The sequence below is a fragment of the Trachypithecus francoisi genome, unplaced genomic scaffold (assembly GCF_009764315.1).
Source record: "Trachypithecus francoisi isolate TF-2019V2 unplaced genomic scaffold, Tfra_2.0 Lachesis_group21, whole genome shotgun sequence".
Classification (NCBI taxonomy): domain Eukaryota; kingdom Metazoa; phylum Chordata; class Mammalia; order Primates; family Cercopithecidae; genus Trachypithecus; species Trachypithecus francoisi.
The window spans coordinates 38,163,940-38,740,655 of record NW_022681467.1 but is presented as its reverse complement, the minus strand read 5'-3'; the positions used below and the strand labels follow the sequence as shown (position 1 = coordinate 38,740,655).

The window sequence follows — 576,716 nt, the reverse complement described above, 5'->3', positions numbered from 1 at the left end:
AGGATGTAATTAAGTCCACAGCAGTCACCACACTGTTTATTGGACATCTGCTGTGTGCATTATCTATTGAATACTCACCACAACCTTCAAGGTAGATGTTATGTTGCCCACGTTTTATAGATGAGAGAAATGAATTCTGCGAAGGGTCTGCTCTAGTGAGTTATGGAGCTGGGATTATACTTTGTCAGTCTGTCTGCCATGTTATGCTTCTCACTGACACTGTGCAACTGTTTTAGAAGTCTGCAGAGCAAGAGCATTCCCAATGTCAGTGACAGGAACAATCATGGAAAGTTCCATCTATTTAGCTCCAACTCTGTGCCTGGCACTGTGCTAAGCATTTTAATATGTCTCACCACATTTAAACCATATCATTACCTTGCAAGGAAGGCAGGTGTTATTTCTGTTTTGCAGGTGGGTATGGGAGTTCAGCGAGGTTAAATAGCTTGCCTGGGGTCGTAGTTGGTTAAGTGGCAATATTGGGTTTGGAACCTGGGTATAGCCTGGACTCTTAGCTGCTTTATTATGTTGATTGACTGGATCACACATACCCCAAGATTGTTGTCTGGGACCTCACGGGGTGATGTTGTAGCTGGTGGCACTGGGGGTTCGGGAAGCAGAATAAGTTTGGGGACAGAAATGGGTTCCATCTGAACATGGCGAAGTTAAGGAAATTCATCAGAATCTTGCTGAAAGCCCTATTGTCTGCTGGGAGCTGCATTCGAGGTAATGAAGGGACAGGGCAAGACTCCAAATGTTGACATTTTTAGAGCCTCATTCTGTGATCCAGCATGAGCCATTCAATTAATAAGTCTTAGAATTTGCTTGGAAATGATGATCATCTTTCTTCTATTGCCTCACTACAGAGCATTAGAGATGAAGATAACTTCTGGAATTTGTGAAAGTGCTAGAAAAGTTAAAAAGTTCTATTACCATGACAAGTGCATGTGATGTTTAAAGCATCTGCTCTCTATGCATTGCTTTGTGATATTTGTTTTCCACAGGATATTAGATGAGAGATAGAAGTTAAAATCTTATTGCAGTGGATGCTATTTCCTAAGAGGAGTTGAAAATGAATCCAGAACAGGATTTTCACATTATATCAGTGTTTTTTTGATATTTTTTCATTATTACTAACCTAAGGAATCTTTTTAGTTGTTATTATTATTACTGATATCCCCTCCCCATGAAAGGAAATAAAATAAGATTTTGTTGTGCAGGGTTGAGCTTTGGAGGATCACAAACCACTATAATATCTGAGATTATTTGGCTCTCCATCCTAAGAACAATTTTCACCCCCTTGGGGGTGATATTGCCTCCACTGAGGATGCAGGATTTATATAAAGCATGGTAAGGTCAAAGAATAAAGTGTCCAAAGTGGGGTTTTATGGCAGGGTGGAAATTCCTTCTCATGGCTGTAGTTAGCTTTTAGTGTCATCTGAAAAGGGTCTCAGCCTCTCAGCAAGTTTCCTAAAATTTGTCTCTTGCATCCCTTATAACAGAATGTCTTTGGGAAAGAGATTTATCTCAGCCAGGGGCTTTATCAAGAGTGTAGGTTCCTATTGTACTTACACTCTTGGGGTCTCTAACCTCACAGAGCCAGTTGTCTGACCAAAAATCCCCACCCAGGATTTTGGAGGAAGGTGGGACCTGGTGGTTTTGGGTCGGGGAGTTGGAGCCATGGGGGTAGACTCTGTCCTCTGCATTGGCTGGTGGACCAGGTGACAAGGGGTGAGTGCTCACCACCGCCAGTGGGGACGGGGGATGTGAGAGCATCTGGGGGCACGTGCATGGATTTTTGGGGTGTGTGATTTGGCAGATGGCACGAGTTGGGTTGGCAGGTAGTAAACGGGCTTCCTGGTCATGGAAGCCTGACATTCATCTCTGGTCTTTTCCTTCACCTACTTAATCTCATCTCTTTCCCTCCAGATCTACCTTGCCATCAATTATAATGTTCCACTTGCCTTCATTCCTTCTTTCTAAATTATTTTCTCATTTTTCTCTCTGTGTCTTAGTTTTACATCCCCCAAAGCACACTTTGAGCTAAGGGTTTGGGTTTAAGTGATTCATTCTGGAGGTGATCCCAAGAAACCACAGCTGGAGAGAGGGATTGTGAGACAAGGAAGTGAGGAAAAGCCCACAAAGAGGGTTAACCAGGGGCTCCTGCCATAGGCACCAGCGTGCAGTTCTGCTTGGACCTCCTGAGAGACTGTGTCATACACACTCATAGTTGCCCACCGAGGGATAAGGAAGTAGGGATGATTCTCCACCAGCTGTCACTTCCAGCCTGCTCTGTACCCACAGCCACAAATTGCCATCACTCTGGAGATGCAGGTTGCCCCTGGTGGTGGCAGGAGCTTTCTGCAGGCACTGGGCTTTGGGGAGCCCCAAAGGGAAATGGGTGGATCACTGACGCTGTCTGTCATACTCTGTTCTCTCTCTCTGACTCTTTACATCTTAATGTTGAAATAAAGTAAATACTTTGGTGGATTTATTGAAAATACACTTATGTCTCCTATTCCCAATGTAAAAATTAGGTCAGCTGAATATTTTATTTTCCAAAACTAGTTATACACATTTAAAAAGATGTCTGGGGTCTCCTCATAGGAAGTGTGTGTGTGTGTGTGTGTGTGAGAGAGAGAGAGAGAGAGAGAAAGAGAGAGAGAGAGAGAGAGGTCCGGTGAAAAGCTGGTCTTATGTCAAATGTAAATACATGAGATATATGCTATGGTCTGAATATGTGCCCCCATATTCGTGTGTTTAGACTTAATCAGCAATGTCATGATATGAGGTGGTGAAGCTCTACCCTCATGACTGGATTAGTGCCCTTCTGAAAGTGCTCAAGGGAATTAGCTAGGCCTCCATGCCCTTTTGCCCTTCTGTCCCTTCCGCCATGTAAGGACACCTAGATGGTGCCATCTATGATGAATGGGTCTTTGCCAGAAGCTGAACCTTGATCTTGGACTTCCCAGCCTCCAGAACTGTGAGAAATGAATTTCTATTGTGCATAAATTATCCAGTCTCAGGCATTCTGTTATAGCAGCACAAATGGATGAAGAAAATCAGTAATCTAAGACATGCAACCGACACTCTTGATTATTTTTGCCCTCTCCAGGGAATTGCCCCTACTACCATGACTGCAGGTGGCTGTCCCCCAGAGTCAGCCACATGCCAGCAGCTGAATGGAATAATCAGACCTGGAACTCTTAGCCTCTCCCACATTGTGCCATCTCCCTCCCACCACTTGTAACACCTGAGCATCTGTGGATTATGTAGATTATGAACTCCATCTTCTGACCTTCTCTCCAAATATTAGACAAAATATTTGACAAGAGTAACATGATGCTAGCTATGCTGTATTGAGAATTTACTACCTGTACTGTGGTATTTCACTGTATTACCTCATTTAATCGTTAGAGCTATGAGGTATGCGTTAAAATCTTCATTGTACAGTTTAGGAGACTCAGGCTAAGAAAGGCTACATAGGTAGTGTTGCCTCAGAGCATTGAAGTAGGGGTGGGAGCTGGGATTTGAACCCATATCCTCAGACTCCAGTTCAAGTTCCTGCCCATAATACTTTGCTGATTCCCAGCATATGAGCTAAAGGTGATCAAAAGCTTGCTATTATGGTTTTCATTGCAAAGAGTCTTTTACATATATTATCTCATGGAGTCTCCCCCCAGCACATCCTGTAAGGTCTGTATTTTATTTCCATATTATTGTTAAGAAAACTGACGTTCCGAGTACTTGAATGATCTTTGTATGCTTCAGAGGTAATGCTATGTAAATCAGCTTTAAGCTTGGTAATGAGTGTGTGTTTGTGTGGCATCAAAGCATCCTGCTAAAAAGGAAAAGGTAGCCACATGTTTTGTTTCTTTGTACCAGAAATTTCTTAAACATGCATATTATCTGAATTTGTGGAAAAATTATTCAGATAATTGGTGGAATCTTTTGCTTTGCCTGGGAATTTTTGTATTGTATTTTTTTTTAACACCTTAACTACTATTAATGCCATCCCAACACACGCCCCCACACATGTGCACAAGAGTGATAGACATGTTTATGTGTATTTGCGTGGGAAATGCCACCTTCATATCGTAGCCTAGGCTCTTCCACCTGGACACCTTCCCTCTTTGTGCTGTTATGCCTGTCTAGGTGTCCCCCAGTGCTTTTGTATCGTTCTGCCATTGTCTGGTTGTGTGTCTCTTTTCCCCATTAGGCTGTGAGGTCCATCATGGCAGGGCCTGGAGATGAGAGCCGTTTATGTCCTTGACCTCTAACACAGAGTTGGAAATGAAAGAGACGTTTTATGATAGTTAAGGAATGAAAATTGTGTCTGGATACAGCCCTGAGGCTTGAGGGAATCCTTCAGGTTCTATTTCAAGGCCTAATGTTTTGATGATATTTGAACTTGCCTCCTTAGTGACTATTCTTTTAATTCATAAACAGATTTGACTGTTCCCTGAGTTAAAGGCAGCCCCTATACTGACTGAGTGCAGTGATTTTACATTGTGTCTATTTCCTTCCTTCCTTCCTTCCTTCCTTCCTTCCTTCCTTTCTCTCTTTCTTTCTTTCTCTTTCTTTTCTTTCCTTCCCTCCTTCTTTCTTTCTCTCTCTCTCTTTCTCTCTGTTCTTTTTTTTTTTTTTCTTTTAAATTGAGACAGAGTCACTCTGTTGCCCAGGCTGGAGTGTAGTGATGCGATCTCAGTTCACTGCAACCCCTGCCTCTCGGGTTCAAGTGATTCTCCTGCCTCAGCCTCCAGAGTAGCGGGGATTACAGGCATGTGTCATGACGCCCAGCTAATTTTTGTACTTTTAGTAGTGACGGGGTTTTACCCTGGTTGGCCAGGCTGGTCTTGAGCTCCTGACCTCAAGTCATCCACCCGCCTCAGCTTCCCAAAGTGCTGGGATTACTGGCATGAGCCACTGTGCCCGACACATTGTGTCTATATTCTTGAATTTATAAAGAGGGGTTGTCCTTGCACAGGTAAACCTCTCTCTATGTAATACACATTGTCCTTCCTTGTAAGATTAATACAATGAATGCATGGATATTGATTGAGTCCCTACTATGTGCAGGTACTATGTGAGGTCTGTGAGAGCTCCCAAAGCAAGTGCACCCTGGTTCCTGAGGTACTCACTGGGCTAATAGAAGAGAAGTCCCAAGACCAGAAATAATGACCATGTGAGGAAGAATCAAGTGTTACGGGGATACAGAGAGGGTTGGCATCTCCTGTGGCTGCTGCAGGCTGTGATGGGAGCATCAGAGAGTGTCCTGGATGAAGAGCTGTTAAGGATGGGCCTGAAAGACCGGCAGGATTGGACGCACAAGAATGGAGATGAGGATTTTAGACAGAAGCAGAGACCCAGAGGTGCTTTGGGCAGTGCGGGGCTGGGACGTGCCATTTGTAAAGGTGGAAATTGGAAGGTAGGGATGGAATACTTGTGTGGGTAAACTTGTGGATATCTTTGAAGAGGTAGGGCTGTCCGGGGGAAACAAGTTGTCCTATCAATATACCTTTCTGATGCCTGCAAGAAGTAAGCTCAGAGCAAGGAGGAAAAAGGCCTTGAGGAGCATTAGCCCAGAGTACACAGACTTGTGTGTGGGGTCCATCCCTCTTCCCAACTTGCTGTGCGTTCTTCAGAAAATTGCTTCCCTTCTCCTGTCCATGCTTCTTTGATCTGTGGCTAATGGAACACCATTCCTGACTTACTTATTACACAGGGTGCCATGACATTCAAAGCAGATGGTGGATCTGAAATTATTTTGTGAACTATGAGATTCCACATAATATAGGAAATCATTATTATTCTTTTCTGAACCTGGGGAATAGGAGGAAGATTTAATCATATTCCCCTGCTCATAATATAAAGATACATTATTATTATGGTGAGATGTCCAGGGTGTGTGTATGTGTGTCTTGGGGGTGGAGGTAAGAATGCTGTCACACTGCCATCACCCGAGGTAGACGTAGCACAAAGAAGGGGTTTGGACTGGCTGATTCAGGGATCTTTTGCAAGCCTGGTATAAATCCTGCATATGCCAGAGTCCAGACCAGTGTGGGATACTGCAGGGCTGAAAATTTGTGGGCGGCAAGAGAAATACCTGTCAGAATGATTCAGGGCAGTTCCCACTACAGAGAGGTGAAAGGAATCAAAATATGAAACCACTTAAAAGTTTCTGAATGCGAGATATGCAATTATTGAGTGTCTAATGTGCCACTAAACCCAGGGTCCTGGAGTGTGAATGCTTAAAACATGGCCTTTGTAGACAGTCACTGTGCTTAGCATTTATTCTGGAGGTAATTTTTTGCTTTAATGTATAATTTGGTTTGCTTCAAACCATGGGGTCACTTTCCAACAGTATTGCATCAATTCTTTGTCCTGGTAAGGACACATTCCATCAGGTCAGGGACACATGCTGGTTCTTCAGTGAAATCTTTGAAGATCCTAAGGAAGCCCTCAAAAAAAAAAAAAAAAAAAGAAGAAGACAAAAAAGAGTCATCACCTTTTGAAGAGAGGGCTGGCTTATGAGGGAGAGCTTCTTATTTAGCAAATACTTGGTTACCTAGTACTTTTAGGGGATTGGGTAATATTCTACGTACTCTGTTAATATGAATATTCCTAATGTACAAAATGATCCAGGGAGGTTCAGTTATATCCATTTTATAGATGAGGAAACCGAGGCAGAAGGTTTGAGTAACGTGGCCAAGGTCTTTCAGCTGAGACCAGAACCTAGGCTGTCTGGCTCTAAGGTCTGTGCGTTCAGCCAATACGCTGTGCTGCTTCTTCATGGCTTTAAGCAAAAAGAGTCTTAGCTGCAAATTAAATATTTGATGTTGGTAACCATGAGTCTGTGATAAAGTTTCAAATTTCAGCTTGTCATCAGTCCCCTTGGGGCTTCCTTCCATCTCTGGGGCTGGCTGGGCTGGCTGGCTCTGCTTCTCTGTTCAGAATTCTGAAGGGACTTTGGTGTTCTGGCCTTCCTCATGTGGCTTCGGGGAATGGAAACTGGTGAGGGAGACTGCCAAAGCATAGCCTGGGGGTCATCTTCGGAAGCCTCCCTGCTTGCTTTGTACAGCCTGGGCACTGTGCTGTACTTGCATCTTGCATGCATATTAATGTAAGCGGATTTTCACGTAACAAGAGAAGTTTTGGGGCTGTCAAAGCCACACAGAAGATACTTAAGATCATAAAGACCCCTGTGCTGTTTCCTCTAAGAAGCCGTGGCTGGAGTTCAGCTGTCCTGTCACTGTGCCCTCTGGGCTTAGGTGTCTCCATCTTCCAAGAATATGGAAAAAATGATTCCTATGTTCCTTTAGGCTCTCAAATTCTGAGAGTCAGGAGAGTGCAGTGTCTGTCACTGTGGAAGAGCCTGGCTGCCCAGGTTTGAATCCCAGTACCATCCATGACCAGCTGTGTGACCTTGAGCAAGTTTCTCAGCATCTCTGTGCCTCAGCTTCTGCAACTGTGAACTGGGAACCATCATGGCATTTTATCACAGTATCATTCTAAGGATTGAAAGAGTAAACAGTGCCTAGCATAGAATGAGTGCCTTGTGTTAGCTCATTAATGTTCTGTGGCCATTAGCTTCACTTTCCTATATCATCATCAACTTTGTTGTTGTAATGGCCACCATTTTGGTGGGGCTTGTGGGGCAGGTACTCACAGTGACTCTGGAAGGTCCATCTGGTTTAACCCATTTTTTGAGTAGGGAAAAAAAGGGTTAGGGAGGTTAGGCAACCTTCCTGAGATTACACTGCTGAGAAATGACAGAGCTGGGATTTGAGCATGAGTTTTTCTGATCCTGTAGCTCAGGCCCCTCGCCACTGTCCAAGTGTTGCATACTTCTACTTCCTGGCTCCCTTACTATGCATTGCTTGGAAACAGGGACTGCCCAGTCCCAAGTGTGGTTGAATTATGCCTTTGCAGAGGCCAATGCTTATCAGCAACTTAAATAAAACTGGTTTGGCCTTGTGTTCCGTGTGCTCCTCTGCGGGTCGATTTATGGTCGCTGAGGCCTTCTGGTGCTCAGAAGCTTTGGCTTTTTAATTTAATCTCCTCCAAACTTACCTCGGGCCTTCATCCTTGCAGTCCTGCCTGTGTGCTGGGCCAGAGGGAGTTGGAACCCACACCATTGGATTTATGCGGTCTGGAAGTGGAGCCTAGGGCCTCCAACCTCCTCAGCTGGCAGCCTGCCACCCGCACCCCAGAGGGATCAGGGGCCTCCTCTGTCCCCACATAAGAACTGTGATGAGCTTCCCTGCTCCCTGCTATGCACTGGATTCCAGCCCTCTCCAGCCAGCCTCTTGGGGGTAGGGGCGGTGAGGGATTGTCTGGCCTTCTCAGTGCATCTGGATCTGGAAGGGCCCTGTTTAGTATTCCAGGCAGGCATGCTGGGCTTCTGGCCTTACACAGGCAGAGCTGTGGATGGGGGGCGGGAGCCTGCTGGGCTGGGGAGCTGGCCAGGAGTGGAGGAAGCCCCTCTGTCAGGAGCCCCAGGAGGAGGAGGGGCCCAGCTGCTGAATGGCGCACAGAGCTCCTGCGTGAGGATTAGGCCTCACTTGCCAGCAGGCTCTTCCCAAAGCCAACTCCCCAAGGATGTTTCTGTGCTGTCACTCAGGGGATCACCAGCCCTTCCTCACGTGCTGGGCTCTCTTAAGAAAGGAGCCTGTGAGCCTAGAGGTTCTGATACTGTTAAGGAGAGAAGGCAAATGATCCCATCCCTGCCTGAAGTCAGAAGTTTTCAATCTAAAGAGCCCAATAGGGTTGGAGAGAGAGGAAAAGAGGAGGGAGAGGGAGAAAAGGAAAATGGAGGGACAGAGAGAGTGAGGGAGCAAGGCGGGGAGAGAGAGAGAGAAGAGAGACGGGAGAGAAAGAGGGAGAGAGGGAGCGAGAGAAGGTGGGTGGGGGAGAGAAAGAGGGAGAGAGGGAGAGAGAGAAGGAGAGAGAGAGAGAAGAGAGATGGAAGAGAGAGGGAGAGAGGAGGTGGGTTGGAGGAGAGAAAAGGGGGGAGGAGACAGGTGGGGAGAGAGAGGGGGAGAGAGAGAGAGGGAGGGTGGAAAGAGAGAAGGAGAGAGAGAAGAGATGAGAGAGGGGGAGAGAGGGAGAGAGAGAAGCTGGTTGGAGGAGAGAAAGGGGGAGGAGAGGTGGGGGAGAAAGAGGGGAAAAGAGAGAGAGAGGGAGGGTGGAAAGAGAAGGAGAGAGAGAAGAGACAAGAGAGAGGGAGAAAGAAGGTGGGTGGGGAAGAGAGACAGGGAGGAGAGAGGTGTGGGAGAGAGAAAAAAGAGGGAGAGAGTGGAGAGGAGAGAGAGAAGAGAGACGGGAGAGAAAGAGGGAGAGAGGGAGCGAGAGAAGGTGGGTGGGGGAGAGAAAGAGGGGGAGGAGAGAGGTGGGGGAGAGAGGGGAAAAGAGAGAGAGGGAGGGTGGAAAGAGAGAAGGAGAGAGAGAAGAGAGATGGAAGAGAGAGGGAGAGAGAGAAGGAGGGTGGGGAGAGAAGGAGGGGGAGAGAGAGGAAAAGAGAGGGAGAAGGTAGAGAGAGAAGGAAAGGGAGAAAAGAGCAGAGAGAGAGGAAGAAACAGAGAGAGGAAGCAGGGAGAGGGGAGAGAGGGGAGAGAGAAAGAGAAGAGAGGTGGGAGATAGGGAGAGAAATCTGTGGGGGAGAGAGAGAGAAGAGATGAAAAGAGAGGAGAGAACAAGGGAGGAGAAAGGTAGGGTGAGAGATAGCTGGCGGGGCTGGGAAAATTTGCGGGGTGAGTGGGAGGCCATGCAGACATGTCCAGCCACATGGGGGCTTCTGGTTTGAGTGTCCAGAAACACAAGCGTTGTGGGCCCTAGGCCTTGGGTGTGACCGCAGGTGCTGAATTCGGATCCCCGTCTGGCCACTAACTCTGGTGAGTCACTTAATCTCCACGTTCTTTAGTTCTCAACTGTAAAACTGAAAAATAATAATAATGATTTACCTCTCAGTGCTGGTGGGAGAAATTACTAATGGCAGGTGACAGGGTGAAAGTACACGGTATCACTGGGTGTGAAACTACTTGATGACAGGCCACCCTGCAAGTGGCACTCAGGAACCAGAGTCTGGGGTACACCAACCCAGCTGCCAGATGGAAATGGGCTTTGTCTCTCCCAAGGCAGAGGTGGCTGGTGTGAAAGCTGTCTCCAAGGCTCCCAAATTGGCATGACATTCAATATCCAAAATGCAGAAAGAGCTCGCCAGACACTGGCCCTGCTCTTTTTGGTGGCTGGAGGCCTTTGCACACCCCTGTTTCCCTTGCTGCGCATGCCTTTCCCCCTGAATACCTGATCATCCCTCAAAGTTCAGCTTAAGCATCCGCTTCTCCTAGAAATCTACCGTGGTAACCTGCCTCATCTCCTTCCATACTCTGTGTGCAACGCCTTTCCACAGCTCGTCTGTAATCCTTCATCCATTTATTAGCACTCATTATGTGCGGGACACTGTTCTGAATGCTGGAGATGCAGCCATGTGTGGACAGATGAGGCCCCGTGAAGCTCCCGTAGTCGCAGGGAAGCCAAGCAGTAAACACCTAAGGTGATAAATAAAGAGAAGAGGCCAGGTGCGGTGGCTCACGCCTGTAATCCCAACACTTTGGGAGGCTGAGGTGGGCGGATCGCCTGAGGTCAGGAGTTCGAGACCAGCCTGACCAACATGGAGAAACCTCATCTCTGCTAAAAATACAAAATTAGCCGGGTGTGGTGGTGCATGCCTGTAATCCCAGCTACTCAGGAGGCTGAGGCAGGAGAATCACTTGAAACTGGGAGGCGGAGGTTGTGGTGAGCTGAGATCATGCCATTGCACTCCAGCCTGGACAACAAGAATGAAACTCCATCTCAAAAAAAAAAAGAGGCTGTGGCTCACACCTGTAATCCCAGCACTTTGGGAGGCTGAAGTGGGTGGATCACAAGGTCAAGAGATGGAGATCATCCTGAACAACATGGTGAAAACCCTGTCTTTACTAAAAATACAAAAATTAGCTGGGCGTGGTGGTGCATGCCTGTAGTCCCAACTACTTGGGAAGCTGAAGCAGGAGAAAGCTTGAACCCAGGAGACAGAGGTTGCAGTGAGCTGAGATTGCACCACTGTACTCCAGCATAGCAACAGAGCAAGACTCCATCTCAAAAAGAAAAGAAAAAAAAGTAAAGAGAAAAAAGAGAATTGTGGGGAAGTGTCTGAAGGAAAGGAACAGGATAGCGGGAGAGAATGATGGCGACACGGCTCATTTTTAATGGGGACCTTTGGGGAGGGTTTCCCTGAAGAAGTGGAATTTAGGCTGAATCTTGAAGGATGAGAAGGAGGAGGGCTTGTGGGAACCCCAGAAAACAGCATTCAAGGAAGAGGGAACAGCATTCAAGGAAGAGGGAACAGCATTCAAGGAAGAGGGAACAGCATTCAAGCACAGGGGCCCAGACATGGAAGAGTAGCTAGGTGTGTTCAAGGACCTGAGAGGATTATTGTCATAGCTGGTACATACTGGGTCGGGGGAAGAGTGGGACAGGGGCCAGATCACCTGCATCTCCAGGGCCATGGTTAGGGGTTTCAATTTCATTCCATAAGTCCAATGGGAAGCCAGTGGAGCATTGGAGCAGGGAAGTGACATGAAGTGATAACTTGCTGAGGATCATTCTGGCTGCTCTTGGAAAATAGATCAGAGGGATCTGGAAGAAATTGGAAGAGTGGGCCCAGAATGGACTTAACAGACTGAGCTGTTGTGTATGTGCATGTGTGTGAGCATAAACCTGTGTATTCACAAGGCTTCATGTTGGTAAGTTCTAGACACTGGATTTTCTCAAATTCTTTTCCCTTCTGGGAAAACATTCCTGTTTGCAAAAGCTGAACAAGTTATTGGGAGATTTGGAAGAAGGGAGTAGAAACAGTCCAAGATACACCTGAAACTTTCTTGGATGTTTGGAAGACTTTGAAGATATGCACATTGTGAAGCTGAAGTAAACTTTTGGGTGTTTAACACCCACCTGCCCTGATGCCTGAAAAGAGATTTATGCATTTTATGAGGTGGAAAAGGTACTGAAGTTTAGAGTTCATAAGCATGTAATATAAATGGGATGTCCATCAATCTCTCCTTCTTGATATAGCCCCTGACTTAAGGTTTTCTTTTAATGTTTGTTTTTGTGTAAACGATACTTGCTTGTTATGTAAGGTTTGAAAAGTGACCATCTAATAATGAACCTTCCTTGGGATTCTGTCAACCAAGGGCACCCACTATTAGCACTTGATATCTCTTTTTTCTCTATATTTAATTATTTAAATGTACAGTGTAATTGTATGTGTGCTAAATTGTCTAAGCTTGTCTTCCCACACAACATTATAAAGCATTCGCTCATTGTATCAGTCAGTATGGGCTAGGTTAGGCAGCAGTAACAAATAATCCCCAGATCTCAGAGCCTTTACACAAGGAAGGTTTTATTTCTCATCACTCTCATGTCTATTACAGTGAACTGGCGCCTCCGCTGTGGGTCCTCTTTACTTGGCAACCCATGAAAATGGAACAACTAGTATCTGTTATGTTGCTGGAAAGGAAGAAGAAGGAGGAAAGAAAACTCTGGAGTGTCTTGCATCAAAATTCACATGTTTTAACATGGAAGTGAGATATCACTTTCACTTCAGTTTATTGGGCAGAACTAGTCACATGGTTGCACCCAACCACACAGGGGCCAAAAAGTGTGATTCCATCTTATGCTTGGGAAGCTGAGAGCCAAAAACATTTAGTGAGCAGTGCTAATGTCTACATAGTATTTGTGTCTCTCCTTAACACAGTTACCATTACAAAATATTAAATGTATGTGGAAAATACAGTTCTAAATACTACAATGCATATTTCTCATTTTATATCCTGGGACTTTTCTATATCTGGCATCTGGGAAGCCTCCTGCACAGACATTCTGATGTAATGAACATCTGGAAATGCCAGACGCGTGGGGCAGCCCTTGATCAATAGGGGATGGAAACCAATGAATACATATTCTCATCTTCTTTCTTCTAGGCAGATAATTCTCAGAGTGGGATGGAGTCTCGTTTGTCCCCCGTGGGGATCCGCTGTGTGCTGCACTCCTGGATTGATTTTTCTCTACTTTGCTGTTCCACGCTTCCCAGTTCGCCGTACTGTCACTTGGAATCACTTCCCCAAATACACCACCTTCCCATGTGTCCTTGTCATATGCTTAGTTTTTTGAGAAAACCCAGGCAAGACAGGCCTGGATGTCTCTGCAGCAAGAATCGTACCCCTCAAAAGTCCTAGGAACCATGGTGAGATGAATTTGCTTTCTTGAGCACTCCGTCACTTGCTAGACTCAGGGCATGTTATATTTGATTTTGCTGGCTTCTGACCTTATTGTACAGCTTCTTATATTCTAATTGTCATTTGTTTTTCTTGTGAGTGGAGGAAGCGGATGTCTTCTTCACTGAATCACGAATATCTCATGGTTGTTCAATTGCACACTTTGTGAAGTGCTCTCCTACCTTCCTCCTGGGTCCACAACCTCACCATCATCTTGGGGCTGCTCTTCTTGCTGTCCTAGCATTCTTCTATTTCTAGAATCCCTACCTTCTTTTATTCTTGTATTCCTTTTCCTTTTGTCTCAGTCTATTCCTAATTAATATTTCATAAAATAATATGTGGAAAACTTTTTGTTCTTAAAGGCTGAAAAAAAATCTCTTTTTCATCCTCACACTCTGTGTGTGTGTGTGTGTGTGTGAGAGAGAGAGAGAGAGAGAGAGAGAGAGAGAGAGAGAGACTCTAGAAAGCTAGAGTCAAAATAATTTTCTCCTTGACATTTCAAAGTACATCCAGTTGACTTCTAACATTCAGTATTGCTAATTAGCTCAGTACTTAAAATCCCTATTCCTTCATGGATTACCTGTTTTGTCTGCATGCCACTTCTCTCAACACACATACACCAGAAGATTTCAGGGTTTTTTTTTTTTTTTTTTTGAGATGGAATCTCTGTCGCCCAGGCTGGAGTGCAGTGGCGCCATCTCAGCTCACTGCAACCTCCGCTTTTCAGGTTCAAGTGATCCTCCTGCCTCAGCCTCCCCAGTAGCTGGGACTACAGGCGCCCGCCACCACATGGGCTAATTATTTTTGTATTTTTAGTAGAGATGGGGCTTCACCATGTTGGCCAGGGTGGTCTTGAACTCCTGACCTCAAGTGATCCGCCTGCCTTGGCCTCCCAAAGTTCTGGGATTACAAGTGTGAGCCACCATGCCCAGCCAGGATTTTGTTAAAGGTATTTTTCATTTGTCCTGTTTGGCACTTGATGGACACTTAGTATTTTCTTGCTTTCTTCAATTCTGTGGTGTATATACTTTTGGTAATTATTTCCTCCTCTTTATTTTCTCTATTATCTCTCTAGAGCATCTAGTAGGTGGATATTTGTTTCGTGGTATGGCCTTTCATGTGTCTGTTATTTTGTCTGTGTTTTCTAAATATTTCTCCTTGCTCTATATCCTAGAAAATTGCTTTAATTTTTTATTTCAGCTTTTCTATTGATATTTTTTTCCTTTGGCATTCATTTTAGCAGGCATGTTCTTAATTTCTGTAAATTTGTTACCTCTGAGTTTTAATTGCTTTTGAAAAATAGTCACCTGTTCTTGTTCTATGTGTGTAAAATCTCCTTCAGTATCTTGGAATATAGTATTAAGGATTCTGTGAAAGTTCTTGTTTGTTTCTGGATTCTGTATTTTCCCTGGAGTCAGTTTTATGGGTTCAGCTCTCTTCTTTCTTTGGTATTGTTTGCCTTCACCAGGATTAATGATTGGATTGTTTATTCATTTTAGGAATGTAGAACTAGGTGGTGGCACAGATTGCTGAGTAGTTTTGTTTGTCCACAGGCAGGTGAGTTGATTGGCAGATTTCACCTGGACATTTGTGGAACAAAAGCAGGCAAGCTGTGCTGCTCCTCATGCTAAGCCAAAGAGGAGCATATTTTGGGGGTGATAATCCCCACTCTGGAAACGTAAGCACCTTCTTGGAAGATTGTTAAGGATCCTTAGAGGTTGTATTTCCTGTTTCAGCCTGGGAAAATTCATTTGCTGCTCTTGGGGGAAGAGGTGAGAGGTGATTGGTGAGTACACTCGGGGAGGCCAGCCCGTGGACTCTTCCTGCAGACACTCTTCACCATTGGTGCCCTTCCTCCAACTCCTGGTATCTGTATCCACCCACGCTGGTGCTTCCATGGTGGGAAACAGCTTCTTCCTCCTCACCATTCCAGCTCCCTCTCCATCTCCATTTGCCCTGGTTCTGCTACCAGCACCACCTCACCTGGCTTCTGTTTTATCAGTTCACAGTGATTTTATGATATTGTCCCACTTGTAGTTATTTACTGTGATATCAGTGAGTTTTGGGAAGAAGTGGGAGGTGAACAAACGTCTTCAGCTGGTCTTCACAAGCTGTTCATTGGAATCATGATTTGAAACCTGCAGTTTATATTAGCAATGCCTCATTGTTGGAAGTTTAATTGTTTTCTGATTTTCTCCTCTCAAACCATGAGGAGCCTCTGTATGTATGAGTGACTTATTATTATTTCTTGGGGATTGATTGCCAGAAGTTGAATGAGGTTAAATATAATGATAAAGAGAAGAGTTCACACCCTTAGTGTAGCATTTAGTAACTGGTGGTTTTGAGTAAGTTGCTTAGTATCTCTGAGCCTCAGTTCCTCATTTATTAGTTGGGGATAATAATAGTCTTATTCATAAGATTGGGTGCATGGGTTGAAATCAATAAATAAGTAAGGCATATTCTATGGTATTTGGCCCTCAAATAAGCTTTCAATGAGTAACAGCCGCTATTATTATTATTATCCATTATTTTATCCTCACAGCAGGGAGGGATTAATAACTCTATTTTATGAGTGAGAAGACCAGACTTAAGAGAATTTGTCACTTTCTCCAGCCGTTGCTCCCTTCTCCCTGCCTAGCTACTTGCATAAAAGTCAGGATCTAGAATCTAGAATCTCTAGATTCCAGGATTGCTCTAGAATCTGGACAGATTCAGAGTGAGAAGTTCTTCCCTGGATGACGAAAGTTCCAGACTTAATTTATTATTCAGAGGTGAACATTTTTCCATGACAGATGTTCTGAAAGTCTCTCAAATCCACTGGTAACAAGCAAGGTGTGGAGACCACAAAAGATGGGCCTGGCAGAGTGTGCTGGAAGATGGGTTGGGCAGAGGGTTTGAGCACATGGGTCATCAAGCTCTGTCTGGGTGACCCTGCTGGGGAATCTCTAGGGCAGTCGAGTCAGAGTTAAAGGGCCAAAAGTGGGAATTTGAATTCAGAACCATCTCAACCTAGAGTCTGTACTTTTCTGATGGTGTGTGGAATTTGAGTGATTCCTAGCAGTGAACTTGGTGTAGCCACGCAGGGCACTCAGTAAATATTTGTACAGTGAACAGGTGCAGGAGTGGATTCACGATGATGTTGGAAAGGAAGACTCACTTTTGGAAGCTCAACTTTTGGAATGCTTTCAGAGCCAGTTTTCAACACACACACACCCCAAAGCAAAGCCAAGCCTAACACAATATAACATTTTGGGGGTCTTTTTTTGAGAAATTTTCTCAGTGAGGTTGTTTTGCTTTTGAACTAAGATGGTATTATTCACGTTGACTACTGATCCGATTGCAGTTCAGTCAAGTTTAACCAATAGGTTTAAATTTTTTTAATTGGCACATAATAACTGTACATATTTATGGAGCACATAGTGATGTTTCAGTACAATGTGTAGAGGTCAGATCCAGGTAATTAGCATATCCATCATTTCAACCATTGATCATTTCTTTGTGTTGGGAATGTTCTGTATCCTCCTTCTAACTCTTTGAAACCAGATATTTTATTGTTAAGTACAGCCATCTTACAGCAGTATGGAGTAGAACTTATTACTCTTATCTAGCTATAATTTTGTATCCTTTAACAAATCTCGCTCCCATCCCTTCTTTCCCTTCCCAGCCTTCAGTGTCCTCTGTGTTGTGCCCCCACTGAGTACCCTGCCCTGTGCTTGGGCCACAGAGCTCCATGGGCCGGAGTTTGTGTCCTGGAGTAAAAGCTCATGGGTTAGAGCTTTTCTTTTAAAACCATTGCCCTCCCTTTTGAAAGATGAAGATTCGTCCCCCTTTTAATATATGAAGAAGATATTGGGTGGCTCAGAGGCCCCTGAAAAGAACAATGTGAGCCTGGTACGGTAGCTCACGCCTGTAATCCTAGCACTTTGGGAGGCCGAGGCAGGCAGATCACTTGAGGTCATGAGTTCGAGACCAACCTGGCCAACATAGTGAAATGCTGTCTCTTCTAAAAATGCAAAAACGAGCTGGGCATGGTGGCACACGCCTGTATTCCCAGCCTCTTGAGAGGCTGATATGGGAGGATCACTTGAACCTGAGAGGTGGAGGTTGCAGTGAGCCAAGATTGTACCACTGCATTCAGCCTGGGCGACCCTGTTTCCAAAAAAAAAAAAAAAAGGACAATGTGAACAATGATAAAGAACCTGGTGGGTGTGAGGCCACTAGCACCATTTTGAAGTCTCAGTTCAATGTTAGTTAACAAACAAAATCAATGCAATGACATGGATAGCTCTTAAAAGATTAAGTGAAAGAAGCCAGACTCAAAAGCTACAGACTGTATGATTCCATTTCTATGACATTCTGGAAAAGAAAAAACTATAGAGACAGAAATTAGATTCATAATTCTGGAAAAGACAAAACTATACAGACAGAAATTAGATTCATGGTTGTCAGAGACTGGGGACATGGGGAGGGGTTCTCTGCAAAGGGGCATGAATTTAGGAAAGTGATGGGAACATTTTATATATTGATTATGGTGGTGCCCACACAATTGTATATGTTTGTCAAGATTCATAGAACTGTGCATCTATAAAGGGTGAATTTTGCTGTATCCAATAAACCTGGAATAAATTAAAATAAAACCAGTGACATTCCTTAATAGGCACATCTCTTGTACCCAGTTCTGCTGGCATTTACCTACATTTACTATTAGAAGAGCAATTCTTCCCCCCCAACCCCTGGTTATAGCAGTAGGATTAGTAAGCTCTAAGCTTGCTAATTTTTATTGAATAACTTTGTATGGATATGACAACACAGAGTCGTCCTTATTCACAGATTTAAAGTGTTTCTAGGCATTTTTGAATCCTCAAAGGAAGATTATGTTCAAAATGGTTTTAAGGTTGGATGTACTTTATTATTTTTCGGCCTTTTGAAAATTAGTAATTCACGCTTGGTGGCTTGGATGACTCCCTATTACTGAGTGCAAATTATTCATCAGGCCAAAATACACAGTCCCCTCTAGTTAAAGGTGTTGCTTTGGCTCTTGATGTTAAAGTCATTTCTGAAGTAATTCAACACAGTATGTATGATCTTTAGCATAAAACGATGGCATATGATGTGCAGTTAAGTAATTCTTTTGTAAAATGTTGCATTCTTAAAAGGATGTAGGGTGGGCTTACATGTGCAGTGTCATGGTGTAGAAGAAACATGACTCTGATTGGGACTTTTTAGTTTTTTCTGTTTTGGATGAGTTGAGTGAGGGCACTCTTGCCTCATTCTATTTGGCCTTCAGTTGCCTGAGGCATCTATTTACAGCGGGTTGGGTGGCCCTTGTATACCTGTCTAGACAGAGGTGAGAAGTTTGGTGGTGGCAGAGAATAAAGATCAGGGAGGGAGTATTTGAGAGGGAAAATGAGTGCAGGGAAGGGAAGCTCTTCCCTTGGTCTTGCCCTCTAGATGCTTGTCTTGGGCCATCGTGTAATTCCTCCACCTCTGGTTCCGTGTTCAATAACACCCAGAGCTGGTAAGTGACTGTTTCCTTGAAATGTCCTTCATCTTTCAGCTGTGGGGTGTGGGGAAGACAACTGTTTTCCAAACTCCTACAGGCCCTTCTGTGTGTTTGTCCCTTAGGATCCTTAGTGCTCTGTACTTTGGGTAGAGTGTTTCTTCTTAGCTTGTAAACTCTAGGGGACACAGCAAGATGCCTGATAGGGTTTGGCTGTATCCCCACCCAAATCTCATCTTGAATTATAGCTCCCGTAATTCTCACATGTCATGGAAGGATGCCGTGGAATGTAATTGAATCATGGAGAAGGGTTTTTCCTGTGCTGTTCTTGTGATGGTGAATAAGTCTCATGAGAACTTATATAAGGGGAGTTCCCCTGCACATGCTCTCTCTTGCCTGCCAGCATGTAAGATGTGACTGCTCCTCATTCACCTTCTGCCATGACTGTGAGGCCTCCCAAGCCAGGTGGAACTGTGAGTCAATTAAACCTCTTTCCTTTATAAATTACCCAGTCTTGGGCATGTCTTTGTTAGGAGCTGAGAACAGACTAATATAATGCCTTACACATAGTTGGGGCTCAGATAATACTTGTTGAATGAATGTATTTCAGCAAGATTCCCAGATTATATGCTAATAGAGTAACATGTAAACAGTTTTGTGTAATGGGGTGGCTTTGTCATCACTAGCCAAACACAAAACTACTTGAATGTCACACACTTTGTAGAGTTTGGTGTAGGAGCCAAGGATGGTTGTAAAGGAATGAGATGTTTCTGGATAGTCTTGATGCTGGTCCAGGAAGCTCTGTGGGAGGAATGTGGTGACAGCTGTACATCCATGCCTCCTGCCTGCTTTGAGGAAGGGCCCTGGAAGCTCTGCAGTTCTTCTCTGGAGTTTAATAAAACCAACAGTTACCCTGCAAGTCAATCTGGAGGCAAGTAATTTGTTCAGTAATTCAACAAAGTATATAAGATCTTTAGCAGAAGGGAACCTCTGGTACCTAATCGTCACTATTGGGAAATGTGAATGTAGTTAAAGTAAGATTATATTAGCTGTAAAACACCTCATGGTATTTTATTACTTTATTAAAATGAATTTGTTTATAAAAACAAATACCCGTTGCTTATCAAAGAGAAAAATACAGAAAGGTAGAAAGAAGAAACACCCATAATCCTGTCATCCAGAGACAGCCATATTTAATATTTTGTTGTATTTCCTTCTAATATTTTTATTCTTTTTTCTACCTTAAGATAGGGTATATACATAAATTTCATATACTTACCTACATGCTTATTTTTTTCTGATTATAAAAATAGTAAGTATACCTAGTAGAATGGATGTAATAACAAGAAGAACAATAACAAATGATGGTTAAAAGCATGTAATGGCAAATGATACGGTTTGACTCTGTGTCCCCTCCAGATCTCATTTGGAATTGTCATCCCCACATGTTGAGGGAGGGACCTGGTGGCCCGTGATTGGATCATGGGGATGGTTTTCCCCATGCTGTTCTCATGATGATGAGTGAGTTCTCACAAGATCTGATGCTTTAGAAGTGTTTGGCAGTTTCCCCATTGCTTGCTGTCTCTCCTACCATCATGTGAAGAAGGTTCTTGCTTCTCCTTTGCTTTCTGCCATGATTGTAAGTTTCCTGAACCCTTCCCATCTATGCAGAACTGTGAGTCAATTAAACCCCTTTCCTTTATAAATTACCCCATCTCAAGTATGTCTTCATAGCAATGCGAAAATGGACTAATACAGCAAAGATATGGAGAAACTGGAACTCTCACATAGGGCTGGTGAGGATGTACAATGGCATGGGCACATTGGAAAAATAGTTTGGCAATTTCTTAGAAGAGTTAAATATAAATTTACCATATTACTCAACAATTTTACTCCTGGGCATCTACCCAAGAGTAATGAAAACCTACGTCCACAGGAAGACACAGGTACACAACAGTGGAAACAATTCAAATGTCCATCAGCTGGAAAACGAATAAGCGAAACATGGCACATCATTCCAGTGCAATACAATTCAGTAAGGAAATGAAATGGATAGTGACACATGTAGCCACATGTATGAACCTCAGAAACATTATGCTAAGTGAAATAAGTCAGAAAAGACCACATCTTGTATGTTTCCACGTATAGGTCATTTCCAGAAAAGGTGAAATCATAGAAACAGAAGGTAGATTACTGATTGCCTAGGGTAGGGGTGGGAACAGAGATGACTGTGAACAGGCATGAAGGATCTTTTTGGGGTGATGGAGATATTCTAAAAACTGTATTGTGGTGATGGTGTGATTGTTGTACAACTCTGTCAATAATAATCGTTAAATTATACATTTAAGGCCGGGTGTGGTGGCTCATGCCTGTAATCTCAGCACTTTGGGAGGCCAAGATGGCCTGCCCAACATGGTAAAACCCCATCTCTACTAAAAATACAAAAATGAGTGAGGAATGGTGGTGCATGCCTATAATCCCAGTTACTTGGGAGACTGAGGCAGGAGAATCACTTGAACCCAGGAGGCAGAGGTTGCAGTGAGCTAAGATTGTGACACTGCATTACAGCCTGGGCCACAGAGTGAGACCCTGTCTCAAAAAAAAAATTATACATTTGAAGTGGGTGAATCTTATGGTATATAAATTATACCTCCAAAAGGCATTCAAAATAATAGCATTCATAGAATCACTATTCTAAATAACTCACAATGGGCAATAAACAAAAAATAATAAGAAATGAGGATAATTTGTTGCTGAAACACCAGAGGTTCAGTCTAGCTCCTACTGCTTGCTGCACAGAAAGCCCACCAGTGAGACAACAAGTATTGGCAGGGAAGAAGGCTTTATTCGGGTGCTGCAGCTGAGGAGATGGAAGATCAGTCTCAAATCCATCTCCCTGACCGACTAAAGTTAGGTGTTCATATAGCAGGAAAGAAATCTGACTATGTGTGGAAAAATAGGAATTAGGGAAAGGTGAAGAAGAAGAGCTGGTCAGCAGGAAGCAGGTGGTCGGTTAGGCCATTGTGATGAGTGCGGGGTCTGGCATCTCATTGTCCAGATGTTATCTGATGAGTTTCAGCTCCTTGATACTATCTGGGAGGCCTGATAGGTGGTTCCTGAGAGAGGAACTCAGATTAGACAAATGTAATTTTGTTAATTTTAAGACTTGGGGGGTCCATTTCTATGTTTATTCAGAAAAAACCTATAAGCATTAGTTTCATGGCACAATTGGGCTGGTTTTAAATTCTGGTTTGAATCAGCATGATAAACAAAGCATTGTCTGCTGGTCTCTTCCACTGCTCAGGGTTCTGGAGATGTCTGAAAAAACCGGGGGAGGGAGTGACCCACAACCAACCTGGAACTAAATTTCCAGACAATGCTGACATGAGAAATGAAGTTTGTGTGTGTGAGTGTGTATAAAAGATCACAGGTAGAGGAAAGCAGTCCAAGGGTTGTGTCTTGCTGTGGGGAGGATATAGTCATGAATAGTCTTTGGATAGTAAAGGAATAAACAAGTATAAACATAGGCCTTACTTAAGCTCAGGGCAACCATGGAAATCATAAAAATATAATTTGTTAAGCTAAAACTAAGAAAATAATATATTCAGTGACAGATCAGAAAGTAAAAGGAAAAAAGCATAGTAAATAGAAAACACAAAATAGGGTGAGGAAATTAAACCTGCAGTATCAGTAGTTATAGAATAAATGGTCAATCTCACTGATTAAGATACATATACTCTTAGATTGCGTTACAGAAAAGATCCAGCAATATGTGATTTTAAGACAGTCACATAAACAAAAACACGGGTTGGAAATAAAGGGATAAAATGGCATTCTAGGAAAATAACCACAATAACACCAGGCTAGCAGTTTCAATACTGGATGAAGTAGAATTTAAGGTGAACATCAAAAAAGATGAAAAGTGATTTTTTCTAGGAATGCCACAATACCACAATATTCCAGGAAGATATAATGGTGATGACAAAAATATAACCAACAACATAGCCTCGAACTATATAAAGTAATAATTGGAAGAATTATAGTGGTAAATAGATAATCTACCATTGTAGATAGAGATTTGAATATAATTTTCTTGGAAACAGATCAAACAGGCAAAAAAGACAAGGATTTGAAAAACATGGTTAACAATCTTACACTCGGAAAACACTAAATGCATGTTATTTTGGGGCACACATGGTATTTTCACAAAAATTGATTATATTCTAGGTCAGAAAGTCAGTCTCAGACTAAGAACTGATATCATTCAGACCATATTCTCCGACTCAATGAAGGATTAAAATAATAAGGTAGAGTAAAAATCAATAAAAGGGGAATGGAAAAATAATAATGATTAGAGTAACCAAATGTTCTTTGAAAAAATTAGGAAGATGGATTTGCCTCTAGTGAGACTGATCAAGGAATAAAAAGAGAGAAGGTGCATATGAAATAGTCATAGCTATAGAAACAATGTAGCTATTGTAGGAGAATTGGTTGAGCAACTGTATATAAACAAATGTATAGCTGTGAAATGTGAAATGTGAAAACTCTTATGAAATGAATAGATTTATAGAAAAAATATGAAATTCCAAAGTTGGCCAATTGATAAATGGAAAACTTGACTAGAACAATCACTGCTGAAGAAATGGAAATGATGACAAAAACTTCCTCCTCCTCCCAAAATCATTAGGGCCATGCAGTTTTATATGACTAGATAATCCCTGCCTTGTTCAAATTGCTCCAGAGATTTATAAAAAGGAGAAAGCTGCTCTTATTATTTTCTGAAGTGTAATACCAAATTTATATCCTCAATATCAAAACCGAATGAGGATAGTACCAAAGAAGACAATGACAAGCCAGCTTCAGCTAAAAGTTAAATAATATGTTAACATTCTAAATCTAACATTGTATTAAAATAGCATACATCATTGGATTTATCCCTGAAGTGCAAGGATGGGTGTATTAGGGTAACACTGGTTGCTCTAACAAATAAGCACTTGTATACAACAGAAGTTTATTTCTTGCTCATGGAATGGTGCCGTGGTTGGCAGGTGATCCATGTGGTGACTCAAGGACTCAGGCTCCCTGCATCTTGTGGTTTGACTTCTCACTAAGGCCCCATGTCCTGCATTTCTAGCTAGCAGAAAAATAGAGCGTGAGAATCTCTACCTGCTTTGTAAGAGCTCTGGACCTGCACATGATATATCACTTCTGTTCATGTCCTATTGGTGATAACTAGTTGCATGGCCACATCTACATGCAAGAAGAGCTGGTGAGTGTAGCTACAGGCTGGGCAGCCATTTCCCAGTGAAAATACCACACTGTGGGAGGAAGAGCACTAGTGTTTTTGATGGACAGCTAATGTCTGCTATAAATGTAACCTCTGAAATCATTACATTAACAGACAAAAGGAGAATAACCATACAGTGATCTCAATGGGTGTAGTAGAGGCAGCTATTATGATAAAAGCCCAGAGAAAAATAAAAATAGGTTGTATATCAGTCAGCTTTTGCTACATTATGCTGTAGCAGTAACTCCAAAATGTCAGTGGCTTATGATAACAAAGGTTGATTTCCTGTACATGTTGCATGTTGGCTGTAGGTTGGCTGTGTTTCTGCTCTCCGTAGTCATCACTGCAGGAGCCAGGCTGGAGGAGCAGCCCCTGTCTGGGATGTGGTGATACAGTAGCAGATGGAAAAAATCAATAGAAGCACCATGTGACAGCTCTAAGTGTCAGCTTGGACGTGGGCATATGTCATCTCCTTTCATAGTTCATTGGTCAAAGCAAGTCACATGGCCAAGTCTGATGTCAGTTTAGTGGCTCTGTACTTTGCCCAATGTGAGGGGCCCCATGGAGGTAGGCCTGGTAGAGAGAGGCAGCAAATTGGGAACAATAATACAATATTATGGAAGGAAATGTTCTCAATCTAATAAAGGCTTTTCTCCAAAAGCCTGCTGCAAACATTATGGTTAGTTAATAAATTTTAGAAGCATTTTCTTTTAAGGTTAGAAAGAAATAGGAATACACATGATGATTGCTACTACTCTACACTAAAGCTTCTGGCTAATGCATTAAAGCAGATAGAAAGTTATAAGGATTGGAAGGGAAAAGAAAATGGTTTATTTGCATATAGCATCATTTACTTAGAGTAAAAAATAATTAACAGACCAACTCTTAGCAGTAGAGGGTTCAACAAATTTGTTGGATAATATAAACATATGAAAATTAATAACTTTCTTTTGTATGACAATAATAAATTAAGAATATATAATAGAAGATGTTTATTCACAATAGCAACCACTGTAATACATCTAGGATTTAAGCTAACCAAAACTGTATGCAGTTTGCCTGGAGAAACTCTAAAGGGTATGAAAGAAGGCAGAGAGATATACCATGTTTATGGATAGGAAGGAAGACTTAATGTTGTAGGTATGGCATTCATTCCAAATTAGCCTATATATTTAACATACGTACAATAACATCACAGCATTTCCAGAGGGAGTTGGTTGAAGACATCCTAACATTTGTATAGAAGGAAAATATTCGTGAGTAACTACTTAAACAAAAAAGAACAATGGATGAAAGTGGGAATTTTTCCTACAGCCTGCAATGTGGGTGTAGCATCCTGAGAGTTGGCTGAAGGTGAGGCAGAAGAACAGAAGTGGTACTTACCATAATTGGTTCCAGATTAATGGTAGAGGACAGGGAGAGAGAAAAAGAGAAAGCAAGAGAGGCAGAGAGGGTGTTGAAGTCAGGGAGAGAGAGAGAGAGAGAAAGAGAGGGAGAGAGAAAAAAGAAAAAGAAAGGAAAGAAAAGAAAAAGAAAGGAAGGTTGTGAGTAAACAACTAGATAGAGATGGTGGTCGTGCTTAAAAAGTGACTCTCAATTTCTTTTTTTTTTTTTTTTCTTTTTTATTTTTATTATACTTTAAGTTCTAGGGTACATGTGCATAACGTTTATATCATGTATAACTCCCCAATGCAATCCCTCCCTCCTCCCCCCTCCCCATGATAGGCCCCAGTGTGTGATGTTCCCCTTCCCGAGTCCAAGTGATCTCATTGTTCAGTTCCCACCTATGAGTGAGAACATGCGGTGTTTGGTTTTCTCTTCTTGTGATAGTTTGCTAAGAATGATGGTTTCCAGCTGCATCCATGTCCCTACAAAGGACGCAAACTCATCCTTTTTGATGGCTGCATAGTATTCCATGGTGTATATGTGCCACATTTTCTTAATCCAGTCTGTCACAGATGGACATTTGGGTTGATTCCAAGTCTTTGCTATTGTGAATAGTGCCGCAATAAACATACGTGTGCATGTGTCTTTGTAGTAGAGTAATTTATAATCCTTTGGGTATATACCCAGTAGTGGGATGGCTGGGTCATATGGTACATCTAGTTCTAGATCCTTGAGGAATCGCCATACTGTTTTCCATAATGGTTGAACTAGTTTACAATCCCACCAACAGTGTAAAAGTGTTCCTATTTCTCCACATCCTCTCCAACATCTATTGTTTCCTGACTTCTTAATGATTGCCATTCTAACTGGTGTGAGATGGTATCTCATTGTGGTTTTGATTTGCATTTCTCTGATGGCGAGTGATGACGAGCATTTTTTCATGTGTCTGTTGGCTGTATGGATGTCTTCTTTTGAGAAATGTCTGTTCATATCCTTTCCCCACTTTTTGATGGGGTTGTTTGTTTTTTTCTTGTATATTTGTTTGAGTTCTTTGTAGATTCTGGATATTAGCCCTTTGTCAGATGAGTAGGTTGCAAAAATTTTCTCCCATTCTGTAGGTTGCCTGTTCACTCTGATGGTAGTTTCTTTTGCTGTGCAAAAGCTCTTTAGTTTAATGAGATCCCATTTGTCAATTTTGGCTTTTGCTGCCGTTGCTTTTGGTGTTTTAGACATGAAGTCCTTGCCCATGCCTATGTCCTGAATGGTACTACCTAGATTTTCTTCTAGGGTTTTTATGGTATTAGGTCTAACATTTAAGTCTCTAATCCATCTTGAATTAATTTTCGTATAAGGGGTAAGGAAAGGATCCAGTTTCAGCTTTCTACTTGTGGCTAGCCAATTTTCCCAGCACCATTTATTAAATAGGGAATCCTTTCCCCATTTCTTGTTTTTGTCAGGTTTGTCAAAGATCAGATAGCTGTAGATGTGTGGTATTATTTCTGAGGACTCTGTTCTGTTCCACTGGTCTATTTCTCTGTTGTGGTACCAGTACCATGCTGTTTTGGTTACTGTAGCCTTGTAGTATAGTTTGAAGTCAGGTAGCGTGACGCCTCCAGCTTTGTCCTTTTGACCTAGGATTGTCTTGGCAATGCGGGCTCTTTTTTGGTTCCATATGAACTTTAAAGCCGTTTTTTCCAATTCTGTGAAGAAACTCATTGGTAGCTTGATGGGGATGGCATTGAATCTATAAATCACCTTGGGCAGTATGGCCATTTTCACGATATTGATTCTTCCTATCCATGAGCATGGTATGTTCTTCCATTTGTTTGTGTCCTCTTTGATTTCACTGAGCAGTGGTTTGTAGTTCTCCTTGAAGAGGTCCTTTACATCCCTTGTAAGCTGGATTCCTAGGTATTTTATTCTCTTTGAAGCAATTGTGAATGGAAGTTCATTCCTGACTTGGCTCTCTGCTTGTCTGTTACTGGTGTATAAGAATGCTTGTGATTTTTGCACATTAATTTTGTATCCTGAGACTTTGCTGAAGTTGCTTATCAGCTTAAGGAGATTTTGGGCTGAGACGATGGGTTTTTCTAAATATACAATCATGTCATCTGCAAACAGGGACAATTTGACTTCTTCTTTTCCTAACTGGATACCCTTGATTTCTTTCTCTTGCCTGATTGCCCTAGCCAGAACTTCCAACACTATGTTGAATAGGAGTGGTGAGAGAGGGCATCCCTGTCTTGTGCCAGTTTTCAAAGGGAATTTTTCCAGTTTTTGCCCATTCAGTATGATATTAGCTGTGGGTTTGTCGTAAATAGCTCTTATTATTTTGAGGTACGTTCCCTCAATACCGAATTTATTGAGCGTTTTTAGCATAAAGGGCTGTTGAATTTTGTCAAAAGCCTTTTCTGCATCTATTGAGATAATCATGTGGTTCTTGTCTTTGGTTCTGTTTATATGCTGGATTACGTTTATTGATTTGCGAATGTTGAACCAGCCTTGCATCCCAGGGATGAAGCCCACTTGATCATGGTGGATAAGCTTTTTGATGTGCTGCTGAATCCGGTTTGCCAGTATTTTATTGAGAATTTTTGCATCGATGTTCATCAGGGATATTGGTCTAAAATTCTCTTTTTTTGTTGTGTCTCTGCCAGGCTTTGGTATCAGGATGATGTTGGCCTCATAAAATGAGTTAGGGAGGATTCCCTCTTTTTCTATTGATTGGAATAGTTTCAGAAGGAATGGTACCAGCTCCTCCTTGTACCTCTGGTAGAATTCAGCTGTGAATCCATCTGGTCCTGGACTTTTTTTCGTGGGTAGGCTATTAATTGTTGCCTCAATTTCAGAGCCTGTTATTGGTCTATTCAGGGATTCAACTTCTTCCTGGTTCAGTCTTGGGAGAGTGTAAGTGTCCAGGAAATTATCCATTTCTTCTAGATTTTCTAGTCGATTTGCGTAGAGGCATTTATAGTATTCTCTGATGGTTGTTTGTATTTCTGTGGGGTCGGTGGTGATATCCCCTTTATCATTTTTTATTGTGTCTATTTGATTCCTCTCTCTTTTCTTCTTTATTAGTGACTCTCAATTTCTAGGGAAGATCTGTGTTCAAAGTATACAAAAATGGCACAAAGTGAAAAATGGGTCCAGAACAGAACTTCAGAGCACTCTGCAATGATGGAAATATGATGTGGGGGAAGCAGAGTGGCATGTGTATTTATGTGTGTCTGGTGCTAGCAGCAGGATGGTGAGAGAGCAGCCGGCAAGAAGAGCAGCTTCCTTAGATCATTTGGAAGCAGAGTTTATTTCCTGATTTTTGGCTCTGCCTTTTCTCTGCCACTCAAACTTTATTGGGAAATGGATTCTCTTGCCAGAAAAGTATGATTAATATTGCAACTGGTTGAGGGCTTAACAACAGATTGATGGTTACATTTTTAAAGGGGCAGCCTGCTGACAGTGTATGCCGCCATGGCATGTTGTGTTGATCATCTCTAAGTGGAAAGGGTTTGTTAGAGTTACATTTTTGTTGCTTTCCCTATGGCATTTGTTGTTTCCCAGACCTCCCTGCCACCTTGCATTTGTGATTTCATTTTAGAGAGTGAGTGTGCATGAAACAGGAGCTATCAAACCAAAATATATGTGCCTAGTAATGTCTATAAGTAATGCAGTGATCACTCCTGGACACAGTTTTCTGGGTTCCAGGGATGAGAGGAGAATATTAGAGAAAAAAAAATCACCTGGATGCCCAAACTGGGCTGTGGTGGGTCACCAATATCTATTCATAGATATCTATTCCTCATATTCACAGGCACCAGACTCATGTATTCAGGGCTGGCTGAGTGGTCAGCTTCAAGGAGACTGCTTCCCTGACGAAGTTCACAAGACACTGATGCCAAAACCAGATGCTGAACTTATTAATTCATAGTGACAAATATAACTGTTAAGAAGGCTAAGATTATTGCTTGTTCATTCGTTTGTTCAAGGATTGATTGGTCATTTACTCTCTACCAGGAAGTGTACTGAGCAATAGACACAGTTTCTGCTATGATGAAGCTTATAACCAAGTTGGAGAGAGATACATTAAGTAACTACAAAAGCAAAGGTAAAATTACAATGGCATTGAGTGCTGTGATGAAGAACATGCTGGGAGCATCTAATGGGGTATCTCATATACTCAGGGAGGGTGTCCCTGAAGAAATGATGTTTCCACTTGATATAGGAGGATGGTATAATCATTAATTAGGACAAATAGTGAGGGTTGTGGACAGGGAGGAGTGGTCTAGAGAACAACATGAGCAAAGTTCCTGAGGTCTACTGCTCTGTAAATGATCATCTTCATAAATTGTTCCACAGCACAAGCCAGCAGGGATTAGAATGGTGCTTGATGAGCATGGACTCCACAAAAGGAGTTACTGGGAGATGGGATCCTTTAGTATCCTTTTTCCCTCTGCATATACCCAGGGATGACTGGGAAAGGTAACTGAAGCCAGTGTGTTTTTAGATTATGTGCATGGGATGTGCCTGGCTTTTTCTACTCTCTCTGGAACTCAGACCTCCTAATGGCTTCTGGACCCTCTGAAAGCTGAGCTCTTAGCTTTAATAAGGGGCTGTCTTTTGCACATTTAGGGGCTTTGGCTGAAGTGAGTGTCATGATCTGTACCTGGTGGGTATTTGCAACAAAATTTTGATCCACAACACTATACTCCAGGTCACCCAGACTCCCTATGTTGACAGTGTGTGGAATGCGGTGTGGTATATGCATAAGGATGTGGACATTGCCATTTCCACTTGGATTCAGCTTCATCCTTTGTCACTTCATGAGCTGTGCAGCCTGTTTTCAGATTGACAAGTGGGGGACCTAATGAGACCTGCCTTGTTGAGAAGATTGAGATAATGCACATGAAGCCTTTGGCATAATCCTTAGGAGATTATGCAGTTTGTAGTGTTGGGTGTCATGATTGCCACAATCTTACACTCTTTTTCTTCATGACCCAAATCTGTTTATTCATCAAATTGCACTGAATGCTACCATTAATTGAGTGGAGGTGAAATAAAAAAGTGGGCTGGGGCCAGATCACATTGGTCCTTTTAGCCATGCTTGATATTCTGAACCTTCTTCTTTGGCAATGAGGACCCGTTCATGTTTTCTGAGCAGGGACTGGTGTGATCCCATTTGTAGTTTAGAACCAGTACTCTAGAGACACTTGGGAGGCAGGACAAGAAGTCCCATTGGGAGCTGGTTGGAAATCCAGGTGAGATGTACGAAAGACCTGAGTGAAGGGTATGACTTCAGGAGGGGAGGGAAGGGAAGAGGAAAGAATGGTGTTTAGAAGTGCTTAAATAGAGACCCAGGGACCTTTGGTTGTAGGAGGTAAGGGAAAGAGAGGAATCAAAGCTCTCCTGAAAGCCTTTACCTTGGGTGACCCTGTGGACAGCAGCACCATCATGGGATAAGGACCAGAGGACAGTGGGTAGAGGTGGGGGTAATAGGTGCTGTGGACTTTTGCTTCCTCTTTGCTCCAACTAGTAGGTAGCCTCCGAGTTCCGGATTTGAGAACATGTTGCTTGGAATCTTTTTTGGGGAACTGAGAAGGCTCTTGGGAATATTTTTTCTCTCCTCCAATTAAGGACCACATATCTACAGTAAAAGGTCAGTTGAAGACCACATCAAAGTAAAAAGCAGGTTCATTAGAGTTCTTCTTTTCCTGAAGTATTTTTTTTTTTTGGTTTCATTTGGCTTGCATTAAAAATAAAGGAAGAGAAGATCAAATCCTATTAAATGTATTCCATGGTAGTATTTTATTTTAGTTTCATGTTATACATAATTAAGGTGACTTACAGTGTTCCAGATGAATCACAGAATTTAGTGTTAGACTCCAGGAGTCTTAGCAGTGGACACTAGGAATCATGAGAAACTGGGAAGATAGAGATTTTGTTGGAAAAATGAGAAGAAAAGACACATGAAAGAAAAAGGCACTATCCGCCCACACAACAGGGGAAACAATTTAGTTATACTGTGGTCACTATTAGGTTTAAAAAAAAAATCCCAAACCAATAATCGTTATCTTCTTCCAATTATAGTAGTGGAAATGATTTTTAAATAGAAGATTTAAGATTCTTGACAGACATACATGTTTAGAAAATTAGATAAAATTAAGCCTCTGGCCAGGGGTTCTTTAACTCTGTAATACATAGAATTCTGGAGTTTTGGCAAGCCAAAAAGAAGTTTCAACCCTGTAAAACCCAGGAACTCACATTGCCTGCTTTGAGTGGGAGCATATAGCTCTCATTACCACTTTATGCAAAAGCTTTAGAAATTCTAACTGTGCTCACACCTGTTCTGTTAGCAGTTTAGGTTCTTCACATTTATGTTTGTTCCAAATTCTAAGACATGCTCTCCATTTCAGATTTTATTTGCTGTTAGTTCTTCCATCAGTCCATGCAGATTTAGCCTACAACATAGCTGTAGATTAGTCAGGGAAATGGTCTAAGTTGCCTATCCAAAGTCAGGAAGGATTTATTCTGCTTTCACCTTTAAATGGAGGAGTTCATGTTAAATGAGAATGATGTCTAGTTGGGCAACACATTTCACTTGAGGTACTGCTGGGGCCCATATGTGCAGGAATCCCAGCTCCATCCTCAAGATGCAACAACAACCTGTGGGATGGAACCTGACGAATGCTTATTAGAGCATAGCCTGGCTGCATAATGAATCACAGTAGAAGAAATGCAACTGCCATCTAGCCCTTGCCAGTGCATGCTGCCTTCCAGCGCTCTGCAGAGCTCTCAAGGGCTGGGTGTGCATCTCCGCAGGAGAGGACTCTTCACAGTGCCAGGTAGTTGGAGAAAGATAAAGCAGGCCATATGCACTTGAAATGCCGCCTTCTAAACTCAGTGTGTTCTTTCAGCTTGGGGACGCTCAATACTTTTGTGAGAAATCCCACCAGGACTCATAGTTCTTAAAACTTTCTTTTAATTAGACAGTGGTCTTTTGATGCAGATACATCTCCGCTGTCTAGTGACAGAAAGCAGGTCAATGGCCTGGAGAAAAGCAAGCACTGTTTACGAAGGGCTGGATGTTTATGTTCTGCATCCATGCAGAGATCTCTCCAGAGGCTCTGTCTGGGGAATGAGCCTATGCAAAAGCTCTGGGAAGGGGAATAATGAGATGTGTGCTTTCAAAGTTGAAGTAAGCACATCAGCACATTCTTTCTGGAAAGCTTTGGCTCTATGGGCAGAACCTCAAGAGTGTGGATATATTTCTTCCAAAATGTTGGAGGAGTAAAAGGAAGACCGATATCCTTCCATTTTCTCATGGTCTTGACAGTGCCCTGTTTGACCCATGAACCTAAACATCTAGCTACTCGATTAAAAGAACTCTTGAAATGCCAAGACCCAATTAGAAATCTAGTTCAACTCTCTCTTTTTACAGATGGAGGAACTAAGTTCTAGAAAGTTCCAAGAGTGACTTCACTAAGGTTCTGTGGGAGTGTGGAAAGCAGACTGACATTAGGACCAAATTTAGGCTCTGCCACTGAATAAATGTGTGACTTTGAGCAAGTCACATAACTTCTCAGAACCTAAATAAATGTTTGAATAAATGCACGAGCAAACTTCATGGTGTGTGCCAAGGATTACATGAGGACTTATTCAACGTTACTTTCCATCCTGCAGAGTCGAATTAAATGATGGACATATGGAAGCTTGGGAGCCCGGTACAGATTGCCAACAAGTAGATCAGTTTCATTTTAATGAAATGGAATGCTCAGATTGTTGGAGATCCAGACATTAAGGAAACTGATCTTTTTACACTGAAAAAGAACATATCATTAATAGACGTTATAAAATTTTGTTTTTGCTTTTATTTAAGTCTGACATCAAGTAATAAGTGTATGTTGGCAGATTTTATTAAAAGAATTGGTTAAGTCAATTATATTATAGTCATCTACTGCACAGTTTTTCAACCTTTTTTGATTACCTCCCCCTTAAGGAGCCTTTTAGACATTTTTACCTCCTAATTGCCACTCGGCCCATAACATGTATTTAATACCACAGAGATACTATATGTTTGTATACAAAGCACAGGTGGGCCAGCCTTGGTGGCTCACACGTGTAATCGTAGCACTTTGGGAGACTGATGTGAGAGGATCCCTTGAGCCCAGGAGTTCGAGACCAGCCTGGGTAACATAGTGAGACCCTGTCTCTACAAAAACATTTAAAAAAATTAGCTGGGCCTGGTGGCGTATGCCTATAGTTTTAGCTACTGGGAGGCTGAGGTGGGAGAGTCTCTTCAGCCCAGGAGTTCAAGGTTACAGTGGGCTATAATTCTGCCATGCACTCCAGCCTGGGCAACAGAGACCCTGGCTCTGCTTGGATCAGGTATCTCTCCCTTCCCACCAGCCAAACAACTGTAACCTGGAGGGTAGCCAGGATTTCCAAGGAGACATCTTTGCATAAAGTGGTAATTATATATGTAATATGGATGTGTAAGGTTGGTGCAAAGCAATGAAGGTTTTTACCATTGAAAGTAATGGCAAAAACAGCCATTACTTTTGCACCAACCTAATGTATTTATATTATATATATATAAAATAAAACACTTGTGCTATATCACACACATATATGTGTGTGTGTGTATATATATATATATTCCTGTGCTTTCTACATAAAGAGTAAGCTATATTTTGCCACTCACTTCCCCCTAAAGATTTGAGAATGCATGATTAGAATAACAGCCCAGAAGGGTCTGAAAGGCAAATTTACCAAGATACTGGAGCACATTGAAGTAAGAGACAGACGCATGTAAACAGTTTTGAAAATATGGGAAGGCATGTACACATACACAGAATGTGATCTGCAGTATAACACATCCGTTGTATATTTAACCGTTAAAACATGGAGGAAGAGAGTCTATCTCTAGGTAGCTGATTGCATTTTTGCCTTTATGTTATTTTGTATTTTTCCTTCATGAGCGTGTATTCCCCTTATGATAAGACAGCTATTATTTTGCAATGTAAGCAAGTCCTCTTTGACCCTGTCCCTTTTGTGGACTTGCAAGGGACTTTAGTTGGTGGCCACAAGGCTGCTTGGAAGTCTTTTTGTGCTTGCAGATAGATGGTTTTTTATTCCTCTTGACTTCTTCAAATCGACTTCTGTCTTGATCTTATGGTAAGGGACCACACCTGGACCACTCTTTGAGCTTGGTGGAAACATAAAAGGATGTGAGCTTAAGAAGATGCAAATTCCAGAATTACGTACTAATTAAGTTCTTGGACACAAATCACTTCACACACTCCACTTAGAGGATTTGTTTAATTGACTGAGGAAATAGTTTGAAGGGGAAGAGCATTTCTTTTCATTAGTGTTCAAATGAAGTGCAAATTATAGAACTTGGGCTCCATATTTTCTAAAGATAGAAGCTTTGGAGAAAGGAAGAAAAATTAGGAATGGAACTTAGTTTAAAATCAGAAACAAATGCAGTTTGGTAGAAAAGTTTGGGCAATTTTCTACATGGATAATTTGCAAGCAGCTAGCACTGGGTTGGAAATGAGTTTTTTTTTCTTTTTTTCCAGAGCTAAGGTTTGCAGCCAGATTTTATTTTGTGTTTGTTTTATTTCATATTCAGCTTGATTCTTTAATAAAAAATGTCTCTCTGGGCTAAGAAGACAATGAGAATATTTGAACCAAGTGTTAGAGGCCTGCAAACCTACTTTGAGGAATTAGATGTTAAATAAGTAAAGATGGCACTTGCAATTACATGGACTGGAATAAAATTACAAGCGTTATTAATCTGCAGGCTTCAGGGCTTAGGATGGCTATCAGGTGAACCAGCAACCAATTTCTCTTGCATATTATATCTTTGCACCATTATAGCCAATGCATGACTATGATGTCTATAAGGCCATTATATTAATTTGTTGCAGGGATTGTTTCTTGGCTTCTTAATTGCATGAATTTTGCCTTTGAGTCTCAGAAGTGTTGGCCACTTTCAACAGACAGGGTTGGTGCAGTTCGGTTCGACAGTAGACATTGATGAGTGCCAGCTATGTGCCAGGCTGTGAGGATACAAATATGGGAAAGGCAAGTGCTGATTTCATGAGGCTCACAGTCTAGAGAGCTAGATCATATGTCTAGAATGGCCCATATAGACCAGGCAGTATGCCTGAGGTAGGTTGGGTGAAAACCATAGCGACTGACTGTTAAAGTGAGGCAGCAGCTCTTCCAGGCCAAGTGCATTGCCTCCCTGTGGGAAAGAAGCCATTTTCAAGAGGTGCTGGAAAGAGCAGATTTTTTTTTGAAAATGTGAACTTTCCTGTCTTTTTTTTTTTGAGATGGAGTTTTGCTCTTGTTGCCCAGGCTGGAGTGCAATGGCGCGATCTTGGCTCACTGCAATCTCCACCTCCTAGGTTCAAGCGATTCTCCTGACTCAGCCTCCTGAGTAGCTGGGATTACAGGCACGTGCCACCATGCCCAACTAATTTTGTATTTTTAGTAGAGACGAGGTTTCTCCATGTTGGTCAGGCTGATCTTGAACTCCCAACCTCAGGTGATCCACCCACCTTGGCTCCCCAAAGTGCCGGGATTGCAGGCATGAGCCACTGCGCCTGGCCTGAACTTTCCTGTCTTGAACTGGGTTCCCTGAAGCAGAACTGGAAGGGGGGGGCCCTTGTAAATGCAGTTTAACTGAGGCTGCATTCTGAGGCTGCAGTTCTCAAACTCGAGCATCCATGAGAAGCACCTGGAGAGCTTATTCAACCACAAATGGCTGGGCCCCATCCCCAGAGTTTCCAATCCAGAAAGCCTGTAGTGGGGCTTGAGATTTGCATATCTAATGAGCTCCAGGTGATGCTAATGTTGTTCGTGTAGGGACGACATTTTGAGAGCCCTGCTCTAAGGAGAAAGTAGGGAAGGAGGCAACACAACCAGGGATAAGAGCTCTGCAAGGATGTGGCCTTGGCTGGTGTCCAGCTTCAGCCTGATCCCTCAAGGAGCCCTGGACTGCAAACTGCACCAGATTTGGTTCCTCCTTGCCTTACCTTTGTCATCACCATACCCTTGCGTCGGTTAGTCATCGGCCACTGCTCTGTGACAGAGGTAAGTAGCCCTGGTTTGGTTGAGGGCAGTTCTTTGGAGGAGGAGGAAGCTGTGAGCCCACAGCGTCTGGGGATGGTCATCTGCTGGTGAAGACAACCAGCAGCATGCACTGCATCTTGAAAGTTTGGAGAGTTAGGAACAGATTCAGATGTTTTAAAAAAAACCCACAAAGGAAGCATTCTGGGCCATTGAAATACATCTGTAGGTCAGATTTGGCTCATAGGCTGCCTGTCTGTGATTTTTGGGCAAAAGCATTTTCTAAAAGGGCATATTAGGGGGCTGGTGGATTTATCACCCAAAGTTAGCTTGAAGCACTTGCCTTATAGGAGCCCACTGGCTTGGTTTTCCAGGACATCTTTCCTGGCAAAATAGGATGCTTTTCCAATTGATATTGTATAAATCACAGGAAGGCTGTCCAAAGCCTTCTCAACTGGAGTAACCACTGTGCAGCTGTCATACATGACTAACCCATTATTACGGCTCCCGAGAAGCTGAGGGACTCCCACCTCATTTCCGGGGAAGCCCATTTCACACCTGAATTGCTCTTATATAAAAAAGCTGACTCAATCCTCATTATAAACTAGCCTTTGCTAAAAGATACCCCACTGCTTCTTGTCAAGCAACGCCCCCCTCCCCAAAAGGTCTCTTCCTTGTCATAACAGAAATAAGAATTCCTCCTCCATGGTGCTTACCTCTTTGGTTTAATATTATAAAGGAGACCAGGGATGAATGAATATAATGGGGTTATATTATTTATTATAGCCTTTTTGGATTCCCACTTAAGGTAATAATGGCAAGTCAGATTCATTCTGTTTCTAAGGAATTAATTTGCTGTTATATTCTGAATGTCATCATTTTGATGTTAATGTAACATTGTAGAAGGTTTGTTATTGCAAACGGAGATGGTTATAGCACTGACCAATTGGTAGCTGCCGGTGTCGGAAGACCTCGGGTAATGGTAACATCAAGCCATGGCTATGAAGTGTCCCAGCTGGATGAGCACGTTAACCGAGGGACCCAAGCATATGCTGGGTGTGCTAGTGTTAGAGACATCCTGTCTGAATTTTGGGAAGGGAGCTCAGCCTTTGGACCTAGGACCATGGTTGGGACCGAACATGTATTGGATGCTGCCTGTGCCGTCCTTCTTCTTTTTTTTTTTTTTTTTTTTTTTTTTTTGAGACGGAGTCTCGCTCTGTCGCCCGGGCTGGAGTGCAGTGGCCGGATCTCAGCTCACTGCAAGCTCCGCCTCCGGGGTTTACGCCATTCTCCTGCCTCAGCCTCCCGAGTAGCTGGGACTACAGGCGCCCGCTACCTCGCCCGGCTAGTTTTTTGTATTTTTTAGTAGAGACGGGGTTTCACCGTGTTAGCCAGGATGGTCTCGATCTCCTGACCTCGTGATCCGCCCGTCTCGGCCTCCCAAAGTGCTGGGATTACAGGCTTGAGCCACCGTGCCCGGCCTACCTGTGCCGTCCTTCTAAGCTTGGGGCTGAGGGTCAGAGGAGAGCAGAGCTCGTCAGAGGAGAGCAGAGCTCATATTTTTGGAATCTTATTTGCTTTGGGTTCTAGACTGCATGCATTTATCTGCATGCATGACCTCACTTGTCCAGCAACCTAAGCTGCTCAGAAGAAAAGATGAGAACCAGGTAGTAGGTTTTGAACTCTACTGCTACCCTGCAACTCCAGTGACCTTTCGTCAGGTTTTCTTCCTCTGTCTCCTACTCCATGCCTTTGGAGCATTTGGTGCCACTGACTGTACCCTTTTCATGGCTATCTTTTCACCTGGCTTCCTTCTGACCCTCTTCCTATACCTTCTTTGATATTACTTCAGGCTGTGCTTTATCCCATTGCCCTGTAGATACTGGGATTTTCTAACATGTCCAATTCTTTCTCCTTCTCTCATGGCAATACTGCCTCCCTAAGTATGATTCCTGCATCACTGGCTCTGTCCTTGATCTTGCTTTTAAATCTCAGTCCCACACTGATAACAACCCAGTTGTCCTACAGGTGTACAAACTCAGTGTGTCCCAAACTGAGCTCCCCTTTCCTAATTGAATTTTTAAATCAATCAATCTCAATCTCTTTCTCTCTCTCTCTCTGCCTCTCTCCCCCACCCCTCTCTCTCTCCCCACCTCTGCTTCCTTCCCTCCCTCCTTCCTCCCTCCCTTCCCCCTTCCCTCCTCCCTTCCCTCTTCCCTCCCTCCTCCCTTCCCTCTTCCCTCCTCCCTTCCCTCCTCCCTTCACCCTTTCCTCCTCCCTTTCCCCTTCCCTCCTCCCTTCCCCCTTCCCTTCTTCCTTCCCTCCTCCCTTCCCCTTTCCTTTCCTCCCTTCCCCTTTCCTCCCTTCCCCTTTCCTCCCTTCCCCTTCCTCCCTCCTTCCCCTTTCCTCCCTTCCCCTTTCCTCCCTTCCCCTTTCCTCCCTTCCCCTTTCCTCCCTTCCCCTTTCCTCCCTTCCCCTTTCTCCCTTCCCCTTCCTCCCTTCCCTCCTCCTTCCCCTTTCCTCCCTTCCCCCTTCCCCTTCCTCCCTTCCCCTTCCTCCCTTCCCCTTTCCTCCCTTCCCCTTTCCTCCCTCCTTCCCCTTTCCTCCCTTCCCCTTTCCTCCCTTCCCTGTTCCCTCCCTCCTTCCTTCTTCCCTTCCCTCCTTCCTTCTTCCCTTCCCTCCTTCCTTCTTCCCTTCCCTCCTTCCTTCTTCCCTTCCCTCCTTCCTTCTTCCCTTCCCTCCTCCCTCCCCTTTCCTCCCTTCCCTTCCTTCCTTCTCTCCCTCCTGAATTTAGCTTCTGAAGTTAGCTTCCCTCCTCCCTTCTTCCTAAAGTTAGCTTCTGAGCAGCTTGCCTGCCTGCCTTCTTCCCTCCCTCCCCACTTCCCCTTCCCCCATTCCCATCCCCGCTTCCTTCCTCCCTTTCCTCCCCTTCCTTCCACCCCTCCCCTCCCCTCATCACCCAGGCTGGAGTGCAGTGGCATGATTATGGCTCACTGCAGCCTAGAAATCCTGATACAAGCGTTCCTCTTGCCTCAGCCTCTTGAGTAGCTGGGCCTACAGGTGGGTGCCACCATACCCAGCTATTTTTTTTAAGTTTTGTGTAGAGATGGGGATCTCCCTATGTTGCCCAGGCTGGTCTTGAACTCCTGGGCTCAGGCGATCCTCCTGCCTCACGAAGTGCTGGGATTACAGACGTGAGCCAATGTGCCTTGCCCTTTGTTTCCAATTTGTTGCCACCCTCTTCCCAGTTACCCAAGAGTCATCCGAGGACTTCCCTTCCTGTAAGCGTTACTTGGTTCTTACCTGAAAAGACATCTCAGATCATATCACTCCTCTGCTCCAAAATCTCCAGAGACTGACTCCTTTCTTTCAAAAAATTACATATTTTTGAGATAAAAATGTATTGAGGTTAAATTCACATAATATAGAATAACCATCCTAAAGTGAGCAATTTAGTGGCATTTGGTGCATTCACAGTGTTCTATAACCACCACCTTGATGTAGTTCCAAAACCTTTTATTACCCTAAAAGGAAATCCTGTAGCCATTAAACAGTCACTCTCCAACCCCCACTCCCCATTCCCTGGCAACCACGCATCTGCTTTCTGTCTCTGTGGATTTACCTATTCTGGATATTTCATATACATGAAATTACACAGTATGTGATTTTTGTGTGTCTGGCTTCTCTCACCTAACATGTTTCCAAGGCTCATCCATGTTGTAGCATGTGTCAGTACTTCCTTTTGATGGCAGAATAATGTTTCATATGGATATGTCACAATTTATGCATTCACCCATTGACCCACATTTGGGTGGAAACCTTTTGGCTATAGCAAATAATGCTACTATGAACATACGTTTGAAAGAAAACTGATGCCTTGTTCCTGCAGAACAGGGCTCAGCAAACATTTCTATAAAGGGCCAGAGAGTAAATATTTTAGGCATTGTGGGCCATAGGGTCTCTGTCATAATTAATCAACTCTGCCATTATAGCACAAAAAGTGCCAGAGAAAATATGTGAAAAACCGAGCTTGGCTATGGGCTGTGTTCCAACAAAACTTTATTTACAAAAAAAGAGGGTGGGTTAGATTTGGCCCATCAAGTTTGCTGAGCCCTGCTGTAGAACAAAGATGAAGCTGCTCTCCCAGGAATTCAGAGTTCGCCTTGATGGTGCCACCCTCCCTACCCTTCCACCACTCCATGCCCCACAGTTCAGGTTGGAACACAGTCGAGGTGACCTAAGGTGAGGTAGGTGGAGAACAAGGGAGAATGGCTGGATGGGGGGGAAGTGCAATTTGGTTGGAATACACGGGAATGTAGCCAGAAATAACTGTTTGTCTCCCGTACTTCTTCAGATGAGGCCTGAGGGGTTTCTAGGCTTTCTCAGATTCAGAAAAACATACTGAGTTATTCCTGCACCAGTGTTAGGGAGTCTGAGAAATGCTTATCACTGGGAGCCTCTGCAATGTTCTTGGGTTAATCTCATTTTAAAAGACAGAAGGAAAGAAGTTCATTGTCTGGAACATATCCTCTAGAAGATTGTAATTCACAGAGCTTGCAGAGAAGTGCTCCCGTAGGTGACAGAAAGGCCTCCAGGGACAAATGAAGACACATTTATGGATGAAAACTGAGCCAAGTCCTTCTTGCGTGAGCAGGAAGCCATCTGGGTGACACAGACTGTGGTGGGTGTGTGAGAGCCTTTGTCCTTGTACCTCATACAGGCACCTGCCACGTGTACGTAAATTTGGAAGGAGAGAGAGAGTTGGGAAGAACAAAATGCCAGGGTGGAAGACATGGTTTCTGGAAATCTTTTGTCTGAGAGAATAAACTGGCTGGTAGCTATTTTTTTTTAAGGCCTAGACTTTTGCAGATATAGGGGTATACACACAGCTGACATGGTGGACTGGGAGTGATAGAGTCAGGGACAAGAGTTCCAGTCCTGGTTCTCCTGCTTTCTAGATGTGCAACTTGCAAATTGCTCTAACTCTGTGGACACCTTTGTTTTCCCACCTGTGAAGTGAGAGGTCTGCCTACTCTGAGCTCTTTGACTGTGTGGGAAACCAGGAGTCAGCCTGGTTCAGCCAGCGTGAATCTGTGAGGCAACACCACCTTGTCTTCCCTCTTAGACCTTTCCTGGTCTGTTTCATGTACTTGTGAGCCTCTCCTTTCAGATAGCTTGCTGTCAACTTGCGTGAGGTCCCACCTTACCTGAACCTCTGGTGTACCTCCTCTGATTCGTTGTGCTCAGGTAGCAGATCTCCTTTGCATAGTTATGGGAAATTTCATTTTCCTACCAACAGATCTCTGGATCAAGTCCTTACAAGCTGGCTAACTGCCTTCTGTGAGACATTCCCCTCCCCTACGGGGTCACATACAATGGTGTGGTCACCAAAATCCATTTCCTCTTTCCTTTTAAGCCCTAGTGAGAATACTTTACTAGGCCCTCTTGTCATTAGGTGTGGGCCTGTTTTGAGTTCTGGCCAATGAAATGTGAATGAAAGTAATGTACAAATACCACTTTCAGGCCTGGCTGCTTGTAAATCCTTACTAATGTGATTTGAATTCTCCTCCCTTGACTCTGAGGCCACAGAGTTTGGTGGAATTATAGGATCCCGGGTCTGTGAATCTATATTGGACTGTTGCATGCAAGCAAAGAAAACATTCATTGTTTTAAGCCTCCAAAACATGAAGATGTTTGCTATAGCAGTTATCCTGTGTGTGCTTGGGGCAGGAGATGCAAAGGGGAAGGAGATGGTTTCTTCTTTTGGAGTTTCCTTCAGTTTAGAGTGTGGGTTGGAAGAGAGGAAGTTTTGACTGGATGGAAGGATCATCTTCACTGATGAGGGCAAGCCATGTCCACAAGAGAGGAAAGGGCAAACGTAAAGACAGGAGGGGTCAGGGTAATATAAGCTAGCTCCAGAATCATGACTGAGTCTAGAAATAAGCTCTGTTTTCTCAACCAAGGGCTGGGATTTATTGGCCTGTTGGATCTTGTCACCTTCCATTAACCTTTTGTTTGGGAGACAGTGGAAAAAGCTGTACTCAGAACCTCATGATAAGCAGGTGGTGGGTAATTGAAGTGTTACCATAGGTGGCTTGAGACATGTGGGCTTCCTGCTTGACATCAGCCAGCTCCTGTCAGCTCTTTACTTCCAGGAGACTTACTTGAACTTGATGTTTGTTGAGAGGAGGGTATGAGGACACTCAGTTCACAGCTTAAAGCAGCAGTTCTCAGGCTGACTTGTGAGATTTCATCTAAAAGTATTTGTCTTGCATAAGCTAGGTGCTAACATTCTTTTGTTGTTGTTGCTGTTTTTTCATTTGAAATCATTTAATGGAGTTTTTGAGAGGATGACCGTAGAGGAAGGTATGCTAGTCAAGACAGGCTAACTCTTATAGCAACCTCAACATTTCATTGTCTTAATATAATAAAGATTTGTTTTCTCCATCTCTCCAGTGTGGCTGGCAGAGGACTGTACTCTTTAGTCATTCAGGGCTAAAGATTTTCCATCTTGTGGCTCTGTCTTCCTATAGGTCTGTGAAATTCAACTGGTAATGGGAAACTAGAGGGTGGAGGATTGGGTAGGAGGTTTTCATGGGCCAGGCCTAAGAATTGCCATTATCGTATAAAGTCTACCTTTCATCTGCTAGAATTCAGGTGTAAATTTAGGAATTAACTGCAAGGGATCCTGGAAAATGTAGTCTCATTGTGTTCCCAAGAAGAGGAAATGGGGTAGGATGAATAGGTAGTAGTCTGTGCCATAGAAAGGAATATATTTTTTTTTTTTTGAAGAAAAGTTGTTTGGGTCTCATGGAAAGTCTATGGGTCAATATAAGGAAAGTCAAATCATAAAATAAAAGTACCATGCTATTAGCAAATTTTATTTCCTGAAGAGTCCAAGTAGGATTGTAAGCTAGCTTTTACTCTCTGACACCTGTGAACTCATGTTGAGTTCATCAGCTGATGCACTTGGTTTCATGTGAACTCAGAATGGAGCCTAACACCTGGGAACTTGCAGAGCTGCTTTTTGGGTTGAGGAGCTGTATTTCACTGGTTCCTGTCTAGGTAATGACTGCTTCCTCTTTTCTTTGGAGCTTCCATAAGTCTTTAGAAGGCTCTCAATTCTGTAGCACTCACTGTGAAGCCAGAACATTTAGGGATTTCTGCCAAAAGGGAGATGACTCATGACACTGAGTTGATTTGTCCTAAGACCAAGAGCACACTGGAATGCAACCAGCATGGCATTTAGCAGGAGAAGTTGGCTTTTTGTTTGGACATTCTATCAGAGGAGCGCCAATACTGGTATACCTTTTAATGAAGATGGGTCCTACTCTCGGGGATGGTCATCCTCTTTGACCCAGTGCGCAGCTTCACGAGGGACACACATCACATGGAGTGGTGAGGGAGGAAGGGGACACTCGTGTAGCCAGCCAGATCAGCTGAATCAATCCTGGCAGTCAACGGGATGACAAATGTTGCAGCCAGATTGCCCTCACATCCCGAAGTTGGCTCTTTGGATGATTAACAGTGGAACAAGGATGTTCCCCAAATGAAGGATGGTTGGAGGAATTTACTGAAAGATGGGTTGACTAACACCTTTGCAACTTTGAGGCCACTTCTGCCTAGTCCCTTTCATTCATTTTCACATACGATTTGCCATTATTGTTTAATTTTTTGTGACCTCACTCTGAGTTTTAGTTCTACCAAGAACCTAGAAAGTTTCTAATTCACCTTTGCTTGAACTTTGGATAAATTATTTATAAGCCTAAATAGAGCTGAACAGTTTTCCACAAAGCAATTTTCTGAGTGTGGAGGTAAGTGACCAAAAACAAAGATAGGAGCTTACAGATTTTAGCTTGAAAACGACCTAAACCAGATTGCTATACATTTGAAATTTGCCATGCTGACCCCATACCATATCCCTTGAGAAAGACACTCTTAGGAAAAAGTAATACAAAGGGATTAGAGAGTCCAGAATTCTTTATTTCCCCCTAATGACCTTATTAGAGAAATTACACCCTGTGTAACAATATAGCAGAAAACTCCTATGGAGTTACCTAGGCAGAAAATCTGATTCCTTGGAAAGAAAATAGTAACTGTCAGCCATGTTCAGGTTTGAATTAATCCAAGATCTCATGGCCCGTATTCATATATAAACATGAATTCTTTAATCTACATACATTTGGTATTCATTCTTGATTATCTCTTCTAGCATAGCATTAAAGTGATTGCATGCTGCAAAAGAGTATGTGTTGGTTTTCAGGGAAAGCTAATAGTAAGGAACATTTAGCAGTTCAAGATCTCCCAGTGAAGTGAAGTAGAGAATTGAAGCTGTTACTCAGATTATTATTTCTCATTATTATTAATTAACAGTAATAATAGAAGCTGCTATTTATTGAAAGCCTGCTTTCCCCCCAGGTGTTTGGCATGTATTATCTCCAACCCTGACAACAGCCTGAAACTAAGGCTCAGATCTGTTAAGTGGCTTGCCCTAGGTCACCCAGCCAGGAAAATACAAAGCGAGATTCAAAGCTAGAGCTATTGGCTCAGAAGGCTTTTCTTTGTTTTTGCATAAACATATCAGCTTTAGTCACATCCAATAAAATGTACACATTTTAAGTGCAGAGTTTGGGTTTTGACAAATGTGCATACCCAGCAAATCACCACCCTCATCAAAGCATAGAACATTTTCATTACCTAGAAATGTCTCTCCTTCCTCTTTGCAGTCCTTCCTTCCACCCTAAGCCCCAGGCAACCAGTGACCTGATTTTGGTCACTATAGATTAAATTGATCTTTTCTAGAAATGGAAACATGCAGTATATACTCTTCTGTGTTCATCTTCTTTTGCTCAGCATAATGTTTTTAAGCTTCACCCATTGTTGTATCAATCAATTGTTCCTTCAAAACTCCACTGTCACGTTTTAAATTGAGCTCCTGCTTTGTAAGGCAAGAGTTGTTCTGCCTGAGTCACAGCAATTCCATTATAATGATGGGTGGGATAAAGGTGTGGAGATCAGATTTGCAGATGGGATTTAATGGGGTCTGAAAAGACCCTGGGGTACAGAGTTACCTTGAAATTCTGTTGGCTCAGATCTGTAAAATGGGAAGGATATAGACTTCTTTGATTTATTGTGGAGGCTAAAGGAGTGAAAACATGTTGTCTCTGGAACAGTGCTAGACATGGAGTAAGTGCTCAGTAGATACTGGAAATTATTATGCACCAAACCACAGCCATGAGCTCCAGATGGTGGACACCAATTCACAGCAGTAGAGCTGCCCAGAGCCCATTCGTTGAGGACACGTACTTAAAAGATGACATCTACAGGCCCATCTGGGCTCACGGTCCAAGGAGATTTTGAGGAATTAAAGGTGACGAGTACAGTGAAGGACTTAAAGGTGTTCAACATGAGGCCGAGCACATTTGATAGTCAAGACCTTTGAGTTCTATTATGAGGAGGCAGTGGGCAGATGTCATCCACCTGGCCTCTTGGGCAGGAGTGTCAGGGACCAGGATTCAGGCACAAAGAAGGAAGCACTTTCAGAACTGGCTGTGCCACCCTACGGTTGAGTGGATGCTTTCAGGAGGAACGAGAGTAGGGACGGAAAGGAGTTAAGAGGAATTCATTTTGATTCAGGAATTTCAGAAATACATGTGGAGTGCTTATTGTGAGCCTCATGCTGAAGTAGGTACACTATCTGTCTATCTATCCATCCATCCATCCGCCCATCGGCCCATCCACCCACCCACCCTCCTACCTTCCTACCTACCTACCTACCTACCTACCTACCTACCTATTGACCGACCGACCTACCTACCTACCTACCTACCTACCTACCTACAGATCTGGCTATCTAGATACCTGGCTATCTAGATACGTAGCTATCTATTTAAAATTTTTTATTGAGGTATAATTTAAATACTGTAAAGTACATAGATCTTAAATGTATGGGTTATAAAGTTTTGGCTAATGCAAGCACTCCTGTAACACCTGTAATCTTACAAAATACAGAACCTATCTGTCACCCCAGAAAGTACCCTTGTGCCCTTTAGTTCTCCTCCTCCCAAACAAGTCTGATTCTTACTAGGCACATTTTACTGATTGTAGAACGTCATATGAATGGTCCTACCGTGTGCAACATTTTGTGTTGCGCTTCTGGAGGAAGGGCTCCCTGGAGGAGAACACAGAGGTCCTTGTTAAGTGCTAAATGCATGCTGGGCACTGTGCTAGCCACATTTGTATAAATTATTTCATTCAATCTTCACAATAACCATGCAAAGTATGTGTTGTTGTTCCTGTATTGCAGATAATAAAGCTGAATTAAAAATATTAACTTGCTCATGGTCACATAGATGAAAAGTGACTGCTATAGACTGAATGTTTATGTTCCCATACAATTTGTTTATTGACATCTAACACCTGATGTGTGTTATTTGGAGATGGGGCTTTTGGGAAGTGATTATGCCAGGAAGGAAAGCTCTTATAAATTAGTGCAGTTATAAAATGGACTGCAGAAAGCCCCTGTGTCCCTCCCACCATGTGAGGACACAGCAAGAGGAAGACCATCCATGTTCCGGGACGCAGGTCCTCACCAGACAGAATTTTTTGTAGCCTTGAATTTGGACTTCCCAGGCTCCAGAACAGTGAGAAATAAATTTCTGTTGTTTATAAGTGTCACAGCAGCTCAAATGGACTATGATAAAAGTTGGTACTGAGAAATGGGAGTGCTCCTGTGTCAAACACCTAAAAATGTGGAACAGGCTTTGGAACTGGATAATGAGGCTGGAAGAGTTTTGAGGTACGTGCTAGAAAAAGCCTACATTGCTTTGAACAGACATAATAAAAACAAAAATAAAATAATTTATTTTTTTTTAAGACAGAATCTCACTCTGTCTCAAAATACATTGTACTCCCATGCTGGAGTGCAATGGCACAATCTTAGCTCACTGCAACTTCCACCGCCTGGGTTCAAGCAATTCTCATGCCTCAGCCTCCCAAGTAGCTGGGATTATAGGTGTGTGCCACCATGCCTGGGTAATTTTTGTATTTTTAGTAGAGGGGTTTCACCATGTTGACCAGGCTGGTCTTGAACTCCTGACATCAGGTGATCTGCCCACCTCAGTCTCCCGAAATGCTGGGATTACAGGCATGAGCCACTGGGCCTGGCTGTTGAATAGACTGTTAAAGGTGATTCTGGTGAGGGCTCAGAAGAGGAGGAAAGCTCAAGAGAAAGCCTCTGCCTCCTGAGAGAATACTTAAGTAATGCTGAGTAGAATGTTGGTAGACATATGGATGGTACAGGCCATTCTGCTGAGGTCTCAGATGGAGTTGAGAGCCATGTTGCTGGGCAGTGGAGAAAAGACAATCTCTGATCAAGTGGCAAAGCATTTAGCTGAATTGTCTTCATGTTCTAGTGTTTTGTGGAAGGTAAAACTTGTGAATGATAAAATTGGATATTTAGCTGAAGCTCTTTCTAAGCAAAATGTTGAAGGTATGCCTTGGCTCCTCCTCACTGCTCATAGTAAAATGCAGGAAGAGAGAAATGACTAAAAAATGAAATTGATAAGCAAAAAGGAATCAGAACTTAAAGATAGGAAAAATTCTCAGCCTATACATATTGAAAAAAAGAACATTGAGGCTATGTCCAAGCAACTGTTTGATAAGGAGATTAGTATGAATCAGCAGTCTTAACGGAAGCCAGGAGGTATTCTCCAAGACGGTGAAAGAATGACCCCAAAGTTGATTCTGAGATCGTCAGACCTGCCCCTGCCATCACAGACTCAGAGTGCAAGGGCTGGGGGCAGGGTGTAGACTGGTTTCAAAGGAAGAGCTGCCAGTGGCTGCAGGACCTTGACATGCCCTACCTGGTGCCACCTCACATTGAAGACTGCTCCCACACTCTGATGCTATACTCATTGGTCACCCCAGGTGGTCTCCAGTGGGCCCCAGTGCAGCTTGGGCCCCAGTGGCTGCAAAGAAGATAGCAGAGCCTGAATTCAAATTTGAATCTGTTCCCTCTGTAAGACTGAAAAAAAAATAAGGTTTTCTTAGTCTTGGTGTATTGCATTTCACATTATATTATGTTGTACTGAAAACTGCAGCACCTTCTCAAAAGATAAGAGGAGCCACTGATCACAGTCTAATAATTGGAGCATGGAGAGATGTGGAACACAATTTCCCTTGGTTATTCCTAGTTTCCATGTCACTGATGGCCACTTTGTTATTTTGCATGAAGTGTTTATTGCTTAATGACCTATTGTTCACATTACGATACCATTTCTGAGCAATTAGAGGAGTTACAGAGGCCTGGGCCTATGGTGTGGGGCCATGTTAAAATTTGGAATCCATTTGTTCAATGTCATTTTCCATGTTGGGGCAGATTTTCTCTTGCTTTCCATTCTCTTTTCTCTCTCTCTTCCTCTCTCCTTCCTTCTTTCTCTGGATCTCTTTCTCCCTTCTCTCTTTCCCTCTCTCTTCATTGTTCTCTCTCCCCACTCACTTTCTCTTCCTCCCTCTCTCTTGCCCTCTTTCACCCGATCTCTCTCACTACTTTCTTCATATCTCTGTCTCTCTCTCTCTCATTTCTCTCTCTCGTGTGTCTGCACTTTTTTTCTCCCCTCTTACCTTTTTTATTTTGTAAGATAAAGCAACTACCAGGGATCTAAGTTGTTGAGAAGCATATGGCACTAAGAAAAGGTCACTGGGGTCTCTGGAAGCCCTGATGGTTTTTGTACCTGACCTGCTCCCCTCCAGCTGTGTGCACAAGGGCAAGGCATGGAAACCTCTGCACACCATTGCCTCTCTGTAAAGTGTGAGTGATACTTCCTTCCTTGCCTGTTCCCCTTCTTGTTTTTTGTTCATCTCACACATATATGTTGGGTGCTTTCTGTGTACTAGGCACTAGGTTAGGCATTGAGTGGGGAACAAAACTGACTTGGCTCCTGACCTCCAGGCATTTATAGTCTAGAAGGAAGACAAAGAATAAACAAATAATCATGTGACTAATGGCAAGGGTCCTGTGAGTAGCCCCTGAACTCTCTGCAGTTATCATATTCATGTTGCCTGATCTGGAAGTACAAGGTATATTTCACGACTCAGAACCTGGTGGTCCAGGGCCTTTGCTATCACTTTAAAAAATTCCACATTTTTATTTTGAAATAGTTTCAGATGTACAAGAAGTTGCAAACATAGTACAGAATTCCTTGTACCATTCACCCAGCTTTCTCTAAAGATAATATTTTACCTAATCATAGCAATATTGTCAAAACTAGGAAATCGTGAACTTTGAGATCAACCTTATTCAGACTTCACTAGTTTTCACATGCACTTTCTTTTTTAGTTTTTTTCTTCCCTTTCATTCCCTTTTCCTTTTTCCTTTCCTTTCAATCCTCCTTTTCCTTCCTCCCTTCCCTTCCCCTCACCTCCCTCCCTCCTTCTCTCCCCTCCCTCCCCTCCCTCCCTTCCCCTCACCTCCCTTCCCCTCACCTCCCTCCCCTCCCTTCCCCTCACCTCCCTTCCCCTCACCTCCCTCCCTCCCCTCACCTCCCTCCCTCCTTCTCTCCCCTCCCTTCTTTCCTCCCTTCCCCTCTCCTTCTTCCTTCTCTCCTTCTCCCCTTCCCCCTCCCCTTCCCCCTCCCTCCCTCCCTCCCCTCCCTTCCTTCCTTCCTTCCTTCCTTCCTTCCTTCCTTCCTTCCTTCCTTCCTTCCTTTCCCCTCTCCCCTCCCCTCCCTCTTTCCTTCCCTCCCCACCCCCTACCCCTGTGAACTTTGATCATGTGTGTAGATTCAAGTGACTATCCCCACAGTCAGGAGGAGAACTGACCCATGACCACAAATAAACTCTGCTGTGTTACTATTTAACAGACACACTCTTCCCCACCCCAGCCCCTGGCAACTACTGATCTGTTTTCTATCACTACAATTTTGTCATTTCAAGAATGTTATATAAATGAAATCAGACAGTATGTAGCCCCTTGAGATTGGCCTTTTTTCCCTCAGCACAATGCCCTGGAGATTCATCAAAGTTGTTGCATGCATCAATAGTTCATTTGCCATCGCTTTTGAGATAAAAGGAAGTAGGAATAAGGACACTTGAGGAAAAATTTCCTTTGCAAAAATACTTTGTTTTCAAGGCTAACCTTTACTTGGGTTTTGTTCCCTCTCAGAAAGCTGGAACAATCTGTTTGACTCTGATGAGCAAGTTGGCCAATTGGTAAATTATCATTTTTATTATTTGATTTGTTAATGTTTTCCCAATGTTATAACAAGGTTCTTTTCATGGGCTCTCAGTTTTGCTTTGGGCTCAATGTACCTGAAGATCTTTTCGACTATAAAGTTGTTCCTGGTATTTGTTAGGTTAATAGCAGGTGCTGTAATGAATAACACCCCCCCAAAAATTTTAGTAGCTTCACGCAATAAAATTTTATATCTTGCTCCAGCAGCAGACCATATGTGTATGCCTCATCTTTAAAAGACTTTGTTCCCTCAGGTGATTTGGAGATCTAGGTTCACTATCTCCTATGATCTTCAAGTTCCCTGTACCCAGCCATTAGAGAGCGCAAGGCATGGAGAAACTCTGGGTTTGAGGTTTGCATGCATCATGCCCAGAAGCGGCATCATGCATCATACATAGTTCCATCCCCATTTCATTGGCTAGGATGCATTCCTATGGCTGGACTCAGCTGCAAGGCAGTGGGATGGGAGTGGGTGGAAGGATGGGAAGATGTAGTTCCTGGTAGGTAGCCACATCCTAGAGCCAGCACTATGCCATGAAAGAGGGAAACCACAATTTTTTGGTGGATGGCTGTCTCTGCCTCCATTCCCATTACAGCACCCATTTCAGGTTGACAATATCCATGATAGTACAATGAATGGGACCCAAGAGCTCAGGTTTTGGATTTGACTCTTTTTGTTCATCCAAGACAAATCATTTCCTCTCTTTGGTCCTCAGTTTTCTTTTAGATAATTAGTGGGTTAAACTAGATAATTAGTGGGTTAAATTAGACAGTTCCAAAGATTTCTGTCTAATATAATAGTTCTACATTGTGCTAAGTTTACTGGTTTCAGACACATGGAAACATCTCTCTGAGGTCTTGGCTGAAGGTGAATTCAGTAAGTCTGGGCTGGTCTGTTCAACCGACCCCCCAGTTTACTGTTACTCATTCATTTTTAACCTAGAGGCTAAGGGAAACCTAAGCATCTTGGTGATCACACAGCACAACTGCTGGTGTAAATGGCAGGGTTTTGACAGTTTAGTCAGGAGAGCAGTAAATTCAGCTCCTGATAAATAATTTACTTTGAGAACCAGGAAGCTGGTCTCACTGTCTTGCCTAGCTTGCTGATTGAGGAATGCAGACAATTCTGGTCATGCCAGGAAGGAAAGAAATAAAATTTATCCTCCTAATTCCCTCGACTGTCTACTCTTTGTGCTTCCACTAACGTTTCAGAGAAAACCACAGATTTCTGTTTGCTAGAGCAGTGGATACCTCATTTCCAGTTTGCTTTGTCTCTGCCCAGCCCACAATCACTTGAAGCTCTACCTGTCAGAGTCCCAGGAAAGACTTAATATTGGTGAACAGCATGCTGATGGATGCTGTTAATACCCAGGGTGAAAGGGGAGGAGAAGATAAAGCCCAAATGTCTCCTCGACAGTTTTCCCACCCCCTTAGTTGACAGGAACTGAAGGAGGCCAAGCCAAACTTACATGCTTCCAAGTCAGGCTTCATTTTGAGTCGTACGTATCATTTCTTTCATGTTTCTGAAGTTGATTCCTGCATGCCTGGGGACCAGAGTAGCTCAGCAATGAATTTAGTTCTCTGTTGTTTGGGTTTTCAGGGGTCGGTGCAACTTGGATGCTCATTAAGATTACTGAGCCTCATCATTTTTAATGTTAGGCCCAAGGTAATATTTAATGAGGCTGAAAAGTATATTAATAAAATTGCTTGTAGTAATTAGTGGGAAATTATAATGGTAGGGTGATGGGGAGATTTGAGAAATCAGGAGTGATCAAGACCAATCTCAAATGTCACTACTTATTATTTTTTGCTTTCAATCATCACGAACAGCATCTTTGCATTTTCATCTTTGAAAAGAAATTCTTTGATTGGGCTCATGCATATTGCTATTATTTCATGCGATTTTGTTCTCTGCCAAGTATCATAGAGAGTTAGAACTAGACGGGTCTTTAGAATAATCTGTAAACCTTCATGCAGTCTCTGCTGCTTCTCCCTGCTCCTCCATAGCACTGAAGGCAAATGGATTATCTGAGATTTTGCCTTTATGTGACTTACCTGAAAAGAGGTGCTTTCAGGGACTACAGAGTCCACATGAACTTCTCCGAACATGAGTTCAGAAAGAAAAGATCAGTGTGCTCAGGATTCCAGAAAATAGAAATGAAGGCAAAAGCCTAAAAGCTCAGATTTGGGAGGCAGAGATCAGGGACCAAGGTTTTTTTTTTTGTTTTTTGTTTTTTCTTCTTTTTTTGGAGACAGGGTTTCACTCTGTTGCACAGAGTGAAGTATAGTGGTACAGTCATGGCCCACTGCCGCCTTGACCTTCTGGGCTCAAACCATCCTCTGTCCTCAGCCTCCCAAGTAGCTGGGACTATATGCAGATGCCACTATGCCTAATGTTTGTATTTTTTTGTAGAGATGAAATTTCACTGTGTTGCCCAGGCTGGTCTTGAACTCCTGGATTCAAGCCATCTGCTCACCTCTGCCTCTCAAAATGCTGGGATTACAGGTGTGAGCCCTTGTGCCTGGCTGGGAACCAAGGTTTTAAAATCAAGGTCCGAAAACCTTAGTAATGTCTCCAGTTTGATGCTTCTGTTAACTCTTCTCTACCAGTCCCTATTTTGTTTCTCAAGTAGATTGGAGGTAAAGCTTCTAAAATGAACAAGACTCTAGGAAGGCAGGACTTCTTACTCTTACCCTGATTGGGACTTGAGCTGAGGCTTCTTGCGGTTTCTTTTATTGTTGCTATTGTTTTCAACTCTGGAGTTTTATTTTGTCCCTTATGAGACTGGGGGAGTCTGCAGGGGGGAAAAAAAGCTTAAGGAGGCCAAGATGTTTTCAATATCTGAGACAATAGTCGTTTGTGGATTGATAATCAGGTGCCTAAGATATTTAGAAATATGTGTTAATTTCTGAGAAATATGTATTGAACTTCTTCCCCCATTTCTTTTGTTCCTTTCTCCATCATTTTCTTTGGGAAAATGTGCAAGGCAGGCTCGGTGCTAATTCCTGGGGATATAGTGGTGAGCAGATACAGCTCCTGGTTTTTAGCAGTGATTAAGCAGTCCTCAAACACTGTGGAGAGCAGTCACCAGGGTGGTGGCCAGCTCAGTATTGGAGAAGGACTGAACTATCTGGAAGACAGAGCAGTATTTCTAGGCAGGAAAGACGAAGGCAGGAATCCAGGCGGAGCACAAACAGAGGCAGGAACACAAGTGGGTAGTGAAGAGTGCAGGATCCAGGGAACTTCATCATGCTGGATGGCTCCATGTCTGTTATGTGAATGATGGGTGCTGGTGCCTGGGAGTTTGTGTGTGATGGGGATTACTTTAATTCAGTGGATGACGGTGGATGGAGCTGCCACTCATGGGTTGTAATCAGCCCAGCCAGATTTGTGTTTAGAGGAACCACCCTGGCAGCTGGTGCATAGGGTAGGTTGGAGGGGAAAGCCCGGGGCAAGGGACCAAAGAGGAGTCTGCTGCCACGATCCAGGTACGAGCACTGATGCTGGCATCCAGAACAGTGGCCCTGGGGACAGAATGGAGGGGGTGGCTGTGAGATCACAGAGGATGGGTGGGTGATGGGGAAGAGGGAGAAGGAACACAAGAAGATGACTTTCAGGCCAAGGAAATACATGTAAATAGAATTAAGTCATATGTGTTTTGGGACTAGTTTCTTTCATTTAGCATGTTTTCAAGGCTCACCCATGTTGTAGCGTGTATTAGTACTTCACTCCTTTTTTTATGTCTGAGGCATATTCCATCATATGGATATGCCATATCCACCTTTGCCTATTGTGAACAATGCTGCTATGAACGTTTCAGGTACAGTTTTTTTGTTTGAACACCTTTACATTTTCACATCTTTGGGGTCTATACCTAAGAATGTAACTGCCAGGTTATCTGGTAATTCAGTGTTGAACGTAGCAAAGAAATGCCAGAAGAGGCAACTTTGTGGAGATGGAAAGTGTGTTAGTGGTTACTTAAAGTTGGAAGCATCTGGGGAGATTGAAGGACGATTAGTAAAGGATATGGTTTCTTTTTGTGGTCATGAAAATGCTCTATAATTGACTGTGGTGATGGTTGCATAGATCTGTGATTACACCAGAAACTATTGAGTTGTACATTTTAAATGGTGAATCATATGGCATCTGAATTATATCTCAAAAAACCTATTTTTTAAAAGGGAAATAGACCTCATCTTCTTTGAAGTCCTTCACAAAGCATTAATAAACTTGTAGATTCAAATGCAAACACACCCATTGAAGTTCAGAATTATGCAATTATTTGCACACTTTTTGGTGCACAAACAAGATTGAATGATCCCTGAGGGCAGGGGCCACACCTAGCTTTGTGCTGTGTCTCCAGCCCTTGCATGGTGCATGGCACACACCAAATACCCAATAAACATCTGTTGAGTAAGTGAACTGCTTTTGTAGTCCAGATAACTGGCTTTTTATAGACAGCACGTGGTTTTGTTTTACAGAATAGCCAGGTGGACTCAGTAAACATGATTCTTTGTTCATTTATGCTAAATTTTGAATCATTACCCTTGTTGTGTTGCTGTGTTTCCTGCCAAGTCTACCACTATAAAGGCAATCGCTTTTACCTCATGCCAGTAAGGGAGGCTGAGCTGCCAAAGACTGGGCTGTCTTCGTGGACATGGGGAATCCCATGACGAGAGCCCAAGATTCTTCTATTACGTGTGCTGTGTTCAGCTCATCTTTTATTATTTTGTTTCCATGAGGCCATTAGTTCAAGTATCAAAAGTACTTCCAGGAATTTTTCATTCATTCACATTTATCCTTTAACATGTAAAATCAAAATTACCTTTAAAAGTTGAGCTTTGTAAAAGTTTGCTACATTTTCAAGTAATTTTTTTTTTTTTAACTAATTGTTTTCATCTTGGTTCCCCTGGAGGCATATAGTTTCAATTTGGTGAAAAAAGTTATTAGTGAAATAGGATTTTATTTATCTACCTTGCTATATATTTTTTCCTTTAACTATTTACTTGCTTAAAGCTTGCTGAATTTTAGAGTAAAATAATGTCTTTGATGAGATTCTTTTCCTAGAGAGATACAGCTGCAGTTCAGTAAGAGTTGCAGTTGAAATACAGGAATTTGATTTATAAAATAATGTAGTAGTTTTTTTTTGTTTGTTTTGTTTTTTACAGTTACAGAGTGTGGCTGGAAGGACCGTAAGTGACCAAGATCTGGGGCGGCTTCCTGAAATGGGTGGATTGGAGCAGAGTTTTAAAGAGATGATTTGGCCAAATGTTGGTGTCTTACTCTTACAACTGAATGATTTCGTTTTGTCTAAGAACATTTTGATGGCAGTTTAAGTTTCTACAAATATTCTGTAGTTATTACAGATTCACATCTGCTCAGGACAAGAGAACTGAAACTAAGGGAAGGGAAAGAGCATTGATTGAAATGCACAGAATGCAGGGGCTCGCCGTTTTACTTAACTGCAACTTATTTAATCTTTGTAGCTAACTTACCAGGCTTTGGACAGGACCTTTGTGGCAAGAGATGCAATTCAAACTGGAGTTAGTAAAAGAAGGGCAATATTATTGGCTCATATATGTAGGAAGTTTAAGGAGTGGCCCGGATTTCAGATATAGCTGGATCCAAGAGCTCAAAGACTGTCACTGGAACATGCAAACATGCTTTCAGCCTGTCTTCACCTCTCCATTTCTTGGTTCTATTATACTTTGCTTTCTCTCTATTGAGCTCATTTTCTAGAATGTTCTATATATTCAGATGCTGTAGATTTCTGTCACTTGTAGAATTTGTCATTCCAGAGAATAGAGCCACTTCCTTCTGATAGTCTCAAAAAACTGCCCTGGGAGGATTCAGATTGAGGGAGGTTGGGTCACTTTCTCATTTTAGAACCTATCAGTGCCCCCAGGAGATGGGATTGGGTTTGATTGGTCAAGCTTCAGGCCTGTGCTCCTGATAGTGGGAATGGAGGACAGAGATCAGGCCCATCTGTATCCCATGGGATGAGTTCCTCACCAAAGAGGGAGGTTCTGTTATCAGGAAAGGGGTGAATGGAAAGTTTGCTATGCACCCCAACATTTGGGTTATAATAGTCACATCATTCCCATGTTTCAGATGAGGCACAGAGAAGTGAAGTGGCCTGCCCAAGGTTATTCATCTGTGAAGAGGTAGACCCAGGATCAGAGCTTATGTTTACCCCGTGTCAAAGGTTAGGTCATTACTGGTTTTCTGTAATGGATTTGAACCTTGTGGTATGAGCAGAAATCCACTGACCCAGGGCTGGGTCTGTCAATGAGCAGAGATGTAGAATGAGGGGAGCTGGTGGTAGATGGCCTGTGAATGCCCTGCCTGTCTGTCTGTGGCCTTGCTCAGCACCAATCTGGGCCTTTAGTAGCTAAGCTGGCCAGACCTTTGTCCTTACCGTGCTCTCTCCCTGGAACTCCCTTCCCATCTTCTTGTCCAGCTAAAATTCTACCTAAACCAAGTGAACTAGCCCAATACCATCACCACCAATTGTGTGTCCCAATGCCACAGCCCTCCCTAAAGGCAGCGCCATGCTCTTGTCTCTCCCTGTTTTCCAATAGGGTCAGTGCAGTGCCTGCCCCATAGTAAGAGCTGAATGAACCAGCCTTGTTACAAGCTGCATCTTCCTTTCCTTGGTAACCTGTGTGGTGACCTGGAGCTCAAAGACCACACTGAGGATGCTTGTGGTCAGCTGCCCAGCACTCCCACTGACAGCCTCCCCTTCCTCCCCTTTGAAAGGGGTACCATAAAACACTGGAAGGATTGGCTGAAATAATCCATGTAAACTGCTTAACATAAAGCTGATGGTACCCCAGTAGCTCAGGAAATATTAGCAATTGTTCTTATTGATAGCCACTGGCTCAGGGAGAGCCCATGATTAGTCTAATCTCTATAGTCAGGTAGTGGCAAAGCAGGTCCTTGAGCCTAGGTCTTCTCGCTCCTATCTCATTTAGGATACATGAACAGGGCAGGAATGAACAGGCCTCATGCTGCTACCTAAAGCATATTTAGAGCTGAAAGAGGATGCCAGTTGCCCCCAGGAAAGCTTATTTGCCAGGGTGATTTCCCCAGGAAATACTTGGGCAGGAGGACTGAAAGCCTCATGTCAATGGTATCATTTAGGGTTTAAACACAAAGCCAGTCTGCCCTTGTCTGTCTGGTCACACAGGCTCGGCAGGAATTGAGTTGTACACAAGGAGTGGATTCTCCAAAGCCTTGGGTCTACCTGCGTCTGAGATGTTGGGATTCAAGATGATAATCAGGTTTTATACTTTTTTTTCCTGTTATTTATACTCCTTTTTACCGTCTTCTTACTTCTTGGGAAATACATTGAAAAGATAGTATTTTTCAGATGTTGAAGTAGAGAGATGACTTTGTGTTTTGAGCTTTCAAAGTAAGTGTGTGTCTACGTATGTATGCATGTTTGTATGTATGTTTTACCTGGCCTTTTATGAATTCAAGAGATCATACATTAGATACATAAATTGGATCTGCTTTATCCAAAGGATATACACTCTTTCGTATTAAAAGTACTGACAGAATGCTGCTACTGTTTGAATTTGAATGTTAACCTCCACAATCTGCTCTACCACTGTGGACCTGGATCTAGAATAATGGGGCTGAGAGGTGATTGGTCTTCTTTTCTTCTGTTCCTGGGATTGAAGGAGAGAGATGGGGAACAGGGTAACAGCTTCTGAGGCAGAACCAGCTGCTGAGTATTCAAGCCTCGTTTCCTTCTCTTGTTTAGCTATCAGGTATCCCTGCTGACGGCTTCATCTGACACCCCTGCTGCTCTTGGGAGTCAGGCCAAGGGTGTTGTGGGGAAGAGCAGGGCAGATGTGTTACCTGTGATGGAGGGTGGATGGGCAGAGGCAAGCAGGTGTCTTCATGAGGGTCACTTGCAGGAAGACTGCTGTTGGTCAGCCACCTCTCTCCCCCTACAGGCCCAAGGACAGGACAGGGCTTCTCTCCATGTCATAAACTTTGTCACTTTGTTAATCCTATTTGCCTCTCTGTTGTGGAGCAGATGGCAAACATACATTAGAAATTCACTATCGCCAGAAAAATAAAAGAAGAAACATTTTTTCCCCAGGAGAATTTAGAAAAAAAATGGCCAATATTCTTAGACTTCTCTATAAGGGTCACCAACACCCATCATTTCTCTCTCCTTAGCCTCTCTCAAATATCTGCTGTTTCCCACCCCCTGGGCCACTGCCTGGGGCCAAGCCCTCATCTGCTCATGCCTGCTTAGATATCTATCAACCATCTTTCTAGGTGGGCTCCCTGAACCTGTTTCTGTATCGCCAAATCTGGGTTGCCATGGGGCCATGTCTAAGGTTCCACGACTGGTTGTGCCACACCGTTGTGCACCCCCTTCCCTGGCTCCCTAGGACCCATAGTTAGCCTGCCAGAAGGCAACTTAATAACCACTGGACCCCTGACAGTCTCCCCAGCCAGGGCTCCTGGACTGTCTATCCACCAACCCCTGGCACCAGACTCTTCCATATATCTGCATTTCTCAGGCATGGTCCATCCTCCTGAGTGACCCCTTCCTCTCTTTTTCATCTCTCTGGAAGCCCTTTTCTCCTGGACCCCACCCCCTCTGCCCAGCCAACTCCCAGGAGTTCTTTGGCTCCTTCTGGAAGTGGATCTTTATGCATTCTCTGCTTCCAGGCTGAGCAGAGACCCCACCTCTGTACTACCAGGTTCTCTTCAATGGCTTTGCCAAACGATCCATGCAGTTGATTACTTGCCCGTTTTGCCCACTACCAAGGTGAGATCCTTGCAGGAAGGCTGTGCCTCATTTGCCTTTGTAACCCTGAGACAAGGCTGCAGTGTGTCATGGTGGTAATGAGACAGTGCTGAGTTCAAATTCCACTTAAATTGGTGTGACTTTGGGTAATTTTGTTTAACTTTTCTCAGCCTCTGTTCTGCAGTAGGGACAAAAGAGCCCCTATTTTATGGAGTTCTGTGGGGGATTAATTGAGGTAATTATTGTAGAGCTCTACCTGACACAGATTGAGTGAGCTGAATAAAATGTTAGCTGCTGTTATCATCATTGTCATCATCATCATCATCATTAGTATGATTAGCATCATTACTAGGTCCTGGAAAATGTTAAATACTAAATAAGTTGTTGAATATAATGACTAAATGAATGAGCGATATGAGTTATTTAGTTGAATTCCTACTTTATTGGAAATGGAGTTAATAGAAAGCATTAGTTTTCTTATGTCTCTTTTCTCCCTGAACTTTATTTTCCTGCCCCCCAAGAGTGAATGTCTCTCAGACATTAGCAAAACACTTTACTTGCTTAAGCCACCCAAGAACCAAGAACGCTTGAAAGAGAGCCACTTTGCCCAATACGCTAATAGCTGAAGTCAGGATTCACCTCCCTGCTGGTTGAGTGACACTCCATTTCCCCCTCTTAAAAGAACTAAATGGCCTATATTTCTTTTTTAAATTAAAGTGAATGAAAATGAATTTCAAAACTCCCCTGGAGATGACTGGAGACACACTGGGATGTCAAATAAAAAAGTTGGGAGTTGCTGAGCTCAAGCGCAGCACTGTGGGTTCTCAAGAAAGATGAAACATGAGAAGCATCAGGCGTGGAGGAGGATGGGGGAGAAAGGCAGAGGGCGAATGGGGAAAACAGATTATGAGGCATAGATCTGAGGGGAAGAGGGAGGAGGGAGGGGAAGGGAAGGTGATATTGAAAAGAAACTGTGGCATTGAATGATCTTTAACTTGATGAAAAGAAGCAAAACCAGTCCAAGACATGCTGAATAATTGCCCAAGAATTATTCTTGGCCGCCCTATGGAGGATTTCTCATCCTGCAAAAATATTGAAAGCAGGAGGGAAATTATTCTTTGGAGCTCTCAGAAATTTCTCAGTTCTCTGACTTTGCTAACAAGATTTGAACCCATTATCCTTGTCTCACTGTGAGCCATCATCAATAGCAGAGCTTGTATCTCCCGAGGGATTGCCTACTGGGTTCATTTTAGTTGAACAAGTGTTCATTGCAACCCAGGTTGTCTTTAGGGCCAGTCTCAGAACTGTGCAGGACGCTGGTGTTGGGACGACTGGTTCCTTGGGTCCAGGGAGATTCTTAGTGAGATGAGGTGAAGCCCCGGGAGAACAGCATGCGGATGTGCCCCCACCGCAGCCCCACCGCCCAAGCCATCTTAGCCTAGGGAGGAAGTTTTCAGTAGTTTTTTTTTTCTTCTTCTTCTTTTGAGACAGTCTTGCTCTGTCACCCAGACTCACTGCAAGCTCCGCCTCCCAGGTTCATGCCATTCTCCTGCCTCAGCCTCCTGAGTAGCTGGGACTACAGGCGCGCACCAACATGCCCGGCTAATTTTTTGTATTTTTAGTAGAGCTGTGGTTTCACGGTGTTAGCCAGGATGGTCTCGATCCCCTGACCTCATGATCTGCCCACCTCAGCCTCCCAAAATGCTGGGATTACAGGCGCAAGCCACCGTTCCGGGCCTCAGTAGCCTTTTTAGGCCTTGGATGGGACAGATGTGACAGCTGCATTAGTATGGGCCCCTGAGTGCTTCTCTGAGTTCCCACCACTGCTAGCCTTCTTCATTGCCAACTGCAGTGATTGTCTTAATTCATAAAACAGAACACGTTACCCTCATGGCTCTCTGTTGCATCTGGCTTCCTTTTGCATTTGGAATAAAATCTTAGTGTGGTCTGCGAGATGCTGCATGATACTACCCCTACTCACCTCTTATCCCCTCCCCTGTGTGCACCCATTTCTTGGCCTTTGCACTCACTCTTCCATCTCTTTGGAATGCCCATTCCTGAACTCTGCGTGGCTTAGTCCTTGTGAGTTTCCAAGTTTTTTGGCTCAATAGACATTTCTTAGCTATAGAATCTAAATTTGCCTCCCTTGCCTCCTTTCATCCCTTTTTCCCTTTGTCATCTGTAATTGCTGTTTGGAATCATTATTTGTATTCTTATGCTTGTCCTTCTTCTCCCAGGAGGTTATAAATTCAAAACGGTAGGGATTGTCCTGGTGTGGTGGTTCACACTTGTAATTCTGGCATGTTGGGAGGCTGAGGCGGGAAGATTGATTGAGCCCGAGAGTTCGAGACCAGCCTAGGCAACATAGTGAGACACTGTCTTTACAAAAAAAAAAAAAAAAAAAAGAAAAATTAGCTGGACATGGTGGTGCATGCCTGTAGTCCCAGCTTCTTGGGAGGCTGAGGTAGGAGGATCACTTGAGCCCAGGAGGTTGAAGTAAGAGTGAGCCGAGATAACACTGCTGGACTCCAGCCTAGGTGACAGAGCGAGATTGTGACTCAAAAAAAGAAAAGAGAAAAAAAGAGTTTGTGTCTATCTTGCTTGGTGCTTTGCCCCAGTGCCTGGCACAAAGTAGTTGCTCAATAAACAAATCAAGATTGGGTTATTGTATCTGATCTGCCCATGGAGGCTGTGTCAGTACCAAATAGCGCTAACGAAATTAACTGAAGGGAGGAATTTTAGGGAGAAGAGGTATTTTGGAAGGAGTGCTACTAACTCAGGGGACCTGGGCCAAATCCTCTGCCCCCTTGGACTTGGGTGCTCTGTTTCTAAAAGAAATTATCCTCAAGGATACTCCCTCCTGGGTCTCAACATTTATTTGGGTGTAAAACTCTGAAACATAATAATCTCTTGATTGACAGCTCTCTGGCCCAAGCCTGGCCCAGAAATGTTTTCCTGAGGAGACGTTCCTTCCTGCCTTCCCGTCTTACAGTGACATTTTAAGGCTTAATTAGAGGTTGTTACCCCATCTTAAGTAGTCATATGCCAGACCTGCCAAATAACCTTAATGTGGAGTGCAGGGATAGGAGAGTGGAATAACAATTTGATTTTGAGTAGTTAAAAGCAAAAAGCCTTTACACTGCAGCTGCTCACTTCCTTGCTTTAACAAGTTAAATGAATTCTGTATGAAACTTTTAATCTGTTCAATAATATTTTATTGAGTTGTCTGCACCGTGCACTATACTTGCTGTCTACTACTTAGGATGAGAAGAACCCTGTGCTGAGTGTCTTATGCACCTTGCTGCATTTAATCCTCCTGACAATGCTTGGAGGTGGGTGCTATCAGTGTCCCTGTTTTACAGGTGGAGTAGCACAGGCTTGAACGGGCTGCTTCAGTAACAAGGCCATGTGGCAGGGAGGTGCTGAGGCCAAACTTGAATCCATGCCATCCATGTTGGCAATTCTGAAAAGAGGGAGCTGTCCCTTTTTCAATCCCCTTTATAGTACATTATGAAATCTGTTCCTGAGGACTTTATAATGTACTTGATCACAGCAGGAGTGACACATTGGAAAGGATTAGTAGCTATGCAGCCCACTCTCCACTGTGCAAGTCTTCCTGGAGAGTGGGAAACTGTAATCTTCCCTGGCCAGTCTCCCTCGCAGACACTGTCACCAGCAGCCTTCGAGGCTGCCCTAAGCCCCATGTATGCAGGTGTCCACTCCTGGTCAACTGCCCTCTGGTGAGACTCGCCTTCTCTCTTCTCTCAGCCCCTGCCCGCCTGTGGATTTGCCCTTCTGCTGGGCTTCCTGGCTGGATTTGTTTTCTGGTCTCCTGCCAGGACCTAAGGCTGGCAGGGGCTCCAAATTCTGCCTAGGCCTAATCATTTTCTCATGCTGGCAGCTGGATTGTTGCTGCTCTCCAGGGTCCTGCTCCATCTGCCTTGGACCACTCGAACCACAATGATGCCATCTCACAGACACTTCTCCTGGGTGTCTGTCCATTGAACAAGCTCTGGGACTCCCTTAGGCCAGCATCACAAGAGACCAGACTTGGGCATGTCAGCCATTCTCTGTGGTGGGGCAAGCAGACAGAGGAAGAAGAAAGAAGCTCTGAATCTGAGAAGTCTTACCCACTTCTGGGTAACACATCACAAAACTAGGAAGTAGGGAAGTCTTACCCACTTCCCAACCTTGTGATGTGAAAGCACTTTATTAAAAGATCATCTTCTTGGCTGGGCGCGGTGGCTCAAGCGTGTAATCCCAGCACTTTGGGAGGCCGAGATGGGCGGATCACAAGGTCAGGATATCCAGACCATCCTGGCGAACACGGTGAAACCCCGTCTCTACTAAAAAATACAAAAAAACTAGCTGGGCGAGGTGGCGGGTGCCTGTAGTCCCAGCTACTGGGGAGGCTGAGGCAGGAGAATGGCGTAAACCCAGGAGGCGGAGCTTGCAGTGAGCTGAGATCCGGCCACTGCACTCCAGCCTAGGCGACAGAGCGAGACTCCGTCTCAAAAAAAAAAAAAAAAAAAATCATCATCTTCACATTATTCAGGCTGATGACTCACTGGGTGACCCTGAAAAGGTCATATTCTTGCCTCAGGCCTCAGTTTACCCATTTTTATGTTTTTTATTTTATTTTAGAGACGGAGTCTTGCTCTGTGGCCCGGGCTGGAGCGCAGTGGCGCAATCTCGGCTCACTGCAAGCTCCGCCTCCCAGGTTTACACCTTTCTCCTGCCTCAGTCTCCCGAGTAGCTGGGGTTACAGGCGCCTGCCACCACACCCGGCTACTTTTTTGTATTTTTAGTAGAGACGGGGTTTCACCTTGTTAGCTAGGATGGTCTCGATCTCCCGACCTCGTGATCCACCCACCTGGGCCTCCCAAAGTGCTGGGATTACAGGCGTGAGCCACCGGGCCCAGCCAGTTTACCCATTTGTTAAATAGGAAGGCTGGACTGGATAATTTTACAAGTCTGTGTCCTGGGGTCTCTGTGCGTGTTCCCGGGTCTGTCCTTGAACTTTAACCCACTTCTATGCAAAGGAATGAAGTGGATTAGGATTGTGAACCTCAGAGGCAGGAAGGCTCAAGGCGAGGTTGGCTGCTTGTAGGCTGTGTAACCTTGGGAAACTGAGTTATGCTCTCTGAGACCTGATTTCTTCATTTGTGAAACAGAGTCAACACTCAAATCTTCCTTAAAGGTTATGAGGATTGAACAGGATAATTCAGACAAATTATTTAGCTTATATCTAGCACACAATAAAATCTGAGTTAATACTAAGTATTGCTTATTTTTTTCTCTTTCCTGCTTTTCTTAATTCCTGACCCTCTTGTCTTTCTGTCTTTCATTTTTTCTCAGGATATGGAGCTCTTCACTCTTCTACCTTTTGTACTGAAATTAATCAGTACAATTAACCCATCAAAGGATGTTCCCAGTGCTTCCCTGAGGGCTGAGGGAGGGCGTCCTTTGCTAGCCTCTCACACCCCTGCCAGATACAGTGTATTTGCAATCAACACTTCACCTTGCAGGGGACCAGATTCCTGGCATCTGGCGCACCTCGCTCTGGCAAAAGAAGGCTTCCTTTTCATTAAGACCAGAGTCCTGGAGGCCAGAGGCATGATATGTTTATCTCATCCAGTGCTTACAGGTTGTCTGTATCCTTTCTGTGATTCAGATGGGCCACATGTGACCATGGACCATTGCACAGTACACTGGGCAATAGGATACTTGGCACTGAAAATTGATAATTCTACATATGGATGGTAACATGGTTGGAGTACAGGCAAAGTAGGAGGAGAATAGCAAAGATGTGGCACAAAACCACAGTTAAGATGATCTGAGATGATAGAAGTTCAAATTGGAAGGAGAAAGTGGCATAAACCATTAGGGCTTGGGATAGAGGAAATCTTGGAAAGATGGTGGGTGGGAGGAGAGATGGCGGGTGGGAGGAGAGATGGTGGGTGGGAGGATGGGTGGAAGAATGCCCTTCTCACTACCTGGGTCCAAGGCAACTTACCTTGTGTGGCTGCTCTTGTGCTTGACCGAGAGGCAGATTGAGCTCTGTTCTGAGGCAGCTGAGAGTTATAAAACCTCTGCTTGTGAAAGATTCTAAGGTCACCAAGTGGGGGCTCTTCTGGAGGCAGTGATTTGTGGGAACAGAGTTTTGCAGTTATGCCCCTTTCTCTTTCCCTCCTGCAGCCGGGATCTGCTATCCGCAGGAGCCCATTTTTCATTTTCAAGCCAGAGCTGACTGTTGGCTCTGGGCAGGACAAGTTTGGCTTTAGGAGATGATGTATAGTGTCTAAGTGTGCTGCCTGGTTAGTAAATTATCCCCTGGATCACTGGACGATGAGACATTTTAAATTGCAGCCTACAGGCTTCACAGAGCCTCTGCATTCTGAATTTGCAAAGGGATTTGGCCCTGAATAAACAATGTACCTACTATGTGCTGGAGCAGTGGCACCACTGGTCTTTAGGAATGTCTGTACCTAAGCAGGGGAAGGGAGGAAAATAGCCCATAATGAGCACCCGCTGTGCACCAGGCCTTTAACATGTCTTGTTCCATTTAATCATCACCACAGTTCAATGGAGCAGCTATTATACAAATGGGGAAATTGAGGCTCAGGGAGGGTGAAGGACTTTCTGAACTTCAGATTCTGGTACATGTCAGTCTTCGAACTTGAGTTCAGTCATGCAAAAATCAGTTCTCTTTCAATTTGAGTGACAGCCATTTAGACCAAGGGTCAGTAAACATTTTCTGTAAAGTGACAGGTTGTAAATATTTTAGGTCTGGTGGGACATATTTCTGCCTCATGTACTCAATTTTGCCACAGTAACATGAAAGCTATTGATAATACCCAAATAAGCTTAGCTATGTTCCAATAAAACTTTATTTACAAAAATGCTAGTGGGCCATATTTGGCCCGTGGACTGCAGCTTCCCAACACTTATCACAGAATATTTGGCATGACAGTAAACACCACATTTGCTCACCATAGGACACCTAGGTTTACTTTCCAGCCGAAAATGATTCTTGGAAGAGGTAGCCCTTGTACGATGATCTAAGGAAAGTAGGTGGCATGTTATGGCCTTTGCCCAAGGCTGGCAAGGCTCTTTTAGGTGCTTTCCTGCAACTCGATGTTGCTGACTTTGGGAAGACAGGGCAGACTTGTCCCTGTTGTCCACATGCAGGAGTCCTGTGATGTAGATGGAATTAAATGAAAGGAGATAAGATTAGCATAATTTGCTGCTCTATTGTCACCTTCATAAATTTTAAAAAGCCAATTCTAAAGCTAATTCTAACAACATTTAAGAACATTATTTGTAATTTTAAAAGTAAATTTGTATTCCCTGAATTTATACCACACAATACATTAAAAAGTACTGTAGCCCGGTGTGTACGGCTGTGGTTAGCTACACAGAAAGCTCTGGGTTCAGATCCCAGCCCTGGCGCATTCTAGCTGCAGGTCTGAAGCAAGTCATTTAAGCTCTCTGAGTCTTAGTTTTTTTAACTCGTAAGTGATTGGAGACATGTTCTCAAACTTTAGCTATATTAGAATCACATGGAAGGCTTGTTAACCACAGATTGCTGGGCTCTATGCCTAGAGTTTCTGATTTAGTAGGTCCGGGGTGAATCCAAGTAATTGATTTTTCACACGCTCCCAGGTGATGCAGATGCTGCTGGTCTGGGTGCCACACTTTGGGAAACACTGGGCAAAAGAATACTAAATGTTCCAGGTTCAAATTATTTCCCAACAGACAGTCTTTGAATGAGGAATGGAGTGGAGGCAGGAAGCAGGGAATTCCCACTGTATCCTCAGTAATCACGAGTGGGCATATGGAGACACAGCTTTTGAAGCAAAGGAAAATCAGCCATGGCTACCCAGGCATGGCCTCAGGCAGGTCTAGCTCTCAACAATCTTATTCGCAATGCTTTCTCTGGAAGAGTTGCTAAGGAAAGGAGACACAGACGGGGGCTTCCTCTTTGGTCCTCTCCTGACAGGAGGAGGAAGTGTTAGCAGGTGATTCTATCTTTCAGGACCAAGGACAGCGAGGGAGATCTGTTATTCCTGTGAAAGCAGAATAAAGGGTTGTGAGGGGGTGCAGGTATGTGCAGGTAAAATGCTTTGGCCGGGCGCGGTGGCTCAAGCCTGTAATCCCAGCACTTTGGGAGGCCGAGACGGGCGGATCACGAGGTCAGGAGATCGAGACCATCCTGGCTAACACGGTGAAACCCCGTCTCTACTAAAAAATGCAAAAAACTAGCCGGGCGAGGTGGCGGGCGCCTGTAGTTCCAGCTGCTCAGGAGGCTGAGGCAGGAGAATGGTGTGAACCCGGGAGGCGGAGCTTGCAGTGAGCTGAGATCCGGCCACTGCACTCCAGCACGGGCGACAGAGTGAGACTCCGTCTCAAAAAAAAAAAAAAAAAATGCTTTATAACACGGAGTCTGGCATATGCCAAACAGCTAGTAAGTATTGACTGTTACAATTTTGTGTATTTTAAAAATATTTATTGTTTTCTAAGTATATGTAGTGAATAATTTTCTGTCCGTCCTCCCCAGTTCTGGTCTCTATTGGCGACCATATTGGCCATGTGAGGTATATCTTTTAGGTATTTTATGATTGATAGTCATAATTCTAAATATTGACAAACAGCTATCTGAAAGAGTTGTGGTTTTTATTCTCCATTCCCAGCACTGGTTTTCATCAGTCTTTTTTATCTTCTTATTGCATAGATGAGAATTTTTTGATTAGCCTTCAGTTATTAGTGAGGTAGAAAAATATTTTCAAGTGTTACTTGATGTTTTGCATTAATTTTCCTTCCTGTGCTTTAGTTGCTCATACTCTACACATTTTTCTTTTGGGTGATTTTCTTCTTCTCCTTCCTTGTTTCTTCTTTTTTACTCCTTTTTCTGAGACCAGATATTGCTCTGTTGCCCAGGCTGGAGTGCAATGGTGCTATCTCAGCTCACTGCAACCTCTGCCTCCCAGGCTCAAGAAGTTTTCCTGCCTCAGCCTCCTGAGTAGCTGGGTAAACAGGCGCATGCCACCGCACCTGGCTAATTTGTGTGTGTGTGTGTGTTTTGTAGAGATAGGGTTTTGTCATTTTGCCCAGGCTGGTCTTGAACTCTTGGGCTTAGGTGATCTGCCCACCTTAGCCTACTGAAGTGCTGGGATTGCAGGCATGAGCCACAGAGCCCAGCCTGGTTTTCTTCTTTTTTATTTGTGAATGGTCTTTGGATGCCAGAACTATTAGTTCTTTCTTTATCTTATATGTTGCAGTAGTTTTTTTCTCAGGTGGTGGTCTTCTTTTTACTTGATTATGGGTTTTTATTTTTGGTCACAAGAAGTTTTTTATTTGTTTTTAAGTTTTTATGTGATGAAATTTATCAGTATTTTATTGATTTTTTTTTCAGTTTGGTTTTAACATAGATGATACTTTTTATTACTACATTGGAACATCCTATTTAAGAAATGTGTGACGAATACAGAAATGTATATTAAAATGTTCAATTTAAAGCTGATTATAAAATGTACTTTGTAATTTTGTTTAGAAATTGATATTCACAATATACTTCATTGATAAATAAGTAATCTTTTAAAACAAAGCAGTATAACCTTCCTTATAGTAAAAAAAAATCTTCAGACAATGTATTCAGAAGGTGTGGAAATACACCATTTCTACTGTAATATTATGTATACTTTTCTGGAAAATTTGCAGTTTGCAAATTCTTTTTGTTTAAAATTATACTTTAAGTTCTAGGGTATGTGTGTACAACGTGCAGGTTTGTTGCATATGTATACATGTGCCATGTTGGTGTGCTGCACCCATCAACTCATTTACATTAGGTGTATCTCCTAACGACAGGCCCTGGTGTGTGATGTTCCCCACCCTGTGTCCAAGTGTTTATGCAGCCAACAGACAGATGAAAAAATGCTCATTATCACTGGCCACCAGAGAAATGCAAATCAAAACCACAATGAGATACCATCTCACACCAGTTAGAATGGCGATCATTAAAAAGTCAGGAAACAACAGGTGCTGGAGAGGATGTGGAGAAATAGGAACACTTTTACACTGTTGGTGGGACTGTAAACTAGTTCAACCATCGTGGAAGACAGTGTGGCGATTCCTCAAGGGTCTAGAACTACAAATACCATTTGACCCAGCCATCCCATTACTGAGTATATACCCAAAGGATTATAAATCATGCTGCTATAAAGACACATGCACACTTATGTTTACTGTGGCACTATTCACAATAGCAAAAACTTGGAACCAACCTGAATGTCCGTCAATGATAGACTGGAATAAGAAAACGTGGCACATATACACAGTGGAATACTATGCAGCCATAAAAAAGATGAGTTCGTGTCATTTGTAGGAACATGGATGAAGCTGGAAACCATCATTCTGAGCAAACTATCGCAAGGACAGAAAACCAAACACAGTATGTTTCCATTCATAGCTGGGAATTGAACAGTATTTTATTGATTTTTCATCTTCATGTCTTCATCAGAAAGGCCTTCCTCACTCTCATGAAATACACTTTCTTTTTTTTCTGGTACTTTTATGGTTCTTCTTTCCTTCCCTCCCTTCTTCCTTTCCTCTCTTTCTTTTTTAAATTTAAATCCTTAACATATCAGGCCCTTATTGTGGTGTAAGGCGTGAGATAGAGATCGTGTTTTATTATCATTTTATTTCAAGATGATAGCTAGTTGTCCTAATACCTCTTACTGAATAATTCATATGTTTTCTACTTACAGGACATGCAACCAGAATAATATGTATTTTTGGGTCTAATTAGCTTTCATTTATTTCTTTCTATCCGTACAGCGATACTATCTTGGTTTACTACGGTAGCTGTGATATGTTTTCATATTGGAGAGGATTGTTCCCCCAGCACTCTAAGATCTCAAACGTTTCCCAGGCATTTTTACATTTTTATTCTCCCAGAAAAATTTTAGAATGATTTTGTCAGGTGCTCCCCTGAAATCTTGTTTGAACTTTGGTTGGCTCTGTATTGGATTTATAGATTAAGTTAGAGACCTCAGGCATTTTCACAATGTTGATTTCTCTTATCTAAGTACAAGATACCTCCTGGCATTTACTCAAATCGCTTGTGTTATGCCCTTTGGTGGACTTCAAGAGTTTTCTTTTTTAAGGTCTTGCATATTTCTTGTTTATTTTTTGTTTATCTTTATTTCTTTTGTATATGGGTTAAATGTTTCTGTTATATTTTCTAATTGGCTATTGCTCATATAAATAGATGTGGTTTTAGGCACATATTTTATATCTGGCTCCCATACTAAAAATCTTATTTCCAACAGTTTTTATGCCCTTGGGTTTGAAGGTAGACAATAATATCATCTACGCATAATGATACTTCTGTCTTCTCTGTTTTAATACTTATAGCTCTTTTATTTTTATTGCTGTGCTTGTGCTATAAAATCCAGAATGAAGTTAAATAATAGCAGATATCCTTTTTTTCTGATTTAATTATAATGCTTCTGAAATTTTATTAAGTATGACTATTTTTTCACATAAATATTCTTAATCATTTTGAGGAACTCACATGCTATTTCTAGGTTATTTTTATATGAGGAACAAATGTTGAGATTGTCATGTGGTTTTACTCCATTGACCTATTATTTTTACAAATTGTATAACTAAATTTCTAAATATTAAACCATTGTTGTAATTAACTTTAATTGGCTATGGTTTTTATCCCTTTAATATAGTGCTAGATTTGATTTACTAGTATTTTATACAGCTCCTTAATCCCTTGTCTGAAACCCTTTGGGCAAAATGTGTTTGTAATTCATATTTTATTAGATTTTAGGGAGGTAATATGATGTGTATATTGTGAATGTTATGTAATAGCCCCAGTGGAGTCTGAGGGAGTACTCCTTAATCAAACATGTTAATATTTGTGCAACCAAACATATGACTTCAAAGTGAAGTCAGATAAATAATGCTATAAATAGGCTCAGGTCAGGTGTATCCACAAAAGCAGTTTAGCTCAGATTTTTTTTACTGTCTTAAGATGGGTTTCCCAGCAGCAGACCCCGAGACAAGGGTTCATATGAGAATGATTGATTCAGAAGTGTTCCCAGGATACACAGATGGAAGAGAAGGAAACCAACAAGGGTATGATACTACGCAAAGTCTCCCAGAAGGTGACTCTAGCTCACTTGCACAAGGGAGTTCTGGAAACAGTATAGATGACTCTTTAGGGCTGTCTCTATTGGGACAAGGAAGCGGGAGATTTTACATTCCTGTATGCCTCCGACATAGGTGCACCCAATGAGGGTTATGTGGAAGGGAGGCGAGTGTGGGTTGCCACCAGATGACTTGTGAAACAAACAAACAAAACAGGTTTCAGAACTTGTTGACTTTCACAGTTCTGGGTACCAGATTGTAGAGTTGTATTTGATTTTACCTTTAACATCCCAGAGTGAAGCTGTTTTGTTCTCTGCTTTGTCCCACTTTAGCTTGGTAGCAGGGTTTTACTGGTGGCTTAAAGGGCATGAGGTCCCTCTCTCTTGTTGTGGCTGTAGATCAGTTTATGAAGCATCAAAATTATCAGTTCCCTGAAGGCTTTTCAGAAGTAGCCTGCAAAGTCACCTGTCATTGCACCGTTTTTGAAGGCAAATTTGATGTATATTTAAGTTTTAAAATAATGGTTATTTATGTAGTCAAATCAGTTTTGATTTTATATTTTCCTGTAAAATAGTGCATTTCTAGGAGATGTGGTTTTCTAGCATAGTTTCACCTAGTAGTCTTTCATAAAATTTGCATATGTTTCATAACTCACCATAAATGCAATTACTTATCTTTTTCCTTTACAGTGAGCTAAAGCAGAGATTTTGCTTAATTCATTGTTGTGTCACCAGTTTTTGCCACTTTACAGGTGATCAATGAATACTTGCAGAATGAAAGAAGAATTGAATTTGGCATATTCACCTCGTCAATTTCTAATGTTGTTTGTTTATCTTTTTCCCTCTTGCCAAAGATATATGTATTTTATGGTTTTTTGAAAAGAACCAGCTATTATATGGATCAGTCCTATCATTTAGAAAAATTTGAATTTATTAAACATTCTTTTTAGTTTATTCATTTTCTTGCATTTCTATATATTTTAAACTTATAAGTTCATTGGTCATTTTTAAAATTCTAATTCTAACTTAATTGGAAAAGTCAAGGTATGTAGATTTGTTTGAATACAGCTTTAACTGCAACCTGAAAGTCTTAAATGGTATTTTTTCTCCATTTTCCTAACTAGTCTGTAATTACATTTTACTTCTTCCTTAATGAAATAGGTTATCATGTTGTTTTAAGGTTTTTGAATGGGGTTGAGTTTTTAAATATCTAACCTTTATAGCTAACATCAGTTTTTATTCTATTGTGAGCTGTAGAATTTAATCTTTGGAATTTATGGGTTTTTTTTTTTTGGTAAATTCTTAAAAACAAAATTAAATTTTCTCTTTCTTTCTTCTCTTCTGCCTCCACCCTACATCCCACAAAACCTTATGACAAATTTGATGAGTTATTCCTCCAATTATCGAGACTGAATAGTATGGACTAGGTTGCATTTTTCTCCTTTTTTGGGAAGGCAATGTAAAAATAAAGCTGGGCATAGTGGTGCATGTGTGCAGTCCCAGCTACTTTAGAGGCTGCAGCAGGAGGAGCAGCCCAGGAGTTAAAGGTTGTCGTATGCCATGATCCCACCTGTGAATAATCACTGAACTGCAGCTGGGGCAGTGAGACACAGTGAGATGCCAGGATACACAGTGAGGGAAATACATAGCAAAACAAAAATTTTTTTTAAAGCAACAAGTGATTTACATGACCAGCTCATTCAGTTTCATAATACATACAACTCAGTCTTGTTGCTTTTTCTTTGCTGACTCCGAAGGAAGCATTCCAGAAGGAGTTTTTTTCTCCAGCTGCATTTGCCTTTGTCCTTAGGTTTGGACCCCTCACTGATGCTTGGACAGACTCCCCAGTGCTCCCCGGTGCCCAGGGGAATGAGTGTTACTGGTGTGTGATTGCTGGTCCAGGAATGTTATCCACTGTACGTTTATGGTTCAGGGCAGACTCCTTTCCATCCTCACCTTGCAGACAGAAGCATAAATATCAGTCTTGGACATTATGGTGATGACATGTACATTTTCAACAATGGTGCTTTATCTGGAATTTTCCTCAACTAGGTGGCCTGCTGTAAGTGTGGAAAAAAATTGACACAGGAGAGTAATTAACCTTGCTCAGTGGACTCCAAATTCTGTTTTCCTAAACTGTTGGGAACTTCTTTGCACTTAATCTTTGAGCTTTGACATCCAAGCACACCTTAGGACTTGCCAGGTCTCAGTAGTTACCTTTGTTCATCTGGTTTTTGAAAACAAATTTCCTCTCTTCCTTCCACAAAGGATTATGGAATACCCACAGTGTTGAAAGGCAAAAACAAGGATGAATCAGACAGAACTCTTGTCCTTTAGAACAGAGGCCGGAAAATGACAGCCTGGCAGGGAAATGCAGCCCGTGACCACGTCCAACTTACCCCTTGTTTTTGTAAATGAAGTTTTATTGTCTTTTGTGCTATAGTAGCAGAGTTGAGCAGTTGCTGGCCACAAATTCTAAAATATTTACTCTCTGGTCCTTTACAGAAGCATTTTGCTGACCTCTGCTACAGAGAGTTGAGGTCTAGGCAGAGAGAAAACACAGACCTCCAGACAGCAAAATGTCCAAGTGCTCTTGGTAAAGCCTGGATCCACTTCCTGGGTGGTTTCGAGGCAGAAGTGTTCTTGCAGACCCTCGAGTGTGTTCATGGCTTGGTGTGCTGGGCCAGCTTCCTTTGGTCTGGATTGCTGAGGGGCTGGGGCACTATGAGGGGCCTGTTCTCACTTCCGTGAGGTTTCAGAGTTGCAGTTGGGTGCCCAAGCCCAGCCAACCAGAAAGTAGTTTATTCTGCTTGTGACTCCTCTACAAATCACACTGGAGGTGGGTAGAATTGGTGGGTGAGTCCCCTAATCCCAGCATTATTACTAATAAGTGTTGAAGCATACTTAGAGATTGGACATGCTGAGGAGAAGGCTGGGGTGGGGATTGAGGTAGGGGTGAAGGCAGGTGTTGTGAGGACAGACAGGGACTCCCCTCCCCAGCAGGTAATCCTAGCTAAGCACAGACAAAACCCAGTTCTGGAGTGCTGAAGTGGGGAATTCCTTGGGTTTGGTCAACAGGAGGGATGGAGCATTAGTGTTTCTTGGCCTTTTTCATTCTACTATGAATTTACTTGCCTCTAACATCTGTGCTCACAGTTTTGAAATAGTAGGTTGGTGCAAAAGTAATTGCAGTTTTTGCTATTACTTTTATGGCAAAAACTGCAATTACTTTTGCACCAGCCTAATATTAGGATTAGGGTTATTTCTCCTTTCAGTTTCTGAACCCTGAGGCCGTTTAATTTTTTTTTTTTTTTTTTTTGTTAGTGAAGACATTGTCTCTCAGCTTTTTAAAATTCCACCTCCTGGAGGATTGTAGGGGTTTGGAGAGTCCTGACTTCTTCTGCAGTAGCCACATCAGGCGTTCCTGTGTTCCCCAACCTATAACACACACCAGGCAGGTAACAGCAGTAGCAGTTGTGACTAGGACTCAGCTTCTGGTTTGTTTCACCCATCCCTGCCTCTACAAGATGCATCAAAGGGAGGGGGTTTCCTTCTTTCCTTCCAGGTGCATTTTGGTTCTGAACTTGATGCCAAAGTCTGGGCTCTTGTACTGAGAGGCTGTTGTGACCTGGCTGCCTGAGGAAATCACTTTTGTGTCACCCCCATCTGGGACTTGCTTGGATGGTTCTTTCTGTGGGTCAGGAAAGACAGGTTTCTTCTAGAATGGAACGCACAAGCAGGAAAGAGCACGAGCTCCAGGGCAGAGGCCCCCGGACCTCTCAGAGCTTCTCTGGCTGTATGACTGGGGCAAATGAGTTACTTGTCAGAGCTCAGTCTTCCTCTTTATAAAATGGGGCCAGTACCCTCTACCCAATATTGGAATCATGAAGGTGAAGGCATAGTGTGGCGAGAGGCAGCAGGGTGATCAGGAGCAAAAGCTCTAGGGCCGCAGTTGGACATTCCAGGTTCTAATCCCAGCTCCACCGCTTGCTGCATGACCTTGAGAGCTACTTAAGGTCACTGAGCTCAGTGTTTTTCTGTAGAGCAGGGACACTCTCCCTCCTTCCTGATGACCTTAGCATCTGCCTCCACCTTCCCATCTTCTCTGTGCTTCATCTGCTGAGCTCCTTGCAGATTTGGGGGTAAAATTACCTTATTAATCTTTCTTTTGTAAATACATCTGTGAAAGAAGGAGATCTTGCATTTACTCATCTTTTCATTATTATGATAATAGCTTTCAACTTATAACTAATTAGCATTGCTCCTTCCTAACCTGGACTTTATTATGAGAAGCCAGGAAGGAGTCCAGAAGCAGATGCACAGTGGGTGGGAGCCCGTGAGTGGATGATGCGGGAGTTCGGTGTGGCAGCTTCTGAAGGTGCGAGCTCCCAAATGCCCTCACTTATGGGTCCTGGTGGTGGAGAGGGTGGTTTCCATCCCCTACAGACTGGGACTCAAGTGGGGCTGACCATCTCTCAGCAGGAGGTGGGCAGGTGCAACTGAACACATGGAGGGAGGAAGCAGCCAGGGAGAGAGGTATCTGGAAGCCACACCTTGAGACTATCAGGAGAGAGACCCAGAGATGTAGTAAAGAGGAAGGCTCAAGGGGTCCTAAGTCTTGTCTTCACATCTACTGACATGTGGCCCTGGACTTGTTCTTTAGGTCCCCAAAGAGAGATCCAAGAGAAATGGGCAGTGGTCACAAAAAGGCAAATTTGGATACAATGTAAAAGATGTGTCCTCTATTGTGACATTCTTAGGTATCAAAATAGTTGTCTTCTTTGGGAGGTCTCAGGTGCCGCACACACCACACAGACATACACACTGCTAGAGACATTCAAATTAATTCAAGTTTAAGGACACGATGGCTTGGCATAAATTTTATAGATGGAAATTTGGACCAGAGAGCCGCCAAGACCTCTGCAATTCTGTATCACGCATCGCGCGTTTGTATCTGGGAGGTGTCTGGAAAGGGAGTTGGATATCTAGCTGCTGCTATTTTGCTTTTACTTATAGTATTGTTGTGGAATAAAGTCTTCACTTTTTACTGGCAGGGTAATGTAGGCCATTCTCCTGAACCAAGAAGACTTGAAAATGTAGGAGGGATGGGAAGGAAATGCCGTAATGACATGCACAGATCTGCTTTGATCTCAGGCCTGACGCTCTGTGGGGGGCTAAGATAAGAGATTCCAATTCCCCTGTGGACTCTTCTGGAACTACAGAGGCATTAGCTTTCCTCTGTTTATCAAGTGAACATAAACAGGTACAAAAATGGTTTCCCTTCTCCCTTCTGAATTAATTATATATATTTCCCCCTCAGATTAATTAGGTTTATTTGCCACTGTTTTTTTTAAAATTATTTTATTTTAATGAAAAGATTTGGGACAGTGGGTGAGGGGCATAGAGAAAATGTAGATAATCACTGAGGCTGTTTTGCTCCCCCAGGACCTCAAAGCAGCCCTTATCAGCACTATTCAATAGAATTTTCTGTGATGGTGGAAATATTCTTAGACATGGCCTACTCAATATGTTACCCGCTATAGCCACTGGCCACATGTGACCACTGACCACTAGAAATGTAGACAGTGCACCTGGGGAACTGATGTTTAAATTTTGCTTCACTCTGTATTGATGCAGGTCCAGGAAGAAAGAACAAAATTCTGGATCAGCCACATACGTGTTATGTGACCTCAGACAAGGGACTCAGGTTTCTGTGCTTTAGTTTTCTTAAGTGTAAAATGGGAGTGATAATGGGGTGATGTGGGTGATAGTGCCTGGTACTCGTAGTATTCATGCATGATGCCTGTGATGATTTTTGGCCATTCTGCCCCAAATCTCTGGTCACCTATTTCCAAGTCTTCACTGAGCTTCCTTTCAAGCCAAGTTCTGCTTTGACTGGGGCAGCGAAGAAGGTCAAGGAGAACCTTTGTGGTTGGGGAGTAGAGTTACCTAATGCAGAAACCCCTGAGCAGCAGGATTTCAGAGTACTGATGAGGCTCAGACCCTAGGTGTTTTTGAGAACCCATGAAAGGGCATTGGAGGTCTTCCTCTCCAGAGAGAGTCCCTTAGATTGTCCTTTTGGTTGGTCTTCCCTGTAGTGTGGCTCCTGTACAGAGAGATTCATACCTTTTGAAGATAAACACCAAAATGTATGAGGAGAATGTAGACTCTGAGTCAGACACTGCTGAAGTTAAATTTCAGTCTGATTCCATGATCACTTGGGCAGATAATGTAACCTCACTGAACCTCCATGTTCTTGTCTGTAAGAATAAAACCTATTAGAAAGTGTTGTGCCAGTGTCTTAGTCCCTTCAGCATTCTGTAACGAAATAAACCTTAGACTAGGTAATTTTTAAGCAATAGAATTTTATTGCTTACAGTTCTGGAGGCTGGGAAATCCAAGATCAAGGCTCCAGCAGATTCAATATCTGGTGAGGGCTTGCTCTCTGCCTCAGAGATGTTGTCTTGTTGCTGTGTCTTCGCTTGGTGGAAGGCAAGTTGTTGTTCCTTGAGAGGGTGTGTAGTGGATGCCAATAGCTGCCTCTCAGACTCAGATTCCCTGTTCAGCACCCAGGCACTCATTGCCCCGGCTGCTGAGAGTGTTTACTGCCACCGACAGCTTAGCAGAGTCTTGTCCTGGTAATGTCCTTCTGTGGAAAGGAGGTTCCTTGCCCAAGATTACACCTCTTTCTGGGGCTAACGCATATCCAAAGCCTGGTTGATGTTAGAGTATGACGGTCTGATACTCTTGCCTCAGTTCAGGACAACTCTGATGGGCCATCCAAAGTTCAGAGCTCCCTGAGTGATCAGCCAAGGACTGTGCTGCAACTACATCACAGCTGGACTTCTTCCTCTGCTCCATCCTGCATCCTTCACTCCTTGCCAGGTGATGGTCTCAGGAGCTCTCCTCAGTAAACCTCTTTCTTGCATCTCATCTTCTTTTCAGAGTCTGTTTCTTAGGGAAGCTGATCTAAGATGGATTTGGGCTTTTCCCTTTCTCCACTGGAGATTTGCTGTTGTAAATGTTGTAATCTCATGTTACCCAGAGTGAACTTCATTTTTTATGATTCCCGAACCCAGCCACATCACTTGCTACACACCCCACCTCCTGTGGCAGGAAGACCACCTCATTCCCTTGCTTTAGAAGTCTCCATTTGTTCCTCCATAACCTCCACGGCTAAGTCAAACCTCCTTGGCATGGCCTTTCAGGTATTCTCAACTTGATTCCAGTGGAGTTATCCAAAATCATTTTATCTAAGTCTTCATCTCTCCATCTTAAGCTCCATCCTCACTGAACAGTAGAGGTATATTCACAACATTGCTTATGCCATTTTTTTTTTTTGGCCTGAAATGTCCTTTCCCCCTTTTCGGCTAGTGGAATGCCATTTTCTTTCTTCCTTGCCAACCAAACTCCTGATCTTTTTCTTAAATTTGAATCCAATATCATTCAGTCAACCTTATTTGTTTTTGGAGCATCATATATGATGGGTATTTTGATAAAGGCATCCACAACTCCTGGTAGAGAAGACAGAGCAACAGCTTCCTTCAAGCTGCTGATGCATCTTGTTGTAAAACTTGCCACAATGTATCAAAATGTATTTGTGCAACATCTGGGTCTTCCCATTATGTATGTCTTTTATTTGCATTCCCCGCCCAACCCAGTACCTGTCACATAGTAGGTGCTCAATTTATAAAGCATTCTCAATTTTTAGTAGGTGCTTAATTACTGGAAGAATAAAAGAGAAAAAGGAAGAAGATATTTTAGTTAGGATAGGCTAGATTATGCTTCAGTAATAACCTCCAAAAGTAAATGTTCCCCATTCAGTAAACTATAACCACAAAATTCATTTTTCATCTCTGCTACAAATCAGGTCGGCTGTGGCCATACCCTACATGGCCTTTAATCTGGTACTTAGGCTGATGCAACAGCCTCTATCTAGGAAATAGGTGGTCTGTGGAACAGAGCAAAGACCGAAGAGAACTATGAGCTAGATTTTAAATTCCTGGAAATGACACATGACTATCTACATTTAATGGACCAAAGCAAATCACGTAGCCACTCTTAAGCTCAATAAAGTGAGGGTGTATGTTCTTGCATTAGGAAGGATGCCAGAAATCATAAGGCTAAGCCTTTGACCACTGGACCAGTGATATATAATCTTCCTCCAAGGAGAAGCGTTCCAAATCACATGGCTAAGACTAATATCAATGGCATGGGGAGATAGAAAGCTTGGTCAGTATGAACAGTAATACAAATTACCATAGACTGTATGACTATATACAAGTGATACCCCAACCTAACTGCCCAGGAGTCTTTTGGAGCCAGTTTGTAGGATGCATGGCCATTGAAGTAGGAGAATGAAGTGCTACATGATACATCTGATTTGTTTCTGGAAGCTGCCATTTGTGGGTGTGAGGCCATGTTCTCTGCTGCCGAAGCTGGTGATGAAAGCCGAAGCACTTCCAATCACAATTGCCTGTTGGTGGCCTGTATGCATGACTTAACTGTATCTCACAAGCAGCCGGCAGACCATGGCAATGCTTGATGGACGGCTGTTCTGTGTAATTTTGGGGCTTGTAACTTGTTTGGAGCTGTCAGGGCCAGACAGCGTGACTATTGTACCATCATGGCTTTGAAAAATGCCCTTTTAAAGACTTGTTCCAATCAGTCACAAGATGGAATAAATTGTGGAAAGAGCAGAGAATCCTAGTGACAAGATAGATATCATGGTTAGGAGAGGAAATTCAAAGCTTGTACCTCTGGGCAGACAGCTGAGAGGAGGCAGATGGATGACTTGGCCATTCTCCTCTTTTTCCTGCCCTGACTTGAAGATGCACAGCCTTCTTTCTGGGTAATGGACTCAAAGGGGTGATACATAAAGAATTGACTATAAGAGGCCTGACTCTTCCTTCCTGACCCTGTGTCTCTAGACCCTTCCATTCCTTTGCTGCCTTCCTGTTGTTCCATTTCATTTATTCCCTCTGGCCGTGGCCCTGATTTCAGTTCTCCTCTTGCTCTCAGATTTGGCATTTACTGGAGGTTTTCTCAACTTAGCTCTTGCTGCTCCTAGGCATTTGGATCAGATTTGATTCACTCTGTCTTCAGCCCCTAGGGATCTGTATCTTGCCTTAGGCTATCAGATGCCCAGGACAAAGGAAGTAGCACTTAGCAGCTCCATTGGTGGCCCAGTACCCCTGGATGGCATTTTACTTTTAGGGATGCTTTGTGACCTCTGCTTGTCTCCCTGAAATAGCTGAACCCCGGGGAGAAGACCAAAGTGCTTATGTCATTTTAAAAGGGGATCTATTTCATAATAGCATTCAGTTCCCTAAGATGAGGATAAACCAGGGGTAAGGATAGTGCAGGATGTCAGAGGCTTCTAGAACTAGGGTGAGGAAGAGAGAGTATTTTACCTGTGACACTTCAGGGAAGTTGGGAAGTGGAGGTGGGAACCAAGTTTGTTACTAGGAAAATAATGCTATGCATCAAGTTCAAAGGGCAAAGCAAGAATAAAAGGGACACTCCAAGTAGGTGTGCCTGTGTCTTGCAGTTCTGGAAGAGCCTCTCTTCATGTAGGGGAGAGCAGCTCATAACAGAGTCCATGCAGGGGACAATAGGGTATGCCCTCTGTTCTCCATTAGGCTTAATGGGTTGTGCAGGAACAGGTATGATAATTTAAAGGACTTAGCAGTGACTCTTCTGCCTTATGATTTGATATTCTTGCTGTCCTTTTATGTTTCATTAAAAACAAAGACCTTCAGAAAATTCTGGTCTGTATCAGGGAAGGGTCTTTCGCTTCCTTTCAACAGAGAAATCAGTGTTTCTTAAGGTGGTGGGCAGTGCTGGGATAGAAATGCTGTTGGGGCTGCATGTCACTCTTTGGAAGTTCAGAAAGGGAGCAGAACTGGCTCTGGGATTTATTCCAGAAGGTGTCTTGTCACTCATCTCTTGACCAGAAATTGGCAACTTAAATGCTGCTGGTGCTGTGTAGGTAATAGAAGCGAGTTACACATGTAGGTAGTGTTTTCATTTGTGAGGGGCTGCCATAACAAATTACCATACCATGAGTGTCCTCAACAACAGAAATGTATTTTCTCACAGTTCTGGGGGCTAGAGAAATTGAAGATTGAGGTGCTGGCAGGTTTGTTTTCTCCTGAGGCCTCTCTCCTTTGCTTGCAGATGGCCACCTTCTGTGTCCTCACGTGGTCTTTGTTCTGTGCCACACGTCCCTGCTGTCTCTCTCTCTGTCCAAATTTCCTCTTCTCATAAGGACACCAGTCAGGTTGAATTAGAGCCCACCCTAAATGTCTAACTTTTTTTTTTTTTTTTTTTTGAGATGGAGTCTCGCCTTGTCATGCAGGCTGGAGTACAATGGCACGATCTTGGCTCACTGCAACCTCTGCCTCCTGGGTTCAAATGATTCTCCTGCCTCAGCCTCCCGAGTAGCTGAGATTATGGGTGCATGCCACCACGCCTAGCTAATTTTTGTATTTTTAGTAGAGATGGGGTTTCACCATGTTGGCCAGGCTGGTCTTGAACTCCTGACCTGAAGATCCACCCACCTCCACCTCCCAAAGTGCTGGGATTACAGATGTGAGCCACCATGCCTGGCTGTAACTGTCTAATTTAATCAGCTTTTTAAAGACCTTCTCTGCAACAGCTTGGAGTTTCCTTAAAAACTAAAACTAGAGCTACCATATATGATCTAGCGATCCCACTGCTAGGTATTTACCCAAAAGAAAGGAATTCAGTATATTGAAGAGATATCTACACTCCTGTGTTTATTGACGCACTATTCACAATAGCCAAGATTTGGAAGCAACCGAGTGTCCATCAACTGATGAATGGATAAAGAAATTGTGGTACATAAACACCATGGAGTACTATTCAGCCATAAAAAGAATGAGATCCCATCATCTGCAACAGCATGGATGGAACTGGAGGTCATTATGTTCAGTGAAATAGCCCAGGCACAGAAAGACAAACTTAACATGCTCTCACTTATTTGTGGGAGCTAAACATTAAAACAATAGAGAATAGAAGGATGGTTACCAGAAGCTGGGAAGGGAAGTGAGTGTGTGGAGGGGGTAGTGGGAATTATTAATGGACACAAAAAATAGAATGAATAAGACCTACTATGTGATAGTACAACAGGGTGACTACAACCAATAATTTAATTTTACATTTAAAATAACTAAGAGAATATAATTGGATTCTTTGTAACACAAAGGCTAAATGCTTGAGGCAGTAGATACCCCACTTAAGATTATGATTATTATGGTTATTATGATTTTTACGCATTGCATGTCTGTATCAATGTCTCATGTTCCCCAGAAATATATACACCTACTATGTACCCTCAAAAATTAAAAATTAGAAAACTTCTATCTCTAGGCTGGGCTTTGGTGGCTCACACCTGTAATCCCAGCACTTTGGGAGGTCGAGGCAGGCAGACCATGAGGTCAGGAGTTCGAGAGCAGCCTGGCAAACATGGTGAGATCCTGTCTCTACTAAAAATGCAAAAATGAGCTGGGTGTGGTGGTATGCACCTGTAATCCCAGCTACTTGGGAGGCTGAGGCAGGACAATTACTTGAATCTGGGAGGCGGAGGTTGCAATGAGCTGAGGTCGCACCACTGCACTGCAGTCTGGGTGACAGAGCAAGACTCCGTCTCGAGAAAAAACAAAACAATAATGTCTCTAAATATAGTGTCATTGTGAGGCACTAGGGGGATAGGGATTTAGCATATGAATTTTGGAAGGGGGCCACAATTCATCCCAGAACAGTTAGGCAGGACATAACTGCACTGAAGACTGAAACACCCAAGTTAGTGATGTCTCCTCTTCTAGTCAGGCACCTATTGTGTGCATTATGCCACCTGTTGGCATCCCTCCTAGAAGGCCAGTGTAGCATCTTCCTAAGCAAGGGCGCCGGAGAGGTGACAAGTCTGAGATCCCAGTCGAAGGATGAAATACTGAAGTTCTGGGGATGGATCACCTCATAGAAGATTAGGATGGACATGAGACTTATCAATAGAATTTGAATTCTGCCAGGAGAAATATTTTGTGTGTATGTGTTTCTGAGAGATATTCCACGACTGATAGGTGAGAAGTCCTGGGAAGCAAAGTTTAACTCAACCTAAGACAGGAACCTTTGAATGATTAGAGATCTCTAAAAATACTGTGAATTATTCTAAAAGGTGGGAAACTCTGGGGCACAGGATGCATTGGCAAGAGGCTACAGAAACCTGAGTCATGATTTTTCTAGGAGATTCCTGCTTTACCCAGGAAATTAGGCTAGATGTTGAGAACGTGTCCTCCAACCCTCAGGATCCTTCCATTTATAGGTGCTTTGTAAACTGTTAAGTGCCACACAAGCCAAAGTGCTGCTAATGCTTTTACCATCAGTGTAAAAGGATGGACTGCATTCTGGAAGTTGGTTTCCCTGACTTACTGAAATTTGTGATGCCGTTGTATTTCCTACATTGAAATTGCCTTCAAATAGTTGTTAGGAGACATTGTGTGTATGTGTTTGTGCATACACAGCTGTGCACAAGCCAAGTAAAACTTATCTCTAATACTTCTTTTAATCGTTAAACATTTGGAAGGTATCTAGTTAGTATCAGGCATGGTGAGCTAAAGATAAATTCCACAGGAGGCTCATTGTCTGGTGGGAGGGCAGGTCATCCTGTAAGTGGATACAGACACCAACAAAGCTTCTGGGACCACAGAAAGGCCATGACTGTGTTTCTGTCAGTCAAGGAAGGTGTTGGAAAGACGGTAGTGTATGAATGATCTTTTGAGACATTTAAAATTTTCAGGATGGCAAGAGGAGCCGGGAGCAGCATGGTCAAGAGACCATGGTCAAGAGACAAGGAAGTCTATGATACATTTTGGGTAGCCAAAGCAGCCCAGTGAGGCTACAGAGTTGGTTCTCCCAGGGGTGGGTTGGACATGGAAGCTGGAGCCATTGGCAGCTGTGAGGTTGTGATGACCCTAACATGTGTTGGCCTGAGAAATGGCATTGGGGATGATCTTGGAAGAGTCTCATTCCCAGCTCTTGGGATCTAACACTGGACATTGTGCAGGCCCAATGGTATAGTGGCCAAGTCAGCATTTCTACTCAAGTCTATATTTTTATTAATACTATTTCTTTTTTTTTTTTTTTTTTGAGACGGAGTCTTGCTCTGTGCCCCAGGCTGGAGTGCAGTGGCACGAACTCGGCTCACTGCAAGCTCCGCCCCCGCCAGGTTCACGCCATTCTCCTGCCTCAGCCTCCCGAGTAGCTGGGACTACAGGCACCCGCCACCTCGCCCGGCTCGTTTTTTGTGTTTTTTAGTAGAGACGGGGTTTCACCGTGTCAGCCAGGATGGTCTCGATCTCCTGACCTCGTGATCCACCCGTCTCAGCCTCCCAAAGTGCTGGGATTACAGGCTTGAGCCACCACGCCCGGCCAGATGTTGCTTCTTAAGCTCATAGGCCTTTTACTCTTTACATTGGGTCACATGTCAATTCTAATCCCAGTGACAACATGGTGTTGTCACTGAAATTACCAATTATGGTTTTTAAAGGCATACATTATTTTATCCCTTTTATATAAAATCATAAGGTCAAAAAAATGAGAACTGATGTAAATCACATTTTGGATCTGTGAATAGTAATTGCAGCATCTTTTTTAAAAATAAATATTTGTTTCTTGCCTATAGAATTATACAGGGTTTTTCCTTTTCATTTTGCTTTTGACTTTGGCACTGGTGATTTTAAGTTTTAGTGCAGATACAAAGCTGTATATTACTGTAAACTCATTTACTTTTATACCATATTGCTATTCCTCTGTATCAGAAGTAAATTTACCTGCTGACAATAGTCACAAGCTTTTTAATTCCTTTAAAAAAAAAAAGTTTTCCTGTTCAACAAAACAACATGTACATAAACATCTTCTGTCTCCAGAATACCAAGACTGATAACACGTTTTTCTAAATGAAATTTAGAAATTAAATTTCAATGACAGTGAGACTTGCTTCCAACCAGGACAAACTAACTGATACCAATTTACCCTCCTGAGAAAACAGTTCTAAAATTTGGCAATAATATATTAAGCAACCATTTCAGGAACGGAACTGACAGCCTGCTGAGAGAAGGGAAATACACAAAATTGGTTCCACCTTTGTCCTAGCTTTATGCCCAAGAGCACTCTTTTACAGAAAGGTAGAGTCCAGGCACAGATGTAGACAAGCTGAGCTTGAGAGAGACTAGAGTTTGGAGACTGGAGTTTGCATCTGCAGAGATGTAACCATACCAGATCAGTCTGGATCAACTTTTATGCAACAAAGTTGTGAGTTGTTTTTCAGTTGCCATGGACCCCCAGGTTGAAGGTCCAATTACTGGAACATGCCCCGTTGAACCAAGTGTGTGACCACAGGGAGGAAGCTAAGTGTTCGGACTGAGGAGTGGGGACTGAATTAAGCAGCACGCACTGCATGGCAAGATCCAGGATCCAATCAGATGGAGCTCTAGTGTGACCCCATGGCAAGATCCAGGCACATCATCACTTCCTAGCATCACCTCATTGCATGATCCAATCAGGTCACATCTCATCATCCTATGCTTAGAAAACCTGACCTAAACTCCAGCTTGGGGAGACAGATTTGAGTGCTTCCTCTTGTCTCCTTACTAGCTGAATCACAGAAAAGCTTTTGTTTTCTCAAAAGCTGGTGCCATGGTATTGGTTTGTATGTGCATGAGACAGTGAGATCATTCATTGCCTGGTAACAGAAACAGCAGGATTTGTAAAACAGTGTAGTGAAAGCACAGTCCCAGTGGCCCAGAAGTCTGCGTGCAGGTTCACATCAGGTTTTTGGCTAAGAGCAAGACCATGTGTGTTTGAAGAGCAAGACTCCACCATGCCTAAGAGAGACAACTGCTGTGGAGCAAAGGGCAGAATGGAGAGCCCCACGCTGGGGAAGTGCAAACAGATGTTAGAGTTCCTACCAACCAGGGTGCAAAAATGTCACTGTGAATATTTGCCACTCAAGAGAGACCCCCAAAATCCACAGCTTGCAATGTAGGACTACGCCCTACATCAAAAGCTATGACCAAGGACATGAGACAAAACTGAAGCAAGCTCTAAAATCAAGCCTGGCAGGGTCAAGAGGATTTACTGATAACTTCCTGCCAAAGAAAAAAATGTAACACCCTTGAAAGGAAGATAGAACAATCTAGAGAAGGAACAATCCTAAATGTGTATATACCTACCAACAAAGCTTGGAAATACAAAAACAGAAAATGGACAGAACAAAAGGGACAAATAGATAAAGCCAAAACATAGGTGCAATTGTTTTTAAATTATTACCATATCATAAAGTACACAGAATTTAGATATTCAGTTGAATGAACTTTGATAATTATGTTACCCACCCATGTGACTGCCACATACACACAGATACAAAATATGGACCATATCTGTCACCCTCAAAATTTCTTAATGTCTCTTTCCAATCAAATAACTACCCCAAACTCATGCTACTACTTTCTGATTTCTTTACCACATCATTTTTATCTCTTATTGGACTTCATGTAAATAGAATCACACAGTATGTACTTTTTTTGCATAACATCGTGTTTTTATGACTCAAATATGTTTTTGCACATATTCATCATTCCTTACTTTTATTGCTGTATAGTTTCCCATGTATGAGTATATCATAATTTGTTGACCTGTTTTTTTAATACACATTTGGGTTGTATCCAGTTTTTGCCTATTTTGAAAAAGGCTGCTATAAACAGCCTTTCGCAAGTCTGTGAAAATGTTTTCATGTCTCTTGAAAAAATACCTAATAATTGAATTGCTGGGTCACCGGTGGTCTATATTTAACTTTATAAAGAACTGCCAAATATTTCTCCAAAGTGGTTGCATTACTTTAATCTTCCATAAGAAATGTATGAGAATTTCAGTAGCTTCACATCTTCATGAACATTGGTGTTGAGATAGCAATATAGACCAAATATTTGTATTCTAATAAATGTGAAATAGTATCTCATTTTCATTTTCTTAATGAGAAATAATACTTTATTATGTGATTAATGGCCAATCATATATTACCCGTTGTAAAGTGTTTATTAATTTTCTAATTTTTAAAATTTGTTTTTTTCATGTTATTGAGTTTAAAGTGTTCCTTGTATATTTTTATACAAGTCTTTTGTCAAATGCATGAATTCATGTGTTATGAATATTTTTCTAGTTTGTGGATTTCATATTTGTTTTATATTTTATATTTATTTTCTTAATGGAGTCTTTTGGCAAAATTCATTTTTTCAATTATTTCATGGAAAGTTTGTGATTTTTATGCATCATCCAAGAAATCTTTAACATCCCAAAAGTCACAAAGATATTGCTTTTGAGTAAATAAGCCACCTTAAATGAATTGTTGTATAAGGATTGAGATAGGGTCAAGGTCTCTTTTCGCCATTGATAACCAGATGTTCCAGTAATATTTTCAAGAAAGATTTCTCAATTAACTTGCACCTGGATCGAAAACCAATTGGATACCCCCCCCAACACAGAGTTATTTCTGGACTTCCTTTTCTGTTTCATTGATCTATTAATCTATCCTTATGTATACAGGAATATTTGTGTACAAATATATAGGAATATGTGTATACACATATATTTTTCTGGACTCTATTATTTTCTATTAATCTATTAGTCTTCACACACATTGACGCCACACTGTTATCTCATAGATTTATAGTAAGTCTTGAAACCAAGTACTCTAAGTCCTCCAACTTTGGCTTTTTCTTTCATTTTGGTTTGGTTTGGGTTGTTCTAGGTGGTTTGCATTTTATGTATATTTTAGAATTATCTTATTTGTTTCTTCAAAATAACATTTGAATTTTAATAGGAATTAATTTGATCTATAGATCAGTTTGGGTATAATGAACAACTTAATGTCCAATCCATTAACATGGTATATATATTTATTAGGATTTATTTAACTTCTCTCAGCTGAGTTTTATAGTTTCCCATATAAAGTTACTAAATTTTTTCATTAGGTCTACTCCTTAGTATTTGTTTTAAATACTATTATAAATAATAGTAACTTTTAATCTAATTTTCAAATTCCTTGTTGAAAGTACATAGACATACAATTTATATATTAATATTGTATCCCTAACCTTAGTAAATGCACCCTTTTAGTTTTAATTATTTTTCTTGTAAATGTCATAGAATTTTTTTAATAACCACAATCATTTTATCTGCAAATTATGCAGTTTAATTTAAGAAGTTTTACTTCTTCTTTTCTAGTCTGTATTCCTTTAACGTTTTATTATCTTATTGGTGTGGAGTTGTAGTAAAAGTTGAACAGAAACAGTGAGAATTTTTTTCCAAAATTTAAAGGAAATTGGTTAATGTTTCAATATGAAACATGATATTAGTCATAGTTGTTTTTTTGTTTTTTTTTTGTTTTTTTTTGTTTTTGTTTTTTTTTTTTGAGACAGAGTCTCACTTTGTCACCTAGGCTGGAGTGCAGTGGCACTATCTTGGCTCACTGCAACCTCCACCTCCCAGGTTGAAACAATTCTCTGCCTCAGCCTCCCGAGTAGCTGGGAATTACAGGCACCCACCACCACACCCGGCTAATTTTTTGCATTTTTAGTAGACATAGGGTTTCACCATCTTGGCCAGACTGATATTGAACTCCTGACCTCGTGATCCACCCACCTCTGCCTCCCAAAGTGCTGGGATTATAGGTATGAGCCACCTGAGTGCACGCTCGTCTGAGTGTGTGCTCCCCTGAGTGCGCACTCCCCTGAGTGTGCGCTCCCCTGTGTGCGATCCCCTGAGAGTGCGCTCGTCTGAGTGTGCGCTCCCCTGAGTGTGTGATCGTCTGAGTGCGTGCTCCTCTGAGTGTGAGCTCCTCTGCGTGCTCCCCTGAGTGCGGGCTCATCTGAGTGCTCGCTCCCCTGAGTGCACTCTCGTCTGAGTGCGCACTCCCCTGAGTGTGCACTCCCCTGAGCGCGTGCTCCCGAGTGTGCACTCCCCTGAGCGTGCGCTCATCTGAGTGTGTGCTCCCCTGAGTGCCCGCTCCCCTGAGTGTGCGCTCGTCTGAGTGCACGCTCCCCTGAGTGTGCGCTCCCCTTAGTGTGCGCTCCTCTGAGTGTGATCTCCTCTGAGTTCGTGCTCCTCTGAGTGCGGGCTCATCTGAGCGCTTGCTCCCCTGAGTGTGCCCTCCCCTGAGCGTGCGCTTGTCTGAGTGCGCCCTCCTCTGAGTGTGCGCTCATCTGAGTGTGCACTCGTTTGTGTGAGCTCCTCTGAGTGTGCTCTCGTCTGAGTGTGAGCTCGTCTGTGTGCTCATTTAAGCGTGAGCTTCTCTGTGAACTCATCTGAGTGAGCACTCCTCTGAGTGCGCGCTCCCGAGAGTGCGCACTCCCCTGAGTGTGCGCTTCCCTGAGTGTGCCCTCCCCTGAGTGTGCACTCATCTGAGTGTGCACTCCCCCTGAGCGAGCGCTCGTCTGAGTGCGCGCTCCTCTGAGTGCGCGCTCCTCTGAGTGCGCGCTCCTCTGAGTGCGGGCTCATCTGAGTGCTCGCTCCCCTGAGTGTGCGCTCCCCTGAGTGTGCGCACCCCTGAGTGTGCGCTCCCCTGAGTGCGCTCTTGTCTGAGCATGCGCTCCCGAGTGAGTGCTCGTCTGCACGCTCCCCGGAGTGCGCGCTCCCCTGAGTGTGCGCTCGTCTGAGTGTGCGATCCTGAGTGTGAGAAGCTGAGTGTGCGCTCCCGAGTGTGTGCTTGTCTGAGTGTGCACTCCCCTGAGTGTGTGCTCGTCTGAGTGTGCACTCCCCTGAGTGTGTGCTCGTCTGAGTGTGTGCTCCCCTGCGTGTGAGCTCCTCTAAGTGTGTGCTCCTCTGAGTGCGGGCTCATATGAGTGCTCGCTCCCCTGAGTGCATGCTCGTCTGAGTGTGCGCTCCCCAGAGTGTGCGCTCCCCTGAGAGTGCACTCGTCTGAGTGCACGCTTCCCTGAGTGCGCGCTCCCGAGTGTGTGCTACTGAGTGCGATCTCCTCTGAGTGCGCGCTCCTCTGAGTGCTCGCTCCTGAGTGCATGCTCGTCTGAGTGTGCGCTCCCCTGAGTGTGCACTCCCCTGAGAGTGCACTCGTCTGTGTGTGCGCTCCCGCGTGTGCGCTCGTCTGAGTGCGTGCTCCTCTGAGTGTGAACTCCTCTGTGCGCTCCTCTGAGTGCGGGCTCGAGTGCGCGCTCCCCTGAGTGTGCGCTCCCCTTAGAGTGCGCTCCTTGAGTGTGAGCTCCTCTGAGTGCGTGCTCCCTGAGTGCGGGCTCTTAGTGCTCGCTCCCCTGAGTGCACGCTCGTCTGAGTGTGCGCTGCCCTGAGTGTGTACTTACCTGAGCATGCGCTTGTCTGACTGCGCGCTCCTCTGTGCGCTCATCTGAGTGTTCACTCGTTTGTGTGAGCTCCTGAGTGTGCTCCTGTCTGAGTGTGTGCTCGTCTGAGTGTGAGCTCCTCTGAGTGTGTGCTCCTGAGTGTGAGCTCGTCTGCGTGCTCGTTTGAGCGTGAGCTTCTCTGTGAACTCGTCTGAGTGCGCACTCCCCTGAGTGTGCACTTCCCTGAGTGTGCGCTCCCGAGTGTGCACTCGTCTGAGTGTGCACTTCCCTGAGCATGCGCTCATCAGAGTGTGCGCTCCCCTGAGTGTGCACTCCCCTGAGTGTGCGCTCCCTTGAGTGTGCGCTCTCCTGAGTGTGCGCTCCCCTGAGTGTGCGCTCTCCTGAGTGTGCGCTCCCCTGAGTGTGCGCTTGTCTGAGTGTGCGATCCCGAGTGTTAGCTCCTCTCAGTGTGAGCTCCCAAGTGTGTGCTTGTCTGAGTGTGTGCTCCCCTGAGTGTGAGCTCCTCTGAGTGCGGGCTCATCTGAGTGCTCGCTCCCCTGAGTGCACGCTTGTCTGAGTGTGTGCTTCCCTGAGTGTGCACTCCCCCGAGTGTGCCCTCCCCTGAGCGTGCGCTCCCCCGAGTGTGCGCTCCCGTGAGCGTGCGCTCCCCCAAGTGTGCACTCGTCTGAGCGTGCGCACCGCCGAGTGTGCGCTCCCCTTAGTGTGCGCTCCTCTGAGTATGATCTCCTCTGCGTGCTCCTCTGAGTGTGGGCTCATCTGAGTGCTCACTCCCCTGAGTGCACGCTCGTCTGAGTGTGTGCTTCCCTGAGTGTGCACTCCCCCGAGTGTGCCCTCCCCTGAGCGTGCGCTCCCCCGAGTGTGCGCTCCTGTGAGCGTGCGCTCCCCCAAGTGTGCACTCGTCTGAGCGTGCGCACCGCCGAGTGTGCGCTCCCCTTAGTGTGCGCTCCTCTGAGTATGATCTCCTCTGATTGCGTGCTCCTCTGAGTGTGGGCTCATCTGAGTGCTCACTCCCCTGAGTGCACGCTCGTCTGATTGCGCACTCCCCTGAGTACGCCCTCCCCTGAGTGCGCCCTCCCCTGAGTGCGCCCTCCCCTGAGTGTGCCCTCCCCTGTGTGCGCACTCCGAGTGTGCCCTCCCCTGAGCGTGCGCTTGTCTGAGTTCGTGCTCCTCTGAGTGTGTGCTCATCTGAGTGTGCACTCGTTTGTGTGAGCTCCTCTGAGTGTGCTCTCATCTGAGTTTGTGCTCATCTGAGTGTGAGCTCGTCTGTGTGCTCGTTTGAGTATGAGCTTCTCTGTGAACTCGTCTGAGTGCGCCTTCGTCTGCGTGCTCCCGAGTGCGCACTCCCCTGAGTGTTCGCTTCTGAGTGTGAGCTCCCCTGAGTGTGCGCTCGTCTGAGTGTGCACTTCCGAGTGCGCGCTCGTCTGAGTGTGCACTCTCCTGAGCGAGCGCTCGTCTGAGTGTGTGCTCCGCTGAGTGTGAGCTCCTCTGAGTGTGAGCTCCTCTGAGCGGGCTCATCTGAGTGCTCGCTCCCCTGAGTGCACACTCGTCTGAGTGTGCACTCCCCTGAGTGTGCACTCCCCTGAGTGTGCGCTCCCCTGAGTGTGCGCTCATCTGAGTGTGCGCTCCCCTGAGTGTGCACTCCCCTGAGTGCGCTCTCGTCTGAGCACGCGCTCCCGAGTGTGCGCTCGTCTGAGTGCGCACTCCCCTGAGTGTGCACTCCCCTGAGTGTGCGCTCCCCTGAGTGTGCGCTCCCCTGAGTGTGCACTCCCCGAGTGCGCTCTGTGCGCGCTCCCGAGTGTGCTGTCGAGTGCGCACTCCCCGAGTGTGCACTCCTGAGTGTGCCTCCTGAGTGTGCGCTCTGAGTGTGCCTCCTGAGTGTGCGCTCCCCTGAGTGCGCTCTCATCTGAGCACGCGCTCCCGAGTAGGCGCTCATCTGAGTGTGCGCTCCCGAGTGTGTGCTCGTCTGAGTGTGCGATCCCGAGTGTTAGCTCCTCTCAGTGTGAGCTCCCAAGTGTGCGCTTGTCTGAGTGTGTGCTCCTCTGAGTGTGAGCTCCTCTGAGTGCGGGCTCATCTGAGTGCTCGCTCCCCTGAATGCACGCTCGTCTGAGTGTGCGCTTCCCCGAGTGTGCACTCCCCCGAGTGTGCACTCCCCTGAGCGTGCGCTCCCCCGAGTGTGCGCTCCCCTGAGCGTGCGCTCCCCCGAGTGTGCACTCGTCTGAGTGTGCGCACCCCCGAGTGTGCATTCCCCTTAGTGCGCGCTCCTCTGAGTATGATCTCCTCTGAGTGCGTGCTCCTCTGAGTGCGGGCTCATCTGAGTGCTCACTCCCCTGAGTGCACGCTCGTCTGAGTGCGCACTCCCCTGAGTGCACACTCCCCTGAGTGCGCCCTCCCCTGAGTGCGCCCTCCCGAGTGCGCCCTCCCCTGAGTGTGCCCTCCCCTGTGTGCGCACTCCCGAGTGAGCCCTCCCCTGAGTGTGCCCTCCCCTGAGCGTGCGCTTGTCTGAGTTCGTGCTCCTCTGAGTGTGCTCTCATCTGAGTTTGTGCTCATCTGAGTGTGAGCTCGTCTGTGTGCTCGTTTGAGTATGAGCTTCTCTGTGAACTCGTCTGAGTGCGCTCTCGTCTGAGTGCGTGCTCCCGAGTGCGCACTCCCCTGAGTGTTCGCTTCCCTGAGTGTGAGCTCCCCTGAGTGTGCGCTCGTCTGAGTGTGCACTTCCCTGAGTGCGCGCTCGTCTGAGTGTGCACTCTCCTGAGTGAGCGCTCGTCTGAGTGTGTGCTCCGCTGAGTGTGAGCTCCTCTGAGTGTGAGCTCCTCTGAGCGGGCTCATCTGAGTGCTCGCTCCCCTGAGTGCACACTCGTCTGAGTGTGCACTCCCCTGAGTGTGCACTCCCGTGAGTGTGCGCTCCCCTGAGTGTGCGCTCATCTGAGTGTGCACTCCCCTGAGTGCGCTCTCGTCTGAGCACGCGCTCCCGAGTGTGCGCTCGTCTGAGTGCGCACTCCCCTGAGTGCGCACTCCCCGAGTGTGCGCTCCCCCGAGTGTGCGCTCCCCTGAGTGTGCGCTCCCCTGAGTGTGCGCTCCCCTGAGTGCACTCTCGTCTGAGCACGCACTCCCGAGTGTGCGCTCGTCTGAGTGCGCACTCCCCTGAGTGTGCGCTCCCCTGAGTGTGCCCTCCCCTGAGTGTGCGCTCCCCTGAGTGTGCACTCCCCTGAGTGTGCGCTCCCCTGAGTGTGCACTCCCCTGAGTGTGCGCTCCCCTGAGTGTGCACTCCCGAGTGCGCTCTCATCTGAGCACGCGCTCCTGAGTAGGCGCTCGTCTGAGCGTGCGCTCCCGAGTGTGTGCTCGTCTGAGTGTGCGTTCCCGAGTGTTAGCTCCTCTCAGTGTGAGCTCCCAAGTGTGCGCTTGTCTGAGTGTGTGCTCCCCTGAGTGTGAGCTCCTCTGAGTGCGGGCTCATCTGAGTGCTCGCTCCCGTGAATGCACGCTCGTCTGAGTGTGCGCTTCCCCGAGTGTGCACTCCCCCGAGTGTGCACTCCCCTGAGCGTGCGCTCCCCTGAGCGTGCGCTCCCCCGAGTGTGCGCTCCCCTGAGCGTGCGCTCCCCCGAGTGTGCGCTCCCCTGAGCGTGCGCTCCCCCGAGTGTGCACTCGTCTGAGCGTGCGCACCCCCGAGTGTGCATTCCCCTTAGTGCGCGCTCCTCTGAGTATGATCTTTAAGTGCGTGCTCCTCTGAGTGCGGGCTCATCTCAGTGCTCACTCCCCTGAGTGCACGCTCGTCTGAGTGCGCACTCCCCTGAGTGCACACTCCCCTGAGTGCGCCCTCCCCTGATTGCGCCCTCCCCTGAGTGTGCCCTCCTCTGTGTGCGCACTCCCGAGTGTGCCCTCCCCTGAGTGTGCCCTCCCCTGAGCGTGCGCTTGTCTGAGTTCGTGCTCCTCTGAGTGTGTGCTCATCTGAGTGTGCACTCGTTTGTGTGAGCTCCTCTGAGTGTGCTCTCATCTGAGCGTGTGCTCATCTGAGTGTGAGCTCGTCTGTGTGCTCGTTTGAGTATGAGCTTTTCTGTGAACTCGTCTGAGTGCGCTCTCGTCTGAGTGCGTGCTCCCGAGTGCGCACTCCCCTGAGTGTTCGCTTCCCTGAGTGTGAGCTCCCCTGAGTGTGCGCTCGTCTGAGTGTGCACTTCCCTGAGTGCGCGCTCGTCTGAGTGTGCACTCTCCTGAGCGAGCGCTCGTCTGAGTGTGTGCTCCGCTGAGTGTGAGCTCCTCTGAGTGTGAGCTCCTCTGAGCGGGCTCATCTGAGTGCTCGCTCCCCTGAGTGCACACTTGTCTGAATGTGCACTCCCCTGAGTGTGCGCTCCCCTGAGTGTGCGCTCATCTGTTTGTGCACTCCCCTGAGTGCGCTCTCGTCTGAGCACGCGCGCCCGGGTGTGCGCTCGTCTGAGTGCGCACTCCCCTGAGTGTGCACTCCCCTGAGTGTGCGCTCCCCTGAGTGTGCGCTCCCCTGAGTGTGCGCTCCCCTGAGTGCGCTCTCGTCTGAGCACGCGTTCCCGAGTGTGCGCTCGTCGGAGTGCGCACTCCCGTGTGTGCACTTCCCTGAGTGTGCCCTCCCCTGAGTGTGCCCTCTCGAGTGTGCACTCCCCTGAGTGTGCGCTCCCCTGAGTGTGCACTCCCCTGAGTGCGCTCTCGTCTGAGCACGCGCTCCTGAGTGTGCGCTCCTCTGAGTGCGCGCTCCCCTGAGTGTGCGCTCGTCTGTGCGCTCCCCTGAGTGTGTGCTTGTCTGAGTGTGCGATCCCGAGTGTGAGCTCCTGAGTGTGCGCTCCCGAGTGTGTGCTTGTGAGTGTGCGCTCCCCTGAGTGTGTGCTCATCTGTGTCTCCCCTGAGTGTGAGCTCCTCTAAGTGTGTGCTCCTCTGAATGCACGCTCCTCTGAGTGCGGGCTCATCTGAGGGCTCGCTCCCCTGGGTGCATGCTCGTCTGAGTGTGCCCTGCCTTGAGTGTGCACTCCCCTGAGCATGCGCTTGTCTGAGTGCGCGCTCCTCTGAGTGTGCGCTTATCTGAGTGTTCACTCGTTTGTGTGAGCTCCTCTGAGTGTGCTCTCGTCTGAGTGTGTGCTCGTCTGAGTGTGAGCTCCTCTGAGTGTGTGCTCCTCTGTGAGCTCGTCTGCATGCTCGTTTGAGCGTGAGCTTCTCTGTGAACTCGTCTGAGTGTGCTCTCTGAGTGTGCACTCCCCTGAGTGTGCGCTTCCCTGAGTGTGCGCTCCCGAGTGTGCACTCGTCTGAGTGTGCACTTCCCTGAGCATGCACTTGTCTGAGTGTGCGCTCCCCTGAGTGTGCACTCCCGAGTGTGCGCTCTCCTGAGTGTGCGCTCCCCTGAGTGCGCCCTCGTCTGAGCACGCGCTCCCGAGTAGGCGCTCGTCTGAGTGCGCGCTCCCCTGAGTGTGCGCTCGTCTGAGTGTGCGATCCCGAGTGTTAGCTCCTCTCAGTGTGCGCTCCCAAGTGTGCGCTTGTCTGAGTGTGTGCTCCCCTGAGTGTGAGCTCCTCTGAGTGCGGGTTTATCTGAGTGCTCGCTCCCCTGAGTGCACGCTCGTCTGAGCGTGCGCTTCCCCGAGTGTGCACTCCCCCGAGTGTGCGCTCCCCTGAGCGTGCGCTTCCCCGAGTGTGCGCTCGTCTGAGCGTGCGCTCCGCTGAGTGTGCGCTCCCCTTAGTGCATGCTCCTCTGAGTATGATCTCCTCTGAGTGCATGCTCCTCTGAGTGCGGGCTCATCTGAGTGCTCACTCCCCTGAGTGCAAGCTCGTCTGAGTGCGGACTCCCCTGAGTGCGCACTCCCCTGAGTGTGCCCTCCCCTGAGTGTGCCTTCCCCTGAGCGTGCACTTGTCTGAGTTCGCGCTCCTCTGAGTGTGTGTTCATCTGAGTGTGCACTCGTTTGTGTGAGCTCCTCTGAGTGTGCTCTCATCTGAGTGTGTGCTCATCTGAGTGTGAGCTCGTCTGTGTGCTCGTTTGAGTATGAGCTTCTCAGATGAGTGTGTGCTCATCTGAGTGTGAACTCGTCTGAGTGCGCTCTCGTCTGAGTGCGTGCTCCCGAGTGCGCACTCCCGAGTGTTCGCTTCCCTGAGTGTGAGCTCCCCTGAGTGTGCGCTCGTCTGAGTGTGCACTTCCCTGAGTGCGCGCTCGTCTGAGTGTGCACTCCCCTGAGCGAGCACTCGTCTGAGTGTGTGCTCCGCTGAGTGTGAGCTCCTCTGAGTGTGCGCTCCTCTGAGCGGGCTCATCTGAGTGCTCGCTCCCCTGAGTGCACGCTCGTCTGAGTGTGCGCTCCCCTGAGTGTGCACTCCCGAGTGTGCACTCCCCTGAGTGCGCTCTCGTCTGAGCGCGCTCCCGAGTGCGCGCTCGTCTGAGTGCATGCTCCCCTGAGTGTGCGCTCGTCTGTGCGCTCCCGAGTGTGAGCTCCTGAGTGTGCGCTCCCGAGTGTGTGCTTGTCTGAGTGTGCGCTCCCGTGTGCTCATCTGAGTGTGTGCTCCCCTGAGTGTGAGCTCCTCTAAGTGTGTGCTCCTCTGAATGCACGCTCCTCTGAGTGCGATCTCCTCTGAGTGCACGCTCCTCTGAGTGCGGGCTCATCTGAGGGCTCGCTCCCCTGAGTGCATGCTCGTCTGAGTGCACGCTCCCCTGAGTGGGAGTTGATCTACAGGTAACTCATCTGGTTTTCTTTTTTCCCTTATTTGTGATTTTACAAGGGAATTGGCAGTGTTTCCTCTTTAAAATATTTGGTTACTCAAATAGCTAAATCATAAATTCCACGAAGACACAAGGAGTATCTTGTTTGCGTTTTTCCCCAGCAGCTAGCACAGTAGCTTAATAGTAGTTTAATAGTTTCTCAGTTAAACAAATGAAAGATAATAAATCAATAAATGAATGAACAAATAAAGTAAATAATGCAAAATTGTCTTCAGGAATTAATAAAGTTGTTCAGAGCTTTTTTTTTTTTTTTTTTTTTTTTTTACTTCTGCTGAGTTCCTTTTTTCTTCATAGTACTTCTTACAGTTTGAAGAGACATGTTTATATGATTATCTGATTGTGGCATGCCTCCCCCACTAGCCTGTCTTGTTTACAATGGTAATCCCAACTCCTAACACAGACCTGGCACCCATAAGCACGCAGTAAATACTGATGAAGGAAGGAATGCCTCCTGTTGGGGTAGCTCAATTAATTGGTAGACATCAAAGCTCTACTTTCAGACTCTATGCCCATTTTCTACAATAGAAAATCCTGCAATAAGAAAGCAAATCTATTTGATAATATTTACTGACTATCCACTATACTGATGGCATAATCCCCAAGATTTTCAGTTGTCCTTTATACAAGGGAGGTTTTCAGACATAGTTTAATCTTCCTTTCTCTGCATAAGCACTATTTGCAGAGCCGCATTTGTATCTCCCAACAGGATGTTTCAAAATAGGTCATATTTTATATATTCTAAAATAAATGCCATTACAAGTTGAATAATTTTAAATGTCCTGTTTCTCACCAGAGAAATGGGCTCCAATTATTGGGTCAACTGTTCTGTCTTACTTTTGGAGGCAGAACTTGTAATATTGGAAATCAAAAGTATCTGGTTAGCTATCTCATTTTTCAGGATAAAGTTGTCTTTGATTTGTGGTCCATAGTGAGCCAAAATATATTTGATATATAAACTTACACTTTGTCAGTATAACTTTTGGGCCTCTTTTTATGCCCCAAGGGAAAACACCTCAAGAAACTCCCCAATACAAGCTAGTACCTTTTTTATATATTTTCCTCTCCCCTCTCAAAGATGAGACAATTAGAAACTGAACATGAAGGAGTTGCATATAAATGTAAAATTAATACAATGCAAAGCAATAGTAGCAGTCATAAGAGCTAACAATTATTAAAAGTCTATCATATTCCTAGCATTGTTATAACTTCCTATTCCTTGTAGCTTATCCTCAGAACACTGAAAATACATGTAAGTCCCATTTGAATAATGTTATCAAGATCACATAAGTATCAAGGAGGCACATCTAGTATTTGAACCCAAGTTCATAAGAATACAAGATTTTTCAGCCTCAGCACTATGACACTTGGGGATAAATGTGTTTTGGAAAGCTGTCCTGTGCCTCTATCCACTAAATATCAGTAGCAGCTTACTCTCAGTGTGACAAACAAAAATGATTCCGGATATTGTGAAATGTCCCAATGGGTACACAACCCCCCCCACATCCTCCTATCTCTTACCTAACTCAAAACACGAATTCCTCCACCCCTACTTTCCATCCTCATTGAAAACCACTAGAATTCAATGCCCAACTTCTTTATTCTCTACCATATGCCTCCACTATGAAGGGGAAATCACCCCACATGAGACACATCCACTGACAGGCAGCAGAGCCGAGATGCCAGGCAATCCAGGGGCATTAGGCATCCCTGGGAATAAATGATGAAAGCAAACAAAGCTGTATTTACCAGGATGTTTGTCTTAGGGGGAACCTCAGTGTGGGGGCCAGAGGCAGTTTAATGAGACATGGGGTAAAGGGTGAGGCCAAGGGGTGATCTCCAATAACAGGACACAGCCTCTAAAGCTACCTTTTATGGGGAGAGGTTAGGGCAGGTAAAGGGCTTGGTTGAGAGAGAGATGCAGATTTGGGCCAGAGCTGAACTGTGCTGGAGGTGAGAGGAGGCTGTGGCCTCTAGGCCCTTGCTCAGGCAGTTCTCTGCCTCTTCTTTAAATAAACATTGAACAGATATTTAATGAACATCAGTGTGAGGAGATGCCAAGCAACGAGCCAGCCTGGGGTGCCTACCTGTCTTCAGTTCCATTCAGGAAGGGAGGCAACACGATTGAAGATTAACATGGACTTTCTTCAGGCTTGTGTGAGAAGGAAATCTTGGCAGCATGGGCCACCTATTTGGCCTCGGAGGGGAGCATCTTTTGTTGTGCCTATCAGAGGGAATGAACACTTGGTTTTCAGTCACATGGAGCTGACACTTACAACCTGCATACAGCTGGTGCCAGAGCAGCATGAGCATGCAGCTGACAAACATTGAGGAGAATGCTTCAGGTCACACAGAGTCATGATACAAAATAGGTCGAAGTTTTTCAAGTTACAGAGGCTGAGCAATCCACCTTGTTTGGGGAGTTGGCTTACTTCAGAGGTGTAGAGCCATTTTCTGTTATGGCTGGGACTGGTCCTGTAGATTCGATGTTACACACATCTTTATAATCATCCAGCACAGAAGTACTTCTCAGTATGAAGAAGCTCTTAACATCAAGGTCAATGTATATATCTTTTCTCCTTTTGGAAGAGATAGGCTGGTAGGTTGGAGGGACCCACCCTTGCTATGAGGACCTTTGCCTCTGCAACCATTTTGCCTTGGCTGGGCACCCTTAGTGTCCTCAGGCATCTGGGAGTTACAATTGCATCCCTTTAAATACCTGCAGGTCTGGAGTAACCATGTTGCCAGCTCTTCAATATCAGGCTCTAGCAAGGTAGAAGACAAACTGCAACTGCTGAAGGCTGCCTGGCATCTCACCCTCCCACACAGCCTTGTGTATTCTTATGCTTTTTTACCCAGCTGTTATATCCTCCCCATTTGGGGCTCGATGCTGCATATTCTATTTTTGCTTCTAGCTTTCACCCCACCTCCTGATGGGATCAGATGACTCCTCCCCTGCCATAATGCAGGTCCTCTCTGCCTGTTCTGGGAGAGACTCTCCTCTTCCCAGCATGCTCAGCTCTTGGAATCAGCCCCCTCCCTCTCCAGACATACAATGAGCAATTTGACCTACTCTTTTACTTCTTAAGTTACTGGTGTACCATGACCTTAGATGATCTTTGGACCTCAGTCAAAAAGGAAACAGAATCATGTAATGCCTGTTAATACTTAGTGTTATCAGTTTCTACTCAGTATCTAGCTCTCCGGAGGGCAAAGATGAGACTGGGAAAACCACAGTTATCTATGGTGCAAGGACAATTTGCCTTCCTTGTGTTGGCGGACTTTTGAGAGTTTCCTCCAGTGCAACAGTTGGGCCCATTGCCAGCAATCCAGGGTGTTCTAATCTTATGTGCCGCCCATTCCACCATCAGTGCACTGACGAATTCATGAAGTTTATTCCCATGGATTATCTGGCCAGAGAGACTCTGCTAGTTGCTTACCCAATATGCATTCTTCCCATACCCTCACTAGAGAATTCTGACTATTTTGGAAAATGTGTCTAGCTTCAAAGCTGCATTTCCCAGCCTTCTTTGCAGAATAAGTGACCACACGACGGAGTTCTAGCCAGTGAGGTGGAGGAGAAAGCTGTGGGTGGGGCTTCCAAGAAAGATCCTTAAAAGGGAAGCCAAGTCGGTCGCTCACGCCTCTTTTGTCCTTTTCCCTGCTCTTCCGTCCTGCCTGGAACAGGGATACCATACTAAAGGTGGAGAGTCATCTGTGACCACAAGGACGCTCTGTGGATACAGAATTGCAGAGATCTCAGCCTGACAACCATACACCCTTGACTCAATGCCAGTAGCCTTTTCTTTTTTCTGTATCTCCCATTACGTGAGAAAAATAAAACCCTAATTCATTCAGGTCAGGTTAATTTGGTTTCTGTTACAGTTGAGTGCAGTTGTTAAGATTTACACCTGGTAATAATGCTTCAGTGATATGAATACCTTAACTGTCTGTATCTTCTCTGTTAGGGCTAGGTTGGAAAGGACTCTGGCCAAGATGAACTAGGGCCCCTGAGACACCCCAGCCCAGCCCCCACTCAACCATCTCACATCTGGGGCCCAGGCAGAATAGACCAGGGGACTTGCCCACCTGTCTCTGGTCCTCTGCTTGTCTGGAAGTATGACCTACCCCATCCAACTGAATTCAAGTTCACTATTGGTTTCCAAAATAGGTCAAATGTTTTGGAGGCTTTTTTTTTTTTTTTGAGATGGAGTCTTGCTCTGTCACCCAGGCTGGAGTACAGTGGTGCGATCTTGGCTCACTGCAACCTCCACCTCCCGGGTTCAAGCAATTCTCCCTCAGCTTCCAGAGTAGTTGGGATTATAGGAGCACGCCACCATACTTGGTTTCCAAGGTGGGTGAGCTCCAGTGTGGACTTTGGCAAAAATTATCAGGTTGTTGTCTTTGAGAGGTGGTCCTAACCTGAGGGAAAAGACCAGAACTTTTTATAGGCATAGGCTCAGCTATTACAGCTACAGTTCCTCAACAAATTGAGGTAACATATGTTTAGGAAGTGTCTTCCCTAGGGCCTCTTTCTACAGTCTCCCAAATCAGGACTTTGCAAAGATGGGGTTTGTATGAGAGGAGCATTTTCTCTGTCAGCTTACCTTGTCAGGATCTCATCATCATCTCCTTTGGGTAGATATTAACTCTCTATTTTTAATTTCTTTAATTGTTTGTTTTTTTGGGGGGGATACACACGATAATTTAATATATCCATCTTGGATATTCTTGATTTTAATAGTACTCTGGGTAAGCGGTTTCTGTACAGTATCTTTGAATCTGGTTTTGTCAGCTGGCATGGAGTGTCTCTGGTCATCTTCAGGGCTTGGGTTGAAACGCACATGGGCTTTACTGTACAACAGACCTAGGTTCCAATCCTGTCTCAAAGCAGGTGCCTAAAGTTCTTCAGTAAAATAGTCAGTAGCAGCAGCAGCTTCATCCTTAGTAGGATCTTTGTGACAATGGGAAAGATGAGCTTATAGAACACAAAATATGAAGCATCAATGACATAAAAGGCAGTGCCTCCTCTAGCTTTGCTTCAGAATATGTCATGGGGCCTTGAAAACCTCAAAACATAGTAAAGTTTAATTTAATTACAAATAAATGCATGTCACGTGTGCACGGGAATAGTGTCTCAGATTCCCTGCATGCTTAGGGCAGGCTGCTCTCACTGATCACATAGGGTGGTGGGGCATGGCAGGGTTGAGGTGGAAAACGGTGCTTTCCATTTGTAAAACTGTTCTATTTTAAATCACATCTGCCAACTTCTTAATTATGGGAATGTTCTTAAGATTTCAGAAGTAACAGGCACTCATTGTCCAAATGTATACAGTAGGATGATGTTTGAAGGGTGAGTATTCCTTTGTCCCTCCATCTCCCTGATGGATGCACTGTTGCTGTCTGTGCCTCTAGGTCTGTTTCCCTACGTATAAATACACAGGCACACATACACATGTATTCTTAAAAGGGATCCGGATATCTATGTATTTTGTTCTACATTTTTTTCTTTTGAATGTTGTTTTAGTCTGGGTTATCCAAAAATAACCAATAATATATATATATTTCAGTTCTATATAACTACATATAATATGTAATTATGTATGACTTATATATATAATTATATAGAGACAAACACACATGCACATACATATTGTGTATATATACACATATATATAGAGAGAGGGAGAGGAGAGGGGATTTGTTAGGAGAATTCACTCACTCAATTATGGAGGCTGAGAGCCAGCTGGAGACCCAGGGATTAGTCCAAGTCTGAAGGCCTCAGAACCAAGGAAGCCGAGGGTGTAACTATCAATCTGAGACCGGAGTTCTGGGAGCCCAGGGGGTTGCTGGAGTGATCCTGGAGTCCAAAGGCCAGAGAACCTGAAATTCTCGTGTTTAAGGGCAGGAGAAGGAGGGCTCCTGGCTCTGGGAGAGCCAGAGACATCATCCTTCCTCCAACTTTTTATTCCATCTGAGCCCTCAGCTGATTGGATGGTGCTGCCTGCATTGAGGGAGGATCTTTGCCACTCAGTCCATGGACACACACCAGTCTCTCCTGGAAATATTCTCACAGACACATTGGACAGCTGGGGCAGTCCAATTACTCTTTTTTTTTTTTTTGAGATGATACCTTGCTCTATCGCCAGGCTGGAGTGCAGTGGCGTGATCTCAGCTCATTGCAATCTCCGCCTCCCAGGTTCAAGTGATCCTCCTGCCTCAGCCTCCCAAATAGCTGGGATTATAGGCGTGCACCACCACACCCAGCTAATTTTTGTATTTTTAGTAGAGGTGGGGTTTCACCATATTGGCCAGGATGGTCTCAATGTCCTGACCTGGTGATCTGCTTGCCTTGGCCTCCCACAGTGCTGGGATTACTGGTGTGAGCCACTGTGCCCGTTCACAGCCCAATTATTCTGATCAAATGCCAAACCACCTTGGTTTCCCTTTTAGCAGAAATGGGATGGGTTTTATGCCTACTGAAGCACTGAGAATAATTAATGTTTTACCAGTGATCTGAGTATCCCTTAATCCAGTCAAGTTGACATCCCAAATCAACCATCATGATTATCTTTCTACAATAGTTCATACAGGTTTACTTTACTCCTTTTATTGACTGTATTGTATTCTATTACCTAGATATAGTATCATTTACTCAGTACCATTGTAGGGCATTTAGGATATTTCAAATATTTTGCCTTTTCAGACAATGTGATAAACGTGCATGTGATGTATGTATTTCAGTAAGATAAATTTCAAAGAGCGAAATGAAGGGATCAACAGGAATATGCATTTTAAGTTTTAGTAAATATTGCCACATTTCTCAATAGAGGGCTCTAACGATGTCCATTCTCCCTAATTCTATAAAAGTTTTCAATTCCTTAAACTCTTGATGATAGTGGATATTTAAGCTTTGCTAACTTTAAATGTGAAAAAAAGTATATCAGTTTAACTTGAAATTTTGAATCCATGAGTTTTGTTTAAATTTTTTTTCTTATTTGTTTGCTTTGGTTGAGTGCTTTCCATAAAGTACCAGTTCAAACCTTTTGTTCATATTTTCTGTTGGGTTATTTGACTTTTTGGTTGGTTGATAAGCATGCTTCACATTTTAAGGATATTAACCTTTTGTCGTATAGACTGAAGAGTCCCACCCCCCCATTTTACATTTGCCTTTCAGTCTTATGTCTTTTGCAGTTCAAAAACTCTCAATTTTTAAAAATGCAATCAGTCAACCTTTTCTTGTATGATATTATGTCACCCTCAAAATAGTCTTTTCATCCTTTAGATTGCGGGATACAGTCCTGTATTTCCTCTTAGATGTTTTATGTTTTTCTTTTTGCATTTAATTACTTAATCAATTTGTAATTTATTCTGAGTTTGGTGTAATCTGGAGAATGTAATTTTATTTTTTTCAAATCATTTAGCCAACTCTGTATGTTTTGTTTTCCAAAGAATGAACACAGAATTCTTGGGTTGCCTGGCCTTTATTTCTTATTCCTCTGGGTTTGTGAGAAGTTTGTTCTAAATAGATAAGATGGTAAAGGAAAGGGCCCTGGGCTGGTTCTTTAGACCTTTTGGACCCTTAGATGTTCTAAGTTTGAATCAAGCTGTGAGCCCACGGGCAAATCCCTCAGCCTCTCTGAACTGCAGTTCCTTCAGTTGCAGAACAGGAAAAATCATACCTAGGGTTAAGTTAAACAGAAAGTATGATATCCCCAGCACATCCAGGCATGTTAGGCAGATACCGCTTCTGTCACTTCTCCAGTTGCTGTCCTGAGATGGCCACATGGAAGGTGAATTGCCCTGTCCTGGGGAATCTGAGCCCTCCCAGCCGCAGCACCTCCAGCTCCTGCCAGCAGGTTTGTTCTGCTCACTGCCTCGGTGCCCACTACCTTCTATCCATGACATGTGACTTCAGCATCTGCCAGCTGCCTCCTCCTCTACCTCTGGGACACAGGGCATCTATTGCTCAAGATAGGCTTCACAGGAGTGCTGGCAGATGGTGCAGATTCGGAGGTCTGAGGCAGGATGGAATTTGGAGCTTTTCCCTCCCAGTCCAGCTTTCCTGCCAGGAGGAAGCTCGTCTGTCCTTCCTTGTACTCTTGGCAGTGCTCGGGCTTGACGGGATGGCCACAGGTGCAGGCAAGATGAGGGGAGGTGGGGAGGGTGACAAGGGAGAGAGACAGAGTCAGTCCCAGGGAGAAGTGGAGACAAAGATATGCAGGGGGGAAGACCGAGAGACATAACAGGAACGGGATGTGCAAACACACATGGGGCTAGGCAGAGATGGAGAGCAAGACCAAGGTGGGCAGGAGGAGGGAGGGAGACACAATTGGCAGAAGCAGAGAAAGAGGGCGAGGCTAAACAGAGAGGAACTAGGGAACAGACAGGGAAGGAAACGCACAGAAAAGTCACAGGGCCCAAACACAGGCAGTATGCCCCTTTGCACAGAATGTAATCATCGAGATCAATAACATTTTAATGCAATATTTTAAAAAATCAGATGGATAAACTACAGCCTATGGGCCAGCCACCTGTTCTTTTCAGTAATGTTTCAGAGTAGGAGTGGATTAGCGTGGGGCAAGGAGCAGAGTGGTGGACAGATCCTCTTTCCTTATATTTTTGATTCTTTGTTCAACAGGGACTTTTTTTTGCATTAATATTGATTTTTAAAAATATTACATTAAAGTAGTATTTGTTTGGATTACTAAGTGTTTTGGCACCTCCTTAAGTTTTGTGCCTGGGTCAAGTAACTACCCCAACGTCATCCTAGTCCCTGCCATGAAAGGGAGAAACAGAGATGGGGGATTACCCAGTGAAATCAGGAGAAAGAGAAGGAGAGACTGACAGAGAGGGAAGGAGAGAAACATAAAAGGAGATAGTCAGTGAGAGGGTCGGACATGGTGGCTTACGCCTGCAGTCCCAGCACTTTGGGAGGCCGAGGTGGGTGGATCACTTGAGGTCACAATTGGAGGCTACCCTAGCCGACATAGTGAAATCCTGTCTCTACTAAAAATACAAAAATTAGTGGGGTGTGGTGACACACCTATAATCCCAGCTTCTCAGAAGGCTGAGGCAAGAGGATCACTTGAAGCCGGGAGTGGGAGGTTGCAGTGAGCTGAGACAGAGACAGAATGAGACTCTGCCTCAAAAAAAAAAAAAAAAAAAAAAAAGTGGTGACCTGAGAGCAGTTAGAGAAATGAGCAGACAGAGACAGCAGCCAAGACAGAGGCATGGAGAGCTATGGTAGGGAAAGGAGGGGACGCTGATGCAGACAGAGAGAAAGGAAAGGGAATACCCCAATCCAGGGAGGAAGAATGAAGGGGGCAGACAGGCGAGACAGCAGAGGGAAGTAACAGAGGGAGAAGGCCAGAGGCAAGGGGAGAGGCTGTCTGGAACAGTGAGAATCTGTTATAAGCCAGAGCCTGATGGCAGAGCAAGGAAGGGTCCTGCTTGACAGCATGACCAGCCAACTTTTGGCTCCACAGTGCCCAGGGTCTGGAGGAAACATGGGGAAAAGAAGGGGAGGTTGTGGGTGCAGCTGCCCCAGTGGGGACCTTGCTTCATACCCCCCATCCCCAAACTCTGAAACCTTATGTGACCTGTAGACCCCCTTGGACAGGACCCATGAGTGAAGGGGGCAGGGGCTCTCAGGTTAGATAATCCTCAGGAGAGAACAGGGTGCTTTCAGCTTGGGGATGGTCTGGAACCATCTGGGATCCCTAAGGTCAGATTCTGAGAGAGGGGACATGTCACAATGCGGACGTGGGCTTTTTTTTTTCTTTTTGAAATACTTAGTGTGTTTTCTTATTCTGTGAACCTTTCTGATTAGGGCATAATCCTGCAGGCCTGTTTTCTTATCTTATGTTTACATCTGCAGAGGAATCTGCTGACAGGTGTAAATTACATGAATCGCAAAGCTAGGGAAGTTGCATTGGCTGTCCGCTTTACAGCGAGGACACCAGTCTGTGGAAGGATGGTGTGACTGGTGTGATTTGCCCAGAGCCACTTGTAAGGGGCAGAGCATGGAGTCTTGCCCAGGATATCTGATTCCACAGCCCGACATGTAACTCTTATTACTGCTGGAGGCCTGCCAGGCTTGTATCATGCACATTATGCCAAGCAAAGCAAGCCAGAGGGCACATGCGTGTGTATGTTCATCCCCATCCCAATATCCATCCCTGTTCCCAAGTGTCCCCTTTGGGATCTTTTTGCTTTTTCTCTTTACTTTCCTGAATACATGGACCATAGGAAATTGGGTGTTGGCTATTCACTGAATTATAATACCCATAAAATATTTTTGGTCCCTCCCTGATTTATTATTGCTCCAAAGAAAAGCACAAAGAATGGAGTTAGTACTTTTGCACACCTACTATGTACTGCTTTGTACGTTTGGCCTTAAAAGGTAGGAATTATCACTTCATTTTGCAGTTGTGGAAAGTGAGGCAAGGAGGAGAGTGTTAAGTCACTTGCAGTTGGTGAGAGGCAAGGCTGGGATTTAAACTCGGGTCTATCTAATTCTGAATTCAGAGGCTGGCCTCCCTCTACCTCTCTGTTTCCTAAGATACAGGTGCCTTAGCATACAAGTTATAAGAACATGTCTCTTATGACACCCAGCACTGATAGCATGATAAATAATGATTAGTCAAAGGAAAGTTTATACAGGGTATAAAAGAGAAGGATTCTATGGTCACAGTGGAGAACCATTATTGTTCCCTCACTGAAGAGGACACAGGTGACTGAAGAGAGATTTGTGTCATTAAAGTCTTAGGTAGACCATGCAAAGTGGTTATTTTTCTTTAACAGTTCTTATGCCCCATACATTGTGTGGAAATGCTTTACAATGCTTATCTAGGCCCCCACTTTCACATCCCCTGTACTATTTGACATGCAAAGTGTCATATTCAAAAACAAATTAGTCTGAAATGAATCCTCTTTTACCCTTTCTATTTCCAAAATCCAGATTTAGAATTTAGGCTCATTAATATGCACAAACACTGCTCGATTAAGCCTGTTTTAATTTCTCTGTGTGCTTTGTAAACAGGGATTACAAAGATGTTTGAATTTGCATGGCAGATTTTGGAGTAGTGTATACATTTGGGCCATTATCACATAATAAATAAATAACCTCCTGAAACTCAGTGTTGGTGATGCCATCCCTGGAATGCTGATTTTAATTCTCCTCATCTGGTTATGTGGATATATGGCTGTGATCTCAGAAGTCACTGGGTGTCTCATTGTGGCTGGAAAATAATGCCCTGTCCCTTGGTGCCCATTTTGATGTGCATGTGGTAGCATTAATGCTGGGGGAATGAAACATCAGCTTGGCTTGTGAAGCTGGACTTGAAAAAATACCCCGTTTATTAAATCTTTCACTAAACGGTGACAGTTGCAGGCATTAGTTCCTCATGGTATCTGCCAAATGAGCTGGAAGTGTAGGCTTATCTTGCTGTATGCAGATAACAGAGCGACAGACTTGTAGAGGAGGGTTCCAGCCATCAGAGTGAATAGCCAGGAGTCATGTCAGGGAAGTGCCATGTGGTTACCAGGTCCTCAAGGGGAACTCTTTTTCCAAAAATGAGAGAATAGATGTGTTTTTCCCATAATGCAACATGGCACTATGTTTTAATCATTATCTCTGCACCAAGTACTTGACAGAAGGGAATGTATCCAGTTGGTAATGAAAGAATCAACAATACCTAGTACGTGTTGAGTATTTTCTGTGTGTTAAGACAATGAGTGACCTTGCCTTATTATGCTCAGTATCACATTTAATCCTCACAACAATCCCTGGAGATATTTGCTATTATTCTCCTCATGTCATAGATCAGCAACACAAGTGCTTAAGGAACTTGCCCAAGATCACAAAGCCATTGAAGACTCAAAGCCAGTTCTGTCTGCCTAGGGCCCTTTCTTCTAGCCCCCTATGTCTTGCTGAGTTTGTATTGTATCCCCAGGGATAGCACAGTGTAGGATATCAAAGCAGGTGCTCAGAAATGTCTGCTGAGTGAATTAATGAGTGAACAAGTCAGTAACAGCAGTAGATCTCCCTTTTCTCCTTCGAGGAGTGCTTAACCTATGACAACAAAATGAATTGCTGTTGACTCTGTGTACCCCTAGAGCATCCACAGACTCCAAAAAGGTATTGTCTCTGGGTAGGGTGGACCACTTCCAGATATGTACCCCCTGCTTTCTGTCTTAGCGATTGCACCACCTTTTTGTTCTTTTATTCCCCATGCAAGCAGACTCAAGAATCTGGCTTATTCATTGTTTTCTCTCTCTTCAGGGTCAAGCACACCCTCTGGGCACATAAGAGATGGCAGATTTTATATTTTCTTGGATTGGCTGGTTTGATGGTTGCTTGTTGTGAATAAAATGCATTGATGGCAGCAGAAATCATTTTGAAGCACTCGATGCTTTGAGGGACAGTTTCATACCCCACACATGGGTCATTTAGGCGAATCCACACTTCGTTTGCTCAGGTTCTGTAGACCAGGCATGCTCAGAGGAGATGAACTCACCTCCAAAAGAATAAAAATGAGTTATTAGAGAGTGAAAAAATTATAATGTTTTTTGTAAAAAGCACAGAGATATATATACGGTACATAAACAGATATACAGTGTACCTGTTAGTGGGTGATTAGGAAAAAATATCCGTAAAAACTCCTTAGGAGGGCAGCAATGAAAACAAAGTTGAGAAACACTGTCTTCCTAACAGAGCCTGAGGCAGGGATTCCTGTGAATGATTTATGGAGGGTGGAGGGCTTGGTCTTAGAAGAGCAAGGTGAGGGAAAGAAAGTTAACTAAGCCTGTGGGTGAGCCCTGGGGCATGAGATGCACCACAGAGTCGGTTCCACCTGGAGGCAAGAGATACTTTGCATCTTCATGGAGTTCCACTGGCCATCCACATGCTGATGGTGATGGATCTGTGGGGGAATAACGTCCAGGTGGCTCCTGTGGGCGGCGAAGGAGCCAACTCCCCGAGGCAGGGGTAGGGTGCACCAGCCCACTAAAGGGGAGCTGAGCAGACACCACCAGCATCCTCAATAGCACTGCACATTCTTCTCGTGGCTTTGGAGAAGTCCCCTGATTGCACCCACTAATTATTTTTCATTGTGACTAGAATATACATAACAGAACGCATCATTTTTAAGTGTGCAATTAAGTGGCATTAAGTACATTCACATTGTTATACAACCACCCCCAATATCTATCTCTCAAACTTTTTCATCTGTTGAAGCTGAATCTTTGTGCCCTTTAAACACTAACTCTCCATTCCCCACTCCCCTCAGCCTCTAATAACCACCATTTTACTTTATGTCTCTGTAAATTTGACTACTCTAGGTACCTCATTTTAAGTGTAATCGTACAATATTTGTCCTTTTCTGTCTGGCTTATTTCACTTAGCTCAGTGTCCTTAATGTTCATTCATGTTGTAGCATGTGTGAGAATTTTGTTGCTTTTTAGGAATGAAAAATATTCCATCCTGTGTTGTATTAGTCAGCATTCTCTAGAGGGACAGAACTAATAGGATGGCTGTATAGAGGACGGGGAGTTTATTAAGGAGTATTGACTCACGTGATCACAAGGTGAAGTCCCACAATAGGCCATCTGAAAGCTGAAGAGCAAGGAAGCCAGTCTGAGTCCTTAAACCTCAAAAGTAGGGAAGCCAACAGTGCAGCCTTCAGTCTGTGGCTGAAGGCCTGAGAGCCCCTAGCAAGTCACTAGTGTAAGACCAAAAGTCCAAAAGCAGAAGAACTTGGGGTCTGATGTTCGAGGGCAGGAAGCATCCAGCTCAGGAGAAAGATGAAGGCTGGAAGACTTAGCAAGTCAAGTCCTTCCATCTTCTGCCTGCTTTCTTCTAGCCACATGGCAGCTGATTAGATGGTACCCACCCAGACTGAGGATAGGTTTGCCTCTCCCAGTCCACTGACTTACACTGATATCCTTTGGTGATACCCTCACAGACACATGGAGGAACAATACTTTGAATTCTTCAATCAAGTTGACACTCAATATTAACCATCACATGTGTATAAACCACATTTTGTTTATCTGCTCATCCATGGGTGGAAATTTGGGTTGATTCCAATTTTTGGCCATCATGAGTAACGCTGCTCTGAATGTAAATACCTGCCAGCTTCCTCTCATTTTATGCTCAGATTCCTTTCAGTCTGGGTAGGTGCGAGAGTAAAAGGCTCTGATTCCTTGGAGCATCTTCACTTGAGGCATCGATCTCCACTTCATGTGTATCTTTGATTCTGGAGTATGATGGCTGCAGCAGGGCTGGTAGGTCTTACTTCTGGCCAGGAAACACTCCTGTTTGGGGGATCATCATCTTTTGGAGTATTTGTTGAAGTTGAGTTGAATTTCTAAATTCCAGTATTAAAAATTACAGGAGGAGACATGTAAGACTGATGAAGTTTTAGAAGCATTCCCCCTTCATGTTCAGGAGACAGGACAGACTCTGGCCATTTGTGGCTTGGGCATTTTCTTAGGTGGCCACACTTGACTGTGGCTCCTCTTGACTCTCCTCCTCTTATCTGACTCTGTAGCCTGCCTGATTCTTAGTAGAGTTTCTGGGAACATAGGCTCATTCAATGATTTTGGATGAATGAATGAGTGAGTAAGTGAATGAATAAGAACCAACACCCTGAGGACAATGGAAAAATGATGCTTACCTGTTGCCTCTCTCTCAGGGGAGTTGTGAAGCTGAGTGGAATGACATTTCCCCAGCTCTTTAATCTTTTAGGAAGAAAGGAATTTTATGAGGGTAATAATACACTGTCCTTGATACGTGAAGAACCTGCTTAGTACTCGTGGTTAGTGTGGGCATTAATCTTGAAGGGTGCCTTTTATTTATTTATTTATTTTCTTGCGAGTGGTGAATTCATGCAACTCTGTGTTCCTAGCTGATGCAAGGTATTTTATTTTATTTTATTTTTTTATTTTTATTTTTATTATACTTTAAGTTCTAGGGTACATGTGCATGACGTTTATATCTTGTATAACTCCCCAATGCAATCCCTCCCTCCTCCCCCCTCCCCATGATAGGCCCCAGTGTGTGATGTTCCCCTTCCCGAGTCCAAGTGATCTCATTGTTCAGTTCCCACCTATGAGTGAGAACATGCGGTGTTTGGTTTTCTCTTCTTGTGATAGTTTGCTAAGAATGATGGTTTCCAGCTGCATCCATGTCCCTACAAAGGACGCAAACTCATCCTTTTTGATGGCTGCATAGTATTCCATGGTGTATATGTGCCACATTTTCTTAATCCAGTCTGTCACAGATGGACATTTGGGTTGATTCCAAGTCTTTGCTATTGTGAATAGTGCCGCAATAAACATACGTGTGCATGTGTCTTTGTAGTAGAGTAATTTATAATCCTTTGGGTATATACCCAGTAGTGGGATGGCTGGGTCATATGGTACATTTAGTTCTAGATCCTTGAGGAAGCGCCATACTGTTTTCCATAATGGTTGAACTAGTTTACAATCCCACCAACAGTGTAAAAGTGTTCCTATTTCTCCACATCCTCTCCAACACCTGTTGTTTCCTGACTTCTTAATGATTGCCATTCTAACTGGTGTGAGATGGTATCTCATTGTGGTTTTGATTTGCATTTCTCTGATGGCGAGTGATGATGAGCATTTTTTCATGTGTCTGTTGGCTGTATGGATGTCTTCTTTTGAGAAATGTCTGTTCATATCCTTTCCCCACTTTTTGATGGGATTGTTTGTTTTTTTCTTGTATATTTGTTTGAGTTCTTTGTAGATTCTGGATATTAGCCCTTTGTCAGATGAGTAGGTTGCAAAAATTTTTTCCCATTCTGTAGGTTGCCTGTTCACTCTGATGGTAGTTTCTTTTGCTGTGCAAAAGCTCTTTAGTTTAATTAGATCCCATGTGTCAATTTTTGCTTTTGCTGCCGTTGCTTTTGGTGTTTTAGACATGAAGTCCTTGCCCATGCCTACGTCCTGAATGGTACTACCTAGATTTTCTTCTAGGGTTTTTATGGTATTAGGTCTAACATTTAAGTCTCTAATCCATCTTGAATTAATTTTCGTATAAGGGGTAAGGAAAGGATCCAGTTTCAGCTTTCTACTTATGGCTAGCCAATTTTCCCAGCACCATTTATTAAATAGGGAATCCTTTCCCCATTTCTTGTTTCTCTCAGGTTTGTCAAAGATCAGATGGCTGTAGATGAGTGGTATTATTTCTGAGGACTCTGTTCTGTTCCATTGGTCTATATCTCTGTTGTGGTACCAGTACCATGCTGTTTTGGTTACTGTAGCCTTGTAGTATAGTTTGAAGTCAGGTAGCGTGACGCCTCCAGCTTTGTCCTTTTGACTTAGGATTGTCTTGGCAATGCGGGCTCTTTTTTGTTTCCATATGAACTTTAAAGCCGTTTTTTCCAATTCTGTGAAGAAAGTCATTGGTAGCTTGATGGGGATGGCATTGAATCTATAAATCACCTTGGGCAGTATGGCCATTTTCACGATATTGATTCTTCCTATCCATGAGCATGGTATGTTCTTCCATTTGTTTGTGTCCTCTTTGATTTCACTGAGCAGTGGTTTGTAGTTCTCCTTGAAGAGGTCCTTTACATCCCTTGTAAGCTGGATTCCTAGGTATTTGATTCTCTTTGAAGCAATTGTGAATGGAAGTTGATTCCTGATTTGGCTCTCTGCTTGTCTGTTACTGGTGTATAAGAATGCTTGGGATTTTTGCACATTAATTTTGTATCCTGAGACTTTGCTGAAGTTGCTTATCAGCTTAAGGAGATTTTGGGCTGAGACGATGGGGTTTTCTAAATATACAATCATGTCATCTGCAAACAGGGACAATTTGACTTCTTCTTTTCCTAACTGGATACCCTTGATTTCTTTCTCTTGCCTGATTGCCCTAGCCAGAACTTCCAACACGATGTTGAATAGGAGTGGTGAGAGAGGGCATCCCTGTCTTGTGCCAGTTTTCAAAGGGAATTTTTCCAGTTTTTGCCCATTCAGTATGATATTAGCTGTGGGTTTGTCATAAATAGCTCTTATTATTTTGAGGTACGTTCCATCAATACCGAATTTATTGAGCGTTTTTAGCATAAAGGGCTGTTGAATTTTGTCAAAAGCCTTTTCTGCATCTATTGAGATAATTATGTGGTTCTTGTCTTTGGTTCTGTTTATATGCTGGATTACGTTTATTGATTTGCGAATGTTGAACCAGCCTTGCATCCCAGGGATGAAGCCCACTTGATCATGGTGGATAAGCTTTTTGATGTGCTGCTGAATCCGGTTTGCCAGTATTTTATTGAGGATTTTTGCATCGATGTTCATCAGGGATATTGGTCTAAAATTCTCTTTTTTTGTTGTATCTCTGCCAGGCTTTGGTATCAGGATGATGTTGGCCTCATAAAAAGAGTTAGGGAGGATTCCCTCTTTTTCTATTGATTGGAATAGTTTCAGAAGGAATGGTACCAGCTCCTCCTTGTACCTCTGGTAGAATTCAGCTGTGAATCCATCTGGTCCTGGACTTTTTTTGGTGGGTAGGCTATTAATTGTTGCCTCAATTTCAGAGCCTGCTATTGGTCTATTCAGGGATTCAACTTCTTCCTGGTTTAGTCTTGGGAGAGTGTAAGTGTCCAGGAAATTATCCATTTCTTCTAGATTTTCTAGTTGATTTGCGTAGAGGCATTTATAGTATTCTCTGATGGTTGTTTGTATTTCTGTGGGGTCGGTGGTGATATCCCCTTTATCATTTTTTATTGCGTCTATTTGATTCCTCTCTCTTTTCTTCTTTATTAGTCTAGCTAGCGGTCTGTCAATTTTGTTGATCTTTTCAAAAAACCAACTCCTGGATTCATTGATTTTTTGGAGGGTTTTTTGTGTCTCTATCTCCTTCAGTTCTGCTCTGATCTTAGTTATTTCTTGCCTTCTGCTAGCTTTTGAATGTGTTTGCTCTTGCCTCTCTAGTTCTTTTAATTGTGATGTTAGAGTGTCAATTTTAGATCTCTCCTGCTTTCTCTTGTGGGCATTTAGTGCTATAAATTTCCCTCTACACACTGCTTTAAATGTGTCCCAGAGATTCTGGTATGTTGTATCTTTGTTCTCGTTGGTTTCAAAGAACATCTTTATTTCTGCTTTCATTTCGTTATGTACCCAGTAGTCATTCAGGAGCAGGTTGTTCAGTTTCCATGTAGTTGAGCGGTTTTGATTGAGTTTCTTAGTCCTGAGTTCTAGTTTGATTGCACTGTGGTCTGAGAGACAGTTTGTTATAATTTCCGTTCTTGTACATTTGCTGAGGAGTGCTTTACTTCCAATTATGTGGTCAATTTTGGAATAAGTGCGATGTGGTGCTGAGAAGAATGTATATTCTGTTGATTTGGGGTGGAGAGTTCTATAGATGTCTATTAGGTCCGCTTGGTGCAGAGATGAGTTCAATTCCTGGATATCCTTGTTAACTTTCTGTCTCGTTGATCTGTCTAATGTTGACAGTGGAGTGTTGAAGTCTCCCATTATTATTGTATGGGAGTCTAAGTCTCTTTGTAGGTCTCTAAGGACTTGCTTTATGAATCTGGGTGCTCCTGTATTGGGTGCATATATATTTAGGAGAGTTAGCTCTTCCTGTTGAATTGATCCCTTTACCATTATGTAATGGCCTTCTTTGTCTCTTTTGATCTTTGATGGTTTAAAGTCTGTTTTATCAGAGACTAGGATTGCAACCCCTGCTTTTTTTTGTTCTCCATTTGCTTGGTAGATCTTCCTCCATCCCTTTATTTTGAGCTTTTAAAACAGTTCAGTGATAATGCGATGATGATGTTGATTGTTGTGGTTGATGATGATGATGCTGTCAGCCAGTATACGTTTTGCTACTAAGTATGAGACTGCATGCTAAATGCTTTACCTCAATATCTCATCCAACCCTACTTCCAAATAAGGTCACATTCTAAAGTTCTAGGTTAATACATGTTCTTGGGGTGCACTAATTGATCCAGGAGACACTATGAGCAGAAGCCAGAGTAGGATGTGATAGGTGGATTGGGTGATTTGCTCAATGGGGAGGATCAGCAAGGTGAGTGTAAGGAAAGAGATGCTGCTGGAAAGCCTCTTTGAAACCCAACTGCTTGGGTCTTGGATGCCTTACCGGTGATCATTGGCTCTACACTGCAGGGAGTTTGCAGTCTGCCACCTTTGGCAGGAAGTGACTTGATAATGGAAGACAGGCTGATGATTGGGAGGATGGCGACAGAGGACCCAGGTGGGTCAGTGTGGGAAGAGTTCATGATGTGGGGACAGGGTGAAACAATGGCACTGCAGAGAAAGGGAGGAGGTGGGGACATTTGTGAAGGAAGACACAGCAGGCCTTGCCTTGATGAGGGATGGGATATAGCAGGGAGTGAGAAGGAGCTTTTGAACTTGGGTGACTGGAAGACTAAGAAGGAAGAGCTGGTTTGGTAGGAAAGATGATGAGTTTGACCTTGGATGTGTTGAGTTCACACTGGCTCTGGGAGGGCAGAGTGGTGAAATCTATCAGGCAGCTGGAAATGTAGCTCTGCAGCCAGCTGGGAGATGCTTTTCCTTTCTGCTCCACTCGAGTAAACCTGAAATAAAGGGTACTGAAGTGTGAGGAACCCTGGGTCTCTGAGGGGGTCAGATGATCAGAATTTATGTAAATGTAGCCATCGTCACAGATGCCCAGTGAATGGAAGAAGTCAAGAGTGCACCAGGGGTAAAAATGGCACAACGATCTTCCTAACATGCAAATTCAGCATGTCACTCTTCCGCCTACCCATCATGAGATGGCCCTCCATTGCCCTCAGCTGCAGTCAGTGCTTCAGCCTGCCTCCAAGGTCCCTTGAGGCCTGAAGTTCATCTTACACCATTCTCCTGTCCCTTCTTCTCTTTGAAGACTGGATAGTGCCCCTCTCACTTCTGCAGTTTTGCACCTGCCAGTTGCCTTTCCTGGAACCTCTTTTTGCCCATGTCTTTTCAGTCTTTCAAAATCCCAGCTCAGCATTTCATGGCCCATAACACTCCGGGCTGTGTTTATTGATAGACCTTTACCCCAGTAGCCTGTAGGCTTCCCAAGGACAAGGGCTACCTCCTGGGCATATTTATGAGATTTCAGCATCTCTCACAGGGCTGGGCACAGGGGATGCAAGGATACATGAGCGAGTGGGTGAATGATTGAATGAACAGATGGATTGAGAGATGAAATATTGTCTATGTTTAGTCTTTTTTTTTAGTGATAGTTCTCACGTTCTGACTTATTTGGGGAAGAAATGTGGTAACTGTTGGGGAAAAAATTCATTGACCTTGAGGTAGACTCACAGCCCCCATTGCCCCTTGCCCTATCTTGCCATTGCTGCCCATAGCTCTTTCTTGCTCACCAAGGTATCAGAATCATTAGCTGAACAAGAACTCATGGGCCACCATCTTCTCATGAAGCCTTCCACATGTTTCCAGAAGGAAGCCCTTGACATGTGAAGTCAAGTGGAGAGCCCCAAACTCACCTGAGAGGTGCCGGAGTGACCAAGGTAGCTTAATGTTCACTCTGACTATCACAGAGCACAGGAGATGGGCAATGGAAGGCAGCATGTGTGGGTCAAGAGTTATTAGACTTTCTTTCTTTGTGGCTCTCTGGGCTCACTAGGAGCCTGTGTCTTAATTCGAGTTTGGATTGCTATAACAAAAATACCATAGATTGGCTTATAAACAACAGAAATTTATTTCTCATAGTTTTTTCTTTTTCTTTTTTTTTTTTTTGAGATGGAATCTCACTCTGTTGCCCGGGCTGTAGTGCAGTGGTGTGATCTCAGCTCATTGCAACCTCTGCCTCCCAGGTTCAAGTGATGCTCCTGCTTCAGACCCTCAAGTAGCTGGGATTACAGGCATGCACCACCATGCCCAGCTAAGTTTTGTGTTTTTAGTAGAGATGGGGTTTCACCATTATGGCCAGGCTGGTGTCAAACTCCTGACCGCAAGTGATCTGCCTGCCTTGGCCTCCCAAGGTGCTGGGATTATAGGTATGAGCCATCATGCCTGGCCTATTTATCATAGTTCTGGAGGCTGGGAAGTCCAAGATCAAGGCACCGGCAGATCTGGTGTCTGGAGAGTGCTTACTAAGTGGTCATCTTTTTGCTGGAGTTTCACATGGTAGAAGGGGCGAGGGATCTTTCTGGAGCCTCCTTTTAAGGACACTAATCATATTCATAAGAACTTGACTTTCATGATCTCATTACCTCTCAAAGGCCTCCACCTCCTAATACTCTCAACTCAGGGGGTTAGAATTTCAAAACATGAATTTTGAGGGGACATAAACATTTAGTCCATTGAGGACTGGCCATCTGTCAGTCTTAAAGAGTGAATCCTTAAATCTGTGGCAAAGCCATTCCTGCAGCATTCTGCCTCAGGAAGAATAATTTACTAACACTTATTGAGTGCTTATCATGTGCCAGGGACTGAGCTAAGTCAGCACTTTTACTGGCTTTTCTTATTTCACACTCCTAGTGGGTTCTATTGCTTCACCCATTTTACAGTTAAGGAAACCCAGGCAAGTTACAGCTTGGCAAAGGTCACAGAGCTGGTAAGTGCAGATAATGCCTGAAGTATCAACAACTATGCTAACAATTTTTCTGAGCCTGAAGACTTAGAACTTTTCAAACTGGGCCAGGGAATGATTCTGCCCGCATTTGAAAAAGAAAGCTTAGTCATGATTTTAAAGTCGCTGGACAATGTGCCACATCAACAAACCGACAAGCCCTTATGGTAGAAAAGCTTCGGGTGGTGGGTTTGGATTTTAAATGGTCTCTAAAGTCTGCTGAGCTCTGTCCAGACATTCCCTTACATGGTTCAAATTGGGTAATTTCATTCGATTCAGCTGGATAAGCAACATCCATAATGAGAAATATTAGTGTTTCTAGATCTTTATCTAAATCATAACATTTGCTACAGTAGCTTTAATTTACATATCAAAGTTACCGAAAGTGAAATGATAAATAATGCATGAAGGCAAAAATGGCTAAAGATAGAAGAATAATAAGATCTGATGCTGCCTGTATTTAAATTCAGAAGCCAATATTTCCATTCCGAGAACCATTAAAATCAAATATGTGTTTATGTTTCCAAGTCAAAAATCAGAACCAAAAAATACCTTTCTGTTCCTGAGGTTCAGCTGTTTACTTAGAACCCTTTAAATTGTCAAATGAGAGAGCTGCATAGTTAACAGACAGCTTTCACTTTTCCTCTGCTGGGTACTTTATTTTCTACTTAAGTGATAATGTTTCAAATCCTGTTTTAACCTTTTGATTGACTTGACGATCTCATGGGCTGTGATCATCTTTCTCTAGACATCGCTTTACATTGATTTCAGATTGTTCTAATTGCTATGATTGTTCTGGCAAGATTCACCTGGATTCAATTCATCGTGATGTATGAAGGTGGTTCCCCTCGAATTAGAACAAGATACTGTTTTTGTGACCTCTTAGAAGCTTCACACTTACTGTGTGTGGCCTCAGGGACTTCTGAGCAGACTCTACATTGCCACACCATACCCTGCCTCACAGTTCTAATCAGTTTATCATCAGTGTCTGCTTACGTGCCCAAGTGCTAGACTTCTCAGCAAGCACACATCTTTCTGGAGGCCTCTGGTGAGGGGCACTGCTGAGCAGCGGAGGGTCAGTGACCTGTAGGACCAACAGTTATTTAATTCAGTTCTTTTTGAGAAAAATGTAAACAGATGATTTCACTCATCTGGTTTTATTTTAATGGGAGAAAAACAAAGACAGTTCAATAAATGCTTCTCATCTATTTTCATATCATAGCCCACCGAGGAGAAAAGACAGCCCCTGGGGAGAACAGGGGCAGCAAGGATGTCAAGTTCAAAGGGAAGCTGAGCGTGAAACACACAAGCAAAGAGAGACACTGCTTGGAGTGACCAGAGCAGACAGTATAAAGGCAGGCAGATAAGGACTGAGAACTGGTGGATGTACAGGGTTTCTGTAGATTTTGAGGTGAAAGCCCATATGAATGATTCTTTCCGTGGGTTTGGGGAACCAGAATAAATGAACCTATGCTTCACATGTTGATAGAATCTCACACAATCTTAAGTAGAGCAGTCTTTCTTGATTGGGTATAGCCATTCTGCTTTATTTTCAAATATATTTGAAATAATTTCAAATATATTTAAAAATAAAAGTTTTCTTTCTCATGAGACCTAAAGGTTATACTCATGGGGAGGAGTGACCTCTTTTATTAATTTTTAAAAATGATGTTTATTTTGCATTTCTCTTTTAAAAATGTATCCTCTTGCTCGCTGTCAAAACTTAAAAAATATATAGAAGTGGAAAACGTAGGAAATACATGAAAGAAAACAAACCATGACTCATTTTGTAATATATGCTTCCTCTATTTTGCATAAAGAATTGTATGCTGATTTTATAAGTTTAGAGTCCAACTATACATTGTGTCTTACTCCCCTGTAAAAATTTACCACATTATGATAGACTTTATAATCGACTATTCTATCCCATATACTAACTTAAAATCTTTTCCTCTTTGTTGGGCTTGTAGGTTGTTGCTGGTTTTTGCTGTTAGAAGAATGTTGTCATGAGCATCTTTGGATATTAATCTTTGTGTACTTCTTGTGATTATTTTCTGAGGATTGAGGAAAAGATGATCACAAATATTTCTTTTAAACTTATATCAGGTTTTTGATGTACTGTTCAAATTGTGTTCACCTTCATTTATTCATTGACCAGAATTTGAATGCTGTCAGCATTGCAGGCTCTGACCTAGACTGCTGGGGATTCAGTGGAGAGCAAAACAGACACGGGGTCAGCTTTCTGGAACATACATTGCAGTGAAGGAGACACCCAGTGAATAAAAAAATAATTAATGCACAAACTATGGCCAGTTCTCTCCTCGGGTTCCCCCAGATTGTGGGAAGTGCATTGAAAGAGACAAGCAGGGCGTTGCAGTGGCCAGGGAGTAGAACCAGCCTGCAGAGAGCATCTTGAAGCTGAAACTTGAAGGACAGAAAAGCCTGCTCTGAAAAGAACAGGGGAAAGAGCACCCAGTTTGAGGAGAATGTGTGCAAAGGCCCTGAGGTGACACAGGGCTTGGAATGCTCTGGGAATTGTTAGAAGGCTCATGTGGCCAGAGCACCAGGAGTCACAAGAAAGAAGCAAGAAGATGCGGTTGTAGAGTGGGAAGGAGCTGGTGACCGTCACTCAGGACTTCGTGGGCCATTAGAATTGGGACCTTACCTTTTTGTGGTTAGAGCAATAAGAAACCAATGGAGGAAGAGCTGGGATTTAACTTGTGTGTTTTTCAAAAAAGCCCTCTGGTTCCTGGGTGCGGATGAGATGCAAAGGAGAGGATGTGAACTGTGGGAGGAACATGATGATGAAGGCATCCGAACACCACCCTGTGTTTGAGTGTGGTTCTGAGACGGTCAGCCTCAGCTATCAGAGGCACATAGGCAGCCTTGGATCTGTCTTTCATGAAGCTGTGAGTGATGCTTACATCCCTAAACCTGTATATTTTATATACAAAGCCAAATTCCCACACAAGTTATTTCATCATTGTCATGTAAAACGTGTTAGGGTTTCTGTTGCCTCTAACATATCTTAGCCTTGGATCTGAAATAATGTGAAATAAATATTTCAAGAATATTTTATTCTGCTATTGATATGGTAACAAATAATACATACCTAATATATGAACAGATAGCAATAGATTAAAAATGTTAGTGATGCTATTGTACCATTCTTCTGTTGATGGACATGAACATTCTTTTCACTATTGTGCATAGTGCTGTGAGGAAGATCTTCGTACATATTTGTCTATTTTCTATGGATATATTCTGTTAAAAGCTGTGCCTTATTTTATTAAATTAAACTCCAGCACAATTGGTGGCAGTTTAAAGTCCCATCGTGAATGTATGAAGGTGTTTATTTCCTGACATATTTGTCGACCCAGGTTATTAATTTATCTTTTGAATTTTTACCAGTTTGTTAGGTACCAGTCTGTTAATTGACATTTTAAATTAATTATTAGTTAGATAATCTTATAGGAAGTTACTTTGTTTTATTTGCTGCTGAGTCCTCAGAATCTAGATCAGTGCCATTTAATGCTTGCTGGTGAATGAGTGAAGAGACGAACATAGTTATTGATCATTTGCTTTTCGTTTGTGAAGTGATTAATATCCTTCATCCATTGTCTTTTTATTTGTAAGTTTCAGTAGCTCTTTGTACATTATAGATAATAATTCCTTGTTTGAAGCTTCATATATATTTGTAGTCTTTTTTTTTTTTAACATTTCGGTTGTGATTTAAAATGTTTTTTGCAATACAGATTTTTAAAAGCTTTTATGAAGTGTTTCAACCACTGAATTTATATTTTTGGCTTGGGGTTGTACTCAAAAAAGCCTTCCCCAGTGTAAAATAATTTTAAAGTAAATTCACTTATATTCTTCTTTTCTGTTAATAAATTTAGCAATAAACTATTGTCACATTCCTGAAATGAAATCCACTTCTTTGTTGAATGGTATTTATTTAATGAAGTGTTGGATTCTTCTTGCTAGAAATTTCAACTTGGACTTTCGAGTCTGTGTAAATAAAATAATCTGTATATCTCTTATGTACTATACTATTCTTTTTTTTTTTTTTTTTTTGAGACGGAGTCTCACTCTGTCGCCCAGGCTGGAGTGCAGTGGCCAGATCTCAGCTCACTGCAAGCTCCGCCTCCTGGGTTTACGCCATTCTCCTGTCTCAGCCTCCCCAGTAGCTGGGACTACAGGCGCCGGCCACTTCGCTCGGCTAGTTTTTTGTATTTTTTTAGTAGAGACGGGGTTTCACCGTGTTAGCCAGGATGGTCTCGGTCTCCTGACCTCGTGATCCGCCTGTCTCGGCCTCCCAAAGTGCTGGGATTACAGGCTTGAGCCACCGCGCCCGGCCTATGTACTATTCTTAAAGAATGGAAGCTTTCCTCTTTAGATCTAAAACCATGCTTCTGAAATGTGCCTATGAATCACCTGGGAGCTTGTTAAAATACAGATGGTGATTCAGTAGGTCCAGAGTAGGGCTTGAGAGTCTGGCTTTCAAACTAGCAGTCACCTGAACCATCAGGAAACTATAAAAACAATGGTCGAGATACTTGAAAGTTTTTAAAACTTTCTGTATTGCAAAAGGGATTTTAAATCACAAACAAAATATAAGGAAAAATGACTAATCAGGTATGCCCATGTTGCTGGCTCAGGGACCACATTTTGTGTTGGAAGGTTCTAAGGGACTTAAAATAGCACAAAAGCCTAGGCATAGTTGCTCAAGCCTATAATCCCAGCACTTCGGGAGGTTGAGGCAGGAGGAGAGCTTGAGCTCAGGAGTTCGAGACCAGCCTATGGAACACACGGAGACCTCCCCCCTACCATCCCCTATCTCTACAAAAAATAAAATAGCTAAGTGTGGTGGCATGCACCTGTAGTCTCAGTTGCTTGAGAGCCTGATGCAGGAGGATTGTTTGAGCCCAGTTGGTAGACCTGCAGTGAGCTGTGATTGTACCACTGCACTCCAGCCTAGGTGATAGAGTGAGACCCTGTCTCAAAAAATAAATGAATAAAAATAAACAAATAAAGACAAGAATTACCCTAGACAATGATTGGATCCAGTGCTCTTTTGAGAGGTGTGTGTGTGTGTATGTGTGTATATATATATATGTATATGTATACTATATATCGTTTTATTCAAGTTCTCAAATTTGACAGATGAAGTATTTTCTATTGAATGAGTCTTTGAAATTTTTTCTGTAACTATGTTTCCTTCTTATTTCTACTTTTGTTTATGTTTTTATTTTCTCTTTGATGAGATTAATTCATGTTTTATCTATTAATGGTTTATTGTCTTTTTCTCAAAGAACCAGATTTTAGATTTATTTATTCTGATGTTTTTCTATTTTTTAATGAATTGTTTTCTGCCTTTATCTCCATTAAGCCTTTCTTTCTGCTTCATTCAACTCTTTATTTTCTAGGGTCTTGAGTTGATTTCTTAAATAATTGACATTTTATTTCTTGCTCAGTTATTAAAGTGTTTAAGTCTATGAAAGTTACATTTAGTATACTTTGGCTACTTTCCATGTATTTTGGTATGTATTGGGTTCATTATTGCTATTCTCTAAAAATCTGTAATTGCTATTTTGGTTTTATTTTTGACCCAAGAATTATTTCCAAGCTGTTGAAATAATTATTTTGTTCTACTTTTGAAATTAATTTCTGGCTTATTGTAGTGTAAACGGAGACTGTAATCTATATTATTAATTTCTTTTTTGAAAACTTAATGGTGTTTTCTTGGTTGTTTAATTTTGGTTGATTTTATAATGATTTAGTGAGTGTTAGAAAAGGAACTAAATTCTTTGTTTACAGTACACAAAGTATATTGATTTTAATTGTATTAATCAGATGCCCTACATTAATACTTATTATCTTTCTGATTAGTCACTGCTATTATTTTCTTTCACTGCCCTTGTATTAGTTCATTTTCACACTGCTATAAAAAATACTACCTGGGAGTGGGTAATCATAAAGGAAAGAGGTTTAACTGACTTCACAGTTCCACAGGCTTAACAGGAAGCATGGCTAGGGAGGCCTCCGGAAACTTACAATCATGGCAGAAGGGGAAGCAGGCACCTTCTTCACAAGGTAGCAGGAAAAAGAAAGTGCATATACAGGAGAAATGGCCACTTTTAAAACAGATCTCCTGAGACTCACTATCACGAGAACAGCATGGGGGAAACCGTCCCCACAATCCAGTCACCTCCCACCAGGTCTCTCCCTCAACACCTGGAGATTGCAATTCAAGATGACATTGGGTGGGGACACAAAGCCCAACCGTATCCAGACCATGGGCATTTTGACACTTACATCTTTATTGTGGATTATGCCATTTGTCAATTTGAAAGTGACCTTTCTTGGTAAAACTTAAGACTATTTCTCTTATTGAATCCAGCTTAATCATGTATAAAGGAACAATCCCTGCTTTCATTTTCTTTGAATTTTTTTCCTGGTATATTTTTGTCTTTATTTTCTGTTTTTGAGTTACAGCTTTAGTCTTCTTCTGGACAAACATCATGTGCTTGTTTTTATTGGTTTTGGATTCATTTTAAGAATATCCAACTATTGAGTTAATCCCATATCTGCTTTTAGTTTTAACTGATACCTTTACATCTGTTTTGCTGTTGTTGTTGTTGTCATTGTTGTTATGAGTATCTGTCTTTGCTACAGGGAAAACCACAATCTACTTTTATTTCTAGCTGTAGGTTTTAAATTTTTTAAATAATAAAGTTTTACAATTAAAAAGTTGTATAACTATGCCATAATTATTTAGACTCAATTCTATGTTTGAATTTGAGCAAGAATTTAAGATACCTTCATATTACTGCTCACTCATTTTTTGAGATCTATATTTTAATTGAACTTTTGATTAGAGTGTGGCTCCAAGCTGTCAGTTCAGCAACAGGACATTCATGATTCCTTGTATTTTGAGAATATCATGTTCTTCATCTTTGTCTCTTCTTTTTCTTCATCTTTTTTCTTCCCTTCCAATGTCTTCACGATCATCTCTTTTGTCCTCCTCCTGTTTCTCCCTTTATATGAATAACTGATTGGCTGGGTGAAGAAAAAAATCTCCGTGGTTATTACTCTGTGGTTTCCTGGAATCTAGAGATGTTGGAAGATGTTTTCCTTTGTAGGGGACCAAGTGTTGAATGACATGCTTGTGTAATTTCATTTTAATCCTTGATATGCAGGGATTTCACTAGGATGTTTATCCATATTGGTTGCTTTTAGTAATTTTTTTTCTGTTGCCTACGAGTCCTGCTAATAGTCACAATTAGATTTTCTTTAAGATAATGAATATTTTCTTCTATTGTATCACTGACTGTACTTTCTATTTTGCTTTCTCAATCCTTTTTTTGGGCCTGCTCATTCTAGATCCTTGTTGTTTATTTTTTACCTCTAATATTGTCTCCTGGATTGCTTTTTTCAGTCTGTCATGTACTTCTGCATTCTATTTGATGATCTCAAGTTTTGATTTTTAAAATAATTTCTTTGTTGATTTGGTTCATTATGTTCTTTTGCATACTACGGTGAATTTATGATTTAACTCTTTTTCTTAGCTCTATCGTGTCATTTTATTGTCTTATAATTTCATATTTTAGATTTTGATACATTGTTTCCATGATTTTTTCAATTTCTTTGAGAGTTCAAATCATTGCTGTCACACAGCAAACTTTTAATTCACTTACAAATTTATTTACTTCTCTCTTTTTTTCACCCCAGATGTGCTTCATGATTCTCCCTTCTGCCTTTTGTTGTTGTTATTGTTTTTAACTCATTTTGGAATGGAAGTGCAGATTTTCAGGTCCCTTACTTATTCTGAAATAGCCTGGTTGATTTTTCTTTGATACATAACTTGTTTTCCTTGGCACCATCAAATCTCCTTTAGAACTAGAATTAAAGGCTATCTCTGAGGTTTATATTCTGTTATGAGTTATTTAGCCCTTTAGGGGATTGGGAAAGATGAAAGGGCTGGGTCTTTCTAGGAAAGCTAGGGAGTTTTCCTTTGGCAGGCTTTTATTCCCTCCCATCCTCCCTCCCTCCCTTTCTTTTTCTTTTTTTGCAATTACTTCATCTTGTTTCAGAGCCACTGACTTGAGGGTATATCCCATCTCATTGTGGGATGAAGTTCTAAATTATTTCCCATCCCACACAGCCTCAGAATTTAGCCTCATCGATAAGTAATCCTCTTTAAAACAAAATACTGAAATATATATGACTTCTGTTAGATGTGGGCTGAGAGTCATTTTTATTTATTTAGAGTCAGGGTTTCACTTTGTTGCCCAAATTGGAGTGCAGTGGCTCAATTAAAGCTCACTGTGGCTACAAATTCCTGGGCTCAAATGATCCTCTGTCCTCAGCCTCCCAAGTAAGTAGGACTACAGGCATGCACCACCAAGCCCAGCTGATTTAAAAAAAACAAAACAACAACTTTTTTTTAAGAGACTGGGTCTCACTATGTTTCCCAGGCTGGTCTCGAACGCCTGGCCTCAAGTGACCCACCCGCCTTGACCTCCCAACGTGTTGGTATTACACTCATGAGCCTCACCACCATTCCTGGCCCTCAGAAGCATTTTATTCCCCACCCCACCACTGTCATTTGCTTTAGTTTTGCAAATACCAATTTCAATTACAAAAGTTAATACATTCTTATTGTATAAACTTCTAAAAGTATTTACAAATACCCAAAGAGAGAAATAAAACCCCCTTATAATCCCGCCATGTGGAAATAATGACTGTTTACTTTTTGATGTACGCTTTCAGTCTTTTTGTCTCTTTGTGTATGTGTGTGTCTATTACTATATGTGGATAATATGTATGCAGTTTGAAAGCCTTTATGCTTTTGCTTAGAAATATATTGTGGAAATTTTCCCATGTGGCTAAATATTCTTCATCGTTAATTTTAATGGCTGCACAGTACTTCTCTTTTCCTCATGCCTACCTCCATTTCTTGGTTGCCTGTAAGGAGATGCCATGTATAGTAACTGAATAAAAGGCAAAAATAGGTGGAGGCACAAAATATATTCAGGTATAAACTTGAAATTAATCTGGAATTGATTTATTACAGGAAATGGTTGGAGAAGTAGTGGGTGGCTGTAGCATCTCTCCCTGCATACACACTTACTCATGTAGACAGAAATACCCCCATCAGTGGGGTGCAGAGAGGGGTGATCGATGCCAGGACTCGCAAATATCCCCATCACTGGGGTGCAAAGGGGGGTGATAGATGCCAGGACTCATAAATTGAGTCTAAGTGCCTCTTACTCCAATCATGTGACAGTGGGCAAGTCAGTCGGTCTTAGCTTCATTTTCCTCAACTGTAAGATGGGAGATATCAGTACATATCTGCCCTTGTCTCCCTCTCAGAGTTACTTTATTCTTAAATAAGATTGAAATGAGAAAATGTTGATACAATCACTTATTGAATGAATAATTCCATATACTACAGAGAGATGATCTTGGTGATAAAAGTTCTTTTGATTCCACTAATATTTATTGAGCACCTATTCTTTTCAAAGGCTAGTGCAGGTAATCAATATAGGAGGCGACATCCTATGCTGAAATGGCCTCATTATGAATGTTTCATTTGTCTCAAATCAATGATCTTCTGGATGATAGTGCCAGCTTCTTCTCATCACTCCAATATGATTAATTCATTCATCAAGTTAGACTGATTTAATTATTTATTATGTCGTTTTGTTTATTTAATTTGCATATCAATTGCCAGGGTGCTGCATATCTCAGCTTACCGCAGAATCATATTAAGAAAGGTTTTGATGCTGATGCAGGTTCCAGTGGTCTCCCCAGGGGCAGAAAACTTTATGGTAATTGAATACTTAGGTGTTGGAATGCAACAGCTAGAATTGTTTTTTTCTGACCTGAAGTTCAACCAACTCCTTCCTGCTTTGGTCCAGAGAGACAGCTAGTTGTGAATTATGCATTCCCATCTATCCTCTGGTCAATGTTTGCATATTTTACTTTTCCGTAGAGGGGGTAGCTTTTCCCTTGAGAAACAACGATCTCACACTCTTGGTACTTAGTTTAAAGGAAAAGAAAGAATGTTAGCCAATGTTCCCTCATCCATGGTCTCTGGAGTCTCTGCTTTCAATCCAACCTGAGTGTAGGAGCCACAAAGAGGCATTGCCCATTTTTCCATCATCCTGATAGTCCAGCCTTCCAGCTCAGTGGAAAGAGAGGTGCTTGGCTCCTTAGACATTGGATTTGCCTACCTTCCTGATCCTCAGCATAATATGAAGTGAGACCGGAGGCCTCAGATTGAATCCTGGTCATGATATTTACTAGCTGTGTGACTTTGGGAAGTTACGGAACAGTACCAACAATGATCACAGCTGAAGAGCATGTCATACATCCTAGGCACTAAGCTAAGTACTTATTTTGTTGTCATTTAGTAATTTCCCCAGCATTCCTGTCCTAGTTACCATTGATGCATAACAAATCACCTAGAAACTTAGTGGCTCAAAACAGTAACAATCATTTATTTTGCTCATGCATATTCATTTTCGGCAGGGCTTAGTGGAAGAGCTTGTGTCTGTTTCATGCAGTATCTGCTGGTACAGTATGAGGGTTGGAAAATGGCTCGCTTCCATGACTATCGAGTGAGTGCTGGGAGCTCAGCTTAGCTGTGAGCTGGAGGGCTCGGTTTCTCTCTTTTTTTTTGTTTTTGTTTTTGAGACGGAGTCTCTCTCTGTCGCCCAGGCTGGAGTGCAGTGGCCGGATCTCAGCTCACTGCAAGCTCCGCCTCCCGGGTTTACGCCATTCTCCTGCCTCAGCCTCCTGAGTAGCTGGGACTACAGGCGCCCGCCACCTCGCCCGGCTAGATTTTTGTATTTTTTTAGTAGAGACGGGGTTTCACCGTGTTAGCCAGGATGGTCTTGATCTCCTGACCTCGTGATCCGCCCGTCTCGGCCTCCCAAAGTGCTGGGATTACAGGCTTGAGCCACCGCGCCCGGCGGGCTCGGTTTCTCTTAAGTGTGCCTCTTCTTGAATTGCTTGGGCTTCCTCACAGTATGGAGGCTGTGTTTTAAACGTGAGCATCTCAACTGAACCAGGAAGAGGCTGCCTGGCTTTTTCTAATACACCCTCAGAAGTTACACAGCATCACTTCTGCTATGTCCATCCTATTTGTGGAAAGGTTAACAGTCACAACCAGGTTCAAGGGGAGGCAGAGGCTGCCCATATTAATGGGGCAGTGGCAGAGTCACAGTGTAGAAGCGAATGGGGGTGGGAGATACTGTTGTAGTCATCTTTGGAAAATACCATCTGCTACAACTCTTCTAAGATAGATTTTCTTTTTCCCGCTGCTTTCACAGATGAGAAAATGGAAGCTTAGAAAGGTTATGTCAATTCTCCATGGTCATGAGCTTGGAATGGTTGAGTGGAATTTGAATCCTGGCAGTCTGGCTTTGGAGTACACATTCTTCACCACTAATTATTGTAGCAGCAAACATTTATTGAGTATTACAGAACAGTATGCCAGCTACTCTTCTGAGCACTTTAAATCTATTGACTTGTTTAATCCTTCTAACAAATTTTCTCAGTAGATACTATTGTTGTCCCCATTTTACAAATAGTGACGCTGAGACACATAGCTATTATGAGACTGGCTCAAGGTCACATTGATATGTGTCAAAGCTTAGATTGAAACTCAGCCTCTGGAGTCTCCACGCTTGACAATATGCTGTCCCGGTTCTCAAGTAATGATTCAAGTTGGTTATAATGACTATTTTGGGCCCTGCTTTCCTTCCACATCGAAGATAGATAAGAATTTTTTTCTAATAATCTCCATCACCACTTCATACACCCTAAGGATTCATTGAGGTTGTTAAATCTCTTTCGTAGCAGAAGGAGCTTGTGTGTGCAAAGTGGATCCAACCTTTCATACCATCAACATGTCCCATTAAGGAGAGCTACTTTCTCATTTTTGTGCCAGTCTGGAAGGAAACACAGATATATCTTCCCTCTTGCTCTTCCTCCTTCCTTCTTCTTTACCCCAGCTTTGGGTTCACATATGCTATTCAAATCTCACTTCTCATATTCATTCGCTGCAGGGTATTGGCCAATGTAACTGCTTGGAGTGAGCCTCACTGTTTTTTGCCTGTAACATGTGGGTACTTCAGCTGGTTGCTGTAAGGATTTTAAAATTGTGCATGCAAGGAGCCAGACATATAGAAGTTGCTCACATGTGTGCTGGCATTCCTCCTCCTTTCCTGCCTCACTCCCTGCCTAATATGCCTGGAAGCACACTTGGTGCTGCGAACTCTCTTTCATCTGGCAATCAGGTTGTCACCCTTCCTGTGTTCTACCATGGCATGCGGAGAGGGGTTGAACTGTGTTAAGTAGATGACAATACCAGCCTGGGCAACATAGCGAGGCTCTGTCTCTAAACAAAAAAATAAAAAATCAGCTGGGTATAGCTATGTGCGACATATGCCTGTAGTCCTAGCTACTTGGGAAACTGAGGCGGGAGGATCGCTTGACCCCAGGAGTCAAGGCTGCAGCGAACTATGACCACTGTAGTTCAGCCTGGGTGACAGAGTGATACCCTGATTATTAAAAAATTAGAAAGTAGGTAGCAATGGAATGGGTTGGATTGGTGTCACAATAGAAACAGATTTTTCAAAAAAGGAAGAAACAAAAGACGAGAGGCTCTTGCTTTTAGACATGGGATTTCTTCTCTGGGGGGAAATGCGGTGGGTTGGATGGTAAGATCCTATCTTCTGAGAGTGTGGAAAGATGAAGACAGTCCTTCCTGGGGAGACTCAGAAGACCTGACCTTTGTCTTCAGTGGAGGGTTGCTCACCTGTCCTTGTTTCTCATGCCTGGCATCTCAGGATGGCCCACTGGGCCCAAGGAGTCCAGTGTTTCAGAGGTAGGAGGGGTTTAAGGATGACCTGAGCCCTGAAGTGGATGCGTAAATTGGGTGTGTCACATGCTTCACGCAACTTTGCAAGGCAGATACGGGATTAGAACCTGGTTCTCCCAGTTCCCCCAGCTCTGATTCTCTTCCCCTGGCTAGAATGATTTCAATACACACTCTGACTTAAAATAGAATCAGTGGGGCTGTTTCTACTTTTAACTATTTATTCATTGATCTTGACTACAACCTCATGAAAGACCCTCCCAGAGAAGCACCAGATAAGCTGCTCCTGAACTTCTGAATAATAGAAACTATGTAAAACTAAACAAAGGTTTGTCCTCTTAAGCTGGGAAGATTTGGGGTAATTTGTTACACAGCAGTAGATAACCAATACAACAAGGAACTCTCATCAGCCAATGACATTTCATCTTAACCATGTCCTGATAAGCCTCACCTTTTATAAGCAGATTGAGATGTTTCCCTAAACAAAGAGCTATTGCTTCTCTATGACAAATTCTGCTGTTCTTCTAGTCCAGCTGGCCCCACTGGTAACCAAATTATACAATAACAGTTATTTCCCCATCACATAATCTGAGGCTCCGTGATTCAAGAGTTAGGAAGTGGCAGAACTGGGTTTCATCTGGCTTCAGAGGCTGTCTCTGCCAAATGCTGTAGGATGTTTCTCAGGCATTACCATTGAAGTTTTCCTAATAGTGGAAGAGAAAGTGTATGTGCTCCCAGGAGTCTGGGGCATAGCCAGAGTAACCTGCCTCAAGCAGGACATTTTCTTTAAAGTTTTATGTTTTAACTTAAAAATTTATGTGAATTTTTAATTCTGCTCATCAATATATTCATGTTGGTTATAACGTATTAGTCAGACTAGTCTTAGTTATACTGCAATACCAATAAGCTCCAACATTTCAGTGGCTTTTTGGTTGGGATATGTGCCTGGCATCTGGCTCCTTAAGGTATAAGACAACCTGTTTAACAAAAAATTATATTGTTCCGGGTTCCAATAGCACCTGAGTTTTGCATTTTTTTCATTTGGTACTCACCTTTGGAGCAGGAAAGAAAAAAAAATCTCAATGGCTTAATACATACAACAAAGGTGATTTCTAATTCAAGTCACATTTCAAAGTAGGTTTTGTGGCACCTCCCAAGTGGTGACTCTGGGGTCCTTCTAAGTTGTGATACTGACATTTGGTCTCTGAGGTCAGCATGGAAGGGAGAAAAAGTGTGGAGCATTAGAGTGGAGTTTATGGTCAGGCTTGGAAGTGGCCTGCAAGTCATGCAGTTGATTGGAATCCAGTCACGTGGTCTTGATAGAACTGCAAGAGAAGCTCAGAGATGAGGTGGTCTTATGTGCCTAGGGAGAGATCAGTGACATGGGAGTGGATAAATACATAGCACATGAATACATACCAGTTCCACACATATTTTAATTTACAATCCAAAGAATAACATCCCAAAAGTTTTCTACTATTCCCATTACTTAATAGATGAGATTGCAATGACTCAAGTCTGTCACTGAGAAGATTGTACTGGTTGGAGAGCTGACAATGCGTTTTGGGTTTGTATCCAGACAGTTTCTTTTCTGTTCGTGTCATGATATCTCAACAGGGCTTTACTCACATAAATTGGTTATTTTACTGTGTTACAAGCGATGTCAGGGCAATCACCAAGCAGAGAGGTTCTGAATCCTGCCAGAAAGGTGGCATGATGCAATATTTTAGGCTAATGTTGGTGAGTTTGGGTAATAAGTCAGGTTGTTCATGTCATGTGGCCTGGTTTACCAGTCAGGGAAATGCTGGTCCAAGGAGTGTGTGAGCAAAGAAAGAGAACCAAGAATATTTTCTTTATCTGAGTACTTTAATTGTATTCATATGTAAATAAACTGAAAGGCCCAAATGAGTTGTAGTTCCTATGGCAGATTGTGTATGTGTGTGTGTGTGTGTGTGTGTGTGTGTGTGTGTATGTGTGTATATATATATATATTTTTTTTTTCTTTTTTTTTTTTTTGAGACGGAGTCTCGCTCTGTCGCCCTGGAGTGCAGTGGCGCAATCTCAGCTCACTGCAAGCTCTGCCTCCCAGGTTCATGCCATTCTCCTGCCTCAGCCTCCTGAGTATCTAGGACTACAGGCGCCCACCACCACGCCTGGCCAATTTTTTGTATTTTTGGTAGAGACAGGGTTTCACTGTGTTAGCCGGGGTGGTCTCGATCTCCTGACCTTGTGATCTGCCTGCCTCGGCCTCCCAAAGTGCTGGGATTACAAGCAGGTTGTATACTTTTATTTATTTATTTATTTATTTTTATTTTTATTTTTATTTTTTTGAGACAGAGTCTCGCTCTGTCACCCAGGCTGGAGTGCAGTGGCCGGATCTCAGCTCACTGCAAGCTCCGCCTCCCAGGTTTATGCCATTCTCCTGCCTCAGCCTCCCGAGTAGCTGGGACTACAGGCGCCCGCCACTTCACCCGGCTAGTTTTTTTTTGTATTTTTTAGTAGAGACGGGGTTTCACCATGTTAGCCAGGATGGTCTCGATCTCCTGACCTCGTGATCCGCCCGTCTCGGCCTCCCAAAGTGCTGGGATTACAGGCTTGAGCCACCGCACCCGGCCTGGTTGTATACTTTTAAAAGGCCACATCAGTATTTTCTGTTCCGTGTGCTTTTCCAGAACCTCACCATGCCCCGGTTTGTGTCCCTTCCCCTTGAAACTCATGACTGACTCGATAAATAGAACGTAGTGGAATTGATGCTGCGAGGCCTCCGAGGCTGGGTTAGAGAAAAGGCTGGGCAACTGTTGTTGTTCTCTTTCTTCAGACACTCATCTTTGAAGTTCTGTGTCACCTTGTAACATATTAAAGGTGGCCATAGTTGGAGGAAGCCCAAACTAGTCCACAGGAAAGACCACATGGAGAGGCCTGAGACTACAGAAAGAGAGTGAGAGAGGTGCTCACGAGCCCTTAGCTGCATCAGTCTCTATGTGATTGCAGTTGCGCCAGTGACATCAAGCCAGAACTACCCAGCTGAGCTGGTGGTTCCTGATCCATGGAGACCATAAATGATTGTGATCATTTTAAACAACTAATTTGGGAGTGACCTGTTATACAGCAACAGGTAACTGAAACAGTCTCCCTAGTCAAGTCTAATCTTCCAATCTTCTGATTTCTTTTTTGGCTCGGCTATCTTGACACATGCCATTTAAAACACCAAGAGTTTTTTTGGTCTTGATTGCTGGATAAAGATGCTAACTCCTTTTTCTGCTCCTCACCCTCCTGGCTGTCAGGAAGAGAGGCTAGGCAGGGCAGCTACGTTCCTTGCTTCCTGGGCCAGCTTACACAGAGCACCAATAGACTGAGTTGCCTCCTTTTCTCCATCTTCCAGGTATGGGCATTGATGAGTGAAATAGGTAAGGCAACATGGATGTGCATTGACACTATATATGAACTACAGCAACTTGTCTAGAATCAGCAGAGAGGCTCTATTAATGTCCAGGCTCAACTTAATCCTTTTATCCGTACCTCAAGTTCTCATGACATAATTCTTGATGTATCACACAAAACCACTTGGGTGTCAAAGTCACTTGGATGTGTCCTGTTGGATGTGTCCTCCAAATTCTGCAGTAGGGGATAGCAAACTATGACCTGGGGACCGAATTGGACAGTCTTATTATTATTTTTTTTAATTGCTGATTTTTGTTTATTATTTAAATACTAAGGTTAAATATTTCAACATAATTTCTAGAGAAATTATGTCACACACAATACTTTGAGTAAACTGAAAACCAAGAATTTGGTTTCTATTCTCATCTCGACTGGCAAAAAATATTTAATAGAATGAAAAGTTTATTGGCCATGTTTGGAAGACTCTTTAACTTGCTAGCAGGCTTAAGAAATTTTTACGGGCTGGGGTTGCTTGAACCTGGTTTTAAATTTACCCCGTGGGACTTTTCACTCTGTTAAGTGGAAGTTATCACTGGGACTCCGAGGGTGAGACAAATGTTTGCAACAAGGAATCAGATACGCTTACATTATGTGTTTATCTTAAAATATATATTTAATTTATTTATTGTGGTAAAATAGACATAACATAAAACTTACCATTTTGACCATTCTTAAGTGTACAGGTGAGTGGCATTAAGTGCATTCAGGTGTTGTGCAACCATCATTCCTATCCATTTCTAGAACTTTTTCATCATCCCCCAAAAAGTTGTGCTCATTAAACAGTAATTTCCCTTTTCCATCTGCCCCCCACCAGTCCCTGGAAACCACCATTCTACTTTCTGTCTCTGTGAATTTGCCTGTTTTGGGTAAGTCATGAAAGTGGGGTCACATCATATTTCAGATAGCTTTTTTATATAAATAAGTGCTTTTTTTTTGGTTTTTTGGAACACAGCTGCGCTCATTCATTTATGTATTATGTGTGTCTGCTTTTGCCCCACAATAGCAGAGGTGAGCAGTTGTGATAGATAATATATGTCTTGCAGACCTGAAAATGCTTACTATCTAGTGCCTTACAGAAAAACTTTTCAGACTTCAGAACGAGACTGGAGGTGGCTGGCCTCTATGATTATTTCATTAGCTCGGGAAGGGAGCCTCAGGTCCAGTCCATTGAGGGTGCATTTTTACAGGATAAATTTAAATACAACCCTTAACTCTGCCTTGTCAAATTCTTACTGTTTTCAGCTTCTCTCATTTTCGTAGTTAAAAGAATGCAAACCATTTCAGGGTTCCACCTGCTTTCTCTCCTGGGTTTGCTTCTCTCCATAAGGTCTAAATGCCCTGTAAAGCTCTCCTTCCACCCCCTGAATTTTCTAATTTAATACCCTTTATTCCTACCAGGTCATCTTTATCTTTTTCCTTTTTATTTAACAAAAACTCTTTCTGATCAATACTATTTCACGTAAGAATGTTTCCAGTTATGAAACGATATCTGCTAAATCATCTAACTCTGCAAACTTCCCTTTTCATTAAGGTGAGTAATGAATTGGTTCTTATTTAGATTTTGACTTTTCTTTGTGTTACCATTTTATTCCCTTCATAAAGAAAAATAAGACTTTGACTTAGAGTTCTGAAACCGTGACAGTACCTACATTTTCAAAGTCACTTCTCATTTTACTGTGAGTTTGTTTAAAAATATAATTGAGGTGACCATTTTGCATTTTTTCCAAGACATATCTTCTTCACTATTGTGTTGAACACACTTTTTGGTGAGAGTGGTGTCAGTGAGAGAGGCAGAGGTAAACCTAGGTCATAGGGTGTATTGTGGTCTTGATATACACTATGGCTCTCTGAAGTTTTATACATTCTTGATTTGGGCCCATTAGTATATAAGTTTATACATAAAATTTTTTCTCCCTTCCGAACAAAACAACCCTAAATCCTATGCACCAGGTGATTTTATTATCAGTCACTTATTAACTTAACATCTTCATAAATCCCAACATTAAAAATAAGCTGAACGAAACCTCAATGCATATCTAAATTAGGGGTTGGCAAATATTTCTCTAAAAAGCCAGTTAGTAATATGTTTCCAGTAGATTTTTTTTCCAGTAAAACTTTATTTAAAATAGGCGACCAACCATAGTTTGCTAAACCCTGTTCTAAATTGTTCACAATCATGCCTTTTTTTCCCCTAGACTTTAAAATGTCTTTTAAAAGTACATATGATTTTTAATATCTCTTTGAAACAGCGATGGCTGCGTAAGGTGATAGATGTTTTGTGCGTAAGTGTCATGATACTTCAGCACCTTTTTTATTTTTGTTTCTACAATAACCAATAATGACCAGCCTTTAAGAAACAAAGCATCTAAGTGCATCCTACTCATTGGTGAATGCGGCTCAGTCTTCATTTGACGTCTCTGCAGGGACTGTGGTGTTATTGGGAGAAGCCCGAAGGACATGACTGTGGTGTGACCTTCTATGATTGGAGGTTTTTCTGTGCTCATTGCCTTTCACATTCTCAGTGATTTCAAGTTTACATATCAAAATTCCAGCTTATAATCATCAATTTTCCCAGTTGAAATCATACTTAAGTAAGGTAAATGAAGCATGAAAGCAAATCACAAAATACAGAAATCTGTAGACTCTTCTGCTATCAAGGGAGGGAGGAGGGAGTGGCTGGGGAAATCGAATCAAGTATTTGGGAATGAAAACATTGATGGAACATCCTTCTGGTAACGACCTGGGTTGATTTATGGGAGCCAGTGGAGTTTGGTGTAATAATAAGCCTATACTTGTTTCTAGGGTGACACATCTCTTATTCCCCTGGTTCTCCCGAGGCAGTCCTTGTCAGCCTCGCTGGGAAAGCCCAGTGCTCACCTACTGTGACCCAGGAAGGGCACCAGCCACATGGCCAATGTTTGCCTTGTACTCTGGCAAACGGCTGAACTGATACCCCTGGGTTCTCCCAAACCATAACAGTGCTACATTTTGTCATCTCTCATTGCTCACACAAACATTTCCTGACCACTGTGTTTTCATGAAGAACTGTGCTATCTCATGGAAATTGGTAGAATTTTACTAATTGTGCTTGCACCCATGTGCAAAATATTTAAGGATTTGGTGTAATGTGAAAAGGGTCACGGACTTGGAATCAGGGAGTAGAGAGTTCAAACCCAGTCCTTTACTCAGTACCACCCACATGACTTGGAGCAAATAGATAGACCTAAGTTTTCTATTCCATAGAATGGGCATAATAATGCCAATCTGATGGCATTTGCCCATTCATTTACTAATTCATTCACACAATGGTTATTGAGTGCTTACGCTCTGTCATATGCTGTGTGATATTATCCTGAGACCTTATGATAAAGGATAAACGTGGGCTTAGTGTCTGGAAGATGTTGCAAGGATTAGGGATAAAGCATGTGAAGTATCTTAGATATAGTAGGTGCTTCTTGCAAGGTAGCTGTTACTATTCCATCATTGTGATGCTCATGGGTGTTGGCAGTTGCAGGTCACAAGGCACACTGTCACCTTGAGTGGTTGCCCTCATTCCTAGCATGTCCCACTGGTTGACTCTTTACCCCTGAGGCCAAGACTTGATGTTCATCTCTGCTGCAAATGACTGACCCAGTCACAGGTTCTGACTAGGGGTTCGTATTTCCCTGCAGCCACTGTCTCTCCCGGTTTATTGCCTGGGAGAAGCATCTAATAAAAAGTCAATAGCTTTGCTGGTCCTGTGTGAGTGTGTTTCTCTGCTGCATAGTGCGTATAATTTCACTGGCCGTCAGGAACCTGTCAGTTGCCATGTGATGTATGACCGAGCTGCTTGCAGCACATGGTGGATGGGAAGCCTGGACTAGACCCAAGTCAGAGATAGAGAAGCCTCGTACATCTCCCCCACCCCATGACCCTGTCCCTGAGAGAGCAGACCTCTGGAGCACAGATCCACAGCTCTTCATTTAAATGTCATCACTTCAGCTGGGGGCAAGACAAGCACAGACTGCATAGTCAACATGGATGACGGGACTCTTCGAATGGGGAGGAGCATTAAATATTTTTGGGCTTGACTCCTAGGTTTTGTAGATGGGGAAAGTGAGGTTCCTCTGATGAGAAGGCCATCATTCTTTGTTTCAATAACATCGACAGAGCACTTATTCTGTGCTCAACACTCTGGGGCACAATGACAAATGGTACACGCAGCCTTCAGTGGGCCATCTCCAAAATGGTGCACAAAATCCTCGCCTCCTTGTAGAATCCCTCCCTTGTTGTTCCAGGGCTGATGTGTGTGCCCAATGGACTTTGGCAGAAGCTTTGATTTGTCACTTCCAAGATTCGATTGTAATAAGAGCTACTACAGCTTCCATCTCGGCCTCTCTGTGGGATCCCTTGCTCAGAGCGAAGCAATGGCAAGCTGTCCTGTGAAGAGGCCCACGTGACCTCCAGCCAGCAGCCACATGTGTGAGCATGGAGGAGGATCCCCAGCACACGTCAAGCTTTCAGGGAACTGCAGCCTTAAGATGTTACACATTTCATAAGTGCCATGAAAGGAGAGACAGGCAAGGAGAGGTTATGATAATTACTGCAACTGTTGTTTATCTGTATGGGTGAATTTTGGTGGGGGTGTCAGTGATGAGACCTTGGAGGAAGCAAAGTTTGCAGTGACTGGTGAGGGAATGGAGGCTTTAGCCAAGGAAACCGCGGGGGAGGGGTGGGCGGGGTGAGTGTCTGGGGTGACTGATGTTTGGTATGTTTGAGGAACTGAAGACAGGCTGGGTGCCTGGAGTGTGATAGTGTGACCCAGGTGTCCACCAGAAGAGGCTGGGAGGCAAGCAAGGTGAGACCATGCAGGTCTGGCAGGCCCCATGAGGGGTTGGGATTTTATCCTCTAAACCAGAGCTATAGACAGGACTTTCTGCCTTGAGGGCAGTATTCTGTATATGCACTGCCCACCACAGTAGCCACCAACCACTGGTGGCTGTTGTGCACTTGAAATGTGGCTCGTGCAACTGAGGAACTGAATTTGACATTTTATTTAATGTCAGTGGATTTAAATTCAAGTAGCCACATGTGGCCAGCAGGAACCCTCGAGGGAAAATGCAAGGGCAGCTCGGGGAGAAGCTCCTGGCGGGGCAGTGGTATGACCTCAGAGGAATTTGTAGGGAGACAGAGCTGGTTGCAGTGGGGAGGATGGGTGGAAAACAACAGAGGGAGGCAGGGAGGGGCGGATGTGGGGGTCTAGGTGGAGATGATGGCTGCCCACCAACTGCCCTGAGTTCTGTGGCCTCTTGTGCCCTCTTATGCCCTCTTACAGCCCCAGTACCGTGTGAGGATTGGAACCACGGAAGTGGGAGTCAGTGTGGGTTCGTTCCTACCTGGTCTAGCCTGATGCAGGGATGTGGCCTTCAAGACAGCATCTGCAAAGGATGGATGGGTTAAACCTCTCACAGAGGAGAGTCTGTCCCCAGCCCTGGTGTTCACAGAAGCTCCCACTGTACAGCTCTCTTTCTAGGCTTGGTGTGATTTGGTGTCTGCACAGTCGGGTGTGGAGGCTGCTTATTGCTTATGCTTTAGTTTCTTCATCTGCAAATAGGATCTAAATACTATCTACCTTGTAGGAGTTTCATGAGCCTCAAATGAGATAAATCTATGTAAACTCCTTCCCACAGTGAGTGACGCATGGAAGAATGGATGACTGTCTACTGTCGTTTTCTTTGTCACAGTCACCATCATCATTCCTGAGCTAGGAATCTCTAGTTCTGTTTGCTGGCCTCATCTGACCTCATATGACCTTTAGGGCTAGACAAAGCTCCATTCGGAAACTGTCTTTCGAGTTGTACTAAGGGGAATGCTGGAGTTGGATTCCACAGGATGCTGAAGAGGGGAGCTGGTGACTCAGGATGAGTCCAAGTGGAGGAAAATGCCAGAATGCTTAGGTCTATTTTCATCCAACGCTGGTTGTCCTAAAATGGACAGGTGGAGGCTGCAGGAAGTTGGTTTGCTCTGGAGACACTGGGACACCTCAGTGAGTCACAGGGGGTTGGGAGCACCTCGGGGTCTGTGCCTTCACACCTCATGGCTCTTGAAAATGCTTGTGGTAGAAAAGAAAATCTGGCTTGAGGCCCCTCTCATTTCCTGTGGCCTTAGGAAAGTAGCGTGTGTACAATGAAATATTTGTTGGCATAGTGTCAGAGCTTCGTATTAATGTCAACGATTAGTTAAATATCATATTAAGATCCTTTTTGTCCTGCTGCTTGGTTCATGGAATGAATGATTGATAGAGATGAATGAAATGATCTGCGGTAAGCTTGAACTCACTACACCATTGCACTAATTTTATGTCTCTGTTGTCTTGCCTTTCCAGGCTGCTGTGGTTCACAGTGGTACATTTAGACCTTGTGTTCTACTTCTCTTGCTCTCATTCATCTGGCTTCAGCATTGCTGGCCATGCTTCTGGGCTGCTCCTTGAACAGGGAGGCCCACCTTCACCTTGGCTGCCACTGATACCTACATCAACCTTCCCCTGGCTCTGGGGAGCGCAGTCCTCATCCCCCCGAGACTTTGAACATCTTCTCAGTGAGGCTAAGTCTGACCATTCTATTTACAATTATGGCCCCTCTCCCTTACCTCTGATCTACTTTTAGGTTTTTTTCTTGGTAGTATTCACCACCTTCTTTCTATATAATTTTTAAAAGTCTGTATTTTTTAAAAAGTTCATTGTTTTTCATCTGTTTGCCTCCCCTTACCCCACAAGAAGGTAAGCTCTACAAGAGCAGGGTTCTTGATTCTGTTGGATTCTGTTCTGTTCTGTTGACCGCTATATCCCCACTTTCTAGTACAGGGCCTGGCATGGAGTTGCTGAGTCATGAAAATGTCAAAGTAATGACAGCCAGGCTTTTGAACCTGCTCTTCAAGGTCCTGCCCCCATTGCAACTTCCATTCCATTCTTTCAAGATCCCTCCTGCTCTAGCTCCCAGTTAGGTCATATTCACTCAATCTTCATGTCTGATTATTCCTCATTCCTTCTTCCTGAATTGCCTGCTGTCTTACCCCACTGTCTTCTACCAATACACCCACCCTTCAGGCCACCTAAAACTCCCTAAGCCACCTGGTCAGCCTCTCCTCTGTTGTTAGCACTCAGTGGCCCTGCTTACCACATGCTACACATTCATTCCTTTAACTGTTGCTAATTCCTAGGTCCTGAGTCTTTCTTGAACTCTTTGTTCTTATGCTTGGCATCATACAAGGAGAATGGACTTTGGTGTCAGACAAGCCTAGGCTCTTCTTGTACTACCTATATGACTTGGTTAAGTTAAAGAACTTCTCTGAACCTATTTACTTTTCTGTAAAAACAAAAGCAGTGATTCCTACTTTGGAAGTTATTGTGAGAACTAAATAATAAAACATGCGTGACAGCCCATAGTACGTGCTCAAGAAAATTTGCTACATGACCATGGCGTGAGCTCAGCATCATGGGGTGGGTAGCTGTAGTGTTAACTAAGGAGATTTTACTTCTGCATACTGATTTTGGAATGGGAGATTGTTTTTGTTCCACATTAGAATAATGAGAAAGCTCTTATCTTTATTGCAATCCTTCTACAGAAAGAGGAGAGCTGTATTTGTGTCAGAGATAATGCAGTCTTTTTACAAGCTTCAGTGTGATAGACAATAGCAGAGGCTTTTTAACTGGTGTGTGCAGGACTTTTTCTGTCTGTCTCTTTATATGGTCTGTCAATTCCAGTCTTCTCATGGCTTGTGAATGACTTGTGGCATTTGACGAGTTACTTCTTTGTGAATTGAGGAAGTGTACGTGTATGTATGTGTCTATGAGCCTGCATATACACTCATGTTTGTACATGTGCATTCATATATGAACATACCTGCTTATGTATGGGGAGCTGTGTGCTTGTGCACATGTGGATAAATGCATGTCTATTAACTTGTATGTTTTGGTGCAGTTGAATACACCTGTCTGTATTTGCATGCATGTGATCGTGAGCAAACATGGTGGTGTCCTGCAGATAAAACTCAAATGGGCATGGTAGACCTGATCAGTCAGCTCCAGACTTGGGGGCTGAGACCAAAGTGGAGTTGGCTGATTGGGAGAATGTGTTGGTGGTAGAGAAGGGCAAATTGGGACCCATGGGAGACGGGGATGGGGCCAGCGTGCCCAGGGAAATACAACCCATGTTAAACAGGGAAAATGGAATAAGGCCTAGACACAAAAAATGAGGTTGTCAGAAGTAAGGCAGGAAACTGGACAGAAACACGACAGTGTGGTGGAAGTGGAAGGGGAAGCTCTGGGCAATACCTCCAAGGTGTGTGAAACCATCTTCTGTCATTGCTAGTGGGTTGGGGGCAGGGCCTCTGGCCGTACCTCCCTGTGGACTGCACTTGTCCCAGGAGTGTGAAGTGGGCATCCCCAGATCCCAGGAGGAGCCCAGGACCTGCAAGCCACCTTCTATGCTAACGTCATGTGCCCAGCTTGGAGATGTCCCTCTGATAGTGGATGTGACATCCAGGGGGACTTCACTTGGGAGGCACAACAGCCTGGTGGTGCCTGGACTCCCACTGTGGCTCTGCGTTGGTGTCTCTGTGACCTCAGGAAGTTGCTGAGCCTCCTGGAGTTGATTAAGGGATTAAACAGCAGGAGGATGTAGAGTGCTTAGCTCTGTGACTGGCAGAGAAAAAAAAATCACTCAGCCAACACTGGGTCTCCCTTTTCAACTCATTTTCATTGTTATTTCCAACCTTGGAGTTGTAGGACATTTTAGCACCCAGCATGGCTGTGACAGGCTACAAAGTGGCCTAAATTTAACCCAGTGAAATGTAAGGGGAGATGTTTAAGGGTATCTTTTTGGGCTCCATGAAGAGACACACAAAGGATGTGCACACAAAGGATGGGAGAGCTTGAAATAACAAGAGCAGAAGAGACAAAGTCCCCAGCGGGGAAGTGACTACAGCACCGAAGAAGCCACAGGAGACAGCCTGGAGTCTGAACCTGTGTAGACAGGTTGCTGCCCAAATCCCAGCACTGGCAGCTTCTTGCTGACCCCGGCTGGCCATGTGACCTTGGGAAGGTCGTCTAATGCCTGTAAGATGTGTGGGAGGTAGTGATTCTATCTGCTTGGATAGATTATAAGAAGTTGGGCAGAAAGTTCACAGAGTGCCTGGCACAGAGGAATCATGCCTGCAGTCAGCAGATCTTCAACCTCTGTTCTCCGCATTGTAAGAGCAGCGATGGCAACCTGGAGCCAAGCCTCAGGAGGGCAGGTGTGGGAGAGGAGCAGAGGGATGGAGGCTGCTCATCAGGGATCTGGGAAGCAACCAGGTCCTTGGCTGGGGAAGCCGAGCAGGCAGAGCTGGCCCTGCTCACCTCCATGGCCTCATCTTCCACCACTCCTCCCCTTTCGATCCATCTACACGGGTCACCTTCTGACTTTTAGAAGCTCCTTGCTGCCTCAGGGGCTTCACACAGTTCTCTTGGCCAGATTTTTTTCCCCTAATGGTTGGCTTTTTTATACCCTTAGATCTTATTGCACATCTCACCTCCTCAGAGAGGCCTTCCCGTCCCTCCTGGGTGAGTGGGTGTTTGTGGTCCCGGGCTCAGTCACGCTCTGCCAAGCTCTGTGTGTATTTCTTGCATAATCTTTATCACATGATATAATTATGTTACTTGTTTGTTTACTCTATTAAGGTCTACCTCCCACATGCACAGTGAGCTCCGTGAGGACAGATGGATGGCTTCTTAGTCACGGCTGTGTCTCTCCACCACCCAGCCCGGTGCCGGCAGCATAGTGATGCTGAGTACATTTGAAAATTTGGTGCTAACTGTAGGCAGAAACTCATGGATGACATCTCTTTGTCAAGCTAAAGAAGGTCTTTCAGTACTTCCAGGAATGAGTGAACCTTTCCCAAGGGTGCCTGAGTCAAAATCAGGAAAGCCACATATTGGTGATGCTATATGAATTTGTTAGGAAACCCACGTCTTTTCAGATGAGTTTAGGGCCTTATTGGCATCTTCCCACCTGTCTTCTTCCCTTAGTCTAATTCTGGCCTCTGGAGCTGGAAAGAACTGATAAGAGCACTTCATGAAGAGAGCATTGCCATTTCAGTTTTTTGCTGTGTAAGAAATGATCTCACAACTTAGTGGCTTGTTCAATAGCCATCGTATTTTGCATACGATCGTGTGTGTCCAGTAGGTGGTTATTTTTCTCTGGCCAGCTTGTTTAGTTTCTGCTGGGTTCTCTCCTCTGTCTCAAGTGCCCTGCTCACATCTCTGGAGTTCAGCAGGCTGCCCTCTGGAGGGCGTTGGTTCTCCTCCATGTTGCTTCCCATCCAGCATGCTAGCTCAGGTTCATCCCTGTGTTGGTTCTCAGGCTTCCAAGTGCAACAAGAGGGCAAGCCCAATGCACAAGTTCTTCTTCAAACCTCTGCTTGCAGCATGTTTGTTGATGCCTTATTGGTCAAAGCAACTCACATGGCCAAGTCACAGTCAGTGTGGGAAGGGATAACCCAAGGGTGTGGTTATAGGGAAGTAGATATTGCAAACAATCTCCCACCTTCTCTGTGCGGCTGATTACATGCATGTGCTGATTTATTCCCTGAAAGATATCATTCACTCCTTAAAAGAAGGACTTTTTCTGTTGTTTGCTTTTCAGATAGGGACCCTGAAGTTCAAGGAAGTTGAAGGAGGTACATCTACACAGTTGGAACCGCTTAAATAAAAATTGCACCCAACAAATTTAATCAGGCAAGGAAGATATTATTCAAGACCATTGTAGTCAGGGAGAGACAGAACTTAACTCTCCTGAAACAAAGGGATGAAAAATTCTTTTTTTTTTTTTTTTTGAGGCGGAGCCACTCTCTGTCGCCCAGGCTGGAGTGCTGTGGTGCAATCTCTGCTCACTGCAAGCTCCGCCTCCCGGATCATGCCATTCTCCTGCCTCAGCCTCCCGAGTAGCTGGGACTACAGGTGCCGCCACCACGCCTGGCTAATTTTTTGTGTTTTTAGTAGAGACAGGGTTTTACCGTGTTAGCAGGACAAAGAATTCTTAAGAGCTGAAATTCTCAGGCCATCTGTGTTTGCTAACTAAGTTTACCAAAGGAAAAGTAAACCTTCTCATATCTTCATGATAGGAGAGGTTAAAAAGTTGGAGGAAGGCACACTGAAGTTGGACTCCCACTCTTCTGCAGACTGGGAAATAGGGACGCTCTCTCCTTCAATGCTCACATTTCAAATGGTTGCTTCCCGGGTCCTTGAGAAAGACTTTACTTGGGTTGTAAAACCAGTAAAAGACCAGCAGATTTTTTTTGAAAGGAGCAGAGAAAGAATTTGTAGTTAAGTTTTCTAAAGTAGATGCTCTAACAAAAGGGAGATGAGGAGCTTATCAGGAAGAAACCTGTTTAAAACTTTGGTCAAACCAAGGGGAAAGAATGTCAAGGCTCTCTTGGTCAGAACTGAGATTTGATCCCCAGGACCATCTGATTTCAACACTCACAGGCTCCTTCCTTCAAGACCACACACAATACAGGCTGCAGTAGGGGGAGGGAAGTCGGTCACCATTTAGAGACAGCTTCTGAAGAATTTGTCTTCGAATTTGAATAAGAGAATGTATTTAACACATTGATGAATTCTATAAAATTGCAGACGCAGCATGTAGAAAAATTAGACCTTTAGTGGTAAAAATCTAGATTCACAATGTCAGAGCAAGAAGGGGTCATGAATACAAGTCCATCTATTTCCCCATTGCACAGGTGGGAACTGAGGTCTTGCCCAAGGTCACAGAATGAGACCATGTTGGATCTATGTTTGTACTGCAGGCTCCCAATTCCCAGTGCTGAGTTCTTTCTACCCTATTTTCCAAGGTTTTGCACCAGTGGCTTCATCCGGTTTTCTCTTTTTTCTTTTTCTCCTTTCTTTTCTTTTTAAAGGCTCACTGGCAGCTACTGCTCCAAGGCAGAAAATGTATTCATTTAAATGACTTCGTTTGGAAATAGAAGCTTGAATAATGATGTTACCATTTATAATTGCTCTGATTAACCACACCACGTTTTGCAGTTTAGAATAAAAAAAGCCTCATTCCTTTTGTGATGTGAATTTTAATTGCCTTCTCTCAGGAAGACCCCCCCAGGCACACTTGCAGGCTTCCCAGCTTCTGGAATCTCAAAAGGACCCCTCCAGGGATACCTGTGCGCTCCCTGGGTTCTCTGGCTGAGATTTGGGGCTGGACATAGGGTAGACGTTCTGGGAATACCTGGGTGATTTGAAATTTTGGGACAAAACCTACCTGATTCTACAGTTATTCACCTTTAGACCAAAGTTTAATACTCCCTGGGGAGAATCACAGCTTTAGGGTTCCCATAAGGCCCCGACTGGAGACCTAGGATAAGGGGATTTAGAATTTTTCTAAGAGTTTTTGATGCCCACTGTAGTTGTCATCCCTGGTATTACAAAGGGGGCAGAATCATCCATAATTTATCTGCCAGTGAATGTGACCTCTCAGATAGATTTACTTCTCCCTTTTTTAAAAAAACCTGAAGGATATTTCAGTTGTTTGACGTTTCACCCAATGAAATAAGAATCAGCACAGTGTGCAGTAGAAAGAACAAAGTCCACAAAAATATAGGTGAATGTATATTTGATTTTAGGGGGTGCAAGGGCTTTCCAAGTGTAAAAACCAAGAAACAAATGATGAGAAAGGATAATGGAGTTAGTTATGTAAAATTCATAAGCATTTGTAAGTAAAAATACAATTACAAAAAAAGTTAAACAACAACTTGAGGGAAATATTTACAACAAATATGATTCACAATGGCTAACTATCCCTAATATATAAAGAACACTAATAAGCAACAAAAAGGTGTCTTGATAGAAAAATGAGTTGTTTTTCTTACAACTCATGTAAGAACAATTGCCATAGTCAATAAAAATCTGAAAAAAAATTAGCTTTGCTTTTAGTTACTGAAAAGCAAATTTAAAAAGAATAAAGATAGCATTTTTCTCTATTTACATTGACAACAATTTAAACAATAGTATTGTTTCAGGAAAGGGGTCCCAGTCCACACCCCAAGAGAGGGTTCTTTGATCTTGTGCAAGAAAGAATTCAGGGTGAGTTCCTACAGTAAAGAGAAAGCGAGTTTGTTGGGAAACTGAAGTAATAAAAGAATGGCTACTCCATAGACAGAGCAGCCGAAGGGCTGCTGATTGTCCATTTTTATGGTTATTTCTTGATGATATGCTAAACAAAGGATAGATTATTAATGCATTCCCCTTTTAGACCATATAGGGTAACTTCTTGATGTTGCCAAGGCATTTGTAAACTGTCATGGCACTGGTGAGACTGTAGCAGTGAGGACGACCAGAGGTCACTCTCATGGCCATCTTGGTTTTGGTGGGATTTAGTGGACTTCTTTACTGCAACCTGTTTTATCAGGATGGTCTTTATGACCTTTATCTTGTGCCGACCTGCTGTCTCATCCTGTTAACTTAGACTGCCTTAACTGCCTGGAAATGCAGGCCAGTAGGTCTTAGCCTCATTTTACCCAGCCAGTAGTCAAGATGGAGTTGCTCTGGATCAAACGCCTCTGACAGTATTGGTGGCGATAAAGTGATATGTTCATCTACAGGGTATAAATTCTTGCAGTCTTTCTGGAGAGCAGTTTAGTATATAGTTTTAGAACCTTAAAATGTGCATACTCTTTGACCCTGTACAGTATTCTCTCACTTTTCTCAGTTTTGCTTTCTGTGGTTTCAGTTACCCGAATTCACTTATGGTCTGAAAATATGTGGGTACAGAACAATAAGATACTTTGAGGAAGAGCGATAAAGAGAAAGATCACATTCACATAATTTCATTACAGAATATCACTATAATCATTCTACTTTATTATTATTAATCTCTTACTGTGTCTAATTTATAAATTAAAATTTAACATAGGTATTAATATATGTGTTTAGGACAAAACATAGTGTGTATAAGGTTGGGTACTATCCAACGCGCCAGGCATCCACTGGAGATCTTGGAACATAGTTCCTGTGGGTAAGGGAGGACTATTACAGTTCCACTCCCTCTAATTTATTAGTTTAGGGAAACAATTAGATATAAAAGATAAATATAAGATAATATAATATAAAAGATAATATAAAAGGATTTTATCACAAGACTGGGATAGAAAAACTGAGGAAAACAATTTTAAATGTTCAGCAATGGAGAGTAGCTAAAATAATTGTGTGACTTTCATTTGATATAATCTGCAGATGTAAAAAATGATAATTACAAGTAGTACTAAATGCCCTGTCAAAAGTCACACTATATTTAGTTTAAAAATTAGCAAACTAGCCTTTATATACAATCTAGTACTGATTTTATTTAAATTATATGTAAACATAAATAAATGGAAGAAAATGAAACAAAGTATTAACAATTCTTAGGCCGGGCGCGGTGGCTCAAGCCTGTAATCCCAGCACTTTGGGAGGCCGAGACGGGCGGATCACGACGTCAGGAGATCGAGACCATCCTGGCTAACACGGTGAAACCCCGTCTCTACTAAAAAATACAAAAAACTAGCCGGGCGAGGTGGCAGGCGCCTGTAGTCCCAGCTACTCGGGAGGCTGAGGCAGGAGAATGGCGTAAGCCCGGGAGGCGGAGCTTGCAGTGAGCTGAGATCCGGCCACTGTACTCCAGCCTGGGCGACAGAGCGAGACTCCGTCTCAAAAAAAAAAAAAAAAAAAAAAAAAAAAAAAAAAAAAAAAAAAAAAAAAAAAAAAACATTCTTGTCTCTGGGTGGTAGATTATGAACAATTCATGATTTTTTCTTTAGAGAATCTTCCAAACTACTTTTTGTATTTATTATAATAAACAAGTATTTCTTTAAAATTGGAAAGTATAATAAGTGATATTAAAACCAAAACATAAGGGGAAAGAATCAAAAAGTTTTGGGTAGAAGAGTCTGAGTTTAAATTTGAGCTTTGCATTTACTAGCTGGGTGTCCTTGTTGACGTTTTTGAATCTTTACTCTTTTTGTCTGTAAAACCGGAGCAAATGTAGGTCTTCACAAGATTATTCTAAGGGCTAATTTAGGACATAGGAAAGAATGTGGTACCAAATAGACCATCAGTAAATATCAACTAGATCCTCCATTCTCTCCTTTTATCTGTCTGGCATTTTGGATTTGGAACCTAGGGTCTTCATTGGTCTTTGAACTCTCCTATGAGTCTGTGCTTGTTTTAACCACAGAATCACTTGCTACATTTTCCAATAAGAGGGCTAAGTCAGGCTGGCTGGCTGGCTTTGACAGTGCTGTGGTTAAAAATTTGAATGGAATATTCACATTATGTCATGCATGACCTCTTCAAAAGCTGACATAGGAACTCTTCCATTTCTTCCCTCTTTGTTTTGTCAGTTTGATGGTTTTCTAAAATTGCAGTTCCCAGAAGTGGCAAAGATGTAACTAAATGGTTATTTGTATACCATGTTTATGGACATACAAACTCACATAAGCTTTTATTAGGAAAATTTGGAAAGAGATATCAAGAGCCTTTAAGCATCTTCTTGTATTTTGATGTAGTAATCACATGTTTAGGATATAGTATTCCAAAATAATAAACAGGCTGGGTGTGGTGGCTCACGCCTGTAATCCCAGCACTTTGGGAAACCAAAGCAGGTGGATCACTTGAGGTCAGGAGTTTGAGACTAGCTTGGCCAACATGGCGAAACTCTGTCTCTGCTAAAAATGAAAAAATCAGCCAGGTGTGGTGGTAGGTGCCTGTAATCGCAGCTACCTGGGAGGTTGAGGTGGGAGAATTGCTTGAACCCAGGAGGTGGAGGTTGCAGTGAGCCAAGATTGCACCACTGCACTCCAGCCTGGGTGACAGAGCAAGACGGTCTCAATAAAACTAACTAACTAAATAAAAATAAACAAATGCATACTATACTTTAAATACAATTAATTTCAACTCTGTGTTCTTTCTAGGATTTTAAGGGATAAGGTGGGAATTTGGTTGCCTGTGTTTGTTAAACTTACACGATTAGGTATCCTTTGGCAGGAAGCCCAGTGCAGGTCTTTGCTGATAATGATGATATGCAGGGCTCCCTCTATCTGATACAGTTTTCTCGATCATTGTGGTCCAGATGAAAGCTGCCATGTTGTATAATGCAAAGATCCTGATCATTAGCATCACAGACATGGATTTGCTTCCAGATGTTGACAGGAGACTGATTTGTGACCTTGAGCGAGGTGCCTCCTCTCTCTATACATTCATTTTCTTATCTGTCAAATGGGCATGATAATGCTGCCTTGCAAGGACTTCATGTATAAAGGAGGAGAGAATGCATGTGATAAGATCGAGTGCTTCATGACCCTATTGAAGATGTTCTCTTTTTTTTTTTTTTGGTAAGTTGGAGTGATAGTTTTTTTTTTTTTTTTTTAATTTGTAATTTAATTTTTCTTTCTTTCTTTCCAAAAAAGGGGGATAGATGTGCAGAACATGCAGGTTTGTTACATAGGCATACGTGTGCCATGGTGGTTTTGATGTTTTAGCCTTCTGTGCTGATTGCCTTGGTATTTCTACGTAACGTCTAGACTGCCAGATTTCCCGCCCATCTATAGCCTCCAGAAAAGTCCTGTTGGCTGGAACCTAGCTGCTCCCGCTTGGAAACTGGGAGTGGATATAAACATAGTGACAATTCTGTCTTGTTTCCTCAAGCATCATCACAATACTATGAGAGAAATTTAAGACAGAAGTTTTTGCAGAAAACATTTTCACAAAATAAAATAAGTTTACAACGTTTAGATAATTTTTTAAAATAAACATTTGCCAAATGACAGGTTTTTATATAAAAAAGTACTTATCCACAAAGTCTGGAAAATATAGTAAAATAGTTCACAAAAATAAGAATCCATACATTTTCTGACTATCCAAAGATAACCATCGGTGGTATTTTTGTGTTTCCTTTTAGGGTTTTCGGTGTGTTTTCATATAATCAAAATCATGCTCTAAATATTATCATGTGTCTTGCCTTTTTTTCTGTGTAACCATAGCATATGCACTTCTTTCATGTTACTAAAAACTCTTTGTAAAAATAGCTTTGAATGGCTGCATGCTATTCCATTGAGTGGATATTAGATAGTTTTTCATTTCAGTTATTTTCAAATCAATGGAAAACAATATTTTTTTCACATCTGATTTTTAAAAAATCTCTTGTCCTTTGGGTCTATATCATATATTCCACAGATTATTTCCTTGTTCAGAATGTCTATATGTCAGGCTCAGGGAGGCAGAGTTACACTTTTATTCAATGTCTGTAATGACTCATGGTTAAATCTATAATGTATTCTAGTTACTTTTTAAAATGTTATGTTGTCTTTGGCTTCCATTGGAAATGGAGATGATGCGGCAGCACTGATGAGAAATCATACTCAAAAAGTGAAGTGACTGGCACGTTTCTGATTTGGAATGAATGCTGCTGACAAATAAAAAATGACCATTGGGGGTAGTGGTGGAAATAGCTTATAGCTTTTGTTTTAATTTTTGTTAAGAATTGAGATAAGTGGAAGAAATAAGAAGCGTGTTTCATTTTGTGGGTAATGCGAATACAGTCAAAATTGAACAGATTTTTCCTCCTCTCTGTCTCTAGCCATAGTGGAACTTGTACTAATTTTCTGGAGTTGTTCACCCAGCACTTGCGATTGCTTTTAGCAGAAATGATCTCATTTCAGGAGCCTGTGAAGAGGAAAAGGAAATGTGTTCTCACGACTTTGAGTCAGTGTAGAGTGAAAGAAGCTGCAGAGAAGCTCTGTGTGTGTCTGTGGGTGTGGAATTGTATGATTGTGTGTGAGTGTGTGTGTGTGCGCGCACGTGCTGAGGTATGATGCATTTACAGAGAAAGTGAAGTTGGAGAGGAGAATGGGAAAAATGACGAAGTTGAGTGAAACTCCTGCTTAACTTGCTGAAGCAAGTACATGCAAAGATGTACTCTGGGGCTCAAAAATGTTGGGGTGATGTGGATTAGCTGTAGTTGGCAAGAAAGTATCTAGAGGTTTTGCTTGTTGGGGAGTTCAGATGGGGAATGGTGACCAGAGAAGCTATGCAGTTTTCTCAAGACCTTACAATTGAATTCAAATTAATAATCTGTTTAATTGCAAAGTCATTTTCATTGAGCCACACACACCTGTTCAGCTGGGGTGGCATCTGCGCTGGTTGGCGGGATATGGGTGGGTGATAGTTAAGCACACCACTTAACTAAGGGCAAGTAGCTCTCAAGGACCCTATGAACTTTCAAAAACAGCAGCCTGGGATTACCCGCTTTCATTCTACACACTCTCAGCTGTCTCCCCAAATACTCTGGGAGAGAAATGGGACTGCAGTGCTAGGAATCACCATCCTGATTAGCATCTCTCTTTTGTATCTGTCAGATGAGATGGCTCATTACCTGGAAACTATACTCAATTTTCTGAATAAATGGAGTACTGGTAGAATAACCTCAAACAAAATTTATCCCAATTAATTACTTCCCAATTATATCCCCAAAATTATTTGGGCAGGTGTGTGAGCACACTTTGTTTTCTTCTATTTTATGTTGTATGAAATTCAAACCAGAAACCTACTCTTTGAGGTTTTAACCATGTTTTGTTTGGCAAGATAAAGATATTTATTCCTGTTTGTTTAATAACTCAATTCATATTTAAGTACATGCTATGTGCCAGATACTGTTCCAGGTAGGTGGGACCGCTGTGGGAAAAGGGGCTGAGGTCGCTGCACAGAGAATTTACAGTTTGGAGAAGAGAGAGGCAAAGCACTCGTGATTAAATAATTGCAGATAATCTGCAGGGAGGAGAAAAATGGAGCAATATGACGCACACACATGCATACACACACACACATACACAGAGAGAAAGGATAAAGAAGTGGGGTGGAGATTGCAACAGTTCCTCTGGGGAGGTGACATTTGAGCTGACATTTTAGGTCCAAAAGTTAAGAGGGAAGCTGCCACATGAAGACTTGGGGAGGAGCTAGTTATTTTCAAGGTTTTGTTTCCTCCCCAAAATGTACTTCTTTCTCAGTCTTTCCCAGATCAAAATGGCACCACCATCCATTTGGTTCTGAAACCACAAATCTAGGTGGTATCTATGATTCCTATTCTTCCTTTATCCCTCTCACGTTCTTGGCTCCACCCGGAAAGGTAGTCTTCTCTCCATCTCTGCTTGCAGCTACCATCTCTCCCCTGGACTACTGTGGTAGCCTCCTGATTAATCTTCCTGCCTCTACTCTCACCTTTCCTCACACCCTTCATTTATTCTTCATGCGGCTGTTAAGGTATGCTGATCAATAGAGTAGCCACCAGCCACATGTGAATATTTAAATGAAAATTAAAATAGAGTAAAATTAAATATCCAGTTTCTGGGTCACACCAGTTACATTTTAGGTGTTCAGTAGCCACACATGGCTAGTAGACAATGTAGATATAGGACTGCGTTGCAGAAAGTTATTTTTGAGAACCCTGAGTTAGAGTGATCTTTCCAAAATAGATGCCAGCTCATGGCCCTCCATGCTTAAAACCTCAAATGTTTTCATAGCTCACTTTAGAATAAAGCTCAAATTCTTTTTTTTTTTTTGAGACAGAGTCTCACTCTGTTGCCCAGGCTGGAGTGCAGGGGCGCGATCCATGATCTCGACTCACTGCGACCTCCGCCTCCTGGATTCAGGTGATTCTCATGCCTCAGCCTCCTGAGTAGCTGGGACCTACAGGTGTGCGCCATCACAAGCAGCTAATTTTTGTATTTTTAGTAGAGTCGGGGTTTCACCATGTTGGCCAGGCTAGTCTGCAACTTCTCACCTCAAGTTATATGCTCACCTCGGCCTCCCAAAATGTTGGCATTACAGGCGTGAGCCACCACACCCAGCTTCAAATTCTTTCTTCTGACTTACAGAGCCTCACATCATCTGGCTCCTTCCTACCTGTCTGGCCTTATCTTTGCCTTTCTCTTCTCTAGCCATTACTTTCCAACTTCTTGTTTCTAAAACGCAAAGAGATTGTTCACTACTTGGGGCCTTTGCAAGAGTGCACGCCTTGGGTTTCCTCTGCATGGAAGGCCATGCCTGCCCTCCCCAAATCCAAGCAAATGGGTTTGGGGAGGAGAGGCATGGCATTCTATGATGATTCCTTGTTGCCATTTAGATTTCACGATAAATATCACTACCTCTAGGAGGCTTTCTTTGACTACCTACCATTCAGTCACTGTCATATAACCAAGTTAGGTTGTCTGTGCACTCTGGTTACTCTCTGATGTTTTGCTTACTCGCTTATTGTTAAATTGTCATCCATTGTGTGCCTCAGCCTACCAGTATGTGAGCTTCCAAAATGCAAAGGCCTTGTCTTATCTGTTCAAGGCTATAATCCCAGTGCCCAGAACAGTACTTACCTCATAGTAGGTGCTCAATTAATATTTGTTCTAGAAATGAATGAATCATTATAGGTAAGCAGGACTGCTCTAGCCCATATGGTTCTTTTGTGTGAATTAGAAAGAGGTACCTTGGGTCTAAGTCACCTTGTGTGGTGGCGATCCTGGGCCACTGAGCCTGGTATCCCTGGGTGGGGGAGTTGGGGGATAGTTAGGGAATCTTTCTAGGAAGGAGGAATACCAAGCGCAAAGTAGTTGAAGCAGAAATATACTTGATGTGTTTGAAGCAAACAACAACAACAACAGCAACAAAAACCGGTATGTTTGGAGCAGTTTGTGAGGGGGAACGCAGAATGAAAAGAAATGGGAGAAGTGGTCAGGGGACAGACCACATGAGGCCCAGAAGGCAGTGGTCAAGGAATTGCATTTTATTCCAAGGAAAGTAGGAATCTGTTGGAGGATTTTAAATAGGGGAGAGACATCTGATTTATGATTTATTTATTCTTACAGTTTTATTTCTTTGCCTTTGTGCGTAAGTCTGTTTTAACATTTTTCTCAGGTATATGATTTGGGGAAACTTTTAGTTTGAAGACTAGTTTTCCCAAGGGGTAGGGACTTGCTTCTCTGAAGACTGAAAAACTCTTCAAACAACCCTTTCCGATACAGCAATTAGTTTCCACACGCACTTTGACTCTTCTTTGAAATGCTTTCTGACATGCATTGCTGATAATTTTGAAGGTTAAAATCTTTGGCTCTCTCCTAAAGGTGACAGAAGTGCAGACTGAAACTAAGTAGGAGAAATTCGTAGTAGTTGATTGTGGCCATTTGTTAGGGTTTTGAAATGCAAATAAAAATTGTGCACAGCCCTTCTCTTGCAATGGGAACACCTATTCAGCCTGGTGTTTGGTGGTAGAATTCATCTCCCTGTGAACATGAAAGTGTGACCTCCACGTGGAAACACATTATGAACACAGCTTGAATCTGTAACTTGTTGTTGTCTTAGTTTCTTCTCTGGAGACCAGAGGAAAAATGCATCCAGTTCCTCCAAAGTATTTTGCCATATTACCACGTATTTAAGATGCAATAAAGAAAAAGAAGCACCATTAGTTAAGTTGCAGCTTTCTGAGAACAATGATGTAAACATTGTAAGTACACATCAATAGTAAGAAAAGCTCCAATTTCAGAGAAGTTAAAATGTGAAGCAAATCATCTATTTATCCCTCCTAATCATCTGTCTATCATCTGTCTGGGAGCAGAGGCTAAGATTGGACTTGCTATATTCCAAATGCTTTCAATACAATCTCATTGAATCCTCATGATGACTAGTGAAGGGAGTGCTAGCATTACCCCCATGTTCTATATAAGGGAACTGAGGCACAGAGAGGTTATGTAACTTGTCAAGGTCACACAGCTATTGAGTGGCTGACCCAGGATTTCAACACAACCTGTCTAGCACCAGGGTCTGTATAACCACTATAGTGTGAGAAAATGTGATAATTTGATACTGGCTGACCATCAGCCAATTAATAGTCATCTTTTTTTGCTTCGCAGTGTAAAAGCGCAAGTCTGGTTTCGAATCCTTGACTGGTAGTTACCTAAGACTGATGTTACTGTTGTGTTTGACTCTTTATTTGAAACACAGTTCTATATCCTGAGATTTATTTTAGTAAAGCATTGTAATTATGATCCTGATACCCTGGGGATTGCCTTGCACCTCGACTGAGAAGGCACATGCTGACTTCTTGCTCAAGAACAAACAGGGACTGAACTGCTGCGCTGGGAGGGTGAGGCTGAGACCAGCTAGCAGGGGCATTTGTCAAATGTAGCAAAGCCCACTGATTAACCAGGCCAGCTCTGGAGCAAGGCTGCCTAGATGTAAACCTTCATCTGCTGCTTTTGAGCTCTGTAATGTCAGGAAAGTTTCCTAGCTTTTCTGAGCTTGTTTCCTCATCCATATAATGGGTTTAACAGGTTCTCAATCTCTTATCGTTAGCCCTTGGGGCCAGATGTGCTTGGATTTAGATTTATTTAACTTTTAAAGGAATGCAATATAGTAAATGTACCCTATTTATTAATAACGTCCCTCAGCAGAGGCTGTGATAGCACCCTTAAATCAAGCATGTTGATATTTTTGTAGCAAAAAGTATGAATATTAATAGCAAGAAGGAGATAGAAAAAACTATTAGTCAATATGTATCACTTTAACTCAAATCTTAGCACCAAAGAAGTCTGTACCAAACTTATGAAAAAATGTTTTGGTTTTTAAAGCTTTTGAGGATTCAGAATTCTTAAATCAGGGTTTGTGGATCTGCACCTGCCCCATGGGTTGATTTTATGGCTTACATGGAGGTAACGTCTTTACCTAGCACATTCCACAGTGCATAGTAAAGTGCTCAGTAATGTTATGTTATTATTTGTAAATGTATGTTCAAATCATCATTGTTGAGCAGAGGCAAGTATAACTGGCTGAGAGACTGGTGGTACTGGGTGGACTGTGGCTACCTTATGGGCATAACTGCTGGATTCTGAGGCTCTGATCTGGAACCCAGAGTACCTGACTGCTCTTAGAACCCAGGTCCCCCTCTTCTGACTCGCACCAGCTTTTTCAGTGACTTTTGGTGGTTCTGGTAAAGAAAGAAGGAAATGAATCAGAAGAATGCCTTCCCATCATACCCCTAGGTGAATTCATCCTTTCTGCTGAATCTTTTCTTTTTTATGGCTATAAAATGAGGGGAAAATTGAGAACAACAATCACCAAAAGAGCATTTTCCTTTAGGCAAGTGTACGTGTGACACCCCATTAACGACAAGTGACATCTTCTTCTGTCTAGCGGAAATCAACGCAATATTCACATTAACCAGTCATCGCTGGTGCCCGAAGCGGATGATGACTTGTCAGTTTCCATCCTGTCAGTCATTTTCAGGCATACTGTGTGTGTGGATTCCACATGGACAGAGTCGAATGTTCACAGCACCACTCATTTCTCTGTAAGTGCCTGATGGCTCCACAACTAGAGCAGAGACGCGGGAGGGTCCCACTGGGGCAGATCGGAGGGCTGGAGATGAGCAGGCTTGTGATGACAGGATGTGGACGAAGAGGCAGGCAGACCTAGGCCCTGGGGCACTGACCTGCCATTCACTGGCTATGGGACTTTGGCTGATGTCCACAAGCCTCAGCTTCCTTGTGCATTGAGCTAATAGTAACTCCTTACCTCACCAGGTCTTCGTGAGGAGTAAATGAATGATGCATATGAAAGTGATTGATCAGCCCGGAAGCTCCAGGAAATGCCAGTCTTTGAGAGCCCATTTTCATAACTTGCAGCTGTTCCTCTTGTGTCCTGGCACCCTTCTGCATTGAAGTCTCTCAGTGACGTGTCCACTGATTAGTTCATTTGGAACTTTACCAGTTTGTGTGTTCAACCATACATTTGTGTCTTCGCCTACCCACCCATTTATCTCTCTCTCCACTGGATCCCTGTTGTGTGCCTGGTGTTAGGCCGGGTTCTGGGATACAAAGATGAATCAGATAAGGATGAACCTTGCCCTGAAGGAGCTCATAGGCTAATGGAGAAATGGACAGGTTCACAGATGAGTGGAGTCAGGTGGCTGTTGTTGCTGTAACTCAGGAGTGGGCTATAGACAATGGGATGCCAGAGGAGAGAACTCTGCTCTGTTAAGGATGGCAGCAGAGGTGGAGGGAAGAGCTAAAGGAAGTCCTCAAAAAGGATATAACAGTTGAACATAGACTTGAAACGGGGAAGGGCTTGCCCAGCAAAAGGAATAGCATGTGACAGCTGTCCACGATCCAGGGGGCTGAATGTGTAGGTCAGTTCCGGCTAGGGGAGAGGGTATTTGGGGGAATTTGTCTTGGCAGATATAAGGTGTGGAAGGCAAGCTGGGGCCAGGTGGTAGGAATTCACAAGCACAGACTGCACGTCCTGGGTTTTATCCTGATGTCCCTGATTGGGTTGCCAGCACTGAGTGAAGTGTAGGGCAAGAACATGTCAGCCTTTGGTTTGAGTTTTGGAATTTCTTCCTGACATCTGGTAGGGGGGTGGGCTTGGAGAGGGCAAGGCTGAAGTCAGGGAGGTCAGTGAGGAGGCTGCTGCAGTGGTTTGAATAACAGCCTAGGAGGGAAGGAGGCAGCATGTTGGGGTGGGGGAGTACAAATGCCACAAAGGTATTAGGGGGCTGGTGAATGTGATTGGTCACTGTATTTCGTTCCTAGGGCTGTAACAAATTACCATAATTATACATTATTTATATATACATAATTATACATTGTTTATTTTTTATATTTTATTTTACATTGTTTATTATACATTGTTATAATTACTTATACATAATTATACATTGTTACAATAATGTAACAAATTACCATCCATTTGGTGGCTTAAAACAACACAAATTTGTTCTCCCACAGTTCTGGAGTCCACAGTCTGAAATCAAGGTGTCAGTAGGGCTGCACGTCCTTAGAGGCTCTAAGGGACAATCAGTTCCTTGTCTCTTCCAACTTCTGGTGACTGTCAGCATTCTTTGTGGCCGCGTCATTGCACTCTCTGCCTTGGTCTCCACCTGGCCTGGCCTTCTTTTCCATGGGTCTGTGTCTTTTCCTCTTCTGTTTTTTATAAGGACACTTGTTACTGGATTTAGGGCCCACTGTGGTAAACCAGGATGATCTCATCTTCATACCTTAAATGAATTAAATTGAATTAAATACCTTAAATTAACTACCTCTGCTAAGACTCGTTTTCCAAATAAGGTCAGATTCACATGTTCAAGAGATTAGGAGATGGGCATATCTTTTGGGGGCCACCACTCAACCCACTGCAGCCACCAAAGGGATGGAGCCGCTCCTGTTCTCAGGGTGTCTTTAAGTAGCTGTAAGAGGAAGGGCTCGGCTTTTGCACAAATGCCACAGCAAACTTGAATAAACTCATCATCTGCTGAAGAGTCCTATCACCTCCCCGCAGTGCCTTTCCAAAGTCTGATGAGTAGATAATACCAGACCAAATGCCTCTCTCCAAGAAGTTGTTGTAAAAGCACAACAAATGGAAGTTACAGTGGAGGAACTCTTTAGAAATAAAGTAGAAATTCAAGTGACTGTTATTTGCGGAGAATCTAATTTTCTCTGACAGTTCCGCAGGTACATTGAAACAATCTCTTAAGGAAAATGTATTTTCTGAAGAAATTTCTCCTTGAATTTTACAAACTTTTCTCTGCCTGATGATCACGTACAATGGAATGAACTACAGCCTTGCTCTATTTTTGTTTTTCTCCTTGTTTGTGCCCAGTTGCCGTTAATAATGTTGGCAGAACCCTGTTGCTGGGGAAGCAGCACCAGTTTGATGTGGTTCACGTGTGATTGCGCTTGACACCCAAGTGAAGATGCTCTGAAACCCACCGTCTTGTTCACTGGGTGTATGTTTTCAGACTTTCTACTATAAGTTGGGCAGTACCTTCTGCCGCAGATGCAGTGACCAAATAGACAGTCCTGCTTCTGACTTTCAGCGTTCTGGGGGAAATGGATGGGCACGCGGCTGTGACAGCTCGTGTGACATAGTGTATTGACAGCTGTAATAAGAGAGCAGGAGGGACTGAGGGAACACAGACGAAAGAGGGATTTCTATAAAAATAGCCATAGAAATAACCGATAAGTTTATGAAATATCACCAGCCTTGTTAAACAGCAGGCATGCTAATTAAGTTACAAGGCAAGACAAAATAAAAATGGTATAATACCCAGTGTTGGCAAGCATGTTAGAAAATAGTTTCATATACTGGTGGTGGGACTTTAAATTGTACAAGCTTTCTGGAAGCCAATTTGATGAAAGGTTCAAATGACCCAAAAAAGCAAATCAATTCAGATGTCACTTCCTTTCTCTGGTATTCCCAAGCTTCTCAGTTCCCCCAACTCCTCTTGGCTATTCCATCATGGTTCTTACCATGTGGAACTAGAATGACCTATCTGGATAGTTTTCTACCCCACTGGACTGAGACCATAGATTCTGTCTGCTCCAGTGTTTAGTGCCACACTTCTCTGCACCTTCTAGTCTTGTGATAGCTTTAAGATCAAAAAGCTTTAAGCTCATTGAATGTTAGTGTTGTTGTAGAATTTTCCTAGCTATTCTTTGAATGTTTATTTTTATGCATCAAATTTAGGATTGCTTTTTCAGGATCCCTTCTCCATTGTCCCCAAAGAAAATTAAAATGGGGGTATTGTTTGGGATTTCTTAAATGTATAGATGAATTGAAAGAAAATCAGCATCAGTGCCATATTAAGTTTTTCCATCCATGAGCTTTATGTGCCTGTATTTTTGAGGTTTTATGGCTCTCAGTTAAGTTCAGTAATATTTTTGCAAGTACTGAATCTTTCTGGTTAAGATTACTGGGGACTTTTAAAAACAGTGAGTTGCTGGAGTCAGCCTGGTACCTGCTCATAAGAGCTGACTATTAAATTTTCAGAATTTCCATGAGGTGTTTGTTAAACACAGGCATTCTTAAACTTAAGTTATAGAAACCTACAACTATATACACTATATGTAAAAACAAAGGTAATTTTCAAAACTCATGACTCCCTAATTATTTTACCCCAGTTTATTATCTATACTCTTGAGGTTATTTCTGTCTATTATGTATCTGTAAGTTGGAAACACTGTGTAATAGTATCTTATTGCATATCCGCCTTCAGTGGTAACGTGTTGGTCTTTTGAAATAGGTCATTGTGGCATTTGTTAAGCCACAGAAAGCAGCAAATACTATAAATCCAGGCCTGCTTTCCCAGAGGAACTGTTGTGAACATTTGCAATCACACCTCTGTCTATATATGAGTATTTATAGCATTTTGTGTGTGTGTGTGTTTGTAGAATAGGATGTCTTCTTCCCTGGCTTTATCCAAATTGGTTGGTGGAGTTATATGAAAAAGCAGTGAGTTTAGTTATTTACTTTTATGCTGGATATCTTATTGAATTTGAGTATAAATTACAATAATTTTTCTGTTGATAACCTTGGATTTAGTAGGTAGAGAATCACTTTAAAATAATAATTGAACTATTTTACTAAGAATTTAAATCAAGAATGGATATTCTAATCAAATACAGTTTGGCATCTACTGATATATGACTTTTAACCTAAAATATGTTCCTCTTTGGATTAAACCTATTAATTGATTTATGAATGCTGAAATATCCTTGTTTTGTTCAAACTTTGGCCTCATGGTCAGATAATACAACATAAAAACATTTAAAAATTATCTGGTGATGGTTTTGTGTGGCCTTATTGTTATTTTTATCATCGATGGAAAAAATGCTCAAAGCACAGGGAAAGTAATTCATTCCATGTAGGGAGAGAGGTTTGATATATGTCTTTAAATCAATGTTACTAGTCATGACTTCCTTATTTAAATTTTTCCTTTTTGATCTGTCAGGACTTAAAGGGAGGTGTGTTAAATTCTCAAACTATTATTGTATTTTTGTTGATTTCTGGGTTTCTAACAATTTCCTTTCGATATCTCAATGCATTGCTACTTGCTGCAGAAAAGGTCATGATAGTTGATATATTTCTTTGTGAATTATGCCTTTTATCAATGTAAAATAGCTTTTTTGGTATTATTTAATGACTTGTCTTTGAATTTAACTTTGATATGGATATTGGCATATCTGCGTTTTTTTCCTATTGACATTTTCCTATTAAATCCACCCATGCTTTCAGATTTAATCTTTTGGGAATCTAATTGCTTAAAATCACATCTTATGGAAAATATTTCGATATACTTGAGTTTTGACTCAGTCTGTGAGACAATTTCTTTTGCTAGAGAAGTTGAGGCAATTTATACTAATATGATAATTATTATATTGTGTCTGACTTTTATCTCACTTAATGCTTTCTGTTTCTTATACTTGTTTTTAAATTTGACTTCCTCCCTAACTCCCTACAGGCAGTAGGTTGCAGGGGCTGGCAACCTACTGCCTGTTTTTGACAGCACACAGGTTAAGAATGGTGGATTTACATTTTTAGAGGTTTACAAAACGAAATAAAGAACAGGCAGCAGCAATAACTGGATGTAGCATGAAAGCCTGAACTATTTGCTGTTTGGCCCTTAGAGAGCTTGCTGATTCTGTGGTGGGTAATTAGGTTTTCATATTATATCCTGCTTTTGGTTTTACTCTTGGATACGTTTAGCTGCATTAAGTATGTGTCTAATTTAATTTTTCCTAAAACTTGTTTTTAATTGTCTTCAACATACAAAGTATTTTACTGGCTTTCCCCTGTGCAGGGTAGGGTGGGTAGCATAGTTTGACCTACCTTCATGCAAGCCTTATTCTTTTTCTCAGTTGTTGATGGTAAGTATGGGATTTTTATCCATGTTTCTAATTTAATAATTATTATTTAAACATATCTCTATATCTTTTACAAAGAACTATTTATAGCATTGATATTCTTTCTATAACTGTATTTGCATCAATTTTTAAGAAAATTTCATATTTAATTTGCTTGGGCACTTACTACCTTCCTTTAAAAATGTAACTACTCATTTTTTATTTTTTAAAAATGACCCCATTTGGTTAGTTTTTTTTTTTCATCCCCCCAGACAGAATCTAGAATCTGGCTCTGTTGCTCAAGCTGGAGTGCAGTGGTGCGATCTCGGCTTACTGCCTCCTGGGTTCAAGTGATTCTCCTGCCTCAGTGTCCTGAGTAGCTCGCCACCACATCTGGCTCATTTTTGTACTGTTTTTAGTAGAGACTGGGTTTCACCATGTTGGCCAGGCTGGTCTCAAACTCCTGACCTCAAGTGATCTGCCCACCTTGGCCTCCCAAAGTGTTGGGATTACAGGCGTGAGCCACCGCGCCTGGCCATTTCCTTTAGTACTTGGCAGAGGGAGGAGGTAAATGGTGGTAGTAGTGTTTCTGTACATCCTTTTTGAGTCCTTTGACATTTGTAAATATTTTTCTGCTTCTTCCGTAAATGAACAGAGTGCTTTAAATCCTGCAGATATTTAATCATTAGCGTTTTCAGCCCAGTATTGTAGAGAAATCTGAAATCAGTCATTTACTTATATAAATGTTTATTCATATAAATGTCTTGTTTTTTCTTTTTTTATGCTTGGAAAAATGTTATTCAGGATGTTTAGGACATTCAGTGTAGCTAATTTTTAAATCTGTTGTAAAGTTGCTTTTAAAAGAAAATTTAGGTATTCTCATCATCCATATAACATACCTCTTTTGTCTTTCATATTTCTAATTTACTTTCTGGTCATTTTATTATTGGGGGCTTTCTGTCTGCATCAGTACCTGTAACAACAGGCTTACCAAGTATGCTAAAGTTTCAGTGTTCTTTGAACTCTATGGATTTTCTGCATTTATTATGTTATTCAACATTAATGCCTCATCTAATGATAGGAAGGTCTCAACCCTGTAAACTAGGCAGAAGATGTAGAAACTGAGACTTAATTTTGCATCTCTACTCTTCTTTTGGATACATTACCTGTATTAGTTTCCTACTGCCGCTGTAACAAGTTAACACAAATTTAGTGGCTTAAGCCAACACAGATTTGTTCTCTTATATCTCTGGAGGTCAGAAGTCTAAACTCAGCAGGGTGACAGCAGGACTGCGTTCCTTCTGGAGGCTTTAGGGGAGAATCTGTTTCCTTGCCTTTTTCGGCTTCTAGAGGCCACTTGCGTTCCTGGGCTCATGGCCTTGCATCATTCTAGTCTCTGCTTCCATCAGTATGCCTTCTCCTCTGACCCTTCTGCCCTGCTCCTTCACTTATAAGGATGTTTGTGATTACATTGGGCCCCCCTGGATAATCGAGGCCCCTCTCGTCACTCAAGATCCTTAGCTGCATTACATCTGCAGGGTCCCTTTTGCTGTGTGAGGTAGCATATGCACAGGTTCTGGGGATTAGGATGTGGACACTTATTTTTAGGGGCCCATCATTCAGCTGACCACAGTACCCCTCCCTTGTGAGTGTGGGGCCCCCTCCCACATGCTCTTCCTTTAGAAGGCAGTTGCATTGGTTTCTTTTCCCCTCCCCTGCCCCAAAGGAGTGCACCCCCCACATCTTTGCTCATTTCTATGAAGCGTCTGTGACGTGGAATAACATTGCGTTAACCCTTTCCTCTGTTCCAGGATGCTCGTTCTACTTCCTTCCAGTGAAATGTAGCTATAATCTTTCTTTTTAAGGACTTGCTTCCTATTTTCCTCATTGAACCAGCACACAATTGTACATAATAACTAAAATATCCAACATCTCTGAGCAAGAGTATCACAATATGGAGGTTTGCTTGGAATGAGGGATAAAATAAGGTTTTATGTTTTTGGAGCACCATAGAAATATTTATCACCACCTTCTTTTCTTCTTTGTTTCTGGAAAGTTCTACACAGCGCTGCTTCTGGATTCCACAGTTCTGCCCCTTAACAGCATTAAAATTTTCTTATCAACAACTGGATTCCAAACAGACTTTTCTTTACATGAATTACCTATCTTCATTTTTTTTCTAGCTTTTAAAACCAGATCTCTTTTTATCTGTTTATCTCATTTTTTTTAAAGAATTGTTTTTCATGGACACCCAGTTGTCTTGAATTTATGAACACAAAGCACATAGTCTGAAATTTAATGGCGTTTCATGCAATAAATCATCTTGGAAAATATATATTGTCTGTATACTTCCTTCTTATTTAATTTACAAAATACCTTCCTAGGCCCCATATTGGTTATCGTTTTTCATTCTTAGTGATATACAAATGGGAACAGCTATACCTGTCTGGGTATATTCTCCCAACATAGGGAAATGAATTATTTAGGGTGCTTCTTACTCTCTACTCTGGTGCTGTTTACGACATCCTTGTATCACTCTGGCAGCTGCTGCTTATATTACCTGCTGGTTGTTTGGCAATCCAGTTGTTTAAGGGCTGTGTGTGTATACGTGTGTGTACGTGTGTGCATGTACATAGTGTGATCCTGATACTGGGGGGAGAGGAAACAGTGACAGATGCAGGCTGGCAACTACACGTACCCGGAGAGAAGGTACTTCTATTAACCTGACTACATGAGATATTTTGCTATTGCTAAGGTTTGTATCCCTTGAAAATTCATGTTGAAACTTAATCCCCAATGCAACAGTATTATGAGATGGGGCCTTTGGGAGGTTCTTAGGTCATGAGGGCTCCGTCTTCATGAATGGGATTAGTGCTTTTATAAAAGGGCTAGAGGGAACTTGTTAGGTCCTCCAGCTCCCCTTCCACCATGTGAGGACACAGCAAGAAGATGCCATCTTGGCAGCAGAGACCAGGTCCTCACCAGACACCAAACATGCCAGCACCTTGATCTTGGACTTCCCAGCCTTCAGAACGGTGAGAAATAATCTTCTACTATTGATAAATTACCCAGTCTAAGGTATTTTGTTGTATCAGCAGAAATGGATGAATAAATCAGTCAAAATATTTATTGCAATTAACGTGTAATCTAGTTGGTGACTGTGTATGAGCGAGTTCCTAGTAGCTAGTAAGTAGGTTGGGTGGTCAGGGTCCAGACTTGTTCATTGTCACCTAGGAACCCAGGCACTCTTTGTAAGTAGATGGTGGAAGGGACAAGGTGTCTGAGAAGAGGGCCAGCCCTTGGAGGTGAGAGTGATGTTGTTCTAGGAACCTGGCCATGGGATGGGATGAGCTGATAGGGTCCCTGATAAGGAGTGAGTCCCCTCCTGTCCTTGTTCTCTCTTGGACTCCCTCTCAGGACTTAGGAAATTTTTCTGCAAGTTTCAGTCGGTGTCAGCTGTTCACAGAGCCAAAGAACACAGAGCCGAGGAACTCCCTTGGGGTGGGTGCTAGTGGAAACCAGAAACAACGGGGATTCAAGCAGAAAGTGAAAGTCAGCCTGAAACCCTGGGGTTTTGTTTTATTTTTTTCCGGTTGTCCCACCTGTGCTGGATTTTGAGGGGATTTGGCTTTATTGTATGGTGGAGGCCTGTCATGATATCTCTCTGAACTTATGTTTTCTCATCTGTAAAATGGGGATAATAGCAGTACATATATCTTCAAGGGTTGTTCTGTGAATTAAATGAGATGATGCATCCAAAGTGCCTATCTCAGTCCCAGCACAGGAGGCTATGCTCATCACGTCTGGTTTTCTTTTCTTCTCCTTGACTTCTAGATACTCAGTTTAGTTCAAAGCTAGAAATTATTTATGTCTTTTGATCATCACTGTTTCTCTAACTTTTTATTATGATTTAATTTAGCAAGTACTTACATGGCACTTTCTATGAACCAGGCACTATTCTCAGCACTTGATGTACATGAGCTCTTGCAATCTTCATAAGAACTCTATGAGGTAGGTACTATTTTGCAGAGAAGAACGCTGGCATAGAAAGCTTAATGAACCTGCCGAAAGACACCCCACCGAGTTCAAACCCAAGTAGCCCAGTTTCACTTTACTTTTTAACCATTAGGCTAACCTAATTAGGTTAGGGTATTGAGTACAATTAAGTTACATTCTATTAAAGAATAGTTGATAAATTAGTTGGGAAAAGATACTGGGTAAACTGAAACATTTAATGTAAGACAGAAAGTGGGAATACTAAGCGAGTTCAGAGGGTGGAGATTGCATCATATTATTGTCATTCATCAATGCATATTGATTTAAGGCTGTAGAGGCAGAGTTGCCACCTTGAAAAAGTGGGTCTGTCTCAGGAGGAGGTTCATATGTTAACAACCGAGGGGTGATGGGTTGGGTGACGATACATCTTGGTGTGCTGGGGGTGATGATACATCTTGGTGTGCTGGGGTTTGTCTATTGTTCCCCAGTCTAATTATTAGCAGCAGTCCTTTTCTCTCTTAAAAGTGTCGTAGTGTAGATGATAAATTATGTATTCCCCTAGTAAAGGGATAGAGGGAGGTGCAAGGAAAAACGTGGAGGGGAGAAAAATGTTCTAGCCCAGTGTTGTGTAGGGTTGGTGAGGCCACTTGGCTCTCTGGGCATCATTTATCTATCTGTGAATGATTTGGTTGGACCAGACACTATGTTTGTCTGTAGGTTTCCTTTCTTCCTTCCTTTTCTTCCCTTCTCCTCTCTCCCTCCTCCCTGCCTCCTCCTTTCTTCCCCACCCCTCCTCCCTTCCTCCTTTCCTCCCTTCCTCCTTTCCTCCCTTCCTCCTTCCTCCCTTCCTCCTTTCCTCCTTCCTCCTTTCCTCCCTTCCTCCTTTCCTCCCTTCCTCCTTTCCGCACCCTTCCTCCTTCCCTCCCTTCCTCCTTTCCTCCCTTCCTCCTTTCCGCACCCTTCCCTCTCCTCCCTTGCTTCCTTCTTCCCCTCCCCTCCCATCCTCTCCTTTCTGCTCCCCTCCCCTCCTCCTTTCCTCCTTACCCCTCCTCCCTTCCTCCCTTCTTCCCATCCCCACCTTTCCCTCTCCTCTCTCTGTTCCCTCTACTCCTTTGCTCTTCTCTCTTCCCTTCCCCTCCCCTCTCCTCCCTTCCCCTCCCCTCCCCTCTCCTCCCTTCCCCTCCCCTCCCCTGCTGTCCCCTTCCCTTCCCCTCCCCTTCCCTTCCCTCCTCTCTCCCTTCCTCCTTCTCTCCCTCTCACTGTCTCCCTCTCTCCTTGTCCCCCACATTCTCTCTCCCACCCCACCTCTCCCTCTCTCTGTCTCCTTCCTAACCTGCCTGGCCTCTTGAGGTACACATTAGGTGATGAAACTCACCCCTGCAAGCAAGCATGCTACGTCATTTGCATGTGAGGCACAGAGCCTGTCTGCCACTCTCTCTGCTGAACTCTCTTTGGGTCCCTTGCTTGACTGACTGCAGTAAATGAGGTGTCATTTAAGAGTGCATGATGTGGAGATCACAAGTATTGGGCCCAAAGTACCCAATATTAATTGATAAAAAAGTAATTAATGGAAATCTAATTAAAGCAGACATTCTGCGCAGGGCACTCCTGGAATCCTGGGACCATCTCAATTACCAACTTTCCTCTGAGCTAATAATGCATAATTGGGAGGTATTAGGCTCTAATGGAAGAGATGAATAAAAAATTAATTAATGAAAAAGAAAATTAAATCTGAGTTTGTTAAAAAATTTCCAGAGATGGGTACAGTGCAGTGCGACAGTAGGTATTAGGTTTATTAATGAAAATCTTTACAAGTGACAGCATCTCACTTGCAGAACTGACACCCCTCTTCCATGCCTTGCCTCACCCTGTGTCATTTGTCTCTATTAGATAGCATCTGATGTCAGCCTGGGCTGTGAGAACCAAGGGGCAGTCTTAATGTGGAAGAATCAGAAGTTTTCCCTTATTCCTGAGGAGAGAAAGTATGCTCTGGTCTCTCTCAGGCAGTTTCTCTGATACAGAAATCAGTAAACAAAGACTGAGTCTCCCAGTCTTTCAAAAAGAAATACAGTATTAAATCAATGAATGAGATTAAAAATACATTTACTTTACCTACAGCTATATGAAAATTTAACACTCTTCCATATGCAGGAAACCTGTTTTTATAAATGTTTATGAGCAGGTGATGTTTATGAGGGTCCCTAATTAGATTGGCTTGCTGTGTACTGCTGCGTACTGCCACCCGACCTTTGCCATGATTCATTGTTCTGTTTTATTGATCTGTAGTTAATCATTTCTAGGTTTCGATTTTTCCCTATTAAATGAGCTGGGGAGTTCAGGCATGCTCAGGGCAGCTTATGATGCTGTCCTAGGTGTTTCTAAAATTTAGTGACCACAAAAGTCACTTGGAGAGCTTGCTCAAAATATGCAGACCCCATGGTTGGATCCCCCAGTGAAGCTGCTCCTTTAGTTCTGGGTGTGGCCCAGAAATCTGCATTTCCAATGGGTGGTTTAGATCCAGGTGACTTGGGCACTGGGGTGGTTGGTGAGTTGAATGCTTTTTGCCACTGAATGAAGGAACACTCATTTTTGGATTCAAAGGCATGGTATCTTGGACTCAGTTTATGTGCCTCCTAGATTTGCTTGGCCCACCTGTTCCCCAAGCCTTGACTTCTTACCCAGTGCATAGTCCTGACCTTTGCTGCTGTCACCCGTACTCCTAACAACATTGACTGTCTCATTTCCCCTATGGGAGAAGGTGAGACTTTGTCACAGTCTCCTCTGTCCTTTCCTTCCAGGTGGGAGCTGCAGAGTCTTTGGCACCCAAGTGTGTTAGGCTGTTCTTGCATTGCTAAAAGAAGTACACGAGGCTGGGTAATTTACCTCACACACACACAAAAGAGAGATTTAACTGGCTCATAGCACTGCAGGCTGTTCAGAAAGCATAGTGTTGGCATCTGCTTGGCTTCTGGGGAGGCATCAGGAAGCTTACAATCAAGGCAGAAGGTGAAGGGGGAGCAGGTGTCTCACATGGCTAGAGCAGGAGCAAGAGAGACAGTTGTTGGAGGAGGTGCCACAAACTTTCAAACAGCCAGATCTTGTGAGAACTCAATCACTATTGCGAGGAGAGTACCAAAAGGAGGTGCTGAACCATTCATGAGGATCCCACCCCCATGATCCAATTTCTTCCCACTAGGTCCCAACTCCAACATTGGGGATTACAGTTCAATGTGAGATTTAGAGGGGATAACATCCCAACGGTCTCACCACGTTTGGGCAGACACTGCTTAGAAAAACCCCATGCCGTGGGGTAGGATCTGGCTTTCCCAGCAACTGCGTGGAGGAGCTTGAGTATCACAACCTGTACATGCAACAGCGTGAACCATCTGTGTGGTGGGGAAAGCTTTAACCAGAGGGCCAGGAACCAAGGCAGCAGATAAATTCCTCTCCCTCCCTCTCCCGGAAGGGAATGCACTAAGGCTAAGGGCTTCCACACTGCTGTGTGCCCAAGAAAGTGGTGGTGTTTTCTGGCAAAGCTGTGGCCGGCCCAGGGATGCACTGCCTTGTATTGGTTCATCCCCCTTCCTTCCTTCCTTCCTCCTTTTCCCTCACTTTTTCTGCCCTGGCTTTGCCCCGGCAATGCTGGCTTTGCCCTTGCAATGAAGTCTTCGTGAGAATGTATTGCCTCAGCATTTGTTCCTGGGCTGCACTGTGGTTTGCCGGCTGGGGATCAAAGTCAGGTAGTCTTCCTGAGCCTCAGCCTTTGCATCTGGAAAATGGGGACAGTAATCTCAGTATACTCATGAAGAAGTTGTAAAGCTTAAGGAGCAATAATGTAAGTAAAGGATAATGTTATAATAAATAAGGGTTAACAATCATACTAATTATGGTTATGACCCTCATTTATGACAACTGAGGCTTATTTTTGGGAGGTCTTAGGCATGCACTTAGGAGGGTGAGCCAAACCTACATTGTCTTTGAACTGTGCTTTCCAAATGTGTTCCACAGCCTGTTAAAAGATGCTGCGTGTGACAACAAACATAGAAAGCAAGTGTGGGAAATTCTGGGATTGTAGACTTTTAATGCAGGGTCTTGTGGGATCTGTGAATTGCCGTGTTTCTCAGCTGTGCAACTTTACTAACTGGCCAGTAACCTAGAGTAACCGAGTTATTTAATGTATCTGTGCCTCACAGGGCCGTGGGAAGGATTAACAGTGTTAATATAGATAAGCTTGTAGAATAGTGTCTGGTATACAGTAAAAGCTCAATAAATGTTGATGATGATCATTAATATGATTGATATTGATATGGCAACGTGTGTTGTGCATTGCTAAGAGGGGGATAGAGCATGCGGCGTTTCTTAAACTCATGTTGTCCATAGGGAATGAGCTTCTGTGTAAATCCTCCTCCCTCTCCTCCCTCGTCCTACCCTCTTTCTCCTTTCTTTTCTCCTTCTACCCTTCTTTAACCTTCTCCTGTCCCTTGTACCTCTTCCTCTCCTCCCTGCCCTTTTCTTCTTTCCCTCCCTGCTCTCCTCCTTTCCCTTCTCTCCTCTCCTCTTCCATCATCTTCTCCAAATACTGTGATTCTAAGGACATCTCCTTGGGCAAAGGTGACCTAGAAAGAAGTGAGTGACCAGCATCATTTAAATCCTGGATATATTGCTCAGCTCAGGTCAAATTAGAGAGAGATATGGTAGCCTCTCTAGAATTTATGCCATTTATCTTCTGCAACAAGAAATCTCTTTTGCTTCCTTTCTTCCTCCCCTCCCCACACACCTTTCCTTTTTAGGAAGGTGACTGCAAATGGTAAAAAAAAAAAAAAAGCAAACACCCCCGTTGACTGAGCATCTTCTGTGTAGCAGTTACTGCTGAAGATGTGGATAACACGCTGCACTTGCCTTTCTGGAACGTGCAGGCTGGCAGAGCTGTCTGATAGGCAAACTGTTGCACGTATCACCAGGTCATGGCTTAACTGTAGGAGACAGAAAGTGATAAAAGGTGCTGGGATGCTGTCCTCCCTGACCAACGGAGGGAGATTTGGCTCAGGAGCACTCACCCAAGTCTTCCATCAACTCTTTCCTCCAGTCCTGCTCACAAAACCACAGCCTCATCATGATTTTGCTCCCCAAACTTCGGAGAAGAAGGCACTGGCCAGATAACAGGAAAATCTGATCTGCTTGCAAGGTCTGTTTCTCCTGGGAAATCAACAGCCTGGAATACAAGTTACACGTCAACCTCTTACGAGTTGGATCTACTGAGTTAGTCTCGCTGAGACCAATCAACTCTGGCAGGATTGAACTAACGGTGTGCAGAGTCAAGGACCCACCCTCAGCTCAGGTGACCATACCAGGGTCCAGCCATCCCATGGGAGGTCTTAGAGTTCCTCCTCCCCCTGTGACATCTCCCAGGCTCGTCCATTATCTCCCAGGCCGTGATATATCCATCCAGGGCAGTGATTCTCAATCTCAGGTGACTTTCCTCTTCTAGGGATATATGGCCATTCTGGGAATATTTTTGCTTGTCACAACTGAAAGGGGTACTAATGGTATCCAGTGGAAAGAGGAAAGGATGCTGCTAAGCATCCTACAAAGCACTGGACAGCCCCCTACAACAGAGAATAATCTGGTCCAAAATGCCAATAATACCAACATTGAGAAACCCCGGTAGCCAGGCTCAGTCATCTGAGGTCTTCCCTGGAGACACTTTAAGAAATTGGCAAGGTAGAATTCTGCTGCCGTTACATAAACGAGAGGGCTCAGTTTCTCCATGGGCTGGGCAGCTTTAGATGGATGACTCATCTGAGTGCTGGGGCCAGAGGCTCTTCAGGAAGTGTGGTAGACTCTATTCTACAGGATTAACTGCAGGTGGAAGTGAGAAGATGAGAAGATAGTCCCCCTGCCCCCTGCCCCACCCCCAGGGGAACAGAGGTCATCTGAGCTCTTCTTCAAGTGAACAACAAGTTAGAGCTTAACTACAGACTCACCTATGCTTTTATCTTGTGTGATTCACCTAGGGACGGTGGTGGGTACCATGGCAGGGGCAGTTGGAGAGTGAGATCTGCTTTCGAATCCCAGCTCTACCACTTACTGAGCTGTGTGACCTCTGGTACATTTCTTAATATCTCTGAGCCTCAGTCTTCTACACACTGTGGGTGGCCATGCCTGCCTCACTGTACCTGCTGGCTGAGACCTTGGCAGTGGTGGAAGGCACAACTCTTTCCACCCTCCCTACCTTGATGCGGCCTTGCCTCTCTGCTGACTCTCAGAATACCTACTCAAGGGAGCTGTCATTTAGTTTAGATTTGGTTTCCTTTCCTCCACCCTCAGAACTTCCTTTGGGTTGGCGTGGTCCAGTTTTCTTTGCAGATTCTGCAGCGGCATAGAGTGTTGTTAGAAGGAGAAAGGCTGGTGGGAAAGGAACCCATTTAAGGCATGAACTGAAGGGCATGAAAGTGGAGGTAATGGCTTTGCTGGGGTCAGATCTGTGCCCGCAAAGGGACTATTGATCCAGCCTAAGATTTTGTTTAAGAGTACATGCAAAAAACAAATCCACCCTCTCATTTATTAGGAACCTGCTCTTAGTGCTATTGTACCCATTTTAATGGTGAGAAAAAGAGTCTCAGAGAGATTCTTTGTCTGCCCAAGGTCATAAAGCAAGATGCTGGTAGATCTATTTCCAGACCCCCTGCTTTATAACCCATTCTCAGGATTGTCATGTGGACCAAATGGAATAGTCCATTGTGGTCCATTTTGTGTACTCAGTGAGGTAACTGGAACATATTAGTGCTTGGCAGTGAACTAGAGCAAACACTTATATATTGCTTACTGTATTCCAGGTGGTGTTCCAGCTGCATTACATATTTGCACACCTTAGTTATCATCATAAGTCTAGAAGAAGGTACTTATTCCCATTTGACAGATAAGGAAACTGAAGCACGTAGAAGTTGTGCAGATTGCCCAGGGTGATGCAGCTAGTAAGTGGCAGAAGTGAGGTTTAAACTAGGCAGTCTACTTGTTCCAGTGTCCCTGCTTTTTGCTCCTACACTGTTTTGCCTAGATTTCTGCCTAGTTGTTCTTATTTTTGTTCTGGCTGTGCTTAATGGCTATGCAGAGGCAAGATGATTCTGATGGAGGAGGATACAATACTAGTTTATGCAGCCCTTTGATTCTGGCTCCATGGAAGTTCAATTTTGGTGATTGCGCTGCGATGGATGGGCCCAGGCTTCTGAAGTGGTTTTAATGGCTAGCCATGGTGGCATGACATGTGGACTCAGATGTGGTGTGGAGCAGGCTCGTGGCACACAGCTGGTTGCATCCTTGGAAGAGGGGAGGAAGTAGGCTGGACACTGCATGGCCACATGACCCTGCCCTCCTATGCCTTTGAGTCTCTCTTGACCTTCTGACTACTGTTCAACCCTAATAGCATTTAATATTCCTCACAGTTCATAGCCTGGGATCAAGAAACAGGGGTTTGGGTATCTTTCCCTAAAATGGAGGCTTTTGGTGTTAAAAACATTTTCTTGGCCAGGCCCTATGTCTGACTCTTTCACGTACTTCATCTCATTTATTCCTCATAGCAACTCTGGGAGATAGGTACAATTATCCACAATCTATAGCTGAGGAAATTGAGGCTTACACAGCGTGTAAGTGGCTGAACTGAGATTTAGACTCAGGGCTGTGCAACTCAATCAGCTATCAAGGCCTGCTGATAACTCCTGTGTCTGTTTCTGCCTCCTTGTATCCACTGCCATTATCCTAGACCAAGCTACCATCAACTCTCACCTGGACCATGGTGATAGATGATGCACTCCTCTCCCTGCACCCACTCTTATTGCCTTAAATCTATTTACTGCTTTAAAGATACTGAAATCTTAGGTCCTCAAGGATTGGGACCTTATCTCCGATATCCAGTGCTGAATCCTAAGTGCTTTTAACATCTTGCCTGGTACATAGTAGATGCTCAAAAATGTAAATGAATAAATGGATGGATGATTAAGTTTACATCTTAGAAAAATTATCCTGATGGGTGATTTCTCTATTGTCCATCCATCCACCCACTTACCAACCCACCCATCTATTTATTCATTCATCTATCCCTCCCCCATCTATCCATCCATCCATCTGCCCATTCATCTGCCCATCCATCCACTCATCCCTTGTCTACTCATCCATCATCAATCCACACATTTATAATTCATGTCCACCCATCCCTCCACCTCTCCATGCATCCATCCATCCATCTACCCACCCATCCATCTACCCATGTATTCATCCATCTCCTGTTTGCCCATCCATCTATCATATATCCACATGTCCATGATTCATACCCACCCATGCATCCCTCCATCCATCCTTCATTCTCTCATCCATCTATCATTTTATTTCTATTCATCAACTAGCCATTTGTTAGAACAGGAGAAAGGCAAAATACGTTTAGTGCCGTTTGGTCAGATGTAAAAGTGCTCTTTGATGAAGAAAACATCACACTATTTCTTATTGTAAGAGTGAATCTTGATTAAAGCAGATAATTTTCATGAGTTAACATGTGCCTTAAAATTTGGACCTTCATCTAAAATATTAAAATATAACTTGTGCCTTTTCTCATTTTCTCTGTAGATGATCGGGGCGGCATGAGCAATTCAAATACAAGCTAAACTCTATCTCCTTGCCTGCTAGAAAGCCACGTGCACTTTGGGGTGCAAAACAGAGATTGCAGACATATTAATATTTAAGAGCATGGAGACAGTCTAAAGCTAAGGTATAGACATGTAAAACACGTACCCAATTACAGAGTAGGTTTTTCTAATGTCTAGGTAGAAGGCTGTGGTCCCCCCTCTGTAGTGTCTCAGTCCACCATCTTGGTTGCCACCCCAGAACACCAGGGATCCCAGTTCTGCCTCTCAGGTTGGGAATTTGGAGCTATTGGCACCACGAGGGGATGTCAGGGATTCCATGCTGTTTCCACAGACTTCTGCCCATGGTCATAGTTAACAAAGGCAGCTAGGTGAGAAGGGACAAGATTACTAGTGCAAGAGCCTCATAAATATGAGATGAGATGGCTGGGATGGAAATGAAAGTTGAGATGCTCAAAAATAAAGCGTGAAAGAGTCCTGGCCCCATATAAGAACAGGATTGATCTCCGTACGCTGACAGAATGTACGATTTCCCTTCGCTTTACTACAGTGCTTCTGTTTCTATAGAAACCACCAATTTTATAGACAGATCAGCTCTGTGAGAAGGCGCGGGGAGTTCAGTTTGAAGCCAAGTGCCGTCAGGGCACCAGCGCTCCCAACCCTGAGGAGGGGGCTTTCTTCTTTGCTAGCTAACTAGCTCTCCTGGGGATGGTTAATGATTACTAGGCTTGGATTCTGTCACTGTTATTATAATAACACTTGCAGTACTGCTTTGCTGCTACAGAGTCCCAAAGAGACGGTTAGTTCTAGGACTCACAGAACATTTTCATGGAGGGCAGTGGCACTCAGGCCTTCCTCCTTCCTTTCATTCGTTCATCGATACATACTGGATGTCTTAGTACCAGTCACTGTGCTGAGCCCTGGAGTACTACAAGGTATGGTGAGGGAGCAAGGCAGGCAAATCAATAACTTTGTCTCCATTCTACAATAGAGATTTTTCTGGCCAGGGTGACCTTAAAGAGTAGTATTTGGTTTTGGATAGATTTCAGGAATGGTTTGGCAAACATAAAAAATAGCTGAGTGGTTCAGTTATCTTTGCTGCATAACAAGGTACTTCAACACCTAATAATGTAAACCAACAACTGTTTAATATGTTCATGATTCCGTGGGTCATGAATTGGAGCAGGCACATTGGAAAGGTTTGTCTCCACTCCATAATGTTTGATGCTTCCACTGGGGTGGATCAAAGACAAAAATGGCTGGCCAGCTCAAATGAATCCGTGTAACTGGAGCCTTGCTTCTTCTTCAAGTGGCATTTGCCAGAGCTGGAACATCCAAGAATGGCTGCTCTACTCACATGGCTAGCACCAGGGCTGAAAAAAGTGGAATAGCTGGAGGCTAGTTGACATAGCGCTCTGCCTCTACACGGCTTCTTCCTGTGGCTAGCTTGGGCTCCCTGCCATCACAGCCACTTCAGAATAGTCCAGCTTCTTTGGTGGCAGTAGATGTTGTGAAGTTTATTATGACCTAGCCTGAGAGGTCCCAGAACATCACTACTACTGCATTCTATTGGCGGGGGGCCGGGGGGGCGGGGGCAGGTGGTGTGTGGCGCAGGATCTAAGGCCAGAGCAGATGCAAAGGGAGAGAAGGAATAGGCCCTACCTCTTAGCTGAGAATGACATGCATATCCAGGGAGGCAACGAATTGATGGCAGACATCTTGGAGATATGTTTCCCCCACGGAAGCATCCCAAGTTTCTGATTTTAGCAATGGGGTGAAGTCATAGCGGTGAGGAAGTCAACGTTCATAATAGGGTTATAGTTGGCAAGATATCTAAGAGTGGGATGAGCACACCATGGCGGGTTGGTTGTGTACATGGTGAGGAACTCTTCTAATCAAACCAGATTTTGCTTCAGAGAGTGTGTTTCCAGCAGCCTATCCATTTGGCAGAGGTCATAAAAATGTCCATGGACAATTGGATACGTGGATCTGATGCTCAGAGTTGAATCAGGCCTGGTGCTACAGATGTGGCAGTCATTGCTCTAGCTGGGGCTGTTGGTTATCCATGAGAGACTCCAACCCAAAATGGCATAAGCAAAAAGTAAATTTATTGGGTCATTTACTTGGAAGCTCCTGGGGTGGGGTCCTTCAAACATCACTGAATTTAAGGGCTCACATGAGGTCATGAGTTCCAGTTCCAGATCTTTCTCTCTTTCTCCTCTCTTCACTTTGCATTTTTTTTTTTTTTTTTCGTGAGCTGGCTGAACTCTTGGACGCACTCCTTCTTAGGGAAGCAAGATGGCCAAATCCCCATTTCTCTAAGCTCATTGGAAAAGAGAGAAGTTTCATCACCAACCGTTCAAATCCTGGGCCACACTTGCATTGGCTTGTATTGGGCCACATGACCATCCCTGAGCTGCTCATTCAGGCTAGGGGCCGGTGAGGCTCTGAGAAGCCAACCCTGAGATATGTGGCCATATCTGGGGCAGGCTGGAGTGGGAAGGGGTAGTTCTCCAGAGGATGAAACAGGTGTTCCTAGATACAAATGATGAAAAGATGAAGGGAAGCTCAAACAGTACTGCCCTCCCTGGGTGGTGACTGAAGCCATGACATAGTCTGGGAAAAGAGTGTTGTTGAGTGAGAAGAGAAGGGGTCTGGTGCAGGGCCCTGAAGAGCAGCTCATGGATCAGTGAAGGAAACAGACAACATAAAGAGGCTGAGATGGATGGAGTCCTCCGGGAGGTAGGAGGAAAACCACTGGCATGTCACTTTCTAGAAACCAAGGGAAGGATACAAAGAGGGAGAGAGTGGTCAGCATTGGAAATACCTTGCAGAAGTCAGGTGGGATTCACTCACTCATTCATTCATTCATTCAACAAATATGTGTATTGATCACCTACTATGTGCCGGGCACTGTTCTCGTACTAGGGATATAAAAGTCGACAAGACAGACATAATTCCCTGTTCTCATGAATTTTATATCCTAGATAAGGATGAAGGGGTGGTCATTAGATTCAGTGACAAGGTAGAGACACTCATCGGTGACCTTGGCAAGACAATTTCAAGGAGTCCTGGGGTGGGGTGGCCTCATGCACTGGATTGGAGAGTGAGTGAAAGGTATGAGGGTGGACAAAGTGAATGAGCACGACTCTTGCAAGAAGTTTGGTGTCCAGGGGAGGAAAGAAAAGGAGCAAGGGCTGGAGTGAAAGAGACATTAAGGGGATTTTTAAAGTTTATTTACTGTAATATGAAAGCAACGCTTTCTCTTATTCTGTGTATGTTGTTCTTCTGTGCCCTCAAACATTGTGATATTGTTTGGCCTGGTCCCCCAGAGAAGACCTCTTTCCTTGTCTATTTGCCTGAAGGAGATTGGCCTCTGGAGGGAGAGGGGAAGCATTAGAATGTCCCTCCTCTACGGAGAACAGGAGAGAGTTCCCGCCATCCACAGACGAGAAGAAGGGGACCCCGTCCCTTTTCTTCAGTGCCTCTGCCACCAGGGGCTGGGGGAAGGTTGGGCAGCATTGAAACTTTGCAAGATGCAAGGAGGATGCATTTAACAAGCACAAGTCTCTAAGTCTAAACAAAACAAAATAATCCAATTTTCCTGTAAGCCTGCATTCTTGATTCCAGATTTCTTTTTGTCTCCCGTCATGCCAGCTGCCTGTGAGTGGCTGGGAATTGGGTAGAATGCAGGTAATACGGGCACAGGGGTTGGGGAAATGTGAATAATTGGCCCCTGGAAAATTCAGAGTTGATTGTAATTCACCTAATTTTGGAAGCACGGCTCAAAATCCCATACCTGCAATTCTCATGCAACCTCAGTCAGAAATCTCCCTGTAGCTGCCCTCTTTGACCTGACTCGAAGTGGATGGTTCTTGATGTTGTACCCTCAGATGACATTTGGCACTGTCTGGAGACATTTTTGGCTATCAGAACTGGGGGAGGGGTGCTCCTGGCACCTAGTGGGTAGAGGCCAGGGATGCTGCTAAAAATTGTAAAATTCACAGGACAGCCCCAGGGCAAATACCTTGCTCAAAATGTCAACAGTGTGAAGATTGAAGTTGAGAAACCCCGTTGTAAATCCTGCTGTTTTCGTGTTGGATGGAAGTTGCCATGACATTGAGTGAAGAAAGAAGGGAAGATTTAGGGCAAGAACTATACCAGTATATATGGTACATGTTTCTGATATTCCCACTAGGAGGTAATGGGTGTTTAGTACTGAGACTGAATTTTTTGTCAGAGAATCTAATGGTTGTATTTATAGTGACAACTCAGGGCCCCTGTCTAAGGAACTGATAACATTCTGACCCTCTGTCATTTATGTAACACCCTTTGCTGATGCCACAGTGAGGTCAGCCCACTATCTGTTGTACTTAAAATATAACACAGTTTAAACTTTTGGGGTTGCTTAGTTCTTGAGATTTCTGGGTTTGCTTTTCTTTAGCAAAAGTGTCCAGGTATGTAAATATTAAGGTTTTTCCTTTCTCGTTGTGAGTATTGGACCTCCCAGGACTGGCCAGGGCTGGACTCTGGTGTCCTGAATGGGTCTGGTCCACATTCGGGCCCTGCCATCTGCTGTGGCACTCCTCAGGGTGATTCATTGTTTGGGGGCAAGTTCCCCCCAGGGATCGCCTACCTGTTGCAGAAGGAAAACTTTTCCAGGTGCAATGATTCCGATGCCCCCATTTGTTAGTGGGTCTGAGAAGGCTGAGAAAAGGCTGGCTGTCAACTCTGTACTCTGTCTGTGCTGCTCTCTGACTTGACAGCTCTAACTGGCCAGGGGCCAAAACTTGCAAGGAGATAGTAATCCCAGCTACGTTGTGGATGACTCTCTAGAATATTATTCTAAGTGAAAGAAGCCTGACACAGAAGGTTGCATATCGTATGATTCCATGTGTATGATACGATTGTGGAAATGTCCAGAAAAGGCAGATTATTGGTTGCCAAGGGCTGGGGAAGGGGAAATGGAGTGACTGCTTAATGGGTCAGGGGTCTTCTCTGGGGGTGATGAAAGGGTCTTGGAACTAGGTAGAAGTGTGATTGCACAACATTGTGAACATACTAAATGCCACTGAATTGTACACTTTAAAGTCGCTGTTTTATGTTATGGGAATTTTACCTCATTAAAAGTGAAGGACCCTGGTGGACACAGCAGGTCAGCTGGCCTGATCCAGACCACACAGCCCTGGGCCCAGCACAAGGGGCAATGGCCCTGTGACATGGGAGGAGGGGCCCTCCCTCAGGGAAACAGGCACCTTAGAGGCCCTGATGGGACAAGCCCTGCCCTGTTGGACACTGGAAGCAGGGAGCATCCGCTGGGGTTTTGTCTCTTCCATGTTTCATTGGAAGTGATAAATGAAGCTTTGCATCTACTTCATGGCAGATTAGTCCCAGGAGAAACAGCAGACACTCTGGCAGACAGTTAAATCCTCCTTAGTGGCCGGCTTCCTGCAGGATATAAAGTAGAACAGGGGAGAGGAAGCCTTCCTGCCAGTGGCCATTACAGGGGTGTGGCGGCTGATGAGCCTCTCCCTGGGCCTTATACCCAAGTGGGCTCTGCAGATGCAGGGGAAGAAAATGAGCCCAGTTGTACTCACCATACCCTGTTTGTGTTCTACTGCGGGGAGATCTTGGACACTTGCCTTTAATCCCAGAACTGAGATAAACTATCTAGAGCTGTGATTGGTGTTGGCACAACTCAAACAGCTGTCATTTATTTAGCTGTGTGCCTTTGGGCAATTTATTTAACCTCTCACACTCCAGTTTCCTCATCTGCAAAATGGAAACGGTGAGGCCAATCAGATCAATGCAGATAAATTAATTGATTAATGCATACATACTATGTATCTTTAGAGTTATAATAAATGTAAATACACATATTATCTTTGCATAATATATAAAGTATATATATAAATATTACATATTTTATATAAATATTTTATAATATATACTATATATAACACACACATACATATATATATACACACACATAAACACACACATTTTATAATGTCTGGCCACAAATGACACTGGTGAATATTCATTTTCTCCATAAAAATGTGGAGTGGATTAATTCATTCATACAGTGAGTTTATTGAGCTCCTACTATGTACGAGGCACAGGGAATAAAGAGCAACTCAGATAAATAATATTATTTGCCTTCATGAAGCATATATGCCACTGGGAGGTAAGATATCACAGACATATATTTGCAAATTACAATAAATACTGGGACTAAAACCAACCAAGAGCTTAATGTGGATAGTCTCCAACTGTGAGCTTTATATATGGTAGTTGGGACAGATTCTCTGGGGAGATGATATGTAAACTGAGACCTGGCGAACAAGAAGGTACTTCCTTCTCTTGGTCATGTGAAAAGTGGGGAAGTTTCCAGGTGGAGGGCATAGTACGTGCAAAGGCTCTGGGCTGGGAGAAAGTGTGGCTTGTTCAAGGAACTGTAGAAAGACCAATGAGGCCAGGGAAAAGCCAGTGGAAAATAGCTGCAGGTAAGTTTGGAGGAATAGAATTGAGATGTTCTTCAGGTAGGCCTGGTGAGCCATCTCAAGGAATTTGGATTTTATTCCAGGATTAAAGGGAGGCCAATGCAGGCACTGGTGTGATTGGATTTTTGTTCCGGGAATGTCACCGCTATTGGGAGGAAGAGCGGTTTGGAGAGCTCCGTAAGTGGGATAGGAAGATGAGTTTGAAGGTTCTTGTATTCCTCTCCATGTGGAAGCCAGCGTTTCCTTTGCTTGTGTACCTAGGAAGACAGAAATTCCAGCAGAAGCACTTTCTGCCCCCCGGCTCTAAAATCCTAAACTGTGATGTTGTCTCTCCCCTCCCTTGTGTGTTTCTCAGAAGTCTTCATGACTCAGTGGCAAGATAGTGGACACAGGAATGTGGAAGGTGTTACTGGAGGTGGAAAAACGCAGAGTTTTTCTGGGCAGTGGAGGCTTAATTTTAAGGAGGTTTATTTTATTTTATTTTATTTTTTAGTTTGATACAATGTCTCGCTCTGTCACCCAGGTTGGAGTGCAGGGGTACCATCATAGCTCCCTGTAACCTTGGGCTCCTGAGCTTAAGTGATCCTCCTGCCTCAGCCTACTAAGTAGCTGGGATTATATGCATGCATCACTGTACCAGGCTAGTTGTTTTTCAGTTTTTTTATAGAGACTGGGTCTTGCTATGTTGCCCAGGCTGGTCTTGAACTCCCAGGCTGGAATGATCCTCCTGTCTCGGCCTCCCAAAGTGCTGAGATTACAGGTGCTAGCCACTGTGCCCGGCCTCAGGAAGGTTTATTGAGGTGAACTGTGTGTTGAAAGAGATTAACTGGATGGTGTATGGTGAAGCAGATGGCTTCAGATCCCTCATGGAGGAAGAAGGGGTTGTAGGAAAGCGAGAGATTCAGGCTGGGTTAGAGGCTGTGCTTCCTCATCCCTGTGCCTGATTTGCATCATTCCAGAGGACTGAAGCCCCTCGGAGGTAGGAATGTCCTAGGAGAGACTGCTGCTGCTCATGCCTGGCACCTGGGAGAGGAAGGAAGAGTAAGTTAGTCTTCAGTGGACAGCTCTTCTCATTAGGTCAAACTTCCCTGCCCCCGCTCAACTTTAGGCATTGGGCACAAGCTTCTGACCCGAAGGCTCTGCGTGTATATCCATTCACAAGCCAATCCCCAAAAATGGTTGGCTTTAGGGCGATTGGCTCACTTCCAGGAGCTGATGATCTCTGATCTTACTGCCCTGGGATGATATCCATTGAGTGTCTGGGGACGCCTTGGGACATCTTCCACACTGTGACATTTTCCCAACCCCAGCCTTTTTGGCAGCCAGGCAACTCGGCTTCTGTCTGCCTGGATATTCTTGGAATGCCAATCTTGGCTGAGGTGTGAACCCCTGTTGAAAGACTCTTTTCCTCAAGTCGTGTCTGGGTTTTGATCTAAATAAATGGATGAGTGAAATGATTTCAACAGAAAAACTGTAAATGACAACAAACCATTGGCCCTTCTCATGCAAAGTGGAAGTGCTAAATATTGACATCTGTGGATGCCAAGTCTCTGTTGCAGAGTTTAATATGCAATTAGTGTGAGCTTTTCTTTATTAATTCAATGAGTATTTATAGAGTCCTGACCAAAGTAGTTAATAATAATAAACATTTATTGAACACTTCTTATGTGCTGGGGAATACCTAAATATTTTACATGTATTACTTCTTAAAATCCTCTATCAACTTGATGGTTAGTACCATCAATATCCCTATTTTGAGGATAAAATATTGAGGCTTGGAAGAGCTGGCCGCTTGCTAAAGGTCATTTAGCCACATTTAGTGAAGATAGGGTTTGAACTTAGGCTGTCGAAACCCAGAGCCAGCAATCATACACCCATGCCCTGTTCCCCAAGTGCCAAGCCCTGTGCTGAGTACCAGGAATAGGAGAGAGAACAAGATAAAGCTTCTGCTCTCCTTTCACTCTTAGTCTATTGTAAGGAGACACACTTTAGATAAACATCTAGACAATCTGAAAAACAATAAAGGCTATGAATGTGAAGTATAGTAAGAGCACATGGTGGAGTACCCAGCCTGTTCTGTTTTTGGATCAGGAAGCCTGCTACAGGGAAAAGAAATTTAAGCCCAGTGCATATCCTGTTTAGAAATACCACACTTGAGTTGTGTCATTTGTTTGTATATGTTCTTCTCTGGAAACTCTGGATGGGTTGGGTGTTAAAATGACCTGCCTTTCCTCTTGGTTGCCCTAGTGCCCCATCCTCCTCTTGACCCAGCCGGCCAGTATGGACATGGAATAACAAGTACTATTTTCAGGATGTCTTTGAGCTGGGCCTCTGCAGATACTGCATGATATTTTGGGAATCAGATCTCTATCATTGGACTTCACAGGACTGTAGCTCCCCCAGGGTGGCCTGTATTTCACTCCGACTACAGCCGTAGTGTTTCTGCAGCCTGAGTATTCTTTCTTCCGGGCTCAACTCTTTTCTTCTATCCCTATCACTTGTAAAGAGTTGCATTTTGCCTTTTTTAGTGGGAGGAATGACTTCTCAATTGTAATGTGCTAAAGAAGAGCTACTTTGATGTGGCCTCTTTCATGACACTTTCTGGGCCACTGAAAGCAATGCTTTTTAAGCATGTCATACCCAATATCATGTTGCCTCCTATCCATTAAAGCTCATGAAATTGTTTGACATCAGCATAATTTTCTACTTGGAGGATATTCCCATTTTGCTAATAGTTCCTTTCCTAACCTCAAGGAGTTCACTACCACCCTGGGCATCTAAGAACAGCCTGTGAAGTTGAAGTCCCATCTCTCTCTTTCTGCTGTCTCACTAAGTGACATCATTAAAGGATGTTTTAAGGTGGTTGATCTGGGGCTCAGAAGGACTGGAGGGTACAAACATGTAGTGTGGAGTCAGGTTAAGAAGCCATAGCAGTTGAGCTAGGTCAGGAGTCATAGGAATGAAAAGAAGGGCTGTATGTGAATGAAATGGTGAACAGGAAAATTGGTAGGATTTTATGACTCATTGAATATCTGTATTGAAAAAGGGATAGGGAAGAGGCAAGACAATTGCAAATTTTGTAGATGACCAGGTATATTTTACAGAAAAGGGGAGTCAGGGGAGGGAGATTGGAACTGACATTTATTGAGCATCTGGTATAGGCCAGGTACTATGCAAAGTCCTTTGCCTGAGGACATCTCTTAATCTTAACAATGACTTTTGAATTCTTTGATTCACCATCTTATTTCATTGATGAGGAAACTGCAGCTCCGAGAGGTAAGCTCTTTCCAGCTGAGTGGGCTTTGAAGCTCTTTTCTCCACTTTTATTTTGCTGAGGACCAGACTTGCCTAGGGATAAAATCTGTGGAATTTAAGGAACTCAAGGTAGAATCCCATAACAGAAATCCTATTATTATTATTATTATTATTATTATTATTAATTGAGATGGAGTCTTGCTCTGTCACCCAGGCTGGAATACAGTAGCATGATCTCGGCTCACTGCAACCCCCATCTCCCAAGTTCAAGCGATTCTTCTGCCTCAGCCTCCTGAGTAGCTAGGACTACAGGCACGCACCACCATACCCGGCTAATTTTTTTGTATTTTTAGTACAGATGGGGTTTCACCTTATTGGCCAGGCTGGTTTTGAACTCCTGACCTTGTGATCCACCTGTCTCAGCCTCCCAAAGTGCCAGGATTACAGGCGTGAGCCTCTGTGCCCAACCAAAATTCCCCCACTTTTTTTTTTTGTGCTGAAATGTACCCAGCTTCATGGGAAGGTAAAACCATATGGTGGGGTTTTTATTTTCTAAGCATACTTGTGGCTTTCTGGACTCTTCCCCAGGGAGATGCACATTATGTTCTGGTTCCCTTGTGTCTGAGCTAGGTGTGAGCTTTTTCTTTTTTCTTTTTTTTTTCACCTAAGAGCAGACATCACATATGACTGTATCACTCATGTGCCTAATACTGTCAGTGCTCCAATGTATAAACAGTCTCCCATCTCCTCTTCAACTTCATCTCTGATTTCCCTATCTGTCCTGTCTTGTTGGATTCATTTTACCCTTTCATGTTGCTTTTCTGGTTATTCTAGTCCATCAGTTTTTATCTCTCTTGAAATACAAGTCTTCTTTTCCTTGGTTATGGCTATGCGAATACAACTCATTTCCCCAGTGAGCTTGTGAGCTCTTTGACAACATCAAAGGCTGCTAGCTGAACATTTTACATCTCCCAAAATATCTGGCATAATGCCTCAGGTCCAGAGTCACTAAAGTATAACATACAAAGTGTGCATTTTAGAGGTAGAAGAAACTATATTCAAATCTTGGTTCCACCATAGGTGGAGATATCAGGCAATATAGATAGGTGATCTCAGATAAGGTACTTTAATGACGTTGAGCCTCTGTATCCTCACTGGTAGAACTAAAGTAATAAGGACTATCTCCTGGGGAGATTATATTTTAAAGATTAAAGCAGATATTATGTATTAAAAGCCTGGCACCATGGCTGACACACACTAGACACTCAATAAATGCTAGTCTATTCTTATCCATTGCTCTCACTGGGTGACAGAATAGTGGTGTTGAGTGTGAAGATCATCTTTCTGTCCAACAGGTACTCTCTGAATGGATAAGATTATATCTATTTATCTATTTATTAGATAGACAGATGAAGGTAAGGTGAATTATCTTCCCTGTGAAAACTACCACTCCATCACTTTACCCTACCTTTTTACTTCTGAGCCCTTATTTGTACATGAAATGCTGTTATTAATAATAATATCATTCATTCACTCATTTTTTGGTGTCTTTTTTTCTTACGAAAATGTAAGCCCTTTGAAGGCAGAACACCTTGTTTGAGTCACTGCCATGGCCCCAGTTCTTAGCTGAGAACCTGGAGCCTAGTAAGTTTCAAGTAAATACTAGATGAATGAATGAAAAAGACAAAACAACGGATTTACTTCCATTTGACTGAACAAACGGTGTCTCAGCACCATGAGCTAGGTACTGAATGAGACAGTGGATACAGAGAGTAACAAGACAGGCCTTGCCCTCAAGAAGGAAAGGAAAAGGAGGGGGGAAGATAGACAAGCTGTGTCTCTCAGTCTAACAGAAATAGAATAGAATCTTTATCTTTTCCAACTTCTAAGCCACTGTTGGTAGAAGCATGGGCTGAGATGGCAGGAGTGATGAGCAAACCTGGAATTAAAGACATATGTATTCAGAATCACACTCTACTTTGGAATTGGCTCCCCTCCGTCACCCCAGATTAGCCTGGAAGGCCACCTTGCTTGGCAGGGGAAATTGATAACCCATTGAAATTGACGAAATATTTAAGCATTTGCCATCAGAGTGTGCTAAGCATTGCCATTTGGGGAAAACTCATTAAATAAGAGGTCTGGCCTATGCAAATGTGAGCGAGTTGATTGGTTTGTCTCGCCTTTCTATGGATTATACAGAAACCAGTGGTGGTTAAGGGGACAAGCGAGTTGATAAAAACCTCTCAGGAGATCAAGTACTAAATGGCTTCTTTATTGCTCACCTCTCAAGGAACCTTCTGTTTAAACTGCCGGCAGTAAGTGCAGGTTAGACCTGTGAAGTTATTATAAATGCCGTTCTTAAGCCTAAGAACTTTATTTTTTAATTGGTTTCTTTTCTTTCCTTCCTTTTCTGTTCCAAACCACTAATGCCATAGGAAGAATGAAAATTTGTAATTTCTTAAGACACAGGAACTATTGAGAGAGAGAACAAAGAGACTATTGAAACACTATAGACTTTCAGTAAAACCAAAAACATGCATAACCCCTTACCTTCTTTCATTGCACAATGGAGCACTCTCTAGCAAGCATGCGGGGGAGGGAGTTAGGCTAGAAATACTCTGCACAACTCTTTATTAAGTGAGAAACAGGCTGGGGAAGAGAGGAAGGGAAAGGCTCTTAACTCACATGGAAAAATGCAGAGAGGCAGGAACTTAACTGTCCTTGCCAAACTCTTTCTTCTTTAGCGCCTCTGCTCCTTCTCTCATATGTTGCCAGCCACTGAAGGCCCATCTATATTATGACTGGGCCTGAAAAAAAGTCAGTGAATGTTTTAAACAGATTTTCTTAGAGGGCAAAGAGTTATAAAGAACCATGTTCAGATCATAGCTATGCTAGGGTACGGGAGAAAATGGTGCTTCGGTGGAAAACAATAATTGTCTGGCTCTAGACTCTAGGGATAATCCTTCCTGGGTATCTGATTTTGATTTTATGGAACCTGTTTTACAGTTTTATGAGTTATAGATCACTGATATGCACATTCCATCCTGTCCAGTAGAGGTTCAACTGAGCCACCAACCTTCCCCCTCAAAAAATTTTACATCCATTCATACACCCATTTAAATATTTCTTTTAGCTGCGTCTGTTCTTTGGGTTCTCTTTTAAACCACCTGTAGCATCTTTTTAATCTTCATTGATTAATGATAGAATTCCATTGATAAGATCTTTGATAAATCATTGATAATAAAATCTTTAACACATATTTATTTTATATCTGTATGAGTCATGATTTTATTATGTTTTGAAGATTATCTTTTAACACTAGTTACTTAAAGGTAATCTTGAAGTAACTTAGCCTATCTGAGTTACTTGTGTTCTCATCTGCAGATTGGGAACAATGATACAGACTGAAATTATCACAAAATTTTCCAGGAGTTTTCCCATTCATTCCCCCATTTAGAAGTAATAGCTAAATGATGCTTCGCAGTTAATCTTCAGTGATTATGGATGGTGAATGAGATAATGTTTGTGAAAACACTTTTACCAAGTGTGATTCACAGAGTGTGTCTCAGATTTTAGCTAGCAACTCTTCTCATCAGTGTCAAATGAAGATTGAAGAGCTGCTCTCAACTCTCTAAAAGCTTGTGATTTGGAAGGCAGGGGAAATTTTCTCCGGTGGCTCTACAAGGTGAACTGGAGCAAATGAATAGAAACTATAGGATTCCATTTTGGCTGATAATAAAAGGGGAGGACTTTCTGAGAACTAGCTATAACATTGGAGAGGGCTGCCTTATGGGGTCGTGAGGTTCCCATCACTGAAGGTTTACAGGGAGAGACTGTCCTGCTCAGAATAACTGCAGTAGTAAACAGATTCCCAGACATGGCCCTCATTTCTGAAAATCTTAATGCAGAGAAACACAGGTACGCATGGGAAAGATGACCACAGCCTACTGCCAAGGAGCTTGAGAGGCACAGTCTCGGACTGCTAGAGATCCTGTGACACCTTGTGCCTGTGTATACGTGTGGATAACATAGGAGCAGTGTGTTGGATAGTGCCTGGCATGTAATAGCTGCACATTAAATGCTGGCTTCAAGTAATCTATCCTCTCGGAACAGTTTTATGATTTGCCTATACAACAAGACTTGAGTTATTGTACAGTAATATGATATGTACACGTAACGTGTAAAGCCGAGAGTCCCACAGCACAGGGATGGGCTGCTGGCTAAATGTGGGACTTAGGAGGTGTTGGGCATTTGCAGGTACAGTGAAGAAATTGAGGCTTGAGTGTGCTGTGTGGACTGTGCTCCATCATCCAGATGCAGGGCCGAGGCTTTCGAGGTTCTGACTTTGATCTAATGATCACCCTAGTTTTCTGCCATTTCCAAAACTGAGCTCTTAGTCTTTACTTCGTTTAGAATTAAATGAATCTTCAATTCTGTTCTCCCAGTTGCTAGGGCCCAAACCTTAGAACCATCTCTTGTTTCTTTGTTTCTTGCCTTCACACTCCACATCTAACCCATCAGCAAATCCTTAGGCTGTACTTCCAAAATATATCCAGAAGCCAACTTACCCACCTCCTGTGCTGCTGCCCCAGGTTAAGTCATCACTGGTTCTCATCTAGAGTAGAGCTGCAGCCTCCTCAGTGAATTCCTGCATTTTGCCCTTGTCAACCCACTGAAATTTGTTTTCAACCCCATAGTCAAGAGGAGACCTGTTAAGCTGTAAGACAGTTTATATTACTCCTATGTCTCAGGCCACCCCCTACCAGTAGCGTTCCATCTTATTTGCCATAAAAACCAAAGTCCTTACAAATGCCTGTGAGGCTTTCCGTGCTATGCCCACGACACCTCTGTTCACGTATTCCTACTATTCTGTCTCTGTCACTCCACTCCAGCCCCTGGCTTCATTCTCCTGTCCCAGGACCCTTGCATCTGCAGCTTCTGTCTAAATGCTCTTCTCCCACACAACCATGTGATTGCTTCTTGACCTCTTTCATGGTTTTGCTCAAATGTCACTTTCTCACTGGGGCCTTTCCTATGTGGTGTTGATTTCAACCTTTGCCCCCACCCCTTCCCCAGCATTCCCTTTCCTGTTTTGCTTTCTTTGTAGCTGTTACCACCATCCAACACACTAGTTATCCAGTTTACTGTCTTTCTCCTTCCATTAGAATAGGAGCTTTATGAAGACAAGGATTTTTGTATGTTTTGTTCACGTCTGCCTTTGTTCACTTAGCATTTAGAATAGTGTTTGGTCACCTGTACCCCCAGCACTTTGGGAGGCTGAGGTGGGCAGATTACCTGAGGTTGGGAGTTCGAGACCAGCATGACCAACATGGAGGAACCCTGTCTGTATTAAAAATACAGAATTAGCTGGGTGTGGTGGTGCGTGCCTGTAATCCCAGCTATTCGGGAGGCTGCGGCAGGAGAATTGCTTCAACCCAGGAGAAGGAGGTTATGGTGAGCCGAGATCATGCCATTGCACTCCAGCCTGGGCCAGAAGAGCGAAACTCCATCTTAAAAATAAAATAAAATAAAACAAATAAATAATAGAATAGTGTTTGGTCCATAGCCACTCATTAAATACTTATTGAAAAACGAGTGAACGAATATCCCAAATACTCTTATGTTCCAGGCCTTAGGAGAGAGGCTCTGATCATAATTTTCTGAAGCCTGTCTGTGGAAAGAAACCTTGACATGGCTCTCAATAATCCCTGTCTCTGAATATTTGTTCCTTTGTGTAATCCCTTCCCTTCAAGTATAGACTGGACCTAGAGACTTGTTTCTAAAGAATAAGTTATGGCAGGCCAGGTGCAGTGGCTCATGTCTGTAATCCCAGTGCTTTGGGAGGCCAAGGCAGGAGAATTGTTTGAGGCCAGCCTAGGTAACATAGCAAGACCTTGTCTTTACAAAAAATTTAGAAATTAGCCGGGTGTGCTGGTGTGTGCCTGTAGTCCCAGCTACTCAGGAGGTTAAGGTAGGAGGATTGCTTGAGCCCAGGAATTTGAGGTTACATTGAGCTATGATCATACCACTGTACTCCAGCTTGGGAAAAAAAAAAAATTATGGCAAAAGCGATGAGATGTACTTCCAAGATTAGGTTGCAAAAGGTTGTGGCTTTCATCTCTTTTTTTTTTTTTTTTTTTGAGATGGAGTCTTGCTCTGTTGCCCAGGCTGAAGTGCAGTGGTGCAATCTCGGCTCACTGCAACCTTCACCTCCCGGGTTCAAGCGATTCTCCCACCTCAGCCTCCTGAGTAGCTGGGATTACAGGCACTGCAACTATGCCCAGTTAATTTTTTTTCTTTTTTTGTATTTTTAATAGAGACATGGTTCCACCACATTGGCCAGGCAGGTCTTGAACTCCTGATCTCAGGTGATCCACTTGCCTTGGTCTCCCAAAGTGCTGGGATTACAGACGTGAGCCACTGCGCCTGGCTGTGGCTTTTATCTTGCTAGCATTCTCTCTTTGTTTGTGCTATTACCCTCTCATTTACTTGCTGATGAAGCAAGCTGGTGTGTTGTGAGACACTCTATAGAGACACTCACAAGGCAAGGGACTGAGGGATGCCTCTGATCAATAATAGTTCACAAAGAGCTAATATGTCTGTCCAGCAACCCCTGAGAAACTGAGTCCTGTTGACAACCATGAGAGTGAGCTTAGAAGCATATTATTCCCCAGTGACGCCTTCAGATGAGACCATACCCTGGCCTACATCTTGATTATAGCCTTGTGAGATGCTGACAAGGAGGACCCAGCTGAGCTCTGCCTGGATTCCTGACCCACAGAAAGTGTGAGATAATAAATGTATGCTGTTTTAAACAGCTCAGTTTTAGGGAAATTTGTTATGCAGCAGTAGATAACCAATAGACTTCTGTCTTTTTCTTTGTTTGAAAACTGTGTTCCTTTGTTAAAAGAGTTTAATTCCCCTTACTCTTGTTGTTTCCCTCAGCTACAGACACACATTCATATACTCCTCTTTTTCTTTCTCTGTCTCTCATTTGAGGCATTCCTGGCACTACAATTTGATACACCTCCAGGCCCAGAAAACTGCCTGAGACGCTGTTAGCAATGCCATAATGAGATGGGTAAATTTTCAGTACCTTTTGACACTGCCCAAGGCAAAGTCATAAGCGATGCTTGTTCAATAATTCCAAGGTGTGTCACTGCCTGGAAGGCTGTCTGGTATTTATAGGAATCTGAAAGTTAGGCACTGGAGAAAAATGAGTTCCAGATTGTTGCACGTATTTTCAGATCGAATCATATTCTCTGAAAAATTGCATAGGATGTTGAGCTGATAGAGGATTCACCATGATTGTATGGCTCACTGGGCTTGTATTGTGGTTGAGAAAAATCATCTTGTCGGGTTGGGAAGATGACAGTCACATCTCCTCAGCTGGCTGGTGATAGATGTTTAAGGACAGGCTGAAGATGTGGCCTCTTCTTCTTCTGACTTGAAACCACTGAGTTGTATTTTAAAGTAAATCAACAAAAAGAGGGATGCTTTGACAGGAACCTTGCCTAGGCTCATCCGGTTGGCGGCATGAGCTGGTAGACAAAACTAAAAGCTTTGAGATAAGCGTTTGGAAATTCAAAGAGACATCTTGTCTGTCATTTATAATGGCTAAAAACTTTGAAGAAAATGTATTCTCACATGGAAGGGTTTGGGGGAGGTGAGTTTAGTCAATCAATCAATCAATAGACCAGCAAACACTCACTGTATGCCTACTTTGTGCCTGGCACCATGCTCAGGGCTGGAAAAATATAGTTAGATTCCAGTCCTTGTTATCAAAGGGTTCAGGGAAGAGTGAGGTGGCCCACAAACATGTAAATATATTTAAAAATTGCAAACAGTGAAGTGAAGGCTTGTGCTCTGTGGGAGACCAAATTGATCATATTTGCAGGGAACCAGGGAGGAAAAATAAAGGCCTTTCTGAGCAGACAAATAAATTGGGTTGGTAGGTGGCAGGATAAAGATCTAGGGGAGCAGAAGACATTTTTGGCTGAAGGTTTGGCCTGTGCAAAGGTCCTGAGGTATGAATTAGCTTGGCCAGGCTGGAGGAATTGAAAAGTTGGGCAAGGCTGATGTGTTCAAGGCAGGAAAGAAGCCAGACGGATGGGTGAGGCTGGTCCAGAAAGAGCCTGAGGGCCAGATTAATGATTAGATTCTGTTCTCAGAGCAACAGAGAGCCTGGGATGGATCCAAATAGAGCAGGCTTGGTCAGATTTTGGGTTTGGAAGGATCCCTGTAGAGGAGAGGTTGGAAGAGGTGAGAATGAGGGCAGGCTGACCAATGTGGCAAAGACGAGGACCCTTGTTTCTGTACCATTCTGAAGTATGCTTATTGCTTGCCATTTTGTGTTTCTTTCTTTGTATTAACAGCATCCAATTCCAAAGGCAGTAGACACCTGTTGAGGAGGTCATGAAGGAAGGACAGTTGTTTCAGAAGCAGCCTAGGTGTCCAGGGCAGATAGAGGATTTTTAAGGTCCTTCTCCAGGAGATCAGTGAAGCGCCCACTAGAGCCTGGGCTGGCGGCGGGGTGACCAGCTCTCCAGGTTTGCCAGGATGCAGGGCTTCCAATGCTGAAACTGGGAAAGTCCTTGGAAAACTGGGACACATTGGTCACCCAAGGCAGCAAGGTGATGCTGACCAGGGTGCACAACAGGACATGCTACCTAGGGTGGGAGACACAGACTCTCTTCCTTTCTTACCACCACCCCTCCACCTTGCTTCTCAGCCAGACCTTCAGAAACCACCATATTCTGACTTTTGGAGCTCTTCTTCTGGGCTGCAGCTGAGTTCTCTGTCCTCTCTGTCCTTGATAAGCACTGGCCACCTTTTAAAGGCCTGACACCTTCACGTGCAGCCTGAGCTGCAGCCAGACCTTGATCTCTTGGTCTAGACCAGGCACATGCCCCCTTGAGAAGTGACGTCTGCCTTATCAGAGCTTCCTTGAGTCAAGGATCCTCGTGGGGAGGTCCTGGTTTCCCCCAGGCTTGGCTCTAGCTCAGACCCAGGGTTCTAACCTACGTCTTCAGCATCTCAGGTACTGGACCCTGCCTTCTGTTTGCCCCAGGAACCTGCACAGCCCTGTGTTCTCATAGTCACCTCTTTTGTATGTGTCTGCCTCTCTGTTTCTCACCCTGTGACAGGATGAACTTGAAGGACTCATGCCCAAGCCAGGCCTGTGTGTGACATTCATGGGACAAGGAGTCTCCTGTGGCCTCAGATAGTAGTTTCCAGGCTGCATGTGAAAACTGGGATGGATTCAGTCAGGACAAATGTTGACAGGATGATTTTTAGTGCTGCATAGCTGAAATGAAAATCCCTGGACAAGATTTTCTTTACTCTGTCATTCCAAGGTTCACTGGTACCAGCTATGTCTCCGGTACCTACCTCCCCACTGGTAACCAGCTGTCAGTTGTCTCTGTGCATGCCTGGTGTCCAGTTAGAAGGAAAACATGTCAATCCTTCAACAAATATTGGTTGAGCGCCTGTGCTGTGTCCTCTCATCTAACTCCCATCCGACGTAGGAGGTCTTGCAGTGGCATGTATTAGTCATGGTGTACTCACCCTCTCCCTCTCTTCTGTCTCATAGAAGCCTGCACAGTGCTTGCTCTGCCTTTTCTATGAGAAAGTTCTACCTCATCCGGAGCTGAACCACCTCCTTACACTCTGCCCACGTAGGCTCCACTTCTCTCCTGAGCCAGCGTGCAAATTCTTCAGCATTTGGGAAGCAGTGGCTCCCACCTTGTGCTGTCATAACAAAATGCGTAGACTGCGTGGCTCAAACAACAGGCATTTATTTTCACAGAGTCTGGAAAGTCCCACATCAAGGTTCTGGCCAGTGTTCTCTCTGGTGAGGGGCCTCTTGCCGACTTGCCTTCTCCATGTGTCCTCATATGGCCTTTCCTAAGTGTGTGTGTGTGCAAACAGAAGGAGATCTCTCACGGTCTTATAAAGCCACTGATCCTATTGGATTAGGACCCCACCCTTATGACTTCGTTCAACCTTAATTACCTTTTAAGAGCCTGCCCTACCTTTACATATAGCGACACTGGGGGTTAGAGCTTCAACATATGAATATTTAGGGGATGTAATTCAAATCTTAGCACTGCTCTTGTCCAAGTCTAACTCCTTCCCCCCACCCCTGTTCTGAGAGCTTGGCACCCTAAGTTAATGCACTGCCAGGGATGTTGGTGGCGGTGGTGGTGGCTACGATGGGGAGGGGGTTGAAGGAGGAAGGTCGATTGGTCCAAACAGCATAAAGATAAGGAGTGTTTTTGTTGTTGTTGTTTGTTTAAAGCTTCTATGTTCTAGATACCAGCTACCACTATTATCATAAGCTCAGCTCATTTATTTGGCAGCTGTGTCTTGCTACTTGCTGGAAGGCACATGTTGTAGCTACGGTGTAAAGTTTTGTTTCATAATAGAGAGGGAAAGTCACAAGAATTATGTATGAGGGGCTGGGCATGGTGACTCATGCCTGTAATTCCAGCACTTTGGGAGGCCGAGGCAGGAGGATCACATGAGGCCATGAGTTCAAGACCAGCCTGGGCAACATAGTAAGACCCTGCCTCTGCAAAAGAAAAAAGAAAAAAAGGGATGGTGGCCTGTGCCTGTAGTCCTAGCTACTTGGGAGGCTGAGGCAGGAGGATCACTTGAGCTGAGGAGTTTAAGGTTACAGTGAGCTATCAGTGTACCACTACACTCCAGCCTGGACAACAGAACAAGATCCTGTTCCTAAAGAAAAATTAGTTAAATAGAAATAAGTAAAAAAATAAAGAGAGTTGTGCACAAGTGTAGAAGACTTGAGGCAGTTGGACAGGGAACTTGCTTGGCACCATCACATTGCAAGTGCTCTTAGTGGAGTTTTGTTGAATGAATGATATGGAGTTGAATGTCCGAGACCCAAATCTTCTGGAACAAAGACCTGCAGTGGCAGGGATCCAGCCCCCTCGGCTGATGATGATGTTGGCATCAGAAGAGGGACCGAGGAGGGCAGTTGGGTGGTTTTCCATCTCACTGATGCTGCAGGTTAGTGTCAAAAATTGTGAGTGCTTCCAAAGCAGGGCTCATCTTCCTCATCATCAGTAAGCACTCCCCAAGACCTTTTCCTGTCCTCTTCCCTGCTTTATCAGAAACAAGTCCAGAGAGATTATGCTTAAACTTTTCCCAGATGACTGCTTTCTTGGGTGGGAACCAAGCATTTGAATGGCAGCCGCCTACAGCCAGGCTTCCTAATTGGGGGACCATTTGCAGCCAGATCAGGCACTGAGATGGGGACACAGAACTTGCAATAATGGGTCGTTCCAATACCCATTTAGTAATCAATAGTGGAGGAGAAATTTCAACTACTTAGTAAATTGTTTGCTAACACATTGTCATGGCAACTGCTAATACTTAGGTTTCAAGAATGGGTTCTTGAGTTGCTTTGTCTGATCCGTGCTTGCAGGAGCCAAGGACACTTATATTCCTACAAACATCAGACCCAATATTATTTTGCAGAATTGCTTTAAGGGGAAAAATGTTCCCTGCTCTTTTGACCCTGAGGGCTGTGAGAATGAGGCCAGGTTTGTTCAAAATGGGCTCCAAGTCCTTGTCTGAACACCATCTCTCCTTCCCTAACTTCTCTGTCCTCTTTTATTGTTAATTTTTAAATTGAAAATAAATTTTAAAGTCGCTATATAATGCACATTTTCTGTAGAAAACTTAGGAAAATAGGAAGAAGCACACAGAAAAAATAAAACCCATCCATAAGAACAGAGGTGATTAATGCACTTTCTTTTAGTTTTATTTTTTCCTATTCGTATTTATGCACCTCTGTCCTTTAAATGCAATTGGAATAATTATGCATGTGACAGATGATTTCATGTCCTGCTTTATTACTTAACATTTTATTATAAACATATCTCCACACTTCGGGCTCTTTGGAACTCTAAATTATTGATAATGGTACATACTTCAACTGCATGAGTGTATCACAACTTATTTAATTAGTCTCCTGTTTTTGAATTCCTTTTGCGTTCTTGTAAATAACACTTTAGTGAGTATCCTTGCATGTAAGGCATAAAATATCTCCCTAGGAGAGAATTACTCTCGCATGGTAAGGATGTTAGAAATGACACGTGTGTTCAGACTTCCTTCTGGGTGTCTTGTGGTGACTTACCTGCAGTACCTGCTCTGCTGCCATCCTGCCAACTTCATGGGCAAAGCCAAAAAGAAAGCAGGGGCTATGTTCTCTTCTCTTGGCCATTTTGTTATTCCAGTATTTCCAGTTTGGGGTTATCCAGACAACGTCACTGGTAAGAAAGGTGTTAGACAGGACAAGAATCAAAAGATGGGACTGACAGGGTCAGTACTTGGAAGGAATGTCCTTCTCTTTTGCATTGAAGCAATTGGGGACAGGTTTTTGTGTTGAGTGGCAGTGTCTTCCCTGAAATAGTTGCAGGAAGGGAGGGATGTTTCTCACCAGAAGAGAAGGTGGGTAGTGATGGGCAGAGGCTCCGATACCTGGAACATAGGAGCTATTGTCACAGCAGGGCCTTGAAGCCACTGTCATTTGCCACCTCTTAGTTGGGTGGCCATCCCTCTGACACCTTTCTTTTTGACCCCTTCTTGGATCCCTGGGCATTCATATCCACACCTCTTGCCCTACTCATCAGAAACACCATGGTGGGGTCTCCCCATGGCCCCTGATATCCTCCCTCTACATTGTCACTCACCCCAACATATGACAGACTTGCATGTTCTGTGGCAAGGCGACAGGTGCACCCCAGACATTCCCTCCTCCTCTTACTGCATTTCAGCCTGTTTGTCCATCCCACAGCTCTCAGCTGCAGGTGTTGGGACTCCCCAGACAGCTGCAGTCATCCGTGTCCTGTCTAGGCTGTGTCCTCACCTCCCCTCCCTCGACCCCTCTCTGGGCATCTCTGAGGGCCGCCTTGCTGGGAGCAGCTGTTGATTCAGATTGTCATCAGGACTTTGATAATTAAAATTTGAAGCTCTTCAGACATTTGCGTTCCATTACATTGAAGGAGCAGCTGTTTAAATTTGGGGCAGGGAACCAGAGCCTTGTGCAATGAGCTTGGGTTTAGATTAATCGAGTCTGCAGATTCACTTCCCATCTCATCATCCGGATAGAGGCTTTGGGAAAGCAACTTTCACCTTCCCTGCCTCCTTCCCCCATCCTAGTTTGTACTTACAACTGCTGTGCAGCAGCCCCTGTGTACACGGTGCTGCTCAGCGGCCAATAGCATGTGACTTGGAGGTGGGCTGCAGGGTAAGATCTGAGCTCTCCTTTTTGTTGACTGTGTGACTTTGAGCAAGTTGCTTAACCTCCCCGTAAAATGATGAGAAATAATACACAGGGGTCTAAGTACAACCTACATGCCTAAGTCGCATTTGTTTATATTATTGGAATTTTAGTTAATGCCTCTGACAGCTCAGTTCACTGTACTGTACCTGGGCCACAGAAGAGGAAACAGAGCCCTTTGGAGGTGAAGTTCCATGTGGACTTGCATGCTGGCGGTGAGTGACCTGCTGGGCTGTGAACTCTGGTCTGTCTGACTGCAGGCATGGGTCTACCACACCACCATGACTAGCTCCCTTTCCTTTTTTCCTTCTGTTTCCCCGTCCCTTTCCCTTTCCCTTCCTTTCCTTTCTTTTCTTTCTTTTTTTGATGGAGTTTCATTCTTGTTGCCCAGACTGGAGTGCAGTGATGTGATCTTGGCTCACTGCACCCTCTGCCTCCCAGGCAGACACGATTCTCTTGTCTCAGTCTCCCAAGTAGCTTGGATTACAGGTATGCACCACCACGCCTGGCTATTTTTTTGTGTGTGTTTAGTAGAGACGGGGTTTCACCATGTTAGTCAGGCTGGTTGCCAGCTCCTGACCTCAGGTGATCCACTTGCCTCAGCCTCCCAAAATGCTGAGATTACAGGCATGCACCACCGTACCCGGCCTCCCTTTTTTCTACAGTCTTTCTACTGGTCCCCTTAAGCAGGTCTTGCCTTTTGCTCTTCCCCTTAACTTGTGAGGCAGTGGCTTCAACTCCTGAAACTGCCTTACTCCTGAGGGCACGTGGGAAATCCTGGATGAAGGGGGTTTGTTTATTCCTTCCTGCACCCTCAGGTTTTCCTAGTCTTTCTCCTGTCATGAACAGCAACCTTACAAACCCCACCTGCACATCCCAACCCATGTTGTTTTAGCTTCCGTGGCTGCTGAGGTCTTGAATGAGTGTGTATGTGCCAGCAGGGAAATGTCCTTTTCCTGGTAATAGCCATCTCTGGGATGGCCTGGAGCAGGAGTTGAAGTGACCCCCATCTAGGTGGCTGCTCCGTTAGTAATAATGGTGGCAGCATTTGTGGCAGTTGCCATCCTTTCCTGGGGATGCATTGTAAGCCTGGCTGCCCCCTTGCTGAGGCTTGACATGTATTATTTAATTGCATCCCCATAACAATCATGCAGGTAAATATGATTTCCTCTGTATTGCGGGTGAAGAAATGAGACATGGAGAGGTTCAGAAACAGGTCCCTGGACACAAGGGGAGGAAGTAGAGGCTGGGATTTTAACCTAACTGTGTGGACCCTGGAACCTGTGTGGCTCTGAGGCACTCTATGCATTCTCTGCTCAGGGAAGTCATCCCACTGGAGGGCACAGCCAGAGTCTGGGCCCAAGGTTCTCTGGAAAGTGTTTTTGGTGGGGGAATATCTGTCCTGTCTAAATCATGACCCCATGTTGTCCTGGATCCCTTGAGGATTGCTATAAGCTCCTTCAAACATAAGGTGCAGTGGGGTGAATTGGAGTAAGAGTTGTTTAGAAAAAAAGTGTTTATTATTTGCTGCTCAAACCTGCTGGGGAGGAGCTCAAAGCTAGTTCAGCCCGTTGCTGGGGTCTGTGACCTGGGAAAGGGCAGTATCAGGGCTCCAGGCTAGTCCAGGATGTAGAAGAGAAGAGAGGGGTGGGTGCAGGGAAGCTTGACATCAGAACCAGGCTTAGGCATGGTCAGGGAGAGAGGGCCGACCGGAAACCACCCCTCAGGCAAGTGCAGAGCCTGCAGCATAGAGGCAACAGGTGTGAAGGTGGGATATGGCCCTCTGCAGGTCAGACCCACAGCCTGGCCCGGTCTGTTGAGGCAGCCCTGGGTCAGTGGGCAACTTCCTGCCCACACCCCCTGAGAGGAGACAAACCATCTAAAAGCTTTACCTGGCAGGGTCTAGCCCCTCTTAGAGGGGGCTTCCGGAAGAATCTTGGAGTGAAGTGATTAATAAAGACCTTGTATGGAGCTGGGGCTTCCAGATAACAGAATGTCTGGGGTTGGAAATCTGCAAAGGGACTTTGCAGTACCGGAAGGTACTCATATGCAGTTGACAGCTCCTCGTAGGTATCAGAGAGTGCCAGGGAATGAAGCCCTCTTTTCTTCAGCTGCTCTGAATTCCTTAGGCTGCTGGCTCTCAAAGCATGGCCCTGGACCGGAAGCATCTGCCTTACCTGGAAACTTGTTAGACATGCAGATTCTCAGGCCCTTCCCCAGACACACTGAATCAGAAACCCAAGGGCCTGGCAATCTGCATGATTCTCCAGGTGATTTTGATTCATCCTCAAGTCTGAAAAACACTGCCTCGAGCCGATGACACCCGAAATATGGGACATTACCACAGGTGGTTCATGGAATTTTTGGTAGTGTGTGGGCAGGGCATCCATGAGCATTGAACTCCATAGAGAAAATGCTTCATTTCTTTTCTAATGCCTCTTTATATAAAAAGAGCCTCTGAGTTTTGGAGCTGCTGTCACTCCTTGCCCTTCTAACACTTACAAACGCTCATTTTTTTCCTAGGAGAAAGCGTGTCCTAGGGTCAGAACCCTAGGGGAGCAACAGTATCTAGCCAACATTTACTTACGTTTTTGTTTTTGTTAATTTTGTCATTAGCCTCATTATGTGTTTATAGCAAATGAGACTGGGTTTTCATTTTGGTAGTGATATGGAGTTTCCTTTTAAAATAAGTTAAGAAAAATGACATACTAAATATTAACTAAATATTAGTACAGGTGGTACTGGCATTTCGAAAAGCTTGTGTCATGAGGCGTGAGAGAGTTTAGGAAGCATGCCTAAAAGCCAGCATTTCTGCAAAGACTGTGCTCATAGACCCAGGAATCCTTCTGGGAGTTGATTCGCATCATTTGTAGCCTTAAGGTTTTCATTTAGGATGGCGCTTCTCTCTTCTGAAAGACACAATGCAGCTGCAGTAATTCTCACACTATGGACAATGCGCCCCCTGCATCAGATCCAACTGGAAGGCTCTTTAAAAATGGATGCTCAGGTCCAACCCCTGAACTATTGAGTCAGAACCCCCGGAGCACAGCCCAGGAATCTGCATTTAACAGGCTCCCAGGTGATGCACATGACCAGTGAAATTTGGGAACCACAGATGAGGTCCTAAGTACACAGATTTGTGAATCTAGCCGAACTGTGTGATCCAGTCTCCACTCACCTTTGCCAACTCATCTAATCTCTCTCAACCCCATTTCCTTATGTGAAAAGTGAGGTTAACAGCCACTGGTTTTGGGGATTGATGTGCGGTTCAGGAGATTTGCCAGCTGTGGTGTTCTGTGCACCTATTCGCCATTCTGTGTGAGCTCAGCTTTCTTCACCTTGAGGATGTGATTCAAAGTGATTTCACTTACCCTTAAGCCATCATGGCAGAGACTGAGATGTTTGTATGGGGTTTAGGAAAAGTGTGGGCTCCTCTCACCTGTTTTTTTTTTGTTGTTGTTGTTGTTGTTGAGACGGAGTCTTGCTCTGTCGCCCAGGCTGGAGTGCAGTGGCCGGATTCCAGCTCACTGCAAGCTCCGCCTCCCGGGTTTACGCCATTCTCCTGCCTCAGCCTCCCGAGTAGCTGGGACTACAGGCGCCCGCCACCTCGCCCGGCTAGTTTTTTGTATTTTTAGTAGAGACGGGGTTTCACTGTGTTAGCCAGGATGGTCTCGATCTCCTGACCTCGTGATCCGCCCGTCTCGGCCTCCCAAAGTGCTGGGATTACAGGCTTGAGCCACCGCGCCCGGCCTCCTGTTTTGCTCCTTACAGGAGTACTGTTGGACATCAGGTTGTTTGATTTTTCTTCCCAAGGTTCACAGTGCTGGTGAATGTGGCCTCAGATGCTAGGGAATGCTGCACAGCCTGCTTATCAGACGGTGGCCGCATCCATTACCAGAACAGAAGGTTGTTTTACATGCAAATGCCATGGCCTTCCTAGCTAGCTGCGTACTGCTTTAAACCCAGAGATCATCCAGGGCTTTGTAGCACACGCTATAATTTTTTTTTTTTAATGGAAAGGTTAAAAGGCAAGTTATAAAAGTCATGATATGGGAATTCTTGTGAGAGTTCATAGCATGTATTAAGAATGTGCCATCTGGCCGGGCAAGGTGGCAAATGCTTGTAATCCCAGCATTTTGGGGAGCCAAGGTGAGTGGATCACTTGAGGGTAGGAGTTTGAGACCAGCTTGGCCAACATGGCAAAACCCTGTCTCTACTAAAAATACAAAAAATTAGCCGGGCATGGTGGCACATGCCTGTAATCCCAGCTACTTGGGAAGCTGAGGCACGAGAATTGTTTGAACCCAGGAGTTGGAGGCTGCAGTGAGCCGAGATCGCGCTGCTACACTCTAGCCTGCTGGGCAATAGTGCAAAAGTCTGTCTTCAAAAAGGAAAAAAAAAAGAAAAAAAATGTCCCATTCAGTTTGAAATGGATAGGGTATTGATGACACTGGACACTACTGGCCCAAGGGACCCTGGCCATCCCTCAGGTTGTGAAGCATCCACTGGCCCAGGAGAGCATGTGGAGTACCTGGGACTGGTGCCAGGGCTTCTGGCTCTTTCAGATCCTCATTGTGTGACCTTGTTAAGTCATCTGCCCTCTTCAGGCTCCAGTTTTCTTAAAGGCAAAATAGAGATAATAATGAACTTGTCTCCTGGGGCTATGATGAGGATGACTGAGAAGAACGTGTGAAAAGTATGTTGTCACTTAGACAGTGGTGCATGGGCGTTATCTGCCTATCTGTCACCTGGAAAGTAATGTGCAGACATTTCCTGTCTGTCAGGAGGCCTTCATTCAGTATTAATCTCTGAGGTCTTGCACATTTAGGTACTTTGTGGCCATTTGACTTAGAGATTGCAAATTCATGGGCCATGAGCCCAGATCAATGCACAGATTGTCTTCTTCTGAGTATATAGTGTTTTTAAAAATTGCTTCTGGATGCCTTCAGATAGAATTTGTGTTCTTTGGTTCATTGAACATCCTACCCAGCTGTATTGTTGAATCTGTGGTTTTGATTATTTATTTCACCTGTGAGCCCAGAAATCCTTGGAAGTGACCTTTAAAGTTCCGGATTGCCAGTTTCTTTCTCCAGGTGCAGTGGCTGAACATGCTGCAGGTTTGACTGGCCCCCCTGCAGGCATGAATTGGCACTAGCAGGTGTCATGGGGCAGGGGCTGAGTCCTGAAGGACCTCCCTAAATTCATCATGGAGCTTCACCTGTCTACAAAGATGGCCTATAAGACCATTGGCAAAGTAGCCATGAGTGAAGTGTTGAGACCACAGGGGTGGGATGCCATCTTAGCTTGGGGTGGGAGCGATGGTCAAGGAAGATTTTCCTGAGGGAACCTTGATACTTGAACTCCATTTCCAAGGGTGAGGAGACAGCAGGGTAAGGATGGTCTATGCTTCACCTGCATACAAAGATATGGGCCTGAAGGCATTACAGACTACAGTGCGTTTGAGTGACCCTCAGCTAATCTAGGCTGAGATGTGGCTTCTGGGGTGGATGGAAGCAGCAGGGGAGGACTCACCCTCCAAGGGCATCATCCTAGATGGAACACAACCAAGATTCCTGCAGAACATAGAATTCTACTCAAAAGTGTGTAACGAAGAGAATTGAATGAAGTAACTGTTAGTGGTGTGGGCAAGACCAAGGAAACCTACAAGGGATGCTGAGGCACCAAGGGAAGATTGAGAGGAACAGGTTTGGAGAAGAGTAGATGATACTGGCTTTGGGCACATGAGACTTGAGATGTCTACTGAACATCCAGGTAGATACATCAACTAGGCAGTTAGATATACAGGCCTGAGTCCAGGAGAGAGGTGTAGAATAAGGATGTCAAATTGGGAGTAGTCATTGTATGGATACTATTTAAAGTTGTGGGCTTAGATGAGATGTGCAGGGATGGGACTCAGAAGAGAAGAAATTCAAGGACTGAGCCTAAGCACTCCACCAGGTAGGGATCAAGATGAGGGAGAGAGTCTGGTATGGAGGCTGAGAAAGAGTTAGGTAGAGGGCCAGGTGCCGTGGCTCACACCTGTAATCTCAGTACTTTGGGAGGCCAAGGCAGGTGGATCATGAGGTCAGGAGTTTGAGATCAGCCTGGCCACTATAGTGAAACCCCGTCTCTACTAAAAATACAAAAATTAGCCAGGTGTGGTGGCACACAACTGTAGTCCCAGCTACTCAGGAGGCAGAGACAGGAGAATTGCTTAAATCTGGGAGGCAGAGGTTGCAGAGAGCCGAGATCACGCCACTGCACTCCAGCCTGGGTGACAGAGCGAGACTCCATCTCAAAAGGGTAGGTGGAGCACAGGCAAGAGAGAAGGCTGTCTGGAATCTGCGAAAGGAGGAGGGAGCCATCAATGCTGTCAACACTGTTGACAGAGCGAGTATGATGAGGGCCAAGAATTCACCTCTGGACCCAGCTACAATGAGGGTCATGGGTGGTCTTGAGAAGGGCAGTTTCACTGTCCCAGTGGCAGTCCCAGACCCTGACTGGAGTGAGAGAAGGTACAGTGTCCTGAGATGAGATGCTGCAGCTGTAGATTACAGACATTCCTTCCAGTTTTGTCTTGTTCTAAGAGAGAGCAAAGAGATAGTGAACATGTATGACTGTTACATGCCTAAATTAGATTTTAGAAAATGTTTATGTTGTTTTTTATTTTAGAGATAGGGTTTCGCTCTGTTGCCCAGACTGAAGTGCAGTGGTGCAATGCTAGCTCACTGCAGCCTCCACTTCCTGGGCTAAAGCAATCCTCCTACCTCAGCCTCCTGAGTAGCTAGGACTACAGGTGGACGCCACCATGCCCAGCTAACTTTTAACATTTTTTTGTAGAGATCTCACTGTGTTGAGATCTACGTTTTTATAGAGATCTCACTATGTTGAGGTCTACATTTTCTGTAGGCATCTCACTATGTTGCCCAAGCTGGTCTTGGACTCCTGGCCTCCAGTCATTGTCTTGCTTTAGCGTACCTTCTTATTTTGAAATAAATAAAAGTAATACACTCATATTTCAGACATTTTGGAAAACAGAGATGAAAATAATCCTCTAATTCCGTCGCTCTTGTACCATCACTGATAGAATATTTTAATGTCCAGCCCCTCCTTGTCATCCCCCTACCATGCTTATAATTATTGTAATCACTTGTAATGTTAGTACAAGCTCATTTTCTATCCTGCTTTCCTCACTTAACATTTCATCATGAGCATTTTGCCGTGCTGTCTCTTTGCCAGGCTAACCTCAGTAGTTAAAATTGGCATGATCTCATTAGGACCTGTTCCCAACCTCCATATTTCCTGTGGCGTCTGAAACTAATGAAGGGGATGAAGAAAATGTCTGTAAATATTTTGTTGTTTTGCAAACACAAGCACTCTTAAATCCAGTTTCATGATTGCTCAGTTTAATTAAACCCTCTTGGTCTTACTTGTTACCCAGTTCTCTGCACTGATTAGAGCCCCTCTCTGAAAGCAAAAATTCAAATACATGCTGCAGTTTCTTTTTTCTTTTTCCTCTTCTTTCACAAACGTGAAAGGAGAAATTTGAAAGGAGGAATGTGATTCTGCTTTGTGCATTCTTTTGACCCAAATTGCTCAATAGTCTTTTGTTTGGAATAAAGTGTTCTAATCTTTTTGTGTGTATGTGACCATGAATTTTTTTCCCCTCCTCTTGAAAACAAAAGTATTAAGGTATTATTTTTAGACTTTAAAATTTAGGGCTACAGCATAGTGAATTTTGGTCATTGTACACAGTCATGTAACCGCCATCACATCAAGATATAGAGTCCCTCCTCTTCTTTCCCTCCCTCCCTCTCCTTTTGCTTTTTATCACCTTTCCCTCAACTTCCCTCCCTGCCAATTCCCTGCTCCAGGCAACCACTTACCTGCTTTTTGATACTACAGTTTTTCAGTTTCTATAACTTTATATAAAAGGAATAATATGGCATATAGTCTTTTGTGCTTGACTTTGTCACTTAGTCTACGTTTTATAAGATTCATTCATCTTGTTGCGTATATTAATAGTTCATGCTGGGTAATATTCCATGGCAAGGATGTCCCACAATTTGCTGAGCCATTCACTTATTTTTTGTTCTTGTCTCTGACTCAACTCATTCACTTTATTCTTCCTTAAATTGCAAGTGATAGGGACAGCCAAAGAGCTTTTAATACGTGCTTGATCATCTAGGACATTGAAAATGCGAACTGCCCCACCTGTACCAGGGGTTACCACACTGCTTTGATGTGATGATCAGAAGTCGTAATAAAGTGGAGTAGAATTCTAGGTGGGGATTGTCCTCTGAAGTCAACAGTTAAGCTGGGAAGTGCATATTGTCCAAATTAACCTTGGGAAATCTCTTGTGACACCCATAATAAAATATGTTTGGTTGAATAAATCTCATGCACACTACAGTTTAAAATTCACTGAATTGTACTAAAAGAATGAACAAAAGGAAAATCCGTAAGCAAATGAATAGACAGGAACCTATATTTGAGGGTGGGGAATTCGAAGGTCTTCTTACTTGTCTACAAGGTTTAAAGGCTTCTGCTTCAGTATTAAGTCTCTGTAACTTTAATTCAAATGATTTTTGGTTTTGGTAGTGGGGATACAATGAGATAATATTTGCAAAACACTTAGCCCAGGCTTGGCACATAGTCTGTGCTGCAAAATGTTTTATGGATGTGAATCTACTGCTTGCCAGGTCAGAATCACATAGAACCCCTGTTTTTGGAAAAGTTGTTAAGGACTTGGCCACCTGCTCTTAGCGTTTTCCAGCTGGCATATCTGGGGCAGCCCCACAGACCAGCCATCACTCTCATGTCTTTGAGGCTGGGTCTCATAATCCCATTGTCATCCATCTGTAGACCCGTGTTTCAGTCCTCAAAGGAAGCTCAGACTACAGAACCCAACCATACTCAATGGAGGAAGGAGAACAAAGCTTCAAGAAGAGGAAGTACAAAGAGTCCATCTAGCTCTCCCCCAGGCCAAAGCCCCAAGCAGTAACATTTCCTAAGATGTGCCATTCAAATTCCCAGCTGCCCGACCAAATACATGGGTTTCCCTTTATGCCATCTCTGGGGGACCCCCAGGCTGGAGAGGTGGTGGGTGACCCTGGTGCCTGCAGAGAAGGATGCTTCTCCAGGAGTGTTTTGTGTTTTATTTCATAGCAGAGAAATGAACTTTCCTTTTCCTACTTTGCCTGCTGGTGTTGGCCCTTAGTCCCCGAGATGTGGGAGAAGCTAATGTCCTTTGTCATGCAAAATCTGCTTTACTGTTCAGTGAGTTGCATAGGTGGTGCAGCATGAACTGAGACAGCCTCTTCTGGTGTTGAGGAGTGGAAAGAAAGTAGAAGAGGGAGACAGGCTGTGTTTAGGTGTTTAGGGCACCAAGACTCAGCTTTTTGCTCATCTTTTCTGTGGAGATCTAACTGACAGAACAAACACAAAACTCGAAGTTAGTACCAGTCCTTTTCATCTGGGCAAGCACTGTCTGACCCCTGATTGCAGCATGCCTCATAAACTGTTGAACTCTCAAGTGAAAGTTGGTCTTTGTCTCCCTTCCTTCTAAACTAGAGACAGTGTCAAAAAAAAAATGTGCAAGTTGGTACAGTAGTGAGGAAAGATTTTATCAAGGGGAACGATTGCAATGAGAAAAGAGGGATGATTGCAATGGGGAGAGGATCAGGGTGGGTGGGGAGAGCAGGTGGCTTGATCGGTGAACCAAACTGGAAATATTCTTTGTGGTCAGCAAATCCTTAGAAGGGAGCCTGGGAGGGAGTGAAGCCTGACTAAAATTTGATCCAGTCAGACTGGTTAATGTAGACAAACAGTGCAGCTAATCATTTCTGAGACAAAGAATAGGAATTTGGAGGGCCTGTGTCTGGCCTTGTCAAAGGATCATCCACAAGTCTTATCTAAGCCGTAGGGGGAAAGGTGGTTCTTTGCAGTAAGATGCTACCTGGAGATGGGGGGATTTCTTAACCAGGAGCACAAGGCTTGGGTGAAGTTCCACGCTGCCAGCAGCGACTCTGCCCTGACTTACCCACCCACTCTGTTGCATGAACAGATGGCACTGGTTGACCTCTCACTGCTGGTCTCCAGGATAGAAAATGATGGCCCTGGACCATCATTTTCCAAGTGAGCTCTTACTGCCCCTGAATTGAAAGAAGACAGGAACCCAGAAGGAGATGGAAGAGCAGATCAGAGGACCTAGGCATCTGAGCTCAGGTGGGCAAAGATGTGGCAGGATCACAGAGATGCGCCTCTGAGACACGCGGCCACTAGTAAATTTAGCCCAAGGAATGGTGAGCTTTACCAGTCAAATGAGCAAGACCCACACTTTCAGGGAGGAAAGAGTAAAGGTTTTTAACACTTCCCTCTGCAATGCCAGAAGTGGAAGTTCCTTTTCTATGAGACGGAGAATGAAGGAGAAGAGGTAACCATCTCTATCCCTCACCTCAACTTTCGTTCGTTCCTCACTAGTTATGACTTCTGGAGGCACTTTTTCTTCATCAGTAAAATGGCGGCAGTAGTAACTGTCTCATCTCTCAAGTGCCAAGGTTGTCTCATCTCTTCATGCCATAGATAAGGGCATAAAGGCATTACAGACTACAGTGCGTTTGAGTACAGGTACAGGTGAGTTCCCTTCTGTTTTGGGTTGATGGGAAGGTAGGGGACAATGCTATTTCACTGGTTGTTCAATTTTCCTGAGATTTTCCTTTGATACCAATCAACAATCGGGCACGCCTGAGGGAAACGGCATTTAAAGACAATAGCGGGCTGGGCATGGTGACTCACACCTGTAATCCCAGTGCTCTCGGGGAGACTGACACTGGAGGATTGCTTGAGCCCAGGAGCTCAAGACCAGCCTGGGCAACATGGCTAAACCCCGTATCTACAGAAAAGAAAAATACAAAAAAATTAGCTGGGTGTAGTGCTGTGCTCCTGTAGTTCCAGCTACCCAGGAGGCTGAGGTTGGAGGATCGGCTGAGTTTGAGAGGTTGCAGTACAACCTGGGTGACAGAGTGAGACCCTGTCTCTAAATAAATAGATAAATGATAGATAGATAGATAGATAGATAGATAGATAGATAGATAGGGAGATAGGTAGATAGGGAAATAGGTAGATAGGTAGGTAGATAGATAACCAATCAACCGACCAGCCATGATTCACCTGTCCCCAGCAGTAGGGCTGCAAACACACTGTGAGGAGTACTCTTAAGGTGGCTGCCTCTATGCCTCTGAGCTATATGGGATAGAGTGTGTGGGCAAATCTGGTCCTCTCTGAAGATGCACATAGATTACGTGGCTGTGAAGTCTTTCCCGGTCTAGGAGAGCAGCCAGGCCCCCCACAGGGAGCCCTTGAACAGATCAGAAGGCAGCTTACTGAGGGCCAGCTACTGTCAGGGGAGGGACCCACAGGCCTTACCTATAGCCTGACCAGGCCTGAGGGCGTTTTCTGAGAGGCTAAGCAGTCTTCCTGTGGGGTTCTCTAAGCTGTGCCTGAAACAGACTCTTTAATGGAAGCTCAGATTTCGGAGTACATTGTGCATGGCAGTTGGGCTCCCAGAGAGGCCCTAAAATAGCAAAAGTTGTAATCCAGGGAGTGATTTTCTCATTGCTCTGACCATGAAACATTAACAACGACATTAGCCCAGTCATTTTACTTAGATGGCCAAAGTTGGGACTGCTTCCTTAATTATATCCCTTTTTCCCTCCTTAGCTTTCATTTTATTAATCATTGGATAGCATATTTATGAAGTAGGCCATTTGGAGAGGGATAAGGGTTTAGAAAATTGGAATGGTAAAGGGTGCCCTAGGGTCATGTTTTCCATGCCCCTGCCTCACACAGATTTGGTGCAACGTTTGGTGTGTATTTTTTTTAACTGTACATTTTTAAGGATTTTATACAGAATAACATAATAAACCCTTATTGCCCAGTTTCAGCAATTAACACCTTATGGCCAATTTTGTTTCCCCCATACCCCTATCGCTTACCCCTTATGTATTGATAATGTATTTTTTCAATTATTGACCAAATCCCCCCATGCTGTTCCTTTGTTGTCAAATCCTTCCCTCACTGTCAACTCCTGATAACCACTGATTCGCTTGTGTTTCCTATAGTTTTGGCTGTTCCAGGATGTCAGATAAATAGAACCATGCATTCTGTAGCCTTTGAATCTGGCTTCTTTCAGTTAATGTAAATCATTTGATGCTTGTCCATATTGTTGCAAGTGTCAATAGGTTATTCGTTTTTATTGCTGAGTAGTATTTTATCGTATAGTTGCAAATGCGGTTGGTTTTTGAATTGGGTTTTAAGGTCCCAAGGACCATGGAGACCACTGGGATTGCTTTGATGAGTGATTCATACAAATACATGCAATAGGCCCCGGCTTCTGGGTAAGAGGGGGATTTGAGCACAGTCAGCTAATCACCCCGCCTTCCTTGACATGAACTGACATGACTGAAATATAAAAACCTGACATGACCAGGGTGGGAACTGGAAAAGGTGCTGCCTTTTTGCCTCATACTTAGTCATTTCTAGGAGATTCAATGATTGAAGAGGATCACGTAGGGCTGATCCACAAATCCCTTTCCTGAGAAAGCAAAGATAATTTGGTTGTGAGATTTGTCAAGGGACTATAGAGGACAACCACACAAGCAAAGATGGAGGTAGCTATGAAAACCAAAACCAAACAACAAAACCCACAAATCTACTCCAGGGGTATGTTAAAGGAGTAATACACCATGCTACAATAGGATTTATCTTCCAGTTGTAGGGAAAATTCAACATTAGGAAATGAATTAATATGTATTACATGGATAAGTAGAAAAATAGAAAACCATATGATGAGTTTAGTAGTCTCAAAAAGCCTTTTGAAAAATCTAGCACTCATTCTGGTTTAAAATTTAGCAAGCAACCCAGCACCCCCAATGCTTGGGCCAACTAGAAATTGAAAGATGAGTTCTTATATTAAACATATAAACAAACAGCTTTTCTAAATATAAAGTTAATGTCATCATTTGTCATGAAAAATTAGAAATATTGGCATAGAATTTGCTATTAAGACTAAGTTGTCTGATAACCTCGTCATTAAACCTTGAAAAGATACCATAAATAATGGCTGTTACGGGTTGAATTGTGTCCTCAGAAGAAGTATTTTGAAGTCCTAATCCCCAGTAACTCAGAATGTGACCTTATTTAGAAATAAGGTCTTTGAAGATTTAATCAACTTAAGATGAGGTCCTTAGACTGGACCCTGATCCATTATGATTGGTATCCTTGTAAAAAGAAAAAAAAAAGTAGGCACGGAGACACAGAAGACAATGTGTGGAGATACAGGAAAGATGAAGGATTGGAGTGATACATCTTCAAGCCAAGGAGTGCCAAAGATTGCCAGCAAACCACCCAAAGCCAGGGGAGAGACATGGAACAGATTGTCCCTCTTCTCCCTCAGAAGGAGCCAACCATATCGACACATGGATTTCCAGCTTCTAGCTTCCAGAACTGTAAGACAATACCTCTCTGTTGTTTAAGCCACCCGGTCTGTGGCACTTTGTTATAACGCTCCTCAGAAATGGATATAATAGCTAGCATTTATTCAGTGTTCATTCTGTGTAAGGTACTTTTTTAAGCACTTTGTATCCATACACTCATTTTAATTTTTACAGACATTTTGTAAGGAAGAGATGATTGTTGCCGTTTTCCTGACGGAGAGACTAAGGCACAGAGACACTGGCAAACTTTTCCAAGGCCATCCATAGTAAGAGGTAGGATAGGCATTTAAACTCAGGTTGTCTATTTCCTGAGCTAATCCCTAGCACCAGCATTAATTATGCCATGTTCAGATCCATAATAATTACAACATGTTGATACTGATATATTTAGACACATAGATCAGTGGAACAGAATAGAAAGCTCGGAAATAGAGCCATGTATTTATAAGCGTTTCATGTAGGACATCTGGGAGGAGATGGATCATTCAGTGAAGCTGAAACAATAGTGAAAGTGTTTTAAAAAGTAAAATAAAGTTAGATTCTTATGCTATGTCATGAATTAAACTTATTTCTAGATGAAGCAAAGATTTAAATGTACTCATAATTTAACAAAAGGATCAAGAATGATACAGGTGAATATTTATTTCTTCTGTAGTAGGATACCCAAGTATCAGATGCTCTATGTAGGCATTTCTACCAGAGTAGGAAATGATTCGCATTTATATTCAACAATGTACATGTGCCAAAAATAATTAAGAGGTTAAAAGAAACTAGAGAAATGTTTCTAACTGAAAATGTAGATAGTAAGTTAATGTGTTTACTAAATTAAGAACACTTACAAATTAGAATGGATAAACAGTCCAATCATAAAATGAGTGAAGGGCATAACCAGGCAATTTACAAATGAAGAAATGCCAAATGGTCAGTTGAACTTACAAAAAACATTCAACCTCACCTAATATTCAAATAACTTAAACTAACGGGCCTCTGCATTTCACCAATTAAAAGGACAAATGACAATGATTAAAAACAGTGATGATACTTAGTACTAGTGAGGATGCAAGGAAAATGAACGATCTTATACATTGCAGATAGTAGTGTTAATTGCAACAACTGTTCTGGAAGGTGGTTTGACTATATATATAATTTGTGCATGCCCTTTGACCTTAGAAGTGCAGCTTTTAGAGTATTATCCCAAGGAAATAAATGTGGATATTTCCTAGGGTTTATTTCCTTGCCTTACAAGTAGTAAAATTTGAAAGTAAAACAAACAAACAAAAAAGGATTTGGGTTAGTAAATTAACAGCATGTAGGATGGCAACCATTAAAATTGGGTTTTAGAAGAATATTTAGTAAACTAGAAAAATATTTCTGATACTGTAATATACTTTCAAAGCAGGTTGCAAAGTTTTATGTTCATTCTGGTTCCAAATGTTCTTTGGAAAATATATGTGCATATCTGTTGGTGGAAAAAAAATCTCAAAAGCCATAGATCACAGTATGAACAGTGGCAACTCCTGGAAAAATGCAGTTGAGAGGGGATTGTGTTGTTAAATTTTCCTCAAATTATTTGCAGAAAAATGTATTATTTTTGTAATTAGATTACAACGAATAAAACTGACATATACATGCATACAGATTCACATGCATGGATTTATATATACATAAATATATGGAGGATGCCCCTAGATAATGTATACATCTTCCAGATGTTGACTACACCAAAAAATGCAGTGTTGTCAAATGCATTGGTGCCAGTAGGCATTTGGAATATTTTTCACTTTGGGGTAGTCAGAATAATTACTAGTTAATATCTGTCAATAGTTATGGCTTGTTAAAATGTGTGTTGTTAAATTTTGAATACATTTTATAGGTACTGTATTCCTAATAATAATAATAGCTAGTATATATTTAGCTCGTAAAATATGCCAGACTTTTTTTCTAGGTTCTGCATGTTTATTGTCTTTCTTGAATTCCTCAAAGAAATTCTGTGAGGTTGTATGTGTCTGTGTCTGTCTGTGTGTGTACTGACTCACAAAGCATATAAGATAAATATATTAGATTCTTAAGAGAGTCACCATGATTTAAAAAAAAGTGTTTCATATGGTTAGGCTTTGTGTTCTCACCCAAATCTCATCTTATAATCCCCACAATCGCCATGGGTCAAGGGAGAGACCAGGTGGAGGTAATTGAATCATGGGGTCAGTTTCCCCCATGCTGCTTTCATGATAGTGAGCAAGTTCTCATGAGATCTCATGGTTTTATAAGGGGCTCTTCCCCTCATTGCTCAGCACTTCTCCTTCCTGCCACCTTGTGAAGAAGGTGCCTTGCTTCTTCTTTGCCTTCCACCATGATTGGAAGTTTTTTGAGGCCTCCTCAGCCATGCTGAACTGGGAGTCCCTTAAACCTCTGTCCTTTATAAATTACCCAGTCTTGGGCAGTTCTTTATAGCAGTATGAAAACAGACTAATACCGTGTTCTTTTGAAAGTCATTTCAAAGAAGATTTTGTGTTCCGTAACCACTTCAACCTTGATTTCACCTTTATTTTGTGTGTTTGTCTCATGATGCTCTTGTGGGCACCAAGGCTGCTTGGAGAAAAAGGGGTTCCCTAGAGGCTCACAGCAATGTATGGCTCAGACCAAGTATGTGGCTCTCAATGATCTGTTTAGTTTGACCTTGTAGCCAGCTGTCGATTACTTGGGGGAAATCTGGTGGAATGAATTTCCTTTAAGTTCACGCTGTCAACATCACTTCTCCTAAGATTTTGGTAAGGGCTACACAACAGAGTTTCCCTATCTTACATACTTTTCTCCCCCAAAATAATTAGGAAATGAAAAAGGAGGATATAAAAATTTCCATTGATTCTACCACTGAGCTGGTTGCTGTTTCCCAGCAAATTCCTGGTACATGGATATGGCCAACCAGGGACACAGCTCTGTTCTCAGGGCTTGCCTGGAGGAGGCTCCCAGGGTTGTAGAGAAACGGCAGTTACTGCGGTGGAAACTTATGTAAAAATTCATAGGAGGAGATCAGGGTGATTCTAGTGCATCTGAATCAAAACAGTTTCAAACTCTCAAGCGTGCAGCAGGATTTCTAGATGGTCCTTGGGGGCTGTGGTTCGGGCTGTCATCTGATGTAGCCTGGGGCTTCATGTAAAATATTTCTGCAGCCAAACAAGCTGCAGGGGTGGAAGGGGATAAGATAACCAGCTTTATGGTGTTCCTGTAAAAGATTCAAAGGTGTGATTGAGGCGTGGAAGAAGCTACTAGGGAAAAAAGAAGAGGAGAGTAATGAGAAAATTAACGAGACTCTGAAATACCGATTGGAATCAGCAAATTTTAACAAACTGGGAGAAGTCTGAATTACAGTGTTTTGCTCTAGCTGTGGACAATAGCAGTGTTTTCTGGCCCAGTTGTTGAATATTTTTCTCCCCAAGGTGAAATCCAACATGTTTGTGTGAAAGCAACTGAATATTAGTGATCCAGTCCCCCAAAGCCCAGCCCATCTCCTGCCTGAGGTCTGATGTTAGAAAGGTGAGACACACAGCTTTACAGGAGCAGTAGAGGTTGGTAAATGCTGGATGGGCCTCAGGTGCCCCCGTCAGACACGTGGCATCCCTGCAGATGAGGACATCCATCACTGCCAGAGCCAGGCACATGCCACACCCTCTTGTGTATCCGTGGAAGCATTTCAAAGCCCTGTACCTGTGGAGCTCCGAAGCTTAGGCTTCAGAGTGTCTCGCCACTGTGTTACCCTTCCAAGGCCTGAGGAAGGGCTATGTGCAATGTGTTCAGATAGTTGGATATTTTATAAAATGATTAGAAGTAAGACAATTTTAGCCACAACTGGCGAAGACTATTGTATGATTCCACTCCAGCTTCCCCGTCATCATAATTTCCTTTTAGGAGTGAGGGGTGGGAGGTGGTGGTTTTGGAGTATGCAGGACATTTTAGAAATCTAGGTAAGCAGAAGTTGAAGTCAAGCTTGAGTTAATAGAATAGATAGCTAGATCAATGGAGCAATGAATGATAGAATACATACACACATAGATATTTCTATTTTATGTATGTATTGTATATGTATGTATTTACTTACTTTTAGAGACAGGGTCTTGCTCTGTCACCCAGACTGAAGTGCAGTGGCAAGATCATCTCTCACTGCAGCCTCAAACTCCTGGGTTCAAGCGATCCTTCCACCTCAGCTTCCTGAGTGGCTGGGACTGCAGGTACATGCCACCACTCCCAGCTAATTTTTTATTTTGTTTATAGATGGGATCTGCTATGTTGCCCAGCCTGGTCTCTAACTCCTGGCCTCAAATGATTCTCCTGCCTTGGCCTCTCAAAGTGCTGGGATTATAAGCATGAGCCCCGGCACCGTCCTGTGTTTCCTTGTGTATAATTAAACCAATACTAGCTACCCTGGTGTGGAAATGGCTTTCACAAACATGCCTAATGTCATGACTTCAAAGATTATTTGATTACTCAGTGTACAATCACACTTATAATACCCTGAAATAGTATAGCATACACATGAAAGAAATTTGATAGAGATTTCTCCAAACTTGACCACAGCCTTAAAGTTTACATGACTGTTTGTAAACAATGACTTGTGAACTTGAAGGAGACTTTAAAAATATTGATAATAACAGATATTAATGAACCTGCTAGAGGGGACATTGAAGTTTCTAGTCTCTATAAAAAATGATATGGCAAAATTATTGTCATAAAGAGATCATCCCAGAAAATATGTCCAGAAATGTAGGGGAGAATATTGTTAGAAAGATAATTTATAAAAATATTATTTTTCTGGATTGTACAATGTTTGTGGTATTTGCTGGTTGTTAGGAATGTATTATTTGTTGTGATTTCTTTTCTCAGGTCAGATAGTCTCTTTTCTAAGTTTACATTATTTTCCTTAAAGAATGCTCCCTCCCTAAGGTGTTTAAACTTCGGGCTATAAAAATTCAGACATGCAGCTTCTGGGTGGCTATTATTATTAAATTCTTAGACGAGGACATTGAAACTGGGAGAGGTTAAGTGACTCATCCAAGGTCACATGGTCATGGGCTGGGCATCAGTGTGTCTTCAAGATGCTCATCCCCCGTTCTCGTGCTGCCTTCCCGGAGGGGCATGTTTGGGATGTGGGCTTTGCTTCTTTCTGCCTTAGCACAGTTGCAGCTCCTAATGGCCAGAGCCCTAGAAGACACGGGGGGCTACTCTGCCACCAGTACTTCACCGACTTTCAGACTGTTACCTCTTTCGGAAGGGTTCTTATGCTTGGTGGGGGTACCTGGGAACTTCTCTTTCACTGGCTTCGGAGTGCGTCAGCGCCTGGAGGAAAGTTGCACAATCATCATGGTTGCTTTCTGTTTGGTGAGCTTTGGGGCACCTGAAAAATCATTTTGCCATTTCTTACTATTTTCACTCTGCCCCCACTCGTACCCTTCCAGTTATGGGGCTCTTCTGGATGGGAGAAGGTCCCAGGGCCTCTGAGAGATCGGAATTAGATGGGAAACAAGGACAACAACAAACTAATGAGGACTCAAGTGCTGTTGATGCAAGATGCTGAACGACACCTAGGTTGAGCATCCTTCATCTTTTTTGTAGCGCTGTCACGCCACGGCCCCTGACATGCCAGCTGGCAGATACTGCTGGGTTTTCCGAAATTCCTCCACTTCATCTCATACTGTACAACTCTTTTAAGAACGAGTTGTGTAGCATATAAATTCCTGGCATTTTGGGTGGGCCCAAATTGTGTTGCATCCTCTAAGTCAATGAGAAAAACACTTTTAAAAAACCTTCAATGTTTGTGGTTTCTTTGTTACTTTTGCTTCCTTTTGTTCATTCCAATCAACGTTGAGGTTGGAGGGTTTGATACGCTGATTTTGATCCTGCTTTTTGCATTTTTATGTTCCCTGAGATCCTTTATGCACACACGGATCTGTCTCCTAATCTTATTGTGTTTTCAGGTTATTGGGGTCTCTGTGTGACTTTCTCTTCTTGTTTCACAAAGGGCTGCATCTCTTTGTCTCCTATTTGGATGCTTCACACTATTTAAAGCATTCTTCAGGTTCTTTCAGTAGATCGTTTTTGGAGGTCTTCCTTTTAAATGTTTATGATGAGTTCTTTTTCTTTACTACTGTGTTCATTTTTTTCATTTACTCATAATAATTCTGATTTTTTCCCTCACTGTTACATTTTCTGGCTGTAGGTAGGAGGTTGTAAGGAAGAGAGAAAATCCAGGTGCCTCAACCAGGTGTTATATTAGGGGGCCTGTGCTGCGCCATGGTGTGCTCTTTGTTAGATGCTGTAATTTTGAACTTGGGGGTTGACAGTATGGAAGAAACACATGTTTATCTAGTTAATTCCAGGCAGATGAGGTTTAACATTTTTTTTTCCAGATGAGAACAAGAGTGTAACAGAGGTAGTCTGCCATTTGCATTTTAAAATCCATTTTAGTTTCCTCCAGATGCAGGTGGATAGTTTTATTGTGAGACTGAAATGGGAAAAGCTCCCCTGTCCCCCTTGCAGGGCATGCGATGGGGGTGTGGCTCGTTTCTTTGGTGCCCTGCTGCTCAGACCTCTAGGGGAGCATGCAGATGGGCAGGCTGTAGAGCTCAGACCCCAGGGCAGCATCTAGAGGTGAATGTTGACAACTGAAGCCTCAGTGGGTGTGTTCTCTTTTAGTTTAGCCATCTGTAGGTGGCTCGTGTTAGTCAGCTCAATTAGACCCCCTGCCTTATTGCAAGGACAGAGGGCTTTCTGTATCCTGAGGGTTTATTGCCTTGATGTACCGGAAGAATCGGATCACACGTGGGCTTGGAGAGTGAGTGCAAGGTTTTATTGAGTGGAAGTAGCTCTCAGCAGATGGGGGAGCCAGAAGGGAGATGGAGTGGGAAGGTGGGCTTCCCACTGGGGCTGGGCCACTCAGCAGCCGTGCTCTACTCAGACAGCCCCGGCCAAATTCTGTGTCATTTCGCCAGTCAGCCTGCCAGCATGTTCTTCTGCCAGCATGTTCCTCTTGATGTCCAGCTGCTTGTGTCTTCTTCCTCTGATGTGTTCCTCTTGATGTCCAGCTACTTGTCGGTTCTTCTGCTGACATGTTCCTCTGGATGTCCAGCAGCTTGTGTGTCTCTGCCTGCTAGAGTCTCGGGTTTTTTTTAATACTTTAAGTTCTAGGGTACATGTGCACAACGTGCAGGTTTGATACATAGGTATACATGTGCCTTGTTGGTTTGCTGCACCCATCAACTCATCATTTACATTAGGTATTTCTCCTAATGCTATCCCTCCCCTAGACCCCACTCCTGGCAGGTCCCAGTGTGTGATGTTCCCTGCCCTGTGTCCAAGTGATCTCATTGTTCACTTCCCACCTAAGAATGAGAACATGCGGTATTTGGTTTTCTGTTCCTGTGTTAGTTTGCTGAGAATGATGGTTTCCATCTTCATCCATGTCCCTACAAAGGACATGAACTCATCCTTTTTTATGGCTGCATAGTATTCCATGCTGTGAATGTGCACATTTTCTTAATCCAGTCTGTCATTGATGGACATTTGGGTTGGTTTCAAGTCTTTGCCATTGTGAATAGTGCCACAAAAAACATACACGTGCATGTGTCTTTATAGTAGCATGATTTATAATCCTTTGGGTGTATACCCAGTAATGGGATTGCTGGGTCAAATGGGAATTCTAGTTCTAGATCCTTGAGGAGTCACCACACTGTCTTCCACAATGGTTGAACTATAATTTACACTCCCACCAACAGTGTAAAAGCATTCCTATTTCTCCACATCCTCTCCAGCATCTGTTGTTTCTTGACATTTTAATGATCGCCATTCTAACTGGTATGAGATGGTATGTCATTGTGGTTTTTAATTTGCATTTCTCTCATGACCAGTGATGATCATTTTTTCATGTGTCTGTTGGCTGCATAGATGTCCTCTTTTGAGAAGTGTCTGTTCATCTCCTTTGCCCACTTTTTGATGGGGTTGGTTGTTTTTTTCTTGTAAATTTGTTTGAGTTCTTTGTAGATTCTAGATATTAGCCCTTTGTCAGATGGGTAGATTGCAAAAATTTTCTCCCATTCTGCAGGTTGCCTGTTCACTCTGATTGTAGTTTCTTTTGCCATGCAGAAGCTCTTTAGTTTAATTAGATCCCATTTGTCAGTTTTGGCTTTTGTTGCCATTGCTTTAGGTGTTTTAGTCATGAAGTCCTTGCCCATGCCTATGTCCTGAATGGTATTGCCTAGGTTTTCTTCTAGGGTTTTCATGGTTTTAGGTCTAACATTTAAGTCTTTAATCCATCTTGAATTAATATTTGTATAAGGTGTAAGGAAGGGATCCAGTTTCAGCTTTCTACATATGGCTAGCCAGTTTTCCCAGCACCATTTATTAAATAGGGAGTCCTTTCCCCATTTTTTGTTTTTGTCAGGTTTGTCAAAGATCAGATGGTTGTAGATGTGTGGTGCTATTTCTGGGGTCTCGGGGTTTTTATAGGTACAGGATGGGGGTGTGGTGGGCCACGGTGGTCTTGGGAGATGCAACATTTGGGCATGAAAACAGAAATGCCTGTCCTCACTTAGGTCCATGGGGTGGGGCCCTAGCCAGGGACTCACCCTTCTCTTCCCAGCACTTCCCTGCCCCCTTCCCGTATCAAGACTTTGTTTTCAATTCTGTGGGAGGATTTCACCTCTTCCACAGTTGTTATGGGCATTGCATTGGTTCTGTGGGAGACTGTCAAGAGCTTCCAGCCAGATCCATTTTAAACAGAAAGTGACTCAGCCAAGGTCATGCAACCAGCTGGAGGCAGAGCCAAGTCTTTAATGCAAGACTCCTTTCTCTCAGGCAAATCGTCAATCTTCGAGACCACCTGCCTCTCGTGTCCTGTCAGGCCCCGAGTTATTATGTGATTTAGCAAGTCGCTGCTTTGTTAGAAGTTCATTTCTGTTTCAAAGACTTTTAGCCTGAGGTGGAGTCATGTTGGCAGAGGCTGCTCTCATAGGATCATCTGCATTGGTCTTTTGCAGATTTAAACAAAAAATGTGCATAGAGCTGGAAGTTGCCAAGGGCTTGTTCCAAAGAGGAGAAACATGTTTATGTGTCCTGGATGTACATGAACTCTCATGTACAAGAGAGGTAGAGATGAGACAGCTTTTTTGCTTAGGAACCTTAGTGACTGCCTTACCATCTCTCTTTGAAATTCATCAAAGACCACTTCCTATAATTCCTAGGAGAGTGCCTGCTTCCCATTTGTGTACACTTCCATCTTGCTGAGATTCACCTATCCAGGGAAACAAAGTGTCAGCATTAGAGAGGAAGAGCAGAAGGCTTACTGATTTAACTGGGTGACATGGTAGTTCAGCTGTAATTACAGTTACCCCAGTCACCATCACCATCCTTGTGATCTCAAAACATGCTGAATCCACCAATCCCTTTGGCTTGACCCACTCTTGGTATCCAAATAATTTCAGCTTTAGCTTAGTTGAGGCTTCTTTGTACTCTGTCCTTAAAAAGCTTCCATCCTGCAATTAATGCACACTTAACGGCCAAGGTATATGGAGTCCAACTGGCAACTACAGACTAAATTGCCAAAGCTTCACTGTTTTGAGAGGACTTCTGACAACCAACTGTACTTACGATAATACTCAGACCGCAATAATATTTTATCTACATAATTACCAGTTTGATGATTTATAGAATGCTGGATGCTATTATCGAGTTTAATTGACTGTATGGAACCCTAGTCTTTATGTAATTAAATGTTAATATACTTATAAAAACTGAGTACATAAACCAATATCTGTCAGCCAGTCCTAAATGTTCCTTGGGCTTCTGCATGCATAGCATTGTGCAGCAGAAAGATGATGACTTTTGGAGAAGGAAAACAGTCAGAATCCACAACTGTAGGGAATGTGGACTGGATTCTTAATTTGTTGGATTCTCAGTTTATCTATCTTTAAGATGGTGATGATTAATTCTTGGATTACAAGATGGTTGTTAAGATTAAGTAAGATTACATGGACCGTCTGGCAAAGATTAGCTGTTCAATAAGGATAAATGTCCATACATACCTTAGGCATACATTTATTGCATGCCTAACATCTTCAAGGCATTATGTCATGTCAAGAGCCAAGGTGGGCCCCTTACCTGCTTTACTTCTCTCCCTGTTTTCATTGTTGATCTCCCCTACTAGTATGTGAGCTCCATGGAGAAAGAGGTCACAGCTGTCAGTCACTGCTTTATCCCTGATACCTAGAATAATGTCTAGCATACACCAGACACTTGATCTGGCATTAATGAATGAAATCTAAATATGGGTTGAATAAATTCAGCAAGGGTAATAAGGAGGAGTAGGAAATTCATGCAAGAGACACTATCAAGAAGTTGAACGGGTTTGTGCTTTGGGATCAAGTTGAAAGTAATTCTAATCCTGACTCTGTCCTTTATAAGCTGTGTAGCCTTGCAGAAGTGACTTAACCTCTCTGAGCCTCAGGTTCCAATTTTGCGAAATCTTGTCTTGAATCCCAAAGAACAACTCACAGGACTTCTCTAAGGACAAAGTAAGGCAGTAGTTGGAAAGTACCTGGCACTTAATGGTTCAGAATTATTAAGTGGGCACCAAAGGCTGATTTTCCCAGGGTAGAACTTGAGAAAGCTTTGCATGACCTCAGGATGTTTTCTCCTGGGGATTACCAGGGTCATCTTCTCCCTCTGATCCTCACTGGACCAAGGTGGGAGCACCTGGCTTCTGTCTCTCCTGAGCTGCTCTAAGCCAGGTCACTAATGGAGCTGAGATGTGGAGTGGGGTCAAAGGGAACTCAAGGCTTCCAAAGAGAGCCATGTGTGGACCATGTGATTCTGCCGACCTTGAGCCATCAGGACAGTGTACTCACTGTCGCAGGAAGTGGAACTTGCTGGGGGAGGCCTGCCAACAGAGGCTCTGGACCTTAGTTCTTTTCCTTTTTTGTTTCCTTTGAAAAAAAATTGTATGTTAAAAATAAGTCACTTTCAGTAGAAGAGGTTTTTAGAAAGCCAGATGTTCCTGTAGCGGTAGCAACTTTTGGTACTAGCAAAAATAAGCTGCCATCATCCATCTCCTGGTTTCCTGTGTGCCCTGGGTGACAGCTATTAGATTGCCTTCAGGCCTTTGGAAGGAAGAATCAGCAAACTTTTTCCATCAAAGGCTAGATAGTAAATATTTCAGTCTTTACAGACCGTGTGGTCTCCATCACAGTTACTAACCTCTGCTGCTGTAGCTGGGAAGCAGCCATAGACGATATGTAGGCAAATGAATATGACTTTGTTTCATTAAAACTTTATTTACACAAACAGGAGGCAGGCTAGATTTCTAGTTCACAGGTCATACTTTGCTGTACTCTGTGTTAAAACTTCCTGATTTGAGAACGTAAATGAAATTTACATATGCAGGAAGATCCTAACATAATGCAGGAAGATCCCTAACACAGAAAATATTTGCTGAATTTCTGGGTTGTTGGGTAAGTTGCTCAGACTCTCTGAACTTCAAATTCCTTACCTGTTCATATATGGTAAGATTATTTTTGAGAAGCAGATGTTTGTTGAAAATACTTTTTAAACTGTAACTCACTTTGAAATATGAATATGAGTATTACCACCTTCAAACAAAGCACAAAACAGCCTTGTCTATTTGCACTTGCAAAATATGTACTTAGTTTATTTAAGGTAAACAACGGGATAAGGACATAAAGTCAGCTACTGATGCTGGCCAGATGACCAGGCAGAGTCCAAGCATTTGTATTTTTGGATTTAACAATTTATATGGCAACAGGAAGGATCTCCTGCCTACTGATATTCCCACAAGGTGCCTGTTTCTAATTTCCATCATTAGAAATAAATGAGGGTTAAATAGGGAGCTTCTTTTAAAATACAAATAGCTCTAGGAAAGTGCATATTTGCAAGCATGCATCAGTTTAGCACTGATCCACTAGTAACAACTGGATGAAATTTGCTAATTTTGAACTATAGGCATTATTTGGGATCCTCAGTATAGTGAGAAGCTCTGGGCTAGGAGGATTGACAGAGCAAAGCAAAAATCAGAGGGCTCAAATTCTAAGTAATTTTACTTTATTCTTCTAAATGCAAAATATTCATTAAAACCATTTAAAAACAACAACAACAACAACAACAAAAAACAACTTCCTGATTTGGAGAAAGACATTGGTTTGTGTATTTATTGTTTTGCTTCCTTTCCTTAATGGGGCAGGAGGAGTGACACCCAGAGAGGATGGGGCATGATGCAGCCCATGGGGGTCTTGTGGGGTTAGTGTTTCTTACACAGAACTATGCTACCACTGTGGTCAAGTCAATGTGTTCTAGCAATCATGGCAAGCCAGAACAGAAGATACAAACTGGTTCCCTAAACAAGACAGAGACCGTGGAGAGGGACATGCCAGAAGCTTCCACATAGACAACTATGGGTTTGCAGGTGTTACGTATATGTCATTGAGTAAGTGTAGAAATTTATCAGTATGGTCATATACAAGTGTTTCACTTTTAAATTTATGTTTATAAAGTAGGGTGTGTGTGTGTATGACATTCTATGATGGGAGTAATAATTGCTAATGTTTGTTGAGAGCTTGCTATGTGCTAGCCACTATGCTGTCTTAAATGTTATTCAATCCTCATGACAGCTTATCAGGAAGGTACTGTTGGGGTGATCAGACCCAACACCAGGTCGTGAGGGCAATGAAGTCTGGTGGAGTCAAAGGAATGAGAAAAGACAGTTTGAGAGAGAAAGTGGGTCCAGGGGTCCAACGCAAATATGGAGGCTGGGAAGGCCCCAAGCTCTGGAAGCCCAGACTATTTACTGGTGATCACACAAAGAAACAGGTGTTGAGAACGTGGGGGTGGAAAGGGCAAGTGCATGATCTGTAGCTGTGATGGTTTAGCATTTCCTTTGAAACATAGGGAGCATGTTCTGCTACTTGAGATTGTATCTTTTAACTGAAGATACAATTGATCCTGGGAGAGCAAGGAGCCAGCAAGTCTAGACACATTCCAGAGGCCACGAGGGGTTTTATGTTCTGAGCCCTGGATTCTATCCAAACCACAAGGGGTTTTATGCCCTGGGCTTAGATTATGGTGTGTGAAGGTAGCCTTCCATCTTTGGCACAGAGCTTGGTGTTCCAGAGGCCACGAGGGGTTTTAGACCCTGGACCCTGGACAAGTTCCAAGTTTCTTTTACATTATGTCAGACATGCAAGCCCTGCCTCAGCTTCTCCCAACACTCAGCTTTTCTCCCAGCAATGTGCTATTATTGTCCACATTTCATGGATGAAGAAACTGAGGAGGGCCCACCATGCAGATTTCATTTCCTGTCTTCTATGTGATATGGGCTCTGGGTGGCATTACCACTTTTGATGCCATGGGAATCAAGTATGATGGGGGACATGGTAAACTGAAGCAAGATTTTAGCCAATCAGAACTCAAGGACATGGCTGTGATGAAAGGAAGTGCTGGAAAGGGGTAGAGAGATGACAGGACCTGGGCATTCATACCGGGGACAAGCCAGGCATCCATGTTTTGCTAGGAGTCTCTACTGCTCACCATCAGGGACCACTCAAGAGACAGCACATGAAGACAGCTAATTGTAACTTATCACTGAGGAAGGGGCCTCACACACACCTGACTGAATGGAAAGGACCTCGGTTTAGCCTCCCTGGCTCTGTGAATATGGCTTAGCTTGAGCCAAGCTGGGCTTTGAGATGGACCAATCTCAGAATTTTCTTCTATGACCTGCTAGCTCTGTGGCCCTCAGAATGTGACCTAACCCTCACTTGGATGGATTTACAGGGCAATTTGCCTGTTCCAATGCTTTGCAGAACATCTCTGGCCATTTCCTAGCTGTGATATTTGGGTGATGTTATTTAACTCTCGATTTCATCTTGCATAAAGCGTGGATGGTGACAGTACCTAACTCATGGAGCTCTTTTGAGGATTAACTGAGGTAATCCATGGAAATGGATTAGCACAGTGCATAGCACATAGTTCCCAGTACATGCAAGCTGCTATCATTATTGTTCCTATTTTAAAGATGAGGAAGTGGAGGCTCAGAAATTTCTTTCTGACTCATCCAAGGTCACAAAGAAAGTGCCATAACCAAGCCATGCATCATCCTCTGATACCAAGTCTTGTACTTCTGACACTTCATCATATTCTACTTCATTCATTCATTCATGAGCATTTATAGGGTTTCCCTCAAGCTTTAAGAGTTAAAGTACTAGGCTCTTGGATGAGTTTAGTGAATAAAATGGACACACACTTCCTGCCCTGGTAGACTTAGGCTGGTAGTGGGAAGACAGAAAATAAGTAAATGAGTAAATAATTTTAGAATGAAACTAAAGGGTTTGAGAAACAGCCCCATCAAGCATAAACAAGGTGGTATGATAGAGAACGACTGGAGAAGGGAGGAGGCTGTTTTGCATTTGATTTTTGATGTGGAAGATGCCCAGAGCCAGCCACATCACATGCCAGGGCAAGAGTGTTCCATGGGGGGACAGCAAGTGCAAAGACCCTGAGACCATGAAGAGCTTGGCTTGGGCTTCTGCAGGCTTCAGACGCTGACACAGCTGCCAGGAACCAGTTTAAGCCCGTTCTTCTGTGTCGAGGAAACCTTTCCTCACCTTTTCCCGACTGATCTGAAGTTTCCCTGAGATGGGGGATGACCCGTGGCCATCTGTTCTTTCACTGCTCCCTCAAAATAAAAATGAAAAAGATAGCACTGTTATGTGAGAAAAGATGAAAGATGCTATTCTGGCATCTGAGTGGGCAGAGCTCTGGCCTGGGGCCCCCTTCCTTTGTAGGCTTGCCCTTTTTATGCCTGTTTGTCCACCTGTAAAATTAGCAGCTGGGCCAGACCATCCCTTCTCTCTTTAAATTTGATAGAGCATTGGAATTCCTGCATCTGCTCCCATGCTGTTTTTGGGAAAGAAGACTCGCTGGGTTGGGCGGGACCACTTTTCAGGCTGGTCGGACTCTCCAGCTGGCCTTCAACTTGAAGCATCTTCACTCTTTTCAACTGAAGGTGATTGTTCTCTCCCCCTGTCCCCTCAGCCTCTCCTGGGCAGGTTGAGGCTGGTGCTGACCCAACGGAGGGGCTCCTTCTGTCGTCGCACTTTCTCCTTGGTTACAGTGCAACTCAGTGTCTGCTCGCAAACTGGTACCTGGGAAGGCTGGGGCCTGTGAGAAGACAGAATCTCCTTGCCATATCCCATGGTGTTCTTTCTTCATGATGTACAAATGCACCAGACAGAGGCCCATAGCAGACTGGGTGGAGAAGATGGTCTGAACAGAGGCTCTTATTTTCAGGGAACTCTTGGTACTTTTTGTGTCCCGGCAAATGTAGCTAGGTGCCGTGAAGGGAGGACATAATTGTAGCCCCATAGGATGTCAGAAGTCAAAGGATTCTTAGAAGGTTGGGGACAGTGCCTGTAATTCCAGTGCTTTGGAAGGCCCAAGAGGGAGGATCACTTAGGGCCAGCAGTTTGAGACCAGCCTGAGCACATAGGAAGAACCCATCTTTACAAAAAATTTAAAAATTAGCCAAGTATGGTGGTACATGCCTGTAGTCCCAACTACTTGGGAGGCTGGGGCAGGAGGATTGCTTGATCCCAGGAGTTCCAGGCTTCAAGTGAGCTATGATTACGACACTGTACCCCAGTCTGGGTGACAGAGCAAGACCCTGTCTCTTAACAACAACAAGGTTCTTGGAGAGGGTTCAACTTACTGCTTCTGTCACACACGAAGAAATGCTGGCCCTAGAGTCTCCGTGACTTACTCAAAGTCACACAGTAGTAAGGGGTGACAGAAGCTGGGATTTCCCATGCAGACCAATAGCATACCACAGTCAGCCCTGCTGATCCAAATGGGACATGATGGACAGACTCAGATATAGTTTCTTTAAAACATTTCATTTGTTTGATGAGATTATGCCAGCTGACCACATGTATATCTGCCTTTTCCATTTCTAATTTATCGATTGTGATTAAATATTAATTTAACACATGCTTGGCACTGACTACATGCCAGGTACTATTCCAAGTCTTTACAAACATTGAATTACCCAGTTCTCATAACAGCCTTAAGAGTTAGGCACTATTATTATCCTAGTTTTACAGATGGAGAAATTGAAGCCCATGGAAGTTACGAAGTTGGCCAAGGTCATATAACTAAATTTAAAAAAATAGCAGAGCTTAGATGCTGGCTCTGGAGTTCATAGCTTTAACTGCTACCATGTTCTATGTCTCCCTGGGCAAAGAACATCAACCACCACCCAAGGTGGGCATTTCTGGGGGCTGCTTAACCTCATTGAACTTGTTAGTTAATATGTGAGAAAACTGGAGACCCAAAAGGGCATGAAAGCATCAGATTAGGTTCTAGGGCACCACCGTTTCTGTTCCCCCTGGGCTTTTCCCGCTGTACTGTGCTGCCTTGGAAGTCGAAACGTGTCTCTGATCTAGAAGACACCCAGCAGCAAGTTCATTATTCTCCCTTGAAGTTCCTTGGCTAACTTCCACCTTTGTTGTTTTCATTCCTGGATTTAATATAATGGGCTACATTAATCTGAGCTGCTGCACAAAGTCTTGTAGAAAAAGAACCAAATGAACAGATCGGACACTGTTTTCTTGGTCCCTGGGGAATGCTCAAGCCATCAGAGATGCATCGTCTTATTTATAATAAATTCAGTGCTCAAAGAGCTTTAAACCATTTTTTTTTTTCATATTAGGAGTATTGTTTCTATCTGTTGAGTCCATGAGTGTTTGACATTGGATGACTTTATAAAACATTCTACTAATTGGATTTGTTAAAGCAAATAAATCAAACACTAATTGGAATGTGCCCTGCCATTATTTTTGCTTACTGAATTAGATATAATGGTGTGAAGGCCTTCTTATCATTTTTGTGCAGTTATTTAAACACCCCCCCGGCACACACTTCTGCAAATTCAATTAGATACTCAAAAAAGGAATTCAATTCATGCAAGGCTGGTTTACATTCATTCCAGGGGCAAGAATCGGCTACCCATGATAGGATGCTCACGATTAATAAGCCCCACTTAGATATTACCCTGCCTTCAAAGCATTTGTTGGCATGAGGGTGGAATCTCCATGATTTGGGGGTTGAGGTTTTATCTTTAGAATATGTGTCCACAGAGCAGGGTTGGCTTCGAGGGCACTGAATCACACAGGCCCTGGCACTCAGAAGAGAAGAGCCCATGCTTGGTTCAATGCTCTGCTGCTGTCACCATCTTGATTTCTTTTTTGTTTTTTTGAGATGGAGTTTTGCTCTTGTTGCCTAGCCTGGAGTGCAATGGCATGATCTCGGCTCACCACAGGTGAGCCAGGTTCAAGCGATTCTCCTGTGTCAGCCTCCCGAGTAGCTGGAATTACAGCATGCACCACCACGCCTGACTAATTTTGTATTTTTAGTAGAGACAGGGTTTCACCATGTTGGTCAGGCTGGTCTCGAACTCCAACCTCAGGAGATCCGCCTGCCTCAGCCTCCCAAAGTGCTGGGATTACAGGCTTGAGCCACCATACCTGGCACCATTTTCTTAATTTTAACCTGGCATCTTGATTTCTTAATTTTAAAGAAGAGACTCTGCATTTTAGTGTTGCATGGGGCACTCCAAATTTTGTAGCTGGATCTATCTTGGAGATTACCTTCATTGTCAGACCTTCTGGCTAAGAAAGAAGCCCATGATTGGAGTCTTGGCTCTGTCCCTGATCTGACACTGAATGCATCGTCCACTCCTGCCTCAGTTTCCTTATCTGTAAAGTGGGAGTACTACTCCTTACAAATGAAGAACACAAGCTTGTAGTGTAGGTGAAGTGTTTAATGAAATCTAAAGAGTTACAGTTCTTTACTCAATCCCTTATCCATAGGGCTAGGAGACAATGGGAGACATATTCCTCCCTCTGGTTCCCAGAGACAGGAAGAAATATTCTGCAATTGAGTCTTTGGAGGAGAGGGTCAGTAGCACATGGCATACATTCAAATGGCGATACGCGGGACTGTGTTAAAATTCAGTGACTGCTAAAATTGGGAATTTTTATGTCGTTAAAGAGAAGTCAGTCACCTATAGCCTACCAAATCTGGGTGTTCACTGGTTTTTATATAGCCTAGAAGTAAAGAATGGTTTTTACATTTTTAAATGGTTAGGAATCATAAGAGGAATACTATTTTGGGACATGTGAAAATCATATAAATGCAATGTGCAGTGCTAATAAATAAAGTTTTATTAGAACACAGTCATGCCCATTCTTTTTGTATTGTTTCTGTGCAACAATAACATTGTTGAGTGCTAGTGACAGAGAACATGTGGCCCGCTGTGATGGTTGGGATTCTAAGACAGCCCCCAAGATTCCTAGCCTCTGTGGTATACATCCTGTGTACTTCCCACTCCTTGCGTGGACTGTGCATGTAATGGATTTCACTGTCTTGATTAGCTTATCTTAGTGAGTGACAAAGGTGAAGGAATTTTGCAGATGTCTCCCAATGTGACTATGTTTGGAGATAAGGCCTGTAAGAAGGTTAAATGAGGTTATATGCATGAGGCCTTAATTCCACTGGGCTGGGAAGATGCACCAGAATACATAGGCACCAAGGAAAGGCGGTGTGAGGACACAGTGAGAAGGCGGCCATCTGCAAGCCAGGAAGCAAACCCTCACCTGACCCTGCCTGACTTTGGTCTGAGATTTCTGGCCGCCAGAACTGTGCAAAAATAAATGTCTATTGTTTAAGTCACACAGTTTGTGGCATTTTGTTATGGCAGCCCTAGCAGGCGAATACAACCCGCAAAGCTGAAGATATTTACTATCTAGCCCTTTATAGAAAAAGTTTAACAACCCCCCAGTTAAAAAATAATAACTGCTTTGACCACATTATTCTTCTGTGCCCTGTAACCATTTATCCTTGCTATGTCTTGAATCTGTCTGAAGAGCTCACAGGTGTGAGCTCTTCACATACTAGCGATTACTATGTGAGGCCCATACCACCCTCTGTTTCCTGCATGTGCCTTCCTTCCTGACTTTAAGCTCCCTACTCCATTTCTTCTCCTCCCCATAACACTGTGGCCTCCGTTATGAGGTGAAGGGGCAGAGCCTGCCCTCTATGCCTGGTCCTCCATAATTGCAGATTGGCATCCTGGGCCTGGGCAGTGATTGGGGGCAGAAGCATGCAGACTGGCTGAATACCATTTTGCAGTGATTGGGTAAGAACTATGCAGCCACTTATTTCCCTCAATGGGTTCCTTTCGAGGTCAAGGTTACTTTGTCAGTTCATCACCATGGCAACCTAGTATAATGGGTAGGTGCATAGACTGAGCAAGTCTGGGTTCAAAGCCATGCTTTGCCACCTGTTATTCGTGTGATCTTGGGATAGTTTTTTTTTTTTTTTTTTAACCTTTCTGTGCCTTAGTTTTTTGTATACACAATTGGGACTAGTGATCATATCCATCTCATGGGGTTGTGGGTTATTGTGATAATTAAATGAGTTACTATTGGTGAACATTGAGAACAGTGCTAGGCATGAACATGGTTATCTTGACTATCTCTCAGATCTAGTTGGGATTTGTGTCTGCTCAGTAGCTTTCTGTCCCCATCTCTTTGACCTTTCTTTGTGATTACTTGGCCCTTGCAAACCCTCATAAAGCTCTGCTCACAGTTTTCTCCTCAGCAGTCTCAGCTGTCATTCTGCTCCTGTCACGAATACTCTCATTTCTCCTTGAATGACTTCTCCACCTGTCCATGGTCTCACCTTACTCTTCTCCATTTCCTGGTGGCCTTATGGCACTTCCTTCGATCAACCTTGGACTTCCCTTCTTTCTCTGGATTCTCCATTTGTGTTGAATCTCCATTTGTGTTGGCCTTTCATGTGATCAGAACAAATGTTCTTAAAGGGTCCAGCCTGACTTCTGAGCTCTTGGCTCCTACTCCCCTTCAAGGCCTCCCCTGGGTTCTCTGTGGTCTCCAGGAGAAGCCCGATGACAGTGGATGAGAGCTTTCTCTGTGGGCCCCAGCCTGGCTCTTCTACATGAGTGGAGGTCCTTTTTAATATATTCAGGCATTCACAGAACAATAAAGTACAAGCACATACTATGGGACAGACTCTGAGAAAAGAAACCTTTGTGGCGTGTCCCTGTTGCTATGGAGCTTTAGTTGGAGGGACACAGTCCTGTGGTCTCAGTCCCTTCCCCCACCCCAGGGTCCCCAGTGCTGATGTCTCCCCCAAGAATCATGAGAATGTATGTGAAGTGAGCTACGAGGACTTTCAGCACCAGCTGTGGATCAGGGAGCAGGTGTTTCTGCGTATCCTCATGCATGGCAGATCACCTTAATCTCTGGTCCTGTTCATCAAAATGATGAGCTCTACCGAAAGTAGTGCCTACCATGGAGGGCAAGTAAAGGCAGTTTTCCACCTTTTTTATGTTTAGCCCAGTTTTCTTTTTTCTTTTCTTTCTTTCCTTTTTTTTTTTTTAACTTAGCTCCACTGCTGGATATTAAAAGAACATCTTTCTATTCTGGAAGCATCAGGGTGAGACCAGATTCTGTGAACACACAGAGTGTTCAAAAGAGTGCTGGGTTGGAGCAATGGAAAGTACCCAGGCTTTGGTACCATCCAGTCTAGGGCTCCCATTTTGGCTTCATTCCTTCTTGTGGGTGAGTTTGAGACATCATGTATAAAATGGTACAATCAAAATGGCAGGGCTTGTGGTGAGGGTTTTATACTGTAGGTAAAGCCTCCATACATTCAACTGTCAATAAAAGGAGGTGTTACTATTAGTACTGCTGTATGTGATGTCACTGTTTTTTCCTTGCTGGGTAAGTTCCTTAGGAGCTCTGATGACAAGTTTCCATTTATACACAGAAGAAAGCAATACTTCTCTCTTAGAGCAAGGATTGGCAAACTGTAGCCCCTGGGCAAATCTAGGCTGTCACCTCTTGTAAATAAAGTTTTACTGGAACACAGCCACACTCATTTATTTCAGTATTTTTGCATGTCAATGTTAAAACTGAGTAGTTGTGACAGAGGCTGTGTGACTACAAAGCTGAAAATATTTACTGTCTAGTCTTTTATGGAAAATGTTTGCTGACCCCTGTCTTAGAGAGTGGTGGTGTTGGAGTCACCTATATCTACATTAATATACATACAGATACACACATACACCTATGTAGTTCAAATACAGTGCCTGGCACACAGTGGAAGCCCAACAAATCTTTTAGTTCCTCTACAAAACTTATTTCTGCTGAAGAATACACAGGATCACATCTAAGAAATGCAGAGGAAGACACATTTATATTTTTATTGAATTCTATTCCTCTCTCATTTTCAAAAGAAGAGCTCATGTTTTTTAAAAAAATTCTGATTGACACTATAAACTTTATTTATGCTTTAATGTATCCTAAAGTATGTATCCTGCACTATTTTTACTTCCCTTACAGATGCTGATATGCTATACATTACCAAACCCAAATGGATTTTCAAAATCCAATTTCCTTGCTACAGTTTTCCATTTCTCTGTTGACTTTTTATGTCTGATTCACATCAGAGCATCTGGGGCCATTGCCACATTTTGACCTTAGCCTGCTGGGAAATAACTCCTCTGGGCAGGTGCTGGATCCTTGACCAGTGGCTGCACTTCTCTGTCCTCCCCCAATTATGTGGATCTTCACCAAACCTCAGCTGAGCCCAGCTCCTGGGGTGGGGGTAGGTTTTTTGGGGTTTCCTTCCTCCTAAAAATGATTGTGGTAAGGTTGAGATCACTTAAATGATGTCACCTGCTTTTCAAACCTGAATGAGGTTAGCATCCAAATGAGGGTCTTTGGGAACTGTATTAGTCCGTTGTCACACTGCTGATAAAGACATAGCCAAGACTTCTTAATTTATAAAAACGCGGGTTTAATGGACTCACAGTTCCATGTGACTGGGGAGGCAGCACAGTCATGGTGGAAGGTGAAAGGCACATCTTACACGGTGGCAGACAAAAAGAATGAGAGCCAAGCAAAAGGTGAAACCCCTTATAAAATCATCAGATCTTGCGAGACTTATTCACCACCACGAGAACCCGCCCCTATGATTCAATTATCTCCCACCAGGCCCCTCCCACAACATGTGGGAATTATGGGAGCTACAATTCAAGATGAGATTTGAGTGGGGACACAGCCAAACCATATCAGGGACTCTCTGGCACCATAAATATCCCCTAAGTAGTCTGCCATAAACACCTGCAGCAATGTTTGGGGCCTTTGTGTGTGTATCAGGTGTTATGGCCATTAGGAATTGCACCAAGACAGATAGATGTTACTGGGTTTAAATGTTTTCTGTTCTTGGTCTAGGGGAAGCTTGGTTTTAATTTCTCCTCCTCCTCTTGGTGGCTGTCAGTGGCATGGCACCCTAGCCAGTACTTGTGCTGACTGCATGGGTCTATATCTCTGTGGTTCCTGAGAGTTCCGGTTCTTTCTGAATCTCTAGAATTCTTCATTGTTACAAGTGGAAGGTTCATTGCAATTATCTTGTTCAGCCCCTTGCCTTGCACAGCAGAAAATGAAGGCTCACAAAAAGGGGAGGGATGTGAGCCCAAGAGTTTGTACCCAGATGGCAGTGTCAGTTGCTATCGGGTTATATAGACTTGAGTTCATAGCTACTCTATTTATCAATGTGGGAGACAGAAAACTAAGAAAGGTTGCCTAAAAATACATATTAGGTATATTTTCTCCCCTGAATAGTTCTTAAAACTTACCTTTGAGTCAAGTCAGACCAATAGGGAGCGGGTATCCAGACTGCATTGCGTTGGACCCCAATGAGTTTTACTGAATTGTATGTTTAGATGATGCTATCAATTTATATTGAGAATGATTATGAGAAACAGTCTCATGAAATTGGCCATTCACCCCCTTGTGCGGATGTTGTTTCATTATGGGATATGGGGTTTCTGTTATGAGTACTCCTGCAGAGAAGTTCTTGTCTGATCAAAGCACCTGAAATGGTTATCATTTCCCTGAGCAATTTGGCTTTTATTATATAAACACAGAGTTTCCAGTACCTCACCAGGTTTTGCTTTTTTTCTATTGGGTGTCAGAAGCTCCAAGTTAAATATGTAACCCCCTTTTAGTAGAGGAACATGTGGAAAATCGCAGCATAGATTTGTGGCTCCCTCCTTCTGTCCTGCTTTTCTTTCTTTTCTGTCCTCAATTTGATTTTTGTCACCATGCAGTATTTCCTGCTTCTATGTTTAACCTGCTGCTTTGGTTGGACCAGTGACCAGTTAGGCAGCATTTCTTGAAATTCTCTGCTTTCCTGGGAGCCCAAGGGCTCCATGGAAAAATCACCAACTGTGTGTATTGCTGGGACTCAGACATGTATGAGTGATAAAAGTGCGGAACCGGAGCCTGTTTCTAGAAACTCTTCTGTATGAGGGACATTAAGGTCCCCATAAGTGACCTTAAGGTCCCCATTTTCTGTCCTGAATGCATATGTCATCCCATAAGTGATGACAAATACTGGCAGAGTGGAATAGAATTGACAGTGGGGCCTGCATATTCTGAAGAAATAGTGGCTCAAGATAGAGTGCAAAGCTGCTTTTAAATTCACTCTAAGTGAGCTCTTCTGCAGAGGCAAAGAAAGGACTGTGGTTTGAAAATAAAAATTGGGTCACTGGGGTCCAAGGCCTGCTGCTGTGGAACCCTAGTTTCAAAGAAGAGACTGTAAGAAGGGAAAAGCATTTGCTTACCTGCTGCAGATTGAAGTGACCAACAGAGCTCAGCAGAGGGGAGAAGCAAGGTGGTTCAGTGAGTGGCTGTGAAGAGAAGGTAAATCCCTAGTCCTTAGGGGGCCAGGACCTGTCAGCAGTCAGCTCAGGATCAGCTGAGCAGTCTACCTACAGTTAAGCAGAGGCAGGGAGGTGAGGGGTGAGCAATGGATCCAACGGACTAGGGGCAATTATTAATGTGACCTTGCCTGGTATCTGTAACCTGCGATGCCTAGAGGTATAGCTGTGAGCCCTCTTAAATCTTATCTAGAAGAAGGAAGATAATTTGGTTAACTAAACCATCTACTAAAATAATAACTCGTTTTTCTTTTTTAGCATCAACACATACATAAGAAAGCATATTTTCCATTGCATCTTCAGTGTATATTTGCATGCTTATCTTTCACTCTATTTGCAGACTTTGTGAGGGTAAGGATCATATCTATCAATTCTGTGCCATGTCCTGAGCCCATTAAAAAAAACTTCGTTGAATGTGTCTAGAATAAGTGAAGAAGTAGATCTGAATGGAGATTCCCAACCAACTTGGAAGTTCTTTATCTGCCTGGACCCTCTCATTACCTTATAAGTGAAAGACATTGTCCTTGGTTTGGGGGAATAATTCTCTCTCTGGTCTGTTAGAATGGGCATGGGCTCTACAGCTATGTTACCATGGATTTAATATTGGCTCCAACACTTTCCTTCCATGTTGTCTGAGCAGGTCATTTATCCCCTCAGTGCATCAATTCCCTTAGATTTAAAGTTGAGATAAAATGTACCTCACATGATTTGTGAGGATTACGTGAAAACTAATGAGATAGCATATATAATCAGTGTCGAATATATTGCCTGACACAGAGCAAGTGCTTGGGAGAATATGCTTCTTCTTTCTTTCTTTAGATCACTGTGTTGAGGTATGACACACTTCATATATTAGTCAGATTGTACAAAGCTCTACGGTGCTAACAAGTAAACCCTAAGATCTCAGTGGCATATAGCAAGAAAAGTTTGTATTTTACTCCTGAAAAGTTGAATGCTAATATTCCTGGTCAGGTGACTCTCTGGGTAGCTTTCCTCTACAGAGTGGAGATACTTACTGGGGTGCTGTCTTAATCCATTTTGGCTGCTACAACAAAATGCCTTAGACTGGGTTATTTAAACAATAGAAAGTTATTGCTCATAGTTCTGAGGGCTGGCAAGTTCAAGATCAAGGTGATAGCAGATTTGGTACCTGGTAAAGGTCCATTCCTTTTAGATGTCACCTTCTATGAGTCCTCACGTTGCAGAAGGGGTGAACAATCTGCCTAGGGCATCTTTCATACGGGCATGATGTCATTCCTGAGAACAGAGCCCTCACAATCCTTTGGAAGCATCTCCCAAAGGCTCCACCTCTTGATACTATTACATTGGGGATTAGGTTTCGACATATGAATTTCAGGGCAACACACACATTTGGACCATAGTAGTTGCTGAAGTCCAGCTCTTCTAGGTGTCCATATCCAACAGGAAAGGAAAGTGGAGAAAGTTCTTCTATTACAGGTTTTCTTCCATGGTATTTGGACTGTATTATATCTCAAATTCGTCAACAGGGTGTCCACCACCACTGCTTATCCAGAGGAAATCTCAGGTCTGGGGTGCAGAGAAAGAATTTGGTTCTTTTCAGCTGATGGAGACAATAGTATGATGTTAATGAGCCTACAGACATGGGCCAGGCTAGTGTGGGATGAATTGAATAAAGCTATGTTTGGTTATTTTCTTAGTCCATTTCGGCTGCTATAACAAAATACCATGACTGAGTGGTTTATAAACAGCAGAAATTGATTTCTCACAGTCCTGGGCACTAGAAAGTATAAGATCGAGACATTGGCAGATTCAGCATCTGGTGAGGGTCCAGCTCCTGCTTCTTTGATGGCACCTTCTCCTTGGGTCCTCACATGGTGGAAAGGGTGAGATAACTCTCTGGAGTCTCTTTATAAGGGCACTATTCCCAATCCCAGTCCCAATCACATGGACTCTGCCTTCATGTCCTCATCACCTCCCAAAGGCCATGTGTCAATACTATCACTTTGGGGGTTGAAATGAATTTTGTGGGCTTTCAGATATTTAATCTGTAACAGACATTGGTTCTCTGTGGGGTGGGAAACCTCTGAGTGTTTAAAGGAGGAAGACAGTGATGTGATGCACCCTCTGAACATTAAGGAGTCAAGAAAGGAGCATTGGAAAAGATGGATTGGAGTGTGAAACAGGTCTGGGAGACCAGCCGGGAGCTGCTGTAGAACTCAGTCCTAGTGCTACCTCCCTGCGTTTGTGTACCCTGCAAGCTCAACTCAGAATGCCATTCCTCCTGCCCTCTGCCCTTGGAGATGCCCCTATCCTTCAAAGCCCTATTCACTTCTCCTCCACTTCTTCTGCTTTCTCCTTCAGAATATAATGGGATCCTATTTCTCTGGACAAACCAGCGTTTCCTAGTTGGAGCCTCCACTGTACACCCCACATCTCTCTCAATGTCACCTTGATGGGACTTACAGCCCAGAGCATATGCTCAGTGAATCCTTGTCAACAGCAAATGAATATAACTTATTGTCAAATGGTGGATGGCTTGACCTTTAAAGTTAAAGGGAGAAACTTCAAACATGATCCACATTGACTTTATTATCTTCCAGGTGCATGATTGTCTAATTTCTCACCAATTCAATTCTCACTCCATGAAAAATGATTTTTCAGACTGCTTTTTACAGAGAAACAGGTGGGCACTGAGAAAGTATTCTGTGGCAGTTACTCTTCACATGTTATTCCATTTCCTCATGTATTTCTGTAAGGTTGGACATTTCCCTCTGTATCACAGGTGAGGAAACGGAGACGCTCAGGTATGAAACATCTGGCCTGAACTCACACAACCTTGTGAAGGTGATGGCTGTCTAGTTTTGCCAGACTCGGAAGTGAGTGCTCCTTCTGCCTTACAGCATTTCTCCGTGCTGCACAAAGCAATTACGGAGGCGTGCCCCGGCATTCATTTTTCCTACTTAGAATAACACGCGGCTGTTTACTTTCTCAGGAAGGAAGATTAAAATCAATGTAACTAGCCTTATTAACTTTTCTAAATACAGGGGACTGCAGATGCCAGTGCCTTTCCTGAGAGCACCAAAGCAAATATAAAAATCCAATTTGCTCGTCCATATATATATATATATATATATATATATATATATATAAAGAAAATCTCCAGAGTTTAAAATTCAAAGCTGTAAATGAAGAGCTGACGAGACAGAGGTAACGAACCAAGCCTCAGACACAGGAATGTATTTACCCCATCTCTTTTGTCTGCAGGTGGCTGTTCCTTTGATGAGCACTACAGCAACTGTGGTTATAGTGTGGCTCTAGGGACCAATGGGTTCACCTGGGAGCAGATTAACACATGGGAGAAACCAATGCTGGACCAGGCGGTGCCCACAGGTATGAGATCCATCATGTTTGGGGCTGTAATGGGGATGGCTAGATTTTACCATGAATCATGGAGAGAAGAACTCATTTACACAATGAGTGCTCTGAGATGGCAATTGATAGCTCTGTAGGTAGTGAGTTCCCCACACTCAGAGGTGTTCAAGCCAAGGCTGAATGAATTCTTCAGGATTTGGTACTAGTCACATGTCACCTGGATTCAGCATTTCTTTTAGCTTTGAGATTCTAAGCTTTAGCTACAAGTAGGGTATCACTAGGTTTTGCTTAGCCTGATGATAGTGGCGTGTCGGAGAAAGAAAGAGCTTCTGAAGAATTTGAGGTCACTCCTTTTCTTCCAGGCCACATAGACATAGGTTGTGTATAGGAAACTTCAACAGTCAGACTATTATAAGGTTCTATTAGTTATATTATTATATATTATCATATTGTTATCTATTATGTTATATTATTTACATATATTTTATATATTTAGGGAGACTTCTACAGTCAGATGATTATAAGTTTATATTCTATATTACACATTATATTATATACATTATGTAGTATATATTATATCATTTATATATATATTTAGGGATACTTCCACAGATTTTTATAAGGTTATATTATTATATAACATTATATATTACTATATTATTATTATATATTATAAGGTTAACATCCTGACATTCTAAATATCAACATTTTATCCTTAACCGATGGGGCTGAAGGCCTAGTGTGAATTCTTGATGGATACCTGCATGGGGCAGGCCTGTGAGGTACACCTGATGTGTTTCAGGGGAAGTACCTGAAGGAGGTCTACTCAGAGACAACACTTAGACTCTAAATGTGGGGTATACCTGCATAAGGTGCACCTTGAAGAGGCTTGCCTGGTGATAGAAGCCAGTAAGAGTTGCGACTCTGAGAAAGTGAAGCTCACTTCTCTGAATAATCGCATATCCCAGCTACAGTTGTAAAGACAACTGCTTGTTGGAGAAGGGAGGCCATTTTCTACAGTTTCTCCCTGACCAAAGGCTCCCTTGCTTTAACCCACACCTGTCTTGGTTTTCACCAATCCCCCAGGTGCTCCTTCTCAGTCTCCCCTGTCAGTGCACTCTGGCCATGGAGTATTAAGAGTTCTTTCAGGCTTACTTGGTGTTCTTTCCATGGCTGGCCTCAGCCACTCCCATGGCCTCAGATACCACCTCTGTGCTGGTGATTCTGACATTTATGCCTCCAGCCTAGATGTCTCTTAGGAATTTTACACCTACACAACCCACTGCCAGCTGCCATGTCATTTTAGCTACCTCTGGAGAATGGGGTTTTCCAGGATGCCACTCAACTGGGAGCAAAGAAGATGCTCAGAGATGCCCAGGTGAGGGTGAGGGTGTGACCTCATTCACTTTGAGTCTGGCTGCAAAGCAGGAGGCACTGGATGGTTATGGATAGCTCCTATTAAGGGTATTAATTGTATAAATTTCTCACAAGTGTTGATACAAGCCTTAGGTATAATAAAGTTGGGCTGTGGTACAAAATTGAGCATTTTAGATCTGGTGGGACCTTACTTTGAGTGAGCAAAGTCATCAACAGATGTGTATGTGCACGTGCCTATTAGTAAGACAGTGTGGAACAACCTCTGTCGCCCAATCATGCTGACTTTATCAAAAGTACTGCCTGGTTAGATGATAGAATCACCCATCCCATTAGGCACCCCAAGAATCCTAAGGCACCTCTGCTTAAACGTATAACATCTGCTCTACTCTTCATGGCCCTCTTTGACGGTGGCCAAATAAACCTTGATGTTATAGTGTGTATACGTGTGTGTATACGTGTGTGTGTGTGTGTATGTGTATGGGGGTGTATGGGTGTGGTGTGTGTGCATGCCTCTACTGGTATAGGTATGTGTGTGTATGTGTGTATGCATGTCTATGGGTGTGTGTGTGTATGGGGGTGTATATGTGTCTGCATGTGGGAGTGTAACGGTGTATGTGTATGGGTGTGCATTTATGGAGGGTGTGTGTGCATGTGTATGGGTGTGTGTGTGTATGGGGGTGTATGGGTGTGTTGTGTGTGCATGCCTGTGTATTGGGGGGGTGTGTGTGTATGGAGGTATATTGGTATATGTGTGTATGCATGTCTATGAGTGTGTATGTGGGGGGTGTGTGTGGGCATGTGTGCATGTGTATGGGTGTGTGTGTATGGGAGTGTATGGATGTGTATGGGAGTGTATGGGGTGTGGGTGTGCATGTGCATGGGTGTGTATGTATGGGTGTGTGTATATGGGAGTGTATGGGTGTGTGTGTATGGGGGTGTATGTGTGTGTATGGAGGGTGTGTATGCATGTGTATGGGAGCATATGGGTGTCTGTGTGTATGCATGTGTATGGGGGTCTGTGTGTATGGAGGTGTACGTGTGTGGGGGGGATGTACAGGAGGTGTGTGTGTGTGTCTATGGGTGTGTGTGTGTGTGTGTGTTTATATATGCTCTTTCTCCTCATCTTTAGTCCACTTAAAGCCCTGTAACATGTTGTAGGCTCTCCAAGCTCAACATCTCCAAAACTGAACTCTTGATTTACCCATTTCCCCTTCCCTGTCTACTCACTTTCCACTGTTCCTTGTCTCCAGAAAGCTCACTTCACCCTGCTGGTACTGATTCAGAAACCCGGGGGCCATGTTTCTCTTTGTTCTCTCTCTTACCTGCGTTTCCAGCCAATCACTTCATTCTGCCATTTTATTGCCTAAGTATATCTTGGGTCTGCCCAAGCCTCTCCATCTGTGCCACCACTGCCCTGCCGAACACAGCCATTGTCTGTTTCCTGGGTCGGTGGAAAACTTTCTAACAGGCTCCTTGACTTAACTCTTTTGACTTTAATCCATTCTCCAAACAGATGTCCAGGAGATTATTCTAGAATATAAGCATATTCATGTTACTTCTTTTCTTCCTTGTCTCTACGCAGCTTCTGTTTTAGGCCTTTCTGAGGCTTCTCATTGCTCCAGGAAAGACCAAAGCCCTGTTGTGGACTCCAAGGCTCTGAGGGCTGATCGTCCCTAAACCTCCCATCATCATGATGCTCCACATCCCACTGTGCTCACTTTACACTGGCTTCTGCCAATTGCCAGAATGTTCTGACTCTCTCCTGCCTCGGGAACTCACATAAGATTGGCATCCTCCATGGAGCCTTTCCCCCACCCGCTGTCTTGTGCATCCTCTTCATGTCTCAGTCTGGGCCAGCTCTCTTTGTAATGGTTACCATTGCACCTTGCAATTTTCCTTAGTACCACGCATCACAGCAGGGGTTGTTCATCCAATGCATGTTTTACTCCCAGATGAGAAGTTCCATGTGGATGGGGACTATGAGAATCTTGTTCACAACTTTATCTTCAGTGTCTGATGCAGGACATCAGACATTCTATGTACTAAATTAGCAGTTTGTTGGATGGATGTCTGGATGGGCAAATAGTCTTTATTAGGTGTTTTTATTAACAAAGGAATGAATGAAAAAAACATTATTAAAGGCCTTTAGGTGCTCTACTAACTGATCATGTATTTTCCACTTTGTTACTATCCTTCCCATTTTACAGATCAGAAAAGCAAGTTCTAAGAAGCTGAGTAAAAGTGTGTCTTTTTGCTCATGCTACTCTCTGTCCCCAAAGACATGGCTTTTGCTTCTAATCTTAATTTTCTCAGCCCCTCATTACGGCACAGTGTCATTTCATAAATATTGGATCATGCTAATACAATCTTCTGAGCTTTTCTAAATAGAGGCATTTGATAATGATCACTGAAATTATTCTGTCATGATGCGCCTGTGGATTTCAGTGGCTCTCTGTGCCGCTTAGGCAGAGAGGCATGAAAGCAAATTTGGATTAGGTGAAACTGTTTGTTCTTCTTACAGGCAAAGGCTGAAATCTTGCTTTTCTTTCTGTAAAGCCAGCAGTTCTCCTCGTCTTGGAAATCAAGTTTGAGTCTGTTTATTCAGATGTTCCACAGCTTTTTGCCCATCCCCTTTGTGTGACGAGCTCTGTGCTATACTTGGTCCCGGTAAATCAGTCCATGTCATTTAGGGACTTAATCCCGCTGATGACCTCCCATGGCACATAGGATGAAATCTGAAATCCTTGCCATGGCCTATAAGATCCTGCGTGATCCAGTGTCTTCTGTAGGCCCCTTTTCTTCTCCTCTCTCATACCTGGTGTGTTTTAGTTCCTCAAATGTGTCAGATTTTTTCTTGGCATGGGTCCTTTGCACGTACTGTTCCTTGTTCCTTCTCATCAGAATTTGTTTTCTCAATTCTTCACTTTGCTGATTTCTCTTTCGTTCTTTTGTTCTCTCATTCTCTCTCTCTCTCTTTTTTTTTTTTGAGACAGAGTGTCGCTCTGTTGCCCAGGCTGGAGTGCTATGGCATTATCTCAGCTCACTGCAGCCTCCATCTCCCTGGTTCAAGTGATTCTCATGCCTCAGACTCCCAAGTAGCTGAGACTACAGGCGCATGCCACCATGCCCGGCTAGTTTTTGTATTTTTAGTGGAGATGGAGTTTTGCCATGTTGGCCAGGCTGGTCTCGAGCTCCTGACCTCAGGTGATCCTTCCGCCTCAGCCTCCCACAGTGCTGGGATTACAGGCATGAGCCACCTCATCTGGCGCTTTGCTGATTTCTTTACGTCTCAGCTCGCAGGACTCCTCAAGGCAACCTTCCCTTATCCATGTGTCTAAAGACGGACTTCCTCCTTATTCTCACTCATAACGTCCTGTTCTTTGCTTTCAAAATCCTTATCATGGACATGTTCTCAGGTCAGTATATTCCAATCTTACACAACAGCTGAGTGATCCCAGGGTCTCAATTCTTCTGCCTCAGTTTCCACATCTTTATCTTGGGGACCAATCCGAGAGTTAAATGGAGGATGTCTGCATAAGTGTGAACTGTCTGCCTAGAGTGGGGGTTAGTCAATGTTGCTTTTCCTAAGTGTTTTCTGGTTCTTGAAATCTCTGGGGCTGGAAGTCTAAGTCCACCTGAGACCTTGCCCCCACTTCAAGCTCACTGATGCTGCTTTACAAAGGTGAGCTGCTCAGCAGGTGTCTGCTGTGGGTCCTGACAGGCCAGAGAGGCTTTTCAAGTCCAGGATACATTGCTGCATCGAGGGCTTAGACATTTCCTCCAGCCCAGCTCTGTGAATTGAATGTTACGTACAACCACTGTTATTTGCCATTGAAAGTAATGGTGAAAACTGCAGCTACTTTTGCATAAACCTAAATATATGCTTTTCCTCCTCTCTCTCAATGGGAGAAGCTCTTGCACTAGCATTCCAAGCTTCAGACCTGGTTTCACCACCTTATCTTTACTGAGGCTGTCACAGAGGAGCAGGGGTTACTACACTCACTCACAAACCCTCTCTCTAGCTGTCTATCCTGCCTATGGAACTAAGTGCAGCTGCCACCAGTTCCTAGCCCTGCCTTCCCCATCTTTGGCGTGGGTTTCCACTAGTCAGCCCTGAGGTACAGCCTTGAATTACAGCCCAGGCCCAGCAGGAGGGTATCCTGGGGGCTGAGGATACCCTCAGCTGAGTGCTGGAGGTATCCTTTGGAAAGGGCTGAAGCCAGAAGTAGTGGGGCTTGGGTGGCTTGCTTCTATATCCTTCGAATATTTGTAGGACATTCTTTTAAGCATGAGGTAGGGATTAGGGTTGAATATCAGGCTGTAAAATCAGGTACATAAGAAATGCTCACTTATTTCTCTTCTTTACATAAACCTGAATCTGACCCTCAGTCCCCAGGGAGGTGAGACTACATTTTAGGCACTGTTGGAGCCCCCTCTTCCCTAGGGTTCTATGAGTTTCCTGGGGTTTAAGCAGACTGTTGTGATTTTCTCTGGGAAGCCCGCTGCTGCATTCCCTTTAGGTCTAGTGATTCTACTGCTGCTTTCTCAGGCTAGGAGCCATTGACACAGCCCAGCCAACCCAGGTGCACCACCCACCAACCCCCCTGGGCCTGCCCCTCCTAAGGTACTGCCATGGAGCAGTGTGGCACCAGCAGATCCATGCCTCCTACCTTCATAAAATGGGAGAACTTCTCTCCTCACCATCTTAGCCTTCTAAAGCACGCCCTTCTTGGCCCAGTCCTTCCAGACTCCAGCAGTCTCTGTTAAGTAAGTTTAGAGTTAGGAAAAAGCAAAGGAGAAAGGAAGGAAGCCTTGATTTCGAGCAGCTTCTTCTATTTTTCCTACACACATTTCTAGAGCAGAAAAACGCAAAAAGCTTAGTGTGTTTCCTGATTGGAAGGGGCAGGAGTTGGGAGAACACACACACAGGTGACACACGTGCGCGCGCACGCGCACACACACACACACACATACACATACATTTCAACCAACTAGCGTGTCATGGAAGCAGCACCGTCTCCAGGGTGGTCCCGGCCTGTTCCTTCACGCCATGGAATCTGGCCCTGTGACCCAGGCTGGGGTCTTTGCCTGTAGGTTCCTGCCTTGCTCTAACTGCTGATCTTTCTAAAGGGAGGGTTGAGGTCTGTTTTGGTTGAATGGTGTCTCCTAAAAAGATAAGTTGAAGTCCTAACCCCTGATATCTGTAAATGTGACACTTATTTGAAAGTAAGTCTTTATAGAAATGATCAAATTAAGATGAGGTCTTGCCGGTCATGTTGGGTTCTAACCCAGTATGACTGGTGCAGGCAAAGACACACACACACATACGGAAGGAGGCCATGTGGAGACGGCAGTGGAGATTGGGGCAATGCGGCCATAAGGCAAGGAATGCTGAGGCTTGTCAACAGACACCATGTGACTTTCATTGGTCATATGAATGTCTGTTCAGGAACCCGTCAGGCAAGGCAAGGACGGGTTCTTCCCTAGAGCCTTTGGAGACAACGTGGCCCTGCCAACATCCTGATTTTGGACTTCCGGCTTCCGGAACTGTGAGACAATAGGTTTCTGTTGTCTTAAGCTACCCAGCTCATGGTAATTTTTAATAGCAGTTCTCGGAAACTAAAACCAGGTCAGTTACACGTAAGTACCCTGACCCCATCACCTACCCAGGTCACCTTTTCCGCATGAGGTCACCTTTTCCGCATGAGCACTGTAAGTATTGGAAGTTTTGCTTTCTTCTTTTTTTTTTTTTTTTTTGTTTTGTTTTGTTTTTTTGAGACGGAGTCTCGCTCGGTCACCCAGGCTGGAGTGCAGTGGCAGGATCTCGGCTCACTGCAAGCTCCACCTCCCAGGTTCACACCATTCTCCTGCCTCAGCTTTCGGAGTTGCTGGGGCTGCAGGCATCTGCCCCCATGCCCGGCTAATTTTTTTGTATTTTTAGTAGAGACAGGATTTCACCGTGTTAGCCAGGATGGTCTCAATCTCCTGACTTCATGATCCACCCACCTCGGCCTCCCAAAGTGCTGGGATTACAGGCATGAGCCACTGCACCTGGCCAGCTTTGCTTTCTTCTAAGGGACCTGGCATTTACTACTTGTCCACTCTAACCAAGAAGTGGGATAGGCATCATCCTGTACAACATTTCATCTAATGTCCCACCATCCCATGAGTTCAGAGATATTGTTGCTTGTTTTTGAGAAAACAGAGTCCCAGAGAAGTGAAGCAACTGGTCCAAGGCCATGTGAGTTTTATGTGGCCGAGGAGTCAGGCTTAATGTCCAGGCTAGAGAAATATATATTGCAGACGTGATACTGTCATCAACTAAGCATCTTTTAAAATTTTTTCTCCTTGCAGTTATGATTTATGATGGCAGAAATAATGTGTATTCATTGTAGAGAAAATGCACAATAGAGATAACTATAAATAATGAAATGAAAGTCGTATGTTCACACAAACTCGTGGAAATATCTATTTTGCTATATAATGCTTTTTTCTTTAGCATTTTCCCATGTCATTAAATATTCCATAAAAGCATGTTTTCTAAAGGTTTCATAGTTTCCCATTGCAATGACTGTTCCACAGTTTATTTCGCCACCCCGTACTGTTGCATATTTAAGTCCCTTCCAGTTACTCCTGAATCATGTTGCAGTGAGTACTCTTGTACATACATCTCTGTGCTCATCTCTAATAGAAGAAATCAAATTTGTTTTCATATGCATATATTTCTGTATTCCCTTATGTACCCAAAACAGAATGATTGTGTATTATCTTTGACATCTGGAGAAAGAATATCATCCACATGGCAAACATGTAGTCCTGGACATTTGCCCATGACTTGATGGTTGGGAAAATGCTTTGCAAATTCTGAAGCACTGAACACAAGCCAGGCACTGGTGATGGTTCCCTGATTGCACCTTGTTCTAGCTCTTAGCTTAGGTACTCCTTGGGCTTTAGCAAAAATCGTGTTGGAAATATTGTCAAATAGAATGGTCCAAACGCTGGTCAATCAAGGTGGACACTAGCTGTAAAAAGCTGTGTGGGCTCCCTCGTGTTTATTGGATGAACTGCAAGCCTGTTCACGGGTCATAAACAGAGCTAGCTTTGGTTCTTGTAGGCAGGGACAACATTGTATTTATATTTGTAACCACAATGCTGGGGCTTAGTAGGTAGCGGCAAATGTTTGTTAGATGAATGGCTCTTATTAATAATTGAACTTTCTCATGATGCGACCCCAGCATGTATCTGGAGCCTCAGTGCCCCCTCCTGCCCTTTTCTCTTTCATTTCCCCTTCTGTGTAATCACACGAGAGCAGCCTTTGTGTTATTGTTTTGGGAGTCCAGTCTCCAACCCTGTTTCCTGATTTGGGGTATCTCTCGTTGTGTTGAGTCTCGGTGGATTGTGTAGCTCGCTGAGAGGTGAAGGTGCAAGCTGCTCATCATTTCCTGGCAGCCTAGGTATGGCTGGATAGGTAACCTGGATAGGTAACCCAGGCCTTTTCATCTAGGAAGGATGGGCCAGCAGCCAGAGGCTGGAGAATTGGGGTGTGCAGTAGTAGGGGTGGTGTCTGGCCATGGTTTTTGTGCTATGAGGCTGCTGAACTTCCTGCTTGTTGGTCTACCAGAACTGCCTTTTTTTCTGCTTATGTTTCAGGCCTGATGCTTCAGCTTTCTGTTCACTATGAGCTTCTCAATATTCTTCCAGAAACTTCATATTTTTAAAAGATAGTCATAGTTAATATCTCTTCTTTCAACCACACACCCTGCAGGTCATGCTGTTGTGCCTTTGTATGTGCTGATCCCCAAGGCTAGAGCACAGCTCCCCTTCCCCTTCCTCCTAAATCGAAACCTGGCACAAATGTCACCTCCTCCAGGAGGCCCTCCCTGACTCCCCTCACAACATTTACCTCGCTACTATGCTTCTGTAGCTGAGTTTATCGTATGTTGTCTCTGATTCCCCACTGGGCCTGTGAGTGGCTCCAGGGCATGGACTGCCTCTCATTGCTGAATTCCTTATGTCCTACATGGGGCCTGGAATAAGGAAGGTGGTTATTTAACAATAACTGAATTATTGTTAAAGTTGTTAGTGTTGGGAAAGTTGGGAGAAAGTGGTTTCAGGGGAACCCTCGAGGGGCTGCCACTTTCTTTGGCATTTTCATGGCACCTGGGTCATCTGTAGCTTTCATATCTTGAACCGGACTCTGAGCTTGATGAGGCTTTAGTCAGGATGGGCCACTTGGTCCCAAGCCTGATTGGTCTGGGTTCTTCTGCTCTGAAGTTGGTCCCAGGATCCTTGGGGCAAATAACGAGACACTGGAAATGACCCTTTCCTTTGCTGTGGGGCCTGGCACACTCTCACGAATGTGTGCCACTGCTTGTGACAGCTATAAGAGGCTCCTCTTGGGAAGATATGATCTATTCTCAGATTGACCTACTCTTCCTTTAATGTGAGGCTTACAATAAAATGATATGGAAGTATATAGGCCTTTAAGTGTCCTTCATCACACTTGATATTATTATTGATTGATTTAAAGTTGTAAGTTCTTATGTTCCCATTTAGCCATTGTTGAGTCAGTACATTTTTCTTTCCTCTTTAATGACAAAATATTTTATATTTTTTCTTAAAAAATGCTGAGTTTGAACATATAAGTTATATCTCTCCACCCTCATCACAGTTAGCTTAAATATCACCATGAACATATTGATGTGTTTTGAGAGAGAAAGGGAGAGAGTGAAGAAGGAGAGAGAGAGGGAAGGAGGAAGACAGAGAGTATCTGTTTGTGATGATAGTAACAGAGATTTGCTACTTATGTAGTGCTTAGTATGTGTCAGGTACTATCCTAACTGCTTTAACTATAGTAACTTATTTAATCTTTGCAACAGTCCTCTGATGTAGATGCTGTTATCTGCATTTTACAGATCAGGAAACCTAGGCACAGAAAGCTTGAATGACTTGCCCAGGTCATCGTTAGCATATGGAGGAGGCAGGACGTGCCCTCAGAAAGGGTCCAGGCTGTGCTCTGGACAGCCGCCTAGGAGTGCAGACAATGAATAGAGTCATAACTCCCAAACCCTTCTGTCATCCATCTCTTTTTATGCCACTATATTCAGAGTTAGTTTTCACCATCCGAGGTTACGTGATACTCTCCTGGGTGAATGTACCGTGGTTTATTGAACTAACACCTAAGAGATGGAGGTAGGAGAAGAAAGAAATGCCAAAGTGCCTCCTGTGTGCCCAAATACAAGACAAGATCTTTGTCTCCAAACAGCTCTGAGAAAAGTTCTTACAAAACATCTCATATTATGAGATGGTTTCTTGTGTACTCAGAGCTACAAAATTAATTGAAGAAACTACATTAGCCTGCAATGACCCCAATCAGTGCTAGTTTGGGATGTTTACAGGGATCACAGAATTGGTAGAAAAGGCAAGGAAATTGAACGTAGGTTTAGTAATCATTCCGGAGGATATGACCAAGTAATGATGGGTATTGGTGATGGTTATGAACAAGTGTCCTAACAATGGCTTTGAAAAGCAACATGATGTCCTTGTGGTGGTCAGAATATACAGCTGCCAGATAAATGGGAAAACCAGTCTGTGCTAGTATCCACATAGATGCTTGCCTTGACACTCAGTTTTCTGTGACATCATACCTAGATTCAAAAAGTATTATATTCCAAATGGTAATGGGAAGCGAAAGTAATGGAGACTGGCATCATTCAATTTAAAAAGTGCTTCTTCTGATGGTGAACACTGGTGCATTTGATGAGATAGAATAAAGGGGTTCTCTGGGAGGTGGAGGTTGCAGTGAGCCGAGACTGCGCCATTGTACTCCAGTCTGGGCAACAAAAACAAAACTCCATCTCAAAAAAAAAAAAAAAAAAGAAAGAAAGAAAAGAAAAGAAAAGGGGTTCTAAAGTCTATGGGAATGGATAATAAACCACTATTTCTTTTAACCTAACATGTGTATACCACTTCCTGGACAGTGTTGTAAGGGCTTTACATGCTTTTACATCATTTAATAATTCAACAACACTGTGAGCTGGATGTTATTAGCACACCTGTTTTAAAGAGGAGGAAACTGAGGCCCAGAATGTCAACTCTGTCAAAAGTGAGTAGTAAATTAGAGGAGCTGAGATTTGAATTCAGGCCGTCTGGATGCAGAATCTGTGCCCTGAACCAGTCTCTATTTTTGAATTAATATTTTATGAAACACGTGATTTTAAATATGTATGTGTAATTAAATTGTATATTCAATACCACAAGCAGACTTTTGCCTAATTCAATCATCTATACACTTAAAATTTTATTTATTAAAGTTGCCTGAAAACCTTTTTTGGAGGGAGGATGTCTTCTCACTGGAAAAGTGGAAGAAATGCTTTACTTTTAGTGGAGGATTAATCCTGTCAGTTTGTTGAATTGTCTAAGACTGTCAGTGTCTACGTAAATGCAGATACAGTGAACCTGCATGTTGTTTGGAATAAATTCTTTGAAAAGGAACCATCATAAAAACAGTCTTGTGTAGGAGACACATTTAACAGGACCACAAAGATGACGTCCTTCAGGATTCCTCTGTTTCCTGCTGCTTCAACTTTAGCCACTCTCAGGGCAGCCTGAGAGGAAGACGTTGCTGAGAATCACCCTGATCATGGTGATGCTGGCTGGATACTGATGCTGGGCGATATCTTCATGGACCATTTAACCGATTGGGCTGCCACTGCAGGGGCTAGAGCTCCTCCAAGTGAACCTTTCATTTTTAAATGTGTGATCTTTCTTTTCTTTAGTGAGGAAATAGGTTTTCATTATGCTTTGAATACTGTAGTAATTTGAATTATAAATATGCATTCTGAGATATTTGGTAAGAAAAGAAAATAGTTGTGTAGTATAAATGTAGTCTTTTTCCCCTAATTTAGTAAAAATAAGATGGCTGAGATGTCTCTAAAAAACAAAGTCCAACAATCTGGAAAATCCAGTAATCCACTGAGGTCCCATTCGCAGTATTTAATCTGGTGGTCATTAGCCACACATGGCTACGGAGTACTGGAAATGGGGCTAGTCCTGTAAGTATAAAGTACACATCAGATTTCAAAAACTTAGTATGAAAAAATCATGTAAAAACATCTCATTAATAATGTTTATGTTGATTGCATGTTGAAATGATTATATTTTAGAAGTATTGGGTTAAGTAAATTATTAAAATTAACCCATTTCTTTTTACTTTTTTAAATGTGCCTACTAGAAAATTTAGAATTGCATATGTGGCTCACATTATGTTTCTGTTGGTCAACACTGTTCTAGATTATCAGATTTTTATGACGTCACTTGTATTCCCACCGTCAGGGATGTCTCTCTTTGAGAATACTAACAGCTAGCATTTATGAAGCACTCATTCTGTGCCAGGTACTTTAAAGCCTTGTTTGCTTTATGGTTCGCAAAACCCTATGCAGTGTAGGTACCATGTGTTCCCACTTTATAGATGGAAAATTGAGGCATGAAGAGATTAAGCAACTTGCCCTTTATCATAAAGGTTGGAGGTGCCAAGAAGGGGATTTGAACCAAAGCAGCTCAACTCAGTGGCACCCACTGATGACTCCGAGGCATCCACCTTTTGCTACATGGACAGAAGACTTCTGTCTCTGCCTTGTGCCTCTGAACCTCAGTGTTCCTACCCAGGATTGGACGGAAACTTGTGATTTTAAATATGTATACCATATTAACAACAGAGCTACCTCAGGCCCCTCTAGCTCTGTTCTTCCTGTGGTTATTATTGTAGTTCTGTGTGGGCTGCAGGCACATGGTGGAGTTGGGTAGGCATTGTCTCTACTGCCAGGCCTTTGGTTAGCATGGCCTTCTGCCCAGTGGCTAAGGAAGCATCCCTGGGAACTCATCCCAGATCTGTCACTAACCTCAGACTTTGAGCTGCCTTTCTCTGGGCTTCCTACACCCACTTCTGTGAAATGGATCTAAAAATAAGGAGCCCTAGATTCTGTCCTAGCTCTGCCATTAACTTGCTCCGTGACCTTGGGCCACACGTCATCCCTTCCTGGGCCTTATTGACCATTGTAAGATCAGAAGTCAATTTCTTCTGACTCTAGCATTCTTTGACTTGTAATTTATGAATCAAGAAGAAGGCATTTTTAAATACAGGAATTTAGTGATATATTTATAAAATAAAACATTGATGAAAACTCCTGTGGTCCTAACCCCTCCATTCGTCTGTTTGTCAAGCAGGGCAACTGCTTCTGCTTCCTCGCAGAGGAATTTGTCTTCATGAGTGTATGGAGATGGGGCACCTAATGTATAATCTATCCCTGAGAGCCCAGACCTTCACAGAAAGATAAATCTCTCAGTTGAGCTTAAGGCACGTACTCTGTACTCACGCATCCTTGGAGAGCTGCAATGATCTATCACATGCCCCATTAATATCACAGGTACAACTCCAGAATTTATTTCCCCACAACTACCAATCAGTGAGACATTTGGTAATTGAGAGAAATTACCCTTTTCTGAAAAGACCTCCTATTTTTCCTCTTCATCTACCCAGTTTTGACACTGCTCTGTGCTGACACAATCATGCTTTATGTTTGGAAAGCAACAGATACTTGAGCAAACTGTTTTTAAAACTTTCCTCAAATCTGCCAATATCTTTTAAAATTGCTTCCTTTCCTAGGTGTTGTGTTTCCTTATTAAGAAATCCAAATTGCACTTTCTCAGGATTCAAAGCCTTGTCATCAGTGAAACAATTTGTGAAAGCTATGAACAAGCAAGAATATGTTTGTCTTTTAAGAAATCTGAGAGTGTCTAAGGTTAAAATAAGACCTGTAGCTTCCAAGAACTTTCTAAATCATAGCTGCAAAAATATATAAGCATGATGTGTCCATCAGTTTGGATTTAGGTGGGAAAACAGAAACCATTCTAGATATTTCAATCAGGAAGGGGTTTAATACAGGGTATTAGGGGTTTATAAACCTTTGAAATTCTCACATGCATGGTCAAATAATCTTCAACAAGGGTGCCAAGACTACACAATGGAGAGAGAATAGTTTCTTCAATAAATGACATTTAGTAAATTGAATATCCACACATAGCAGAAGGAAGTTGGATCCTTATCTTACACCATACACAAATATTAACTCAAAATGGATTAAAGACCTAAACATAAGACAGAAAACTATAAAACCCCTGGAAGAAAATGTAGGTAGAAAGTTTTATGGTGTTTATTTGGCAGCGATTTCTTGGATGTGGCACCAAAAGTATAAGTGACGAGCAAAAATAGACAAATGAGACTAAATCTAACTTAAAACTAATGTGTTTCAAGGGGAATAGAATTAAAAGACAACCTATGGAACGGGAGAAAATATTTGCAAACCATATATCTCATGTAGGGTTACTATCTGGAATACATAAAGAATGCCTACCACTCAACAATAATGAAACAACCTTTTTTTTTTTTTTTTTTTTTTTAAAAGGGCTGAAATAGACATTTCTCGAAAGAAGATAAACAAATGGCAAGAAACATGAAAATATGGCCAGGGACAGTGGTTCATGCCTGTAATCCCAATACTTTGGGAGGCCGAGACAGGCAGATCACTTGAGGTCTGGAGTTCAAGACCAACCTGGCCAACATGGTGAGACCCCCATCTCTACAAAAAATACAAAAATTAGTCAGGCATGGTGGCGTGTGGCTGTAATCCCAGCTACTCATGTGGCTGAGGCAGGAGAATTACTTGAACCCAGGAGGTGGACGTTGCATTGAGCCAAGATTGTGCCACTGCACTCTAGCCTGGGTAACAGAGCAAGACTCTATCTCAAAAAAAAAAAAAAGAAAAGAAAAAAGAAAAGAAAATATGTTTAGCATCACTAATCATTAGAGAAATACAAGTCAAAACCACAATGAGATATCACCTTACACCCATTAGGGTGGCCACTATACAAAGACAAACAAAAAGAAATAAATGTTGTCAAGGATCTGGAAAAATAGGAACCTTTGTACATTGTTTGTGAGAATGTAAAATGGTATATAGTCTATATGGAAAACCAAAAATAAAAAATAGAACCACCATATGATCTAGCAATCCTAATTCTGGAAATAGAATCATGTATCATTTAATGATGGGAATACATTCTGAGAAATGAGTCATTATGCAATTTCATCATTGTGTGAACATCATAGACTATATTTTTGTAAACCTAGAAGATATAGCCAACTATCTACCTAGGACAACCTTCATATGTGCAGTCCGTCATTGACGGAAACACCATTATGCTACACATGACAGTATATCTAAAATAATTGAAAGCAGAATCTTGAAAATATATTTATACACTCATGTTAATTGTAGCATTATTCACAGTAGCCAAGAGACAGAAGCAACCCAGATGTTCATCAACAGATGGATGGATAAAGAAAATGTGGTATACACATGCAATGGAATATTACTCAGCCTTAACAAGGAAGGAAATCCTGGCACATGCCACAACATGGATGAACCTTGAAGACGTTAAGAGAAGTAAATCAGTCATCAATAACATGTACTGTATGATTCTACTTATGTGATATATCTAGAGCTGTCAAACTTACAGAAATAAAAAATAGAATGATGGTTGCCAGGGGCTGGGGAGAGGGAGGGAGATAGGGAATTGTTCAGTGGTGCCTTAGACCATTCATGCTACTATAAAAAGTGCCACAAAATGGGTAATTTATGAATAAAAGAAATCTGTTTCTCACAGTTCTGGAGGTTGACAAGTCCAAGATTAAGGCATCATTACGTTTGGTGTCTGATGAGGACCCCATTTCTACTTCAAAGATGGTGGCTTGAATGCTGTGCTCTCACATGGAAGGACAAAAAGGGAGTACCTAGTTCTCTCCAGCTCTTTTATAATATTGCTAATCTCATTCGTGAGGGCTCTGACCTCATGACTTAATCGTCTTTTAAAGGCCCCAACTCGTAATACTATCACATTAGACTTTAAGTTGTGAATTTTGTAGGGACACCTGCACTTAAGCCACAGTGTTCTCCTCCAGATCCCACAAAATCCGTGTCATTCTCATATACAAAATACATTCATTCCATTCCAATAGCCCCAGAAGTCTTATTCCTGTATCAGCTTTAAAGTGTAAGTCCAAAGCGTCATCTAAATTAGATATGATTCATCTTGAGGCAAATTGCTCTCCAGCTGTGTGCCTGTGAAATCAAACAAATTGTATACTTCCAAAATACAATGTTTGGACAAACACAGGATAGACATCCTTATTTTAAAAGAGATAAATAGGCAAGAAGAAAAGGGTAATAGGTCCCAAGTAAGTATAAGACACAAGAAGACAAGCAGCATTAAATCCTGAGGCTTGAGAATGATCTTCTTTGACTCCACGTCCTGCCTTTTGGACACTGTGCAGCAAGGGTGGGCCAAAGCCCCAGGCAGCCCCATTCTTCATGGCTTTGCTGGGTGCACCTCACAAAGCAGCTCTCAGTGGTTGGGGTTGGGTGCCTCTGTCTCTCCCAGGCTTGTGTTGCATGATGGTGGCTCTACAAGTCTGAGGTCTCAAGGGTTGTCTGTCTCCATGGCTCCATGAAACATTGTCCTAATAGGGGTTCTCTGCAGTGGCTCCATTCCTATGGCTCCACAGAATTGCATTAGTGAGGGTTCTCACAGCATCCCCATCCACCCTGGCAGTTCTCTGGGCACTGAGGCTTTCTAGGGCATCTTTTGAAATCAGGGTGGAGGTAGCCATGCCCCCATGGCTTCTGTACTCTGCATACCTGCAGGGTCAACACCACGTGGATGCCACCAAGTTTGACTGTTGCTGCCCTCTGGAGGGGAAGCCTGAGCCACACTTGGGCCCACTTGAGTCACATATGGGGCATCTAAGGAGGACTACACCAGAATTCAGTAAGCAGAGACTTGAGGTGGCACAGAGCAGTGAATGCTGAGGTCTCATGGGTGCCCAAGATCCTTTTTTTGATATCGTTTTGTCCCTCAGGCCTTGGCATTCTGGACCTGTGATGGGAGTGACAACTTTAGAGATCTTTGAAATGCCTTTGGAGTCATTCTTCCATTGTCTTGATAAATAGCATCTGGCTACCTTCCATCCATACTAATATCCTTATTAGGCATCTTAATATTTTTATTAAACATTGACTTGGCCACACTCTTGGTATTCTCTCCATAATATACCTTTACAACCTGGCTGGGCTGGGAGTTTTCAAAATCTTTAAGCTCTGCTTCCCTTTTACTTATAAATTCATCTTTAATTGATTTCTTACCTCACTTTTTTTTATAAGTGGTCAAGAGAAGCCATGTAGCACCCTCAACACTTTGCTTAGATGTCTCTTTCACCAGATATCCTAGTTTATCACCTGCAAGTTCTGCCTTTCAGAAAGCATTGAGACATGGTTATGATTCAGCCAAGTTCTTGGCTATCTTGAAGAAGTATGAGTTTTCCTCCAGTTTCCAATACCTTATTTCTCATTTCTGTCAGAGACCTCATCAGAAATACCTTTACCATCCATATTTCTACCATCATTCTGTTCATGACTATACTTAGATAATATCTAAGAAGATTGAGCCTTTCTCTCCAGCTTTCTTCTTTTGAACCTTTGCCAGAAACACCCTTAATACTCTGTTCACAATAATCTAGACTGTTTCCAGCATGAATCTCTAAAGTCTTGCAGCTTCTACTCATCACCCATTTCTAAAGCCACTTCCACATTTTACGTATTTGTTACAACAACACTCTACTTCTCGGTATTAATTTCTGTGTTGTCCATTCATGTTGCTATAACAAAATACCCCAAAATGTGTGATATATAGGCTGAGCACAGTGACTCATGCTTGTAATCTCAGCACTTTGGGAGGTCAAGGCTGGCAGATCACTTGAGGTCAGGAGTTCGAGACCAGCCTGGTCAACATGGTGAAACCTCGTCTCTACTAAAAATACAAAAATTAGCTGGGTATGGTGGTGGGCACCTGTAATCCCAGCTCCTTTGGAGGCTGAGGCAGGATAATTGCTTAAACTTGGGAGGTGGAAGTTGCAGTGAGTTGACATAGTGCCTCTGGACTCCAACCTGGGCGACAGAGTGAGACTCCATTTAAAAAAAAAAACAAAAAACCTGATATATAAATTCTTAAATTCATGTCTCATAGTTCTGTGTGCTGGGAAGTCCAACTCCAAGATCAAGGTGCCAGCAGGCTCAGTGTCTGGTGAGGGCCCAGTTTCTGCCTCTGTCATTGGTGAAGACTAAGCTGGAACTCTGCTAGAAAGTAAGATATAGTTTCTAGGCTTCCAGCCCCAGTGATATGTGGGAGAGCTTAGGAGGGTAGGAATGATGCAAGATACCATGACACAGTCCTCAGTACAGTGTACCTAAGTGAGTAAAAACAAAAAATCTGTGTTCTTTTTATGTAGAAGAAATGAACAGAAGTGTGAACATTGAAATCAGGCTGATATTAGTTGGAATGCCAATTCTACTAGTGACTAGCATTCTGATCTGGAGCTGGTTTGGTAACCTATGTGAGCCTCATGCTCGTCTCTAAAATGAGGATAAGGGACAAGAGCCTCGTAAGACTTATGTGGGGAATTAACTAAAATTTCACATAGAAAACACCTTGTACAACAATGGATAGTTTATGGCCACCCTACCTTGCAGTCACTTTAGAATTTTGATGAATTTCCAGCACCAAGAGGTGTCTGCTTCCAGTCAGATACCTCAAAGTATGTGGTATGTTCAGAGAATAAAAAGTAGTCATACACAGTAGGATGACAGTGATGACATTAGTATCTGGTAGCATTTTGGAGCATCTGTTGTTTTCATGGCACTGTGCTGAGGACTTTCTACTTGTCATCTTTCTTTTATTATCAAACCTTTACAACAGCCTTTGGAAGGAGCTACTAGTAATAGCCCATTTTACAGTTCAGAAAAATGAGGCACATAAAGATTAAGCGACTTATCTAAAATCACACAGAAATGGCAGTGTGATTTTATCTAAAATCACACATAAGTGGTAGAGGCAGATACTCAAACCAATACTCTTGAATAACGTAGTATTCTAGGAAGGGATACCCTGGTCATGTGATATAGGATGAGATGTGATGAGAAGGGAGGTTGGGGCCACAACTTGAAGGATGTTGGACAATAAGAGTAAGGATTCATCAGAGATTAAGTCAGAGAATGTTTGATCAGATTTATCTTTTAGCATAACCACTTGTTGGCCAGTGTGAAAGGCAACTTGAAGCAGCAGGAAGCCTGTGGTGGGAAGGAAGGCAGTGGACCAGGAGGGAACCGATCAGGCATGAATGGGGACATTACCTGTAAAAATGGGGAGGAGGAAAAGGGGGTTGGAGATATTGGTGAGCTCAAGAAAACTTGGTGAAAGAAATGAACAAAGATACTGGACTTGGGTGTGGAGTCAGGTGCCTATTCTTTGAAGTTCTATGACTCTAGCCAAGCCACGTGGGTTCCATTTCCTCATCTGTATATTACACACATACCTATAGAGGTGTGCTAAAAATGGCCAGGATGCACATGGTGAGACCCTACCTCTGTGCCCAGAATACTGGGTTCTTAGCAAGTGAAAGTGTTGGCCCAGTGTTTGATGTTTACCAGACCTCGGGTCTCAATAAGCAGGAGGACTGAGCATCTGCATCAGAATCACCTAGGGTATTTTTAAAAAGCAGATCCTGGGTCCTATCCTAACATACGGCACTGGGATGGGGCCCAGGAAACAGCAGGCAATTTTAGTACATTGGTCTTGAGAACCATTGGGTGTTTGGGAAGCTAGGAAAGGGGGTGAAGGGCAAGGTCAAGATTTTCCAGCAGAAAGGGAAGAGCAGAGGGCAGAGAGCAGAACTCTGCACATTGCCACAATCTAGGGTGTGGGCAGAGGAATGAGAGCCTGAGGAGACCCAGGGAGTGCATTCCTAGAGGAAGACAGGAGTAAGCCGGCGTTCCACCAGGAGCACCGGCTTCTTCCCTTCTTCTTTCCCCCGCAGAGGATTGGCACCCTGGGACACTTCTTTGTTGGAGCTATTGCTTGCTTCCCTGTAGTTTTCTCCTCTACCTGCTGTACTTTGCCATCCCCTTGTCAGCACTGCCATGTTCTTTCCTTTGCCTTGGAGACCACTGGGTCTCAGAATTTCCTTGTTCTTCCAGCCCCTGTCCCTGGTCAGGCAGTGCAGGAGCTCAATACGGAGGAGCTCTGTGTAATTTTGCATTTAACACCCATCTTCCTCAATGAAGTGTAAGCTCCATCAGAGCAGGAGGCAACTTTTCCATTCACAGCTATGTGTCCTCAGCTCCTAAAACTGGCCCTGGCACTGGAACGCCCTCAATAAATATCGAATAAGTGAGTTAGGGGGTGAGTGAAATGTTAAGCTATTTGGAAACAGATTCAAAGGAAACAGAAAATCTGAGATGCTGAAAGATACACTTGTGGTTCACAGCATGGTACTCAGTGGGTCTCAGGAGATCCGGGTCTGCTGTGCTGCCGACCTGCTGTGTGGCCTGAAGCAAGCTGCTTAGTCTCTGTGGGCTCCAGTGGCCTTAACCTGTGCAAGGAAGAGCCCTGATTAGGTAATGCTTCCAGTTTTCTAACTCTAATCTCACAGAGGATCTATAAAGCAGTTCTGCTGTGGCACACTTTGTTCATTACTGCCACCAGGGACCACATGAAAAGACTTCACAATACAGGAACAAAGAGAGTCTTGAGTACACGTGGAGGTGGTAGCAGCATGGAGCAGATGGGGCCTGGCAGACCAGAGAGCCACCTCAAGTATAATTCCAACTTCTGGAAAATATATCTTAGTTTTATTTTCTGGGTGATAGCAACAATTAGAAGAAGACCTGCTTTTAACTCTCCATACTGATTGAAACAATTATCTGATTTTGACCATTTCAAACAAAATGTCACCTTTACAAGCCTGATTTTTAGATTTGTGCTAAGTTTTTAGACTTTGCAATATGGAAAATGACAGAAAGGTTATTTGCCTGAATTGAAAGACGACTTTCCTGCATTTGAAAGGAAACTTTGATAACCTTGGTCTTTGATTCTCTGTACAGATGAATTTCAGAAAAGAAATTCCAGAGGCATATACACGTTCAAGGTTCAGGGACACTATAGCCAGAGGGACTAGCATGGGGGACCTTGAGCAAAGCTATTGAGCAAAGTTTCTCTGTGGCTCAAGGTTTTCTCTTACTTATAAAATGGAGGTCATGCAGTTGGGACACATGGGGATTAAATGACAAACATTTGAGAACACACAGAACAAAATGTTTGGTGTGTGGGCCCATGGTGGGTCTCGTCCATCACCACCAAGCACCTTCTTCTTGTCCTGTCTCCGAGCTGGGACTCAGATGGAGGTGCCTTGTTAACCTGTCTACTGGTGGAAAACCCTGAGGACTTGTTAGGCCTGCCATACCTCTCTTCTCTGCCTTCTCCCCTCTCCCCTCCTCTCTCTGTGTGTGAGTGCATGTGTTTAACACTAGATGGGCTGTAATGTTCATCATCCCCTCCTGGCCTTCTTTGAAGACCTAAGGCCCCTTATATTGAGTGGCTGTTGGAGGTTCCTTGTCCAATGTGTGCTTACTGAGACTCAGCAGCAGGCCCTGGAGTGGTCAGACCTGGTCATTTTAGTCCTGGCCTGGGGCAGGAAGGCCCACACAGGGTGTCACTTGCCAACATCAGGAGTGGATAGAGGAGAGGCATCACCTGATTGAGAGAGAGGACCTCAGTTTGCAGAAAAGGGACAGGAACAGGGCTGAAGGGTCCTTTGCTGACTACAGCATGCTGGCCAGGTAACTGGAGGGACTTCCTGAACACTTGTCACCTCCTAGCTCTTCAGACTTTATGGGAACCCCCAGTATCTCTTTCCTGCCTTGGAGAAAGCTGGAGAGGTAGGGCTGGACCCCAGGGTCTCCTCTTGAATGAGATATCACATCATTTGGTAGCAATATCCTCTGACTGAGATCTGAGGCTTTTTGTGGTCTGCCCACTTTCCTCAGATGCTTTACAGCAAGACCAGTTTTCAAGTCCACCCTTTTCAAGATCCATGTGTTGTAATTAGGGGGCAGGGAGTCAGGTTAGGGGATGGAGTTTACATCCCTCTAAAACCCAGGAAGAAGGAATGAGGAGCTCACCACCACTGACATGTCCACTACTTTATTCTTGGGAAATGATTTTAATGAATCCATAAGTTTTTAGGATTGGATCTTGTTGATCAATTACTACTCATGAATTCATGAGCATTTGTGATCTGAAGTCTGAACATCACCATGGCTTGACTCTCGTTTTCAAGAGAAAGAAAACGTCTGCAGAGAATGATCTCCAAACACAAGGCTAGACCATGCTTCCCTGCTCTCATTTCTAGATAGTCACAGACAGAGTAGCACCTGGATGGACCTCAAGCAGGGATGTAGTCTCCTGTCTTGATTCTCTGCCAGAAGTTAGCATTCTCCAGTGTAGATGCAAGAAAATAGAGCTCCTTCATGGTCACAGCTGCTGTAGGCACTTCATTCACATTTACAAAATTTTAAGATCACGTCCTCTTCTTTTCTACCAATATAACTGCAAGACCTCACGCTTTTCTAGAGCTCAGGCACTGCCATGTGGCATCATGAGCAGAGCACGGGGTTTCCTATCACATGAATCTAGGTTTGAACCCTGGCTCTGCTGTTCACCAACCTGTTACCATCTACTACAGAGGACTTCTCTGAATCTCAGTCTCTCTCTCTCTGGGAAATGTGAATGGGAGTGCAAGTCTGCCTTACCCCATTAGTGTAAGAAGCCGTCAAGATGGTAGAAGTGAATATGCTTTGACAGCTCAGTGTCTCTGTATGGGTTAGTTTTTGCCACTATTATTGTAACCTTGAAGAACAGCTGGGCCCAAGCTTCCTGTTATAAAGAAATGTAGTGCTCTCAGCTAAAAAGACCACCCCCTGCTTACCCACCCAGTCCCTAAGAGGGTGGATTATAACTGTTGTGGCTGTAAACCCAGCCGATACGGGCTGTAATGTAGTAAATTATCACTTGTTTTGCAGTCTTGACGAGAAAAATAAATGCAATTACACTCATGAATGTTGAAAAATGAAGCAAAGCAATGCAGATCGGCACATTCGAGGTGCTTTTCCAAATGAAAAGCTGTGTACAATGAATGCTAATAGCCTCCCTCCCTCCCACTCTCTGGCGTATGGTGTGATGTGATCTTTCTGAATTAAGGAGCAGCTTTGCCAAGCACCCCGGCTATGGGAGAGGTGGCCCTGAACAGCCCCCACAGTGGGAGACTCAGCAGGTGGACCCCAACTTCCTCTCTTGCTTGAGGACACACAGTACACCCAATTTCCCGGAGCAGGTACCACCAGAGTGATCCTGGTGCAGCCTCTCTGCTTCAGGAACCTGCCATCTATTTTGCAGTTCTTCTGCCATCCTGTGTGGCAAACATTTGCTGAACACCTACCATGTGCCAGGCATGATGCTGGGAGCTATAGAGATGAGTCTCAGATGTCTTGCCCCTCTCAACCGAGGGAAGCCTTGTCAGCCAGGCCTGATGTGCACCATGTAGCCTTGAATGGTTCAGTACAGTGGCCTCCAGCTCTTGAAATGTGGCCATTTCAAATTGAGATGTAGTAAGTACAAAATACACACCAGATCTTCAAGTCTTCCTACCAAAAAGGGTAAAATGTCTTGTTAATTCTTATATTGTTTATATGTTGAAAAGATAGTGTTTTGTGTGTGTGTGTGTATGTAACCTTTTGCAGTATGGCAGGTAGAAAATTTAAAATTATAAATGTGGCCTGCACTGTACTTCTGTTGGACATTGCTGATCTAGCACCTGCCTATCTGTTCATTCACATCCTGTGCCACATTCCCTCTTGCTGGTGATACCCTGGTCTGTTTTTTTGTTTTTTTTTTAAACCTCACCAGGCTCTTTCCTGTCTCAAGGCTTTTCATTTGCCAAAGGCTCTCTTTCCTGTCTCAAGGCTTTTCATTTGCCAAAGGCTCTTCTCGGCAAGAGCTTGCATGTCAGCTCAACTCAGATGTCACCTTCTGCGAGCAATATTCTCTGAGTAGCCTTTTTGAATATGTACTCCCTGTTTTTTGTTTTGTTTTATCTAGACACTCTTTCTAGTCCTTATCCTAATATTTAGGTATTTTATTCATCTGCATGTTTGTGTAACTGTTTTTCCTAAGAGAACATAAGGGCAGAAGGCTTGTCTGTTTTGTTTTATTTAGTTTTGGTTTTTTTTGTGTATGTGTCCTGATCTCAGTGTCTAGCACAACAAGCAACACATAGTAGGTACTCAGAATTTCTTTTCTTATATGAATGAATGAATAAGTGTCATGTTAATTTCACAAAAGAAAAAATATTTTGATTATTTTGAGATGTTGAAAAGATGTCTGAAAATACTTCCCAGAGGGTCTTAATTTATCAGTCAGTTAGGGATTGTCTGGGCAAGAAGCATGTGAGAGATGAATGATTTAAATGGGGTTTAATGAAATAGAGATTGGATCAGAATCAAGGGAATTAATAAGGAATAGTGAACAACCCAGGGACTGACAACCTTGGGAAGCCATTACCACCCTGGGTCTGAAGGGCAATGGTAGGAAATGGAAATGGTGCTAAAGTATTAAGGGATTGCTTAGAGTCAGGCTATAGAGGAACACAGCCATCCCCTGATCTTCTGTCCATGGCCAAACTCTGCCATTAGCCAAACTCAGCTAGAAGCAGAATAAGGAAGCCTGGGAGATACAGACCACAGAGGTCAGCCTCTCAGAGCTCAGAGCAGAGTAAGAACTATCTCTAGGTTGGTGGGTGAAGGTGGTGATGGAGGAGCAGAGAATAATCGTCATCCTTAAAAGTCCTAGAAAGCTGTTTCCTTAACGTGACAGAGCCTGTCTATTCTAAACTAACAACCGATATCCTAAAAATATAAGGATGCTCAGGACCACTAAAATTGTTTAACATTTATTCAGGGATTTCGAGTAACCGAATGGGAAGTATAATTATGGAATAAAGTTACTATTTGCAGAGGATTTTATTATCTACCAAAACCCCGAGAGAAATAAGTGAAAAACTATTAGAACCCAATAAAAGAGTCTAATAAGGTAACAAGTTGGGGAATAAATATACAAAAATCAACAATTTTCTAAATACCAATCACCAGTTAGGAAACATAGGATTCATTCTATAAAAGCAACAAATATAAAAGACTGAAGAATCAGCTTAAGAGACAATATGCAGGAACTGTAGAAGGAATCTATAAAGCAAAACTGGGAAAACACGTAAATGGAGGTATTTCATTTCTGGATGGGAAGGCTTGGTATTTTAAAGCTTGTCAATTTAAAATATCGAATGTATACTGCAATAGAAATGAATAAGCAATGTTATAAAATGATTTTAAGGTTTATCTGGAAAAATAAATGGGCACAGATCATCAAACAAATGTTGAAAGAGAATGATGGAGAAAGACTTCTACTTCCAAGTTTTGGAAATATATCCTGGAACTAAAATAGTTCAGATAGCTTATACCAATCTTATAAGAGACAGATAGATTAACAGAAAAAAAATGTCCTTAAAACAGAGGGGTGTGTGTGTATGTGTGTGTGTGTGTGTGTGAATGAATGCATCCATGTGTGCACGTTATAGACAAACTTCACATTTCTAATTAATGAGATAGGTCAAGATGAAATGATAATCCACCAGGGGAGGAGGTGTGTCCTTCCTTCATACTATATGCTGAAATATATTCCGGATAAATGCAGTGCATTTCAGCTAAATGTAAAATTTGGAAAACATAGATGACATTTAAAGAATAAATAAATATTTAATTTTGGGGAGCAGGACAGTTTTCTGATGATACTGTTAAAGGTAGAGCCATAAAGAAAAATATTTATATCTTTGTCCCTAAATACCATAAACATGGTGAAAACATCCATATCAAACTGAGCTCGGATATTGCATTATATATACAAAAAATGGTTGATATAATTAACAAGTAAAGAGCTTTTAAAAATCAATAAAAGGAAAAATAATCCAGTAGACACACATCCAGTATTGGTGAGACCTCTGGGAACCAGGTGGCCATATACTGTTGGTATAAATACAAGTTGGTACAATATTTAGGGACAACAACTTAAAAAGTTTCTGAGCAGAGAAATGAACACTTCATGTCTTCATGACTTCATGAAATTCTGGGTATGTAACCTATGACATGGCACTTGACCTCCCAGAGTGTCAATTATTCCGTTCATAACATGAGAAGATAAATCAACTTGCTTCACAGAGTGACTGTGAGGGTCATTTGGGATGACTGGCCCAGGAAATCACTGGAGTTATGGAACCCTAGGAAAATGGTGTACCTTCTTGACTGATTTGGGGTTGTCACATTTTGCTCCTCTTTCCCACCCCCAGCAGCTTGAACACTATCTACTGGGGTCCCTTCTCCTGACACTGCAGCTCATTAAGGGGCAGAGGAGAGAATGAGAGCCCTAAACCTTTGTCAGGGTAAGCAGGGCCACCCTGAGGATGAATGCTCAGCTGGGCTCAATAAGTATTTAGTACCAACCGCTTGTGCTAGGTGCTGGGGTGACAAAGACTCTCCCCTTGACCAAATTTTAGTTGTGCTCCTCTGAATTCCCTTCTCAACTGGACTTTGATTTTGGCTGTCTTGTGTGTGGCCTGCCTAGCCCAGTTTTAGCAAGAACCCTGCTAGGTTAGCTTAGTGAGGATCTCCCAACCCCTTGACATCTGTCAGTCCATTTGGGCTTCCATAAAAAAAGTATCATAAACTAACTCTTAGCAACAGAAACTTATTGCTCACAGTTCTAGAGGCTGGGAAGTCCAAGATCAGGGTGCCGGAAGATTCCATGTCTAGTGAGATCTCTCTTCCTTAAAAAATGATACTTTCTAGTTGTATCCTCATGTGACGGAAGAGGCAAGGCAGCTCTCTGGGGTCCCTTTTATAAGGGCACTAATTCCACTCCTTCATGACCTAATTCATCTCCTCAAAGTCCTCATCACTTAATACCGTCACCCTGGCAGTGAGAGTTTCAACCTATGAGCTTGGGCTTCCACAGACATTCAGATCATAGCACTGTCTGATCACCCTGGCCTGCCTTCGGTAAGAACCCTGGTAAGTTGTTTTAGCAAGAATCTCCCTACCCTTGTCTCCTCTTGGTAATTTTTCATTCACTCACTCTGTTCCTTGACTCTAAATCCCCAGTTGTCTTTGTTATATTTGCCTAATTTCTCTCCTCCATTGCAATAATCTTGAATAATGTCTTCCTTACCATTTTAACAAGTGTCAGAGTAATTTTATTTTTTCAAGGGTTACCATGGCAAGTAAATCCCAGTCTGCCCCAAAGTAGCTTTGGGTCTAATAGGTAGACAGGTAGGCAGATCCATGATTGATTCTGTGGAAGAGGAACACGTATTCATGAATTCAACATACATGTACTGAGGGCCTGTAATATGCCAGGAATTGAGGATACAGCTTTGGACAAGATACTCCAGCTCCTTGCTCTCATGAATCTCACACTCTGATGAGACAGAGAGATGATAAACATAAACATAAACAGAAAAAGTAAAAAGGGGGCAGGTGTCATTCCTGGGGTTGTAGAGGGAGTAGGGGTCCCATATACACAGGAAACACTTTCTGAAGGAGAAGATATCTGAGTTGAATCTCCAGTGAATTTAACTCTTGCTTGTGGGCTACAAGACTCGGCAGGTTCAGAGCTCATGTAAGCATGTTTGTGAACAAGTACGACGTTGGATGACTCAGGAGCCAGCCTATGATTTGCCGACTGTGAGTAGGAAGACGGCTGAGGTTTCCAGAGGCAGCCCAGCTGAGAGGAGACACGGACAGGGAGATTATCCTAATAGGATTTCACAAAGACCACTTAGCAGTCGCTGAGCTCCAGGGAAAAATAGTTATGAGCTGAGGGTGGAGAAATAGCCAAGAATCTGGCAACTCTGCGGAAGCTCGGAGAGAAAAGCTGACAGCCGACAGACAGAACAAGATGATGCTTGCAAAAAGGTTAACAGAATAGACAAGAGAGAAAAAATGTACGCTGAGAGATAGGGATGGAAATGGAAGTGCATTAATATAACTTGGGGATATGGATTAAGATAATTCCAGCTCTAAGAAGGAGTAGAGCTAGGACTTACTCATTACAGCACTTCACACTGTCAGGAAACTCTTGGAAACAGATGTGGGCAGTGGAAGGTCAGGATTTGGATGGAAAGAAAGAATGTGTGAATAGGCAGAAATAGGATAGCTAGTTCTAACCCCTACTCTTTGGAGAAAAAGAAAATGAGGTTTGGATAAATAAAATGGCTTTTTCAGAGTCACGTAATATAGTGAGTCCTAGAGCTAAGAGATTAGAACCTTGTACATTGCTGAGGGGAATGACAAATGGTGCAGCTACTGTGGAAAACAGTTGGCCATTTCTCAAAAAGTTAAACATCAAAAAGTGACCATATGACCCAACAATTCTATTTGTAGGCATGTAGCCCCAGAAACTGAAGGCAGGTACTTAGATTTGATTCATAGTAGGTATTTTGACTAGTCCAGTGTTCCTTTGTACTGAACCCCAGCTGTTGCTTCCATCTTCCATTCTCTCTCCCTCTTTTTTCTCCTCCTTTTTCCCTCCCAACATCCTATCTTCATCCCTCTTCTTTCCTATTTATACATATAGGGTCAGGTTGGGGTCTAAGCTATAGCCTTGCCACTTACTAAATGCATGAACTTGGTTTTTATTGTCCTGTCATTGATGATGGCTAGATGAGGGTCCTTCCAGCCCTAATGGTATATGCGTTTTTACACAGTTTGCTGTCACGTGTTCAGGAACTGCAGCAGATCTAGTATTGATGAGAGGACAGTACCTGGGAGGTTGCCCAGAAGACAACCTTGGGGGAACCTGGGGGGGATTGTCCAGAAGCTGATACACTCCCAGTCTTGAACAACCGTCATGTTCTCTCACCCTTTAATTGCTTGTTTCATAGAGCTTAAATTCTCTTTAATTTTCCTGGGATTATAAAGCAGTGATCTATTTATGTTTCCTGGAGCATCTCTTCTTCCAGGGGGAGTTTAAAAAAAAAAATCTTTGCATGTGAAACCTACTGTGGGGGCACACAATCTTCCTTTAAGTCTTGTACTTTCTCCCCTCTACTTGACCACTATGTCAATGGGGGTCATTACTTGGTGATGTTATTTGATCCACATTGGTAATGCTGAATTTGCCTTTACTATTTTCCGAATTTACTTGGGCACAGTTTGACTACTCTCTTATGGGAGAGGAAATTGCTGAGGACTTGCAAAAAGCCTCTGGGGACTTTGTCTCTAATCTGGCTCTAAATTTATTATAATACTGACACTATAGATTTAGTTCTGTTGAGTTGTCAATTGATCCTCTTCCTGGGGTGGGTGGTCCCCTAAAGCTTCAATTTGCTCACCTGTTTCAAAATGAGTCAGCTACTTTACTGAGAGGTACTTCTGTTTTGTGGACTTCTGTCGTTTGTTTTTCTAAACCCATTCATTTTCTTCTCTTTGCCCATTTGAGTCCTCGTATGAGATAACTGGTTTCTGCCTAATAATTCCCAGAATGGCTCTGGGAAGGGATTTAGGGAAGGAGTCAATCCAAAGCAGAAAAAGTGAGCTCCAAGTGGAATATTCACACCTTTCCAATTTGTTCTCTTCAAATTAGGAGCTATATTGTTCAGCTTTTCTGTCCATTCCACATTTTTTCCCTTGCCAACAGTACTTTTCCATCTTGAAAGGGAGGATGGACTGGGTGTGGTGTCTCATGCCTGTGATAACAGCACTTTGGGAGGCTGAGGTGGTCAGATTACTTGAGGTCAAGAGTTTGACACAAGCCTGGCCAACGTAGCAAAACCATATCTGTACTAAAAATACAAAAATGAGCTTGGTGTGGTGCTACACTCCTGTGATCACAGCTACTTGGGAGGTTGAGGCATTAGAATCCCTTGAACCCAGGAGGCAGAGGTTGCAGTGAGCCGAGATTGTACCTCTGCACTCCAGCCTGGGTGGAGGAGTGAGACTCTGTCTCAAAAAAAAAAAAAAAAGAACATAGATTCTTCTTCTTTCATTTTGGCCCAGGTAGCACTTAAAACCTATAGCATGAAGTTGAGGCACTTTCTGAGTTTTAGAATTAATAATATTTTTGTTGTTCATTTGAATTCATTTTGTTCATTTCAGTCAACTTTGAAGATGGAGGTTCTGTGAAATGGTGTGCAAACCACCATATTTTCTGGAATACCTGACATTCTTTCCACTATACCATGGTGTGTGATTATTAATACACTCTTGCATAGCCAGTATGACATGCTCTTATTGGAAAAGGTTTCCAATGACTGTATTCACTGAAATGGCCTATTTATATGTCAAGTGTGTGATTGGATATGTGCTTCCATAAGAATAAAACAACAACAAACAAAAGGCCCAGATCCTGGGTTACCAAATGATGTTGCCAGGTCTCCCCTAGTTCTCTGCTCCCAAATGTTCATGTAAAGTTGCCACAGAAGGTCTCAATGGTGAGTGCCTTTAAACTGGGAAATGGGATTAGGTTTTTAGAAGATGATTTCCTTGTTTTCATTTTGAGATCTTAATTTTATTGAAGATGCTTCTGCTCTTGGTGGTGCTGGTATAACTGATCTAATTTAATTTAATTTGCTTCTTTGCAAAGAAGGCAATCCCTTGCCCAGCTGCTGCTCTGGGCAGAGAGGGAGCAAGCAGGCTTGGAGATAAGCTGTGAACTTTTATCAGACCTCTCCAAGCTTTATGCTGATAAGCAATGCTTAGAGATTTCAGAATTTTTCCCCCAGTGATTGCTTTAGCTACCGTACTGCTTCCTAGGCAGTAAGACATCATCATGAGTCTCTATAGGTGGGGCTTCAAGGAAGGGAGGGAGATGTGATCATCTGGCTGGTCTGTTACTCTGCTTCAAGGTACCATGCCTGTGGTGGGTGCAAGGCACATGTCAGGTGGTATTAGGAAGAGTTTCCCCCATCCTTTCTGTCACAGTGTGCCTAGGGAAGCTTTGTGTGAGAATTCTGAGTGATAACAGATGTGGTAGGTTAGACAGTCCTTGATTAAACTCTGGTCATACCTCCCTAGTTTGTTTCCTTTCTCAAGGAATTCAAACTTGCTATGTCTTAGCCTCCTTAAACCACACGTGAACAGGATGTGTGCTTCAAGGATAGAGTGCCTTGTTCCTGTCTCTATTTTCCGTACCTAGTAAGGTGCCTGCCAAACAGTAGGCTTGGTAAATATTTGCCAAATGAACAAATGAATGAACAAATAAAAGGAAACACATGGGTACTTATGGAAGGGAAGATGGAATGTCACCATTACATCCTACTCTGGGTATAAGGAGATCCAGAGTCATGTTGTGGTGAGGTACTGTGAGCTGCAATGGTACTGCAGGCCTCCCTAGTTCTACTCCTGTGCTTTGATTTGGTGGGTTGGAAAGGGTTTGTTGACAGAGATCTAGACATATATGTGATCTGATAATGATTGGTACAGAATTTGCCCATTTTCAGTCTAGTCCTGCCCAGATTTGCTCTGCCATGGGATCAGTCTTTTCAGATCCAGCTCAACTTTGCTGTATTTTAGGAGCCCATCTCTCAAGATGGCAGTGATTAAAGTCAGCCTGCTGGCCCAATCCTGGCATGCAGTCATTCTGAGGAAAACTTATACAAGGTTGTGATGGTTAAGTTTGTGTGTTAACTTGATTGGTCTAAGGGATGCCCAGATATCTGGTAAAACATTAATTTTGGGTGTGCCTGTGAGGGTGTTTCTGGATGAGATTAGCATTTGAATCAGAAGACTTAGTAAAGAAGTCTACCAATGTGGGCAAGCTTCATCCCACCGTTCGAGCACCAGAATAGAACAAAAAGGCAGAAGAGTTCATTTTTTTCTCTCTTGTTTCTTGAGCTAGGACTCTTCTCCTTTGCCTGGGCATTGGAGCTTCTGGTTCTTGGGCTATCAGACTTCCAGATTTAGACTTTCTCATCCTGGGTTCTCAGGACTTTGGCCTCAGACTGAGAGTTATACCATCAGCCATCACCTCTTCTAGTTCTCAGGCTTTAAGACTTGAACTGAGTTGTACCACTGGCTTTCCTGATTCTCCAGCTTGCAGACAGCATATTATGGGACTTCCTGGCCTCCATAATTGCATGAGCCAATTCCCATAAGTCTCCTCTATATATCTTTATATATTCTGTTGGTTCCCTTTCTCTGGAGAACCCTAACTAATACATAGTTCTTTATATGAGGCTTCTGCTTAGTTTTCTTGATTAAGACTGTGATTCCTGAATGAGACCAAAATACTCAGAGCCAAGCCACATGAGCTAAAAGGCGTTGACAATGTTGAGTTAGTCTTGATATATCAGACCAAAGGGTGCCTGAGATTTAGCTTCTTTGCTCTTATCCTGAAATGCAGCAAAGCTGTTGCTCCATCATCTAGCTTCTGACTCTTAGCAACCCCATCTCCTGATGCCTTCCCTTGAACATCTTTGCTCTGCAGCTCCACCACCAGCTTTGACTCCTCAAGTATCCTGGCAACTTGGGTGGAACCTGCATTTGTCATATTCTCTTGGCCACTCTGAGTGAACTTGTGTTCACTCTCTAGGGAGGTCTAGGCTTCCCAGTGGGTTTCTGCAACCCCAACTACTTCTCATTCTGTTCTCTTCCCCACCCACGCACTGTAAAGCTAGTACAAGCCTCATGAACTAGAAGGCATGTTGTAGGTCAGATGAGAGGGTTTGTGATGTAGAGGAGGCATCTAGGCTGGGCATGGTGGAGAACAGAATCCATGAATGAAGGCTGTATCTCTAGGATGAGCCAGTGGAGAAAAATTCTCAAACTGGTGGGAAAAAAAAAATACTCTGGCTCTGAAAATCAAAGGACATAGCCCTGTGAACAAGTGTGATTAGTATTGTAAAAAGAAAATGTGTGCCGGAGGCATCAAAGAAGAACCCATTGGCATTAATTAGCAAGAGATTTCAGGGACCAGATATGAAATAAATTTCTAAAAAAAAATTATCAGCTTTTTTTCTATGTGCAATTTTTAAATTATAATATATAGAGCAAAGAAAAACCCAATCATAACAGGACAGAATATTTTTTAAAGCTTGGGATGAAGATAATAAAAAAAAATGCAGGAACTACATGAAAACTTTAACATGGAGGCACATAAAAGAAGACTTGAATACTTTGAAAAATACCATGTTTCTGAAAGGAAACGTGTATTTATATAAATATGTCAGTTCTCCCCCAAAGTGATTACATGTTTGTGTTTTTAAAACTTGACAAAAATGACTGTAAAGTTTGGATAGAAGATGAAACGTATAAGAATGGCAAAAAAAGTTTTTTAAAGTGTTAATAGAAGGGAGATTTGCACAGCAAAAAGTTATAAAGAGTTATAAAATAACTTAATACTATAACCAATTTAGTGCCTAGTGAAATAAAATGTAATTGAAACAGAATAGAAAATAAAATAATGGAAATGATTTGTGTCTATGTAAATACTTACTATGTGATGATGGTAGACTTAAATCGTTTTGGGAAATAATAGATTATGTAATTAATACTGTTAGGAAAATCAGCTCTTTAGAGGGAAAGGCAGATCATTATCTCAGTCCATATATAAGCATGGATTACAAACTATGGTCTACAGGCCAAATCTGGTTTGCTGCTTGTTTTGTAAATTAAATTTATTGAAACACAGTCACACCCATTCATTTACATACTGCCTATGGCTGCTCTTGCACCACAATAGCAGAACTGAGTAGTTGGAAAAGAGATGATTTGGTTGCAAAGCCAAAAGTATTTACTATCTAGCTCTTTACGAAAAATATTTGCTGACCCCTGCTTTGACGCATGGAGAGCAGGAACTTGAGCTGAAGCAATAGCATATAAACAGGAAACATCTTATTCTCTATGTTTGGGTGACATATTTATTTTTGTTTCAATAGGGACATTTTTGAGAGTAAAAGTAATGCCCCAGGCAGTCAGGGAGGTATTATAATTATAGATGCCTATAATGGATCAAGAATTGACTTGCAAAGGGAGAAATGCAAGACAGTGATGATTAGAGTTGAGTAAGATTAGAGTTAATAAAGTTAAGAATAATAGAAATCAGCATTGTTAAAAGCACAGTCAATCTTCTACAGTAGAAAGGAGCCTAAAACACCAAAAGCAACGGCAACAAAAGCCAAAATTGACAAATGGGATCTAATTAAACTAAAGAGCTTCTGCACAGCAAAAGAAACTACCATCAGAGTGAACAGGCAGCCTACAGAATGGGAGAAAATTTTTGCAATCTACTCATCTGACAAAGGGCTAATATCCAGAACCTACAAAGAACTCAAAAAAATTTACAAGAAAAAAACAACCCCATCAAAAAGTGGGCAAAGGATATGAACAGACATTTCTCAAAAGAAGACATTCATACAGCCAACAGACACATGAAAAAATGCTCGTCATCACTGGCCATCAGAGAAATGCAAATCAAAACCACAATGAGATACCATCTCACACCAGATAGAATGGCAATCATTAAGAAGTCAGGAAACAACAGGTGCTGGAGAGGATGTGGAGAAATAGGAACACTTTTACACTGTTGGTGGGATTGTAAACTAGTTCAACCATTATGGAAAACAGTATGGCGATTCCTCAAGGATCTAGAACTAGAAGTGCCATATGACCCAGCCATCCCACTACTGGGTATATACCCAAAGGATTATAAATCATGCTGCTATAAAGACACATGCACACGTATGTTTATTGCGGCACTATTCACAACAGCAAAGACTTGGAATCAACCCAAATGTCCGTCAGTGACAGACTGGATTAAGAAAATGTGGCACATATACACCATGGAATACTATGCAGCCATAAAAAGGTTGAGTTTGTGTCCTTTGTAGGGACATGGATGCAGCTGGAAACCATCATTCTCAGCAAACTATCACAAGAACAGAAAACCAAACACCACGTTCTCACTCATAGGTGGGAACTGAACAATGAGATCACTTGGACTCGGGAAGGGGAACATCACACACCAGGGCCTATTATGGTGGGGGGGGGTGGGATGGCATTGGGAGTTATACCTGATGTAAATGACGAGTTGATGGGTGCTGACGAGTTGATGGGTGCAGCATACCAACATGGCACAAGTATACATATGTAACAAACCTGCACATTATGCACATGTACCCTAGAACTTAAAGTATAATAATAAAAAAAAAAAAAGAAAGGAGCCTTGTGAGTCTTCATGGATCTTTAGATACTTTTGATAGAAGGTAGTGAATCCATTATTCTCAATGTCACACGAGGCAGAATGCTATTTATTATGCAACATAAAAGCAGAGGCAAAAACTCAAGTACTTCTTGAGCTGTGCAGGGGACAGAATAGATGTAAGACAAGAACAAAATGTTCAACTCTAATGAGAGGATAAGAACATTAGAAGACTAGTATCTTGGATGTTTGAAACAGTGGAGAATGGCCAACAGGAAGGAACAGCTGTAATTAAGTGCAGATCTAAGGAAGTGGCAGAAAAACTGTGCCTTGCAAGTGTGACTTAGCAATGAGCCAGCTACCAGGAGCCCTAATGAGGAGCGAGGATGGAAGACGCTTGTGGGGAATGAGACCCGGGTAATCAGCTTGTTTTTTTCCCATCTGTGAGTTTTCCATCTGATGAGAAGAAAGGGAGTCAGGACGTAGACTGGCCCCAGGGCTGCGCTTTGAAGACATCTGATCTCAAATCACTGCCATGGTCACGAGGGGATGCTCCAAAGTGACCTCCAGGAAAACAACTTGACAGATAAGCCCATGGGCCTCTAAGCACCTTCCCTGTTGCTTGGAGAATAAGGACCAGGCCTGGCCATGGGTTAAACCAGCAGTTGGCCTCACAAAGGAATTTGTAAGTGTGACTGCCTTTGGGGTTGACACTACAGTGCAGTGGGTGTATAGCAACTGAACAAAAAGGACCTGACTGCCTACCACTGGGGGATGCCAAAAGACTCGCCTCGAGAAGGCACATTCACAACCCTGGTTAATGGCTCAGTCTCCTAACATAAATAAAATGCCTCCATCCTTACATATCCAGCCCTTGCCATAATAAGCCACAGTGCATCTCATGTTAACAAATGCCTTTTCAGGTTCGGCCTGATTTTCCTTAGTTATTCCAATTAGGACCTTAAAATGACAGTAACTGGAGGGCTTCATAAGAATGAACTAGTCCAGTGCTTTTCAACTTGAGGACCTGGGAATCTGGGAAGGAGAAGTGGTAGTGCTTGAACCACTTTTAGTATTTCAAGATGCCTGTGCCTACACTCTACAGGTTCAAAGAAATCTCAAGTTCTTCAGGTTAGGTTTCAAAATCAACCCAGTGAACAAGGTTGTGATCTCATGCTTTGATTAGGAGAAAATGGAGGAAGAGGTAATCTTGACTTCACAAATTCGGTTTATGCAGTGGACAGGCCTTTCATAACATGCAGCCCAGGGAGAAATGTAGTCATAGGGAAAGTTGAGAACCCCTTGGCTTATCCATTGTGTAACCTGTGTCCTTCCATTTAATAGGTGATGAAACTTGGACCCAGAAGGAAATGGGACAAGGTAGCACAGCCCAAGTTGTAAGAAACAGAAACAGTGGGATTAACTTCCTCTAAGTCTGAGATTTTAAGGGGAGACATGGGAAGCATTAACTCAGGCATCTGGAGACCCGGAGTTCTTGTAGGGGTCAAGAGCTAACATTTATTGAGGACTTACTGTGTGTTGGGTGCTGTTCTAGGAAATTCACACATATCATCTCATGTAATCCCTAGAGTGATCCTGTGAGTTAGAGATTATTTTCTGAATGATTCAGAGAAGGAAAACAGGGTTCAGGGAGTCTAAGTGACTTTTCGCCAAGATGATGTAATAATGGAGCTGGGTTCAAACAGAGTGTTGTGGTCCCCAGGGCTGATGCTCTACCTACTGCACCACCCAATCTTGGAGAATGAACCTCTACTGGCTTTAGCTACCCTAGGGCCATGTGAAGAGGGAGTTTCAAAATTGTCCTCTTGGGAAAAAGAAACCACTGACAGTGTCTGCATCTGATCTCTTTCCACTTTCCTCAGAAGCAGTACATGCCTGACTTTCTGTAAATGTTGGATTAATTGATTTAATTTACTTGATTGTTACTCCAAGGAGTTCTGTGAAAGAACAATGGAGCTCTGAATTCAGGCCTAGAGCAAGTGGGAAAGACTTAGGAGGAGGCTGGTTGTCATTTAAGAGAAAATGGGACTTCCTAAAATGGACCTCTTTCACTTAGCAAATTCCACCTCCCCCTTGGCTATCAGAAAGACCCCTGTTTCCTCACCATGGGTACTGGTATAAAAACAGGCACATAGACCAGTGGAACAGAATAGAGAACTCAGAAATAAGCCCAAATACTTACAGCCTGATCTTCAACAAAGCAAACAAAAACATAAAGTGGGGAAAGGATACCCTGTTCAACAAATGGTGCTGGGATAACTGGCAGGCCACATGTAGGAGAATGAAACTGGATCCTCATCTCTCACGTTATACAAAAATCAACTTACGATGGAACAAGGACTTAAATCTAAGACTGGAAACCATAAAAATTCTAGAAGATAACATCGGAAAAACCCTTCTACACATTGGCTTAGGCAAACATTTCATGACCAAGAACCCAAAAGCAAATGCTACAAAAACAAAGATAAATAGATGGGACTTAATTAAACTGAAAAGCTTCTGAACAGCCAAAGAAACAATCAGCAGAATAAACAGACAACCCACAAAAAGGGAGATAAATTTTGCCATCTGTGTATCCGACAAAGGACCAATATCCAGAATCTACGAGGAACTCAAACAAATTAAAAAAAAAATCCCATCAAAAAGTGGGCTAAGGACATGAACAGACAGTTCTCAAAAGAAGATATAGAAATGGCCAATAAACATATGAAAAAATGCTCAACATCACTAATGATCAGGGAAATGCAAATCAAAAGCACAATGCGATACCACTTTACTCTTCCTGCAAGAATGGCCATAATCAAAAAAGCAAAAAATAATAGATGTTGGTGGGGATGTGGTGAAAAGGGAACACTTTACACTGCTAGTGAGGATGTAAACTAGTACAACCACTAATGCAAAACGGGGTGGAGATTCCTTAAAGAGTTAAAATAACTACCGTTTGATCCAGCAATCCCACTATTGGGTATCTACCCAGAGGAAAAGAAGTGATTATACAAAAAAGATACGTGCACACACATGCAGCACAATTTGTAATTCCAAAAATAGGGCACCAGCCCTAATGCCCATCAGTCAACAAGTGGATAAAGATATTATGGCATATATATGCCATGGAATATTACCCAGCCATAAAAAGGAACAAAATAATGGCATTTGCAGTGACCAAATGGAATTGGAGACCATTATCCTAAGTGAAATAACTCAGGAGTGGAAAACCAAACATCGTATGTTCTCACTCATAAGCGGGAGCTAAGCTCTGAGGATGCAAAGGCATAAGAATGACACAATAACTTTGGGGACTCAGGGGGAAATGGTGGCAGGAGGGTGAGGGAGAAAATACTACAAATTGGGTACAGTGTATACTGCTAGGGTGATGGGTGCACTAAACTCTCAGAAATCACCACTAAAGAACTTATTCATGTACCCAAATACCACCTGTTTTCCAAAAACCTATGGAAACATTTTTTTAAAGACCCCTGTTTTCTAACAGGATGGAAGCATCACTGCCTCTTGCCCTGCCATTGTTGCAAAGTCTAAGCAGTCTCAAGGTGAATGTGGTAGGCCCAGGGAAGTCCTGGGAGTGTCACCTGTGGGTGGCCTTCCCTTCAGCCAGCAGGTCACTCAACTGTAGCAGCTACAGGTCTGTGAGAGACATTGATGGCTGTGGCATGTGACTCTAAAGCCCCATTTAGTGTTCCAGTGATGAGGGCCGAACACGTATATCCAAGCTGATGCCCATGGATACAGCAACGTCTCGTGTGTTGAGTGCTTACTTCCAGGGCAGATTGAGAGCTGTGCTAGTGTTGTTCATGTGATCCTCTCAATCCATGTTTACCCATCTCCACCCTGCTCGCTGCCCTGAAAGGCGGGCCTGTATGGGCTCTACCAATGCCCTTAGGCTTCTGTATGGCCAGAAATCAGAGCAGCGCGGGGAGTAAGAGTGTTCTGTGTACTTATTCCCTGGGCCTTCCCTGTGTGGTTGCTGTGGGCCAACCATGTGTCTTGACTGAAGGTTGCTGTTCCTCTCAAGAGGGCCTTCTCGACCCTGTTCTCTCCTGCTGGCTTCTGTTAACAACTTCCTCCCCTAATCCCTTCCATATGCATGGGTGCTCTGCTACACTTACCCTTGTCCTTGCCCCCTTTGTACCTTTGTAAATATTCCCTTTATTAACTGGCCTTGGATTCTCCTCATTTGAACATGCCCAGGGGGACCCTGATTGATTCCCTAGGCATTAAATAATTTGATCTTCAGAAAAACTGAAGGACATGGAGACTATTATTATCACCACCCTCATTTTTAAGGTGAGAAAACGCAGGCATAGAATGGTCCCATTGTTTTCTCCAGAGTCTCATTATTTGTAAGGAGTAGAGACAGTGTTTGCATCTGGCTTGTTCCTGCACATTTTCTACCACTGCACTAGGGTACCTACTTCAATTGATTCTTTTCTAAGCAGACCTAAGACACAGGAAAACAAAATAAAGGAGAAAAGCAGGCTGTGTAGCCTTCTTGGAACCTCTGTCCCCAGACCCAGTCCTTATCTCAACTCTCCCGAGCTCCCCACTTCAGAGGGTAGGAGCCAACCAGCCACATGGGAAACCAGAGCTCCTGAGGGACAGTGAAGAGATTCGTAAAGAGGTCATTCCCCAGATATGTAGTCACTACCCCAAGCTTTGTATTAAGCAAGAGTGCCTCCTCTTGTACCCCTTAGAAGCCAAGAATGCCAGACCATTACTGTGGTATTTTGCTTATGAAGGGTGAGGAACCCCAGCACCACAGACTTGGAGAACATCTGGTACAGATAGGGCCAGTCTGAGTCCTTCCATGTGTGGCTTTAGTGCTTTGGAAGCTTTTGCCTTAAGCCTGACATCTGCTTCTGTGATGCATTTTGCTGAGCTCTCCTCAGAGGGGGCAGTCACCACAAGGTATTTCATTAGGTGTCTTGATAAGCCTTGTAACTGCAGCCTGGCGTGCCTCTCCCCTGCAGAGCTGCCTTCTGCATGAGGCTGGGAAGGGTGGATAGTTCAGAGATAATTTGCAGTGGCAGCAGGAATATTATTTTTGCATTATAAAGCATGGCGGGTGACCTTATCAAAGTAGGAGAAGTGAGCAGGCAGCAAGCGAGGACATCCACGGCTCTGGGTGACACACAGAGGCTGGTGGGTGGCGAGAGTGATGGTGGTAAGGTTTTGAGGCCCTCAGCTGCCTTGCAGCATCCCTGGGGGCTGCAGGATGCTCAGCTTCCCTTTCTCACCCCTAAAAGTTCTGTCTTTAATAGACACATGCTGGGCCAAGTAGGCATGGCTATCTCATGACTGAGAACAAGGATTTTGTCTGTTCTTTGAGGGCACCCCTGGATTTAACCCTGAGCCCTGGACCAGCTGGAGGTCTGATTATTTACCTGCCCAGTTCTTCCCTGTCATCATTTCTCAGAAGCTTGTTCTATCTCTGATTTCCTGAGGTGTTCTGGGATAATCTCGCTTGCCCTTAACTAAGTGCTCCATACATGTCCCATTTCTCCAGACCAGATCACAGAGCTCTGTTCATGCCTGTCTTAGACTCCTGCATCCAGCTCATATCCAGGGAGTTGTCTGCCATGCCCTTCCTCCATTGCTCGTGCAGCAGGTGGGCTGTGTGACCCGCATGGGCGTATCGGTTGTGTGTACTCTCAACAAGGAGAATCCAGGGTTCCAGACTTTTACACCCTTCAATTTATGATTATAATCATAATTATGATTTAGGATGAGAAACAGGTTTATATAAAATCATAAACCTGCATACATGGAAAAGATGGCGCTGGACCACCAACCAATATAACACTCCCATTTTATAGATAAGGCAGTTGAAATCCAGAGGGAGAAGTGAGTGACTTGGCCGTTACCACACAAGACAGCCCGTTAGCTTTCCCCAGTCTGGACCTGTGAGGGGCGAGAACAACAGAACAAAAACAACAGGGGACTCTGAGCAAGGCACTGGTCTGACTGCTCTGAGGATCCTGAGTATATTCGCACACTCAGGCAAGGGAGGGGTGGGCTGCTTGCTTACCAATGTCTAGACACTTCAGTCTTAGGCAGCCCCCTTCTCCCATGGGGCCATCTTCATCCTTACCTTCACAGTAACAAGGGATGAGAGCTGAATCTGATGAGCCCTGTCAAGCAAAATGCCAGCCACTCCCAGAGGGCTGATTCTTGTAGACCACAAACTATTGCTACATGGGCAGAAGGTGCTGAGAGAATGAACCAGAATAGGTGGGTGAGATGGAGAGTCATGGAATGGCAGGCAGGGACCATGGGTTTCCTCCAGACTAGGCAGCTTGCCAAATCCCCCCCCTTTTTTTTCTTTTTTTTTGAGACGGAGTCTCACTCTGTCACCCAGGCTGGAGTGCAGTGGCGCGATCTCGGCTCACTGCAAGCTGCGCCTCCCGGGTTCATGCCATTCTCCTGCCTCAGCCTCCCAAGTAGCTGGGACTACAGGTGCCTGCCACCACGCCTGGCTAATTGTACTATTATTAGAGACGGGGTTTCACCGTGTTAGTTAGGATGGTCTCGATCTCCTAACCTCTTGATCTGCCCGCCTCGGCCTCCCAAAGTGCTGGGATTACAGGCATGAGCCACCATGCCCAGCCACCAAATCCCAGTATGCCCATCTCCTAGCATGGGGTCTGACCCAAAACGGGCTGGAACTGATGAATGAACAAACACCAGAGCAGTGTGAAGCTGACTCTAGATATGTTGGAAGTACCCAAGGACAGTGTGTTTTGGTGAGTCAGGAGAGGGGAGAGGGGTTGGAAGGGAAGCATGGGTGAGTCAGGAGAGGGAAGAGGGGTCGGAAGGGAAGCGTGGTTGAGTCAGGAGAGGGGAGAGGGGTCGGAAGGGAAGCATGAGAGCCCCACTTAGCCCATTGTCACGTGGGGTAAGTCATGGGGAGTGGTCAGCATGGATTCCCTCTGAGAGCCCCAGCCAGGGGCCTTCTGTCACTACAGGTAACCAAATTGTTTCTTTGACCAAGACTTTCTGGACTACGAAGAAAAAAAAATCCATTGTCATTTCTGAAATTATTGGTCCTGGAAATGAATGAAATCACATGAGCAAGGACTGTGACTCTCAGAGAAAGGACCTCTTAATTCTGATGGTAAAGTGGATGCTATGGCTGTGGGAGCTTTGGCATTAGTCTCATATCTAATGATGAGTTTATAGGAGTTCTCATTTTTCTCTTCATGCCTTTTGAATTTTACAGACTTGCCTACTTGAACCTGGAGTATGTTTTCATCACAAAAAGATTTGAAAAATACTATGATTTTTAATTACTGGTGCTTTCTTATTATTACTGCGACTGCAATGACTGCCGATGCTACTTCAGACGTATTTTATCGGAGTGAAGTCAAATAATGAATTGAAAGTGCCTAGCACAGTGCCTGGCACATAGTTGACATTCAGAAAAAAAGCCTTTCCTTCTCTGATTCTCACCTACGTAAATGTTGTTCCCATGTCCTCAATACATACACTTAACTACTTTATTTTGAAGTTTTGTGTTTTTTCTCATTATCTTCTATCGTTATGATGAATTTTACTCAGGTTCTTGATCTTTCAGTTTTCTTGGCCAAGTTTCTGAGATTTTCCATGCAACACACTCGCATGCATTATTTTTTTCCAGACTGGTTCTATTAATAGAGTTTTACTCCTAAGGAAGATGATGTGCTTTTTAAGGTCACTGTAAAGAGATGACATGTGGCCAAGTCTTACGCCTTACTTCACTCTCATTAGAATGTGATATCCAGCATTCAGCACAGAGATGGCTTTAGTCCAATTCAGAAGCCCTCCATGCATACTTTCCTCCTTGGAGCCGAAGCTACAACCTTGGGCATGGCCCCTGTTCTTTGTACACCTGAGAGAGTGCTCTGCCCCAAATCTTTCTGCTCCCCTTAATACGAACCTATTACACCTGCCATATTCTTACTATTGCTCAACTCTAAATTCAGGCCACCAGAGGTCATCACCCTTGCCTAGTTTCTTTTTTTTTTTTTTTTTTTTTTTTTTTTTGAGACGGAGTCTCGCTGTGTCGCCCGGGCTGGAGTGCAGTGGCGCAATCTCGGCTCACTGCAAGCTCCGCCTCCCGGGTTCCCGCCATTCTCCCGCCTCAGCCTCCGAGTAGCTGGGACTACAGGCGCCCGCCACCGCGCCCGGCTAGTTTTTTGTATTTTTAGTAGAGACGGGGTTTCACCGTGTTAGCCAGGAGGGTCTCAATCTCCTGACCTCGTGATCCGCCCGCCTCGGCCTCCCAAAGTGCTGGGATTACAGCCTAGTTTCTTTAGAGAAAAGATAATTTGAGATGCTACCATCTGCCACACTTACCTGAATTACCTCAGATTCTGGAGATTCTGTTTCCAAAAAGAAGTCATTGCTTGGGTTGATTTCTGACAGGCTCCTGCCTCGCAGCAGCTGCGCAGCAGTGGCCGTGGTGGGAGCAGTCAGTCTCTGGCTTTGAGAAACAAAATTCCCCAAGGGAACTGCAGAACCACACTGTCACCTGAATCCATCAGCATACGAAGGGTGGGTGTGGCGTGAGATGTGCACTGTGTAATTGCTTCTTTACCTCCTGCCTGAAATTGTCTATCGGAAGCTATTAATAGCTATAGTTTATTTTCCAAATCTCTTTAGGGAGCCAACATTTATCTCAAACAGGCAGAAAGCTTCACTGTGGAGTTTTTAAGCCACAAGTTCCTTGGAAGGGAATATAATCCACATGCTTATTTAGCAGGTGAAGACTTAGGGATCCAGGAAGTGATTAGCTTATCCAAGGTCACACTAGGCCTGATGGGTTCTGTGGTCTGGATGTTCATGTCTCCCTCTTCCAATTTCTTATGTTGCCACTGAATCCCCAATGTGATAATTTTAAGAAGCAGGGCTTTTAGGAAGTGGTTAAGTCTTGAGGTTGGAGCCCTTGTGAGTGGGATTTGTGTCCTTATAAAAGAGGCTTGAGGGACTCCCTCTGTTCCTTGTGCTATGTGAGGGCACACAGAAGCTGCCATGCCTGAAGAAGAGGCCTTCATCAGACATGGAACCTGCCACCGCCTTGATCTTTGACTTTTCAGCCTCAAGAACTGTGATCAATAAATTACTTTTGTTTATAAATGACCCAGTTTAGGCCAGGCTCAATGGCTCATGCCTGTAACTGCAGCACTCTTGGAGGCCAAACTGGGCAGATTACTTGAGGTCAGGAATTCAAGACCAGACTAGTCAATATGGTGAAACCCCATCTCTACTAAAAATACAAAAATTAGCCAGGCCTGGGGGTGCACATCTATAATCCCAGCTACTCAGGAGGTTGAGGCAGGAGAATTGCTTAAACCTGGGAGGCGGAGTTTGCAGTGAGCTGAGATCATGCCACTGCACTACAGCCTGATGACAGAGCAAGACTGTCTCAAAAAACATAATAAAAATAAAAATAAATAAAATTACACCATCTAAGGCATTTTGTTATAGCAGTCTGAACTGAAGAAGACAGTGGGCTTTCCAACCCTGGCCTGACGGAGTGTAGCTGCTCAGCTCCCTTATAGCAGTGGCTGCTGATTTGTAGACACTCCACTTTTCTTCGTTTTGCATGTCTCCTGGAGCTTTGGGGATGTTGTCAGTGCAGCTAACATCAAAACCACTTCCAACCTGAGGAGGAAGACCTGTGAACCTGAGTCTGGCTGCATTTCGTGAAACCAGGCTGCTGTTGGAGAATACAGGAGTTTTCTGATTCTAAAGATCTTTCTAAGAGCAGGTCTTTTTGTAACAATGATTTATGCCAAAACTTAAGAGATGTGGAATGGAGCTGGAAGTTTTTTAAAAAAATTACTGTGATGATTAGAATGAATGTGGTTCCTGTCACATGCTGAGACCTCAGTTTGGGGCTGATGATGAAGTGGGGAGCAGGGCAAAGCTGGGGACATTTTACCACTTATAATGCACAAGTCGCAGGCCTTCAGGCCAAATTGCAGTGTTTTAAGGAGAGTGGCAAACTTTGGCTTGAGCTAGATTGAAGCTTTTTTTGTTTTCCAGATTCACAAATATTTAATTACTTTGAACTAGCTATTCTGCAAGATACCCACATGTATGATATATTATCTCTTGTAATAGTTACCACAAACATGTGAGCTAGATTTAGTTGACATTCTCATACATATCGTCCAGAAATTCAAGAAGCTATGAAAATGGAAAGAGAGAGAGAGAGAGTGAGTGTGTGTGTGTGTGTTTAACACTAAATTCATTTGGCTGCCAAACCTGATCCAAACTAATAGGAAGCTATCTGTAGCCTTTGTCTCCCATAGTGTGAATTTTGATATGCCTTATTGTGGAAATGTCTGTGTGTCTGAGCCCAGAATATTGCCCCAGATCTCACTAGCATTGTTTTATGGGCTCATGTTATTTTTCTAAAACCCCAAACTGTTCTGAATTCTGAGATGTGTTTGTCCTGAGTGTTTGTGGTCAGAAATGAGGGCATGGATTGCCATCTGTGTTTTAAAGGTGGGGAAACAGAGCTTCAGAGAGGTTACGTGATTTGCCCAAGGATGCTCAGCTGTTTAATAGCACAGCAAGGTCCAGACAAATGTAGATTTTAAAGGAGCTTTGACTCATTAGTGGGTCTTGTTCCTGGTGAGTGGAATGGCTGAGCTCTGATGCTACCTAAGAGGAGGCGAGTACCAGACCTGCAGCTGGATGGGATGGGATGTCTGCTTTGTGGCTGAGCCCCAGCTAGCAGTGGGCTTTGGAGGGGACAGGGTACAGCATACCTCTCATGGCAAGGGTGCTTGGGAAATTTAGCAGGCTCTCAGTAGCCTTGCCAAGGAGCCTGGGGTTGAAGACTCAGGAGCCAAAGGCGAAGTCAGCCAAGGCAAAAGGCTTTGAGTGAAGTAGCACGAAGGACTCCATGAACAATAAGGAGAAAGGTAGAGACTTCTTGGGCAGGAAGGCCACTAGGGATCTCCCAAATATATGGGGATGCTGGGCTCCAAGCAGCAACTCAGGCTGTGAGTATGGCATTCAGGCAATGGGCAGGCAGAGTCCACAGATCAAAGCTGAGGGGTTGCAGGAACAGGCACTTATACCCATTGTTGTGAGCTGAATTGTGTCTCTCTAAAAAGATGTGATGGCTGGACATGGTGACTCACACCTGTAATCCCAGCACTTTGGGAGGCCAAGTTGGGTAGATCGCTTGAGGTCAAGAGTTTGAGACCAGCCTGGCCAACATGGTGAAACCCCATCTCTACTAAAATTACAAAAATTAGCTGGACTTGGTGGTGCATGCCTGTAATCCCAGCTACTCGGGAGGCTGACGCAGGAGAATTGCTTGAACCTCGGAGGTTGTGGTGAGCCGAGATGGCACCATTGCATTCCAGCCTGGACAACAGAGCGAGACTCAGTCTCACACACCAAAAAAAAATAAAAATAAAAATAAAAAACAAAAAAGATGTGTTGAAGTCTTAAATACCAACACCTTATTTGGAAATATCGTCATTGCAGATGTAATTAGTTAAGTCATACTGGAGTAGGTTGGTCCCTAATCAGTATCTTTGTAAGAAGGTGACCCTGAGATGACACAGACACACATGGAGAAAAACTCATGACAACGCAGGCAGAGATGGGGGTCATGCAGCTGTAAACCAAGTTACGCCAGGGATTGCCAGCAAACCACAAGAATTTAGGAGGAGGCAAGGAAAGATTCTCCCCTACAGGTTTCAGAGGGAACATGGTCCTGCCAACACCATGCTTTCAGGTTTCTGGCCCCCAGAATTATGAAACAATAAATTTCTGCATTAAGTCACCCAATCTGTGGTACTTTGTTATGGCAGCTGAGGAAACCAATGCACTGGTAAACAACATTAGGCCAGGGCATACAACCTCCGCTGGCATTGGGATCTCCTGGTGTTTGTGTGAAAAGTCTCATTGTCCTGGCTAGACCCCAGTCTAACTTCATTAGAATCTCTGGAGGTAAACCCCAGCTATTAGAATTTTTAAAGCTCTTTGGGTGATTTAAAAACAAATTTGCAAACCACACCCTAGAGTAGCACTTATGAAAGATGTTAGACAAGGTATCCAGTTCCCAGTAGTAACAGCACCAGTTGGCTTTTAGCACCCTCCGGACCATGCCACATCTTGGGATGTCCTTGGTCATTTTTCTCCTTCATCCATGTTTTTCTCTTCACTCTTCTCAGCTTTCAGCCAGCAGGATTTAAGGAAATCGCTGCTTTCCCTTATTTGTAAAGCATGTAGGAATGTCTGGCACACACAGTGAGTGCTTTCTAGGGGTTTGCTGCCATTATTTCTCCAACTGCCCTTAAATAAAACCCTGGCTTTCTTAATCCTCACTTTCTCGAGGGCAACCCCAGAGTGGTAGGATTTTATCATGCCGGCTCAAAAAGCAATTTCTCATTATGTGTGAAAACTGTGCCTTACTTTCTTTTAATTAAGGCTTTTTCTTTTCTTTTCTTTTTTTCCAATTTGCCTAAGAGCTAGATCATGTGAAGGGCGCTTTTTTTTTTTTTTTTTTAACAGAATGAACACAGAGTAAGTATGCCTGAGTTTCAGAGTGACATTGAGAGAGCTTTTTGCTCTGAGACTAAAGAAAGCCATGGATCAGAATCCTGCCCAAGGTGGGAAAGGCAGGGAGACTGTGTGAGATGAAGTCCCCGTGAGGCATGCAAGAAGAGCCTACCTCCAGCACCTGGGGTCTCCTTCTGCCCAACAGATCCCTCCTACAGAGCCCAGAAAGGGATTACACTGAGCCCTGGCCTCTAAGAGCCCATAGTCCAGCAGGGGAGACAGATACTTAAAGTAGTCAGTGGCAAGCAGTGATAAGCGATACATGAGGCCTGTTTCCTGGACCAACCCTGGGGATCAAAGGTGTAGAAGCCTCAAGTCTCATCACCCCAAGCCCAAGCACAGGCTCCTGTAAAAAGGGGGCAAGGACTCCCCAAAGATTCCCCTACGAAGGATGAGGAGGGGACATGGCTGGGCAGGCAGCCAATGATGGCTACTACACTAGACATTGGTGAAAAAATGGGAAAGGGAGGTTGGCACCAATTTGTATTGGAATTTGGATTCCTTGCCATGAGGGAGATACCCTCCACAGAGAAGTGGGCACCATATCGGGTTTAAAATCAGGGAAAGGATTTGTTTTTATATCCCAGCCCTTCTGATCCACTTCTCTGTCCAGTGGCCCATTGGTTACAGCCCAGATATCCCAAGATAATGATGGGATCACAGAGCAAGGTCATGGTGTAGACCCTTTGATCAGAAACCCATACAATACAGGGATTCCGAACTGGTCCTCTGATGTCTAGTGTTTCATTGATCTCAGGAAGGAAATCTCCAGCTTCCAAGATTCCCATTCCAGCCTGACTAGCTCAGTCTGGAGTCCCTGATTAAAAGGGTACCAAGAGGGGCAAGGGCTCATAATATTGTTTGTCCTTAGGCAACAGACCAGCTTTTTATCTGTGGTTTCATTTTATCAACAGTTTATGGGCTGGGCAAGGTGACTCAATGTCTGTAATCCTAGCACTTCGGGAGACTGAGGCGGATGGATCACATGAGATCAGGGGTTTGAGACAAGCCTGGCCAACATGGCGAAACCCCATCTCTACTGAAAATACAAAAATTAGCAGGGTGTGGTGGCGGGCACTTGTACTTCCAGCTACTCAGGAGGCTGAGGCAGGAGAATTGCTTGAACCTGGGAGGCAGAGGTTGCAGTGAGCCGGGATCATGCCACTGCACTCCAGTCTGGGCGACAAGAGCGAAACTCTGTCTCAAAAAACAAACAAAACAGTTCACATGAGGGCCTAGTGCTCCAAAGCTGCCACCCAGATTGGAAAATGTGTTCATTTTTCCCTCTTACTTCTCTGAGAGGACAGATGGACATCTGTCTAGGGTGCACATGTGAACACCAAGAGCCACCTTTGACCCCTCTTCCCCTCAGTCCTCAGTCCTATCCAGTTTTCCTCCTAAATGTCTGCTGAAATCATTCTGTTTTCTCCTTTGCCACCAGGATACCATCATCTTTCTCCTGGCAGTCACTCTTGATTGTTGTTTGCCTTTGCCCTCTGTACTCTATTCTGCACATAGCAACTGGACTATTTGTTGCTAAGCGCTGGAATAGGCTCTGAGGACCCAGCAATGGATAACTCAGATATGGTCCCTGAATAAATACATATTGTTAATGTAGTGAGTGTTAAATGCTACCAAGGAAACAAATCACTTGCCATGGTAGGCATGAGCTGTTTGAGCAGACTGGCCTGCAGCAGGCCTGGCTGGATCCAGGGGCCTGAGATTGGTCCTTGCCTCCCCCTTGACGGCAGGGCATGGGTGGTGCTCTTGGTCGCCATGGAGGAGGAGAAAGATGAGCTCTGGAGAGGTGTGGACTAGGGCAGGTGTCGCAATAGGATGATGGCCTGGTAGGTGTGCTGAGGGGTGGCAGAGGCCAGATACTTGCTTTCCCAGAAGACCATGCCCACATCAGAGCAAGGTGGGGGGACCTGTGAGTGTCAGGGGTTGTGGGTTGTCTGAGGCAGCAGGGTGCTGGGTCCACTCACAGTGGGGATCCAGGGGTCCTCCGGATGGGCCTCTGTGGGCTCCAGTAGCTGCTGGCATGAGAAAGAACTGGAACTGAATCCACGCCCCACCCCCAGCTCCTGTATGACTGTGGGACGCCCATGTGCCTGCTTTGGGCCTTGGTCTCCCATCTATAATATGGGCAGGGAGAAGGAGACAGGACTGGTTACTATCCACCCTCAAGAAGTGCCTGTCGTTAGGGAAACCGTGCAGTGTCACAGTTAAGTCTGGCCTCAGGCTGCTGGGGTTCAAATCCCAGCTCTGGTGCTTCCTTGCTGAGCCACGCTGGACACATTACCTTCTTTCTGTACCTCGATGTCCTTATTTTTAATATGGGGATGGTAATACTTCATAGTTAATTTCTGAGGATTAAATGCACAATGAACATAAAATGCTTAGCACAGTGCCGTTAACACATAGCAAGTGCTCAATAAACATGACTTACTGTCATCTAATTATTTGCTAATTATTTTAGATAGAAAGTAGGCCTTATTGTTCCAGTTTTATGGATGAGAAATCTGCCAAAATGTGTCTCAGCTAGTGCCAGGAATTCAGTGGTCGATTAAAGATTCAAACCCAGGACTGTTTGGTCCCAAATCTTGGCTCATCCCCTCGTGTTTTGTTGCTGTTTCTGACTTGCAGCTCTAGAAACCAGGTGTTGGCCTGAGTCCAGGTCTTAGAGCTCAAAGACTTGAATTTCAAGACCTGGCCTTTCTTTTCATATTCAAATACTCTGCTTGGTTCTGCATTGCCAAGCTTGTAAGGAGTCAGGAGGATCAGCTTCTAATCTGGGAGGGCTTTGCAGGAAACAGAAATGTCCAAGGGTTGCCATTTATTCAACAGCTGGAAGTACACAGACCAGGTGGTGGCACTGAAGTCCCAGCAGCCATTTATAGCTGGTTTCAGACACTTGTCTTTTGGGAGGTGGGCAGTTGAGAGAACAAATAAACTCCCAGGAATGTATTGCAGTGGATGGAGATCTGGGGTGGGAACATGCCTGGCCCTATGTGGGAGGGGGGCAGAGGAGGGGCTCCTGCCACCTAGGCCTGGGCAGCAGGAGGCTGGGGTAACCTGTTCCTGGCAGGTTCCTTGATTACAGGCGTCTGAGGTGGATACGGATTCTTGGAGTCAAATTCTAGAGCTAGGGAGAGGTGGCTGACCCCAAGCCATCATCTAACCCATGGAAAAATTAGACCGGGGGCAAACAGAGGGGTTTGCATCGTCCAAACTCCTACTTCATGCCAGGCACTGAGGTAGTCCCCTTCCCAATGTGCTATCGCGTAGAAACCTTGACTCTGTGCCCTGAAATCCCCACTTTCTAAATGCAGAATTTCTTCATAAGAAGACATAGATATCTGTTGTGCTTTGCCTGATTTAAGAGAAAGGAGAAGTATTTTCTGCTCTTAGTAACTCTCTGTGTCTGTCTCTCTCTCTTTCTGCTCCCTGTTGATCACTAAGATAGAAAATTGAGGAAATACAGGAAATGTAAAGAATAAAGTGAAAATTACCTATAAACCCAATAATAACCAAAAATAATCATTGTTAATAATTTGGAATCATTCATTCTCTTTTTTCTTATTTTTAATGAAAAAAATGTTCTTGTCTAGAACAGTTTTAAAAGTAATGTATGCTAGAAAGCCTTGAGTGAACAGCAGTAGCCCTTCCACTGTGATTCTCTGCCCCCTGAGGCAACCAGACTCAGCTCCTTTAGCTGCTGTTTCCCCAAGCGTTTACTACTACATTTCCAAATAAAACAGGCATTCTGCTAGTCCTTTTCTATTTCATTTGCATATCATCTATTTATTGAGTTCTCCGGAAGCTTCCTTGTACCTCCTCACTTACAAACCTTCCCAAACTTCCTTTTGAAGTCCCCTCATATTGTGATTACATCCCTTTCCTCATTTCCCTAGTCATAGAATTGATACCTGCCTTGCTTTATTTATTATTTTGTTTTCCTTAAAGTGCTTCCAACTCCCTCTCAGAAGTGTTAATCTCATCTCCTTGTGTCTGAACTCTTCAGAATATCTACTGGTTTCATTGTTTTTTCTCTGTGAATTTACATGCCCAGAGGCCTCCAACTTCCTAGTTTAATATGACCTGTGTTCTCTTTAGATCCTAGACACATCACTTGTTTTGGAATTTCCTGCTACCTCTCTCCTTTTTCTAGGTCCCATGAGTTCTTTTTTTGTGTGGAGTTTACTTTCTCATTCTATTAGAGCATGGTATATAGGAGCTTCCTGAGAAAAGTTATATTTGAAGGTAAAAAACAATTTAAGTGTATTGCCTAGCAGATAATCATTTTATGTTATCCTTACATTCGATTGAAAGTTTGGCTGTGTATAGAGTTCTGGTAGGCTACGATTTTTTCTCAGAAATACTTTAATTGACAGGGAGTAAATTTCCCTCCTTTTGGTACACATATATCGTTTTATGGGTTTAGACAAATGTATAGGATTATATATTCATTACTCTAGTACATACAGAAGAGATTCAGCCCTCCAAAGAAATTAACATCTAGAAAGAGGAAAAAAGTGTGTAGGGGGGTGCTATGAATTAAAGAATAAAAGATTGATCAGATTATTTGAAGGGAAACCTCATCACATCCCACAACCTGAAGAACATTTGCATTGTTTCGGATTTTTGGTGATTATGAATAAATCCACTGTAAATGTTAGCATACAGGTTTTTGTCTCAATGCAAGTTTTTATTTGTTTTCAATAAAGACTAAGATTTCTGAGCTGTATGATAAATGTATATTTGACTTTATAAGGAACTGTCAATCTGTTTTTCAGAATAGTTGTACCATTTTGCATACTCATGAGCAATGTGTGAGGATTCGATTTGTTCCACATCCTCACCAGCACTTAGCATTTTTTTCCTTTTTTTCTCTTTGTTTGAAATTTTAGCTACCCTAACAAAATGTGCACTAGTGTCTTATTGTGATTTCATTTGAATTTCCCTAATGAGCAATGATGTTGAACATCTTTTCATATTCCTATTTGCTTTCTGTACATCTTTTTTCATAATGTATTTGTTCAAATTTTTTGCCCATTTAAAAAATTGGGCTGTTTTCGTATTAAGCTTTGAGAGTTCTTTATATATCTGAATATAAGCATTTTGTCAGACCTGTGATTTTTACATTTTTTTTTCCCAGCCTATGGCTTGTCTTTTTATTCTCTTAGTGGTATCTTTTACAGAGCAAAATATTTTAATTTTCATAGAGCCTAATATCAATTTTTTACTTTTATGGATGATGTTTTAGTGTGTTATCTAACAATATTTAGCATAATCCGAGGCCACAAAGATTTTTTCCTGTTTTTTATTTTATATTTAACGTTTAGGTTTATGTTCCATTTTGAGTAAACTTTTACATACAGTGAGAGGTACAGGTCAAGGTTCCTCCTTTTTATCCCCCCACATATGAATGTCTAATTGTTCTGGTACTATTTGTTGAAAAGACTGTCCTTTCTCCATTGAATTACCTTTCTAACTTTGTCAGTCCCTCAAAATCTCACAGATGTTGGCTGTGTTGTCTTCTGATTTCCGTTCACAATATTGAGAAGTCCAGTGCCATTCTGATTCCTTATCTTTTATGTGAGACATATGCATGTTTTTATCTTGTAAATGTTTAGTCTTTTTTTCTTCTTTAAATGAGATGGGGCCACGCTTTGTCATCTAGTGTGGAGTGCAGAGATGTGATCATAGCTCACTGCAGCCTCATACTCCTGGGCTCAATCAATCCATCCTCCTGCCTCAGCCTTCTGAGTAGCTGAGACTATAGGCACCTGCCTCACTCTTTTTTTTTTTTTTTTTTTTTTTTTTTCCCAGAGATGGGGTCTTGCTGTGTTATCCAGGCTGCCCTCAAACTCTTGGGCTCAGGCAATCCTCTTGTCTCAGCCTCTCAAAATGTTGGCATTTACAGGCATGAACCTTCATGGTTGGCCAAGTTTCTTTTTTTTCTTTTAATTTCAGTGTTTTGAGGTTTCATAACGACTTAAAGTAAGCTTTTTTAAAGTTATATTGCATGAGTATTTGGTTACTATTTCAATTTATGACTTTGTTGTCATCAGTTCCAGAAATTATTCTTATATCACTTCTTCTTTTTTTTTTTTTTTGAGATGGAGTCTCGCTCTGTTGCCCAGGCTGGAGTGCAGTGGCGCAGTCTTGGCTCACTGCAAGCTCTGCCTCCTGGGTTCACACCATTCTGCTGCCTCAGCCTCCCGAGTAGCTGGGACTACAGGCACCCACCACCATGCTCGGCTAATTTTTCATGTTTTTAGTAGAGATGGGGTTTCACCATGTTAGCCAGGATGGTCTTGATCTCCTGACCTCTTGATTCGCCTGCCTCGGCCTCCCAAAGTGCTGGGATTACAGGCGTGAGCCACTATGCCCAGACCATTTCTTTGATAACATATTCTCAGTTTTCTCTTATATATTGTTTTCTTTCTTTGGCACAGAGTCTCGCTCTGTTGTCCAGGCTGAAATGTAGTGGTGCAACCAAGGCTCACTGCAACCTCTGCCTCCTGTGTTCAAGCAATCCTCCCCCCTCTACCACCAGAGTAGCTGGGACTACATATACCAGGCTAAATCTGTAATATTTTTGTAGAGACATAGTTTTATGTTGCCCAGGCTGGTCTCAAATTCCTGGGCTCAAACAATCCTTCCACCTCCACCTCCCAATGTGCTGAGGTTACAGGTGTGAGGCACCACGCCTGACCTTTTTTTTTTTTTTGCTTAAAACAAATCCTATTAGTTGGGTTTTGGACTACCAAAGCCAATATACTCAATTTTCTTGTTTTTTTCTTTTCCTTCTTCTTCTTCTTTTTCTTTTTTCATTCTATATTCTGGACAATATCCTCAACTTTATCTTCTAAGCCACCTATTGCAATTTTTATTTGTGCTTTTAGAGTTTTAACATCTGAGAGCTATCTTGATTCTTGGAATGGTCCTTTTTTTACAGCATCTTTTTCTTGGATAAAATCTCTTCTCTCTACTTTAAAAAATGCTCTTCGAAATGTCTTTTTTTTTTTTTTAAATCTTTAGATTCAGGAGTACATTTGCAGGTTTGTTACATAGGAAAATTCGTGTTGTGGGGTTTGTTATACAGATTATTTTGTTACCCAGGTCCTAAGCTCAGTACCCAATAGTTAATTTTTTCTGATCCTCTCCCTCCTCCCACTCTCCACCCTCAAGTAAGCCACAGGGCCTGTTGTTCCCCTTTTTGTGTCCATGTGTTCTCATAATTTAGCTCCCACTTATAAGTGAGAATATGTGGTGTCTGGTTTTCTGTTCCTGCATTAGTTTGCTTAGAATAATGGCCTTTAGCTCCATCCATGTTCCTGCAAGCTATGATCTCATTCATTTTTATGGTTACATTGTATTCCATGGTGTGTATGTACCACATTTTCTTCATCCAGTCTTGGGCACTTAGGCTGATTTCATGTCCTTGCTATTGTGAATAGTGCTGCCATGAACATTTACGTGCATATGTCTTTGTGGTAGAATTATTTATATTCCTTTGGGTGTATACCCCGTAATGGGATTGCTGGGTCGAATGATAGTTCTGTTTTTAGCTCTTTAAGGAATCAACACATTGTTTTCCAAAATGACTGAACTAATTTACACTCTCGCCAGTGGTGTACAAGCATTGCCTTTTCTCTGCAACCTTGTCAGCCTCTGTTATTTTTTGACTTTTAATAGTAGCCATTCTTACTGGTGTGAGATGGTATTTCATTGTGGTTTTGATTTGCATCATTTCTCTAATCATCAATGATACTGAGTTTTTCTTCATACGCTTGTTGGCTGCATGTATGTCTTCTTTCGAAGTATTTATTCATGTCCTTTGCCCACTTTCAAATGGATTGTTTGTTTTTCTCTAGTAAATGTGTTTAAGTTCCTTATAGATGCTGGATGTTAGACCATTGTCAGATGCATAGTTTGCCAAAAATTTTTTCCCATCCTGTAGGTTGTCTGTTTATTGATAGTTCCTTTTGCTGTGCAGAAGCTCTAAAGTTTAATTAAATCCCATTTGTCAATTTTTGCTTTTGTTGCAATCGCTTTTGGTGTCTTTGTCATGAAATCATTGGTGTTCTTATGTCCAGAATGTTCCTATGCCTACATTGTCTTCTAGGGTTTTTATAGTTTGAGACTTTACATTTACGTCTTCAATCCATCTTGAGTTGATTTTTGTATATGGTATAAGGAAAGGATCCAGTTTCAATCTTCCATATATGGCTAGCCAGTTATCCCAGTACCATTTATTGAATAGGGAGTCCTTTTCCCATTGCTTGTTTTTATCAGCTTTGTCAAAATCAGATGGTTGTAGGTGTGTGGACTTATTTCCAGGCTCTCTATTCTGTTTCATTGGTCTGTGTATCTGTTTTAGTACCTATACCATGCTGTTTTATTTACTGTAGCCCTATAGTATGGTTTGAAGTCAGCTAATATGACACCTCCAGCTTTGTTGTTTTTGCTTAGAATTGCCTTTGCTATTCAGGCCCTTTTGGTTTCATATGAATTTTAAAATAGATTTTTCTAATTCTGTAAAGTATGTCACTGGTAGTTTGATAGAATCCTTGGGCAGTATGGCCATTTTAATGATTTAATTCTTCCTATCATGAGCATGGAATGTTTTTCCATTAGTTTGTTTCATCTCTGATTTATTCGAGCAGTGTTTTATAATTCTCATTGTAGAGATCTTTCACCTCCCTAGTTAGCTGTATTCCTAGGTATTTTATTCTTTTTGTGGCATGCCTCCTGTGTTTGTGAATGGTATTGTGTTCCTGATTTGGCACTCAGCTTGGCTATTGTTGGTGTATAGCAATGCTAGTGATTTTCATACACTAATTTTGTAGTCTGATTTATATAGATATAAAATTATGTTGTATGCAAATGGGGTGTTTGACTCCCTGTCTTCCTATTTGGATGCCCTTTATTTCTTCCTCTTGGCTGATTGCTTTGGCCAGGACCTCCAATACTATGTTGAGTAGGAATGGTGAGAGAGAGCATCCTTGTCTTGTACTGGTTTTCATGGGAATGCTTCCAGCTTTTCCCCATTCCATATAATGTTGGCTGTGGGTTTGTCATAGATGGCTCTTATTATTTTGAGATGTGTTCTTTGAATACCTAGTTTATTGAAAGTTTTTAACATGAAGCAATACTGAATTTTATTGACAGCCTTTTCTGCATCTATTGAGATAATCGTGTGGCTTTTGTCTTTAGTTCTTTTTATGTGATGAATCACATTTATTGATTCACACATGTTGAAGCAACGACTTGCATCCTTGCAGTGAAGCTGACTTGATCATGGTAGATTAGTTTTTGATGTGTTGCTGGATTTGGTTTACAAGTATTTTGTTGAGAATTTTTGCATTAATGTTCCTCAAGGATATTGGCCTGAAGTTTCTTTTTTTGTTATTGTGTCTCTGCCAGGTTTTTTATCAGGATGATGCTAGCCTCATGGAATGATTTGGGGAGGAGTCTATCCTCCTTAATTTTTTGGAATAGTTTCAGTAGGAATGGTACCAGATCTTCTTTGTACGTCTGGTAGAATTCAGCTGTGAATCCATCTGGTCCTGGGCTTGTTTTGATTGGTAGCCTATTTATTACCAATTCAATTTCAGAGCTCATTATTGGTCTGTTCAGGGAGTAAACTTCTCCCTGGTTCAGTCTTTGGAGGGTGTATGTGTCCACAAATGTATTCATCTCTTCTAGGTTTTCTAGTTTGTGGTCATAGAGGTGTTCATGGTAGTTTCTAAGGATAATTTTTATTTCCGTGGAGTCAATGGTAATATCCCTCTTGTTGTTTCTAATTGGATTTATTTGGATCTACTCTCTTTTCTTATTTATTTATTAGTCTATCTATTTTATTACTTTTTTTTTCGAAAAACCAACTCCTGGATTCATTGATCTTTTGAATGTATCTCATGCCTCCATTTCCTTCAGTTCAGCTCTGATTACAGGCATGTGCCACCACGACTTGCTAATTTTGTACTTTTAGCAGAGATGGGGTTTCACTATGTTGGTCAGGCTGGTTTAGAACTCCTGAATTCAGGTGATCCACCCACCTTGGCCTCTGAAAGTGCTGGGATTACTGGTGTGAGCAACTGCACCTGGCCAATCATGCCCTTCTACCCATCCCCCAAAGTCTTACCTCATTCTAGCATTAACTCAAAAATCCAAGTCCAAAGTCTTGTCTGAGAAAAGGCACGTCCTTCCACCTATAAGCCTGTAAAATCAAAAGTAAATTAGTTACTTCCCAGATACAATGGAGGTACAGGCATTGGGTAAATACACCCATTCCAAATGGGAGGTGTTGGCCAAAACAAAGGGGCTACAGGCCCCATGCAAGTCTAAAATCAAATGAGCCAGCAATTAAATCTTAAAGCTCCAAAATAATCTACTTTGACTCTGTGTCTCACATACAGGTCACACTGATGGAACAGGCAAGCTCCCATGGCCTTGGGCAGCTTGGCCCTATGGCTTTGCATGGTACAGTCCCCCTCCTGGCTACTTTCATAGGCTGGTGTGGAATGCCTGTGGTTTTTCCAGGCACATGGTGCAAGCCGTCAGTGGATCTAACATTCTGGGGTCTGGAGGACTGTGACTCTCTTCTCACAGCTCCACTAGGTTGTGCCCCAGTGGAGACTCTGTGGAGACTCTGACCCCACAGTTCCCTTCTGCACTGTCCTAGCAGAGGTTCTCTATGAGGGCTCCACAACTGCAGCAAACTTCTGCCTGGACATCCAGATGTTTCCATATATCCTCTGAAATCTAGGTGGAGGTTTTCAAGCCTCAGTTCTTAACTTCTGTGCATCCTCAGGCTCAACACCACATGGAAGCTGCCAGGGCATGGAACTTGCACTCTCTGAAGCCATGGCCTGAGCTGTACCTTGGTGCATTTTAACCATAACTGGAGTGGCTGGAATGCAGGACACCAAGTCCCTAGGCTGCCCACAGCAGGGGGGGCCTGGTCCTGGCCCACAAAGCCATGTTTCCTCCTAGGCCTCTGGGGGTGGGGCTGCTGTGAAGGTTTTTCACATGCCCTGGAGACATTTTCCCTCTTGTCTTGGTGATTAACATTTTAGCTCCTCATTACTTATGCAAATTTCTGCAGTAGGCTTGAATTTCTCCCCAGAAAATGGGTTTTTCTTTTCTATTGCATTGTCAGCTGCAAATTTTAGAAATTTTTATGCTCTGCTTCCTCTTGAATGCTTTGCCAGTTAGAAATTTTTTCTGCTAGATACCCTAAATTATCTCTCTCAATTTCAAAGTTCCACACATCTCTAGGGCAGGAGCAAAATGCCACCAGTCTCTTTGCTAAAGCATAACAAGAGTCACCTTTGCTCCAGTTCTCAACAAGTTTGTCATCTCCATCTGAGACTGTCTCAACCTGGACTTCATTGTCCACATCACTATCAGCATTTTGGTCAAAGTAATTCAACAAGTCTCTAGGATGTTCCACACTTTTCCAGATTTTCCTGTCTTCTTTTAAATCCTCCAAACTGTTCCAGTCTCTGCCTGTTACCCACTTCCAAAGTAGCTTCCACATTTCTGAGTATCCTTATAGCGGCACTCCACTCTACTGGTACCAATTTACTGTATTAGTCCATTCTCACCCTGCTGATGAAGACATACTGGAGACTGGGTAATTTATAAAGCAAAGACGTTTAATTGACTCACTGTTCAGCATGGCTGGGGAGGCCTCGGGAAACTTATACTCATGGCAGAATGGGAAGCTAACATGTTCTTTTTCATATGGTGGCAGTAAGAAGTGCTGAGAAAAGCAGAGGGGCATCTCCTTTAAAACCATCAGCTCTCTTGAGAACTCACTCACTATTATGAGAATAGCAGCATGCAGGTAACCACCACCGTGATTTAATTACCTCCCACCAGGTCCCTCCCATGACATGTAGGGATTATGGGAACTACAATTCACAATAAGGTTGGGGTAGGGACATGCACAAACCATATCAGGATGTTTAGTGCTATAGATTTCCCTCTTAACACTGCCTTAGCTGTTTCCCAGAGATTCTGGTATGTTGTATCTTTGTTCTGATTAGTTTCATATAGCTTCTTGATGTCTGCCTTAATTTCTTTTTTTTATCCAAAAGTCATTCAGGAGCATATTGTTTAATTTTCATGAAATTGCATGGTTTTGAGCAATGTTTTTAGTCTTGACTTCTATTTTTATTGCACTGTGGTCTAAGAGTGTGTTTGGAATGACTGTGGTTCTTTTGCGTTTTCTGAGGATTGTGTCATATTGTGTTCAGTTTTAGAGTATGTGCCATGTGGTGATGAGAAGAATGTACATGCTGTTGTTTTCGGGTAGAGTTCTGTAGAGGTCTATCAGATCCATCGGGTCCAATGTTGAGTTCAAGTCCTAAATGTCTTTGTTAATTTTCTGCCTCATGATCTGTCTGATACTCTCAGTGGAGTGTTGAATTCTCCACTATTATTGTGTGGAAGTTGAAGTCTCCTTGTAGGCCTCTAAGAACTTACTTCATGAATCTAGGTGCTTCTGTGTTGAGTGTGTATATATTTAGTTAGGTCAGGTCTTCTTTTTGAATTGAACCCTTTACAATTATGTAATGCCCTTCTTTGTCTTTTTTGATCTTTGGCTGGATAAAGTCTGTATTGTCTGAAATTAGGGTTGCAACCCCTGCTTTTTCTAATTTCCATTTGCTTGGTAGATTTTCCTCATCTCTTTATTTTGAGCTTATGGGTGTCATTCATTGCATGTGAGATGGGTCTCTTGAAGACAGCATACCACTGGGTCTTGCTTTTTTTTTATCTAGCTTGCTACCCTGTGCCTTTTAAATGGAACATTTAACCTATTTACATTCAAGGTTAGTATTGCTATATGTGAATTTGATCTTGCCATTTTGTTGTTAGCTGGTTATCATGCCAGCTTGTTTATGTGGTTGTTTATCGTGTCACTGCTCTGTATATGAAACTGATAAGAAGAGATATTACATTTGATCTTAGCCAAAAGGCTGACAAGCATTTATCTTTTGTTTTCTACCTGCACTTTCCCCCTGCCTGTTTGTTTTGGTCTCTTCTGTTCATGTTAGAGATTTAACCCAAATAGTCATCATCATTGGATATCTATTCATATTTAAGAGATTGGCACTAAAATCTTGAGTGTAAGTATTGGATGGGAGGGGCCTTGTTCACTGACGGGTTTGACTGTATGGAAATAAGACAGTAAACTGGATTTTTATGGATGAACATTGGAGTGTTCACAGCTAAGGCCTTTTCCTCTTCATCTGGTAAGTTTTTCCAAAGGTAAGCCTTCTGCACTCATGAAGGCATGGGGAGTATGTGTAACCTGTCTCTGGGTACTCTGAGAGCTAGTTAGGGGGTGTTCTCTCCACTCAGTATATTGGTTTCAGTGGATCACCCCTGGTTTTGCCTGGTGCCTTACCCCCTGTCAGCTGGCCACAGAATCCTTGAAGCTAGATCTGCTCTGCTTGATATGTTGTAGTAACTATATTTTCAGTCTTATATAGGTATTGAGAAGGGACTGGCATCTGGTGGCATAGCAGATATCAAAGGGGATCTAGGGAGTGGGGTTTTAACATTTCGTACACAGCTTTTCAGGTAATTTTGTTTTCAGCCCTAGATGTCCCTGCTGTTAGAAGAATCTGTTTGCCCCATTTCTGGGTCCTTTTAATACTCAATGGATTAAATTGGTTGTATTCTGCTTTCTTACCTGATGGACATATGGGCTTCAGTTTTCACTGCTCTGCTTAATCAGTTACCATTTGTCCAACCATTTTTCTTCTTCCAAAATGTTTGCATCTCTCAATTGCTGTCACTTTTTTCCCCATTCTCTTGGTGTATATGGGTTTATGTCTTTTTAATTCCTACGCTGTCATTTTAGTGCATTTGGAAGAAAATGGAGGTTAATGCATGTGTTTACTCTGTGATGTTTAACTGAAAGTTGAACTCTTCTCAAGGTTTTTTTCCATATGTAGATTACTATCTATATATACACATGTGTATGCACATGCTCATACATTTGCTAAATGTATATATATATATATATATTTTACAAAATTAGGTGCAAGCTATAAGTCCTGTTACATGCCTTTTTTTTGCTCATTTAGAATTCTATCATTTGCATTTTTATGTCATTAAATATTCTTTAATGCTTGGACTTTTACATCAATTAAATTATATCATATTGCCATATCATTACTTATTTAATGATGTCCTTACACTTGGGCATTGAAATTGTTTTCAGTCTTTTAGTACAGTAATACTATTGTGAGATTTTTCACCTAAATCTCTGTTAAGATTTCTCATTATATCTTCTAGATTGGGATTATTCAGTTGGTAGTGTGGGCATTTTAATGTGACATGTGATTCGTATTGTGTTATATGATTCACAACTTGATAATGTGATACATATTATCAAATTGCTCCTCAGAAAATCATTGAGACAACTTGTAGTCCAAGCATCAAGTAATTTCTCATTGACTATTTGCTAATCTTAGGAATTATCACTGTTACAAAGTCCTTACTAATTTGATAAGAAATTACACTGCATCCTATTGGGCTGGTTTTTCCTTATTACTTATGTAGTCAAATATATTTTATGTTTCATCCTCTGCAAATTACCTGTTCATAAACATTTTTATGTTTTCCATATATGTGTATTATAAGCTTTTTTTATGGAGAAAGGATATTATTCTTTACTTGGTACTTACATTTTTTCAGTTTGTATTTGCTTTCAGAATTTTTGATGTCTCTGATGAATAGTTTTAATTTTCATGTTGTCCATTATAGAAAACTTTATATCTTCTTTTGCTTTTGAACTTCAAAAGTTATTTCCCTATTCCCAAATGAGATAAATATTCTCTTATATTTTTCTAGATTTTAATGACTTGATTTTTTTATTCTTCATGTTCAACTCTTTATAGTTATGAATTAATTAATTAGCTAATTAATTAATTTTTCATTCACCATGTGAATAGAACCTAAGTCCATTGTTTTTCAAATACTGTAGTTAATCAGTATTCCAGAACCATGAATTAATAGGTTAGCCTTTCTCCCCTCATTAAAAGTGGGACTGTTCTCATCAAATGCATTCTCATATATGGTCTATTGATGTTCTTTCTTCTTGTTGTCATTAACCTGTCTGTTTTTATGTCAGTACAACACTCTTTTAATTATTGTGGCTTTACCAGGTATTTAATGCTTAACAGGACAATCTCTTCTAGTTACACTTTATGAAAAAAATAAAAGAGAGAGACTCTTTGTGTCTCTTTTCAAATGATCTTTAGAATTATTTTGCCAAGTTCCAAGTTCTTGGGTTTTATTCAAATTGCAAATATCGCTGAAATTATTTTTGTGCTAATTTCCATCTTGACTTTATTGAGTCTTCAGACTCGGAATCGTTACCTGTATCTTCACTTTTTCAAGGATTCTTTTATATCCCTCAGTAAAGTTGTATGGGTTTCTTCATCTCGACCTCACATATCTCTGTTTAAGTTGATTCCTAGGTATTTACTACCATGTGATTTAATTTATTTCTTGTTAGAGTTTCCAGGTAGTTATTGATGCTATATAAGAAAGCTATTGTGTTTTATCTATTTGTTTTTTAACCACTCATCTTACTGAACTTTTTTTTTATCAGTACTGCAGGCTTTTGAGTTGATGCTTGTGTTTTTTTAGGTATTCAATCATATCGTCAGGCAAATAATGGTAATTTTATCTCTTGATTTTCTATTATTATAAAAAAATTTCTTTCTTTCTAACTTCTTCTCTCTCTTTCCTTTTAATTTTATTGCTCAGAGTTTGCAAATCAATATTGAATAATACTAGTATAACCTTGTTTCATTCCTGAATTTAATAGAAATGGCTTCTGTGTTTGACTCTTATACATGATGTTGTCTTTGGCTTCAGATTGGCGCTGTTATTCTAATATAGTATTCTTCTACATCTAAAATACTGACTTTTTTGAGGAGGATGTGAGTAATAAACTTCTTTTTTAAAATGTCATTATTTACATTTTGTTTATTTCTTCTAAAAGAAGAGGAAGAAACTGGATACATGTGCACAACATGCAGGTTTGTTACATGGGTATACCTGTGCCGTGGTGGTTTGCTGTACCTATTGACCCATCCTCTAAGTTCCCTCCCCTCACCCTGCCACCACTCAACAGGCCCTGGTGTGTGTTATTCCCCTCTTTGTGTCCATGTATTCTCAGTGTTCAACTCCCACTTACGAGTGAGAACATGCAGTGTTTGGTTTTCTGTTCCTGTGTTAGTTTACTGAGGATGCTGGCTTCCAGCTTCATCCATGTCCCTGCAAAGCACATGATCTCATTCCTTGTTGTGGCTGCATAGTATTCCATGGTATATATGTACCATGTTTTCATTTGGGTTGGCTCCATGTCTTTGCTATTGTAAATAGTGCTGCAGTAAACATACATGTGCATGTGTCTTTATAGTAGAATGATTTGTATTCCTCTGGGTATATACCCAGTAATGGGATTGCTGGGTCAAATGGTGTTTCTGGTTCTAGATCCTAGAGGAATTGCCATAGTGTTTTCAGCAATGGTTGCTACATTCCTACCAGCAGTGTAAAATCATTTATATTTCTCCACAGTCTGACCGGCATCTGTTGTTTTCTGACTTTTTAAGAATCATCATTCTGACTGGCATGAGATGGTATCTCATTGTGGTTTTGATTTGCATTTCTCTGATAATCAGTGATGCTGAGCTTTTTTTTCATATGTTTGTTAGCTGCATAAGTGTCTTCTTTTGAGATGTGTCTGTTCATATCCTTTGCCCACTTTTTGATGGGTTGTTTTTTTCTTGTACATATGTTTAAGTTCCTTGTGAATTGTGGATATTAGACCTTTGTCAAATGGGTAGATTGCAAAAATTTTCTCCCATTCTGTAGATTGCCTGTTCACTCTGATGCTAGTTTCTTTTGCTGTGCAGGAGCTCTTTAGTTTAGTTAGATCCCATTTGTCAATTTTGCCTTTTGTTGCAGTTGCTTTTGACATTTTTGTCATGAAGGCTTTGCCCATGCCTCTGCCCTGAATGGTATTGCCTAGGTTTTCTTCTAAGGTTTTTATGGTTTTGGGTTTTACATTTAAGTCTTTTAATCCATCTTGAGTTAATTTTTGTATAAAGTGTAAGGAAGGGGTCCAGTTTCTGTTTTCTGCATATGGCTAGGCAGTTTTCCCAGCACCATTTACTGAATAGGATATGCTTTCCCCATTGCTTGTTTTTGTCAGGTTTGTCGAAGATCAGATTGTTGTAGATGTGCAGTGTTATTTCCGAGGCCTCTGTTCTGTTCCTATGGTCTATATATCTGTTTTGGTATAAGTGCCATGCTGTTTTGGTTGCTGTATCCTTGTAGTATAGTTTAAAGTCAGTTAGTGTGATGCCTCCAGCTTCATTTTGTTTTGTTTTGTTTGCTTAGGATTATCTTGGCTATATGGGGTCTTCTTTGATTCCATATGAAATTTACAATTGTTTTTTCTAATTCTGTGAATAATGTCAATGGTAGTTTGATGTGAATGGTGTGGAATCTGTAAATTACTTTGGGCATTATGGCCATTTTCACAATATTGATGCTTCCTATCCATGAGGATGGAATGTTTTTCCATTTGTTTGTGGCCTCTCTTATTTCATTGAGAAGTGGTTTGTAGTTCTTCTTGAAGAGGTCCTTCACATCTCTTGTTAGCTGTATTCCTAGATGTTTCATTCTCTTTGTAGCAATTGTGAATGGGAGTTCATTCATGATTTGGCTCTCTGCTTGCCTATTGTTGGTGTAAAGGAATGCTTGTGATATTTGCATATTGCTTTTGTATCCTGATACTTTGCTGAAGTTACTTATCAGTTCAAGGAGTTTTGTGGCTGGGATGATGGGGTTTTCTAAATGTAAAATCATGTCTGCAAACAGAGACGCCTTGACTTCCTCTCTTCCTATTTTAATACCCTTTCTTTCTTCCTCTTGCCTGATGGCCCTGGCCAGATCTTCCAATACTATGTTGAATAGGAGTGGTGAGAGGAGGCATCCTTGTCTTGTACCAGTTTTCAAAAGGAATGCTTCCAGCTTTTGCCTGTTCAATATGATATTGACTGTGGGTTTGTCTTATTATTTTGAGATATGTTCCATCAATACCAAATTTATTGAGAGTTTTTAACAGGAAGGGATGTTGAATTTTGTCAGAGACTTTTATGCATCTATTGAGATAATCATGTAGTTTTTGTCTTTGGTTCTGTTTATGTGATGTATTACATTTATTGATTTGTGTATGTTGAAGCTGCCTTGCATCCCAGGGATGAAACCAAATTGATTGTGGTGGATACGTTTTTTGATGTGTTGCTGGTTTTGCTTTGCCAGTATTTTATTGAGGATTTTCACATTGATGTTCATCAGGGATATTGGCCTGAAGTTTTCCTTTTTTGTTGTGTCTTCCTGGTTTTGGTATCAGGATGATGTTGGCTTCATAAAATGAGTTAAGGAGGAGTCCCTCCTTTTCCATTGTTTGGAATAGTTTCAGAAGGAATGGTATCAGCTCCTGTTTGCATTTCAGGTAGGGTTTGGCTGTGAATCCATCTGGTCCTGATCCTTTTTTGGTCAGTAGCCCCTTAATTACTGCCTCAATTTCAGAGTTTGTTATTGGTTCATTCAGGGTTTTGACTTTTTCCTGGTTTAGTCTTGGTAGAATGTATGCGTCCAGGAATTTATCAGTTTCTTCTAGATTTTCCAGCGTATTTACGTGAAGTTTTTATAGTATTCTCTGATGGCAGTTTGTATTTCTGTGGGGTCAGTGGTGATATTCCCTTTATCATTCTTTGTGTCTATTTGATTCTTCTTTCTCTTCTTTATTAGTCTAACTAGTGATCTATTTTCTTAATTTTTTCAAAAAACCATCTCCTGGATCGTTGATTTTTTGGAGACTTTTTTATGTCTCTGTCTCCTTCAATTCTTCTTTGATCTTAGTTGTTTCTTGTCTTCTGCTAGCTTTTGGATTAGTTTGCTCTTGCCTCTCTAGGTCTTTTAATTGTGATGTTAGTATGACAGTTTGAGATCTTTCTAGCTTTCTGATGTGGGCATTTAGTGCTATAAATTTCCCTCTTAACACTGCTTTAGCTGTCTCCCAGAGATTCTGGCATGCTGTCTCCTTGTTCTCACTGGTTTCAAAGAACTTCTTGATTTCTGCCTTAATTTCATCATTTACCCAGGAGTCATTCAGGAGCAGGTTGTTCAGTTTCGATGTAATTGTGTGGTTTTGAGTGAGTTTCTTAATCCTGAGTTCTAATATGATTGCACTGTGGTCTGAGAGACTGTTCGTTATCATTTTAGTTCTTTTGCATTTGCTAAGGAGTGTTTTACTTCAAAATATGTGGTCGATTTTAGCATAAGTGCCATTCTGTTGATTTGAGGTAGAGAGTTCTGTAGACGTCTACTGGGTCCACTTGATCCAGAGCTGAGTTCAAGTCTTGAATATCCTTGTTAATTTTCTGTCTCGTCAATCTAATATTGACAGTGAAGTGTTACAGTATCCCACTATTATTGTATGGGAGTCTAAGTCTCTTTGTAGGTCTCTAAGATTGTTTTATGAATCTGGGTGCTCCTGTATTGGGTGCATATATATTTAGAATAGTTAGCTCTTCTTGTTGAATTGCTCCCTTTACCGTTATGTAATACCTTTCTTTGTCTTTTTTGATCTTTGTTTAAAGTCTTTTTTATCAGAGACTAGGATTGCAACCCCGATTTTTATTTTTTTGCTTTCCATTTGCCTAGATTTTCCTCCATCTCATTATTTTGAGCCTCTGTGCATCTTTGCATGTAATTTGGGTCCCCTGAGTACAGCACACCAGTGCTTCTTGACTCCTTATCCATTTTTCCAGTCTGTGTCTTTTAATTGGGGCATTCAACTTATTTACATTTAAGGTTAATATTGTTGTGTGTGAATTTGATCTTGTCATCATGATGCTATTTGGTTAATTTGCACACTAGTTGATGCAGTTTCTTCATAGTTTCATTGGTCTTTATATTTTAGTATGTTTTTGCAGTGGCTAGTACCTGTTTTTCCATTCCACATTTAGTACTTCTTTCAGGATCTCTTGCAGGGCAGGTCTGGTGGTAACAAAATCCCTCAGCATTTGCTTGTCTGGGAAGGATTTTATATCTCCTTTACTTATCAAGATTAGTTTGGCTGCATATGAAATCCTGGGTTGAAAATTCTTTTCTTTAAGAATGTTGAATATTGGCCCCCAATCTCTTCTGGCCTGTAGAGTTTCTGCTGAGAGGTCCACTGTTAGTCTGATGGGCTTCCCTTTGTAGGTGACTGGGCCATTCTCTCTGTCTGCCCTTAACAGGTTTTCTTTCATTTTGTCCTTGGAGAATCTGATGACTATTTGTCTTGGGGTTGATCTTCTTGGGGAGTATCTTAATTGTCTTCTCTGTATTTCCTGAATTTGTATGTTGGTCTGTCTTGCTAGGTTGGGGCAGTTCTCCTGGATAATATCCTGAAGTGTGTTTTCCAGCTTGTTTCCATTCTCCCCATCTCCTTCTGATACTCCAGTCAATCGTAGGTTCAGTCTTTTTATGAAGCCCCTTATTTCTTGCGGACTTTGTTCATTCTTTGCATTCTTTTTTCCTCTGTTCTTGTCTGTTTTATTTCAGTAAGGTGATTTTCAAACTCTGATGTCCTTTCTTCTGCTTGGTCAGTTTGGCTGTTGATATTTGTGTATGCTTCATGAAGTTCTCATGCTATATTTTTCAGCTCCATCAGGTCATTTATGTTCCTCTCTAAACTGGTTATTCTAGTTAGCAATTGCTCTAACCTTTTATCAAGGTTCTTAGCTTATTTGCATTGGGTTAGAACGTAGTTTTTCATTACCCGTCTTCTGAGGCCTACTACTGTCAATTCATGTGTCTGATCCTCCATCCAGTTTTATGCTCATCATTTGGAGGAGAAGAGGCACTCTGGCCTTTTGTGCTTTCAGCATTTTTTAAAAATTTTTTCTCATATTCGTGAGTTTGTCTAGTTTTCGTTTTTGAGGCTGCTGACCCTTGGATGGTGTTTTTGCTGGGGTCTTTTTGTTGTTGTTGTTGATGCTGTTGTTGTCACTTTCTGCTTGTTTATTTTTCTTTATATAGTCAGGTCCCTCTTTGGTAGGCCTTCTGCAGTTTGCTGGGGATTCACTTCAGGACCTATTCATCTGATTTGCTCCTGTGCCTGGAGATGTCACTCAAGGAGGCTGGAGAGCAGCAAAGATGGGTGCCTTTTCCTTCTTCTGGGGCCTCTGACCTCAAGGGGCACCAACCTGATGCCAGTAGGGTTGCTCCTGTATAGGGTGTCTGACAACCCCTGTTGGAGATGCTCGCCCAATTGGGTGGCACAGGGAGCAGGACCCATTTAATGCAACACTTTGTCCCTTGGTGGAGAGGGATGTGCTTTGCTGGGGAGAAACCCACTTGTCTGGGCTGCCTGGATTCCTCAGAGCTACCAGGAGGAGAGGCTAAGTCTGCTGGTCCCTAGAAACTGTGGTCGCCCCTCCTGCTGGGGCTCAGGTCCAGGGAGGTCCAAATTCTGTCCTTGAGTCTCTGACTGGAGTTATTGGAGTTTCTGCAGGGAAGCCCTGCCCAATGAGGAAGGACAGGTCAGGGTTAGGCCTCAAGAGGCATGCTGGCCTCAGACTGCCACAATCAGTGTACTGGGCTGTGGGGAGAAGTCTTGGGACCAAGCCCTCCAGCCTCCCTGACTCCAGCATAAAATACTGACTTTCTTAAAGCCAAAAATATTGAAAAGATTTTACCAAAAGCCTCTTCCACAACAATAGATTAGAGATTGTTTTTCTCACTTCATCCTGCTGAAATCATAACAAAAGGCATTTTATATTTTCAAACAGTCTTTCCTTTCCTAGAATAAGCATATTGTCCCTGAATACACATACATTTCTTTTTCATATCACAGTTTAGTTTAATTCAGGGAGTATTATTATGTACACATTGATAGGTGAGATTGTTCTATAGTTTTATGTTTAATTTCATTTTCAAAGATCTGTTAAACCAGAAAAAATCCAATCATGATTAAGATGTCAAATAACTCAAAAGGGTTCATGTTTAAAAACCACCATAATGCTGTTTGGCTTCTCTGCCTTTCAGATCCCATCCTCACAGGTCATCTGTTTCTATTTTTGCTTCTTTGATGGTTATTTCTACATGTGTAAGTAGTTTACTTGAAGTGCTTTTCTTGATTTATTAACTTAACATATTGTCTACTGGCTTTCTGCTAAGAAAAATGAGGAATTGCCCTTTTATAGATCACTTTCTATCTTCTGTTGTAGTAAGTGTTTACTTTGTATGTCTTCCACTGGTAATCTTTGCAAATTCAGATGCTATAGTTTACTTCAGCCTCTGCTTCTTGTTCTAGGAACCATCAGGGTCTTCTGGATAAGGTGAAGAGGACATTGTTGATTTCCCCTTCTCCCAATCACCTCTGTCTTTGACATTGCCAGCCTTGTTTTTACTCTTTCATGGCCAAGGTTGGTAATTTTTAGAATTTTCTCTGTAACGATTCTTACCTTTCATGATTGGTTAGTGTATTAGCTTGGTTTCACACTGCTATAAAGAACTTCCCTGAGGCTAGGTAATTATAAAGGAAAGAGGTTTAATTCACTCACATTTCCATGGGCTTAACAGGAAGCTTAACAGGCCTTCCTAGGAGGCCTCAGGAAACTTACAATCATGGCAGAAGGCGAGGGGGAAGCAGACACCTTCTTACCAGGGCGGCATGAGGGAATGTGAGTGTGCCGGAAAAAACTGCCACTTTTAAAACCATCACATCTCATGAGAATTCACTCACTATCATGAGAAAAGCATAGCGGAAACCTCCCCCTGATCCAATCACCTCCCTTCCTCGACACGTGGGGATTACAGGTCCCTCCCTCTACACATAGGGATAGCAATTCAAGATGCGATTTGGATGGGGACGCAGAGCCAAACCATATCAGTCAGCTTAATGATTCTAAAAGTTGAAAGTGGATACATAGCACTTCCATTATTCTTACTGTATAAATTGTTTCATTGCAAAACCAAATCATGTGCTAGGATCATATTTTCTTTTCTGCTGGACTCAAGCATATCTTCTCTACCTCTCAAAGGAGAATGCTCCTACCTTTAAGGTTGAATGGATTCTCTGTTTTACTCACACGCCACTATTTACTTTTATCATAGCATCTGAACTATCAAGTTCTCTTATTTCATGAGAGATCTTACTCACTTCCAGAGCCACCTGTCTTACTGCTCAAATCTTCACTGAATATTATTCATGGCTGTCCTCTGAGATGAGGTGGCTTTTCACAGTTAGTATTACTGGCTTCAGCCCAAGAAAGAAGGTTTTTGTGTGTGTGCCAGCTCCCAGCCTGAAAGTTTCTTCCAGACTCATTTTTGTAGGTGTTCATAACCCTGGTATTAAAATGAAATGAAAAAAAGAACAAAAAATATTTTCAGTTCAAACAGGACTACATTCTCATGTAATTTTCCAAGAAAGAGTAAGCAGATAGTGACATTTTCAAAGGGCTCAAAATGTCTGGGTCTAACTTAATTGGTAGTTTTGCTGGGTATACAATTTTTGACTAAAGATCACTCTTACTTAAGAATTTGAAGTTATGGTGACATTTCTTCCCAGGATCCAAAGTGTTGATAAAAAGCCCTGTCAACTCAGCCTCTCTTTTGTCCTAATTGTTTTTGTGAGCTTAAACACTTTTAAAAATCCACTTATGACCATTTCAAAGAGGCCCTAGAAGATAAATATCAGTGATCATGTTGCTCTTTTTGACTGAAAATATTTATTTTTGTACACTTTTAAATTTTATCTTAATATCAGGCTTGGATGAACCTCCTAAGGTGTGTTAGGAAGCAGATGGACAACTTCTAAGTTTGAGCCTAGCAGAAAAAATGTTTCCTGTTGTGCTGAAGCAAATGGTGTAAATTTACTTTGTTACCTGGCTTCCTTTGCCATGTATCAGAGCCTCTGATTTTCACCATGGTTTGAGCTTTGCCTCCATCCTTAGTGTTGGCAGTCCCTTTAGCTGTAAACTTATCTCTTCAGTCAGTCATCTGACAAATGCTAAGCTCCTTTAGCTCAGCCCTCTACCACACTCTATCCCCTACCCCAGTGCTGTGTAGAACATAAGAGGACACAACTGACCAACACAAATAATTCAGTAGACCCCATACCCTGTAGCTTCTGCAAATGAACATGCTATGTCTGCTTGGTCTTTACTAAGAACTAAATGAATTCAGAAGTGCCCCTTTCAAAAACCTACTACAAAAATATCAGTGAATAGTATAAACTTTACTAAATATTCCTTGTGTGAGATGGAGAAAGTATACACTTCAGAGGAAACAACTGAAAACTAGTATCAGACCATTTTTTTCAATGTTCATTCTCACCTGTACCCCTTTTGCTTTTACTTAACTCTTCATTTTTCTTACTCAGCATTTGGTCTATCTTGTTCTGTCTCTTTTCTCTCTTCTGTTGTATTTTTTCTCCCCTCTGTTATGGAAGGCAATTAAGTTTTGCTTCTGGGTTCTTCCCACAAGCTTGCATGTTTAAACTAATGTTAGTGTTCAGCAAAATAGGGGCCTCCTGATTGAAATCTTCCTTCTGAGAAGTGAATAAAAATATTTCTTCTAGCACATGCAGTTTATTTGCAAGAAGAATTCGTGTGAATGGCATGCTTGCCATCAATTATAACCACAGAATTCTTGTGTCACCCACCTCCTGATGAAACGTGGCACTAAAGACAGCAGTCATGACATTTGCTTCCTTTATAAAATAAATGGAATGTGGTATGTGATTCCTAGGATGGATTTAAGTGATAACATTTTATAACCCTACAAACTAGATAACTAAGTTCATTACTGCAGAGTAATAACAGCTCATTCATTCATAACTATATTTATCGAAAACATATTCTTCATATAAAATTTGAGAGCTTGCAAAGCAATTTACATATATTGTCTAACTTCGTACTTCTAAAAAAATTCATGTGTTCAGTGTTATAATTATTATCCCAACTTACTTATGGAAAATGTGACTCAGATATTTGGGTTAAGATCATTGACAGAAACTGAATTACAGAATTCCTCTTGCCAAATACCTAATAGATTGAAGAATACAAGAAAAGAAAAATAAATAAAATTAATTGCAACACCAAAACAAGGGAAAGAAAACTATCAAATGCAAGTTTTAAACACTGGTAACTATCGAAAGAAACAGGAGATACAAAGTGATGTGGAGAGGTATAGCTAGGCTTCTAAATCTTTTTCCCCACCCACCGAAAAGCATATTGGTAACATAATACTGGGATTTCTCATTAATACCAAACATCTAGAGAAAATCAAGTTGACTGGGCATCATTATCGTTTCTCTCATCTGATTAAGAAATAAGAAAGGCCGGGCGCGGTGGCTCAAGCCTGTAATCCCAGCACTTTGGGAGGCCGAGACGGGCGGATCACGAGGTCAGGAGATCGAGACCATCCTGGCTAACACGGTGAAACCCCGTCTCTACTAAAAATACAAAAAGTAGCCGGGCGAGGTGGCGGGCGCCTGTAGTCCCAGCTACTCGGGAGGCTGAGGCAGGAGAATGGCGTAAACCCGGGAGGCGGAGCTTGCAGTGAGCTGAGATCTGGCCACTGCACTCCAGTCCGGGCGACAGAGCGAGACTCCGCCTCAAAAAAAAAAAAAAAAAAAAAAGAAATAAGAAAACATGGCTTGGGGCTGGGATGGGGGTATAAGCAAAGCAAAGGAAGGGGTTATGGAGGAGGTTAACTTTCTCTAATGGTAGCAAAATCTTCAGGACTGTCTTCTAAACTGAGTAAGAGAAATGAAAATAGGGACTACCTTCTCATCAGAAAAGTAAATACCTGGAAGTAGGTGTAGTGAATCTGAGTATGGGATATTCACAAAATCTAAAAAGAAGAAACAGATACCCAGTAATCTAAGAATGACCAAATATCACCTTAGATGAGCTCTCTTCTTCCTTCTCACTGTTTTATTAGGCTCAGAAATCAGACAGAATAAAGAATACTCAATCTTCAAATTCAAGGGGAAAACAAACTGTTCCCTGATATGGTAGGAAGAAAGTCAGGTGTCACGTATGCTATATATCACAGCAAATGGTGTGTCAGGACGAAGGCACCCAAGCAGAGCCATCTAGGAAGAACAAGAAGGTAAGAAATGTCATGGCAACATCAAAGCATACCACAAATAATTTTTAAAAAAAAAAAGGGAGAAAGAGAAAAGAAGGAAGGAAGGAAAAAAGGAAAAGAGAGAGGGAGGAAGGGAGGAAGGGATGGGGCAAGGAAGGAAGGAAGCAAAAGGAAGAAAGGGATGCTAGCAAGCAGAGGGCTGTCATATGCAAGAGCAAGGATTCTAACCTGAAAACATAACAATTCAGAAACAGAGGTAAATTAGTCACAGTTGCTTCACTCGATAGAACAATTTGATATGAACACCAGGTCAATACAGTGAGGGTTCAAGGATGATGGAATAAATGGACAGCATGAGATTAATAGGGACAAAATAGCATTAATAGGATTAAAGAGCCCATAAATATTGGCAGCAAAAACTGAAACAATACAAAAACAAAATAGAATATACATTGCTGGAAAAAAAAGTATAGAGGAAAGTCTTAACAAGCACATGAATACAGATGAAATAGAGTGGTGAAAGTAGTCAAGGGAATATTAACATAAAGAAAGCTAAAGGAGAGAAGGATTTATTCTATGATAGATATAGACATAAAGATACATAATATAAAGGCATATACATATAACCTTTTCTTTATTCAAATATATTGTAACAAAATATAGCTTAGTCTAACAACAAGAACAAATTCTTTTGGAGTTGATTTTGCATGAAACATTTATTTAGAGGTTTACATGAATTAATTTTTCACAACAATTTGAGGTCAATACAATTAGTATTCCCAACTTATAGATGAGGAAATTAAGAAATAGTTATGTAACTTGCCCAAGGCAACACATCTAGTATATATAATAGAACCGGGATTCAAAAGAGTAGAATGATGCTATTTTACCTCTGGATTTAAAACAAAAAAAATTCCTGAAGCAAATAAATAACTGAATGTGCAGATCAAACGAGAGTGTGTTACAAGCAGCTGCACCATTTTACCTACTCACCAGCAATGTGTAAGGATTCCAGTTGCTCCACATCCTCCCAACAATTGTTAGAGTTCATTTTTGGACTACAGGATTCCATTTATAAGTAGTATCTAGAGTATGCAAATTCATAGAGATAGAAAGTAGATTAGAGGTTACCAGACTGGGGCAGAAGAGAATGAAGAGTTATTGCTTAATGGTCACAAAATTTCTCTTCAGGGTGATGAAAAAGTTTTAGAAATAGGTAATGGTGATGGTTCCAAAATATTGTGAGAGTAATTAATGCTGCCGAATTGCACACTTAAAATGATTAAAATGGTAAATTTTATGTTACATATTGTATCAAAATAATAATAAAGAGACAATGTATTCCAGGAAAATTTGGTACAGAATGTTAGACACCAAGACATACTCTAGTTAAGCTATTAAAACTTAGGATAAATACAGAATTACCCAGTTTTCTAGACACAAGAATCTCTTCCATAAGGAGAAAAAAAAAAAGTCAAGTTGTCCTCAGACTTCTCTATAGCCAGATTCAATGTCAAAGATGAAAGAATGGTTATGTAAAACATTTGAGGGCAAGGGCATAGTTCAAGAATATAATAGAATATGAAGCTCACAAGTCATTGTTGTTGAGAATAAATGTACTCAGGCCATGTAATATCCATAGGATCTTGAAAAAAATACTTAATTACAAAATACAACTAATTAAAAGCAAACAAAAATAAAAGATTCATGAATGCAGACCTCATAGCATAAGGATTGATGATAAATAATGAAACCATATAAATATGGGACTCACAGTAAGCAGCTTGGGCAATTACAGTTATAGATCAGGGTATGAAGGTTAAAACCCGGGCAGTGGAACAGCAGCAGTCACCAACAATTAAAACTGAGAAACTAAGAGAGGGAGGAGAAGTTGAGGGGAAGTGTGATAGTTCTCATACCATATTTGACAGGATGGAGTCATTTAATAAGCTTAAAATCCAAACAAATAGTTAGAATGTAACACAATTACTTCAGGCTCTTAATGCTTTCTTCACAATCTGTGTTCTTAAAGAGATCTTTGGGTAAGTATCTCTTGGTAAAGAAGTATTTGAAAGCCTAGATTTCCTTCCATTTTGTTTTAATTTCTTTTTGTTCTGCTAAATACAAGTAAATACAGTATTTAAAAAAAACTTAAAGTAGCATATATTTTATCCCACATTTGATAATATTTATTTCCACCTATTCTTCCGTCCATCTGCCCATCCTCATCCATCCATCCGCCCATCCTCATCCATCCATCCGCCCATCCTCATCCATCCATCCGCCCATCCTCATCCATCCATCCACCCATCCTCATCCATCCGTCCGCCCATCCTCATCCATCCGTCTGCCCATCCTCATCCATCCGTCTGCCCATCCTCATCCATCCGTCCGCCCATCCTCATCCATCCGTCCGCCCATCCTCATCCATCTGTCTGTCCTTTTGTCTCTGTGTATATAATAAGATATTTAAAATGATGTTTGCCATATGGTAATTTCTGGGTGGTGAGACGAGTTTTTTAAACTTGAATCTTTGTATTTTGCATTTCTTGAATTCCTCAAAATGAATACGTATTATTTCCCAATAACAATAAAGTAATCTTTCTTCTTTAAAAATAAAAAGGCAAAGCAAGTATGTTAAGATGTTCACAGTGGTTGAACCTAGATAGCAGAATTATGGGTATTTATAATTTTATTCTTTCTAGGTTTCTCAATTTTCTGATACTTTCAATTTATTAAAATTTAAAGAGCATAAAAGGAAGACAAATGAAGTGCAAAGGGGCTTGTCCTAAGTTATGTAGTTAGAAAGTGATGGAGCGATGATTTAAACCTGGATACAAGGACAGGAATTAAGAGCTGGGGTGGGTTGGATGGGCAAAGGGGAGAGGCAGCATCAAAAGGCTTCTATGGTGGAAGTAATCTAGTTTTTCCACCCTGTTTAAGTGATCTGATTTTCCCCCTTTTGGGTGGGGGCAGCCTTTCAGTTGTTGGGTAAGTTACTTGCAGTGAATCTGATGCCCACACTATTGTAGGAATCCTAAATCCACAGACTGTGAGAGCTGGAAGGAATCTGGAAATCCTTCTACCCGACCTGTACTTCGACAGATGAAGGACTATAGGCACCAGATATTATTTTATACAGTGGTACGTTTCAGAACTGGGTACTGCTTTTAAGGCAAAATAGTGCAATCCTAAATGCAAGCTGAACTTTGTGTTACGCTGCATGAAGTAGGAGTCTCCAGGTCCTGACCAGACCAGTGCCATAGCCATGGGGTGAGTGCTGATTCAGATTCAATAGACTCTTAATTCAGGCTTCCCTTGTGTCTATAACCGGGCCAGGGGCTTCAACTTGTTCTGTCTTACATAATCACCCCAACATCCAGGTAGGTCATCTTCTCCTACACTCTCTCTCTTTTTTATTTTATTTTATTATTATTATTATTTTTTGGTTGATGGAGTCTTACTCTGTCACTCAGGCTGGAGCGTGGAGTGCAGTGGCGTGATCTCTGCTCACTGCAATCTCTGCCTCCCGGTTCAAGCAATTCTCCTGCCTCAGCCTCCAGAGTAGCTGGGACTACAGGCGCACACTGCCACACTCAGTTAATGTTTTTGTATTTTTAGTAGAGATGGGGTTTCACTGTGTTGCCCAGGCTGGTTTTAAACTCCCAAGCTCAGGCAATCCACCTACCTCTGCCTCCCTAAGTGCTAGGATTACAGACATGAGCCACCGTGCCTGGCCCCTACTCTATTTTATTATTACAAATTTGAGTCTAAGCATGAGGGTAAGTGACATTTACAGAGTCACCCAGTGTAGTTGTAGTGGGGTTGAATCATGGCCCCCCAGCGTTGTGCAAGTTGTAATCCCTGGAACTTGTGACCTTATGTGGAAAAAAGATCTTTGCAGATGCAGTTGAGTTAAGGATCTCAAGAGGAGGTCATCCTGGATTTAGGGTGAATCCTAAATCCAATGATAGCTGCAAAAGTGAGAGAAAAGCAGAGGGAGATTTGAAATGCGAGACATAGGGAGAAGACTGTGAAGACAGAGGCAGAGACGATCGCAGGGAGCACCAGACACCACCAGGGGCTGCAAGAGGCAAAGAGGAGTTATCCCCTAGAGCCTTATGCGGGCACAAGACCCTGCCGACCCACCTTGATTTTAGACTTCTGGCCTCCAGAACTGTGAGACAATGAATCTCCATTATCCCAAACCATCAAGTTTGTGGCAATTTGTTCTGGCAGCATTAGGAAAGTCATATAGCCAATTAGGAAATGGCTGGAAAGGGCTCCAAGCCAGGGTTTCTGTCTTCTGGATTGGTTCTCTCTGCTCCATCTCAGTGCCCTTCTCACCCAAATGCCAGTGAGTGAAGAACAGCCAGCCCGATCTGGGAGCCACACCTGGCAGGAGTCGCATCTGGCACCTGGAGTCACACCTGGCGGGACAGAGCTGTGTGTCCCTTGCATTTGTTTCAGGCAGCCCTGTCTCCTGTCCTCCTCAGTCTGGCTCACTTTCCCTGCCAAGCCTCGGAGCAGGTTCGGAGGCCTTGGAGAGGAAGGAGAATTGGGCAGTGACGTGATGATGGCACCAACATCTCTTGCTTGGGCTTTTGATTCACCCCCCTAACTAATTTCCCTGCTGCAGCCACATCCTCTGTGATCCAAGTTACATCCCAGTAGCCCCCAGATATTGCTTGTTAATGCACAGCTGCCCAGGCGCTCTCCTATACCAAAGGTCATGAAGCCCTGAAGCCACATTTCCCAGACTCCTTCACCTGCAGGGACACAGTGAGGTCCCACTGATGAGAGATCTGGAAGGCCAAAGAACCGGAGAGTCGTGAGTCTCCCTCAGGCAGCTGAGAGCCCCTGCAGGGGTGCAGGCAGTCAGCAGACTTCCAGCTGTGCCCATGTTTGTTGAGCATCTACCCCACAGTCACCCAAGTAGCCGAAACTACAGACTCGACTTTTCCTGTGGTCCTCATACTTAGGGGTTTCCCGAGGACTACCTTCCCAACTGACGTTCCCCAGCCTCCCAGTAGTGGATAAAGGTCTGAGTCTTTGTATGAAAACTATCTACTTGACACAGCCGGAGTAGCTCCTGTTTTTTAGAGGGAACCTTGACAAACACGTGGATCTTGGTGAAATGAGTATTTTATCATGTCTCAATTCTTCTCGTAAACACCCATGGGCTCTCGGTGCGTGGTCAGCTCCTTAGCTTGACTATCAAGGACTTGCTTTGTCCTTGACCTGGGCCCCCACATCCCCTCTCACCGGTCAGGCCAGGACACCAAATGCCTCTGTGCTGTCATAAGCGTGGCCTTTTTCATCCTGTTCCCTCTGCCTGAAATGATCATTCCCTCTCCACCTGGAGTATTCCTGTGTGTTTTTAAAGAACCAATGCAAATGTCCCCTCAGAAATGCCCAGACAGAGCAACTTGCTCCCCTAGACACATTGTCACTGTTGGATTCTCTGGGATTCAGAATAATAGGTGGAGATGAGTGTTTATAAGGAGGTTTATTGGGAATTGTCCCCTGGACTAGCAGCTATGGAAGGGAAGGAAGGGACAAGGAGCAGGCTGGGGGAGGAAGTGAGCTGACTCAGACCTCAGGACATCGTTAACCGACTCCACGGGGAGCTAAAATGGCCCATCTGAGTCTGCAACAGGCAGGACTGGCTGAGGCTTTCAACCCCAGCCTCCATCAGTCGCTGGATGTGCAGCTCCCAGAAGGGCAGACCTTGGGTCAGGCCATGCTCTATCCTCTGCAGCTGACACAGTCCCTGGAGGGGCTACTGCTAAAGACTGTGTGCCTAAGTGCCCTGGCAGCTGGGGAGACAAGTTTCTTTAAAGAGACCTGTGCAGGGCATCACCAGGTGCACCATACCCATTTAGAACAAGATATATTCAAGAATGAAATATTTATTCTGTGTCTCAGCATGCTTGGTACCATGTACATAAAGCTTGCTCAGTGAATGTTTAGTGGGCACATAATGAGTAAAAGAATGAATGAATGGGCCTGGTGCGGTGGCTCATGCCTGTAATCCCAGCACTTTGGGAGTCCGAGGCAGGTGGATCACGAGGTCAGGAGATCAAGACCATCCTGACTAACATGGTGAAATCCCGTCTCTACTAAAAAAACAAACAAAAATAATAATAAATTAGCCGGGCATGGTGGCGGGTGCCTGTAGTCCCAGCGACTCAGGAGGCTGAGACAGGAGAATGCCGTGAAACCGGGAGGCAGAGGTTGCAGTGAGCCGAGATCACGCCACTGCACTCCAGCCTGGCGAAGGAGCGAGACTCCGTCTCAAAAAAAAAAAAAGAAATTGAATGAATGAATGAGTCAACAAATGAATGAATATAAGGGTATGGAAGAGATTGAAGCCCAATTAAGCAGGAATTTCTTCAAATAATTTCTATACAAGTTGAGAAGTTTCACCCACACCTGTTGTCTATGCTTTTGGCTCTGGGTGGTAGTATATCAATTTTGGTCAGAACAAGGGAAACGTGGGGCATGGCTTAACCCTTGGTGTAGGTGGTGAAGAAAATAACCAGAAAATCCCGAGAAGTAGATAAAGCATTGGTTTTATGTGTTTGAAATGAGACAGTGGGTGCCACAGAGAGCAAAGGGCTCGGGAACTCTTTCCACCATTCACAGAGGCCATGGTGGAAATAACCTTAGGAGACTTTGGGAATCCCAACCTTTTGCAATTTCCCTTAAAAATTCCCATGAGAACAGCAACAAAAGCAACAGATCACAGCAACACTGGAAAATGAGACAGGCAAACTTTTGACAGAATCTGAGAGAGTTTTCCCTCAACTCCAAGGCTAATGGGAATGGTCAGGAAAAACATTAGCTCAGCCACCTATGCTGTGCCACTATCAAAAGGAAGATGTGCGTCCATCTTTCTGTGTCCCTGTAGTAGAAGATAAAGGTCTGTACCAACTTAAATGGGACAGACATCCCTTTACAGCATGAGAAGGACTTTCTGAAGCGCTCAATGTTCTATTGTTTTCCTCCCACCTTTCTTTTCACATCCTGCTGCAGGTTAAAACTCACAATTACAACAGGGCAAAATTATCAGAGACATTGTGGCAGCGCGTTGCGTCTTGGAAGGTGTCATTTTCACAAGTGCAGTGCTATAGGTGGGCTGGAAGGAATACTTCTGTGGATGGTGATTTTTCATGTATACCATCTGTTCATAGTGTCAGAGAACCAGGCAGTGAGTGACAGAGAGGATCCAACCCCCGTCCTTCTGAATTTTGTCATGGTTAATAATAATGGCTAACATTGATTGAGAATTTAGTATTTGCCTGGTACTGTTATAAGTCAGAGGTCAGCAAACTATAGCCCACGCGTGGACCCCTCTGCTGCCTGTTTTTGTAAAGCTTTATTGGAACACAGCCTCATCCATCCATTTATCCATTGTCTATTCAGTTGCCACACTCCAACAGTAGAACTGAGTAGTTGTAACAAAAACTTTATGGCCTGCAAAGCGTAAAATATTGACTGTCTGGCCCTTTATGGAAAAAGTTTGTCAGCCTTTCTACTGTTACCTGTATTAATTTGGTTAATCCTCAAGCTTAGCTGAGGATCCTGTAGGGTTTGTCTTTTTTTTTTTTTTTTTGAGATGGAGTCTTCCTCTGTCGCCAGGCTGGAGTGCAGTGGCACGATCTCGGCTCACTGCAACCTCCGCCTCCCGGGTTCAAGTGAGTATCATGCCTCAGCCTCCCAAGCAGCTGAGATTACAAGCATATGCCATCACGCCCAGCTAATTTTTATACTTTTGGTAGAGACAAGGTTTCACCATGTTAGCCAGGATAGTCTGGATCTCCTGACCTCGTGATCCACCTGCCTTGGCCTCCCAAAGTGCTGGGATTACAGGTGTGAGCCACCACACCTAGCCAGGTTTGTCTTTTTATCATCCCCATTTTACAGATTGAGAAACAAAGACAGAAAAATCTATGTAATTTGCTCAGGGATGCACTTTAGGAAATGAGAGGGCTGGGTTTTGACTGCAGGGGTGTGGCTCCACAGCCTGCATCTTCATTGTCACGCTGTGCTCCCAAGAGCAAGGCTGTAAGATTAAAAAAAAAAAAAAAAAAATTCTTCCCTATATTAGGAATTAGGGTGTGAGATATACTCATCTACCTGCCTTCCAAGTGTATATTCAAAAAGAGGATTTGACAATGAGAGGCAAACCTGCTATCCTTGTTCTATTAGCAGAAGATGAGAAGCACTGGTCCACAGTATTTAGAAGGGAATAGGTCACGACTCAAGAAATTGAATACAGGAACATGATCTATACTGTAAAAGTGATGCAGCATCAGAAATGCACAGGCTCAGAAAATAGACCATTCATAGATCCTTCCTGGGGAAATAATTGTTGCAAACATACTTCAGAGCCTCGAAAGATGAGCTAAAAATCAAGAATTTAAAAAGGGGAAATCGTGGCATGAAAAACTGGCGTGCATTCCCTGGGGGGCGTCTACAAGAGCCCTATTCAACTTGTTTCAAAGCTCTTGAGGCGCATTTTCGTCTCAGCAAACTGTCTCCTGATGAAGTATCTTGACTGTTTTGTTCACAGCTGTACTCCCGGGGCCTACAACAGTGCCTGGCATGGAGCAGACACTCAATATACATTTGTTGTAGAACTAACCTCCAATATCAGTGAACAGGTAGCCCTGTCAAAGCGGTGCTTGCTCCTTTCCCATTGGGATCTGGATGTAGCTTCAGTGCAGACAAGGCCACTATAAACTGTTATCCCCCATTAAGCCTCTTCTTCAGGAAAAATTTACCAACCACAGTCACAAGCACAATTAAGTGCTATAACTCCTTGGAAAGCACTAATCTATGCCAGGAAATGAGACTGTAAGGAAATACCTCAAGACATGTGTGGCTGTCTTTCCGTGGGGACTTTTCACTCCTCCTTTCTACTTTTCTGTTTGTTTCCCCATGTATAGTTTTATAGTTAAAAACTATTTTCCCATGCGCCCTCTGAATATGATGTTCCGTCATCTCTACAGAAACCCTCCTAGGGTTTCTGCCTTAGATTTCTCTTTGGGGGTGAACACAGCAGGGCTCTAGAAAGCTTATTAGGAGTTAAATTCTGTCCCCACCAAATTCATATGTTGATGTCTTCACACCTAGTATCTCAAAATGTGACCTTATTTGGGAGTAGTCATTCTAGATGTAATGAGTTAAGATAAAGCCATACTGGAGTAGGATGTGCACTAAATCCAATATGACTGGTGCTTTTTCCTTAACAATTGGAGACAGATGCACACAGGGATAAACCATGTGAATATGAAAGCAGAGATAAGGAAGGGGGGTACATCTACAACCCAAGGAATGTCAAAGATTGCCAGCAAACCACCGGAAGCTAGGGGAGGGCAAGGAACAGATTCTCCCTCAATGCCCTCAGAAAGAACCAACCCTGCTGACACCTTTTTCTCAGGCTTCCAGCCTCCAGGACTGAGACGATCAACTTCTGCTGTTTTAGCCACTCACTTCATGGTCTTTGTTATGGCGATTCCAAGGAACCCACCCAGCTCATTGCTTCCCTGGCAGTTGTCAGCGCTACAGCTGCCTCTACTTCCTCATTTCATCTTGCTCTATGCTGTTTCCATCTGGGTCCAGGTTCCACTGCAGGGCTGGATGTAACTGACAGAGTCAGTATCTTTGGTGGTCTAGAGTGCAGAGACCACTGGACTGAATGAGGTGGATGGCAGCAAGAGGAAGGGGAACCTAAGAGATGACTGGTGTCTGCACTGTGGTCAAGGGGGATAGTCCAAAGTACATTTTGGTACAAAAAGTGGGGCAAGGGAGGAGGACTAGGGATGGGGAATGGGAGAAAGGTAAGACTGAAATAGGAAACTAACTTTGCAGCTGAGAGGATGGGGGCAGGTGGAGGAGTGAGGGATGAAAGAGGAAGAGTGGGTTCAGGATGAAAACCATAGAGAATCTAGGGGTTCAGGTGCTTGATTTCAAGAGGCCCCAGTTGATGGAGATATCCTAGTGGCTTCAAGGACTCAGTGGGTCTGGGAGACTCCTTCCGTGTCATTTCCGTGAGCTGTCATTCTCTCCTGGTGTCCATTTCCTACCTCCTGGCATGCCAGGACAACTATGGTGCCTCAGCAATGAGGGCCCCACTCCCAGCTGGCCCTCACTGGGGTAGGGATTGGAGTCCTTTGCAGATGTGGGAAGGCAGTTTCAAGAGATTCAATGTAGGGCAGTGGTCAAGAACACAGGCTCGACTGGGCGCAGTTGTTCACGCCTGTAATCCCAGCACTTTGGAAGGCTGAGGTGGGCAGATTGCCTGAGGTCAGGAGTTCTAGACCAACTTGGCCAACATGGTGAAACCCTATCTCTACTAAAAATACAAAAATTAGCTGGGTGTGGTGGCATATGCCTGTAATCCCAGTTACTTGGGAGGCTGAGGCAGGAGAATTGTTTGAACCCCGGAGGCAGAAGTTGCAATGAGCCAAGATGACGCCATTGTACTCCAGCCTGAGCAACAGAGTGAGACTCCTTCTTAATAAATAAATAATAAATAATTTTAAAAAAGAGCACAGGCTCTGGACCCATGCTACAGTGCTGTGGAATCTAGTAACCTGTCTGGTCCCTTCTTGGGAAAAGCAGGGAACATCCAGTGGACAGGAGCTGGCATGACCTCCAGGTTATTGTGGTCTACCCTGATAGGCTGAGGCTTAGGCAACCTGTCTGGGGGGGGAAAAAAAAGTGGTTCTCAAACTTGAGTGGGTGTCAGCATCCCCTGGGGGACTTGCTAGGACCCAGATGGCTGACCCCACTCAGAGTTTCTGGTCTAGTCAGTCTAGGTTGGGGCCCAAGGATTTGCTTTTTGAGGGGTTTCCCATGACACTAATGTACCTGGCTCAGCGCCATACTTGGAGAACCACTGGCAAAGAGATGTTCCTTGTTGTCAACAGCATGGAGATGTTCCATGGATTCCTGGTGCCTTCTAGGCCCGCTGCCTCTGGAGACAGTGAGACTGGGACCTGCCTTACCCTGCTGAATTCTAGGGTCAGTAATCTCACTGTTGTAGTCAAAGATCTACATGAGGGCTCAGAAATGCCGCTGCTGCCACGGAGGATCATGGTAGCTAATTCCTAACATGTCAGGTACTATTCTAAGCATGTAACATATAGACACATTTAATTCACGTAACAAGCCTAGGAAGCATGTACAACATTTGCCATCATCACCTCAATTTTTCAGGTGGAGAAACTGAGGCTCATAGAGGTTAAGTATGTTGCCCAAGGCCACACAGCTGAGAGCTGACAGAGCTGGGATTTGATCTGGCAGTTTGAGTCCACAGTCCATGCCCTTGTCCTGCATTGTTCCACTGATCATGCGGAAGAAGGGAGGCGAAAAATGACCCTCGTAATGTTGGACAAGTTCTCTGGCCTCTCTTTGCCCTCATTCTTACCTCAATAAAGGAAATAGCTTTTCCAATCTTAGAAGAAAAAAATACCTTTACATTAAAAAAATAAGCTGTCAAGATTAATTGGATAACAGCTGTCAAATTGTTGTAGCTCCTTAGAGGATGGTAAAAGAGGAGGAATAATTATTGTGCTATTTTCTATGCAGACCCTAGTACATTTGGGGGAGTCAGTAAGTGTCTAATGATATTCTTGGGAATTAGCAGTGATGGAAAGGAAATGGCTCAAGCTAGAGGAGCTTGTTGGAGTTGGGCAGAGGGAGAGTCTTCATGTTTAATGGCTAGTGGCCAAGATCTCCTGCCCCTGAGAGAGGTAGGCAGGGTGTGGCCCAGGGTAGGAGGTAGATTAACAAGTTAGCACCCCTGTGGTAACACCATTCATTGATTTGCCCAAGTTTATGGGCCCCTGCCCTATCAGGGCTGGGGAATTAGAGACCAGCTAGTCCAGTGTTTCTCAAAGTGTGGCCCACAGATCGGTTCCATCAGCATCACTTAGAAACTTGTTAGACATGCAGATTCTTGAACTCCACCCCAAATCTACTGGGTGTGGAACCCAGCACAGTTTAACAAGCTTACCGGGTAATTCTGTTGCACACTGCGATTTGGGAACCACTGTTTCAGAGGGAAATGATACTGATCTTGGAGTCAGATACACCTCAATTTGAATGCTGGCACTACCACCCTTTGGCTGTGTGACTCTGGGCAAGTCAAGGCACCTCTCTAAATATCAAATTCCTTATATATAAACTGAAGGGTGAGAGGTTAGAGAGGTGGTCTATATGGCACTTGCATTCTGTCTGCAATTTGTTCTAGCCCCTCCACAAGGGAGAAACTGTCTTGTTCCTTGGCTTTGAAACTGGCTATTTCATCTGCATGGAACATTCTTTCTATTCCATGTTCCCCTGTCTGACACCTACATAACTTAGACCTCAGCCTACAGTTTATTTGCTCCAGAAAGTTGTAGGTGTTTTCTTTTTATACTTCTTCCCCCAAATCAAGTCTGGGTTCTTGCCTTGTCATAGAACTTTCCACATTCCTGTAATGGCTCTTTAGAAGTCTGTAATCTCTAAGAGGATAAAAACTCTTCCATGCTGACTGCTGTTCCCCTAGTTCAGGCACATAGTAGGTACATAACTAATACTTGCGGTTAGAACAAATTTTATTAACTTGATGAAATGCTTGACTCTGGTGGATTTCATAAGGAAACTGGTGGAGGGATTAGCCTTCATGCATGGAACCACCTTGGGGAAACTGAGGCATAGAGGTACCAGTAGAGTTACGGATGCAGTGGCAGAGAGAAGCCAGGGGAGAAAGCCAGCTCCAGTGGTTGAGGATTTGAGAGGCAGGTGCTGTGGAATTGGGGGCAATCTTTAGCAGACCTCCATGAGGCTCAGGGGTCCACCTGGTATCAGCATTAGATGGTGTGATACACTCACCTTCAATGCTTGCAGCATGAGCTGCCAGTGAAGAGAAAAATAATGTGATGGCATCTGGGCAGCACACACGGTGAGAAGTCACTCCTAGTATCCGCAGGGCAGGCGTTTTGCTAAGCTCGGAGTGACTCTTAGCTTCTGTTTATTACTTATTTATATATTTATCTTGGACAGGGTTATGGACCTCTTTGAGAAATAGATGGATGCTCTCCCCAGGAAGAAAAAAAGAGCACAAAGACACAAATATTCCCCACTGTCGACCTTGCCACTCACTGGGTATGTGAGGAGGTTGCTTTCAGACCCAGTCGTGGTATGGGAGATAAAAGCCTCAGGTGAGGGGAAGGGTAGACTTAAATACTTGATGTCTCTCCAAGCCCTGAGATTTTTAAGCTTGGCTATAATAGCGATGACCCAATTTAGTAATGTGAAGGCAAGACAGCACCATTTTAACAGGATTAGTCATCTCTTCTTTTTGCTGTCTTTTCTCCCTCTTTTCCATTTGTATCTTTTCCCATTGCAAATATACGAGGTAATAATCCAGTATTTTCTATGGAGCATGGCAAACATGCTATATATAAGGCACAGTTGAACATTCTGTGAGTGTAATTGGAGCATAAATGTAACTAATCAAAATATTATCATGCCAACGGATGTGTGAAGAGTTTGGAGATTTTAAAATATATATATTTCCATGTCATTTCCATTTAGCGCTGCAGAAGCAAAGGACTCGGCCCAATGAATGTTAAGAACAATTTGGGGTCTGACAATGTTCCCAGCAGCCCTGTTGTTCTCTTTACTCTTAATATGGCAGCAGCTTTACAACTGGACTTAATTTTTGTTCATTCTTTCCATTCTTTACCCCTCTTCCTGCCTGAACCAGCTCCCCAGGGCAGGGCCAGCTAATCTAGGGAGTTCATGATCACTCCTTGTCATCAGACACAATGTGCCCGCTTGTGGCGTGCAGCCTAGCAGCTCAATGAGAATTAGAACTTCTTAGGTTTGAATCCTGGCTCTGCCACCAGCTGTGTGGCCTTGAAAAAGTCACTTAAGCTCTCTGTTTCTCAGTTTGCCCATCCGTGAAAGAAGAATGATAGTAGTGACTACCTCATAGGGTTTGTGTTAGAATTAAACAAATGAATCTAAGTAAATTATGATAGTATGTGTTGGCTGTTGTTATTAGTAAGAGCAGGAGTGACTGAGAAGATAAATAAATTATCATGAGAACACAAAAAGTACTGGGTTCCTTTGGGAACAAGACCCAAGGAGAAAGATCTCTCCTTCCCACCCCTTCTTCAGAGGAAGTCTAGGTAGAAAATCCAAGTCAGCCTGGGCTCCTAACTTACCACTAACTAGTCAGGTAAAGTCACTGTAAAGTCTTGGAAACAGATTTCTATAGCTGGAAGGAACTTCAAAACCTCTACCTGTGTATATACCTGTTTTGTAGGTGAAGAAACGTACAGAATTCTTGCTTACAGGGCAGTGTGTGGTTAAAATGGGTGCATAGGAAGAGGTGAGGAGTCTGAAGGGAGAGTGGTATTATCTGACCTTCAGTTTCATCTGGACTTTGCCAAATGAATTGTCTGTTTCCAACATCAAAGAGCAAATCGGACAAGATTTTATGTTTTACAGTTTATGTTGCTGAGTTGTCATTCTGTTGTGTTTTGGGTTCCATTGTTTTTCCTACAATAACATTTAGTTTTGCTCCTGGGAGATTGAATTGAATGTTGGGGAAGGCAAGTTATTAAGTGATAAAGAGATGCAGGTCCCAGTATGTCCTGCAGCGTTGTCTCTGGGTCTGTTTTCATGACATGATCATTGGAAGGACCAAAAGAAGTACCTTGAGTAAAAAGTCTTTATTTTCACTTTTGCTTTTGTTTGGGGGTCAGGAGGGATGCAAGCTTATGTAGGGGTTGCATGTAGTTTAGGTGGTATTCTGCTTTGTCTCCATGATCTTTTGCCTCTTCTCTCCCCCTGCTCAGTACCCCTTCCCTCTCCTGAATTTCATGTCTCCGGCTTCTCTATCTGCCTCTTTCCCTTGTTCCCCTTCCTCCCTTCTTCCCTTCCATCCATCCTCTTCCCCCTTTTCCCTCCTATCTTCATCTTATTTTTCATTACTCTTTTGTTTTCTCCTTCTTTTCTTACTTCTTCCCCTTCTCTGTTCCTTCTTTCTCTTGTGTCTCTCCCTCTTCCTCTCTGCCTTCCTCTTTGTCTCAGAAAGTGTAGAAGAATGCAGGGGGGTTGGGAATTGGTCTTTGAGGAAAAGACCCAAGTGCACACAAACTCCCTGCCTGACTCTGCTGGCATTAGGGTATCCAGCACAGGTTAGCAGAGCCTCTCCACCAGTGTCTTCAGATCCAATCACTGGGGGTTAATACCATATTTAAACTACATTATCCACAGCTACATGGATTATTAGATAGTTATTTCTTCAAAAATTGCCTTAAGAAATTTGCATATGAAATGCTGAAACCCCGACTTCCTGGTCTGAATGAATGATTTCAGAAATGCTGATTACTTGTTCATGCAAACTGACAAACTGTTCACAATATTTCAATTCTTTTGAAGTTTCAGGATGTATTTTTTTTTTTGTTTTAAATAGATATTATATATCCATTAAGCTCTAAATTAACGCCACCTCCCCATTGCTGGTATATTAGAAAAGCAGCCGATTTCTTTTTTTTGACACTTGATAATTAGATTGCTCTCATAGATAATATGAGTAACGTTGCATGATATGTTTATTGGTGTGGCTATTGGTTTATTGTTATGTTTGCGATTGGTTTGATGGTTACTAGTTTTCATGGTAATACTGTTAGCACTATCTGCTTCTTTTGCACCTACATTTTCTTACTTGAAAGTGCATTGTGCCTTTTGATGTCTTTGTGCCGCTTTCACTTTTATTATGACTAGACAGCTAAATTTCATCATTATGGACTTTTAAATTAGATCCTGTTTAAAATACCTATAATGGAAGTAGGTACTCTGAAGTATAGGAACAACAGTTCAGAAGTGGCTGTTTCCTGGACGTTAGTGAAAGCCATGTAGGGAAAGTGATATTTAAGTAGTTTAATGAAGGACCATGGCTGAGCTGGGTGGCCTGGATTTCAGGAGGGATGTCGCCTGGGCAAAAGCCCAGAGGCAGGGGCATGCATAGGATGTTTGGAGTGTGTATTAGTTTCCTGTTGCTGCTATAACAAATTACCACAAATTTAGTGGCCAAAACCCCACACATTTTAATCTGGACATCAGAAGTCCTAAGTGGGTCACACTAGGGTAAATTCAAGGTATCGGGGCTACATTCTTTTCTGGAGGCTCTAGGGTAGAGTTTGTTTTCTCACCTTTTATAGTTTTTGCTGGGCACCTGCATTTTTTGGTTCATGGCTCCTTCTTTCATCTCAAAGCAAGCAGCATAGCCTCCTCAGCTCTTCAACTCTGATTCTGACTCTCCTGGCCCCCTTGTCTGCTTACAAGGATGCTTGTGATTACATTGTGTTCAGCTGCAAAATCCAGAATAATCTCCCCATCTCAAGGGTATCTAGTTAATAACCTTAATTCCATCCATCTGAACCTTAATTCTCTTGCCATGAAAGGTAACATATTTACAGGTTTCAAATATTAGGATGTGGACATCTTTGGGAGGCCCTTATCCTGTCTACCATAAAGTGGCCGAGGATTGTGTGTGGGGGGAGGGTGGGGGAGATATTCTTCATATACGAGGCAGGAAGCGTGGGGGTCAGGATGTGCAAGGCTCCAAATATCCCCATGAAAGACCTTGGACTTTATAGGAAATGGGGAATTTCTTATAAAGGAGGACCTCAATGGAAGTTGAGGACATGTCACGGTTGGTCTTGTGTCTCAGAAAGATGGTACTGACTACTGTTTTTTTGGAGGGTAAGAGAATCAAGGACTAGACTGCTTAGGAAGTCATTGCCAAAGTTTACAAAATAAACAAAAGTTTCTGACAGAATTACCATAGACCTGAATTAGGCAAGTGCCAAGGGAGTGGAAAGGAAGAAGATGGTCAGAGAAATGAGAGGAGGAGGCATCCCTGGACCTTGATGCCTTATCAGTTGTGGGAGGTGGGAATGGGGCAGCAGATTGTACTCCGCTTCTCAATGGATTTCTTTTTTTTTTTTTTTTTTTTTTTTTTTTTGAGACGGAGTCTCGCTCTGTCGCCCAAGGTGGAGTGCAGTGGCCGGATCTCAGCTCACTGCAATCTCCGCCTCCCGGGTTCACGCCATTCTCCTGCCTCAGCCTCCCGAGTAGCTGGGACTACAGGCGCCCGCCACCTCGCCCGGCTAGTTTTTTGTACTTTTTAGTAGAGACGGGGTTTCACCGTGTTAGCCAGGATGGTCTCGATCTCCTGACCTCGTGATCCGCCCGCCTCGGCCTCCCAAAGTGCTGAGATTACAGGCTTGAGCCACCGCGCCCGGCCTTCAATGGATTTCTTAATATTTTCTTCTTCAATCTATTAAGGTCTCCCTGCTACACTGAAACGAAACTTTAGAGATATGGGGAAGATAGAAAAGAAGCTATTTTTGAGGACCTGCAATGCAGCGATACTTATCTAGACACTTTATAAATAGTAGTCGTATTAATCCTTGTGTCCCCAATGTGAGATGTGTTTTATAGCCATTTTATAGAAGATGATACTTGAGAGTCAAAGAGTTAAGTGATTTGCTTAAGATCATCAGAGAGAAGAGATGTATCTTGGGTTCCAGTTTTTCCCCGGGACCCCTTGTTAGAAGCATCCTACATTGTCCTTGCTCACCAGGGCTTGGGGCTCAACAAGCAGTTGTTGAACTGCATGTCAAAGCTGAGGCTGGGAATGCCCAACATGTGTGCACATGCTTCCCCTAAGTCGTGTGACATGTAGAATGCCTAGGGCCTCCTTGCTTCCTGAAGGCAACATATGTTCTTTTCCCTCTTAAATGGCTATCTGGGAGACCACTTCTGAGGCTGTACAGCTCGGGCAAGGAAGGGCAGAGTTGTCTGTGGCAGAAACTGAAATCGGAATCAGAAACTCTGAGTCTAAATCTTCATTGTGTTGGTTGACCTTGGCCAAGTTACTTGTTTCCCGCTGGAGTTTATAAAATGAGTAGGTTGGGTTAAGCTCCTGTGACTTACCTGAATGTAATTTGTTATGCTTTGATAAGTAATCCACAACTTCTAGACCAGTGCTATCCAACAGAAATTTCTGTGACAATGGATGTATTCTACATCAGCACTGTCCAATATGGTATCCACCAGTCATGTGTGTCTGCTGAGCACTTAAAATGTGGCTAGTATCCCTAAGGAAATGATTCTTTTCTACTTAATTTTAATTATTTTAAATAGGCATATGGTGTTATTAGCTACTGGTTAGGAGAGTGCATTTCTAGACCCTGTAGTCTCTGCTTTCTAAGAAGCAATAATTGATTTGAGTATTTACCACTTTCTGGCTACGTGGCTTTAGGAAAATGACTTCACCTCTCTGTTCCTTCGTATTCCTTGCTTTAAAAAGAGATAGCATGGCACCACTTCATTAGGGTGTTAAACAATGCTTAGATCAATGCCTGGCGCATAATAATTTCTCAGTAAACATTAGGTTTTATAAACTGCATTGGGCTCACTGTTACCTGCTATTGGCTATCTGTTATAGAATTAGCATTTATTAAGGACCATTTTTACTTAATATTCACAGAAAACAAACAACTTTGATCTGTAGGTTTCATTATCCCATTTTATAGATGGGGACATTGAGACCCAGGGAATTTTAGTGACTTGATCAAATTACACAACTAAGAAACGACAGAAGCGGGAGTGAAACCCAGTTTCCTTGGCTGAAGACCCAGGACTCGTTTTGTGCCACCGCAGCTGCTTGGCTTTTGGTAACATTTGAGGCCCCACCAGCATCCATTCCCTTCAAGTGGGTGCTGACACTGGGAGCTGGCGGGGCCACCTGTCTGCAGGGACTGCGCTGAGCTCTTGGTGCCCAAGGCCCTCAGCTGCCAGTCGCCTGAGCACACTCATGTAATCTTAATGAACAATGTGCAAAGCCATTAAAAACTCAATTAGGACTTTCTTTTTACTGCTCACGTGAGGAAATGCAATCCTGAGGTGCTCATGTGTAAACACAATAGCCACCATCTGCTATGGAAAAGCGTTTTGCCTCCAAAAAGGGGATCTGTGTTGCAGACACATCAATAACGAGGCGCTTATCAAGGCATTATTATGCACGAAGGGGAAAAATGCAGAATTTATGGCCAGCCAGAGAGTACTTCCTGGTTTAATTCCACAATTTTCAGTGCTATGTATAATAACTATGAGGAAACTAATGCTGTTTTATGTTCCTTATCACGTTAGTAGACTTTTTTTTTAAGGGAGAAGGGAAAAGAATGTATTTACAGTCTTTCTCTTTCTTGTTTCTGACTGATCTTGGCGTAATGACCAGCTCAGTTTTGATCTCTGGGAAACTGACAGCCCTGGGATGATATTAATTATGCCAACCTGTTGATCAAAGTGGGACCCACAGAGTTGATGATATACAAGAGTTTTCACTCCTGAACAGTCTCTAGTGGAGGGCTTGAGCTCAACTGGCAGATACGGCTCCCTTCCTTTCTGGAGGGTGTGATCAGACCTGTATAAGGTGGGCTACATGTGCAAGGGGCTAGAGATGGCCACTGGATCCCACCCCCAAGACCTTACACTAGCATTGCTGGATGTTTCTGTGCCTTTGCCTGGGCTGTTCTCTCTATTTCAAATGCCTCCCAAGTTACCCCCGGGCTTGCTGCTCTTCATGATATCCTTACATAGACTGTCTTGCACCTTTGCTTAGTAGCTACTGTTCCACATCCTATTGCCTTGAATAAAGGGACTTGTAGCTGAATGATAGTTTATTCCCTCTTTACTTAAAATCCAAGATGAGTGCTCCTAATAGGTGAGTAGCCTTCTGTGTGGTTGTGCTCATTCAGGGAACCTGGTTTCTTTTATGGTGCTCTGCCCTCCCCTAGGCTCCTGAGATCCAGGACATTCAGCTGGTAGATGGGAAAATAGAATGGGCCAATGATTCTCATCACTTTATGTATATGCAAATCACCTGGGGATCTTGATAAAATGCAGATCCAGACTCATTAGGCCTGGGGGTGGATGTCAGATTCTTGTTTCTCACAAGCTCCCAGGTGACACTGGTATGGCTGGTCCAAGGACTATTCTTTGAGAGGCGAGATCATTTAGTATGGAGGTGTGGGGGTGAGAGGGAGGCAACTTTTACCGACCAGGCCTGGAAAGTGGCAAACGTCATACTCATGCCCCATTATCTAGAACTCAGTTGCACGTCCCAGGACCACCAAATGCTAAAGGGAGGCTGGAAGACATAATCTAGCTGTGTGCCCAGAACAATGTTACAGGGTTGTACATGAAGCTACATGGAACAGGGCAATCTCTACCTCCTCAGCGAGCCTGCCCTGCTACTGAAGCTAGGATGGAAAGAAGTGGGAACATGAGCTGGTGAAAGGAAAACCTTCCCAAGTCTCTCTACAGTGGATGTAAGGAGCCAAGGGTACATGTGCCTGTGGTGTGAATTGGCAGGAGGACAGCAGCTGAAATGTGCATGTGGGTATCATGGGATTCAGAAAGGAGAGAGACACTTTGCTTCTCAGGCTGCTTCCTCTGCTGGGAGATGTGCTACTCCTCAGTGGCAGAGACAGTCACAAACCCTTTGTGGGGCTTGTGAGTTGCTACTTACCTGTTCAAGGAAACCCTCTGGAACCCTGTGGCATGTAGGCCCCCAGACAGATATGGGCATGGATGCAGGCTCTGTCTCTAAGCCTCAATTTCTGCCCCTGTAATTGCTCCTTTTTAGCTGCCCCATTGTGAGTTTATGATAATTCGATAACTTCCCTGACATACAGACATCTCTCCACTTACCTGGTGTTACTGCAAGGCCATAAAACTAGGAAACTTTACTCCCTGAAACACTGGCAAAGACACCCACACCTTTGTTCCACTTCCAGTGGCTCCTTCCCCAGGCAGTGCTACACATTCTGAAATCATGACTTTTGCAGCCATATGCATGGAACTAGAGACAATAATCTTAAGTGAAGTAACTCCAAAACAGAAAATCAATACGGCATGTTCTCACTTATAAGTGGTAGCTAAATAATGCGTACACATGGATGCAGAGTGTGAAATGATATACATTGGAGGCTTGGAAGGGTTGGAGGGTGGGAGGGGGGTGAGAAATGAGAAATTACTTAATGGATACAATATACATTATTTGGTTGCTAGTCATACTAAAAGGCCAGACTTCGCCACTATGCAACATATCCATGTAACACAGCTGAACTTGTATCCCTTATATTTACACGAACATTTTTCTCATTGGTAGGATGGCAAAAACCTGTTAGCCACTGGCTCATGTTTCTCTGTGCTTTTCACCTGGCTACTTTGTGGTACAAGCTCACCCAGCTATCCTAAGTGGTCATCCCAGTAAGACAGCTGTGGCCCTAGGGATCTGGGCAGAGTTGGAGGGTGGGTCCATGGCCATCCCCCTGCTCTGCATGGTGGTTCAGGGGGAACATGCAGAAAGTCTAATTTGGCCTTAAGTCCAAGTTACTTTGTGAATAATGACGTGGAGGTTTTGAACTCCTCTCTCTCTGTTTCTCTCTTGCTCTTTCTCTCTCTCATGTCTGTTTTTAAATTCACTCAGAACCTGAAGGAGACAGGATTTGATTGGTACCTTCTAGAATCCCAAGAAGTGACGGGTTTCCCAGCACTTATTAACTGGGAGCTGTTAGTCTTTTTGGTATTAGAGTGAAAGAATTAGGTGACTTTTAGCTATTGAAGTAGGTCACCTTGGCTGAGGATAAGTGGTCTTGAAGTTTGTTTCTGAATTAAGATTTTAGTGTTTTTCTAGGTAGAAACATTCCTTCTGGAATCACCTGAGTTTATCTGCTGTGTTTCATGATGCAGTTTATTTCGTAGAATTGTAAGACTCTAAGACACAGAGCTCAGCCCTCCCAGTTGCTTGTGAAATTTCCTTAACTATCTCTTTAATTTGTCCAGGCTCTGTTTCGCCACCTGCATTGATGGGGGCTCACTTTATCTCTGGCCAGTCCTTTCTATTTTGCACCAACTTCACTTGTTAGAAAGTTCTTTGTACACTGAACTGAAATGTGCCCCCTCATGGTTTCTTTCATGAGTCTGCCCTCTCAGGCAGCTTTATCAGTAAGCTATTGTCACAATAAGCTGCATGACACACTGAGAAGAAACTTGGTGGCAAACAACAATAAGCGTTTATTCTAGCTCTCATGGAACTGTGCATTGATTGTAGATTGGCTGATCTAGGTTGGGCTTTTGGGCCATGTGGCTGTGATTCCAGCTGCAGGGGTGGCATGGCTTGGTTCTTTACTATCGGTTCAAGTCAGGTATCTTCCATGTGTGGATTCTTCATCCCAAGCTGAAAGGGGCAGCAGCTACTGGGGGCACATTCTTCTCATAAAAGGTAGCAGTAGTGCAAGACGGTAAGCCCAGCAGGGTAAGCACATTTTAACCTTTGCTTGAGTCATTCTGTTAGCATCCTATTGACCAAAGCAAGTCATATGGTGGAGCCCAAAGTCAAGGGATGGGGACATACCCTCTGTTTCTGCTGGAAGGAACTGCAAAGCCAATAGCAAGGGACATGGATCCAAGGAGGGATAAAGAATTGGAAACAACCATTTAACTTGCCAAAGCAACTCAAAAGAGGCTCACTTCATCTATACAAGGCAACATTTTGAATGCTTGGAGATGTTTTCTGCCAACAGTAATAGTAGCTATGTTTTCTGCAAATAGCAATAGTAGCACCTTGTAGAAATACTTCATACATGTTACCATCTCTTAATTCTTAAAACCACCTTATTGAATAGATTTTTTATTCCCAAATACAGAAGAGGATACTCAGGCTCAGAGAGATGTGGCTTTCACAGGGTCACCCAGACCCTCCTAGACTGGCTTGATCTCTGGCCACTCCTCTGGCCATGTTTATGGGTATGACTGGTTTTCAGAAGCATTTTCTTACTTTCTCTTTGTCTCTACTTCCCACCTGCTTTGTGGGTCTCCAGGATCTTTCATGATGGTGAACAGCTCTGGGAGAGCCTCTGGCCAGAAGGCCCACCTTCTCCTGCCGACCCTGAAGGAGAATGATACCCACTGCATCGACTTCCATTACTACTTCTCCAGCCGTGACAGGTCCAGCCCAGGGGCCTTGAACGTCTACGTGAAGGTGAATGGTGGCCCCCAAGGGAACCCTGTCTGGAATGTGTCCGGGGTCGTCACTGAGGGCTGGGTGAAGGCAGAGCTCGCCATCAGCACTTTCTGGCCGCATTTCTATCAGGTATGGCATTTACCGTGGTTTTATGTTTGAAAATTAGTGATAAATCTATACACTTCTTGCTCTCCATACAGGTGCTAGGTCTAGAAAGGACTTCATTTAGTTACTCGTGTTTACTAGGCTTCTCCTCCTAGCCAAGCTCTGCAGAGGTGACCCAGTACAGCCCCTGCCCCACTTGAGTTCATTGTTTGTAGGAAAAGACTGATATGTAAATAAAATGACAACATACCAGGATGTGTGTGGCTCCTGACGATGCTGGAGGAACATAGGCATTGATTCCTTTTTATAAAGTCAGTGCTTATGACATGATGAGGGAAGTTCTAATACTATCCTATTTTATGGATGAAAAGATTGAAGTTTGGAGAGATGAGTTAACTAGTCAAAGATCACCCTCTGGGGAATGGGGTGTTTGCTAGGGAAGTCAATTAGGATGGTTTGTAAGAGGAGATGACATCTAAGACGAATCTTGAAGAATGAATACAAGTTTATTTTAAAAGACAGGGAGGGAAAGGCATTTGAGTTGTCAAGGACAGTGTGTCCGATGAGCTAGAGGGGTGGATGATAGATGATGGCAGAGTTTGGAAAGTCGAAGTTGTTTAAGGTACATTGCAAAGGGGACAGACAGGGAGATCAGCCTGCAGGGACAAGCAGATCATGGAGGGCTTTGACTGTCAGGCTAATGGATGGAACTTAGTTTAAAGCAGTGCTGCTCCTACTGCCCGTGGTGAAGGGATGCTTTTCCTCCCCACTTTTTGTGGAGCAATACTCTTATAAACCACGGTTAAAAAAAAAATCATGGCAATGCCAAATTGCCGTAACAGTTCCTAAACCTCTCTCTCTTTCCTTCTTTATCTCCTTGTGAACTGATGCACACAGTGCACAGATTGGCACCAATCCATAAAGCATGCTTAGAGGAACACTCTCCACATTGTCTTGGCTTGGGGCTGTTGAAAGTTTTATTATTTTTTTAACAATGTTATTAAGGTAAAATGTACATATCACAGAATCCACCTATTTTAAATATGCAAGCCCGTGACTTTAGAAAACCTATTGAATTGTGCAACCGTCATCATAAACCAGTCCAGAACATGTTCATCATCCCAGTAAGATACCCTGTGCTCATTTGCAGTTAATCACCACGTGCACTGTTGAAAGGTGTTAGATTAGAGAGTGAGGCAGTCAGATCTGCATTTTGGAGAAATTTCTCTAGCGTTGGAAGCAGAAGATGAACCAGTGGCTGAGGGCTTCTTAGACTTCCTCCAAGTTCATATCCATGGTATAGTTCTTCCAGATTTTAGTGTTAGGAATACATTTATCTATTGAGATCTCTTGTTGGGTTTACTTTAATGAGACAATTCAAGCTTTATTTCCCTTTTGCCTTGGTAACGAGAAATCAGAATTTAATACTCAATTACCCTCAACATTTAACCTGGATTTTTGCCATGCATATTTCAATTTTATCCTCAATGGCTTGTGATTTCCTTTTAGAATAATTCTATTTTTCTTCATGATGCATTTCCTGCAATTCCTTTTAGAAATAGGGGAGAAGTTATGATGATGATGGTGATGGTGGTGATGATGATACCTACCGTTCATTGGTTGTTTATCATGTTCCAGGCACAATACAAAATATTTCACATACATTACCTTGTTTAATCTTCACAACAATCCTTTGAGGCAGGTACTACTATACCCATTTTATAGGCGATGAAACGAAGGCTCAGAAATGGTAAGTAATAACCCAAACTCTAACGGAGGTAGTGCCTTGTTTTTTTATCCATTCTGTTTGATTTCACTGTCTAAGCTAGTATAATCCAATATAAATATAATGGGAACCACACGTGCCATTTATAAATGTTTAGTAGCCACATTAAAAAGTAAAAGGAAATCAGTGAAATTAATTTGTGTGTGTGCAAGCTCTGCCTCCCGGGTTCACGCCGTTCTCCTGCCTCAGCCTCCTGAGTAGCTGGGACTATAGGCACCCGCCACCACACCTGACTGTTTTATATTTTTAGTAGAGACGGGGTTTCACTGTGTTAACCAGGATGGTCTTGATTTCCTGGCCTTGTGATCCACCTGCCTTGGCCTCCCACTTTTGATAATATACTTTACTTTACCCAGTGTATCCAAAATACTATCACTTCGACATGTAATCAATCTAAACAATTATTAGTGAGATGTTTTCTGTTCTCTCCCTATCAGTCTTTATAATTCAGTCTATATTTTACACTTACAGTAAGTCTCAATTTAAATGTTTTATTTTCATTAGTAATACTGATCTGTATTTAGATTCATAAAATGTATAGCTCAAGAAGTGGATACATATACACAAGTTGTTCCAAATATTTTTAAGTGAATTGGGTGTCAGTTTTTATATTAAAATTTAAGGTAACTGAAGTTAAGTAAAATGAGAAGTTCAGTTTCCTAGTCTCATTAGCCACACTTCAGTAGCTGGTGGTTGTCAAATTAGTACAGATCATAATTCTTAACCACTTGGCTCCACAGTTTCCCCTAGTAGAGTTCTTGAAAGTCTTAGCCATGCCTAGAGTATGGGTGGGGAGATGAAGGGGGTGACTCCAAGGCTGGGCTTTCAGAAGGGACCTGGCCTTTGTGGGGTGCTGGTTATGCTCATTCTCATCCTCCATTGCTGGAGAATCTTGCAACTGTCTCTTGTAGTGCCTTGGTCTGTGTTGAGGGTTTTCTTAAGGTTTTTATTTTGGAGTTCTTTGTCGGAGACTTAAAGGAGTAGATAATAAGATACTTGTGGCAGGGATTGTCGAACAGCACAGGTTACTCCCGCAACCCTGGAGATATCCAAGCAGCCTGGGAGATGGTCCTAAATAGCCCTGTTTATGACCATGCTTCCATTGCTTCTCCCCCAACCTCATCTCCTTGGCCTGTCCATGGGTGGCCAAGAGCCAGAGGCAGGAAGTTAAGAAAGTTAGGAAGAGAGCAGAAATAAAAGAGGCAGTGAGAAAGAGAAGAAAACAGAAAACAAGAGAGTGAATTCTTGGAAGAACTCATCACACCATCATTCAGCCACTCCCTCTCTATTCTCATCTACTTGTCAGTCGTTTTGCTTCCTGCGTGAGCCAGGCCAGTTCAGGCATTGGTAACGCAGAGGTGAGTGGGACAGAGCTGGCCTTGGGGTAGTCAGGGTGGACTGTTGTCATTTGGTGTGACGTTAAGCCCCTATTCCCTTCTTTTCAACAGCAGGAACCTATGAATGAAAGTGGCTAAAAGGAGAGTCTTTTGTTTTTAACGTGTGTTACCCACAATGTGACCTGTTTTATCCTAGATATTTTGAGACAAATTGTATACCTTTGGCCTCATTACTTCTGTGTCTTTTCCTTTTGTGTAATATGTTTTAGTACAAACCTTTATCCGAAACTGATGGTGTCAGATATGTGTCGGAATTCAGAATGTTTGGAATTTGGTAATATATTGACATATCTTCTGTATTTTATAACAACCCTGGTAGGGTCTGAGGCAGTACCCTGTAACCAAATCTAATATTTCTACAGCAAAACTTACACATACTCACAAGAAATGGGATAAATAAAGACTGTAAGTAGTATCAGGCCAATTCAGCTGTGTTCAGGTTTTACCACCAAATTACTTTGTGTAATACTAAGGTGAAGAATCTTGTTTTCAGAGCTTTTGGGGTTTCCGAATTGCATTAAGCATATAGCCCTATATTCTCTACCTGCACAGTTGCATGAACAAGGGGATCAGATCTTGCTTGTATGTTCTGGGAAGAATACCCAGTGTATGACTTGTAGAGTGTGCTCTGTGGAACATTTGTTCCCTAAGATTCTCTGTAGTGAAGGCTGATGTGGTGGAGGTCACAGCATTTTGAAAAAGCTGTGTGATGTATCTGGTTCTAGGAGACTCACAATTACCCATGTGGTAGTTCTGAGGAGTCAGAAATAAAGGGATTTGTTGGTGTTTAACTTACTGTCTTTCCTCTAAGTTTGATCTTGGCCCTCTTTTTGTCGGATGACCACCTGACTATAGAGATAGTATTCTGCAGACCAGTGGCCCCACATCTCAGTTGGCTGGGACAACCCTGGTTTACGCCCATTATCCTGGTGAAATTAAGAGCATCCATTTCATAGTGTGCCCCAGTTTCAGTGATAAATTATATCGTCTTCCTATCCATAGACATTTACAGTATGCATACTGGCACATGTGACTTAGGTTTACCCTCATTTTGTAGATAAAGTAAACATTTTCTGTTAAGGGCCAGAAAGAAAATATTTTAGTCTTTGCAAGCCATACACTTTCTGTTGCAATTACTCAATTCTGCCATTGTACCATGAAAACAGTCATAGATAATATGTAAATGAATGGACTCAGCTGTGTTCCAACAAAACTTTATGTGCAAAAACAGGTGGTGGACTGGATTTGGCTTCCAGGCCATAGCTGAACCCTGATGTACATGATAAAGCTGATGTCCAGAGTTGCATAGTGAAGTCCAAGAGCACATAGCAAATTATTGGCAAAGCTGAGAGCAGATCCCAGATACCCTACTCCCTACACTGTCACCACTGTATCATTGACTATAGACATCAAGTGTCTCTAAAAGCTCACAGGCATGGTCAGTGAGGCTTTAAGGTTCCAATTAGAAACCCAATATATAGGAACAGATGCAAATGGGTACAGGATGGGGCCACAGGTGGAAGTACAATGAACAAGAAAATTGACCCAGTACCGGGACAGTCACACCATTTCCATGCTTTTTGATGAGGCATGGAGGGAAAAGGACATTTCTGGAGTACCCTCTATGTTCACACCCTGTGAGAGGCATGAGATCTGTGCAGTAGCCCCCTCTATTAGGTAGCAACATATCCTATCTTCCAGCGTAGGAAGCACTATTGGTAAATTCAGATCCCCGTGATCTTTCCTAGGTCCTCTAACTCCAAGCTCTGCTTTGCCTTTAGGGAAAATAGCTTGCCCTTGCTGAGAATCTTCTTCCTAGCTGTGTAATGTTGGTTGTATCCTGTCATCTTTCAGAATCACAGTTTCCTCATCAGTAGAACGGAGAGGATATTAGGTATGACAGGCCCTTCTGCAAATGAAATTAGAGAACATAAACGTATCATCATGTCAGGTATATTAGTCTGTTCGCACACTGCTGTGAAGAACTGCCCAAGACTGGGTAATTTATAAAGAAAAGAGGTTTAATTGACTCACAGCTCTGCATGGCTGGGGAGACCTCAGGAAACTTACAATCATGGCAGAAGGGGAAGCGGGCATGTCTTACATGGTGGCAGGCAAGAGAGGGCTGGTGAAGGAGCAACTGTCAAACACTTATAAAACCATCAGATCTTGTGGTAACTCACTCACTACCACAAGAATAGCATGGGGGAACCACCCCCATTATCTAATCACATCGCACCAGGTTCCTTTCTCAACATGTGTGGATTATAAGGATTACAATTCAAGATGAGATTTGGGTGGGAACACAGAGCCAAACCCTATCAGCAGGCTTGCAGTGGGCCTCAGCAATTGTTGGAAGGAAGGAAGAAAAAAGGAAAAGAGGGAAAAAGAAAGAAAGGGGAAGGAGGAAGGAAGCCCTTTTAAAATAAATAGGCAGTGTTATTTAGCCTGCACTCAGTAACCTCCTTGCCATCCCTTGGATAAGCAGCTTCATCTGGGAGAATTTTCTGATTAGAACCTTGTTGGCTACTGCAGCCTCATTACATTTCCTTGGCTGAGAGTAGCAGTTTGGAGACATATGTTATACACACACAGTCACTAATGGATACTCACTTAGCCACAAACACTGCAGAGTGCACACATAGGGACAAGCATCCACAGACTCTCAGATTCAAAACACACTTGCACATGCACACATAGGTACAGTGGCAAGAAAAGGGGGCCTATCAGAAAATTCAAAGACACTAGCAAAATGGGTTTTAAAATTCACCAGACCTGGAGATCTGGTCCTGTACATATGATTTTGTGGGCTAAATATGAATTACTGGGCTTAGGACCTGATGGTGTATGTATTAATTTATTAAAGTCATACTTTATAGTTCTGAAATTGACTTTTAGCTCTCTAGTAAACACTGAAATTTCCTGTTTCTCATTAGTGAGCTTTCTGGCACCAGACTTTCGGCAAGGCCTGGGGTAAGAATCTAACCTCTGCCAGCCATCTCCTGACATGTGCCTTTTCTTGGGAAAGTAGGGGCTTATTTACTTTTAATTGACAAATATTAATTGTATGTATTTATAGGGTATAGTGTGATATTTTGATCTATGTATGTGTTACAGAAATACTTAATCAAACTAATGAACATATCCATTACCTCACCAACTTAACTTTTTTTGTGTACTGAGAACACTAAAAAAGATCTGTTCTTTTAGCAATTTTGAAATACACAATACATTATTATTAAATGTGGTCACCACTCAGTGCTGAATGGCTGTTAAGTCACGTGTACTTCAGATCACAGCTCCTTTCTAGGTGATATTAATTTGATTTCATATTTTCTAATGATTCTGAACTTTTCTGTTTCAGGATTAAAAAAAAATAAGAGAATGTCTGTTAATTTTGCAACCATCTGCTTGCCCTAGTCTCTATCACCTGCCTAGGGAAAATTATATTTTATTCGGTGGTTATAATCACTATATAGGCTGCTGAAATTAAGGACTCACCCAGCTTTGGTTCAACTGGACTTGAAACTCAGTCCCTTTCCCAGGAAATCCCTGCTATCTGGCACTCTGTAGATTTAGTAACTTCACTCACAATGGAGTGGAGTTTATCACAGTGAGGGGCCTACTCTACCACCCTTGAAATTCTATTCCACCTGCTCCCTTATCCATCCCACTTCTTTCTACTAAGCATCAAATCCTCCTCCTTGTCTTATACAGGTCTCCTTGGGCTGATATGGTAAAAAGTGTCTCACTTAATTTTACCCTAAGCAATCTCTCCCCATGATAATATGTATATCTGAGCAGTTCTGATGTGCCAACCTTTTTCTCTTCTCCTAAAGATGTTTGCAGCCCCTTGAAATTTTTGCCATGCAAGTTTTCTGCTCGAGAACTATAAAAGATGAAGTTAAAGCACCAAGTCTTTTAAACCATGGCCTGATAAATCCACACCCTCCTCCAAGTGACCAAAACCACTTTTTGGAGGGGTTGAGCATCACTCATCTCAGAGCCTCTTGTGGGGAATTGCTTCCTGGCTTTGCACAAGTCTTCATGCACAGGGAGAGGTTTTCACCTTTCCATGCAAGCCTCATCTCTTCAACACCTGCACCAGGAGGTCTCTAATGAGACCTATGGGCTGGAGCATGTGCAATAGATGGTAGGTCCACATGGCAGCCTTGGAGCTGAAGAGCATCTACAGAGAAGTTGAAATTCTCAGTCTGGGCCCTCTGCTCCAGTCCCTGTACTCAGGGTCTCGCCCTCCATATACTGACTTGGGGTGCCACTGGGTATGCATGGCCTGTGTGAGTTCCCCATCCCATCCCTACTGCCCTGCCTCTTGAAGACAGGAGGAAAACGCTACACCAGTGTCACCTCTAGACTTCTCTACTCACTCCCCTGACTCTCCCATTTCCTGACTTTCATTCCTCGAGGGCCTTGGTTGAATTTTCCTGAGAGTGTGCTTGGGTCAGAGATAACCATTCTCCCTCTCCTCAGGACACCTTGGCAAGTCTTTCCATCTCCGAGGGTCCTGGCATCACCTTGTCCCCTTGTGGTGTCTGTCCCTAGGAACTGGAGCTGGCTGTCTACCGGGTGGGGCTTCCTGTGGCTAGGAGCCTCACATCAGAAGCATATTGATGGAGTGATCATCTCCTTCCAAGGTTGTAGGTGTCTTCTGGGGCACCTTCTGATCATCCTCAGTGTCATTTTACATAATTACATTAATAGATTATTACCATTTTTACTTCCTCTTTTTGTGAATGACCTGTTGAAGTCATTGGCCACTTTTTAATTGGAATGGTTTATTTATTTTTTGGTTGATTCTCAAGAGTCCTTTGCACACAAAAAAGAATATTTTCATATTAGCTGACACAGGTGTTACAAATATTATTCTCAGCCTGTCATTTGACTTTTAATTTTGTTTTAGATTTTTGCTAACATGCAAAGCACACTTGACACCATAGTTATTAAGAAAGCATTGTTGGCCAGGCACAGTGGCTCAAGCCTGTAATCCCAGCACTTTGGGAGGCCGAGGTGGGCAGATCACGAGGTCAGGAGATCGAGACCATCCTGGCTAACACAGTGAAACCCCATCTCTACTAAAAAAAATACAAAAAACTAGCCGGGCGAGGTGGTGGGCACCTGTAGTCCCAGCTACTCTGGAGGCTGAGGCAGGAGAATGGCCTAAACCCGGGAGGCGGAGCTTGCAGTGAGCTGAGATCTGGCCACTGCACTCCAGCCTGGGCAGCAGAGCGAGACTCCGTCTCAAAAAAAAAAAGAAGAAAGCATTGTGTAACTTTAAATAAGTTGGTTTTTACGACATTGTCACTAATTTCTAGTTTTAGTTAATTTGATTAGAAAATGTATAGGCCCAAAATTAAACAATTTCTTCTTTGAGGGATTTATTGAAGTTACATTGTAGCCTAGTATATGATTTTTTTTTGCAACTGAGCCATAGCATTTGAATAGAAGTTTCATTCTGTCTTTATTAACATATATCTAGGAAATACATTATTATTTACATTATATATACTTGCTTTTCCCTATATGATTAGTCAAAGTCTAAGACATAGGTTGAAGTTTTCAACCCATGTCTTTTTCGTCATTTTCTCCACTTAAGTCTCTTGACTCGTGTTTTTTCTAAATGACCATTTAATCCACCTAATTTTTTCATTGTTATTTTCAGTTAAAATTCTACTTTGAGGCTTTCACATTATTTCTGCAACAACTGCTTTCTGTTACTTGCATTTCTTTATTATGTCTTTGTTCAACTTGTTCTTTTTAATGTTATTGAGTCATTCTGTTTTAGGTGTTCATCTTATAGCATACAATTAGACTTTGTTTATTTAGACAGTCTGAGAGCTTTTCTGTATTTTAACCTGTTTATATTTATTGTCACAACAGAAACATTTTTTCTTTATTTTGTCATTTTTATTACACAGTTTGAATGCTTTTGTGCTATTTCTTTTAAATGCATTTACTGTGTATGTTCTATTTGCTTTTTTTTCTATGAACTTTGCTTTTGGTTTCCTTTGAATTATTAAAAAATATAATTAGACACATGATTATTTACAGGAAGGCTTTCTGTTTACTTTTCCCTCTGCAAGATGAGGTGGCTAGCACGTTACTTTTGCAAACTTTCCCCTACCTCTTGAATAATTTTGTTTGCTGAGTCTCTCTGAAGGACCCTGCTATCTTAGTAAACTATTCTTCCAGAATGGCCGTCATGCTGGAGCAACAGCTCTATAATGTGACTGTCATCCCCAAGGCACTTCACCTAACTCCCAGGCAGCCACATGCTGTTTCACAACAGATCCTACCACTTAAGGAAGCTGCCTCTTCTCAGCCATCACCATGATCTCCAGTGGTTCCCATTGGTTCTCCATAGTTCTTTTGTTACAGCTGTTGGAGTTCCAAGCCCCAATGAGAACACTAGTCTTTGAATCCAGTGACCTGGAGTGACCACGTAGGCCACAAAAAGATTTCACAGGGAGGTTTTCCTGTTGGTCTCATCATCTACCTTATATTTTTTTTTTTTTTTTTTTTGAGACGGAGTCTTGCTCTGTCGCCGGGGCTGGAGTGCAGTGGCCGGATCTCAGCTCACTGCAAGCTCCGCCTCCCGGGTTCACGCCATTCTCCTGCCTCAGCCTCCCGATCTACCTTATATTCTATCCATTGACTTGAACTGAGGAGTAAAACACAGGAGAGGGAGGGTCCTTTTTAGAGGCTGTCAGGTGTTGGAGATGAAAACTGAAGACACTTTGAATAAGAGCAGTGGTTCTGATGTCTGGTTGGTTTTTACCTCAAAAAAGTGCCTGCTTCCAGTGGTTCATCCTAATAGCAGAGATATATGACATGGGAAGATTTGAGAAATGCTAATAAGGTAGAATAAAAAGGAAAATGGAGATGAGGGCTGAGGCAGAAGGAGAGGCCCACCCTGGTCTCCAGCTTGGGTGACTGAATGGGTCATAGTACCACTTACCATATTCCATATTTCAGAAAGAATAGCCCGTTGGTCAATGAGGGAAAAGGTTTGAGGAGGAAGCTGTGTGGAATCTGCTGTATTCATGTCATTGATGTGGTACCTAGGTAGAAACACAGATCTGTGAACTGGATACGTAAGACAGATGTGCGGGTGAAAGGTCTAGGGTGCAGAGCTGGGCTTGGGAGTTATCAGTGCATTGGCAGCTGTTGAAGGGAGAGTATATGCAGTGAAAAGATGTCTAACGGGAGCCCACATTAGAAGGCAGGATGGAGAAGGAGCAATGCCTACAGACCTATGGTAGAACAGGGCCAGATTCATGAGAAAAATCATAAGAATTAAGTGTTATCTGAGCCTAAATAGAAAAAAGACCCAGAAATGGAGAGTCCATGAACACTGACAGTTGTAGAAGAATGGTCAAGTTGTGACAATAATTCTAGTAAATATTTCTTGAGAATGTACCATGTACCATACATTGTTCTAAGTGGAGTATTAACTCCATGATTCTAAAAAGTCATCCAATGAGGTAGACACTGTAATTAAAGATGCAGAAAATGAGGCACAGAGCAGTAACATAACTTTCCCAAGACCACTAACTAGCAAGTGGCACAGCCAGGACTTGAACCTAGGTACTTGGAACCAGAGTTTAAGCACTGCACTATCTTCCTTCTTAACGTAAGATAGAGACTGAAAATATCTACTGGATTTAGCAATTAGAAGATTATTAGTATTTTCTGTGTAAGCAGTTTTGGGGGAAGTGTGGAACATGGAATCCAGATTGTATTAGGTTATAATTTTGCAATGGAGAGTCAGGAAATGTTGGGGGTGAATGAAGATAAAACTACTGAGAATTGTAAGTGTTACTGAAACACAACTGGATGGTATTACAGAAAACCTGCTGCTAAAGGGTAGTTTTTAAAGAATAGGAGAAGCTGTTGACCTGTCAGAATTAGGGATGAAAGGGAGGATTTGGAGATATAGGATAGACAGAGAAAACCAAAAAGAATCCAAAAGCTGGAAAATATAGCAAGAGTCCAGGTCAAGAACACTGGTGTTCCTTGCAAAGAAGAGGCAGGGAATGGTGTGGTTGGATATCAAGTCAATGGGTAAAAAGTTAGAAGTCAGTCCCTCTCTTTCCCTCTTGCCTCTTGAAGATGTGGGTGTCTGCTGGGATTACATGGGTGCATGTTGAAAGGGCGGCAGTTGTGTAAGGTACAGGATTGCAGAAGGCAGTTGTGTTATAGGCTTGGCAAAGTTGAAATAAAGGTGCAAAGGAATGGGTGCTTTAAGAGAGACTCGTATGGAGTCTGAGGAGCTCACATGGTAGCCTGGGCCTTCTGCATTAATAAGCCAAGGATTAGATAAGAAAAGCAGAGGTCCAGGCTACCACGTGAGCCTGAGGAGCAGGTCAAGAGGAGTCAACTAGGAGAAGACTGTGGGTAGAGATTGTGCTGGAGTATGGGAAAGTGAAATTTCCAATTTCCAGAAGGTGAAAAATGAGGCGAAAGTGGGGCTAAAGTGGATTGGGGAAGGCCGTTGGGACTAGAGAGGTCAAGGATGTTGGTCATGCTACCCACACAGACATTGATATCTACTTGGTGAAGATAGGGGTTAAGTGATGAGGGAAGCTAAATACATTACAAAATTTTTATGGAAATAGCAGTGTAGGTGGAAGTCAGTTGCCTTCTACTCCTGGATACCAAGAGGTAGATTGCCACTTATTTTTAAGAGATTTATTATAAATTCAAATGTAATATGTTCCTTGGCAATGTAGAATCAACTCATGGTAAACCCTCCTTGGCTTATGGTAACTTCCAAGGTAGGCATCTCTCTTATCCTTTATAAGAAAGTTGGGATATTAGAAAGTAGTTCTCTGTAGAAGGATGGTCAAGTTGTGACTTGACCCTTGAAGCCGCAATGAGAAAGATACAGATTGGAGTTTCCAAGACCTTGGTATTTGGGTTGTTTTTCCTGCATCTAAGTGTTATTTCTGAAATTCATTAAAAATATTCCATGTGACTGGCTCTTCCTTTGCTAGCTACCAAAGTGTGGCCCTTTTGCCTTGTGTTGAAAATCCCAGTCAATTGCCAGGGTAGCATGCTGTCTTAATAGAAGGTTTCTTGGGTAGCTTCTGATGGGAATTTGAAACATAAAGGGCTGGGGGCCGGGCAGCTTCCTATGATGAATGCCTACAACCGTTTCTGTGAAATTGACTCCCGCCCTGTGTGTTGCAGGTGATATTTGAATCCGTCTCATTGAAGGGTCATCCTGGCTACATTGCTGTGGACGAGGTCCGGGTCCTTGCTCATCCGTGCAGTAAGTATGTCCCTTCCTCCCAACACAGCCTTGATCCATGCCAGACTGGGTAGCATAAAGCCTGCAATCCCCTCCATTCATTCAGCTCACCAACATCTCTCTCTGTCTCTCTCTCTCTTTTAATCTTTCAGAAATGCTTACATACTCAATGCAATCAGTCCTGAATAAATCCATAATTTTGCCGGCCTGTTCAACAGGCAGCACCTCCAGGAATTTGCAGAGAGTGGCAAAACATCTTTATTTGAATCTCTCTCCATTATTAAGGGAGTCTAAAGTCCTGATTGTTTATTAGTGGGATTCAGACCACTGAAGTGGAAGAATTAGAGGGCTTTGGATAGAATCTTGTGCAATTGTCTTTAAAAAAATAAAGAGCACCACCAAAACACTGAGCAAATTAGCACACTGTTCACTTACAGAGAAAAGTACCCTGAAGCTATTAATTCTTTTAAAATAATTTTAAATATACTCATCAGCTCCGTGTAGGCATAGAGAGAGATTTCTCATAGTGGATAGTACTTACGGTACAGCGTCAAGAGTCCTCAAAGGCGTGCCACTCCTTCATACCCATCCACTTCTTTGCCATATTTAGTCTCAGACATTGGAATGCTTTTCAGCAGGGAGATGTGGTTTCTGAGTTTGCTAAATCTCAGAGGCCGTAAGTCCTGAGTACAGGTAGTTGAGGTGACATCATACCCAGTGACATTTGGTTGGGGGGACTGAAATAAAACTGATTTGCATGCAGATTATGGCAGCCCCTGGGAGGGGTAGCTGGGATGCCAGCCCCATGAGTTTGTTAGTGTTCTACAGATTGGAGATTCCCAGTAGTTTCTCGGCAGCCATCCAGTTCTAGGTAATCCCCTGTGGGCTCTCTCCACTCCTTCCATATGGCCATGTGTCGTGCTTTGGGCTGTGGTGCGGTTTGCTGCTGCCTCCAGAGACATCATGGGTCCTCCTCTCCTTCTGTGCTTCTCAATCCTCCCATTTAGGGACTATTCTGATTTCAGCCTCATCCATGTTGCTTTAATTGAAATGACTTTCCATTTCTGCTGCAATGAATTTGTCAGACCCTCAGATGTAACTTCCCTCCCTCTGCCTGGCACTAGAATGCCATTGTCTGACTCATTGTCTTAGAGCCCCTTCTCTGGAGGAATTTGGAACACATTACAAGTTCTGAATGTTATTTTGAGAAACTGTGTTTGGGTCCTGTGCAGGACAGATCCTGTTTCCCAAGAAGCAACTGGTATCTTGGGAATGCTGATATGCTACTGGGCTCTTCGTTGCACTGGCTGAGAGTCCCTACCCTCTGGGTTACTTCCTGAGTCTTTTAGAATTTCTCATGTGGGTCTGTCCTTCAGTCATGCCTGAGGAAATGTTTCTGTTGACCCAGACTTCATGTGAAGAGGATCCCAGAAATCCCCCCAGCTACCCAGGGTTTACATAGTAGATAGGCATAGGAATCTCCTTCACCAGGGTGAAATATTCCCCACCCTGGACTCATGGGAGTCAGCATCAGCTGCTCATTGGAGAATGATCTTTGGTCTAAGACTGGGCAGCTGTGTTGGGAGATGTCAACGCTACCTGTGGTCCATTTAATTGCATGCGTTCAATCTTGCACCACCTCCAGTTTCAAGGTAGTCTCTCTGAAACATGCCTTCTGTCTTCCTCATTCCCTGCCTACATCTCATCCACTCAGAGCATGCTTGCCTCTGTCTCATCTACCTGTGTTCCTGCTTCTTACCTTGTGCTGGATGCTTGGACTTTGTCTTTCTAGTGGGTGACAGCTGGCTTTTCCCAGGGGAAAATAGCTTGAGTCTCACTACTTGGATCCCAGAACTTTGTGCTCTAATGGGAGTTTTCACTTCCATCCTGATGCCCAACCTTGACAACTGTCAAGCTGTAACTACCTGTCAAGCCATAACTACCTTCAAGCCCAAAGTGGTAAAAGCTCTGCCTTACCTCCAAGCACTGACCATGGTTTGCTGTCACAAGCATATGCACCATTCTCTTTGATAAATATCCATGGGAGAGGGTTCTCTGGAGGGCACTGGAATGACTGTCCACCCTCAAAGTCTCATGCGTCCTCTTGAAATTCTCCTTTCATTGGGGCTGCTCCTGAAGTTAGAATTCTCCTGACAATCTCACCCTCCTCTTGCAGAGGGGTGTGGGTTGCATGGTTATGAAATTGCTGAGAGCCAGTTACCCAGCAAATGGACCATGGGATATAACTCAGGAAGTCATGATCCTGGCTTTATGTCCGCATAATGTGCTTCTGTTGGGTTCAATCTCAGTATTGAGGCAGCTAAAGCATAAACTTCCCAGAAACCACTATGTGAAGACCCCATAGGAGTGGCTGGAATTGGAAAAAAAATTCACTTCACTATATGGACAAATACTGGCAGTGTATATAATGCCTGAGGTATATCCGCAGCTCATAAATCATGTGGAGTTGAGTAGGGCCTAGCAAAGTCCCTTTCCTAAGGACCGGTGCTCAGTCCATACCTAGCCCAAGTTTTTATTCTTTCTTTCAGCAAGTACATATGTCAGCTATGTGTTAAGAACTTTCCCAGGCACAGTGATAGTTAAGTGACTAAGAAAGGTTTGGTCCTTGTACTCATGGTGTTTGATTAGCAGGAGGGCCAATGGGAAGGGAGTCACTAAATCAGTAATATTAAGTAACCCAAAATTTCAGATAGTGAAAACTCCTGTGGATATAATAAGTGTGGGTGTCTGGGATATGGGAGGGCTTCTTGGATATAGTGGTCAGAGGAGATATCTTTGAAAATGTGACCTGAGCTGGGACTCAAATCACAGGAAGGAGTTCACAGTCTAGTGATTTGCGGGAGGGGTGCTTCAGACAGAGGTGACAGCGGTTGCAGAGGTCCTGCACAGGGAGTTGGCTTGATGCTGCCAGCATGTCCTGAGCATACGGAGCACAGGAGAAAGTGGTTAGGGCAAATGTTGGGCAGGAAAGCCTGGACCTTGGGCATCATCGTGAGTAGTTTAAATGTTTATCTAAGTGCAGGGAGGCTCCGCTGCAGGGAGTGCTGCTGGAGAAGGGTCACTTGGGCTGCTCTGTGTTGAAGGACCATAAAGAAGATGTCAGGAAACCTAGGAGGAAGAAAGTTCTGGAGCCATGCAAGAGGTGGTGGTGGCCTGCACCAGGGTGGTTGAGAGACATCCATTCATCATCCAACAAGTATTTATTGAGCATGAGCTCCATGTCAGACACCATTCTGGGTTTGTGGGAGTGAGAAAGACAGATTGACTGTCTGTCTTCATGGACTTCTGTTGAAGTGAAGGAGGCTGAAACAAAACAAAGTAATTATATGATTGTATTATTATAATCTATATATTATATAATTATTGTACAAGTGTGATATTGAATATAGAATATAGAATGATATAGAAGTATGTATTACATAAATGTAAGTTATAATATATAAATATATAATCATATATAATTTACATTTATATATAATATATACATTTATAATTATATAATGTGATTATATAATTATATGCACAGACGGTGCATTAGTTTGCTAAAGCTGCTGTAACAAAACCCCTCAGACTAGATGGCTTAAGCAACTTAAATGTGTTTTATTTTCTCACAATTCTGGAAGCTGGCAGTCCAAAATTAAGGTGTTGGCAGCGCTAGTTTCTCCTGAGGCTCTTTCTTTGCTTGTAAGTGGCTGTCTTCTTGCTGAGGCCTCACATGGTCATTCGTCTGTACTCACAGTCCCTTGGTGTCTCTCTGTGCATTCACATGTCCTTCTCTGTTGAGAATACTGGTCAGATTGGATTGGATTAGGGCTTTCCTTAAAGGACTCATTTTAATTTAATCACATCTTTAAAGGCCCTGCTGCTCAATGTATTTGAGATACTGGGGGTTAGGGTCATATATCAAAAGATAAATCTGGGGGAGTCACAGTTCAGACCATGACAAATGATAAGCAGGATAATGAAGAAGCATAGAGCTTAGAGGTGGATAGAGGTGCACAGATTAGAGATCCATTTAGGAGGCAGAGCCAACTGGTCTCATTTGATGAATTGGATTAGGAGTCAGGCATGAGACATGACACACTCACAGATTTCTAGCTTAAGGTGGTGCGAGCTGGGGAAGAACTGAGCAGGCTGCCCTGTGAGGAGCCAGCTATGGGCCCCAGGGGCTGCTTACAGGGATTACCTGCCATGCAACTGGATAGTAGCTTCTGAACTCCCCTTTAGACTAATGGTGCTTTTCCCCAACCTCCAGTCTTAGAATTTATGACTTCGCTCATAGATGGTTAAAAATTTAACTATATTGAAATATATGCATTCAATTCAAAAAACCCTGTGGACATGAAGTCTTTTTAATTCTCCCCTTCTGTCCTCTAAAACATATTTTCTATTAACATATGGTCAGAGTTTATCAATAAGTGATTCCACTAAATAATCCAAAAGTTCCAGGGAGCGAGTGACTGATTTGCAATTGTATCTTCAATTGATTGGCACTGAAATTAGAACTGTAGATAATCGCCTCCAAGCTCCCAAAACAGTAACCAAAAGACAGGCATAATACTCAAAGGAAATTATTTTCTCTTACAAATGGAAACCTCTCATCTATATTTTATAGCCCATTTAACATTTTTGTGTTATTCTAAAAGTATTCTAGCCTTAGTTACCCTCTGCTGCTGTTTCTCAGTGTTAGCCATTAGCGGGGCCAAGGCAGTTATAACTGTGTGCCATAAACGTCAGTATGATTTTTCCAGTCTGTTTCAAAGTTTCTAGCTTCTAAGTTGCCTTTTCTTTCCCCCTCACAATCTTGTGGGGCCATGTCCCCGAGCCCACAGAGTGTCTGCAGCATGTTTCTAATGTGTGTACTGGGCTTTCTCCACAATTGTGTGGCTTCCTACCGAGCACTGGCAGGTTTAAAGAGCAAGATAAAGGGCACAATAATATGTCTTCAGATGCTGCACTGACATCTGCAAGAGTCTAAATGTCACCAACGTCAAGGCATTTTTGCCCCAAATGCACAGCCAGTCTTCTGTTAAGCCCATTTAGTGGCACCACATCTGGGGGGAATTGGGTCTCAGTGTGGAGTGAGTAGGAAATGCTTAGAACCACGAGCTGATGGCTGACCTGGGTACAAAGGTCAACCGTGTTTGGCTAAAGGTGAGTGAATTGAAGCTCGTGGAGTATAAGTTCTCTCCCAGAGCAGCAGATGCTGGGGGACGGTGACAGTTGGGAGAGTCTGTGGCTGATGGGCAGGCTGTATGAGGGCACGGGAAAAGGAGGGTCAGAGAGGCCAGGAACACAGGGAAGAGGACCAAACAGGTCCTCCACATAAGCACAATCCCCAGAGAGCACTGCCTGTCATGAGCCAAGGATGACCCAGAGCCCCAAGGAGCAGAGACAAGGGTCCTGAGCAAGAAGAGGGTGGTCTAGATCAGCTCCTGTGCTGGGAACTGCAATTGGGGCTGGCCTTCATGTGATGCCTACAGCGTACTGCATGGAGTGGTGGGGGCGTTCCTGCCTGTATGGGGCTGGATCGGGTTAGACTGGCTAGTGGAAATTGTTGCAGATGACTTACGTAGGAGCTACATATCAGAGACCGCAGATTGATAGAGCCTGCCTGCCCACATGTTTTGTTAATCCTGTATTGTGTTTTAATAACATGTTGAGGTTAGAGTGAGAGATTTCATATAAAGTCTGGATTTCTTTCTGGCCTTGAGAAATCAGATGTTTGACACCCCTATACAAAGCATGCATGCCTGGCCTACCTCTGCTGAATTTAAGTAGGAACTGCCCCCTTTCAGTGGGATGCAGAGTCTCTCTCCATTTCCCTCCAGTCCTCACCACTCCTATTGTCTCCCCAGTGCTAAGGCTACTGGTGGATGCCAGTTGGTATTGTGCTTGCAACATTGCTTTTCTTATATAAAGAAATGTTTATTTTTCTCAAGTCTCTATCCAAAGTGAGAAAATAAAAGATGGGGCAAGGAAGTGGTATTTTTGGTCTGTTTTACAGCTGAACGACTTTATCAATGTACATAACCGGCTCTTGTAGGTGCATGCTTTCATAATCTCTGCTGTAAATCGCCAGTATTTGCCCAGAATATTCACACTAGGAGGCATTAAACATCTAAACTCTCTACCACTGAACCTAGAAGGGAGGGAAGAACAGGAATTGAAGATAAAAGAATCAAGGTAAAAGGTCTGTTGCTAAGAAGGAAGAAGTGGAGAGGAGTCAGAGGCATGCTGGGGACATTGATCCAGAGAAGATTCATTGCTAATTGTACATATCCCAGAGGTTAAACCATTTTCTCGAAGGGTAAGGGAAGAGCGTTTCTTTGTAAAACCAAACACAGAGTTTCCCAGCATTGGAGCTAAGACTCTGCACTCCCTTCCCACCTGGAGTGGATGTGTTCACTCCCCCTTTAAACCTGTGGTATGAATAGACTTACAAGGTTCACTGTATTTCCACTTCAAGAATTGACTTGAACTGATAGTTCCAAAAATAACTTTATAAAATCATACAGGAGAGCCAAAAGGAAACAATTTCAGACAATCAAAGCAGCATGGCATTTGTCAAGTTGACTAGATGCAGGAATTTTCAACTCTGAAAAGCCCATAGAAGTGGTTTTCCCTGGGCCTTGGGTCCTTGACACCACGCCAGCCATGGTGGTTCAAACATAGCCTGAGGGGGTCTCTGAGCTGCTGTCATTAGTTTAAAAACCTGAGCAAAAGTACATTGGGGAAATGGGGATACTGCCCACTTCCTGGATTTTTCTGGGGGTTTCCGTGAGATACGACGTGTCAAGTTCTTCAACCAGTGTCAGAGTCATCCTAAGTGATACATGAACTCTTCACTGAGCCAGGCCGCTTCTTAAGCGCCAATTCCACCCTGCCTAGTGCTCTCCCAAGAAGTCTGCCTAATTGTTCCAAGATTCTTGGCTTTTGCTGAGCTTTATAGGTGCTGACACAGGTAGACCAAATAGTTCAAATCAAGGACAAATAGCAAGGAAAGGGGTCACTTTTAATAAAATATTTGGGAGCATGGAAAGAAACCTGAACCAGCAGCACAGCCCTGACTGGGAGCACCTTCTGCAGACCCTGGAGTCTATCTGGAGACACCATCCTCATTCCCAGTGCCCAGGAGGCAAGAGAGCATAGTTGCTTGTTAAATGCTGAGTCTGGGGCTAAAGTGGACCTGGATTCAATTCTGTTCCTGTCTTTCACTAGTGCTGTGTAGCTTTCAGCACATTAAACTTGCTGAGCCTTGATTTCTACCTAACAGGGAAATCATAATAGTGTCTGCTTTATAGGAACGTCATGAAGTTAAGTTAGATAGAGCATGCAAAGCATTTATCACAGTACCTGGCACTGTAGGAGCTCTCAGTAAATGACATTATTGTTACTATTTGTCTCTCTGTGTATTTGACTCCCTCTAGAAAGACGGCCAAAGCCTCCTGTTAAACCTCCTTGATCCTCTCCTAACTCTCCATTTGTTTCCATTCTGGGGGTGGTCCCAGTTCATCCTGATTTGATTGATGGCATAGAGATTCTTCATTGTGCCTCAATGAAGAAACCAATCCTTCTAGATACAAGTTATCAGCCGATGGAGAGCTGTTACTTATGTTATTATTTGTAGAGTGCAGGTAGATGAGAACCCTTCTCCACAAAAAAGGAAAGAGATGGACCCAGGTTACTCAATATAAAACGTAGACTTAATACGAAGAGTGTCTGCTCGTACACACTCTGATTTTCATTTGAAAGACCTTTTCCCTGTTATGTCCAGTCCCTAGAGTCAATGCTCCCTCTCATGCTCAGAAAGCACCATCACAGAATAAGACTCTGGGTCTTGTGACGTTGGGCACATTTCTAGAGTTCTCTGTGCCTCCGTTCATTCACTGTGAAATAGAGAAAATAACACTATTGACTGCATTGGGTTAGGTGAGTTACTGCAGAGAGACACTTCATGTGGTACTTATCACATAGCAGGCGCTAAGAATGACAGCTACTAGTGCTTTCCTTCTCTTTTCCTCCCTCTTCCACTCTTTGTCTTCCTCATCAGCATCGTCACCCAGGCCAAGCATACAGGTATCAGGCCCAAAGGTGCTTCACTACAGCTTTCTTTTTTTTGCTTCTTGAGGTTACAGGGAAGCATCACCTATCATGAATATCTACACTCCTCCTGCCCCCCAATTTTTCTTCTAACTTTTGGTGTCATGGTTTCACCTTTTGTGCAATGCCAGCCCCAGAAGAATGATCAGTTTGGGTGTATTCTAGGCATGTTTGTGCCAATTTCACAGAGCAACATTGCATAGCAGCTAGTAATAGGACATAGAGATCTAAATTCACGTCCTGATTCCCTCACCCTCTGGATGTGTGTCTGTTCCAAATGATGATGTAAACCCTCAGAGCCTTGATTTTCTGATCTGTGAAATGGTGATACTGTCCACTTCATGGATTTTTGTGAGGTTTCAGTGAGATACTGCGTGTAAAGTTCGAACAGTGCCAGACTCATAATAAGCGATTAGTGAACTCTTCGCTGAGCTGGGCCACTTCTCAAGTCCCAATTCCACCCTGCCCAGTGCCCATCCTGAGCTGCCGTCCACCAACAGGGAAGTGGTGCAGGCTGTTGAATCTCATTCTTCTGTGTTCTTTGGTTTCTCTCTTAGGAAAAGCACCTCATTTTCTGCGACTCCAAAATGTGGAGGTGAATGTGGGGCAGAATGCCACATTTCAGTGCATTGCTGGTGGGAAGTGGTCTCAGCATGACAAGCTTTGGCTCCAGGTAAGCGTGACAGAAGCCTCTGCTCAGACTTGTTAGGATGAGAAAGGGAAAAGAAGGAATGGAAGGAAGCAGCTGTATGGCAACACAAGTGTATCGAACAAAGAGCTGCAGAGGGGGACACCAGCTAGCACTGGAGCCCACCGCTGCTTACAGACTGGGGTAATTATAGGTCCAGGTGGGAGAGGTCTGGGCTTGTGAGATGGGGTGGGTGGTGTGGTTGGCTGCTGATAAGCAAGGAGTTTCCTGGGGTCAGGCAGTTAAGTCTGGGACTTGTCTGGCGGGATGTGTCTCATGGCCTGAGCCCCAGTGGAATTTTCTGCTCTAACCAGCATTTGCAAAATGGCAGAGGTTTACAAAATGCGGCAGCTTGGGCTAACAATGCTGCCTTCTCCCTTGATAAGGGAAGAAGGTGTGTGCTGTGGCGAAGGGTTTGCTGTGTAAGGGGAAGGGATATTTTTAAAGTACTTCTGTTCCTTTGGTGGTGCCCTGCATCTATGATCTTGTTAAATCTTAACTGCAATTCTGCTAGGCAGGCATTGGTATAACCATTTCATACATGCAGAAACCGAGACCAAAACCTCAAAGTTCTATAACTGGAATTTGTAACTGTGACCTTTTCCAACTACCCTCTAACAAACTTTGTCTTTTAATTGTAGATTACTAGGGCTAAGGCAAACGGAATATCTTAGGTTCTGGATATGTGGTTGTCATGTAATCTTAACTGGAAGGTTCTTGGATATCCAGCGATTAACTAGTACATCTGGGTAAAATTAGAGAGTTGCTCTTTATGGGAATTTTTCACTAAAATGAACAATCTGTCTGTTCTTTGGTTAAATAAGTCCATTAGTGAAGTCCATCAGGGAAGTGTTTTAAGCTTGAATTTGCCTTCCTGTTATTTCTGCTAATTCATGCTACTTTCCAAGAAAGATGAGAAAGGATCTCTTTGAGTGGGGGTTAGAGACAGAGGGCGACACATAGAACTAAAACATAACTTGTTAGAACATTAGCATACTTGTATCAATACCAACACAAATAGCAAGTTTTTGGAGCAGCGCAGAAGTGGGAGCTGTGCTATTTGGTGCAGGAACCACTAGCTACTTGTGGCTGTGGTTATTTAACATTAAAAAAATTATTTCTATACAAAAATTAGCTGGTCATGGTGGCGAGTGCCTGTAATCCCAGCTACTTGGGAGGCTGAGGCAGGAGAATCACTTGAACCCGGGAGGCGGAGGTTGCAGTGAGCTGAGATTGCACTAGTGCACTCCAGCCTGGGCAACAGAGCAAAACTCCTTCTCAAAAAAAAAAAAAAAAAAATTCTAAATAGCTTTGTTGAGTTATAACTGAGATGTGATGTTTAAAGTATACAGTTTTAATATGTTTATATGTGAAAGTATTACCACAATCAAGACATTGATATTGAATGTATGCATGACATCCAAAATTCCATTCCCATGTATAATCACTTCCTTCTGACCTCCCCACTCCCATCTGTCACAGGCAACCACCAATCTGCTTTCTGACAATACGTATTAGCTTGCATGGTCTAGAATTTTATATAAATGGAAGCATGCAGTGTGTACCCTTCTTTCCTACAACATACATATGTTGTTGTGTGTAACAATATTTATTATTTTTTGCTAAGAGATATTTCATAGAATGGATATACTACTATTTGTTTATCCATCTACCTGTTGATGGATACCTGTTGGGTTGTTGGCAGTTTCTGGCTATTACAAAGAAGTTGCTGTGAGTGTGCATGTGTGAGTCTTCATAGGGACATGTTCTTTCATTTCTCTTGGGTGTGAAAGTGAATTAGAAGTGGAATGGCAGGGTCATCTGGTAGATATATGTTTAACTTTAAAGAACAACAGCTGTTTGAAAAAATGGTTGTACCATTTTACGTTCCTACCAGCAGTCTGTGAAAGTTCTAGTTGCTCCATATCCTCACCAGCACTCAGTATGGTCGGTCTTTTTAATTTTAGCACTTGAATAGGTATGTAATGGGAGCACATTGTAGTTTTAATTTACATTTCTTTGAGGACTGATGATACCAAACATATTTTCATGTATTGTTTTGCCTAGCTGTCTCTCAACACACTTTGCTGGAAGTTCATGTTGTCATTTCTCTTCTTGAATTTAAGCCATTTCCTGAAGTTAGAAAATCCTTGGGCATAAAGAGCCCATCTAGGGGCCAACAGTTCATCCTTGCCACTTAGCAGCACTGCAGAGTGAAATACCTGTTCTTTCTGCTTCCCGAGGTTGCTTGCAGACCACAGGAGAGTGCAGGAAACCTCCACATGTCACCTCAGTATTCGGTAGTGTTATTTACTCTTTTCATTACAATTAGTGTTCAGATGTATTAGGCTGCCAAGAAGCTGTGTGATTTCAGTGGCATTGCCTCAGGTGGGTCATGAGAATGAGGCAGGACCATCACAATATTTTCAGCAACTTTGTTTGGGTTTTCCAATTATTTTCTGATTGTTATTGTGGCAGTTCTGAGTTGCATGCCCTGAACCTTGGGTCTGTCAGTGGGAGGATGTTAAAGGAGATCATAATTGAATATTTGAAGAAAACAGATGGAAACACATGACATGGAGCTCTTCCACGTCTTATCTTCTTGTCAATGTAAACCAAATCTTATTTCACAAAACGTCTTCCGGGTGGCTTTCAATGGGACATAAAACATGACAAGATATCATAAATTAAAAGTGAGGCAACACCAGATAGAAGGAAAAAATACACAGAGCTGGTAATAATGCAAAAACCGCATTTCTGCACACCTGTTACTAACTGGTGGGTCACACACACAGCCTGCAGCTTTGTAACCACTAGTGGAATAAAGGAAACTCGTCAGATACACAGTTCACAATGTCTGTGAGATAAACAAAAAGCAATTGCTCAGGAAAATTCTACCTGTTGTTCATACAGAAGCCAGAGAGGAATTGTTCCCAGGAGTCCCTGTAAAGAAAACACTGTATGATGCAATGAACAGTTTTCCCCACCACAGTCTTACTGAGGTCACACAAGTGAGTTTCACAGGCCTGTTTCTTATGACGGCTGTGAGAAAGCAGTCTGGGGAGGAGAAGGCGGAGAGAGGGGTGAAGTGGACAAGAGGATATGGCAGCGTCCGCTGCTGTCTGCCAATCTGTCTCCATCCTGGGGCACTTGAAACGTATCTGGGAAGTGAATAGATTCAATAACGGTTTTTCCAAGGAAACTTCCCTAAATATTGTCTCTCTCATCTACATTTCAGAAAATATTGGGAGGTACACAGTTTATATTGTGCTCTCTGACAAATACCTGTGTGGCTAGGTAAGTCCAGGCTTATGTGCCGTAGGGTAATTGGAAGTAGATTGTATTAGTCAGGGTTCTCCAGAGAAGCTGTGTGTGTGTATAATTTTATATATTTTCGTATATAATAGTATGTTATATATTATATAACATAATTATATATAATTATGTTATCCTATATTATATATATTATATAACATAATATATAATATATAAAAATGTATAATTGTATGTAATGAATATATTTATATAGTTAAAATATATGTATCTGTAAAAATATATATTTATGTATAATCTTTATATAGCACTTATTAAAGAAAATATTTGTAAATTTTATAAAATATAAAATAAAATATAAAATATATTAAATATATTAAGGAAAATATTTATATAAGTATATATTAATATATATTTGTGTATATATAGTATTTTTTAATGAGTGTTTCCTTAAGGCTTTAGGTATCAACTGCCTAATTATCTTGCAGGAAAGAGGTACCCATTTGCATTTTCACTGTGCTATACTTATAATTATGTTGGTATAGTCCCACCTAGTTGTATCCTGAATTTCATTTTTAATGAAATTTAAAACAGTCTATTTAAAAACAGATTTCTTTATTTAGCATATATTTACACACCTCAGCTGAACTAGATACTTAAGTATATTTTAATTTCTCAAATCTACGTGAGATCAGTGAAATAAAAATGCCCTTGGAATTATTTTTGAATTGCCTCCCCACCCCTGAGTTGCCTTCTTAATTCTCTTATCCCCTTCTTAGCCACATTCTTTAAATGTGATGTCTACACGTGAATGAGGCTTTCTTCAATGCCCACCTCTTCCAAGGAGTGGCCCTTGTAAATGTCCCCAGTGCTTTCTTCATTGCTATAGCCAAGGGGTACATCTCAGGCCTTATACTTCTCTTTTCAGATTTGATGATGCTGACTGCTCTCTCCACAAAAATCTTACTGCCCACTTGAAACTGTCTGTCAATAACTATGAAGGGCCTAAGATTTTACCTTATTTGGAGGCTCCCAAGGTAAACTGCCACAGTTGCATAGATGCTGACAGAAGACATGAGACTTCTGGGTCAGAGACAAAGAACTTTATTATTCACTACACAGCAAGCAGCATAAGTTTGATGTTCTCATTAGTTTCCTTTGTCCCCCACCAAGCCCTGTGGGACTGATGCCAGGTCCCTCCTGACTCTTCGCAGGAGTTCTAAACCCAGAAATCAACCCCAAATGAGCAGTCAGCCATGTACATAGTGTTTCAGCACAGCTAATCAAAAATGATTTATGTCTACTTCTATTTCTTCTGACTTTTAATAAAGAATAATCACAAGCTATTCTTTAGAGGCTGCCAAAAAGGTACAAATGTGATCTTAAGAGAATCAGTGGTCTAGATTTTAGCAAGTTTCCAAATGTCATGCTGTGGCAGCAGTGTGACTAGAAGTGAAAAGAATATTCATTACGAGTGAATTGTGGGAATTTCACCTAAATATTTTTTGGCCAGGAAATTCCTGGAGCAATGGGAACAAATTTCAGCTGGAAATGCTGGGCCTAATTTTATTTTATTTTTGTATTTTTATCTTTATGTTATTTTTTTTTATTTGGATGCCAGAAGTTCAAACCAGCACATGGAAGGCTTCCAGAATCCTGCATTAGAATATCTCCTGTAAACCAGGCATAGTATCTGTTGTGCAAAACCAGAAATGGTTTCCTTTTATTAAAGATACTACTGTTTCCACTTCTGCCAGTTACAAGTCAATTTCAAGGCTTCCTGCTCTTTCTGAAATAATGACAGCCATTTTTGTAGTCTTGTCTTACGTCTTTGTGAAGGAAATAATGTCAGCAAAGGAGAGTGGATGGGGAATTGCAAAATGGCAAGGCCATTACAGAAACCTTGATAGATAATCAGGTGGTAGGGAAACAGCACTCTCCGTGGCATCAGGTGCAACTCTTGACTTCCTCTCTAGGTGGTTCCTGAAAATAGAGGGGTCTTGCCTTGCCTGGGGGTGGAAGGATGCGCTTGTGCTAGGGACAGAACATTAAAGTGTAGCTATTACAGCCCCTGTTCTTCCAAGGAGTGTGTGCTCTCAAACCAAGCTGACTTATCCACACAAAACAAAGTAAGCCAAGGGAAGTCGGAATTTGAGTTGTTTTTATTTATTTATTTATTTTTTTTTTTGTTCTTTTTTTTTTTTTTTTTTGAGACGGAGTCTCGCTCTGTCGCCCAGGCTGGAGTGCAGTGGCCGGATCTCAGCTCACTGCAAGCTCCGTCTCCCGGGTTTACGCCATTCTCCTGCCTCAGCCTCCCGAGTAGCTGGGACTACAGGCGCCCGCCACGTCGCCCGGCTAGTTTTTTGTATTTTTTAGTAGAGACGGGGTTTCACCGTGTTAGCCAGGATGGTCTCGATCTCCTGACCTCGTGATCCGCCCGTCTCGGCCTCCCAAAGTGCTGGGATTACAGGCTTGAGCCACCGCGCCCGGCGAGTTGTTTTTAAAGAGCAAGGCAAGCAGATGAAAAAGGGGAAAGATAAAGAGGGATTTCAAAGGCAACTGTTGCCATAATCAGAGAAACATGAACGTAAAATGGGATTAAGCAGAACCACCGATTAGGCTGTAAAATGCCTTTGTTCAATTTAGAACATGTATGCCTCCTGTACGGATGAATTGGGGGAAAAAAGGGGTTCACCTTCTGGGCAAATGTACCTCCATGGATGTGTAGCTTGATATGCAGATAGAACCCTTGGGCAAGGCACAAAGGTGACCTCCCTCCAAAGGGGCTCTAGTCAGAACTCCTGGCTCTGCCAGTGGAGTATAGGTTGGATTTGGGGGCCACACCTCTCGCCTGTTAGCTGGGCACCATTGGTGCAGTGACCAGTTGCTCATCCTTGGGGCGTGGTCTTAGATGTAAGGAATTTTTCCATTCATGTGTTGTGTGGTATTATTTGGCCCCTTTAAGGGACTTAAGAGGACATTCACTTTTAAGTCCTTGAGACCCAGGGCAAAGTCAGCAGAATTAGCATCACCAGGGAACCAATTAGAAATGCTAATTATCCAGCCTCACCCCAGACCTCCTAAATTACCCTCTAGGTGATTCTGATGCACATTAAAATTTAGGAACTACTGTTCTAGACTGAAAGAGCGGGGATAAGGAAACCTCACCCCAACCTAATAGTATACCATGTATGCCATAACTTAATAACATGTAGAATCTGATAGCCAAGAATGTAGGAAGATACTCTGTTCCTTCTTACGTATATATTTCTGACTTAAGGTCTTCCAAGATTTCCAGAAAGCTAGGCATCTGGGCTTCTATCACAGCATTTCCCAAACTGTTTTCTATGAAGCAGTCATTTTCGGCAAGATAGCATTAGATATTCTTTGAACAAACAAAGTAAGTTTCTGGAACACTGCACTCTCTACCCTACTTTCACAGAGTTGCTAAGTGTAACTGTGTACTGTTAAGTACTAGATGGCAGATGGGTGATGTGATTAATATCTCAGTGTCTGGTATCAGATCACCTGGGTCCAATCCTAACTCAGCCCCTCAGCAAAGAGATACTAGGTTTTGTTCCTCCTAGTAAGATTCATGGACCAGCAGCATCCGCAAGACCTGAAGAATTCCAATCCCCATTACAGGCCTTCTGAATCAAGATGTGCATTTTTAACAAGATCCCCAGGTGGTTTGTATGCTGTAATTTGAGAAGTACTACTAAAAGCCTTATTGCTTGACCACTCTCTGCCTCAGTTTCCTTATTTGTTAAATAGGAATTACTAGTAGGACTTATCTCACACTTTATCAGACATCAGAATCCCCAGGAAGGTGTGTTAAAGCAAAAGTGGCCTGGACGCATTCCCAAAGTTCCGGATTCATTAGGTCTAGGAATTTATTAGATGGGGCTAGATATTTCAGGTTTTTGTTTTTGTTTTTGTTTTTGGTTTTTTTTTCAGATGGAGTTTCTTTCTTATTGCCCAGGCTGGAATGCAGTGGCACGATCTTGGTTCACCACAATGTCCACCTCCCAAGTTGAAGTGATTCTCCTGCCTCAGCCTCCTGTGTAGCTGGGATTACAGGCATGCGCCACCATGTCTGGCTAATTTTGTATTTTTAGTAGAGATGGGATTTCTCCATGTTGGTCAGGCTGGTCTTGAACTCTCGACCTCAGGTGATCCACCTGCCTCGGCCTCCCAAAGTGCTGGGATTACAGGCATCAGCCACCACGTCTGGCCTGAGAATTCACATTTTAACAATTTCCCAGGGGATGTTAGTGCAGCCCATCTGGGGACCGTGGTTTGAGAACCATAGCTCTAGATTTTTCTAAGAGCATTTCTGTCTCCATGCCAGACCTGTTTTCCTCCATGAAGTATACTATTTCATTATTTCATTGCTAGACTTAGTGTTTATGTTTTACTCTTTCTACTGTTTTTACGATCTTAATCCAGCCTATAAATTCCTCTGTGCAGAAATTATACCTCCCGTAGTCTCTCATTTTCTGTTTTGTAAAATAATGAGTACATTTTCAGCGTGATTAATAATAGAATGGGGAAGGGGGAAAAACCTCAGACTGTCAACCCCAGTAAACAACATCTCCAAATGGATATCAGCCCTGGAATTATCTTACAAATTTACATTTATAACAAGTTCCCAGATGAGGTCGATGCTGTGGATTCAGGGACCACTCTGTGAAAAGAACTTTGACAGGGACTTTAAGAGGATCAAGTGAACCATCTATCTATCATGGAAGCCGTTAACACAGTGGCTGGCACAGAGTCAGCCTTCAAAACTGTTAATGTGACTTCTACTTGATAAACACTCAGATAAATCCTGTTTAGTTGAACAAAACGTTGATCAAACTCAGCTATGGAGTGCTTTATTCATGTGAGATGGAGTGACATTTCATAGGGAGCAGTGCTTAATTACAGCTGTGCTCACACCTGGTGTTGCCAGTGTTCTACTGAGGTCAGTTCCCATACCCATGTGTGAAAAAAAAAAAAGCAGATTTAGAAACAGACTGCCAGAAAATCTCAAGGCAGTAGCTCATTCGATTTCAGGAAACCCAATGTATAATTTACCGTAGGAAAAGACAGAGACAGGAAAGTGCCAAGTGGAATACATGCTTTTAGTGTCCTGGACAGATCCCCTTTTCAAACAAGTGCCCTCAACGCTAGAGCAGTGGGCATGTCGGCTGCTAAAGCCTCACAGCTTCCTTTTCCCAGAGAGCTGCCCTTGATCAAGTAAGAAGCTTCCTCCTCTCTCTGCCTCGCGATCCCTGACCCTGAACTACTGATGGACACAGTAGTTCAACCACAAAGTACTATTAACTCTGGGATATGCTTCATGCTCCATGGCTCCTTGTGAAACCAGGCTGGAGCTTGAGTCCAGTTGTGATCCCATCCTTGCTTAGCCCCTTTTCTCACTCTGTCCTTTACATCCTTTCTCCTGGAAGCACTTGAAAAATCTCCATGTGTCCAAGTCTGCTTCCAGTGAGCCCAGTGAGAGACATCACCTATTGGGGCCCACTGAGATATCTGTTGAGTTGACTTGTGGAATCAGAAGGTCAGATGATGATTCCACTTTAGAACAACACATATATTGACTTGAAAATCTTGCCACAGAAGGAAAAGAAGCATGTCCTGAAATTTTCCTGAAATTTCAGTGGAAGGATATACTTACATCTGAAAAACTACTGCAGGAATCAGAAGAAAATTTCCAACAAGCCAAGTGGTAGATAAGGGCCTGATCTGATGCAATTTTTCCTGGGCTTCTGTGGGCACTCATCCTTGCTATGCTTCCTTGTGGCATTTCCCAGGACTTTGGGCTTTCCTTCAGTGTCCTGCTCCCTCTTCCTGACACCGTAACATTTGCGTCTCTGTGCATTTTTATGCTACCTCATGTCTGGGTTGGAGTCTTTACTCTCCCACCCTGGCTCTGGGTTATGGTCTTCTTCAGGCTCTTGGCACTCTCTCCCTGCTCCACTTCTCCCTATACCCTCTCAAACCTGCTCTGTTGCAGGTGGACCTGGATTTCTGAGCCCTTGTATATTTAACAAAACTTCCTCTTGTTTTCTCCCTTTGCATTTTTCTCTTCTGCCTGTGTCTGGAGCTGAAATGGCAGGTGGGACCTGTGCTTCTAACACATTCATTCTGCATAAATCCCTTCTCCATGTTGCCGTAGCATTCCAACATCTGAGCCTTTCGCCATTTGATAATCTACTCCCTGGTCTTCTAGGATCACGCTGATTTTTGTTCCTGGGTTCCTGCCAGTCTTCTTTGACTAGCATCTGCCTGCCCTTCCCTGCCTTGTCTTGAACAGTCACATTCGTAGGCCCTTCTCATCTGGGCTCACCTCTCTGAACTTGACCTTCGTTTCTTCTTGCCAGTGGTGCATCCAGCGCTATTTCCTATCATGACTCTAGGCCCTCCTGCTCGTCCCTGTCCTGCTGTCGCCTGCTCCCAATATGACAAGTGTGATTATCAAAAGGCCTATTTTCTAGACATTTTATAAGACAACCTGCAATTTCCTATCTTTCAGTAGGATAAAGCCTGTTGGTTCAGGAGCTAACAGAAAAATGTGAATCGTTCAGATGGACACCCTTAATCTTCCCTGGCCCTACTAGAATCTGACATCATTAAGAAGAAAAGTAAATAATCTTGGAGGTGACATGAAAATAAAATTTCAATTAAATGTGGAAAATGAATGTTTTGCATGTAACCAGTCTTTTTCTCTTTATATAAGTTTCTTATTGCTACTGTAACAAATTCCACAAGTGTAATAGCTTACAACAAAACAAATTTATTTATTTATTTATTTATAGTTGTGGAGATAAGTCAGAAGTGGATTTCACTGGGCTAACATGGGGGTGTTGGCAGGCTTTTGGCAGGCTGCATTCTTTAGAGCATCTAGTGGAGAATCTGTTACCTTACCTTCCCCTGTATCTAGAGGCTGCCTGCATTCCTTGGCTCCTGGCCCCTTCCTCCATCTTCAAGCCAGTGATGGCATCACTCTGACCTCTCCTGTCCCACAGCTTCTTCTCTGCCTCTGGTTCTCCTGCCTCCCTCTTTCAAATATAGGGACTCTTTTGATGACATTGGACTCAGATGGCTAATCCAAAATAACCTCCCCATCTCAGGATCCTTGACCTAATCACATCTTCACAGTCCCTTTTGCCATATAAGGTCACATATTCCCAGGTTCTGGGGACTAGGATATTGTCATCTTTAGGGGGCTGTCAGCCTGTCTACCCCACTTTTTATGGCTAATTTCACAGCTCTGCTAACACTAGAGCTCTGCAAACAGTAGAATACAGCTTCATGTGCTCTTTTCCATGCCTTCTCGTTTATTCCTCACAATAACTTTATATAGTGGGCACCATTTTCAAATCTTTTGTGTAGATGAGGAAACTGAAGCTCAGAGAAATGAAATCACCCACCCAAGGCCGCACAAACTAAGCATTTGCCGTGGTTGGTTTTATTAGCCGTCCCTATCCTGTCTTTCTCTAGCTCCATCCCTGTTTTCTTACAGGCATCTAAGTAACAGGAATCTCCTGGGAGCTCACCTGTGACCACTGGTGGGCCAGTCACATCCAGGAGAGGTCACCTTGGATTTAGAAACAATTGCATATGAGGAGTTTTATACCAGATGGGCTTGTATTTTTGTACATTATTTTCTTCTGCTGGATTTCTATATATTTCTTTATTCTTAATATTTTTATAAACAATTATTTTTGTTTTTATAAATTTTATCAAATAGATGGTGGGCCATTCAGTCTGAAAAGTCAGGTCTTAGTTTAGTCCAGGAAAGTGACCTCCTGTATCTTAGATAGGATTTCATTCCATTCATTGCACTCTCTGCTGTGGGAGCTCCAGTTACTTACAGGGTAGTATAGTTGTCTGTTGTCCATTTTCTTGATCAGTTTGCCTCTCACTGATTTCCTTTATCTTTGCTTTCTTTGCCATCTGGGTTATTTTTCCAGGCCTGTCCTCCAGGTCACTGGTTTTCTGCAATGTTGATCCTGCTCTTCTAATGCCATATTGAAATCTGCAAACAGCATTGTTTGTTTTCCTCAATTATTCCCTTGGCTCCCCGAGTTGTATCTTCTTTCTTAGTACCTGTCCTTGTCACCTCATCTCTTAGCTCATGTTCTGTGGAGACCATGTGTTGATATCATTCTCAGTCTCTCTTTTTTAATCTCCCATATTTCTTGGCTGTTCGGAAGATGGACGTCCAAGGCAAAGCTCTGTGTTTCATGAACTTGGGTTGGGCATGTGCATTTTGCTTATTTCTCTCCACCCCTTATGCAACATTACTACATCCCCCACCCTTTTTTATTGTTCTCAGCTAATAAATTGGTGGCAAATAGGTGGCTCCTGGTGTAATACCTGCTGCTCATTCTCTCCCACTCTGAGAAATGAGGGTGCTTAAAGAGGTGAGTGATGGGGCAGTGGTCAGTCCACATTGGAGTAACATGCATGGCGTTGTAAGAACAGGATCTGAAGCCAGATGCCAACTCTCCAGCTTCCAAGCTGGGCAGCCTTGGGGAGGCAATTTCACTTCCCTGAGCTTCAGTTTCCTCTTATATATGAGAGCGATAAGAAGTGCGCCTACCTTGTTTTTCATGGGGAATAAATGAGAAAGCATATAAAACACTTAGCACGTAATAGTGTTTAGCTGTTGTTAGCTTAATAAAGAAAAAATGAAAATGTTTATAATGTTATAAATAACTCAGGTTAGAAAATATTGACCCAAAACCTCACCACTCACTCATCCTTATCCACCATGGTGGCCCCGAAGTGCCTTGCTCAGCAGTGGGGAAGATGGGCTCCTTTTGATGACCCCCCTTCTTCCAAGGCCCTTCTTTTCATGTAGTGACCTCTTTTCCAAATCAGGATACATTCCTGGTGTTTGCCAGAATTCTTCCTCCTTCCTCCCTGCACTACTTTGGGAAGGGGCATTACATGTGGTGTCTCATACGTTCTCATAGTGGAGTCCAAGTTGTGCCATCTCCTGCAAAGATGCCTCAAGGCATGTGGTAGCTGGTTGGCAGTTTCAGCCTTGGTGACTTTTCTCCCCTTCCATTACCTTGTACTGGTTTTTATTTGGGCAGGTGAATAGAAACTTTCCAGCTCAGATAAGTGAAATTGCCTGCTCAAGTCTGCACAGCTTGGAAGCTGCAGAGCTGGCACTTGGCTTCAGATTCTCCTCTTCCAGCCCCATGCTTGTTGCTCTGATGTGTACTAACTATTCCACATGTTGGTTAGTTTCTGGCATGGGAGGCAGTTATGGTTACCTCTCATTCTGCCATGGCTTTTGAGCAATACCGGTCATTTTTTTATGTACAAGTATAAAGGAAATACATGTTTGAGACAAAGTCTGAAGAATGTCGAAAAGTAAAAAGCAGCAGCAAAATATTGCCTACAATTTCCCTGTCTAATCTGTAGCAAGTCTCTTTTAGCTGCCCTTTGATGGGGGCCTGGGTTACCCTGGGTTTCTGGCCTTCATGATCACTGCCGTCCCCTGGTATTGGTCTCCCCTCATTTGCTGCCATAGAGCTCAGCAGTGTGGCTCTACCTGTACCTGCGCCCTCCTCCTGACAGGTCACTGTAGAGGATGAGGGAAGATGACATAGATGAAAGTAGGATGTGCACATGGGGAAACTGTTTACTTCATGCAGGAAACTATGAAGATCGCATCTTGGAAGACTGGGAGACTCAGGGCATGAGAATCATGAGTCATAAGGTTTCCCTAAGTCCAGATAATTAAAGTAGTCAATTTCACTTTTTGGGGAAAAACATTTTTAAATTAAAGCAGGCACTGAGAATACGGTCTTAGTAAAAAGAGTGCTTGCCTTGAAGTTGGAAAACCTGGATAAGGGGCTCATGTACTCTATGCATTTAGCTAAACTGTTGGACATTTGGATTTTTCTTCTGAGAAGAACAACAGTTGTACAAACCCCAGACAAGGCTGTGAAGATACAGTGAAGACTTATACAAAAATGCCCAGCCCAGGGGCTGGCACATACTAGATAAACATCCAGTTAATAACATTAATAAACATCTACTCCAACTGCATTGGCATGCATGTTCCTTACCAGTTCTCATAACTTGCAGCTGTGAAAGAGGTTTGTTCAAACTCAGGATATCCCTCCTAAAACTCGGGATGCTGAAGACAAAAGCCCATGTGTATTCACCTTGATTCTGGAAATGCCTACCAACTTGGGAGGCTTTCAGACAAGCTTCTAAAGATGAGCAGAGGAAAGTCCTTCAGTGTAAAATGAGCAACACTTGTAAGCAAACGTGTGGGGAAAATTTGTATCATACTTCAGGGCAGGATAAGCTTCTAGAGATGGTGTGACAGTTGTGGGAACTGACTAGCGATGGCTGTGAGCTGAACGTGGGTTTTTATGGAATGGGGTGTCCTCAGGGAGACTGGACCCTCCAGGCAAAGGAAAAGAGCATGTGCCGAGGAAGACGGGTGTTGGAAAGCTACCATCCCCTCCCTACCTGTGGTGATAGCCTAGGGCAGGTGGGGCTCAGAGCCTGTGGGGTGGGGTAGCAGGGCACCAGCCATAGGGCCTGGGAGCTGGGCTGTTTTTATTCCATGTGGGCTGGGTTTTCACTAAGTCTACTGAAGTTTGTCTGAAAGAATGCTATGGGTTCTGCTTCAGGGCAAAAGGAAAAGAGGAAGGAAAGTGAAGGGGCTGCATGCCAGCCCCAAATGCAGGCTGAGCCAGGGTGTTTAGGAGGAGCCTTTTTCCTCTCTTCTTACCACCAGGCCTCTGTCCTCGAATCAGCTCACTAGCAAAGTTTATTATTGAATCAGATCATTAGCACAAACCAGCCATGAAAACTCCCACCTTTTTTTTAAAAAAAAAAAAAAAAAAAAAGAGGCAGGGCCTTGCTCTGTTACCCAGGTTGGAGTGTAGTGGCTTGATCATGGCTCACTGCAGTCTTGGATTTGTGGGCTCAGGAGATCCTCCCTCCTCACCCTCCAGAGTATCTGGGACTGAAGGTGAGTGCCACCATGCCTGGCTAATTTTTAAAATTTCTTGTAGATGCAGGGTCTTGCTTGCTGCCCAGGCTGGTCTCACACCCTGGCCTCAAATGATCCTCCTGCCTCAGCCCTTGCAGAGCACTGGGATTACGGGCATGAGCCACTGTGCCTGGTTGGAAATCCCTTCTTATAGTTGAAAGTCCTGAGCCCCTGGGTGTGAGGATGGGTGGACATCCGTGCTGGGAGTCGCCTGGAAGTCTAAAATGCTGATTCCTCCTCTCCCTCTTTTCCTCTGTTCTACAGCAATGGAATGGCAGGGACACGGCCCTGATGGTCACCCGTGTGGTCAACCACAGGCGCTTCTCAGCCACGGTCAGTGTGGCAGACACTGCCCAGCGGAGCGTCAGCAAGTACCGCTGTGTGATCCGCTCTGACGGTGGTTCTGGTGTGTCCAACTACGCGGAGCTGATTGTGAAAGGTGAGTGCCTCCAGCCTACGCCTCTACTGCCATGGAAGGCTGGCGCTAATGGGCCTTAAAGCCCCTTTTCTCATCTGCTGTTCCTCCCCCACATTCAGTAAAAGAGGAGATTAATTTCTAGTCACTCTGGCCTCCCTCCCCAACACAAACTCCCCAAACAGGAGAAATTATTGTAAAATCGTGCAACATTGCATTGCTATTCCAAGTTAAGTTTCACATACAGGAGCCATACGTGGAAGACTGTGGAATGTATAACACAGAAGGCATCTTCAGATTTGGCTTTATTTTGTATTTAAAGTTAGAATGAACCAATGTCCTTGTATGTGGGTGGCACGCTATGGCAGTGTTCTGGTACTGTTGTTTCTGAGGAATGTTTTAAAAAATGAAAACTCAGTACAATGACAATATTTTGGAAGGACTTTTGAAATAAATAATTCCTCACCCCACTGGCCTTGATTCAATTCTTTTCAATTTTCTTGTCCTTATTCACCTTGAGATATTGTTTACATGCTTTCCATTAAAATATGCACATTGTTTTCTGCTTCTCTCACAAAGCTGGATATCCCATTCCTTTCTGAAACTTTGTCATCTTTGTTATGACGCTTAATGACCGTATGCTATCTCATCAAATGAATTATCCTATTTTGTTAAAACTCCCCATTTGCAGTCATTTGGATAATTCCAGGTGTTTTGTTTTTCCTTTCCTTTGTGTATGTAACAATTAGCACCTCCATGGAGTTCTTCTGGAGAGAACATTTTATTCTATTGAACCAGATTATTTCCTTAGGATAAATTCCCTGGGGGTAGAGTTGGGAGGCCAAGAATATGATTTATGGATTTTTCTTTGTGTTGCAATATTGCTTTTGCAAAAAAAATGGTTTGACAGTTTACACTGGCAACAGCAGCATGTGGATGTACTCGTTTTACCAATGTTACGTTCGCCGATTAAAATTTTAATATAGCATAATTTAGTGAATGAAATAATGAAGCTGTTCTTATTATGCTAGCTGTAGAATGAGACCTGGTGTGTTTGAAGGGAAAAAACAAAAGCAAACATAAAAAACCACTGATCGAGCCTTTGAGGGCTCCTGAATTAGTTTTCTTTGTCAAAGTATGGGTGGGTGTGGAAACTTTTTGACCTCATTTTGCTGATCGAGTGTGACTGGTAGCCTTGGGCTGACCAGACTGGGAGTTGCAGTCTGGGATTCTCTATCCTGGCTGTCTTGACTTTATATGGACATTCACATGGCTAATCATGTGCCATCATTCAGGTCTCAGCTGAAATGTCATTATGTCGTCTTCTCCCAGGGAACTTCCCTGACCCCCTGCCCACGCCTCCCTTCCGGGTGGTCACAATTCCTTCTCATTGCCTGGTCTCCTTTTCGACATAGTTCTTATCACACTTTAAAATGCTGGTTTGCCTTTATTTGTTTACTTGGTGACTTTTGTTCCGCTTTTAGGATCTAAGCTCTATGAGAGGAGGGCTGTCTGCTGGGTTGGAAGTCCCTGCACTCAGCACAGTGCCTGGCCCTGGTTCTCAGTTTGCTGAAGCATATGAAGTTGTTAGCGTTTGCCTGTTTTGACTTGCACAGTCTGTCGTTTCATAAGGCTCAACTTGAAAAAAATTGTAGAATGATAGACGAGTGAATGAATTATTGACCTCAGCAGGAGTTGATTTCCTCACCATAATGCCATGAACACTTAAGCCCAAGATCAACCAATTAGGCAGTCATGAAAAAACAACTAAAAAAACTTTACATTTGTTTACATTAAATGTTATTAACATAGAAAAGAAGCTACCACTTTGATGGCATTAGGCTCCTGTCTTTGCTTTGTTGGTGCCATAAGATTAGCTTGTGTGACCCGGTATGGTGGCTCATGCCTGTCATCCCAACACTTTGGGAGGCTGAAGCAGACAGATCACCTGAGGCCAGGAGTTCGAGACCAGCCTGGCCAACATAGTGAAACCCCATATCTACTAAAAATATTTAAAAATAGCCAGGCGTGGTGGCAGGTGCCTGTAGTCTCAGCTACTTGGGAGGCTGAGGCAGGAGAATTGCTTAAACCCAGGAGACAGAGGTTGCAGTGAGCTGAGATCATGCCACTGTACTCCAGCCTGGGCGACAAAGTGAAACTCTGTCTCAAAAAAAAATTTATTATTATTATAATATATGTATTATGTGACACGGGGGTTATTGCAGGCCTTTCAGGTACTCAGTGAATGTGTAATTTCAGCTCTCCTGCTGGAATATGTCTTATACCTTCTATGGCTGGTCTCCCATACCAGAATGAGAGTCCCAGGAGAGAGTGCACTGCATTCACTCCTGCTCCTCACGGTCTTGCTAGCACCTTGCATGTACATGGGGCAAAGTTGGTGGCAAGAGAATGTGACCAGTGGCTATGGGAGTTAGTGTAGCGCTCTGAAATTTCCATGCACAGACAAATGGAACCAGAAAACGCTTGGTTTATTCTTTCCTTATATGCCCCCATTCAGGGGCAGGATGGGGAGCTATGGGGAGAGAAACCAGGAGGCTACTGGGACAGAGGATGTGGTGGAGCATCCTTGCTTTATTCGGAGAGGTGGCCAGGGCTTTACAGGGACACTGATTAGTTCTCTTGCTGGCTGTGCATCCTGGGCCGGAGTCGAGAAGAGGGGCCAGTGCTAGTCTGGGTGCAGTAGCCAGGCCTGGCAATATGTGTCTGCAGCTGCCACTGCTCACCTGCAGCTCCTGCCACTTCAGCTTAGGGATGGTGGGGTGGTGGGTGGCACCCGGTCTCCTTCACATTGAGCAGTGGGGGGTTGGCACTCCCTGTAATCTGGTCAATCAAGGTGTAATTTTATTACACATTGATGAAATTCATCCATATTTTTGGCATGGGTTATCACTTTTTAGTGCCCATTTTTCCTCCATTTAAGTATTATAATGGTGGTAAGCTAGGAGCTTGGTCACTTGCATGTAAAGAAGTCCCTTCACATGTGTGACCTGATTTTATCCTAATTGCAGCTCTGTACATTGGTTTTATTTTAACTCGTTTCAGGGGTGGGAGAATTAGCACAGCCAGGTTGAAAAACAGGGCCATCCCAAGGGGTAGAGCTGGAGTCCGACCTGCATCTGACTCAGGCTATATGGCCACACCTGTAGTGCTGGTGGGTTGTGGCCTTGCTGGCACCTGGTGCCACAACATCATGAGCAGTGCTGAAGAGGCTCAGGTACCAGGCAAGCAGGAGTCCCTGGGTCTGTCTAGCTAACTTGCCATTTTGACACGTGACGTTCCCTTCCTGACCCTCAGCTAGCTTCCAGATTGCTGGAGAAATACATTTAACCTACGCTCACCCCCTCCCCCAACCCCACACACACTGCTAAAGAGTTAGTGGCATCCAAGCAAAACAAGAACATAAAAGGCAGGGACCCCCTCAGGAGCAGAAGCAACCAGAGGAAACCTGTCACCCTGGAGTGGGTGCCCAGGGACCCATTTGAAGGCAGCAAACCCGAGCGTTTGGAAGAAACCGTGTGATGAAGAATGACTCACTTACCTCTCAAGAGCCCTTTGCCTTTGCAGAGCCAGGATGCTTAAGTACTTTAATACTGAAGTATTTGTACTTATTTAAAAAAATATGAGGGAAAAGCATTAATCCTCCCCCTTTCAGAGAAGGGAGAAAATCTGAAAAACAGACCAAAAAAGAAAAAGGATTCTCAAGGGCCAAGTACTGTGTTATGCGGTGGGTTCTGGATTCCTTCTTCTTGGACTGACATCACCCACGACCCTGGGATGTCACAGAAAGCAAACCACGTCTTCAAGGTCTTCCTCCTCACAGGTTCCCACCCTTTGGTTCCAGTTCAAGGCAGGAGATAACCCTGCAGCCAGGATGCTTGCGTCTGAATTCTGGCCCCACCTTGTCCCAACTCTGTGACCATGAACATGATCAAACCTCTCGGGGCCTCAGCTGGCTCATCTGGGAACAGGAATGTAGAATTACCTCCCTCGGAAGGCGTCATGAGGATTACATGTGATAATGGATGTAGGAGTTCTTAGAACACTGCCCTGCATAGGCACTCTAAGGTATTTGTTAAATAAAATAAAGAAATTGCCCATGGGGGTGGGATTTCTCAGACAAAGAGGTAAGAGAGATGAAGGGCTCCGTGGGTGGGGAACAGGATACTGGACCCAGGTGCCGATCTGATGACTGTCTCTGTGGCTTTGGGGAAATCATGTCGGGCCTATTGTGTAAAGTATGCCCAGTTCTCTCTTCGTACACAGTGATGTGCCAAGCATAAGAAGAGGGAGGGAGGAAATATGAAAGTGTGGACTTGGGGACATTTGGGTCATGGGGTCTTTTATTAGGGTTCTCTAGAGGGACAGAAGTAACAGGATATATGTATATATGAAAGGAGAACTTTCATATAAGGAGAACTGATTCACATGATCACAGGATGAAGACCCAGATGGGCCGTCTGCAAGTTGAGGAGCAAGGAAGACAGTAGTGGCTCAGTTAGAGTTCCAAAACCTCAAAAGTAGGAAAGTTCAACAGTGTAGCCTTTAGTCTGTGGCCAAAGGCCCGAGAGCCCCTGGCAAACCACTGGTGTAAGTCCAAGACTCCAAAAGCCAAAGAACTTGGGGTCTGATTTTCCAGGGCAGGAAGAATCAAGCATAGGAGAAAGATGAAGGCCGGAAAAGTCAGCAGGTCTACTTCTGTCGCCTTCTTCTGCTGGCTTTTTCTAGTTGCACTGGCAGCTGATGGGGTGGTGTCCACCCACATTGTGGTTGGGTCTGCCTCTCCCAGTCTGCTGACTCAAATGTGAATCTTTTCTGGCAACACCTAGAAACACTCAGATACACCCAGAAACAATACTTTGCATCCTTCAATTCAATCAGGTTGACACTTAATATTAACCATCACAAGTCCCTGTAGGCCAGAATTCTCTGGTCCCTTCCTGTGTTCACCCCTACTGGATCAGGAAAGCTCATTCCTGGGTCTGGGGACAAAGGAAAAGTAGCTAGTTTTGTTTGTCTTCAGCCATCTAGCTACATGGACCACCCCTCTCCTGGCATTGTTCATTCAAAACCCTAACCACTCCACAGTTGGGAGGTCACTGGCCCCTCAGCACCTGAGGGTTCTGGGAGCCATAAACCCATGTGCTGGCTTCCACAGCAGGTACTCATGCTGAGAGGAATAGCGGAGGCCCAGGATGGTCTCTCTGTCTCCCCAAACAGGTGTATTCACGGCTGGCTGGTTCACAGCTAGTGTGTGATCCTGAGATGGTAAAGATTAGCACGTCAGAAGATGCTGCCTAATGTGAGGGTAGGTAATATCAAATTCTCAGGGCGACACACAGAGCGAAATGAAAGCAAATTGGAATTACTTAAATTCTGGAGAGCTGTTTATTGAGTTGTGATAATGTACCTGGGTATACATTAGATTACTCTGTAATTGAGGTTTCACTCAATTGACAATTTGGCCCCTCAACCTACCTGTTCGAGACCAGTGCTCAGAAATGTGCTCATTCGTTTCCTTTGCTTCTGGTTTTCTGAGAGTCTTCAATTTCAAGGCGTCTTAGCTGGCCTCAAGGACTTGAGTGTCTTCAACCAAAGTTATGCAGATGTATCTTGATGAAAATTTCTTAATTCATAAAAAGTTTCTTGTTGGCGGTGATTTTTAAACCAGTCTTTCAACTCCATTTAACAACCTATTATGCACTCCGAACACTCATCAGTATGAGAATTAGTGCTCAGAAGAAATGTGATGCTCGTGTTGTTAGAGGTTCGGATTTAAACACTGGTGTGACTTCCTACCAAGGGAGCTTGTTAGGATCAAGAGCAGGGCTTGCTGTTCTAAACACAGTTGAATTTCCATCTTAGTCCTGTTCTCAGGTACCTGTGTGATTCAGCAAATCATGTATTTACTCTGGGCCTCATTTTCCTTATCTGAATAACGGAGGTGAATATATATATATATATAATGAGATCCTGTGAGAGGGAGGAAATATAATATATAAAACACATATGTATAGCATAATATATATGTAACATATGTAAAAAAAAACAGATACATCCTAGTACTAGAAAGCATAAAATTCTGTCTTTAACTAGTAGTAATCATATTTTTTACATTACTGTTAAGGAATGTTTCCCAAAGACATTGTCCATTGTTCGCTTTCCTGGCTTAAAGGAATGATATTCTGTATATACTGTGAAAATTTAAATTTAGATCATCTTAAGGTCTCCCTCTTCTGAATTAGGATTGAGGTCATCCAATTCAATCCATTGGTTGAAGTCAGTTGCAAAAATGCTTTACTTACATTGTACTGTCTTCTCTTTCCTTTTTAAATTTTTTTTCAGCATTTACAAGTTTCTTGAGACTGTATCAGGCATAGCTATATGGAGCCTGCATTCTAGGATGGCAACAGTGGGCTCCTCAGCTTCCCCATTCTGGAAGCACACGTTCCACAGTTGACTGATGTCCTGACTGGTCCCATTTTGCTCACTCACTAGTCTGGTGCCAGCAGTGATTTGCATTTATAGCCTCTAGTTTAAAGATGGAATGGCTGGAGTAGCTGACTCATTCCTGTATTCATTTGCTTAATAAAGTTTTATGGAGCCCAACTGTGTGTTAGGTTCTGTAAAAAGCTCATGGTCTAGCAGGAAGAATCATGCAAATCTGTGCTGCATCGTCAGTTAATGTTAGCCACCTGCCACACCACCTCCCTAATCCTAACAATGGCCCTATGATGTAGGTGCTGCTAGCAAGCACCTTTTACCAATGAGAGCATGGAAGCCCAGAGAGGTTCTGAACCTTTCCAAGATCACGCTGCTCGTAAGTGGCAGAGCTAGGCCTGCCTTGCCTTGGCCATGTTCTCTCTTTTACACCACATTTCTTGCAAAATCCAGTTTTGGATTTTGGTATCCAAAATGGTATAGCCTGCATTCAGGTGTGATCTAAAGGTATACAGAGGGTGGGACAATGAGTGTAGTCTGGGAGAGCCTCTCAGACTGGCCCCATCTGAGCTGGGTCCTGCGGCCTGGTAGGCTCATGAGCAGGACAGCCTGGGTTGGTTTTGAGACACTGAGTGAGTGACATGTTTGAGGCTGGTTAGGTAGGCAAGGGGACATTTGCAGAGTATTTGTACCAGGATAGGAGCCTGGGCTTCATTCTGTAGGAGTCGAGGGGCTCTGATGGACCCTGTCCGTGACCATGGATAATAGTGTACACACTCATAAGGCGGGATCTCTGCATCCAGTTGTTCTTCCTTTCCCTGGTCCTGCAGGGAAAAACCATGGTCAGACAGCTGGCTATGGTCACTGGCACAGACTGTGTTGGAAAAGAAGAGTGAAGATAAAAGGTGTATGGCATTGAGACCCCTAGAAGCAGACTCGGGGCAGGAGTTCTGAGTGCAAGGTGCTTATCTGAGTTTTAGGGACACGAGACAGACAATCAAGGACAGCTAATAAAGGGGGCATTCTCAAGTGAGTAACCGCTGGGAACATCTGGAGCTCTATCCTACTAGGTAATTCTGGAATTTAATGTAGAACTCCCGGGGTGGGAGGAGTGGGTTATTTGTACCTTAACCCCCTCTAGTCATGGGTTGAGAGCTGCTCCTGGGGGGTCTTAATTTTCTGTCTTTACTGTCTTGTCATACAGGATATAGCCTCTGTGCCACAGGGCTTTGGCAAAAGCCCATGGCTATTAGCTATTTGACGGTTGGCAGAGGCAGTTGGAGGCTGGGCTGCACTCTGTGCAATAATAAGGCCCGAGGTGGTGGCGGGACACAACAGCTTCCGCTACAGGGATCCTACAGCCTCTGTGGCTTTCCGAGGTGACCGAGGCTGCTGGCTCCTGCCTCATCAGTGGCGGCAGCCATGGAGGACAAGTTCATGCTAGGAGGAGAGGCAAAGCCACCTTGAGCTCTCTGCTTGTATAGGGAATGGCACAAAGCAAAGGCTGGCCTCAGACCAGACTCCAGAGTTTCCATTCGTGTTCTCTGCCAGTCTTTGGAAGTAGAGAGGAGCTGGAGGGCTATATCACCCAGTGATCAGAGAGCAGACATGGTATCAGAGAGCCTGGGCTAACATCTGGCCTCTGCCCTGGAAACTCTGCCTCCTAAGTTGATCTAGAGGCTGCCACCCTCCATTGTCAACATCCTCAACAAGGTTGGCAAACTTTTTCTACCCAGGGCATTAGACTCAATAGTTTCAGCTTTCCAGGTCATGTGATCTCTATAGCAAAGACTCAACTCTGCTGTTGTAGCAAAAACAGCCATAAAAATTATGTAAATGAATGAGCATGGTTATGTGCCAATAAAACTTTATTTACAGAAACAGGCAGAGGGTTGGATTTGGCCCACAGGCCACAGTTTGCTGATCAGTGCATGAGTCAAAACCCTATTCTGTTCTCAACTGCATGACTGTCCAGCTTCCTCCCTGCTCCACTCTTGTCCCGTTGATGTCTATTCTCAATGCAGCAGCCTGAGTGATCGTTTGAGAAAGTTAAATAATGGCTTTTTTCCTGTTCAAAACCCTCCAGTGTTTCCTGTCACACTCAGAATAAAATCCAAACTTCTTATCATGGTCTCTAGATCTAGTCCTTGATTTGTAATGCCCCACCCCCATATTTGCCCTCTTATTCTCTTCTCTAGCCACGCTGATCCATTTCCTCTTCCTTGAACCACACCAAGCTAGTTCTGACCTTTGCACTTGCTGTCCTTGCTTTGCCTGACATGCTTTTTCTTCCAGATAATTATGTAGCTCACTTGTTTTGTGGATCTGGTTTCTGCTCAGACTTCAGCTTCTCAGAGAGGCCCCCTCTGATTACCTTATCTGAAATAACACCATCCCCCACCTCCCAACCCTTCCCTTGGTAACTGTGTTCCTTTGCACGGTGCTTTGGTTTTCCTCCTAGATCTTGTCACTATCTGACCTTGTGATTTACATCTATTTGTGGATTACCTATCTTTCCTACTAGAACTTGAGCTCCTGGAGGAAGAAGTTTTGTAAACCTTGTTTCCTGATGGACCAACAGCACCTGAGACAGTACCTGGCATATAGAAGGGGATTAAACATCTGCTGTATCCAGGGAAGAGTGCTCAGGTCCTTCTTCACAAGCATGTGACCAGACCCCTCACCATCCCTTCTTTTTTAAGGTTCTCATTATTGATTGAGCTCCTGGTTTTCCTTCTACCTCTGAGAAAGTTCTGTCTCCTTTACAGGTATCTGTTTCTTTACCTTTTTCTTTAAGTATTATGCTTCCTTCATTCTTTTCTACCTTCTTAATGGGAGCTGTGAGCTTTGTAATTCTCTGTGCTCCTCTTACGGTCTTTCTTTGCTGTGCTTTGGCTACAAATTTAGGGGGCTCAGTCGACCTGCCAGAGCCATGCTACTTACCCCCCCCCCCACCATGTGCCCCTTAGGGTGGTCATTTTAAAAACTCCTGGACCTTCTTCAATGCCTTTTCAAGGAAGGCTTGCCTCAATGTGAGTTCTACCCATTCCCCCAAGAGTCTTGCATATGGATCATATATGCTCCAACTTAGGTCGGGAAGTTTAAAAACTTTTTATGGTAGGCTTAGCTTACCTCCTCCTCTCCTCTCATGCCTGATCTTGACTTTCCTGGTACCCTATTTCAAAGCAGAGAAACCTCAACATGCTCACCTTCTGTGTGAGTTGCATTCTTTGTAGGAAAATATGCTGGTGCTTGGGTTCTTATTTTTTAATCTTTTTTTGGTCTTAACTTTTATTAATAATGGTTGCATCACTTTTTAACCATGACTGCTATTGTCAAGGATGCATAGATAGCAAATCAGAGGTCTTGGGTTCAAATCCTGGTTCTGCCCTGTGTTAGCTACGTGGATTAGGAACGTCATTTCCTGACTGCCTAATTGGAATAATAATGCCGGCTCACCTAGATTTGGGTGAGGGGCCATGACTCTGACGATCGTTCGTAAACAAAGTGCCGTGCCTATGTTTGTGCTTGTCCTCATCAGTCCCCATCCTCCTCATGGGTGCCCGGTTCCCCACCCTTACCCTCTGACTCCTTCACTCCTTGGTAACGTCACCATTAGCTTTTTATGGAAAGAGAAAAATGACAGATGGGAGAAAAGTGGGAAACTTGAACATATGTGTGGGGGGAGGCTAACCGGGAGATATTATGTATATTGTATTCTATATGGGCACAAAGACCAGCTTATTTTTAAAAAAGCGTAAATGTGGATAAATAAAACCTGACAAGTATTGGTTTCCTTGAATTATTTTGACTACTTTATCAGCTGCATGCTGATGTGTTGCATTCACACTTTTAATGCATTTGGAAATTAAATCAAATGGCAATTGCATTAAATTCTCATTCACTTGGAACATTACCCTCCTGTGTTCAAATGGAAGAATGATCTGAGGTATGGAACAAGCTGCAAAGCCTGTAGTTAGCTACCATTCGTGGACCATTTATTGCATGCCAGACACTTCACCGACTGTCTTCTCATGACATTGTATTCAGTCTTCACCATGGTCCCCTGTTGCCACTGAGGATGCTGAAGTTCGATTACCCAGTCTCATCAGAGTCACACAGTCCAAGGCCTGCCCTCTTCCTATAATGAGCCTGTAAATGAGACTATTTTCTGACCCTCCTTATGCTAATTTTCCCTAATGTATTATTCTGTGGCAAATATATATGTAATATTTCTTCTGAGAACCCAAGTTTCAGCCTAGGCTAAACTCAGTTAATTCATGGGCTCCAGATTTGTAAGAATGCTCTGGATCGTTGCTTTTGTCCAGTCACTGGAGCCTAATTTACCTCTGAAACACTGCAGCCTCTTCCTGGACCAGTGATTCTTAATTGAGGGTGATTTTCCTTCCAGGGGACATCTGGCAATGTCTGGAGACACTTTTGATTGTCACGATGGGAAAGGGGGGTACTGGCATCTAGTGGGTGGAGCCTCCAGAGATGCTGTTAAACACCCTATGATACACAGCATGGTCCCCTCACAACAAAGAATGATCCAGCCCCAAAGGCCAGTTGTACTGGCCCAGATCCTGCCCCATGGGAAGGCTTCTGTACTTGATGCCCTACTGTTCATCTAGGACACCACGTACAGAAACCAGATGGGAAGATACTTCCTCTGTGGGCCTCTGGCCAATGCAGATGTGTGGAGGGGAAGGCTGAGCTGGTGACATGGCTGTGAAGAAGTGGTTCCACTTATTTGAGCCCCAGAATCCCTTTCTGGAAAATCGACGTTTGTCTTCTGGCTTACTCTGACTAGTGATGCTTGGCCTTCCCTCTGCCATTTCCCCACTAACTATCCAGGGAAATACAGCAAAAGGTACATGCAGACTGACTCCCCATTTCTGAGATCTGGGAGAAATGTCTGCTAACTTTCAGGCCAGTAAAGCTGGCCTGATGTGCCCACTAAGCACATGTGCATCCCTTCCATAAGTTAAAGTGGTGAAGCAGCTGCCTAGCCACAGACTACACTCCCAGCCTGCTCTGCAATCAGTAGGGTCCTATGATAATAGTTCCAGTCGAAGGAATGTGAGCAGAACTGCTGCATGTCCTTTCAGAGTCAAAGAATTAAAAAGCATGTAGTCATTCCTCATCTTCTCACCCCCTCTCTTTGGTTGACTGGATGCAGACAATTTCAAGGTGAGGGGAGAGTCAAAATATTGAACATGCCTGGGCCCATGAATCACCTTGTGGAGGAAAATTGTCTGCTAAGCAGGCCTATATTAATATTGAAGTGATAATAAACTATTATTGTGTTAAGCTACTAAGCCTTGGGGTTTATTTGTTACAGCAATTAGTATTTTCCTAATTAATACAATTTGGACCAAAAAAAGCCATTAGCAACCCCCACAGGCTTAATGTCTTGAATGAAAACTTTCTGGCCTACCTGAAAACAGATGGGAAGATACTTCTTCCTTTCCCACTGATACTGGGCTTAAACATCCAAATTCTGTATGATCTGAAAGCTGAGCAATTATCTTTTTCTTGTCAGGTATTGGTTGTTTTTAAAGATTTTTTAAAAAGTCTCTTCCCAACTGTTATTTCTTGATGTAGACTTTACAAATTCCAGAATCCAGGAGGGCAGAAATTGTGTGTTCTATGTTATGGGAAGGGGTTAGAGACAGACTTGGCTATGGCCATGAAACTCAAGAACTACATGAACTCAGGTAAAGTCTGGCCAGATGTGGCAGCTTGGAAGTCTGATCCCGAAGGGTGGGTCTTGCACTAGGAGTTGGAGGACTGGTGATCCTCCTGTCAGGCAGGGCCTGGTACATGAGGGAGGGTGTCCAGGTGAATAGTCCAAGCCAGCCCAGCTGGTCATGGGAGCTGTCCTTGTACCTGGCCTCACCCAGCATCCAACCCAAGCCAGTTGGTCCACCTACTGGCAGCCCAGTGACTCTAATTGCAGGTGGGTGGGGTGGAGAAAAGGAGGTAGAGTAAAACATTTTGCATTTCAAAAACAAGCACTGCCAATCATTTAGAAATGATTCTCATGAAGAAATCGTGGCAACACATTCAAACATTGAAAAAACAGTAGCAATTCGCGGGAAGCATAGGCCAAAAAAAAAGCCATATCTCAGCAGCTGGGGCAGCTGTGGGTTCCCAGTATAATCAGTGAGGTTCGGTGTGCCCACATTGCATTGTTTTTAAACTTCACACATGTCCCCTGCACAAGATGTGCTCATTTTGATCCGGAGAGCTCAGAAGCAGTGCTTAGGGGACGTTTATCTAAGAAGAGATGTGGCCTTCATTCTCCTGCTAATTAGACTTAAGTGACCATTGCTCAGGGCCTTGACTCGACTATTTGTCAAAATAATGGGTTGTATTCTAAGGCCAGGCTTCACATTTATTCCCTCCTTAAACAGTGGAATGCCTTTCTAAAATAGTATAACAAAACAAATGATGCAGCTCCTTAGAATCACAAGGTTCCTAGAATAGTATAAAATCTCTGCTTTCCCACCTCCTGAGCAGGTGGATTTCTCTGCTTCTTTAAAGTTTCTTCCCCCCCCCAACCCATATGATCATTCTCCTTTTTCATGCTTTCCTAAACCTGGTAGAAAAGGAGGCTAGGATTTGGCCTCTTCTCTTTTAAAATGATATGTGCTTGCACCAGCTTTTCATTATTAATCAGAGTAGCATGCCTGTTGCTTTATATGTCTATCCAGGGGCAGATGTGACTCACTTTCAACCCAGTAAATGGAAACTGTGCCTTTTTGATGGAATGTGGCCTGGTGGTACGGAGCAGGCAGTTATTGGCAGAGCAGCTGATCGTCTGTTCTCAGTGAGGGAAAGCCTCCTGTTTGAGTTAATCAGCGGCAAAATGTGCTCTGTGGTTTGTTCTTTTAATCTCTTCCACACGTGAGTGAGGAACTGCTGGGACCCCAGCAAGACAGGGCTGCAATTTGCTGTGCCTGAGCAAGCAGTTGGAAAGGGCTTTCGTAAGGGGAGGTGAGAAGGCTGCACTTTAGAAGCAGGCAGGGCTGGGGTTCATTCTTGGCTCTATTCATTTTTTGTTGCTGAGTGCAACTCTGCACGTGACTGACCCTCAGTTTCTCCATCTGTAGAAAGGGACAGAAGGATGTTTCTTGCCTCATGTTTTCTGAGGATCCGTGAAATAAAGTATGGAAATCGCAGAGTGTAGGACCTGCTTCATACCAGCAAGAAAGTTCAAAGTCTTGTGTGATAATGTTACTTGTTCTCTGTACCATTTATTTTTCCTTCTGGGCACACAAGCTTCCTCCATTCAGGTGGGGCCAGAGGAGTGTGTTCAGAAGTGATATACACTCCTTTTGGGCCAGACCTATTAAAAAAACTCCCCTATGCAAGCCCCCTCTCTTTTTCCCCTCCTACTGTGACATTTGAGACCACATATTAAGTCCGGCAGCAGCTCCAGATCGAAGCCTGGGTCCCTGAATGACTGTGTGGAGTCCAGCACCACTTCTCCTCACACAATAACCTCATTGGGCTGTGATGGGAATGAGAAAAAGCTGAGCCAACTGTGACTTGTCCAACCTATGAGGGCGGGACAGGTGGTGCTACTGCAGGGAGGCTCTGTCTGTTATCCTGGCCCTTCTTGCTTTGATGGCTTAGAAACCTTATTCCGGCCACCTATGCAGTGGACAGATACTCACAGCATCCAGACAATGCCATCGTTTCCAGTTAGCATTTTGTGGGAGTCAAACAGTGATCAGAAGCAGGTTTGCTGAATCTTGTCTCATAGCAAGAGGAGTTAGCTGATTCTATCTACCCACAATACTATGGGGATTAAATTGTCTGAAAGGTGCTCCTTCTCCCTGGGCACATCTGCACTCATCTCTGTGGCTTTTCTTCTATGACTCATCTCTGTGAGCTGACCACCACCTTTTATTCTTCACTGTTTCTCCCAAGTTAGGGTAATATAGTTCATTAAGTGACCAGCCAACTTTTTCAGGTATGTTTGCATGCATCTGCTGAATTCCACGCTCTGTTGACTATTTCTTCACTTCTGAGATAAGGAGAGATGAAGGAAACTACAGGGTACCCTCCTCCCAGGTCTTAACCCATGTCTAGCAGTTATTGACCCATATCTAGTACATCTAGGTATTGCCTGTGCCTGTGGGCCTTACCTTTACCACCCCGACTCCAAGCTACCACCTTTCTCACCGCCTCTTATCCAACCACAGCCGTAAGACTCTTGCTTGACTAGTAGTCCCTGATGTCATCAAGGAACTGCCCTACTGTCTTCAGAAATCACAGAAAAGACCGGGTGCGGTGGCTCATGCCTGTAATCCCAGCACTTTGGGAGGCTGAGTCGGGTGGATCACTTGAGGTGAGGAGTTCAAGACCAGCCTGGCCAACATGGTGAAACCCCGTCTCTACTAAAAATACAAGATATTAGCCGGGTGTGGTGATGGACATCTGTAATCCCAGCTACTCAGGATACTGAGGCAGAAGAATTGCTTGAACCTAGGACCTGGAGATTGCAGTGAGCCACTGCACTCCAGTCTGGGTGACAAGAGCAAGACTCCATCTCAAAAAAATAAAAATAAAAAAAGTAAAAAAATAGCAGAAAAGACTGCTCATGGATATAATAGTAGTGATTGCTTTTGCTCAAAAGGGCTCATGCCAGGCATTCCTGGGGCTGTATCTGAGAAGAGTTTACCCAGTCCCAAATTTATCAACCACGGTGCCAACAGAAGTTACCATGACCTTTGAGATTACAGTATCATTAGCTCTCTTTTGGCTTTGTGCCTATTCCTAGGGGTTTCTACTCTTATGGTCACTTGTGACATACCTGTTTTACATTCCTTCTGACTTTCATCCACAATTACCTCTCACTCCTTACACCGTCTGTCCTCTCTAAACCTTCCAAATTTGGAACTTGACTCCCCTTAGTATTTCTTTATCCTTTCTCCAGCATGCACAAGCACATGTGCGCGCGTGTGCACACACACACGCGTACACACACACACATTCTCAAGTTCTTTGGGGTATGATAGACTTCTGAGGATTTAGGGTACTGCAGGGGTTTGTAGCACAGAAATACAAATGTCCTCAATGGGATCTGGTGAATTTCTGCTCTTACAAGTGCCCTTCCCATCCCAGGAAGAAGTTCTTGGTGGCAGCTCCGGCCTGCTACCATGTTGCCCTGGCTCCACCCTTCTCTCTCCTTCCTCAGAGGCTCTTAGGCAGAGCAGTCTGACGGCAGACAGTTGCCTCAGGACCTGTTTGCACAGCTCATTTCTGCCAGCCCCACTTGCCAGTTAGTTCTTCCCCCACTGGCTCTGGATTAATTCCCTCTGGCAGATGTATGACTTTTCCCTGCCTTTCTTTTGCATCTCAGAAGCAGGGCTCCATTTCACTGCCAGGATGGATTTTACCATTGCCTCAGTCCTTGACACCTACCTGGGCTGAGACATCACTGCCTGTAGTACTGCTCTTGTCCTGCCAAAACTGTGTGGTCATTGCCATAGTCAAGGGCAGGAGGACTCGGCAGGGGCTGCACAGAGCAGGAGGATGGAGATGAGGAGCCATTCTCAGCCTGGACCCTGACAGTGGTAAGTGGCAGCCACCCAACTCTAACTGGATAAAGCCCCAGAGGAAGGTTTTTGGCCCATGTCCCTGGAATGCTCTGGTATGGAGCTGTCTCTGTGCGGAGTCACATCCTAGGGCTCAAATGAGGACCCAGGGCTTTGTCTGCTTTGTCATTTTCTGTTTTGTTTGTTCTTCATTGACACTGTTATCCTACATGCTCATGGGATAAGTTGGGGGCCAGTCGGGGGCTGGCATCTCCAGATCCACACCTTCTAGTTTAACAACCTCAAGGGCAAAAGGATTATGTCTCCCCGTGTTTGAAGGCCAATCCCAGGGAAGGATTCTGCCCATCCCTGCCAGGGTTGAGCATCCAATGCTAGACCCACCGTCTGCCCAGTGGCAGATGGAAGGACCCAGTCTAAGTCATGTGCCCAATTCTTTAGCCAGAGTGTGTGAACCCAGGCCCTCCAGGAGGATGCAAAGTGGGACAAGAGCCCTTCCCCTCAATGGGAATGCTGGGCATACTAAAATAGGACATGCATAGGTAGGGCTCCCACTGGCATGCGCCTCCCCCTTTTCTGTAGTAGAGCAGGAAGCGAGTTGGCCGCATGAAGAGTTAGGGCTGATTGGTAGGTTGTGGTCTGCAGTTTGTGTCTCCTGGTTTCAGGCTTAAATAACAATGAGAATGATCTATTAATACCTTAAATTTTTGTTGTAATGAATTTCACACTGATGGAAACCCATTTTAGAACCAAATGTGTTCAGAAATAAGTTATCTACGTCTGTTTCAGAGTCTCAGTCCCTCTCAGCTTCTCTTTCTGCCTGTCCCTCTGCTTCCCTGACTTCCTGTCTCATACCTCCCTATCCTTCTCTCCTCTCCTCAGTATCCACCAGCCTCTGCCCCTTCCCTCTCTCTTGGCACCATTGCTATGCATTCAAAAGGTCTCAAACAGGTAACTTGGTTCACCACTGCCATGCTTGTCAGCGTCTGCTGCTACTGATAGTCCTCCTGAAAAACAGTTCCTCTTCCTTCTCTCTTCCCCCTACCATGTCCTCCTCTCTTCCCCTGTTCTCCTTCTCATTCCCCATAAATCCTGCTTTTTTCATCTCTCCCTTTCATTTCTTATTAATGCCTTGTGACACGTCAACGTTTTGGGTGACACCTGTCTTGTCCACTGCCATGGAGCTGTTAGCCATGGCTTCTGCAGACTCTGAGGTGCAGGGGTGGAGCCTGCACAAATGTGTGGCATTAACATTTTCCTTTGAGTATTCTTTGATTGAGGACAGCAAGCAATTAGTACCATTTGCCATTTTGTTTTTTTTATTGTTGTTGTTGTTGTTTTGTGACAGGGTCTCACTCTGTCGCCTAGACTGTGGCACAATCATGGCTCACTGCAGCTTCAACCTCCCAGGCTCAGTGATCCTCCCACCTTAGCCTCCTTGAGTAGCTGGGACTACAGGTGCCACCACACCCAGCTAATTTTTGTATTCTTTGGAGAGACCAAAGTTGCCCAGGCTGGTCTCGAACTCCTGAGCTCAGGCAGTATGGCCACCTCATCCTCCCAAAGTGCTGGGATTACAGGCATGAGCCACTGTGCCCAGCCCCATTTGCCACTTTGTTAAATTAGTATAGAAATATACACCTGGACGGTCCTGTCTTAATCTCCACATGCCCCCTATTAGTTGACTGATTAATGTGACAAATATTTATTAAATACCTGTTATGCCTCAGTAATCTTCTAGACACAGGGATACACCAAACAGCCATATGGATCAGGGCTTCTACTATTTTGAAGCAGACATTCTAGTGGAGGGGAGAAGAAAAATGAGCTCATAAGTGAGACCATTTAGAGAGTGGTAAGAATGTCATTTTTTTTTTTTTTTTTTTTTATACAGAGTCTCGTTCTGTTGCCCAGGTTAAAGTGCAGTGGTACAATATTGACTCACTGCAACCTCCGCCTCCCAGGTTCAAGCAATTCTCCTCCCTCGGCCTCCAAGTAACTGGGATTACAGGCATGGGCCTGGCTAATTTTTGTATTTTTAGTAGAGACCTGATTTCTCCATGTTGGCCGGGTTAGTCTGAAACTCCTGCCCTTAAGTGATCCACCCACCTCGGCCTCCCAAGTGCTAGGATTACAAGCATAATCTACCATGCCCGGCCAAAATGTCATTCTTTTTTTTTTTTGAGACAGAGTCTCGCTCTGTCGCCCAGGCAGGAGTGCAGTGGCCGGATCTTGGCTCACTGTAAGCTCCGCCTCCCTAGTTCATGCCATTCTCCTGCCTCAGCCTCCTGAGTAGCTGGGACTACAGGCGCCCGCCACCTCGCCCAGCTAGTTTTTTTGCATTTTTTAGTAGAGACGGGGTTTCACTGTGTTAGCCAGGATGGTCTCGATCTCCTGACCTCGTGATCCGCCCATCTCGGCCTCCCAAAGTGCTGGGATTACAGGCTTGAGCCACCGGGCCTGGCCCAAAATGTCATTCTTAATTCTGTGAATAGTGAATACTTTGTGGACAGGAACTGCTTGTTTGTAATCTTATGGCTCGAAAGCAAGCCACAGAATGACTTGTATTCAGATCCCAGCTCTGGCACTTGCCACGTTGGCCCGGGGCATACACCTACACTTCTGCAAGCCTGTTGTACCCTCTACAAAGCGAGCACAGTGAGGTGGACCCTTCAGGTTGGTTGTGAGGTATGAGTGAGACTGATGTGGCCAGAACAGGAGCTAGCAGCTCCCTACCCCTAGGGTTAACGCCAGCTACTTCCTGGTCCTGTCCTGCAAGGTGGGGCTAAGTATATCTGAATGCAATTATTGGGTTACTTCAGCTTGCCACCCCTAAGGCTGTTGACCCATCCAAATTCAATCTGCACAATTGTGTAGTACAATTTGCCATTGTATTAGTTTGCCAGAGCTGTCATAATGAGCTACTATACACTGGGTGGCTTTAAACAATAGTTTAATCTCTCACAGCTCTGGAGTCCTTAAGTCCAAAGTCCAAGTGTCAGTAGGGTTGGTTTCTTCTGGTGGCTCTGAGGGAGAATCTGTTTCTTGCCTTTTTTTTTTTGAGACAGAATCTTGCTCTATTGCCCAGGCTGGAGTACAATGGTGTGATCTTGGCTCACTGCAACCTCCACCTCCCTAGTTCAAGTGATTCTCACTGCCTCAGCCTCCCAAGTAGCTGGGATCACAGACTCCCACCACCGCGCCCAGCTAATTTTTGTTTTTAGTAGAGATAGGGTTTCGCCATGTTGACCAGGCTGGTCTTGAACTCCTGACCTCAGGTGATCTGCCTGCCTTGGCCTCCCAAAATGCTGGAATTACAGGTGTGAGTCACCATGCCCAGCCCATGCCTCTTCTAACTTCTGCTGGTTGCCAGTGATCTTTGGGTATTCCTTGCCCTATAAATGCATCCTTCCTTTCTCTGCCTCTGTCATCACAGGGCCGCCTTCTCTCTGTGTATTTCTGTGTCCAAATGTCCCTTGTCTTATAAGGATGCCAGTCATTGATTTGGTTCCCACCTTCTTCCAGTATGATTTCACCTTGGCTTGATTACATCTACAAAGCCCCTATTTCCAAATAAGGCCACATTCTCAGGTACCAGGAGTTAGGTGTTGAACATATATTTCTGGCTGACACAATTCAATCCACAGCACCCATGTATATCGGCTTTTATGAATTTGATATCTCCCTCCCAACTCCTTTTGTATTATTCTTGTATGTTTTTGCTTCTAAAGAATTCAGACACCTCCTTTTATGCTCATACAGAGGTCTGCACCTTCCCAGGTGTGAGAAGTGACCACTGACTCACAGCAGACAAGAGGGTGATGAGGTCTGGCTGAGAGGCTGGGGGCTGGTCCTTTCCTTCCCTCCTTCCATCTCTCCTCGTCTTTTAGTTTCTTTCTTTATCTTACTGTCAGGGCAGAGCCTGCCTCCTTCCCCTGCCAAGGCCCTATTGCCTACAGAAGAGCATAAATCGGACCCTGTGTCTCTCTCCAGCCTTAGTTCTCAGGAACCCCTTTCATGAACCCCCTTTCTTGACCACACAAATTCTAATTCCCCAGTGTAACCACCCTTGCTATCCAAGGTGACTTCTTGAAATTACACATGTATAGCAAACAGGCCAGGTTCATTAGGTTATGGCTTCCACAAGGACAGGCACTGGGTCTGTGCTTGCTCGACCTGTGTCGCTGTTGCTTGGCACATTGTGGGCCCTCAGTGGACATTTGTTCCATAAATGAAGCAACTGCAGGGCTTGGATACTTCTGTATTACTTGCTGCCTCTTTGCACCAAGGGTGGACAAAGCCCTTCATGATATCTTTTCCTTCAGACCTTTTCACACCAGGCTGGAAGCCAGCCCAGATAGTTCTAGTTAGCCTCAGAGCCTTTGCACATGCTGTTCCTTTTCTTTGGAATACCCTTCCCTACTTCATCAACCCTTTTATAGTTCAGCCCATGCATTTTCCCTGCAGGGAAGTCTTGCCTGGAGCTTTCCGCACCATTGTAAACTATATTACCTGCGCCGAATCAACAGCAGGAACCTCTGCTAGCCTGTAATTTTTTGAAGGCAAGGGCTATGTACAACTATCTGTTTATTCTCAGGATCTCTGTATATAGGAGGAGCTCAGTTGGTGGCCACTCCCATGAAATCAAACAGTTCTTTGATGTGTACAAAATGATGAGGATGCCTCAAATAACCCAAAATTATTATGATTCTTATTTTCTAGGTGAGGAATCAGAGACTTAGAGAGGCTTAGTGACCTCTCTAAGTTAAGACCTCTTTAAGGTTAAGGACAGACAGCTAGAGTGAAGTTGAGGGCCTAGTGGCCGCAGGTTCTTCTGGAGTTAGCACAGAGTCAGGCATAAAACAGAGCTAATGCTAGGGTGTGGGCAGCCCACAGAGAGGCACGAGAAGTCCCAGGGCAGGGCTGGCTCCCAGCCATATCCCTGGGAGACTGTAGGCATAGGGAGCTGCAGCCACTGCCTTCCCTGCGATTCTCGGGAGACTTCTGTTCTAATTGCTCTTTTCAAGTGTCATGCATGCTGTTCAACGTGTGGGGGACATAGTGTTTGTAGCAACTGCTAATGACAGGGCTACTGAAAAAGACTATTTTTGGAGTTAAGCTTCAGCCTAAAAGAAATAAAAATAAACACTGAGTTTTTTTTTTTTTTTTAAGAAAAATATGTAGAAAGGAATCAATTCCATTTCAAAATGTTCTCTCTCCTAGTGAGGGTGGAGTAGGGATTTAATCTAGAATTAGAGTAAGGGAAGCTGGGTTTAAGTCCTGGTTCTGCCATGAACTCAGTTTTCCGTGGGATGCCACTTCCTCCAATTCCTCCTGGTTCTAAGGACAGCTCTGGGGTCAAGCCTGGCCTGGCTGAAGCCGTTTCCCTCTCCTCTAGTCGCATTTGGCTACATCACAGTTCTTACAGTCAGTCTTGACCTTGACCAAGCAATAGAGGTTAAGCTTTCCCAGGGCCACTCCCAAGTAGCAGCCCTCCAAACTGTCTCATCCAACCCAACCTTATCTGAGCTTCAATGAATCATCAGCAAAGCCTGTTACTAATAGTGATAGTAATACTCATGTTGATAATAACTAACATTTTCTGAGAGATGACTATATCCCAGTTCCTTGGTGAGCACTTCTGGAACATTGTGTGGTTTCTCTGTAAAGATTCAGTCTTCCTGATCCCTCCCCATGGGCAGAGTACACTTCCTGACTGGCTTTGACGAAGCCCTATTGACCTTGAGCTTGGCCGTGTGACTTGGTTTGAACCGTAGAATGTAGGCACAGTTCCCAAGAGAGATTGCAGGAGGCATCATGTGTCCCTGCTTCCTCTCTTGCCTGCTGCCATCCATCTCTGGAAGAACCTGCCCCTGGAAGCAACAGCTCCTTCAGACTAGTTCCTGGAATGAGAGGCAAAGGGAACAGATTCAGACACAACCTGGAGCAAACTGATCTACAGACCTGAAAACAAGAAACAAGTGTCTGTGTACGTCAAGATTTGGGGTTGTTTGTTACTGAAGAAAAAGCTAAGTACAGCGCTTTGAAGAGATGATCTTAGATAATTTTCACAGCAGATTTTCTGAGGTAGGTGTGTTATTACCCCATTTTGTATGAGGTTGTGCTAATTCTTTTCTCCTGAGATCCTGCCAAACTCTGCCCTTCTACAATGCTAAGTCTTGGTATCTGGCAGCCTCAGCTCTTCATTAGGTTGTGGTCAGTGGGCCTTGAAGAACAGCATTGCTTTACCGGATTTGGATAAGAAGGGTGATGCTATTGGAGACTCTCAGGGCTAGAGGGACTCTGTCTCTTGGGTTCCTGCTGGTGATTAGAAGGGCTAAGAGTGGTCCTTTATATGCCTTTATTTTACAAAGAGGAACTGGCTTCTGGAAAGCTACACCTGCAGGGTTGGAGTCAGTGTCACTCCCCAGAACCTACCGTCCCAGAGGTCCATGAGGATCCCAGTCCCAGGATCTTGTGGCTCAGCTGTAGTGATGACCTCCCAGAGGGGTGGGGCCAACCAGGCCACATGTAGAACTCAAATTCTCCTGGTCCCTAGTGGCCATATGCATGACAACTATAAGCTGGCTCAGGCAGTGCAGGAATCATTAAGGGAAAAGCATCTCAGACACAGTGTTTCAGGGCCCCTAGGTCTGAGTTGGGAGACATAGCTTCAGGGTCTGCTTCCCAGTTGAGAGTACTGGGCCATCCCTTGAGCTGACCATAGGACCTTCTTATGCAACACCCATTGCCACCAGGGCCTTTTCCTGCCCACATTGCCAGAGCACCTGGCCAAGGCCTTCATTCCTACTCCCAATACATCCCTGGAGCCTGCTTCTCCCCAGATCTGGACCCTGCTGTGTTATGAGCCTAGAGGACCAATGTGCAAAGGATGGAATGCTGCTTCCTATGAAGTGAAGATGTATGTGTTGATAAACCCAAACGGTTCTTCTTAGAAGCCTGTAGCCTCTGATGGCTGCAAGGGCAGTGGATGGAGCAACTGCAAAAGCAGCATATTGATTGCAAGGAAGTAACTGAAGGGAGAGTTCAAAATGCCTCCTGGAAGGCAGGCAGCGCTCGGCTCTGGTGAGGTACTAATGAGCTCCCCAGCCAGCTCCAGCTCGACCTGCCTTTTCCCAGCAAAAGACCCAGGGCCTATGTCGAGAAGGGCAGCAGGAAGTGGGAGCGATGGAGATGATTAATGCAGAGCAGCTTCATGGCTCATATCAGCTCTGCTCTCTAAGTCTTTTGTTTCTTCCTCCTTTTATCTTCACAAGGCAAAGCAAAGAGCAGCGCGTGCCGTGGGAATTCCTTCCTGTAATGTGTTCTGATCTGTTTGCTTGTATAAATGAGCCCGTGTTTCAGAACAGAGTGAACCCTCCTCCTCTAAAGGGACATAAACCCAAGGATTTGCTCCGTCCTCCTGCTGTGATCTTGGCCACCCTCCTGGCTTTCTAAGACTGAGTCACCTTGTTTCCATGCAGATGTCAGAATGTACACATCATCTGCAGGGCAGGTGGTTAAACCCCGTGTCTGGAGATGGGAGTTGCTTGAAAGCAAGCATGTGCCAGCATATTGAAGTAAGTTAGGATGGAAGTAAAGCACCTTTATTTCTACATGAGGTTGCATCATTGTGTTTCCATGCTGAGAAGGCTTCTCAAGATATCAGCGTTCCCATTTATCCATCCTAAAATTGGTACTTTGTCTTCTATACAACCTGTGTATGGTAAAGTATGTCTGCAGCACAAAAACAAGGAAGATGTAGGCCAGGAGATAAGTATCCAGGGATCTTTTATAGAGTATTAAAATATGAACATCTGCATTCCCTTTTCACCTTGTATTTTAAAAATCAGTACATTTTTTCCTTCTTTTCAAAAATATACTTTATCACCACGATTAAGTTCTGGGCCCTGAGGCAAATATTTCAGCCGTTGAGCCCCCAAGCATCGGACTTTCAATGAAAGGAAACCTGAGTTCTAAGCAACTTTGCAGCAAGAAACTTGCCAAACCTGTAAGCATGAAACAGCATGATCTTTCATCCTTTGATGCTTTTACCTCTGTGGTTTTCTTTGTTCTGTGCCTGCCCCTTCACCTTCTTCTCGCAGTCATCCTTCAAAGCTCATGTTAGATGTCATCCTTTCTATGAAGACTTCTTCAACTCCCCCAAGCAGAAATGAACATTCCTTCTTCTTGGCGCTGCCAAACATATCTCTATTTAAAATATGCATTGTTTGCTTGTTAATTCATTTACTCACGTATTTATTGAGTGAGTACTATATACCCAGGCACTATGGTAGGTACCCAGAGATTCAAGGGTTAATGAAACTGATCAAGCATATACTGTAGACCAGAGCTGCCTAATAGAGCTTTCTGCTGTGATTGGGATGTTCTGTATCTGTGCAGTATGGTATCTCTGGCTCAGTAGTCACTTATGGCTATCAAACACTTTAAATGTGGTTATCATGACTGAGGAATGGAATTTTAAATTTTATTTTTTTTTAAGAAAAGTTTAAATAGCCACACATGAACATGGCTGGTGGCTGCCATATTGGGCACCACCATTCCACAGGGAGAGACGGACTTTGAAAGAGTTAGTGGAACAATATAGAGTTACAAATTGTGATTGAGACTATGTTGGGATCAAATAGAGTATCATGACGGAGAGTAAGTGGGGGGCTCCCTTTGGTAAGTGGACAAGATAAGCTTCTTGGAGGAAGAGACGTTTTTGTTTAAAACCTGGAGAATGAGAAGATGTCAGCCATTTAAAGAGTAGGAGGAAGACCTTTCTGGGGAAAGGGATCAGTGAGTGGGAAACTCTAGAGGTAGGAATGAGTGTGGCATGTTGAAAGGACTGAGGGTGGTCGATGTGACTGGGATAGATGGGTGAGTAGTGGGAGTGGAGGCTGGTTAGTCAGGGATCAAATCACTTAAGGCCTTAGAGGCCACAGGGGAGGGAAAGGGGCTTGCTGGACATCCCAGCACCCGTCAAAGAAAGAGCAGAGCACAGGGTACATGTCTCCTAGCTGCTAGCTCCATAGTTTTTCTGCTGTACCATGCTGCCCAAGCAATGTGGATGCACAGCCTTCACACAGTGCTGGGCCTGGTGGTGAGCCTCATCTGCATTCTGTTTCCATCCCTGTTTCTAGCCTGACTTATTTAGGCCTGTCTAATTTATGTAGCGGCTGTACACGGGTAGTGCATGTCAGACTCGGGGGCCTGCCTGTGTTTGTCTCTGTGAAAGAGAAATACTACCGTCTCCACTGGAGCCATCTTTCTGATCTTGCCTGCTTGGTAGTTAAGATTCTGGAAGCATTTAGCACAAGGAGGAATTGCTGTAATGACAAGTGGATCCTTCTGTAACCTCCACTTAATTGGATGAAGTGACAGCCTCAGTGAAGACTCAAATAAAATTTGGTGCAATTAGACTGCGCTGAACGTCTGGTGCCAGAACCAGGGTGGAAATCTTGCAGCTGGCTCGTGGAACCATAGAGGAATCTGGCTGCACAAGGGGAGCCTATGCTTTCAGGCTGGGTGAAGATGTTCTTGCTTCACCTGTTACCTCCACCCCTGCCTTCCATTCTGTGGGTCTTCTCTCAAAATTACTTGAAGGGTGGTGGGAGCCACAGAGGTACAGGGAGTATCTTAGGTTGAGTTCCCTAGAAACAAAATCTGAGATAGAGATTGGGTGCAGAAGGTCTATTTGGGAAGGATCTATGGACACCCACCTGTAAAGAAGTGGGGAAGGCAGGGCTGGGCAGAGGGAGAAGCTGACTCATGATGCAGTTACAACCCAGGGCTTAGTCAATCCTGTGGGAGAACCCAGGAGCTGGGATGCTCCTTTAGAATTGCCCACAAACTGAGGTGAGAGGACCAGACTTTTTAATTCTCATACCAATCAACCATCAGCCATGTCCTCTCACCTCCAAGAAAGCAAACGTGATCTTGGCTGAGAGCGTTCCCAGGGAAGGATGAAGCTGTGAGCATTCAGCATTGATAGGGTAGGGGTGCTTCTAGCAGCAGAACTACACAGTGTTTACCACAGAATGAACCAGAAATGACAGCATTTGGTTCCCTGGGAATTTCTGATCTTCCTCAGACACTGACCTACCCTGAACTCCTCTGTTCCTCTTCCAGTTCCCTTTGCTCTATCCTCTATCTGTTAAGGGTGAAAGTGAGAAAGTCTCTTGGCTACCTCGACTCCAATTTGCCCTCTATTCTTTATCCTTCTTGCTTCTAACACTTCCCCAGGCCTCCAGTGCCCCCTCTCTTATTTCTTTCTGCTTTTGTGTCCTGTGGCTGATCAGCTATGTCTGAAGTCAGCTATTCAATTCACTTCCCACCCATGCCATGATTCTTCCCTTTTGGTGGTCTTATTTCTAGCAGTGACTCTGGAAGCCCAACTTCTACCATCTATCAGAGCACCCTGCTGGAAAATACGGAATGTGTGGGCTCCAGGTCAGACAGACCAGAATAAGGTTCTGTGTTCTGCCACTTTCTAGAAGAATGACACTGGGTAGTAAGTCAGGTTTTCTCTTTGTCAACATTAGGGACACGGACATGGATTCATGTGTTTGGTGTCATACTTTCATTTTGAGCCTTTCTCATTTGTAAAATTAGGGCAAATCTACCTGTATTATAGAGCTTTTGGGAAGACTAGGTATTGTATGACGGGCTCATAGCACAGTGCCTGGCATATGGCAGAGGTTATCATCTTTGTTGGCTTCATTGGAAGCTGTGGTCAACTCAGCCTAGCAAAGGGAAGTCCAGGCCAAATCTCAGCTTAGAACCCAGATGCTGGAATCCTGAGTGTAGCACAAAATCTTGAGAAGAGAGGAGGTAGCCATGGGGAAATCAGGTTATCTATGATTTCATTGGAGAGCCTCTGATCAAGTCCAAGCCCACTCCCCGAGAGATCTGAATGGATGGATACCTTGAAGGGTACATCTGAATGCAATCCTGTGTCTCACAGCCAGGGGCCAAGCAGCATTCATTCCCCGATCACTCCTTTCCTCTACCTGTACTGTCTTCCCAACTCTCTCATTACATAGCGATAGCCTCACATTTCACGTGGGAGAAGGGGGTTGCGAGAGTCATGTCTCTCCAGTCCCATAACTCTAGCTTGTTGTAGTTGTCTTTCTGTCCTTGCATGCAGCGGGAGCTGACGGAATCTCACATCTCAGTCCTGTTCTTCCCCTATTGTTGGACACACAGCAGGACTCCACAGGCAAGTGGAAAAGAAAAGGCTTGATCACTGTTTATTTTCCTTAATTTTCATTGTGCTTCTTTATTTTTACCCTTGATTACAAGCAACAGAAAAGTCCCTCTGTTTTTTTCTCCCCTTTTGCAGCTGTGGGTTTTAATAGCATCCGCTAGACCGACCCCCCTGGTAGACTCAGAAAGGAGAGAAATTAGCTAACAAGGAAACAAGAGAAGCATTTTTAGTTCAGGGTGGGAGCCTCATTTTGCCAAACCTGCAGTCTTTTGCCTGGTTCCAGAGCCTTCTTTCATTGTCAGCCTATAGCTTCTGGAGATCAAGTGTTTTTTTGTTGTTATTGTTATTGTTTTGCTCCCTTTTTTTTTTTGAAGACAAACTCACCTCCTGGAAGCCCCTCTATGGATTGTTCTGAGTCAAGTCACATCATTTATAGAGAGAAGGCCAGTCTACTTCTCAAGTAGCTAAGAATTTGGTTACGTTCTTTATTTACTTATTCTGTTCTTTCTTTACTTATTTACTCTTTCAGTCTTGCATATTCATTCATTAAACATATGTAGGTACCTGCTAATTGCTTGCATTTTGCCAGTGGCTAGGATGTAAAGTTAAATGAGATGATTTCCCCGGACCTCAAAGGTGTTCATAGCCTGGCCAGGAAGACTTGGTATGTAAACCAAGAATTGCAATGAAGGGCGAGCAACATCACATTTAGAAAATGGTCATTTGTTAGCACATGGGCTTGTGGTCATTGTCCCTTCACTCAGTTCCATGTGACTTTGGCTATGTTACCTTTTCTGCCCGTTTCCTCATCAGTTGTCATGTAGGAACAATGGCTTCACCTTAGAAGACTCTGAGGATTAAATGAGATACTGTGTATTTGTGCTTGGTGGAATGAACTAGAGTTAACTGCTAGTCAGTGTTGGATGCTGTCAGTGCTGTTGCTGAGTAAAAGAGCCAGGCTGTGGCTTCAGAGACTGGGTTTCAAAACTTAACCTCAGCACTGGATCATTTAACCTATGGCAAGTCCTTACCTCTCCTCCCTTGCAAGATGATAATGTAATTTTGTGCACAAGTGAGGCAGTGCTACTCAAAGTGTGATCCTGGAGCAGCAGCAGCAGTGATAGAAACTTATCAGAAACATGAATTCTCAGGCCCCACCCCAGACCTATTGAAGTAAAATCTGGGGGTGGGGTTTAGGAATCTGTCTTTAAAGTCCTTCAGGGCATTAGGATGCCTGGTAAAAGTTTGAGAAGCACTGGCTTAGAGACAAGGTATGACAGTCATCGGGCACAGAATCTGCCCAAATACTGATGCATGGTAAAGGTATTTACAGCTGTTAGTGAAGTGAGAGCAAAAATAATGTGCATTAATTCTTTTCAAGGGTGCTGCAGGTTGCACTGAAAGGTCATCTGGAGCCAGCTCTAGAGAGTTGATTGTGGGTTTTTAGAAGGAAGAGAGCCTCTGGATGGGGGCACAATGTGAGGAAAGGTACAGTGGTACTTGGAGGATGGTGCCAAGTTTGGTGCTGCTCAGGCACAAAATTCAAGAAGGGTGGTTGGAGATGCAGCAAGAGAGATACAATCCAGTAGAGCCAGATCAGGGGGGTCTGATTTGACCAAGCTAAGGACTTTGCACTTGCACCTAGAGACCATGAAAAGATTTTAAGCACAAAAGTAACAAGGTCAAATGTGTCGTTAGTAAGATCAGTCATTGAGGCCGCAGTATGGTAGCAGGAGGACCTAGCAGACCAGGGAAAATAACAGTCTCTGGAGTCTCCAGAAGAAAACTTGCTACCAAAATTGAACATTGATGGGCATACCAGTTGTCCTTTTCTTACTTGTTCTTCCATGGGCTTTCCTGCAAGCATTCACTGGATACCTACAATGCTCTAGGCACTCAGGGACACACACACATACACATAAGTGATAGATCTGTACCCTCCCATGGTCCACAGTCTCTTGTGAAAGATGTCCGTTATTAGAAGGACCTGCAACCCATATCGAACACCTGGCACACAGTAAGTGTTATTGTTAATGAAATGTCTGCTAGCTGTTGTATCCTGGCAGTGTTCTTGGTGTGTTCCAACTGTAATCTGACCTGGCCTCACAATGACCCGTTTTACAACTGAAGAAGCTTCACTGAAAGATGTCATGTAACAGGTCTTACAGAGGATTAGATATCTAAGAAGATATCAAATTTGGGAAATCCTCCTTTTTTGGCTTGCATTGGAATGGGGGGATGGAAGGCCAAATGAGAAGAGTAATCAGGAGACAGGCACAAGGCCATCTGAGGTTCCCCACAATGGAGGCCTCTCTCTGTCCTGTCAGCAGCAGGGCAGTCTTAAAAGGTGTTAAAAAGATGGGTGTCATGATCAGAGATACTCTGGTACCCCAGAGTATTTGCAGGCAAAAAGTGAGCCCTTGGGAGGTAACCTTTTGTGAGGGGCACTGACATTTATTCATAGCATGTCTGCTGCTTTGCCTAATTCTCTTAAGACCTGTGTCTGTGTCAAAATCTCAGCAGGATGAATGAGGCACTGAAGCTCTTCTGTTCTCCCACTGCCTCTTCCCGCTCACACACAAAAATCCCATTAGTAACAGCTCATCAGTCTCTGAAGTACAGTGATGGCATCTGCTGAGGGACTGAACGTGGGCTGCACGTGTGCATCTAGAAAATGGAAGGTGGGAGGGGGCCAAGAGAGACGGAAGAGCTGAGAGCCCTACTGTACGGTGAGTTCTTGACACACCAGCTCATGTCATTCTCTCGGTATAGGGACCAGATAGTGTTCCCATTTTGCAAATGGTAAAGTGAAGCTTACAAAGGTTATGTGTCTCACTCAGGATCACAAAGCTGATAGTAGACTGGACTACTTTCGCCAAAGGCCATCTGGCCTTGGAATCCTGGTTTTGTTTGTGGCTGTCTATAGGCAACATTGCTGCAGGTAACACCTCAGCAATAGGACCTAGTCTTTATGATGGGCAAGTTTCCATCCACTACATGGCCTTAGGCCCCTGTAGTAGCAGAATAATGGACCCCTAAAGATGTCCACATCCGGGTTGGGTGTGGTAGCTCACACCTGTAATCCCAGCACTTTGGGAGGCCGAGGAGGGCAGATCACCTGAGGTCAGGAGTTTAAGACCACTCTGGCCAACATGGTGAAACCCTATCTCTACAAAAAATACAAAATTACCTGGGCGTGGTGGCATGCGAAGATCCCAGCTACTCTGGAGGCTAAGGCACGAGAATCTCTTGAACCTGAGAGGCAGAGGTTGTGGTGAGCCAAGATCATGCCATTGCACTCCAGCCTAGGCAAAAAGAGCAAAACTCAGTGTCTAATAATAATAATAATAAAGATGTCCACATCCTACTGTCCAGAATTTATGAATGTATTCCTCTCACATAGCAGAAGGGATTTTGCTGATATGATGGAGTTAAGGATTTTGAGGTGGGCAAATTATACTGATTTATCTGGGCCCACTGTAATCACAACGGGCATAAAAGAGGGAGGGAGGATGGTCAGAGTCAGAGAAGGAGAGGTGGCAATGGAAAGAGAGGGAGAGAGAAAGAAAAAGAGATTGGAAAATGCCATGCTGGTGGTGAAGATGGAGGAAGGGGCCATGAACCAAGGAATGCAAGTAGCCTCTAGAATCTTTCCTCTAGAAAGGGAACAGATTTTTACCTCATCTCCAGGAATGTGGTCCTGCCCACTCCCTGACTTTCTGACTTCTTACTTCCAGTGCTGGAAGATAATACATTCTTTATTTTCTTCATTTTCATTTTTATTTTAATTTCTGGGGTACATGTGCAGGACGTGCAGGTTTGTTACATAGGTAAACATGTGCCATGGTGGTTTGCTGCACCTATCAACCTGTCACCTAGGTATTAAGCTCCACATGAGTTAGCTATTTTTCCTGATGCTCTCCCTCCCCCCACTGACCCCCCCAACAGGCCCCAGTGTGTGTTGCTCCCCTCCCTGTGTCTATGTGTTCTCATTGTTCAGCTCCCAATTATAAGTGAGAACATGCGGTGTTTGGTTTTCTGTTCCTGCATTAGTTTGCTGAGGATAATGGCTTCCAGTTCCATCCATGTCCCTGCAAAGACATGATCTCATTCCTTTTTATGGCTGCGTAGTATTCCATGGTGTATATGTACCACATTTTCTTTATTCAATCTATCATTGATAGGTATTTGGGTTGACTACATGTCTTTGCTGTTGTGAATAGTGCTGCAGTGAACACACACATGCATGTATCTCTGTAATAGAATGATTTATATTAATTTGGGTATATACCTAGTAGTGGGATTGCTGGGTCAAATGATATTTCTGGTTCTAGATCGTTGAGGAATCACCATACTGTCTTCCATGATGGTTGAACTAATTTACATTCCCACCAACAGTGTAAAAGTGTTTCTATTTCTCCACAACCTCGCCTGCATCTGTTGTTTCTTGACTTTTAAAATCACCAAGTTTGTGGAACTTTGCTACTGCAGCAATTGGAAAGTAATAAAAGTCCCTAGCACTTGGAAGGCAAATGTCACAGTGCACTGCTTTGCATACACAACCAAGACGGGATTTGCATAGCCTTGGCCACCCTTCCATTCTCTGAACCTCTCTTTTCTCATCTGTAAAATGGAGGATTTTAATACCATTGTGCAAGTGTTTGGCCACCTCATATACATTCTTCCAATCCCACCTGAGATGGTAAATCTCCCTTCTCAGGTGAAATGAGCCTCTCATTAAACATTCTCAAGGCACCTGCTCTTTCTGTTACAGCATGTTTGTTTCTAGTGAGAGTTTAATGAGGAAGGTTTTTTTTCTTTCTTGTTTTGAGAGAGTCTTGCTCTGTCACCTAGGAGTTCAGGACCAGCCTGGCCGACATGGTGAAACCCTGTCTCTACTAAAAGTACAAGATTAGCTGGGCATGGTGGTGTGCGCCTGTGATCCCTGCTACTCGGGAGGCTGAGGCAGGAGAATCGCTTGAACCAGGGAGGTAGAGGCTACGGTAAGCCAAGATCATGCCATTGAACTCCAGCCTGGGCAAAAAGAGCAAAACTCCGTCTCAAAGAAAAAAAATATCCACATCCTACTGTCCAGAATCTATGAATGTATTCTTTCACATAGCAGAAGGGATTTTGCTGGTATGATGGAGCTAAGGATTTTGAGGTGGGCAAATTATACTGATTTATCTGGGCCCACTGTAATCACAACGGGCATAAAAGAGGGAGTCAGGGATGGTCAGAGTCAAAGGAGGAGAGGTGGCAATGGAGAGAGAGAGAAAGAAGAAGAGATTGGAAGATGCTATGCTAGGCTGGAGTAGAATGGCAGGATGATAGCTCACTGCAGCCTTGAGCTCCTGGCCTCAAGTGATTCTCCTGCTTTGGCCTCCTAAAGTGCTGGGATTACAAGAATGAGCTACCATGTCTATGCATAAAGAGACTATTTACAGGGATATGAGCAGAAGTGAGGAAACAAATGAGGAATGGGGAGGCACCCAGGGACAAACAATAGCAGGGAGCTCTTACTTCCCAGGTCTCAAGGGGCAGGGGAGGGAGTGGTAGAAACTAAGTGTGAAAACTGAGAATTTGGGGGTAGGGGATGGTGGAGTGAAACAAGAAAGAAATGCCCTGAGCTCTGTTTTTGTTTTTATTTTGTATTTACCTTCTACCTCCTGCTGTAGCCTCTCATTGGCTGACCCCTACTGGCAGCCAGAGGGTAAGAGGGCTGAGAGATGCAGTGAATAGGTTTGGGCCTCCAGGTGCATGAGGGAGGCCCGAGAGTGAATTAGGGGGGCAAACAGAATAATTGAAACAACCACACAGCTGGTGTTGATGTGTTTTCAGTGCTATGTAATATTTCTTCATAAGACTGATCTCAGTGGTTAATATTACACTGAGCTGATTAGATTAAAAAGTGAGCTTTCTGAAGGCAGGGATTTATTGCTTTGCCTACCATTGTCTCTCCAGGGACAGAACACACAGTGGGTATTCAGTGAATGTTTGCTGAATGAATAAATGACTGAGTACACACTTGTGGAAATACTTTAAAAGTCATGCATTGCAATGTACAAGTTTATTTTCACTCATCAAGACTGCCTCGGAGAGGTAATATGAACTTACTAAGGTCAAACAGGAAGCAGCAAAGTGAAGATTTGAGTCCCAGTCTTCTGGATCCAAGCCCAGTGATAATCCCACTCCAGTCCAGCTGCCTACCCTGTACAGATAGGAGAGCAAGGATTCTGCCTTTGGCTTTCAAATCACAGCCTTCTGATCCCCTCATCCCGTGTGGGCTCCTTGGGTGGCTGGCTCCCCATGACTGCTTCTTGGGGTAGGGTACCTTCTGCAAGGAAGGATAGTGAGGGTATCTCAAAAGCATGTGGCATCTTGCTGGGATCTCCTCTGAATTTAGAAACACACGATTGGCTACATTGAGTAGAAAGAGAGGTGTATCATATCCCTATAGGGTGGAGTGGAAGAGGGGTATTACGCAGGCCCTGAGGATCTGGGAAGGGGAGCTACAAGTCCTTGTCAGGCCCCTGAGGGTAGACCACAGGCCACAACTGCACTGAACATGGCAGGTGCCCCCATTGCTACATCTGAACCACCAGCCTCTTCTGGGGGTATGGAGATAGTGAGATCTGTGTGAGTGCCCCACAACCCAGCTCACAGGGAAGGCTGCCCTGGAGGCAGTCACTGCAGCTTCTAATGGGACATATAGCCCCTGGTTGACCTGCCAGCTGCTTTCAAGCTGGGCAGGACCATATTCAAGCCCTCATTTTCTGTGTGTTCTTGGTATGGCCCCTTTTTCTCTAATGATGGCAAAATGAAGATGGTAAGACAATAATCCCTTCTCTGCAAAACCAGCGTGGAGACTTAATCAACATAGTAACAAGACAACACTGTTTGAACATTTATTATATGTTAGGCATTGACCTAAGCTCTCTGTATGTATTCACTTATGTAACACTCCCAGAAAGTCAGTGAGATAGGTACTACTCTTACCCCTAGAAAGACATTATGAGGTTATATTCATATTATTGCCAATGAAGACAACTGAGGTTGTGATTTGCTTAAAGTCGCTCATTCAGTATCAGAAGCAGGATTTGCACTCAAGTCATCTGAGTCTGGCAGGCATGCTTTCCATCCACTAATGTTTACCACTTTCCAGGATAACTGCAAACTTGTTAAAGTTTGCCATAGTCCTGAGGAACATCTGGTGTGCGACGAGCCCATTTCTGGGGTGTTGTGCACATAGATCTGTGCTGTCCTGTGTGGCAGCTGTTGGCCATGTGTGGCCCTTTAAATTAATTAAGCTTAAGTAAAAATAAAAATTTCAGTTTCTTGGCCACGTGAGCTGCATGTGCCTAGTGTCAACCATGTGGGATAGTGTGGAAATAGAATATCTCCGGCATTGCAGAGAGTTCTGGACGCTGCTGCTGTAGATGAAGACATTCTCCTGAGTTTGGAAGGGGAGCAGACAGAGTGATCCAGAGCACTCTGAGACTCTCAGAAGGGACAGAGAGGGGCAGTCAGCTCCCCGCGAGGATGCAGAAAGTGGAATTGACAGGCATGTCTTTTGGGAAGTTTCTAGCCAGCCCATTTATAGTAGAAGAAGATGTCTCATGGAGCTTCCATCCAATGTCAGAAGATGGGAGAAGAGACTGTTTCCAGGAGTGGGAGGATCAGTTGCTAGTGTCCAGTGGATTTAGTCACATAAAGGCCATTAGTGAATGAAGCCAGAGATGTTCTGGTAAGGAGGTGGGCATTGGAGGTGGGTATGAGGCAGTGGAGACAGTGGGCATGGGTAAATCTTGTTGGAGACCAGCAGGATTGGCATCACCTTGGGGTTTGTTTGAAATGCAGAACTCTGGACACTCCCCACCCCACCTACTGAATCAGAATCTGCATTTTAACAAGTTCATCAGGTGACTCATAGACCCAGTATGGTGAGAAGGAATGTGCAGAGAGGAAGGGAGGACAGCTTGGGAGGAAGCAAAGAGGCCAGCAGGCAGGATTTCCCAGTGCAGCTGAGCAGAATGCTAGATCCTGCAAGGAAGGGAAGGGAACAGGTGCAGAGATCTCTGGCAACATGAAGGCATTGGCATCCTTCCAAAAAGTGGCCCCAGCACAGTATCAAGACAAACACAATTTCATGAGTCCCTGGGGGATGTGGCAGCAGCCACCAAAGGGTCAGGCATCATTGGGAGGTTATCACTCAATGGCATTTTACTGATGGTCTGAAATGGGTTGGCCTGATGAGTGGAGGGAGGTATCTGTGCAATTAGGAGATGGAGGTGAGGGATCCATCTGTGTGTGTGTGTGTGCATGGATGCATATGGCAGCAGGGATCTCCTGGGAAAAGGCCAGAACCCTGACTATGAAACTGGCTCGTGATGGGAATGACAAGGGAAACTTGGTGCTCTGTCAGCCCCAGTATGCTGCAGAGCCTGCAGGTCCTACAGTCCATTCATACCCCAAACTGCAGTGACTGACCCTCTTCCCCCAACCTGCTTCTTTGTCTGTGTCCTCTTCTCAGCATGGCTGTGTATCCACTTGTCCAGCCAGAAGCCTGAGGGCCAGCCCGAATGTTCCCTCCCCAACCCTTGCCTGATCGGTCACCTGATTACAACAGCATTACAAATGTTCTCTGCCCACCCACCATGCTTCCATCCACCCACACCACCAAGACCTGAGTGACACTCACATCCTTCCATCACATGAGCCCTCCACAACTCTGCCCCCTGTGAATCCATCTCGTCTCCAGCTCACCATCACACACTTCCCTTGACATCCGCTTGTTCCTTGTCTTTCAGGGGCTCCCTGCTGCCTTTAAGATACGTTTTAACTTTTGAGTCCGACTTCAGCCACCCTTCATCTCCTCATTTCTAGGCGTCCTGTCCCTGTGTTTGCCTTTTTTTAGGCCCAAGTAATTTTTATTCATGAAATTACCCCAAACATGCAAACTCCGTGCTTAATGTTCATGCTGCTCAAACCATGGTCCAACCTCCTTGGAGGAGTGATGTCTGTGTAGAGATAACACTTAGTTCTGTCCCACGTTCCTCTTGTTTGACACTTGTTACACTTTGTCAGTTGCATGTTTGTCTTTTCACATTGACAGGCTGTGAGCTCAGAGCATCCAGGACAGTGTGCAGGAAGACATGGATAAGCACAGGGCTGCATGCCAGGAGGCCTCTCAAGCTTCCTAAGTTCATCAGGGTTACTGGACCCAACTCTCTAGTGAGACACAGCGATGCTCAAAGGGGTCCCTGAACCAGTGGGGTCAGCATCACCTGGAAGCTCATTAGGGATTCAAATTCCTGAAAACCCCCATGTCAAACCTACTGAATCAGAAAGTCTGGGATGGGCTCAGGAACTGCTTTCATAAGTCTTCCAGGTGATTCTGATATACGACCAACTTGGAGACCTATGGGGTTAGGGTAACTGCCATTACAAATCCAATGGTGTGTAATGGTTCAGAAGAGTGAGAAGTTTACCTTTTATTCATGAAACATCTCAAATAGACAGCTCTCCTCCAAGTGGTGACTCAGGGATCCAGGCTCTGTCTTCTGTTAGCCCATCTTCATCATGCCCTTTTGCACGAAAAGTTTGAAGGAAAAAGTTTGTTTTCTGTTGTTATTGTTGGGTTTTGTTTGTTTTGATGGTTCAAGCCTGAGGATAGGACGTATTGTTACTTGTTTACTGGCTAGAACTCAGCCACATGGCCATATTAACTGCAAGGGAGGCTGTAAGTGTCAGATGCCTGTGTCAAGGAGGAAAGAAAGGAACACAGGTTTGTGAACAGTGAGACCATCTCTGCCAAGTGAGATGGTCTTTACTCATTTATCAAACAATGACTGAGCCCTTACCTGGTGCCAGGCCCAGTGCTTGTCTGTGGTGATGTGACAGTGAAGACTCCTCAGTCATTGAGTTAAAATACTTACTTTAGATAGGATGGTCAGGTGAGTCCCCTATAAGACACAAGAAGGAACCAGACAGGTCTGTAGAAGCTCATCATTCATTTGAAGTATTTGTAATTTAGGAACCATATATAGTGGAGTTCAGAATGCAGAAGGTCTCTTTGTTATTGGTCCTTTTGTGCCAGATGCCCTACTATGGTATTTCTAACACTGAATAAGAAAAGTTTCTGGATGAGGAAGGCAATGCTCAGAGAGGCTAAGTGGCTTGTCCAGGTTGTACAGCTAGTTAGTTGCAGAAGAGGGAGTTGAATCTAGAGCTTATGGTTGGCCCTCAAGGGCTTGATTTTTCGTCTGTAACTTGGTATCCATATCAGAATGCATTCCTAGCACCGCCTGCAGACCGTAGAACCCACATCTGGAGGGAAACCCTGAGATGGAAACCCAAGCTTCCATCAAAAGCTTTGGGCATTCTGCTTCATAATTCTATTTCCACCTTCACAGTTTCTGCTTTACAGATGAATCCTGGGCATGGTGGCCTCTGAAGCATCCAGGCATCAGCCTCCCTCCAGGATCCAATTTTGCCCAACTTTATCCTGAGTGCTGGGCCTTCTGTGTCAATCATACCTGTTCCAAGGCCCTTTTCCATGATGCTCCAAGTGGGTGGAGATTTAGGCAGCAGGAGCTCCAGTCTACATAAACACTCATTCAATTCCAGCTGTGCCCAGTTCCCTGGTCAGTTGCAGTGTGTCTTTGAAGGCTCCTCAGATACCAGGCTAAACCACTCACAGCTGTTCTTCTCCTATTATCAGCACATCTGAGATCTAAGTGCTAAATCCATCCTGATCAAAGTCAAGTTGGGAGGAATGCTTTGGTTAAAATTGGATTAAAGGGATTTTTTTTTTCTTCAAGTTAGGCTGGATGTTACAAAAATGTCGTTTTCCATGGAAAGCAGTTTGTTTCTAAATGGAAAAAAAAATCAAAATAAATGAAATCTTTTAATTATTTTTGCTAAAAAAAATCAGAGTCTTAAATATTTCTGCCATCTGTTCCCTATTATTTCTGAAACTTTGTGTTCAGTATGGTGGAGGGGGGATATGGGAGAGAGTCAAATGGCCATCAGAATTGTTTTGAGTAATTAAAACTGATAAAATCTGTAAGTTTGTACTTCATCTCTGGATGATTTGATTGGAGTCAACCAGATGTAAAAATGCCTGCAACAAATTATTCTGTGCCTCTATGACAAGCAATTCTGACAAAATATCTTGAAAACAGCTGCTAAGTATGTGATCTGGGGATTTGACAGCACAGAAGGACAATTCTGCATACTCAGGAAAGCTTGGAGAAAATCTAATATAACTTCAGTCATAAGAATGAATTGTACTTATTCAAGAAGGGGCCACATTTTGATAATGGGGAGGCAAGCAGGACCTACAGACAACTTCTCTCTATGCAAGGAGTAAGCTGTGGACACATATATTCTGGTGACGATGGAACATTCATCAATTTTTTCTTGCCTTTGACCCTTTTTCTTTAACTCTTATTTCAGAATCTAACTCATACATCAGTTTCTTCATTGACCCCTCCATAATTCCCACAATGGTTTGCACCTATGCAACACCCATCTCACCTTACTTCCCTGCAGTCACTTGCTTATATGCATTCTCTTATTACACTACCAGTCAGACACAACCATGTGACCTTGGGTTAATCAGTTAACTTTTCATGCCTCAGTATTCACATATGTAAAATGGGAAGAGTGATTTTTACCTCCCATTCTGCTAAGAGATACACATGATATCATTTATTATGCATGGAAGCCCACAGTTTGGTACAAGGGCAGTGTTCAATATATATTAACTGCACTTTTCTTCCTTGTCCAACATCCTAGTGGAACTGTTATCTCTTCAAGGGTATAAAGGATTTTTTTCCCCTGTAAATCACTCAGTAGGCATTTAGTATGTGTTTGTCAAAGGTGAGTGGCTGAATGATGAATAAATGAGTTGAATGAAATTTGTTATTTCTTACAGTATCTCTAGTATCTCCCCGATTGTCCCACACCTAGGGGTCTTGCCCAAATGCATGTGAGTTCATGGTGAAGGCCTTTGGTAGGAATGACCCCTTTCATTGCTTCATCTACCACTTTTTTGTCAGATGTGTCTTTCTCCACATCCGTTCTTACCCTGTGTCAGAATGGCAGGTGTTTCCATCTACCTGGAGATGTGGGCCTGTTCTTTCTGCAGCTTCTCTGGGTATCCAGTGACATTCATCCACTGGCTCTTCTATTTGGCCTCTAAACATATCCCTATCTCTCTCTTCCTGAGAAAGAACACCTTGCTTGATTTGCTCATAGTTTCTATAGGTCACCGTGACCATAGACCTTTCACTATTTGCTGAACACTTTATATGCATTGTCTTATTTACTTCTCACAATAGCCTTTAACAATACTCTTTAGGTGTAACATTCCCATATTGGGGTTGAAAAAAATGAGGCTCAGAGGTGAGAAATAACTTGCCCAAGGACCACAGCTGTAGAACTCACTTCTTGCCTTCCCGCCAAGCTGTTGGAGAGAATTCACTTTATTGGCCACACTTTTTCAGGACTTACCCTCAGGACTGGGCTTCTATAACTGATAGTGCTTGGTTTCTTAACAGTTTCTACAGCTGAATCTTTCCTGTCTTGGTCACAGCTTTCTGTTTCTGGGCCTTTCCCTTAAGTGCTGCCTACCACACCTCTTCATGTTCCATGTTCTCTGTGTGAGCGAGTGTATCCAATCTCATTATTTTAATTATGACCAGGGATGCTGATGACTCCCACACCCATATCTCTTGCTCGGACAGTTCCACTGAACTCACAATTAACTAGCTGCTGGAGTTATTCCTGTGGATTGCCACAGGCACTTCAACTCAACATGTTCTTCCCGAAGTTTTGATCTCCATCACTGGCTCAACCATTCATTTCTTCAGCGAAGCTAAAAAGAAACTTAAGACTAATTTCAGATTCTTGCCTTTCCCTCAATCCTCTCCCCACCCCATCCCTGCGTATATTCAATTAAAACAGACCTGCCAACTTAGCTCCCGAATATTTCTTGACTGTATATCTTTCCTACCCTCACTAGTATCACTGCATTGGCTCTTGTCAGCTCTCAGCTGGACTCTTGCAGTTCCTTATTTTTTGGTGTGTGTGTGTGGATAAACCTTTATTTTGAAGAATAATAAAAACGCAGGAAAAGATACACATTTTAACTGAATATAATAATGTAAACAATATCCTGATCGAGATATAGAATGTAACCAGCACCTCAGAAGCCCTCCTTGGTCTCACTCCAAGTCATTGATTCTCCTTTGCAAAGGTATTATGACTACTAGAATTATTTTCCCTGTTTTTGAATTTTATATAAATAGGAGCATAAATTATATATTTTTGGGGTAATTTCTTCCACTTGAAATTATATTTGTGAGTCTCATCCATGTTGTGTTCACTTTTTTATTCTTAAATAGTATGTCATGGAACACATATACCAAAATGTATCCATTCTACTGCTTATAGACGTCTGAGTTGTTTCTATTGTTTAGACATAATGAACCACTTGACTGTAAATATTCTGTATGTGTTTTTGGTAGTATTGGACTCCATTGCTCTTGGATATATAACTAGGAGTAGAGTTGTTCTTTGGCTTAAGCAGATACTGCCAAACAATTTTCTAATATGACAGATTGCATGTTGGTGGTGTCTGTGTTTTAATGTTAGCCATTCTGGTAGGTATGTGGTGATAGCTCATTGTGGTATTTTTCTGATGACTGGTGAAGTTGAGCAACCTTTACTTATGCGCACGTGCATGTGCATGCACACACACACACACACACACACAGGTGATCTCGATGTCATGTTTTTGAATTGGATAGTCCCGTCTTTTTTTTTTTTTTATTGAATTGTGTCTTATTGATTTGTAGTTCTTTATATTTACTAGATATGAGTCCTTGTCTAGTATACGTATCATAAATATCCTTTTTCTTTCTGTAGCTTGTCTTTTCACTTAATTGATGGTATCTGTTGATGAATAACAGTTTTGATTTTAAAGATGTCCCATTATCAGTCTTTTATTTTTATTTTTACCACATTTAAGACATACTTGTGTTCCCCACAATAAAAAAAATCCTGTCTCGTGTTATCTTTAGAAGTTCTGTTACTCTACATTTCAAATATAGGTCTATGTAATCCATCTAAAATTGATTTTCACATAAAATGTTATATAGATACTATAAAAACTGTCATTTTTCATTTTGTCTATATGGATATCAGTTGACCCAGGACTATTGTTACATATATCATCTTTCCCCAACTAATTTCAGTTCAACCTTTATAATATATCAGGTGTCTATAAAGGTAAGTGTTTATTTCTGGGTCTTGTTTTTTTTTTTTTTTTCCCTGTCGATCTATTTTTTATTATTTTGATGTCTCATTGTCTTCATTGTTATAGCTTTATCATATGTCTTGAAATCCATGTAAGTCCTACACCTCTGCTTTTCTAAAAAAATAGCAATTATTTATTTGCTCAGATGTCTGTGGTTTAGTTAGGAGTCAGCTGATCCAAGCTGTTTAGTAGAGCATCTCTATTCAAGCTGTGGGTATGACCAGCTGAGATCTATGCTGTCTTTTCATTCTGGGACCCAGAACCGTGGAAGCAGCCACCAAGAGTGGAAGATTCTTACAACAAGTGCAAGACAGCAAGTCGCACTGCACAAGTACTTCTTAAACAATGTGTTTTATTTTTTAGAGCAATGTTAGGTTCACAGCAAACGTGAGTAAACAGTATAAAGTTCCCATGTATCTCTGGATTTGCATATGGACTCTTTTTTTATCAAGATTGTTTTAACTATTTTAGGTTCTTTACACTTCCATACAAGCTTTAGCACCAATATGTTGATTTATTTGAAAAGAAAAAAATGCTTTTGGGATTTTGATCAATATTTACACTAAGTCTACAGAGCAATTTTGGGAGAATTTGTCACTTAATAAATGGAACCTTTCAATCCATGAATATGGTATCTCTCTTGATTCCTTACTTTTTTTGTTTTAATTCTCAGAAATGTGTTAAAGATATTTTTCTGCACTGTCACAGGTTGCAAAATCTCTTTATTTTTTAATATTTGTGAATATGTGTGCGTTGTTCAGATTGGATTAGTTCTGCTGATCTGCTTTTACATTCAAGGACTCTTTCTTCTACAGTGCCTGCACTGCTACTGACCCCAGAGTAAGCTTTTTATTTTAGATATGATAGTTTTTAGTCATCAAATGTTTATTTTTATTTTCTTGCTTCTGATGTCTCTGCTGTGATTTCCTACCTGTTCTCCCATTATATCCAATTTTCTTTAAATCTTTCAAAAATATTTATAGTGTATATTTTAAAGTTCTCATCTGCAAATTCTGACATCTGAATTATCTTGGGATCTGTTCCTTTTACTCCTTATTTATTTGCATGTCTACTTACTTATTTATGTCCTGTTTGTTACCTAAGAACTAAGATAGTTTGCTGTAGGTGGTCTGGATTATATTGATTGGACTTAAATGGTATTGAATTTTATCCTGGTAAGCAGTTAAATTATTGCCATGTCCTTCTGAAACTGTCATTATTGTCTTATACTTTGTTAGGGGGGATCTATTTTGGCTTGTCAGTCATCTTCGTGTGTGTGCCTTACTTTGATTTAGATGTGGTACTCACTACTATAACTTGCTCTTTCTGAAGTCTCAACTGATCTCCACTACAGGTGGGCCAGGATTCCAGAGGTTCCCAGCACTGAACAACCTCTGACATTTCTGTTAAGCTCTCAGCCCTGCATCAACAACTCTTTTCTAGACTTTACAGAGTTTTGCCTTGCAAATATGCAGGCCAGCCAGTATCCAAATTCTAACAGGTACTCTCCATATGAACTCTCTGGCACCCTTCCTCACAAATTCCAGACACATCAGCAGCTCAGAACTGTAATTCAGGTTCCTCAGTTCAACAAGACTGCAATGCTCTGTTTGGCCTCCATCCTCTCTGTGTCGGGTCTAGAAAATAACTGCCAGGCAGAAAGCCAAGACAAACCTGAGTCTCACTTCTGTATTTCTTCTCTATCGATGATCAAAATACTGTGCTGAAAAAATCACTCCTATGTTTTTGTAGTGTTATAATTGTTTTGTCAGGATACCAAGTTAAGTGCCAGTTACTCAGTTGTGGCCAGACGTGGACGTGTTTGTCATAAGATGCTGGAGACTGAAATCACCTTTTTGTTTGCTACATAGTATACTTTATACTATGATCTCTGTCCGGGCAGAATCGTATCCTGTTTATAGTTGTATTTCTGGCTTCTGATACTACACCTGGCACAGAATTTGTACATAAATAATAAGTGAGTGTGTGTTGATTTGACTCATAGTTTGGCCCCCATCTGGACACTCATTGGTTCATTTAGGATGTTGCCAGGTGACAGTTAGTTAGTAAAGTGAGAAAATGCACGTCAGACAGCTGGTCCAAAGTTTCCTCCAAAATGTGGTCTGGCCTTTTCTCTATTCCACATGATTCTTAGAATCCCAGAAACATAAAGCTGGGAGGAAGTAGACCTGAGACCTCAGCTATCCCATAGCTCTTTTTGAACCAGTGGGGAAACTGAGGCTCTGAGAGGGCAAGGTGCTCACCCGACAGCTGCATGGGAAATTAGAGCCTTACCTAGAGCCTGATTCTGCTTACTTCTTTCCGTGTTGTCTTAGTCTGTTCTTGCATTGCTATAAAGAAATACCTGACACTGGGTCATTTATAAAGAAAAAAGATTTAATTGGCTCACGGTTCTGAAGGTTATACAGGAAACGTAGTGCTAGCACTACGTTTGGCTTCTGGGAGGTCTCAGGACACTTATGGTCATGGCTGAAGGCAAAGGGGAAGCAGGCATGTCGTATGGCCCAAACTGGAGGAAGAGAGAGTGGGGCGATGCTATACACTTTTAAATGACCAGCTCTCAAGAGAACTCACTCACTATGGTAAGGACAGTACCAAGAGGGATGGTGCTAAACTATTTGTGAGAAATCTGCTCCCATGATCCAGTAACCTCCCACTACATTCCACCTCCAACAATGGGGGTTACATTTAGTGTAATCTGACAGGGACACACATCCAAATGTGTCTTCCTTCACTTATCCCTAAGTTCTTTTTTTTCAAAATTGAAAAGAAAATATTAAAAGTCTTACAGTTTCATTTAAGGTATATGGTGAAATTTCTGAGGAGCAATGGATGATAGGAAGGTAGATAATACAATGTATATTGGAAATAGAGAAGAGAAAAATGTTACCCATGAGAAACCTTTGGGTAATGGGCTCCAGGAGGAAGATACTTGAGATTCGTCAGCATCTTCAGAATGTGCTTTTGGGAATTTTCTTGATTCTTATTCAACCCCTGGCTGGTGGCAATTAAAAAAATTGCAGTGTTACGCATTTTTTTTGTGGTAATATATTTATGTGGTTCAAAAAATCAAGACAGAAAAATGTACACTGAAAATTAGTCTTTTTATTCCTTATCCTAGCCACACGTTTCTCTTCCCTGGAGATTACCAATGTTACTGTGTGTGTGTGTATGTGTGTGTGTATGTGTGTGTGTGTGTGTATCTGTATGTATGTGTGTTTATCTTTCCAAAGGTGTTTCATGAGTAGATTAACCAAAATTAAGTTCCCATCATATTATCTTCTTTTTCTTACATAAATTGTAACATATTTCAAAGGCTCGTTTGGCTGTATTTTTTCCACTTAATGTATCTTGGGTATATTTCTGCATTCAGACATAAAGAGCTTCCTCCTTCTTTCTCATAGCTCTGGGATATTCCGTTGTGTGGACGCACCATCATTTATTTACCTGGGTCCTATAGATGGGCATTTGGATTGCTTTCAGTTTTTTCGTGTTACAGACAATATTGCAGTGAATAACTTTGAGCAAACATCATTTCACTGTGCAAGCATATCTTTAGCATAATTTCCTAGATCTGGGATTGCTAAACATTTTTAACTTTGATAGATATGGCCAAATTATTCTCCATAGGGGATGTACCAATTTACAGGCCTATCAGCTATGTGTAAGAGTTGACATCAGTTTTTATTATTACATTTTAAGCTGGAAATCACCTTACATATCACTTTTCCATTTCTCTTGTGCTGTGAACAGGGAGTCCAGGGCCCAGAGGTAGAACCAAGGTCACACTGATGGTCTGTTGCTGATGTGGTCATGAATCTGGATATCATGTTTTGCGTGAGTGATCTTGCAGAACCTCTGGGTGCACACATGTGTACCGTCCCTGGCAAACATGTCACCTCACTGTGTATCAACAACTGGGAGGAGTACACAGAACCTCTCTCTTAGTACCCAAAGTTCTCAGTAGGGACTTCTTTTTTGGGCTGCTATGTGATGTATGCTTCTCTTAAAATAAGGGCTAATATACGCACTGCCAAGCCAGTTGTGGCCTGAGAAAATCTAAGCTGACATCCAGGCGGGGCAGAACCCACAATTAGATCCTGTGGGACTTGGGGAAAGGGACTACCTTGGCACCTGGACCTCTTCGGGAGCCTCTTGAGAGAAGAACAGTGTCATTGAGGATGATTTTCCTGATGAGGTACCTCTTTCTGTCAGAATGCCCTCACACTTGGCATCTCCTGCATCTCCTCTGACTCATTAGTCCAGGTAATGAATGGCACACTATACTGCTCATTTTAAAGTGGGATTCTTGTGACATCCCTGCTTCCACTTGAGCACAATGTTGGGCTATCCAAGCATCACGGGAGAGAGGGAAGTTTCCACAGTGAATGAGAGTCATGGGCTATGGAGTCAGGCCACCTGAACTTGAGTCTTGGTTCTATCAGTGGTAGCTATGTGCTTTTGAGCCAATGATTTCATCGGTCAGTCTCATGTTCTCCACTTGTTGAAGGGGGAGGGTAGCTTGAAGCTCTACTAGGTAGGATGCAGGAGGTAATGCTGCAGTAACAAACAGCCCCATAAGTCAGAGGCTAGAAAAAAAAAGTTCAGTTTGTTCACATTCCTTGGCATTTGGATAGGGCTCTGCTCTACACATGGGATCCAAGGTGTGTTAGTTCATTTTGAATCACTATAAAGAAGTACCTGAGGCTGGACAATTTATAAAGGAAAAATACCTGAGGCTGGAAAATTTATAAAGAAAAGAGGTTTATTTGGCTCTGCATGGTTGTGTAGGCTGTACATGAAGCATAGTGCTGGCATCTGCTTCTGGTTAGGGTCTCAGGAGGCTTCCAATCATGGTTGAAGGCGAAGGGGAACCAGTGTGTCACATGGAAAGAGAGGGAGCAAGAGAGAGGTGGAGGTGCTGGGCTCTTTTAAATAACTGGATCTCATGTAAATGCATTACCACAGGGAGAGCCTTAAGCCATTCATGAGGGATCTGCCCCCATGACTCAAATACCTCCCACCAGGTCCCACCTCCAACACTGGGGAATACATTTCAACAAGAGATTTGTAGAGGGGGCAAACATTCATTCCACCCCTAGACCCCAAATATCATGTCCTTTTCACACTGCAAAATACAGTAATTTCTTCCCAATATTTCTCCAAAGTCTTAACCTACTAGAACATCCACTCAGAATTCCAAAGTTCATAGTCTTACCTGAGACTCAAGACAACTTCCTTCCACCCATGAGCCTGCAATACCAAAAACAAGTTATTTCCAAGATGCAATGGTAGTACAGGCATTAGGTAACATTCCCATTCCAAAAGGGAGAAATCAGCCCAAAGAAAAGGGCAACAGGCCCCATGCAAGTCTGGAACCCAGCAGGGCAGGCATTAAATCTTAAAGCTCTAAAACAACCTCCTTTGACTCTATGTCCCACATCCAAGGCACACTGGTGCAAGGGCGGGCTCCCAAGGTCTTGGGCGGTCCTGTCCTTATGGCTTTCTTGGACACAGCCCGTGTGGCTGCTCTCATGGGTTGGAGTTGAGTACCTTCAGTTTTTTCAGGCTCAGAGTACAAGCTGCCAGTGGCTCTACCATTCTGGGGTTTGGAGGGCAGTGGCCCCCATTCCCACAATTCCACTGTGCAGTACCCTGGTGGGGAATCTGTGTGGGGGCTCCAACCCCACATTTCCCCATGGCACTGCTCTAGTAGAGCCTCTCTGCAGGGCTCTGCCCTTGTGGTAGGTTCCTCCCTGGGCACCCAGGCTTTTTGATACATCCTCTGCAATCTAGATGGATGCTGGTAAGCATCCTTCACTCTTGCATTCTGTGCACTTGCAAACATAACACCATGTGGAAGCTTCCAGGGCTTATGGATTATGCCCTCTGGGCTGGCAGCCTGAGCTGTAACTGGGGCCCTCTGAGCCACAGTGGGAACTGGAGCAGCCAGGATATAGGGAGCAGTGTCCTGAGGCTGGGCAGGACAGAAGGGCCCCATGCCTGCCCCCTAAAACCGTTCTTTCCTCCTGTGCCTCTGGGCCTGTGATGGGAGGGGCTGTATTGAAGATCTTTTACATGGATTTAAGGTCTTTTCCTCATTGTCTTGGCTATTAGCCCTTGTCTCCCTTTTAGTCATGCTAACCTCTCTAGCAAATGGTTGCTCCATAGCCCACTTGAATTCCTCTTCTGAAAAAGTTCTTTCCTTTTCTACCATATGGCCAGGCTACAGATTTTCCAAATGTTTACTTTCTGCTTTCCTTTAATTATAAGTTCCAAACTTAGTCACTCCTTTGTTCCCACATCTGATCATAGGCTGTTAGAAGCAGCCAGGCCATATCTTGAACACTTTGCTGCTTAGAAATTTCTTCTGCCAGTTACCCTAAGTCATCACTCTTGAGTTCAACCTTCTGCAGATTTTTAGGGCATGAACCCAATGCAGCCAAGTTTTTTGCTAGGGTGTAACATGAGCGACCTTTATTCTAGTCCCTAATAAATCCTTCATTTCCATCTGATACCTCATCAGCCTGGCCTTCACTGTCCATATTTCTATCAGCATTTTGGTCACAACCACTTCGCAAGTCTCTGAGACGTTCCAAACTTTCCCTCATCTCCCTCTCTTTTTCTGAGACCTCCAAACTCCTCTAACCTCTACCCATTACCAGTTCAAAAGCCAGTTCAACATCTTCAGATACCTTTATAGCAACACTCCATTCCTGGTACCAATTTTCTGTGTTAGTCCATTTTGCATTGCTATAAAGGAATATCTGAGGTTGGGTGATTTATAAAGAAAAGAGGTCTGTTTGGCTCATGGTTCTACAGGCTGTACACAAAGCATACTGCCAGCATCTACTTCTAGCAAGGGCCCCAGGAAGCTTCTAATCATGGTGAAAGGCAAAACAGAGCCAGCATGTCACATGGCAAGAGAGGGAGCAAGGGAGAGAGAAGAAAAGTCCTAGGCTCTTTTAAACAACTAGATCTTATGTGAATTTATTACTGCCGGGAGGCCATCAAGACATTCATGACGTATCCACCCCATGACCCAAACACCTTCCACCAGGTCCCACCTCCAACACTGAAGATTACATTTCAACATGAGATTTTGTGGAGGGGACAAACATCCATAACATACTGCAAGATGATAGAGCAGCCGCCATCTGTAACTTTGCTGGTGACTATGACAGAGGAAAAGAGGATGTGGGTAACTGAGCACTGGCTCTTTCTGTCCTGAAGGACCTTAGGTCCTTTCTACTCACACTTTAATAATCAAAGCAAGCTACAAGCTTGGCATGCCTCTGAGTTTACATTACACCGTGTAGTATTTGGATTTTCAGTTTCCTGAGGCAGCAACCTCTCTGTACATCTCCACCTGCTGGCCTCCATTTGCAGCACTTGCTGACCATTCTCTCTGCTATGGATGGGGTTTGGTGTCCTCTCTCTGGCTTGACCCTTGACAGTGTAATTCTGCTTGTTAATGCCAATGCTAGCAACATTCCTATGGAGGTAGGCATTGGTAGTCATTACCCATTTCAGGTGTTGTAAAACAAACTCCTAGAGACCATATTCCCTAAGATCACACAGTAAATATATGGAAAAAGAGGGAAGTACAATTTATTAAGTAATACATTCATAATGTCTTTATTCTGGTAGGGCACTGAGGCCACAGGATATTAAGCAATTTGTTCAAGCCACTTAGGAGGTATCTATGGAAAGAGAAAGACCAAGACAGAGACCTACAGGAAATGCAAAGTGGAGCGTGTAGAGCGTGCCTGCTGTCTTGGGCCCTTAAGGCAAGCTGCGATTTTAGCCCCTAGTATATGGTGTCTGTGTTTCTTCCTCTTGGGCAGGGAGGAGAATGGCCACGGGGAGGGCCTGTGTGGAATTTCTAGAGTAATGAGTCACTTGTGATGTGATGATATTTAATCTAACTGAGAAACTCTCTCTCTCCAGTGGAATTTTATAGAATGTCAGTTCTCATGTGGTTCTCTGTTTTAAGTAGCTTGGCTCATGGGACACCATGCTTCTTATTAGTCTATCCTCTGTGTTCAGTGTGGGCTGGGGGCAAGAAAAATCTTGATTTTATAATATTTTAATTTCTTAAAATGATAAAAGAAGACTAATGACAACTTTGAACTAGCAATCCTGTCACCCTAGTACATCCAAAGTCTCTTTGATTTTTTGTTTTATCCACATAAATATGTATTTGGCATAGATACCATCAGAAGAGAGTACCATTTTATTTCAGTTATTTTAAAGTTAATGCTATATTACACATTTTGTGTATTTCTTTATGACCTTTAGCATTTTTATAATTTAATAATTGCCTAACATTTTAACAGTGAATGTACCTACCAGTATTGGTTTTCTATTTTTTGCATAAGAAATTACCACAAACTTGGCAGCTTAAAATAAATGTAAGATCTCAGAGTTATGTAGGTTAGAAACCTGGGCACAGCATGGTTGGAAGCTCTTCAATATAACACAAAGCTGAAGTTACGGTGTTAGCTGGGCTGAATTTTCATCTGGAGACACTGGATAAAAATCTGCTTCAAGCTCATTGTGTTTTGATTTTAGAGATGGGGTATTGCTGTGTTGCTCAGGCTGGTCTCAAACTCCTGAGCTCAGGTGATCCTCTTGCCTCAACCTCCCCCAGTAGCTGGGACTAAAGGCATACATCACCATGCCTGGTTCTAGGCTCATCCTTGTTGCTGGTTGAATTCTGATCCTTGTGATGGTGGGACTGAAGTCCCCATTTCTTTGCTGGCTATTAGGTGGTGGACATTCTCAGCTCCTAGAGGCCACACACATTCTTTGTCATGTGCTTCCTTCATCTCCAAAGCCAAAAATGGAGACTGTCTCTCAAATAAAAATGTTCTGACACTACAAATCTCTTTTGCCTGAAGGAATTTCCATCTTTTTTAAGGGTTCACCTTACTATGTCAGATCTACTCAGGATAATCTCCCTTTCTTAGAGTCAAGGGTGCCATATAACATAACCTACTCATGGGAATGCTATCCCGGCATATGCATGGTCCCAAGGATTATACAGGGCACGTATAACAGGATGAGAATGTTAAGAGCTAACAGAATTCTACCAACTCATTATCTTTTCTTACCATTGTATTAATTTCCTAGGGCAGCTACAACAAAGTACCACAAACTGTGTGTGGCAAAACAAAAACAAAACAAAACAAAACAAAAAAAACCCAGGAATTTATTCACTCACAGTTCTGGAGGCTAAGAGTCTGACATCAAGGTGTTAGCAGGCTCATTTTGGAATCTGAAGGGTAATTCTTCCTTGCCTCTTCCAGGCCTTTGGAGGTTGCCTGGCAGTCTTTGGCATCCTCGTCTTGTAGATTAATTACTCCAATCCTCTGTCTTCACACTGCATTCTGTCTGTGTCCCTGTCTGCGCCTCTTCTCCTATACAGACACCAGCCAAATTGAATTAAGGCCAACCCTACCCCAGTATAGTGCTTCATCTTGAACAGATTACATCTACAACAACCCTATTTCCAAATAAGGTAACATTCTGAGATACTGAGTGTTAGGACTTCAACATATCCTTTTGGGTGGACACAATTATACGACAATATGCTGTAATTGTATTTTTAGATATTTCAAGATTCTGTATGGCGTGTAATTTTGTAATAATCATTGTTGATTATGTAATAGTTTCAGTCATTGTTTCTTTATCTAGGGAGTCCCTAGAATGAGATCTTTGCACGTAACGATTTTTTCTAATGTAGAAAGAAGAAACTAAATTTTTAAAATGACTGCTATGTGCCAGGTGCTGAGATGCCTATGTGCCCATATGTTTTATTTTCTATGCTCAATACAAAATGTTGAAATATTAGCAAGTTTTCACAGGATAAAAATACTTTTATGAAGCAAGTAACTTGCTCAAATGGACATACCTAATGTATCCACTAATCAAGGCCCAGCAGAGAAATACAAACTCCAGATGTTTCAAACAAAGGAATTTAAGGTAAGGAGTTGGTTGCAAAGATGAGCCAATTCAGAGATTGACAACAAACAAAAGCTATGGTGGAAAGTCCAGCATTGGCCTGAGATGCCACAAGAGCATCTGCCTGAAGAAGAGAGTTAGTGGGGAGAGAGACACTTAGACACACACACCCACACACAGACACACACACACACACACACACAGAGAGAGAGAGAGAGAGAGAGAGAGGAGAGAGAGAGAGAGAGAGAGAGAGAGACATAGACATATATACATGCCCTGGAGTCTCCCTTCTCCTAATCTCCTAAGAGTGCATCTAGCTGATCACATCAGAAGCCAACTGAGAACTGAGGAGCTTGGGAAACTTCTTCCCCACCCCCTAATCTCCACTCCAACCTTTCCCCATTGTAGAGAGCAGAACAGATCAAGGGAAAAGAATCTATCTAATGGTAAACAGGTCGAGGACCATCCTAGTCAATAATAGTAAGAGTAACGTTCATAACATAATCATATCAATAGCTAACGTGTACTAAATGCTTATTATGACTATGTGACAGACTGTATAAATTCTCAACTTACATTTTCTCATTTAATTTTCATCATAACTCATTGAAGTAGGCACTGTTTCAACCCCTACTTTACAGTTAGAGAAAACAAGGCTTGGAGAGGTTAAAATTTTTGCCTGAAGTTGTAGAGCTGCTAAGTGGACAAGTTGGTTCTCGTATTCAATTCTGTCTGACTTTTCAACCAGGATGCAAACTCTGGCATTGAATTAAATTCAATCTAGCATTGAATTAAATTCAATCTAGCATTGAATTAAAAATATTTGCATATTTATTCCAAAATATAACTGAAGAGAGGGAAGACATAGATAAGACTGTAAATGTCAGACTTGGTTCCCAGAGAACCTTTGCCGATGAGCAGACTAGACCTCCAGTGAACTTGGAGCAACAACTACACGACCCATTTATGACAGTTACAGTTATTCCCTGATTTCATTCCAGCCTTAAGTCCCCCATGTGTCTAAGCATCTAGACATGATAGAAGTGAGTAGCCATGATAGAAGCCAAGGTTGCCATGAGGACTGCATTAAATGAGACAAGGTAGTAAGGAAGTACTTTGCAAATCACAGAGCACTGTGCGGATGACAAGAGACACTATTATAACAAACCAAAGCTGCATTTTCACAGGGGTCTTCATTTGCAAGTTATTATTGTTATGATTTTGAGATGGAGCTTCGCTTTTGTTGCCCAGGCTGGAATGCAATAGCATGATCTCGGCTCACCACACCCTCTGCCTCCCGGGTCCAAGAGATTCTCCTGTCTCCGCCTCCCAAGTAGCTGGGATTACAGGCATGCACCGCCATGCCTGGCTAATTTTATATTTTTAGTAGAGACAGGGTTTCTCCATGTTGGTCAGGCCAGTCCTGAACTCGTGACCTCAGGTTATCTGCCCCCCTCGGCCTCCCAAAATGCTGGGATTACAGGCGTGAGACACCATGCCCGGCCGCACATTATTATTTTTGATGCTTGTTTGGAATATGATTTGATGTATGACAGTAATTAAATAGGAGAGATATTCAGTTCAGTGTAGGAAGAAAGTAAATAGCCAATACGTGGAGCTTTTATTCTGTGTCAGCCCCTAGACGACTCTTTCCTTCAGAGAGCTTTGCAGTCTAGGTGGTCGGGTCACAAATGGTTATGCATAATTACAGTTTGGTGTGCTGTGTGCATAACAGTGTGTGTGCAGCATAGGGAAGTAGCAGAGAGGCATTGAGGGTTTATTTTGTCTACTTGGGGTCAGAGAAGACTTCCCAAACTCGTTCTCTCAGATAATCAGAGAAGAGGAGCTTTCCAGTTAACAGGATCTGAATGTGGAAGGTAGAAAGGCCCAGGATAGTATTTAGTTTGCCATGGCACAAGGGATGCATGACATGGAGGTGGACTCAGTAGGAGAGCTTGATTATGGAAAGAATTCTGTATCAGGAAAGGAAGTGGAACTGTTTTGTTTTGTTTTGTTTTTTAAGATGTCAACACCTTCCAGCTAAAGACCATTAGGTGCACACCCATGGTTGAACAAGTTGGGTTTATGACTCATTGCAGTGAGGGAGAATGTACTCCACAGAGAACCGTGGGGTGTCTCAGCAAGACAGTGTCATGGGGTTTGGGCATTGGATGGATGATTTTGGGAGACTCCAAGGGGTTGGAGTTTTTTCTAGATTGAGCTGTTAGGAAGTGGGGACAATTCTATGATTGGATATCTGAGGAAACCTTATCTAGAACGGGATGATAGAACAAGACTAAAGCTATCATTGGTAGACTTGCAGCAGCCACTCATTTGAGCTGGACAAGGAGGATGTGTGGTATTTTGTGATTTGCACAGTGACCTTGGTTTTGTCTTGCTTAGAAAAAAAAAATACGAAGTAATCTTGTTCTGTGTCACTTCATTGTGGCTACAGAGTACCCTGACCTGATCTTGGTGTTGTGTAAGATTGTTTAGGTCCAACAGGAGAACAAAATGGCCTGGTTAAGAAAGTTCGGCCAGCTTCCAACAATGTCAAGTTTTAGCTGATAGGACCAAGCCCTGGATGACAGGGGCCACTTTTCTATTTCTTAGAGCACAGTAGGAAGCCACAGAGAGCTCATGTGCAGGGGCAAGTAGCAGTGGCAGCTGGTTTTATGAAGCTTTCTAAGACACATGTGTTTCTATAAGTGACTCTTCCTTGGATTCTTGTATGGCCTTGGATAAGTTCCTTCCCTCTTTGATATGAACTTTTCTCTGTAGTAAATGGAAGGAGTGAGGCTAGATGGTCTCTAAGCTGCTTCTTCCAAGATCTGAGGTTTAATGAATGAATCCTGGGTTGCAGTAAAAGGAGCAGAAAGAGGAGCATCAATTGGATCATGAGAACTCTCTGTTGCTGGGCCCACTGCATATAGTTCTGCCTTCCATAGCCAACACCACTTCTGGGTTGGGGCTCAACTTCATTCACCCCACTGCTGGTAACAATGTTTTTTCTTTACTTTGCTCTTATTTCCTTTTCTCTCTTTCTTTCTTTTCTCTTCTTTTTTTCCTTTCTTTCTTTTCTACTGTCTTTGTTTTTGTTACACAACAAGAGATTTTACTGTTTTATGGAAATAGTTAATGAATAGGTTTTACTGGCTTCCAATGTGAGCTAATTAAAGGTTCAAACAGCGCTTCCATAGAATTCTGGTGTTCCTTCCTCTCTCCCTCTCCCCCCCGCCTCTCTCTCCCTTTCTTTCACCCCTCTCTCTCCCCCCTCCCTCCTTCCCTCCCTCCCTCCATATGGGCTGGCTATGGGACAGGGGTCTTTAAGATAAATTTGTGAAGGTGCTTAACCAGAAGAATTGTGAGTTGAATTTGCGAGACAAAAAACTAAGAGATGTTCTCCTCAGGGATGCTCAAGGAAATATCAATTGTGTTAGGTAGAGCCTTTGAATCAAGAATATCTGACCTAGCTCTGCCACTGACTTTCTAAGAGAACTTGACAGACACCACCTTGCTATCTCTTGGCCTCTATTTCCCACTGTAGGTTAATGGTGATAGAACAGTGCTCTCAAAGTTCTGTAGGGCTGTGGGTCTCTACAATACTTTCCAAGGGCCTGTGTTCATTACAGGACACAGAGCAGCCCTCCCAGGGGTGCTGGACAGCCATTTTTATGGAGATGCACTGAAGTAGATCATTTAGAGTTTTGCCCCCTTTACTAGGGGAAAAAGGATCCGTGGGGGTTCGGTGTGTCAGGGGAGCTTTGTCAGATGCAGTACAGGGAATGCATTCAGGACTGGAAACATTTAAATAACTTTTCACCCCAGCCTTTTAAAGCCTCTGCATCAAGGTTGTGGTTTGCCTTCTTTGCAAACTTGGGCTCTCTGCTTCCTCTTTATTATCCATGTTGATCCCTGGAGACGTTAATGATAATTACACACTGAGAAGATGAGGAGAATACCTTCTGGGTCCAGCAACATGAAGACACCCCAGACAGCTCACAGAATAGCTGTCAGAATAAGTCCATCACAATACAAGCACCAATAGTGGAGGACGAAGAACACTCTATTCAAAGTTCAGCAACACCCTCACAGGAGGTGGGAGGATACTCATGAGGGTGGAACAGGATGTGATTGGCGGGTGCAGACTGTGATTGGCAGCTGTGGGAGATTTGAAGTTAAGCAAGTGTGACAAGTGGGAAGTGGGTAAACAGAGAGGGAGGGGCTGGGATTAGAGTAGGGTTAGGATAAGGGTTAACCTTAGTGATGCGGGGCTGCACATACTCTTACCTGTTTTGCCACTTGATACCTCTATGGTCTTGAGTATATCTCTCTGAAGCTCAGTGGTCATATCTGTAAAATGGGCAGAAAGAAGAACTCTAGACCTAGCTGTTCCAGTACCTGTGGGGACTCAAATACCTCCAAGGTATGGAGGTGCCTGGAGCACGGTAGCAGCCTACTTAGTGTGAGGATTATGAAAACAATGACAGCAGAGCTCGTGATCCAAGTGTCTCCTTGGTAGGACCCTTCTAAATCCTTCCCTGGGACACCACATTCTCCAGTTTTGGACATCCCGTCTCTACAGGATTGCCCACTTCTTGCTCTGCCTTGGTATTTGTGCATACTATTTCAAGTCCTGAATTCACCCTGAACATGCCTGGGAGAGACGATGGGATTTGCGATTTTCAATCTAAACCCCAGGTCCGCTTGTCCCTTTTGGGGAATTTCTTCTCTGCGCTGGCTTTCTTTTCTGAGCTTTGTGAGGTTGAGCATATGCTAAAGCGTCAATGAAGGGAAGAGTCTCTGAGCCTGAAATTTGAAAAGGGGGCCCTCTAATTACATGGCACCGTGACATTTTCTCAGTAACATCATTTAAGCATCCCATGGTAGCACCTATCACTACTGACTAATCTACTGTTGTGTGGGTTACTAATGCCTACTGTTACATCAGTAACCTTCCCTGCCTCTCTCCAATTCTGGTTTGGATAATTTACCTTGCAGTTCCAGGATCTTCTCCAGAATGAGCAGGAATGACTCACGTTGCTGCCTTAAAATCCCGTGGAAATGTATCCCCACTCTCTTCCTTCCCAGTGTGATAAATTTTATTATAACATATGGATGGCCACTCATGATTCTGCAGTGGTTTAAAATGCACTGAAAGATTCATTCAGCGAAACTGAAGTTGTCAGGTGGAGAGCCAGAGGGAATTCTTGTTGCAGACACAAGTTGTGTTATGTCTGCTGTAGCCTTGTGGCGGCTTTCAAATTGCTGTTAGGAAATAAATCCATTAATCAGTGTGGACCGCCCCCACTGGCTCTGCTTGGCTATAGGCTCCTTGGAGGCAGAATGTCCATCTTAGTCCCTCACCTGTCTTACCGTGTCTGATAATATGCCCTTGATAATTGATTTTTATTTTACTTTAACATTACGCTCCTAAAAAATAAGATCTCATGTTATAGCAGGTGGAAATGGCCTCAGAGACCTCCTTGTCCAGCCCCTAGATGAGGGTTCTGAGAGCCAGAGATGGATGGTGACTTATCCCAAGCCACACAGAAAGTGAGCAAAAAGCTGGACCAGACCCTGGTTTCTGATTCCCAGCCCAGGGCTCTGACATCCTTTTGTGCTTTTCTTGGCTGCTTCTGTTAACGAGGGATGCGAGGAATTCTATTTGAGCTTTATTCTACTGTTTTACAGTCTCTTCTGAGTAATAAGGTCGGCTTGTTTAATAAGTTCAGCTTCAAAGTAGGTCAGGGATTTTATTTCTGTGCATGGGCCATTAGCATTCTTAAGTGAGAACACATTTTTTTAACTGAGAAAATATCCGCTGTGTAGTCGAGGCGCTCTGCGTCTGTTTCCTAAGCCATGTCAGATCCTTTTATACCACACAGCTTGTGTGAGGGGGGCCTGCCAGCCTCCAGGCTTCTTGATGGGGGCTGAGGCTCAGTGAGAGGGACAGGAGAGAATTGCGCGCTGTGAAGAGACCCCAGGAGCTGCATCACACAGAGCTCAGGCGAGAAGGGCAAGGTGACTTCCACGGGCTTCTCAAGCTCATGGTCACATCGAAATGAGGTTTGTGTTTTGTTTTGTCAGATATAATTTTCTGAAAATCCCCAAATGCTAGGTTAGAGAGGTTCGAGTGCTATGTCAAGAAATCTCTCAAATCTCTTGTGACATAAGTGCTTTCCTGGATTCATTGCCCAGTGGCCAAGCTGGTAGAGAAGGAATAAGGGGTCAGGGTCTCACTGCTGTTGTCAGGGAGAAGGATCAAGACCTGGAAAGATGGCGAGGTAGGAAAGGGGCACATGACATGTCATCTATTTAGGGCTGCTTCTGAGAGTAATATCAATTTTATATTTTTAGCAATGACCCAAATTAGTTTGTGGGCTTACTTTTTTTGTCAATTGCTTTTAACCTAAATGGGACTGGTAACACAATCACAGAAAAATTTTTTCTATTCAAAATTCCTGTGTAAGGCACTGTGCTTGGCTTAGTGAGGAGTGCAAGCATGATTGGCCATAATCCCTGCCCTGCAATGACTCTCTTGTAGGGGAAAAAGACACAGACATGATACTGATACCATGCAGAGGGTAACAGGACTATATGAACTACAAAGGCTTCTAGCTGAGTTTCCCACCCTTCAGTCTTTTCTGTGCCCCTTTCTTGAGTTTTTCCAATCTATTCTCTTATGTGTTTTGTATTATTGCTTTTTAAAAATGACACATGCTTTCCTTGATCTTTCAAACGAGAGTGCATATCGCTATGATAGAAGGAAGTCTGTCTTCTGTTACAAGTTAATGTACATTTTTGACTATTAAAATAATTTGTAAGTAAATATCCATGAGTGTGCACCTGATTTAATCTCATATACCGTACTTTGGAACATGTCAGGGAGGCTGGTGGTCTCCTAGAAGGCTTTCCCAAACAGGCACCATATTAACAGGGCCTTGAGGGAAGAAACTATTTCAGCAGGTGCAAAGTGATCACATATACTTAAGATATGATTTGGTGTATGTGATCATGTATATTTCAGATGTGATTCGTGTAAATATGTGAGGTGCTTCAATGCTTAAGGATTCCGTGGGAGTGTAGAGTAAGAGGTGGTGCACTGGTCCCTTGGGACTGTGTTTTTACTCCTCTTTAGGTTGTTTGCAAAGAAAACATCATGAGACTAGATTTCTTCTCCATCATCACTCCTCTTCATTGCCAAGTTTTTCAGGCATTATTACTACATTGTTGTTAGTTCTTTGTTGGGTTAATCTACGCAGAGCTATCTGTAAGCATTAGAACTCCTTCCTGTATCCCAAGTCAGGGAGAGGCAGATAAGAAGGGCCATTTATTTGTTCATTCATTCATTCATTCGTTCATTTATGCATTCATTGTTGCCTCTGATGCTAGAGTTAGACGCACAGAGATGCGTAAGACATGACCACCTAAAGACCCGGCGGCTGGGGAATCACCCAGAGGCCAAGCATATAATGAGTGTTCAGGAAATCTTTGGATGAATGAATGAATGATGCATCCCAGTGTTTCTCCAACTTGTCTGCATATTGGAAACAACTAGGGAATTTTTAACAATTTTAACTTGCACCATAGATTCTGATTTCATTGGTAGGGGTTGAGACCTAAGCATCAGGAACTTTGAAACTTCTCTGCATGATTCTAATGTGCAGCCAAGTTTGAGGCCACTGATGCAACCCCTAAAGATGTTTGTTTTTTAGTGTGATAGCTTAATACAAAGGACTTTTAGGAAAAGCAGTACTTGGCCCTTAGTTGGAAATGGACGTGGAGGGACCCAGGCGTTTGCCATTTAGGTGTGGGTACAATTTAGTCCTTTCAGAGGGGTCCTGTAAGTATTAAGCCCTGCGGTTTTCATAATGACACCCCTCATTTCTTAGAGAGGCCCAGTTCATGCTTCTTATCTGTAAAGGAACTGGTTACTTTAGTTTTTGAATTGACCTTAAAACCCCCAAATGTGCCCACATCAGCCTTCTGGGCAGAACATCGATAGTTCAGGGTCAATCATGAGTACACAGTAGCTGTTGCGAAACTTTGTTGGGTTTCCAACTAGGAACATATAATCAAAGTTGCATTTCCTTTCCTTTAGGGGAATCAAAGGTAGGAGAGGAAATTCATGGGGCAATTTGAAGAGTCCATAAATGCCTCCAAGCTGTGAAGAGCTCTATAGGAATGATACTATGAGATCAATTCTTCTTTTTTCAAAAAAGTTAATACTTGGGGAAAATTGCTACATTAAACCTGTGTGTTCTTTGGTATCTGTGGCTTTAAGCATATTGCTTTACTGATTAAGATCTAGATGAGGCTTTAGGCAAGATTTTTAAGGTAACTTTGTTATTACTTATATGTGTTCTTCCTCAATGAAGAATGATAGCAATTTCACTGAGACCATCAATGTGCCCCATTGGATAGGCCACGGTATAGCTGAAGCAGAGCAAGCTTTCAAATTCACTTCCTGTTTTATTGTGCACCTGACCACAAGGGCAAATTTTTTCCATTTTTTCCTTCTTTTTTACCACCCCATTGATGAAATAAAGAGGTAGATTTTAGGATGAGCTTTATTATTAAGTGATGCTTCACCTGCTGGAACATTTGAATTAGCCATCCTTGCTGTGTGTGTGAAGACCCTGTGTCTGCCCCATGGCCGTGTCTGCTTTGTATTGAGTTCCATGTGTGCAAACATCCATCCATATCTTATTGACCATTTCCTTACCGGTTATCTTCCTTTCAAGTAATTTGCAAGTTAATATCTTCCTTGATATTAGGATCATAGAATATGCAGAGGAAATGTATAAAATGGCCAGATGCTGCTCAAGTTTATTTACTATTGTAAAATAAAACACTCTGTTAGCTACATGTTTGGGCACATTTGAAGTGCATTACAGTGTCTCCTTTGACAGTGTCTTCAGTAACAGTAACCCGTTTCCTTTTATGTTTATCTGAAACAGATTCAGCCACATCTTCCCCAGGCTTTTACCTATTTTGTAAACTTCACCTTCAATGGTGATTCTGAAACTGGTGTTAAAGGAAGTGTCAAGCTTTTTCTGTATCTTTTTTTGTTTATTTGTTTTTTTTTTCCTCTGGTGCATCTGCTTCTACCTTTTTATTATATTTACTTCTAGCTAAGACTTTTCTAAGATACAAAAAATGTCTGCTAATATTAAGCTAAGTTATTAACTATTTATGGAGCATGTATGATGTATTAGTCGTCTATGACTACGTTACAAAATAAAGCGCCTTAAGAAACATTTATTATCTCACAGGAATGTGTTGGGAGCTTTAGTGCAGCTTGATAACTAGTTCTGGCTGGGGTCACTCAGAAGGCTGCAAGCAGGGTGTCTACTGTGGCTACAGTCCTCTCAGGGCCTGACTAGGATAGGACCTGCTCCCAAGCTCACAGTGCTCCTGGCTGTCTTCAGAAGACTCACTTCAAAGATGATTCATGGCCGGGTGCGGTGGCTCACGCCTGTAATCCCAGCACTTTGGGAGGCCGCGGCGGGTGAATCACGAGGTCAGGAGATCCAGACCATCCTGGCAAACACGGTGAAACCCCATCTCTACTAAAAATACAAAAAATTAGCTGGGCATGGTGATGGATGCCTGTAGTCCCAGCTACTTGGGAGGCTGAGGCAAGAGAATGGCGTGAACCCGGGAGGTGGAGCCTGCAGTGAGCCGAGATTGCGGCACTGCACTCTAGCCTGGGCGACAGAGTGAGACTCCGTCTCAAAAAAAAAAAAAAAAAAAAAAAATTCATGTGGCTATTGGAAGGCTTTGGAACCTTGTCAGTTGTTGGCTGAAGTGTGTGTTTCTTTATGAAACCACTCATGACATGGCAGAGAGAGGAAACAGAGAAGGGAGCATGGGAGAGAGGGGGAGGGAGGGAAGGAAGGGAGGAAGGGAAACAGAAAGATGAAAAGAGAGAGAGAGAAGAGGGAGGAGGAAGGGGGACAGGAAGAGAGAAAGAGGAAAAAAGAGATCGCGGAAAGTGAGAAGAGGAAGAAGAAAGAGAGAGATGATTGGGAGATAGAAAAAGAGGGTTTAGGGGAGAGGGGAGAAAAGGGAGGGAAGAGCAGAGGAAAAGGGGAGAGAAGGAAGGGGAAGAGAGAAGAAGAAAGAGAGGCAAGTAAAATGATAGACTTCCTGTAACAGAATCTCAGAAATACTATCACATCGCTTTTGCTGTACTCTGCTAGAAGCGAGTCACAAGGTCCAGCCTACTCTCAAAGTGACAGGGTTACCCAAGGCCATGAATGACAGGAGGAGGGAATCACTGAGGGTCTTTTCTTTAATATGGATGCCTAAATAACCCTAATTTTTTTGTTGAGAATACACTTCTACCACAGTGAAGTGTCAGCTGTATCACAAATCAAGTGATTATCTTTATGTGGATTTGTTTATTGACTCCATTGTTTCTTGAACTGTTTTTCAGTTTCTTAATTACTGTAGCTTAATACCTCATTTTCTTAATTACTGTAGCTTAATAATAAATCTTTGTTTCCTAAAAGGTAAGCTCTCTTTCTTATTCTTTTTAAATATTGCTTTGAGTATTCCTGGCCTTTTGCATTTTTATATAAACTTCCGAATAAGTTTGTCAGATTATCTAGAAAACCTGACAGACATTTTATTAGGATAGCATATAATTCAACATAAGCAGAACATATAACTTTACAACATTGGTTCTTCTAATTCATGAGCATGGAATATCTCTCCATTTATTTGGATCTTTAAAAATGTATCCCAGTAATGTTTGACAGTTTTCAGTGAAGAAGAATACATGTATATACGCATACACATATGCACATATAAGTATATATATATCCTGAGATATTTTAATACTTTGCTAGTGCTTTTGTAAGTAATTATTCAATTTGTTTGTTATTGAAGTAGAACAGAATACAGTAAAGGGCATAAAGTGCATTAACCTTATGTGGATAGCTCACTGACTTTCACATACATGTACATCCATATAACCATCTTCCAAATCAAGGTGTAAATTATTGTGGTACCTAGTTTCATCATGTTTCTTCCCAGTCAACTACTCCTTCCCTTAGGGGTCATTATTATGATGTCTGTTACCACTGGTTGGGTAAATAGCACCTTTTAAATATGATTTTATAATTGTTTATGTTTAATCTATGGAACTTCTCTAAATTAACTTGTTAATTTTTATCATAATTTGAGATTTTTAAAGAATTTTTTACACACAATTATGTAGTCTATGAATAATGAAAGCTTTCTTACTTCCTTTCCAACATTTATATCTTTTATTTCTTTTTCTTGCCTCATTATATTGGCTAAAACTACCAGTAGAATTGGGGAAATCAGGGAAAAGTGTGTAGTATTTTACCATTGATTATGATGTTAGAGTAATGTTTTGTCACATTATAGGACTTTGCTTCTATTTCTAGTTTGCTAAGAGTTTTATCATGAATGACTGTTGATTTCCATCAAGTGCTTTCCTCAGCATCTCTTGAGACAATTATATGATTTTTATCTTTCAGTTTGTTAATATGATGAGTTATACTGATGGATTTTCTTGTATTAAACCAACCTTGTAGTCCCAGAATAAACCCAGTGTGGTTATAATCTGTTATTCATTTTATATATCCCAGGATTGGCTTGATAATACAGTATGTAGAATTTTAGTTTACATGTTTATGAGGGAGATTGGCCTAAAAGTTTCATGTGATATCTTTGTGAAGTCTTGGAATGAAAGTTATCCTGGGCTTGTAAAATAAGTTTGGAAGTAATTCTTCTCTTTGGAGTCTCTGAAAGAATTTGTGTAAAGGTGGTATTTCATTGAAACCTTTTATGTGTGTAAAAATTCAAACTTACCCAATATCTTCAAGCAGGATTTTGTTCCAAGATGTTCTATCTAAAGACTCTTGCTTTCTATGGACCCTTGGAAATCACTATATATGTTGTTGAGTTCCCTGGGCCTATGCTTGAGAAATATATGAATAAGATGTTAGACATACCTCGAATAGTGCCTGCAATGTCATAAGCAATACATTTACCTTTTCCTTCCTGTTTCCTCATGTTCTCTTCCTCCACAGAAGCACCTAGAGGCAGTGACCTGTGGTGGACAACAGCATGAAGCCACTAATTCTGTTCTTGGAGCCCAGTGTCCATCTGGCGTAGTCAGAATCATGGCTTTTGGAGACAGGGACCGAGGTCTATGGGATCTTGCAGGATTTTGTTGTTTCAAAGTCCTTTCCCAAAGAGCAGTGAGTTAGGCTGTGCTTAGTCTCTCTTCAGGCAAGATATGGCAGAGGCAGAGGCAGCCCTAGGGGAACGAGGGGGGATTTGGAAGAAGCTAATTTTCCAGTTCCTTTGCATAAGGGGGGCTGTCATCTCTTAAACTCTTCCCACAAACTGAGTAGGCTCTATGGATAAGCCTCTTAATCCATCTGGACCCCCCTTCCTGACACTTCAGAGCAGTCAATACTTCTAGTCATTTCTAGCCATTTCAGCAGCTTAGAGACTAATTATGCATCTTCCCCTTGCACATAGGGATAGACCAAGGAGAAGAATTTGCAAAATAACAGTATCTCTAAAGCCACAGACACCTTCTGCGTAAGCCTTTCCTGCTGTGGCTGGTAGCGTAGCAACTGACGAAGCTGCCTGGACTCAGGTTGCCCAGAGTTGAATGTTTCTTCCCTCGCTCCCTACCACCCCCTTTCTCTCTACTTTGTCTTCTTGTCATATTTGTTCTCTTATGGCAGGTACTGTGTTTTTCCTCCGGTGCTTTCTGAAAGTGAGTTGTCTGTCCTGGTGGGAGATTAGTGGCTTTCACATGCATAAAGCTGACATTGATTTTGTCGTATGTGATGCATGAACCCAAGATGCGCTGAGAGCTCAGATGCTCAGAGTGGGCATCTTAGGAGGCTACAGGTACTGTGCTGAATGGCCTATTACAGGAGAAGGCTGTGGAATGGGGGGAAAGACCAGTGCAGGGATCCACAGCTAATAGCCATGGGAAGGAAGGAATCACTCACGTTTATGTAGGGCCTGTCATTTTTCAGGCACTTGATCTTCACAAGGACCCAGTGAGGTATAATCCATGACCCTGATTTTACATGAGAAGAAACTGAGCCACAAGGGAGTTATATCACTTTCTTAATGTCACACCATTAAGTAATAGAGGTTGCAAGGCAACCTCTTTCTGACCCAGTGATCTTTTACTTTCTAGTACACCACACTTCCTTTTGTAAGTGGAAGTGAATATGAAAATGCAAAGGGATGAGTGTATTGGGCATAATTTGGAGAAGCTAGCATAGAGCACTGGGGTACTGCACAGGGAAATTGAGGTAGACTTCCACTTATATGGGCTGGGCAGGCATTGTGGAGGTCAAGGGGAGACTCACCCAGCGTGTTGAACGGTAGCCTTGTACTGGTCCATATGCCTTGCTCCTTACATTCAATCCATGACATGACCAAGTCCTGTCCTTTCAGTCTCCCAACCTTCTGCCTAGTTCCTCTGCTTCTGCCTCTCCAGCCCCATGGCCATTACTTGGGTTATGCCTTCATCATTTCTTTCCTCAGTGTAATTGACACAACTTCCTTATTGGTCCTCCTGTGTTTCTCTCCCTTAGACCCATTCTTCACCTTGTACTCAGAGGAGTTGTCCCTAAAACTCTTGTGCCTGCATGACACCACTGCTTACACAGCTTCAGGAGGAAGACCATTCCTGACTGGGTCCCTTTTGACCTCTCTGATTGCCTTTTTGCTGTCCTCCACCCCTGCTCCCCATCACCTGTGTTTCAGAAGGACATACCATCCCTGCATGACCCAGTCTTGTCTTTGTGAATAACTCCACCCTTGTGCCTATTAGACTCTCCCCTTCCTTCAAGACCAAGGTCATGATTTGCTTGCTCTAGGAAGCCTTCCCTAACATCCTCCATCTAATTTAGGTATCTCCCCTTGTATTAGTTTTCTAATGCTGCTGTACCTAATCACAAAGTTAGTGGTCTAAGACAACACAAATTTATGATCTTATAGCATTGGAGGTCAGAAGTCTAAAATGGGTTAGCAGGGCTGTGTTCCTTTGACTCTAGGGGAGAGTCCATTCCCTTGCCTTTTGTAGATTCTAGATGTCACCAGCTTTCCCTGCCTAGTGGTCCCTTTCTCCATCTTCACAGCCAGAACATAACATCTTCCAATTGCTCTCTCCGACTCTCCCGCCTCCCTTCTTCACTTATCCAGGATACTGCATATCCAGGATACTCTCCCTATTCAAGATCCTTAAGTTAATCACAGCTTCAGAGTCTATATAAGTTTTGGAGTCTATATAAGTTTTGGGGATTAGGACTCAAGCATCTTTTGGGGCCACTATTCTGTGTATGATATTGAAATGGGAGAGTTTCCTTATCTCCCTTGCAGGATGTGAAACGGGAGTGTGGCTCACTCCTTCAGTTGCCCACTGTCCCAGAAGAATTGGATCACATGTGGGCTCAAATGATGAATGCAAGGTTTTATCGGTGGAGGTGGCTCTCAGTGAGGTGGATGGGGAGCCAGAAGGGGAGGATGGATTGGGAAGGTGGTCTTTCCCAGGAGTCGGGCTGCCTAGTGGCAGATTCTTGTCTGACTGCCCCCAGCTGAACTCCCCTTAGCATCCAGACATCCTTTCTCTTCTGTCTTTCTCTGCCACGTTGTTCCGTTGTCACTGGTCTGCTGGTTCCAATGTTCAGCCACTTGTGTGTGTGCCCACTAAGGTCTTGGGTTTATATGGGGGCAGGACTGGAGGTGTGGTGGGCCAAAAGGCAACTTTTTGGATGCAAAAACAGAAATGTCTGTCCTGACTTAGGGCCGTGGGTCTTCAGGTTTGAGGGTGGGGCCTTTACTGGGGAACCACCCTCTTCTACCCAGTACTTCCCTGTCTGCTGTCTGTATCAATACCACACACCTGTATGATTCCACAGGACTCTGGACCTGCCACTTCTCAGCCTGTATCACTTTCTTCTGTAGCTCATTGGTTTCCGCATCCTTCCCTAGTCTCTTGGTCTCCTCTAGGTTAGAGACAGTTACTTGCTTTGACTCCATACCCCCAAAACATAGCAGAGTCAGCCCTCATTACTTGTTTGTTAGGCAAAGTATGGTATCCCCCAGCCTTCGTGTACCTGCCTCACTGTGTTGCTGAGCAGGGTTCTGAGAACAGTAGGGCATCAGCTCAGTGTGTGAGTTAAAATCATGGCCTCTAGAGCAAGACAGCCTGAGTATCCCAGCACACTCACTAACTAGCCACATGACCTTGGGCAATTTGTACCTTAGTCTCATGTGAAAAATAAAGATAATTATAATATCTATTGATATAAATCAGGGTCCAGGAGGGAAGCCCTAAATCACACCAAGTATTTCAAACAGAGGGGTTTTATTGAAGGAAATCTGTTACACAGTGATGAAAGGCTGTTAGTGTAAAAATGGGATGCTAAGGTAGCCAAAAATGGCAGGAAGTGGCGACCACACCTGGGACTGGGGTAACAAAATGGAATAGGAGGGGTTATGGTACCTAGAAGTCTGTAGGAGGAGCACAGCGGGGCTGATTCTGAGACCTCTGAGGAAGGGGACCCCACAGATTGTACTGCAGCTGTAAGGGGCATGGCCTAGGTTCTGTTAGTTCCTTCAAAGAGAGACTGTACCATAGGTGCTGGGAAGACCAGAAGAGATTCAGGCCTGGAGCGTAGCAGCCCCTGTTGCTGGAGTGATGCTACAAGGACCTTGAAACAGAAAGAGAGCATCTTCTTCCTTCTTCCAGCATCCCAGTCTCCATCTGATGTCTCCCATCACTAGGACTGGACCAAAGCCAGCTGGCAAGGTAGTTTAGAGGTGTCGTTAGTGGGGTCCCAGCTCCAGAATTACATAACTGATGTAACAGGGTGGGCTTGAAGCAAAAAGACCAGAGCGGAATACTAGCACACTCCTTTAGTTTCCTCATCTGTAAATGCATACTAGAATAGTACTTACTTTCCGGTGTGATATGAGGAATAAACGAGTTTGTATGTAAATCAGAAATAGAGCCATGCACACAGTGAATGTTATGAGAATGTTATTGGTCCTTGCCACATGATGGTAATAATAACAGTTCTCACCATCCTGTGGGTGTACAGACGTGGTTGTCTCTGGAACTCAAAGATCCAAACTGGATAAGGCAGGAGTTTTTTTCACCCATTCTTCATAGCAGAGCTGCTTGGCCGAGGTGGGGGAGGGGAGAGAAGCGTGCCCATTTGTGAACCCATGCTGCCCTGGAACAAGGTGCTCCTGAAGCATGGCCTTTGATTCCAAAGCTTTAGAATCCAGCTTCTCCTAGCCCCATGTTTGGAGGTGACAGACTCTTGATTCATGCTTTTTGAGGACTCCTGTTTAGCAGGCAAGGAAAGGAAGGTTCTTCTAGAATGATTACTCTGCTCTTAATTTTGGGAAGTGGCCCAGCAAAGAGTAATCTTGAAAATGTTGAGGTGTTGTGGGATAAATGGGAGCCGGGGCAGACAGAGTGTTGCGGATCATAAAACTTCATCTGGTGCTAAGTCGTTATTGAATTACGCATTTCTGAATGACTTCACTGGTTGCGACATGATGGTGTTAAGTAGACTAAGGCTGAGCTCTTAAATTGATTTGCTGGTGGGAGGTTTGGCAGGAGTACACACTGACATTACTGTAGACTCTCTTTATCCTGACACAGGAAGGGGAATGCATTTGATGGGATCTTTGTGTCTCTCTGTGGGGGGCACAAAATGAGAGTATCAGTTAAGGTTCTCACTGACAGCTGAATGGCTCATCGGTGGCTGGTTGGGAGGAGGATGATATTAGTAGCGAAGACAGTTTACTTGTTATATGTAGGAACTCTTCTAAAGTGTCGACTCTAATACTTTATACAATCTTTATGGCAACTCCCGTGAGGAAGATGTTGCTATATCCCCATTTTACCGATGAGGCATTTGAGACACAAAGAGGTTAAGTAACTTTCCCTGGTTTTCATAATATCTTAGGCTGGATTTCCCCTAAAAACAGATCCTTTAGCGTGGATTTGCAAATGGTTTCTCTAAGTTGTGGGGAACATTGGTAAGGAGGAGAGGAAGGGAGATTGAGAAGAAAGAAAGCCCCATAAAGAGTGCACTGTGGGCCTAGCGCAGCGGCTCACGCCTGGAATCCCAGCATTGTGGGCTAGGTGCGGCGGCTCATGCCTGGAATCCCAGAAATACCTCTTAATCCTGTGCCCTGGACGGGGCATGGTGTCTCATGCCTGGAATCCCAGCACTTTGAGAGGCCAAGGCGGGCGGATCACAAGGTCAGGAGATCCAGACCATCTTGGCCAACATGGTGAAACCCTATCTCTACCAAAAATGCAAAAAAATTAGCTGGGCATGGTGGCACATGCCTGTAGCACCTATATAGTTCTAGCTACTCAGGAGGCTGAGGCAGGAGAATCGCTTGAACCCGGGAGGCGGAGGCTGCAGTGAGCTGAGATCGTGCCACTGCACTCCAGCCTGGGTGACACAGTGAGGCTCTGTCTCAACAACAACAAAAAAAGGAGTACACTATGAACTGGTAGTGCTAGAGAGGATATCTGGTGCTCAGTCTCACCAAGGGCCATCTAAAAGACTGAATAAAGCCACCCCATTGTCCCACTAGGGGTCAAGGAAACCTGGATGTTTATCTGCCATCTTCTATCCCTCATTGGGTAAGGGCTGCTCCTGGGAGCGGTAACACCAGAGCTTGTGGGTGGGTGGGAAGTGCAATGCCTGTAGCCACAGAGCAGGCAGTATTGACACAGCTGCTTTCTAGGTAACATTGGTGTTCTCATCTGTAATATGGGAGTAGTACTGTCTGCTTTCTGTTGTCACTATAGAGAGAAAGATGAGGAAACAGGTAAAGTACTGTTTGCAATGGTTAGAGGATTATCTGAAAGTCAAGTGTCAACTCACAGTGGAAGTCTTTGAGAGGCTCCCAGAGGTAGCCAGGATGTCTCCTTGCTAGTGAGCTGTTGATGAGGAACTTGCTGGGAAAATGGATGTAGTCGTGGTGCTTGACTCCTGCTACCTGGGCAGATAGGAGGGGAGACTGACTGCTAAACACTCCAAGTGATCGGGAGCATAGAACTGCAAGAGAGGTCGCATCCAGATGTGAAAGCTTGAAATATATAAAAACCCGACCTATTTCAAATGCTTATATTTATAATAAGCAACGGATGCAGGTTTACTAGGCATTTGTAAAAAAAATCAAAGGAGAAACAGAATAAAGGAAAAATAGTACTTATATTCTCACAACCATAAGAAAAAGTCAACATTTTCATGTATTTAAATCTAGATGTTTTAAGCTTAGGTAGATGAGATTTGTTTGTTGAATTTAGTTCAGCAAAGTGAAGGAGAGATTCCTTTTTTCATAGGAATTTATGATGTCCCTTTTCAGGATGATGGCCAAAGCTAAAGTTAACCATTCATAATGAAATTGCTTGTTTTTAAGCATTCCCGAAATGCTGTGTGGATGAAAGCATGCCATTCTGCCCCTTCCTACAGATTGGGCTATGTGTTCAGTTCAGCCTGGCACAAGATCATGCTCCTCTTCTGGACTCACATCTGAGGAAGGAGGGTCTTGTGGTAGCTAGCCATCTCATAGGACTGATCCTTCTTATATCACAATTCCCCCATGCTAGAGGTCGTGATTTTGATCCATCACAAGGTGAACTAGGGTATATCTTCAAGCAGTTTTTCTCCAAGGGAAGGCAAGTACATTGCATTGTATTTTCTGTGTTCTTCAGAAACTGAGAGCATTTTTCTGCTGGCTTTGAAAATGTACCACAACTAACCTCCTATAAAACTCTTGGGACTGAAAACATCCCCCTTAAGACCTTGCGTGTGTACCATTGTCTTTATCATAATGTAGCATTGTCTTTATCATAATGGTTAGGAGTGCAGACCCCAGGCAGATTGCCTTGGCCTCAGTGTTGGATTTTTGAATGACTAATTGTTTGACTCTGGATGGGTATCTACCCATCCATAAAGTTGCTGTGAGGACTAAATGAATCAATACGGTAGAGCACTGAGGGCAGTCACAGGTGTCTGAAAGTGTGCAGTACACGGGAGTGGCCCCATGATGTTATTTGTGATTATTCTCATCATCTTCCTCATCACATCCCTGTGTTTGAAACTGTAATGATAAAGCATGGAACCAGAGTTTTTAGTCTTTTTATTTTGTTTTGATGGATATCTGTTATTTTTTTTCTGAAGGCTTATGGGAATTTTTCTTTAGTTTTGTATTTCAAAAATATTGCCAGTATGTACTTAAGCTCAAGTCTCATCATTGATTTTGCCTGGAGCTCTTCAGAGTCCGCAAACTCGAGCATTTGGGTATTTCAGAGAAGTTTTCTTTACGTATGTCTTTGATTGTTGCTTTCTGTCAGTTGTTTGATGTCTTCTCCCTAAATACTTCCAATCCTTTGCTTAGAGGTGCATTCAGTATTCTCTACAACATCCTACTTCTTGTCCTTTTTCATCTCTTTGTTGCCACCCTCAACTTCTTACTTTGGGAAAACTTATCAAATATTTTTTCTACCCATTTAAATAAGACATCAGATGTTTATTGACCATTGGCTGTATGTTTGGTTAGGGCACAAAGACTAATTTTTTTTTTTTTGAGACGGAGTCTCTCACTCTGTTGCCCAGGTTGGAGTACAATGGCATGATCCTGGCTCACTGCAACCTCTGCCTCCCAGGTCCAAGCAATTCTCCTGCTTTAGCCTCCTGAGTAGCTGGGATTACAAGTGACCGCCACCGTGCCCAGCTAATTTTTGTGTTTTTAGTAGAGACAGGGTTTCACCATGTTGGTCAGGCTGGTCTCAAACTCCTGACCTCAAGTGATCCTCCCGCCTTGTCCTCCCAAAGTGCTGGGATTACAGGAATGAGTCACCGTGCCTGGCCAACAAACACTTATTCTAGTTGGCACCTACTGGAGGATTTGATGCTATATTTACTTACGTTGTGTCCGAGGACCCTGAGCCCAAGCCAGGAAAGAATGAGAAGGCTGGGCTACTGCTGATTGCTCACTGTTAGGGTAGTCAGTGAGTACACGTAGAATCCCTGTGGCCCTTGGTAGAGAATTTAGGGACTTTTATGACTTGAATCTTTCATTGTCAAGGTAAAATAAATTTGAGGACCATGAAGATTGAGTAGAGTCACACATCTGGCTAGTGGTAAGCCAAGGTCAAGGAAAGCTTGGAGCCTGGCCTCAAGGTAGTCCTTTTTGATCCTCAGTCCATTATTGTATGAAAACAGCATTGCACATAAATCATAGAAAGTCTAATCAGCATCGAACATCTACTCTGTGCCTAGCCCTGTGCTACATGAGAGTAAGTCATGATGAAGCAGTTTTGAAAAGAAAAATCGGCATAGTTTAGTTAAAAATAATTGAAGGCTGAGCACGGTGGCTCACACCTGTAATCCCAGCACTTTGGGAGGCTGAGGCGGGTGGATCACCTGAGATAAGAAGTTCGAGACCACCCTGGCAAACATGGCGAAACCACATCTCTACTAAAAATGCAAAAATTAGCTGTACACGGTGACAGGTGCCTGTAATCCCAGCTACTTGGGAGACTGAGGCAGGAGAATTACTTGAACCCAAGAGGTGGAGGTTGCAGTGAGCCGAGATGGCACCACTGCACTCCAACCTGGGTGACAGGGTAAGACTCTGTCTCAAAACAAAACAACAAACAAACAAACAAACAAAAAAGTAAAAGGAAAGCCATTCTAGTTGGGAAAACTGGCACAGACAAAAGAAGTCTGGCAATGAGAATGGCACAATTGTGTTTCTATCTGTGTATGAACGGGTTTGTGTTGGTGGCTAGGGTTGGGTGGGTGGAGGCATTCCCACAGACCTAGAGGGTCAGTAAATAGAAATGCAATTAAAACGGTGATCAGGTAGGGTGAGGCATGTAGTGGAAAGTGTTGGAGGCCAGGTTATGCTCACCTTAATCATATCAAGGCTCACTTCACATCTTAGTAACATTTGGTTTTTCTCAAAATGTTTGATTTCTGTCTGGAGCAGACAATACATGCGCACAGCTCTGTCTCCAGCTATTTGAAACACTTTTGCTCTCTGTGGGAATTTCTGGGGAGTCAAACTGTTACAAGTGCTCACAGCAGGGAAAAGAAAGACAGAATTGTTCTGGAGATTGCTGCCTGAGGATGAGGCAGAATTACATGAAGGGGTCACTTCACCATCTACATGTTGAAGGAGAGCCTTGGAGGCTCAGGGCTGCTGCTGCCCAGGCCTCATGGATGGCTCCTGGCATCCTTGTCCTCGCAGTGCTTTGATGCCTGGCTGGAAGGCACTGATGTCATCACCCAGCTCAGGCCTCAGCTCCTTGAAGGCAAGACTTCCTCCTCCTTAGTCTGGTTGCAAACTTCATGAGCAGAGGGTGCCATCAGATGTTAAATACTTATTCCTGGCTTTGCACAGATGATGCTATGGAGTCTGGTAAGGAGAGGGCATTGGTTGTGTTAGATGTGAAAAGGCTCATGGATAAGAAACTGGTGTGTGCCTGAACAACCTCTTATTAGGAAAACTATTAGGAATTCAAGCATCTGATGGTGCTGATAGGAGGGAATGGTATAGAAGTAAAGGCTAATTTTCTCCCAATTTTCTGGGGCTCAGTTTCAAGTAATTAGTGGCATTCTCTTCACCTAGTGAGTCACATATCCATATTTTTGTGATTTTTTTTAACTTTTAAGGTACCACTTATATACATAAAAATACTTATGTTTTAAGTTCACAGTTCGATGAGTCTTACATAACCCTGGTTAAGATACAGAAATGGTTATAACCACCCAAATTTTTCTCATGCCTTCTCTCAGGCAGTCATGTCCCTTATAGTAACACTGTTCTGATTTCTGTTATTTAATTACCCAAATCAACATATAGAGAACATTCTAACATCCCAGAAACTTCCCTCAGGCTCTGTCCCAGTCAGTACCTGCCTGCTAGGTAACTATGCTTCTGGCTTTTATCACCATAGAGCAGTTTTGCTTGTTCTTGAACTTTTCACATAAGTGGGGTCATCATGCATTCTTCTTTTATTTTTCTTTTGCATGAATTTTTTTTTGAGATTTACTCATGTTGCTGTGTGTGTCTGCATCTGCAGCTGGTTCATTTCTTCTCACTGAGCGGTAATCCATTTTGTATATGTGTATCGCTTTATGGATCCATAAGCTCCTACCTAGGTCTGGCCCCCAGGGCCTCTCCATTCTCAGATGCCCTCCTTCTCAACATCTTCTGAGTCAGCTTCCTTCTCTCCTGACTTCTTTGTGTCAATCCTTGAGTGAAGGCTGGAAGGTGAGCTCCATGCAGCCAAGATTGTGTCTGCACCTGGGACAGTGTGTGACCAGCAGCAGGGACTCGACATTCATAGAATGAGTGAATGAATGAGTGTCCAGGGAACATCGTTTTAATTGTTTACCAGTCTATCCCAAGTAACTCAGAACTACGAGAACCCCCAGGAATTTTTCTTTGTTCATAGACTCAACATGAGCAGTCCCAGCAGAACACTCCCCTAAGCACTGTCTCAAGAGCTTCCCTAACCTCTAGACCAGATTAGGTCTTTTCACAGGCTTCAAAAATGCCTCTGACACCCCCATCATGACTTTATTACACTTTGTTATCACTGATTTACTTGGCTGCATTAGATTTCATGCGCACAGTGCTCTGTCTGGCAAATGAGATACACAGGGGTTTCCTTTTCCTTCCTAATGACTCTGGCCATTGGACTGGATGGCCCTGTACATTTCCTATACTGTCTTCTTGAAGAGTTCATCTTAGAGATAGAGAACTGATATAAATAGATAGGCTTTTTCTATGTATTTGTAAAATAATGTGCTGCTTACCAAAAAAATCATTCTGTGCTATATTTTTGCTTCTCTCTCTTTGAACCACTGGTACCTGTGCCTTCTAAACAATGCCAATTATAAAACAATAGATCACTGAAAAAGAAAAGAATAAAGCACACAATAATCTGATGGCTCCCCTGGTGCCACATAGAGGAAACACTGTGATTAAACTTACGTGGTCTCTTCTTGAGGGGATGGACGGAGAGGTAACCACGTGGCTAATCTGCACACAAATGTGTGAAGTCGCAAGTCATTTGAGATAGGGACATTTATATACTCAAGGGGATGTTTGTTACTATACTTGCACATGCCATTAGAAATACATGAAAAGAAGCTAACCATCTGGAAAGATTTAATGCTTTATTTTCTTTCTGGTGGTCAGCAATTGAATACTGCTGTCTGAAATAGGAGAGCAGAAAACCATGGTGAAAAGTCGATGGAAAAGAACTAAATGGGGCCACTCCCTCAGCACCCAAACTGTTGAAGTCTGCTGCTCTTAATTCTATAGAGGTCTAGTCTGTGAATAATTATGTTAAGGAATTGGGCAGAGTCATCAGAGAGCTGCAAAATATCACCCCTGAGGCCTCACTGGAGACTGATGCGAGCTCTGTAGAGTTGATAATGACAATCAAAGGGTCCATATATTTAACATGCACAAAGGATGAGCTCAGAAATTATCTGCCTGCCAACCTAACTTCTCTACCTGCAACAAATTATCCAAAAATCAATTTGCAAACACCTTTGAGATAACAAGGTCTTGAGTAATAACCTCCATGGCTTTGTAAAGAAAAGCATCTAGCTTGACTAATCTGCTTAATTTCCTTCTCTGACCAAATGGCAGGCTATAATAGAGGCAATCTGGAGTTGTCCCTTAAGATTTGCTTCGAGTCACACTGAGAAAATATTGTCCACCTCTGTTTCCTAGCAATTACTCTGTTTCTAGAGAATCTTTACTTCTAGGTAATTAATTAGAAGGGAAGTGCTGAGTGCGTCTCTATCTCAAAGCCCTTACCTGAGTTCCAAGCTAAAATGTATACCTGCCTTCTATCCATGCGAATAAACCAGAGGCGCTCTACAAGTGAGATGTTCTCAAACAAATGCACGTTGTATTCCACCCTCATGTGCCTCCTCTGTGCCTCCCCTTTCTCCTCTTCCTTGTTCTACTCTTCATTTCCTCTTGTTCATATCCTTGGTCCTAAGAAAACATAAGATAAGACAGACTGAAGTCATTTGCACAAAGATGTTCATTGTAGCATTATTTATCCTAGCAAAACATTAACAACTCACGTGTCCAGCAATCAGCGAATGCTTAATGTGGTAACCTGATGGATTGTTCTACAAATATTAAAGACAGTGATGATAAAGCTCGAGCAGTGTATGCAAAAAAAAAAAAATCCTTACAATATAAGTGAAGGAAGAAAAATGAATCTACATTGGGTCTATGTGTTATTATAACCACACAAAAAAATGTGTCAATACATAAATAAACATTGGAGTGGAACATGGAGGAATAAAAATGGCTATGTTGGATGGTAGAGATATTTTGTTTCTTCCATTTTTCTCCATTTTCTTCCATTTCTTCTCATATTTTCTCTTTCTTCCGTTTTCTTTATTGTTCTGCCATTTTTACTACAAATAAAAATAACCAATATATTCAGTTCCATTTTTTTAACGATGAATATTAAGAGGCAGACAGCCTTCCTTGGTGCAGGTTGGTCCAGGAAGTCATGCAGATGTAAGTTTCATCTTACGCTACCTTCTCCATGACCTTGGTTAGGTGACCTGATTTCTTAGGTTCTCTGTTTTGTTTTGTTTTGCTTTGTTTTGTTTTTCTCCATTAAAGTGAAGATGATAATGTTGTCCCAAGAATTACATGAAATGATACGTGTGAGATTTTAAAGTACATAGGAAGTACAAGATAGGCGTTAATTTTTGTAGCTTTGCCATGGGCTAATAATTGCGAGGAAGAGGCCACAATCCATGCCTGCTGAACCTTTAGTCTACTTAGCTGACTGTGTGGAACTCAGTGGAAGAGAGGTGGCAGCACAGAGCAGATGCAAGAAAACTCAGCACGACTTTTCCTTTGACCCCTCATTCCTGCTGAGTCTGCTGTGACCCATGACTTTCTCTGCTGGAAGAAACCTGCTGGGGTTGAGGCAGAAGCTGAATTCTTGCTGTGCCATCATTCTTTTTCTCCTTAGGCTCTTATCACCCTTTGGAAGGAACTTCCACTAACAATCTATGTGTTCTATGTAAGAAATGTTTATAGACCTTAGGCTCCCCTGGGTTTTGTGCCAAACTTCACTTCAGCAAAAGTAGGTGTTCCTTTTAGGCTAGAAAACAGAGTATTCAACCAGCAGCTTTGCTGTGTTCTGGGAAAACCATTTCCTCACATGGCCTTCTTTCTTTCGTGCCTTTAAATAAAGGAGATAAGGTAGGTGTTGAATATAGCTACTGAAGAAATACTGATTCAGGTACTTACATGCAAACCCTTAAAGTAGGGCATGAATGGGATTTAAAAAGGGTTTTCAGGCTGGGCATGGTGGCTCATGCCTGTAATCCCAGCACTTTGGGAGGCTGAGGTGAGTGAATCACCTGAAGTCAGGAGTTCAAGACCAGCCTGACCAACATAGTGAAACCCCATCTGCACTAAAAATACAAAAATTAACCAGCTGTGGTGGCAGGTGCCTATAATCCCAGCTACTTGGGAGGCTGAGGCATGAGAATTGCTTGAATCAGGGAGGCAGAGGTTGCAGTGAGCCTAGATGGCCCCATTGCACTCCAGTCTGAATGACAGAGCAAGACTCCATCTCAAAAAAATAAAATAAAAATAATAAAATAAAATACAAAGGGTTTTCTGACTATTTTTTTGTGGCTATGTTGTGAATTCTGTGCCTTGTCATCACGTGCTCGGAGTCTGCTCTGTAAATCATTTGAGTCTGATAATCCTTTGTTGACTGCTTGTCTTACAGAGCCTCCCACGCCCATTGCTCCCCCAGAGCTGCTGGCTGTGGGGGCCACATACCTGTGGATCAAGCCAAATGCCAACTCCATCATCGGGGATGGCCCCATCATCCTGAAGGAAGTGGAATATCGCACCACCACAGGCACCTGGGCAGAGACCCACATAGTCGACTCTCCCAACTATAAGCTGTGGCATCTGGACCCCGACGTTGAGTATGAGATCCGAGTGCTCCTCACACGACCAGGTGAGGGGGGTACCGGACCGCCAGGGCCTCCCCTCACCACCAGGACCAAGTGTGCAGGTAAGATTTTTTTTTTTTCCCAGGCTCCATTATGAGAGGCTGTGCTGTTGCCAAGACTGGCCATCCTCTTGCCTTTCTGTGACAAATAATTCCTAATTTTCTTTGAATGTGAATGTGCTTCCTATTGAGGATAAAAAGGATCAAGGTTTTGGTTTTTTTTTTTTTTTTTTAGAGGACCTTCTGGCTGTGGTTGCATTTCTGGAGGCTTTCTAGCTCTGACTGTGATTCTGAGAACCTCCTGACTTTAGCTGGGTCATGGGAGGTTCCTGGATCTAATAGTGTTTCTGATGAGACACACTGGCTCTGTGTCTCCCAGAACTGCTGGTGCCATTTGTATGTCTGAGGCTTTCTAATGCTAAGAATGTCTTTGAGGGCTCTTGGTTTTGTGTCTCTGAGGGCCCTGGCCATGTTGCTCTGAGGGTTCTTGGCTCTGTTTCTCTGAGGGTTCTTGGCTCTGGTTGTGTCTCTGAGGGCTCCTGGCTCTGACTATGCACCCTGAAGGCTTCATTTAGACTATGTCCTTGGGGACTTCTGGTTTTGGTTGTATCTTTAATGTGTTTCTAATTCTAACATTGTTCCTGAGGCTCCCTGAGCTGGGCCTGTGACTCTTGGTTTTGACAATTTTCTTGATGGTTCCCGATTCTAGAGTTGTCTCCGAGGGGCTCCTGTTGCCAACCACGTCTTAAATGCCTCCTGGCTCTCACAGTATCTCTGAATTGTTTCTGGAACTGCCTTAGTCCCTAAGAGCTTCCTGCCTCTGTATCCCCTGGAGGCTCCTATCCCTACCTAAGAGTGTGGGTTGGGACTATTCCTCTGAGGGTCCTCTGGATTCCACTCTATCTCTGTGGGCTGCCGACTACACCTGTCTCTCTGATATTCTGGGATGCCATGTAAGAGTTTGCTGGCAGAGATTGTGTCTAAGAGGAGGGATTCTCTGGATCCAACTGTGTCCCAGGCCTCCTGGCTTCTACTGCATTTTAAATCAGGGGCTATTGGCTAACAACGTGTGTCTTACTGTATCTGAGATGGTCTGGCTCTGGATGCAACTCAAGAAATTAAAAGAACTTACAGTTTATTTGTTGCAAATTACCTTATTTATATATTTTTTTCACTCCAAGTAACCTTTTGCTGTACGATCTTACGTTTCATGTATACACAAAGGAATAGAGACTCAGTGCTTTTAAACTCTTTGTCTAAAGTCATAGAATGGCCAGTGGCACGGTCAGCAATTACACTTAGATTTTCTGACTCTCAGACTTTGATTTTTGGCCACATCATGATGAATAAAGAGAGAGAGAGAGAGCATTGTGTATACAGCTGGGGATGTTCTAGTGGAAGCGGGTGTGGTTCAGGAAAGCAGGCAGCATGGGTTTCAGAAAACAGAAAGGAGTCACTGGGGGCATCTGGGTGGAGGGGAAGGAACCATCAGTACAGGAACCATGGAACAAACAGCAAGGGAAAGTGCATACAATTCTGCCATAACCTGATATATAGGTCCTTAAAAATCACCACAGTATATCAAGTTATGAAATAAAAAGCACAGGGATTATGGAAAAAATGGGGCTGGAGGGCCATACTTCCCTAGTGACACATCAAAAAAGAGGGGAATCTAGTAAAACTTGTGGCACAATTTTATGCATGTGAAATGGCTAAGAAGTGCATCCATCCAGGTGGAGTATTCCTAACCTGAACCTCGGAAATCCAAAATGCTCCAAAATTTGAAACTTACTGAGTGCCAACACGATACAACAAATGAACATGACATTGTTAACACTGCAGAAAAAGTGCCTGTAGATGACACGGCAAGCATTGGTGATGAGCTTATTGAAGGACTGGAGCAGTATGCATTCATAGCAGAATAGGAAACCTTGTCAGTTTATAAAATCAGAGACATCTAAGACAAAAATCCTTGTTAACGAGGCAGATAACTCTGGAGGAAACATTTTTAAAAGCCATGGAGTAGAATGCCTCTTTCTCCCTGGAGGATCCACTTCCTGGTTCCCCAACTGCTTCTGATGTTTGTTCTCACCTAAAACAATAAAATGCAGGGTGTACCAACCCTTTATCAAAGCACAACACCACAGGGAGAGGACTGAAAGCCAGGATGTTTGTTGCTGACGTTCAACAGCTGATCCAGGTATCTGCTGAGGCTACTGTGCTGCTCAGTTAACCTGAACACATTAATTTCTTATGGTATTAATGACATATCATTTATTCTTTTTTACTGTTAAGCACTTATGTGTGCATAAGCATAAGAAGATGATTTCTTATCAATAGCATGTACATTCAAAGTCAGGAATTATTATGATGACAGACAAGCACAGAATTGTCCGCATAAGTGGCTAAGATAGTTACATCTCTGCTTTCTGACGGTTCGATGTACACAAACTCGGTTCATGCACAACATTATTTAAAATATTATATAAGATTGCCTATGATATATATATATATAGCATAAATGAATTTTGTGTTTGGACTTGGGTCCCATCCCCAAGATATCTTATTAGGTATAGGCAAATATTCTGAAATTCAAGAAAATCTGAACTCTGAAACACTTCTGGTCCCAAGCGTTTTGGATAAGGGATACTCAACACAGATGGTGTGTTACCTTGAAAAAGACCTGAAGTTTGCTGTGGAAGTGGGCATCAGGGAGGTTGCAGCCTGTGAGTGACTATGAAGTGGTGGAAGGAAAGCTGTCTGAAACTGAGGGAAAAGGTGTAGCTCAGAACACAGGTAGTGAGCTCAGGGGGCAGGTAAGGGTTGGAACTGTGTGTGTGCTTGTATTCCTAGGTGGCTCAGGTCTGCTGGGTGCAGGTTTCTTCTTCGCTAATGTTTCTCACAGACAAAATCACACATAAGCAAATGCGGAATTCGTGTTATTCTCAAATTGCCCTTTCATATGTTAATTATGTTGGAACAAATTTGCGTTTTCAAAACAAGAGTTATAGTGGAATTGGCTGTAACCATTCTTCAGTATCTCAGCGATGTATTGTGGTAGTATGTAACCCACGTATTTTCGTTGCTTGAAAATATTCCTTGTAAGGTTATTGAACCACTATGCTGAACAGAGATGCCATTTCCTTGATTATTTTCAAAACAGGCCTTTGGTAAAATTCCTCATTGAAACCTGATTATGAAACTTACTACTTTCAAAGGATATAATGATATGTTATTAAACTGGGTAATACCTTATCTCAGCTTTGCAATGCAATATTCATCCATAAAAATAATTGATTTGATCCTACTGATGAGACTTCTCTCTTTCCACAGGGTAAATGTAAGAGTTTCCAGGGTTTTTGATCTTTATAAATGATATTCAAAGTACTTTAGCAGCCCCCGTGGACTTATTTGCTGATGATCATATAATACATTTTGAAATTCAATCACAAGATGATCATCTCAATAAAAATTTACAATCTATTGCAAACTGCTGCCATGACTGTGTAATGGATTTTACTTGTTGAAAACACAATAGTCTGGCTATCAATATAAAAATTATGAGTTGAAATGCAATTGTGGTATTTTATTTTTAAAAAACGTTGGTGTTTAAGTTACAGCTAAAATCTTGAATAATCCACATTTTACAAAATGTGTCATCAAGAAGATAATCTTCCTTCCCACATCACCACTGATGGTGGAATGTTTTTTGACTCGTAATTAATTTTTAAGAGAATTCCAGGGCTGATACCTATTTGTAGGTGTTGTTTATTGGTGTTGGTAGTCTGAGATTTTCCTCCTTTTCCTATTCAATTATTAATCACGCTGGAAATGTACTTTTTATTTTACGAAACAGAAAGTGAGAGAGTATGTAGAGTGGAAGGTGTAATTTTTGCCCAGAGGAATTTAGAGGCTGGGTTAAGATTCCAACAAAACAGCAAAAAAGGTAAAACATAAAGGCAAGCATTGAAATGTCATGCTTCATGTAGGAAAGACAGCATCAGCATGGAAAGAGTAATGGTCTTAGAATCATCTAGGGCAGTGGTTCTCAAAGTGTGGTCCCTGAACCAGCAGCATCAGTATTGTTATAGACTGAATACGTATGTTCCTTTAAAATTCTTATGTTGAAATTCTAATCCTTGAAATGATGATATTAGGAGGTGGCACATGTGAGTGCTGATTATGTCATCAGGGCAGAACACTGATGCCCTTATAAACGAGGCCCCAGAGAGCTCCTTCATGTCTTCCACCATGTGAGGATCCAGGAAATGGACCCTCACTAGATGCTTAATCTGCTGGCACCTTGCTATTGGACTTTCCAGCTCCCAGAACTATAAAAGGTAAATTTCTGTTGTTTAAAAGCTACGTACGCAGTCTATGGTATTCCGTTACTGCAACCCAAATGAATTAAGACAAGTATTCCCCTGGGAACTTGTTAGAAATGCACATTCTCGGCCGGGCGCGGTGGCTCAAGCCTGTAATCCCAGCACTTTGGGAGGCCGAGACGGGCGGATCACGAGGTCAGGAGATCGAGACCATCCTGGCTAACACGGTGAAACCCCGTCTCTACTAAAAATACAAAAACTAGCCGGGCGAGGTGGCGGGCGCCTGTAGTCCCAGCTACTCGGGAGGCTGAGGCAGGAGAATGGCGTAAACCTGGGAGGCGGAGCTTGCAGTGAGCTGAGATCAGGCCACTGCACTCCAGTCCGGGCGACAGAGTGAGACTCCGCCTCAAAAAAAAAAAAAAAAGAAATGCACATTCTCAGATCTGTCCCCTGACCTAATACATCAGAAGTTCTGGGGTTGAGCCTAGAAATCTGCTGTAAGGAGCTCGCTGAGTGGTGTTGTTTCATACCCAAACTTTAGACTAACATATACAGTGACAAGCCAACATGACTCTTTGGAAGGATGTCCATTCCATAGCTTGGTCTTTGCAGCAGCTCTGAGATGTAGATGGGAGGAAAACAGACTCAGAATCGTTGGACCAAGGTCACCAATCAGTTAAATGCTAGGTCTCTTGGCTGAAGAAACTCTTCATCACAGGATTTGATGGAGTCTTCAGCCCTGGGGACCTCCTCTGCTCACAAGTGTCCTCTTGAGGGTGGCATTGGGTAGTAGGGAGGCTGGTGACTATGGAGATCAGCTGAGAATAAATAACTACTACACAAAAGTTTCACTCCATTCTATCAAACATTTACTTAGTCTTTTCTTTGTGCCAAATTCTGTGCTAGGCACTGGTGGCAGAGGTTGACTTAGTAAGGACATGCTAGTAGCAGGCAGAGACTTGGCAGCAGTAAGCTACGAGTTTGGGTGTAGCACAGAAGATGCTAGAGAGGCAATTCAGCTAAGACAGGTGGGGACGCATTCTGGCTCTGCCAGTTCTGAGAGGTTACTGATTATGAAAATTCTGGGGTACTAAGGGAAGGGTATCCTTCCCTTAACCTGAAGGATACCTCCTCCGTAACCCTTAAGGAGGAGATTGTCAAGAGTTTGCCTGTAGTGCAGCATCCCAGCCCAGCAGGCTGTAGTTCAGAGCAAGACTCCCAGCCAGATAAACCAGAACCTGGACAAATGATCAGATAGGAATCGAGGTATGTGGGGTTGGGAGAAGGAAGTCAAAGCTGATACTCCCATGCTTCTGGTTTAGATGACTGAGAGATGAGTGGTTGTATTAGTCAGGGTTCTCTATAGGGACAGAACTAATAGGACAGATGTATATATAAAGGCAAGTTTATTAAGGAGTATTGACTCACACATCACAAGGTGAGGTCTAGGCTGTTTACAAACTGAGGAGAAAGGAAGCCAGTCCGAGTCCAAAAGCTGAAGAACTTAGAGTCCGATGTACAAGGACAGGAAGCATCCAATATGAGAGAAAGATGTAGGCCAGTAGACTAAGCCAGTCTAGTCTTTCCACATTCTGCCTGCTTTTATTCTGGCCACACTGGCAGCTGGTTAGATTGTGTTGACCCAGATTGAGGGTGGGTCTGCCTTTCCCAGTCCACTGACTCAAATGTTAATCTTCTTTGGCAACACCCTTGCAGACATACCCAGGAACAATACTTTGCATCCTTCAATCCAATCAAGTTGACACTCATTATTAACCATCACAGTGGTGGAACAGTTTTCTGAGCTGAAAAACACAAAAGGGAATGAGCTCAGGTCTGAATCTGTTGTGTTGGAGGTGAGGATGCATAGCAGGTAATGGGAATATATAAATCTGGAGCTTAGGAGAGATGAGCAGATAACTGCTTCTTCCATGTGGACTTCCTGATTTCACTTGGACGTTAGGATCAAAGGGACTTCTTTTTTTTTTTGGAGACGGAGTCTCGCTCTGTCACCCAGGCTGGAGTGCAGTGGCACGGTCTTGGCTCACTGCAAGCTCCTCCTCCCAGGTTCACGCCATTCTCCTGCCTCAGCCTCCTCAGTAGCTGGGATTACAGGCGCAAAGGGACTTCTTAGTACTGATGAAAGCAATTTAATTCTCTGTCTTCATGCTGTTCTGTTGAGATACTCCATTTCTTATATTTTTATTTATCATTTTGTTTCTTTTATTTAATCATTCACCATCTTTTGTGAGATATAGGTCTGAGAGCAAATGTGATCATGTATATCAAAGTACTTCAAAAACTCAAAATGTTCTTTAGCTGCCTATAGTGAACCAAACCATTATTGGTTGCTGCTATTGTTATGGATGCTGTGATTATGAATAATTATATCAAAATAGGAAGTCTTACTTGTCCACTTCTCAGAACTAATTGGCATCTCGAAGGTGGACCATATTCTTTTGTTGTTCACCAACTCCTGGGAAATCCCATTTCAGAGTCCATGCTGTGGTCTGGGCTCTCAGAGACTCTCTTGTCTAGAGCACTGTGTGCTTTCCTCCAGCACATCCCCAACAGCTGACATTCTGTGATAGGAGTTGGGTCTTAGAAGAGCTGTGTGTTGCCCACCCAGCCTCACCTTGAATGCTGCCTCTGATGGGAAGTTTGCACTCTTCCATGGCGGACCGTTTCCCTGCTGGAGATCTTGGGTAGTGACTGTTATCCTCTACCCGGTGTTGGCTTGGTTATCATACAACTCTGGATGGATTATACACAGAGTGTCCATTAGTTTTAGAAGAGTAGGGGCAGTAGGCAGGCTGCTAGCATTAACTGTCTGGAGTCCACAGTGAGAACAAAGGGCAGTGGATGCCGAGGTCAGTAACTGGAGAAAGCAGGTGAGACGACAAGAGATATGGACACCACATGGGTCCAACTTGGCTGTTTACCTCTCCTGCAGGTACCACTTTCAATGGCTTGGGTACCAGCTTGTTGGTGTCTTAAGACTATTATCTAGCATTAGATAGAAGAAGCTCTTCCTCGCTGTCACCCTCAAATAGGCCTCCTTGAAACACCCACTTGTAAATTTTGCTCCCAAGAGACATATTCTTCCTCATCTCAAAAACAGGTCTTCAGCCCCTCACATTTGTCTCAATTAATCCCAGAAACTGGTTCTTTTATCCCCCTCAACTTTGCTTGAAGCAGACCCCAGGCCACTCCGATTATAGTTACAGAATCACAAATCAACAATCCAGCAAGTCATGTAATCTTAGCCCATCCCCCGTGTGTGTAAATCAAAGGCCCCTTGCCTGGGAACCCACTTCATTGTGGTCTTGCAGAGTCCCAGCTCTCCAAGTGAAAAGTGGCTTTGTACAGTCAGAGACACCACATATGTTGTTGATTTGGAGGTTTCTCTATTCCCTCCACCTGAGGGTTGATTGCAGGTTCTATTTTATTTACATATTTATGGATTTCTACTTGCAGTGATATGTGTCTACCTCTCTCTTTTCTCCAGGGGAATAAAAAAGATAAATTCAAATTGCTGGGCTCAATGAAGTGAGAGTAGTCATTAGAATAGAATGAAAAGGATAGAGGCTTTAGAGCCAAAAATAATCTAGTTTTTATTTCAAGCTGGGCACTTGCTAGCTGGGTGACCGGGATGTGTTACACCATCTCTCTGTGACTCAATTTATTTTCTTCCATCTAAGGGATATTATAATATGCGATTTTGTTGGAAAGCTTCAGTGAGATAAGTTATATGCCTTGCAGAGAACTGGGAACATAGGGGCCCTTTAATAAACATTATTTAGAAATAAATCTTAGGCCTGGGAAAAAGACGTCAGAACCTAATTTCCTTCACTGTGGCACGATGGACCCTGTTTTAAGAAGGATTTCTCTGGTTGCTACTCTCTGTACTTTCTTAGACAGTAGTGGTGTAGCAACAAGCTCTGATCACTGCTGGGAAGACAGGGCATACGTGGCTGTGTGCATGCTGTGGAGTCCTCGACGTGTCGCTGTGATGGTACTTCATGATAGGGCGTGGGGTAAGGGGGATGGGAACTGACCTTTTTATAACCGTCTCTAGTCCCAGGTGAGAGGGAGAACCATGTTATGCAGATCCTTCTCTCTTTGAGGAGGCCAAGGCTTGTAAGAATGAGGCCTTTCAAGCCCAGAGCAAAAAGGGATTGGAAGTGAGTCCAGACTCTCTGCGATAAGCAGCCTCAGATGGTCTCTGTGTTCTCTGAGAAGCCAGTGGGTCCCACAGGCGAGGGTCTTTAAGGGCAACATGCAGTTCTAGGACAGAGTAGAGGCAGAGAATTATAAAAAGAGGTAATTGAAGGTCCAAAAAATAGAACAGTGTCGGTCAACTAGTCTCGTGAGTTTTTCTTCTTCTTCATTTCTCTATGTCTTGGCTACACCATTTATAAAATGGGAGGAATATAACCTGGCCTAACTCTTAGGGTTCTGAATTAGAAGTAAAATGGGACATCCTTCTGGGCAGGAGCATAGTATGAACACAGACATCTAACCTGTATCTCTGCTCTGCTGTAATTCTGGTGAGAGATGATCCATAAATCTTCGGGGAACATGGAAAGAGTAGCCAATAGAAATGAAAATTGAATCGCTATCCCATCCAGAATCAAAGCCATAGAGTTAATGGATTCTAAAGACCAATGGAGAAATTTTCAAGACCATGAGGATCTAGGGAAGGAGGGGACTTCCATGTACGCCACACCATGCTCGAAGGGACATAGTTGCTCGTGCAGTGCAGGTGAACCTAGATTGAAGGCAGCCACAGAAGATGGATTATGACTAGCACTTCCTCAGAAAGATGTGGAGAAGGGGTTCTGGCAGTCCTTGCATCACCTACCCAACTTGTTTTGCTGCTGCGGCATTCTTTTCTTTCCCTGGGGTGTAGGACCACGAAAGAGAGATGAAAACTAAAGAAGGGAGAAAACTTGCTCTGATCATACTTGGTTGTGGAGCCTCTGATTGAGACACCGTAAGAATTATCTGCAGATGGACAAGCACCTTGAGGGCAAAAGATGTTCATCTCCTCTTCTTGCAGACCCTCTCTCCCCTCCCACTGTCACATGATGTCTACTGTTGGCTACATTGGAGTCCCTCTCCCTTGGCTTAAGAAAGAGGCAAAGAAAGCATAAAGCTCTCTCTCTTTAAATCTACAATTCATAATTTCAGAGACTCTCTTCCCCTAACCCGTGAAGTCTCATTATTGTATGAGCTGACTGTAGCGCTGGGAGGGAAGAGTGAGAGTCTGCTTGGGAACCTCTTAGTTCTCTGGAAGAAATAGCTGGAAGTCCCTCAGCTCTTCTCTGTAGAAGGTGGCAATATTTATTTTGTATGCTTATTGGTTTTGTACTCTTAGATAAAATTCCAAAGCAACAGGAAAAGCCCTATTAGGCATCCAGTTGCACTTTTAGATTTTTCTGCCACTCCATGCTCCTTAGGGAGCCAGGGCCTCCTAGAAGATGAAGTGCAGCAGTGTAACTGAGCACTCCATTTTTAAAAGGAAAAAAAATGAATTTTTTAACCTTTTTTCTTTTCCCCCACCACCTACTTAGCTCTTTAGGAATGAAATTATAATCTTTACCTTTTCTCCACCAGACACTTCCAACACAGCAAGCCTGTCTAACTATGCGTTTACTTAGAAGTTCCCGAGACTGAATCTTGAAGCAAACCAGGCACATCCAGAATTCTCTCCCAACAGGAGATTGCCTCCATTTACAACCTCGCTCTGCCCGTGATGGCACTAGCGAGACCTCCGGATAGATAAGAAATCTGAAAAGTCACATAGACCCTGTGCTTCCTCACCCTCTCCCGTTTGTGCCCTTCACTCTAAGCCTTCCTTTAAAGGCCCCTGCTTTCTGCTCAGAAGCAAAGTGGCACCCTGAGGCAGGAACCTGCACCACTGCCCTTCAGCTAGCTCTGGAATAAAGTCACTTTCTTTCTAGCAGATCTTGCTCTTGTTACTTGAACTCTGCAAGCAACTAAATCTGTATTCAGTTACAGTAGTAAGTCAACAAGTAGTCCTTCAATTTCTTCTAAATTTGAGGGTTGAAATTTGAAGAAAAAGTGAGTCACAGAGAAGCATTAAAGATAGTAAAAGCTAACGGTGTTTGTTTATCAGGCTCTCTGGATTTTTAAAAAATAGCACCCCAAATATATTAAAATGAGAGTTCAATCACTCTTATAGCTGTGTCACACTTGAGATGACAGTGTAAAGAAAATGTGTGATTATAGTGATGAAAACAGTGGCTGCCAATTTGAGGAGTATCTACTATATGCAAGGCCTGTAGTGTTGAGCTTGTTTTGAATATTTTACTTGTAATTCTTGCAGCAACCTTGTGAGGTAGGTATAATTCCTGCACTCACTGTCTGAGAGGTAGGTGACTTGCCCAAGGCCACACACTTGCTCAAATGGCCCAGCTAAAAATCAAACCCTTAACTGCACAGCTACAAAGCTCTGTCTCCTGAAATCCAGAATCATTATCAATGCATAATGCACCCATGGCCCAGTTGGGTGTTTTCCAGGAATGTGTTGATGAAAGATGTTGAATATTAGAAAAACTATTGGTGTAATGCCTCATATTAGTAGGCCAAACAATAAAAATCATCTTATCCTCTCAAGAGAGGCTAAGAAGTGATTTGAAAAAATTCAGCCTTCATTACTGATCAGAATTCTTAGTAAGCTAGAAATGGAAAGACACTTTCTTATATCCAGAAGAAAATGTTCTTATAGCCTCAATGCCTAAGAGAATAAACTTAACTAAAAAAAACAAGCTATTGGAACTACTAAAAGATTTCAATGCTATGGTCAGACACAAAGCAAATAAACAAAAGTCAATAGCCATATGCCAGTAATAACCATTATAAAAATATAATAAAATGTATCCTATTCTCAAATGTAATTACGGTATAAATACTTGTGTAAACTAAGAAATGTGCAGCATGTATATGAAAATACAAACACCTACAAAATTTTATTGAGGATGAGAAAACAAGACCTGAACAAACAGCTGTATGTCATGTTGTTGGATTAGCAAATTTAATATTGTGAAGATAGCAATCCTCCCCAAATTAATTGATGGGTTTAATACAGTTCTAATCAAGATCTTAATGGGATTCATTTTGAAACTTAAACTGATTTAAAAGTTGATCTGAAAGAAAATACAGGAGAAAGAAGTCAAGAGCACTTAGAAAAAGTGATTGGGGGATTTCTCTGTGAAATGTCAACATTTATAAAAACTGTAATAATTAAAGCCCAGAAATGAATATAGTATATAGAAAAACTGACTTTCAAAATTTATACGACACTTTGGGAGGCCGGGGCAGAAGGATCACTTGAGCCCAGGAGTTCAAGACCAGCCTGGGCAACATAGCAAAACCACATCTTTACAAAAATAAAAAGATTTATATGAATTGAAAATTGCTTATCAAATAGTACATGATTAATAAATTGTACATGGTAAGACACTTTGTAAAAAATAGAATTTATTGCATATATTACCATATGCTAATTAAATTATGGGTAGTTTAAAAACTTAAAAGGCAAAACTAGAAAAAAATAAAGAAAATGTCATTCTTTTATTGGGAGAGACTCTCAGTTCATTAAAAGCATGCAAATATACCATTGAGGTCATGGTTTACACATTTTACTACATAGAAAGACAAGAAAAAGAAAAATCTTCTATGCCATGTTAACTAAAATCAAATAGCATGTGAGTAAACTGGTTGTGGGAAAATATGTGACGAAACTGAGAAAAGGGAGATAAAATATCTTTACACATAAAGAGCTCTAACATTAAAATGTAATCACACTGATAAAAAAAAGGCTAAAGGCTTAAAGAGGTAATTGCTAAACAAAATATGAATGGCAAAAAGCATATTAAAAATGTTCAGTGTTACAGATGATCAAATAAATGCGTTTTATCTATAATATTACCTACCTATATATTTTTTAAACTGGTAATAAGCAGTATTGGTAAGGAGTAACGAAGCAGGTTCTTACAGGCATTTCTGCAGGTGAGTTAACTGGTACAGCATATTAAGAGGACAATTTGCTAATTTTTTTTCTAGCAAAATAATCAGAGCTGCTCAAAAGAGAGTTTCAGACATAGAGGACATCACTGCATTATTTATAAGGACAAAGACTTGGAAATCACTTTAATGCACCAACAATTAGAGAGTAGTTAAGTAAATTTTGGTGCACGCACATAGTGGAATTCTATGCTAGTGTTTTTACAAACTACTTTCGTGGCATATCTATCTAATGGTACGGGTTAACAACGTTCATGCTATAGGAAGTTTAAAAAAAAGTGTACAAAACCACAAGTGTAAGAAATTACTGTCTCAATTTTGTGAAATGTAAATACACAGAACACATATCAGCTAGGGCCAGTTTACCAGTGAAAGCTAAAAAGTATTGACCAGAACTCCCCATTTCAAATTCTGCACATGGAGATTCCAAAAGGAGCACACGAGTCGCTGTTCACTACCTGCCCTGGATTCTAGAACATCAATCAACTTCTTCTGGCTCCCCTAACTGAACCAAATGTGGACCTGGGCCCTTCCACACCGCTCTCCTGAAGCCAAATAACAAAGGCTGTTTCCTGCAGCAACAAACTTCTCTTGGTGTTTGGTGGGACTCATACAAGGGGCTGCACTGCCGTCCTCCCCAGCATAGAACTCATCCTTCCTCAGACTTCAAAAGTCCTTTCAACAGGCAAGAAATTTTCACCTCTTTCTGTTTCCTCCCTCCCAAATTGCCCGCAGGTGCAGCAAAGTCTTCTCATTCAAGTTCCTAGAGCAGTTCAACTTTCTCCAGACTCTATTTCCAGGCCCCTCTTTGTGCATCTTTTGCATTGAGCTGAATATTAGGTGGGGCTGGGGGAGGACAGCTAATTCTGGATCAAAGCATTTCTTTGAATGGAAACAACCCTTCTTAAAATATGTATTTTAATCTATCTGCACTTAGGTATAGGTACAGAGACAGACATGCCATATATATGTATTGTATATTCATGTATATATATAAGCACACACATACATACATATATATATTATATACACACACACACACACACACACAGGTATTGAGACCATGGGTCACAAAAATTTATATGATTTAGAAATAGTTGTACCCATTGGAGTCAAATGTGAATGTGAATGATTGTTATAAATTGTAAAACACTCTATATGAGGTTATTTTTATTACAGTTAGTGAATCATTGACATTTTCGGACAGTACAGAAACAGTCCCAAATTTGCTAAGCCCTGAAATACAAACCAAGCTTCAAGCTCAGTGTTCAAATAGAGTAGGGACAGTTAAATAGGGGGTTTGCTTTCAGACCCATCAGAGTTGTAATGCCAGATTCACTCCTTAGGATGCTGGACAGCCTTGGGCAATTGCTTGACCTCTGTGAATCAGTTTCCCCTTCTGTTAATTAGTATAATGCTGCTTACCTCACTGGATAGAAATACAGGTCATTAATATTAATGATGGCTAATAACGCTCTGCAAGGCTTACCCCACTGAATTCGCCTGGAAACCTATAACCCCATGAGGTAGGTTCTATCATCACCATCACTACCACGGCCAGAGAGATTTAGTGTTTTGCTCCAAGTTACACAGTTTAGGAAGTAGCTGAGGTTGGGGCCTACAGAGTCTGATTAGAGTCCTGCTCTGGACCCAGCTGACCATAGAACTCTAAGTACAACGAGGAGAACTTAGTAGGTGCTGAGTAAATTGGAGCTTTTGGTACTTTAACACCTAGAGGCTCACTTTCTCTCTCATTACCCATATATTACCTACATATATGTTTCAAATTGGTAGTAACTAGTTTTGGCAAGGAACGAAACAGACTCTTAACAGGCATTTCTGCAGGTGAGTCAACTGGTACAACATATTAAGAGGACACTATGCTATTTTTTTCCACTTTCTCATTACCTAGGCCCTAGGCCTTCCTCACCATTAAACCCCAAAATCCTCATTGTCATGAGTCTGAGGGGCTAGCCCTTTGCTATGTTCACAAAGCTCACTCTATCAAGAGCTTGGTATGCAGCCTCAGCCAAAATGATGCCTGAGCCAGAGGAAGCCAAGGGCACCCTGTCCATTGCTGGCCATTCTGGAATGCAGAGGTCTCCCTACAGTGAGAAAAATGGGAGAGTTATCCAGAGCAGTGAGCCCAAACCTGGCTTGATGCAGAGAAAAAGACTCTGCCTGCCAGAAAAGAGGAAAACCAGAGTGTCAGTTGTTTCTAAATCCCACCCACTATTGGCTTGAGTCACAAGTCATCCTGAGATTCTTGAGATGAGGTGTAGCAGGAGGTGAGGGTGGGAGTTAGGGGGTCTCAAGGTTTGATTGGAATCCACCAGGGAGTGATTGTCCATCCCCCATGGCCATGTAGATTTTCCTTGTTGGGGCTTCTTAATCATTAGAACCTTGTAACTCTTCCAGCCAAGAGTTTCCCTGGGCTTAGGGCTGAAAATGGGTGCAGCCACTATAACTACTTTGGTGATGGCTGCCGTTTTACTTCTTTATCTTCTTCATCTTTATATTTGAAAAAAAAAAAAGTAGCACATTTTTGAAATTTGAAAATAACCTTTTGAAAATAGGAAATGTATCTCATATTCCAGTTAAATATATTTTTTTGATTGTGTCTATTCCCTTTTAATCACTGACCTCATTCTCATGTAATCATGTTCCATATGCCAGTTAGTCTCACTGGTCACTCTACAGCATAAAATAAATATTTTACAGCAAAGTTTTGGGTGAACTAGTTAACTCATCACTGCCCTTTACACGTCCCTTTAAAAGTCACTTCACTAAGGACCTTGTTGATCTAGCTTCCTCTTCCTCTCTCTCCATTTTAACCTTTTAAAACATTGTTTAAGGCTGGGCACAGTGGCTTATACCTGTAATACCAGCACTTTGGGAGGCCGAGGCAGGCGAATCACAAGGTCAGGAGTTCTAGACCAGCCTGGCCAGTATGGTGAAACCCCAGCTCTACTAAAAATACAAAAATTAGCCAGGTGTGGTGGCGCACGCCTGTAGTCCCAGCTACTCGGGAGGCTGAGGCAGGAGAATTGCTTGAACCCAGGAGGCAGAGGTTACAGTGAGCCGACATCATGCCACTGCCCTCCAACCTGGGCGACAGAGTGAGACTCTGTCTCAAAAAAACAGAAAGAAAAACACTGTTTACCAAACTTATCCTAATTCATAGTCATCTACTTATCCGTGTGTGTATTTGTTTATTACTTGCCCTTTCCATTAGACTATATACTCCCCAGGGATCATTCCCTTGTCTGTTCTGGTCACTAGTGCCTGGAATCATGGATGGCACCTGGAGGGATGCAATAAATAGGTGTTGCATGCATGAAAGAATGTTGTGAAGACAAATGTGTGCACTGGAGGGAAGTTGGAAAAATCATAAAAATACACACACAACAATGAAAAGAATCCAACAAAGCATCACTCAGTGATAACAACTGTTATCAAGTTGGCATTTTTAATGGTTTCATGTCTTATATTTAGCTCATTAACTAATAGAGGGTTTGTTTTGCTCTTTGGTATAAGGTGAGGTTTCAGCTTGTTTTTCAATATTTAACCTATTATTCCAGCACCATTGCTGGAATAAGCTTACAATACCCCAAAAAATGATGGACTGGGGAGGGAGGGTATGGGAGTCTCTTGGCGGGGAGAAGGGATGAAAGCTTAGAGCCTGACCCAAAGAAGCTTCACAGCTGTAAGAGAACATATCAGAGTGGGTGCCATATTTACAAAGCTTCTGAACTTGTAGACATAATGGTGGAGCAGACACCCTGTTAGGGAAACTTATTTTGGGAGGAAACCTCCAGCCCCTTCCACGTGGCCAGCACCACCTGCTCTTGCATAGCCTTTACAGTAGTATCTTCCCAGACAGAGCCCTTTATAAGCACGATTTCTATTGATCCTCGCATTACCCTGCGACTTAATTCAGAGGATCATTGTCATTTTACATAGGGACACTGATGCTCTGAGGAGTAAAGCGACTTTCCCCAAATCTCAAATCTCATAATAGCTGTGAAATAGCATCTCCTGACCAGACTCACTTGGCTCCTGCCTCTGTCCACTACAGAAGGTTTCTATGTGCTGTGAATCTTGGATTAACCAGACAGCATGGGGGAAATGTGGTGGCGATGGGATGGAGGAGGCAAGAGCTCTGATTAATTGAATTTTTTTTTAATTTGCAGGTTAAGCAGTGAATCCATTTAAACTTGACCCAGACTATTTTATATAGGACTGCATATGGACTAAACACAATAAAATTGAGCCCAGAGGAATATCCCTTAGAAGGAAGAAGTCGATAACATAGCCCTTCATTGCCTTTTATAGTTGGTACATGGATTTGACTTTCCCTGTACCCACCCCAAAGCATTTGACCAAAGCCGTGGCAGCTTAGACATCTAAAGGCCTCCCACAGTCTGGGAAAGACCATCCCACTGTCTTGAATATATTGGACTCTAACTCCCTGAGGACAGACCTCTGTGTCTGGCTGGCGCATCTAGTAGTTTGAAGAGTGGATGAATGTACATTCATAATTAGGTGTGGCTATCAAGGTGACAGTATTCTGTATTATGGGAGTTTAGGGTTCAGACTGAGTGTGCAATGGGATGCCTGTAATATGTTACACAAAATATCCCAAGAGCATGACATTTAATTCCGGCCACATATTCCAAAGACATTAGATGAAAGATATTACCTAGGAGAGCACCAGGCCCTATGGGGATGAGCTATTAAAGCTGTCATATGAGCAGGCTGGAGGTGCTGACCCAGATGTTTTTTTTGCAAGTTAGAGAGTTCCTGGTGCCTCGAGCTGTTCAAACTTCTGCTGTATATAGTGGAAAAGTTAAGGCAAGTATTCACATCTTAATGGCATTTTGCAGCAATGATGGAAAAAAAAATTTTCATTATTTTATTTTGGAAGATACAGAAAAACACTAAAAAGGGATGTAAAAACAAAACACGAACCCCACCACACAGAGACTGTACAAAATTTTAAGACAGTTCTTTCCATTAAGGTTTACTTTTCTTAATACAGACAGATATATCTCCTGGACAAAATTGAGCTAATATGTAAATGTTGTTGAGTAATACATTTTAAAACAATGTATAATGAATATTTTTTCTACGTACTCAAGTATCTTTTTACTTCAATAAATGCAAATATTAAATTGAATAATATATAATAGAATTGAATAGATATGGTCTTAGTTTTTATGGATCCTGAATACTAATGGGGGAGACATACATTACATTTAATATAGATACAGAAATACAGTTTTCATTATTTGCAGATTTGCAAATTTACTCACTAAAATTTATTTATAACAACAACATCAGTACTCTTGGTTCTTTCCCAGTCATTCACAGACCTGCACAGAACAGTGAAAACTTTGGGTTGCCCAATGCAGATATTCCTAGCTGGAGTCAGAGGTGACACTCTGCTTTCTTGTTTCAGCTCCCCTACTGTAAATGACTATCCTTTTCATGGTTTATTTAGTGTTATGTTTTTCACATTTTTGTGCTGCCGGTGATTTTGCTGCTTTAAGTGGCCCCCAAGTGTAGTGCTGAAGTATTGTCTGACGTTCCTAAGCACAAGAAGGCTGTGATGTGCTTTGCAGAGAAAATAGGTGTATTAAATGAGCTTTGTTCAGGCCTGAGTTACAGGGCTGCTGAATGTCAGTTCAATGTTAATGAATTGACAAAAATCTGTTAAGTAAGCTGTCTTTGAACAGAAACACACAGAACAAGGTTATGTACATAAACAAGGTTCTGTACATAAGCAAGGTTCTGTATTAATCAGTTGACAAAAACATTGTGAGCAGAGGCTCACAGGAACTTAACTTTGTATTTCTCCTAGGAGCCATGGGTTCAATATTCAGTAATTCAGTGCAACTTTAGAGAACATTACTTCCAATAAGAAGAATCAGTTAGATATATGTATAAGTCAATAAGGTAGGGAGTGGTCAGTGATAGAGACATACATTTGGGTTCTTTGGCTCTAGATATAACTTAAAACTGTTAAAAGATAATTTTCAAGAAAAGGTAAAACCAAGACCCTCACAGAGATGTAAAAATGAACATGATTGCATTTAGTTCATTGATGAGGAAACTGGTGAGGTGTTACAGCCAGTACACAGGAAAATTCAAAGGTAAGAGATATGTATAGTTCAGGAATATGAAAATGGAAGCAAAAATAGCTTTTTTTCCTTGAGGGAGCAAGGTTATCCCTTTTCCTGATCATGGAACCATTTGCATGTCTATGGGCAAGAATTATTCTGCATTATTATCAGTTATCTATAATTTCCAGAGTTGGGAAACAGCTCCCATAGAATCAGAATCTGATAACAAGGAAGCATGGGCTATAGACAGTGCAATTTTTCATTGAAGCACAGATTTTTTCCCCCACAAAGCCATACTGATAAATGCCATCAACTTAGATAAAGCATGTAGAGAGATAAGAGAGGCCAACCCCAGTGAATGCCACCACCATAAAATTGGGTTGTGAAGACAGAGCCTGAAAAGAAGACCATGAACAAACAACTAAAAGCAGAAGGAAAACAAGTGAGATATGATGCCTTCAGGTCAACAGCAAGACTGAGGATGGAGAAAGTTGCCAACTCTGAAGGATTGAGTAAGTTGTGCTCCAAAGAGTCCCCTTGATGTATTAGTCCGTCCTCACACTACTATAAAGAACCGCCAGAGAGTGGGTAATTTATAAAGGAAAGAGGTTTAATTGACTCACAGTTCCACAGGGCTTAGGAGGCCTCAGAAAACCTACAATAATGGTGGAACAGGAAGTAAAATACATCCTTTTTCACATGGTGGCAGGAAGTAGAAGTGCCTAGCAAAGGAGAAAAAGCCCCTTATAAAACCATCAGATCTCATGAGAAATCACTCACCATCACAAGAACAGGATGGGGGCAACCACTCCCATGATTCAGTTACCTCCACCTGGTCCCACCCTCGACACATGGGGCTTATGGGAACTACAATTCAAGATGATATTTGGGTGGGGACATGGCCAAACCATATCACTTGGATTTGTCAGTGTTGGAGTGATGGGTGACTTGGCATTAACAGATATTAAAAAATAAAAGCAGGCAAAACCCAGAGTGTCATATGATAGGTGACAAGGGGGTGAGAGAGTGGAGGCATTGTTTTGATTATAGTCTTAATATACTGTTATATGGATGTACAATTGATTTCATCCTAACTTTGATTTCCAGACATGTTTTTCCTAATTTTAAAAAACTATAATCAGGCCGGGCGCGGTGGCTCAAGCCTGTAATCCCAGCACTTTGGGAGGCCGAGACGGGTGGATCACGAGGTCAGGAGATTGAGACCATCCTGGCTAACACCGTGAAACCCCATCTCTACTAAAACATACAAAAAAACTAGCCGGGCGAGGTGGTGGGCGCCTGTAGTCCCAGCTACTCGGGAGGCTGAGGCAGGAGAATGGCGTAAATCCCAGAGGTGGAGTTTGCAGTGAGCTGAGATCCGGCCGCTGCACTCCAGCCTGGGCGATAGAGCGAGACTCCATCTCAAAAAAAAAAAAAAAAAAAAAAAAAAAACTATAATCAGCATCTTGAAAGATACTAATATATGTGCATATATGTAATATTTTTCCTAGAATAAATTCCTGGAACAGTCATTGGTGGGTCAGTGAGCATTTTCAAGACTTTGAGACAGTTCTTCAGAAATTGGGTCAATTTACACCCTGCCTTCAACAGTGGATGAGCAGCTTTGTTTATTTAGACATGCCCATCTATAGCTATTATGAGCTGACATTCTGCCTTTATTCTTCTCTGTTTTCCTGAGACAATAACTCTGCAAACAAGTAGTTTGGTGTTTGGAGCTGATAATCAATGGCTTTTATTTCTTATCACTACTTACAAGTCTCAACCCCCTATTTGGAGCGGAATCTATTCTCTCCCTTACTGGCATTAACACATGTCAAATATTTGCAGGCTCTTATCTTTCCTTTAGGCTTGGCTTAGGCAGGTTCTGAATTTTTAGCACCTGACATTTTCTCTTCCACATCCTTCTCTCTATTTTCCTTAGGGCTTTCCTATCTTGCCTCAGGTTTTCTTCCTCTTAAGGAAGAAAAGGCCATGCCTCCATACCTAAGAACAATCCCATCCCACCAGGGTCAGTAGAGAGATTTTCTACCTTTACCTCCCTATGGACTGCATGTCAGCTTTGTTTTTAAAATAAAACTCTATCTAGCTTATGTGCATTGAGAGCTTGCTTCAAGGATCATATGTCCTCTGTTTCTCATCTCTGATTTCTGCACTTGATGGTATTTCTTAGGGTTGTGTCCTTTGCCCAATTCTCTCTTCATTACACAAACTCTTCCTAGATGTCTTACCTGTTTCATGACTTCAACAAGACATGAATATATCCCCATCACTTCTGAACTTCAAGTCTTTATGCCTAACTACTTTTCCTACCTGTTTTCTACCTACCTCAACGTTATAGGTTGATGCTGAAAATGGTCTACTCCTGTTTGGTAAATAGCCACTCCTATTTGGTAAACACCATCCTGTTTGCCCAGATCAGAAACCTGAGAGTCATCTGGAATCCTTCCCTCACCATCCTTAGCCGTCACACCCAATCAGCCATACTACTGTGCATGTTCCCTCATCCTTTAGATCTGTTTCTTTTTTCTTCAATTTTACTCTCTCCCATTCACAGACATGGCCTGAGGAGTCTTTGTTGCCACTATTCATTGAAGTCTCATGTTTTATTTTATACCCATTAACAAGGTATAAATATGAGATCTGGTCAATTTCTTATTTTCTTTTTTCTTTTTTTCTTAAAAAGATGGAATCTTGCTCTGTCACCCAGGCTGGAGTGCGGTGGTGCAATCTCGACTCACTGCAACCTTTGCCTCCCAGTTTCAAGTGATTCTCCTGCCTCAGCCTCCCAAATAGCTGAGACTAGAGGGGTGAGCTACCATGCCCGACTAGTTTTTGTATTTTTAATAGAGACAGGGTTTCACCATGTTTGGCCAGGCTGGTTTCCAACTTCTGAACTCAAGTGATCCACCTGCCATGGCCTCCCAACATGCTGGGATTACAGGCGTGAGCCACTGCACCCAGCCGAGATCTGGCAAATTTCTAAGGCAGATTACTACTATTTTTTTCTTTTCCAGTAGATGATGATGTATTTTTAAATGTGATTTCATTTTGCTACTTCTATACCTTTCCATTTTTGGTCCATTGAAATGGACCTTTTCAGGGTAGAAGAGGTATCTGTTAGGATCAAATACACCATGACATGATTGGATTCATTGGATTGTCATGCTGAAGAAGGTCTCATGATGACTAAATGGGAAAGTGAATTCAAATGCGTATAACATTAATGCAATAAGATATAATCTATACATTTCTCTTCAATGTCAGTAGTAGTGATATTCTTGCCCTGATGTTAGTGGACTTTGGGAAGCCACAGGATATTCCAAGGAGAGTATGACCTTCCAGATTTAAACTCTCATGTCACTACTTACCAGCTGTGTGAACTTGAGCAAGTTACTAAACTTCTGTGGACTAATTCCTTATCTATACATTTAGAATAACTGTACCCATCTCAGTGGGATCTTGTGAGGCTTTAATGAACAGATACATAGAGAGTCATTCATGGTGCCCAGAACATGATAGGTACACAGGAAAAATAGTGATCCAGCAAAGCTGGTATTGTCTGGATGTGCTGGACGTAGTGCAGTCTGCAAAGAGACATTCTTTCGCTTGTCCCCACCCCTCTGTGAAGTAACCCTCCGCTTGAATAGTTTTATGCCCTCAATGAGTGGATTCCAAGGGGGAGAGTAGCCCTGGATGTCTGGTGTGGGATGTTGTCGTTCATGGCCAGTTGCTACTTCCTTGTTCCAGTGCAGCTTTCTGAGAGGTCCTCTCTAAGTTGCCTGCCTGTCTGGGACAGTGTTTTTTTCTTCATCCTTGTATGTACTGTGCTAGGGAGAGTCTTCTTGCGTCATTCTTGGACCTTTCTACCAGCCTTCTCCTCCTGGGTGCTAATTACAGACTTCATGTCCTTGCTGCTGTTCATTCTCTGTGAGCATCCCAGCACAAACCTAGCCTGATTTCTCCCTCAGTTTACATAGTTTCCATGGCCTCTAATGTCCTGAGAGTGTTGTCACTACCTTCCCTGCCATTTGAAGCCCTACAAGAGCTTCTCCAGTCTCCCTGTCCTGTCCTGCTCCCTTTCTGGGCCCATTTTCCTTATTTTACTCTGTGGTCAGGAGATTTCAGGGCTTATGGAAATGTTTTAAGGCCTGGAAAAGCAATATGTTGACTCAAAAATGTGAAAAGAAAACTGAATAATTGAAGCTAACAATAATTCATTACCTATGACATGTGTGTCTACATGCCTTTATAGATATTGTCAAATTTACTGTTCAAAAAATTTCATTACACTTAACAAATAAACTATGGGTTAGTTTTCCTTACAGATCAATAATTCCCAAAGGAACAAAGTGATTAGAGAAACCACAGGCAGTGATAAATTATTAAGTTCTTGGAAACCAAATGATGTTGAAAATAAAACTATTTTTTAAATAGTTTCGAATAATTTTATGACAAAAATATTACAATTACTCTCAAAGGTAGAATGCAGGTGCATCTGAATACACTGTGAGGGAGAATTCCACCATTAGACTGGCCTATGAACATCAGACACATCTGTGGGCTTCTCCTGACCTCCAGCCTCCCATCCCTTAGCTGCCTGCTGCCATGAATTTGCACCTGATGATTGCAAGATCATCTACCTTTTTGTTTTTACTATCGCTCAATTCTGTGATATTTGATGTTGTCCTTGATAGGCTGTAAGCCACACAAGACTGAGGGTGTGTGTATTAGTCTGTTCTCATGCTGCTAATAAAGACATACCCGAGACGAGGTAATTGATGAAAAAAGGTTGAATTGACTCACAGTTCTGCAGGACTGAGGAGGCCTTAGGAAACTTACAAGCATGGAAGAGGAAGCAAACATGTCCTTCTTCATATGGTGGCAGCAAGGAGAAGTGCAGAGCAAGTGGGGGAAAAGCCGCTTATAAAACCATCAGATTTCATGATAACTCACTACCATGAGAACAGCAGCATGGGGTAACCACCCCCATGGTTCAGTAATCTCCCACTGGGTCCCTCCCATGACATGTGGGTATTATGGGAACTGCAATTCAAGATGAGATTGGGTGGGGAGATAGCCAAACCATATCAGTCTGTTAGTCTTATTTATCTGCTGGGTTCCCAGTACAGAGCACAGGACTTCACACACGATGTAGGCTGTCACTGCTGTTAACTGAGAGAGCACTGGTCAGTCCTAGAAAGTTATGATGGAGAAAGAGAATGCTGGGAAATTTGCCTTTTATGAGGTCCTTAGGGTTAGGTGTGAGTGTTGCCAGATCCATTCTGATTATTCTACCACACGTACCTCATATGAACTGAAGGACACACTGTTCAGGAAATCTGCACTAAGTGATGTGGCACAAAGATAGGCGAGGTGACACAAAGGCAGGGACTCACCCTTGGCAACCACCAAGTCCTTGATTTGGCCTGCTATCAGAGGCACCATAGCAGGTGAAACAGGAAATCAGCAACCAGTGGCAGAAGGAATCCAGAGAGCCACAATGATCATCACCAGACGCAGGCTGGAGAGTCACTGATGACACCTGCTCTATGCATCATCCCTCAGCACATTCCTCAGGGTAGTGACCACAGTGTCTTCTAAGCTGTGGTACCTTAGTGCCCAGCATGGTCCAGCACTGAGCAAGTAAGTACTCAGAGAGGTTCTGTTAAACCAATGAAAGGCTACATGGTCTAAACATGCAAATGGCAACGTGGATTCAGAGCAGATAATTCCCCTTAAAGGAGTCTCTCCAAGTATCCTGATTTCATAACGAATGTTTAATAGACCATATTTTGTCATTTGAATAGAATGGAAACAATATGTGGCAGGCATTTTACCTACATTCTCTACTTCTTAATAGCAACTGAAGATATAGTATCATCCATTTTCCTTTTTTTTGAGGTGGAGTCTTGCTCTGTTGCCCAGGCTGGAGTGCAGTGGCACCATCTCGGCTTGCTGCAAGCTCCACCTCCCGGGTTCAAACAATTCTCATGCCTCAGTCCCCTGAGTAGGTGGGATTGCAGGCATATACCACCAAGCCCAGCTAGTCTTTTGAGTTTTAATAAAGATGGGATTTTACCATTTTGGCCAGGCTGGTCTTGAACTCCTGACCTCAGGTGATCCACCCACCTCAGCCTCCCAAAGTGCTGGGATTACAGGCATGAGCCACCACACTTGGCCATATTATCCTATTTTTAAGGATGAGGGAGAAGCTTGGAGAAGGAAGTCACTTGTCCATGGTCACAGAGCTAATGACTGGCACACCCAAACTCTGAACCTCGATGAAACTTCCAGCATCTCTGCTCAGCAATACAACCTGTCTTGAATATCATCAGTAATGTTCTGGAAAAGGCTATTGCTCAAGGCACAGAAACATCACTGGGCTTGTAATCACAGCAAGTGGATTCCAGACCTGCCCCTTCCTCTGTCCCTTAATGACTGTTGCTTAATCTCATTGAGCCTCAGCTTTCTCATCTGTAAAGTGGGAACAAAATATGATTAGCTCATAGATGTGAAACAGTCACTAAATGGAAACCATTTGAGAAAATGTCTACAGCAGTTGTTGGCAAGTAGAAGTTAAACAAATGTTCATTGATTCTGACATTTGAGATCAATAGGGTATGCCTATATTTTCTTTTTTTTTTTTTTTTTTGATTTAATAAGTAACAATTTTATTAACACTGTGATTTTTATAAGACTAGCATGTACTCAAGTTAGAGCAATAAAGACATAGGTAAAAAAGTATTATGTAAAAAAAAAAAAAATTCTCCAGAATATCACCAAACAGCCGTAATAATTTTATCAGCAAAAAAACACTGCATGTGTGTGTGTGTATATATATATATATATTTATGTTTTTTATAGTTGAATGAATATACAGCTGGAAGACTTGATAAAAAATGTAGAAAAATAGAGACATAATTAATGTGTGAGTAGATAGAGTCAGACAGAGGAATGGACAGATGGGGAAACAGAGAGAAGGGTTTCGTAAGATTGCAGTCCATAGACACCCGCGCACACATCCTAGGTAACACAAAAATAAATGCAATTTAACTTTAGTTAATATCAATAAAATTGCAATTACTCTGAAGAACTGTAAATAACATTTTTGAAATAATCATTTTTTTTTTTTTTTTTTTTTTTTTTTTTTTTAATTTGAGACGGAGTCTGGCTCTGTCGCCCAGGCTGCCTATATTTTCTTATATCTGACTTTGACAAGTAGTAGGGGTTTGGTCATGTTCGTTAATTCCTATTTGATCTAGTTTAATATATGTCCGTTGTCACATTCAATACCATCACTTTTAGACTTTCCATCTGTAAAGGCATTTATCTTATTCTCTCACAATAACATATAACAAATCCACTTTCCTTTATCAAAATGCTTTTTGCTTATAGAACCCTTTATAATCTGACACCATTCAGATATAAGATCCATTTAGTTACACGTGTAAAAGAAACTAAAGGCTACTTTATTCACTCACCCATTTGAAAAGTGAGTGAATAAAGTAGCCTTTAGTTTCTTTGGGGGGCCTCTCTGGAGAGCTTCGCCAGAGAAACAGAGGTCTATGCACTTCCTCAAGAATTCAAGCATCACTGGAGTTTCTTAATTGTGTTCTTTTCTCACTGTGAACGCATAAGACCCAATTGCATTTGCCTGGCCCTTGTCATTCTTTGCCACAGTGGCAGAGATGAATATTTTCTCTACTGTGGTTGTTTTCCTGAGAAGCTAAAAACAGGAAGGAAATTGGTTTTTCTCTTCTGCCTTATCTTTGCAGAAGTATTCTCAGAGATCTCAGAGCAGCTTAGGAGATGACCTCTGCTTTATTGTCCCTACGGAGCCAAGACAGAAGCGCAAGCAGCAGAGATAAAAGCACTTTTCTTGTGCATGCTGAGTCTTTCAACAACCCTGGCCTCTGTGACTGTGTCTACCTGAAACTGTCAAGGTGATGGTTGAAATGAATCTACTGGTCAGTTCCAGTTTAGTCCAATCTGTGATTTGACAAGGCCTCCTCCACTGCAGCTGATTGACCAATTGTTTTTCATGATTGATGGAGGTGACAGATTTATTTTAGAAACTGAGGTGATCCTGATGAGCCCAGGGAGATGGAGGAGGGCATGTGTATGTGTGTGAGATTGGTTGAGGGAGGGAGGATACTGCCTTGTTAATAGCATCTGGCAGTGATTTGTGCAAAAACCTCAGTGGTGCAGAAAGTCAGTTAAGGAAGCAGTGGACAGGGTATTGGAGGTTGGTTGGGAAAACCTGGATTTCAACTCCTGGTTCTGCTGTTTACTTGGTCAAGTTTCTTAATCCTTCTATGCTTCATCGCCTGTATAAAATGAGCCAAGTGGAAGCGACTGCTAACCAATATCTGTTTGCACCTTCTTCCTAAGATGAGATTATTTTTTTCTGGCAATGATGTGAGCACTGAAAGATTATGCCCCTCTTGCAGCTGAGTGTGGTCATGTGACCAAGTGTTAGCCAGTGAGATATAAAGCAGAGTGGTGGAGGGTGGAGAGCTCTTTATAAGGGGACCACAGTTGGAGCAGGCTCTTACTGCCCTCCTTGGCTTCCACTTGCCTGGATAACGTAGACCTGACACAGGTAAGCCTTGCCTGCATCCAGGAGCTGAGGCAAGGCTCTGATTGGCTCTGTGCTACAGATGCTTGAGTGCTATGCAAATGCGAAGAGGTTCTCATGTTAACTGCACCTGGATTGTCTCTCCAAACATGAGAGAGAAGTTGAGAGAGGATATGTCTGCTTTCAACCAGCAAACACTTTTTTTCAGTGAATTAAGCATAACTTAGGGGCTCTTTCAGGACCTTCCCATATTCCCCAGAGATGAAGGAGTTATTACTTTAGCCAGCATTCATATCTTTTTCTCTGTGAGGAATCTGTGGGTACGTTTATAGAGATGGAGTTTCACCATGTAAATGTCTGCCTCCATGAACTTGGTTTATAGGATGTGGTGAGAACACAAAGTGTATGATTCTGAAATCAGACTGCCCCAGTTATAGGTGAGCAAAGAGAGAGATGAGTGTTCTGCATGGCCAGCAAGGCATGTGATATGGTTTGGCTGTGTCCCCAACCAAATCTCATCTTGAATTGTAGCTCCCACAATTCCCACATGCCATGGGAGGGATCCAGTGGGAGGTAATTGAATCATGGGGACAGGTCTTTCCCTGTTGTTCTCGTGATAGTGAATAAGTTCACAAGATCTGATGGTTTTATACAGAGGAATTTCTTTGCACAAACTCGCTCTCTCTGCCTGTCACCATCCATGTAAGACGTAACTTGCTCCTCCTTGCCTTCTGACATAATTGTGAGGCCTCCCCAGCCATGTGGAACTGTGAGTCCGTTAAACCTCTTTACTTTACAAATTACCCACTCTCAGGTATGTCTTTACCAGTAACATGAGAGCGAACTGATACAGCATGTGCCCACCTGCAGGGCTGTGGCCTGGCCTCACTCCAAGAAGCATCATTTACATAGCCTTCCACATGAATGGTACACCTTGGAGTCGAACAATACAGTGACACTAGACATGCAAGGGCCTTAGCACAGGTGTGGGATTGAGGCTGCAGTGGCCTTCTTGAGCTGTGTTATAGTCACACTCAGGGGCCTAGGGCAACTCTTCATGTGGGCAGGTTCTCACTTAATGATAGAACCTGCTGTTTCTCCTCTGAACCTTAGCAGCTGCCTTCCGACTAACAGTGTAGTGATTCAATACATTCCTTGAGAGCATCAGGCTGCTGAGGCCAACTGTGTTCCTGTGATGGCTTCTCTCTCTGCCAGGCTTGGTTTGCTGGGAAGACAGAATAAGTCTTGGAGAGCTGAGAGGGGGATGTCGAGTAAGGACAGAGCACCCCAACACCCCTTTCTTCTGTTAATGAAGCACGTTCATGAAGGACCCCCTAACTGAAGTGATGGAAGTGTCTCTTCCTCTTGAGCCATTTTTTCCTTGGATGCATTTGTCTTCAATATGGCAGCCAATAACCCAGTAAATTAAACAGCATGCCCCAAGGCCCAGGGGCTTTGGAAGAGCTTTGTAAAAACCCCAGATAACCTTAGGGGAAGTGTTTCCCCAGAGGATCAGGGGAAAGTGTTTTCACCTAAAGTCTGAGGAAAGATCCACTTCAGGGTCATTTCTTTTTCTTTTTTCTTTTTTCTTTTTTTTTTTGGAGATGGAGTCTCACTCTGTCATCCAGGCTGGAGTGCAGTGGCACGATCTCGGCTCACTGCAAGCTCCGCCTCCCAGGTTCACACCATTCTCCTGCCTCAGCCTCCCGAGTAGCTGGGACTACAGGTGCCCGCCACCATGCCTGGCTAATTTTTTTGTATTTTTAGTAGAGACGGGATTTCACTGTGTTAGCCAGGATGGTCTCCATCTCCTGACCTTGTGATCCACCGGCCTCGGCCTCCCAAAGTGTTGGAATTACAGGCATGAGCCACCACACCTGACTTCAGGGCCATTTCTAAGCTGCTGTCACCAAAGTGTTCTGGGTTGCTATCTTGAGTAGGGACCAGAAATTTCCAGCAGAGCTTACCTCAGAGACGAAACTCCTGCCTTTGTTATTAGTTAATGCCTTCTCTTAACCCTGACTGCTATAGATTTGACTTGCAGCATCTTATGATGATGAAGTCAAGATAGCCAGACTGTTCTTTTAGTTCTGAAATCTGAGAGGAACAGGCTACTAGAGCCTCAGATTAATGAGCGTCAGCAGGTATCACAGTGTCCCTGTTAGTGAGTTTCTGAAGATGCAGACACATCCTCCAGCCTTGTGTCTCCTATGCCTGCCTTTTACAAGCACTGAGGGTGGAATGCTCAAGTGCAGGGTCTGCGGAGGTGAGGTCATAGGGCTGAGTGTGGAGACCTACGTATGGAGCTTCCTGGAGATCTGGCTGATTTTACAGCAGAAACTCAGGGGAACTCACAAATTGGATGGTTTCATCTGTTAGCTGTCACAGCTGGACTTCCGGGTAAGGTGAATGGTAAAGAGAAATTGAACCTGAAATGTGCAGTGGGGATGGATCAAGAGGAGCTCTGGGCTGTTGACGGGACACCAGGGGCACAGCATGTGAGGGGGCTATTTATTTATTTATGTACTTCTTATTTACTGAATGCTGCTCTGCGACAGACACTGTAGTGGAGACTGGAGGTTTAGAGGTGAACCTGGTATCCTCCCCTGTGTCTTAGTAGCCCACCCTCTCATCACAAGAACAGCAAAGATATGAACCTGTGGATGCAATACAAGCATATCATAACTATCTTAGTCATTGGAGGCTGGGCATGGTGGTTCCCATCTGTAATCCCAATGCTTTGGAGGCCAAGGTAGGAGGGGTCACTTGAGTCCAGGAGTTGGAAACCAGCCCTAGCAACATAGTGAGACCCCATCTCTACAAAATAATTTTTAAAAAGTAGCTGGGCATGGTGACACACCCTGTAGTCCCAGCTACTCAGGAGGCTGAGGTGGAAGGATTGCTCGAGCCCAGGAGATCAAGGCTGCAGTGAACCACGTTCACACCACTGCACTCCAGCCTGGGTGACAGAGCAAGACTCCACTAAAAAAATAAAATAAAATAAGATACCACTGTCATAGGTTGAGATCTCTAGAAATAGAGCCTGAGATAGGAGAACAGGTACATGTGATTTATTGAGGGAGGAACCTGTCGAAGAGGCAAGGATGTAGAAGGGGTTGAGTCAGAATGTGGTCAGGTTAAGTATCCTCTTAGTTTTATCCACAAGCTGAAGCCTGTAGAGCGGCACCATCCAACAGAACTTCCTGTGAAGATGGCAGTGTTCTGTATCTGGGCTGACAGGAGAGTCACTAGCGACTCATGGCTACTGAGTACTCAAAATGTATTTTTTGGAGTTGAAGAACTGAAATATTAATTTCATTTAATTTTAATGAATTTAAATTGAAATATCCACATATGTCCAGTGGCTACCAGATTGCAAGTGCAGCTCTAAGGCAGGGTGGACAAGTTTCTTCCATCAAGGGCCAGAGTAAATACTTTAGATCTTGTGGCCCAGACAACCTCTGTTGCAATAACTCAACTTCCGTTGTAGCAGGAAAGCAGCCATGGACAATTCAAAAAGGAATGGGGTGGCTGTGTTCCATTAACAATTTACAAAAGCAAATGGAGAGCTGGATTTGGTCCATGATCCATAAAGCACACTGTAGAGTTGCCCCTTCCACATATATTTTGCCAGGGGCCAGCCTTACATAGCCTATGCCAGTTTGCCCTTGACTGTGGCCCCCTGGAGAAGAATGGTAGTTTCTGGGCAAGGTGACACCTACCAGTTGAGGGCATTGCCTGGAGCAGGGGAAGGCTGGGTGGGATGCTGTGATTCCTAGGCACCTGACCTCACAGCAATGGCAATGGGTATAGTGGCTGGGTAAGGAGAATCTAGGAGGTACACTACAGTGTCTCCTACAATAATCAACAATTCTTTTTGTGTGTTCACTACATTCCAGGAACAGTGATAGGTGCTTCACATGGATTCTTTTCATTCAGTTATCAAAATAGACCTATTGAGAAAGTAATTCAAGCATCTCCAGCACATTTCTATAAAACTCACTGGGTTTTATCACTTCAGTTTTGTTGGCTTGTAACCCGTGACCAAGATATTTATTCTGCCTCTCTCTCTCTGTCACCCCTCCCCACACAAATACACACACACATAAATACACATCCCATCTGAAACATATATATGGTGCCAGTGGCAGTCATGTCCTTTTTTCTTCCAGGTGGCTTTCCTCTACTCCCAGAGACCTCAGTGACCTGATCTATCTTTGTTGTAGCTGCCTGTACTTACTCTGACTCTCCGTGGTATTTTACAGCCCATATTTCCTTCTTGATAGGAAACCTATCTCTCCATATCTTATATTGGGTTCCCTCAAAAACAAATCCTGATTTGGGTGTAAGTCATTTCCTTAGAAGGTGATCCCTGAAAACACATTGAAGGCGCAGGGAAGGGAATAAAGACCAATGAAGGATGTGTTAATGGGTGGGTTACCACTGTGACCAACTATGGTTCATCCCCACTGGAGGCCCTGCTGGATACACATATACCTTAGAAACAGTTAGGTTATTTATCCACCCATTCCCACCCCACGTTGGATGAGAGTCACTCATGGAGTGTTAACTTCCTAACTCTTCCATATGATCCAGAATTGAGCACATTCCCTCAGGGAGTGCCCCTTCCCCTCCATGCAGGGAGACTCAAAAAGCAGGCTGCCTGTGACCTCCGGGCTATGGGTAGGGTTTTGTCAGCTTTTGTCACACTCCCTTGTCTTGACTTACCGGTAGTTCTCCAAATATGGACTTTTCTGACTTAGGGATTTGTAGCCAAATTCTACAATGCATTAGACTGTGCTTGACAAATTGCACTGTGAAGGAGAAGTTACAGACTTATTAACTTGGGGTAAGAAAATAAGGAAACCACTTCATGAGCCTTGGCTTTTACTTCTGATAGATGTAGCAAGGTTCTAAACTTCTCTAGGTCTCAGTTTCTTCCTCTGTATAATGGGAATGATGGCAAGGCTTTTACTGTAACTCCAGTGAGAAATGGAAGAGCACATACTTAGTAATCTGTGCAGTACTTATGAATATAAGTTATTGCTTAAGGACTAAGTGCTGTGATTAGGGCAATGTAAATGAATTACTGATCATTATCCCAGGTCTTTACCTTAATGTGTATGAATCTGGAGCTCCTTACTCACAGCCTACCTCCTAGAAAGTCCCTGAGTGCTCCTGGGGCCAGACTCTGGGGTTACACTGAAGACCACTTTGCTGAGTCCCTGGACTTTGAGGGCTCGTGACCAGAGAGGAGGAACACCCAGGATCTTTACCCTCCATGCAAGACATCTTATTCTTCATTGCATCCTACAGCCCCTGTCCCCTCTATCTGTGCCCAAATACAAGCTGCATAGGTAAGAGCCTATTGATGAAGAGCATATTGATAAGAGAGGGGCATGAACACAGACAAAGGAAAGCCCTGTGCTCTGCCTTGGGAGCATGAAGGTCAGTGCCCAAGATCTGGAAGGCTGTACCAATAAATTAGGAGGGGACTTGAATGCTGTTTTCAGGTGTTTCATCTCAGGGACATGTTGCAGAGCTTTAAGCAGAGAGTGACGTGTTTTGGGAAGATTCTCCGGTTTGGAGTGTAAGGCGGATTAGAAAAGGTGAGTCTGGAGGTTGCAGGCCCAAAGAGGAGGCTGTCACAAAGGTCAGGTGACAGAGACAATGAGTCCTGGATGAGAACAGGGATGTAAATCTGCTCAGCCTGTTGAAGGCTCAGTTGCAGATTGGGATTCTTGAGACTTTACTGAGAAGTGGCAAGAGTGCAGTTAGGGCCCCCCTGGTTTCCTGCGAGTCTCTTCAGATCCATCACACAGCCTGGTTTTTAAGAGCACTGCATCATGAAGAGCACTTCACTCCTTAAACCTGTGGATCTTGTGTTGCTAGAAGGCTTTCTTTCCTGATGGTGTTCTCTCTTCCCAGAGCACCTTGTCAAAGAAGGAGAAAGAGCCATAAGCTCAGAGAGGAAGGCAGCCGGCTCTTGATTCATGATGCCTGGCCTGGCTGAAAAGGGAGGCATTATACTCAGGCAGGGGGAGGGTTGCAACCAGTCCTATAAAGCAGGTTGGTGTGAGGAGCTCTCTTATAGTGTGCACAAAGCAATGCATAATGGTTATGGTGGAGGTTCTGAAGCCGAGCTGCCCAGCTTCAAATCCTGTCCCATTACGAAATGTGTAAGCTTGGGCAAGGTATTTAAATTCTTTGCACCTTATATTTTCATCTTGAAAGTGAAGGTAGCTGGGCATGGTGGCTCATGCTTGTGATCCCAGTGCTTTAGGAGGCCAAGTTGGGAGGATTACTTGAGCCCAGGAGTTTGAGAACAGCATGGGCAACATAGCAAAACCTTGTCTCAATTTTTAAAAAAATAGCTGAATGTGGAGGCATATGATGAATGTGGAGGTATATGTAATAATACCAGAGATACCTCATGGGTTTTTGTATAAGGAATAAATGATGCAATTCATGTAGAATGTTGGCAAAATTCTTACTCACCAGGTATTATCAGCATATGTGAAGAAAATAGTATCTGTGAAGTAATGGAACTGCTTGCATCAGTCGGCTATTGCCATAATAATGCTGCATAACAAAACTCAGCATGCATCTTGTATTAACTAGCAGGTCAGCTGGAACTGGATTGTCTCAGGTGGCTTTAGCTGAGTGACTCCCCTTTGGTCCTCCTGGTCTGACATTCAATAAGCTAGCCTGGGTTTGGGGTGTCTTCTCATGGAAGAAGTAGGGATCCAAGAGAAGCAGCAGAAATGCACAAGCATTTTTTTCAAGCATCCACTTGCCCACAGTTTGCTGTTGTCCCACTGGTCAAAACAAGTCATGTGGCCAAGCCCAGAGTCAAAGTGGGAGGAAACTACCCAATTACAAGTCAAATAGTACCAGATACAAGGAAAGCACTAAATGTAGTCATTAACATAGTCAATATCACTCTGGTTTTTTTACATCAACCTCCCACAGGAGGGTTAATCCTAGAGGCAATACTCATTTCAGCAATCCTGCTCTCCCACTAACTAATTAGGTTATTCTTCCTTGGGAATTATTGGTATTAAAGAGTGTAATACTAGTTACCACTCACTGGGTGCCTCATTGATCTCAGGTATTTAATGTTCCTACCTCAGGAGGCTGTTACGAGGATTAGGTGGGATAATGTACATACAGTCCTTAGTTTAGCTCAGAGCCAGCAGATTTTATTAACTCTACAAATTCACATTATTATTCACGTTATTATTATTGTTGTCACCATCAAGATTGTTACTCTTCCCTATCTTACTCCAAATGTAGGCATTTTTATCTCCATTTAACAAGTCACTGAGACTCAGGGAGGTCCATAACTCTCTCAAGGTCCCACAACTAGTAAGGATCAGAGCTTTCTCAGTAAGTTGGAAAATAATGTGGGAATAGTTGGAAGTTATTCATATAGTGTCATGTGAAAGAATGATCATTAACAGGCAGAAATTCTAATTCTGAGCCCACAGCCAAGGCTCTCTAGCTTTGGCCCAGTAACCTTAACTCTGCTATGAAGGGTCTCCAGGAGTGTGTGAGTCCTCTTCTTAGTGGCAGCCTTGCAGAAACATAGACCATTTGGCACTCAGTTGTCTCCCCAGGCTGACTTTCCAGACGTGTTCAATATTATTTGGACAGGTGTACTGTTGGTGTAGACAGTCTGGTTGCTAAGTTGGATTTAATAACCTTGTGGATCCCTGTATCTTCCAAAGCAAGCTCCATGCTCTCTCCTCTCAGCTCCATGCTAGCCTGTGAGACATGTATCTTAGAGTGCCCATGGAAGAGGGCACTCTAAGAGGCTTAGAAGTCAGTATGAGGCTGCATGGTCAAGACAGAGATGGGACTGGAAACTGGGACTTCAGGCTCCAAGCATTGCTCCCTGTGTGGACACCAGGTCTTGCCTGGGCATGGAGGTATCATATCATGCCTCTCTAGCCTTTGCCTTGCCTCTCTTTACCACTCTTGGTCTCTGTGGCTGCTTATTCCAACTGCTTAAATTATTTTTAAGGGACTATCAGTCATAAATGGCTCATCCAAGTCATTTGCAAGTTCTCTGGGTCCACTGGAAAGAATTACATTCAGCCTTTATCTGGCTTCCACTGATGGCAAAGTATACTACCAGTGTTTGTGTGGATCACAGACTTAGAGGGACTTTTCCAAAGTCTCTAGGCTTTGGTTTGAAGAGAAGCTGATGCCTGACCTACAACGGAGACCCTCATTAATGACTCTGTAAATGATTTTCAGGTGAGGGAGCGAGGAGACAGAATGTATAAAGCCCCCATCAAAGACAATTCTTGCAGACCTATAATTCTTCAATATATCTTATACTCGGCCAGGCGCGGAGGCTCACGCCTGTAATCCCAGCACTTTGGGAGGCTGAGGCGGGCGGATCACGAGGTCAGGAGATCGAGACCATCCTGGCTAACATGGTGAAACCCCGTCTCTACTAAAAATACAAAAAAATTAGCTGGGCGCGGTGGCGGGCGCCTGTAGTCCCAGCTAGTCCGGAGGCTGAGGCAGGAGAATGGCGTGAACCCGGGATTGCGCCACTGCACTCCAGCCTGGGCGACAGAGCAAGACTCCAACTAAAAACAAAACAAAACAAAACCAACAACCAACAACAACAACAACAATATATCTATATCTATCTATCTATCTATCTATCTATCTATCTATATATCTCCTATACTCTTCAGCTCGCAGTGCTGCTTATTCATCCAGGGTTCCATGCTGTTCTCAGTGCACACTTCATCAGTTCATGCAGTTACCTTAGGAAGGCCTCTCACACATTGCTAGTGACAGACTGGCACAGTCCTTTTGGAAGGAATAGGAAATGTGTATGAAAGGTCTTAAAAATGACTCATACTCTTTAAACCAGCAATCAGTGCTGGAGAAATTATCATAAAGAATTAATTCAAACCTCGGAAAATGTTATATGCAGGGCAATTTATGGTAGCAAAAATTGGAAGCTACCTAAATTCCCAACACTATGGTAATGGTTTAGTAAATCACAAGCATCCACTTAGTGGAATATTATGCAGCAATTAAAATGGTAATTATAGATGCTATTGGGCAACCTTAAAAATGCTTGTGATATAATGCTAAATAAATAAGCCAGGAGACACCACTGAACATACACAATGATTAAAATCGTGTAAAAACATGTGTTTGTGTTGTCATTAATGGTGTAGCCCCAGGAACAATCCACATTTCAAATTTCCAGATGGAGTAAGAGTGGTTTCCAGCTAGAAAGCAAAATCTGACTGACACAGAGGCAGCCCAGGGAAGCTGAATGGTGATCCTCAATGTTGATTTAACAAATCAATGTTGATTTAAGTCTCCCATTAATTTCAAACATCTCTAGACATTTTTTCCCAATGCTTATTTTCAATACTTGTGTTGATTAAAGAAGATTCTGAATGGGTGGCATGGCAGGTAATCCCAGCACTTTGGGGGGCTGAGGCAGGTGGATCACTTGAGGTCAGGAGTTCGAGACCGGCCTGGCCAACATGGTGAAAACCTATCTCTGCTAAAAATACAAAAATTAGCTGAGCATGGTGGTGCACACCTCTAATCCCAGCTACTCGGGAAGCTGAGGCATGAGAATCACTTAAACCCAAAGGTTGCAGTGAGCCAAGATCATGCCACTTCCATCCAACCTGGGTGACAAAGCAAGACTCTGTCTCCAAACAAAAAAAAAAAAATTTTTTTTTAAAGAAGTCTCTATACTTAAAGATTAGTGCCCAGTGAATGAAGTTCCCAGTGAATGGTGACTAGTATTATACTCTTTATACAAAACAATGTGACTAAAATTTAAGCAAAAATGTATAGATAAAGAATAGATTCATATAACTACCAACAAAAAAATAAATTTTACTGGTGCTTATGAAATCTCTAATATTCTAATGTGTGAGATTTACACTTCATGTTGGTTCAAGTAACACAAGGTGCAACATGCCCATTTGATTAAGAACTTGTCAGACTTGGTGAGGGCAGGTACGGAGATGTGGTATGAGCAGAAACCAGATTGTAGCAGGTAAAGAATGGACTCAGTCTATGCAGACAACACTTTTATGATGTTTGGCTGTCAAAAGGAGATATCATACAGGTACATAGCTGCTGACAGATGGCAGGTAAGAATTCCCAGCTTCATTGGGGTTGTGGGGAGAGGGATTTTCTGGTTAGTTTGTAAAGCAGAAGCAGGGTAGGCAATGTGAAATGCTCACGGGTCATGGCCAGACTAAAAGGACAGGTTAAGTGCCTGGAAAGAATGGAGTAAGATAGCCAGGAAGGTAGAAGAGAGGTATCTAATTAATGTCTATTTGTGAACACTGAATTATAATACCTAAAAGAGCATGTGAAATCTTTTGATTGATTTGTGTCTCCTAGTGTCCTGAAATTTAGGAGTAATGGAGGGAGACAGGGACATCAAGAAGAGAAAAAGTGGGAAAGCTTGGAAAGCCCAGAAGACTGTGGGCTAAGGAGGAGACTTTAGGGAAAGTTCTCTGGGCACTTTTTAGTGAAATGCTTTTTAGTGAAAGGCTGTGCTAGGGGAATGTACCCTCCTGTGTCCCCTACAAAGTGATTCATGAAATGAAGATGCTTCCTTAGAATTGAGACCCAAGGAATGCTCTGGGAATTGCTGAGAGAGTGGATTGAAGGCCAGAACAGAGGCTACATGCAAAGGCAGTAGATGGCCAGGGCATAGGAGACTCAGGGCTCTGGTTTCAAATTCAAGTTTCTTGCTTTACCACAAGGAAAACAGGGAACAGGCAGTGCATTCCTCAGCCAAAATGGGTGGTAAGACAAAACAGAGGCCCAAACTTACAATTAAAGCCAGTGACTACCAGTCTTCCTTGTTCTATTATTTCTTGGCTTGTTAAAAGAAATGTAAATGCCACTGTCAGGCTGCTACAGAGCACCTGTGAGAGGGTGAAATTATATTGTGACTAAAACAGGCTCCTTGTAGAAGAGGTCAAGTGTGCATTTGGGCCTTTTTCTGAGCTGGTTCAGATTTAAAGGTCAACTTGTCCTTCTTTTAGAGACATTAATCTCTAAAAGAAACAAATGGGAAGGTTCTTTAAAATTTATGTTTGAGTTACAAAAATCTATCTGAAACCTTATAATTAATGTGTTATAGCAATCTCTGTTGCAAGAGATTTTTTTTTCTGGTCTTTGTTTAAATATGTGATATTTAAATTGGCTCTGCCATTTTAATTCTCCATTGATTCATGGGTTTATCTTAGACATCTTTCTAATGTGTGGGAAAACAGTTTATAAACAGAGAAGAAAATTTAAATTCAACCTATATTTTATGGATTTTTTAAGTTGCAAAAACAATGTGACTAAAATTTAAGCAAAAATGTTTAGACAAAGAATAGATTCATATAACTACTAACCAAAAAAAATAAATTTTACTGGTGCGGTGTTTATTCCATTCTGCCACTTGTGCCTTGAGTATGTATTTGATTTACTTGTGCTCAAACTTGGGTTTGTACTATTTTATATCCCGCTTTAAAAAAAGCACAGTATAGTCAGGATTCATTTAGTCATAAGTAAGACAGAGGGAGATTTTATGGACTTGTGTAACTGAAAATCCATTGTTGGGCCCGACTTTAGATTTGAATAATATCAGTCATATATTCTATCCGTAGACTCAGGAATAGGATCAGTTTCCCCATAATACATGTAGAGCAGGAGGGAAGGGTGGGTATCTTCAAAAGCACATATCCCCATATCCACCTGTTTTATGTTTCGACTGCTCAGGCAGGGCAGAGTAGATGTTCATCCCCACTAAATGTACATCCTGAAATAAGATTTAGATAAGCTTCCCGGTCTATCCCGATATATTGTACTGAGATGTCCCATTTTCCTTCCTTTAATTGGCAACAAACCTGTCTCAACCCTGGTCTGGGTGACCGGTCCATGGGTGAGGCTGTCAAACTGAGTAATGGAATGTGTTTATGGATAGAATCAGTAGTGTGCTGATAAAAATAAGCCTTGAATTGTAACGTTTGCCAATTTCCTGGGTGTAAATATTCCCACTGTGACTGATTTCTGCGTATCAGTGTAAAGTTACTGAATATGGGGTTGGGAAGAGATGTGCACAATTGACTCTTGTGAGTAGATACAATTCAGCCTTCTTTATGTATAACAGAACATCTCTCATATAGTGTACGTTCTTTTTTTTTTTTTTTTTTTTTTTTTTTTTTTTAATTATACTTTAAGTTCTAGGGTACATGTGCATGACGTTTATATCATGTATAACTCCCCAATGCAATCCCTCCCTCCTCCCCCCTCCCCATGATAGGCCCCAGTGTGTGATGTTCCCCTTCCCGAGTCCAAGTGATCTCATTGTTCAGTTCCCACCTATGAGTGAGAACATGCGGTGTTTGGTTTTCTCTTCTTGTGATAGTTTGCTAAGAATGATGGATTCCAGCTGCATCCATGTCCCTACAAAGGACGCAAACTCATCCTTTTTGATGGCTGCATAGTATTCCATGGTGTATATGTGCCACATTTTCTTAATCCAGTCTGTCACAGATGGACATTTGGGTTGATTCCAAGTCTTTGCTATTGTGAATAGTGCCGCAATAAACATACGTGTGCATGTGTCTTTGTAGTAGAGTAATTTATAATCCTTTGGGTATATACCCAGTAGTGGGATGGCTGGGTCATATGGTACATCTAGTTCTAGATCCTTGAGGAATCGCCATACTGTTTTCCATAATGGTTGAATTAGTTTACAATCCCACCAACAGTGTAAAAGTGTTCCTATTTCTCCACATCCTCTCCAACACCTGTTGTTTCCTGACTTCTTAATGATTGCCATTCTAACTGGTGTGAGATGGTATCTCATTGTGGTTTTGATTTGCATTTCTCTGATGGCGAGTGATGATGAGCATTTTTTCATGTGTCTGTTGGCTGTATGAATGTCTTCTTTTGAGAAATGTCTGTTCATATCCTTTCCCCACTTTTTGATGGGGTTGTTTGTTTTTTTCTTGTATATTTGTTTGAGTTCTTTGTAGATTCTGGATATTAGCCCTTTGTCAGATGAGTAGGTTGCAAAAATTTTCTCCCATTCTGTAGGTTGCCTGTTCACTCTGATGGTAGTTTCTTTAGCTGTGCAAAAGCTCTTTATTTAATTAGATCCCATGTGTCAATTTTTGCTTTTGCTGCCGTTGCTTTTGGTGTTTTAGACATGAAGTCCTTGCCCATGCCTATGTCCTGAATGGTACTACCTAGATTTTCTTCTAGGGTTTTTATGGTATTAGGTCTAACATTTAAGTCTCTGATCCATCTTGAATTAATTTTCGTATAAGGGGTAAGGAAAGGATCCAGTTTCAGCTTTCTACTTATGGCTAGCCAATTTTCCCAGCACCATTTATTAAATAGGGAATCCTTTCCCCATTTCTTGTTTCTCTCAGGTTTGTCAAAGATCAGATGGCTGTAGATGTGTGGTATTATTTCTGAGGACTCTGTTCTGTTCCATTGGTCTATATCTCTGTTGTGGTACCAGTACCATGCTGTTTTGGTTACTGTAGCCTTGTAGTATAGTTTGAAGTCAGGTAGCGTGACGCCTCCAGCTTTATAGTGTTTTCATAGATGCAAGTTTGATTTTAAAACCTTAGACCTTTACCCCCTTAACTTTGTCAGTTTGGAGGCTGGCTTATTTGCAGTTGCTCTTTCTTAAAATTATTTATTCAATCAATTATTCATCATTCTCTTTAACAAATTTGTATTGAATGCCTACTGTGTGTCAGATACTTTTTTATGCGCTAGGAACTCAGCAGTGAATCACACCAAGTCCCTGTTCTTAGAGGAGCAGACAATCAGTAAATAAATATTATTTTTCAGGTGAAAATGATCTGACAAATTTTCAGGGAAGGGGATAGACAGTAATGAAAGGGGAACTGTGGAGAGGAGCGATTTTAAGTAGGATGGTTATGGAAAGCTTCTCTGGACAAAGAACTGAATGAAGTGAGATAGCATGCCCTTTGAAGATCTGCAGGAAGAACATTCTGGGTTGAGGGAGCAAGCAGCAATTGCAAAGGATGTAAGAGGGGAACAAGCTTGGCTTATTTAAGGATCAGTAAGGAGGACAATGAGCCTTGAGTGGTGCTAGCAACAACGAGATGGGCAGGAGATGATGTCAGGAAGATTGTTAAGGCCTAGATCACATAGATCCTTGCTGGCAATGGTTAGGACTTTGGACTTTTAGCTCAGTGAGAGGAAACAGGGGTGAACCATTCTGACTTCTAAGTGAAACACCTAGACCAGTAGTTCTCAAAACATAGTTCCCTGACCAGCAGTGTCAGAATAACCGGAGAACTTGTTGAAAATGCAAATTATTAGGTCCCTCCTTCAGCCTATGGAATCAGAAACTCTGGGGTGGGATCCAGCAATCTGAATCTTAGGAAACCCTCTTGGTAAAGCTGACGCATGATAGACTTGGAGACCTCAGCTATGGCTATGTGCTCTCTCTCCTCATCGTTTCCCTCCAGAATCAGAGGCACCATCTTCCATGAAGGTTTGAGTGCTCTTTTTCGTCAACACTGTTAGGTTACTGAAAGAATATAAGAGAATCCCTACAGTTGATACTTTCAAAAGCCATCAGATCCACACATACTGGAACTTGGACACCTCACCATCATTTCCATCTTTCAACTCCATTTTATTTTAATTGATTAATTTTTTTTGAGTCAGAGTCTCACTCTGTCACCCAGGCTGGAGTGCAGTAGCACGATCTCGGCTCACTGCAACGTCCAGCTTCTGAATTCAAGCAATTCTCCTGCCTCAGCCTCTTGAGTAGCTGGGATTACAAGTGTGCACCACCATGCCTAGCTAATTTTTATATTTTTAGTAGAGACAGTGTTTTACCATGTTGGCCAGGCTGGTCTCAAACCTCTGATCTCAAGTGATGCCCCCACCTCAGCCTCCCAAAGTGTTGAGGTGTGAGCCGCAGCACCCGGTCCATCTCCATTTTAAAATCCTCCCAATGGCGGCCGGGCGCGGTGGCTCAAGCCTGTAATCCCAGCACTTTGGGAGGCCGAGACGGGCGGATCACAAGGTCAGGAGATCGAGACCATCCTGGCTAATACGGCGAAACCCCGTCTCTACTAAAAAATACAAAAAACTAGCCGGGCGACGAGGCGGGCGCCTGTAGTCCCAGCTACTCGGGAGGCTGAGACAGGAGAATGGCGTGAACCCGGGAGGCGGAGCTTGCAGTGAGCTGAGAGCCGGCCACTGCACTCCAGCCTGGGTGGCAGAGCAAGACTCCGTCTCAAAAAAAAAAAAAAAAAAAAAAAAAAAAAAAATCCTCCCAATGGCAATCTTAAAGCCATTGGTGATTATATCACACTCTTCACCAAAGGTTTGCTTCTCCCTTGAACAGTTTTATGAAGTATATACCCATTTTGGTAATTTTATTTTGTAAAATGATTCTATTTGTTTGAAGTATAGCAGGAAGAGCAGTTTGCAACACAGCATGAAGGTTATTTAACTTGTATGTAACAAGTATGAATTGTTCCATGATGATAAGTTTAAATTATTAAATGTGGCCCAGTCCCTACCCACTTCAGACTTTTGCTCTCCCTTGAAACTATAAAAGAATGCCAGGGCTTGGGCAACCTCCATTCAGCCATAATGAACAGCCTATCCCCAGGATTTCTGCATTGTTTTACCATGTATAAGAGTAATCAAGTTTGAGGTTACTGTAGCCTAATATTATTCAAATCTTCAGTTAACTCTATTAATTTCATAAGTACATTTTTTAGGAATATATTCAGCATTAACTCAGTGACTTTCCTTAAAAGCCAAAGAAAGAATCCTCATAGTCTAGTAGTTAATAATCTGTTCTTCTGAGTTATGTGTAACTACACTCTGTGCAAGTCCTTAAGATTCCAGTGCAATTCAGCTTGCAGAATTCTTGGTGATGATATCAAGCTGATATTTTATAGATACTATTCAGCAGGTGTTTTGAGCTCCATCTGGATCTCGTTCTACCAGCTAGACCTAGAATTCCATTAGCTGAAAGTTGGGTTTTTACTTGGTCTTAAAACAAAAAGTAAAATAAAATCTAAGGCTTCAAAAAAGAGATGCCACTAACTTTATGTGTAATTCAGATTCTAGCATTTCCAAATATAAGAATTATTACCATAGTATTTGTTCAAATGCAATCATCTGAGCATATTACTAAACATATCTTTTATTCCTATTACAAGCAGTTTTAGCAACAAAAATAATAACAATTTTTCAAGGATTATAAGTTCATGTAATGGCACATCGGAGAAAAATATGGATGTTGAAGCCTCTTTAATGTTGAAATGCAGCAAATTGTTGCCTATTATATTTTTGAGGTTCTTGTTCATGAATTTCATCTTAAACTATATTATTTTGTTTTCTTCAATTTTGCCCTTTTGTTCATAGATTTCAGGAATATAATTAACCATGGCATGGAATTTAAAGTATTGACACTGAAGTTCTCTTTGCTATCAAGTGGTTATTTCAAATTTTATTTATGTAGTTATTATTTTTCATCTGGGGACACATTCATTTATCTGTTTTCAATATATTTCTAAGTATGACTTTCCAAAGTTTATCATCCATCCATTCATACTGATTTAACATAAAATTAACTTGTCACGAAACCTCTCAGACCAAGAGAATGCTTGCCTTTCCGAAAAATATATATATTTTTTAGAATTTCTCCATCTGGTGTTCAAATTAACTCTGAGAAATTAAATCACTAGTAAGATTAAAGGTTATTAAGTGTAAACTTTCGTTTTCATTCAGTCATCCAAAGATTGTGGATACCTGCTGTGTATCAGGCACTGCGCTTGGAGCTGAGGATTCAAAGATAACTAAGAAATGGAAATGGCTTTGGAGCTGGAAATAAAAAAAGACTTACCTTAGATTTCACTTTAATGTTTGTTTTATAATCAAGTTGAGGTATAATAAGTCAAGTTATAATGGTTTGTTTAAATAATATGTTTAACTCCCAAAGCAGACTACATTGCATGTGAATTTATAGTCTGGTCATATATACGTTTTGAAGCAAACTCAACGTTTTCATCTTTCTAAAATGCCAGCTCTTAGACTACAATGCTTCACATAAGCAGGGGTTGGGGAAGAAAAAAGACCTATTTTTCCTCTTTTTAAGCTGTAAGAAATCTGAAAGCTTTATTTTCCATTGACAATCTTTATTTTCCATTGACAATCTCCATTGACTAATTTTAAAATGAAATTTGCATGCCTGTACTTTCCTCTACTTGTCACTATAAGGTAGGCAGTCCTGCAAAACAACCCGAAGTTCAGAGATTCAACATGATAGAAGTTCATTTTATAATCATATGAAGTCTGATGTGGGTCTGGTACCTCTCCTGGGAAGCTCTTCTTCAAACATCTGTGACTCAGGGATTTGGGCTGCTTTCTTCTTATAGCTCTGTCATCTCTATCATGGAGATTTCAAGGCCTTTGTGACAAAGAGAGAAATAAGGGGTAGTGCACCAACTCATACTTACCTCAACCCAGCAATGAACACACATCACTAATGTTCACAATCAGTGGACCAGAAGCAGTCACACAGTTTATCAGACCAATCATCTTTCATATTTCAGTTTTGTTCCTCATCTCAAGACTAAATTGGCAGTTATCAAGTAACCCATCAAACCACACATATATATGTGTGTGTGCGTGCGTGTGTGTGTGTGCGTGCATGTGTGTGTGTGTATGTATGTATGTATAGGTATATGTTTTGTTTTGTTTTGTTTTTCAGAGTCTTGCTCTGTTGCCCAGGCTGGAGGGCAGTGGCATGATTACGGCTCACTGTGACCTCTGCCTCCCAGGTACAAGGGATTCTTGTGCCTCAGCTACCAGAGTAGCTGGGATTACAGGCATGTGCCACCGCACTCACCTGATTTTTGTATTTTTAGTAAAGACAACGAGGTTTTGCAATGTCTCAAACTCCTGGCCTCAAGTGATCTTCCTGCCTCAGCCTCCCAAAGTGCTGGGATTACAGGTGCAAGTCATGGCAACTGGCCCATCAAACCATATTCAGATAACCATTTTCTCCCACTGCAGCTTACAACAAAGTGTTAGATTGGGGTTTAAACAGAGGCTGCTTTCCTATCTAGCTATACAGTGCACATTTCTTAAAAACTGTGATACCATTCTCCAAGCACAGTCGTGTGTTTTTCCAAAGTTTGTTTGCTGTCATTGTTCTAGAAGTTATCCATCTGCATTTGATCAAATTCCAGTACCTAAAATATATTTCAAGTTGCTATATTTTAGCCAGTCTGCTTCTGCTATCTGGTGTTAATAGCACATAAATTTTCCCATGAATCAATTTCACATGGTTTCTATAGCCTTTGAAATGAGGATCTTCTCAAGGACCTAGAATGTTCAATGTAAGCTAGAGGGGATAGCCAGAGATTCTTTAAGAATAATTCAGAGTTTCTCCCTCAACTGAGAAGACTGTTTTCTCCATATGAATAGCAAATGAAGATAGATATTGGAATCATTCTCACAAAGCACTCTTATTCCACCAGGCAGAGCTTGGCTGGGTACTTCCTAACTTCTGCTTTGCCAAATAGATCTCCTATTTATGAATATTTCACTTGTTTCCAGCTTTTATAGGTATGTACTGTGATGTGCCACCTGGATATCCCTTCAAGAAAGGATTTGTTACCCTAGCTGCTGGGACTACAGCTAGCAGGCAGCTCTTAAGCGCTAGCCATGTGTTAGGGGTCCCCAAGACCATCCTTATGCTTGATGATTCATAAAAGGACTCACAGAACTCAGGAAAACTGCTATACTCACGTTCCAGTTTAATGTAGTAAAAGAATCTGGATTAACAGCAAACGGCTGGTTTTAAAAGAAGCATAGGATAGTGGCTGGGTTCGGTGGCTCACACTTGTAATCCCAGCACTTTGGGAGGCCGAGGTGAGCGGATCACAAGGTCAGGAGTTCGAGACCAGCCTGAACAATATGGTGAAACTGCATCTCTACTAAACATTTAAAAATTAGCTGGGCGTGGTGGTATGTGCCTCTAATCCTAGCTACTCAGGAGGCTGAGGCAGGAGAATCACTGGAACGCAGGAGGCAGAGATTACAGTGAGCCAAGATCTCACCACTGCACTCTAGCCTGGGAGACAGAGTGAGACTCCGTGTCAAAAAAAAAGGCATAGGATAGAGTACAGGAGAAAGCATGTGTGATCTTGGGGTTGTGTCAGCAATGCTTTATCCTCTCGGCAACAGTGTATGACAATGCATAGGAAGGACTGCCAACAAGGAAGCTCACCTGAACTTTGGTCTCTAGGATTTCTTCTGGGGGCTAGTCACATAGGCCTGGGGTGCCTACATGACTGCTCAGTCTCCAGCACCCTCAGGCATCAGACCAATACAGCATGACCAGGGCCCCAGGTGAACAAAAACAGGCTTTCACCATAAATCACATTGTTTGCATAAACTATCTGGCCTATCCCAAGACCCCAGATACACAAAGACATTTGTATCAGGCTAGGTATTCCAAAGACTTATAGTTATCTCCCAGGATGGTCAAGGGGCCAGTCTTCTCTATAAAACGTGCTGAGTTTGAGTACCCCAAGTCCACTGGGTTAACCTTGCATAAGCAGCAGCCAATGTTCACTGACCCATAGAAGCAAGAATGTAAATGTTTTACCATTTCAGCCCCAAAACAGGACAACTCACATTCCAGCCCTAGAGCTCCCCAACGGGTTAGCTGAGGCTGTTATTGGGCCTACATCACAGCTTGACTTCTATTTCTGCCCCATTCCTGCTAACTTCCCCTATTCTCCGTAGCTGTTGACCCCAAGGGAACCACTTCAAACATTCTACATGCTGCACTCTCAGAGTCTGCTTCTCAGGGAACATAACATGTGGCAATATGTGAAGCTGAATTGAGTATTTTCATATGTAGATCATTTTGTTTCTTCTAAAAATTATCTTGATTTAAATCTTCAGGAACATTTTTCGCTAATTACATATGGCTCTAAAATTAATATGGAAATTGAGTTTAGAAAAAAATGCTTTTTCATAGAATCCCAGTGTATTTCATCACCAGGTGGTAGAGAAGTTCACCCATCTCACCCCACTCTCAACAGTGTTAGACTTCATCCTATTGATTGTAGACCTTCTGTATAAGACAATTGGAATTTTCTTCCTGTTTCTTCAGGTTATTAGCTTGACCTCTTTTGATACCGTTGCAGATCTTGTCAATGTGGCCATATGTCTGAGAGTTTGTTCACTGGCACAATTTTATTAGGTGAGGATTTTTTTTTTTTTTCTGTAATGGTTTCTTGGGTAAGAGTCCCATCACTTCATCATAAGTAAGCTTAGGAGACCTGGAGACAAGACTACTTCCATGGTACCACTCACCGTGGTAGAAGAGACTTCAGTCACTCAGAGAGTATCTGTGGTGTCAAACTCTGCCCATGGTTCTTTTCATAGTTCTGAGGTTATTCATGCTAATCCATGATATTATCCATACTATCAAACACTCTTGATAGTAACAGTGGACATTATGTCATGATGGTCATTGTGAATTCACTTAGGCCTGCATGGCAATATCTAATAACCCTTTGTTTCCGTGCCATCTGTCCTGCAAGTATTTCTGGTTCTTTCCCTGTATATCAAGATTTGTGGATAAATAATGTGTGGTTTTAAATTAAGTGCATTGGATGAATTAAGTTTTGAAACTAAGGAAATTTTAAAATTGTCTTTACATTCTGAATCAAGCAACACCACAGCTGAGAATTGGTGAATGAATTAGCAAGCTAGCCTGAAACTCATTCAGCTGTTTGTTGGGGACCTGACGTCGTGTGCTCATTTCAACTATTCCTCCCATGGTGAGAGTGTGGTGGTGTGTGGCTCCTTCCTTTACCCTCCCACGAGTCAGGGCTGTTGTCTTAGTTTATCATCGCTACCATAACAAATTACCATAGACATAGTGGCTTAAAACCACATGAATTTATTATCTTCTGGCCTTCTGGGGGTCAGATGTCTGAAATGGGTTTCACTGGGCTAAAATCAAGGTGTTGCCTGGATGTATTCCATCTAGAGGTTCTAGGACATAATCTGTCTGCTGACTTTTTCCAGCTCCTAGAAGCTGTCTGCACTCCTTGGCTCATGGCCCCTTCCTCTGTCATCAAAGCCAACAGTGTAGCATCTTGACATCTCTCTCTGACTCTGACCCTCTTACCGCCCATTTTCAGTTACAAGGACACTTGTGATTACACTGAGCCCACCCAAGAAATGAAGAATAATCTCCCCATCTCAAGATCTTTAGCTTAATTATATCTGCAACGTCCCTTTTGCTAAGTAAGATAACATATTCACAGATCTCAGGGGTTGGGATGCGGACATCTTTGGGAACACCCGACAGTAGAGATCACAGCTGAGACTCTGTAGCAGTTGTGTACTCTAACGCGAAGAGTATGATTTTCCCCCCATTGGTGTAGGTGTTCAGCAGTGGCTGTTTTGAGTTATGCCTGGTTCCCATGTCCTTTGGATCCTTGGCCTATTGCCAGGTCAGCTCCCTTATTACTACTACCTGGTTCTGGATTTGATCTTCTCCCTGTTCTTTAGAGGTAACTACGATACGTGTCTGCTTTAAGTCATTGCTTCCTTCATAAGCTGCTTGCTTTTTTGAGGAGGCATCTTTGCACTCAAGAGTACCAAGCAGACCATCTTAGGACCACCATCTCCTCCAGAAAAAATGACTTCTACAAGTTTGAAGGAACACTCAGAATATATCTTCCCCCAACGAGGCAACATTAGAAAGCAATCAATTGTTAGGGCATTATGGTAGAAGAAGTGTTTGCTACCAGATTCCATTGTATAGAAATTTCCATTTCCATTTAGCCACATTTTTCTCCTATTTTCTTCTGGCTCACAGGTGCTCAATAGCACTTACCTACTTGGTTGTGCACAAGATACTTTGTAGTATCTTTGCTTAGAATGTCACACCGTAAATGCAGTTGACTGATCTTTGCATTCTTTGACACCTGTAGTTCCATCTGCTCTATTTAGAAACTAATGTAATTGCTTAAACTGGAGAAGACAGAACTACTTTTGCAGCAAAGTCAAAACATGCATCAATACTCATCTCTATAATTATTTCCGCAGGAAAAAAAAAAGTCCTCATTGGCTTTTCTTACAAATGAAGAGAGTCTTCCACAGTAATTGGCTACTTACTAAGTAATATGTGTCAGATCTGTTCCTCTTACCATAAACCTAGCCTCGCCATCTCACCCTAGGTGTCAAGAAGTCATGCAGACAAAACTCACATACTTCTGTTGCTTGACACAGCATTGAAGAATTATGGCCTTTTGAGGTCGATAGATCTGGGTTTGAATCTTTGACTCTGCTACTTTCTTGCTAAGTATTGCTGGGCAAGAACAGGGGTTGGCAGACTTTTTCAGTTAAGGGCCAGTTAGTAAATATGTTAGGCTTTGTGGACCATATGGTCTCTGTTGTAACTACTCAAGTCTGGTAAAATTGTATCATAAGTAAACAAATGGGCATGGGTATGTTCCAACTAAACTTTATTTATAAAAACAGGTTGAATTTAACCCATGGGCTGAATTTTACTCAATCTTAGACAAGACAAATAACCTCTCTAAGCCTCATATAATATTCATAAAGAATATTAAGAGCTAACTTCCAGGGTATTGTTAAAATTTAATCAGATACTGTATATTAAGTGCTTGGAATAGTACCTGACACAAAGTAGATGGTCAGCATACCTTCAGGTAGATGGTTGGATAGATAGGTGGATGGATGGATAGGAAGGATGGAGAGAGGAAGAGAGGTAAAAAGAAAGAAAAGGAAGGATCAACCATATTAAGACTAAATATATTGAACAATAATTTGCCGGTTTCTGGGAGAGAGCACTCCTTTGCTATAGGGATAATGGACTGAATGAAACTAATTGAGCAGGTGACTCATGTTTTGTCACGTGGAATAGAGCAATAGCGCTATACAGGTGAGCTGCAGAGACTTGTGGCATCACAAAAAAAGGTGGTTGACAGCTTCTCTGCTGTCAACTCCCCTGTCCCACCGAGGAGCTATTTTCTGTATCAGAACCGTCCAACCTTCTCTCTGCCTCCCTTATAACCACCCGCTGTGAAACCAAGGAGATTATTAAAATCCTCCAGGGAAATGGAGGCCCTAGAGTTGCCTATTTCCTGAATCTGTTGCACTCGCATTTGCCTTTCTTCCCTACCCTAGGTGTCTTGTTAATGTCCGGGTGGGGTGGGGGCTGTGATGGTTCCTAGGCCTTAGGGTTTTAGGTCTGTTTCTGTAAATGACTGACCTGTTCTTGCAGTGGTCCCATCAGGCATTACGGATGAATGAAACCTTGCCTATAAAGTGTGCATGTGCCCAAGAAAAGACAAGCCTTCACAATATTTGAGTAAATGACAAGCATTCCCCATTTGTTATTGATCATCCTTAGAAGTAAATTGAAGCGGCTCACACTGGAGCATCTGGCTGTAAAATTTTGTCTCTGAAACAGACTGTCTCAGATTGCAACTAAAATGTTAGAGAAGCTTTTTAAAAAAAATACAAAAGACAGGAAACGAAACTACTCCACAACACTGAAAACTAGGGCTAGAAATTGGAGCTTTCTTCCAAAAATAGGACATGGAATTGTTCTGTTGAAGCCTCTGTAGATGTTGGCTCAAATATAGGTAAAAGGACCCTTTTTGCCTTACCTTGCTAATTATTAGTTTAGAAACAGGACATGGGGCCAGGCATGGTGGCTCATGCCTGTAACCCCAGTTTTTTGGGAGGCCAGGGCAGAAAGATTGCTTGATGCCAAGAGTTCAAGACCAACCTAGGTAACACAGTGAGACCCTGTCTCTACAAAAAAATTTAAAAAATTAGCTGGGTGTGGTGGCACATACCTGTAGTCACAGCTCCATGGGATGTTGAGGCAAGAGGGTTGTTTGAGCCCAGGTGTGCAAAGCTGCAGTAAAGCACCAGCCTAGGTGAAAGAGACCCTATCTCTTACAAAAAACAAAGACAGGGCCGGGTGTCGTGGTTCACGCCTGTAATCCCAGCACTTTGAGAGGTGGAGGCGGGCGGATCACGAGGTCAGGAGATCAAGACCATCCTGGCTAACATGGTGAAACCCTGTCTCTACTGAAAATAAAAAAAAAGAAAATTAGCTGAGCATGGTGGCAGGCGCCTATAGTCCCAGCTACTCGGAAGGCTGAGGCAGGAGAATGATGTGAACCCGGGAGGTGGAGCTTGCAGTGAGCCAAGATCACACCACTGCACTCCAGCCTGGGCGACAGAGCGAGACTCTGTCAAAAAAAAAAAGAAGAAAAAACAGTCTGCCACATTAGTGCTACTTTTCATGATAAACATATGATTACGCAGCATGGTTAAATGGATCAGGAGTTTTATGAGAGTTTAAGCATGAAGAAAATAAAATCATGGCAAAATTCTGAAACTCACTCTTTTAGAATTTCCTAGATGTGCCTAGTCATCCTGGGCATTGCTTTCAGCAGTATGTTCATTATTCAGACAAAAAAAAAAGTAAAAGATGCAGAAATTGATGGCCATTTACAGAAGGAGATCAGACCGCCCCAGTATGATAAATCTTCCCGGTAATGTGTAGCTGTGATTTAAATGAATGACAGTGGTTGTCATCCAGGGAATTCTCATTAAACTCATATTCTGAAGGCAGAGAGTTGAGGTTTTGGCCAAGGGACTGAGGATTTCCTTCACTCTCACTGCTAGATTGGGAACCCAAGAAGTGACAAATCTTTAGTGGTCAAGTTGGACCTTAGGAAGGCTTCCCATGTCCTGGGCTATTGTAACTAATCAAGTCTTAGCCCCGATGCACAGTGATGGGTTCCACCTGACCCTCTGTGGCTACTCACAGGGGGCCCATTTCTCTGAGCTGGCTCAGGCCATGTGAATATAGGTCCTCTTTGACTTCTTGAAATCTTGAGACTAAAGAGGCCTGGCTGGGGCTGGTCAAGGCAGGATGAGAGGTCTAGAAGCTAAAAAGTGAAGAGGGCAATGTAGAAAAGAGGAGGGTAACTTGCTGCATTTAGTACTATCCTGAAGAACTGATTTTCTATGCTTGCAAAACAGTTCCCTTTGGTTGTTATTGAGCAAGTTTTAGAAACATGCAACTGAATAGGATGGCCATCCTGTGGCCGGTGGGTTCTTAGTCTAATCAGAAACTCAGCTGTAGAGTGGTGAGTGTTAGAATGGAGATGTGTGTGAGTTCAAAGGGAACACAGAGCAGAGACTTCTCACGTAAGCTTGAAGGTAAGGAGAATCATCTGAAAAATGGGAAGATCACCTGTCCAAGTAGCTTAATGCAGTGACTGTATGACTCAGAATTTCCAAGAGAGATTCAATTTTTGATAGCTTTTTTTTTCTTAAACTAGAGGAGCCTCAAAATATATACAAGTAATTTGACTTCTATGTGAATTTTTTAAATGTTTGGCTTAGAAAAATATGGTCACTGAAAACACAAAAGCTCAGTAGTTAGTCTCATGCTGTTAGCTGATGTTGAAAAGTGTTTAACATCAAGACAGCCAGTATTGCTGGCTCCATTCTGATTTTGGATGGATTGCTGTAGAAAATGGAACTTTTCATCAAAATCAGAATGGATTAGGTAGAGCATATTTGTGAACAAGCACTCAAGTAGGAATATGTAAAATACATGGACTCATTTCAGTATGTGGCCCTTCCTTGTGAGTGTTCAACCATTATCAGATTATCAATCACTGATTACCTCATCTCTGAGTTGACTGTTATTCTCTCTCATTGTGTTGGTTGATCCTATGCCCATCACCACTTGTTGCTTCTAATAATGTTCCTCTGAGAATTATAGACTCACCCACCCATCCATCACTTGGGTCTCTGTACTTCTCTGTGCCCTGGTGTTCTGAGGTTGAGATGTGGCATGGCCCCAGCTACATCTGGAGTTGAGGTTAAAGAGAGTGGGGGGGCAGAGGGTGGGAGAGGGAAGAGAGAGACTAACAGCCACTCAGATGGAGGAACAGTCTGCTACCCAGACTCAATTTCACAAAAAGAATTAAAGAAAAAAAAACACTAGGAAAGGATCTGGCATGTTTCATATGCTAGGTGCTTTATATGTTTCAGTTCTTTTCAGTTACATACCTATTCTTTCCTTTATTCATTCTCCCTCTTTTATTCTTTTTCTCTCTGACACAGGACTTAGCCAATTAAGTCTTTTTAGATCTCTGGTTTGTGCATAATAAGAATGCACCCCAGGGAAATTAAACATCTTCTCCTGGACCCTGGAGCTAGTAGAGGTTAAGCCAGCCCTCACAGTGAGGACTTTCAGCTCCAGAACCCAAGTCCTTTGCCATTCTCCCTTGTTCCATCCATTTTACTGCAGTTGAACAGACCTCTGATTCTGTAGTTATTTGTGGGGCCTCTGTGTCAGTGTTCAGCTTTTTACATGCTTTGAAAGAAAGACATTTAACAGTGTCTTGTTAAAGAGAATGCTTGGACCTGACCCTGTCTCCTTTTCACTTTGGCTGCCAGGATGCCTCAAGCCAAATGTGGAACTTGACTGTGGTACCTCTTGAGTCCCTTATGGCCGACAGGTGTGTGCCCTTCTGGCCAAGGTGTTCCTCACCCTCTATGCTAGTCCTGACTTTTTACACTCGTTTGCATTTAGCCCTTGTTGTGTTGTTCTTTTTGTAGGCTGCCTCAAGCCCTTTGTGGAATGTGGCTGTGAATAAATAAATAAATAGCTAACTGAATACAAAATGTGTTATGCATGTATCACTAATGATTGTTAATTAACTGATTTGCAGCTGCTCCCATATTTCCCACCAGTCCTGGCCCCTCAAATCTGGATTTCTGAACATGCGTGGCATTTCTCCTTTATCTACTCTTTTCAGAACATTCAAAACTGAGTTGGGTTATGGGGACAAAGACTGTCCCCCTTCTCATTTCAACCTAAACAGTTCTGAATAGTTTGTGCCTTTGACACACTTCTCCCAAAGTGCTACTTGAGGTCTAGCCTTTTACTTTTAAAAATTGTAAGTTTTTTCAATAGTTTGAGCACCTCAATAAATGCATTGGGCTACTTGCAATATTAATAACTCATGCTGTTCTAACCTTATGTTCCTGATAAAGGAATTCTCTGCCGTTTAAGGCTCTGGGATGAATAATAGCTGAGTGTTTCTATTGTCCTCTTAAAATGGAGATTACTATATGTTGAATCACAACAGAACTACTTTTTTATAGGCTGTGAATAGCATAAAGGTCCATCATGTTGTTGCAGGCAGCACCAACAGAATGGATAATGGCAAGCCAATTATTATAAATAATGCCTTGTTTCTCTTTGGCCCCTGTGCAAATTTCACAGAGCAGGATTCTATTAAAGGCTGGTAGGTTAAGTTAAATATGACAGTGTTCACTCCAGCACCTAGGACAGTGTCTGGCACAAGTCATGGCTTCATGCTAGCTGAATCAGAATCTGGGTTCAGCAAGGTTTTTTTGTTTGTTTGTTTGTTTGTTTGTTGCTATTGTTTTGTTTTCCTTCATTCTTTGTTTGCCATGATAAGGGTTTCAAACAACTATCATTTCTCATTCAGTCCACTCATGGGGCTGGGGGAAGTGTGGCAGGGTATGAGCTCAGGTGTATTGCAGAGCTCCTAGACAGGTGAGTGGAATACTGTTTGGTGAGGCTGGCTGCAGTAGAACCAAAGGAGGAAGAAAACAAAATGGGACATTCGAGCAGCGCAAATGTGGCTAAGGTTAGCCTGAGAGAAGAGCCAAGGCTGGGTGTGGGAACACAAGTCCAGGACTCAGAGTTCAGGAAATTCAGGAGCCTCCTGAAGTATGGATATGGAGTTGGCTAAAACAATGAGTCCCAGAAGAAGCACATGGTTGAAGTGAATATGCCAGAGTTTCTGCCCGGTGGGATGTTGACATGCTTTGCAAAAATTCTAATAACTCGAAGGCCCTAGCAGAATGAGGCCATGTCCCTCAGGCCTCTCACACGCAGATGGAATAAGCACTAAATTCTATCACCATTTCATCCCATTTCGTAGAGTTTAACCTTGAGAAGGTTTATTCTCTCTAGACCTTAGTATCTTTGTTTTAAAAATGAAGGTGCTGAAACAGGAAAGTTCCCTGCTTCCCCAACAGGACATGTGACAGAGGTATGCCTCTCTGTTCAGCTGCCACAAGCTCAAACCCCTTATGGGATGGGGAGCACATAGATGGGGAGGTTCAGAAGCCAGGGCAAGCACTTTGGGCTCTGGCCCCTGGTCTTGTCTAGGGGTGGGTGTCTGCGACTCCTGAGGCCCAGCGGGCATGTTACAGTGTGCTTTTTTAGCTTTGCAATCTGCAGACAGCTAAAGTGTTAACCAGCTCAGTGCCCTCTTAGCACTTGGGTTCTTGTTTGGAGTCTAGGAAGAATCAGGCTGCACATGGACTTGAAGAGTGAATGTGGGGGTCTTATTGAGTGGTGGAGGTAGTTCTCAGTGGGATGGATGGGGAGCTGGAGGGGGGATGGAGTGGGAAGATGATCTTCCCCTGGAGTGTGGCCATCCTGCAGCTGATCTCCTTTCCAGTAGTCCCCAGCCGATCTCCTCCTGGTGTTCACATGCTCCTTTTCTCTTCTTCACTGCTGCCCCATTCTGCCGTTCGTCTGTTCATCTCTTTCTGGAGCCTGGGGTTCAGGGTTTATGTGGATGCAAGATAGGGGGACATAGCAGGCCAAAAGGCAACTTTTTGGGCACAAAAACAGGAATGCCTGTTCTCAGTTAGGGCCATGGGTTTCTGGGCTTGAAGGTGGGGGGCCTTTGCCTGGGAACTGCCTCCTTCAACCCGTTATTTCCCTATCTCCCGTCCATATCAGTGCTGGACTGCATGTTCTGTAAGATCTATGCAGTTTCTTTCCCCCCAGGCTAACATGCATTTTGAAGCCGTGAACTTCTCTGTTTCTAATCTTGTTTTTCATTTCAACATCTACTGTTCTACACTGACTTCTATTTACCATCCAGCTACTGTACTAGCAATTGTAATTTCACCCAACAATGGAGCCAAAGAGCAAGCTGAGTAGATTGTGGGAAGTATAATTTAATATAAATGCCTCTCTTAAAATTGTAAGTCTGGCAGGGCATGGTGGTTCACGCCTGTAATCCCAGCACTTTAGGAGGCCAAAGTGGGTGGAACATGAGGTCAGGAGATTGAAACCATCCTGGCTAACATAGTGAAATTCCGTCACTACTAAAAATACAAAAAATTAGCCAGGCGTGGTGGTGGGCACCTGTAGTCCCAGCTAGTTGGGAGGCTGAGGCAGGAGAATGGCATGAATCCAGGAGGCGGAGCTTGCAGTGAGCCGAGATCATGCCACTGCACTCCAGCCTGGGCGACAGAGCAAGACTCCATCTCAAAAAAAAAAAAAAATTGTAAGTCCATAGAGAAAAAGCTACATGTACTCCAAAGCTAGCATTACACAAGTCAATGTCATACCCATGATTTTCAGTAGGCAGTCTCCATATGCCAGGATGTTGGTAGAGGAACAATATATTTTCTAAGGTAGAAGCATATTCAAATGTACTTCATGTTAAGAAGAGCCCTCTCCTTTAGGATGTAGGTGTGCAGAAGGGTTAGCAAGGTGTCAAGGAAATTTGAATTTGAGAGTACTTTTTAGAGAACTTTGAAGTACTTCAGGTGACTGCCCTGACCACTCATTTCACCTCTGCTTTTCTTAACCCTGCCAAAGGGGTCTTTGCCCTTCCTAAGTCCCTGTCAGCCCATCACTCAGCCTACTGCTATTAGCTGTTCTCTTTCATAACTATTATTGGATGTAGGTCACCCATGGAAGATGTTATAGTAGAGAGGAATGTGGGCATCTGGAATTTAGGAGGAAGAAGTCGCCTGGAAGTAGACATACCTGAAACTGGGCAATTTATAAAAGAAAGAGGCTTAATGCGCTGACAGTTCCACAGGGCTGGGGAGGCCTCACAATCATGGCAGAAGGCAAGGAGGAGCAAGTCACATCTTACGTGGATAGATGGCCTCAGGCAGAGACAGCTTGTGCAGAGAAGCTTTCGTTTGGGAATAATGGGAGCTATGAAATGAGATTTGGGTGGGGACTGCCATGATTGTGAGGTATGTCCTTAGCAGCAGCATGAAAATGGACTAATACAGCAGGTAACGGGAGAGAATTCATTGCAGGGTGGTCAGAACATTCTTTTGGGATGGCCTCTTGTTTGCTTCTATGAAGTAGGAGGCAAGATCATTTCCTAAAGTTGAGGGGATAGAGGAGCATGGTGAAAGAGGGTGGTGACAAAGGAGTGTTAGCTCAGCTGACGCTGGAACCCATGCCATCACTTGGAGGTTGTACAGTTTTCTCTAGCAGTGCTCAGAAGCCTGATTCAGGCATAGGTTCAAAGAAAGTTGTGGTTGAATTGATACAAGGTACTATGGAGCTGAATTATATGTTGAAGTCCTAACCCTCTGATCTCAGAATATAACCTTATTTGGAAATAAGGTCATTGTGGATGCAGTTAAATTAAGATAAGGTCATTGGGTGTGTGTGTTGGGGGGGTTTTGAATCCATTGTGACAGGTGTCCTTACAAAAAGGGGAAGTTTAGACAAAGAGTCATGCACTTGGGGAGAATGCTATGTGAAATTGAAGGCAGAGACCAGGGTGATGCTTCTACAAGCCAAGAAACGCCAAAGATTGCCAGCAAGCCACCAGAAGCTAGGAGAGAGGCATCGAACAGATTCTTTCATAGCCTTTCAAAGCCCTTCAAAATCCACCCTGCTGACACCTTGATCTTGGACTTTCAGTTTCTAGAACTGTGCGATGATAAATTTCTGTTGTTAAGCCCTCCCCCTCCCCGCCACCCGCTCCAGTCTATGGTACTTTGTTATGGCAGCTCTAGCAAACTCATACACAAGGGATATATATATATTTTTTCCTTTTCTTTTTCTCTTCAAATGGTTGTGAAGGACTGAAAGCAAACATTTTGAAAGCACATTCTAAAAGTATTATTAAAGCGATAGCTCAAGAAATATTCAAGGTGGGTAGGAAAGGAGATAAAATGGGAGAGACTGAATAGAAAGGAAAAGGAAGGACTAAGGGATTTAGTGTTGGAATTTTCTTTCAGCTTAGACAGTTGTAATTGTGAGTAGCTCATAGAATGTGTTTCTTGGGAAGTCTCAACCCTATTCAGGATTTCCCTGTAAAGGTTAATCTTAGCCTCCAGGTCCATGCTAAAGTGATCACTCTGCTACTCCTCAAATTAGAATTGCAACTTAGATCATAGCCAAGGTATTTGCAAATAATCGTTTCTTGTTAGGCATTGACTTACATTTACGTATGATAACCAGAGATCCTATATATTCTCAGAGGGAAGTTTCAAGTTATCTGAGCTATGTGCGTCTTCAAAGAGCTGCATAACTAGTATGGATTTAATGGGCTATTTGCCCAGTGATTCAGCATTTCCTAGGTTCCAGTTCTCACAGAATTTGCTCATTAGCTTCAAAAGACAGCTTTTTAATGGAACAAAATAAGGGGGACTGCAAGTTGTGGTTTCAAAAGTTACTGTGATTAAAATCATATGGACAGCTGCTGTTCAGTATGGTGTCACCCCGTGTGGATGAAAAAATGCTCACTGCCAGAAAGCTATTGGGCTGTAAATTCTGTTTACTGTACAGCTGGCCACAGTCTGCGAAGTTTAAAGTTTTTGGAATGGTCCATGAGTAGACTGTTGAGCAAAAACAACTTTTTCAAAAACACTTTTTCCTTCATTGAAGAAAATACGGAAAATATATGAAAATAAAAATCTTTTTAAAAAGCAGATAATCTCTTGAGTGTTAACATTTAGGGTGTCTCTCCATCTGGTCTTTTTTCCCCCTATGCATACATATACATACATACATTTACTAAATTGGAATCATACTGTAAATACAGTTTTGAAACTTGCTTTAGTTAACATATCCTAACCAGATTCCCACACCACAGAAACACTATTTCCATGATGGACCATGGTCCATTTCGGGGGTTATTGTAATTTATTTAATTGATTGCCTCTCTTTGGAAATGTTGGTTGGTTTTAGTTTTTTTGTCTGTTAAAGATGATTCAGTGTATATTTTCAATATACAATTTTTTTTTTTTTTTTTTTTTTTTTTTTTTTGAGACAGAGTCTCGCTCTGTCGCCCAGGCTGGAGTGCGGTGGCCGGATCTCAGCTCACTGCAAGCTCCGCCTCCTGGGTTTACGCCATTCTCCTGCCTCAGCCTCCCGAGTAGCTGGGACTACAGGCGCCGCCACCTCGCCCGGCTAGTTTTTTGTATTTTTTAGTAGAGACGTGGTTTCACCGTGTTAGCCAGGATGGTCTCGATCTCCTGACCTCGTGATCCGCCCGTCTCGGCCTCCCAAAGTGCTGGGATTACAGGCTTGAGCCACCGCGCCCGGCCTATACAATGTTTTAAAAAGTTGAGGCTTCTGGGTTTGCATTAGACTCTGTTGCATGTCAGCCAGGGAAGCTGGCTGGCAGCTGTGGAGCAGAGAGCTGTCCGCTACTGAGTCCCTCTAGGTGACTTTTTTGAGCGTGAAATGCAAGGTCTTTTAGTAGGAGAGCACTGTCTAATATTTACTTTTACACCATGGAGAAGGATTTGATACAAACAGAAATGCATTCAGAGATTGCTGCATGGAAAATGGGCTTAAATGCAAAGAGTGATGATGTGTAGTGTAATACGGGAGCCTCGGATGCTGCCTGGGCTTCTGACTGATAAGTTGAGGCTGTGATTCACAGAAGGGGTTGTGATGGGGTGATGTTTCTCCCCACTTCCCCATTCTTTCAGAATTCCCCATGACAGAAAATTCATAAACTGTTCTCGCTGACAGTTGTGCAAAATGAAAAGCTCTGTGGATGTGTGGAGAATAGATTTTCCTGACTGCTGTTAAGCATTTGACAAATTGGGAGTTTTGTCATACATCAAAGAACAATGGTGGGAGAGTAGGGAACTGTGTGTGTCACATAAATACAGCACACCTGACACTGATGCTCCCTGCATCAGTTGTCTTCCTGTGTGTTGGGGAAGGGGAAGAGTCAGGAGATGGGTGGGTACAGCAGGTGCTGGCCTTATTCAGCAGGAGGCTGAATGGTGCAGCTCACGACCAAGGGCCCATGTCAGCATGAGTCTTAGGAGGTGCTAGGTTGTTTAGGGTCCTGCTTGTTACAATTTTTTGAACCAAAGGGAGATTTCCTGGAAGTCTGATGTGGGAGGTCCCTGAAGCCACTGATGCACCAGGCAAGAGCCTCATGTGCTCCAAGAGGTGGGTGAAATAGCTATGGAGCCAGGAGGAGCCGAGTGGGGCTGGATCTGGGCACTGATGGAGGGGTTGGGGCAGAGAGGCATGTTGGTTTATTTCCTCGCAGTCTGGGCTGGCTTTCAACCTTGACAGAAGGAATGCTCACAACCAGGAAGGGATGGGTTCCATCTCAAGGCTCAGGGGAGGAAGGTGAGTTTGGATAGAAAGTTCAGTCACTGTCATTCCTGATCATCTCAGCAGTGAGTCACGTGTAGAACACAAAGATAAACATATAGAGAGGGCTATGCAGGTGGCGTGATGGGCCTGAGAGAGTGGGCTGGGATACAGGGAAGTGGGAGGGGTGTCAGGCACACCTGATAACACATCTTTATGCCTGTTTACCAGCTTTGCGACCTTGACAGGCTCAACCTCTTGGAGCCTCAGTATTGTGATCTGTACACTGGGATAGTGCTGCCTGCCCTTGTGGCAGCATTCTGAAGATTAAATGAGATAATATAAGAGAAGTACCTGCACACCCAGTAGGATGGCCGCCATGATAAAAGACAGATAATAACAAGTGTTGGAGAGAATGTGAAAAAATTGGATCATCATACACTGTTGTTGTGAATGTTAAATGGTTAGCCTCTTTGAAAAGCAGTTTGGGAGTTCCTCAAAAAGTTAAATGTAGAGTTCCATACTCAGCAATTCCACTGCTAAGTCCATATCCAAGATAAATGAAAACATACATCCACAGGAAACCTTGTACATGAATGCTCATAGCAGTAGTCATGATCACCCCAAAGTAGAAACCACCCATATGCCCATCAACTGATGAATGGATAAATACAATATAGCATATCCATACAATGAACACCTTTTCCACAATAAAAAGAAAGGAAGGCATACATGCTACAACATAGACAAACCTTGAAACAGAATGGTAAGTGAAAGAAGCCGGACACAAGAGACTATGTAGTATATTGCAATGTCCAGAATAGGTGAATCTATAGACACAGAAAGAAGATTAATGGTTGCCTAGGCGAGGAGTTTGTGGGGAAGTGAAGGGTATGGAATTTCTTTTTGGGGTAATGAACATTTTCTAAAATTGACTTACAATGATGGCTGTATAACTATGTAAATATACTATAACTCGCTGAGTTATACACTTTAAATGGGTGAATTGTGTAATTGTATGGTTGTGAGTTTTATCTCAGTGAGGGTGATATCCCCCACAAGAACAACAAAAAAAGAAAAAAATGTGACTGACACACAAGCAGGTAACTTATTTATATAATTCTAAACCCCTTCCTAGCTCACAGATTAGTTTGGAAAATGTTACAGGGCTTCAGTTCTCAGCTTTTCAAGTTCAAATCTACATATTTCAGGCCAGGCATGGTGGCTCACACCTGTAATCCCAGCACTTTGGGAAGCCGAGATGGGAGGATTGCTTGAGACCAGAAGTTCAAGACCAGCCTGGTCAACACAGTGAGACCTCATCTCAAAAAAAAGAAAACAAACAAACAAGTAAACCCTCAAATCTACATATTTCTGTCGTTAAAATGTTGTCTGCTCTCCAAAAAGAGACACTGAGCCTTCATTTAAGCCAAAAGTGCTTACCAGGCTGACAGCCTTTGTGGAATGAGTGTATTCCAGAAAATCTGGGAGTCTGAGCTAAAAGTCTAGTTTCTATCAACTGGGTTCCGCCCCCACCCCCATTTCTACAGAGAGCACTTTTATTTATGTGAAGGTGTCTATGGTGAGTCTATGTATCACATTGCAAAAAAGTCTGCTGAAAACAGCTGGTGTTCCAGAGAAGGAAAATTCTTCCCGTTGTCTAACTTGAGTCTTCCCGCAGTAACTGAAGCCTGCTTCCCGCCACCCGTCTGAATTCTGGCATCTGTTGAGGTTGGATGCTTGGAGTCAAATGAAATAAGTGCCTCCTTGGAGAACAGCTCCTGGAGGCCACAGCATATTTGTCACATGTCACTGGGATCTGCATATGGAGGTGAAATGTATATTTTAAAATGTGCTCACACTCGGCTGCACAGAGGTCCTCTGGGAAGACTGAAGCCTCAGCCCACTCCTCCCTTCCCCAGCCTGCGATGTTGGAACATCCTAGCATTGCTTATCCCGCAGACAGAGTCTCCTTCCTCCTGCCCTGCCCCAAATCAAAGCTATTATCCAAGGACAATGGGGGGATTTTGGTGCTTTTCATTCTGCAGCAGAGAGGCAGCTTTGACAGCATGGGTATTTACATCACGTTCTGGCTTTCCACAGGCCTCATATTCATTAATGAATTAATCCTCTCTAACAACGGTCCCTTTATTAGAGTGGCATCATGATGTGCGTTCATCAGACAAGGGGACTGGGGCAGAGGCTGGGGCTGCCCATGATGCATGAGGCACCTCAGCTGTGGCCATTGAGGACTTATTCTGGAAACAGATGAGACCATGAGGTGCCAGACGCAGTGTTAGGGCCTTGGAGCCTGGAGTCCGGATGCAAGTCTACCCTCTGGTTATTCCTTGGACAGACAGCTTTACTGCTCTGAGTCTTAGTTTCACCATCTGTAAAATGGGTGGAGATAGTAATCCCACCAGGGCATAGATGATTGGGTGGCACATGAAGATACTCTGCGAGCAGTGACACAGGGCCACTGTCACTGCTTCTGGTCCACATGAGGATGCCCTAATGAGCTGTCATTGCAGGGAGGATCAGCAGTTGCACCTGGGATAAGGGTAAGGCTGTGGGCACTGTGAGGCCCTCTCAGATCCCCTGGGTCCATAATAATGAAGAAGACCCAGAAGCAAAAGCAAGCACCCACAGGTCCCTCTGCCCGCTCATTCAGGCTCCCCCACTATGCACTCCCAGCCCCATGCCCTATACCCTCATGCTCATCACCCTCACATCCTGGCTTTCTTGGTTCAGGCATGTTCAGGGCTTGTTTTGTTCTTTATTTTGTTGTTTTATTTTCTTGTGTTCAGGAAGCATTTCATTGTTGCTCCAAGTGTAAGAATTTTCACTGATGAGTGATAAGAAATCAACACTTCAAAGCAATGTCTTGCATATCTGTGCTCAGCCTCAGAATCTTGGGTTTGGCTGACGTATTAATATATTTCTGTCCAGTCCCAGTGGTCATCCCATTCATGATTGGTGGTTCAGTCCTAACTTCCAGTTCCCAGATCTGGCCTTTACACAGGAAGCTGCTTTCAATCTCTTCCCCCACCTCCCATTTTTTAAAATTGTGGCAAAATACAGGTAACATAAAATGTACCATCTTAATCATTTTTAAATGTAGAGTTGAGTAGTATTAAATACATTGATAATGTGCAACCTTCATACCATCCATCTCCAAAACTCTTTATCTTGCAAAACGGAGACACTGTGTCCATTAAATACAAATGTTTCATTTCCCTCTTCTCCCACCCCCCCTGGTAGCCACCATTCTACTTTCTGTCTCTATGATTTTGACTACTCTTAAGTGTCTCATGTAAGTAAAATTATATAGTATTTCTCTTTTTGCGATTGACTTATTTCAGTTAGCTTAAGGCTAATCTATGTTGTAGCATGTGTAAGAATTTCCTTCCTTTTTAAGGCTGAATAATACTTTATCCTATGCATGTGCCACATTTTGATTATTCATTCATTCGTCCATGGGCGCTTGGGTTCCTTCCACATTTTAGCTATGATGAAAATTTAACTATGATGAATAGCTGCTGTGAGCATGGGCGTACTCAGTGCCCCTCGTAGTTCAGGATGAGTGGCCCCATCTAATGGAAATTCAGTGGCAACTGGACACAGTGCTTCTCCATGCTGGACACTCATCATGGCAGAAAAGGCAGAAAAAAATGGGGATAATGTTCACATCATGGCAGAAAAGGCAGAAAAAAAATGGGAGTAATGCTCAAATGACCATGTATAGTAAATAAATTCATCACATTGAGTGTGAGAGGAGAAAGCCAAAAAAGTGAGGATCCCAGCTCAAAAGCTATTTTTAAATCTTGGGCAAGTTACTCAGTTTCTTGGAGCCTCGGTTTCATCATCTGTGAAATGAGGATCGTGCTTTCTATCTCACAGTCTCATTTCTCTGTTGTATGTGCAGTTCACTGACAGAATGGAGTGAACATATTTTATCAACCACAAGGTATTATATGAATGACAGCTGTCATTCTTACAGGGATTGGCACATAGCAGGTACTCAGAAAGTATTGGCTGGATTAATTATTGCTGTTTTCTTTGCTGAAATCTGTGAGCAGTTGGCAAGGCTGTAGCCCCCATACTTTTTCTGTTCTCATTCTCTTGCCCTCAGATTGGCTTTGCTGAGGTCCCAGATCTGCTGGGCTGGCCCTACCACATCAGCCTTGGTAGGTGCATGTGTGTGTGTACATGTCTCCCTGCAAGATTGTGTGGCTCAGAAGGTCAGTTCTATTTATCCTGGGGTGGAAGGGGTCCCTCAGGGAGTTAGAGGTGAATGAAGTGGAGTCACAAAACACAGCCAGAGAAAAATCTGGGCCCAGAGAAGAGCAGGGGGGCTCACAGTGTGGTCAAAGCCAGCGTTTCTCAACATTGTGCACAAGAATCATTGGCGATTCTGTTAAAGTCAGAGTCTGATCCTGTAGTCTGAAATTCTGCATTTCTATGCTGTTGTCTGCAGTTTACCATCCATGCTTGGAGCACCAAGGCTCTGAGACCACACCTCCATCAGGCTCATGAAGGAGCATGGCCACACGGACATTTCTGGGTCTTTCACCACATCTCTAGAATCTGACTCTCTAGGGCCAGGGCCCTGGAACCTGCATGTTGACACATTCTCCATGTAATTCTGATGCATCCTGAAACCTGTGACCCTCTGATCTGTGGACTGAGGCGGGAGGCTCTGTAGGAGGGGGAGAGAGCCCCTTTCCTGGTATCCACATTCCTCCCCAGAGCAGCACCCAGTGGTTGGTTCCTGTACAGATCGGTCTTTGCTCACATTCTTCTTTATGCCAGTTTCTGAAAGCCACAACCACTTAAATCAATCATTTGCAAACTTCACCAGGAACACCCTTTGCTCCAAGGTATGAAGCATATTTGGATAAGATAGTGAGACATTTGTGAAAATTGAGGTTGAGAATCGATGGCCGAGGCCGAGGCGTTAGATCAGCCATGATTACTCATCTAGCCCTTGACCTTTCTGCGGAGATGTCTAAGAAGTGAGTAAATTAATACCAGCAGGGAGTGACAAGGGCCTGCAGACCTGCAGCTTTTCTCACTCAGGGGCTGATGAGCAGAACTGATCCTGGGATATCAGTGTTACCAGTCCCCCCTTGGCTTTTGAATCTCTTTGCCTGCCCCTAAGCCAGGGCAGTGAGCTCCCCAACTGCAGGCTGTGTCCTGGGGTCAGTCCTGACCTGAGGCAGAAAGTGGCTGGATGGATTCAGCCATGGGTCCAGCTCTGACCATGTGACCCCCCCTTCACCTGCTCCGGGGCAGGTCTAACTGAATTCTGAATGGACTCCTGAGGCATCCATAGAGGCCTGTGCCTTGCACGTGCCTCTGTCCCTGTAGTGCTTGGGTCGTGCCTCACTCCATGAGTTCTACTTTCATCTCTGCCCTTTCCAACCAACAGAGACTCTGAGATGCTTTTCCTCCTTTGACCTTGGAGTCTCACAGCCTACATCAGACATCCCTGCTGATAGCTTGCCTGCTGTCAGCAATGCAAACCTCTGGACTGGGTTTCTTGTCAATGCCTGAAACAGGAGTCACCCTCTCAGCACACACCAAGCCTCAAGGGGGGCCTGGGTCAACTGGGCCACTATCATGTTTCACGAGCCATGCCAGTGCAAGCCATGCCAGGCAAAGTAGGGTGCAGTTATGGAACTCGGTGTCTTTGGGGTATAGAAGAGAAGTGTAGAATGTCACTGGGCCTCAGTTTCACCATCTGTAAACCCTTAGGAGGGCTTATTGATTCCAATGAGTGGTTGGGCCCAGAGCCCCTGGGGTGCAAGCATCTCCACCTAGCTCCCTAGTAGATGTGTTCAAGCATGTTCTTCTCTCACCGTAGCCACCCACATTGGTGCTAGGTAAAAAGGAACATGGTCAGGAGGAAAAAAAGTGAAATGAATCTGCTACTGGGGCATCGTTCTAGGATGTTAGACTCTCTTCTTTAAGAGCCAAAAAGCCTAACTCACAGTATTGGATGAGCTCCTGAGGATCCAAATAAACCAGATTCCTGTCTCCAGAGGGATCGCATGGCCCCACCGTCTCATGCCCAGCATCGGTGATTCAGATGCATATCAAAGGCCTTAATTTTAATAGAGAGGAAGGGGGAGACAAAATATCATACAATGTGTGGGTTTTCCCCAGGTGTCTCTGTTTAAAAGACCAGGAAATGCAGAGGTGGGAGAAAAACGGAGGAGAGATATTAACTAGAACATTGCTGACTCAAGGCCGTCCAGCTTCCGTCCTGATTAGGCCCCATGTCTGCCTGATGCCACCTGCAGCATGGGCTCCGCGTGTGCCGAGACACCAAGAACTGCTTGCCCACACTTGGGTGTGTTTGTCAGTGTTCTTACTTTTCAGTGTATTTATGTGCTTATCTTTTATTATTTGATTTACTTCTACAAATATGTTCTTACCATAAGACAAAGGGAAAAGGAAGATGTTGTGGCAATTGTTGCGTCTGGGTTTTCTAAGGGAGCCCCAGGTTGAGAAGAGCTGGATATTCACGGAGGAGGGAGTCTAGAAGGTGGGTGGAGAGTGATGACTCACTGTTTGTGCCAATATCCTCTCTCCTGGATGTCTTGGGAAACACTTCTACGGAGATAAAGAAGAAATGTCATTCTTGTCCATCTATGGAATGAAGCTTTGAGGTCTAACGTTTATCACAATCTCCAGGTTCCACTTCTAAATGTATTCCACTCCTTTTATCCATTCTTCACTTCTTATCGAGATTGAGCTTCTGAAAACATAAATCACACCATGCCAGTTCCCTACTTAAAATGCCTTAAGAGCTTCCTATTGCACTTACGATGAAATCCAAACTCCTCGTTTATATGGCCCACAAGGCCCAGCAAGATCTAGTTGCACCAGCCTCTCAAAGCTCATCTCCTTCTATTCTGCCGGCCATGCACTATGCTCTAGCCATACTGGCCTTATTTGTTTTCCCAGAACCCTCTAAGTTTTTTGCCTGTTTACATTTTGCATTTGTCATTTTCTTTGTCTAAACTGTTTGTCCCCTCTCCATCCTACCCCCAGTCCCCCGGATCTTCACGTGGCTGGCTAATGCTGCTCATTTGCTCATTTTGGTCTCAGCTCAAATATCTCCCAGGCCAGTCTAAAGCAGCTGTCTCCCTCACACCCTCCTCCCCAGCATACCATTACTATCACTCATATCTCCTGTTTATTGTCTTCATTGCACTGATCTGTCTCTGAAATTGTGTGTGCCATTGGTGTATATGTCTTTTAATCTCTGTCACTCATCACTAGACCATAAGCTCCATGAGGACAGGAACCTTCCCCAGCACCCCAGGCAATGCATGGCACATGGCTGATGCTGACTAAAGAATTGTTGGGTAAGTGAATGAACGAATGAATGAGTGAGGAGTGAAGGGAACAGAGCATCCCTCTGTTCTGCCTTGGGACTTTCCATTTCAGAGCATGTAGGACATTTACTGACTCTTACGTCTTAAGTGTTTGCCAAGGTACCATGAAATATTTATCATTTCCATTTTACAGATGAGGAAGTTAAGATTTAAAGAGGTGCTTCAGTCTGCCCACAATCATACAAGTAATTTGGCACAGCCAGGGGTGGAGATCAGTTCTAACTGACTGCAAAGCCCCTGCTCCTTGTTCTATCACCATCTAGTATTTAGCATTGTTTGTGGGGTAGCCAGGAAGGCTTCATGGAAGAGGAGCATATGTAACTATAGGAGGAAAAAAGAACATGGTGGTAAGAGTATTTGCTCTGGAATCATGCTGCCTGGGTTCCAAGATTGGCTTTGCCCATTCCTAATGGTGTGACCTGTAGAGTTTCCTAATGTCACTATGCCTCAGATTCCCCCCTCTCAAAAATGGAGATACTGACAGCATTCCCTCACAGAGTTATCAGGAGAATTAAATGAAAGGATACATAGAAAGCCATTTGACCAGTGTCTGGCAGAAGGTAAGCACTATCAAATAGGCGTTTATTACCCTTATGATTATTATCCCATTCTACAAGTCACGTTGCATGTTGCTGAATCTTCTGAGGGGTTCCTAAGAACAATCTAGTTGCACACGGGTCTTATTGAAAACGCTCCAGTCTCTCCCAAGACTTGCAGGAGCTTTAAGGAGTTTCTCTGTTGCCTGTGACTTTGCGGGAAAGTGGTGATGTTGTGCACAAAGGAACATAAACTTTAAAAGCAGAGAAGGAAATGAATGTGTTAGTGGCCCAGAGTTGTGGGAAAAGCCACCCACTCAATTACATTTCTTCACCAAAAATGGACTTCAGGCAAAGGGGGAATGAATGACAATGGGATGGCAAAGACATTGAGAAGCAGAGCCGGTAACAAGGCATGGAGCCCTGTATTATTTCTGGCATCAAGGAATGTGTGGTTTTATTATTACTTTCATAAATGGTCTCAATTCATTTTTTGTTGCTTCTTATCCACACCCAGGGCAGCTGGTGTTCACCATGCCTGCATTCTGCCCAGCACAGTCCCCAGCCTGACAGCCAGTCTGCTAACCAGAAATTGATAGCTAGAGACAAAAGAGTGCCAGAGATGTTCTTGGGAACCAGCACACCTAAACATGCTCATCTAAAGATGACAAAACTAAGGTCATGATGCAAAGGGACATTTATTTATTCATTTAGTAATGATGTATTGAGATTTATTCATTAATTTAGTAATGATTTATTGATTTATTGATTTGTTGTACTAGGTCCCAAACTAGGCACTGGAGAAAACCAAAAGGATCCTTTTCTTGTAGGGTGAAGCATCCGTAATTAACTCTTATAGCAGACTAATGGAGGTAACATGTAAAGAGACCAAGTCTGAGAATTACAAGTCTTGAGTTCCAATCTAAACTTGGTATCTGACTAGATTAATTTACTGAGCCTCATGTTTTTCATGTGTAAAATGTGGAAGATGGTTTCTGGCCTTCAAATCTCAAAAGGATTTTATGAGCACCCAGATAATCATGACACGTGCTTGATGGCCTATAAAGCAATTTGTAGATAATGCTTTTGTGACTGGTGAGATGGTAATTTACAATCACTTGCGTCCACTGGAATAATATGGGAAAATGAAAGGGGTGATGGTGCAGGTGGAAGGCAAATTGTGTATGTTGGAGATGGAGCAGAGAAGAGCCCAAGGTGACCCCCAGAATTTTATTCTAAAAGGGGGTCTTTTGCACTGTTTGGAATCAATGGGAAAGGATTTTCCACCATGGAGAGTAGCTCATTCAATCAGGTGGCAATTGCCACTCACTAGTACATAACCTGGTAGATGTGAGGATGGAGCTGAGGATGGTACTGAGATAAGGCACAGCAACCTACAAGCTCAGAGTAGTGTGGGAGATGCAGAGTCATGAACAGAAAGGTTCAATGCAGTGCCTTGACATTGACTCAGGACAGAGGGGTCCAAACCCACCGTGTTAGAAAGGGGTTGAAGATTGCCAGGAAGTGCACTCACCTATTCCTTGCGGTATTATTCACAACAGCAAAATCATGAAATCAACGTAAGTGTCCATTAACAGAGGACTGGGTAAAGAAAATGTGTTGCATATATACCATGGAACACTATTCAACCATAAAATAATAAAAGTATGTCTTTTGCAGCAACATGGATGGAACTGGAGGCCATTGTTTTAAATGAAATGACTCGGGCACAGAAAGTAAAAAATGCTCTCACTCATAGCTGGTAGCTAAATAACGGGTTCACACAGGCATACAGAGTAGACTAATAATCATTGGAAACCCTAAAAGGTAGGAGGGTGGGAACAGGGTCAGAGATGAAATACTACCTATTGACACAATGTACACTGTCTGGTGATATGGATGCTAAAAGCCAACTTCACTGCTGTACAATATATCCATTTAATACAACTACAATTGTACCTTTAAATCTATAAAATTTAAAATGTAAAATAATAATAAAAGATCCCGGCCTGGTGTGGTAGCTCACGCCTGTAATCCCAGCACTTTGGGAATCCAATGTAGGCGGATCACTTGAAGTCAGGAGTTCAAGACCTGCTTGGCCAACATGGTAAAGCCCCGTTTCTACTAAAAATACAAAAATTAGCCAGATGTGGTGGCGCATACCTGTAGCCCCAGCTATTCAGGAGGCTGAGGCAAGGGAATTGCTTGAACGTGGGAGGTGAAGGTTGCAGTGAGTCGAGATAGTGCCCCTGAACTCCAGTGGGAGCGACAGAGTAAGACTCTCTCTCAAAACAAAACAAAACAAAAAATAACAACAACGACAACAACAAAACAAAATAAAAAGTAAAAAAATGGAAATAAAAGATCCCCCAGGCCAAATGATGACTGAGCTAGGTTTTGAAGGCTATAGAGGGCTGAACTAGTTAGGTCTGAAAGGGCAATCAAGGCTGAGAGGACAACACAAAGTCAGAGTGATGTAGCAAACTTAGGAAACTGGATGTGACTCCATGGAGAGGCCTGGAGCATAAGTGGATGTGGTGGTGGGGACCATTTCGTAGATTATTTGAGTGCCAGGCAGAACCTGAGCTGTGCAAGGGGTGGTGTTTGTGGAAGGCTGTCTTGCAGTGGTAGCTTGGTGGCATTTGATTAAGATCCCCTAATTACAAACGTAAAATTCATGCTCAGAGTCAGTCTTCCCCTTGTAGATGCTCTTTGACATCACTCATGGCTTTATGAAATGTGTGGCCAGTTCTGTGTAAAAAGTTTTCAGAGTGGGGTTGCACGCAGCCTGCATCATCCAGGGAAGGCAAATGAAGGATGAAATCATCCCACTGCAGAGGGAACCAGTGAAAATGAACGTCTTCACAGGGAGCAGAGTAGCAGACCCTGGAGCTCCTTAGCCCATGCAGTGCCTGACACTGTAACTCAACCCTCCCAATGCACCCCATCTCTCCGGGCTTGAAGAAGTCACAGAATCCTAAGGCAGGGGGCATTTCATCCCTGAGGAGGGATAGATGAATTTTAGTCAGAAGACATGCATCAATTAAGCTCCTGTGGTTTGCAGAATCAACCCTGTGTATAGTGACAGCTGGGAAGATGACATAAGGGGCTCCTTGTGGCACCTCCCAGATGTCTCTGCTCATCAAACCCCGTGTGTTCAAACCTGAAGTTGTCATGTTTTTCTCTCTCAAAACTTTTGCTCCATATTCAGGCAAATGTCATCACCCAGTTGTCCAAGCCAGAGCATGGGCATTAGCCTCAATGCTTGACTGCTGTGGACACTTACTCCCATTATTCCCCAAATTCTGTCCTTTCCACTTCCTGTGCATCTGCACTGCTGCTCCCTTGCCATGAGGTCCTCAATATCTGACTGCTAATAAACCAGGACATCTTGTCTCTCTGCCTCCAGTTTGCTCCCTCAAGTCCATCCTTCACCATTGCAAAGAAGATGATTGTTGGAACACTTTGCTTTCCTTATAAGGTTCTAGCCTGCCAATATCTTCTTCGTTTATTTGGCCACTGTGGAGTTCTCTGTGGCAGGCCCTGTGACAGGCACTGGAGGTGCAGAGGTGAATGAGACGGGGTGCTGCCATCAGTACCCTCGCAGCCTGATGGGGGAGGCAACCACAATAGAAGGCAGTGTTAAGCCATGGGGGAAGCTGTGTTCAGTGAGGGCTCGGATGTTGGAGGCCATCTCTGCCTGGAGACCAAGGAAGTGAGAGTGCATTTGGCTTTTTTTTTCCTACCTATGCTTCCTTTTCTACACTTAAAAAAAGATAGCAGGAATTGGTTTGAAAAAATATGAAAATAATGTACATGTTATATTGGAAAAATGCAGAAAACAGCTAAAATGGAACCTCAAGACATCCCATAATACCAACCTCTATCTAGCCACTATTAAAATTTTGTGTCTTCCCTAACAAGTTTTCTTCTTCCCATCTATATTTTACAAAACATGAGATGCCCTTGAGTATACTAGTTGGTACACTGCTCATTTTACAAACCAATACTCTAGCATTTAAAAAAACAGCTCTTTTGTTGTGTCTTGTTATAAAAGGAATACACAGCTATTTCAGAAAGTTTCACACCATAAAAACTACACAGAAAATAAAGATTGCCATCTATTCCCATACCTGGAGATACTGTCTGTTGGTAGCTGTGTGTATGTTATTTTACCATTTTAGGTTCATTTTCACAGTTATATATCAATATAAGTATAGATGGACTTAAACTTGCTATTTCCTCTTAATACATTATAGCACTCTTTTTACTTAAATATCTTTTGATAACTTGTGGTTTTTGTTTAACATCTATGTGATAGCCCATGTGCATATATCATAAATTATTTAAACTCATATTTGTGGATATTGGGGTTGCTACTATAATATATATTCATGATTTCAAATAGCAGATGATGAAAAGGCTTCTGTGGGCATATATATGTTCTAGTCCACTTCATTCTTTGGGATATAGTCCTACAAGTGAAATTACTATGGCAAAGATTGTAAACATTTTAAGTTTTGGACCATATATGCTGTTGGCAGAATTATAAGATGATCTCTGATGATCTGTGTCTTTCTTTAATCCCTTCCCTTTGGGCATGGGCAGAACTTGTGACTTGCTTCTAACCTATGTGTATTACTCTGTTCTCACCCTGCTATAAAGAAATACCTGAGACTGGGTAATTTATAAAGAGAGGAGGTTCAATTGCCTCATTGTTCCTTAGGCTGTACAGGAGGCATGGCAGCATCTGCCTGGCTTCTCAGGAGATCTCAGGAAACTTACAATTATGGTGGAAGGCAACAGGGAAGCACGCAAATCTTACCTGGCTGGAGCAGGAGAAAGAGAGGCGTGAGGAGGTGCCAGACACTTCTAAACAATCAGATCTTGTGAGAACTCACTCACTATGCAGTACCAAGGGAAGATGGTGCTAAACCATTCGTGAGAACTCTGCCTCCATGATCCAGTCACCTCCCTCTGGGTCTGCCTCCAACATTGGGATTACAAGTAAACATGAGATTTGGGCAGGGACACAGATCCAAACCATATCACCACAGAATATGGCAAAGGCGATGGGTGTCACTCCTGTGAATATGTTTCAATATATGGTAAAAGTGAGGGAATTTTGCAGATAAAACTAAGGTTTCTAATAGATGACTTTAAGCAACAGATTTAATTTTGAGTGATCCTGACCTAATCAGGTGAGACATTTTAAAAGAGAGTCTAGAAGTCAGAGTCCCTCTTTCCTGCTGGCCTTGAAGAAGCAAGTCTCAAAAAGTCTGTAGCTGCAAGGAAATGAATTTTGCCAATAATCCCGTGAGCCTGGAAGAAGACTCTGAGCCTAAGATGAGATCTAAGCCCTGGCTGATACCTCCATTGCAGCTTTGTGGGACCTTGAACAGAGAACCCATTAAGTTCTGCCTGTACTCCTGAACCACTAAAACTATGAGAAAATGAATGTGTGTTGTTTTAAGCCACTAAATTTATAGTGGTTTGTTATGTAGCAGCAGAAAACAAATACAATGTAGGAAAATTGCCTTTGACAAATTATATACCAGTTTACACACCCAACCATTATGAGAGTTCCCAATTTTATCAATTTTTGTCAACACCTGCTGTTGCTAACCTCTTACATTTTTGCTAATCTAAGAGGTTAAAAAGTACTTGTTTAATTTGTGACCCTCAATTACAAGTAAGGTTGCATATTTGTATTTTTCATTTTAAAAACTCATTTTTGATATTTGCTTAATCATGGCCTTTGTCTATTTTTGACATTTTCTTACTGATTTGTGAGAGTTCTTCACCTAAGTGGAAGCCAGGAGAGAGTCAGAAATATAGAATATTAGGTTGTCTGTTACAAACATTGCAAGTTTGTAATGTGACAATTTTATTTTTTGTTTTGTTTTTCTTCCATGTGACAATTTTATTTTTGTTTTTGAACATTGTTTCAAAATATGACAATTTTATTTTTATTTTTGAACATTGTTTATGGTATTTGGTGAGGAGGGATATGAGTGTTTTCTCATTCTGTGGGGTTTTACAAAGATCGCTGTGGTATTCTGTGTGTGTGGAAGTGGTAAGGAAGGGCATGAGAAAGCAATTACATTAGTTCAGATGAACAAACGAAGATGAAACCTGAACAATTAATACATTAGAGACTGCAAAGATGGAAAGATGTTTCAGAAGTAGAACTGGCAAAGTTTTGGTATTCCTGGGACTAATTTTTATTAGGTAGGACATGGAGACAGAGGGATGAAGTGAGCAGCACATATTCCTGCCTGGATCAGTAACTGAGTTCACCAAGGAAGCTTCCCCTTGGTGGATCTATACCATTGGACAGTCTGGGCCTTGCAAATCCCCTGAGACCAAGAAGTTCCTGTCTTGTGATCACAGCCCTGCCTTTATTACCAGTGGATGAATGAATAAATCATTGTTGGAGGCTCTTCTCTCTTCCTACTAAGAGATAAAGGCTTCACTCTCTGTTGTAGTTTATTTGAAGCCCCCTCACCAGGAAGACCTATGGTTTTAAAAATGAACAGGTAGGCAGGGGTATTTGCCCAAAGAAAAATTTACTTGGACAGGACTGGCAAAGCACTGGTTTCCCTTTAAACAGCCTGGGCAGCCTTGTCTCTAGGCAGGTGTGGGGGTGAGGTGCCAGGAGAAGTGTTCGTCCTTGCAACAAGCAAACTCCAGTGAGATGTTCAACGTCACATTGAAATTCCTGGCAAGAGGAGAGAAGGCAGCCTGCTCTGTTCCTAAACTCTGAAAGATTCTATCTGAAATGAAGAAATGCTGCCCATAGTCTGTAAAGGAATAAATGAAGATCTGTTAACGGTAGGGGCTGCAGCATGCTTGGGGTCTCCAGTTGGCGGGCTTATAGGGGAGATGTCAGACTAACAAAGCTGAGGTGCCTCAAGTACCTCTGTGGCACCACTTAGCTCAGGTGTGGATTATTCAAAATTTCACTCATGGTCCCTTGAATAATTCAGTGCGGTAGTTCTTAACCAGGGGGCATTTGACCGTATCTGGACCCATTTCTGCTTGTCACAACCGGGAGAGTACTACTGGCATCTTCTGGGTAGAGGCCAGGGATGTTTCTAAACATCCTACAGTGCACTGAGCAGTCCCCACAAGAAAAGAATTTTCTGGCCCATAATGTCAGTGGCAGTGAGGCTAAGAAACCCTGGTTTAGTGGGCACAAGAGGGATGGTGTGAATTAATGATATTTCTGAGTTAGAGATTCATGCAGTTATCTCCCACGCACTACACCAGGTTCTGTGAATAATGAACCCCATGCCCAAGAGTCTTTTCTCTTTCCCTGGGGTCTCATCTGGGTAGAGTTTGGCCTCTGCGATGCTGAGGACAGGAGTGACGACCCAGCCCCAAGTGGTAGGAGCCCCTAGGTTCACCCCCAGAGTTGAGTTCTGACCAACATTACTTGTCTTAAAACAGGAGACATGTTAAAAAGCAAGTCCGTTTGTGAAGTACAGCAAGATCTTTCCTTGCAAAGCTGAGGTCTAACATTTATAAGCATTCATTTCTGTTTGTCAAGGTTCCCACGTCATATACCAACCCACAGAACCACTGATGTCCGTTTTGATTCTGGTGATCCACTCATTTCTCCCAGTTTGAGGCAGAATTTCTGCCAGCGGAGGTCAGCTGCAGGAGGAGACAGAAGGCTGGATTTTTGAAAATCTGGGAGTGGATAAATATTTGATATGTCTTGGCTTGAGCTGGACATTCTATACCTGAGAGTTGGAGGAGACTAATTCAGAATCTCAATTCTAGGAACACTCTTCTAAAGCAGTCTGGAGAAAAGGTGGAACCAAATAAATTGGTATTAAATACTGTGCACATCTCTCAGGCATAATCTGATTTCCCTGTGTGTACACAGAGGTGTATGTATATTACATACAGATGTTAAGAATTTTTTTAAAGATTGATTCCAGATGGAACAAGATTATATTTGATTTTATTAATGTTTATTCACTGATATTGGCAACATTCTTTTCTGTCCCTAAAGAGAACAAACATTACGAAGTATAAGTATTGGCCCTAAATTGTCACTCATAAAGGATATTAATGCCTGTAGTCTGTTTCCTGAGCCAATTTTACACAAAGAGGTTTTTTTCTTTCATGTCTTAAGCGTCTGTTTCTCAGAAATGGTCATGGTGGGACAGGATCTGGACTGACAGCAGCAAATGAGATTTGCATTGAGGCAGCATCTCCAACCAACAGCCCCGCAGAAAGTTCTCAGAACTCCTTGTTCTTAATCCCCTTTGGCAGGAGTTGCCACCCCTTCCTCATGTCTCTCACTTCTTTCCCTTCACGTTGGTGTCCGGATACTCCTGCTTTGGCTGTCTTGACTGTTTCTATTCTAGCTTGTTCTCTAGGACCGCTCCCCACTTCCCTTCTCCTCTGATACTCTCTGGTACTGCAATTTCATTAATTCCCAAGGCCTCAACCAAGAGACTCTGCAGATAATCCTGAAATCCCTGCCTCCAGCCTCACCTGCTCTCTGAACCATAGACCTCCTGGCCAATGAGATGAAAACATATTGAGAAGGGTAAACTCATCTCCTCCCAGTATCTTCTGCTACTTAGCAGTGGGGCCATTTGCCTATTTGTTCAAGGTTTAAAAAATGCAAAGTGGTGTTTGACCTATCTTTATCCCACAGATTAGGAAACAATTTCAAGAGAGCTTAAAATGTGTTCCTTCCTGGTACTGGATTCTTCATGCAATCAGGACTGCCGTTGTGAGTGGGAGAGTTGCTATCTTTGCAGTTGTCATTATCTCTATTGTCGTTATTAATCTTAATGTGCTTCCGATCAACAACTTCCCACTCTTCGATGAGAGTTTAAGGTTGTGAGCAAATGTGGAAACATTGAAGTCCTCACTTTCCACCAAATCTGGTTTTAACAGATTAAATGAGCTCTCCAGCTCAGGCTAAATGGTGGTAAGTAAGCTAAATGACGTCGCAGTCAGAACCTCCGTGCTTGAGTCAGCACCTAACACAGCTATTAAGAAGGCAAAGTCGGACAATGTATTAGAGAGTGACTGAGAGGGCAGACAGGGAAGGTTTCTTGAGGGAGGTGAACTAGGAGTGGGTGTCTGAGTGGTGAACACAGCTTCCCTTCCTAATATTTCAGAGTAGAGTTTCAAGCCTGGAAGCTGTCAGAGGCTGGGTGACCACTAGATGAAGAAGATGTGCAGAGAATTTTGGCATCCAGTAGCGATCACAGAGACGGGTTTTGGGGGATCTTGCTTCTCCAGTGATTCTGAGGTTCCATGATGATTACTGTGCCAGTGCTGAAACCCCAGTCATGCAAAGGCTCATAAACTAGATGCTACAATTTGATTTTTGCCTCTGCCTTTCTGTGCATTCACTGCCCTATTACTTAGTCAGAAGATTCCCCAGCTCTTTGGTTTGATTCATTACTGGCTTAATCAACCCCAGGATTTTCCAATGACTGAGTTTTTCATATGCAGGAAACTTACCATTTCACTACACTGGAAAGGGAAGAAAAGTTTGGGTTATTCCCCCATGTCGCTTTCACTGACAAAGGATACAGAACACTCCTGTCAGCTAAATGGAGAGGCTGCCTTTCAGATCCTTGATTTAAAGTGGCGGGGACTGGATAACATGGTTAGGTGAAGTCCTCAGAGGCCTCATGATGGAAACCAGGAAGCAGAAACTGACAGGCAGACACCCCAAACTTGAGCTTTGTAAGGTCTACACAAATAGTAAACTCCAGGGAGTCGGTCAGCACCTTCAGAGGGGCTAGCCTTGTGTTTTCTAAGCATGACATACCTCCATATCTTTTTTTCTCTACCTTGTTCTGAGAAATGCTTGATCCACTTAATGCCTCCCAAGCTTCACTGTATTCAGGGAGGAATGAGAAACAAAACCCTAGCTTTAACAGCTCCTTATCTCTCAGCCTGAAATCATGGGAGTGTGGCCAATGGCCCAGTGTCTCGAGTAGCAGCTCAGGGTGCTCTTGATGCTTTCATTTTGTTCCTGTGCATCTTTGGTAATGTGTTCTGTTCATCTACGCAATCAATGCACCTTAAAGGCAGGAAACAGAATAGGAAGAAATGATCTCTCCTCAGATAGAGAAGCACAAGTGGAGGTTGCTTATTTATCCGGTTGGCGCCTGGCCTGCATATTTGTCATGATAGAATCTCCAGTAAAGCCAGGCATGGTAGCTCACACCTGTGATCCCAGCACTTTGGGAGGCCGAGGTGGGCAGATCACAAGGTCAAGAGATTGAGACCATCCTGGCTAACACAGTGAAACCCTATCTCTACTAAAAATACAAAAAATTAGCTGATTGTGGTGGTGGACGCCTGTAGTCCCAGCTACTCGGGAGGCTGAGGCAGGAGAATGGCATGAACCTGGGAGGTGGAGCTTGCAGTGAGCTGAGATTGCGCCACTGCACTCCAGCCTGGGCGACAGAGTGAGACTCCATCTCAAAAAATAAACAAATAAATAAATAAAATAATCTCCAGCAAACTAACCATGACAGTAATGACTCTGGTGGCCACAGAGACTAAGAACGAAGTTTGTGCTGTGTCCTATACCAGTGCTTGGTCTCTTACATACATTATTCTCATTTAAATGCTCAACTACTTTCTGAAGCCATGGTCATTGTGCCCATTTTACTGTACTGATGGGACAATTGAGGTTCAGCAAGATATAGCCAGATCCTGACTTTTGAAGAAGTGAGCCTCAGGTTAGGGGAACAAGGTGAGATCCATAGAACAATGCCTGATTCTTGGGCTTGCTTTACTGCTGCCTCTGTGGCCTTGCCTGGCAGTCTTGATCACTGCATCAATGTATTACCTTGAAAATGGTGATGTGGTTTTTCCAGGAATGAGGTGGTGGGGCAGTAGGGAAGCAATTACCTGTTCTACTTCCTCTAGTGCATGAAACACATGTGTGTGCACATACCAATTTATTTATGTTCCAGGTCACATAACTATCTGAGTCAAGATTAAACCAGAACTTCCATCTTAGTGGAAGCTTCTTTAACAGGATCATGCAATATATCTTATTAAACATCTACTCTGTTTCATGCCTTCTGTAAGAGGTTCAAGAAGCTATAGATATCTTAGCATTGCTAAGGAGAAGCTGCAGTTTTTCAGGTTGGCATTGTACCTATCTTCAACCTTCATAGAAGTCTTTGTTTTTAGACTTAGCTTAAGGCTTCTCTTTCTCTCTCTTTTACTTTTGGCATTACATAATTTTTTTATCATGTAGTCAACTTTATCCATCTTTCCCTTAATATTTCTGGATTTTGAATTAAAAAAGACTTTAGATACCTGCAAAGTTATACAAAATTATTTTCTTTCTAAATTTCTATTTTTCTGTATTTTCTTCTAAACTTTCAGTGGATTAGAGGTTTCTTTTTGCATTTAAAATCTTGACCTATTTGGATATTGTCTTGGTGTATACAGCATGCAGTACAATGCATTTCTGGAAAAGTTGCTGTTTGGAATGCCCCATTATACACACACACACACACACACACTCACATACACACACACACACACACGCATGAAATCTCTGTAACATTTGGGTCTATTTCTACACTTTTCGATGTTTCATTAGTTAAATGGTCTGTCAATAAGCCAATTAATTATTGAGGTTTTAATAATATATTGATTATTGAGGTTTTATAATATGTTTTTAAGTGAGCAGGCTTTCTCATAGTTTTTCTATCTATTTTTGCTACGTTATTTTCCCAAAATTCTTTAGAATTAATGAAAAGCTCTGTTTTCCTTCATCTAGTTGACTCTGACTCATTCTGAAGACTCAGTTAAACAATCTTCTCCTCTGAGGAGGCTTCCCTGATATCCTCAGGCCTCGTTACATTCCCGAAGCCTGGTTTGTTCCCAAAGTATCTTGCATGCCCCTCTGTCACGTGTTCATACAGTGCAGGCTTGTGATTACTTTTTTATGTTCCCACTAAACCCTAGTCTCCTTAAGGTCAGGGACAAAGTCTGCTTCAACTGTTGTTAAAGCAGATTGCACAATGCCTGGCACATTGTAGGTGCTTGCTTCACTTATCTATTGCTGCATGCTAAGTCACCAGAACCTCAGTTGCATAAGACAGTAATGTTGTATTTTTCATTATCTCTCATTGTTTTGGTGAACCATGACTAGCTCAGGTAGGTGGCTTCATTTTGAGGCTCCTTGCTGTGGTTGCATAAGACGGTGACTAGAGCTGGAGTTCTATCTAAGTCAGCCTCCTCACTCACAAGTCTGGAGGTTAATGCTGGCTGCCACCTGGGGGCCTCAACTGGGGCTGTTAGCTGGAACACCTATCTCTGACCTCCTCATGTGGCTTGGGCTACCTCCTCTCATGGTGGCTGGGGTCCAAGAGTGAAAGCTTTTCTCTTTTATGACTTGTTGTAACTTTTATGTTTAGCTTCAGAAGTCACATAGAAGCTTGTTCGCCATACTCCGTTGGTCCAGCCCATCCCAAAGGTCCACGACAAGGGGACATAAACTCCACCTCCTGGTGGGGAGTGACAAGATCACATTGTAAGAACTTGTGGGATAAGTGACATGGTCATGACCATCTTTGGAAGATATAATCTGCCACAGTGCTCAATATGTATTTGCGAGATACTTGTAAATGCTTGATTTAAGATCAACAAGATGGTTATATTCTGGGTTTAGACTTGAACTAGGACTTCTGGCTGATCAAAACAGATCAGGAGCTGAAGTGAGTGTGCGTCCTACCCCCAGAGCCCAGTTGGGTGTGAAGCTGAGTTGCAAGGCTCCTAGGCAAGTTTTCCCATCTCAGGAGCAGTTTCAGGAGCTGAAGGGGGATGTGTGCAGCCATGTAAATAAAGCATTTTGAGTTATTTATCATAAAGTTCCCATCTCCCATTCAAAGTACCAGGTTATTAGAGTTTGTTTTTCCTTCTCTACTTTCTAAAGTAAGTGCTTTGAAGAAGACGGATGCAGGAGAAATGACACATTAAGTATTTCTGCTGAAATGTGGGGTTTCTGCTCAAATGGAAGGTGCTGTGTTTATGACTGGCACACAAATTGAAGAACGGAACTTGCTTTTTGAACAATTGAGTTTATCATTTTTGCTCTCAGAGGTACCTCTTGCTAATGGAGAAAGCTAAAAAGGTTTGAAAGAGCTGTCCTCTTTGATTTTGCCAGATAAAGATAACTTGGCTGATGTCTGAGAAATGCCCGAGATTAAATGAGAGAACTCCCCACCTCCATAAGGACCCTGTTGAGTGCCAACCAGTCTGATGGGCAGTGAAGTGCCTAGCAATGTGGGTACGTAAGAGCTGGGAGAGTGAGGTTCGCTGCCGCCCATGTCTCAGTGACGGCATTTAATTGGTCCAGGGCAAGTTTCTTCCCTGTGGGGTGACTCATTTGTAGGAAGGACTCTACTGAGGCAGCCTATAATGAATGTGTCATTTCCTCTAGAACACAGATTCTGGATCCGGATGTTGTCAACTCAAATCCTATTTCTGCCTCTTACTGGCACTTTACCTTGGACCATATAACTTTATGTCTTGGTGCCTCAGTTGTGCCATCTCAATAATGGGGACAACAGTAGGGCCTACTTTCAGAGGTTGCTGTGAGGACTTAAGTGTTTAGAGCAGTGCCCAGCACACGATAAACACTTAGTTAGGTGTTATTTTCACTGTTGCTCTTGTTGTTTTTTTTAATTGTCATTATTACCCATGAACTGCTCTTCCCAGACCTGTAGACCTGCAAACTATATATGTAATTTAACATTTTCTAGTAGCCATATTTTTAAAAATAGGAACCAGATGAAATTAATTCTAGTAGTATATTTTATTTGTTTCAAATATTATTTAAATGTGTAATCATTAAAAACTTATTAATGATACATTTTGCATCCTTTTTCTCATTCTAAGTTTTTTTGTCTTTGAAATATGGTGTGTTCCTTACAGCAGATCTCACTTTGCACCAGCCACATTTCTCACTTTGCACCAGCCCCATGTGGTTGGTGGCCACAGTATTGGACAGCACAGCTCAGGAGGGCTTGTTCTTATACCAATAATGCAACTGCAGCTGACAAGATGTCTACTGGGGAAAGGGATGAACTCTATGTACTGTGAGCTGGATACTTTACAATCATATAATTTAATCATGACCATCATGACAGCAGGTATTTTGTGCCCATTTTATACATGGTTTCTTCAGAAGGCATCTAATTTGATGGACTAGAAGTAATTTGCCCAAAGTCAACCAGCTAAGCAGTGGCAGAATTTGAACTCAGGTCTGTGGGACTGAGATTTCTTCCCCATGGCAAGATTAGATGCTCGTGATAGGCAGTAGATCATAAGCACCGTCCAGAACCGAGGCAGGGCTCACACAGAGCCATCTGCCTACTGTGCCAAGTACCTACTGTGTGACCACATTTGAAGATAGCCAGCTGTGCTCAGTCACAGCCAAGGTGAGGGCTGAGTCTGGGCCCAGGGTTAGGGCTCAGGATAAGTCTGGGGCTTGGAACTGTGTCTGTGATCTGGGTCATGACTCAGTGTGAGTGTGAGGATCTGGTTGCAGTCTGGGGTGCGAGTCAGGGCTCAGGCTGTGCAAGGGTCAGAGTTGAGTCTGACCAGGGTCAGGGCTTGCTCTGTGGTGAGACAATAGTTTGATCTCATGCTGAGGTCAGGGCTCTGCCTTGGGTCAAGATATGAGTTTATTTTATGACCAAAGGGCAGAGTGCAGCTAGTTCACAAAGGGCTCATACCTTTCGGTGGATTCTGGCAGGGCCAGACCCCATGCTGGGCAATGTGTCTGTAGATGCTGGAATGCTGTCCTTCCTCTGCCTTCTTGCAGTAGCAAGTGACCCAGCCCCCCGTGGGGAACAATGCAATTGCATGTTTGGAGCCTCAGCTGCAGTATGGGCTAGAGTTTAGCATGAGTGGGAACTTACCTGGAGAACGCTGGGGCGCAAAATGGTTACTGACTCCTCTGCCATGTCCACCCTGGATGAAACAAGGATTCCAGCAGCTGTACTGGATCTTGCATTGGTGCTGAAATGTGGTTGAGGGTGGTGAGGCAGAAGATGGGATTCACTTGGCTCCCAGGCAAGGTAGGCAAAGCTTACACAGATCCAGCCAGGCTGGACCATGGGGTTCATCAGGGCATTCAGGGAGCCAGGACTCACCTACCACTCACTCCCAAGGACTGTGCTGACTTGGTGGCAATACCAGCGGGGTACCTGAAGGTTCTGTTTGTTAGACCCAGCCAAGTGTCAGGCAGTGGGCCACAAAAGGTCACCCCGTCTCAGGCTTGTGTTGTTGTGGCTGCCAAAGTTCTGAAGCAAACTGTTTCCAAAAAGTCTCAGGTTATATAAATGGGGTATAGCCATCCAGCGAACTATTATTCAGCTGTAGAAATGAATGAGGAACCATTTTCAAATAAATCATTAAGAGAAAAGCAAGGTGGGAACGGGATGTATAGCATGCTCTCTTTGATATAAGAAGATATGGAAATAAAAATATGTATGTAAATGCCAAAGGATGTGCAAGATACTAATAAAAAGTTATTCTTACCTTGAGGTTGTGTAGGAGGATTTTTTTTATTATTATTATTATACTTTAAGTTCTAGAGTACATGTGCACAGTGTGCAGGTTTGTTACATATGTATACATGTGCCCTGTTGGTGTGCTGCACCCATTAACTCATCATTTACATTAGGTATATCTCCTAATGCTATCCCTCCCCCCTCCCCTCTCCCTACAATAGGACCCAGTGTGTGATGTTCCCCTTCCTATGTCCAAGTGATCTCATTGTTCAATTCCCACCTATGAGTGAGAACATGCAGTATTTGGTTTTCTGTTCTTGCGATAGTTTGCTGAGAATGATGGTTTCCAGCTGCATCCATGTCCCTACAAAGGACACGAACTCATCCTTTTTTATGGCTGCATAGTATTCCATGGTGTATATGTGCCACATTTTCTTAATCCAGTCTGTCACAGATGGACATTTGGGTTGATTCCAAGTCTTTGCTATTGTGAATAGTGCTGCAGTAAACATATGTGTGCATGTCTTTAGAGCAGCATGTTTTTTACCTGGATCACATGTTGAGGTCAAAGTCCTCTGAATGTGGCAAAAAGTGGAAAATGCAGGCTCTGGTGGAGGAGTCCCCACTTTGGGAGCTGGATAAGTCCTAACCCACTGGAAGCAATTTCCCTGTGATCCTTTCCCCACAGCAGGGATAGAAATGTACTTTGTGAATCTGACCATAAACTGCTTGCTCTCATTAGTTTCAACTGAAATCAAAATGGTTTTGCAAGAAACCCAAAGCAGTGAAAAATTATGGAGCTAAACATCTCTGTATTGTAGATATTTCCTTTGGGGTGAAACAGGCTTGTGTTGTTGTGGCTGCCAAAGTTCTGAAGCAAACTGTTTCCAAAAAGTATTGTGCATTTATAATGCAATTTAGAGGCGATTATGTTTTTATTTGACAGATGCATATTTCATGAGAACAACATTGAACGTGTATTTAATCAGGATTTGTAGGGAATCACTGGTAATCCTTTTATGTTTCTTCTTTATATTTCTATTTTATCAATTTGATTCACTGAACACACCACAAAAATTACTAAACAACTAAAAGGATTGACAGTACAAATGAGCTGAATAAGAATACCAGCAAATGCTATATAGTGTGTGTTTGTGTTAATGGACATATGTTTGTATGTATGTATACGTATGTATATTCATACACGTATATAACAATATGTTACATACATGTTACATATTATAATAAACTGTGTTGGAGTACTTGACAATTATTTGGAAAAAATAATTAGACCCTCACTTCTCCATGGAGTAACCCCATAGATTTATATTATTAAATAATAATCACAAATATAAAAACTGAAATCATAAAGCAATCTATAGGTAAATTTATATAAAATTGTGTACAGGAAATGATTGATTTCATAGCCCATTGCCTCAGTTTCTTTATATAATGAGATAATGATAGTGTCTACCTTATAGGATTGCTGTGGGAATTTAATAAGCAATGTAGGTGAAATCCTCAGAAAAGTGCCCGGCATGTGGTAAGTGCTATATAATGTTAACTATTATGACTTTGGCTAAACATGGTACCAAATAGAGGAACTAAAATAAAATGATAGATGTAACTACATAAAATGTTAGAATTTTTGAATGTCAAAAAATAGCATACACAAAATAGCATGCAAATGACACATTAAAAATTCAACCTAGATGACAGAAAAGTTTTCTATATGCATGGAGTTATTTCAGGTCAATAAGAAAAAAGAGACAGACTTCTCAGAGAACACATGAGCCAAAAGCCTTTCAATAACAAAAGAAAACATCTATATTAATTCATTCTTTCAACAAATACTTATCACATATCTCTTATATCCTAGACTCTATCTGGGATGCTGGGATAGCAGTGAGCAAATCTAAACCCCTGCTCTCAAGGAACTTACTTTCTAGTGATCAATAAGCATAATGGAACAAGGAGTTCAGTTCACACAGAATCAAAGAAAGTTAAGTTAAAACAAAGGGTTACCATTTTTTCCATGTATCCACATAGCAAATATTTTTGAGTGACTTTATCCTATATTGGTGATGATGCAAGGAAATTAGCACTCTTACACATCCCTAGCAGGATGTGTAAGCACCAGTGCAGCCTGTCTGTAGGGAATTTTAGCCAATATGTGCTAGAAGATTTTGAAATGTGTTATTCCTACACCTCCACAACTTAACTCATAGGAACTTATTTTGAGGAATAATTAGAAATGAATAGAAAGATTTCTATCTAAGAACATATACTAATTAATTCATTCATTTACCAATATTTATTGATCAGTCCTATACCCAGGATAACTGTTTTAGGTCCTGGGGATATAGCAAATATAAAAGCAGACGATGTTTCTGTTTGGGGAGAATTTGTACTAGAGAATGTGCATTTATTTATGGGGAGGAGAGGAGGTCTAGACAATAAACATATAAATATTAAGATTGTGAAAGTGGAATGAAGAAAAATAAAGCATGGTAAGGAGAGAGAGAGGTGTTCCCTCACTCTTCAGGGGACTGAGGTGGAAGAAAAGGACTCCTATTTTAGGTAAGGTATCAGAGAAGACCTCTCTGATTGATTAAAATGTATGCAAAGGTCTGCATGAAGCCAGGGACCATGCCATGCTGACATCTGGGGGAGGAGTATCCTCACAGAGGGGAGAGGGATTGCAAATACCATGAGGTGGGAGGATCATGTTTAGTGTGTTCAGGGAGGAACAAGGAGGCCAGTGTGGCTGGAGCAGGTTCGGCCATGGGAACACCAAAGATTAGATCAAAGAGGAGGAGAGTGGAAGATCACGTAGAGATTTGTGGACCATTGTGAGAATCGTGGCAGCATTAAGAAGATTGGTTGATGCTTAAAAACAACAGCCACTTTATTTAATATCTCATGATTTTGTGGATCAGGAATGTGGACAAAGCTCGGCTGGAAGATTCTTCCACTCCATGTAGCATCAGAAGACAGGCCTCTTGGTGGTATTCAGCTGGAGGATAAGTTAATCTGCAGAGTTCAAGATGGTTTCACTCACATTGGCACCTTGGCAGGGATGACTGGAGGACTGGGCTCAGCCAGGTCGGTTAACTGGCAGGCCTACATATGAACTCTCCACCGTGGTGGTCTCTAGAATTGACTCAAATCTAGAACTGGCTGGAAGACACAGTGGGCGAAATGAACGTAGCAGCCACATTTAATCTACCACATGGAGTAAAAGAGAAAGAAAGGAGTCAAAGGGGCCTAGTTTATTTCAATGTGATTTAAAATTGTAACAACATAGAAATAACGAAAATATCCAACTGAGAAAATGGCTAAATATATTATATAGGTTTATATTCACATAATAGAATAGACTTATATTTATATAATAGAATATTTGTGAATGTAAATCTGTATCATATATTTAGCCATTTGAGAATATTGATGAATGAGAGAAGATAATGCATGGTATGCCTCTGTGTGTGTCCATGTATGTGTGTGTGTGTGGGGTGTGCATGTGTATATTTGTGTACCCATGAACATAGTTTTTACTCTTTTTAAAAGCTGTAGGCAGTGGAAGTTCAATGTTCAGCCATGACAAGGGCCCAATGTCATGGGCCCTCTGTCATCATCCTCTATCCATAGTGATCCCCAGGCACTTTTGCATGGCTGCTTAGACAGAGCTTTCCTGTAGTTCTTTTGGTAGTAGCTCTTTAAAGTTTAACCCCTGACAGTTAATGATGAACAGTGGGGCTTAGGAGGCAGGTAGGCCTTTGTGCAAATAACTCTGAGCAACTGGTTGCCATTGTCCGTTCCCATACCAGGTATGCATTTGATTTTTAAAAGCACTCCCCAAAGTTCTATTTAGGACTACCGAGTCTGTAAGAATGTACTTATACTGTCAAGGTCAGGAGCAAAATCAACTCTGTGGACCTGTCGGTTTGAAGGAGTTGCAAGATATTCTCATCATTCATTGATTTGTGTACTCAAAAACGTATATTTACATGAGCCAGGAAAAGGTAAGGAAAAGGAGCCTTCATGTGCTAGCCCCTGTGCTAAGCCCTGGAGCTGTAGAGATGAGGGAGATGGATTTTTTATCTGTAAAGAGTTTGCTGATGGGACCAAGTCTGTCATCTCTCTTTCCTGGCCTGACTGAGGACCAGCACTTCATAGTAACCCTGTGAATACTTGGATGAATGAAATGAACAGATCAGTAGGAGAACCATTTGGGGATTGATTTGGGACTCAAATGTGTAGCTCAAATTTGGATTGGGAAAAGGAAGCTTGAAATGTTCCATAGGTTTCTCTATAGGTCCGGTTTTTTGGGCAAACTCTGAGAAGATCAGAGTTACTTTCTTTCAGTTCCTGCAGCTTCTCTTGACCAGAGCATGCCTAACTCTACAAAACAAACCAGTAAAGGGTGATCACAGACAGCCACAGTTGCCAGAGTTCGGAGAGTCTCTGTGCAAATTTGGAAAAAGTAACCTCTTTCTGTGAACAAATTGCAAAAAGATGTCCCTCCCTCTGAACTGGCTCAACCCACATGAGGGATAGTGGCCCCTAGGCTAATTTAATTTCAGGCCCACTCACCCCCTTGACCTGTGGTTTTGTGCAAAACTGTAGGTGGCAGCCCACGTGGCTTGGGTTTTTCCAGTTCATTGGTGACCTGCTGTGATCCTGTCTCTGTCCATCTGAACTCTGGACAGTGTGGTCCAGCCCGTGATTCCACCTCTAACCTCAGAGCTTCATCTGGCCAACCCTGAGTTTGAGGTTCATTCTATTCTCCCCAGGGGCCTCCACCACAGGCCTTGCCTTTGGGACCAGCCCTCTACACCAAGCCTGCAGGAGCTTCTCCACACCCCAGGAAAGGGAGACTACAGACAAGACCAAGACAAGTGCTTCCCTCTTCCCTTTTCTCCACAGAGCAGACCAGATTCAGATCCATCTATGGGGACCCAGGAGGGAAAGAGGACTGCGCTGATACTCTCCCCACAAAGCCACCATTATTATGATCCTTACAGCACTTAGCAAGTAACCTGGAGTGCTGGTTTCACTGGGGCGAATCAAAGCCAGCCAAAGCCAGCATTCCAGCCCCTTTATTGTTCCAAGTCCTGATTTGTTTCCCTGTGAGGTTGTGCATTCATTTCAGTTATTCCTTTAGACCAGAATTTAAGTTGCTTATTGATTTGGCCTGTCAATTGCCCAGTATTGCTTTAGGCAGGAGCCCAGATAAGAAAGAATTCCACTGCATCTAGCAGCACCCTCCCCCTTCAACCTCTGAGTTATTTCTACCTACAATTGCAATGTTTTAAGCATCTTTGCTTTTAGATATTATTTTCTTTTTCCTACTTAAAGGCAATGCAATTTACTCTTCCCAAGAACTCCTTTCATAGTCTCATTCTATGTTTTATTTCCTTCTCTATGCAAACTCATTTGTCAAAATTACACATTCCGCTCCTCCTGTGAAAGACTTAGGGATGGAGTAATGTTTAAAAAAATGACTTTATGACTTAGAAAAATTTCCTCTCTTGTGAGTTTAAGCCTTTTTTTCCTGCAGTCACCAATTAGAGAGATATTCATTGAGAACCTGTCATGTGTCAGCTGCTTACTAGGTTGGGATGCACCGGTAAACAAAAGAAACAAATCCTTTCCTTCATGGTGCTTACATTTTCATGTGGGAGACAGACATAACCAATTAGCATAATAAATGAGTACAGTTCATGGTATGCTAAAAGGTAGTAAGAGAAAATGCAGCAGAGAGAATGCGGATTGGAAATTCTTGCAGTAGAAGTGGTTAATACTTTTAAAGAGTAGGCCTCATTGAGGAGGTGATTTATTGACAAAGACTTGAAAGAGATGAGAGAGATTTAGTCTCATGGATCATGAAGTGTGGAGGAAGAAGGGAGGGGGGAAGACTTTCTAGTATATGGTCAGCCAGTGCAAAGGTCCTGGGGCAGGAGCATGCTTATAATGTTCAAAGAACAGCAAGGAAGCTAGGGGGCCTAGAGCTGAGTGTGTGAAGGAGAAAATGGGAGGAGACTAAGTCAGGAATGTACCTGGAGAGAGGAACTTGCCAGACTCAAAGGCCATTGTAAGGGCTTAGGCTTTGGCTCTGCATGAAATGGGAAGCTGTTGCAGGGTTCTGAACAGAGAGTAAGATGAGTTGCTTGCATAAGAAGAGGATCACTCCAGCTACAGAGCTGAGAATAGACTGTAGGAGGCAATTACAGATCCAAGATAGGGCAGATGGTGACATCTGCAAGGGGAGAGCTGGTTGAAATGGTTTGATTCTGGATATATTTTAAGATCCAGTCAACAGATTTGCTGGTGGATTGGTAGTGGAAGTGAGAAAAAGAGAGGAGTCTAGGCCTGGGCAACTGGAAGGATGAGATTGCTGGCAAGTGAGACGGGGAAGAATGTCGATGGAGCGGGTTTATTGGGGAAGATCAGCAGTTCAGTTTCAGACCTGTTAAGATGGAAACATTTGCTGGATATCTATTAGACAACATGAGACAGTGGAAAGGTTTTGGAGTTAAACAGGCCTTCATTGCAATCACATCTGCACCATGATTAGTTCTGTGACCCTCAGAAAAATACTTACTATCTCTGAGCCTCAGCTTTTATACTCTTAAACATGGAGATAATTTTCTCCATTTATACTGCACTGGGCGATTTAGATGAGGATCAAATCATAGAGTGTGTCATGGAAGCAAAAGGAGTGAATCCCTAGTTAGTGTGCTTCCAGAAAGGCCAGGGACCAATTGTAATCTCAACTCGTAGACTCTCCTGATTGACTTGAGGTAACTCCTTTTCCCACTCTGGGCCTGTTTTCCCATCCCTAAAACAAGAGAATTGACACAATCCACCATTCAGTTTGTTCTGGCATTAAGGTTGCATGAATGTGAGGATCTCAGGGTCAGAGGGGCTCTGCCTTCCAGCTTGCTAGCGTCCCAGCTCCTAATGGGAATTCACACATGTGGGTATGCCTGTACACACACACACACACACACACACACACACACACAGCCTTGCTCAGCTCTGAAGGTTTTCTCTTGTTTGGATCAACTGCTTCTCCCTGTGCATGCCAGTTCCTGCATCTGGCCAGACCATTTTTAATTTGAGACACACACATCTCCATGCTGTTGATCTCCTTCCTCCCTGGCCCATAGTCTGGGTAGCCTGACCTTCTACGGTGGCCGAACTAGATAGAGAAAGCAGTCTAGGCTGTCACCGTTAGCCTAGTTTAACCACAATCACTGCCAAGGTAATACTCCCCCACCTCTTTGAAGCAGTTTTGTTAAGAGAGGAGTTAACATCCCCAGTCTGCGGTATCATCTTATTTACTCTATTGCATCCAGGTCAGGAGAAAAACAACAGGTTTTCACTCCTTCCAATGTTCTCAAACCTGCATGCTTGGGTCTCTCTCTGTGCCCCTTCAGCCCCTCCCTCGGAAGAGCCTGCAGCACCGCCTGGTGGTCCTTCCATACTGGCTCCTGCCATGTATCCCTCCCACCAGGTTTGCTCATCCGCCTTGTGCAGAGGTGTGGCCAAGACTGGTACCTGCATGGCCATCTGGGGGGAGTGAATCATTTTAACGCTAGTTGATTTCCTTGCAAACCACATTATGCTTCTGTGATCCAATTTTGTAAAGAGCCTGATATTTCTTTACTGTTCTGTTATAGCGATTGTTGACATTAACCTGACCTATCTACCTTTATTTTTAACTGTCTCTATATACTCTTTCTTGGTAATGGACTTTTGTTGTTGTTGTTGTTTGTTTTTGTGTTTTTCAGCTTGTTAAGTCTGCTTATTTCTAAAATACTGCTTGACCTGAACTTTCTTGTATACTTTATGGTCAGTTTTACTCTCCCTCATTTTACTCCCCGATGTTGTCCCTGAGCCTTCATTTATCATACCATTTGCCACACTGTATCAAAATGGCCTGTCTTCCTCATCCGACGGTAAGGCAAGGATTGGGTACTAGCCATCTCTGTGGATGCAGCCACTAGTTGAGAGGCAGAGACCCCATGAGGGCTCAGGGAACACTTGTAGAATAAATACATAAGTGAAGAAATTAATAAATGAATAATCATACTAAAGAAAAGATGATTGAGAATTTACTTTTGCTTTTACCCAGGAAAATGTGTAAACATGTTAGTTCCTTTGTGTCTTTCTAAACCTTAGTCCACCTTATAATATACATAAGATTCTGAAAGCCAGGTTCTTTTTCTGACCCAGATAGCTCCTGAGTCAGAAAACTCCAGACTAGCAAGTTCCAGAAAACTCTGGGGCAGAAAGCCATCCCAACAAGGGTAGGCAAAGCCCCAGGGAACTCAAGCCACAGAATTTTCTGGCCTCTGGGGAAGGATAGCCAATTGGATATTCTCTGAGCTACATCCTCCTATTGTGAGAGAGTTAATTGATTGACTCACTGATGCATCCTGTAAGTCAGCAGCTGTTTACGGAACACCAGCTGCAGGCCAGGCACCGTGCTGCAAGGCGTAGATATGTTGCCGAACATGACTCCCTTCCAGATGTTCAGGATTTAACAGGCAAGTAAACAGAGGGTCCAGAGAAGGCACTCAACACTGCCTCATGACTTCAGGGAGGATTGCTTAGAGGAAGTGATGCCTAAACTGAGATGAGTCAAAGTGAGGAGAGGGAAGGGTGGAATTGTCAATGGAGAGAAAGTGCACCCCCACCAGATTATCTAGGGACAAAGGCCCGGGAGGGAGAACTCATGCAGATGCTCCAACAGTCACTTACCCCAGCTGGATCACAGTGTAATGGATTGAGAGGTAAACAAGAGCTGATTTCCTGGAGGGCCTGAGTCTTGGTAGGTTGCCAAGTCAAGAGTATCGATCTTTTTGTGGAAGCAATGGCGAAACTCTGAAGAGTTTTAAGCAAAGAGGTGACAGGATCAGAACTGCATTTTAGATGCTCACTCTGGCTGCTGGGTGGAGGAGACAAAAGTGAAAGCAGAACGAGGGAGACAAGCAGAGAGGCAGCCGCTGTGGTCATCTAGGCAACAGAAGATTGTGGCTGGACTAGTGTGGTGAGGGTGTGGGGGCTGGAGAAAAGTGGGCAGATTCAGGAGATCTTTAGAAGGTAACATTGACAGGCCTTGACAGTTTGTTAGATCAGGGGTTGGCAAGCAGTAGCCTATGCATCAAATGTGGCCCACTGCCTAGTGTTGTAAGTTTTATTGGAACATTCACACTACAATGGTGGAGTTGAGTGGAGTGAATGTTCTAATAGACAGAGGCCTGCAAAGCCTAAAACGTTCACTGTCTGGTCCTTTACAGAAAATATTTGTCTGCCCCTGGATTGGGTGCAAAGGATTGCAGGAGATGAGGTTACAGAAAGATTTGAGGTTGCCGCCTACATTGTTGAGGTTGGTGCGTGTTGCTGAGATGGAAACCCAGGAAGTGGAGAAGGGAATAACCCAGTCTTTGCAGCCATGCCTAAGCCTTCCTTTCCACCAGTTTTTAACTGGGTCCTACCACTTTGCCTGGCTCTTCACAGCCTTCTCCTCTGGGAAAATGGTCCCTGTTCTTCCTTCTCTGTCTAGCTGTAGCTCTGCTAACACTTGACTGTTCTTCCAAAACCTTGACTTTGCCTTCATTGGGCCACAGGATCACTTGCTGCCCCCCATCACCCCGACTAAGGGATGGGTCTCTTGGCCGGGACCCACCTTCCTGAGTCTTTCTATGTGTATGTTACCCCCATGTGGGACTCCAGAACCAGATGCAGTCATTTTCTCAGCTTTGCACCAGTCAGTCCTTGTTCCCTGTGTATTAGACCGTTCTCACACTACTATAAAGATACTACCAGAGACTGGGTAATTTATAAAGGAAAGAGTTCTAATTGACTCACAGTTCTGCATGGCTGGGGAGGCCTCAGGAAACTTGCCATCATGGCAGAAGGTGAAGGGGAATCAAGGAACGTCTTATATGATGGCAGGAGAGAGAGAGAACAAACGAGAAACTGCCGAGCACTTATAAACCCATCAGATCTCTTGAGAACTCACTCACTATCATGAGAACAGCAAGGCAGAAACTGCCCCCATGGTCCAATCACCTTCCACCAGGTCCCTCCCTTGACATGTGGGGATTACAGTTCAAGATGAGATTTGAGTAGAGACACAGAGCCAAACCATATCACCTTTTCTCGCCCAACTCCCTACCCCCACCCCAGCTTTGTTGCTGAAGCCCCAGAAGCCTTTCTGTCCATCTGACCCTACTCCAGTGGTCTGGGTAGCACCTGGGCTGCCACTGCCCTTTGTTCTTCCTCTCCCTCTCTCCCTCCCCTGGAGCAATGGTAACTTGTAGGGACGTAGGGTGCACTTTCTTCTTTGGAGGCCAGGAAATAATCCCTGCTGTCTCTTTCTAAGCAGGTCACCTTTGGTGGGTGTGTAAATCCACTTTTCTGATTGCCAAAGTGACATTTTCATGATACCCAAAGTTATTAAGTGGCATCTTTGGACAATTCCTTTTTAACCAAAGTGGAGTAGGCTGGGAAATGTCAATAGTGATAATGTACAGTTATGTCCCCAATACCCTTTTGATTGAACAAATGATTGAAACAGTGTAAACTGCAGAGTGCTTTGCAGGGAATTGCCAGTTAAAGAATTTGTTCAGACTCACGGGTTTTTAACTGTAAACTCTGAGTGTTTTAAATAAAATACTGGCTGCCATGACCCTCCAACTGGAAATGTCAAATGCTCTGCCTGGCTCTGTAGCCTACATAGGCAGGCTCAATGCTTCTCCAGCTTGGGAGCCCAAACTGCCCTCAGTCAAAAGCATAGAAAGAGTCTATCTTGCCATTCTGAGACCACCGTGCTGATAATGGGGTTGTGTCATCCCCCACACAGGAGAACCTGCTCTGATAACTGTGGACAGAAGTTTGAATGGAAGGAAGGTGGGAAAGTAGGAAGGCAAGGAGAATCTAGTGAAATCAGAACTTAGATCACAGGGTAGTCACCTAATAAATGTCCTTCAATTCAAACTCAGGCTATAGGCTAGAATTTCTCCCAGTCTGAGACCAGCAGATGCCAGCTTATTCTCACCACAGTGCTGTCTAATGCCACCTCTCTATTGCCAAGGACAATCCCTCTCTGGGACTCAACAGCTTGTGTCCTTCTAGAAAAGCTCCTATCTATGGAGTAAGGGTATTTTATCCAGACCATCATGGGCAGGGAGTTGGAGGTTGGGTGGGTGGGAAGTGGACTCATGCTACCATGGAAGGCCCCTAGTGGCCAGGGTGCTTGCCTTGCCCAGTGCAGGTTGGGCTTTTGCAGCCAGAGGCATTCCTCTGACCTTCCTGCTGACCACTCCTTGGCTAGATGCACCTTGTTTCTCTTATTTCCATCTTCCTGTGGGCACCCTGCTCACTGTACTTCCTCCACCTTGTTGCCCAATTCCTACAACATTAATTAGTTGTGAATTCATTCTGTAATCTGACAAATATTTGTTGAGCTAAGGTGCTGGGCATTGGGAATAGGATGGCAAACAAAACAGACATGGGTCCTGCTCTTATGGAGCTTATATTTTAATGGAGACATACATTAAAAAAAAAAAAAAGACTATCAATTGTGTTTAGATGTAAAAACACAAACAAACAAACAAACAAAAAAACCTTATCTCTAGTGTTAGAGGTCAAGGTAGGCATTGCCTTAGGGGACTTAGTGACTGGAAGAGGTATGAGTGAGCTTCTGGGATTCCCCAGAAGGCAGAGAATGTTTTATTGCTCTAGATGGTGTTTACACAGGTGTGTTCAGTTTGTGAAAGTTCACAGAGATTGTGCTGTGTGCAAGTTGCTGGATAGATATCAAACTTTGATTAAAAGCTAAACAACAAATTAAAAAGTTAATTAATTATAATCATGATGAGTGCTATGAAGGAGAAGAATACAGTATGCGAATGCATAAGAAGTGGACCTTGCCTGGGAGGTGAAGGAGGCTTTCCTGAGAAAGCTGCGTTTTATTTGGGTTCTAAAGGACAAAGGAGAGATGTTGGGGCCAACAAGAATGTGAGGAGAGCATTCCAGGCACGTGCCAGGGCCCTGGAGTAAATGAGAGCATGGCCTGTGAGTGGAAGCTGGGGGAAGACCCGTGTGGTCACAACAGAGAAGGTAAGGGGTGAGGGTTCTTGGTGGGTGGTGAGGCCAGAGGGTGGCCAGGAGAGGCCAGGGTAGGGAACGTTTTCTTTATGCAAAGAGTAATGGGAAAACAATGAAGGATGTGCTGTGGTCTGAACATTTGTGTCCACCCCAAAGTTCTTGTCTTGAAACTTAACCCCCACGGTGATGGTATTAAGTAATAGGTGGAAACTTTAGGAAGCAATTAGGTCAGAAGGATTCCCCCCCATGAATGGGATTAGTGCCCATATAAAAGAGGCTTGAGGGAGCCCCTGGCCTCTTCTGCCGTGTTAGCATGCATAAAGTCACCATCTATAAGGAATAGACCCTCACCAGACATCAGATATTCCGGAGCCTCATTCTTGGACTTGCCAGTCCCCAGAACTGTCAGCAATGAATTTCTGCTGCTGATAAATTACCCTGTCTAAGGCATGTGGTTATAACATCTCAAACTAATACAGGAGAGCACCAGGCTCTAATTCGGGTGTTCATGAGAGTCTCCTGGCTGATGTGTGGGACACAAGCTGTGGCTACCAAGAGGGGAAGTGGGAAGACCAGTGAAGGGGCTGGGGCATTCTTTCCAGGGGAGGCAAGGGCATAGCTTGGACAAGGGTGTGGGAAACTAAGATGGAAGGAAGTGAATGACTGCCCTGGGGCAGTGGGGGTTGGGGTCCTCTTCCTGAATCATCTACCAAAGTTGCCCCTCAGCCTTCTTGGATAGCAGTTTGGCAACATCTAATCAAGAGTTCTCAACACAGTCACATCCTCTGATCCAGTAATTCCACTTCTAGAAATCTGTTGTAATAGAAATCTGAACTACATGGACAGTTTCGTTCACAAGGGCACTTGCATTAGTTTTCTCTCGCTGCTGTAGCAAATTACCACAAACTTAGTGGTTTGAAATCATACAAATTTATTATCTTGCAATTCTAGAGGTCAGAAGTCTGAAATGCATCCTACTGGGCTAAAATTTATGTGTTGGCAGGATGCATTCTGTAGTATCTAGAGGTGAATCCATTTCCTTGCCTTTTCCAGCTTCTGGAAGCTGTCTGCATTCCTTGACTCATGGCACCTTCCTCGAGCAATGTAGCATCTTCAACTCTCTTCCTCTTCTCTATCCTTCTTTCCCATTTAGAAAAATACAGACAGAAACAAACAAGTGTGCATGATTCAACTACCAAGTATAATAAATGAGAATTATTATTCCCCTGTCATCTTATTTGTTCATCATTGTTCATCGTTTTTACACTTGTTATGCAAAGCATAATACTTTTCAAATTTGCACAGCTTTCTACCAAATATTACAGCATCAGCAGGGGCCATGTTCTAAGCAGTTCTTTATAAGCATTTTAATGGCAGCACATGCGATGTGTGGGGAAAGATTATTTAACCATTTTCTTCTATGGGAGGCTTAGGTTTTTGCAGTGCTGAATAGTAGGATGGGCAGAATAACCCATCCCCACCCCCGACAAAAAATGTCTACATCCATGTGCTAATCCCCAGAATCTGTGAATATGTTGCCTTACACTGCAAAAAGGATTTTATAGATTAAGTTAATTAATTAAGTTAATTAAAGCAATTAAGTTAAAGATCTTATGATGGGAAGATTAGCTTGGATTATTCAGCTGGGCCCAATGTATCACAAGGGTCTTTATAAATGAAAAATAGAGTCAGAAGGAAGAGGGGGAAACTCCTTCTCTCTCTTCTTCCTGTCTCTTTTTTTCTCTCTCCCTCTCCTATTTAGCTGTAGGCAGAAAAGTTTAGAAACCAATGAGATAGGTGACCAATTCAGATACCAAGAGATATAAAGATGACAAATAATGTGAATTTCCTTGGAAAATCTTTGGCTACATTTTCTGGAGGCATCTAAATGTAGGAGTAAATGGCTTATTAATTATGAGCCTCTCACCTTGGTAATTAATCAATAAAGACCCATCAGGCAGTGCATTTGTGGGCGATTAGAGCTGTGTTTGGTGGAGTCAGAAATTTGCAGCTGAAGATTAAGTGGTTTTCACCACCTGAGAGATGCATTAATCACCTGGAGCTCCCCTGGCTGGTGGATTTGGTTGCTGATTTGGAATAGCATTTACACATTAAAGTGAGGAATATGCGTACATGCCGAGGAGAGCTCTGGAGTGAAGGGTGGTTACTCAGCAAGGACATGGTGGGTTTCCAGGTGTGACATCGTGACTCAGTACAGCATCTGTCCAAGGGTCACCTTTGTGCCACTGTCAAGGAGGCACAGATGGGAGAGATGCCCCAGACACTGACGACACACACTGGCTGTCCTGCCAGGTATAAGGACTGGATGTCCTTCCAAAGGACAGAGGGAGCCACATCGGGTAGCAGAAGCCTATCCGCTTTTGAGACAGACAGACCTAAATTTATATACTAGCTTCATTCTTTCTGTGACATGTTGGGTGACTTACTTAAACCTTCTGGTCTTCAGTGTCTTCTTCTGTAACGTAGAAGAATAGTCAGTTATTGCTATGTAAGGAACCGAGCACAAAATATCAGTGACATACAACATGAATACATAAATAAATACATAAATAAATAAATAAATAAACATTTATTTAGCTCATAAATGTGGCTAAATGATGATAAATATCTTTTTGGGGGAACTTTTGAGACCTTGAGCACAAGTCATGCTAACTGAGGGCCAAGTGATCTTGTGTGAAAGAGTCAAGCTAAGATCCCTCTGCTTCTTTCTGCCTGGAACATTTATTTAGCTCAGCTGGATGATCCCAGCTAAGTTTGTTTATACATCTGCAGGTTGGCTGGGGGGACAGCTAGTCTAGGCTGAGATGGCAGGGGCAGCTGTCTTCTCGATATAGTTCTGTGGACCTGCAACTCTTCCCGTGCCTCCTTTTCTTCTCTCAGGACCAGTGAGCTCGTCAAGGCTTCGTATTCTCATGGGGAAAGCAGCTGCTTAGAGAATAAGAAGTGGAAACATGCAGGGCTTCTGAGGACTAGTCTCCAAACAGACATACCATAGCCTCTGCCTCAGTCTATCAGCCAAAGCAAATCACCAGGCCAAGTCCAAAGGGCATACCTTTCCTTTGGTGGGAAGAACTGGAAAGTCACTTGGTAAAGAGCCCTGATAAACGGAGGGTAAAGCTGTTGAGCCAACAGTACAGTCTACCACGTAATTCTTTTATATAGTTGTTATATTTTTAGGAGGATGACATGTACTATGTGTTACTTACTCTGCTAGGTACTGGACGTAGAGTTCTAAACAAAGCACCTTCATGCCTAGTGAACATGTGAGACTTAAACAAATAATCATGTGCATGCACAAACATTAATACAGTTGGCTTAAATATGAAGGAAATGTCAGGGATGCCAATAAGGACTTATAACAAGGTGCTCTCATAAAAAGTTTTGAGCAGAGTACCTCGTACATGGGAGGTATTTAGTAAAACCAAGCCCTGTGTACAGGTGTGCAGGATGTGCATTGTCTGTAAAGACTTCCAGTCAAGGTGAGGGTTGAATGCATGTTCTGCTCGGCTTGCGTGCTGGTATGGGGCTGCGAGGCAGCGCTACAGAAAAGGGAAATGCCTGTCCTCCCTAGACCCCAACATTTCCCCTAGTTATGATGCATGGTTTGTGCAGAAATGAGCATTTCTGCTCATTATCACTATGAGCAGAAAACTGTGTCCCACAGGAGCCTAAACTGAGGTTCAGAGTCTGAGTGGTCTGCTGAACTGGACATCTTGTGTCCTGCCTTCCCAGCCATCTGGCAGCCTGAGTTGATACACGTGAAGGGGAGAGAGCTGCAAGGGCAGGGAGAAGGAAGTATGTAGAGGTGGGAGTTAGGAGAAGGCTCTGGGAGTGGTTGCTGGGTGATGATAAATGTCTTTGTGGTGGAACTTCTGAGACCCTGAGCACAAGTCATACTAACTGAGGGCCAAGTGATCTTGTGTGAAAGAATCAGGCTAAGAGCCCTCTACCTCTTTCTACCTGGAGTGTAGCATGACTCTGGTGCAGAGAACTCTAATTAGAACCCATTCCCATTTGGCACCTAGGAGTTCTGCCTCCCTGGATGCTCTCAGGAAGTGCATGGGCTGGTGAGGATGAGGCTGGTAGAGAGGAGCAGGCAGGAGTGAGTTTATAGACAGGGTGCAGGCTCAGGCATTTGGCTGATATTCATGTGATAGCATCAATCATTGGTTGATTTGTTACAGGCCTTCCAGAGATTCTGTGGCTCCCCAGATTTTGTATGACTTTTATCATTTCACACCTTTATTCAACAGTTATTTACTATGCAGCTGCTGAGTGTGGGACTTTGCGATGTGCACTTTAGATACGAAGGAGAATAAGGCATGACTGTCCCTGCCCTCAAATGGCTTGCAGTCTATTGGGAAAGAAGACATTGAGCATTTAATTTCATAGTGAAATATTTATTCATGGTAACTTTTGCCTAACATTTCTGAGCCTATTTTACCATCTTTGAAATTGGAATCATAGTAGTCTCCTCGTAGGGCTGTAAGGGTTGGGTAAGCTATGCTGTGTAAAATGCTTAGAGCAGTACTGGCATGGCATAAAAGTTGAAATAATTATATATATATATATAAAATACATATTATATATAATATAATACATAATATATATGTTATATATGTATATATATATTAGAGGCGCCCGCCACCATGCCCAGCTAATTTTTGTATTTTTAGTAAAGACGGTGTTTCACCATCCTGAGCAGGCTGGTCTTGAACTCCTCACCTTGTGATCTACCCACCTCGGCCTCCCAAAGTGTTGGGATTACAGGCGTGAGCCACCGTGCCCGGCCGAGTATGCATTTCTTGAATGCCTACTGGCTGCCAGGCAAACATATGTTGGGGACTTTCACTCCTATTATTTCACTGAATCCCAGTAGAACCCTCCAACGTTAGTATTATTATCCTCCACTTTACAGGTGAGAAAATTGAGGAGCAGAGAATAAGTGATGTGTTTACCACTGCTCACTTCGTAAGTGGAGCTAGGTCTCCAAAGTCCACCTATAACCTGCTTCTTTTCAAAACAGCATCTTGACATATGATTGATCGCCAGGCTCCACTAAGGACTGTCATAAAAATAAATTCAATTTCTTCCATGCCCCTCTGGGTTGGTTCTCAAATAAAAGCTGAATGCCAGAACTCAAGCAAACTGCCACAAACTGAAGTCCAGTTGTTGAAGCTGGGACTTGGGGTCAGAGGTGACCCTCCTGGCCTACAGAGAGCTGTCTGAGCTGCTAAACCCAGGATCCTTCAACTGTCCTGGATTCATCTGGGAATAAGAATTATTCCAGCTGGCCGGGCGCGGTGGCTCAAGCCTGTAATCCCAGCACTTTGGGAGGCCGAGACGGGCGGATCATGAGGTCAGGAGATCGAGACTATCCTGGCTAATACGGTGAAACCCCGTCTCTACTAAAAAATACAAAAAACTAGCCGGGCGACGAGGCGGGCGCCTGTAGTCCCAGCTACTCGGGAGGCTGAGACAGGAGAATGGCGTGAACCCGGGAGGCGGAGCTTGCAGTGAGCTGAGAGCCGGCCACCGCACTCCAGCCTGGGTGGCAGAGCAAGACTCCGTCTCAAAAAAAAAAAAAAAAAAAAGAATTATTCCAGCTAGGCACGGTGGCTCACTCCTGTAATCTCAGCACTTTGGGAGGCCGAGGCGGGTAGATCACAAGGTCAGGAGTTCAAGACCAGCCTGGCCAATATGGCAAAACCCTGTCTCTATTAAAAAATACAAAAATTAGCCAGGAGTGATGGCAAGCTCTTGTAGTCCCAGCTACTCGGGAAGCTGAGCAGAAGAATCGCTTAAACCCAGGAGGCAGAGGTTGCAGTGAGCCAAGATGATGTCACTGCACTCCAGCCTGGGTGACAGAGTGAGACTCCGTCTCAAAATAAAAGGAAAAAAAAAAAGCAAACCCCCACCTGTAATGTCTTTGGTCTTCGAGTGTTCAGCAGATGGCATTGAATTGAGTATTGAAGCCATTTTGCCTCATCAATACTAATTAAGACAGTCACAATCGTGAGACCAAGTGCCATGTATCAATGCAGACACTCCAGGCCACCAGGAAAATATGTCACAATTATAAAACAGGTCTGGTGTTCAATAAATACTTTGCAACTGATTAATCATCCCCTACATCTGTGCAGTGCTTCAGTTAATGAAGCAGTTTTATTCTGGTTGGTATAGTGAATGTTCACAACAAATAGGTGAGGTTGGCATTAACTCATTGGGCAAATATTTCTGAACACCATGAGGAATGTTGTAGCTTTGAAGCAGGTGAGGTTTCTGACTCAAGGAAGACTTCAGTGTGGCTTGGGAAATAGGCAGTTCTATTAGTTAATTCTCTTGGGTGTGATCGAGGAAGAAAGTGTACAGTACCTTGCCCCCTGGTAATCACAGGAAGCTTCTTAATGGAAATAATGTCAAAGTCAAGTCTTAAAATGTGACTAGGAGCTTTACAGGTGAAGAGAAGTGCATTTGTTACGGTAGGTGTGGCTGCAGTAATAAATAGACCCAAAGGTACAATAGCTCAATACAGCTATTTTAAAAATCGTCTCTCTCTCTTTTTTTTTGAGATGGAGTTTCACTCTGGTTGCCTAGGCTAGAGTACAGCGGCACCATCTCGGTTCACTGCAACCTCTGCCTCCCAGGTTCAAGTGATTCTCTTGCCTCGCCTCTTGAGTAGCTGGGATTACAGGCCCCTGCCACCACGGCTGGCTATTTTTTGTATTTTTAGTAGAGACGGGGTTTCACCATATTGGCCAGGCTGGTCTCGAACTCCTGACCTCAGGTGATCCACCCACCTCGGCCTCCCAAAGTGCTGTGATTACAGGTATGAGCCACCATGCCCTGCCTGAATATTCTTCTTAATAAACATTTAGTTTTGGAATAAATTTAGATTCATGGAAAAGTTACAAAGATAATTTAGGGTCCCCATCTACTGTTTATTCAGTTTTGCCTAATAATATTAACAACTTACATGACCATGGTGCATTTGTGGGTTACTGTTAACACCAGATTTTGTTAAGGTTTAATCAGTTGTGTGTTTTTCCTAGTTACATGCTTTTTCTGTTCCAGGATGCAATCAAAGATACCACATTGCATTGAGTGTGGTATGTTGGATTGGTAACAGGAGCAATAGTCCTTTACTTGGTCACTCGGTCACCTAGGTGGACAGCAGCCCTGACATACATCCTCAATGCATGACTTCCAAGTTTGTCATGGTCATTTCCACCCCAGCAAGCTGAAAGAGAGAAAGTGCCTGGAGGAACACCTGCAAGCCGCCTCAGGGCAGGGCCTGGGAGTCACAGCCATCACTTCTTGTTCCCATTTCATTGGTGAAAACTAGTCTTGACGTTCTGAATCTTCTGCTCAGTTTTGATGTGAACCTAAAGCACCTCTTAAAAACAATAAAGTTAGCTGGCTGCAGTGCCTGTAATCCCAGAACTTTGGGTGGCCGAGGCAGGAGGATCACTTGAGCCCCGGAGTTCAGGACCAGCCTGAGCAACATAGGGAGACCCCATCTCTACGAAAAATACAAAAATTAGCTGGACATGATGGTGCACACACATAATCCCAGCTACTCGGGAGGCTGAGGTGGTAGGATCCTTTCGGTCCGAGAGGTTGAGGTTGCAGTGAGCCATGGTTGTACCACAGCACTCCAGCCTGGGTGATAGAGTGAGACTCTATCTCAAAAACGAAAGTAAATAAATTAAACTGAATCTATTTTTTTAAAAAGCCTTGTCTTAAAGCCACACATAGCCAACATAGGGTAGAAAATATACTCTCTAGCTGAGTAGCGCCTTCCCAGCTACAGCCCTGTGCTACGGAAGGGGAGAGTGAATCTGGGAGAGAGCAAGTCATCTATGCCACAAGGAGGATGTAGGAGTGTATATGAACCAGAGAAAATTGCATTAATAAAAGCAGGGAGGAAGGGCAAGTGGTAATATTGCCCTTTGGAAGGCGAGAAGGTTACAGGACCCAGTTGACACTGCACAGCTGTTAAGCAGTGCTGCAGGAGCTCAAACCCCACGCCCTGCCCCCGGCTCCCACACCAATGGGCTCATCCCCTTGATCCAAAGGCCTTCAGACACACAGACTGATCTGCAGGAGAAGCCACAGAGATGTGTTTAATCTCATACATTTCTTTAAGGGCATTTTTATCAGAAGTTTTACAACTGTTTAATTTAAAATGTAGGCTTTTCCCCAAATTCCTTCATTCTACCTGAAAAGAGCAAGTGGTGAGAGAGCGTATGAGATCCTCTAAGGGCCCTGATTGATTTGCTTTTCCCATCAGGCTCTGGGCTGCATCTGTGCCCAGAGGCTCAGTCACAGCTGGGCATGAGGAAAATGTGTGTGCATCAGAGGCAGTGTGTCTGCCTGTCATCTCGTATGTGATGCTGGTGTCTGTTTATTTCTGGCCGGATGGAATATAATTGCTCCCTGGGCTGACAGTGACAAATGGTGGTGTGGGGAGTGTATTCCTCTGAGTGGTGGGCTGCGCTTGTGCACCTAGGCGGACTGAAGCAGGCCCCCCCAGACAGCAACAGGGGGTTTCCTTCTCAGTTTGAGGCCTCCCAGGAATGGAGAAAGCTCCAGGTGGGTGGGCTGTGAGCTGCCTCGGGGAACTGGTGTCTGTGTCTTTTGGGATGTGAAGGGCAGCCAGGGATATTTCAGGCCCCCTTCTTCTCAGGTGCTGTCTTCATGTCCCAGCCCTAACATGAAGGACCCAGGATGCCAGAACACCAGGGCACTAATTGCTGCTTGATTTACAGTGGAGGGCTGTCTGATTCCTCTGCGAAGCCATCAGAATGGAAATACAGTCGACCCTCAGTATCCTCAGGAGATTGATTTCAGCATCCTCCCTGGATATTAAAATTCTTGGATGCTCAAGTTCTTCATATAAAATGAGGCAGTATTTGTATGTAATATATACACATCCTCCTGTATACTTTAAATCATCTCTGGGTTACTTACAACACCCAATGCAATACAAATGCTATGTAAATAGTTGTACTGTATTTTTTTATTTGTATTATTATTATTATTATTTTACTTTAAGTTCTGAGATACATGTGCAGAACGTGTAGGTTTGTTACATAGGTGTACATGTGTCATGGTGGTTTGCTGCACCCATCAACCCGTCATCTAAGTTTTAAGCCCTTCATGCATTAGGTATTTGTCTTAATGATCTCCCTTCCCTTGTTCCCCCCACCCCCCGACAGGCCCCAGTGTGTGATAATCCCCTCCCTGTGTCCTTGTGTTTTCATTTTTCAACCCCCACTTATGAGTGAGAACATGTGGTGTTTTGGTTTTCTGTTCCTGTATGAGTTTCCTGGTATTTTATTGTTGAATTGTTATTTCTAATTGTTTTTTCTTCAAATATTTTCAGTCCATGGTTGGTTGAATCTGCAGATGCAGAACCTGCAAATATGGAAGGCTGACTGTAGCTTTATTGGGCTTTTTTGCTCTTATTCTAAAGGTAGACGACATCTTTTGGGAAAAATCTGGACGATGCGGAAGAGTGAAAGGAGAAAGCAAAGTTGATCCCAAATATTTCTAGCCAGACCTAATCATGTTAGAATTTTGCTATTTCTTTCTGTGAAAGAGACTAGGCGGTTGCTGGGTATACAGACAGGCTACACCTCTCAGCCCCTTTGCAGTTAGGGGTTACCCTGTGGTTTTGTTTTAGCCAGTGGTATATGGGCAGAAATGAGTCACCTCCAGCCCTAGCCCTGTAAACACCCCACCCCCACTGTTTCTTCTCTCTTCTGATGGTGAGATACAGAGGGCCCAGAGGGCAACTTCAAGACTCTTTGAGACAGTAGAGCCACTGATAGAAGGAGCCTGGGCTCTTCAATGACAAAGTGAAGCGGAGCCACCCTGCAGATTTATTTTTGACTGTGACACGAGCCAAAAAAGAAATCTTTCTTGTGTTAAATCTCTGAGGTGACCGAGGTTCCCGTAACCTGAATAGAACACTTTCCAAACACTTGCTGTGGGCACGTGTGTGCATACACGCATGTGCGCAATAATGGAATCGTATCTTGACTTATTTTTTGCAGCCTACTTCAGTCTCTCAAAAAGGATATGAACATTTCTCCATGATAAAGATATATTTATCCAATCACCTTAATGGCTGCATGTAATTCCATCGTATGTATGTACCCTACTTTACTTCATGATTTTCCTATTTCTGGACATTTAGATTGTTTCAGTTTTTAAATTTATATGCACTTTTGTTATGAACAGGCTGGTATATATCTTTGTGTGTATATACAACCATTTCCTTAGGACATCTTCCTAGAAATTGAATTACTTGGCCACATTTATGTGGTGTTTGATCATCATAGGAATATCTTCTTGGAAAAGAGGTATTGATTTATAATTCCATCAAGAGTATATGAGAGGTCTAATTTCCCAAAACCATCAATTGTCTGAAACCTAATCTGATTAGTAAAAAATAATAGCTTGTTTTGATATGTTATTCTTTGTTGATTGATTATGTTGAGCAACTTTTTCTCACTCATTAGACCTTTATATTACCAACTGCTACTTCTTTATGCATTTTTTTTTTCCTTTGGGAGCTTTATCCATCTCTTATTATTTTTCAAGAGCCCTTTGCGTATTAAGGATAATATGTGTTTTTCAACACATTAATAGTAAAAAATAAACTAAATAAATTTATTTAGTTTTTAACACATTTATCTTCTTTATATTCTTTTTATATAGAGATGTTTTAAATTTTTATTTCAGTCTTTCTTCCTTGCTTTTAACCTTATTACACTTTTAGGGAACCAAAGCAAGAATATGAAAAGATACTCCAGATTTTCTTCTATCACTTTTACTGTTTTATTTTGTCTTCAAGTCTTTAATCTTTCTAGAATATATTTCTGTATAAAGGGGATGTAGTCATCTGGCTTTAATTTATTCTGAAGGCCAGGAAGATAGAAAGAGAATAAGGCATATTCAAAGCACTAGAAGTTCAGGACGGCTGGCCTATAGCCCTAGAGGAGATGTTTAGCCCTGAGGCCGGAGGGATTGTCAGAGCTGGGTGATGAGGGTGATGGACTCCATGTAGAACCTGCTGAGTCTCAGGTACCTCTGGGCATCAAAATGTGCTGATGAGGAACTTAAGTGTGGAATGAATTTTGGTGCTTAAATCCCTGGTACTGGACATGGAATAAACTCAGGAGAAATGAATGCATATTTCTATTAATATTCCCACATCAGAATGTTGGTAATAGATTTATTTCTAATAGTCCCCAAATGAAAACAACCCAAATGACATCCAAAGGAGAATGGATACGTTGTTGTATTATACTGCTACAGTGGAATACTATTTATCAACAGAAAGGGACTGCCTATGGGTATACTCCATAATGTGAATTAACCTCAAAACTTATATATTGAACAAACAAAGCTGGACACAAACAGTATATACTGTAGGATTCCATATATATGACATTAAAAAGTAGACAAAACTATTCATGTTGATGAAAGCCATAACAGTGGTTCCCTATGGGAGTCTGGCATTATCTAGGTTAGGGAACGAGGTAATCCTGGAGGGCTGGAAATATATGTTCTCTATATTGGGTTGGATGGCAGGTATGTGGATGTATAGAGATTCATTAGGCTGAACACTTAAGATTTGTTTATTTTACTGAATGCAGATTACAACTCAGAAGAAAATAGTGGGAAAGGATTAAAATATTCAACCTTATTTTACAGATGAAACAACTGAAACCCAGAGAGGTGAGGCAACTGGCTCTGAGTTAATGTTTTAGACCAAGGTTGCCTGATTTCAACACTGGAACCAAGGGATGATAAAATTGAGATGATTGGATTTCCTCCATCACCAGTCAGATGGAGGTACAGCTCCAGGTTCCTTCCCTGAGAGGGTTCTAGGGGGAACAAGAGCCAGTATCACCGTTATAGTCAATGAGGCAGCAGTCCCAACAAAAATCTGGCACAAATGTGGAAACTGAGGCAGAAACTCCATTTTAGAGTTTCATGCTCTTCAGCAGTGCATGTCAGCATGAACTGGCAGCACCTGCTTACTGGGGGCCAGGAACAGAGTTTCCCTGATCCCTCACTCCTTTAGCAGATCTAGCCTGGAAAAGGCAAGCAACATGACCAAGTGTGGAGTCCAACATTCTAAGCCCACACCCTAAGTCCATGAAAAACCAGACCTGGCAAGAACCAAACAGCGGTACACACCATTCCATAACTGGAGAAGCCATGCCAGGGTCTAAATATAATCTAGGAGAACTTTAAACCTAGCTTCACAGGGACATACCTGTGGGATCATTTGTGCCAGTTTTTTCCTTAAGATGTCCCCAAGGCTTGCATGGGGCACTGATAGTGACACCAGGGCAGCATCATTGATATTAAAAACGCATCAATGAGACTTAACAATCCAGAAGCACGTCAGACCCAACATACCTTCCTGCTGCCTTCTGGAGTCCCGGCCCAGCCTCTGCCCTTGGCTTCAGCCCTTTGCAGGGACTTAGGAAAATAGGCAGTGATTGCAGGTCTGTGCTTTCCTCTTGAGTTTGTGGAAGGAGGCCAGTACCTTCTCATGGTAGCCTCTAAGGAAACTGGCACAGACGTTTACTGATTCAAGAGCAGTTCATCTCCAGGGTTATATTTCCAAGGGAGAAAAAGCAATTGTTACAGTCCTTAAATGAAGCAAAGGCAGACCTCATTTAGAGGTGATTGCTGCATCCTGGGGACCAGCAGCTTTTGCTGCCAGCCACAGGTTAATCACAGGGTGCTGGTGCCAATTCAGAAGCCTCCTAAACCTTCTGTTCCCCAGGAAGAAATTGCCCACAGACATGAAGAGTCATTATAAAAAGAGACTGGGAGTGGGCCAGGCACGGTGGCTCACGCCTGTAATCCCAGCACTTTGGGAGACCGAGGTGGGCGGATCACGAGGTCAGGAGATCGAGACCAGCCTGGCTAACAAGGTAAAACCCTATCTCTGCTAAAAATAGAAAAAAACTAGCCTGGCGTGGTGGCGGGCGCCTGTAGTCCCAGCTACTCGGGAGGCTGAGGCAGGAGAATGGCGTGAACCCAGGAGGTAGAGGTTGCAGTGAGCTGAGATCACGCCACTGCACTCCAGCCTGGGCAACAGAACAAGACTCCATAACAACAACAACAACAAAAGAGGCTGGGGGTGGAGAGTGGAGGGGACAGTGTCCCTGTGTGTTCTGCTTCCACTGAGGAGGAATCCAGGAAAGAGAGAATTTCACTAAAGCCACTGGGATTTTAGCAGCACCTAGAAGTGCTTCCTTCCAGTGGCCACATTGTGCTTGGAGCCTCCTGGGTGGGGTGTGCTGTGTGCTGGAGCCCTGTTCACTGCCCTCAGAAGGCTTGCAGTCTGCTAAAGGACACAGCACCTCCAATTACATACGAGGAGAATCCAGATTGAGGACCACATATGCTAATATTCACTTCCCTTGGGATCCCAGCTACTTGCAGAGAGCGTTGTGAATGGGTTACAAGTGGGAATTAAATGAAAGGGCCGTCTATAGAGATGTACACTGGGGCAGTTTTACCCCCTATGAGAAATTGGCAGTATTCCCCCAGAGGACATTTTTGGTCACATTTTGGTCACAACCTGGGGAGTGTGCTACTGGGACACAGTGAGTAGATGCCGAGAATGCTTTAAATATCCAACAACACACAAGACAAGACGACCGTCCTTCACAAACAGTTGTTCCGCCTCAAATACCAATCGAACTGAGGTTGAGAAATGCTGCCATAGGAGAATGTAGCCTCTGTATAAACTATAGAAAAGCAGGGAGAGAATGACTGCCCAACCTCTCCATCCTCCTATTCTCTAATCCCATGCCTGTACCTCCTATTGGCTGAACATAACCAGAAGTTCGAAACCGAGAGCCCACTGAGGCAACCTGTAGAAGTCGGCTTCCAGAACATCAGTCATTGATACCCTTAGATGTTGAGGGAACCAGACTCAACCCAGAGTTCCCAATGAGCCAGGTCTTCCTCAGACAACAGGACGGGTGCTCAGCTACCCTGTGTTGTTCTTTTTTCATCTATGCTTCTGCCGATGCTCTTTTAATGTTCGCTGTCAAAATGAGGGCAGGCCATAGGAGTGGGAGCTTTCTCTGGGTTCAGGGAAGAGAAAATGTGCAGGATGCCGAAAGAGAGCTCTGTAATGCTGCTGAAATATGGATTTTCATACAGTTCAAAAACTTCTCACCTCCCACCCGGCTTGGATGAGAACGTAAGAATTAAGGAGCTGCAACATTTTTCTAGCACAATGAACTTTAAAAATGGAATTGCTGTGGAAAGCAATGACTGATATTTCAGCAAACAGGCTAAGTACAATTGCATTATGGTTATTTCAGCTTTGACATTTCTTTGCATTTAGAATAGCATCAGCAGAGATGTTTGGAGACCAAGTTGTTCTTCCTTCTCAGAGCCCAGCTTCTTCAAGTCAGGGGTCAAAAAGCATCAATGGAAGAGACTATAACGTCATGCCATGCCCTGTGGACTCTAAATTAATCATTCCATTCTCTTCCTGGTCACTTACTGTCCCTCCTTTAATGATAGTGGCATGCCTTTAGACATCATGAGGCAGAAACTCATAATATATTAGAAGTCTATCAAATAAAGTTATTGGAAAACAAAAGTATGGCATGGAGGCAAGGAAACACAGGTTTGCTGCTCACCTAGTGGGTGCCAGGCACTCTAATTAGCTGCTTCTCATAAGTTATGTATGTTGCTAAGACTGGAAGCTTCCCCCAACTAGCCTTGCTTCCCTGTTACTATGGTCTCTGGGGCCACAAAAAGAAAGATGGTGAAGGCAAATTCCAGGGTGGTTTGCAGATTTTCAGATGACTGGGTTAACTTGGAATCCTTGTATACATCTCAGATCAGGCAACATGGAATTAAACATTAAATCCTGCTCAAAGGGCAGAATTTAGCAGAAATTTATATAGATTTAAGCCTCTACAATGTTCTATTCCATCAGCATAATCACCCACAGTTCATAATAAGCACTAAGGATATTATTAGGACTGTGGGAAGACCGCGCAGGAACATCTGGCCTTTGGCCTCATTTTGGGGTGTTTGTCCTCATGAAGTTCACCCAGAAAACTCACACAACCTTGATGGGGACCATCCAGTTGACACGTGAAAGCTGTGTCTTGGTCAAAGTGTGCCCGACTCCTTCACATGGAGAATTCTGTTCAGAGTCTTTGGGATGCTGAGCCCCAAGCTGGCGTGAATCCCAAGGATCCTATTTCTGGCCAGCTAGCTTTGCATCAGCTGCAAGCTGGTATGGAACAACATTTTAAGGTAAATGCACGTGGCTGTATTGTAGGTGGTTACATCAGTGCAATATTCATCAGGAGAGTAACTCTCAGCCGGTCCTGATGAGAATCAGAAAATCCATGAGGGTGAGTTGGGTTTGAGTTAGTAGCAACACTCAACTCCATTTGGGAATTCACTGAGTGCAGGACTACCTGGGGTGGGCTTCTTGCCTGACTTCTTTCCAGGAGCCGAGAGATATAATAGATTTCACTTCCTCTCCTCTGTACCATGTGAGTCCATTTTCCTCTGTATGGGTTTGTCAAGATCAGCAGTGAGTGGGCTAATACACACTCCCACCAACAGTATACGAGAATTACTTTTTGTGGCAATTCCTCAAAGACCTAAAAACAGAAATACCATTAGACCCAGCAGCCCCATTATGGTTTATACCCAAAGGAATATAAATCATTGTATTGTAAACACACATGTATGTGTATATTCGTTGCAGCACTATTCATGATAGCAAAGACATAGCATCAACCTAAATGCCCAACAATGGTAGACTGGTGGACTGAATAAAGAAAACGTGGCACATGTACACCATGGAATACTATGTATCCACGCAAAAGAATGAGATCATGTCTTTTTCAGGGACATGAATGGAGCTGGAGGCCATTATCCTTAGAAAACTAACGCAGGAACAGAAAACCAAATACCATGTGTTTTCACTTATAAGTGGGAGGTAAATGATGAGAACACATGGACACATAGAGGGGAGCAACACACACTGGGGCCTTTCAGAGGGTGGAGGATGGGAGAAGGGAGATGATCAGGAAAAATATCTAAAGGGTACTAGGTTTAATACCTGAGTGATGAACACCAGGGGTCTGTACAACAAACCCCTATGACACAAGTTTAACTATATAACAAACCTGCACTTGCACCCCTGAACTTAAAAATTTAAAACAAACACCAACAGTGACAACACTAACTACATTTCAGTTAAACAGATGATTCATTCATTTAACTGAAAGGATATTTCTATTTGTAATTGCCCAATGGGTTGGCCATGGGCAAGGTCTCATGGGTCAGGGGAATGACTGTTCCAGCTTTCCTGAGAATTTCAAGATTGGAGCTGGGCTATGGGGCTTATCCAGATAAAGGAAGCAAAGGTGAGGTGCACATTTCTAGTTTTTCTCTACATAGGCAACTCAACCATTTTCTTCGTGTGTTTATTTTTGCTTGATAGTTTGGTTTTGTTTTTATAATTTTATACAACCAGAAATTGCTACTCCAAAATGACTTTCTATCCCTTAGCTATTGATTGTCTGGATCCATTTGCTCTTCTACTCACCTGGAAACATTAAAAAAATGGTGAGATTGGCTAATAGTCTGACGTCTGGTAGTGGAGTTGTCTGGGTTGGGCTGCCCAAGGGTGTCATGAAAGGTGGGGTTATGAGTCAGTTTTACTTGTATTAGCAGAGGGATGGAGATTCTAGGGGAATTCTACCTGCCCATGACCTGTCTCTGGCTCTGAGACCTCCTGTGATCTGGGGGACTACTGTGGCTAGTTGCAGAGGCCCTTTTTGCAGAGCAAGGGGTAGGAGCAGGGTAGCCATTCTGTGCATTTAGAGTGAAACAATGGTAAGGGTTTATAGGTGTTTGTGGAGCAGACTGTCTGATTGCTATTGCTGTATTCCTAGGATCTAGAATAATAACTGATATATAATGAGTACTTAATATACATTTAAATAAGTGAATGAAGGAATCAATGAATGAGTTGTGGGGTGAGCCCACAAAACAAGCCTTTGAGGTCATTGCTTAAGGCCATACAGCCTTTCCATGGAAGAGCTGAACTTCCAACCCTAACCATCCTGCCTCTGCTACAATGGGTTGCCTTTTGTATGTATAGGATGTTAGTCTTTCCCAATAGTGAAAAGTGTCTAGCAAAGCAAAAGTGCAGGGGAGAGAGACACACATCTCTCTCACTGTTACTCCCCTAGACATTTGGCTGGTGGTGATCTCAGACCCTGGTGCGGAGTAGCTCTTTCTGTTTGAAGGCACATCATGATATGCAGCTTCCTCATGCACATTGAAACTAGCTCTCCCTGGGCACCAGCAATGTCACTCAGTTAAGGATGAATTGACTAAGCAATAATGTTCATTGAACTTTTTCAAACTAACCACATTGTGCAATGTGTTTCGTGACCAACAGCCATCATTCTGCATTCTCATAGAAACTCACAAAGAGGACAGGGCTTGTGCCGTGCACAGGTTCTGGGGTGAGAAAAAACTTTGGTTCTAATCTTGCTCTTCTAAGTTGTGAGAACGTAGAGTTACTTTATGTCTCTGAGCTTTAATTTCTTTATCTATGTATTATAGATAGGGATGGATGGATAGATAGATAGATAGATAGATAGATAGATAGATAGATAGATAGAGAATCGATGCTCAAATACCCAAGTATATAAAAATTCTAGTGATGCAGTGATATTCTTGGTTTCAGGAAGGTGGGGTTTGCACCACCAACATCCACTTACTTCATGATTTTAAGGAAGTTGCTTAGCTCCCAGCCTGAGTGTTCTCATCTGTAAATATGAGATGTTGATATTCACCATCCTACCCTGTCTCACAAGCTAATTGCAGGGTTCTAGTGAGATGTAAAAGATGAGAAGGAGATGGAAGAATTCAGCAGCAGACTCAGTCACACTTGTCTTCAGTTGAAGGAGAGGGCCATGTGCCTCAAGTAACTTGAGAGAGGCTGTATGTGTAATTGGTCAGGATGGGAAAATATTGCTGACCCTGTGGGTTTTGTGATCTGAGCTAGACAAGTCCCTGCCTGAGGAGATAGTGTGAACAAACACAGAGAGAAAGATTTTCAATAGAGTCTTTATCACTTCATAGATATGTGGGTTGGGAGAGTTACATCACTTCTCTGGACCTCAGTTTTATCATCTTATCTCCTTCCAGTCTTGGCATAAATGTCACCTTCTTAGAAAGGCTTTTTTATATTAATCGGCTTTATGGTGGTAACAGAAAAATCCTATCATTGGCTTAGATGACGAACTTGTTTTTTCCTTGCTCACATCCCTCCTAGGTGTGGGCTTGCTGGAGGCACGGCTCTCATCACCTGTTTTCTCATTCCAGAAGCAGGCGGGAGGACCAGCCCTTACCTGGGACATTTCATTTACATGGTAGAAGATAGACATGAGAGATGGAGCTAAGTGACACAAGTACATTCCTTTAGATGTTGTGTACAGCAATACCAGCTCATATTCCATTGGTCAAAGCAAGTCATATGGCAAAGCCCATGTCTCTGGGGCAGGGAGGTCTCAGCTAGCAGGGAAGGACTACAAGTTACCCGGCAGTGTCTGGGATGCATAGTCATCTTGGAGTGGAAGAATAATGAATATTGAACAATAACACATACTAGCACAACTTCCCTGACTTCCCTATTGAGAGTTGCAGTTGCTTGCTAGCAACAGCTGAACTGCCTGCCATGATTGCTGCATTAGTTTTCTCTTGTACTCATCATGTTCTATTATCATTACGTATGATTTACTTATTTAGTTTTTAAATTATCTATCTGCACCTGGCCGCCCTAGACTGTCAGCTCCATGAGGGCAGGGATATTTATCAGTGTTTCTATGACTGTATCTTCAGACCCTGGGAAAGTAGCATGAATACTTTGAGTTGATTAATTAACCAATCTTTTACATGAAGATAAACAATGGATGATGTACCAAGTGCCTCTCAGGGCATTAAATCCTTCCTTCCAGGCCCAGAGCATACTGTACCCATTAGATTTCCATCTGTCCCTGAATTATTCTCTGAGTTATTCTGAAGGTCACATTGGAGAGCTGGACTGTCTGTCAGCTCCCACAATCTGATCTGCTGACAAGAATTCACCTCTCTTTGTAGATAAAATACTAGGATAAGCATTGGGACAGGCAGTGCCTACTCCATAACACAATACTTTGCTGAAAAATTGCATAAAAGTCAAATGTCCAATATTGGAATGGTTGACTTAGGTTTTCTTTTTGTGGTAGGGAGTGAGGAGGTTTGCTTCAAGAAATCTAAAAAAAAATGTAAAAATTTACTCCCCAACTTGCCTCACCTTTTACATAAAATCTTCAAAGCTCTGTTTCCAACATTCAATTTATCTTTAATTTTGTTCTTTTCATTGACACTTGAGCACAAATTTGACCAGCATAAGTCCAATGAGCATCCAATTGAGACTAAAAATGAACCACTTCCAATGATGCTTAATGATTTCCATCATTGCCTGAGGTTTATGGGCCTGCACTTATCATCAAAAATGCGAGTGGTTCCATAATTTCATTTCAGTATTCAGTTTTTACAGAACAATAATGAACGACAACATGAGAAAGATTTTAAATATTTATTCATCCCAGCATATTTCCTGAGTACCCACTAAGAGGCTGTCACTCTTGTAGGCAATTGGGACCTGGGCTGAGCAGTGAGGACAGCCTCCCTGCCCTCACAGAGTTTGCAAGCCCTTTGGGGATATAATTGTATCAATGATATTGTGCAAAGAGATGATGCAGCCAGCATTTAACTAGTGGTGGGCAAAATTTGTTATCCTGTGATAGCTCTATTTTTAAAAATCCATTAACGCACAAAGCTTAAGTTTTACAGATTGTTAGAATTTCAGTAGCTTTGGGGCTACAGGTGCTTTCTGGATACACAAAGACGTAAAGATTGGTATTAAGGACATTGGAGTAAAAATATTTTAAGGATGCTGCTGAATGGCATACAAGAGGGAGAACTACCCAGTTGAAGAAATAAAATTCAAGGACTCTCTGTAGGTAATTATGGACTCTTTCCTTTTCCCCTAAGAACATTTTTTTGGTCTGAAAATCCTGCAAAGATTATATTGCCTTAGATATAGGTGCTCTAGGATCAAGGAACACCCAGGCCTTTTCCTTTTACCATTTTCTGTGACCTTGGTGACATTTTCTACTCTGCTGTCCCTGCTAGAAACTTTGACATCATCTTTGATGCTACCATTCATTCACCAAATGGTTGCTCAGACCCATCAGCTCCACCTTAGAAATGTCTTCTGCATTCACAGTTTTCCCCTCCTTCCTGCTACTGCTGCTTGGTAGAAAGAACTAAGCTTCATCCTGGAATACTGCAACAGCCTCCTGCTTCAGGTCTCAACCCAGTCCTGGCTGCCCAGTGACTGGATAAACTCTAATTTTCTCTAATCTTCCATTTCACCCTCTTCTCTAGGTGACAGAAGAAAACTGAGTGAGAATGAAAATAAAAAGGTGTGTGTAAAAGTCACGGTGTCGGAGAGAAAGTAAAAGTGTATGGGGGGGAGAGGTCAAGTAAAAGTATGTGTAAGAAAGAAAATAAAACTTCAAGAGAGAGAATGTAAAACTATTAACTGTGAGAATGAAGTAAACATGGATATAAGAGAGAAAGTAAAAGTCAGTGACAGAGAAAAAGAAAAAGTGTTGGGGGAAGAGAGATAGGAAGACAGCATGCATGAGAAAAAAAGCAAAAATGGCTTAGAGAAAAGAAAAATGGTCTGCAAGAAGGAAAGTGAATGTGAGTGGAAGGGGGAGATAGAAGGTAAAAGTGAGTGAGAGAGAGTGAAAATGGGTTGAAAGAAAGTAAATACATAGGTGAGAGAAGGAAAAGAAAAATGTGTGGAGAAGAAAGACTGGTGTCTCTTTGGCACAGAATGGTATGTAGTGAGGAAGTAGAAATAAATTTAAAGAACTCTTTTGGGAAGAGATTTTATTTGAGCTAGCCTATCATTGAATTTCAAGCTACTTCCAATTTTCCATTATTATACCATTTTAGAGAACATTGTTGTACATGCATCAATGCAAATTCACATGATTCTTTCAGGTAAATTCCCAGAAGTAGAGTTGCCACGTGAAAAATTATACACATTTTGAAATTTTAGATGTAGAATAGAGATAGAGACTCAAAAGGGCCAGGCTGACCTCTAAAATTGACCGTACCACGACTCAAGGGGGTTCTCACGGCCCTTGCCTGCCAGTACCTGAGACTATTTTTCATTTTAATCAATAAAAACATCGTCTATCATATATCAAAAATCTTACTGTTTTAATTTTCATTTATTTGATATCCAAAGTGAAACCGTTGTTCATGCTTCCTGGCTACTTGAATTTCTTCTTTCCTTAGCTACAAATTTACCTCCTTTGTAAAGTATCTTTGGGGATACTTATTATTTTTCTCATTGATTTGTAAGGGCTCTTTATGTATTAACAGCATTAATCTTGGTTGGTTCTGTGCATGGCAAATATTTTCCAATTTAGACATGTGCCTTTGAATGTGTTGATGGTCTAGGATCATGAGGAAATATTTTTTATGTGATTAAATGTATTTATTTTTAATGGTTTTGATTTCAATGTTTTGTAAAAACATTTTTGTGCAAAACATTTTGTATTTACCTAAATTGTGGTGTCATTTTTGTTTCCTTTTGTCCTACACTGAGAGCTTTATTTCATCTGGCATTTATTTTGGGATAAGGTTGGATATTTTTCACACTTAACCCATGATGGCAATACTATTGAATAATGTAACATTGTTCTGATGCATTGATACATCTTTAGATTCTGAATTTTTATTTATATTTGTGTTTGCTTCTGGATGTTTTGCTCTGTGCTACATATGTGTCTTCACTGGCATCTGCCATCTCCCCTCCCATTTCAGGTTAAGGAGGTATTGTTTGCCTGTATCTGATTCCCAGGATGTCTGAAATTGCTCAAGAAGCTGGTTTGAAAGTTATTCCTTTCATGTATTCCTTCTCATCTTCATCATGAGTCTAGCAACAAACCTTGAGGCTTTTATGCTGTTGTGGGTTTCCCCATATTTACTCCCTTAATAGTTTCTGTGAGGAACACAGCACCTGTTGAAAAGAACTCTCTAGAGGTTAGAAAAGAATGATGCATAGCAATGTTGGTGTTATAGATTGATAGTAACATAAGAGAAGCATCCCCCTCATGTATAGGTGGTAATGAAGGTTTGAGATCAGTCAGATTATCCAGGAATTGCCAAATAGTAGAAACGGATTAAGAATGAATGGAACCCCAGGGAAAAACAAGCAAGGAATGGGGAAGGTCCAGGAAAACAAAGTACACAAGGATGTGGGTATAGTAGTCATACCAATGTTTATCTGAGAAAACCTAAGCACGTGAAGGGTTCTAGAAGGCAGGGCTAGTCCACCAGACCCCCATTCAACAAGTAGGGCCACAGGTTTTCTCAGAGAGTTCAAGGAACAGACCGTAAGTCAACAAGCTAGAAATTGCCAATACATAATTTGAACCTAGAGATTCTAACTTCTTTTTATCACAGATGTAGACACGAACACTAAAAGCTAAGCTTATTACACCAGATAAGCATTGACTAACACATTTTGCATAGGGGGAAAATGCACTTAGTCAAACAAACAAAAAAATCTCTGTTTAGCCATCTATTTCAAATTTTTATAGAAAATTGTGTAGGCAGCATCAATTATGCTTGGGCAAATTTAGACTAATTAATGGGTTGACTAAGATAATTATTGAAATTTGTCTATAGATGAAAAGAGGAAAGATGAACCATTTAAATTGCTTTTTGTGTGTGCCTGATGACTATTTCTAAAAGAATGAGCCCACTGGGAAGCGTATGAAATGGGGGTGGCCCAGCTCTTTGCAGGGTATGATGATAGAGTAACAAGGCAGATGTTTTAATCAATACACCAGGATTAATGCCTTAAAACGTCTAATATGCATGAATCCATATAACATACACCTTATGTAAAGAGATATATAATTTTTTGAGGGTCAACAATGTGCAAGAATTCTTCCAGATGTTTTATGTGTTTGATTACTTTTCATCTATGAAAAACAATGCATGAAGAAGGTATCATTATACCCGATTTATACATGAGGCCCCCGGAGCATAGAGAGGTTAAGTAGATTACCAAGTTATACACACAGTAAGGGGAGAATTGAGTCCAATTCCAATGACCACATTCTGTGTCCTGTATCTTTTCAAAGAAGCCTCCTTTGGTGGCAATTTACTTGTGGTAATGAGGAGGCCATGGCTCAAATCAGACTTAGACACACTGAGAACTGCTTTCAAAACCAAGTGTACGATATATAGTGCATCATGCTTATTTCCTTCCAGTGTTTTCTGGAAGGGTTTTCTGTTTTATTCCACAGGTGTAATCTTGGACAATTTCTAAAACTTAGATCTACCTATAAAGGATGCAGCTTAGTCCCACAGTGAAGTGTCTGTGCCAGGAGCCAAAATGATTCCCTTGTACCAGTCGGAATTTGTGTCTAGGCAAGAGGTACCATGGGTTAATAGGGGGTAACTTGGCTTTGGATCAAGAATTCAACTAGGTCTGCTCTTCACTGCTTGTGTGTTTTGGGGTGGGACATCTATTCTATTGGATTCAACTGATAGAAACCCAACTAAAAACAAAAAAACCTTAATCCAAAGAATAATTTCATGGTTCACATAATTTAAAAGCTCAGGGGTGGCATTTGCCATATGTCTATCTTCATTTCCTTCCTCTCTCCCTCTCTCCCCTTCCCCTTCCCACTCACGTCACTGCTTTTCTCTTTGTTATTTTCATTTGCTAGTGAGTCCCTTCAAGAAATTGGAAAGGTGGTCTGGAGATACTTCTAGTCTTTAATGACAGGCTCTTATTGTCCTTCCTGAAGTCACATACCTACCCCTGTGGCAAGAAAGTTGGGGAGGTGCTTGGCAACCTATCAGGATAACACGGAGGAGAGTGACAATTCACAAAAGCAAGGGGTGTACAGAAGACAAAATGATAGCTATTCACTACAGAGTGGTCCTTCCACAAATGGCTCTTAAGATTTTCAATTGCAAATTAGCCCACAGTCTCCCTAAAAATTACAAAATCTCAAGCCATTCAAAGTTCATGCTCATTTTCAATTTGAAGCAAACAGTCTAGTCTTTGTCTAAGCACTTTTGGCAAAGTTTAAAAGTATTTATTCCATTAATTGTTGAGATAGAAATAAATCAGAGTGGGTCTCTTCCCTGGAGATTTTCTTGAACTGTTACCATGACTTTCCACAGTAGTGTGGAGATGCCCTAAGTATGTCTGATCAATGGGGAAGAAGGCAGTGTTGTTGCAGCTGGCTACTGGAGACTTTACATCACATAAACCACAACCTTCCCCTCCCATTCACCAGCTGTAGTGAGGGTTTGTCACTGAGGGGCATGTGTTTACATATGATTCTAAGCAGATGAATAAACAGGTGCCTCTTCACATGGATAATTCTCCAAGATTTGTTTCATGGAGATGAGATGAACCTGACTTTTCTGTTTATCTCTAGTGCAGATAGTTGAGTTAATGATGGGCCACAGTTTACAGCATTCATTCACATTGGTACACAAAGCACTCCTGCTTATTTCTTTTATTGAGTAACCCCCTTCTCTCCTTGTTCTCTGCTCCCATGTCCCTCCCCAACCCCACTCCCCATTTAATGCATTTAATTTACACTGCTTTGTTTGTGTTCAGGAAAAATGTGCTTTGTTAATCTGAGTGTTTTAAATGTACACAGATAAATCATTTATCGCTCATTCTACCTCATCCTTTTTTTTTTCATTCAGTACTATTTTTTTTTACCTTCCATCCAGATTACTGTTTGTACATTTCATATGTTACTTCTAACCTTTGCATCGTAGTCTACGCTTTTCTCATCAATTCCCCCGTAATGGGTGAGCAGACTGTCTCCAAATCACCACTACTGCCTATGACATTCTGATACACTTTCATCCAGAGGACTCTGTGAGAAGTTCTCTGGACTATAAATCGGAGTTTGAATGTCTGGGTTTAGATTAGATTAGTTGGGCTAAGTATAACAGATTGTTTTGCAAAATGCCTGCACCAGTCTATGCTCCCAAGCTGCAGGTGAGTTTCTAGGGCTCCACAGCTCTGCCCTCGAGTGGCACTACCTAACTTTCTTCTTTCTTTGCCAACCTATTCAGTGTAAATGACTGTACATTGTGTTCATTTCTCTGATAACTGATGAGTTTAAGCATCAATCCAATGCTCCTTAATATTTTGCATTCCCTCTTCTTTATTGTCTGTTCATATAACACCTGCATGTTTCTTGGAGAAAGGGTTCTTGTGTTTTCTATTAAATTTTCATGAGTTGCATTTATATCCTGGATATTATTCGGTTGTCGATTTAAGACATCACAAGTATCTTTTCCCAATCTGTGTTCTGTTTATTTTATTGAACGTACATCCATAATTTTTATATGATAAATTCCTCAGTGCTTTGATTTATGATGTGTATCTTTCACGTCTTAAGTCCTCCACCCTTAAGTCACAAGTATAATCTATATTTTCTCTTAATAACTTTATAATTTCACTTTTTATGTTTTGTTATTTGATCCATTTGAAATCTATCTTTGCATGTTTTATTTTTTTCCATAGGGTGACCCAGTATTTCCAACACATCTACAAATCTGTCCATCACCTTTTTATTGATGTGCAATTTAACCTTTATTACATGATATATTTTTATATTTGCATTGGCCTTTCTCAGAGCTCGTTATTCAATTCCACTATTGCTATGCCTTTTGTTCTGTTTCAGTATTGGATTGGGCAAGTCACCATCCTTCATCTTAGCTGGTCATGGATTTTTATTCTTTCTTATAAATTTTAAACTAAGTTTCTCTAGTTCTTATAGGAGTCCAATTAGAATTTTTACAAGATTGCATTGAGTTTGTAAATTAATGTAATAAAAATATAGCATATTTATTATAGCATTGTATCCTATCCAAGATCATAGAATGCCTGGATTTGTTGAGTTTTTTTCGTGTCCATTATCTTATCAGATTTTTTAAGAAGTTGTCTTCATATAGGTCTTAGGAGTTCTTGACTGTTGATTCTTAGACATATTATAGTTTTTGTTATCATAGCATATGGTATCTTTTTTAACTGTGTTTTTTAGTTACTTATTGACTATGTAGAAAAATACTGTTGATTTTCTGGAGTTGATATTGTATCTAGCTACCTAGTAAAACTCTTATTGATTCTAATAGTTTGTTGACTATTAGAATGCAGGTGAGTTTCTAGAGCTCCACAGCTCTGCCCTGGAGTAGCACTACCTAGCTTTCTGTGTTGCATTCTCTGTATATGTGATTGTATTATCTGCAAATAATGACAATCATTTCTCTTCCTTTCTAATGTTTACACTTCATTCTGATCCTTTTCTCTTTCTTTGATAAGCAGAACCAGGGATATAGGGACCTTTGTCTTTTCCTCAATATTAAAGGGAATATTTCTAAAGGTTCTCAAAAATGTATACTATTTACTGTAGACTTTAGGCATAACCTTTAACAAGTTAAGAATGTTATCTTTTATTCTTAGTTTGCTTAAAGATTTTAATCAGAAGTAGAGGTTGAACTTTATCAGTCTTTTATCTGTCAATTAATGATGTGATTTTTATTCTAAGACTCGACTTGCTTTTCTATTAATAAAAATATTTCTTCATTTGAAAATAATGCATCTGTTCTCTTCTGTGACTATAAAGTCTTTAAATAATAATTTTAATTTTTTCATTTTACAGTGTTTCTATCACATGGACATGTAGAGAGTTTAGGTCACTCACACTAATTAAGGAAAGAGATAACTTACAAGGATATAGAAGAGAATTTTAGTATTTCTTGGTGTCCATGTTAGCAAGTTTCCACTTTTCTGAACACTTCGCTTACTGTAGAGCTTCTTAGGTAGCATTTTACAAGGTGTTTTGCTAGTTTAACATGTAATTTTCTAAATAAGTGTTAGAATTCTGAGGCTCAAAATTCAAAACACACAAAAGAGTATACAGGCATACCTCATTTTATTGTACTTTGCTTTATTGAGCTTAACAGATATTGTATGTTTTTACAAATCGAGGGTTTGTGGCAACGCTGAATCGAGCAAGTCTATGAGGCACTACTTTTTATTATTATTATTATACTTTAAGTTCTAGTGTACATGTGCATAACATGCAGGTTTGTTACATATGTATACTTGTGCCATGTTGATATGCTGCACCCATCAACTCGTCATTTACATCAGGTATAACTGAAATGTAACACAGAGACATAAAGTGAGCACATGCATGCTGTTAAAAAGTAGTGCCGGCCGGGCGCGGTGGCTCAAGCCTGCAATCCCAGCACTTTGGGAGGCCGAGACGGGCGGATCACGAGGTCAGAAGATCCACACCATCCTGGCTAACAACGTGAAACCCCGTCTCTACTAAAAAATACAAAAAACTAGCCGGGCGTGGTGGCGGGCGCCTGTAGTCCCAGCTACTTGGGAGGCTGAGGCGAGAGAATGGCGTAAACTCGGGAGGCGGAGCTTGCAGTGAGCCAAGATTGCGCCACTGCACTCCAGCCTGGGCGACAGAGCGAGACTCCGTCTCAAAAAAAAAAAAAAAAAAGTAGTGCCAATGCAACCCCTCCCCTCTCCCCCCTCCCCAGTGAGATCACTTGGACTCGGGAAGGGGAACATCACACATCGGGGCCTATCATGGGGTGGGGGGGAGGGATTGCATTGGCACTACTTTTTTAACAGCATGCATGTGCTCACTTTATGTCTCTGTGTTACATTTCAGTTATTCTTTTAATATTTCAAATGTTTTCATTACTATTATATCTATGACAGTGATATGTAATAAAGTGATCTTTGATGCTGTAATTGTTTGGGTTTGCAGCACACATTGCCTTTCTAGCAATGAGCAAATGTACTGGGTAAATGTTGTATGTGTCCTGTCCACTGACCATCATCCATTCTCCTGTCTCTCTCCCTCTCCTGGGCCCCCATATTCCCTGAAACAAAACAATATTAAAATTAGACCAATTAATTACCCTACAATGGTTTCTAAGTGTTCAGGTGAAAGGAAGAGTCACAGGTCGCTCACTTTAAATCCAAAGCTAGACGTCATTAAGCTTAATGAGGAAGGCATGCTGAAAGCCTAGACAGACAGGCACAAAGCTGGACCTCTTACACAAAGCAGTTAGTTAACTTGGAAATGCTGTCAAAGGAAACTA

At 43.0% G+C, this 576,716-nt stretch overlaps 1 protein-coding gene across 1 annotated transcript; it reads left to right on the top strand.

The window, feature by feature from the left end:
• Positions 1 to 140,541: 140,541 nt before the first annotated feature.
• Positions 140,542 to 478,535, top strand: LOC117068315 (receptor-type tyrosine-protein phosphatase T-like). The gene is made up of 9 exons (XM_033185381.1): positions 140,542 to 140,577; positions 240,761 to 240,886; positions 338,263 to 338,534; positions 350,904 to 350,985; positions 359,646 to 359,761; positions 374,349 to 374,523; positions 451,914 to 452,207; positions 460,387 to 460,484; positions 478,443 to 478,535. The coding sequence occupies exons 2-9, from the start codon at positions 240,862 to 240,864 to the stop codon at positions 478,533 to 478,535; spliced, it is 1,155 nt and encodes a 384-aa protein (XP_033041272.1). The 5' UTR covers positions 140,542 to 140,577; positions 240,761 to 240,861.
• Positions 478,536 to 576,716: the final 98,181 nt, after the last annotated feature.

What these genes read in the sequence shown, in the direction of transcription:
- LOC117068315 (XM_033185381.1), top strand. Translation starts at nt 240,862, where the DNA reads ATGCTGGACCAGGCGGTGCCCACAG. An exon ending in TCTGGCCGCATTTCTATCAG is followed by an intron (nt 338,535 to 350,903) that starts GTATGGCATTTA and finishes TGTGTGTTGCAG; the next exon opens with GTGATATTTGAATCCGTCTC. An exon ending in GGTCCTTGCTCATCCGTGCA is followed by an intron (nt 350,986 to 359,645) that starts GTAAGTATGTCC and finishes TTTCTCTCTTAG; the next exon opens with GAAAAGCACCTCATTTTCTG.